Source organism: Chamaea fasciata, unplaced genomic scaffold (assembly GCF_029207755.1).
Source record: "Chamaea fasciata isolate MVZ Bird 193981 ecotype frontalis unplaced genomic scaffold, bChaFas1.0.hap1 SCAF_14, whole genome shotgun sequence".
Taxonomy (NCBI): domain Eukaryota; kingdom Metazoa; phylum Chordata; class Aves; order Passeriformes; family Sylviidae; genus Chamaea; species Chamaea fasciata.
Genome location: NW_027094099.1, coordinates 16,839,100 through 17,415,815, shown reverse-complemented (window position 1 = coordinate 17,415,815; position 576,716 = coordinate 16,839,100). Strand labels below are relative to the sequence as shown.

Sequence of the window (576,716 nt, the reverse complement as noted above, 5' to 3'; positions counted from 1 at the left end):
TAATTTTGCAAAAATAAATGCTTTCCTGGACAGTCAGAGTTCATTACTGAGACAGAGTACAGCTCCCCTTGTCCTGCCCACAAGAATCAGAGAACAATTTAGGTTGGAGAAGATCATAGACTTTTTAAGGTTGGAAAAATTCTTTAAGATCATCAAGGCCAACCATGGCCAAGGCCACCACTAACCCATGTCCTCAAGTGCCACATCCAGACAGCTTTTAAATCCCTACAGAGATGGTGATTCCACCACTGCCCTGGGCAGCCCCTTCCAGTGCTGGACAACACTTCTGGTGAAGAATATTTCCCTGGTATCCGACCTAAATTTCCCCTGGTGCAACTTGAGGCCACTTCCTCTCCTCCTGTCCCTGTTCCCTGGGAGCAGAGCTCGACCCCCCCGGCTGTCCCCTCCTGTCAGGGAGTTGTGCAGAGCCAGAAGGTCCCTCCTGAGCCTCCTTTTCTCCAGGCTGAGCTCCCTCAGCCGCTCCAGCCTCTTCCCCAGCTCTGTTCCCTTCCCTGGACATGCTCCAGCCCCTCAGTGTCTTTCTGGGCAATGCACAGTTAAGTGAGAGGTGAGACTGAGAAGAATGTACTTTGTCCTCCAAGAGCTGCTCCTTCCCCCACAGCCACATCCTCCCCTTGGCTCCCACCTTGGCAGCCTCCAGAAGCCCCCAGCTAATCCCGTTTCATTCGCATTGGGTCAGAGCGCAAGCTTCCCAAAAATGTAATTGCCTGGAAAACGCAGGATTCCCGCAGCTGGGTCTCCAGGAGGGGTTTTCACACACCCTCTGGCTTTGCAGCAGGGGATGAGGAGGTGGAACCAGCTCTTCCTCCTCCTGGAGGAACGCAGAGAGCCCAGAGCAAATCTCACCATCTGCACAGCCCGTGAGTCACCTCGGGGCCTGGGCAGTTTACTCTATAGATTAGTCAACAGAAACAAACACAAATCCCTAGACATTAAAAAGCCTTTTTAGAAAAAGAATTTTTAACTCCCTCCCCAAAAGTTTGGCCACAGATCTCTAATTATAATTTTCTCGAGATTAAAAAAAAAAATTAATTGTGGTTTCTATAAACATGAAGATAAATTACTACATGTAAATATTGGTTCTCAACAGTTACTAATGCCTCTCTGGGGGCTGTTTTTATTTTACTGAGACAGCGAAACTAAGTTGTAAAAGATTTTCTTTGTCCCTTTTGCTCATCATGGAGAGATTTGAAAAGTTTTCTTGCATTTGCCACTGAATGCTTTCTAGCTGATGACTTTTGACAGCATTATTAAGTAAATTGAAGGGGAAGATTGATTTCCAAGATGATGCATTGTAAAGTCATGAAGCTTTCATTCCAGAAAGGAAGAGGCAGTAAATGCAAGGAAGACACTAAGACAGACACTGTACCACCCACCAGTTCCCCTTTTAAAGCTTCCAAGCTGACTGGAAGTCAGGGCCATAATGAGAAAAATTTTAAGAGTGCTGGGGTTTGGGTTTGGATGAGCAACACGATGTGTGTGAGCATCCCTGAGGCTGATCCAGACTGTGTGAGCCTCTTGGATCCAGCCCGTGGGCTGCAAGATTTACAAGGGCACGTTGAGGTATCGCATATTTACAGCTTCTCACTGGGTTAAAAAAAATGCCCTGAGAGCATCATCCCTTCCAGTATTGCCCTGTTACAGCTGTGGAATATCAGTCAAGGAATGGGTGAGTGAGAAAATGGAAAGCAACAAGAGAACAGCCCTGACCAAACCTTTCCCAGACCAGAGCAGCACTGTGTGGTTGTGCAGCTGCAGTTACACCTTACAGTTTGACCTCTCGATGACAAAGAAAGAAAAAGTCACTAAAAAGGGAAAATTATGATCCAAGGGTGTTACCAGGATCTGAACGTATTTCAGTTGTGTTGCTACAGCTGAAATGGCATTGCCAATCCTCTGACTCCTCCGAGCAGCCACTGGAGGAAAGTGCTTCTGTACCACACAGGGTTTGTGGCCAATCTCCTGAGACCGCAGCATGGGTGGGAGCTCAGCTGAGATGCAGGTACCAGGTACCCCCTGAGCATCCCCTGCTCTGTGTGTCACCACACTCTGAGCCAGCCTGAGGAACTGTCCTCACCTCAAAATAATCAAATAAACCCATCCCAGTTTGTGAGAAACTTCCACTGTTTTGGTTTTTTAGTGCCAGATCAGTTCCCTGATTGTGGCCACAATGCCAGGTACAACTGAGGAACAGAGGCTGCAGCCTGGGAGAACGAGTGGACAGAGAGAAAAAGGATGCATGACAAGCTCAAACTACCACCAAACCGGACAAGAAACAGCAGCCAAGGCACAGGGACCTGGAGCAGAAGGCCTGTGAGGGAGAAGGCACCCTGGGGGCTTTAGATGGGGACATTTGCAAAACCCAAAACTTTTTGAGCAGGGAAAACATGGACCCTTTGAGACAGTGACCACATCAGGGCAGGGAGGTGCTCACCCAGAGAAACCCATCCATGGAGCCCTGACAACGTTTCCTCATATTCCATGAAGCAGGTCAGGAAAAGGGATTTTGTTGTTTCAAACCAGTGACATTTTGCATTTGGCTTTTACACAAAGGCTTCAGCTTTGCTGCCTTGTCAGGAGTTTGCCTGGCCCAGAGAAACCACAGCACTTGGTGGGGCAGAGAAATGAACACGGAGAGGCAAAGCCCAGGGATGGAGCTGACAGGGAACCTCCTGTTGTTCCATTCCAGGCAGAGCCACAGCCCTGAGCTGTCCTGCCTCTTCCACCAGCCCATGGTGTGCTGAGCGCTCTCCAGACAGACACAAGGACTTGTGGTTCCCACCCAAAACAGCTTCCAGCTCCAGCTGGGCAGAACACAGGGAGAGCACACCCCACGTATCCAGCTATGTGAGCCATGCATTCACAGACATGTCCCAACAACAGAGCCCAGAAACTGCTCCCCAGTCACTCATCTCAGGCCAGTCCTCACGGTTTCCATAGGCATAGGGGAGAGAGAGGTGGGTGTCTTGCTTGGTTTCATAACTGTGCTGCACACTGATGTGCAATAAATAAAGATGAAATGGAAATAATCCAACCCATTCCTCTTTGAGCACAGTTCAAGGAAAATATTGCAGCTAGAGACCATAAGCAGACCCAATAAATTTGTTCACCCCCCACCCCATTGCCCTTTTGTTATTAGGGTGTGACTAAGGCTTTGCAGCATCAACTTTAGGTCTTAATTAGAGATTCTTGCTGTGAGCTCAAGGGATATTTTAAAATCACATTAAAAATGTCATAGGAAGTTGCAGCAGGCACACAGACACAATGCAAACCTGTGAACTGGGATGGCTGAAACACACAGTCACGGTCCCAGGATTTTTCCTTTATCTTAAACCACGGATTCCTTGGGTGGTGTTGATATTGTACTAAGAGAAGGCAGAGGGGGCTTCTTGTACTGCATCCAGCTGTCCTCAAATATTTATATCCAGAGGACAGCTTGACTTTCTTGAGTCAAAACTGGAGAAAGTGGGGCTGTATTACAAGGAAGAACTTATTGCCTGGGCTGCTGCTTAAGACATCATTGTCTGACTGTGCTTTCTGCCCTGCACTCGCTTCAGACGACTGAACTTGACCTATCCACCCATCATAAATTAAATTCTTTGATCTCATCTGTAACACCACAGAGCCCTAATAACAATAGATCAAACCCTGGCAGGGACAATATGCTTATTCTTTACCAACTAAATTTTAATTAGTAAACAGGGCAGGGGAAGAATCCACCTTTGCAGAACAAAAAGGGAAAGAAAAAGCATTTTGTACTTGAAAGAAATCGCTGATAAAGAGCAGAGACATCTTTCAGAGCTCTACATCCTTGTTCTGTTCATCTGAAAAACCACATCATCCCCAAACCATTAAACCCAGGATGAATTTCACATTGTAAGAAATCGCCGTGAAAGCAAACATCAAAAGGGGCTGGGGAGGAGGAAGCAGATCAGGTGGGAGAGCAGTGGCACGACGCCTTTTATCCACTGTTCATACAGCCCCATCCTGATGATTATCCACCCTCAGCATGTTTGGGCTGCCTGGTGCCCGTGGCTGGGACAGTGGAGGCTGTGGCTGAGCCAGGCTCCCACAGCTCCCAGGGCTGTTCAGTGTTTGCAGAGCAGCCGGGAAGAACCGCACGGCTCCCGTTGTTCATCTTCTGTTTGCACAGGGTGGGTTTATTGTCGCTGGGATCGTCCTGGGCTCCCCTTTACACCAAATTACTTGGGTTGGCTCCTGATGTTCAGGTGAGTTTGAGTGCCCTCAGCAGCCTGGCTCCTTCCAGGAAGACATAAATACTTAATCCAAGTGCTCCTGTCAGCAGTGGCACTTGTTGAGGCAGGGATTTTCTGTGGCTGTGCATCTCAGGTCACTTTACGCCAAAGTAGAAGCAAATCCTAAGTAAATCTTCTTTTGCTGGAGAGCCCACAATGTTCCCTGTCATTCTGGAGTATCACACCAGCATGTAGCAACAGCTGGTCCCTTGGTGGGATGGTACATGGACCTCTCACCTCACCCCAGCCCATGGCTCTCACAAAACCAGCAGGTATTTTGCTGGAGATGCAGAAAGTCTCACAAGGGAAAAAGAACAAGGACTGATGGAGATTACATGCTCATATCAGGCTCATTTCCTTGGGAAACCAGGCAAAACCTCCAGCATGGCTGATTAAACCTGCCTGGCACAGGAAGAAGACAAGCCCAAGCCAACTCACCCCATTTCTGGGGTGTTACCACATCCCAGGCAAAAAAATCCAGACCACTCACCAGAACCAAGCTCATGATCAGGGATGCTTCACCAAACCTCCCTGAGCATCAAACTCCTTGAGTTTTACCTCTCCAATTGTCTCTTGTGCCAGCAATGCCCTCACTGGGGCTTGGAAATACCAACACACCTCCTGGGTCCTCAAACAGGCTTGATTGACACCAAATTCCTGTTGAGCCAAGGTACTGGGATTTTACTGGCTGTGCATGTCTGGTTGTGAACAGCTACTACCTTAAAAAAAACCCCAACAACCCGATTTTAATCAATAATTCAATTTAAAAAGGAAACTTCAAGGCAGTGAATAAATAAGATAATTGCAAACCCTTTTTTCTAGCTGGTTGCCAGCATTTTAAGCTATTTTACTAAATGGTTGTACCAAAACACATCATGACTTGTTTACCACTGAAATGCAGCCCCTCTGCAACGCAAGGCTGTGGGAAAGGGTAAGAAAAACCTGGGTTTCGGCTGAAATCATGGGATGAATTTCATGTAGGAAAAATCTAAATCAGCAAAGTGGAATTCAGGCTGGACACTGGGGAAAACACTGGGGCTCTTAACAAATGCCAAGTGAATTCCTTCATGACTACGGGCAGGTGAGCTGGCCCTGTTTTTATGTCAGCTGCCCATGTCCAAGACAGAGAACACAAAATGTGACACGCTGCAGGTCCTCCCTCTGCTACATCTGTTGTGGGATGGGAACCAATGCCCAGCCAGGCCTCAGGTGGAGTTCCTAAATCAAAAACATTTAGATTTTCTTTCCGTGTTTTAATGCCCACTCTGGAATAGGGATTTCATTTTTACACCACAGAGCGTGCACAAACCAACAGCAAATTTCATTAAGAGGTGAGAGAACACTGAGAAAATGGCCATGGTGTTTCTTTAGGTGAGTTTTCAGTTGCTCCCTTAGACATTAAAAAATTAACAAATACAGTAAAGTTTTCACTTTGACAGGATGAAACCCTGCCCACCCCAAATCAAGTGACAGAGTAAAAAATTTGCGTGGCACAAGCACATACAGGTAAGCTTTGGGACACAGAAAGCACAAACCTCTGCCAGTTGTGCAGGAATAGCCCAAAAATAAACAAGCAAAATCCACCCAGAGCATGGGCAGGTCCCAGCCTTTGGTTTGATCACGACTGGAAGGATAAAAACGAGGAATCCATCACCCTGTGGATTTTCAGACCACGGTCACAACTCACATCCATCAATTACTGGTGCAGCTACAGCTTCTGGGCAGTTTTGAGAGGCAGCTCAAGACATCTGGAAGGAGAGGGACTCGTTCTCCTCCCGTCGCCAGCGCTGATGGTGTCGGGGCCACGCAGCCCAAGTCCATTTTGCTCCTCAGTGGAATAACAGATGGTTTTGCCACCTACCACTACTCACTGCCTTGTCAAAGCCTCGTGTGTTGTGTGTGGTCCCGAGTTGGGTCATGCAACCCTCAGCTCCATTTCCAGTTCACATCACTCTAATAGGCCCTCAGCTGGCCTGAGAAATTCCCAAATATCTCTTTCTGCAAACAAGGAGTTGGGTTTCTTTTGTCTTGCAATCAGGGGAGACAAATTCTCCCCTTAACCACAGCTTAATTTATTCCTTTTGCTTGTTATTGCCTCCACCTAGTGCAGCTGTCTAGACTGGGGTGGTGGTGGTTTGCTTTCTTTTTTTCCTCTTTAGTTGGGGATTTTTGGAAGCTGCCTTTGCTTCTTTCCAAAACGAGTTTATTTTTAGTGTCATTTTTTCCATTGGCAAGATGCTATGGCTGAGGGAGCTGCTCTCAGAGGAACTAAGTTGCCTTCAGTGTGAAAGTGAAAAAAGCCTGCCTGGTTGGAGGGCAGGAGCAGGAGGAAGCAGCCGAGGTGACACGGAGGCTCCAAGGGAAGAGGGTCCAGCACGTGTCAATGGGAAGAGCGCACACATCCCCTTCAAACCCCAAACTGCTTAACCAAGGAGGGTTGTGGCACCTTCTGACATCCTCTTGGGCTGATCTCCTCTTGGATGGAGCTCCACGTGGAAAGATGCCAACAGGACTCACACCCGCCCAAGCCATGGTACTCTCAACTCTTCTCCTGTTGGCTTCCAAGAACAAGTAAACAGTCCTCAAGGAGCCACCTGAGAGCTTTAAATCACGGGTAACCCTGCCACAGCAACCTTCCACCAGCACTAAACAGTCCCCAGGTGATTTCTCAGGAAAGGGGATCACAGACTCAGGGTTTTTTTTTGGTTTTTGCTTGGCTGTTTATTACCCCACAGCCTCCTGGCTGCCTTCTAGCTGTGCTGACCTTGCTTGCTCCTGCTCTTTCAGATCCGTATTTATTCCACTTTTCCTCAGAAATACATACTCCTCTGATTTTCCCACGATTTTGCTGGTGGGTGTTTTCAGAAAGCTGGGAAAGGGGTGGCAGAGTTCAGCCTTTAGTCCCCTCCTCACCTGCAGAGTTTAATCCCACTGCAGTGATCATCTCCTTAATTGCCACTAGTTTACTACCTTGCAAAGAGGAAGGGTGTAAAAATCCAACTTTTTTTGGTTTTTTTTTTTGTAAAGGAAGAGGTGGACTTGAAATAATTGGACAAAAATAAGACTGCACTCTTCTTTTTCCAGTGCCAATTTCCAGCATTCACAGTGCCCATTCCAAAGCTTTCCTGACACCAGCCTGGTTTCACTGAGCTCAACACATCCCAAATACAGCAATACCAAGAGGGCAGAAGGAATGAAAGTAATATGTTTTAAGGCAAACCCTGCAGGGTTTTAGGGTGGGAGTGGAGAGGTGGGGGAGGGCGTTAAAACACACACACAAAACCCCAGAATTAAGCAAGCGAGACCATTCCAGTTGAGCTGTTTCAGCCATTGTCTTACAACAACTTTAAACTCAATTGCTTCTTTTTAATGAGGTATTTTCTTCCTCTTAACCACCCAAATCTAATCCATGATGTTAGTCCAACTCAGAGAACTTAAAATCAGAACATTGGGGCCTTTCTTAATCCTCTTAACTTGCCAAAGGTTTTCTGATCACACACCTCTTCCTTCCTACTTAGGACTGTTTTTTTTTTCTACCACCCTTTGTCTTCTGTTTACAGCTGTGAAAAATTAGAATCCAGGCAGTAAAATCTCTACATAACAAATGTGCATTTAGAGATGGCATGCATGTTTCATTGAAGGAAACTAGGCATGTTTTCTTAATTATTTCATCAAATCATATCTTGCCTGGGCTCAGATACTCAGCATTTCTTGAAGGACATTCTTTAATCCATAGTCTTTCATTCTAATCAATAATTATGTTCAGAAGAAAAACCCTGGCTCATGCTGTGGTCACTGAACACCTTTCACATGATGTGGTAGGTCAATAAAACTGGGACTGGATCTCATGTGGAACCTGGGAATCCTACATCTCTTCCAGGTCCTCCTGAATCGCAGTGTGTCAGGACAGGATGCAGGGCTTGGTCATCGTTGCCGTCTGGTCATCCCATGGTGATGTCAGGATTTCTCAGGTGAAGAAGCTGCAAAAGCTGTGATCCAGCACTGATTGATTTCAGGGCTCGAACCCAGAGCTGTGTAAATACACCTGACATCTACCATCCCCACAAACCTGGATCTTCCATGATCATGGCTAAACTGGCACAGGAGGCTGGCCAGCTATTGAGGATTTAAAGGACACCCTGCTATGAAGGCCAGGGAGCCACACTGGAGTGAAAATTGCACATCAGGAGGAACTTGTCATCCTTCATGAAGTTTAATCACCAGTGAGGGCAGCAGGTGTCCTCAGTGATTTTCCAAGCCTAGCCACTTCCAGATTTCTCTTCAAGCCCATGAAGTGCTAGAGCTGCTGGCTGAGCACTGGCTCCCAGGGCCATTCCTTCAGTTGGACTGCACTGAGCTCACCAGGCACGGCTGATCAGCCTTTCCCATCACATCAGGAGCACATGGCAGGAGCTGCTCTCGAGGTGAAGAGCCTGAGAGGGAGATGGAAGGTGCTGAGCAATGCAGGAGCCATGAGTAATCACTTGTCCAAGGGACAGTCCCCAGCACGTCCCAGTCCAAATTAGGTTTCAAAACAAAAACAAGCAGAGACTTCCTTCCTGCCCCTCACTGCATCTGAGAGAGATGGGTTTTACTGAGTGGGCCACTGAGTTGAGATCAACTAGGAGCCAAGCAAAGGGCTTGAACCAGAACGCGACCTGGCACCTATCCCAAGTTCCTTTTGAGTTTGGTTAACATTCCCCACCCATCATTTTTCATGTGCATGTGCCACATCACTTCCTGGTTCTGATTTGCCTGCTATTTGCCCCACGGGTAGGGTGTTACCCATTGAGACTCAAAAACCAGCAAGTAACCCCTCCTCCCCCTCCTCATAAACCCCACACCCATCTCTGAGGGATCCAAGCATCCCTAGCAGGAAGGAGTCCAAGAATTCTTTATGCACATAAGAATGTCCCCTTGCCACATCATAATCCTGTTTGCTACCAGTGCCACACACTGATGGTCTAGGTCAAACTCCAGATGTTAATAAACCTCAGTAACAACTGCTCAGAGAAAATGCAGATAATTGGTCTCATACCTGCTATTAGAAGAAAAAAAAAAAAAAAACAACCCAACAAAATACATGACAAAAAGGAAAAAAAAAAGTGCTGTAAAAAATTGCATCTTGGTTGCTTTTAACATTCTTTTCTAAAAGCTAATTTTAGCTCTATGGCTGGAGCTTAAAGGCAGCTGCACATCTGGTGTGACCTGCCAAGCTCCGTGGGTCCGGCCCACAGCACTCCTGTCCTCCTGTGCTGAAAGTAAAGCTTTGGGATGCAAAACCACAAAGCACTGAGGGTTAATTAATGGGGGATCCAAGATGCTTCCCTGTGCTCTCTCAGCTTTGGACAGACTTGGATGTCGATGGCCTTGCTGCAGTCAGGTGCTGACTGTAAAACAACTCCTTCTGTTGCTGTTGCCTGGGTTGCTGGGTTATAAAAGCATTAATACTTGGCTTGTTGTCACAGTTTTTTTCATTGCCTTTGCTACTGCTGTGAGCTTCACAAATGTGCTATACTTGGAAGAATCCATGAGCAACAGGCAGAAGATGTGGTCTGGGATGCTCACAGTGCTATCTGTAGGTGGATTTCTGCTGCCTTTGAATCCCCATCATTACCATATATGCCCTGCAAAAATAGTTTCCAGGCAGATGTTTATATTTTGCCATCGGGTTGGCTGGGGTTCTGAGAGGATCAGATATGGTCAAATTCTGCTGCTGGTGCAGATAATGCAAATCCCCAAAAGATAAGCGAGGCGAACTATCTGCATAGAGCCACAGGAATTACATGCCAAGGAAGAGTTTCCCAATTAATCAGGAATCAGAGTTGTGTGGACTAAACTCCACTCTAACGTGAGCAGCTGACATTATTGATCAGTGTTATTTCCCAGGGTATTCCCTTGGTCCCTTCCATCCAAAAGGGCTTCATGTTATTGGTTTTCAGGAATGTGGTGTTTGTCAGACCTTCCTCACACACACTATATTAACATCCAGCATCAGTTTCCTGCTGGCTGCAGAACACAGGTTAACTGTTCTTAGGTGGAAATCATCACATTCAAATACCTGAAACACAGCATCCACTTCTCTCCAGCTCCTGACTTCCACAGTGTGCAGAACAATTCTGTCCAGGGAGAGTCTTCTGTGCAGTGGGAATTTCACTGGGCACTTGAAGGTGCAGTGAGCAGGTCACTGCATCACCAGTTTTGCTGATCTTTCTCAGTGTATCCATACAGTGACCCAAAATTGCCACTGGCCCTTTTTGGAGATATTTTTAAAAACTCCTCAGGATGGATAACAAGGCTCCGGAGAAGTGTTCCTGCAAGTTTTTTATCCGTGTCAGTCCAGGGAAGGCAGCTGAGACAGAATTTGTGAAGCTTCACACACACATGCTGGCCTCTGAGCAACATTTCATCCAGGCCTTCTCTACCTGCCAGCGCCTCATTTGGTTTATATCCCTGTCTCCTCATGGATGTGGCCATCCATACAGATGGATAATACATGTCATATGGATATACACAGTGAGCACTCAAGGGGCCAAGGCTGCCCTGCTCTGACACTTCGGCCTGATTTCCCCTACAACAGAAAACATCCATAGGAGTCCACCCTGTGCCCTTCAATCCATCCTGGTAAACTTCGCATTACGTTCTGGGTTTTAACAGACAAAGCTGTGAGCAGCAGTTATGTGCAGGGAGGAAATTTATAAAATGTTAAAAACTTTACAAGGAGAGCGCATCTTTCAAAAAAAAAAAAAAAAGCCAGGAGCACAAACTGAGTTGTGCCAGAATCTGTTTGCTTCATGCAAGAAACATGGTCCGTGCAGGGCTTTGTGCTGGTGAGAAAGGAAGAGCTTGGAGATGAGGATGGTGCTCATCCCCTGTGCACATACTTCAGGCATCAGGACTTCCTGTATTTCATATTTTAATGTAGTGTGTGTACACGGCCTGTTTAGGTGAAACAGGCTCACCCTGAAGAGGACAGCGAGATGCTGGAACAGGCAATAACTTCATTTAGAAGGAGAAAGGAGGCAGCTGGAGAAGAGGGGAACGGATGTGTGAAACCCCGAATCCAGTGGTTGTTACCCCAGCATTCTTCAGGAATTGCCGTGGTCTGTATAATGTGGGTAGTTTGGAGCACTTATGCAGTAAATATTTTTCCCCAAGTATTTTTCATGCTCGAGTTTTAGGTTTTCAGAGGGATTTTTTTATTTAAAAAAAATATTTTTTTTTGAAGGAAGATCAATGACTTAATGAAAAAAGTCTGAGATGCAAGAGCGAGGCTATCGCTTCAAGAGTGCTTCCAGATTTACATAAATAACATTCTTGCTGCATAAACATCTTGGCAAAGGCAGAGCATCTAACCCCCCTCCTACTCTATTGGCCTCCACTAAATTCTGCAGAATATTAAAACCCCTTGATGGTAACGTGTTCTCGGCCAGAAACAAATCATTAGTTTGGATGAGGGCATCAAACTGCATCTGCTCTGTTCCCTGAAGTTCCAAGTGCAAGAGATTTAGGAGGGAGGGGAGAGGATTTCTTTGAGAGAAGGATTTAGAAAAATGGCAATTGATAGAATTTTAAAGCAGATACAGAGATGAGGGGACACGTCTTTCCCAGAGACACATGGGAATGGTCTGGAGTAATTAAACGTGGAGATGGGCTCAAGCTGTGCAGTTTGGAGGTGGATCTGAACACTCAGGAGCTTTTGTTCTGCCCACTACACATGGCTGAGATGGCCCATTGATCAACTTTATCAAGAGTCAGGAAGGGGTAAATCCAGGCTCATCTCTAAGTGAAAAGAAGTGGGGGAAAAAATGGAAGGGGGGAGCTACGAAATACTGCAGGGGACTGACTCTACCTGGCTGGCAAGGTCTCTCCATGCTGCAGGCCCATCTCATGGGCCTGAATATTGCCCTCATTACCAAAATTCCCTGGAGAAGGCGGAGAAGAGGGATGGTAGAGATGAATCCAGTTTTTAACTCACCTCTGAGTTTTCTTACACAGAATGAATTATTTTGGCATCAGTTCTACACTTCCAAGAAAGCACCACATTACCAAAGCTACTCAGAGTAGCTCCTACCCATCAGGGCAGCAAGAGATTGATTCCACCAGAGGAACTCTTTTACTGGCAACATTATTGAAAATTAGAGAGAGTTGAGGGTCCTTTTTCTCTTTTCAATCCAGTCTGTCTCCTATGCTTTCTCCCTCCAGAAGGAACCAGCTTTCTGCCTCCTCAGAGGTTCTCCTCTAAGCCCACAAGAACATCCTGCGTGGATCTGCAGGGACAAATGATTTCTTGAAACACCCTGGTCTTAATCAAACCTAATCTCTCATGACAGGGCAGAGCAGCCTGGACATCCATTAGATTTAGCACAGCTACTCCAAGCAGTGCTGTTATGTCAAAATTATGCAACCTAGGCTTTGATAGGCTTTGGGGATTTTCTCAATGGTTCCTTATGAGCCTGTTGGTGCCCCTCACATTTCAATGACCACAATATGAACATTAAATGTATTTCCTTTCCCACAGCTGGATGCTGTCCCATCTGTTCTGAGACAGCCAAAGTGTCAAGTAAGCCAGGCAAGGCAGACAATTTTTCATGCAAATCTGTTGACTTTAGGATTTTTAAATATATGTCTTTTTAATAACCCACAGATTATCTCACCAAAAAAAGGGTCATTTGCAAGAGTTCCTCCAGCAGTCCTTGGCATTGCTAGCCAACATTGCAATGCACATATATTATCCTCAGAAGAAAGTCTGGCAAAAGGACAGAGGGAAATGCCATGTACAGTCACTCTAATGGCTTAGGCTGGGATGTTGTATCCGACAGTGCTCAGCCTGGATGCTCCAGAGGGATGCACAGAACTCCCTAAACAACTGCACCCTCCAACCAGTCTCCAGCTGTGCAACACAGGTGGAAGGGAGAAAAAAAAAAAAGATTCGAAGTATTGCACCAGCCCCAGGCAGGGGAATCAGGATTTGTCCTTCTCTGGCACCTTCAGCATCTCTGTGCCCCCCGCTCCAGGGTGGGCAAATCCAGGCACCTCCTCTGACAGCCCTGCATGGTCAGGAAGCAGCAGCACCCACAGTCAGGTTTCAAAAAGATTCACACAAAGCCAAGGAAATAACCAGTCAAATCAACCCATGTCAGAGGTGACCAGCTCAGTATAAGCACAGAGCTCACAACTGATTTAATTCCAAAATCAGCTAATGTCTCGGTGCAGGAACAGCCTCTGCTCAGCACACGCTGACTCACGCGCTCGTCTGAGCTCTTGGAGCAAGGCAGGGATGTGAACAAATGAAGTGAATTGTGCCCATGGAACACCACACCAGAGCCACAGGAGAGCCTTTCTCACCTCTGGTTTTCAAACCACCTTTTCAATCCCTTTTGCTTTTAATGAGATGCTTCACAGTAAAACAGGCTGGAGGAAGCAGCTGGCAAATCATCCTGTGATGAAAGCCAAGGATGTTAATTGCCTTCCTGCCTTACTTCATATGACAAATTTGCCATCAGACCCCCACCTGGCAGGAGAGGATACCCAGAGGAGTAGCTTCCAGCCTCTGGATTTCATGCCTTTTTCCAAGAAAATCCTGCTCTAGGGGCTGCCTAGAGCACACCGGGTCTTACCTGGAGTCTGGGGAAGGACCAAACCGAGCAGCAACGGGAGAACAGCAGAAACCAAATCTACTCCAGACCTACACATAGCTCTCATTCTTTTAACACTTAGGTGTATATTTGACTTACCCAGGTATAGGACATTTCTCCATATTTAAGGTCTGATTTATCAGGGTCCAGAATAACTCTGGGAACCTCACACAGCCAGGACAGCAGGACACCACTGGAATAACAGGAGGAAAAGGGAACTTGCTGTATTGAAGACCTCTAACTCTTCCAGCAGCTTCTGCTGGGGCAGCTCTGCAATCACAGAGGAGGAGTTTGCCATTTTAGCACCAAGATCGCTACGGAAGAGGCAGTCATGGTCTCTGTGTGGAGCCACAAAGCATCATGCAGACCCAAGGCTCTGTCTTAAAAAGCAGGCCACTGCCCTTTCCCTAACACACATTTTACCTGGGAATGGAGAAACCACAGGCCTCTGGATAACTTGGGAACTTTGCCACTTCCTCCTTTAAAAAAAAAAAAAAAGAAATTTAAAAAATCCATCTTGTTTTCTGAAACTCTGCTTTAAAGAGCTGAGTTCCTAAACCCAGAGTGCGTGATGCAGAACAGCTGACTTTATGTAAGGCTGTTATTAGAAACAGCCCATTGCTGAGCTGGGATTTCGTGGGATGCACCTCGTTCGGAGCCTGGGCAGACGCACCATGAGTGTGGGTCCATCCACAGAGCCTGGCTAAGAGTGAGGAGTTTGCTGCCTTTCGGTGCCTGGGGCAGATCCTGACTCAGAGATTCCTCCACGTTATTTTCCATGGGAGGAAGCAGGAGTTATTTTGCAGAGGGTCTGAACAGACAAGATGCCAGCTTCTCGCTGGTAAATACCACTTCCAACCTCACTCGCAGGCTCCAACAGATGTTTCTGCTTTTCAGAGTAATGGAAATTTTATGGACCATTTTCTCCTCCTTCTCCTGTTCCCTGGGATGGAGCAGCAGATCCAAAATGCCCTGGGAAACACAGTGGTCTCCTCCTGAGACACACTTCAGAGCAGTGTCTCCAGCAGATCAGGGAGACAGAGTCAAACCACTCAGTTGTGGGTTGGGTTCCTCTGGAGAACCAGGCACCATCTGCCACCAGGCAGCTGCACAAAGGCTCCACTGTCCAACAGTTTTCACTGGAGAAGCTCAAAATCCTCCTGAAGAATGAGCTGCTGGCTCCCAAGCTGTGTAGAGAGCCCAAGGGTATGCACAAAAGCGGGTTAAAAAGACTTGGGAACTCTGGTATTATTTTTATGCCTTCGTGTTGGCCATCATTGGTTACAGCTGGAGAAACTGAGGCAGGTGAAGTCATTCACTGAATCAGAGCAGAGCTGGGACTGATTCCGCATGTACAAGGTACCAGTGTGCTCATCACAAGACAGCACTTCCCCAAAAACACAGAGTGATGGGACACAGAGAGGGAAATTTTTTCCAATGCAGACAAAGTAGGATGTGGGATAAAAGGGTCTGATGTGCATCCTGAGAATCCAGATTTTCCCTTGCCTCCCTCTCATGTCCCTGGGCTCAGCCAACTGTGTGAGAACCCCAGCATCCCCCCAGATTGCTCAAATAAAGCCTGTGTTGCAATGCTCCTTAAGCAAAAACCAAAAAAGAAACTTGGGGAATCCCATTGACTCACAGCTGTATTAATTATTATTTTTTTCAAGGGCCCAGGACTTAGTCAATAAGAATATTATCCCATGGGGATTGAGAACACAATGGAAACAGGAAACTTTTAAAAAGCATTTCTGTGGAGATATTATCTCAGTGCTGTAGGACACAGGATTTACTTAATTGCAGCCAAGGAAGTTTTAGATTACTCTCTGCAATGTCTGCACGAACGTCTCAGCTATCACAGGGAAGGCTCCTTGCATGGCTATTTCCTTTAAGATATGTGCCTTACCCTGAACACGTTCACTGGAGGGGATTTGGTGATAATGCAAGAGGGTTTGGACCACTTCAAAGCCTGAAATGAGATTCAAGGCATCACAGCCCATGATAAAGAAAATGAAATTGCTTTTCTAGCAGATGACATCCAGCTTTCTCTCAGTGAAACACAAGCCTCTATTCAATGCCTCAGAGAAGTTTGAGAGGTTAACAATCCTGTTTTGGGTTCTTTTTGTGTGCATAAATATGATCAAGACAGAGGCAATGCCTCCAGGCACCTCCCCAGCAAAATCCCTCTTAATTTTCTATGCCGATAGTCCCTAGAAGTGTTCAATTCTGTAAGAAGCCAAATCTTTCTTCACTTAAATAAACTTATAACAGTAAGTCTCCAACCCTTTTATGTGACACACATCATGATTTTCAGAGATGGTCTAACTCCCCATTATCTATGCTTGATTAGGTCCACTTAATGAAAATGGTCATCCTCTTGAGCACTTCATTTTCTGTAGGGGCCCTCAGTACTTGAGCCTTTAACAACACTTGAACCTAATCCCACACCCCATTCCTCAAAAAGAAACCACCCACAAGAAAACCAAAAAGCCAAACCAAAAAAGAGGAGAAAGCTAAGTAAAATACTCAGCAGTTTTATATCGCCTCAGGTGGGATGAATTTCACCCCAAGCAGCACATAAGAATCCAAGTTGCTCGTACCGCAGGAATGATGGAAACTGATTCACTGCAAGTTTGTGTCCTGTGTCCCCAGTTTTCACTCCTTACACTTCATGTTCCTGCTCCTGTTGCCCTGAAGTTCTCAGACCTCATGGCTGGGTCACAGCAGTTTCCTGAGGGCTGTGTGTGAACCCAAACTGATGGGCATGGGAAGGTCCAGGCACCAATCTGGGATAACTCCAGCTTCTCCAACCTTGTCCGTGATGGAAACACCACATTTGGGTCCCCTTGGTTCACTCACTCGCCAATTCTACTGAAATCAGCTGAGGATCCGGATTGGAACCTAACCTTGCTCACATTGTTGAACTTGGTTTGGTGGGTCCAAATATCTTGGCAGAACAGATAGATAGAAGCAAACACATTTGATACTGGGTTCATTTTAAGGGAAAACTCAGATTGTCTCCTCAGTCCTGCACTGGAACTTTCATGTGCTGCTTTTTGCTCCAGCAATGTGTCCTCAGGGACATCAGGTCCACAGGGTCATTCTGCAGGTGTCCTGGCAAACGGACAATATGGAAAGAATAACCAGGTCTTTCCATGACAGGGGCTTCTCCAGCAGACCAGGGAGACACTGGCACCTCCAGAAAATCTGTGCTGAAAGGCGCTCAAAGGAATCAGCAAAATCCCATGTTAACTTGCCACAATGGAAGACCTGATCCTAGGACTGGAAGATTCCAACTCCAGCCTTCAGAGACAAGATGCCTTGTTAATGAAACAACACCAAATTAAGCAACCCAGCTTCCTTGGATTTCTGTTAATTTAGGAAGGATGCCAGGTAATCCAGACAGCAATGAGATGATGGCTTCAATAGCCCGAACTCTGTGCACACAGAGGTGTGCAACAACCTTCCAGATACATTTCATATACAACGGGCATAAGCTCCCAGAATCGCCAAGGCAGTCATTCCACACCTCCAGACAGAACAGTTTAGAATTCAACTAAAAACCCCAACACTTTAGTTGTACAAGAGAAAATTAAGAGATGCTTGTTTTGGAGCAGAAAGAGAGCACTCGTGTGCAGTGAGTCCTCCTGGATCCATTATTACATCTTTCCACCAGATTTCCCTGCAACTGTTCTTCTTCTTTCCCGGGAACAATAAAACCCATGAGCTGCAGGCCAAGTGGCGAGTGTCCCATGACCTGCTCCAGCTACTGAGTTTGAAGCTACTGAGAGGTTTTGACTTGATGCAACCCAGTTAATCCCATGTGCTGGCTTTCAAGGTATCAAAAAAAACCCCATCTTTGAAGTAACACCAGAGGAGTAAAAAATTATTAATTTTTAATCCTAATTAATTCTTTCCTGATGCTGGAACAGCAAGACGAGATGTTTGTACAGCTTTTTCTGTGCCTTTGAATGTCCCTAATACTACAGTGAGGCTTTGGTTGTCCCACAGAGACCTCAAAGTCTGACCAGGGTTATCAACCAGTAGTTGCCCAAAAAGATCCTTCCAAGGAGCTGGATCTCTGAGCTTCCTTTCAAAATGCAGCACCACTAGACCCACCACTGGTGGTGCTGCTACTGAACAGCCATTTAAATAAATCCGAACAGCCAGAAAAGAGTGTTTTTCTACGACACAGCCCAGAGGCTGTCTGGTGCTGAAGGTCACTTCCATCAGCACTACAGCTGGAGCCTCTTGTTCATTTTAAGTTTGTCCAAATGCAGCCTCCTATCACCTCCTGGCCTCACATCCCCCCTCCCTCCAGCCAGCACCAGCCCTGACACAATCAGAAAACCAAGCCTAGCACCAGCCGTCTGATGACTTCACAGATTTTGGTGCTGTCATGAGAGCACGAGTGGTAACCCACAACTGGGATGAAGAGGGGATGTGAAACCTTTCTACTGGCAGAATCTCTATTTCATCAACTTGGACTGCTGACAAAACACCACCTGAGGGACTAAAGTCAGCATCTGTTTTTTGCAAACTCAACCTTCTGCAAAGTTATGCAAACAAGAAAAGACTTTGAGTGGGGATGTAACAAACAAGTTCATTTTTCCAAGCCTCAAAATAAACAAAATTTTGCTTCTTTTTCTTCATGTTCCAAACCAAGATTCAAAGAGATCCTCTTTCATCCATCATCCAGTTAATCCATCCTTGCTGTTAATGTGAGGAGATGTGTCCTACGGGAGAGCACATGCACCTTTTTAAGAATATTGTGCTTTTTAAAATTTATTTTTAAACTAAATCAGAGATTCCGGAGCATTTCTATGGTGACCTGGGCAGCTTTGCTGCCCTGACTCATGGTTGCATGGCTTCCATCAACACTCCCAGTGGCTTTAGACCAGAATGAAGACACAAAGCTTCTCCACTGAATATTGCCCAATAGTTACCTGCTCAGTTAAACCGTTTCTGACATTTTCAGTGGATAAAAATCCTTTTCAGTTTCTGCACCAACGTAAGTTTGTTAAAGTTGGTCTTAAAACCAAAAGACTTTCTAGAATACCAATCACTGAAATATCTCAATGTTTGAGCCCACAACACCACATCTATTATTAATATGACCATCATTTAGAGCTACAATCAGAAATGGTTACAAAAATGTATCACAGTAGTTGTTCATCTGCAAATCATATGTATTTCTCCAAAATAAACGAAGCGTACCCTGCTCTCTCTCCCTTCCAGCCCCTCATCACAACCCCCACAACCAACCTCAAGCAGAACAAGCCATAATGCAGAACAAAAACAAAATAAAATTGAAACCTGATAAGGCCACATTCTCAGGGAGAAGCCATGTGTGAGATATTTTTGCTTAATTATTTCAAGCAATGTATGGCCCCTTGGCTGTCACCAAGGTTGGCCTGTCAGGGTAATATCATGAGGAACTATTGTGCAGAGAATCACTAGATACTTCAAGTCTTTGAGACCCTGCTAATCAGCTCATGTTTCATATTCTTTTACCAACTTTTACACAGAAATAGAGCCCTTACTGGTTTGTATCAAGCCCTTTTTCTCCCCTTGTAGGTGTTAGAGAGAACTGGGAGCAGAGATGTGACCCTTTGCCAGTTTGCACGTACAGACATCGCTGCTGCCACTGGTCCAAAAGCAGGTTTTCAGTCTCACCAGACCCACAGAAAATGCAGAGCAAAGTCAGATCACAGATAAACAGTGACTGTTGATTATGGCTAAAGAAATAACTCAGCAGGAGGGAATTCCAGTGCCCGGGCTCCAGCCGGTCACGCCTCAGTGCCTTGTGGATCTGGCTGAGAAGACAGGTGCTTTCAGCCCTAAATTATACAGGATATTGAAAAAGCACCCACTGATGATACTAGAAAGGGAGCTGTTTGCTTTCCAAATAGTTTCCCTTTGAGCTGAGCTGGGGTTTATTATCTGGAGGGAATAATGACATGATTTTTCCTCCATTACACAGTGGAGTACATAATACACATTGTGTAAGGAATCTGCTGGATGATGTAACTCTGCTTCCAGGAGAGTTCCAGCACAGGAGAAGGAAAGTCTAACTCAAACATACCAGAACACCTTGCTGGCTAGAAAGTTTCCAAATAGCTTTATACATGCATTAGCAATAACAACAACAAAAAAATCCTAACCCCAAGACCGAGCTTATTAATGAGGTTTAATATTTCTAAAGGAAATAAATAAGAAAGGTAAGGATAGGACTGGTGTCCTGAGTGCTGCAGTACAGGGACAAATCACTTTACAGAAAATAAAGAGAAGCTGCAGAAATCCCACAAGTGAGAACTGAGGAATTTCAGGTGAGCACAGAAATCTAGCAGTGCTTTTAGATGGAGAAATAGAACAGCAGAATGGAGCTTCAGATAGCACAAAGACCCATCCTAAGGAAAGAGAAAAGAAATCCCAAGCAGCACTCACTGCAAGGGCTGATTTCAGACAAGCCATTTTGGGGAGGAAAGTGCTGGCCAAGGGAAGCAGGGAATCTGCAGTGTTTACAAACAGCATGTGAAGAGGTAGAGCTCGTAATGGGAGCGGAGCAGAACGTCCCCTGCGGAAAGGGAGGGGGTGGGAAATGAAGAAATCTGGTAACTTAACTTCCTGGAATAATGCTTTTTAAATCTCTTAACAAGGCATAGATCATGACTTGTAAAACGTGAAAATGATGCCTCTGACAGTAAAGGGAATATGAACATCAGACTTATTCCTCCTGTGAAATGCTATGGCAGCAACGCAGCAGCAGCCCAGGGAGCTGCACGCACTTGAAAATGAAGCCAAACACAGCTGCCCTGGGTAAAAATTGCATCCTGTGTTGTATTTTCAAACCAAACATTTAAAGAGGCTGCTGGTTTTGGAAGTATTTAGTTTCCTTTGCAACACAGGCATTCCCAATGATAAAAACAAGAAATCATGATCATAGAATGGTTTGGGTTGGAAGGGACCTTAAAACCCATCTCATTCCAGCCGCTGCCATGGGCAGGGACACTTTCCACTATCCCAGGCTGATCCAAGCCCTGTCCAACCTGGCCTTGGACACTTCCAGAGGTGGGGCAGCTGCAGCTTCTCTGGGCAGCCTACAATGAAAACTAATGGATCTTGTAGTTAACTGAAGAACAGAAGTGTGTCTCAGGTAACAAGCCTAAAGCTTAGCAGCAAGGATAACCAAATCCAACTTCCATCAACTGATTCAGCTCTGCCTGTGCCAGAGCATCCCTCCTGCAGGCACAGGCAACATCCCACAAGCTCTTGTGCAAAGGGATATCCTCCATTATTTTCGAGCTACTGAAAAATTCAAGATGTGAATATCAGATATTGAATCAAGATTCAATATCCAGTCTGATTCCTTTCCAATATAAAGCCTAAAATTCTTCTGTGTCGAAGTGTCCAGCTACTGGTCTTACTCTTACTACTAGGAGTTGGAATAGGAGTATGATGATTACTTTATTTTTGGAGACTTCATCCCTCAAGTTGTGACTTTCAAAGTACTTAAATCCCACAAATATTCCCATTAAAATGTTTATCCAAGACAAAGATTAATCAGTTGTTTTTCACTTTGCTTTTAGGCCTCCTCTTAAATAGATTCCTGTCTACCACTGTGCTATCAGCTCAAGCGGTCATCCAGAGGGGACTGGACATCCAGGCACTTACATTCCAAGCTTCACTCCTTGTTCCATGTACATGTCCTTTTCTTGTTTATATTTCGAAAGATGAATTTCTACCCCAATGTACATTTAGTTTGTTTATGGAAAGCTGCTTCTGTCTGCATGATTTTCATCGTAGAAATTCAGAAGAGGTCCTGCTGTAGCTGCTGAACTGTGAGGGGTTTGAGACGAAGTGACCAAAGCCATTAAACTTTAACTGACTGAAACCAAAACACCCCACTGGAACAGCAGCAACAGTGCTTGAAGGAGCAGATGGAGGCCCTGGAATGCAGAAAATATCTTAACCTTGTGACTCCAGCAGCTGACTATATCTGATGGAGTGAAAAACAAGAAACAGTCAGGTATATTTGTCACCAAATAGTTCTGTTTCTGCCCCTTTCCCAGAGAACTGAGCCACTAGTTTCTGGCTGAAAACATCTCCTTTACCCTCGATTCCCTCCTTCATCTGCTTATTCAGAGGCTGAAGTCTCTGCTCCACTCTGATTGCTTTTAATTTGTCAGCCCCTTCCTTTAGAATTGATGTGTTCTTACCAAATTGTGAGAAAAGCTCAAGCCTTGGCATTCCCCATCCTCAGGCAGTGAGGACGAGACACTGTGGATGGTCGATATTCATAACTGGCTCATAAAAGTGACTACAAAAGGAATTATTTTACCAACAGTGCAAAATCCTTCAGGGCATTCAAAACTGGATCTGTGGAGTGTTGCAAGAACAGGCAGCCAGGGCAGTGGTGGAGTCCCCATCCCTGGAGGGCTTTAAAAGATGTGTGGATGTGGCACTTGAGGACATGGGTTAGCGGTGGCCTTGGCAGTGCTGAGTCAATGGGTGAACTTGATGACCTCAAAGGCTTTTTCCAACCTAAATTCATGTGTGATTCCATGAAAACCACACCATGAATTTCATTGGCCTTTGAACCATGATGGTAACACGAGGTAACTCCCACAAAATCCACAGCTCACGCATGCTCTGAGCATCCAGCTCTGGAATTGCCCTTCCCTACATCTCAAGAGATTGTAATAAAACCAGAGGAGTGATAAAAACAGGCTGAATGCATAGGAAAGTGTACATGAGTGACAACTGGAGGTAAAGCATGAAGACAAATTGAATGGAAAAGCTGAAGAGAGAATTTATTCCTTTCTCATTAAATCAACAAATTAGGGTAAAACTCATTAAATAATCCATCAGAAAAGGAAAGTGTGTTTCCTGCTCAAGAGTAATTTCATTGTGAAACTCACTGTCTGGGATGTTTCAGATCCCAGATTATGAGGGATTTGCAAAGAGCAGAGGAAGCACTGGCAGATGCTGCAGTGAGGGCTGTGGGATGGAGATGCAACAAATCAGCAACAGCCACCAGGAGGGATCAGATATGCTTCTTTCATTCTTTTCAATAATGTGTAAGAATTCAAAACAACTCTATTGTAAAAACGATTAGCCCCATAATCAGGTGGTCTGGTTCTCGGATCTCTACTTAATAGTATTTCAGAAAGCAACATAGACATTTCCAAAGCTGTTCTCCTGGAATTTAAGTGCTGTGTACAGAACTCCAGATATTTATATGTTCAGTTAATGATTCCAGGTCTTGTTTCCTACCTGCTATTTTTTCTAGGGTAATAGAAGCATTATTTACCTTGACTTTCTTCAAGGCTTTGGCCACAGCTCCTTACTCCTTCACAGAGTGCTGCTCTGCTCCACCTCCATTCCTGCCTCCACCTTGTGTAACAAGAACATCACGTCATTTAATATTTCTGGATTCAAGGAAAAGAAAACCACATTTCCTAAGATCCCACATGACAACACAGCTAATTTAGTGATAATGAAGATGACGCACAGGAGGTTGGAGGGGGCCAGGAGGTTCCATCTGCCAGGCAACTGCTCAGACTGACAAAGAGCTGCTGGTTTGAAATGAAGCTTTGAAAACTTCAGAAGGATCCACTTTATTCACACCTGCAGAACCCAGAAAATTCCATAAAAAACCAGAAGCAGAGCGTGTTGCACGTATCTGCCATCCCCAGCCAAGCTGGGATCTCATTACCAAATACTCCAGTGGGATTCTCCTGTGGGCAGCTCCCCATCCTTTAGGACTGATTTCCTTCTTTCAAAGACACTCATTATGGATCACGGGGCTTCACTTTCACAAAGGGATTAATTTCCCCAAAACCAGAATATGGCTTGTACTCCGTCCCAACCATCTCTCTTGCCCTGCCTGACCCCCAACCACCCACACTCCATGTCTCCTCCTAGGAGACAGTCTCTAAACACCAAGTCGAAACAGTCAATAAATATCAAGATAATTAGACACTCATGATGGAGATAATTAGACATTGTTGACCAACTGATCTTACAGGAATGAGAAAGGACGAGCTCACATTTGCCAGACATGCTGAGCACGGACTGCTGAGAGCGTGACACACATCTCAGGGTGGGTGGGAGCATTTTTTGTCTTTTAAAGAGCCTCCCAAGCACAATTACCTGTGAGCAACCCAGACAGGCAGGTCCTGTCTTAACACCTGGATTTCAGCAGCTGGATGAGGCATGTACAGCCCTGGTTTATATTTATGGTTCTGAAGATTTTGATGGAAAGTTGTTGGATGTGTTGCAAAGGTTTATTTATGTTCATATTATGTCTTCTTTTTGTCTCAATAATTAATTCTAAGATTTTCTTGGTTTCTTTAGCAGAGGAACTCAAACCAGCTTGCCCTTCGGGGAGGACCTGCTTCAAAAAGAGTGATCCAGGTGTGTCTGCTCACAAGCATCTTTATCTCAGTGCTGGAGCAGTTCCTCCATCCTCCCACCCTGAAGTACCAAACCTTGTGCTGCATCTTCCTTATATTCATCACCAAGGAAATACATGTACAAATTCCTTGGCCAGTATTTGCTTCATTTTCAGTTTGCCAAAGAACTGGCAGGTAAAATCCCTCTTGGTCTTGAGCTGTCTGCAATATCCAGCAAGTCTCTTTCCACCTTCCTGCACTGAGGCTGAGCCTGTCTCTAAGGTCTCTGTCCTTGTGTTACAGCTGGACATAAACATCAAATCCACAGAAGATAACTGAAATTAGTAACCAGAATTCATCTTCCCCACTGTCCAAAATGCAAGAGTCGCCTTTTCCAAAATCTCAGCAATGCAGTCTTCTTCCAAACCATGGAAGTTCTCTGCTGTTCCCTAGTCTTTGCCTCCCTCATGGAACTTTTGGGTGTTTCAATACTTCCAATTCATGGGTCTCCCTACGGGGTGGAAAACAAATCTTTTTTAGAGCTCTCCACTCTCAGCTGAAAAAGGTTAAATGACCTAAATTTTTCTCACATCTTGGCCATCTCCCTCAGCCTCCCTCTCCTCGCCTGTGATTCTCACTGGCCTACAGAAGAGTTACCAGAAATCCTCATCTTGACTCATATTTTGCTGTTACTCATCCTTAATCACATTACACCTAGACTACTGAAATATCTGCTTAAAATATTCCAGGAACTCTCCAGCTCACTTAAGCACTCGGGGTCTGGAATAATTTGGCCAGAAAAGTCTCATTTTCCAGGAAATGGATGATGTCATCCCGTTATCTGTCAGCTGCACTGCACTGCCCATCATCCTGGCCTTCACAGCTCTCTGCTGATTTACTCTCCTCATCCACCCACTTCACCCCAAAAGACGCAAGAAGTGACGACAGTTTGGATAAAATTCTGCCATTTTCAGTATTTTGCTGAAGCCATCAAAATGTACCCCTGTTGATTATCTTTGTTTTCCCTGGAGCAGAGGAAGAGTGAAAACTGACCTCCTTTGGGACTCTGGAAAGGTTGTGGCCACCCCAATCTCTTTGATTGATCAATTCATCCAAGAGGTTTGTGCCAAGAAGGGCTTTCCTAAGGCACAACTCACTTCTGAAAATCCAGTTGTGAGAAAGGCAAGGACATGGGAACAGATCAGTGACAGCAGGAAATGGGGTCCTAACTCCTTATCTCAAAAGGTTATTTTTTTTTGGAATAACTAACTAACTAGAGTTTACTCACTGAATTCAGGACGACTAAACCACAATATTACTCACAAGAAAGCCAGATGTTCTGGGCTTTCCTTACCTAGTAATAGCAGCAGCATCTGGATTCTTGCAAATACCCCAAACGACAGGGAATAGTGGGGAAGCCTGGAATTTTTTTATTATTATTATTTTGTAGGTTTTTTCTCTACAGTAGTGTATGTGTGGAGAGAAATAGATACTCTTTGATTAGGAGAAGATGGCATGACATGCTCAGGCAACAGGAGAGATCCTGAACTGTGGTTTTAGCAGAGATTAAATTAAAATAGAGCAAAATATCACTAGAGAAGTGAGAACAAAAGGAAGCATCACCAGACAACCACACTGGGTCAGTGGGACACCAACCCCACTGCTGTCCCTACAGAAAGCCTACACAGGACAGAAGGAAAATCTTGGGAAAGCCCCGGGGAAGAACCAGAATGGGATAATTCATTAAAAAAACATACACTGCAAGCACACAATGATCAAGTGTAGCGAGTTCCATCAGTCATTGCTGCAGTCCCTGACAGCCGAGCACGGAGGGAACCAGCTCCAACACACGTGGCAATGGGATTACCAGAGTGCTTCCTTAAAAATGCTCTTTAAGACAACTGCACAACAACTATCAACAAACAGAGCATCATCATATTTCCGACTACACCTAAGGCTCACATTAGGACAAGCTACCCAGCAGCTGTTCTTCAGGACAGCTTGCCTAAATAATTATTTCTGGGTGTATTGCAGACCTCAGATTTTTTGTTTCACCCTTTTGGACCAAATTCCTTATTTATCCTCCTACTGTCCACAGCTTCTCTGGAAAGCTCCCCTGCCACTTGAAGCCAGCTGGTGTGACTGTGAGCAAAACACAATGACTCCTATTCTGGATCAGCTTTTACAGTCCCGCCCTGGAGGTCTTTCTCCTTTATCTCCAACTCTTCCTTACTTCTTTTCAACATCTGTGTAGCTCTCCTGAGGCTCCAGAAATAAGCACACGCTTTACATCCTGTTCCTCCACCCCCCAAGATACATTGTAATGAATACAGAAAACACATGCTCCAGGATAATTTGTTATCTCATGCAGAGCCATTAGCATCAGCTTCCTTCCCTGGATGGAGTCAAGTCAAGCTCAGAGACAAATTTTCCAGGTTGCACATGCCACATGTCTCTGTGTTCCTTCCTTCCCTCTCCTCCCATTAGGGACCATCCTTCCTGCTTATCAAGACCAAGGAGAAAGAGCCAAACTTAGGAGGTCTCCTGAGATACTGATCTGCCTGTCCTATAATGCAAAGCAGCTTATTAGAGTCACTGGAACGACTCAAAAGCCATATAAAAGCAACACAGATTTCACTCATTCCCAGCAGCCCAACAGCACCTTGCAATTCCTGGTAATAAAAACGTAACAGCACTGGCGGGACAGAGTCTGGAAGTGCTCCAGCTTGTCTCAGCTGAGGAACAGAGGGATTTCTCAGGGCTCTCACAGCTTACACCAGACACTGCAGGCACGAGGGATGGGGGAGAAGGATGGAAATCACCTACTCTGAAAACTTCAGGGATAACTTTACGGTGAACCCAACAGACTCATCCACTGTACACAAAGAAACTGAGCTCTGACACACTGGTCAACAGGCTTCCTGTCCTCTTCTTTTTGCCAGAAGCTACAAAAACTGCTAATCTCTCCAAGTTCCAGCTCAAGGGGCTGCTGGCTGTCTCATGCAGGCAGAACAGGTTCAACGCTTTCAGCTCTTGAGGTCACCAGATCAAGCCAGTGGCCAATACAGGCGACAACAAAACTTTCCAAAGCTGGACTATTCTTGTGAGTTGATTTTATTCCCAGCACAGGAAAATCCGTCCTAATACAGGGAAGCTCCTGGCAAAATCAGAGTGGCTGGTAACAATTTGCTTCTTTCCTCTCTCAGACCCAAGTCCAAAGCCCACCAGCGGTGGTGGGAAGCCCCACTGCTTTCACCAGGCTTTGGCACAAAGCCTCAGCACAAAGAGCTGATGGGGATGAAGTTCTGGAAGCATGGAGGTGGCTAACAGAACCCAGAACATGACAAAGCACTTCGAGCATTTGCATACAAATGCTCTTTGCTTGTTTATTGCTTCATCTGCTGCTTGTAAGTCCTTTTAACACACCCGCTAATTCTGTTATTACAAAAAAGAGTGCATGCAAATAACTGCCTGAAGTGAACTCAAGCAGAGAACAATCCATTAACCACTGTGCTTATATTCAAAAAAGTGTTAGAAACCCTCAATAAGGAATGGTGGTTTGAGGGGAAAACCCTCGGTATTCAGGCAACTGCTGCAAACACACAGCCCTGAGTTACACGAGCTGGAAGGCAGAATTCAAAATGCAAATGTCCATATTAAAACAAACTGCTAATTAAGAGCAGGCTTCATTATAGAGATTATCCATCTTTACAGACTCTACCAGACACAAACCAGGGAGATACAGAGAAATACTCCCAGGCTTGAGCCCGTTCTGTTCTTGTCCTTCCTGACCCTGAAATGGCCATTACACATCTAGAATGTTTAGTCTGCAGAACTTGGGGTCAGCTTTTGTGGGGAGCCATGAGAAAGGAGCGGCCGTGGCAGGGCCAAGTGACACCGTGCCCTGTCCCCTGCCTAGGCGAGGACCCTGGGAGCGGCTGCCAGCAGCGATCCAGCGCCGATTCCCAGGCCTCCGACGGGCTCTGTGGGCTATTTAGCAAAAACAACTCACTCAAAAAATACCACAAGTGACCCTGTCCAAGGATTATCTGCAAAATCTCCCCTGCTCCTTGTATTTTTAATGAAATGAAAGTGTTTTCAATAGTAGAAATGTCAGGGTTTGGGCCAGATAAACAAGTTATAGAGACCGAGTGCTGAGTTTCACCGATGCAGACTGGCATAAAATTAGGAAAAAAGTGCAGAAGTCACTTGTCAGATTTTAACCCTGGAGAAATAAACTCAAATGTTGACGTAAGAACAAAGTATTTCTCAAGGCATGGCCTCATATAATTTCCATTATTTGCCTTCCTATTGCCACCTGTTATTTTGAGAACTGTTCAAATAAAAGAAACACAAACTAGACCTATCATACATTATACTATTTCTCTAAATATGGCTCTAAAAATGGCTTTTAAAAACATACAGTTAATTCAGTGTAGAGAAACTTGTTTTACTGAAATAACTTGACAGCCTGAACTCTAAGAGATTTTTCCAAACTTCAGAGATCGCCCTGCTGTTGAACATTGGGTCCAACACCTCCATACTCATGCCCAAAAGCAGGTGGACATCTTTTAAAGACACATTAGGTGGCCCTTTAGAACTCGTGTTTCAAGACAATCAATCCAAAAGGAAAAAATGAAGATTTGTCACATTTTTCTGAGTAGTATTAACTGGAAAAAACTGTTGGCATCAGCAACAGTTGAGCAGAATGAATTATGGAGAGCAAAGTTTGAACAACTGAATTCAGAACAAAACTTGCAAATCTGATGGCCACTCAAATGTTAACTTATGACAAGGGCAACCAGAGTTTCTTTTGGGATAAGGATTGATGCAATGTCAGCTTATTCATGCAGATGCACCTATTCCACATCCATAATGCAGAGATAAAACTGCTGCTCTTGCTTTCAGCACCCTGCATGTTTTCCCATCATGCTGAGAACAGAGAATTACCATTTTGCTCCTGAAACACACATACAGGACTGAGAACAGCCATGTTTTCATCTCTGTATCTGTTCAGGACTTCTGTTTCAAAGAAAAGAAGTCTTTCTTCTGAATGTATACAACCATCATTGAACACACTATCAAAACTGAGGGCTGAATACAAATTCTTACCTAGAAGAACATTAGAAATTTTGTAAAGGCACAGGGAAAGAAGTCATTGCATTCAGCCAGTTCCCTCTTCTCTCACCTCCAAACAGAAAATCAGTAGATTTGTGCTGGCGGGTTGTTTTTTTTTTTTTTGATATTAGCTAACAGTAATTTTTCCTTGTATGGTAGAGATTTCTACTATTACAGCTATTGAGGACTTAGACTGCACAGCAAACCCCCAAGAATGAGTAATGGTCTCATTTTCCATCTGCAATACTGAGCAAGAGCCAAGGGCAACCCACTGATACCAGAGGGTTTGGACCATGGTTTCAGTTTTGTCTCCTGCTCTTGTCAAAGGCCTCTGCTGAAAACCTCCTATAAACAGGACTTTATAAAAGCGGCTTTTCAAGGTTCCATAGAAATTCAAATGAACTTATTTCCTTTGTCATGGATTTCTGAGTCATCTTTTCTAAGGGAGGGGAGAGGAAATATAATCAGAAAAGGGAATTATTCCTATTTTACTAGAGGGAGCAGATCTACACTAGTCATCCTTTATCTTGTCATCTTCCTGACCACAGCATTGTGAAAAGCCCACAAGCAGAAATGGCAACAAACATCAATGAAATACTGTGCTCTTTATATCATTAAGCTCTGCCATGAGGAGGAAGGGGACCCATGGCATCTTCCAACCCTGCCTTTGTTACTCACACCACGCCTTCTGGAAGGCACAGTACACAAAATGTTATAAAAAACCAAGCCATTCCTGGTAGCTTAGCAAGAGGCATTCATTACACAGCAGAAAACTTTCATTTCAGTGCGTCCTTGTTGACTGAGCTGAAAGAATCTGAAAAAATCTGTCACAAGGCCAGAGCTGTCCCGTGATGGGGGCATCAAACAGTCCTGCTCCCCTTTCCCACCAACTTCTTCACTAGGATACACTGTAATTGCCCAGAACAGAAAGTTGGAAGCATGGGGAGATGGGTTGTACCTAGCCCTGGGTCCTACCAACATGTCAAAATGCAGTCACGTCAAAGGGTGAAGCCACAACCTCCAAAACATGGTGGTGCCCCTCTGCAACAGGTGGTGAAGCTACTCTGGGCTGAAACAGGAGTTATCGTCACAGCTTTCGAACTCTTCTCTCTAAGAAATATTTTATGGGCAACTGTGTTTATGGGAGCTGGCTATCATTACACCAGCTCTTGGAAAAGCATAGTGCTTTCTAGTGAAAGCTTAAGCAAATAGCTAAATCCCCAAAGCCCCCCTTTTTCCAGTAACTGAAAGGAAGACCCATTTGAATTTCTAGTCTGCACATTTCCTTCACTTTCCATCTAAAAGAAAGAGCATTTAGATACAAGGGTGTCAAGTGATATGAATCATCTTTGAAGCATTCAGTTTAATTAGACAAGGATAAGGAGGTTTAAACAAAGTCACTGAAATCTAATTCTCTGTATGAACTCCTATCATACAGAAGAGTGAAATCAGTAAAAGTGAAAAAGCAAGGGTTTAGCTGAGCTTATTTCTTACAGCTACTGCTCTTGAACAAAGTGGGTTTTAAGGCCATGAACCTCTGTGGGAGCATAAGCCAAGGTCATGGTGACAATCCATCATTTTGGGGAAGAACCCTACTGTAACCTCACATCTGTGCATGGCAGGAATAAGAGGCAGCTGTGAGCAGCTACTTTGAGAATAAATCCTACTCAAAACCCACGACATATCTATGCTGGGGTATGTTCTGGTAAGGCAGATGAGTCAAGGGAACTTCAGCTCATCCCCTGCCTTCGGAACAGATGCCACCACCCCGACATGGACAGCCAGCTGTGGAGCCAGACTTCATTTATAGGTTACAGTAAAACCCCTAAGTTTCTTAATAGTACACAAAACAGACAGTCAAGGTTTCAATTCCAAGCAGATTTTTTTGATGCAGAATAGCTCACTTTGCAGATTCTGTAATAGATTCGGGAAAAGGAGAAGGGACAGGACATGGATGAGGACTGGAAACTCTAAGAGACATGAGGCTTCAAGCTGTGCTTTTTCCTCTGCATGGACAGAAAAAGACAGCTCCCTACTGCTACCTCAATTCAGTATCAGTCCAGAATTGTTTCAACAAGAGTGTTTCCTCCAGCATCAGCTCTAATGCAAGGGAGAATGTAATGCAATGAGAGCAACCACCAAGGTTCCTGGTGACAGGGGCAATTCTGCTCAGAGCACTTGATGGTCTCTTGACCCTGAAGATAAGGGAAGAACAAGAACCCAATCAAACACCCTAAATCAAAGTCCACACATTTTTTGTGTTCTTCTCTGGGCAACCAAGTGGCACTGCTTCTTTGTAACTTCACAACCCAGAGAATCCTCCAGAGAAGGGTCTATAGTGCCTTATCAGTATCAAAACAGCCTCAGGGATGACCTGGTGGGTCTGTACCAGTAAAGAGCGTGGCAGCAGCAAAACCAGTGTGGAGAGCAAGGGAATCTCTAAGTCTGATTCAAAGGAAGTCTGAATAGGAATCATTTACTACCCTCATGATTATACAAGAAAATGATATCATCAGCAAGATGAAAGACTGTACAGAGAGACAGCAACATTCATTACTTCCCAGCTGAAATCAGGACTCAACCTGGAAACAAAAGCTTCAGCTCCTCTGCGGTTGGGTAATTAAACACAGAAGGGGCTGAAGAGAAAAGGCTTTTCATTCACCATCACACAGACCTTAAAGGTGCATTCAAACTTCTTTCCTGAAGCTGAACTTTCATCCAGCTACCAGGATGAAGTATTTGGCTCAAGTAGACAAAGTCTGGCCTTCCACCACCCACTGAAGAAACAGGACTTGTCCACATGGAGATTTACCGTAATACTTTGGGCTGTTAAGAGTTAGTAGGGTCATTTCAGTTTTGGAGGTTTAGAGCAACATTTTTGTCCGTCCAGCAGCAATACCCACAGCAGAAAGAGGAGGTGAACTGTGGCACTTTTGCCAGAGGAAAGAGCTATTCCAACTCACTGGTGAGGTACAATTCTGACTGAGCCACGGGCAAAGACTCTTTGTAGTGCAACACACAAAGTATTACACAGTCCAGATGTAGCTCTTAACAATGACAACCAAATTCTCACTGGAGGGATAGTTTTGCATGGCATAATTCACTACAAGTGAAAACTATGCGAGCCAAGAGAAAGATATAATCTAATTATTTCTGGTTTCTCAGGGCTGAAGGTGAGAGAGAAATTTAAAAGCAAACAAAGCTGCATTGCTCAATATGGAATGCTGCAATATAAAGAAGTGAAAATTAAGGCCCTGCACAAAACATGTCAATTTTTGATAGATATGGCACTAACATATATTAATATTTCTGACAAGCCAAGAATGTCAGATTTCTAAGCACAATATGAATCACATCAGAATTAAGAACAGCTGAGCCTGCACAACAGATTATACAAGTATTTATGAAGCACAGGAAACACTCAAAGCCAGCAAGTTCAGCTGTATACCAATATAACTAATAACTCTTATGCTCCATGTATCAGATAAAAAGCCACTTTATTGACAAGATAAGTTCAAATTAACAAAATACTGGATAAAATATTGAACATCCGGGCAAAATATAGGGGCATTAAAAATGCCCTTTAAAACAAAGAGTCTGTTCTCATTAAAAGTTGTGCTCTTACCAAGACTGAAGGAAGATCAACGAATCATGAAAGTAATTCAAGTTGAGCAAAGTTCTTCTTTGCTCAAAATGGCAGAATTTCAAAAATTCTGGCAAAATGGCTGGAGGGAAAAAATAATCAGTGTGCCCAAGCTCGGGAAGAAGAAAACACAAACCACAAGATTCAATTTGCCGCAAAGATGATCTGAAATTATTTATCAGATAAGATTGAAACTGTCCCTATCTGGAAACCTTTCAAAGAACTCTCATTTGGAATCATGAAAGTGTTTTCTACTATTGGCTGAAAACAACTGATGAGACTCCTAAAAAAGCCCCTTAATTTAATTTATTTGGACACCAACAAATTAAAAGCAGAGTTACAGGATATAGTACTAATAATGCAGATATGTCATGGCAACATTTTTTTGTGCCCTTAATCAGTTTGATTCATTAAAATAGTAACTGGTTGTGATGTGAAAGGTCTTTGCTAAGTGTTAGAGTCTTAAAAAAACACAAGATAAATCAGTGATTTGGAATGAAACACTGGAATTGAAGTCAATGAAAATGGAGGGAAAGATATTTTGGTTTTATGAAAAAAAAAGCATTGAGTCTTTAGCCAAGAAAGCAAAGTCCTGAGCAGCATCACAAAAACTGACATCATAAAAGATTTTTTCACTTAGTCACATTTCAATTCACCTGCTAGGATGATCTCCTCTGGAGCAAGGAATGTCTCATTCCCCATCCTCCTCAGTGAGGTGAGGTGTGGAACACAACTTGCGAAGAGGGAGAGAAAATCTGCATTGATACCAAAGACAAGAGCTGCAAGGAGGTGGGTGCCCACAGAATCACAGACTGGTTTGGGCTGGGAGGGACCTGAGAGTTCATCTCATTCTTACCCCTGCCATGGGCAGGGACACCGTCCACTATCCCAGGCTGCTCCAAGCACCTCCATGGATGTGGCACCCAAACGCAAACACACCAGAGCTCAAGGTAAGGTGCTCAGGGAACCAGAAGAGACCACAAAAAGCCCCCTGAGCTTCAGTCATTTGTTCACTGAAGAGCAGGAAACATCAGGACTGGGCTCCATCCAGCTGGGAACCTGCTTTGAATGACCTTTTGGAGTCAGCCTCAGAGATTGTGTAACAGTTTTATTATTTTCTCTCTGTGGCACAATTTTAACAAACCTGTAATCAGAGCACTAAAAAGCAGGAATGTGAGTACAAATCCCCATCCTTAATTGCTTTGCCTCGTTCAGAGTGGGAACTTTTAATTCAAGTCTTCCACTCATCAGGAGGGTGCCTGAACCACCAGAAAACAGTGATTTTTTTTTTCTGGCTCACTAACCATTAAATAACTCACACAAAGTTGAAAAGGAACAGACTCAAATACTCACACAGATTATTTTATATTAAGGACGTTCAAACTTCTAAGCCCAGCAACCCACATACCAAACATTTCTGTAAGATCAAAAGGCACATTTTCTGCTCTCTCCCTCACACAATCCCACACACATCTAAACTTCATCCTCTTACCAAACATCCTGGGCACTTTATTTTCAGACTGACTGCTCTCTAAAAATTATTTGGTTTTGATTCCTAGCAGCTATATTAAAACCCATTATGAGATGAGCAACATCCAAGAGAGCCAGGGGATGGATCTCAAGTTGGGCTGCTCGAGACAGACACAGCTTGGAAGTCATTTTCAGTAACCCACATCCTGCAGTCAGGTACTCTGAGGTTTGAAAATCAATGATTAGATGAAGCCGAATCTAAATTTCTATTACTCCATGTAAATTCTATAGTCAGGTAGGAACAGATGAGAACCTAAAAATCCCACTTGGATTGGCTTGTAGGTGGACAAGACATAGTAACTTTTCCAGCATCACCTTTGACTTATCATGGACAAGGGCAGATCTGACAGTTCCAAAACCACAGCATCCAGAGATGCTATTCAAACTCACCACCTTGTATTTTAAACACACTGTGAATACAGACCGCAAGTAATCACACACTCAGCAAAGAACGTAAGAACCTGCTGTTGTGCTAATGTATATAAAATTCAATGAAGCCATTATAATAGCTTCAAAATTAAGTCAGTCTTTAAAATAAAGTAAGCTTACATTTCATTGCAGATCGACTTCAATCTGCTGTATTAGAGAATAAGCAGACCTGTTAAGTTTCTCAAGATATGGAATGGAACATCAAACTGAAATTTGTCACCAACTCAGGACTAGGTATCAGAGTTTAAGTGACTCTAGTAAAACAGGCAGTGTTTTCAGGAGAAAAAAAAAATTGTCTGCTGGTTGCTTATGAAGTTGGCTTGAACTACAGAATCCCTCCTAGTGCTCCTTCACAGTGTTTTGCAAATACCTTCCAAAAATACTCTCCTCATTAGACGGTAAAAAAAGGAGCAGGACTGCAAGCTGACCATTCAAAGCAATTATTTGCTCTTTCACACCAGATTAAATGTTGAGTCACCACCACCTTCAGTGGAGTTACAATGGTGCGAGTCAGAAATGAGGACAGAATTTAGTAGAACACTTCCATTAACTTCCAGTTACTTGTGACAGAACAGGAGATGATCTATTTAGAGTCTATTAAGACTGCAAATAAACTCTATTTCTGCAAGACAGAACAGAAGAGTTATGGACAATTTTGTGGTCTTTAAGAAAGAATAGATGGTTTTGCTGTAGATCAGTTACTTACAGACCTACGTTTTCTCCTAAAAGCGTTAACTCTTGTAACCTACTGCCTGTAAACCTCTCTTCGTTCACCTTTCTCACTCTCTTTTAATTTAATGGATTTAATGGATGTATTTAATGAATTTAATGGATGCTGAGGGGTCTGTAAAAACACTGCAACAGATCAAGTCAAAAGTGAGGGACATACAGACCCTGTAGCACACATCACTCTCAAACCCACTTGTTTTAAGAAGCACACCAACTCTACCACCTGAGAAACCTGCAAGTCTGAAGACGGCTCAGAAATGCTTCCAGACCCTTTACAAGCACCTCTGGAGATGGTCAAACATCCTTCTTGCAAACATGACAACATTCAGAACTTACCTGGGACCTCACAAACAGCAGCCAGCAGCACTAGAGAGCCCAGATGTGGAGGAAACAGCTGGAGCTCTGACTTCTTCACTAGACAGCTGGAGACTTCCCAATAAAAGCCAACGCAGCTTTCGATCCCTGTTTTTTGCTGTTCCAGCTGCACGTTGTGGTGCCTTGGGGAATGGACTGGCTGAAGAACTCCTGGTAGCATGGTTTTATAAAGAAGTGTATACACCTGCTTTGTTTCTTATTGCCCTGGGATTAAATCACATGCTGAGCTTTACTTTGGCTGATAACTCAAGGAGTAGAATCCTACAGCAGAGACTCAGTGTGCCAGTGATAAAGGAAAAAGCACACTTCAGCCTGTTCCAATTGCCAAGAGCAGGATAAAACCTTTGAGGTGGTGGTAGCCCCAACCAAAGCAGAGGGGAGAAACTTGAGCAAAGAGAATTTAAATGCTTCTCTCTAGCCTGTCTGGGAAAACACACAGTAGAGTCTGTTCTTTGCTCTGACAATTTTTCTTTCGAAGACTCTAATTTTTTGCTATTCAATATGATAAAAAACCCTCATGTTTTGCCATATAAAATAAGTACACTTCTCTATCACCCACTTCTACCAATATATATCAAGATTGCATATTCTAAACACATCATTTGTCAACAGTTTGTAAATCAGGTTTTCCCAAGTAGTAACATTAGCCATTAATTGTTTTAAACTTCACAAGTGAACACTCAAACAGGAAATATGATACATAAACAGGAACAAAGTCTTTAGCACAGCATTCAGTAAAGTCCAGCCAAAGCCTGGCCAGTCTGTTAGAAACCATCAGCAGCAGCTCTAAACACAACTGCTGGTTGAACAGTGAATGTTCTTCCAGTGATGTTTGTGCAGTTTGCTACTGAGCCATGAAAACAGCATTTTTCCCCCCTACTACCCTTTAGCAGTAATGTCTAGAAATCTAGTCTCCTTCCTCTTCAAATTTTTAAGAGCCCAAACATTACTGAAACTTTTTGTTGTACATTTTTTTCATGACTGAACCCAAATGTTCCAGTTTCTATTTGTGTCAGGAATATTCATATGAACACCCCCCCCCCCCCCCTTTTTTTTTTTTAGCAGTAAATAGATCCTAAAATGCAGCCTCTGTTTGGTAATTTTTGTATCTAAGGCAGTGGATGAGCTTGAGGAGGAAAGGTGAACCTGTCAGAAAACGCTGAAATGGCTGTGCTGGAATCTGAGCAGGGAAAACCCAACCACTCCCAGTTTAGGATCAGCTTGTTCCCCCTTCCAAAGCCCAGCTCTAGAGTGAGTTTTGTTTTACTGTGAGGGTGGTGAGGCCCTGGCACAGGGTGCCCAGAGCAGCTGTAACTGCCCCTGGATCCCTGGAAGTGTCCAAGGCGAGGTTGGATGGGGCTTGGAGCCACCTGGGACAGTGGAAGGTGTGCCTGACAGTGGCAGGGGGTGGCACTGGATGAGCTTTAAGGTCCCTTCCACCCCAACTATTCTATGAGGGTTTCGTCCGTCCTCACCGGTAAAAAAATCACATTACAACTCATGAGACATCTGAACTCCCATTTGTGGGGGCATTTTGAGTCCCAAATGCATTACAGAATCATGTACCCCAGAGAAGGGAACAGGAGTAGAAGAGACAGACAAACATTGAGAGAAAATGTGTAAAGTGGTATTATGTTATTAAAACATTACATTAGAAATAAACAGAACATAAACCCAAAATAGGTTTTAACCAGGTTTAACTTTTTTCTTTTTTTCTTTTTTTTTTCTTTTTTTTTTTTTAAATTCAAATTGACCCAAAGCAAAAAACTTACATTGCAAAGGAAGAACAAAATACATGATGGTATTGGTAACACAGCATTGCATGGAAGCTGCACTTGTGGGTAGGTTTTTTCCTTCAAACCAGCCCATCCTGGTAAAGACGCCACATCTTTGCTTTTGCCTCTGGGTATTTATCTGAAGAGTTTGTCCACATGTGTTCTCCTATGATTGCCAACCAGAGCCAGAAAACTGAATTTTCCATGCTATTCCAAGGAAGCCAGAGTTATTCCAAGCATGAGTGATAGTGAATTAAAAAAAAAAAAAAAAAAAAAGAAGAAAGAAAACAAACCCAAAACAAAACAACCCACTCAAGCTTTTCAAACTAACAAGTATTGTCTATAATGTAAATAGTTTAGAAATATGGTAATTAAATAATCTAAAAAACACTCTTACTCTGCTGTACATTTATAAACATAAATATTTACAAAAACTTTCTGCTTTGTTTTAAAGGATGAGGTTTGCAGTTTGTTAATGATCAGAGTCTTTTACTCATATTGATTCTTTGGTGTGTTTGCCAATTTTTTAAGGTTTATTAAAAGTGTTCAACCGTGAATTTTAAGGTAACGGAACGAGGCTACATCACATGTCTCTATTATGTATTTCTCCTTCCACATTCTAGTCCGAATGAAAAACAAAGGTCAGTTTGTTCTTCAAAGTATTTGTGCACAATATTGAAAACAAAAAAAAACAAAAACCAAATTTGCCTTTATTGAAATTTGGGTATGATTATCAATGAATAATCCTACTTTATCTGCACTTGAGCACATGGATAACCAGAGATAGTGCATGGGACTACCAGGAGGGTTCAGACCCATGTGTGCTGTGGTGCTTTGCAAGAATTCAGGTGAGAAACCTGCTACAACAGCATTGCAAAAAAGGGTGAGGGATTCCCTCCACCCTGGGGAGAGGAGAGGATGAAAATTAATCGAAAAGAAAGGCTTTTTACTGGCCTGAAACATTTGTGTGTTCCCTTTAGGATGTCAATCACTTAAAAGAAATAACCAAAAAACAAACCTCAAACAATAAATAATGGAATTACACATTTCTTCATTAAATAGCATTCTTGTTACCAACAAAGTCTTTCATAATTTTCTTCAGTCACAGCAACAGACAGAACAAATAATTTGCCTTAATATAGATTGCAACTAAAATATACTCTAGATTACCTTAGAAAATATTACTGTAAAAATTCAGTGGGGAAGGAGACATTGGTTTAGACCAACTTACAAGTGTAGTGAACAATACTAAATCTGTTCTGTATTGTTTTTTTTAAAGAAAACAGCTTTAAGATCCTGGTTTCATGTCAGAAAACGGAAGATTTGTGTTAAAACCTGCCAGTCTGCCCTGTCTCAGCACTGGAGAGCTCAAAGATTGGAATGGCTGATCTTCCCTCCAGAGGGGCCAAGAGACTCAAGCCACACTCGAGCTCCTGCTCACACCCCATAGCTTGCCCCTACTCCACAGATACAACCAGGAGGAAGCACTACAAGCTCTACAACCCAGTGTTAGGCTGGACTTGCTCACTCACACCACTGAGATGTGAACTTTTGGTCACTGCTCCAGCAGCTGGACTTGAACCGGTACAAGCTGGATATAAAACGGTTCAACACCCCATTCCCAACCCTCTGAGCCATGAATCTCCAAAATCCCTTATTGTTTGGAAACCTGATGCAACACCAGGCACAATAGGGACAGATAATCCTCCTTGCTTGCCATGGTTCCGGTGCATCCATCAGCAGTGATCAGGTTCATTCTCAGCGAGCTGCAGTCCAGGGTTATCAAACATTAAAAGGAGCTAGCAGAGTTAAATAATACGAGTTTACCTGCCTTAACCTTGCTTTTCCTATTTTTAATACTAACTATTTTGAAAGTGACAGTGTGAAACTTAAAAGCCATCATCATTCCTTTCATCTCCCACTCCAGTTGGTGCAACTGGTACAAAAGAACTCCTATTATCAGAGGGGCTCTTTTGGAGCCAGGCAGATGCCAAAATAAAAGTAGAGAACACTGGTAAGAACCTTATGCCGAGTCTGTAATGCCTTGAAAATAAAGGGAGGGAAACAACTGCACGTTTTGGCCCAATCTTTTGATCAAGAAATTAATTTTTTCCTACAATCAGAAACAAAACTCTGCAACAGATCTTTTGATACCTGGTTTGAAAGCCACATTCAGCACTCCTCTCAGTTTCTGCTTTCAGATTAATTGCAAAATTTGAATGTTCAATGTTAGTGGGGCTTTTCTTCTTAGTTAATAACTTACGTGCACTTCCAGCTCTCTAACCTGAAACAAACTGAATTTCAGAGCAATCAAAACAACCTCCGCCCCCTGCACTGCTTTTAAAACAAAATGATTTGGCCAATTTCCTTTTTTTCTTTTAAAGTGGACACAATTTGGCTTGAGAACCCGTAGATAAAATCTCAACTGAAAGTGAAATAAAGCAGGTTATACATTCATGAAATTCAGGGAGTAATAATCAACAGCAACTGCTGCATCATTTTTGTAATGTCACGTCGACACTACAGTGAGGCAGCAGCTCCTGCTCTCACAAATAATGCACTGAGCCTAAATGAGGAATAGTGGGGGAATCACACATCAAGGGAAAATACATCAGAGAGATTATTGCACAGGAGGCACTGTATGAGCAACAGAATACATTGGCTTCAAAAAATTCAAATTTGTTTCCTCTTAATGTAAAAAATACAGAGGCTATGCCTCTCTGTAGTGTACTGTCACTGGTAAAAACAGACTTACAAACAGCCCATTCAACAGGGAATGTTGGGAAGGAGGGCCTGAATTTTCTGGGCATCCCAACTACAGTAATTAGGAAAAAAAAAAAAAAGCCAATGTATAGACCCTCAAATTGAACAGGGTAACTGCATTTTTTTCCTCAATTTCCAAATTATATTCATACAGCACCCGAGGACATGTCGACTATCCACTCTTCCCTCTGTCCTGCAGAAACAAACACCTGGCAGAGACAGGGGTCCTAACAGACAGGGCTCTGGAGGTCTATCTGTATCCTTTTGCAGGACTCGTGCCTTGATTTCCAAACTTTTATGTTCTCGCATCATTGCTCAGCATGCCAACTTAAACCAACCACTTCCCTCGAAGGGGCTGCCTTCCATCTCCACAGCAAGTCTGCACACATAATGTGAAAACAAAAAACCAACAGCAATTCTTAAAATGCAATATTGTATAGAAAGCTTGGACCTTGTAAACCTGGACCAAGAAACCAAAAATTAAGACCTTCTAGCGTGTGGTATAAAAAACCCAAGGAAGTGTATACCTGCCTTCTGACTTCACAGAAAAATCAGAATTTGCATAGGATATACTTTATGCAAGGCAACAAGCCTCTTCAGTATCTGGAATAGAACTAAACTTGCTCAGAGTTCCTCTCTTCATGGATATCAGATATCATCAAATTTGTGTTTTAAGTAGTCTTTCATGACCTTGGCAATGGGTAGTTCATCAAGTAGTTTGAGGTTTTGAAGGCCTATACACTGACGGATTTTAATTCGGCATAGATCTTGCAAGTTTCTGGGCTGTCCTGAAAAGACAAAAGGAACAGATAAAAATACAATGATCACATTTTAAACGTATTTTAAAGACATCATTTACTCTGCAAAATGACAGGGGTTTGCTGTTTCCTAAGAGGGAGAGGGAAGGGAAAAATTACAAGAGAATTACAAGTTAACACCTTTTTAATGAAATCAAGGGATGAATCCTACAAACATTTTTACACGCATATAATTTTACTGACGCCAGTGTGAAGTGATTTCACCCATGTGAGGATTCCCACCAGGTGGCAACATACGCTTATGCATTACAGAACAGCAGAACTCCTCCATTTAACTTTTGGTGGATTCTTTTCTATCCTTGGGGGGAAAACCCCTCGGTCTTGCTTTTCTTTCAAACAATGAGACAGAAACTTCTAAATTCAGCTGTAACAGGACTAGGAAGTTTCCTCAGAGAGTGAGGATTTATGAAAGTTATTCCAGGATCTTGTGGCAGAGTTAAAGATTGGGGTTCTCTTTCCCTTCTAATGAAAAGATGAAGCCTTTGAGCTTTGGACGCAGCCAAACCCTCGTCAAACAGAAAGGGATGAAAATGTGAATTAACCACTGTCCACAGAGGAAAAGCTTTACTGACATCACACAAACTCCACCATTCCTGGCAAGGGTTTTCCGAAATAATCAATTCTCTTTCCGGCTCACTCTTACCAGGAAACTACTCAAAATCAAACACCTGGAGAAACAGTTGGGGTTCAGTCCCTCTACTCAAAATAATCTCAGAAAATTGAATCAAGTCTTGTATCTGAATGCACCCAGCAATGGATCCCAAGGAAGAAAGAAAAAGAGCAGAACAAGAGACATTGAGAAATCCTGCCCCAATAAACCCTTCTGGCTTTCAGCACTGGTGCCTTTGGGTCTTCCTAGCCCAGAGATTGCACACAGATCTGTGTCTTTAATAGCCTGCCCTTAGTAAATCTGTCTAGTGTTTTTTGAACCCATTCATACTTTCAGTATCCAAAACATCCTGTGGCAACAAATTTCACAATGTAATTAGGCGTTGGCTGGAAAACTACAAAGTAATTTTATTTATTTTAGATCTCCTTCCTGATGGCTTTGTTGCATGCCTGCCATTCTTTGAGTTACAAGGAAAATAATGAATAATTGTTCCCACGCCAGTCATGATTTTACATACCTTTATATAAACCTCCATCCTCCACTCATGCTCAGTACCTCTTCCCAAAGCTGAAAACTCCAGTTAATAACCCCCAACATGGGAAGCACTCCAAACCTCTGAACAAACTGCCTGCCTTTGTGCTTTTTCCTCATTCTGCTACAGCTTTTTTGGAGTTATTCCAGTAACACATCAAAGCTGTGCTAATCAATATTTTGATCATCGACTTAACTGTGTAAGCCTCTTTTTCTTTCTTTTTCTTTTTTTCCTCCAAGCCAAGACTTGGTTATGGTACCTGATGACTGTCAAATTCAAAATACTAAGCACCCTGAACAATGTAGGTGCTTCTGTTGGTATCTATAGAAATGGGCTGACAGACAGGTAGGGATTTTTAGACACTGGGATTTATCTTAAGCACTAAAATTATCCAGGGCAAGCCAGCAGAAGTAATGCATGAAAATAGTCTCAGTGTGCTTTTAAAGAAATTAGGTTTGAAATTAAAAAAACATGAAAATTTGAGTTTCCTTTATGTAAGTTGAAAATACTTTTATTATACTTATCACCACCTAAATGTCAATTTATTTTTAGTTAAATCCTTCATCCATGACTTAGAACACAGACCAATGGTTACTTTGTCCGCCACGGTTTCTTCTTGGCAATTTTTTTTTTCCACCTGAAGGAAAAGAATTTAGGCAACAGCAGAATGTTCGAACTTCAGGGAAAGGAAAGTTATTTTGGTAAGAAACCAAGCAATCTCAATGGTGATAAAGAAATAGTTCTGATGCTTTTAAACAGGGTTCAGAAAGGATGCATTGCTACAAAAGTTCACTGCAAACAGCAGCACTGGAAATGATAAAGGACTAGAGGTCTTTGTGTATTTTCTGTAGTAGAGTACACAATAAATCAGCTATGAGACACTGATTTCTGGTTTCAGAAATAAATGCCTTTTAATTAACATCCTATGTGGTTTTTGGGAACATAAAGGAACAGACAACTTAAAATACCCAGAAGAAATTGGTCATCAGTTAATTCAAAAAGACCCGATTATCAAATGTATGACATTTTCCCCTGATAAGCCTAAAAAATATTTCCTGGGAATGTGTTAACAATGGACATTTCCAGTGTTAAGCACCAGTTGCTACATCTAGTGGCTGCTGGTGTCTTAGGTCACGCCTTGCAAATTCCAGGGTTATTAATGCATTTGTGATTTATTAGAAACGGTGTCTGGAACACTTACTCATTCTTGGTTGCATCTGAATGAAAAAGAAAAAAAATAAAGGATTACGGACCGATGTCAGTGAACCTTAGTTTGGCAAATGAAAATTGTTATTAGTAACTTGGCAAAGTAAGACAAGTTAAATGATGAATAAAGTTCTTTTTAAAAACAATTAGGAAGTAGCAACTTTGGTTATTTCCTGCATCACAAGTTTGGGAAGTTACTTAGGCAAATATGCTGGAAAGGAAGAGAATTAAAAGAGAAAGAAACAAAAAAACCCATAAACATGAAAGATTTGACTGGCCTAATTACCACTATCATGCAAAACAGCCACATAAAACTACTGATCACCTTAAAAACATCCAGGACATCCCTCAAGGGCCACCTTGTTGCTCTTACTCTGGATTTGCTCATGTGTTCACCAAATCATTTCACACTGCAGTCAATTTATTTTGCAAGCTTTCAAGCAGTAATCAAATGAATTAGAAATATTAATTACAGGAAAAAGATGCATAGTTCATCTTTTGCCTTCCAGAGCTTGTGCACTGTGCTGGAAGGGAAAGCAGAAATCCCCACCAATGCAATTCTTGTGTCCCAAAAGTGTCAGAGAAGCTTCTTCCAAACAGAAGAAATGTAAATCATGAGCTTAAAAAATTGACAGGAATTGCTTTTTGATTTTTTAACCTAGATGCAGCAGACTTCTGTATATATAAAATTTAAGCATTTTCCATAATCAGTCCTTCAGTAGCTAACAAAGTAAGTTTCTGAGCTTTCTCCCACTTAAATAATTATTTTACTAGAATAACAAAATAAGCCTTTATTATTAAAAGATCAGCCTTTGCTGGTAAAGCAAAAGGAAAACCCCCCTGTTTTAACAGCAAGAAATTATTACAATTAATCTGAATTTCCACTCAAAACTCCATTCCTTTTCTTTTTGCAGTTTCAAGATTTTTCTGGTATGATACCTGAGTCTGCTGTTCTGTTCCAGAGGCAGACACAACTTCCATTTAGGATTTGCAACCTGGCCAAAGAACTGTGGCACTGTTGAAACTGCTCTGCATTTATACCTGTGCCTTCCCTCTGCAGACAATGCTCCCCAAGAAATAAAACACGAACTCACCCAGTAAGTCTATATTTAAGGACCATTAAGGCATATTTGTGATGCCTCTGACAACACTGTTTTTTGGGGACTTTCATCCAGTACTGTAAAGCTGGAAAAGGGGAATCCCTACCCATTTCCTCCACTGCAGATACAGAGAAAAAAAATACGTGTAAACATACAATGCAAAAATCATGAATTGACCTTTCTGTTACTCAAGACAAAACTTGGGAATAACTGAAATTAATACATTGTAGGCTGCAAGAAGATCCTCTCTGCTGTACTGTTCTAACTGCTAAAAGAAAAGTACTTTTAAAGCAAACAATCAGTGTCACTGGTCTGAAGAGGACAGGCTGTTTCTGAAGAAATTAAAAAATGAAAAATAACATCAGTGACATATTTCAGAAGCCGCCCACAGTTTTCTCTACAATATTAATGCATCTCTCTAAAAAACCTTAGAGTGGAATTTCTCAAACTCGAGCCTCTGCCCCTCCTGGGAATTCTGAAAGGCTGAAAACAGTAGCAAGAAACCATTTGGTAATTTCTTTTTAGCTACAAAGGGAACTTAAAAATAAAAATCTTCTGAAACATTTTACAAAGTATGTTGAAACCAGGCTGATGTATGCTGGCAACAGCTCAGTTCCTCTAGAATATCAGGAAAAGTATTCATTTCAGCAGCAAACCCTTAAATCCATCCCTTATTTCACAGCGATGAAGGAATGCAGCTACTGCCAGAAATTAAACTGAGTTCTGAATTTGCTGGCTTTTTTGACGGGGGGGAATGAAAAAGATAATTGAACTTATCAAGTGGAAACTCACACCCACCAGCCACGAAACACACTGGGGATGATGCACAAGAAGGGGATCACAGGGAAAAGTTGGGATCACCCAGGAAATGACTGAGGCTGAGCCGAACGGGAACTCGGCTGCTCAGTGCAATAGGTCTCAAGTTCTGGAAATGCACTGGCTTGTACTCTGTAAAAAACAACAGCAGAATAATTGGAGAGGATATCTGGTTTTCCAGCATTCAAAACCTCAGAAAAAGCTAACATCAAAAAATCTATAGGTCTAAAAGATTAATATCAGACATGGAGGGATGAGTGTAGAATTACAGAGTGTTCATTGAGAGCGTGAACAAATTCCTCCAGCTCGACAGGACACGGAGCTTTGACTCTTTTTAACTGGATATCATACAAGTTATTTTAAAAGTTCTAATTTAATACTGTGTTCAGTATGCCTCTGCTAGAATGTCTGAGCCTGACATATGTTTCCATAGGTCTCTGAAAAATAATTCCCCACAATGAGTTTTAGATGTCTATTAAATTTCAGTCTATCTGGCACAGAAATTATGTACTATTTTGGACTGAAAATTCCCACATGAAAAAGCAGAATGGCAGTAAGGCTTAATGTTATACTCAACAGGTGTATTTAGCAATGAAATTAAGATCTGAATACGCTTGCAAAGTATTTAAAAAAAAAACTTTGTGACATCTCTGTAAATTCAGTCTCGCTGAAATTGCTATGGAAATTCAGCTAAGAATTCCAACACCATAATGTTTATCTATTTTTAGGAGACAGTAAGTAAAGTGCTCTGAACATCAAGACAAGAGGCATTAAGATGCATTGTAATGCTATGTTCAGATTATTTTTGCAGAGCAGAGCATAGGAGTACAAATGGGAGTAGAGCACGGCTGTACCTTGAATGCCACATATAAAATAGTCTTTAATTTCTTCTTTTCCAAAGGCCTCTTAAAAAATTCTTTCAAAGTAAATTACTGTATATACCCACACGATATGATTCAACTACCTAATATAGTCAGCTGTAAAGTAGAAAATTATAAAATAATCCCCTTATCCTAGTTCCCTGTGTAACTGGATGACAAAGCAGACCTCAAATCATCACTGCAAGATTTCCAGCAGCACCCAAGGAAACAAGTAAAGCCTGAGATTCCAGTAAAGATCTTCTATGTTATTACAAACATGAAAATACCATTTCCTTTGCAATTATCCATGCAACAAAATACGAAAAAATCTACTTAATTCACTATGACACTTCTGTATTCATAGAAGTTAAACTGTGTGGAGACAAACTTTAAAATCTTCTTCCAGTTAAAAAAAAAAAATCTAGTCAAAAGTTATCTTGATTTAGCCAAGGGATAGAGACAAAGGATGTATAAGGGTTTCCTTCACAGAACTTCTGTCTCAGTTATTCTTCACATTTACAGTGCTACATAAATTTAAACACAGAATTACACTCTCTAGTCAAAGCCAAAGATCTGCCCTTTGAAAAATTAAAAAAAGCAATGCAGCTGAACCATTTGTAGCTAAACTCACTGGGTGACCTTTAGATGTTGTTCCAGAACTGAACTGAATTCTTTGCTACCTGTTGCCACATCACACTGCTCTGGCCAGATCATTTCCTGAGCTCTCTGCCTCAACACAGAGCAGCAGCTCCTCACAGCCTCTCCTGCTCCTCAGCTGAACAGATTCAATTAAAGGAGGGCTATGAGGAGGGGGAAAGTTTCCAGGCTTTTTAAAAATTCCCTTCCTTAAAGATCCTAATTGAAATTTCTAGTATATTGAAGTTTATTTAAGCCCTGATGTATTTTTCTAATACTTGCATTTTTTCTACCTCCCACATTCATTTTGTGATTTTTAGTATTATCAAATCCCGTTTAACTTCAAAATAAAAAAGCTCATCCAGGGCTGTGATTGCACACTAATTTTATAAATATATACACTCCCAATGAAAGTCTCTATGTATCTCTATCTTCATATCTATCATATAAACACATCCCCATTTTAATTTGCATTAGTGAATTCCAAGCTTAGCACATTAACACTCCTGAAGGGGCAGGTTCAGACCATGTGAAAAATGAAACATTTACACTGTTCCAAACCAACTCTTTATCAAATGATCTTAGGTACTATGGTGGCTGCCAAGAAATGTTTTTTGAAATAGGAAAGTGTAATACAGATAAGGAGAAGGAAAGTGATTAATAAAATCACTGAGCAATTTTCATCTTCAATATTCTTTTTTTTTCCCAGGGAGACTTTGCTTATTTTTGCATTGCAAAAAATGAGAGAGGGGAAAAAGATAAACACACAAGTCTGAACACCAAGTCAACAGCAGACTCATGGTCAAAAACTCTGTTCCTAACTTCCAGCTTTGTGCTTAAATACTGAAACACAACTACAGAGTAACTTCCTCTTGGAATTATTCTATTAGCAAAGGAATCTCTACCTGTAACCAGGAAGAATATCAGACCTTCAGGGTCAAACCCCAAAATCCAATATCTTCTTGCAGACTCTCAGGGCCAATACTGAGTATTTCTGAGAGCTTGGTTTCTTGCCTGTTATTCCCAACCGGGGACCTGGGCTAAAGGCTGCCATTATTACCGATTACAATACCTACCAAAACAAAAAGAAATTCACAAATGATGTTTTCTGAGAAACTGAAACTGTACAAATATGTTTTCCTAGTATAAAAAAAAAAAACCAGCTACTCACATCTTACATGTAGACTACTAAAGAGTATCCCATTTAAATGCTTTCACTCGAAGACACAGATCGGTTTGGTAACTATGATAATTTATAATTACTATTCTTTAGCCTTAAAAATGTTTATCTACTGTAAAAAATAAAAACTCTTTCCTGTTTTACTATCAAATATACTCTTCAAAACTTCAGATGCAGATGTAAAACTTACAGCTATGGATTTCTATATAAAGCACTTAGTATAAAATTCAAATAAATTGAAATTCCCGTTAAGCCCCACGAACAAGGCATAGTTGCCAACCTCAGAAGAGTTTCAAGAACAATTCCAATAGAGGAATCGTCCAAAAATTTTGTGAAGTTTTTTTCTAGAAAATAGATATTGCAGCAGACTCATAAACAAGATTCTTCCCCAACGTGCTACAGCATGAGATCTCAACAATTCCCTGTACAGTCAGACTTAACCGGGAACTCCACTACCAAAATGCCAGCTTGCTCTTTATCCATCTCATCTCTTACACAGCATCTTATTAAAGTAATTATTCATGAAAAGCAGGGAAGACAGTGTTTGGATATTTATAAAAAGGGCAGCAGAGTTTGTTTACAGTGGTTTGTAAACATATATTGATAATTATTTTGCTCAGAAGCACAGACCTGAAAGTGTTTTTGTCAGCACTGTTTTCCCAGTTCTCCCTCCAACAGCACAAAACTGGGATAGTTCCACTGGCCAGGAATTAAAGCTAGGTTTTTTGGTAGCAGAATTTGCTTCTCCCTTAACATTACACCCTTAAGGTATGGAATCCGCAAGGTGAAAGTCACAGTACCTGTTTCCATTGGTCTTTAGACACTGAGGAAACACGGAGCAGCCCCTAAGCTTTCGTGCTTACTGATATATCCTAAGACTGGAAAACAGCAAGTCTGGATATTATATCATCTCCTAAAATCCCTGACACTGCATCTATACACTGAGAGGTTTCCAAAAAGGAAACCAGAAAGAAATGTCTTTGAATGAGAAAGGGCAGGCAAATTAAACCAAAATTGATTAATGGCTTGTATTTCTTATTATCAACTTCCACCTTTCCAAAGATTCTCTTTCACTTTCAGATATGAACAAAAATAACACCACAAATCATGTAGAAAAAGAAAGGAAATTCCAAATGCTTATTTGTGTCAGCTACTGACAACAGATCTCAGCTGATTCACTTCCAGCCCACACTGATTTTCAGTTTGTTTACGGAGTATATACGTTATCTAATTCTCATTAAAAAATTACCACATTCAAAAAAATAAAAGGAACTGTAGGGGGACAAAAAAAAATTTATGAAATACCCCATCCTCTGCAGTGCAGAGATCATTGTAGCTGGAGGATAATTTACCAGGCCATCTTAACATGTTTGAATTGGCAAACTCTGCTAAATGCTTATCAGCAATTCCTAAATGCTTTAGGCAATACTATGAACATGAAACATTAATATAGCATTCCATGTTGAGAGAGGAAAACTTTCAGTAGATCTAGTGCACCAAAAGCTGGTAATCAAAAGCGATCTGGATATTAGGAGCCCGATATTTTTTCTAAATATCAAAAGTCATGAGTTAAAATCTCTCGTATTTCAAAGACATCAACAAAATCAAATCAAAGCTACACAGCACATGAAACCCCGTCAAGCTGCAGGAATGAACTGTGGCATTTTGTTGTCTGGTTTAGGGGAGGGAAGGAGGGAATGTGGGAGAACACAAAGCAGCCAAAGCTCTTTTCTGCCCTAGTTGTAGTGCAGATGAAAAAGCCATCAACCGCCGAGGATTTGTATGGCAATAAAAAAGCAAAACAAAAGACACTAAAAAACCCCTAAACAAACAACAAAACCAAACTCAAAAATCTTACGTGCTAAGGCCAGAAATAGAATAGATTTTACACTTCACTCTTTTAAAATAAATGTTTCCCACAGATACTTAAACAAAACTAATTGAAATGAAGTACACTTAACATTAGCACCTTTGCCGAGTAAGAGATTCCCAGATTCACAATCCCTTCACCTTCCCAGAAATTTTCTAGCGCATTTAAATTAGCATCAAGGGGCAGAGAGGAAGAATTTTTTTTTTTTTTTCTGGGGCTAAATGCAAAGAAGGCTTTTAGAGGACATTGTGTCCTGTGATTAACTTCTCTTACATACATACTTGTCACTTCTTGTAAGAAATCCAGACAGGGTCGGCTACTTCCAGAAATACTTATTGAAACAGCCAGTGGGGTCTGTCCTTCATAGTTCCTTGTGTTAGTGTCTGCTCCGTAATTATACAACATTTGTGCACAAAGCACATCATCTCTAAGAGCAGACAAGTGTAAGGGTGTCTGTCCATCTTCCAAGCGCCCCAAGTTTGTATCGGCCCCTCTCTGGAGGAACATTCGGCAGTACGAGTGATTGCTTTTGATCACAGCGTATCGTAACAGGAAACCATTCTGAATGTCGATGTTGGCATTGTGGTCCAGGAGGATTTTCACACAGCTTGACCTCTCCCGGATAATGGCCAGCTGGAGTGGTGTAGTACCTTTATCACTGAGCGGATCAACCTCAGCCTTGAACTCCAGGAGGAGCCTGACAAAGGAGTCTCTGCCGTAGTGAGCAGCGACGTGCAGGGGAGTCCAGCCGTCGTTGCTCTTGGCATTAATAATGTCACTTCTGTAGTCAGATTCCAGCATCAGGCGTGCAATCCTCGCCCGGCCGTGCATGGCTGCGTAATGCAGAGCAGTGAAGCCTCCAATTAAGTCCTTAACTGTGGGATCAGCTGAAGTTAAAATAAAATTTAAAAATAATTAGAAGGCGTTACCGGTAATCCGGTGCTGGAAAAAAATAAAATAATTAAAAAAAAAAAAAATTCAAACAGTAATTGCTAGTCTTTCCAGGCATAGCATGACAGGATTTTTTGTACTTCAAACTAATTCTTGCTTTCGTGAACATGCTATTTTTAATACAAAGTTAAAATTGCGTTTAAGAACAAGTTACAAAAAAGAAATAAAATTTCTTTCACATACATATGTTTCCATTTGACAAATACTTTTCCACATCTTCCTAGCACTCTTAGGAATTAATTACTAATTACTCACATCTCTCTGTCCATCCAGTTTCCCCCCAGCTCTACAATATTACATTTTTTCCTCAATGTTCAACTTTTTATTTTCCCTTGTGTTGCTTCTTGGTCTTAAAAAGAAGCATGTGTAGAAACATCTGCTGTCCCAAATTGCGGATGTTTTGTGGTCTGGCAGCATTGTATTGTTTTTAGGGTGTAATGCTGTATTAGGTAAAATGTTTCTCAGTGGTCTGCAGGATTTCCAAAGCATGTAGGATATATGTTATTTTAGATTATCTTGATAAAGTTTCTTTTCGTAGATGATGAATCTGTTCAGAATCTGTTCTGAATTTATAATTTCACAAAAATTTAAGAATGTAAAAACCCACTTCTGAAAGGAACCAGATAAACTGTTAGTGAGAGTACAGGTAATTACAGATTTATTTCCCCTTCACACAGCACAAACACTGAGATTGATTTATTAATTTAAAAATTAAAATAATCCAATCAATTTACCTAATTTCCTCAGGATACCCACACTTGTATGGCAAGTGACTAATTAATTACCCAAGGCAAGGTGCCATTTCTCAGCTAGAGAACAAGCCAGGCTGTGAGGCGTCTCCTTCCACCATCCATGGGTGCTGCTGTTGGACACTAAAAGGTACAAACTACAGTGTGGAATTCTGAACACTTTCCCAACCTAAGGTAGATACCATCTGCACCAGAAGACCTGCTCTAAGTTAAGTCCAAAATACAGTATTAATTGCAGGCTACCCTAGACTGAACACACCTGAACACACAAAGGTGCAAACACAAAACAGGAATAAGCTTCCCAACCCACTGTGATCATATCCAGGTAACACCAGGACAGACATGATACTAAAATGAAAAGACTGGAAGGTAGGAGTAGAGAATACAGCTGCAAAGATGATCCAGCAACTTTAAGGATGTTTCTAAATGGAAAGAGAAGATGGAGAGGAGGGAAACAAACAAACTAACAAAAAAAAAAAAATCCAACATACAAATGAATGCAGCCTGGCTACCCAGAGAAATAAGATGTGAGAACTGCCTCTAGTGCACAGAATAGGAATAAACACAGAAATAAGGAGTATATTAAGGAAAGTTTAGTTCCTTGCTAGTGACAGCTTTCCTCATCTCCTGTGAAAAGCAGAAGTTTCAGTGCTCTGAAAAGTCACACTAACCTGAGCTAATGGAATGAATGAAGCACCCACAGCCCAGCAGGAAAACGCCATCAGTGACTGAATGGGTGCTCCTGACCTGCACAGTGATCATGCAGCAAAATGCAGCAAAGAATCAGCACAACCCACACAAAGATAATATTTCAAAGTGATGCTGCTCCCAGGGTCTTTTTCTTCACAGTGCTCAGACTATTCTACATTGACTTGTGAGTGGTGATAAATAAAGTGGGTAACAGGCATGAGAACAGGCAGAGGGATGATATAATCTGAGGGGCAGAACTGGGGAGGAAGATGGACATAATGAGAAGGAGACAGCAGCAGGCAGAGCCTTTCTCCACCAAAGAAATCATATTTGAGTTGTACCTTCTCTCTCCCACACTGCATAAGGCATGCAAGGCATCATTTCTACCCCCAAATGAGGTGCAGGCCACTGCCACAAGCCTGTTAAATCAATCTCATTTCCAAATTCAAGCAGATATGGCCCAACATTTATGTGTGCACCTATATGCACTTTTATACTGGTTGTTGTAATCCAAACCTAACAATTTCCTTGCAACATAAGGATGCCTTTCACCTATAGTTTTAAGCACCTTTCCACACCTTTCTCACTCCCAAAATGTCATTGCTTTCGACCACTAAAGTGAACCAAAAAATTACTAAGTCACGTAAGAGAAGTTTCTTAAGAAGGATAGGAAAAAAAAGCCTCAGAGTTGGGCAACCAAGCAACACAAACAATCAACCTTTCCATAACAAACCCTCTAAAAAAAACCTCGTGAAAATAGACCGTAATTCCCATTAAGATTATGGATTTCTAGTGAGCCAACTGTCTGCCTCTGGATTAGAGAAACAATTTTAACAGGAACGAAACGTCTTTTGCTATTCCATCAATGTCCTGCTGCCACCTCCTGGAAAACTTCCGAACTTCACAAGGGCTTTTAGCAGAGGCTGGACTTGCATGAAGTTGCCTACAAATTCCACCTACTCAGTCCCTGTCTTAGTAAAAATAACACCCCAAAGTCGATGGTGCCTAAAGAACTTGTGCTGTTGTGGGGGTTTTGTCTGTTTGGTTTATTTTTTTAAAGCTTCAGTATTGGTATCATGTTGTAAAGTAAGGCTCTTCCCCTGGAACATGAGCAAGGTAAAAATTAATTGGGAATGACTCTCAGATTACCTTTTAGAATATGCAGGGGGGTAGAAACTACCTGCCAGTTTTAGCTAGAAAGAGATCCAGCCAGCACTTGCCAGCAGTTCTCTATCTCGTCTCCATCCTGACTGTCAAACAGTTCTTTCATTCCAAGCTTCCCATTAATATGGGGAGAGCAGAATGTAGAAACATTACCAACTGCATCTGGTCACTTCTAAATTTCTTAAACATAAGGCAAAATATCATGGCAGAACCTTGAATAGCTTACCAAGGGTAACAATTACTGCAATCAAGCTCACTCGGGATGGAAGATTTGTAGCATTGAATGATACAGAGATTATTTTATTTCATGTGAAAGTTGGGCACCTAAGCTAGTTATTTGAAGTCCACTCTTAATAAAACTCTTTCTAATACTGTAATCTAGAGGATATATAGATTTATAAATAAAAGACTCATATTTCAGAGTTTCAATTTACAGCTCAGTGGGACAGTTCTCCTTTTTCCTTGACACCTTCCTTAGGTCACTCTATCACAGTAATTTGGGAAGCCAAGAAAGCAATGCTCCTGGCTTCATTCAGTACTTCTGTTATTTCAAGCTTATTTCCCTCAGCTAGGGCTTAATTCTGACCACAAGGTTTAGAAGCATGGCTACATGCAGCTTCTGTTTTGAATTTCCTAAGATAACATTGATGCAGAAGATGTCCAGGAGAGCATTACTGTTCAGAGACAGAAATGCTTTAGGAGCTTAGGGAGGGGGTAAGCATTTGGCATTCTCTAGATCCTCCCAGATTTTGCTTGACCTAACTAAACTTTAGATACCTTGAAGCCAAGACTAAAAATAAATAAATACAGCTACTTGGCTACTTCCTCTTACTATTTCATTTCTAGGAGCTTTAGTGAATTATTTCTTCATTTTAATATGAGTAACCAGAAACTGCCCAGTTAATACTGAGAAGGTATTACCAAGAGACAGCTAAGTAGACACTTTCAAGATTTTAGCTTGTTGTAACATTAATAGTGGTGGCTGGAAATTCATAAAACATATTTCTTGTTCAGTGTTGGACTGTCTGTCTCTATGTGTCATATTGAAAATTTACAAAGTACACTAAAGGCTTGTTACACAAAATCCAATATTACTGAAAACTACACTCCCTGTTTTGGTGTTGCTCTGTGACTCCAGATCATTTTAATGGGTGGGAAGAGATGGCATCATAGAATCTTCACTTAAATAAAATGACACAAATACACCTAGAAAGTCAAAATCACTATTTCTTACAAAAACTAAATTTCTCCATGGTTATGATGAACTTTCTGCATTTCACCAATTGCTAAATAATATTTGTTATCTGACTTATCCCCTCTGTATCCAGTTGGTATTTCTGCTGGCTTCATCCTTCAGTCTGGACTGTTTTTTCTGCATTTTCCCCATCTATCTGCATCTCCTTCCTCAGCAGATAATAAAAAGCTTCCTGCTGTTCTACCACCTCCACTCAAATCAGCCAATCTGCATGCACAACACTGTCCTCTGGCTCTTTTCTTTGCTGGTGAGCAGTGATGGAAGAGAAAAAGCAAAAGCAGGAGGCGGACAGGTCATGACTCCCATAAGAATCTACTTTTTATTTCCAGGTCAGTGACCAGATTCCTTCCCAGCCTTTATTAGCCCAACTCACCCTCCATCCCACTAGCAGGCTGCGCTGGGAGCCTTCCAGCATCTCACATCTGAGGCACAGCACTCTACCCTCAGCAACAGCCCACTGTGGTTTTCCCAGTCCTATTTTCCCCATGAAAATATTCCCAGCTCTGCTAAGCTCCATCATCCCTCTAGACAGCCACAACCACCAGCAGCCACCCTCCTTCACATCTCAATTCCATCTTTTCCCCAGAACTCCACAGGCTCCCTCTCACTGTCAATTTATTACCAATATATAGTTCAGTATCTCTCTTTTACCAGAAGATCCACAAGAGAAAAGGACTTTTTCCTTCACCCCAGTATCTTTTTCTTTTTGTTCAACAGGGATTAAGCACCAGCAGCAAAACAATCCACTCCAGGGGGAGAAAAGCAGAGACCACGTGAGGAAAGGTAGACACAAACCTCTCCCTAATGAGGGTGGCATGATTAACTCAGCTTCTAAGAGTCAACTCACTCGCTGCTCAATAACTCATTTGTGACATTATTATGTGATAAATACTCATTATTTTTATGCCTCTGTTTTGAGGGAAAATGAGGCAAGTCACCAGGCAGTGCCAATTTTCGGGAGTGAGGCTCAGCTGCAGGGAAGCTGCTGTGGATGACTAAACCTCACACTATTTGTTACTCAACTTTCTCATCCCAGTGATTCAACTCTAAAGCTGCCTCAGGACAAAGGTGTTTCATTACAGGCAGTTTTCATGAGGCATCACATTCAGCTGGTACTTTGTATGGGAAAGAGTAACAACAAAAATAAAAACAAACCACTGCATCAGCAGCTATGTGATATGAAAACCTGTAAGATGATAATACATAGGAATACAGAAGGGATTGAGGTTATCATCTTTAAACTTACAGATAAAAAGTTAAAAGCAATGCATGTGACTTAAAACCTTAAACTTTTGAATTATCAAACTGAAGGCTTGAAATTATTTGCATAATTACTTTTAAAAAGTAGAATTTAAAGTTATGTATTAGTGCAATTCAGTAGCTTTTTTTCCCCCTTGCCAAGAAGGGCATGAGGGTTTGCCCTTTTTATGTAGTTACAATCTGAAGTAGGTGCATCCACAGAGTACAGTTACTCAGGCTGTATTTCACCACTGCTCTTAAGGAACAAATCACTGATTGTGCCACTACCACAGCTTGTTAATGCCACTCCACTTCCAGGATGATCCATACAGCTGACAAAACCCAGTGACAGACACAAGGGGCCCATATGGCTCAGATACACACAGCATCAGAAAGATCATTTCAGTTTCCTTGGGATTGAAAACCTCATAACTCATTTGGTAAGAATCGTGCTAGAATAGAAGATGCTGTTCTTTAAGAGCACTAATCAGAACACGGAGAGCATCTACTGATTTCCTCTCCACTACCACTTTAAAAGATTAGAATGATCCCTTTCTAAAACTTCAGGTGGCCTTGGAAGATGATAAAGCAATGAGAAATCCTGACTGTACCACCTGAGGGATAATAATCATCACCCACATGCGTATCACTTAAATCAACAAAACTCAGTCAGTTCTTGAGATAAAGTTTCATCGTGGCTGGATGCAGGAGAGCTGTAAACTGATCTGGATTAGCTGACACTAAAGTCCTTGCACAAAGAGGACTGATTTCATAAAATTTAGCAGATTCTGTTAAAGCCTATATTAAACTTAAGTCTTTAATGCAACTGGTTAACTTGCTTTAGAATTCTGAAACAAACTTCCCCAGGATTTCAATTCAAGTATCTGCCTTCCTCTAATAATAACCCCTAACAGAGAAGAAAAGCCTGTAGTGAGTGCTGTGAGTGCATTTCATCTTATAATGAGTCCTCCTGCCCTATTTTCATAACGCTTATTCATTCCTTGAACAATTCCTAGGCAATGCTGGGGGGAGAAAAAGTTATTAAGATATAAAGCTAATCTATGATGTCATCCACAGAGCATGCATCAGAAATCAACACAGATTAAGAACAAAAGAATAAAAATCAATTACAAAAGATAAGCAGAAGTATCTTTGATATCTAACCAGCGCTGGAAAGCCCTGCGGTGGAAATTGGGATAGGAGGGTGTCAGGTGAGTATAAAGATTTTTCTCTGTGGGCAACTCACCTCCATGCTCCAGAAAAACACGGACACATCTCTCCTTGCCTCTTGCTGCAGAGAAATGAAGCAAGGTCCAGCCATTGGCATCCCGACCGTTTGGAGAATATCCCTGCTCCAGCATCTTGCGCACGGTGTGAACATCGCCGGCGGCCACGGCAGCCTGGATCTGCAACTCTTCCTGCAGCTCAGGGTTCCTCCTGCAGTGGTGGTGTAACATCCTAGCTGAGTCTGGCCTTTACAGGAGCCTCATGAGCTCACACGAGTCACCTGAAATCAATGGGAAGCAGGAATCAACAAGGATTGGGATCAGAAATGGGGTATGTAGGAAAAGAAAGGATTAATGAAATGTGATGCTTAGACTTCTCTCTGTATGCCAAGGAAAGTGATGTTACACAGAGGATAAACCCCAAATGATCTCACTGTTATTAGCAAAATCATAGCACATGGTGACATCACAGAACTGCAAAAGAAAAGGACACTTGCAGATTATAAATAGTAAATGTTTTCTTCAGAAACGACAGCATCAAACAGCAGTTCACAATTAAAGCAACTGAGCAATGAGTAAAATGAAAAATCTCCAGAACCCACCATTCATTTCAAAATCACACTATGGTTAATATCACCACCTCCAGAGACACTGGTTAAATGGATGGTCCAAAGTATGGAATGCATGATCCAAACTGCTGCAGGAAGCACCACTGCACTGATACAGTAACTGAACTATGCTGCTCTTTATTTTTCTAGAAATGTATCCCTTGCAAGCTTCAGTGAAAAAATCTTACCAATAGAATCCTGTGATCTACAGCATGTGAGTATTAGTAACACTAATGTTCAAATGGAAAACTTTAATTATCTTTATTCTTTTTTCACCCTTTTTTTTTTTTTTAATTAGAGTCCACTGTTTGTATTCTGGCTTGAGCACTTCTTAATTAGTACACGAAGGCTGCAAAGAACTTCTACGTTCCAAAAATCAAACACAAGGATAATAATATATGAGACCTGAAAATACATTTAAATGCAGTTACTACAGTCCTGTCAAACACCACGAGAACATATATCAGAATAATTCAATTTATAATTACCTTGATAAAGCATGAGAGCTGGGCCAAAAGAGTATCTAAAATAGCCTCTGAAAAAGAGCCTAGAAACAAGCACACACCGGGAAAGAGGGAAGTACTGTGTACTCCATGCTCTGTTTGAAAAGTACCATCTGCAGTTCTACTTGGGGGCAAGAAAATGAACAGGTATTTAGGGACTGCAGCACACCAAGTGATTGCATTTTCACATACATCGTGTATTATATCCCATAGTCCTAAAATGGGAAGGAATATCAGAAGAAAGATAAAAGCAGGGTATGAGAAAGGTAATGCTGAACAATAGGAGCCTCAGAAAATATTCAAACATGGATGGATATTTACAGAGACCTAGAAGATTAAAAAGAGGAATGTATTTAAACTCCTGCAAAGCTAATCAACATTAAAGCACAAAGAAAAGTTCTAATGATGAAAACGAATTTCAAGCAAAACTTAAAATTTACAGTAGTTTTTTGGTTTATTTGGATGTCAACACACATCATCACCTAAACCTTCTTTTAGGTATCACAAGGATTTCCAGATCCTCCTGAACCACAGGTCATTCAAAAGACACTGCAATCAACTCCCCATATCCCACTGGACACCTGTTTTCCTGTGAATCAGATATAGCCACAGTCAAGAGAAAAGTGAAAACATCAATCACTGCCAACTCTGCAGACAAAGGCACAGTGTGTATTTGCTCTTCTACAGTCTCCTCGTGCCCATGGTAAAGAAGTTATTTATCTGCTTTTTGGAGAGAGATAAACTCATAATTAACAGGTGCTCCAGTGACCCTACTTACCCTGCAAATATGGAAATTGCACACAGCAAATGCCTGTCTTTGACATTTATAAATGCTTCAGCTTACCATGTATGGCAACAATCACTACTTCAGCATAGGGTTATTAAAGAAGACTTTTTAGCTCCATATGTTATACATGGCTTAGAAACTGGCTTTGTTTTGTTTTATAGTGTGAACTTCATTATCTGAGACTGGGAGGAAGGGGGATTTGCAAAGCAGCAACTGCCAACTCAATAGGTCAACTTTTATAGCATATTCCAAAAATCAGACTTAGTTCATCTGATGACAATGGAAGTATTTCTATTGACTCTAATAAGCTTTTGCTAAGCTCTTTTCTAAACTCCAGTTAGCACTTCAGAACACGCTCACCTATAGGACAGTAAGCTTGACTTCATTCTGCATCACACCACTAACAGCACCAGGGATGAAATTCCAGCTGCAAGAGTAAGGTCTTCTTTTGGATTAGCAGGTGAAAATCGACAGTAGAATCTAACTAAAGTTGAGTCATGCAAAACCCTTAAAAAATAGTAATTCAGACTATGCCCCTTTTAGTCCTAGTTTCTGAATACCTACAAAAACAAGACGTGAAAACTTTTTTTTCAAACTGAGAATATCTGACCAAAACTTTATGTAAACAAACTTTATGATGTCATTTTTACAGTCGTTTCTTGTAAAGGACCAATACCTGCGAGGCCTCACGTGGCCCTGAAAATGAAGGTCAGGCTAGTTGCTAAAAATGCTACAGGAAAGAGATGGGATGACTAAAGAGATGTAGTGAAATGGGATCTCTCATTTGAAGGGCCAGCAGTATTCCCCCTGCAACTCTCTGCGAAGACAGTTGGTTGAGGAAAAGCAGAGCTCTCTCTCTCACACTTCTCAGCTGGTGGGTATATTTGTAATGCAGCATTATAAAAAATTGGCATTGGCTCCATATGTTGCATGTGACTAGCAGAGCTTATTCAAATTAGCTGGTACTAAAGTACATAAGTACTAAAACATACAAAGCAGAAGACAAAGTCAGGCAGCTCCTTTTATCACTTGCACAGTTTCTGTAAATATCCACTCTTCCATCTCACCCCTATGGCAAGCAATGAAATTCAAATGACAAGAATACTTAACCATAACATTAAAGGTTTCAGGATAGTTTTAGGTACACACCAGCTTTGAAAACATTTTTACTTGTGCTCCATAGATCATTTCAAACTCCTGTTTGCAAAGCCCCATTTAAGACATCAATCTCTGGAGAAGAGAAGGAGGACTACTGGAAGTAGCCCTTTGGCATTTAATATTTAATGTTTTGCAACTGTAATCAATCTCATTCAGAACTCAGCATGCATTTGGGTTGTTACATATTGGCTTTCTGCATGCAAGGAAAAAAAATGAAAGGAAGCACAGGCGGAAAAAATATACCTATATATTCTTGGTTATAATGATTTTATAGTGCCATGAAAATGGAGGACAGCAACAGTTACTTAATTGATTTTGCAAGTACAACAGGATAAACTCAATGTGGTCCTGAATTACCTTATAAGAGGTTGTTACTCTTTGATGGATGTCCCACTCTTCATTGTCTTCACTGTTCATAATCTTCTGTGCCCATGTGTGTCAAACAACCTGCTACCCCTTTAAAAAAATGGTATTTCTTGTTAGTTGTAAAGAATAAAAGCGAGAGGTTCACTTACTTTTACTTTGCTCTTGTGTGAGAATGTTACATTTTAATGCAGCTATATCAGAAAAGACCCAAAGTGTGTCTTCCACCATTATCAGAGAGTCCTCTAGAGGTTAAGGTGGGCAGAGTTTGCTTCTGCCATACGAAGAAAAGGCTACAGAGAATATTTTATGGAAGACGAGAAATAAGGGATGTGCTTCCTCTCTGGAGTAAACCTTCAAGAAATGGTCTACACCCTTCTGTAATAATTATGTGTATCTGCTGCTCCTGTACGGAACAAGAATGGATGCAAAGGTTACAGTAGGTATTTCTGCCTCACTGATCAACATCTCCCTGTGGGAGTCAGATGCCAGGAAAAACATTCAGGATCCATTTAGTTCTTCCCAAACTACTTCTGCGGGTTTTTTATTTGTTTGTGGGGTTTTTTTCAATTGTTGTTTTCGTATGGGGTTTGGGGTTATTTTTTAAAAATCTCCATCCCATCTCCGCTTCCCTAAGTAAAGAATAAAACCTGAGCCCACAGAGCATTGAGCTGTGTCCTTCAGCTGGATTTGCAGGGCCACCAACCTGTCTCCTCTCCCTCATGTGACAGCTCAAGCTGGCACATGCTGTGTTTCACAAACAGGTAAAGCCGCCTCCACAACACAAGAAAACCACCAGCTCCAAAATCTTCACCCTTTTCTTCGTACAGAAAAACTATCCTCATAGAATCAAAGTTTACCAAATGCCAGTTGCAATCCCTGTGCAGATTCCTCCTTCAGACTAACCCTGTCACCTGCAGATAATGGGATCAGTCCCAGACCATTCCTCCTGTACTCATCACTGTTATTTCACTAACTCTTTGTACACCTTTGTCTGACCTTTCATTTCCTTTGGCTGCAAACTTTTACTGAAAGGCCTCCTTATCTCATCGGAGCACTGCAATAATATAATAAACAATAAAACCATTAAATACTTAATTGTACAGCTGATCACACAAACCCAACTGTGCCTCGTTCCTTCTGCAAACAAGTTGCACCAGAACAGTTCCATGAACTGTGCTGCTCTTAGATTAAGTTGAAATTTCTGCCACTTAATGCAACATAAAATCATGCTTTTGCAATGATAGCTCAAAGAGGAGGATGAAAAAAAGCCCCTTTTATCCCTCTTATGCACATTTTCCAAGAGCTTTGCTTCCCAAGATAAAGCATACAAGGTCTTCAGATATGCTTACAGCCCTGCACAAAACTGCACTGCCATGACCTAATTTGATCACATTTCTAGCCTTGTTTTTTTGCATAGATGATCAGTCGTTCACCTTTTTTTTAAAATTTTTGCATGATTTTCACTTTAAAACCCACACATTTTTTATTAGCTGATGCAAATTAGAATTGCACTGACTTCACAGACTACAGACAAGGTAACAGATTGCTCCACTAAAAAAGTAACAAGCTTTTTCCCCCCAAAGGAAAATTAGCTGCATATGGCAAGAGTAAGATCTGCAACTTTAATAAAAATAAGTCATATTTAGTGAGAGTAAAGATCCCTCCCTCAATGACTTAACAAAGTTTGATTAAAACACTAATAATTATAGTAGAAGCAGCACTAAATAAAAATAATAAGACAAACATCCTCATTATCTATTGATAATGTCTCATGTTGTCAAAAAGATCTTAGACTTTTCCACATCGATGTGTCACTTCTTTAAAGTCACTGCAAACATTGTGTGGAAAATTAATTCCAACATATGTATACACTTACTTTAAAGAAAGTTAAAGGTTGGTACAAAAAGCAAGACCTCAAAATTCAGTACTTTGCTCATTCACAGGGCCTGACAGAAAGACCTGATTCCTAAACTCTGAGATTAAACATCCAAGAGCAGAATAAGGACCATAAGTTGCTGATGTCAGCCTAACGCTGTACAACAAGGGAAGTGTACCATTACACATGACATTTAGTATCTGGCACAGACCTAATCAGTGTAGATCTGAGTTCCCTGTGGTTGAAGTATTCCAAGACATTTAAATCAAATAAACAACAGAAAAAAGGAAAGCCCTGTGGAATAAGGATAATCACATCAGCCTTCATTAGTCTCACAACTCACTTCTCCTACCCATTTCAAAGCTTAAACAAGCTAAATGTGTTCTCACTCAAATGGCATTTTAAAAATGGTCAATATATTTTTGACGAACTAAACAAAACCACCACCTTCAGCTGTCACTCACGCTCCTATTCCAGGAGCTCTTCAGACAAGAGAGTAGGGCAAACAATTGCGTTGTCATTTGCATTCCCACATCACAATCGTGAAGTTTGCAAGCAACACGTGAAATATCAAAATTTCACAGAGCCTTATAATGCCAAATATATTTTCTGCTGAATGCTCCATGCTATAGCCCAGACAGACCCCAAGCAAGGTATTCCTGTGGCTGAGATGAAAATCACCAAGCAGCACGTGCGAGTTGCTGGGCCTGAACGCAAGGAGTTAACAGTGCATGAATCCAAAACATCGCAGAGGAACTGCTGCTTCAAAGGAAAGAAGCCTTCACTCCTCACAAGCTGTCATTAAAAGTTACACGTTTCTCATGAGAGCTCCCTTAAGGCCAGCTGGTAGCTGGGATGTAATAAATTTAAAATAACCAAAAGAGTTAATCTGCAAGTGCCCCACCAATCTCAGGTGCTCACAGAACTGGAGATGGTGTTGTTACACACTAATAAGCAGCCGTTGTGTTGTTACGTTCTGCAGGTGGGCCAAACTGAAGCACACAGGTGTCATTTTACTACAATTATCCATCTCACAGAGGTTGTGAGGTCTGACTTGGGGCCTGATGGAGAATCAGAGAGATCACCCAGCTCAAGCAACTTCAGGTCTGCAAACCTGAGGGAAACTTCACCTTCAGAAAGCACAGCAACTACTCACCATCCTCAGTACCCCCACCCATACACTGGCAACCTTAAGCACAAGCAGAGCCCCACGAATAAAATCCTGGGATTCCTTCTGAAGGCAGGACCTCAATGCTGATGCTAAAGCAAGGCCTTACAGCTCTTTTTTCAGTAGCGAATGCTGCATCAGGTTCACACAGCCAGAACCTCCTCCCTCAAGATGTGCACTGACAAACTGCAGGGAGCTTGTGCTCTGCAGCATGCTTGGAGATCCTCGTGTACCAAGCAAAAAATACCATTTCTCTTCCAACTTCCAGCAGAGCTATTACCAAGTTTTAAACAGCAAAAGTCAGACGGAAGCTTAGCCTTTTAAGTAATTAATTTGTAGCAAGTGTTAATTGCTAAGATTTATGTATTTTTATGTGACTTACTATCATTAGAGAACCCAAACACCAACATTGCATGGAATGACAGAAGCAGGAACCAATGGCGAGTTCAAACCACATTAAAGGAGTCACTTCAGCCCTAGTTCTCACAGCACAGCTGATAAACCGAGTGCTGCTTACAGAGTTTGTGTCATTCAACAATCTCTAGAAGTACATTGGATACGTATTTCTATTTAACACAGCCTAAAAGCATCCAAGTGGACAAAATTTGTTGGATGTCTTTAGGGGACAAAGCAAGATTTTCACTGTGATATCATTCTGTAAGCATTGCTGGAACAAAACAAAGCCATCCCTCAGACAGCACATTTCCTTTAAGGGTTGAGAATTCACAATGAGGAAAAACAAACCCAAAATGAGCATATAGCCTGAAGACTAAAGCTTTCTCTAAAGGGCTGCTATACTTGCAATATGCTGCATTTCTTCCAGGAAAGGAAGGAAGTCCAGAGCAGGACTTCAGCATATCACTGATCTCTGTGCCTTGTTTCAGCCATGTGCAAATTTCGGCCAGAAGTCAATTCCCTAATTCCTATGAACTCAGTTCCAGTCTCTGCATTTGAATCAAACTTTGCTGCACTGGCATTTTACACTAGGAAGGAACTTCACAAATCAAATGAAAACTTAGGTCTCCTGTTGTGAATAAATCCCAAAGATCCCATGAACTGTCAGCACCAAGAGGTGTCCTGTTGGTGCAGCTACAGCCCTGACGTGAGAGGTACTGGGTGGGCTGGGAAAAGGGAGTTATAATAAACTAAACTCAGATGAAACAGCTGTGTCATAACTGCACTGGTAAGTTTGTACTGATGCACATCTGTCTCACCTATTAGCAGGAAAATCCCTCCTGGAATCACATTGGGCATGTCCACATGTTCTGCCATTACTTGTAGGTTTTCAAAACAACATGGAAAATTTCTCCCCTGCATTCCCAACGAGTAGCTCAGAATTTGTTGCACTTGTGTTCCGGAGGGATTTTCTGTTTAATCTTCAACACAGAGCAACTACTTTTTGTCTTAATCTAAAGACATCTGTATTGGAGAAATGATCCAGCCTTGACCAGGGCCGTTGGCAACAAATGCTGCTCTTTCTCCTGCAGCCTAATGCTCAAAAACAACCGACTGCCAACAATGAACAACGTTTTGGTACAGTCAGTGACATCTCTGAAAACATGACACAGACCAGAGGGACCTTTACAGAGGGCATCTTTGCCAAAAAACCCAAACTCACCTACATTGGAAACAGATTAAAATGGCTTCAAGACAGACTCTGCGCGAGAAGAACGCGCAGAAACTCCGTCCTTTGGAGCACACTGACAGTAGGATGCAGAAAAAGACTGGCTGACATCATTCACCCCCCCACTCTCTCTCCTAAGATCCATCTCTTCATCTCACCACGTAAGACACGCAGTTCTCCCTACGAACAGCTCTCCCCCGAAACAGAACCTCCCTCCTACCAGCAGGATTGGTTTTGATGACTCCTTTCATTTTTTTCCCCTTAAGCACCCAACAGCATCATCTTCTTTCTATGATCTCAGCCCAAAAAGTAAGCACTTGTAAGCAGACACCATCCAATTAAGTTAATTTCAATTTTTGCAGCTCCGTTACAACACAAACACAAAAAAGTGACCCACGCAGGAGTGAGTTATGACTAAACCAACATAATGCAATTGCCATGACCTAGCCCAATAAAGATTTTAGAATCAAAACAGAAACAGAGGCAGTGCCGAACTCATAAATTTATGGAAAGATTCAAAGAAAAGATCCTTTTAACGACCTAGAGGAAAGTAATTTTAAGTGACATCCCGGAGACGGAGACACAAAAACCCCATTAAGTAGCAATTCATAATCAAAATAACATTTGCAGAACAATTTTGGAAAATTATGAAGTGTTACAAGTGGAACTGTACTTCAAATGGGATTCAGAGCTTTCAAACTTTAAAAGGTCAACCATAAGTAGGTTTTAAGAGAACAAAGAAATCTAATGCTACCTATTCAAATCCAAAAAAACACAAGAGGCCCCAATCCCAGCCAAACGATGTGTCTAGGATGACTCTGAGAATCTAAATGAATCATCACCTTTCTGGGGTTTTTTGAGTGCTGTTTTCTTTCTTCTGTGTTATTTTGTTCTTTGGAGTCACTATTTTTAATTCTCCTTTAAGGCAGCTTAAACCTAGAAAAAAAAAAAAAGTAGAATTGAGCGACACAATGACATAAAAGAGAGAAATGAAGAACAGAATTGGTTAATACAAAAGCAATAGCTGGGCGAAATAGGAAGAGCCTTCACAAATTTGGAAGGAAAGAGGTTATTCATCAAAATCAGCATCTCTCCTGGAAAAGGAGGACACTCTCTCAGGATACTAAGGAGTTGAAGGGATAATAACGGCAGGACCGCTGCCCTGTCAAGGCAGCTCCTCCAGGGAATGGAAGTAAAGATAAGTGCTAAAGAATGGGACAGGAAGTAACCCAGAAAGCTGAGCTGCTGGGAAACCAAACCTCTCCCTCGCAGGAGTTCACGCTCCAGGAGCCGTCAGCCGCACACACACACACACACACACAAAAAGCCGGCCAAGCCCCGGCGCACAGCCCCAAGGCCCGGCGGCCGCCAAGGCACCCGGGGCGCCGCCGGGTGCTGGGGACGGGGACCCCCCTCCGCGGGCAGCCCCGGGGGCGGCCCGGAGCCCGCCGGGGGAGCGGGCAGGGGCGGCGGAGGGGCTGCGCACCCCTTCCGAGGGGGGGCGGCGGGGGCGCCCCTCACAGCCCCGCACCCGCCGGAGGGGCTGCCCGGTGTGGGCGAGGGGAGGCCATGGGGTCGCGCCCCCCCCCTCCCCGCGCCGCGAGGGACCCCGGGGCAGCCGGGGTTACCTGCGTGACCCGCGTGCCGGTGCGGGGCGGGCCGGGGGCCCCGGGCGCGGCCGCCCCCCGCGCTGGCGGCGGCGGCGGGCGGGGGGTCGGGGGGGCCGAGCCGAGCGGGGACACTTCGCTCCGGGCCGCCCCCCTCGGCTCGCGGCGGGGTCGGCGGGCGGGGACTGACCCGCGCCGCGACCAATCCCCGCCCGCCGCGCCGGCCCCGCCCCCGCCCGCGCGCCGCCGCCGCGCCGCCATTGGCCGCCGGGCTGACGGCGGGCCCGCCCCCGCCCGCGCGCCGCCGCCGCGCCCCATTGGCGGCCGGGCTGACGGCGGCCCCGCCCCGCGGCCCCGCCCCGCTGCCGTAAAGCCGCGGAAGAGTGGGGGGGATGGCTTTGCGACAGGGGGCGGTGGCGGCGGTTCCGGCGCGGTGAGGGAGCGGAGTTTGGGCCTCGCGGTCCTCCGGGGGCGGGTGAGTGGCGAGCATTGCCGGGCAGCGGCCGCCGGACAGCGGGGCGGGGACGGGCCCGTGCGTTCCGCGGCTCGGGGTGACTAAGCGGGGCCGCGGGCGTGCATGCGAGGGGGGTGAGAGGCGGGGCCTGGAGGAAGAGAGGCGGGGCCGGATAAGTAGGGGCGGGGGCTATGCGGCGTGGGCGTGGTTTGGCTGCACGGGGCGGGAGGGGCTGAGGGACGAACCCGGGGGGCGCTGTCGGGCTGAGGGGGTGACGGGCAGCTGACGGAAGGGTCGCCGGGTAGGGTCCGGGGGGTTTCTGCGCTGTGCGGATGCCAGGCCGGGAAGCCGCGCTGCTGGAGGGGCAGGAGGCCTCGGCTGCGCTCAGTCCGGCAGGATGGGGCTGTGGGGGCTCTGGAGAAGCGGCCGCTCCGGGCTCGCTCTGTCGGCGCCGAGTGTGGCGTGGGGCGAGGGTTCCGATGGGCGCCCGGCGCTGGCAGTGAGAGGGGCCGGTGAGGCGGGCACGGGTCTGCTCCTGCCAGCAGTGACTAAAGGCGCTCGGCAGAATTGCAGCCAAAGCATCCGGCGTGCTGAGGTGTCACGGTTAACAGGGATTGCACAGCTCGGGTTGTTTGCAAACTCTGGAAGGAAACGGAACTAATTTAGAGGCGTTTACAGTATTTCAGCACTGAGCAGAAGCTCATTCTTTATTGATAGATGAGCCTGCGAAGTCACTGCAGGTATAAGGAGTCCAAACTGTATTTTATTCCTGAAATGCCACCATCATTTTATTGTAAGGAGATCCAGAGCCTTCAGATTCATACCCAGAAGTCATGGACTTAGATTTCATTTGGCTTTATCAGATTTAATTCTTTAATGAGAATAGGGTGGGGGTTTGGATAGTTTTTCGCCCAAAAAGGGCCTTAAAGCTCATCTCATTCCACCCCTGCCATGGGCAGGGACACCTTCTACTATCCCAGGTTACTCCAAGCCCTGTCCAACCTGGCCTTGGACACTTCCAGGGATCCAGGAGCAGCCACAGCTTCTCTGGGCCGCCTGTGCCAGGGCCTCCGCACTCTCCCAGGGAAGAATTTCTTTGAGATTTTATGGGACTAACATTACTGATACCACTTTTGTTGTTGTTGCCAACACAAATGACTTAAAATGACACACAGTAACTTAATATAAGTGAAGAGGCATAAGTTAGATTTTGATTTTAAAGCATTATTCATCATGAAATTAACATATAAAACCCCATTTATATGGGTTTCTTACTTTTTTCACAGTTTTCTGTGTTTTGCCTGATCACTCTGTATATAAGGTTTTTAGAACTGTTCCCTGTTGTTCATGCAGGAGTCTGGCACTGTGAGGCGTTGCCTTAATTGGTTTTTAGATGCTGTCAGGAATAACTCAGATAAATAATACAAATAAGGGTTGGAGTTTGTCACTGCTTTTCTTTACTCTTCAGCTTTGAGCTTTTCGCTCTCGTGCTGTGTCTGAAACAAATTTAGTCCTTGTCTGATATTTTTCTCCCTCTTTGAAGTAAATGCCTTCAAAGTAAGCCCCCTCACTTTTCATTTCCTTCAGTGACTTATGTTTGTGATCTGTTGTCATGTGTGAGTGAGACACATCTTAGAGATGCTTTTGTAAAGTTTGCAAATTAATGGTGGAACATGAATGTGTTATGGGAGGATCCAGGAAAGCGCAGCCCATATCATGTGGTGGAGGTGTAATCTCATAGTGGGTGTCCTAGAAAAGTTCTGAATCTCTTCTGCCTTAACCTCCACGCTGGATTATGTGAATTTGTGCATGAGAACCCTCCATTTACCACATGAGGTGATAATTCAAGTTGATCTCCTACACAGAAGTAAATGTGTTGGCATGATTTTACTTTATTAGGTATTCATTTAGGAAGAAATAAAACTCAAGGATAGGAACAATAGCTATATAAAATATTCAGAGTGATTTCTGAAGAAATTTTATGGGGTTCCAGGTCATAAATTTCCACCTCAAGTAGAATTCTGAAAAGATTCTGCAAATGAAGAGGAAATTTATTGCCTGAAATACCAGATTTATTCTTAACATCCAGCAAAATGTGGAGTATGGGAAAGGATGGGGGAAGGGTTCTTGGTGCTATCAGGTGAGGAACATGCTGTAACATTTTGGAGTTTTCAGGTCAGCCCTTGCTGAATGTGTCTTTAAAAATACCACACCGGAGGGAATTGTAGATCACTCCTGCAGGCAACTGCATGCCCTCAAATTTTAGCTGCTTTTCGGAAGGAAATGCTTCCTGATGGTGGGAGAAGTGATGAGTCAGGGTAACACATCTTGGTCTACCTCTAGTCCTTTGTGCCTTTGGGAAGCCATTTTATCAATACTCGCTTCAGTTGCAATGAAAAAATCAGGTTGTAAAAATGAAGGTGTAATTTTAAGTGATGTTGTTGCTAAAACTTGTGAAGATGATAAGCTAGAAAAATAAAGCCTCACACACTGACTTTTACAGTTTGCTAAAAAGAAGTAGTAATTTTAAATATTTGTTCTGATGACAAATGCAGGTAGAATTGATATGTAGATGGGAAGATCTTGAACAATGAGTGTTGCAAATTCAGAGGAAAAATTGCAGCTGAAATCTTATGCCTGTTTTTGGAGGCATCTGTCACAAAAGAATTTAGGTTCTAGTAGTTTTAGCAATGTAGAGAGAGATTTAATCCAAGTTTTCGTATCTTTAGAAGTAGCCCCTAACAATTATCATCTTTGGATTTGTTAATTCCAGCAAATGAATTTTGGTGCTGGTAATATAATACTGGAACTGTGAACTTCTTCCCAGCATGGTAATTCTTCATTTTAATGTCTTACTGCAACAGTTTCGTGCAGCTGAATTTGCAATTTCAAAATAAGTTTAATAATGGTAGCATTAACTCTAAAAATGTGTTGTTCCTTTATATTTTCTAGTTACTTGCAAAGTAACAGCAAAATGTTTTATTTATAGGTAACTTAGAAGAGAAATGCCCCGTGGTGCTTGTGTTTCTCTTATTGGATGAAAGTAGCTTGGGAGCTGATTTGGAAGTGAATAATCAGTGAAGACACACAATATTCTGGAGTACTGCATGATCTCACAATGAAGATGTCTCTCCTGCAGCAGATGTATAAGGATGTCCTGGCAGGCGTTCCCCTAGCGAGGGAAAGCCATCATTATTCCTCTTTAATTAATCCGTGTGTTGAGCAGCCACCAGAAGGAGATGAATCCTGTCCTCAGAAGCCTCTGCCATCTACTGCTGGTGGCGTTGAGAGCCATCAGGACACTGATATGTCAGATGCTGTCCCTGCAACAGATGATTTATCCAACAGCTTTGCAAACATGAGCTCCTCGTTCTGCCCACGAGAGGTGATGCTGCTCCAGCTCACCTTGATCAAAATGATGGTGGCCAAAGCAGAGTCCCAGGAGATTGAACTCCACATGAGACAGAAGTACTGTGAAATCTTTGTTCTTCTTCTGAAGGAGGCAAAAATTGACTCAAAATTGGTAACTTCTGAAAGATTTTTTTTTTTTAAGAAAGGAGGAAATATAAAAAGGGATGTGCCTTAGATATTTTCCCTTTTTTACCTGTCTCCAGATTCACCTGCTCACTTGTGACGATCGGCTGTTGGCTCACATGGCCTCACAAAGTTTAGCAGCTCTTGTGTATTTCCAGCTGAAGGAAGAGGTGAGTGTGGCATCATTTCACAGCTCAAAAAATGCCTTAGTCAACCTATGCCTGCAGGTTGTTCCATTTGAGTCTACAGCCAAGTTTTTACAGTATTTGTATTTTCTGAGAAACCTTGTCGACTGTGTTAGGAGCAGCCTGGAGTATGGAAGGCAAGGAGATCTGATGTGCAACAGAAGTGTGGAGTGTCTTTAGATATAAAAATCTGGAATTTTATGAAACTCATTTAAGGTAAAATGGGTGTAGATGACAATAATTTCTTTAAGGTTGCAATACAGATATTTAAAAAAAGCCACAGTCTAGACTATCAGTATTTTTACAGTTCCTTGGTATCTGTTGGGTGATGCAGTAGATAAAAATAAATAATACCTTCTTGGAAGTTCATCAAAAGCTTTGCTGTATCTTCCTGTTTGAATATCCCATTTACTTGAGTTTTTTTTTAATAATTTGCTGTATATTTAGTGGATATGTATTGCAATCTCCATAGTAGCATCCTGAACACAGATTTATTTCATAATTATGTTTGTTATATTTCTTGCCAAGTTGTCTGGGAATTATGAATTCAGATCTGGTCTGTCTACAGAATTATCTGATTTTGGGTAGGTCACGTGACATTAGGAGGTTTGGTTTTCCCTTTTTGGAACATAGAGATAATTTCTATTGCATGCATATGTTGCTTCATGCTCGTAATTAAAGACCTAATTAATGTCCCAGAACAGACATTGTTTCTACCTGTGTTTTGTCTGTGCCTACGTTTGAATCTTTTTAACGTACAACTTTAAATCACTGTATTATGATTTAATGTCATTTGCGTAACAACTGAGAGCATACGTGACTGGTTTTTGAATTATTTTTTCTTAGGACGCCTTAAATGTCCCGTGGCTCAGCTTTAGCCTGAACGCGCTGTTGGGATTCCCCGGGAATGCCGGGGTGGCCGGTTGCCTGTGGACTCTGGCTGCGGTTCTCAAGGAGACGCTGAAGGACGCGCCCGTGCCCGGAGCAGGTACCGGCCGTGCTGCCGCGGTACCGACACGCGGGTGCCGCCAGGAGGCGCAACTCACCCGGAATTCCTCGGGAATAGTTCGGCTCCAGGACAGCCCTTCCCTTCCTTGTACAGGGGGTGACGAAGTGCTGTTAAAATGTCGTGGTTTGAACATATTTATATTCTGAAAGCAGTCACAACACCGATTTATTTCTTATTTAATGATTTGTCTGTGTCAATATTGTGCCTCTTGTTGCCATAGGTTTTGTGAAGAAGTTGTTGGCTCCTCTTGATGCAGTGCTTGAGGGATTTTATAATGCCATCCTGCTCCATCATTTTGACAGTCGCCACTACACTTCACCTTATTCTGAAGCTACAGACAATCTGATCAGTTTTATAGATCTGCTTGAAGCACTTCTGGCTTCCAGGATTGAACTGGAATTACCGCTCAGGTGCCAGAGAATTCTATTTTTGAAAGTCTCTTACATCCTCAACATTGTTAGCTCATCAATTCCTTATGTAATCAAGAAGAAATTCATTTTGCTCCTTAAAAAATGTGTCCTTTTCAAGTCCAGAGAAGATGCTAAAAGTGGATCGCTATTCTTACAAACCCCATCTTTGTGTGAGGATATGCTAGCACTGAGTAATGCTGTTCTGCAGGTTGTGAATTTGACTTGGCTTAATCAGCTCACACTCAGTGGAAAGTCCAGCTACTTTGGAAGCAGTGAAGCCACTCCTGGGCCTGATTCTCAAGGTGGTTCTGACCAAACTGTTCTCAGAGCCTTAAGTCTGATTGTGCTTAAAGCACTGGAATTCAAGATTCACAACTCTGCAATAGAAGCAGAAATCAGAGGTAACAGTCCATTTAAATTTTGTTCATTAAGCAGCAAAAGTTTTAGAGCTTTCAGATTTTGTAGTCACAGCTCATTAAGACTGTAAATAGATTTCAGCTGAATTGGTGGTGGTGGGAGGGAGGAAGGAGAAGACCCACCCAAGAAACTGCTGTTGCTGTGTCCTGCCTAATTAGTTGTCTCCTTGCATTTTATTAAATCCTTAGCCCTGCAATATGTTGGGCTTGAAACAGCTGCATTTGGGATTGAAAATTTTTCCTGTTAAGAACATTAAGCCAGCTTGAGAACACCAGGCTCTTCTTCAGCTGGAAAAGAAAAGAGTCCATAGCACAAGCATCTTCTCTATTCAGGGTGGGGAACTGAAAGGAACTGCAGGTAACACTCTTCTCTTTTCTAAGGTGGAGGTAGAACTTTAGGCACCATTATGCATTTATTTTACTGAAGGCACAAGGCATTACTGTCAGTCAAGTAATGTAATGAGGCAAAACCAGCTGTGGTATAGAAAAGTAAAAGTAAGGAAACAGGGAAATTGTGGGACTTAACATGGAACCACAGAAAGGCCTGAGTTGAAAAAGGCTTTAAAGATCATCCAGTTCCACCCCTCTGCCATGGCAGGGACACTTTCCATGAGACCAGCTTGCTCCAAGCCCTGTCCAACCTGGCCTGGACACTTCAGGGATGGGGCAGCCACAGCTTCCCTGGGCAGCCTGTGCCAGGGCCTCACCAGCCTCACTGAAAAGAATTTCTTCCTAGTATCCAATCTAACTCTGCCCTCTGGCAGTGGGAAGCCGTTCCCCCTTGTCCTCTCCTTCCAGGCCCTTGTCCAAAGTCTCTGCAGCTGTTTTGGTGCACCTTTAGATACTGGGAGGGTCTCTGAGGGCTCCCTAGAGCCTTCTCTTCTCCAGCTCTCCCAGCCTGGCCCCAGAGCATCTCTGTGGCCTCCTCTGGACTTGCTCCAGCAGCTCCACATCTTCACCCTGACTGACAGGTCTGGCCCTTCCAATTACCAGGTGTGAGCACTCCTGCCCCAGCTGCTCCCTTGGGCTGGATTCCTGTAGTGAGGGGCTGGGTTGGGGAGGGAGAAGGGCAGAGCTGCTGCTATTCCCCATGGGAGAGGCCACGGTGGTGGCTCACACTGGGGCCCAGGGATTGCCTTCTGCCTTGCTCTAAGGGAGCACCGGGGTGAGGCTTTTTGCCCCAGAGACTTCCTGGAATCCCATCTTCCCACTGCCCTTTTCCCACTGACAGCACCTGATGCACATCTGATGGTGTTTGAATGTGGATGTGCAGATTCTGTGATGAAAGCAGTGTGCTTTCCCTCATGGAAAAAAATAGAAAAGCAGTTCAGAACCAGTGTTTCTAGTCAGACACCAGTGAGAATGGGCATTCTTGTATTTACTGATTATATGGCCAAAAGTAATTTCTTTTTAAACAAGGATGAAGTTTTACAGCACTTTAAATACACTGAGACATTTTAGTAGAAGTTCCAGATGTAAATATTATTTTACTTTTTGTATTTCTATGCTAGGTTGCAAGCCTAAAATCAATTTTTAATTCATACGTGCGAAAGAGCTACAACTTCCATAACACAGCTTGTGAAACTTTTTCCAGATTTTTGGAAGATGCTATATTTGTGATGTCAGTTGCATTCTTAAAGATTAAGTATTTGTCAAGAATATTTTACTTGTGATCCACCTTCCGAAAAATGTTTGGAGACTGAGATTGTATAAGAACAAGTGAGAAGAAAAAATGCAGGCTGCATCCATTTTAGATGTCTCTATGAAAATTCTTTCTCAGAGAAGAACATTCTATTTTCCAGATTCATGACACAAAAATGAGGTTTTTAATTAGATTCAAACACCCCAACTGTCAAGAGGAATTTCAATTTGAAAGGAATGATGCTTCCTTATTTTAGTGACATTACAGGAAGTATTTAAAACAAGCACCTAAATGCTTTATTATGCTAACTTCCCTTCCGGGAAGCTGCTTGATCTTCTTGCTATTAACATGGATTAGAGTGGCTTAACTTTAATTAATTTCAATTTTGAGATTCATAGGGAGGATTTTCGGTCTGAAGAGTAACTATTAATAACAAAGATAATTTGATGTTCCCATTATTTGCTAGAAGGAAAAACGAATCTTAAAGTCAAATGTTAAGGAAAATCACGTAGTGATGCAGTAAATAAAATTTATTCCAATATTGCAGGAAAAATTTCTGTTTTCTAAACCTTGAATATGTGGTGTGTTACATCGAAAACTGCTCTGTAGTATCTCATTAGTATTGAAGGTATAAGTTTTTTGACCTAAGGGAGGGAGTCTATCTAATGAATACAAAGTGATTTTTATGAGTAAGCTACTGCACTACAATGGCAAGAACTAATCTATAAAATTTGATGCTGTGATAAATCAGTTGAGCTAAAGGAAGAACTGCATTCACAAACTTTTATGCACTGTTAATTTAAAAAATAAAGAGTGTGTGTTGTTTGACAATAAAAAATGTATAGCAAAGTTCATGGTTACTTCTTTTTTTTTTCAGGAGACTTTGAGAGTTCCATGTCCCAGCTGCTGATGTTCTGGGGGAGTCATGGAAAGCCTTCCCCACAGTCTCACCCAGTTGTGCATCACTGTGAATGGCTCTCCTTGGTTTTCATGGAGCAAGATGATGACATGTGGGAAGCTGCTAAAGCTTTATTACTCATCTATTTAAAATTTGATAGGTCAGTGTACTTCTTTTTTTTTTCTGACAGAACTATGAAGATTTGTGCTTTAGTGAGGTTATTGTGATGTTCCCATTGGTTGCTTTTGTTGGAAAGAAAATTATTTTTTAATAATTTAAAACCCCCCAAACCTCAGGATGATGTAATAATATGTGGTGTAAGAGCTGATAATTCAAGGTTTTTTTTGGATGGAAACGAGAGTTGTGAAAGTTGCCTACTAAATAATTTATCATATCCTGTAATTCAGGATAATTGACTTCATGTCTAAAATAGTGGTTAGATAGATAAAAAGCATGATTGCTCCCTTACAGCACTGAAGGTTTGACAAGAATGGGATATTAGAATTAAACTTCAATAATTCAGATACTTCTGGCAAAGTTTATAAGGATTGGCCCTATGGGAATTCCAGCTACTTGATAAAAATGGTTATTGCTAACAACTGAAAAGTGCTTTTCATGGATTTGTCCTGGATGTACAATGCTTCATTGTTGTTTAAATTACCATACAAGATATTATCCTGATTTATACAAGGCCCTCAAGCTTCAAGTGGGAAGATAGTGCAAGTAATACCTTAAATGCACGCAATTCTTAGACACTTAACTACAAGTAGGCTCCTCTTCCAGTGTGTGTAACATACTGAAAGTTAGTCTGAATTCGGGTTAACAAAAATATTAAAATAAGACCGTTTCATATTTATATTAAAGTACAGTTTGTGTTGTGAGTAACTTTGTTTATTGCGGAAGGTTTCCTAAGGAGTGCCCTTTAGGGCCTGCTTTAAGTGCTTTGGCTTCCTGAGCTGTCCCATCTCTTGGCCCTACCTGCCTTTGTTCTTTCTCACTCCGATAAAAAAACTTCTCTTTTTGTTCTTACTTTTTCACAAAATTTAAAAAAAAAAAAAAAAATAGTAAGAATCCTTCTTCTGGATATTGCTGATTAAAAAAAAAAAAAAGTAAACGTCCATTAAATTATTTCCTGGCTTACTTTTCAGGTTACAGTGTGATGCTGCTGATAACCTAAGCCAAAAAGAGGAGGAACCCTGGAAGTTCCTTGTGCATGCAGGTGGATATAACCCACATTGTATCTTTTTATTTTTTCTGGAAAAGATTGCCTTTGATTCCACTGTACTTCTAGATTTCTTGATTTCATCAGAAACTTGCTTTCTGGAGTACTTGGTCAGGTACTTAAAGCTTCTCGGGAAGGAGTGGCCTCAGTTCGTAGGTGTCTGTAACCATTTCGATACCAGGCACGGCACTTCCCACCCAGTTTGTTCCGTCAAGCCACCCCACCCAGAAAAGCAAAGCTGCGTGACTGGGGAGAGTTTGCAAAATGCTGTTTGTGAACCAGAAGCGCAGACTGCGATGTCTTTGGCTCCTTGTCACAATTGCCCGGTGTTTACAGCACGGCAGGGTGATAATGAGGCTGCGGAGTGGGACCTGTCTGACTCACTGACCAGCACTGATAGCGCTTCCCTGCCCGGGTCTCTTCGAAGCCTGGTTAATTATGACAGCTCGGAGGACTCGGAGGTGGAATCAGATGGAAAAGAGTGCTTGGTAAACACAAAACAACTGCCTTCAGACAATGAGGGCGAGGTGAGGAGGAGGGGAACTGGTTGCAGCTGCAGAGGTGATGACCGGGATGCACGAACATCTGAAGTGTCGCCTCCAAAACCGAAGGGATGTCCTGCCTCAGCCTGTTGGACTTGTATGGCATCTTCAGATAACATTGCTCCCCTAAGAGTAATGCTTTACAAATCAACAAAGTGTTTGGAAGAGCTGCAAGAAGCTGTTTCTAGGTTGCAGAGAAGGAATCTTTTCCCATATAATCCATCAGCGTTGTTGAAACTACTGAGCCATGTTGAGAAGATGAATAAATCTATGAATCCACAATAATCCAAAGTGTTCTTGTGGGTTTTTTAACAAGTTCACCAGGGAATATTTCCATGAGATTAATGACTTCCAAAGCTCATGCCTCTTGCACTAGTCAGTGCATTTAACCTCAGGCAGGGCAAACATGGATTTGGCTGGCACCCATGAAATCTAGAATTGCATCCAGTGATATGATCCATGACCTGAGGGTCCTAAGCTCATTCATATGTATGTCAATGTACAGTATATAAGGATTAGTTGTTGGATATTCAACATTTTACAATAAATAACTCATGTGAAAGCATTTCAAAATATATGATATTTAAAGTATTGTCAATTATACTTAATCTCATTCTGTTCTTGAGTTCATTGCCAGATTGGTAGTGGTTTATGGACTACAGGGCAAAGTTAATGTGACACTTGACTGCTCAGAAGTTGGGCTAAATAAAATAATATAGTTGGGGACAGTTTTCTGTTTATCCTGTATGTTCTGCATTGGTGCATTGCTCCAAGTGGACCTCCAGATTTCTATAGTCCTTTAATTAAAAGAAAGGGTAGATCTGAAATTAAAGCAAAAATTGTCTATGGAAAACTTTAATTGAGCATTATATCTTTAATTAAGCTTAGGTAATGCAGAAGTGACATTCCAACAGAATTTTTTGTATCCATCATGCATTTCCTAGAAATATAGGATGTATGTTTAATAAACTCAAATCAGAAAGAGAATTAGAAAGGACGTGACTCCAGTGCAGTGGGATGGATATTGAAGATGTTGAATTATTATACTTATATCTTTTATTAGATGGAGTTTGAATAACCTGAAAAGTAAGTGTCTGAGAGTTTGCCTGGGGGAGTGAGTTCAGAGCAGGATCCAAGGCAGCTTAACCTGCAGCTTGTAATGATCTGCCAAGGGTTAGGCACTGGGAAAGTACTGACAACAGGAACACTGGAAAAACCTCAGACCTCTTCAGAACTGTGGGAAGCAGCTTTCCTTTTAGGATCTTCTCTTGAAGGTAAGTGCTCTGTTCTGACTGGGAACAAGTAAGTGCTCTCTTCCCTTTGAACAGAAATTTTGTGTTAAATTAAAATTGATACTGAGCTGAGATGAGCAGTCTCTGGAGCAGGTTGCTGACCTTCAGATCTTTGTGGCCATCTTCTAGATTAGTCTTTAGCCCTGAGCTGGTGAATTGATGCAATTGGGAAAGGGAGAAAACTGGTTGTAGCTTATGGGATCCTTTGGCTGGCAGTTCCAGTGCATTCCAGTGCCACTGGTATGGTATGAATTCACAGACAGGGAGGTTTGCACCTCAGTCTTATTCCTTGAGGATGACAGCAGTATTTTAGGTAGGAAGGAGTGATCCTCTTCACTGGTATGAAGGAGATCTGAATATTCTGGGTGTTTGCTGCAACCATGGTTTTTTCCTGGGATCAAGACAGCTGTAGTGCAGAGGGGTGGGTGGGAATGTCAAGGGATGGAAACCTTTCCATTCATGCCTGCAGTTACTGTAGTTAAGAACTAACCCTGGAGTTGTTCAGGGCCGCAACATGCCTGGCTTCTCTTTATGTTTGAGCTCACTTATGCTGGAGCTGCTGAGTTGCTCATTTCTGTCAGGATAAAAATCCCACTGGGCATGTTCAGAGATGCAGCTCCAGACAACCTGGGAATTTTTCAGTTCAAACACAGGAAAGGCCATGGGTGAGGTGCTTGAGCAAGAGTTTCTCAAGTTCACGATTTTCAAAGTAGGTAGGTACTTAACTTTCAGAGGAATCCTTTCCACTATCCTCACTCCTTTTCTAATTAGCCTTTGCTGACTAATTTATTTTGAGTAATTCCATTGTTTGCACTGACCAGAGGGTTGTTCAGCATTTCTTGGTCTACACTTTGCCAGTTGGAAGTATCTGAATTGCAGCAGTGTCTCTGACACTGATATGATAAGCTGAGTGGGAAAGGTAGAATGGTGTGATGATTTTGCAGAAGTTCTAGTCTTATTTGTCAGGGATTACTACATCTATGTAAGCTTTTATAAAGTGTTTAGACATCTCAGAACAGCGTGTAGAATGTAGCAAGAAATGCAGGAGCCCATAACCTGATTTTTTAAATACAGCAAATCTAGTTGCAGTCCAATTGTATTTAATTCTTACAGGTTTTAAGGCTGATTGTGTGCCCACCTGGTTATTAGAAGTGGTCATTCCCATGTTTCTCTTCTCAGAAAGCCATTGTTTTAATTCTCAGAATATTTTAGTTGTAAAAGTGGGTAAATACAGTTTGTATCTGGCAACTAGATACCTTAATGTGTTGATCTTTTACTATTTATGACCTGAGATGGAGTAAAATTGATGAGTCGAGGGGTTTTTTATTGCACACAAATTGAGGGTGAGCCATGAAAGTGGATTGGAGTTCTTTGGCTGCATTGAGAAAACCAACCACAAAAAAAGCACCTTCCTAAAGAATTTGTATTTTAATCAATTGGTGAGTGTAGAAAGTAGCTTGGCTAACCAAGCCAAGTGTTGGTTGGGTTTTTTCAATGATACAAAGTTTTTAGGTACAGCTGTTATTTCATGGGCTAGAGCAAATTAATTCAGCTGCAGAACCTGTTACCAATGTTACCTTAGAACTTGGTAATAAGGTCAGTGATTAGCGGGAGATCAATGTGCCTTACCTTTGGGTATTGATAGCTGTCAACTTTTCTTGTATTATTTCAAAGCAAGACAGAACAAATCAGGTGAGTTGTGTGGAGACAGTTTTCTATCTGAGGACTCCTGAAATGTTCACAGTTTGCCATTAATGCAGTTGTTTGCTTCAACATCAATAGAATAAGTTAAGCTTTGATGAGGTAAGCAGTTAGCACTAGAAGTTGCTTACAGGATGTGCTTTCTAAAAAGAACATTTTTTAAAACTTTTTAACTGAATGTTTGTAGAGCTTGATTGCAGCTACAGCTGAATCCAGGTGGTTCCATGATTGTGGTTCTTCAAACTGGATTTTCTCCAATATTTTTATGGCTGCTTTCCAGTCTACTTTTAAGACTTGTTGTACAAGTTTTAATCCTGTAATACGAGAATAAAAACCAACCTTGGGAACCACTATACTTGCAGTACCCTTGTAAAGCTGGGAATAGGGAGCCTTGGTTGTTCCCTGGTTTATCACTGTAGGATAAGCTTTGTTTGTACTTCTTCCAGAGTCAACCTGGGATGGTTTCTGAAGTCAGTATCAGAGATTTATCACTGTCAGTAGGAGTGAAAATATTGTGGCCATAACAATGGTACTTCTGTGTATTTTGCCTTAGTTATCCTAATGAGTTTGTAAATTCTTGCTGTATTTTCTGGGCCGCCTGGTTCACTCTGAAACCTTGTTAGAAGCCAGAATGGATGGCAGGCAGTCTTTGACTGTCCCTATCTCCACAGCAGGCATGGACCTGGACTTGGTTGAGAAACATCTCAGGGATTTAAGCTTTTCTATGTCATTATCTTCTTAAATGTTGTGTAAATGAGTTTATTGCTGATAACTGACAGACACGCTCTTTAATGGACCAGCTGGCTTGGTGCTGGCTTACATCATGAATGGAGGGAATAAAATATATTTTATGGTAAAAATCTTGCACGGGAAATTACAATATCCTTAGTTATTCCTGGTTCCTGCTTTCCCTGTACTGCAAAACATGAGTTTTGCCAGTCAGCAATGTCCTTCTAGGGGGGCGATTGGAAAAAGAAGTGGATTGTTGGAAAAACAGCCCACACAACGTCAGAAGTGAGCACTGCTGAATGTTGACTTCCTTAAAGTTTGTAGGGAAGGTTTGCAGGTCCATATTCTGAAATTGTCAGGAACTATAGCTGCTAATTGGAATTCTCCAAGTATCTGCCCCATTTCATCCTAGTTCTTGAGAGTTAAAAATGAGCATTTTCTGTGGAACTTCGAAGTGGAGGAAGTAATAGCCATATATTAGTACACGAATTATAATTTGAAGTCCATTTTGCAAAGAAATGTAAACTGATTAAGTAAAAAAGAAAAATTCCAAAATCCTTTGTCCTTATATCTTTCCTTTCTGAAAAGGAAAAGTGTCTTCAAGTGTCACCTTCCAGGGTTTGTCAGATCATGGAGTAACTTTGTCACTACAGACCTTTCATGGCTCTCTCATTCAGGGGTTTAACTGAAACAGAAATTAATGGTGTCTGAACATTTATCTCTAGTACTTGGCCTCCTTGATGATATTTGTATTCTTCAAGGAATTCGTGCCTTCCTGCTGACACTGTGAAAGTTAGGCAAGGGCCCATTAAGCAGCAAATAGCAAACTCAACCAAATTTTTAAAAATTCTTTATCTCCTCAAGGGAGAATCCAGTACTTGGTCATCTTCGACAGAGCATCGGTCCCTCTAATTCACCTCAGCTAAAATTACTGACCAGCATGATGCCACTATTTTCTGTAATTGTCACTTAGGAGCTGATGCAGAAGTGAGAATTGCTGGGTGTGAAGCATCAAAGGAATTGTCTTTCAGTTGTCACCAAGCAAATGCTCATATTTTATGTTTTCAGTGGATGGATAAAGATTGATGCTCCAAGCGTCTCCCAGTAATCTACTCAAAAGAATGTTTGCAGCATTGTCTTACGTGCAGTGTTACAAATTGTCGAGGTTTATTTTCATACTGTTGTTAAACCAGTGCTTCCAGCTCCAAGGATCAACAAGGCACTTTTTTTTTTTTTTAATCCTATATTGTTGGAAATGGATTAAGAAACTCTCTGATTTGATTGGATTAGTTGTTAAATCTTATTGTTGCAGCCAGAAGATTGTGTGAATTAGTCTCCTGCACTTTCAGATAGTGGCAGCACACAGGAGTGTTGTTTGGGAGAATTGGCAGTCCTGTAGATGGAGAGGAAAATGTGAATTTTGCCTTTGCAAATGTATTGGAACAAACTTGGTGTAAGTTCCTTGTATAGATAAGCAGTTATATTTTGACTTTTCTGGTGTTTCTGGTTAACAGACAAAGGATTTTAGCAAGTATGGACAAGTTGTTGCTAAATCAAGGGAAAGGGAAAAAAACCTTCTCACCAAAGATAATTTAAAGATAAAACAATTAGGATTTTGCATAAAGAGTGTGTCACAACCAAACTGAGCAGATGAACTCTTCAGCAAATCCCATCTCTGTGCCCCTGGATAGGAGAGGATCCTTGATGCCTGTCCAGGAGGCTTATTGACACATGGTGTGTTCAGTATTTAAGTGGGATACAGCCAAGGGTTTGTAAGAGAGCATAATTGTGGTGTTCCTGGCCCTTGGTGGTTGAGAGTGTGAGAGAAATTGGTTGGAAGGCAGTCCCCAGGTAATGACTTTTCCTGGAGCCTTTTTTTCTAAGGCAGAGTGGATCAGCAGCGGAGTGTGTTCCTTCCCTTCACTGGCTTTATCCTTCCAGTATAGCTCCTGACATCCTCTCTTCACCCACTTCATCCAAGTCGTCTTCCTCCTTATTATTTAAAGCCCAGATTCTCAAAGTGATGGATTTTCTTTCTGGCTAAAATTCATGGGAATCAAGTTCTGAAACAGTAATTTCAAAAGATTTAAGTGATTTGAAAGTTTCAACCTGTGTGTTCAAAATTTCCTTATTTGGTCCTGCAGGGGCATTCGTGGATGATAAATATTTATTGCCTTAATGGTTGCTGCACTCAAAATCAGGTATCTAGTCTTTATTTATGATAGATGGCATAACTAATTAATTAGTAACTAAGCCTCTCTTTAGTGAACCTCTTCCTGTAAGGATCTGGATTATGAATCAGGTCATACTAGGAAGAAACATCTTGAGGAAAAAAAAGCTTTTTGAGAGATTTTTTTTTGAGACTTTTTTGTTCCTTTCATGTAAGGGAAGGCTGGTGTATTAGGAGAAATTGTGAGTTCCTGTGAGAAGAATGATTTTAGCTTTTAAACTACAGATTGCAAGGTTTTGAGTTACGATATTGTGACATGTGACTTGCAATGATTCGTTTTCAGGCTTTTGTTGATTCTTGAGGAGCAGAACGTCCAGGACTGTCAAGGTTTTTTATTTTAATCTTGAAGGAATTCCTGATGGCATGGAGATGGTGGTGAAGAGAGAATTCAGAGTGCAAATGATTATTAGATCAAGTTGATTCCTTCTTTTCCTTTTCTTTTCCTCCATGTATACATATGACTGAGATTTGATTGACACTCTGCCATTGAGATAATCAGTTAGAAGAAATGGTTAGGTACTAACAGACAGTATATTTAGAACATGTATTTTTGGCTCCCCAGATTAATTCCAGGATTTATTTATTTATTTATTTTAAATTTTAGTATGAAGGGAAACAAACCCTTAGGGTTTTTGGGATGGTTTTGGTGTTTTGTTTGTTTTTTTTCTTCTCCCTCTGCAGGTGCCACCACACACACCAGCTCTGATTCTAGAAGTTTAACAGAGTCTCAAAGATTTGCCAAGGGTTTTTTTTTCTAGTGAGAAAGTTTACTAATACTATAAACTCTCTTGTGTAACTGCTTGGAACCTCAGCTGAAAGCTCACACCCACTCTGTGGATTCATTATAATTTATTATATGAATTCAGCTGGCTGGAAAAGAAAGAGGGATATTTTGTGACTTTTGGTGAAAAGTTGATTTTTCTTACTCTGTTGTAATACTTTTTATACGGAGAACATATACGTAATTCCTGGTGGTACAAAAAATAATCGAGTCAAATACATGTCTCCATTATCTAGTCATATTTAGATATATTATTGTATTTAGTTATATTTAATTGTCCAGTGAATGAGTAGATATTATGCTGCAAGTAAGGAATAGCAGCACTTAAACTTTTAAATTTTTATTTTTTCAGTGAGACGTGCAGACTAAGGTGTTTTTTGGTTTGGTTTTGTTGGTTTTTTTTCCCAGCATTCAAATTTCAGACTCCTGAAGGATAAGCACTATGGAGGTGCAGAGTTAATTGTAAGGTCAGTGGGCACTTTAATCAAGGGGATATGATTAGCTTGTTATTTACCATAGAATATCTTTAATCTCATAATAGTATCCTATGTAGGTGGTGCCAGCCTAACAAATGCAGCTCAAAAAGGATGTAAAAATGTGTTCCTTTTTTTTCTTTGTAGCAGTCCCACGTTTGCTCCAATCAAACAAACTCTTTTTTTGGCCATTTACCGTAACAGTGAAGAAATTGTGGTTTTAGGCATAAGAAAGATGTTGCTGCCAATTACCTCTTCCATTCCTGGCCCAGTACTGGCCAGGTGATGTATGAATCAGCTTGCTCTAGGCTTCCCTAATTGGCACAGAGTTCCTAAATCTTCTGCTTGGTTCACAGCAGTGGCTTGTTCACATGCGGGAAAGTTTGGAGATCATTTAAAGCAGCAGCCAAGCCATAATCTTTTCTGAAATGCCCTTTCATGTTTAGTGTTTCTCTGGTTCATCAGGTGATGGTTTCTCTGGTGCATCAGGTGATTGAATACTGCTCCCAGTTTCATGGAAGGACCAAAGACTTGCAGTAGCTGCAAGATAGAATACCTAACATTAGAGAAATGCTGTGTGAAGAAACCCATGCTTTTCTCATGAGGGAAAATAAATGAAGAGGTTCCAAACATTGTTTGAGTCACATTTTCTTTTGTGGCAGCCATATAGATTCAGATGAAATTACAATATGCTCAAAAGGAGTTGTGGGAAGGAAGGCCTGCAGGAGGGAATTTCTCCAGTGTTATTTCCACAGATGCCTTCTGTGGTTTAAGGAGTCTTGGGGAGCCCCAAAGTGCTGATGGCTGGGGGCCTTAGCAGTTACTGTTTTGTGTTTCTTCCATTCTTGTGATCTTCCATAGCCATCTGCTCCTGGCTTCCTTCTGACAGTGCTGGCTGAATGGAGCTTTGGCTCAACTCTGACAAGTCTAGTCCCATTTCCTGGGTTGCTGTTTGCTGACTGCAAGCAGGAAGAAAAGGCTAATAAAAGGTTCTCTGCTCCTGGCTCCTCTGTGAGGTTCTCATCTCCCTTTGCAACAACATTAATGTGTCCACCAGAATGCAAAGTAATGCCAACACTTCTGAAGGCTGTTATTTGGAACTGGTGAGAGCTGCTGAGGAATGACTTTCAGCTTGATTCATTAGTCATGGAATTAGAAAAGAAATTAAACAATCAGATAGCTTAAATAAAACTGACATGTTTCTATGGTATCTCTAACCAAACACATGCTCAGTGTGTGCTTTCTTCTGCTTTAGGAATTTCAGAAATTCCATTTTAGATCTTCTGAGGACCTGGAACACTTGTTGTAAAAACGTTCAGTGGATTGAGTCTGGAAGTACTTCTGAGAGTGGTCAATAGGAGTAGAAACCTTTCTCTAACTTCATTCAAAACCCCACACTTGATCTAAAACCTGTCAGAGAGTAGTGATGGTTTTGGTGCTCCCTTTTCTGCACCCTCAGCAGGCTCAGCATCCTCCTGTGTGTGTGTGTGTGTGGAGCAATATATGGTGAGACAAATTCTCATCGTGCAACAGAACCCACGTGACTTGGAGCATTTCTTCATTTGCTGTGTTGAAACCAGCAGGGAAGGCGCTGGGATTGCTGCTGCCGAGTTTCACGGAGTGATGTGGATGACATCAGGATTGCCTTCAGTCAGAAATCTTGAAGTGCAGCTTTGCTGGGTGGGTCTCAGAAGAATTTGAAAGGGTTCTGGAGATAGGGCGTGTTTACCTCGGTCAGAGTAGTGAGTGTGATGCCTCTTCCCTGCTAATGTGCTTCTGGTCTTTTTGACTTCAACATCAGAAAGGTAAGAGTTCCTTTTTCTGCCCTTTTTCCTGCCCTGCTATGTTTTGTTGGGTTTTTCTCCCTCTCCTTACATCAGTCTGTGTTCTGAATTGTCAGCATGTGCTGGTCTCTAACCTTGTTTTATAAGGGAAGAGTAGAGTAACTCTTATGAGTAGTCTTCAGATAAAGAATGGAATGACATTAATGAGATTTTATATTTTGCCATTAAGTATTCCAGCCTATGTGAACTGCTTTCTATTAAAGGAAAAAAAAGAAAAAAGACAATACAGGTTACAGCAGTAGCTTTGCCTTTCTGCTTGTACCATTATCCTGTTAAGTGCTTGTAAGAGCACTTCTTTCTGAACTGGAAGGGAGGAAATTTTCTTAACAGGAATAAATGTTAATTAATGATATAGACAAGATTATATAAGAGGAAAAACCTTAAATTTCACTTGCTTGAAAAAGCTACTTCTAAATTATTTTTTTTAATGTAAAATGCTAAGATAAAAAAGTCCTTTAAGAAATTCAGTTTAACAGAGCTTTGGTGGTTTTTTAAGAAGACTTTTGAAGCTCTGAAAAAGCTATAAATAACACACCTAAACAAGCTGCCGGAAAGGATTATTTCATAATAACACCACAACATTCAGATGGAAGAACCCCAATCATGTTGTTGCAATGTATCTCTATTTTTCACTACCTTCCTACCTCGGCTGGGTGCTACCACTGATGAAGAGGCTGTGCTTTAGCTGAAAATTTCCCTTGCATTTGTTAGGACTTGAAAAGGATGTCAGAGTAGCTGAAATAATGAAAGACCAGTTCCGTTCTGGCTCCTCCTCCTGTTGTCTTTGTGGGTGGGGAATGTCTGGGCAGGTTGAGCTGCACAGGAGGGATAACCAGGAGGGAGCTGGGAATGGGGATGCACAGCAGATTTGGCTCGGCTGCTGGCTCTGGGTGGCGTGGAGAACATCAAGAGATGGCCAAGTGTGAGCCCCTGGTGCACACCATGGCTGAAGATTCTGTTTCAGGAAGCTGCAAACAAAGCTCTCCAGAGTGCAAATGCACCAAACCTGTCCCTTTCCTGCCTTCCAAGGGCTAATTTAAAACCTTGAGTCATCCACTGAGGGTGGAAAAGCCAAGAGCTTCTCCATCCTCAGGTCTCCTCTCTGGTTCTCACTATTCTGCTGCCTCCATGCGTTCTGTGGTACCTCTATGCTCCCACTGCTTGTCCTGGCCTCTGTGTACCCTCTGCTGCTCAATTCTTCTCTGCCCTTAACTCTCCCCTGAAATAAGTGACACAACTCTGCTGAAATCTCCATTATGTAGCTTAGCATTTTAAGTTAGAGGTCAAGTTTGTGTTTCAAATAAAGTTTTGGCGAGCTGCAAAAAATAATTCTTTTCGCATCTTTCCCCCATGGTAAAAATTTGAAGAAAAATCTCATAATTTAAAAGATTTTTCTTTACATTCTGATAAGTGTAACCAAGTTCTCAAAGCAACAAGTTTTGTTCCTTTAGGTTTGTTCAAACTTTTTGTGAATTAATCGTCTGTTAAGAACCTCCAGTTTGGATAGAGTTAGGGTTTTTTCCAACAGCTACTTTTTATCTCAAAATTATTGCAGTTACTTGAGTTATTTCATAATTCTTTATTCTACTCTGTTCATGTTATGGATTTGTAAAGCTTAAAAGTGGACACAGTTGCACTGTAACTGTGCAGTGAGAGAACTGTATTTCACTTTCCTCAGCAGCCTGCCATCACCTAAAACCATTTTAGCTGCTCAAAAATGATTTACCTTTAAGGAGAGAGCATGGTGACTTTCACCCAGAAAATGAATTATTTCAGAGAAGTCTGGTTCACTTTTTTGTGGTTTGTTTTTTTTCTCCTCCCAGAGAACAGGGGAAAAATAAAAACTCACTTGCCACCTTAAGTGAGATTTATTCAAAGTGCTATTTTTGCTTGCTCAATATAGTACCCAAGTTACAAGGTAATGTGAAAGAACAGTAAAAGAAGTAAAATGCTGTAATTGCCCTGTAATGAGGCACTTAAAGTGTTTACAGTTGAGATTTCTACAAGCCAGGGAGTAAATGTGAAATAAAAGGTCTCACAGCAATCTTAACTCAGCTGTTTGAATTCGGTATTTTGGGGTTTCATTGTAAGGAACTCCGAGTCCAGCAGCTCCTTTATTCCGTGCTGCCACTGCTGCTGTGTGTGGGCTGGGAGAGGTGTCAGCCAGCTCTGCCTCAGGTTGTGGAGAATTCAACTGGGATCATGTTCTCCCACTTGCACAAACAAGATAAGACAGGATGCAGAGAGGTGGCAGCATCAACCCAGCCTCCTTCCTTCAGTCCCTTCCTCCACAAACCACAGTTCAGTGTGCGGGACCCAGCTCTGTCCAGCTGTGTCATGGTGTAGATGCAGTTGAGATTCTTCACACAATGTCCAAAAAAAAATTTTTAAAAAAATCTGTTTGTAGTAGAACACAAATCTGCAGCTGGAACTTGTGTGTTAACTCCTGGAAGTATTGCTGCGTCTTAAGCAAAACCAAAGCCTGTGATATGGTGGATCTGATCTTTAGTTGCTCTTTTAAACCAGTTCTATTTCATGCTGAGGATGAACAGCCTGGAATAGCTTTGCTGTCTGTTTTGATACCTGAGGCTTGATTTTTCCCAGCAGTCGCTGCACCAGATTTATCAGTTCTGCCAAATTATGAGGGGAATAGGAGAATTATGCTGTTCTTGCTTTTTGCTGATTTGAGTCTTTCCCTGTTACACCTCTGGAGCCTCACTGAGGAGACTTAAGGAGATGCTTAGGAGAATTAAGGTTGCATTCACTTGCATGTTTGTGTTGTTGATCCATTGGGTTTTGTAATTTATTCAGTAAATAAGGATAGGAAATCCTCCTAATACATCCTGCAAACCTGGATATTGCCTTCTCTTAGTCCTGGCTTCGGAAATGCAGTTTTTGCAAGCGAGAGCTTTTGTGCAGAGAATACAATCACAGCTTTGGCTCAGTTTCTATTTATTAATTCCTCAGACTGCAGCAGCCAGAAATTCCCCTTCAAAGCAGCTCCTGAATTTGTTTTGCAAAGTGCAGCCACATATCTTTTGTCAAACCCAAATTTGCCCTTTTTTTCCTTTGCTTAATGATATTAAAAATATGAGGGCTTTTTTTTTATTGAACGTATCTAGGATCCAAGAAACAGAGCTTTGAAAGAAACTTCACATTGGTACTTCCCAACTGTGTGGGCTTTCCTTTAATTATAAAGGATGCAGTTCCTGAAGTAATCATTCCTGATTTTCCTGTTTTGCACTAGCCCATTAAAACTAGATTAAGCTACAGAGGTGATCCTTCCATAGCAGGGAGGTGATTTGATTTCTTTACTGGAAATATTTAATCGCTGAGAAGCAGAGGAACTTCAGTTTTTTAAAATATCTTTATTTTTGACTGACTTTTAGCCCCTTCTAGGGCAATGATTCCAGTTTTTTCAATGCAAATGCTCTGGCAGTGCTGGTCCATGGATAGGGATCTGGGAAGAGGCAGAGGTTTTTCACCCTAGGCTGGGCAGAATGAGTCACTCACTGTTGGATTTCTCACTCCTGCTTGCTTGGCGCTGCCACAGGCTGTGGGGAGCAGCTCTGAGCTCAGCACTCAGCAATAGGAGGCTTAGGCTGGGTAGGATTTAAAGTTTTTAGTTAGAGCTGGTCCCAAATTAGGCCAAGCTTGACCAGCATCTGCTGCCCATTCTCTGAAAGCAGCGTTTGCAGGAGAGGAAAACAACTTGTGACAGTGCAAATGAAAAGCATTTACTTCTGAAATGCAGTATCTTCAGCCTGATCCAGCTCTGGGACTGGTGGCCACGGGTGCCCCCCTTGCTCCTGCTCAGGTCAGTGTTTGTGAGGAATTCCTTACCTCCCAGGTGCTCCAGGAACCTCGTGATGAGAGCTGAAGGGAGGCAAGAAAGCAGCCCAACTATTTCACTGCTGCAGTTATGAACATGGAAATCTTCAAGGTTTCCCAGGGAATGACCTGATTGGATGCAGTGAAAACATCCAGTTTAAGGGTAACGAAACTTAAGAATAGGCTGCAGACAGATTTGGAATCTCATCATTGGTTTTGTCAGAATCACTTGGTCAGTGTTCATCAGGGATGGTCTAACCCCCATGGACCAAGCCAGTCCTGTACAAACACAGGGATTACAGAAGGAAGAGTTTCGGAGAACCCACCTTTTGATAGACCTGTTTAGTGTTTGTGAGGAAAGAGTTCCCTTGAAGTATGTGAACTCTGGATCAGACCTCAAATCCCAGAGTTCCCTTATATTTTAGGATTAAGCATGTACTTAAGAGCTTAGTTTAATAGTGCTATATTAACTAGTTTAAGAGGTAATTGTATGGTGAGGCATCCATGTGTGGAAGAAAACCATCAATTAGTGAGATCCCAAGAATCCAATAAGAAATTATGCACTACTGGGCTTTTCTAAGGTTTAAATGTTTTGGGTGCACGTTCAGTCCCAGCCCATCTCACCACAAGGCAACTGTGAGTGCTCCATCCACTGTGCACTAACAGACTGGCCTGTTTTTATTACAGTTTGTGATAGCTTGCAGTGCACAGTCTAGTTAAAATATACAGATATATTAGGAAGCAGAACTGTGTAACAAGGCTCTCCCCCGGTCTTCTATTGTCTGCAAGCCTTTCTGTCTGACCCAAAATGTCATGTTTCAAAGTCCTGCTTCATTAGGATGGCGCCTGCAAGCTGCTGTTTAGGGTCTGTTAGCAGCCCCAGTATAAATCCCCTCTTCCAGGAGTTTATAATTCAGCAGTAAAACATTGCTCTAGGCTGAAACTTGGCATATAAAATCTCAGTGCGGGAACAATTGTGATTTCTCCCTCCTTCATTTTTGCATTTGCTTATACACACACGATTCATTCAGGAGGTTTTTACTGTCCCCTTCCTGCATTTTAAAAGATTAAATGGCTGGGTTATTAATAGTTCAATTCTGACTACTGTGCTTGGCCAGTAAATGGATCTGCAGTGCTCTGTTTGATGGGTACAGGTCACTGTTTCACAAAACCTGCTCCAAGCTTAGTAGAAACAGCCCAGTGTGGACCAGCAGTGGTTGTTTGGCTGTTAATTAATGTGGGCTCCAGTGTTAATTAACGCTGTGTCCAGGTCTGGGATGCTCTGGGCATGGTATCCTGAGCCAGCTGCAGGCACAACTGGAATCCTGTGTTCCCCGCTCAGATGTGGAAGAACAGGGAAAGGCCTAAAATGCTGCTTGACCTTGGCACGGTTTGATCTTGTCTCATGATCCTGTACAGAGGTATCACTGGGAGATCTTCTGATGAGACAGAGATTTGATTGAAATCATCCTCCCAGCTCAACTGTTCTCTCATCAAGGCTATGTTTCAATGAAATCAGCTATTTCCTCATGTTTTTCCTGGTTTACAGAAAATTTTAGCATGGAAAAAGTAATTCAAATTTACTACTCCTAGAAATCATGGGAAAATGGTGTTTCAGCCTTATGGAAAATGTTATAGTAACTTCTATTTTTCTTCAATGTTAGGATATTTTTATAGGATGTATAATATATTTGTACTGTAAAGTCATTACAAATAAATGAGAGAGAACAGCAATTTCTAAATATGTAATGTAGACCACGAAAGTTAAAAAGGAGGCTTTTACAAGAATGAAATACTTCGGTCAAAGTGAATTTTTTTTTTCTTCCAGAACTGATTTTAGAAATTTCTTCCTGATCTAGGTTTTGGTCACAGTTAAATCATATTATTTCCCACAATTCCCAGAAAAAGCTTGCTATGCACTATTATGTTTTTTCCCCACTTGTTCCTGTGCACAGGTGGTTGCAAATTCAGGGTATATATCCATTAGCATATTAAACATCAGTAATTCATCAGTGAAATGTCCTCATTACTATGGAATTGAGGCACTCCCTGGACTTTCTCATCTCTTTTCCACTCTTCCTCTCACTTATATTTAATTTATAGAGGCAGCCTCGGGAAGATCAGTTCTCATTTGTATTAATATGATAGATAATTAGTGTTGCAGGAGATTTGACCAGGTACTAATCAGTGCAGTGTGAGTGACTGAAAGGAAGCAGCAGGTACCTCCCTGTGCAGATTTCAAAGGCTTTGTATTGCTTTATATCAGATCAAAATTTGGCTTTATTATTTTATCTTCTTCTGGGTTACAATCTCACCTCCTTGCTCTAAACCAAGAGGGTTTTAATTTCCTGTGTGGTTTTTTTTTTTTTTTACCCCCTGAGAACACTGACTTTACTGGTTTTGCACAACAAGGTTCAATATGGGTTTTTCGTGAGTTTTCTCTTTAATACATGAGGAATAAATGAAATTCTCTCTTTATTTACTCAGCATGGCATACATACTAAAGACACTCAACAGCTGGTTCTGGTGGGAGAATATCTGGATGCCCATCAACTGCACGTGGGCAGATTTTGTAGACCGTGATGGACTTGTCTTCCCCAAACCACATCAGTTATATGCCACAATCCCGTATGCTCTTGTATTGCTGATCATCCGGTTCTTCAGTGAAAGGTAAGAAACAGAAATGCAATTTGAGGCTGATGTTAATCCTCATTAATGCTGAAAATGAGATATCTGTAGATCCATGTTGTTTTATAAAGGAGGATTAGTTGGTGGTTTACTAGAAAGATCTAGTACAGATAACATAGCAGGTGAAAAATATTTTCATTATTGGGTGTGTGTGGCTGTGGTCCAATCCAGAAGGAAAATATTTCTATTCAGCTTCTCTAGAACAGCATTTGGATACTTCTTATTATCTCCTTTCACTAGAGATACAATTCATTCTAAACAATTCGGGTTTCCTTTTTGTCTTTCAATGGAAGGATAGAGAGATTTATCCTCTCAACCAAACCTCTCATTTGGTCCTGCACCAGAACATTCGTGTGAGGCTGATAGATCCCAGGTGTCTCTCTGTGGCCAAGCTAAGCAGACTGGAGGGATCTCCAAGTTTCATGTGATTATTTTATGCAGATCTAATAAAGCTGGTTCCTTTTTTCCCCCCTCACTTTGGCACCAAAAAATGGATTGCTTCTGCAGCTGGAATCTTAGGGGACAGGCAAAGGTTGGCTGCACAGAAGAAAGCTACAATCGTGTTAAGATTTGCAGTGTGTTGACTTATTTATTTGTACCTTTTTTGCTTTACTTTCTTTTCCTTTTCCTCTAAAAATGTGATTTGTAGGTTTTTGTAATTATTTCAGGACAGAATGAGGAAATTTGGAATGTCGTAAGTTGGACAGACTTAAACCAGAAGCAGATAAGATCATTCATGCTGGAAATCAGAAGTAATTTGGATCATATGTTCATAACCATTCCCAGTGTCTCCTGAGCAAACTCTTGCCCAAGCGTGTCTCACTGCAGTGCTGTTGGAAAGGACTGCTGAGGGTGATTAGCCCACACATCTGGCTGCAGTGAGCCTGAGGGAAGCTGACCACTGCTCTGAGTAATGGGGAATCAATGGCTGAGAGCAGCAGGAGGGAGGGAGCTTCTCTGAACACCCTGCCCAAGCAGGAGGGCAGAGCTTTGGCTCTGCAGCCATTTGGGTTGAAAAAGGGAAGGGAGAGAGAATCTGTCAGTCTCAGGGTATGGCTGTGTGCCAAAGTCTGGATGGTGGGGTGGCCCAGTGAAGAGGGTGCCAAGTGACTTTGCCACTGGGACAAAGTTTCCCAGTAGCATCCAGTCTCCCTTCACTCAACTCCAACACCCCTCTGATGGACACAAAAGTCAGGGTGTTTCCTTGAGTTTTATAGCATTTCATGGCCACAAACTGGAGTCCTTGGATTTTGTTGTATAACTGCTGATAGACTGTGGTTCCCTCTTGGGATTAGATAGAAAGAGATCCTTTTTTCCCAGTGCACTGGCACATTCTATGGCAGATTAAATTATATCAGATTTGTTTTCTTCATTTCTTGGCATGAGAACAGCCAAGGCCTTGTAACTGTGTTGTATTTCTAAAGCTTTTCCTGATGTGTCTTTTCAGATATGTTGCTAGACCTCTAGCAAAAGCCTTGGGCATAAAGAATGTAAGACGTGTGAAGCCACAGCCTAATCCTGTGTTAGAAAGTTATTTCCGGGAGTGCTCAAGACATCCATCCCAAGTAAGGATTCTCATTCTTCCAAACTCGTTTTGCTTTTGGAAAATCCCACTCTTACTGTTTCAATCAGCTCTCAGCAATGACATCATGGGATGAGTTCCAGCTGATTGACAGATGACTTAATTTATTTGGGTTTTTGTTGCTGTTCTGCTGACAAGGGTATGTGGCATCCGAAACAGAAAATACGTTTAAGATGTTTAATTTTCTGGCATGCTGTTCTAGGTCAGACTGTTAATAATATTTCCAGTGAAGATTAGTGTTCCATCTTTAACTCATTCTGCCTGGAGGAAACTTCAGCTGGTGTCTGTTGTTGGAAAGCAGGGTCATATTTACTGCAGGCAATAATATCAGAATGCTGGCATGGAAGCCTTTTGATCTGTTATGTTGCTGCATACTTATGTGAGAAAGAAAAGCAATCCTATTACCATGCTGTTCACTTTTAAAATTGAGCAAGAAAAAAAGACTAGCCAGTGCTTGTCACCTCCAAAAATGAGGCAACTTGGTTTTTGATAGGGAGGCAGGTACTTTGCTGTGAGTGTAGCCTCAGGAAGTTCACTTACCTGACTACAGTTCCCGAACAATTGCAGTTTTCCCACACTGGTTTTGAAAAGAATTATGTGCTTTCTAGTAATGAGACATTTTGATAATTATTGATAATGGAACTTGGCATCCTATCCCTAACTCTGCTATTCTTTTATTGTGTCTTTTGCCTGATAACATCAGGAATAGATGTATGGGTGTTCACACATGAGCTCTTCTCTCCCTGGGCAAGAATCCCAGACTCAGTTTCATTCCTTCCTTCTGCTTGAGTAAAGTCGGACAGTTGATTTCTGAAAGGAAGCACAGCAGTTTTAGATTCCTCAGAACACAGGAAGGATTCCTCTGCCCCGTTTAGGTGTCCGGTTTGGGGACCAGTGTGCCTGGGAAAGCCTGGCTGGCAGTTGAGGGCATGTGGGCTCCGTTGTATGGAAACAGAGTCGCTGTTCCTGCATGGCAGTTGGAGTGCTCAGAGCCGGCAGGGTGGGCTGGACACAGCAGCTGTTTGCACTCCTGCCCTCCCTGGCAGCTCAGGTGCCTTTTCTCACATTCCAGAGGTTTCCCTGAGGGTAGGAGGTTACCTGGACTGGCCTCACCCCGGTGGAGGCAGCGCTGCTGCCACCCACTATTTGCATCCTGCCCTTGGGAGGAAAGAACTTTTTCAGGGATGAGCCAAACACTCTCCTTGCTCCTGAGGCAGCCCTGGTGAGGTCATCCCACACCTGCTGCACTTGGGGATGGAGGAGAGGGAGGAAGGTCATTTTCATTCCAGGCCACTTCTCATCTGTGAGACTGATATATAAACAAATTATTAGTATTTATGATTAGATAAGATATTAGGTGTCATGTCCACATGTGTTCATACAGAGCACTTCCCCCTCCAGACTAAGCTCTCATCTAACAGTAAAAGTTGCATCTCTGAATCTTTAAAGAGGGACCGGAAAGACAAAAGGACAGTTTGTAGATCTGTTCATTTTGTGCCTGATTTATTTATATGAATAGAAATCCAGGATTTCTATAAGCATTACTCCTCGATGCATATTTAATATTGGTTATATTTTTAAATGATGACTTTACAACAATGTGAACCTGCTCTGTGAAGTACAAAATAAATGAAAGTGACATTGGAGTGCATCTACTGCTAACGCTGTTCCATTTCTTGCAGTCAGAGATCAAAGGCCTTGCCAAAAAGTGCAACTGCACCGTCCATTTGGTAGAGAAATGGTTCAGGAGACGGCGGAACCTTGAGATCCCAACAGTGCTCCAGAAATTCCAGGAAGCTTTGTAAGGAAAGACAATGCTTTTGGTTATCATAACTTTCCTCTTTTAGGAAAAAAATGATTGAGGTCTCCCCTTTCCAGAAGGCTGAGTCTGCCTGATGAGGGTTTTGTTTCTGAATGCATGAACAAGTTGAAAGGATTTAGTAGCATTTCTCCAAATAATGGTTAAGAGTTTAGGTTAACTATTTCTCCTGGAAAGAAAAACCACCTTAAAATATTTTATGGTTTGCTTCTTTGTGGAATAATGGAATTGAAGGCTCCTGGTACAAAGTGTAAGATGAATGCATGCAGAGAATAGGAATATATTTTCCTTTCTGCCACTAATCATAGGGGAACAACAGTGCTTACCCTGGTTTATGTTTGTACCCATGCTGTCATTTTGGGATGCTGTCACGTGTTCCAAAGTCAGTTCAAGAGCAGGAATTGTGGCATCCAAACTAAAGGACAGGTGCCACAGCTTCGTCATGGGATACTGTGTGAAACAGGAACTCAAACTCTCTGCTGAGAGTGGGCCAGTGAGCAGCTTTGAGTGGTAGTAATGAATATGTAAGAAGTTTCAAAACCTCCTGCATATGATTTTTCACTTATGTGTGAGAACTTCCTCATACCTAAACAGTTTAAGTGTGATCTAAAATCTCATACAAATTGCAAATCCCCAAATGGGCACAGCTCATCCCTTTTGGTGACTGACATTAACTGTACCAGTGTAACACACTTTCAAATGCTCAGTGTATTTGGCTTTTCATTAGCATAATTGCATTGGCAAAAATTCACCTGATTATAATATTGAACCTCTGTTACTGTAGATCAGCTTAAGGAATGAGGGTTAAAAGTACAGCCCAGAGCTCAAAGTTGAGTACTTTATCAAGATTATTTTCAGTGTTGATCAATGTGGTGATGGTTTAGTGGTATCCTCTGTCAGACATAAATCCAGATGATAGGCAGAGGTGTGTCTCTTTGAAGTTTGTGTTGAGTAAACTCTCCTGACATGGTTTATGTTTGCTGTTGTTTTGGGGATCAGTTAATTTGGTTTCACAAGTGACAATAAGATTTCATGCTCTTGCTAAAAGACCTGCCTGCCATGCATGCCTGTCTCTAGTAACACACAGCTAAAGACTGAAATTCCGACTTGCTTGGCATCTTGAGTGAGAATGAAGCAAACAGGTTTCTCTTGTGCAATTTTGTGAACCTTGCTCTGCTCTTTGTCAGTGAATTTAATTGAATATAATTCTCTAGGCAAAAAAAAAAAAAAAAAAGAGGAACAGAGTTATTCCACTCTAGTAGTCAGTGTTATGAGTGTTATGAAATTTTTTGAAAGCCTGCAATCTCCAGGATCTTTTTTCTGAATCACAAGGAAAATCTGATGAGCCAGATCTAAGCCATACTTATGCTATTAGTGCTCCCAGTTAAGCAACACTGGGGTTTGCATGAAACCTTCACTCCCTTTAAGACTTACCAGCCTTTGACTTCCCCTACTAAGTTCTTTTTTGTTACATTCAGTTCAAGAGAAAAGGTTCCTGAAGTTAAACCAGAAAATCCTCTTGCATAGCTGTTGTTCAGTGCTCTCTCTGGTGGCCAGGATCAGAGTTTAAAAGGCACCTGAGTAAAATTTGGTGAATTTGGATGAATTTTACTTCAGGTTTTATTCACCAAATTCATAAAAAAGCTCGGCTAAATGCAAAACGAGGCAGTGCTCTGGCAGTCATGCACATAGAATGAGTTCATCTGAAGTGCTGTTTATTGCCAGGTGTGTTCAGTTTATATTTGTAGGGCTGGGGACTAATGGCACAGTCTGGTAGGTGCTCTGTGCTTTGAATCCAATTCAGAAAACCACTTGCAATTTACAGTCAACAAAGAATCCGTTCTGCCATACCCACTGCACCACTCACACCTCCTTGTTTGGAATGGGAGGCATGAAGGCAGAAGCAGCCTCTGTGTAAAGTCTGTCCCAAGCCACAGTGTTGTGTTTTCCAGCATCTCTTGGTTAATTCTGAGCCAGGTTTTACTTGTGGGTTCCACTCTCTCCTTCCATTTGCTCTCTGAATTTCCACCATGTGCCTCTGTGCTTTTCCTGTCCATGCAGTGCTTGCTGTGTAGTGTTATTTTCAAATCATCTGAGGAAAGGTAGTTTAAAGTTGAGAAGAAAAACAGTTGTTTATCACTTTGTATCAAGTGCCAATTTTATAATTATTTTCCTGACTCCTTTCTCAGGTGTGAGACACATTATTTTGTCTCACCTCCAACATTCCACATCCTTATCTTTTGTTTGTCGTTTTTCTCATAAAACACTCTCTCAGTCTTTGAACATCTCATTCTTTCTCCTGGAATATCAACCTCCAGGGAATGTGGGGCTCAGAAAGGAGGGGCTGCTTTTACCAAACAGGTTCTCCTCCTCTTCTCTCATTTGGCACTTCATTAATGCTTGCCAAAGACCACAATCTCATTTTATACACCTCTCAATCCATTGCTGCAGTGCTCTTGTGGTGCACTTTTCAGTGGGTTCAGGTTTTCTGGGAGATGTTTGCTGCTCTCTTCTGGGATGCCTCTTGTTCTAGAGCAAGTTCTCACCAGGTCTGGGGCCATGTGCCTGGCCCTGTGGTCATAACCTTTCTTTGCATGTGAAGTCCTGCAGTGTTTTCCTACTAGTCCTGCAGAGCTGCTTAGGGGAAAGGTCAGACTTGTCCCTGCCGAGGGGAAGAGTGGAAAGGAAGGAGTTTTCCATCACCTGTAGAGGTGGGAGTGGGAATGCTTGGGCTGAGGCTGCAGCCACACCCAGTCCCAGGGACAATACCTCCCACGCAGGCTCCAGAGTCATTAGGAGCCGATTGCTGACTCCAAATCACTGCTCTGACACGTAAAAGCAACAGCAGAGTTCACTGAGATGCTCGAGTTTTTTTTCCCCTTTGCTGAGTTAGCAGGCTGATGGTGCAAACCTGGAAGGTTTGTCTGCCTTGCTGAATATCCATTTGATGCACAAAACGCTTAGATCAGGGTAAATTCTGGCACACCTAGTCAAATATGAGGTTATAGTTAATTGAGACCTTGTAGCAAGATGTAAACTAACCCAGAAGAAGCTAATACTTCATAAGGCTCCCCTGTTGTCAGCAATTGGTGTTGAGATGAAGTGATGGAACCCAGGAAAAGGTTTGTGTTTTCAAACATTAATTTTTAGGGGTCTTATTACACTTGGCTGTGGTCATTCTCTTGATCAGTTCAAGCCTGGCTGGAAAATTACTGCTATCATCACAATTAGAATATCTGTATTGTGATAATGTAAAAGAATTTCCTGATTTAGCAGTTAACCAAACCTTAAATACTTAAATATTAATAATTCAGGTACAGTTAATATGTGGCAATCCTTAACTTTGAGTGTGAGGCCACATTCATGTGAAGATTGTCTGTGACATACAATGATTTGCAGTAATTCTGGCCCAGGACAATATCTTTACAAAATATAATGGTTTGTTCCTATTTTTTAATTTCAATTTTGCAGCTGGCGATTTTCATTCTATCTGACATCCTCCATTGTTGGATTTATATTTCTGTATGATGTAAGTTAACTTTTTGAAAGATTGATACTCTATTTTTAACAAAATAATTTCTACATTTTCTTGAATCCCATTGAAAGACTCTGGTGTCAGTGGCTCTGTGGGTCAGATCTTTGGTGTGTGTAATCTGGATGATGGGCTGCAATATACACTGAGATTTAATTTTTAAGTTAACTTTTGACCTTCTATGATAAAGGAATTTATGAGTAATCAGTATTTTTAAGGCAAGCTTGAAGAAGTCACGCAGATGGTTTTACAACATGCCTTGTTAACACCTACAAATGCATCACATGGCCAGGCTTTCCTCAGAGGAGGCCATAAACCTTTTTTTTTTGGCAGCATTTTTGGGGCTCACAGCTATTTATTGAGGTGTTGCTGCTGAGTCAGAAGTTGGGAATAACAGAGAGAATGGTGCTTGTAACTCTGTGAGCCCTGCCTGGGGTGTCATTAATGCTTCCCCCGAGCAGCGGAACAGATCCCGGCGTGTCTCTGCTCATCTGGCCCTACTCCCCAAACACTGTTTATCATCCTCAACCACTGCTCTGTGTGTGACTGGTAAACACAGCAAATTTAATCACTGTGGCAACATATCTTGAGTAATTGCAGTAATAAAACACACACCCACTGCTTTGGATGATGAAATTGTGAACTGGAACGTTTCAGGTGTCCTGACAAGAAGCCAAAAAGCTGGGAACAATATAATAAATCTGAGATGTAAGTTCCCTTTAGAAATTGGTGGAGAACAGTTATCAGGATTACAGCTTCTTAGCCTGCTCCACTTAGAGAGGTTTTAAGTAGTGAAGATTTTGAGTTAAGATGATAATTGCTGCTGAGCTGAGCAGTGTCTGACTGATGTGTCTTCCCCAGAAACCCTGGTTTTACGACATCTGGCAGACGTGGGTTGGTTATCCGTTTCAGGTGAGCTTTTTGGCATCGGGCCAGTGGCCTCCAGGCGTTCCAGGTATTTCCCCATTGGAAGGGGTAATCCACAGCAGCCTTTTCCCTCCACACGGGCACCACCTAAAGAGGTGTGGCACCCAAGCCTCCTGCCTTTTTTTGGGAAGTGCTGCTGACTGTTGCAGGACTTCCCTGGGATGTGCCTGTGCTGCAGCTTCCCCCTCCAGCCAGACCACTGTTATTTCCACCCACCCCGGGACACCAGTTCCTCACTGGAGATGTTATCAGGGTTCCAAATTCAGTGTAGAACTCCTGCACTGCTCCAGGCCCCATGGTGCTTCAAGGCACTCTTATTTTAATAACTCTGCCCCATCCCACTGCCTTCTTATCCCTGTGCTAGGCAGGGGCCAGGAATACAAATAATTCTGCCTCCCAGCTGAGTTTTCCCAGCTCCTGATACACACCTGGGAAATGTATGTACCCAAGGGAGCAGCCAAGCTCCACTCTCCCTTAGGCAGATCCATGGGATTTTAGCATAAATAACTGACATTTCAGTTTATTATGTTAATTGTTCACCAAAACAGAGGGGGTTTGTTTGCAGTTGTTTGTAATTAAATGCAGAAGGACTCTGCATGTAGTTCTGTGACAGAAACATGGAGAAAAAGCATGGTAAAATCCAGAGGTGGAGGAGGAACTGTGGGAATTGAGAGTTTGGGCTGAGCAAAGGTTAAAATACTTGGCTCTCAGAACATCCTTCTTAATGAAGCCCAGGACCGGAATTTAATTTAACTTAATTTTTTAAGCAAGGCTCACCAGAGGAGCAGAAGTCAGGAGAGGAAAAAAGAAGTAATCTCACTCGGCATTTACTTTTTCCTTTTCTCAGAGTTAACTGTGTTTTTTCTTCATCACAGACCTTGCTGCCATCCCAGTACTGGTACTACATGGCCGAGATCGGGTTTTACTGGTCTCTCATATTTACCCTTGGGATTGACATCAAACGGAAGGCAAGTGCTTGTGCTCGTTCGTAGCTTGAACCTTTAAAAAAGGTGTTTGTAAAAGGAAAAGCGACGCCTGGAGCCGGGGTTTGGAGCAGCCACTTGAGGGCAGCATCAGTCTGCGCCTGGCACCCCGCTCACGCATCCCGGCTGCCAGGGCAGCGCTCGGGAAATGCCAAGTCCGAGACCCTCAGGGGCTCTGCTTGATCCGCTTTACCTTTCTTTGCTTCTGTCCCTCCCAGGATTTTATGGCTCACGTCATTCATCACCTGGCAGCCATCGGGTTGATGAGTGGCTCTTGGTGTGGCAATTACGTGCGGCTTGGAACTCTGGTGATCTTCGTGCACGACACTGCAGATTTCTGGCTCGAGGTAACCCTGCTATCCAGCTTCTTTGTTGTTGTTGTTGTTGTTGGGTTTTTTCCTTTTTTTTTTCCCTTTTTTTTTTTCCTTTTTTTTCCATGTCCTGAGGTTTTTGATTGTTGGGATTTTGATTTTGGTGTCAGTGACACTTTGATCTTTTTGCCACGATTTTGATATGATCCTTTCCTATCCCCACAGGGACACAGCTTTGCAGATTTGTAACTTGTAAGATAAAAAAGAGCTTCTAGGTAATTTATGCTTTGTTACAGAATCCATTATGAGAAAGAAGCAGAAGAGAACTTCCTCAGTACAGAACAGTGACTGGAAATAAAGCTGCCTCCCTGGCTTATTCTTGTTTCACTGATAAAATTAGACCAGGTTGGCCACAGCATCACTGAATCACTGAGGTTAGAAAAGACCTATGACATCAAGTCCAACCTGTATCAGGTATCTTCTGGCAGAAGAAAAGTTTCTTCTCCTGGACTGAAGGGAAAGTCTCTTCCCTGCACTAAATATCAGTAGAAGTGTTTAAGAAGTGTTCTACTCTGCACAGAGCACTGTGATCAGAGTCACTTCTGGGTTTCTTGGAAGACAAACACAGTGTTTCCTTCACTAGAATTACCCTGAGTTTATTACACCAGGTTTGAGAGCACAGTTTCATCACCTCTCTTGGTGGCAGTGCTAGTGTCAGCAGCCCGTGTAGGCTGTTATCTGTCCCTGTCCATTTATATTCCTGATACTCTATCTTATTGTATCAGAACAACTAATTGTGGGGTTGTGCTTTTGGGATTGGTCCAGATTAAACAGGTTTTCTTGCTGGGTTACTTTTAATCCTGAATTGCTCCTCGGTCCAATTACCTGCGTGACCTTACAAGCAGTTGAGTTGACAACTGGTAGGACAGCACTTGGATGGAAACTGGAGTACCAGAACAACTTAATCGAGCCCTGCCGCTCAAAAGGAGGAGGAAAAGAAAAGAAGTTAATCAAGCTGCTGTTTAAAACTTAGGCTTGGCACCTGCAGCTTTGCTCACACTTGAAAACTTTGTCCAAGGTGGTTCCTAATGGAACATGGAGATCTGGGCAGTTCATTTAGGGGAGAAGCAGCATTATAGCCTTTATTAGTGGGACAGAGACCAGCACTGAGGTCTCCTGCTCTCAAAAATGAGAAGACAGGAGCTGAATTAGGCCCAGAGGAGGGTCAGTAACAGGCATGTCCCAGAACACCTGTGTATAAGGGGTCACTGCTACTCCTGAATGTGCAGGTGTAGCCAGCAGCTTCTTCTCTTGGAATTCAGTCTGTTTGGGACCTGGTAGAAAAATGAGGAATTACCTCTGTTCTAAAGAGCACTTTGTGTTTCCATTATACTTTATATTCTGGTCTGAGAGCTGCTCTTTAGGCCTTTGCAGAGTCCCTTTCCTTCAAGATAAAAGGAGAAATATAAATAAAGAATCTGGTCTGATGCTGCTTTATTAGGTATCAATAAAATGATTGTTTTACATGTCAAACTGGGAGAAAATACTCTTCCTGCTTAGGTGGAAGATGAGTCTTTATTTATGAAATTGCAGAATTTATTTCAGACAATATTTATAATATGTTTGGGGGTTTTTATCCACTGCAGGCAGCCAAAATGTTTAATTATGCTCGCTGGGAGAAAACCTGCAACATGCTGTTTTTCCTCTTTGCTATTGCATTCTTCATTACCAGGATGATCCTGTTTCCCTTCTGGTAAGCAATATTTAATCCAGTCACAGGCTTTTACTTCATTCCCACTCCTCCTGAAAGTTTAGTGTTGTTGTGATGAAAAAAGGACTTGAAAACTGTGCTAGTGAGAAAATTGACCAAAAGCTGCCATTTTCTTTAGAAATTATTACATTAAAATAATTTTAAATGAGCCTTTTGGACCTAAATAAAAGCTTTTATGTTATGTAGCTTGTTTTGCAAGTAAGTTAAACTGCATTTTCAATGGGACTGAACTTCTTAACTAGGAGAAATCCTTTTCCCTTTCATTCCACCCCTTCTGCTGTAGCTGGAAAGTCAGAGTACCTGAGTGTAGTTAACTTTTTTTTTAGAGCCTTCTTTCTGCTACCCGGTCCTTGGGTAGTTCCCCACCTCACTCACATGAGGAGCACTCAGAGAAGTTTAGGTGAACCAATTAATTTATGTAGTCAGCACAAATAAATCTTAACCTGCTAAATACTTGCATGCCTTTGGAGTGCTATGATTTAATCTGCTTTGGAGTATCCACATGGGTGCTTAACATGTTTATCTTTTAAAAAGTGTTTAATGTGTTTCACATTCACAGCTCTAATTTGCCCCTCCCTGCCCATGGACAAGCCCTTAGAGACTCAAGCTGGTTAAATTAATAGTTCTGAACACTGATCAACATAAGGCTTTAATTTCCTGTAGTATTTTCTTTCAGAAATGCTGATGTCTTTTATTTTATTGTTGTTTATTTAATTAACTGTACAAGTGATCTGCGATCATTTTGCTTCACTGAGTTTCTTGTTCTTCAGTTCTTGAGCTTGGAACCAAAACATGATGAGATTAAAGGGGCTCAAAATGCCTCAAATAATATAGAAGTAGTGAAGTCTGAAGATGGACAAAACATATGTTAATTAACAAAAAGCCCTGTTGCAAAGCCTGTAGGATTTTCTCTGGAGTGTAGATTTCAGATTAGAGAGAATTTACACTAAAAAAAGGCATAGGCAAGCTCTGAGTTGCACAGTATCTAGACCACACAGAGACGAAGATCTGAAAAACAGGGACTTTTTCTAACCTCACTTAGAATACTTTCATGCCAGACTTGAATTTCTCATCTTCTGAAGTCTATATTTCAACAGAGATGCATAATCTAGCTAAGGCAGGGCTTGCTAATTAATCTACCATCTTTGCAGAGCTTTTTAATATTAATCAGCTTGGAATATGAGATTAGAAATAAGTGTAAATAGCATAAGGAAGAGATCTTGCACCAGTAACAATGATCTTTGTTTTTTAGGATTCTTCGTGCCACACTATACCAGCCTACCTACTACTCCACAACTCCTGTCATAGCATATTTTTTATTCAATGGGATGCTATTAACCCTCCAAGGCTTGCATATATATTGGGGCTACTTAATTTTCAGGATTTTGAAAAGATTCGTTTTCCTAAAGGTAAGAAATTGATTTCTTCAGAAGGATGTGTGACATATCAAACAGATGCCAATACCTCCAATAGATTTACTTGGAATTTTACTGTTTCCCTGACCTTTCAAGTCAGCATTTCTGAGAGGGATGTACAAAGCATAGAGGTGTTCAAACATGCTTTGCACCTCCCATTGTCACACCCAATGTCCTGGCTGGAATATAAAGACTTCAGCTAGTCTTCAGCAATGGCGTTTTTTGCCTGTATTTGATGTTTTGTACCAATAGTAAATGAGAAATGAGCTGTCCCAAAAACTAAGATGGTCCAGAAGCCCTAAGATGGTCCGGAACTCCTCAGGAATTCCTGTATTCTGAGTGAAAGCAATCTTTTGTCACTGGGCTTTGTAGCAACTCACCAAAAAAGGAATGATGAGAGCTTTGACTACAACTTTTCTACGGCATTTAAATTTCTTCAGATTTGCCTAAATCTGAGGTCACCTAAACTTGAGCACTGGTTTCGGATCATGAAAACCAAATGAAGCATATCTGGTATTATATTATGACTCAATGAAATGCTGTCATATTAAGCTTGGAGCAGAGAAACAGTGCAAGTCTGCTGCTGCCTAATCTGCTTTTACCTTGTAGAGAAAACTCAAATGGGAAAAAACTCTGAAGAAACCTGCCCTTTATGTCTCGTTTGATTGCCTGAAGTAGTGACATTTTCACAAGGTCTCGTGCCATGAAATGTGCAGTGGGGGTGCAGGGTAGATAAAACATTTAGCGAAAAGCATTTGAGAGGAGGACTATGGAGAATGTCTCTAACATCTGGCACAAATATTGACAGGTATATTTTTCTAGTTAAGAGGAAATTGAAGTTGTGCTGTTGAAAAAAGGTGTTTTTTCTGAGGCTCAAGAAACAAAAACTTTAATTAAACTGACTGTCCTTTTATCTGAAGTAGTTTATGCTGTGAAGCATCTTAAGGAAGTAGAAATATTCCTTTCTTCCTGTATCTGATTGTTGTTTGAATGCTAACAGGAACCATCTTGTAAATTATTGGAGTTTTGGATTCCATCAAATCTTATGCAAACAGGCAGCTGGGTATCATAGGGAGACCCAACATCTGCCCTAGAAGTTACAAATTCAGCCCTTGTAAGACAGAAGACAGAAGGGACAGATCTGTGGAGGAAATGGTTTGTGTTGCTCTGCCTCTAAAACAGGCTTCTATGTTCCCTTGGACACTGAGAATCTTGTACTTCTTGTGTGTCATTTACCTCGGTTTGACCAATTACTACATTATTTCTGGCCTGACTTACTGAGGTGTAAAGTGCTGTACTTCTTGTTTTCTTTTGTGATTTTGGCCTTATCTCTGTGCTGTCCTTGTTCCCTCGGCACAACCCCTCTTAGGAATGCAGAGACATCCCTCTGCTTCACAGCTGAGGAAGAGGAAGGTTTGGCAGAGTTCTCCATCCAACCTGGTTGAGGTTGTGAGAGCCCAGTGCCGGAAGGTGCTCAGATGCAGTGGTGAACAGGACATAGCCAGGCCAGCTATATAAGGTCACTCTGCCTTTCCTGCTTATGTGCCTTTGCAAGGGGCAGAAATGTTTTATTTTGAGATAAGAGCTTTGTTGTGTTCGTCACTGCTAAAAAATGGGAAAGCACCGAGCCTGCGTCCCTACCGCGGATTTTTGATTCCTTATACAGCTCTCTGAGAGGACAGTTTCCAAATAACATTTTTACAGTGGTAGCAGCAGCAGCCTGGGCCCTTTTCAGTCTGGATGACTTCAGCTGGCTTGCATGTGCAGCCTGTTTTCCATAGCAGTGGCAAACTTGGCTGTGAAAGCAGCCAGTGCCTCCAGAGCTGGAAAGGCAACGTTGACTAGAATGGCGTTGGCAAGGCAGCGTTTTTATACCAACATCTTTGTTATAGACATGCTGCACACAAATAGCTGCTGCTATTTTAGGGAAATACCAGTAGACCATCATCCTGGTGTTAGAAGGGGTTTGTTTCTCTGCCCAGGACTGCCTGTTTTCTGAATGAAAACGTAGCAATTTTTTTGATATTTTTCTTGAAGCAACAGTTAGCTACTTCAGATGGAAAAATGAAGTCATGGTGTAATGGGTATAGAGACTTCTGTTGTTGTTTAACTGAAGGAAGCTCTGAGCATAGAAGGGTGTAAGGAATTTTTTTTCAGTGCCCTCTGTGCCTTGATCCTGGAGTTTTGGGGTCACTGTAGCCTCGAGAGTTGGTGGCTTCTTCTGTGCTTTCTTCTTCCCCCTGAGGAGAAGATGGCTTTTGACTGAGAGTAACTGGTCAGAAGCTCTTCATCTCAGCTGTCACCTCCCCCCTGCACCAAGAGAGGGGACAGTTATCCTCAGCCTTCTGGGATAACAACTGACTTGCTTCATCAAAAAAGAACTTGAACTAAAAATCTTGAGTTTTCCCTCCTCCCAAATACTGAAGCGAGAGATGGCTGAAAATGAGGGGAAAGGAAAGAAGGGAGATGATCTTTTGCCATCCCTCTGTGCCCTGTTTTCCCAGCCATGGGGCTCTGGCACTGGGACTGGTGGCACAGAGCAGCAGTGGTGGCCTCCAGGCTCATGGGACTTGTGCCACCTTTCCCTTGGCACTCAGGGGGAGTTCTCAATCCACAAGCTCAGCTGTACTCAGCTACTTCACATTAAGAAGCTTTTTATTTTCCATAAGGGTAAACTTGGGGGTACAGATTTTTTTTTTTCAAATCCATTTTTCATATAAATGTTCCCTAAATGTCCTTTCTCATGTGACATTCGTGACCTTGTGTATGAGTAAGGCCTGTAAGAAAAGCCCTTCGAGGTCAGACCTGTACCCATGTACCAGTTCTGCTCTGAGAGGAAGGAGGACGTTCTTCAGTGTAATTTCTTTCCAAGTTAGGTCAATCAATTGCAATGTTAGCTGCTGGCTGCCATCTTGATGTCCAAGGCCTTTTGTTGCTAGGAAACTCCGTGTGTTTCTGTAATATTGTTCAATTACATGGTTAAATTACCCACTTGTATCAAGTTTCAAGCACCACTGAAACATGTCTAGTCATCATGTCTGCACATATGAGAATATTTTAGGAAAATTGAAAAAGCATATAGAGAAGTATGTACATATGCACTGATTTAAAACATCTCGCCAGGAAAATCCCGTGGAGATTAAACATTTTATTTCCAAGGTCAGAAAAAGGGAGTGAATGACAGCAGCTTATAGCCACATTATTATGGCAAATTAAGATGTAAAATATATGTTAAACCCATTACACACTGAGTTAAGGTTTTGAGACTATGGTGCTTTAAATCTTGAAAAATGTGTGTAAGTTGTAGGAAACGGGCATGATGTCCACATGTCTCAGATACTTCAGGGCTGATGCAAAGTCCATCAGTGGAGGGTAATGGCAGGTTTCTAACAGACTGTAATGTGTCCAGGAATAGGTTTTCCTGCTCTTGTAATTGTTTTGCCACCATCAGACCACCTTCAAGGAAGGCAATGAGCTGCTCACTAATGGCTGCTGTTATTTCAGAGTCATCAGCAGCAGTTTTCTTGGATTCACTGTGGTTCTTTCCTCTTCCTGAAGCAGAAAAGACCCTGCGCTGCTGTAGATCAGGATTTTGGACTTGTCACTCTTAAAAATTCTATGTTCAATATTCCTTTGGCATTTTGTACTTGGTAAGCTTTTTAAAGACTGGTTGGGCGTATCCTTGACCATGGTTTGTTCATTCCTTATTTGGCCCAAATTCCCAAGGCAACAGTGAGAGTTAGTGCTCAAAGAACGACTAAAAACAGAATAGGGGAAACTGAAAATGATAAGAAAATACTATTTTGGGTCGAAATGAGAGCTGCAAAGTGCTTGTTATGATACTTCTGCTGTTCCCAGCCATCATTTTTCTACTGCAGCATTTTTCCTCTTACTTTTTTTTTTTTTAAAGCTTGATCTGCTTGCATCAAACAATTTGACTTTTAATGAGAATTAGCACATTCAGTGAGAAGTCATTTCCTTCAGAAAGATGCCATGCTACAGGAGTTAGAGAACAGGGTTAATTTCCTAACCTAGTGGCACATAAGATTTTGTTTTCTTTTACTTATGTGTTTTGTCAGGCCTGTGCTGCCCAGTGTCTGTTGGGGTGCTGGTAAAACAGACCTAGAGGTGCACTTGCCTTAATTCCAAGTGGCTGTTTTAAAAGCAGCAATGCATTTGAGAGGATAATGATAATCTAGTGAGTTACATTTTCATGACTAGAACTGGAAAGCTGTGGAAAAGCTTTTCCTGGATATTTCGTTGTTCCCTTCTAGACTGGGGAGGGGCCAGTTCTGCTTTGGAGTTTGAGTTCTCTCAGTGGAGGGTCAGCACAAAGATAAGACAGGTTGATCTGGATTAGCTGGGGTTGCTTTTTCTCCATTTTGAAGGAAAACAGGTTGTGGAGAAGTTGAATTTGTTGGTTCTCAACAGATGAATATTTATAGCAGATTTTCTCATGAGGATGGCTTACTAGGGGAACAAAGTAGGCCAAATGAAAGCTTTCCCTCTTAGACATGAAAACCAGTCAATTTGGGAGCCTTCCCAGTTGGTTAAAATGATTGCCCTGGGGACATGAGTTGTTTAACAGCCTGGAGATGGGAGTTAGCCAGCCAGGTCAGCAGTGTGGAGGCTCGTGCCCTAGTAAAGGGAAATTACTTCCTGTTATGACTTTCTTTCATCTACATATTTCCCATTTCGCTCCAGCAATCTATTTAAACCCAAAGCCTGGCTACATGTCTCACTTGATGCTGCCAAATTAATCTGAGGGAGGAGGGTAGGAGGCAAGCAGAAGGAGCACAGAAGAGTTTGAGGTTTGCTAGGCAAGGAGCAGAGAAGCTGAGGAGCCCTGGAGGCCTGCTCTTCCAGGGATGTGGAGTCAAGGCTGCCCCCAGCCATGGATATTGTCAAAGTGTGCAGCCCAACAAAGCCTGGGAAAGAGGAAAAGCCACCAGTTCTTCTCCGCTGTGCCAATCCAAGAGCACTCTTTGGTCTCTGGGGCCTCAATCAATTTTCCTGGCACTACGAGTTAGAAGGCAGATTTCTGTTTAAATCTTTACATTTACTCCAGATTCTGAATGGGTCAGCTGCTGAGCAGTGACTTCCAGGGAGGTGTGTTATATATGCTTAGTAGGTTGTATGTTATATCACACACTAAAATATACTTCTCAGGTTTCAATACAGCAACAATGTTCTTTGCTGGAATTTTTTTTAAATTATTTTTTTATAAACTCTGCTTAGAATGCCCATAATCCCACAACATTTTTTTACTTGAACATTATAAAAAATCAGGTAAAACTTTGAAAACCTGGGTTAAAGGCTGTTATGACCATTGTGGAGGAATGAACTAATGAGAAACCACAGGCAAAAAAAAAATTGTGAGCGTTTGGTTGTAATAGATGGGTGGTGAAGGTGTGCTGGGGTGGGAGCACTGGGGCAAAGTACCCTTCCACAGCCCTGCTGTGCACACACAGGACTGTGCAGGAGCAGCCTCAGTCCCTGGGCCAGAGTCCAACAAATTGGGGGTGTGGATGCTCCCCTTGCCTGTCTCACGTAGGCCGAGCCATAAACAGCTCTGATGTGCTGCAATAAAATTCTGCTCTTTCCAAAGTCGCTGAGTTTGAATTCAGTAGGAGCTGCAGATGACCAGTGCCTCTAAGAATAGAAACGCCAGCCTCCCTGCAATCCTGAGGCTTCCTGGCCTGGCCATTCCCGAGGGTTGATCCTGGGCCAGGCTCTCAGCTGGTAGGAATGAGCGCGGCTCAATGGGATTGTGTCAGTTTTCACCAGCAATGGATCTGGCCAAACAAGCACCCCCGCCCCTCTCTGCGTGTTCCCTGGCACAAGGCAGCTCCACTTCTAGTAAATCCCCCATCCAAATGGTTCTTTTGATGTGCAAGTTCTTAACTCAGAGGAAAGACAAATGTTGGTGAAGTTTTTGCTCTAAAATTAATTGCTTTACCTTGCTGTTCACAGAAGGGCATTTGCTGACAGATTTTCTGGCTTCTCATTTTAACTGCTTGTATCTTTTAATTTTCAAGCAGGATCTTTATGAAACGATCCATTTCTTGCTAGTTTTATATAGACACCTATATAAAAATTATATATGTGTAATAGTGTGCGTATGTATTTATTTTTTCAGTTGCCAAAAATCAATTCACAGAGCAAACCCTAAGCCTTTTACAGAACTTTTGATGCCTTCATTTACTATTTTTAATATATTCTGCAGAGGTTTGAATTGTGACTGTGTTATGAGGTGAATAATTCTTATATTTTCAGGGGGAGTTACTGAACTTCAGTCTGGTGAATCGATTTTAAAAAAGATTGAAATAAAGCTAGTTAATGATAGGTTAATATCAACTGAGAAAGAAAGTTGTTCTGTCTTGTATTTAAAGAAAATGTTTCCCTAGGAGGACCTAGAAGTGCTCCATAATCAAAATTACACGGCAAGAAGGGAGGAAATCCTTTAAAGAAGCAGTTTGTCCTCTGTAACACAACGCAGGTTCCCCTGAGCAGGCAGGGATGGGTGTGAGGCAGCTCCAGGGTGGGATTTGCCTTGTGTATCTTAGGCTGTGCCTAGCACAGTTTCCAGGGTCCCTCTGTAACCAGTGGAGGAAGAGTGGTGTCCTCATCTCTGTATCATTTGGCTCAGTAAGGAAACTGCAGGAAACTTTGCTCACTGGGTGCTATTTAAGGTATTCCATACTCAGCCTTGATACCAGGGTGGTTACAAGGACTGTATGGAAATTATTTTAGTTATTGCCATACGAATACAGGAAAAAAACATTACTTGTTAGGTAGGCAACTGAAAATGAGATTGATGTTTAAGTATGGATAGAAAGTTTAGATGCATCACAACAGGAATGGAATGGTCTCTGAGGATGCAGAGAAACGTCCCTGCTGGGCAGAAGTGCCTGTCACATACCTGTGTGTTGTGGTCTCAGTCCACAGTGCTGCAAGGCTTCTGCAGGAATATTCTTTAGCAGCTGTGTTGTTTCAAAACATTAATTGAGTGCAGTATCATACCTCACTGAGAACAGCACGAGTGTCTGATCAGCTGTTTTGTAGCCAAAACAGCATTTCTAAGGAGTAAAAGTGCTTGTTCTGATAAAAGTTCATACCACTGAACTCCTTGGCTTAAAGCAAGTTCTGTCCTAGGGTAAAAAAAAGTTCACTATAGAGAACAGCATCAAATGCCTATTATGCTGTTCTTTGTTTCTTTGCCAACTGTGGATTTAAAATTGGAATAATTCAAAAAGCAGTGGGACATTATGACTCACTCGGTACCTCCTGGGCTTTTGACATTATCGTAAAGCCCCGAAGCCGCAGCTCGGGGTTCAGTCAGTGCATTTCAATAGCTCAGCCAGCAGACTCGGCTGGAACCACTGAGAACCTGATTAGCTGTAAACAATGACACAGTTCTTCACAACACTCGGGGCATTCCAGCCCCAGCTCCAGGTGTGCTGTGCTGAGTGACACCACCAGTGAGGTTTTCTAGGGGTTAAATTTATCCCTTCAGTCAAAATCAGGGATGTGTTCTAGTAGCAACATCTGGTTTTATAAGGCTATTCTTTTTAATAATTGTGGAATTAGTGGAACTTTTAATTTGTTTTTTTACAAGTCTTCTTTGAGTTTCCTCTGAAAACTGTCAGTGGAAGGCTTGGGGAATGGGTATTACATAGAAGAGATGGATTAAATAAGAGGACTTTTTGCCACAAGATGTCCAATACAATTAACTTAGAAAGTCTGCATCTTCATTTTAAAAAGGCAGAAGGCAGAGTCCAACTGTACATCATCCATGGAAGATAAACATTATTTATGTTGCCTAGTGTGCATGAGCTGAAAAAGGAAATACACTTTCCAATAAAATCTTCCAGGCTGGAAATACAGAAGAGTTTGCTTGAATCCAAATGTATATTGCTTAGTCTCAATAGGAAAGTAAAGACTTATTAAGTCATATGTCAGCTGAGTTGAATTATTGATGTTGAATTCAACATGTTGAACTCAGAGATTCATCAACTTTATAGCATTATTTGTTAGAAAAGTACTCCCTTCTATCTATTTGGACTGACTTTTTATAATCTCTCTTGTTTATTATCTCTTTTATTTGAGGCAGTGGTTGCTGACCTGACTAATAACTTTCATCTTTGTACTTTAAGCTGTTTCCATATGTGCAGGTGCTGTGGAATTTACTGTCTTTGCATTGAAAAATCAAGATCTAGTCAATGTGTTTGTGGATGTTTAAATGAAAATATTTTTAAGGTAGAATTAAGGTATAAGGTTCTGATTTTAATAGAAGATACATTTAAGAGTCAGAAAATTCCAACTAACTGTTAATAGTAAGTATTTGAAAGTCCAAAAATCTAAATTTAACCAGATCAGAAAACAAAATTCTGGAATCAGCTCTGAATTGTTTTGATACGTCAGTACTTGGTAGGAGAAATCCAGTCAACTGTGTGGGTGTAAACTATGCTTAGCCCAAAAAATTAATTGGTTCTAGTCTTGTCCAGTCAGGAGCCTCATCTTCTTATGCTGCTGAGAAGCCTGGAGTCAGTGTTGATCCCACCAGGTGAGTTAGGCCTGGAACATCTCCCACCACTCACACAGCTGGAATCATGGAATGGTTTGGGTTGGAAAGGCCGTGGGCAGGGACACCTTTCACTATGCCAGGGTGCTCCAAGTCTGTCTGGCTTTGGACAATTCCAGGGTTCCATCCACAGCTGCTCTGGGCAACCTGTGCCAGGCCTCCCCACCCTCACAGGGAGCTGACATTTGCTAGCAGGGGCTCTTCCCCTTCTGAAAAAGCAGAGGCACGTTGTTAAGCTTTCCCCTCTGTTTGTAGGATCAATCCATGTTGCCACAATATATTTTTGTCTTTTTGATACTGCCTGGCACTGTGTTTCCCTCTGCTCTTACACCTTCCACTCGAACTACCCTGCTGTGGCAGATTCGGAGCCGTGGCTGCAGTGTGACCTCAGCGTGCTCTGGACAAAGATGCCACGTTCCCAGAAAAGGGGGACAGGAGGGAAGGGTGGTGACTGCCCAGCCCCACTTCAGCAGTGAGGTTCCCATGGTGTCACCAGCCCAGGGGACAGGAAACCAACGTTTCCATCAGCTGTCAGCACAGCCGTGTCCTTCTGCTGCTCTCCTCAGCCGTGGCAGAGTGCAGGGCCAAGGCCTTGTCAAGGGGGAAGTGATCTCTGAGTGCTTTATTGAGAGACAAACTTGTACAATTAGGAGTGAATTCTCTGTTAGTTTAGATGGAGATTTGAGCAGTGTTTTTCTGCTTACAAGAGGCTGGGAGGTGGCCCATGAATTTTGTTCATGTCTTAACTTCAAGAACTCTTTTTTCCATGGTGAAGTCGCTTAGAAGGTCCTTTACCATTCATGTAGTGCTAATGACTTCAATGATACATGTTCTAACAGCGGTGAAATGCAAGAAGCCAAAACTACCTTAAGAAATACGGTTCATTTAACAAAAAGAGGCAGACTGAGCAGCAGGTGGAAGGGTTAAACAAAAGGAAAAAAGATTATAAAAGTTTGCAGCTTTGGCTTCACTACAAATAGCTCTCTTGCAGACTTTATAGCATTAGTGTTGCTTCTCATAAACCTTGAAACCATTCATCCATTTAGAAAGATTAAATTGGTTAGTCATCCAGAACAGAAAATGTACACATCCATTTTGTCTGTTACCCAAAACCAGCTGAAGTATAATAAATGCAGTTGATGCCATTAAACTAAAGCATTGAGTATTAATGATGGCCTCAGCTGTGGTATTTACAGTTTGCCAGCTCTTGTGTTCCTGATAGTATATTCATCTGCTCCTGCTCAGGGACAGTCAGAGCAGAGTCTTTGAGCTGGAAAACATGAGTATAATATATGATGTGAGGGGCTCCGAGAAAACATCTTGGTATAAAAGCAGGGAAAATCCTAGAAATGTTATAATTTTTGTTATTATTAGAAGGTCAAAGTTAAGAGGCACAAACTTCACTTAGGATATCTTAATATATTTATAATGGTCTGTTAAACAGTTTGCAAAGACAGGTTTGTTTGGATTTCCAGTTACAGATGAAGCTATTGCTATTTCAAGTTCTGTCACTTAAACAAGCCAGGCAAAAATGGCCAGACTCTCCTAAAGCAGGAATTTGTAGAGGCAGTTGGTCAGGAAGCAAGATTATTATCACAAAATATAATAAAAATTAGGTTTAATTTAGCAGCATTTTTCTTGATTAATATCAGGATTTCAGAAGGATTAACACTCTTTCCCGGAATTAAGAAAATTTGCGGTGGTTACTTCAGAATATGAAGAAATTTAATTCTGCTGCTTTGAAATCTGCAAGATGTTCTCTCAAAGGCAGGGATTTACAGTGGGATGGAAAAAAACACGACATGTTTTTTAATTACTACATATAGTGCCTTTAATCAGAGCATCCAGCTTGACAGCATTAAAACTGGGAAGCCACCTCTATCTGAGTTTCCAGTTCCATGCTGGAAATGCCAGCTCATTCCTATAGGAAACAGGAATCAATATCACATATTGGCCATCATTCAAAGCAGAGCAGTTTGCCAGCTGTTCTTAAGCACATGCTTGAGCACCAGCAACTTGTGTGCAGCACAAGGAGGGACTCCAAAGGAAATACCACCAACTTCTCTGACATTATTCCCAATGAGTCCCAAAGTGCTGCTCCCTGTCACTGCCCACAGTGCAGCCTCAGGGAGACGAGAGAACTTCCAGGGAGTGCAGTGGATTTGGCATCAGACACTGCTCAGGATTAGTTTGCTTTTCTTTTTGAAACATTTCTGGTGGCAGAAAAGCAACAATCTTCCCCCCACCCCTTCAGCATTTGTCTTTTACTGCAAATACAAATGGCAAAAATACCAGGAGGGAGTGAGGTGATCTGAAAGAGCCAGAACCTCATAAATTGTGTGGGAAAGGCTGTCTTGCCTTTTCTCTAACTGATGGCATGCCAAGTTTATTTTACAGTATTTACAGTAAGATTTGTTTGTTTTGATACCCTTTGTAAGTTGTTAGGGAGAAAGCAAAAGAAAATCTCCAGGAAGTTTATAGTTTGTGATGAGCCAGAGCTCAGGCTTTAATTTGCTTTCTAGCCCTATACCTTTTACTAGGAGTGTAATAAATAAAGGGATATGAGATTGCAATTGGATGAGTTATTACTGGGCTGTTATTTATTTTCTCTGTATGAATTTGGTGCTTAAGAAAGACCTCAGAGCAGCACGCTAAGGAAGTGGAATTGTTGGTTCATTCCAAGAGCAGATACAGGAGGGGCAGGAACAACCCTGGTTTCTCCTCCCTGTCTCACTGCTCTGACCTTGGCACATCACAGGGACAAGAGCAGCCTCTGCCTGTGTAGCTGAGGTCCAGATGGATGACACGAGAGCAGATTTATCCATGTTGGAGTGGTCCCAGTGTGGCTGTGCAGCCAGGGGATTGTCTGTGCTGACATTCCTGCCAGCTCCAGCACACGGCTCAGAAGGCAGAGCTCTGTCATGAGGAGAAGCCCCAGCATCCTGCAGTACAAAAAGACACAAAAAGTGGTGCCTGTTCTCAGGAATCAGGAAGAAGGAAGTGTTTTCTAGATGTACAACATCTGTAACTGGAGCGTCCTGCCCTGAGTGTGTGGAGCAGGTCATCCATTGGTGTGGAAAGTCTTCCAGGCAGGTGCTGCTCTTGTGAGCTTGTGGCACTGAAGGGAAAATAGGGGTGTTTGGGTTTAATGCTGAAGCCTCGATTGTTTGAAACAAACTTCTGAACATGTTGTAGGGCCTTGGGTTATGGCAGGAGTTGAGAAATAGGAGACTAATGGTGTATTTTATGTACCATGACAAACAGCACAGCGTGGTCTCACCTCTCCCTGAAACACGGGGTAGATGTGATGACTTTTCTCTGCGTGGTGGAAACATTCACGGTTGCCATTTTTGACTGTCTGGGATGAAGCATGATTGCCAAATGCTAGGAGCTGTCCCTGTGGAGCTGGGGAGGGATTTTCCTGAGGGCAGACTGCCTCACTGACCCCTGCCATCCCTGCTCGCGGAGCAGCCATCCTCCTCCCTGGCAGTTCCCTTAGCAGGGTGATAAACCCAAGATGCACAACAGCTGTACAGACACAGCCTCCCCTGTGCCAGTGTTGACGTGCTGTGTACACCACTGAGCAGGAAAGAGCATTTTAGGGTCAGCAAGTGTCTTTGAGCAAAGTTGGTGCCAGGAGATGCTGGCACAACTCATCACTGTTTAGTTTACACCTGTCAGAAGCAGGCAGCCTCTCAGCTCCTGTGTTTGGGTGAGTGAATTCATCATATTTTGCTTTTAAGCAATATTCTTTTCATCTTCCCTGTACTTCCCAGCTGTTAATTAATTCCACCTCACCCAGGGATTAATAGTCACACTTTACAGGGAGAAGCAGAAATGAACAAGAGGAGGTCAAGTGGCTGGGCCGAGGTCATGGAAGCAGTTTTGTCTAAAGAACATTTGGTTCTGCAAAATTAAAGTGTTGTTAATTGATCTCCCATTGGATGTCAGCCTCCATTTTGGGGGCAGGGAGTGTTTCTGGAGGGCAGTAGAATATGTTCACAGTGCTTTCTTCTCCCTAGGACTTGAAAGATGAACGGAGTGATGAAGAGGAGGAAGATTCTCTTACAGACACTGAAGAGGAGTCCACAAAGAGCGGCAACAAGAACAGCAGTGGGTCAAGCAAACACCTCCTAAACAGCAGTCACCACTAGCCCTGTCCTGCCTCACCTCCTGCAGTGATTCCTGCTCTGCTTTTAGCCCAACTTACAGGACAGGATTTAAGTCAGAAGGCTTGTGAGAGACTGTGATTGATTTATTGTTGGCTACTGGACCTGGAAAAAAGCCCAGTTTAGAGGGGAGGGAGGAATTGCATAACATGACAAAATGTGTTAATGACCCACTTTCGGAATCCTTGCGGAGTGTGTGGAAAGATGTTTGGACTTGCTGACTGACAGTGCTCCACAAGGGCAAAGCTCAAGAGAGTCAAGTAATTTAGTGTCCCGTTGATTCTAATGTTGTTTTTCAATCTGATATAAGATATATTTCATCAAACAATTTAAATCACAGATGTTTTGTGGTAGGTAGGTAGTGTGAACTCCAATAGGAACCAGAATTACTCAATGTGGGAAAAATTTGACAGTGCTGAACAGTGACAGGCATTTTATCTTTACTTTTCAGTTTAAACCCTCATCAGAATGGGTATTTTTCTGAGTTATATTTCATTTTCTGGAGGCCAGAGGAAGCGAACATGGAGGAATTCAAGTTACTTGTCTGTGATGGGTTGGTTTCAGTGTAGAAATATAGTCCTTCTCTGAAGTGATAGATAGCTGGAACATTGTGTCAAGGAAGTCACTGTTAAAACAGCAAAACTCAGCCCTGATTCTCCATTGACCTCCAGGCTTCTCAAATGTCTTTCAGTCATTTCAGCCCAGTGTTAGAACAGAAGGTGGAGTGGGGAGAGAAGTGGGGAAATGGAAATTGGGTCATTTCACAGGTTCTTGTGCACTTAGCTGTCTTCAAAACTGCCAAACACCCTCTGCTCCTCGCTTATCTTCAGACCTGAAAGTTAAAATCAAATCTCGTCCATTCCCTTCTCGTGACCTTGTCTCACAGCTTTGGATACTGCCTGCTCTGGAGCGAGGCCACCAAGTTCTGATTTGTGGTTCTGGAGTGTTCACTGCAGGTACCAGAGTACTGGGGAGCACAGGACTGCCACAGAGTGTCACTGCTGTGGGTTCATTTGGTACCAGGATCTGTATTTCCATCTCTGCTCTTTTATAAAATGGGGAATCACATCAGCTAGACCCAAACTTGGATCTATGTGACTTCAGCTACCTGCTGTTGTTTTTATGCTGTAACCAGTGAGCAACAGCTCCTCTTACCCAAAGTGCCTCTATCCTAAATTTGCACTTCTGTTCTAACACTAAATTTGCACTTCTGTTCAAGTGGGGCTGCAGCAGCATTTTCAGTCCTGGGGCTCTCCATGGAGAGCCCAGGCCTTGTAAACAGGGCGGTGCCAGTCCCATTTCCCTCTGCATTAGCTCACAGGGTCATAAAGGATTTGTGTCATAAGTTTGGGAGGTGAGAGGCTCTGCATGTGGTTCTACAGTAGCTGAGATCATCTGGGGAGCTAAATCCAGTAGCTTGATAGAGGCCAGGGGACCACTCCTAGAGCAGCCTCAGTGCAGAGCGTTCAGTTCAGAACAGCTCCGTTCCCCTCCGGCTGCTCCGGCAGGAATTGGTGACCAAAGGGAAGCGTTACAGGACTGCCTTGTTTTCCCAAGATTTCCTTGGCAAGTGGGATTGAATTCAGTGGCTGAAGCATTGAAAGAATGGGAAATGTTTGGGATCTCAGATATGAAGAAAGTAGTGGGTTTCATGCAGTTACAAGAAACTGTAGGAGGGCTTTGTTACAGAGGCTTTTTTTACGGTGTCTAATTTTTTACTTGTATTTTGGACCATTTTGGACCCAAATGTGCATGTTTTACCACAAAGGGAATTACGCTGAGGAAGGAGCATGGCCTACAGTTCCTGAGAAGGAGGGGAGACGTGTGGTGGTGGAAAAGGACCTGTGTCCTGGTGCTTATAATTCAGTGGTGCCACTGGGGCTGAGTGGGCAGAACCCCCTCAGCAGCCTTTGGCCACCAGTGCCCTTCCCACAGGGGTGAGGAGAACACCTTAAATACAGCGGGGGGGGGAATATGGGAGTGTAAGCACTGATGGCAACATGTAGAGCAACTGGAGAGTTTGGCAGGGGCACAGTTCTTATCGGGGCCCGTTTATTGCCTGCATGAAAAACACTTTCCTAACAAAACGTGGAAATCCGGCGTCTTGGAGGATTTACACTCCCTTGAGAGAGACAACGGTGCTTTCTTCAAGATGTAACAGGATTTTGGGAGGTGGCCAGGGTATTATCATTTGATTTTGGTGCCAAAAGCTTTCCTCCTATGACTAGGAAAGGAATTTAGGAAAGGAAACACAAAGAATGATGTTGTCACAGGAATGAGCCTCTGAACAACTACTGATTTTTAAACTGGAATTTATAGTCTCCTTGAGGCCAAAACTTGCCTTTCCTACTCAGGACAAGTCTCCCACTGAAGCCAATTAACTCTATTGGAGTCTTGCCTAGGAAAAATTTTGGATTGCAGTTATCCAACCTAATTGCAAGAACTGTTGTTCTAAGCTGATGTGAAACTGAGATCTTAAGGGAAGAACAAAAGGTAGATAAATACATTCAGATATAAAGCTTTGAGGCAAATTTTGGGTGAGTACAGAAGAATATGGAAGAAAGTAACATCCTGAAGGTGAAGATTAAGTAAAGAACCAAATAACAGTGCAGTGGGAGGGGATAGAAGGCAGGCAGGCCATGGAGGGCCCTTTCCAGGGATTACTGTCATGGGCAACCAAGGGCATTGGACCTAAAAATTCTGAATGTTATAAATACCCACAGCACAGAAAGAAGTGGGAATGGGCTGTCAGAGTGTCCCCTGTTAACATCAGATAGGTCATTCCTAGAGTTATGTGCATTTAATTTCCCCCTTTTCACTGATGAAAACTCAGAAACAAGGAGCTGAGGTCATGGGGGCACAATTTCTGCTAAAGAAATTTATGTCATGGTGCTTCAAGATTTTCAGTCTATTCAATGCAATGCAATGCAGATTCAACATTTTTATAATCTTGTTTTTCTAAGAGTCTCAAAGTGCAGGTGCAGAACAACTGTAGGTGTGTATGGGAGCACAGACAGACTTACATTGTCTTTTTACCATTTCACAAAGTGTGTCCTGGTTCAATGAGTTGACACTTCACTTCGACTGTGCCAAAATATTTCTGATAGAGCTATAGATTGAAAATCAAATCTTGGTCCATAAGACTCAGGGGAAACTCTTCTGTTCCTTTTAATTTCTCTGGATTTAGTTCAGGTATTCCTGTTCATGTGTACTCTGCTTCCTCCATACTGGTGTCATACTTACATTTACCAGCCTGCTCTGGATTGGGTTTACAGATCTCCTTTACTCCACAGAACTCATTTTGTCAATTCATGTTATTTTGTATCATTTTCTTTTTTTTTTTTCTTTTGTTCTTAACACCACTGACTTTTGTCATTTGAAATACACACTACAAATAAATATTTTGTAAAAACAGGTGTCTAAGTAAGGATTTCCTTGTTTTCTCTGCCTTGCAGTGTCCTCCTCTCTGCTTTCCATTCCCTCCAAGCTTTTCAGTGGGAGCATCATTTGTTCCGGAATAATTCCTCACTCTTCCAAGTTTTTCCATTGCCTGGGAAAAGCTGGATGACCCACAACCTTCACATGACCTAACAGCAATGTCTGTAAATGAACTTGTGTTTTTCTGAACAATGAACAAATGGAGAGGAAGCAAAATTAATGAGAGCATCACCCATCCTTGTTATTATTCAAGGTTTATGCTTTAATTAAAGTACTTGTGAGTGCTCCTGAGTACACCGGGAATGTTACACCTATTTGTATCTCTACCCAGCTGGGTTTGGAGGTGCACATTAGGGTTGCCTAGGAAGTTCTGTGTTTTAGGTCTGAGATGTTACTGCCCAGCAGGTTGTTGTGGGATTATCAGTGGCTCATCACAAGCAGCTGTGAGGCAGCTCAGACATGGATCTTCAGCTAGCAAAAGCCGGAAAGCTCTACAGAAAACAAGGGAGCTGTGCTCATTTGTATCAACCGAAAAACTGCTCCTTATTTCTTCTTTCCATTTCTGCCTCCCTGGTTAGGAAGATCACAGAGGTTCTGACTTACCATCCCTTCCCATGGGCAATCAAACAGAAGGGAAGGTGTTTCCAGCCCAAATAATGAACTGTAGCAGAACACTTTGGTTTTATTAGCTGATTTTTTAAAAATTTTTTTAAGCATATGAGTAAGAATAAAGTAGACGGAAAACAAACCGACCAGGGCTGTGTGAGTTTTGGCTACAAACAACTTGCAAACTGTGAAGAATTAAAAAAAAAGTTGCTGAATTTGGAAGAAAAACACCATCTCCACAGGCACTTCCCTCAGCTGTGGGTTTGAAGAGCAGCAGATCACCAGCAATGACAGTCCATGCTGAACACATGGATGCAGCCCAGGTGTGAGAGCTTCAGAGCAGGTCCAGGGCTGTTGGCTGCCCCAGACCTGGGAACCTTTGGTGTGGAGCATCACATGAGCCACAAATGTACCTAGGAACTGATTTCACTCAAAATCACTGCAGATTATTGTTCCTGGTTCAGTTTGATGGGCTTCCTCCAAGGAAAAGGTGATCAAAGCAGTGTGATCTCCACCCAGGCTGGCTACAGCGAGCTTCAAGTGGGGCTCTGAGAGATTATTGGACTGGAGAACTCTCTCTGGGGCTGCCTGAAGTTTCTACCATAATAGAAGACAAGGCTGAAAGCACAAGCCTGAGCTTTGACACACGAATGTGCAAACACAAGGTCATAACAACCCACACAGGATAATGTTGTTGATGTTCCAATAGTCTGAAGATTTATGAAAATAGCTTCTATTTATTCAGCTGGAGTAAGCCCTATTCTTCTGAGTTTTGTTACCCCATAAAGCATTCAGAGGAGACCCCATAATCATTTCAAAGTCAGAAACATTAAGTGGAATAACAAGTACAAACCCTCTCCACAGTGACTTTGAAGTTGCAAGAAGCATGGCCTTGTAGCCATGGAGCTCTGTTTTGTGCCGGGTGGGAAGAAACAGGTCCCAGGCAGTTGTTTCAGGTGGTGAAAAGTCTGTATTTTTCCTACCACAGAAGAAGCTGGTCTAAAAGAAGTCAAAGTTGAGCAGGGAAATAAATGATTAAATTTCCACTGAAATTCACAGGAGTTTTTCCCATGATACCGGTGAGAATCAGACCCGGGTCTCATGTGACCAGTTACAACAAGGACAGCATGGCACTGCATTCTCCAGTCATCAGGAGCAGGGCACAGCCCCAGGGTTTCCTCTTCCTATAGCCCAGAGCAAAACCCTCCCTGGAAAATGAATATTTCTGTTTGCAGGACACTCACCTGAGCACAGCTCTGCCTCTTCCCAAGGTGCGCATGTATCCTTTGAAAGACATTCCTGGGAAAGCAGTCTTCCCTTTTTCAAGGCAGAATTCTCAATTCCAGTGAGCACTCTGCTTCCTGTCCCCTGCCTGCTCAGGATCTGAGCAATGCCTGGGCTGCTGATGCTAAATCCCACAATCCAAGGCCAAATTTACCAGGAAGAGGTGAAATAGAAGCCGTGGTTGTCCCAACTGCCTCCACATGTGGGCACAGCAGGAGAGGGCTGCTGAGCCAGGGGGGAGAAGGGAGCCGAGGGAAAAGCGGGAGCAAAAATGGCTGGGACAACACAGCAACGGCTTAAACACAGAACTGACATCACCGAGAATCACAAAGCAGAGCAGTAACAATATTAGCAGGAACAAGTCCCAAGAGAAGGAGGAGGGAAAAGACAGTAGCTGTGTATCCCGGGGATCAGCATTCCGAGCAGCAGCAGCCGGCGTTGCCTGGACTCAGAGATGAACTTTGCAGCCAGGACAACTCCTTTTCCCCAAGCGCCGGCAACCTCGGACTGAGCCCGGCCAAAGAGTTCCCAAGGCAGGAGCGAAGCAGGAGGATCTGGGAAAAGCTCCTTTACAAAGATCCCAGTATGTGAGTGAGGGGACAGGGAGGGACTGGGCTGGGGCTGGGCCAGGGCAACCACGAGTAGAGCCCAGCAGACCTGTGGCTGTGGCAACGACCTCACACTTTGCCTCCAGTTGCTGGGTGAGCCTGACTCCCCCTTGGATCTCAGAGCTGGTTTTGTGCTTTTCCCGGCTGACTGGAAATCCCAGGAGTCCTAGAAGAGCTCCTAGAGGATTTGTGCGTTTGCTTTGTACAGCAAAAAAGAAGAGAAAGCTGCTAAAAGGCCTTCCGACTGCACCTGTGGGTAAGTGTCTTAGTTGTCCTGGGCTCTGGACAGAACAGAAGTCCTAGGATTTCATAAGAATCTGTGGGAAGCAGGAGCTAAATCTTATCAGGTTGTGCTAAATCTTATCAGGCCATGCAAATCCTACCTAGTTCCTTTGCTGATTTAAAGGAGGAATTATTCAGCAACCAAAGAATGTCTCATACAATTCCCCATTACAAGGGCAGCGAGGTCAGGTAGTGGTTGTGTGTTTGCAGCTTTTTTTAATCCCTTTGGGTCCTGCGAGGATGGCACTTGAGCGGAGAACAGGACTCTGTAGCCATGTCCCCTTTGGCCTAAGGGTAGGACTGCCCTGTAACCCTGACTGTTCTGCAGGGCATGCACAGCATTTAGCGAACTGGGGGATTGCTTGCCTCCTGTTCTGATCGCAGCCGCCCTTGGAGAGCCCAGCGCTGCGGGACCTGCAGCGATGAGAACGCGCCGGGCCGCTCCCGTGCCACCACCCTGTTGGTGACCTGGTCATTGCTGCGAGGCCCCACGAGGTGGCAATAGCAGGACACGGCTCCCGTCGGGACACGGCTCCGTGGAGCGTTGCTGTCCATCTTTTTGCCCCTGAAAACGGGTTCCGATGAATATTGCGGTGCAAAAATTCACGTAGCTGGTATTTCCACTTGATCAGTCTCTGACTGTGAAGCAGGGGTCGGGGAAAAAAACACTTAAATTTTACTGAAATCGAGTGTTTGGTGCCAGTCCAGAGGTCCGGTGTGCTGGTGTCCTAAGGGCTGGCATCTGCCTGGTTGTCACCACTGGCCCTTTCCCTGTTGGTGCAGCACTGCCCTGCTTTCTTTCCTGGTACCAGGGCTGTACCTGGTGTATCTGGGGTAGGGCTGGAGAAGAAAGGATGTTGAATCTGCTCTGACACTGCTTTACTGCCTGTAATTTCTCATGTTGTCTCTTAACCGACACATTTTTCAAGCCACAGGGTTTGTGGCTGGTGGTAAGTGAAGTCCTGTTCTCATCTAGATCCTTAATGTCTGTAATGCAAATAAGGATGACAAATCTCTCAGAATCATGAGGGTTACACTGCCATTGCAATGATACCATTCCAATGGTGCCATTCCACCTCAGAAGACAGACTGTTCACCACAAGCATGAGGTCCACACTCATCACGAGTGTAGCAGGAAAAAGGGACCCATTGGTCCAAACAAGCTGCTTTAATCCCATTTGGCACAACCCTCGTGGTCAGGCTGTGCTCAGCTAGGAGAGCTGGGATTTGGTTTGCTTTGACAGCAGAATGAAAACTTTCCATGAGCTCTCTCCATGCCTGTGGATGGACAGGAGGTATATTGTGGGCTGTGGGTGACAACCTCCGTGGTTCCCAGCTGACCCCAGCTTTTCCCTGGGATTCTTGCTCAGACCCAGGAGACTGCTGGACTTGACTGCCAGTCCCTGCAGATTGAAGCTTTGGGGTTGCCTGCAGGGCTCTCTCCATGCAGGGTTTCCGTGGTGCCCAGCTGTCAGCACGGTTCCCTCCATCCCAGCTCATCGATGGGGCTGGTGGGGATCCTCCCTGCCAGCAGGTTCACTGGCACACATCTCCCCTCCTTTCCTGTGTGTGTCCAGCCCAGAATTCCTGACATACGGTGGTTTTTACAGAGTGACACTGATGTTTTGCTATTATGAACAAACGCAGCCAAGCCAAAGTCAATTGTCAGCTCTGTTAGGAGAGAGGATCCAGCAGCAGAGGAGCATCTCAATTCTGTTCCTGGTTCCCTGTACGACCTTGCAAAAAATGTCAACATCGGCCCCAAATGGACTGGGATGAGGTATTGGTGGCTGTTGCTGATTAGGAGCAGGATGTGTTTCAGACTCCAGGCATGTTGCTCCCTCCAGACCTTGCACTGACCCACGTTAGTGACTCTGAGCACTGTGCTGACATGGGCAGTGGGGTTTCCTCGCTGGCTGTGGAGGAAAAGGCAGCCCTTGCCATTCCTTAGAGGAGTGTGAGGTCAACAGCATCTGCCAAAGTGCTAAGTATGGTCACAGCACATCCTGCCCACCCTGCTCCTTTATCTCCTGAGAACAAACCTGCTTTTGCTGGTTCAGGGCAGCCCAAGAGCCCAAAAGTGGGGCTCTTTTCCCAAATAGGTGCTCCAAGTGACCCCCAGGCCAGACAACTAACAGAGACAGACAACATCAGTTGGCCAAAGCCAGATTTGATGGGGCCCTGAGCTACCTGATTTAGTGAGGGGCATCACTGCCCATGGCAGGGCATTGGAACGAGATGATCTTCAAAGTCTCTTCCAACCCAAACCATTCTATGATTTTATGGTCCCACAACCAAACATCCCGGTTTGCATCTCCAGGCTGTGGAGCTCACAGTAAAGGCTCCTGGGACAGTGAGGGGAATTTACTGACTCAGCTGGGGATGATGGGGAGAGAACGTAAAGACTGACAGACTCAGAACAGGGGAACTGCAGAGTAGCCCCATGAGAAGGAGGAGGAAAAAGAAGGCTGACAAAACTGTGTTGTGAATTTTTAAAAGCAGTCAGAGATTTTGGGCTGTGAACTCGCACAGCTTCTGTCAGCGGTATTATGGTAATGCTTCTGCACAGCTCTGCATCCAGGATGGGAGCAACCAGGAAAATCAGCATAAACTTGAGTAAAGGATTGGTACTGTGGGGAAAATCGCTCTGGATGGTGTTGGTCCTACCACTGCACGTGGAGAAAAGGTGGGTTTTGATTGCTGAATTTCTGTTAAAGTTCAAATGGTTTAACAAGCTTGGAGACAAACTTTGAGGCCAGCTCGGGAGCAGCTTGAATATGACACAAAAGAAGGGTTAGAGGGGCTTGGCTTTTGAGCCTTTCCCCAGCTCTGTGTCACCATCCAGCAATGTCAGTGCCTGGAGGACAGCCCTTCCCACCTTGGCTTTTCCCCCAGCTCAATGCCTGGCTGGGGGGCCCCCTCTCCAGGGATGGGAAAGGGCCTTGCTGGCTGCAGGAGAGCTGCTCCTGTGGTGTGACCCACCTTGGAGCCCCCACTGCAGCACCTGACAGGGCCCCTGACCCTGCAATCCCTGCTCCTGGGGATATTGAGTTTTCTGTTTGTTTTGCAAGTGTAATTGGCCAAGACGCTGTGAAGAGAGGACAGAATGCCCAAGGGAGAGGAGTTAAAGAAATAGGGAAACATTATTAAGAGTGTTTTAAGTCTGCAGTTTCCCCTATTAGTACTTTCATGGGGGAGAGCAGCCACTTTAGGTCTGTGCAGTTGGATTGGACCGCCTGGTCCAGGCTCCAGTAGCCATCCATGCAGATAGATGAAGTGCTTGGCATCACCTCTTCCAAGCCATGCACCACCTTCTTGGCTTACAAATCTCCCCCTCTGGCTCCTTGTGTCCTGCTGCAAGGAATACGCAGAGAAGGAGGAGCCTTGTATGAAATACTTGGTTTGGGGGGATGATCCTCATCCAAGGCAGGTGTTGGATACAAAGGGAGATGATTGAGAGGAGATGGGGAACACCAGATGTGGGTATTGCCACTGCCAGGGAGGTGGCACCTGCATGAAGGGCTTTGCCATTGTCAGCTCCAAGCATTCAGAGCTTCTGCCCCCACACGTACACAAAAAAAGAATCAATAGCATCATTTTTGAGACAGGATTATCTTAAACAATCCCGTGGTTGGGAATTTCTTCATTTGTTCCTGGGCAAAAACCCTCTAGGCTTCTCCTAGCTCACTTTCCCAGCCTGTCAGGGAGTCAAACACGGAGTTAAATAGAAATCAATCTCATGATTGCCGGAGCCAAGGAGAGGAAAAACCCAAACAAACCATAAATCATAACAAAAGAGAATGCCAGCTATTCCCAGGTTCCTGATAACATCATCAGAGGTGGCAACGCTGAACTCCATAAAAAGCCTGGCTGAACTTTAGGGTCAAACAACGGCAGCTCTTTGCTTTGTCCGTTTGTCCCCGCATGCCTGGGGAGTGACGCGTGGCTGCCCGTTCTGGCCCGGCCGATGGCTATCTGTGCACGGCCTCCCGATCCCAAACTGACCTGGACTCGTCCTGTCTGTGTCTGAAAACCCCAGCATGGCCTGCCTGGAGGTGCTGGAGCACTTACGTTTCTGATTTCTCTACACTTAAGTGCTGCCTGCCCTGAGGGAGCAGGTTCTCCCAGCACCCTCAGTTGTGTTGCTCAGCTGGGAGAATGTTCTTCCATATTCCTGACTTTTCTCACCCACTGTGGCCTGTGTGCAGTTATTTTCTGGTCCTGACACTGTTGCAAACTGATGCTTCCAAATCTGCACCGAAGTTACCCTGGAAGGTTTTGCACAGACAGCGGTAGCACCAGGGAGCCAGACATGAAGCAACCTGGAATTTCAGGGGTCCGTTCCTCAGCCCCTATCCCACAGGAATATTTTTCTTCTCGTTTCTCAGTATTCTATGGAGACAGGGTGTTTTTCCCCATTGCAGCTGAGTAAAGCTGGGAGCCTCCTGGAGATGGGTGGAGGGGGAGTGTTTGTAGGGAAGATCTTCAGGGAAAACTCCATGTGATGCACTCACTGTGAGACGGACACAGCTCAGCCAAAGCAAATTCCCTGTGACAAAAGGGACCCTCTGTCAGCCTGTGGATAAAGTTCCCTGCCAGGAGAAAGACAAGGACAGCTCTCCTGCCATGGTCTTAGCTGAGTTGGAACAGGCTGCCTGCTCCCCTGAGGACACAGGTGCTGGTGGCTCAGCTCTGTCCCTGGACACCTCCAGGGACACTGTCACTTTTCTTTCTGCTCTTCTATTCCCAGGAGCTCATGAACAGACTGTCCATTTTGAGCCAGACTTGAGAGACGTGTCCCAGAGGGAGTTTTTCCCTTGCTGGCTTGGGAGAATTCAGGCTGCTGTAAGGAGAAACCTCCTAAGTGCCTCTGCTGCGGGCTGTGTGAACAGTACAAGATGCTGGTGACTCCACTTAGAATCGTTTAGGCTCAAAAAGACCTTAAAGATCGTTGAGACCACCTGTGAGAAGTGAGTCCAACATGAAGCAGCACAGCCTGAAACGTCCTTTACCCAGAGAAGAGCTTTACTTGAACCTCTGGCTTAGTGTGTAAAGCCAGTCTGTAAGAAAACCACTGCTGGCACCTCTGAAACTACTTGTATTTATTCTGTTGATGGTTTGAAGTTACAAAAGAGCTTTTTGTTGGTCCCTACTTGTCACTAAACTGTCTCCGGCTTCTTTGGGGGGTCATTTGCACAGGTAGCAGCAGCACCTGCCAGGTTCGTGCCTGGCCAAGCCCTGCAGCCTCCGGAGGGGAGGGAATTCCCGATTCCCGAAGGCTGCAGAGAGGGAAGGAGCTGCGCGGAGAGCAGGAAAAGCATCGGAGTGTCCCGGCAGGAGAGCAGCGCTGTGAGGTCGGGGAGAGGACCAGGACAGGAAGGGTTTGGAGAAGGGTGGCTGGAGAGAAGGGAGAAGGCTGAGCGGTGGCCAAGTTAACCCTTCCCATGCTGGCATTTTCCAGGCGGTGAGCCAAGTGACTGCTCGGGAAGATGGATATAACACATGTCTGCAGTCTCCAAAGGGTTATTAACTCTGCAATAATGGCCATGAAACTTGGCTTCCTCGACGTACATTTAAAATTGAAAAAAAAAAAAACCCAACAACCCACCCCAACGCCAGTTTCAGAGGGGGAGAGGGCTTGTTTCCTAGGAACTGCAGGGCCAAATCCACCTCTGTGATGGTGGGAGGAGAAACCCCCCTTCCCCACAGGGTGGGAGCAGGGGAGCAATGCAACCACCACAACAGGAGCACAGCCCCCTCCTGCCACACGCACCTTATCCTTATCAGTAGCAATTTCAAGGCATTTCTGAAAAGCCCGTGATGTTTAATTAACAGAGTCTGTGTCTCACTGGGACTTTGGGATTTGGATTCAAGAAAACCACCAGTGCTGTTCCAAAGACAGATTCCTCTTTTGGTGTGTGGGTACCACTGTAGGGCTTGTCCCTCACTCCTGGCTCTAGCCCTTGGCAACACCAAGGCCTGCCTGGGATGTTGCCCCTGTCGTGGGGTTTGCAGCCTCTTGGGCTCCTGTCCAAATGCTCTGGAAGTCTGGGATGCTCCACTGGGATTATCCCTACCCCAGTGTAGCCTGTGCCAGCCAGCCCAGCCCCTGAGCAAGTCCTTCCATGCAGTAAGTTACAGACCTTTCTTTATTAGTGCCTCTCTTTCCCCACACTATTAAATTTATTCTTTCTCTGTATTGTTATTGTTTTTCTGGCATAGGATTTTGGAAGGTGGGAGAAAGGATCTACTAAAAAGTTAAACAAATCTAAGCCCCCTTGTCAAACCCTTTGGAGGCACCAGCTCCAGTCCCTTAGCAAATGAAGTCAGCTGGTGGTCTGGGTTTAAACGTGGCTGTTGAGGGCTCAGGCCAGGTTTGGCAGCTCACAAATCAAATTGCCTCGTGGTTCTCAGGAGCAGAGGATTGCCACGGGTGGAGGAGCTGTGGGGGAGCTCTGCCCCACTCTGTGCCAGCCCTGGCCCTGGAGGGAGGCACTGAAATCATTGGTTCACAACAGGTCAGGAGGGAAATTCAGGCTCTGAGGTTTTGTTTTCCGTGTTATGTTACACTATTGACACAGAGCAAGGCAGCCCCAAACTGAGGTTTTGTCTCACTTAAATGGGTCTGGGCCAGTCCCTTTGCTTTGGTAAATTCTTATTAGGAGCAGAGTGAGATTTGAAACAGAGAGCGGGAAACACAGAGCTATTAAATCTCACCTGATCTAATGTTAATAAAGAGTCTGAGCCACGGGTCTTGGCTTCTCTGATTTTGCCTGCTGGGAGCCGCTTGCAGGTCCTCAGTTTTGCTCTTGCTGTGGACCACAGGTAAGTTCCTCCAAGTGCCACCCCACTGGAGGGGCAAGGGGCTTTCCTGAGGCCACAGCAGGAGCTGGGACATGCTCTTGTGTCCATAGGGTGCTGCAGAGGCCCTGTGCAGGGCAGGTCTTTCTGAGGTGCTGCACCAGCCCATGGTGTGCCATGGGGTGTCCCTTGATGCCTGGGAAAAGCTCAGCCAGCAGGGTGAAGAGCTAGAGGCAACTCCAAGATTTCGGCTCTCACACAGCCTCTCTCCGTCTACAGGAGCAGCTCACTAAGAAAACGTGGCTCTTGCTGCCTGTTCAATGCCTGGAAGAAAGAGAATGGTGTTAAAGTCCTCATGTCTCTCACCAGTACTTTTCGCAGCTCCAAAGAGCCCTTTTCTCAGCACTCCCCCAGTGCCTGCCCTCCCTGGGATGAGCATCCAAACCTAATTCCACTTGTTTCCAACTCAGAGCCATTCCCGTTGTCAGTACTGCTCTGGACAATTCTCACGGAAGTGCTGCAGGGAGATCTGCCAGAGTCATTCACACCCTTTTATGCGTCTTCCTTTGAATTCTTCTACAATTTCAGAACAAAGTTTCAGATTTTTGCAGAAGTTTAAACTCTAGGACACTGCTCTGCTGGGCCACCACAATTTAAAGCTGCGAACAGCTTGGGTCTTGACTGCTTTCCATGACTCAACCATGCCAGGAGCACAGGATCCCATCCAAAGCCCAGCAAAGGCAGCGGAAACCTTTCTGCTCTTGGAAATCACCCTACTGCTTTCAAGAGCCCCTGTCCAAACTGAGTTCTGATCCCTGCACAGCTGAGGAGACGCAGGATGTGGCCTAACCAGGTGGGAAGGAACTCCAGTGGCTGCAGGACCTCAGTGAAAATGGGAATTGGTAGCAAAAGTCACTTTTTATGTCTCTTAAGCTTTATGCACTTGTTTCTTATTTCCATCCATGCAATGAATGCTTCAGGAGTATGTGGGATCATTGCCCACAATCTGTGTGTGTCCATATACTGTGGTCTGGGATGACCCTGCTTGAGCAGGGAGGTTTGACCAGATGTCCCTCTGCGACGCCTTCCAACCTAACCCATTCTGTCATATCGCCAACCTAATTTTTTTCCTGGTCTTCCAAGCCCTGGCACCGGTCCTGCGGATGGCGCTGGGAAGGGAATGAGTGACTTTCTCAGGCGAGCTGCCGTAGCGGCGTCTAAACTCAAACAGTGATGAGGAAAGGGAGACGGAGGAAGCACGACGGGACTGGCCAGCGGGGGGATGCCGCCCGCCAGACCCTGGCCGGGCCGGGATGTCCCCGGTGTCCCCGCGGCTCCCGAACCGACACCGGCTCTCGGAGCGGCCCCGCGGGTCCCCGCAGGGGCCGGGCCGGGGCAGGAGAGGGCGCCCCCTGCCGGCCGCCCGCGCCCACGTGCGTTCCCCCCGCGCGGCGCCGCCGGCGCGCAGCCAATGGGGAAGCGGGGGGGCGCGTCCCGGCGGCCGCCGCCGCCAATGGGGGCGCGGAGCCGCGGCGGGGGGCGTGGCCGGGCGCGCGCCGCGGCGATCCCCGGTGCCGAGCGCGGGCAGGGCGCACTCGGGCCGCGCTCCTGTCTCCGCGCTGCGCGCTCGGCCCCGCCGCCGCATTACCATGTTTGACGGCTGCCTCCTGCCCCTCGTCGTGCCCTGCCTGCTGCTCTGCGGACTGGACGCCGGCACAGGTAGCGCTCCCCGCCGCCCCGGCTCCCCTTCCCCGACGGTGCTGACAGAGTCCGGCCCCGGGCGGCAGGGTGCGGGCGCGGAGCGCAGGGCACGCACCGCATCCCTTGCGTGGCCGCGGTCCCGGCCCGCGGGATGAATTGCTCCAGGCTTTTGTATTTTCTTTTCCTGTCCTCCCGCTGCTGCTGTAGCGTTCCATGTGGAAAGCTGCTGACTGTCCTTGGCTGCTGCTGCGGCTCGCTCTGCTTTTCCCCTTCTCCCTGCAGATTTTTATTGGGGTTGGTGAAATGCGATGCTTGTGTCTGAGCTATATGTATTTTATTTTAATGATACAAGTCGCTTTAGCGTTTGCTCTATTCCTCTCTTCCCTGCACGTTTCTGTCTCTAATGTATGTGTATATAGAGAGAAATAAATCGCCGTGCTCCGCTGGCTCCATTGTCTGCGCAGCCCGTTCGCTTTCCAGCGCGGGGCTGTCTGCGCTGAAACCCGAGCGCGGGGCTGTCCCGGGGAGCGGGGGGTGCCGCAGCCCCCGGCCGCCCCGTCGGGCCGCGGCTCCAGGGTGCGAGCGCCTGAGCCTCTCTCCTTCTCGCCTGCAGCTGGCGGAGCGGAGCTGGAAGTGGTGATCCCGGAGCGAGTGCCGCTGGAGAAGATCCACCTGCTGCCGCCCGGAGGGGATCGCGGCGGCCCCCGGCGCCGGCGGGCAGCGGCGGAGCAGGAGGAGGAGGAGGAGGCTGTGCTGCTCCGCCTGCCCGCCGCCGGCGCCGAGCTCTACCTGCACCTCCGCCGCGACCTGCGCTTCCTGGCCCGGGGCTTCGCGGTGGAGCGGCGGCGCGGGGAGGCGCGGCGGCCCCCGCGGGAGCGGCTCTGCTTCTACTCGGGACACGCGCTGAACCGCAGCGACTCCTTCGCCTCCCTCAGCACCTGCGCCGGGCTGGTACTGCCATCCCACCCCGCTCCCCTCCTCAGGGCGGGTACTGCCATCCCAGCCCGCTCCCCTCCTCGGGGCTGGTACTGCCATCCCAGCCCGCTCCCCTCCTCAGGGCTGGTACTGCCATCCCACCCCGCTCCCCTCCTCGGGGCGGGTACTGCCATCCCACCCCGCTCCCCTCCTCAGGGCGGGTACTGCCATCCCAGCCCGCTCCCCTCCTCAGGGCTGGTACTGCCATCCCACCCCGCTCCCCTCCTCGGGGCTGGTACTGCCATCCCACCCCGCTCCCCTCCTCGGGGCGGGTACTGCCATCCCACCCCGCTCCCCTCCTCGGGGCGGGTACTGCCATCCCACCCCGCTCCCCTCCTCGGGGCTGGTACTGCCATCCCACCCCGCTCCCCTCCTCGGGGCGGGTACTGCCATCCCATCCTGCTCCCCTTGGTGGGCTGGCACTGTCAGCCCGATGAGGTGGGATGCTGGTGCTTCACCTGCCCTCAGCAGAGTGACCCTCGTGTCCCCTCACCTCCCGGGCCCTGCCCAGCACCGCCGCTGTCCCATGGTGGGTGTTCTGCCCACCCTGGCTCTCCGCTGTGGAGCTGCCTCAGCCATCCCTGACGGACCTCGGGTCCTGTGGTTCCGTTGTGGCAGAGCCCGAGGGTGCTGTGGAGGAGCGTCCTGGTGGGGAGAACATCTTGTGTCACTGTCCCCCAGCCACGGGGCAGGTGGCTGAGTCCCTCTGGGGGTGATTTGGTGCCATCCTGGCTTGATCCTGTGGCAGCTCTGCAGCTGGCACTTCCCAAGCTCCTGCTGTCGGTGTTGGGGTGTTCACTGGGAGCTGTGGTCAGGGAGCAGGCGGTGCTCCAGCATGGTCAGAGGAACGTCCCGCTCAGGGGTGCTTTTCCCACCACAAGTGTCAAGATTTCTCTGGACGAGACTGGAGTTTCAGGGCCTGGCTCTCCTCTGAGCATCCTGGTAGGAGCAGGATCTTGTGTGGGACAGAAAGTTTCTTGGTGGTGGGAGACTGAGATGCTTAAGACATGGAGTAGTTTGCAATTATTGTTGATAACTTGAAAGTACCTCAGGAAGTCAGCGGGGCATTAGGCAGTGATTCCCAGCAGATGGTCCTGGCAAGTGTGCGTGTCAGAACAGACCTGATGATGGAGATTTATCCTTAAACCGTAGTGAGAAGCAGTTCACGCTCTGCCCTCGGGGCTCCAGCCTTCGTTCCGGAGCCATTTGAGGGCGCTGTGCCTCAGGATTAAAAAAACCCCAACAAACAGAGATGCTGAGGTCTGAGTGGCACTGGAAGTTGAGCTGAGTTCCACCGAGGGAAGCTTAAAACTAATATCTCTAGTTCAAGTCTTAAATCACTAGCAGCTCTATGTTATTGTCACCAAACATGTTTTGTTAATCTTGCTGGGCTTCCAAAGCTGGAAAGCACAAACAAACAGAGGAGGATCCTTTAAAGAAAGAGGAATGTAGTTGTAGGCATAGCATTAACTGCCTGAGATCAGGGAATGGAGGAGGGGGTGAAAAAGCTTGGCAAAATTCCCAGTAGAAAAGCTGAAAAAGAGACAAGACTAGTTAGGGTTTGTTCACTACTCGGCAAAAGTAAACAGCAATATTGCAGTACCTTTTTGGATCATGGGAATTCTAAGCAATGGCTAAATTGACATAACTGAGCTGGATCAACCTGGGATCAGTGTCGAAGCTGCTGGTTTGTGCCACCTCTTGGAGACCAAAGCCCCGTGTTAGTGACAGTCTTGGTAAAGCTCTGCTTGCCTTTGCCTGTGCACCTGGTCCTGGGAGTGCTGAGAGTGGTGAGGGCAGATGTGTTGAGAGAGAGGTGTTTGTGCATGTTGGGATATCCCTTTCCTGTTAGAGGAATCCATCCATCCTCTTCATTTAGATAATCACCAGGAATGGGAAAGGGCTAAAAGCGGGTGCATGGTACATTTGAGTGAGTTAAAGTTTATAATACCCTTGTGAGCTCAAAACTAGAGGACAGAAAACTCCAGTGTCTCGAGGATGAGCCTGAACTTCAGATGAATGAAACTAAACTTAAGATGAACCTCATTAATTCCTGAAATGGTTTCATTGAAATAATCCATACCACCATGTAGGTGAACCTTCTTATTCTAGCTAAGTGGACCATTTTGGTTTCTTAAATCTGTATTTAAACATGAAGCATCTCACGTTTTAGGCTGTTTTCAGTGTTCACACAGCCTTTTGCAGTGGCCACACTAAACCAGCATACCTGTAGGGAAAGCTGTGCCATTTAGTGGTAAGATGTTTTCTGGGATCAGAGGAATCAAAAGTTTGCCCCAGATTGTCTAGGAAGTCTTTAATCTGCCATTAGTTCAACTGAGAGCAGGTGACTGTAGAGCCACAGGTTTTTTGCTTTCTAGTCTGGCAATTTAAAATACTAAGACCATCACTTCTTAATTTTTTTTCATTTTCCTGTTGCTTCCTTGAGCCCTGTTTGATGCAGAAAGAATAAGACTTTGCCCTCAGCAGCAGCTTCACAGGTGGGACATGGGCCAGACCTGCTGGGCAGGAGGAAAGACCTTGGAGCCTGTTTGTCCTGGCATTTGTCTGCTGAGCAGTTCTAGTGCTGCAGTGGGGGGTTTCCTGAAAATTCCAGCAGGGGAATGCTCCTTGGACTCTTAACTGGGTGATCTGGACATCTCCTTCAGAAAAGCTGGTTGCTATGGAGTAGAGTGGGCAGTAATGCTGTGTCCTGATCTCCAGCTGTAATCATATTCTCAGCCATGCCATAAATCATACCAAAGGTGATATAAAATGATCAGGGCAAGTGGAGTTCCAGTAAAAACAAAATCCCTGACACAGTGGCATGAAAACTGAGCTGCAGCCAGACTGAGCAATTGCTTCCTGGTGATGATATCAGATTCCCAGTGTGGCATCTGAAGGTTGAGGTCTGTTTTTTTGAGCTCTGCTCGCAGATGCTGCTGTTAAGCAGTGTGTGGCTGCTGTAGTTTCCTGCCTTGGGAAGGGTGGCCGTGCTCCTGGAGCTGTGTGAGGTCAGAGTGAGGTGAGGACTGCTGTACCCAAGGTCTCATCGTTTAGGTACAGCTGAAGGACCTCATGTGAGGATGCTCCAGCCCTCCTGTTCTTTGTGACAAGCTGGGGATTCAGCACAGGCAGGAGGCTCCCTGATCCTGGAGAGTGCTGCTGCCTTCCCCTGGGCAGCACCATCCTCTGGGGAGTGCAGCTGTGCCAGCACGGGGATCCTGGCCGCAGCTCAGGGCTGCACTGTCCTTCCCTCGTGCTGGGCACTCACAGGTGGTTCTGCAGCCTCTGGGACATCAGCCAGTACAGGAACTTTATTTCCAGCTTTGTAAGGCCACAGTTGAGTCACTGTCACATGCTGAAGTGCTGGACTGCAGCATCAGCCCCTTACAGCAGGTGTAGGCTTTTCATCTTTCTTGTACCTACATTTTGGAAACAGTTACGGTTTTAAGAGGCTCATGAGTCCATGTCAAAATAAGCATTATACTTAGAAATAAAAGGAAACTGTTGAAGAACAGAAAGGTGAAAATCACTGGGATGCATTTAGAGGCAGAGGTTTGATTCTAAATGACTTCTCTTCCGTTTTAAAATCCAGAGCCTTTGATCTTGAGTTCAAGATTACTCTTTGTCTTGTCTCTAAATAAAATGGCTTGTCCTTCTCAGTTGAAGTAAGAGTTGAGTTTGTGCCTCCCTCCTATTCAGGTTAGTTCATGTAACATTTTCACACCCCAGTTTTGTCTCCTTTGAACTTCCGTGTGGAGATGGATGATGCACATTACAAGGGCTCATGGAGTGAACACGATGGTTTTTCTCATTGTAGGGAGGAACAGACTAATTGAAACTTCATCTTAAGAGATGCACACTGGATGTTGGAAAAACCTAAATATTTTGTAGTAATGTCTCATGCAATCTACTCAGAGAAGAAAAGGGCTTCTTTTCTTCCAAGCTTCGTGTACATTTGCCTTTGTTAAACTTCCTGCATCTCCTGGTGGACAAAATCTTCCAGCTTGTTAAAATATTTCTGAATGGTGGCTCTTCATTCTGCTGTGTCCTGTTCACTTGTGACCATCCATGAACTTTGTGAGGGTGTAAATGTAGACGAGTTGATAAGAGCATCTGTCTGGACTTCTTCCTCTAAGGTCTCTGAAGCCCCACTGATTTCCAGGTGGGCGTAAGTGCCTTGCAGGACCTGGATGTCCTGGTGTGGGCTTGGATCCTGTCTGGAAGGGCAGTGAGAGCAAAGAGAACTCAGTAGCTTGGACTGCAGCCTCCAGGGAATGAGCAGTAACTCCAGGGACTCCTGGTAAAAGAGTAAATCTGGCCTGTCCTTGGGAAAGGAAAAGAGGAGCAAGGATGCAGACGAGGCTGCAGTCTGTCAGGTTTAGGCCAGTCTGGTTGTCCAGGGGTGATAAAGATGAGCACTTCCCTGGTGGTTCATCCTGTGCCATAGACACCTTGGGTTGGTGAATTGCCTTTCTGGAGGAGTTTGCCTTCCTGCACTCACTGCAGAGGGAGGTGGTGCCTGGTTCAGAGCAGATGCTGCAGCTTGGTGAGCTCCATCCCTGGCCAGCGAGGTGTTCTCTGTGTGTGCTGCCCTTCGGGTGACTCAGGAGCCTCTGCTGCTGTGGGAAGTGGGGCAGAGCAGGCGGGTGGGGATTAGAAGATGATACAATTTCCCCTGAGGAAACCTTCAGCTCCGCTGAACTCTCCTGTCTGGGAGAGGAGCTGTCTGGCATTCATCCATAGCTGGGCCACGAGCTGAAAAGTTAAACCTCTTAAAATTACTGTGCTGGGTTTCCTCGTGCTGGGATTTTCTTTCCTCTTCCACAGTGGACAAGAGGGGAGAACATGTTGGGGTTTCCTTGTTTGGCAGAGTTGGAGGCCAGGACAGACATTCCCGGGTATGGTCTGCTCTCAGAACTGAGTGTAAATCTGAAATGACTCTGGAACAAGACTTAATTTAAAGCTCTTCTTTTCAGTTTGCTTTCAGAATTGCAGTTTTAAATAATAACCAACCAAAGCTGAAACATGGGTAATAAGGGTGGGACTAAAACCCACATGAAGTTTATTAAACTGTATTTGTGGGTTGTTTTGTTCTTCACTTTAAACATTAACTTCCTTTTAACTTTGAGGAAATGGTTAAACAACGATTTACAGTGTAACAGTTGAGAAATTGAGAAGGGGATGGAATTTGTCAGATGTTTAAATCTGTTCTCTTTTCAGTGTGTTCGTATGTATGTAACTAATGAACACTTAGGAGCAAGAGAAAAATCTGTTAAAGATTCAGCATTTCACAAATCTCCTTCAAAGATGTTGTGAAAATAAAAAGGGCTGGAAAAACAGTGTAACTGTTGGAGAGTACTAACATGTGGGAAGGTCGAGAACCATGTTCAGGGAATGCTGAGAATTTGGATCCCTGCTCTGAGCAAGCCCTGGAGCTGCGGTAGCTCCACCAGCACTAGCAGGGCACAGGGACAGAGCAGTGAAGCCAAGGAGGCAGGATGGGGTCAGACAAAGGCTGTGTTACCACTGTCATTGCAGTGACACTGTGTGAGGACCTTCCTCCTTTCCCTGCTGTCATTTAGCCCAAGAAAAGCTCCACTGGAAGGCGATTTGTAGCAGAGGAGGGAACTACTGGTAGTGCAAGAGAAGAACAGAGAGTGGGCAGCTTGCTGGAGTGACCACTGTGTGTGTGAAACCCTGGATAAGAGCACATGGGAACGTTTTGGTGGTGAGCTGACTTGTACAATAAGGATATGAAATACCCTTAATGTGAAAGGTCTTGCCGCTGTTAAGCGCAGTGGTGAGTGGGGCTGTAGTGGGAAGTGTGGGTTGTTGTTTGGTTTAATCAGCTTGTCAGTTTCCCTGCCTTTGGAGGCTGAAATCATTCCAGCCTTTCCTGTTAGTGGAGCTGCAGGCTTCTGTCAGCTGCGTGGTCTGGCCATCCCAACTGTAAAATTAACGCAGATGATGGTGAACTCTTGCACTCCTCTGAATTTTTGGGTTCCTGCGTCTCAGATCCTCCAGGATGGTGGGGTTGGGCAGCAGCTGCTTTCCCCAAAATTCAGCTATCCCAGGATCTGACACAGCAGCAGGTCCTGGACTCCCACAGGGAGAGAAGGATGGGAGGGAGTATCCCAGCTTTTGATGTGCATCTCCCCAAGGAAAAGGGAATTGGCAGATCCAAAGCATTTCACTTAATTGGAATGATTTCCAGAGATGTGGGAAAAGTAGCTCCGATGGTTTCGTGGTCTTCTGTTTTACTTCCTTATCTTCAAAACCCAAAGCCTTCTGCAAAATAATGACCCGACTATTCAAGTCACAGGGTCCAAAAATCTTCTTCGGGCCAACAGGTTTGGCGACCTTTCAGGACCCAACTGGCAAGTCTGGGGGAATTTTTAACTCCCTAGGAATACTTCACCGGCCCAATCCTGCAAACCCTTCCAGCTTGAAACTCTATTTGCCTTGTCAGATTGAGCTTGAGATGTTTCCCAACATACTCCAGGGTGAAGACTCATGGCTCTTTCTCTCCATAGGTTTCACAATTCCACAGCAAATGTGAAACATAAGTCTTTTCCAATGGTTTAAATTATTTTCACTCTTGATGCCAGAAAATTGGGATAATGTAGGGTGGTGATGAAACTGACTTCTTCTTACATATTTTTGGCACCAGCTGAAATGGTTGGCAGTCTGTCAGGAGTTCTGGTGTGGCTTTTAGTACCATGGCACCAGATTTACAACCCTTCTTCTAAATAATTAAAACCTATATTAAAAAGGGGGGCTGGGGCTACCTCCCAGCTGGAGGATTGGAACAAGGAAGGGAAGTAGTGGAGAACATCATAAAGGAGGCTGGAAGAACAAGTCACCAGAGCTTTTGGTGTCTCTGAAGCAATTCTGACAAAGCCCAGCTTGTGGTTTAAGTGAACAGGCAGCCCTTTGGAAGCTCCAGGGCAGAGTGGGTCTTGTATACTGGTGAGCATTCCGTGGGGCCTGGGAATAATGTTGGGTTTTCTCTGTATATAGGAAATGCCAAAGCATTTTATCCTTGAGCAATTCCCCTGCCCCAAGAGCAAGGTCTCTTTTGGAAGGCCCCCAAAGAGGTGTCTCTTGTCCCCTCAGAGACAGGGGGCTGATTGTCTCTGCTGTGCTTTGCAGCCATGGCCAGTGGAGACACCAGATTGTAGTTTTATTTTTGTCCAAGCACTCTATAAATCAGTGACCCTTGCTGAGACACCCTGGTTTCCCCTGAATGCTGTTCAGTCCTTGTGGCTGTCAAAGGAGAAGAGCTCTCACTTCTGCTAGCAGAAATTCCTCTTGCTGGAAATACTGGGCCAAAGGGATTTCCTGGGTGTACGTGAGGACCGAATTTGGCAGGGAGGTGTGGAAATGTACAATATACAGCATGTATGTAATGTATATTATAAATCATATTAGTACAGTCAGCTGTTGAACATACAGCATTTGGATGTACGTGCAGAGCATTTCTTTGGAGAGTTGCCTGGCTGGCACAGAACGTGGGGAGGGGGGGACCAGAAAAAGTCTGGCCTCTCTTTTTATGTACAGGATGGGTGTTGGAGCTCTCTGGAAGCACCTTTACCTCTCAGGTGCACAATCCTGGCAGACCAGATGAGCCCTTCTGTTAACAGAAGTTAAATCAGACCTCAAGACATCTCTCAAGGGGGAGGCACATGGCAGAACTGTGTTTTGAGAGTTTTAATTGCAATATAAATGATCACTGGATTAGTACAATGAAAAGTAAGAACCCCTCGTTGTAAATACTCACTTTGTGCAAAGTGTTGCAACCTCGGTGTTGATTACTGAACCTGGAGGCTTTGTTAAGGTTTAAGGTGATAACTTTGCTTTCACTCTCTTCTTTTCATGCCAGAAAAGGAGTGGAAAAAGCATAAAAGAACCTTGAAAGCTCTGGGTTGTGAGCAGAGGAGAGCTCTCCTGGGGCAGAAGCTGGCCTCCAAAGGTATTCCTGCCAGCCCTGGTGTAAGGTCTGGACTTGATGCAAGGAAGGCAGGGATTTAGTGCTCTGACCTGGACCCTGTGGAGTAATTTAGGCAGGGTCTTTGCCTTCCTAGTGTCACTTATTCCAGGGATGGTGGAAAATCCTGAAACTGGGGCAGTGCAGCAGTCCGTTCCTGACTTCACCTCTGAAACCCAACCCGTGGCTCGCAGGGGGAGCAGAGCTGACTAGGTGGCCATTAATGTAGTCAGGAAGTCATTTGGTCCCGAAAATGCAAGTCACACTTGCCTCAGTTCACTGAGTGTTCCTTGTGAGGGTGGTACGCACGGGGGCCTCCTGTGTGCAGGCAGTGCCACCTCTGTGCTCTGAGATTGTAAATGTCATGCAATAGCAGGGCAATCCTGGCAGCTGGAGAGGTGATTTTGAAGGGATTTCTGTTAACAGGATTTATTTGTCCTCATGTGAGCTGAGCATCTTGTAAAACATTTGTGGGGCTGTGTCTTGAGGGAGAGGAGGAGAGGAAAGCAAAAGTGTTGACAGGAATCCCCACCTTTCCTTTGTGCATGTACAGTGCATTGTTTCTAAATAGTGCTCAGTGATATAAAAAATAAATAAGAGAAGCAGATGAAGTTCTTTAGTCCGTATTACACAGGCTGAACACAACGTGAATCACATCATTCCCTCACGCTGCAGATAACTGCAGTGAAATGACCTGGGTTTCACACCGGGCCGGATAGACAAGGCTTGGGTACCAAACTGATGGGGTTTTTTTGTTCTGTTTTACGGACAGGTTGGCTACATCCAGCTTGGATCAGAGCAGCTGCTGATCCAGCCCGTGAATGCATCTGAGACCTCGTTCAGTGGGAAGGAACATTTCATCAGGCGGAGGCGATCCACCAAACCCGCCCACCCCACCAAGGCACAGGGCCCCGAGGAGCACTGCAAGGTTGTAGCAGGTGAGCTTGGAGTGGCTCCAGGGAGCAGCCCTGGGAATTCTGTTTGTGTTTTGTAGTTCTGGTGCTTGGGCAGCGGGAGCTGGGGGAGGATGGCAAGTGTGAGTGAATCCTGTTGCTTCTTCAGGCAGGAGTCACATCACAGACATGAAGTTGTCAGGGTGTGTGCTGGTAACTCCGAACTTGTGAGATGATAAATTCTGCTCTAATCTTGCAGTGTGGCCACTGCTCGGGGGGGGGATTCACTGGGTTTTTAGCAAAGGTTCAGGTTTTTTTAACTGAAGTCAGTGTTGATGGGGGCTCTTCCATCTCGCCTTTCCACTGGAGTTGTGCTGAGCAGGCAGGGATAGAATGGTGATCCTCACATTTCAGAGTGTGGAGAACATCACTTCAGCTACTTTGATATAGTTTAATCTGAAGTATCATCTGTGGAGCCCATCTCCAGGGATCCAGGTCATAATAGGATAAAGGGATATCTGGAGATGGAAGAGATGCACAAACAATCTGCTTTCTTTTTCAGCTTCTCATGCCATCATTCTTACTTCTGTCTAGCAGAGCGCACAATCCACATCAGGGTCCACTGAGCAGACTTTGTATTATTATATGGCATTTCATTGCTTTTGTAAGGGCTTGTGTGCATTTGGAACTACCTGATGTAATTCAGCAAGGTGATTTTTGTTAACTAGGAGCTTGATTTTGCTTTTTCTGTTTGGTGTTTAACTCATCAAACTTAAGCTCTGTCTGGTGAAACAGCTGTTATATCATATATTATAATTTGCTGTCATTTTTCAGGAGAAAATGGTCAACTCTGTTCATTGATCATATCCTGTCTTCTCCTCCTCCCACTTTCAAAGCCACACAGTCAAATTACCAGCTGGTATAAACTAATTTTTGGCTTCTTTGGAGCAACTGAATTTTATCCTTTCTGGAATTCTCTCTGGGTGTCTTGCAGAGGGGGTACTTTTTATATTTTTTATGAACTTTGTGAAATCTCTTCATTACTCTGCCGTGTCCCTGTATTTTCTGTTTCTTTCATTCCTCTCCTGCCTTGTCCTGGATGGATTGCATAAATAGAGCAGTGGGTTGTGCTGCTGGGCTGCCAAAGGGGCAAAATGGGGAGCAGGGCTGGGAGGATTTCTTGGTGCAGGAGTGAGAATTACTGGTGTGGGGAGAGCTGAGTGCTCAGGGACAAGGGCTGATGTTGGACATGGAGGGATGTGACAGCAACAGCAGGCACAAAAAGCTTCCTTGTGGGAACAGCAGTGGAAGAAGCCTGAGGGAGCTCACTGGAGCAGGCAGCCAGGAACCTGAAGTTTGCCTGTAGGGCTTTGTATCTCAGTTTTTGTGTTTAACCAGACCTGTGCACCAGCAAAACAACCTGTGCTTGCTTCTAAGCTGTGTCCTCCCTGGCAGTGCTGCTGGTAAATCCTGCAGCCAGGACCTTTATTTTCTCCTGTGTGGAGCTGAGCTCTCAATAGTTGAGCAGGTTTATCATTCTCAGGGGTTCAGACTAAGCCAATCTTCCTTCTGATTCTCTGAGAATGAAATCTTGGATCTGGTTAAAGTTACACATCCCTTATGTCTCTTTTCAGAGAAAACATCAGAATTCAGCACTGCTCTGATTTCCCGGCCAAGTTCTGTAGGTGCTGCAGCCCTGTGGTCACAGAAAATGCATTTCAGAATTCTTACACTGTAAAATTAGACAGCCATTAGTTAAAATCTGAATTGAACCAGAATCAGTCCAGGAAATCAGCCTCACCCTTTGGCCACTGAACCTCAAGGCCTTTTTTCTAGGGGCAGGATGCTCCCTGTCCTTGGCAGAACTGGAATTCCTTCCCTGAGAAGAGGGACTAAAGGAAGGAAATTGGGGAGACACTGGGTAATAATGACATGGGATCACAAAGGGAAAGAGGAGCTGAGTGAGCATGAAGGTAATAAAAGAAGACACTGAAAGAAAGAGTATTTCCAGTGGCACCTCCTGCTTCCTGAAGGCTCCTGGAGACCCACAGCTACGGGTGGGAGCAGAATTCCCATCCCTTGGGTGCTGATTCCTTCTGCTCTGCTCAGAAGGGAGCCAAGCCCCTGCAGTGTTGCTTGGCAATAGCCCTGTCCTGAAATAATGCAATTGCTCGTGGGCTTTCCCACTGAAAGGCAGACCCCTGGATGTTTGTTGTTGTTGAGGGACACAAATGTTAAGTCATGGCTGTTAATAGGCTCAGCATGCTAACGACCTAATTGTCTCCTCTCTGCTTTGGGTTAACTTTTGTGCACAAGGGGTTTAGAAATGAAAAAAAAAATAAATTCATCCTGCCTGACACACAAAAGATGCATTTCTAATAAAACTGTGTGGAAGTGACCATCCAGGGGTGTGCTTCCAAAATTTCTCCTGGGAAAAAGGTCTCTTTACAGTGATACTCACCAACATGGACTGGTCAAATTTGTACTAGATGTTGTTTTCCACTGGCTTAACATTTGGCTCACCCAGGCTAAAACTTGGCAGGAAAGGTTGGAAGTTGTAAATACATGGGGATATTTCTATGCCAGACATCTTAGATACAAACCCAGTATTGTGGAATGACACAGACAGAAAAAGACAGGTCTGTGTAAATACAGCATAAAATAAGTATTTTTCAAGGGCACAGAACTGCCATGCTTGGGCATTTTCCAGTCCTTTACTGCTGTTCTTGTATTTTCTGAATACACAAGAACCACCTCTATATGTATTTTCTTCTTAAAATTCTGTAATTCAGAGGTAGCTGGCATGATCTGGGGTTATTTGAGAATCAAAATACAAAACATCAGCTGAATTTTTAATGCTAATTATTGATCATGCCATAAAAATTTAAACAGGGCTAAATTGCTCAGTGGCAAATTTCCTGTGATATATGAACTTAATTACTTGTAAAACAAAGGTACTTGGTGATGTAATGTGTGAATACTTGGAGGAGGAGCAGGAAAGCACTTTAAGAAAGCAAAATGAAGTTAATTAGGAATTGCTGCTGAGGGGACAGAGAGCACAGCCTTCCAAGGGCATTGCTTTTGGTTCACAAGAACATTTCTTGTGTTCCACCCAGAAATGTGGTGCTCTCCCTGCAGACCCCAGCCTTGGGAGAGGGAAAGTGGCTTGGGGCCAGGTAATGCCATCAGGCTGGTTTGATAAGGGCTGGTTAAAATCTCTAAAACAATTCTTTTAGTCTGAGTGGTGTTACATGTCCTGCAGCACTCAAAATTATTTTTAGGTCTGCAGGAGAACTTTGTGGGAGCCAAATTTCTCCTGGAATAATCTGTATAAGAGGATTAATCTGGCTGTAGTCAAGAATGGGAAAGTACTTAAGGTTTTGCATGACTGGATCCTTGAGATTTGAACCTAGAAGTGTCTACTAATGGGTTAAAAAAAAAATCCCAGGGCTGATGTTTTAATTCCTTTGTTTAAATTCCAAAGTGCTCCAGCAGCAAAGGAGGGATCCCATCACCATGGGCCAGGTGCTATTGTTAGTCATATGATATGTGAATATGTTTTATTTTTATCACCTGTCATGCAGCAAGAGAGAGAGTTCAAGTCACAATGCACATTTCTGCTCAGGCATGAACATGAGCCCCTGTGAGGCAAACAGAAAACCTATTAAAAGGTTTCCAGGTGCACATGCAATGAGGGGGAAGGAAGGGAAGGTTGGGTTTCACTTGCTCTGGAGCAGGGAGTCGTGAGGAACATGGGAAATAGCCTCACACCGGTGATGTGAAACATTCCTCATCTCTGGGCACTGGGCAGCATCTGCACAAACCTCCTCATTTGAAAGATGGGCTCTGACAATTTTCTTGTCAAAGGTCCTGGAGAAGTGTGTTTGCTGTGGAGAGAGTGGAGTCAAAGGGGGTTTTGTTTGCAGATTTTAATACGTACAAGTAAGAATTTCCCTGCAGAAGAGCCAGGCAGGAGAGAAAGATCTCTTTTAAGGCATCATACATGAATTTTGCCGTGCCCAACCCCTGAGACAGACCTTGTTTCGTTGCCCTGTCTCTGTGACCTTGTGACATACAATAAAGCTGTTTCCATGTCACAATATCCACCACAGCCTCGGCTGCAGTAAATGGATTTTTTTTTTTTACTATCGTGGAACAAAAGTAGTTAAATATTTACTGAGATTTGGACACATATTTTGCATGTTTTCTTTGCCATCAGAGTCTGTGGATGGGAAAATTTTTCTTGATTTTGAGAAAATATCAATGTTCAAGACGGAATCAAACCATGTTGTGAAAGTGTAGGAATCTCCTCCAACCATGCCATAAACCTTTCTGTTTCTTTGGGAAAAGTAAGTTCTGTTACAACTTCTCCAAAGGTCTCCAGTGATGTATTAAAGTCTCCTTGCATAGAAAGGATTTGATGAAAATATGGTCCAGGAGCATGAGAGAGAGCAGCTTGTCTTTGGAGGGAAGGTTGTTATTTCATGTTTATGATATAGACCTCATAAATTACTCTTAAATGTGGGTTTGCTTTAAACCCTTTTGTCAGTTTAAATGAACCAGTTTTCCTTTAATGCAAGTGTGCTGCACATACAGCGAAATAACAGGAAGATCGATGTTTTAATTCACAAAATAACAACGTGTTGCTTCTCTGCATAGTTACTTTGCAACCTGTTTTAACAATTTATCAAAGCTGGTAATAATTTAAGTAAGTGCTGGTTTGCAGGTATCAAATGTAGGGAACGCTTTCCCTGAACAGGTATAAATCTCAAACACATGTTACTGCTACGTTGCATTTCCCCATCTTTAATCATTGTCTCTTAGCTGTGTTTTCTCTGCAGGTTTGACTTGGCCTGAAAGAGCAGTTGTTGTGGCCAAAAACATGTGCACTAAAAATAGAGAGATGTAATGCAACCTGTATTAGTCCATATTAGGAAGCAGCTGTTGGGGAATTAAAGCAGGATTTCAACAATGGGCTCCACGGAAGATGTAATGTGATTAAGTGTTTGCAAGCACAGAAGGATTCCCTGTATCAGGAACTCAGCACTTTGCCCATGGGAGTGTGTCTCACTTCTGTGGGTAAATCCCTTGGTTTTTCCAGGTCCCTTCTCTTCCAGAGGGGGAGTCTGGGTTTTCCCTGCAAGCCTGTGATTGTTTCCTCATGGCTGATAAACAGCAGCCTCCTGGAGCAGTCTGATGTTCAGAAGTGTCCTTTTCCATCACATGTGGCAAGTGAGGCTTTACTGCAGGTCTGTTCCGGATGATTCCCTCAGTGTGGATCATGAGGAGTATGAGGGTCTCCAGGTTCTTCTCCCTCTGGTGTCAAGGTGAAAAAGAGATACAAAAAGGAAGAGTAAATGCACATAGTGGATGGATTTCTTCCCCTTCCAGAGCAGCTGTTCTGCTCCTTTCCTTGGTTCCTGATAAAGCTGAGTGCTGGTTTCCATTGGAACCCAGTGAAATCCAGCCTGGCAGGTGGTGATGGGCTCAATTGTCAGTGTCCACTGTCCTTGTCTCGGGATGTTCATGGATATTCCATGGTCATTCTGGCTAAAAAAGCAGAGAGATGGTTCCTGGACTAAGGTAGATTGCTCATCTCTGAGGTGTCTTTGCTTCTTCCATGTTATCACTGTCCACAGCTCAAGCCATGGTCACTGTGCCTGCCCCCGTGCCATTGAATTGTTTTCTTTATCTGTCATGAGTCCTTGGTTGTGCCACCAGGAAGGCGTCCTTTGCATGGGAGGTGGGTGTACATAATCCAGGAGGTGGGAATCTTTGAATCCTGGTGACAAATTGAACCACTGAGCCGAGATCACAGTGCTTATCCTGCCCTCTCACAGACCTGCCATTAAAACAAAGTCCTCATGAGTTGTGTTGATGACTTTGTTTTGTAGAAGAATAAGGTTTTAACTGATGTGTCCGAGCCACAGACTAACTTGGATAACGATTCTTGCAGTGAAATCTTCGTGGTGTTTTGAGATGCTGCTCAGAGTTCATGACTTCCGTCTCAAGTTCTTGTTTGCTGCTGTGCCAGAGAAATAGTCATGAACTTGTGATTTGGTATGGAAGTGGCTGTTTGGGAGAAAAAAAATAAACAAAAAAACCCCCAAAGCAAAACAAAACCATTTTTGGAAAGTGAATTAGCAAATAATGGATCATTCTGCTCTGCAATAATTTTCCTAGCAGTTGATGACTGATTTTGTCTGCCATTCCTGTCAGAGAGAAATTGGAGATGCAGTTTTGTAGAACAGGACATTGAAAATGAGAGGACAGCTCTCAGTCTGTAATCGGCTGTTCTTTCAGTGAGCAACCATTTGTAATTCCTGAACTTCAGGTAACCCTCTGGCATCAGCAGGCTGTGCTAAATCTGAAATTCCAAGGTTTTGGTGGAGATACAACAGGCCAGGGCACAGAGATAATTCTTGTGCTGCATCCTGGCAGAGGCAAAGGGGCTCCATGTCTCCGTGTCTGGGATTAATCAGCTTTTGAGAGGTGCTTCTGTCCTGCTGCTGGTACCAGGGACATTTTGTGGCATCCCGTCCCTCTGATAATTCAGCAGTGACAGAGGAATTTAGGCCGAGTAGTAAGAATACACCTCAAGGACTTCCTTTCTTTAATTTCCAGGCTTGGTTTGTTTGCAGGATCTCCCTTTTCTTTCTGGTCTGCTTTGGAGAGGTGATGATTTTTTACTTTTAGGTGAAGCTAATAAAACCTGCCTAATGTAAGTACCAGTCAGAGGTTCTTTGGAAACTCCTGGGGCTTAGGGAGAATTAATTTTAGCTGTTTGCCCCACTTGGATACCCTCCCTTCCTTTTTATGCTGCTGAAACAACAGGACGTGGTAAAACGGAGCTTGCCTCTATCAAGGGTATGTGGAGGTGTTTAAGGGGTCGTGGAAGGAGGGAAGGGAGCAAAGGGCTCCTGAGGAAGAGCTGGAGAGGGTTTTTAAGGCAGCAGTAGGAAAGAGCTTCTAAGGAGGAATCTGGCCTTGCAGAAAGGATTCTGCAGTTTAACTTTTATTTGTGGCTTTTGTTGAACGGCATCCAGAAACTGTCAGTGGGTTTAACAAGAACGAGGTAGCTAAAATTACAAAGGGAAAGATTAGGCAGGAAAAAATAGTGGAGGGCTGTAGGAGAAGAGGTTGCTTTTAGATGAGTCTGGGAAATACAGTTGGAAGGGGGGTAGGAGGAACAGGAAAGGACTCTGCACTTACAGCAAGAATCTGCCAAAAGCCAGACAGTGCGAGACAGTGCTTTTGGTGTGTAATAGGAAAAGGTCATTTGGGGCGGTTGCTCTGGAATTGCACATCTGTTGAGTTGCCATAAAAAGCACTGAACGTCAGGAGCTTTCTGCAGAGGCCTCAGAAGAGCCTTGTTGTGCTTCTGATCACAGTGGGGACTCTGGTTCTTGCCGTTCTGAGGGAGACTTCAAAGACTGCAGGACGTGGTGTGATCATGTGGCTTTGAAGGTGATGAGCCAGGGAGGGGTAAAGGAAAGTCCCCTAAGGAACTAAGGAGCTTGTGCAGTGTCACAGCCACTTTTTGCTGAGGATTTGGGAGTGTTTCACCCTTCTCCCTTCACCTCGCAGTCCTGAATTCTGGGCATTTTTTGGCCCAGTAGACTGTATAACACACTGTCAGAGTGACTGGCCAAAGAGTAATGTCCCCTGTGCCCAGTCACCTGCAGCATGTACATGCTGCCTTGTAGATTGACTGTTTCAGCTCATATTTCATACAAAATTCCCTGACCTCTTAAGCAGGGAACACCTGACTCCTAAAATCATGTGCTGTGTGCTCACTGCAATGTAAACTCCTCTGACAGCTCCTGCCCGTGGTTTATGGCCTCTTATGCCTTCACACTAACACTTAACATCTGCACCACAAAATTTGTAACATCAGTTTGCTCAAATAAAGAATCCACCAAGCATTTAATCCTTGTTTTAATGGCTGATGTTTATTTTAGTTTGGGGTTTCTTGTACTCATGGAGGGATTCTCTGCCCATGGTCCATAAATCTTGCAGGGCAGGAATGAGACTTCTCTGTGCTGGCTTGTTTCTGAAGTGAGGCTTTAGAGATGGGGTCTTTTTATTTTTTGGATACTCCATAAAACTGACTCAGGTATGAGCTGCAAATGCACTCGATGAGGAGTTTTCCTGTTGGTTTTAGATCTTTCTCTTCATCAAACATCTGTGATACCAGGACATGCGCGTCTCCTTTCTCTTTGTTATGGTTCATCCATGCAAATGCCTTGTTTTGTCCATGTGCTTAATTACTCTGGAGAGTTTTTTTCATTTGTGCAGGAGGATGCAAAGAGAGACCACTGTGAAAGTGGACAGAAAGGATAAAATAATTTACCCTATGGAGGAGCTACAAACTTCAAAAACCTCTCCTTTTCTAAGTAGCTGGTGTTGCTGTGCCTGTTCTGGAGGGTTTAGCAGTGACCTCCTGAGCTCCTTGTAGGTTCCCTCGAGTCCTGTTGCCTGTTTTAAGTGCAGGTAAATTTACACTTGGACAGTGTGAAGGTGAGGATAAGAGCAAGAGCCCAGATTCTCCCTGTCAGGTCACTCTGGCTGTGTTTCCAGGCAGCCTGCGGGGTGCTGCTTTTCCACACACACCCTCTAATCCCAGCCCCTTGGTGGTGGAAAGCAGCCAGTGCACAGGAGGAAAGGGGGCCAGAGGCTGTGTGTGAACCAAGACTGCCCAGCCCTTTGCCAGGAGTCCCTTTAGGCTGCTGCTCTCCAAAAGTCACACCTTGCAGAGTTTTGTTCAGCTGCAGAGAGATCCCAATCCCTTCATCTGCCTCTGGAGGAGGGACCACACTGGCAGATGACCATGGCATGACCTCTTCTCCCTGGAGTGTAAGCTCCAGTCCAGCAGAGTGGGTTCCTACTCTGATACAAAAAGTCTTCTTTTCCACCAAAAAAGTGAAAACCCAGAGAACTCAAATTTTTTTCTTCCACGTAAACTTTTTTACACAGTTCATTCAATGCCAGGCTGAGACTTAATTGAATCTAGTCTTAGCCCCCCATAAGAACAACTTCTCTTACAGGTAAGAGATTTACACCATCTGGAAACATTTATTAGGGGATTGCCAAAATAAGGATTTGCTGGGGAAACGCTGTTGTTTTCAGAAGGTTCGGACTGATAGCAGTAAGACCCAAAATGCCAATGTTTTTACTGAAATAATTCGCCTTCTTTTCTTTTTTTCTTTGATTTCTCCTTGGTATTTAAATGATAATGTTGAGGACCTGTAGCTAAAGATGTGCTGCTGTGCAGAGGGAGGGATGGGAAATGAATGGAATGAAAGGAGTAAAACAACACACAAACCTGTGAGCTGTTCCCCAGGAGTTTGAAGTCATCTCCGTCTCATAGTTGGCAAATCAAAGGTGCATTCAGCTCTCCTTCTTTCTTTTATAGGCAATCTTTTTAATTTTATTTATTTTATTTTTATTATAGAGATCCTCTGCTGTGGGGAAGCTTTGCCATGACTGTGCACTTTTCTGTAGCTGTCCTGCAGCCCATGTGAAAACAGACCTTGAAACTTGGTTATTTTCATCTTTGCTGCTAGCATGTAGCTTTCATTATTTATGATCACCTCACATTTTCTTTTTTTTTTTTTTCTTGTCCATAGACTTCTGTCTGTCTCTTTCAACCCAGGGGGATATTTCCAAACTCTCTTTAAAAAAATCAAATCAAATTTCATGGTTGTTTTCTCAGTTTAAAATATGTACCAAGTGTTGACAGGTGATGCCTTGGGCAGAAAAGCACGTGCAGAGTTGTACTGAATGACTGCAAGGAAACCAGGAATGAGGAGATGGGATGGATGTGTGGAAATGTGCGTATTGACAAGGCAGAAAATGCATGAATGGGTGAAGGCAGGGAGTCCATTTCAGGTGGGCTTTGGGGGAGCTTGCAGCTGATGGAGTTTGTCACCCTGACCGCAGGAGGATCAGTCAGGGAAAACCGATGATCTGGGAAAGAAGAGAAATTCAGGCTGAATTATGTCAGGGAGCTGGTAAACAGGCTGTGGAAAATCAGGATCAGTGAAAACCAGCTCAGCTCAGGCTGCTGCTTTGCTCAGAGAGGGTCTCAGGTTAAATCTAGAAAATATTAAAAAGTGATTCTCTGCTCTGGGGAATGAGCAGCACGTGTTGTGTGACATAAGAGGGATTTGTCTGCTCATCCATGAGAGTCTGTCCCATGTCAGTTTTGTACGGAATGCTGTGTTTGGGCTGTTTCAGGACTTGTGTGTTCTGTTCCCTTTTCCACAGGAAAAAATCAGTAGTAATAGCAGTGTCAGTGCTGTATCCATAGTATGTCACAGGCGGAACAGTAGGCAGAGATAATTTCAGCGAATCTTAGAAGTTTGTTTCTTATTGCAAGAACAAATTTGTTTTAATTACTTCATTTGCTTCTTTATTTTTACAATTGAAAGCATGAACATGATTTTGTGGCTGCAGTGAAGTGAGCAGGTTTGAATTCATATCTGAACTTAATTTCTCCTTCGGTCATGCCTCAGCTGCTTTGCACATCTGCCTGGGAAACACAGTTCACCTTTCAGCTTAGAAGAAGACAAATTATTAATATATCAGTTGGGAGGAAGGGAGGTTTAACTTATCCTTAACATTTTGAATGAGTTAATTTTTTCCTTTTCTTGAACTTACGTTTTTTCCCCATCCTCTTTGCTCTTTTCACATCGCCTGCTGCTCTCTGCACACAGAGGCGCAGATCTACCTGCACTGGAACCTCTTGGTGGCTTCTTTACCCAGCCAAGAACACTTCAATTTAAAGGTTGTTAACAGCCTGAATATGCACGAGAATGTTCGTTGAAAAGGGTGGGAGTGCTTTATTATGATCTCCCAGCATTCAAAGGTATTTTGACTTTCCAGAAAAGAAGAGACAGAAGAAAGTGAAGCCCACGAGTGACTGGCGGGAGAGGAGGAACGCGATTCGCCTCACCAGCGAGTACACGGTGGAGACACTGGTGGTGGCAGATGCTGACATGGTGCAGTACCATGGAGCAGAGGCTGCCCAAAGGTTCATCCTCACGGTTATGAACATGGTAAGTAGGCCCTCTGCTCTCAAAAGAGGAAACAGGAGTAAGCAGGACATACCCAGGGTAAGGTAAAGCCGACTTGACAGCAGAAATCGAGAACTGGGTTCACCTTCAGGTGTAAGAAAAAGTTTTGCTTTTCTTGTGTTACGTTCCTCTTCTCCTTTTGTGTTATTCCTGGTATTTGCCACAATAAAACCTCATTTTTAAAAACTGAAAATGCAAGTTTTCACTTAAGAAATAGTGGTTCAGGAGTGGTGTTTTCTAGCAGGTATTTGGTGGTGCTGTGGTTTGCCTTGGAGGAGGGTAATCCGCAGTGTACAGATGGTCTTGTCTGACATGTTTCTTGGGTTCCTGAAGATTCCTGTGGCACACCTGTTTCACAAGAGGTATGGGTCATTGTTACAGGCAGTTAAAGCCAGCAGTCATACTGATTTCCAGCAGAAGACCTGGCTTTAAGTCCAGAATAATTTCTATCTCTGATTTTTACACAATGAAAATGGCTGCTTCCCTTGATGTAGAAAATGTGGCAAACTTATCACCAAACTGCTGGCTGATCCCACTGTTCACCCCAGGACCTCTAGGGCTGCATGAACTGGTGCTGATCATACCTATAAGTAGTTGATGGAGTTGGGCTTGAAAATCCTTCTTGAAATCCTGAGGATATCTTTTGGGAGTGAGGGGAACCTCTGGAAATTGCAGGCTCATGGGAAGCGTGCGTGTTAATTTGTGAGCTGTCCCTGTAGTGAGGCCTTCTGTCTCAGCTGATAAGGGAACACAAAGCATCCCACGGGGAAAGCTCACTCAGCTGTTGGCAGTGCCAGTAAGGAGGTAATGCCTAAATTGGATGTAGACATGGAAAACTCCGCTCAGAGGCTGCAGGGATCCTTGCAGAGGCATTTGCTCAAGAAAGTCTTGGAGGAAGCTCATATTCCTTTGCCCATGCTATTGTAATATCCAGGAACAGCTCATTCTCCTCACTGTGCCTCTGTTGGTGTTTATGAGCAGCAAATTGGCTTGGGAAAAAATAACAGTCCTGAACAGTAATTGCCGGGTCATGCATCCCATGCAGAGATGGATGCTCAGCATAAAGCAGCTATGGAACAACAGCTTTTTAAGAGGTCTTGTGTTCCTTCATCCAGCACTGGTGTGAGGGAGCCCTCCTGGAGGCTGATTGAGTAGGGAGTTTGATTAGTCTTTTCCATTAATGAGCTGCTTTTCTGTGTCCCTTCCTCTTCACTTTTATTTTGCCTCCCAGTGTGCTCTGACAGTTGTCACTTGATGGGGCTCCACTGTGGCTCTGCAGTTCCTTTTGATGATCCTCACGCCAATAGATCAGTGATTTCACTGGTGCCATTGGGGATCTCTGTGTTGTGCAGCTTTTTCAGCCTGTGAAGATTTTTGGGGATGAACACACTGATGGACCAAGTCTTAAACAAAAGATGGCTGTGGATCTTTCAATCCTGTTGTCTGTCCAGGCTGAGGTACTGCAGACATCTCAGCAACATCAGCTTGCCAGGTGTGAATAAATCTGTGTGGGGAGGCCCTCATAGATGGGCTGGGTTCTCCAAACCCCTTTATTAAACAAATACTGAAGGTTATTTTCCAATGGATTAGGCTGATGGGCTTTTAAGCCTGGTTCTGATGCCGTAGTGTGAGCTCACCCCTTTATTAGACACCGGAGAGAGCACATGGAAGAGGACTCTTGGATGAGGAACACATTCGTGTGACATCTCCTCAGGTGCAAGTCCAGCTGAAATGCTTCCCACTGTTAAGTCATTGCTCCTGGGGGCTCCCTCGTGTGAGTTTTTTCTGATCTCTGATAGGATTTGAATTCATATTTCGGGTTTTCAGCCTTCAGAGGGGCAATGGGAGAGTCTCTCCCTTGGCCACCTACATTCCCACGCTCGTAGGAACATTCTTCAGGCCTCTGAAGGAAACTGAGAGTGACTGGCAAGACCAAAAGACAGCGAGGAATGATAGCAGGCAAACACATAGATGGCATCATTGCATAAATCCTTTATTCTGTGCTGATAAAACCAGGTGGAATTCAGGGGAATCAAAGGGGATTTCAGTGTTACATTTGCGCAGTGGAAGCTGACCTTCGTCCCAGGAAAAGAAGCTGAAGGATAATTCAGAAAAAGGTATTTCAGGGAGATAATAATGTGGTTTGGGGAGGGCTTAGCCAAGCTCTTGACTGCTTGGGATCTTTGTTTCTTGCCTCCCTGTCAGCCTTGGGTGGCTGTTAGCTGGGGGACAGGATTTGCCCCGTGATGTTAGGCAGTGCTTATTCAGCTATACTGCAGGATGGCAGGCTGCCTCTAAAAGAAACCAGAATGTTAATTTTGGCTTGGATGCTTGCATTTAAGCAAATAGAACATTACTGGTCAGGGGTATATTAACTTAACTCCTCTCTGTAAGCCATTACGTTTACTGTCAAACCACAAAACAAGCATTAAGAGGTCTTATTAATGCATTTTATATTTATAGACATTTTAAATAAAGTGATCTGCCTTAAAGTAGTTAATATCTATTTATGTTACAAGAATTTCTGAAAGGGGGAAAAAAGTCAGCATTACAAAATACAGGTTTATTGCTCCCTTGGTAAATGAGAATCTTAGAGAAAAAAAATACAAAACCACCCCCCTCTTCTAGAATAACAGCTAAAGAGCACAGCAAACCCATTTTGGAACCCAGAAATAACAGGTAGCACTTCACGTAGCAAATGCTGTGTTTTTAATGTTATTCTGTAGTTCCACCCCCCTGTACAGAGAATAGATTCACATTAAAAGTACTTGGATTTTGTGAATGTCACTGTAGAGGTGCAGGCTCTTCCATTTACTAAAATAATACTTGAAATTATAAGACAGATTTTCCAAGATCGTGGAAGCATTTCCCTCTAAGGTGCTCTGTAATGGATGAGTAGGCTCATACAGGCACGGCTCCAGGGATTTGAGTTGGCTTTTTTAAGTCACCACTGCTAAAAAGAAATCTTTTCTTGTTTTCTGGCAAGGTTCAGCGCGATTTTCCAAACAGATGATAAGGTTGTTGTCAAATGCCACCATGCACAGCTGCAACCTTAGCAAGGGAGTGACTGTGGGCATGAGGAATGGAAGAACATGGACAGGGAGAAATACCAGCAGAGCTGTGGAAATGCAAAACCACCTGCTTAAACAGAGGTGCTGAGTGTAGCTGAATATAGGTTTAACTTTTCTAAGTTAAACTCCCTTATTATCGAGCTTTGTTGCAGTGTTTGCATTCCAATTCTTGTCTCACCTTTGGCTTGAGAGCATCTTCTGTTCATGTCCTCCTTCTGTAGTCACCAGTGTTTAGAGCTCCCTCTGAATTCCAAACCCAAGTGCCTTTGTGGTAGATCAAGCTTAAAACCATGCTTATTCTGCTCACCCATTCTGTTAGTCTGCATCTGGCAACTAATTTCTCGGTGCATTTCTTCCGTGTGGAGCTGTTAGGATGGATGCTCTGTTCTTGCAGGAGTTTTATGCTTTTGTTTGCCTTTCATCTGAGAGAAGTGACCAGTAAAGGGAAAAGGAGATTCTAGGAACTGCACTGATCTCTGCTATGTCTGGTTTTCATGGTTTAGGTTTGCAGTTTTCTGGAGAGAAGTGATTCAAATGGTTCTGGAGATAAGTGGCTCAAATGGTGATAAATGAGGATGAGACCCTTTGGAAGGTCCTGTCCATGGCTGTTGTGTTGCTGAGGATGAGGAGTGACTGTTTTCAGCCAGGCCCTGAACAGTGAGCTGTGGATGTTGGCTCCTTGCAGAGTGCAGAGCTGACTTTGCAAACCAAGTCCCACCCAGACTGACCCTCTGAGCATTTAGAGACAGAGACGTCTGAATTTCTGAATTTCCAAGACCACAACACAGTCATTTAACAGCTGCTTTCTATGGGTTTGAAAACCGAAAAAAAATGAGTTGGGTTTTTTTGGTGTTTTTTTTTCTCTTTTCTTTTTTTGGTCCCCTAAGTGTATTTTTTTGGGGGGTTTTCCTGTAAATTACAACTGTGGCTTGGTTTGGAGCTTGCCTTTTTCTCTGAGAGTGCAGCATGGAGGGAGAGTCTCTGCAGTGTGTGTCAGTTCTCCTGCAGCTGTTGCTAAGCCATGCGATTACTGTGGAAGCTCTTTGCAGCAGCAAGCAGGAACTTGAAGTTAGTGATCTTTTGGATGTCATTAAGAGGGAAAATTCTTATGTTATTCTTTAGGAATGATACTGTTTTACTCTCTGAAGTCTGATTTTATGCTCCACAGATTGTTTTTCATTTTGGATTTCCCCTGTGAGGTTTTTTTTTTTAATGCTAAAAAAGCAGATAAAATCATTTTTATCATGCTTGCATTGATGGATTTATATGTCTGTGCTCTTGGGGGCTGGCACATGAAGGCTCCAGAGCTGCCACTGATAATCAGCTCCCTTACCCTGGTCTGGAATTTTCATGATGGGAGCAGGGACATAAGGGAACATAAGGGAAAAGGATCTGAGTGTTTCATCACTGTCTACAGATTTCTCTTTTCACTCCAGCAGCCCCAGGAGAAGGAGTTATGTCAACTGTATCTTATAAAGAGCTATGAATATGTTCTTTTTCATAATGTTTAAAGGAGTAATTTGAAAGCTTGGCTTTAGGTGGGTGTTAGAAATCCTATAGCACTTTTCAAAACAAGAGAAAGACAACCTCAGTAACCTGACTAAGGCTTCTGCTGTCCAAACTTCATCCAGCAGCCAAGGCAATGGGAAGGCTCCTGCTTGAATGCAGTGCTCAGGGAAGAAAAGGGGGGAAAAAAAAGTCCATCTACCCTCAGGGTTGCTGTTCTGAACTCCAAAACATCTGAAACACACACGTCTCCCTCCCACCGTCCACCTGCAGAGGAAGCTCTTGAGAATTAAAAAAAAAAAAAAAATTAAAATGATGTAGTTTAGTTCCTCTCTCAGTCCAATTCCGTATGTCTGTGTTTGCTTTGTGCGTGCTGGGGCAGGCCTGCACGGCTTATGCCAAAACTGCATTTGTTCTGCCCCTTCCATGTCAGAGCTATGAGGAGAAAGAAAGGCAGGAGGAATGCAAACAGAGGAGGATGGTCCAGTCTTCAAGCTTTCCTGTTTTCTTTAGGGCATTCTGTACAGTAAAGCTCTGTCAGAGGAACGCAGATGAAGGGGGAGATGCCAGAGAAAGGCTTTATTCTTCTTGTTGTTCCATGACACTTCCCGTTCCATTTTTTCTGTTTTGTATGGTTCTTTACCATATCTCCTGTTTCCAGAGCTCAGTCTGCTTTTGATGACTCCTCGCAGAGAAGTCAATACAGGAGTATAGAAGTTCACCTCACCTGCAGCAGGGCACCCACAACACTTCAGTCACATTGACCACTCTTCCCATCCCTTCCTTTCATCCCAGTGATCCAGAGCCTCCGTTTCTTTTCCGTCCAAGCTGCTTTCTGCTGCTTGTGGTGATGTCCTAAACAAGTAACCTTTGCATTTGGTCCCATAGCAGAGTTTCATGCAGCTGACACTCCTATTCCCAGCTGCCTTATTTTATTAAAGGTTCTAAACCACCGAAATATTTTTCACTTTTCCCCTGCTGGAAGTAGTCACAGCACCCTGAAGGGTGTGATGCAGTTGCAGGCTTGAGGAAGGGTGGCCCGTGGTGTTGGGAGTAGGCAGGGAGGTGTCTGTGAGTCAGTCTCTCTGTCCGTGCAGCAGGAAATCTTGAGAACATCTGCAATGGGAAATCCCATTCCTCATCCCCTGGACCAGTTATCCCAGCCACCTCACTTGGCACGTGCTGCTGGTGCACACTTGGATGTGGTGTTGAACAGCTTGGACAGACTGAGTCTGTGGGGTTTGGTTTTCTTGTTGGCTGGGTGAGAAAGGCAGAAGGATGTTTCTGCCATGATGGAATTCCATTCTCAGCAGGAAAGACCTATGTATTTGAATTCTTTCATTTTAAATTCAGCTGGATTCTGTGATGATGCTTCCTTTGGGCACAGCCTACCTGGCACGGCCTGGTTTAGCTCCAGCTGGGAACAACGTGAGCTGTATCAGGCTCATATTTTTTTTAGTAAGTTATTTAAAAGTCTGTTTGCTTTCTCCATGGGATTCCTTCTAGCCTTAAAGGCCATGATCTGAGAGAAGTTCCCCTCTGAAAGTGTGTGGGTGCAGCTGGCTGTGGGGCTGGGAGCCAGAGCTGCCCTGTGCTGGACAGGGATGGTCCCAGCCCTCACCACAGGGCACAGCAGAGCCTGTCAGGAGAGCTGGGAGTGCCTCTGCGAAAACGTCTTCTCAAGAGGGGAAAAAAGCTGAATAATGGAAAAAAGTGGGGAAAAAAATCCATGTGAGCAGCCAGATCAGAGCAGGAGGATGAGGAGCTCCAGGTGCTGGAGCAGAGGTTGCCCTCCAGCCTGCGGGGAGACCATGGTGGGGTAGGTGCCTGTTCTCTTCATCGTGACCTGGGCAGAGGAGCCTGTGCTGGGGCAGGCTCTCCTGGTGGGAACTGCAGCCCAAGGAGAGGATCCATACTGCAACAGGGAAAAAGTGTGAGGAGGGAGCAGCAGAGAGAGCTGTTCCAGGCTTTGGGTGAGGGGAAAGAAGTCAGGAGCGCTGGAGTAAAGATGAGGTGAGAGGAAGGTGTTGTTTTAATTTATCTTTTTTTCTCTGTATACAAATTGTTTTAATTGGCAAATTAGATTTTCTCCAAGTCAAGTGTGTGTTGCCTGTAACTGTTAAGTGATCTGCCTCTTAAGAGGGAAAGGTTAATATTCCTTCTAGGCAACACAAACTGCCCTCAGTCTGGGGCTCCTTTGGGCTTCGTTTAAGAAAATAACCAAACAAAGCTTGAATAAACAAGCAAAGTGGAGCCTCTTGCACTCCCAGTGACTTTTTTTTTTGGTTTGGTATCCAATTGCTGCTGCTTGAGCTCTTCTGAGATCACTGGTGGATGGGAATAAAAGTGCAGTCAGAGTTATCCTTGTGACAGAGAGCACAAGAGAAGAGGAGGAAGGGCTGGAAGCTTTCAAGATGACATCCTGATCTCTCTGGCAGCTGGTGCTTGGTGGGCAAGTTTTGCCAGGGAAAACAGCCTTTGGAAGTTGGTGGTGTTTGGATATGTCCATGCCGGGTCTGGTGGCAGCTTGACTGCTCTGATGGGAAGCCAAGCACCAGCACCCACCAGGCTCAGTGATGAGGACCTGTTTGCTGGATTTACTCTCATTTCATGAGAGGGAACTTCATGGGATGGCCAGAGCTAGTGGAGAGCTGGGAAACCAAAGACATCCATCCATCCATCCATCCATCCATCCATCCATCCATCCATCCATCCCAGGGAAGCGTTTGTCAGCCTCTCTAGTGGTGCAGCAGGGGTTGCCCACCTCAGCCTGGTGCCCCGTTGACCCTCCCAGCTGACTGTCCAGGTCTCCACTTACACAGGGGTCATCTGTCAGAGCCCTTCTCTGCAAATGTCAAGGTTGTCTCCCCCCCAGGCCTGTAGTGAGAGGCCTGAACTGCTCTGCCAACACATCCCCGGGCTAAGAAAAGAGTGGCAGCCCTTGTGTGCACTTGTACACCAGCCCCAGGGAAGAGAAATGGCTCATTGTGCTCAGCTGAAGGTCACTGGGTCAAACACTGAGTAGCTCTGTCTGGCAATCTGTGCCTAAACTGTAGGAAACATTTACGTGTGTGCTTAAATCCAACCCCAAACACTGGAGAGCTTCAGAGTGCTCTTCCACTGAGCACATTCTTGAGTATTTGCACAAATAGGAAAAATACCAAGCGTTGAAAACATAATGTGCAAGATGTGCTCGTGCCTCGGGTTTGCTGTAGGAAGTTGCTGAGCCTGGGTGATGCTTGTAGCCAAACGAGCTGTGAGCAAGGAATATTGCTTACCTGAGGCCAAACCTGCCTCCCATTTGTCAGGAGTCTCTCTTCACTGGTCTTGATTTTGGTTTTTTTGACTAAGTAGGGGATACAAGATTCTCCCAAGGCCTTTTATGTGGCATTTTACACCTTTTTTAAATAAACCCTTCACTCACCTTTTTTTGATTCTGTCTAGTTAAAACATTTGTACACGGAGAAAGGGGTGGAATAAAATTCTGGGATCAATTAAGATCTTATATTCTAACCTATAAAAATGAGGTGAAGTATCTGAGCTGGAATGCAAAATCTGGAGAAAGTAGTAAGGTAGTTTCCGGTGCTATTTTTGTATTTCCTGAGGCTTGTGTCATTATGTGCTGCCTTATTACTATTCTCTTATATAAGATATGAAAATAACAGAGGGAAATTGCTTTTCCATTCTATTTCCTGAAGTCTAAAACACACCATCATTTCATCTTGCATTCAGATATCTCTGATATTTAAATGCTGAAGATCCATGTTAGTTGGATGCTTCATAACGTATGTCCACGTTCCTGAGACTTTATCTTTTGAGTTCCTTTGGAATATTTTTCTCCTTTCCACAGTAACTCCTAAAAATTCTTTATTTTGTTGAGTGTAGTAGCACAGTCCATTTGGGGAAGATTTTGTGTCAATTTTTGAAAGGAGAAATGTCTAACTTTAGTCACAATTAGTTTCTTCTACTATTACTCGGTCTTGATATTTCTGCTAATAAGCTCTGTACGTGTTCTTTGCTTTCTGACAGGTGTACAACATGTTCCAGCATCAAAGCCTGGGAATTAAAGTCAACATTCGAGTGACCAAACTAGTCCTGCTTCACAACCGCCCTGTGAGTTCCAGCCCCTTTCTCCCCTGCTCCTGGAAGTGCTGTGTGGTGTCCCACAGGGTGGGAGGGGGATGTGGGGCATGTCTGGCCTCAGGATCACAAACTGGGAGGAGCTGCCCGTTCCACTTCGCCAGGCAGCATTAAAGGTGGGAAGTACAGGGGCTGTGGGAGTGAAAGGAGCCAGAATCCTTTTATTGATCTTTCCTGGTAAAGCTGTCTTCTTGTAGCTGCAAACCAATCTGGAGTTAACTGTTGCAGAGGGATCTGATGCTTATCTAAAGACTGGGACTGATGTTTCTCCTTTTATGTATCTTTTCTTTTTTCCCCCCCAAAGGCAAAGCTGTCGATTGGGCATCATGGAGAGAGATCTCTGGAGAGCTTCTGTCAGTGGCAAAATGAAGAATATGGTGGGGCAAAATACCTTGGTAACAACCAGGTTCCTGGTGCCAGGGATGACACCCCTCCTGTGGATGCTGCTGTTTTTGTGACCAGGTATGGGAAGGTCTGGCTTTTATCAATTTAATTCAGCCAGTAATGCCCATGATCAATAATGGGGTTATCTGGTCAAGCAGAAGTCTAAGAAAAGGAGGCTACATTTGCTGCTCAGATGCCTCAGATAAAAGTGATCTGTCTTGTTTCTTGTGTGTTCTTAACAAGGTTGTACAAAAGCACCTCTCCTCTTGAGCCACAGTGTCACAGCTGTGGTCGCTGTTGTGTGTCACAGGCAGGATCAGGATGTGCCTGAAGCACAGGGGCAGCTTTTTTCTCACACCAGCTGGTAGGAGTGGGAAAAACTGGGGAGGATTTGGAGCCCTCCTTCCTGAGAGCACAGCTGAGCTCAGGTGCTCTGTGTGCAATTAGGGATGAATCAGCTGAGCAGTCTGAGAGGAGCAGACAGTGTGTCAGCAGTGGGGAGGGAGTTATCTCCTAAAGAAAGTGGGAGAGAAATACCATAAACTAAATTAATTTTCTCTCTCTTTGCCCGAGGAAATAACCACTTCAGCAACTCTGTCAGAACTGAGATGGAGGAGGGGTGTCATTCCTGATTGGTTTGTGTACTTGAAAACTCCTGCATTTATTTCAGATGTGAAATGGTCTTTGTAGAAAGACTTGGTCAAAATTCTTTGCACCACGGAGTTCTGAATTTACTGATGTGTCAAACACATCAGATAAAGCAAGAAAAAGGGTGTTGTAGGGACAACAGTCTTTTTTCCTCTAATTGCCTGAGCTCAACCTCACAACACAATGCAAGTCCCATATTCCCCACAGTTACCACAAATTTTGAGTAGCAAATCCACGGTGTTTTAAGTTTTTTGCATCCTTTAAGATGTAAAGGGAGTATTCATTTTTACAGAAGTGATCTCTGAATAATTAAAGTGAGCACAAAATTCTGGTATAATGGGGGTGCTCATTGTTCTGGAAAAGCACTACTTCCTACCCCCTTCTTCCCCAGTTTGAGACAGGAAATCTCTGTATTGCAGTTCAATATTACTCACCTCTTTCACTTATTTTCTCTGCCAACAATATAAGTAGAAATACATGTTTTTGCATAAGCTGCCATCCCTATTGTAATAATCTCTTGTGTTAGATCTGTGTTAACAGCCCCACTGCAGACTATCCATGGGATTCTGGTGAGTGTTCAGTGAAAGGGCTGGTGAGCAGGGCATGAGGCCAGCAGAGAAATCTCCTCCACAGACGTGTGTGCGGCTCCCCCAAAGCCTGCTCCCTCCTCTGTATTCACTGCAGTTCACCAGGCACTTGTGCAGATACTTAACAGTTTAGACAGGGGGAATAGTTCCTTTGAAGTCAACGGGCTGCACATCCTGGTTATAGTTAAGCATGTGCTCCACTGGATCAGGGCCTAAAGAAATAACTAACATTTTTGTTAAACTCATCTGGGTATCCAGTTGTCCTGCATGACAAGTGGGGCAGAGAGAATCTCTTCTGATGGGCTCCGAGTGAGCAGAGCATTTCATCTCCGCAGCTCTCAAAACTGAATGCACAATGTCAGGCTAAATGAGTTGGACTCGGGCTTCTGAGGAAGAACTGTAGAAAGAATTTGTAGGAGGAATTGTGCAATGGATTTGCAGGGTTTTGCAGTGGGAATAGCTGGGAAAGTACAGGTTTGGTTGGGTTAGAAACCAGATTCAGCTTTGGTGAGAAGGTTCAGGCCAAGGAGCACATGGCTGTGCACAGGAGCAGCATTTTTGCTGCTGGAGAGGCCAGCAGTGTTTGCTTGGAGTCTTTCCTTCCTTCTTGCTGTGTCCTGTCATCCTTAACCCATCCTGCTTCTGCCTCATGGAGGATGCTGCATCCTTTGGAAGACTTCTGGGCCAGCAGCCCCATTCCTGTGTCAGGGAAATTAATTTTTCTCCTTTTGGCTTTGGAAATGTGTGTGTGTGTGTGTGTCCCTGGACCCTCCCCAGACTGTACAGATGGACCAGTGGTAGAGGATGTGGGAGCAACAGCATGTCCAGCACAAGCAATTGCGCCAGAAAAAGCAGAAGCTGAATTTTCAGCAGCTGCAGCTGCTTTGAGGACTAGAAACAGATTCTTTGGGGTCAAGCTCTGAAGAAATCCCTCTGGTTCCAATCTGGCTGGGTTCATTTGAAACACCAAGGCACGCTTGCTTTTTGAAACTTCACCTCGAAGTGATGTTTCCCATACCCTCATTTGTATGCAAAAGTAGATTACTTAGGTGGCAAACACCCTCTTGTGTGATTTTAATGGTATCTGCCTGAGTTCCAGGTAAGAGACACACTGTGATTGTGAAATAAGATGCATTTTCCAGCTCGGTAAATAAGTGACACAGTGGGAATAATCTACCACAGCCCTGAAGGTCTGAATATAATGTTGTGGTCTCTATAACCATCATTTTCTCATTCAGATTCTGGTTTTGAACTTGCAGAAATTCAGGTCTCTGGCATCTTTGGATAGTGTACTCCATATTTTAACAGGCAGCTGACCAGGATAACTTCTGTCTGCAGAATCTGTATCTTAGTGACTTTAGAAGCATGTCTCATTTGAAACACATTCCCTCTCTTGATCCTTCTGTCTTTTGCATTCCCTAGGAGATCTCCAGGCACACTGATGTTATCCCAGCTCCTGGCTGGAAGTGTTTGGGTCACCTAAGACTATAGGTGATGTGATAGCAGAGCAAAGGATGTCTCAACACTGACAGGAACAGGATTCAGAGCTGTCTCTAAGCAAAGACTTGTTTTTTCCTGACACAGTGGTGTAGTTGTTCCATTTGCAGCCTGATCCTCCCTTCCACATTTCTCCAGCTCTTTGCCTTCCCATTAAATGGGCAAATGGAGGAATTCACTGTGCATGGAGGAAACTGGGCACATAGTGCTGCTGAGTGTACCTCTGGATGTGGAAAGTTTATTTTGGCAGGCTTTGGACTGTACCAGTTTCCTCTGTCCTTTAGCTTTATGACCCTGCAGGGTTAGACTGGTCGAAAGATGTCATTTGAAGGATGCTGGGAATGGCCATTTAACAGAATGCTGCTTATTCCTGTTGCACAGTTCAACTACTGTCCTTCTTTCTCACAGGAAGGACTTCAATTGCAGAGTTTAGCTTAGCACAGTTAGGTATTTTTTTCCAGCTGGTGGGAGCCAGATGGAAGAGTGACTGGAGGAGGAGTTTTGAGCTCTCCTGGCTATTTTTGTTGAACTAAACAGCTAGGCTTGTTGTCATTTCTTTTTGAGAGTTGTTGCATTCCACTAATGGAAACCTCTTCTGGGTACCAGATGTGATAGTGACTGAGAATTTCACAGGTCGCAGGATGAGAACTCATGTTCTGCTTGATTCAGTCAGTGGCTAAAAGTGAAGAGTAGAACTGGTTCACAGCTAGAGCTGTGATTTCAATATATTATCCAAGACCTCGTGTGATAAGGTCAGATGTTGGATTTGAACTGCAGCTCCTGGGCTAAAAGTTTTATTTCAACACAGCTCTGTAAAAAAATTCTGCTAACAGAGCTATGTCTCTGTGATAAGAGACCTTTGCACATGCAATAAATATTAAAACATCTTTCCTGCATTGTTGAGTATCATTATAGTATCAGTCATGTCAAGCTCTCACTTTAAAATCACCCATGCAGTTGAGCTCAAAAATGTGCCAGGGAGACACCTGTGATTGAAACCTTTTTAAAAGCAGATCATTTTCAGGTGCCAGGATGGGGCCATTTAAATCACTGGTGTGACTGAGCCACAGGTGAGGTCGATCATTCTTAACACCTTTCTATGCTGTGGTTTCCCTCTGACTGCCAGGGAAGGACTGTAGGAGTTTCAGCTTTGTGGTGAGGTGTCTCCTTGCCTTTGGAAGAAGACTGAGACCCACCAAGCTGATTTTTTGACTAAAAGTCTGGATGTGCTTTTTCTGTTTAGCCACAGAGTTTTGGGATAAAGTATTTGCAGTGGTCCAGGTGGTTTAAATCCTGGCATTTTTGTACATATATTTGAGTAGAAGATGGAGTCTCTTGGTCTTGTGTTTATGACAGCTCTAAGGATGAGCTGAGCAGGTTTTATACTTGAATTGCCAGCGATGTTCAGTTCTGCTGCTGATGTGCTTCAAGCCCTTCCCTGACCAAACAGCATCACAGGACTCCTTTCACACACAAGGGTTGTTCTACCCCCGTAGGAGACTCTGCAAGTTGTGCTGGATCATTTACAGACTCCTTATTTAATAGCATGGTGGTAATTCCTCTGTGGAGCTGCCAGAAAGTGCCAGACACCTTTTGGTGTGGGACAGCGCGAGGAGCAGAAATTCTGTGCGTTATTTGCAGGGCTGGACAGGCTCTGGAGAGAGAGAGAGAGGCTTTTCTGGCTGTGGCCTCCTGCCATCCACTAATAGTTCAGCTATCTGTTGTCACAAGAAAAGCATCTGTTTGATTTAGCAGTTTATATAACATAATAAGTCCTTAAATAAACCTCTGTCAAGTTGGCTCTGGGAAGTGGAGCAGGCGTGCTGGTGCCAGCTCCATCAGGAGACTGTCATTAGTCTTCCTTGGGAAGGCTGGAATGCCAAGGTGTCCAGACACAGGCTGCAGTGAAAAATGAAAGCTGGGGCCGGTGTGTGGTCGTAGCTTCCGATTTTTGTTTGGTTCCTGTCTGATTTTTTAACACTTTGATGGTTGTTATGGTTTTTCTGCACTGAAGCATGGTTGGTTTTCAATGTCTGCTGAATAAGAGCTGGTAATGGCTGTTTGTGCTCTCCTTCCAAGCCCTTGACAGCTTGATTTGTGGCTTTCAAAGGAGTTTGGTGTGGAGGGTCTGGATTCATCAGCCACAGTCCTGGGCCTTAAATCCCTTTTCCTCTAAACCCCAGTTTCATAACTTTCTTCAAGGAAAGAGCACTTTTAATACTTCTCTATTTTTATATTTCTCTTAAGTATTTTCTTTTTCCAGAGTATTTATCTTTCTCTAAGTATTTTTGATCTTCCTCCTGCCAAACTCTTAAACTCCAAATCCCACGGGGACTCAGGCATTTCGATGGCACACTCCAAATCTGCTAATAGGATTCTCTTGCCTCCTCCCAGGGTGAGGAAAGCCGCGGTGATAGAGCCTACAGTTCCTCAGCTTCCCTTGGGTTAAGGAACTTCTGAAATGTTTTAGCACATGTGATGTTTCTCTGCAGCTCCTCTTCATTGTGGATTGCACTGCGAAGCAGCCCTTGTGAAGAGAGCTCCTAAAGAGAGCACTTAGACCTAAAAGTTTAGGTCTAAGTGCTTATTGGAATGTACTCCAGCTATTAATTTGGTTATAAAATACTTCCCCACGGACACTTGTTTTTCTGTCATGCGGAGTCTCATGTACAAAATATTCTTACGTGAAGTGTCAGTGCTCTGAGGGTGAGCTTCAAGACATTTATTCTGTTTCTGTTCCAGCTCCATGGATCCCTCGTTGATTTGTGGGTGCCACTGGGATCTGTAGTATCTTCTGCCTTGATGAGATGTGGGGAACCAAAAAGAGTCTCTTGACCTTCTCTGTGTTGGATTCAAACCATAACATGGCAAATCTGACTGTAATAAGTTTAGCTGAAGCCAATTTATCTGTTACCAGGAAAATCCTGAAATTCTCTTTCTTCTTCCATGTCATCATCTGTCTTTCTCTGTTTAGTCCTGCTTTGTTCATGTTCTTTTCTACTCTAGTGAAGATTTGAGACTTCCTGGGTACATGTTATTAGTTCTGTGCCTTTGGGCTGCGCCCCACACATCTGCTACTCCCACTGTCTTTTAGGGTTTAGGGTGCATCACAGGGTTTCTGCTCCTCATTGTTACAATTCTCTTGTGGAAAGAGCTTCAGTTTTAACCCGGTTGTGGAAGAAGTGTGACATCACAGACTGGGACAGGGGCAGGGCTCTTTGAGGTGCTGAATCCAAGTCTGTTAAATTGGCCTGTGGAATATGGGGCTGGTTCCCATAATTGCCTGTAATCTCAGCAGCAATCAGGGCTGCTATCTGTGTTGTCATCGTGCAGAGTGCACAGCAGCCTTGCAAAATCCCCAGACCTCAACACCCATGATATGTGAGTCATGCACCACTGCTTTTTCCTAGTCTGGAGGCACAGGATACATTTCACTTCTGTTCTGTTTTTCTTTCTAGGACAGATTTCTGCGTGCACAAAGACGAGCCTTGTGACACTGTGGGTAAGTCCAAGAAGCAGGGGAGGGTATTTTGATAGCCACCTCTGTGCTCGGAGGAGTGTTCTGGGTAATCTTTCACTCTTTGGTTTGCTGTAATGTTGGTTTTGCTGTTCTGTGTACCTCTGTCATGCAGATACGGATTAGCTGAGCAGGGCATGAGCTATAAATAAGCCATTAAATTTTAACCCTTTTTAAGCCCTGAAGATCTCTGGGTTCAGGAGTTATTCTTAAGTATTTCTGCTTCTTTGGAGTGGATGCAGAAGAAGCTGCCTCTTGGTGTGTCTGCATAATGTTCCTTTCAGTTCTCTCTCACCTCCGACAAGAATTTGCTAACTGAGGAGTGTGTTTCCCATTGTAAGAACCTGTGTGACATTCCCAGATCAAGCTGGCACTCAGACACTGGAGAAGAATACCTCATTGTAGGAAAGCCAAGTTAAATCTTCTTTTCAGCCTCCTCCTCCTCCTACTTCCTAACTGCCTTTACTGGTATCCAAAGCCTGCATACACAGGGTCCTTACATCCCACACATTAAATACTTTGTTTATTTATTTCACTCAGGTAGCAGTAACCTTCACTGTGTTCTCCTGGTTGTTTTTTTTTTAGTCCCCACAGTGGCAGCAGTGTTTAGAGGCACGGCTCAGCATCCTCTCTGTGATGATAGCATGAATTTTTTTAGACTCACCTCAAAGTCAAGTGGCCCCTTATCCTCCATTCTGTGTAAACTTGGGAAGGATCCTAATTTTCAGCTGTTCTTACACTCCGGTTTTCAGGGAGACACTTGCAGGGGTTTTGGACAGCGGGTGATGCAGAGCAGGGAGGGAAGTGCCTTCAGCAGGAGCCCTGTGGAAGGCTCATCTTGGAATGCAGCTCCTTTCCTCCCTGGTGTGGGGATCAGGTGAGAGGAGGAAATACAGAGCTGGAGGAAACACACACATGAGCAAGGACTGGCCTCTGTGTCCAAGCTCTTTCCATTTGGAACCCCTCACAATGTGTTTATTCTGTATCCAATGGAAAACACACTTCCACTGAGGAAGGTTTTTATACCTGGAGGTGGATGTGGTGAGATACAGTAAAGAAGTTTAAAAAAAAAAAAAAAAAAAAGAGAAGCTGATGGAAGACACATGCTGACTAAAGTCAGAGCTCTTTCCGTATTTAAAGAGAGTATTGTTGAAGATCTCTATTCAGGGAATTATATTACCAGAGACAGCATGACTAAGGAAATATTTTTATGACTTCTTTTCTGTTCTTACAATACCCAAATTATTTCTTGTGCTGCAACTTGCTGCAGGCTGTGGCTGCAGTGGAGAAAGTAGAGGATCACAGCAATGAAGATTAAACTCACTTGTTACTCTTTCCAGTGTAGTTTTCCAAGATATTTAGAAGGTGAATATTCCTGGGACAAAACCAGTCTGGCCTCTTTGCTCTCTTCAATCCTGCTTTTCCTACCTTCCCCTGAGAGTCTGATTTGGCAGCAAAGCACTTATATCTTCACTTATGCATTTTCTGTGCCCTGTTTGGCTTGTCGTGCCATTTGCATTTTTTCATGGCAGAGGAAGAATAAATTAATGAAAGTTCTTTTGTGGCACGCAGCTGGTTTGAGACAGTGATTAGTGTTGGTAGTACTAAATTTTAACCATGCAAAAGATTCTCCAGTTTTCCTCTTTTGTCAGGATTGGGAAAAGCAGGTGTCAGTTGTAGATAAATAGGTTTTTAATAGCCAGACTTCCATGCCTTGTGCACATACCTGGGTGATATAAGCAGCAGTGTAGCGTGGCTTTGACTTGTGCTTAGTATGAGTGCAACAATTGAGACAGGTGGATGCCCACTGATCCTCCATACTGGCTTAGGAAGGTTTCTCTTGTTGTTTCAACCATCTCTGCTGTTCCCAGATTCCTGTTTCTCACTTTGGCTCCCAGATATTCCTCTCCAAATCAGCAGGACTGCCTTTGGCAGCAGGAAGTCAGTCCAGCGAGTGACACTGTGTTTGGTCCTAATGGTTATGCTGAGGTTGTTGCACTCCCCAAAGTTCTCTGCAACAGCAACTTGCTTTCATTTCTTGCTTTACACCTGAACAGATGAGGACCATGGTCTCAGCAGATGCATGTGGGTTTTTTCACCTGCTTATGGCTGAGGTTGGCCCTTGCAATGCCAGTGCTGCCATCCTGTAAATGCAGCGAGCAGCTGCTCTCCTAAACCAGGAGACTGAGCCTGCTGCTCTATATAAGGCAGAGAATCTGGACTCTCAGACTCTTGATTTCTTTTCCCAGCTCTGGCACTGACTCATTGTGTGACATTTGGCAAGTCACCTAGATTCTGAATGCTTCTGTCTACCTCTGTGAAATGAGGATTTTGAGTGCAAAGCTACAGAAGATTGCATGGCTTAGGGAGGTCTCCTGTAAAGAGTGTGGGGTTCTTGGGGATGTGATGCAGTACAAGTCCAGAATCTGATGTTGCTTAGTCGTGTTCAAAAGACTCTAAGGAATCTGTTGGATTATATATCCTGAAGTAAGAGGACTCAGAGTGCTGTAGGTAATGTTACTTTCAGTGACAGTGCCTTGATTTTCTTTACATTGTGAGAAATGAGGAAGCAACACTTACCCTGGCGGAAGCCTTGAGGCCCAGCTGTTGTTGGGAAGTGGGATTATGAAGTTTAAATGGCTCATAAGAGGTGTTCATTTGTGCTCTGAAAGATCCATACTGAAAAACCTGTCTGCAGGCTTTCCCTGCCATGCAGACACAGCGAGAGAACAGCAGCAGGAGGTTTGTATTTGTATTCTGGCAGGGGCCCCTCACTGAAACCAGTTGCTCTGGGGACTTGGTTCAAATTCTCTTGGCGCAGCTGCCAGGGTGGTGTGGAGGGTTACATAATGGCAGAAACAAGCTCAAAAATGGGGCAAATGTGTGGGTATGTCTTGGTGGGGTGATAGCCCACTGTCTGCGCCATAGAACAGAACCACCTTTGTGTGAGAAATGGTTTGTTAATGCTCATTACCCCACTCGGTTGGGTAAGTTAGGCCTGGGAATGGATGGATTCCAAAGGAGGCGGACAGGAGGAAAACAATATTCCTGCGTGGGACAGTTGTGTCCCAACAGCCTCTGCTGTGGGATGCTCTCCTCGGTTTGGGCAGGAAGGTTCTCTTCGTGTGACAGAGCCTGGTGACACACCAGTCAAAATTCCCGAGTCTGCTTTGGGCTCATCCCTCGTGCTGTGACTCCAACCAGAGCTGCCGTTTCCTGCAGAAAAATCAGTGTTCCAATGGAGCTGCCTCCGAGCCAGCCAAACTTCGAGTTTAATGTCTTGCTATTAATATCAGGCTGCAGCTTGGAGCCTTGCACACTGTCAGAATCCAACCTTTCTGTGACATAAGCAGATTGAGAATGCCCCTTTCGTTCAATGTTTCCACCGCCAGTGCCAAATAAGCAGCTTTACGGTTAGTTAGGAATGATCCTGCATATTTCAAGGCAAAGCTTGGCCTTCATTCCTCAGTGTACATGTTACCCCAGATCCAAGCTGAAGCTTCCCTGCATTCAGCTAATAATAAAATTGGGGGCAGTGTGGAATTGGGAAATGGAAAATGAGAATGTGTCTTAAATATCCTTAAATTGCCCTGGTTAAAAATGACTTTACCTCTGCTGCAGTCACATGTGCTCCTCTGTGCCTTGATGTCGGGGAAGAGAAAGCAGAGTAAGTGTGTGTACTGCAGAGGGGCAGGCTGAGCTGGAGGAATAGCTGCCTGGAGAAAACCAAGCACAGACTGGAGGTGATTGAGAAACATAGTTTTCCAGACTCTTTCCACAAGTGAATCAGTGTTTGGAGAAAAACATTCCCATCTCCTGGCTGCTTATCGCAGTAGACTGTTTCAAAATATGCCCAGGTTTGGCAAAAGAGGGTCTGTGGTCTGTGTCTCCAAGTAGGCTTTTTTATTCCATGTAAAACACCTGAATAAGGGACTTCTCATTTTTACCTTTTCCTTGGCCATTTGCCACCTCTGGCTGGCCTGTCCACAGCAGGAGACAATTCTGGTCGTCCTGCCTGTACTGTTCATTTAAATCTTCCTCCCTGTGTTGTGTTGATTCCAGTGCCCTGTCAGTGTCACAACAGAGAATTCATCCCCAAGGAAAGGGAAAAGACTAGCTGGTTTGCTCTGAGTGGAAAAGGAATTCTCACATTAAAAACATTTTCCATAGTGGTTCATGTTGAATGTTTCTGTATATTCCAGGGCGGGTTTTTATTTGATGCCAGAATAAATAGAAATACCTGCTGCTTAAAACAATTCATTAGAGCAGCAATGCCTGGCTTTAGCAAAAGCCTTGCTGGGACTGTCCTTCGGACCAAACCCAAACACAGCTTAATGCATTAAAATGAACAAACTGGAGGTTAAAACCTCTCTTAAAGAAACACCATCGAGGTAATTTGGTGTTTGGGAAAGCAAGGCACCTCACAGCCCTGCAAATTTCTGTCACTTGTGGCTCCGCAGGGCGGTGGAGTCAGGCAGTTGGCTTTGGGGAGCCATAGGGAGCTGTGGTCCAGTGCAGTGGGAGAGTTTGTCCCTTGCCTTTTGGTTGCTGAGGAATGAATGCTGGCCTGCACAAGCCAGACTGTGCTGAGCTGGGCTATTGGGCATGTTCATCTCTACCATCTCCCGGGCCCCACCCCACCCACCACAGCCTTCCAGTTTCTGTTCACTGGCTAGCAATCCCTCCTCTTCCAAATTCCCACTAAAAATTCATGTGCCAAGGAAGTGTAATATGAGATTGCATAAATCTTAAAAAGAGCCCTGGGATAAGCACAGCCACTCCGGTAACTGGGAATTGCTGCTGCTGTAACCCTTGCTCTGCCTCATTCAGTGTCCTGTCTGTGCTTTTCTTTTTCTTGTTTTGGGGATGTGGCTTCAGCCAGGCTGCCTCACTGTGCACTAAAGACCAGAGGAAAATCCTGCTTACACCAGACTCAGAATCTTGGTGGTGGCTTCATTTGGGGTCAGGATCCTGGTCCTGATCTTAGGTGTTGCCTGAGACATGCAACCCTCCATATTACCGTCTTACATTCTGGTTTTATTGTTAGAAAAGTAGAGCATTTGAATTTTATTTGCCTTTGGGTTTGTTTTGCAGCTCAGTAGTCTTGTTTAGGTTTGTCTTTATTCCTTCCGTGTACTGAGAGCACTGGTGGATTCTTTATCTCCTTGGCTGGAAAAGGTACTGTCCTTAGCTGGGAGCTCATATTGTCCTGCTGCAAGGAGTTTTTGTTGAAAACAGATCACTCTTTTCTTTGGGAATTTATCAATCTGTGAGTGCTATCGACTCACAGTTATCTCAGCTTTTTCAATTTTCTCTCTGTTTCTTGTCTCGGATGAAGGAAATAACTTGGGTAATTAAAACAAATGCAGGTGTTTAGTGGAGAGGGGGTTACAAGTTTTCTGTATGTTTGTCATTTTTTCCTCTTCCATGTACTTCCAGCTTCCAGCTCGGAGGTCTCGCACACCCTCGCTTGCTCTCACGATTAACTCCCTCCCCTTTTCTTTTTCCCTGTTTCTCTTTGGGGTTAGTTCAGAGCTCGCAGGAGCTCTTGCTCAGTTTTGTTCCTTCGTGTTGTCTTTGTTCAGCTGGGCCTGGGCAGCCCCAGGCTGCTGTTCCAGAGGCCCTGGAGGGTCTGTTTTCCATCACTCAGAGCGCGGGACGTGCCCACCGAGGTCACGGAATTTCCCTACGTTTACTCCACTTTAGTCTTCATAAACCTCCAGCAGTTCCTCATTAGTTCTCCTCAATACATCATCCTCCTTCTGCAGCCCCAAAATGTGTTTCAGGCCCTTTTATTTTCCCATTATTTATCTGTCTGTCATGCTGACCCATCCCAGCAGATAAAACAGTGGCCTCGCAGTGTGGTGTGTGTTTGAAGCTTGTTCTCGGGGAGCTGGAACTAAACACTGTCAGCAGGGAGGAATAACACACTTCCTGCCCTGTACCTGGCCTTTCATGTCCTCCATCTAACTGCTATTGCTAATTAATGCTCAGAGATATTTAAGGTGGTTTCTGAAATATGTTCATAGTTGTTGTCAGATGTAGGGCAGCATATCCAAAATCTTCCCATCAACTTCCCACCCTGTTTTAGTTTGTTAGGGTGTCTCTGCTCATCCTAAATCTTGCTTTTCTTGTTGATTGCTCCCTCCTGACCTTCAGACTTCGGCAGAGCTTTTGTCTTTGTGGTGGCTCACCCCAAAGTTGGTGCTGGATGTTTCAGCTGATTTAAGCTTGAAAGCTTTGCCTCCTCCCATGGTTTTCTTAATGGTTCCTGGGGATGTGTTTTGATAAATGCAAGTGAGCAGCTGTCTAAAATGCTGTGGAGAGGACTCAGAGTACTTTACCAGGCAACATGTTATTGAGTAAATAATCTCCAGGCCATCACATCTCAGCATTATGCAGGGTGGTGCTGATTACTGTTTGAATGAAATGCATCTTGATAGAATTATCATGGAATTCCAGAATGATTTAGGATCATTAAAGCCCAGCTCGTTCCTTTCCTCTGCTATGGGATATTTTCCACTAGACCAGATTGCTTCAGTCCCATCCAGCCTGGCTTTCTTCAAAAAATTCAGTGGCTACCAGGACTATGGTCCTTTCCCCTCAGGGATCCAGGATTCCAGGCCAAATCCGAGCCTAGTCTCTAACTGGTGGGTAGCTAAGCTGCTTGCTGCTGTCTTTATCGAAAGGAGTAAGTCATGAGGGAGAATATTTGCCATGACTTTGCTGATTTTTTTTTTTCTGATACTCTGCCTTTATTCTTTGATTTCAACTCCATCTCATAAATCACTAAATCATTGTGCAGCTTGACTGGTGCAGGTGCAGACACGTCCTGCATTCCACTCCAGGGCCATTTCTGTCTGTGTGAAATTATATAGACATGTACACAAAGCACCTGGGAATTTTGGTCTCGTAGCTTAAAGGGCAGATACCTGCATGTGATGTTCCTTTCCCCATCTTTTTACCCCTCACCCTCTTGCTATGTCTGGGGCTTTGACATGCAATCACTCTGGGGGAAAAGGAGTTGTTATGACTGTTTGAACTAACAATTCCCAGTGAATTTACAGGATTGTGTCCTTCAGAAGCAATTCAGTACGTTTTCATGCAGGCATGGACAAAAAACAATCAGAAGCATAATATTTTAGTATTTCTTTTTGTGTGACAGGCAGGTCTTAAGGTTTTGGTTCTCCTGAATATACGATGCTAGAACTTCTGAATTACAGTTTTATTTCCTAGACATCTTTGTGCCTCAATTGTTTTCTAAATTAGAGATGATTTGTGTGACACTGCTTGAGAACCAACCAACTGCTTATGGCTAAGCAGCATTTAATGATGATTTAAAGAAATCTCTGCTGTTTATCTCGGAAAGGGGTCATTGTGTTTGCAAACAGAGAAGCAGGAGCCTAATTGATGTCCAGCTAAGCCCATACTGCCAAACAACTGTCAGGAAAAGCTCTGGAACTGCTCCTGGCTACTGTGTGTGTGAGGCTGAGAAGCCTTTGAAGCAGACACGAGCAGAACAAGCTCATTATATTTGGTCTGTGGACAGACCATTAGTGTCTTTTGGGGTTTGTAGTATTTCTGCTCTTGTCTCTTGCCTCATCCATGTAAATGGAGATTTTCCATGCTTGCTGCACTGCTTCATTACTCAGCTCTATCACTTCCCCTTGCTGAGGGTTTGTTTCTCGGAGGGGGTCTCCCCAGAATGATCATAAAACAAATAAAATCATCAATTCTGCTTTCATAGCTCACCCTGCTTCTTGCTTCCCCTTTTGTTATAAAGGGTTGTGGAAAGATAAATACTGTTTGTTTTCCACGGTGTCAGACCTGCTGTCAGTGCTCTATAAATAACCCCTCTGGGCTGGGAATGCCAACCCCAGGCTCTCTGCAGCAGAAAGCAGGATTTTCTGCTATGACACGCTTCAGGCCAGGTGGATGGGGGAAAATGGGACTCATAAAAACTATTTCTCACTGGTTCTCATCCAAAAACATGGAATGATTTTGCACATCCCGGTTTCCAGCCCAGCGCCTTACCCGTTAATTCCCGGTGCCTCCCTGACAGACCATGAAACAACACCTTGATTGAGGGGGTTTTGCACTGGATTTTATTGGCAAAAAAAAGAAGAATGTATTGAGAGGAGAAGGAAATGAATCTGTAAACAGGGCCTTTCCTCAGTAAAATCCAAAGCCCTGTACCAAAGAGACCAGAGCTGTGATCCCCGTGGCGCTGGTGCAGCCTGGAGATGGGAAGGGACACAAGCCCAAGGACGGAGCTGGCTGGGGCTGAGTCCACCCCCAGCAGCAGGCAAGGCTACCAGAGGCAGCTCCGCTTCCTTGGGCACCAGCCAGTTCTTCAGGTCACTGAAAGAGTGGTTAAGCCCTTCAACAGGCCAGAGGTTTGTGTTCCTTCTTTCCAGTGCCTGGGTCCTTATTTCCCCCTCTGTTTACACATTCCTGGTCAGTTTGCTGCAGGCTGCAGCACTTTCAGAAAGCTGACGCGTTTAGAACCGAGAAACCTCAGAGGTTTTTCTTCTCCTGTCAGACATAGATGGCTTTTATCCAGTTGACTGCTTTACAGTGCCTTTATCCCTCGCTGGCTTGAAAACATTTCAGATAGTTCCTATTGTTTTATAGACCCTGTAGCTAGAAAACCAAGCTTGTGTAAAAACATCTGTACATAGCTGTGCAATAGGCTGCAGACGTGTAGGGTAATAAGGCATGATTGCATTCATTGTAGCATTTGCTCCACTGGATAATCAAATAGAAGCATTCCAGTTGCACACAGGATATGTAAGAGTAAAGGAAGGAAATGAAGGACAGTTGCCTACTGTACTTTTACATTTCTTTTGTTTTGCAGCTGCCAAGGCAAAATGCAATTTTGAGAGCAAGTTTTAAGTAACATAGAGATGAGATTTTACTGGTGATAACCAAGAAAACCTCACTGAGAAGTGTGCATAAAACTTGGCCTCCCCTTCCCCAAGAAGGGAGTTTGATCTGTGGATTTTTTTTTTCATTTGACTTGGTTTTTTCCCAGCTTTGGTTAATCATCTGGTAACATGACCTGGTATTATACCTAACCCATTTTGCAGGGTGTCTGGTCCTGGCAGGATTTTGCTACACCAAGTGCACTCAGTAGACTGAAAGTCACTTTAAATCCTTGGAATGTTGTTGGGTTTTATTTAACAATTCTCCCACTGCCTCAGCACAAGCTCCAAGCTTTTCAGCTGGGATTGTGCTCCACATAATGCAAATAGGAATTGGGTATCTAACAGTGCCTTGCAGCACTGAAAATCTTCCCTGTGTTCACCAGTGTGCTGAAAATGCAGTAGGGAGTGTGCTCCAGCCAGCTGTGATCCACTACAAGCTCATTCCATGGCTGGAAATATTAATGGCAGGTGCTGTGGGGAAGGTGATGAAATTTTGAGCTGACCCAAGAATGCACAGACACATTCTGGAAATAAATTACTGTCTCAAAATGCATGGCAGAATACTTTGAATTTTACGCATGTGAATTTGGCCGGATATTCCTTGTAGAAAATACTGGGGTTCCTTGATCAAATCCTTGCCAGTTTAGATAGGGAGGTGGCTATAGATAGTGAAATTTTAGCCAAATTATCACTGTCAGGTATATACATATGTGTGTTTTGGTGTATAAACTGTCCCTTGAAGAGAAGTGGATTTTCTTGGAATTTTATTTGGGCATAAGGGTTCTGCTATGTAGGTTTTTAAATTTCAGGTTCAGAATCCTATGATCTGCAAGGGTTTTGCCTGGATTAGTTTGACAAGTCTTTTTACTTTTTAGATCAGCTGATAGAAATACATTGAACTTATCAGAATAATAATAGTAAACCCCATAGACTCAACCCATCAAATATCTTTCTCCTCCTGTACTCTTTCAGCATGATCTGTAGAATGTGAAGGATTTCTGTGTTTGCTTAGCTCGGAATTAGCCTTGTATCCCTGCTTTGGTTGGTGGTCGTGAGCAGTCAGCAGGTTGAAGGCATTTGTTGGTTTTGTGTGGTTGTTTCATACATTTTTGTGTGGCTGCTTTGCCTGAGCTGTTTGCACTAAGGCTCTGCTGGCCATAACTGGGCTGCTGGGTACACATGAATGTTCTGCTGAGGATCTGCTTGTTGGTTTTGGTAATATCATCCATCAAGCTCCAGCATGTACAGCAATATTTGTGCTGTAGCAGACAAACAGTGTAAACACTGCAGTTATTTATAAGAAAACTGGCCAGTGAGTTAGGAAACTCTGTGTGCATGTTTTTATTTATTGAAAACAAGCCCAGCAGTCTAATCAGACTTTGTTGTTCTTGAAATGACAGGAAAATAGAAGACTGAAGTTAGATTTCTGTTTAGAACGTATATTTTGTATCTCTGTATGCTCACGTTTCTCGTGTTCTCCAGTTTGTTTGCTTTTCTGGTTTTGTCAGTCAGAGAGCAAATCTTGCCTCCAGCTTGGCCTTGGCTGGGTCCAAGAGTGGATGAAATTCCTGCTAGAGCTCTCTCGACCTGTGTCCTGGCTCCTGGGGAAGTATTGGTGCTCCTTCTAATCCCTTTGATGACTCTTCCAAGCGTCTGTTGACTTCAGAGGGGCAGCGTTGTTCACTGGAGCTGCTCTGTCCTTCCACATGGTTTTCCCTGTGTCTCCTGCCTGACCTTCTGCACCACGTACTTCAGCAGCCTTTGAATCGAGATGCTTTCCTGTGGGAATCCTGGGATCCTGCGACACAAAAATGTTGCTTAAGGGCTACTGGAGTTCTAAATTTTGTAGTTTCCTTTCAGCAATGTCTGTTGCCTCACCAGAGTCCAATAATTATGTTTCAGTTTCATGTGCTTCCTCTTGCTATCTTATTCCTTCTTCCATGATGTTCTCTGATTTGCCCCAGACTTCTTTCTATGGGTTATCTGTCTCACTTGGATCTTCCCATTTCCCTTCTCCCTCTGTGGAGCCCAGTGAGGGGCAGAGGTTCCTGGCACAGCCCTCCCTTGTTGGCATTCTCTGGGATGTCTCTCTGCATCTGAGGAACTGGGAAGGGTGTGCTGCTCCTGGCTTACAGCAAAGGTCTGGATTCTGGGAGCGTTTGGCCCTTTCCATGATGAAGAACCCCAGCTCTTGATTACTGCAGCCAGGATTTTGTTCAATGCACTGATGGGTTTACAGAGGACACCCACCCATGTACTGAGTCTCTGAGCCACTGCATGGTCTGAACACAGAGGTAAATCAAGCTTCCAGCCTTTACACTTAAGAAAAAAGACAAAGGTCAACCTTCTGGGGGTGGAAACTGAGTAAAAGAAGCCAGGAAATGTTGGAATGCACCTTTTCCAGCGCTGGGGGTTATAATTTGTTGATTCCAGTGAGACTTTGATTAAGCCTGTGCTGATTTTGATAGCTGGCTCTGTTGGAGTGGATGTAACACACATCCAGCTTGTTCTGTGGGGATGCCGTGCAGCTGATTATGTTATCGTTAATCAGGTGGCTTTGTTAGGAAATGCTTCTCATTATATGGCAGCTGCCAGGAGGCCACTGCCACTGGGCTCCCAGGCAGGCTGGTTCAAAAATACCCAACCTGCGTAGCTGGGAAGTGCAGCTGTTCCTGCTGCAAATTCCCTCCAGGAATCCTGAGTGCGGTTTGACAGCTGAGGAGACCCTGCAAACTGTGCTGCACTCTCAGGACAGGATTCTCAGTCAGGGACACAGGGATGTGGCTCAGAACTGGAAGTGTCACCCAGGCAGGTGTTGAGGAGCTCCTGCCTTTCCTGGGGGTGTTTTATTTGGAAACACGTGGGACTAGAAGAGGCACATCTCTCCCTGTTGTGAGAACTTCAGCACAAAGCCCCGGAGCAGCAACATGAACACAACATGCATGAAAATGTCCCCTGGCTCCTGCAGCATCCTGTGACGATTTTCTTTAGTGTTGTCACTGTCAACCTCCCGGGCTGTCACTTCTGAATTCAGTCCATAAAGGCCCCAGGACTGGGACTGTGCCTTGACTTGTGTCTGTGAGGCACCAGGGACTCTCTGGCTGCTGTCAGTCATTGCAAAGAGCTCAGTGGTATTCATCCAAATTTGTGTTTTCTTTCACTGGAGCTCAAGTTTGAACATGACAGATTTCTTTTTATTAAGTGTGAGAAAAGCTCAGGCTGGTCTTTTTCAGAGTGAGAATTTCTCTGTAGCTGGTGTGACTTTAAAGGTGACATTTTATTTTTGAGGACTCTAGAGAAAGAGGTACCTTTTAAAACTAGATTCAGGACATATTAAAAATATCTCCAGCCACGTTACCTCTGAAATTAGCCATTACTTCTCTTCAGTCAGGCTGGTGATGTGATGTGTTTATGTCTTGCATAAACTGCCCCGTGGGTCTTTCCCTTCCTGGGGAGTGGAAGCCAGGATGGACAGCTCTGTTTGGGAACCCAGGGGAGAGGCTCTTTGGGTTGGTAGTAACCCAAATATTTTAACCTGGTTTGGTGAGTGTGTCTGTGCCCCGTGTGTCCTTTGTGCCCGTGTCTGTCTCCCCCAGTGATGGTTGTTCCCTATTATTTTTATAACCCATTGTCCAATTGGAATCAAATTTGACGATATGGAGCTCAGAAATATCGGGCTTTCAGAAGTTTTCTGAAAATTAGGAAACTAAACAGAGGAAGGAGCCTTCTCCCTCTGATGCTGCCAGTTAGGGAAAGATTGCATCATCCTTGTTTACATCAGAAGCCCTGAGTGGAAGTGGTAATCTCTAGGAAATCAAGCCATTAATTTTGCAGTAAGTTTAGGGATTTTTAAATTTATTCTCTCCTCCCTTTCCACCGTGCTATCGTGCTCTGCCAGAACAAATGCTCTGCCTGTTGGTGGTGTGTGAGGAGAGGGGCAGAGCCATGGCACTGCCCACTGCCATGGAAGGATCATTTTCACTCCCCAGCCCTGGCAGCAGAGGTATCAGCCAGGATGGAGGTGCTGGGGACCAGCTTTTCAACCCAAGTTCTGACTTAACAGAGTAACTCAACCCGATTAACCTTATCAGGCACAGCCCTCGGGTTTGTCAGCCTTGTCAAGTCAGGCCATGAGGTTAAATCAGCACTCAGCAAAGAATTAAAACAGAAGGGCTGAATCAAGAATTTCTGAATAAGTTTATCAGTGCTGGATGGCATCTCGCCAGAGTGAAGCCAGGAGCTTCAGCAGCCCTGGAAGTCAGGATGTGGGAGCTGCAGATGAGAAGTATCACAAGAGCAATTTGGAAAAGCATCTGTTTGGAGTTTGATCACTGTGCCTCATCCCATTTGCTGGCCTGCCTTCCCTGCAGCTCACCTGAGCTGCTCTGATGTTGCCAGGAGAACGTCTTTGACATGCATACAGCACCTAAAAATAAAATACACTTTAAATGTTAATGTGTTTCAAAAGTACAGATTCATTCAGGTTTTGAGAGTAATGATTGCTGAGTCATTCTGTAAGAACATGGAAAAAATGACCTGGGGAGCTGTGGAAGAATGCCATTCATCAGCAGCACAGGTGTTCAGCCATCTCCAAAGCATTCAGCAGACTGGGCTGACACTCTCCAGACACTGAAATATTGTTCATTGTACGTTACTGAACGTTGTTTAACCATTGCAGGGCTGATCCTTGCTCATGAACCCACCCCTGACCAGCACCACACCACAGGCATGGCTCGGGAAAGCTCTTGGCACTGTTAGAAAAATCTTTTAGTTTATTTGCAAAGCTTTATGAGTTTCTTAGTGTTTGCAACTGCAGGAAGGAAAAAACTGGAACTGAGTGCTGGACCCTGACTGTTTGCTCTTAATGCTGTTTGGTACAGAGACTCCAAATATTTTTTCTGATTTATTGCCAAGTCTGACCTTGTCTCTTCATTGTGGAAGGGAGATAGTGAGGAATTTAAAGGCTCCAGAATCCCTGCTGATGACTTCCATGTTCTTCTTTGTTTAGTAGTCTCATTAAAAGCTCTGATTTGATATTTTTCTTCCTTCTCTCTGAATTCAGGCCCTCTGTTGAAGCAGGTGGCTCAGATGAATTACAGGGACAAACTGAGAAGTCCAAAAGTGGAATTCACAGAACTCATCTGAAAAAAAAATGAAAATAGCCCTAAGGCTCGTTTTGGAACCTTACACAGTTTGCAGAGCTGCAGCTGTGGCAGGCAGTGCCAGGGCTGCCCTTCCATTCCTTGGGAGATGGTAACCTGCAGGTGGGAATCCATCCTGAGGACAGGTGTTGGCAGACTGACATAGGCATATGGCAGAGTGGTGGGGATGGGGCGTGGGAGACCACAAGCACTTTCCTTTCTGATGGCAGGGTTGTTTTATATATATATATATATATATGTTTATTTATTTATTTGTTTATTTATTTGGTGAGTTATTTATTTCCTGAAAGATTCAGCTTAGGGGACAGCTGATGCAATTCTTGAGCTCAGGCCTCTTTCACCAGACAGCACAGGTCAAAATGAAAATACTGAACAACTGATTTTTAATAACATCTGGGAATGAGAAGGCTGAGATTCATAAAGGTTGTTTAGAGCAGGTGCAGGTGGAGCTCTCTCCTTTTTTCAAGCCATCCAGAAGGTGAGAGATGTGCAATCATTTTTATCCTGTGTCTCTGTGCTGCAGCCACTGCAGTGAAAGAGTCACTCCCACTGCTCCACAAACCCTGAATCCAGTGCTGAGTCCTGCTGCTGCCTTGAGGGGTTGCCTGCCTTTTGCATGTTGTCATGCTGATGTTTCTGTGCATGTGGGAAGGGAAGGTCCTGCTGAACTCTGCAGCAGTTTGTAGAAAGGACTGGCAGGTTCATCCACTGAGCACCATGAGTCCAGCACAAGATATTCAAATCCAAATGCCTTTGTGCCCCAGGCAGAGGTGACTTTTGAGGGCCAGGATCCAAATCCTGATTTGCAGATTAGTTTCACAGTTGTTGATGTTTTCTTTGAGTTCTCGGTCTCTGTTCCTGTAGCCTTTCACAAGCATCAGGTCTCTGCTGCCTTCTGCCAGATCTGATTCCTTTCTGGTGTGAGATATCCCTGAACATTGTCCCCTGTGCTTCTCTCTTTTTCTCTCACTATCTTGTATCTCTCTGATTTCCATCCCTTGTTCCTATACCAGTTCCAACAGCGCTTCCACCTTTATGCTCAGTGCCAGGTTTTGCCCACACTTCCCTGCCTGAATAATTCCATGCCCTCAGACTCAAGTGAACCCATGATGCCAGAGACTTCTGACCCAGGGGTGTAGATCCTTTTTTCTCCAGCAGTAAGCACACACAGACGTTCTCAGGGAGCTCATCTTCCCTTCTGATCTTATCTCCTGCCCTCCTTGACCCCTGCCTCCCTCAGCAGTGACTCCCTGCTGCCTACGAGATCAAAGTCATGTTTCCTGAAGCCTTCTGGAAAACCCATATTATCTCCATTTGCTGCTTTTCTGTCCCTGTCTCTTCTCATTCCCTAATCTCTTCCCATTTCTCTTCCTGCCTTGTTCACTAAATCTGAATTATGCCAGGCTTCTGTATTCATCCCACCGCTGTGTGTTAACTCATTCAGTCCAATCCCCAACTGGAATCCCTCTCTCAAATGCACCTGGCCTGCTCTTCCCCTGCCTTTTCCTCTCAACAGCTGTCCTAATATATCTTACTTGGAGTAATGAAGCCCATGTAATTCCATGTGTGTGTGTGAGCATGGAGACTTTCAGCACCAGGCAGTGATGTCTATAAGCAGATGGTGAATTAGCTGCCTGGATTTGGGAATCAGCGTTCAGGAATGGTGGTCTGATTTGGATTAAATGTCCCAAACTCCCTATTTAACTAGAGAAACAGGATTGCAGGAAGGAGCTGTGTTTGAGATCTGCGTGCAGCAGGAGCCCAGGCTCCGGGGAGTGTTGGGGAGAAGCTCTCTGGAATGTGGCTGTTAGCATATCAAAGTAGAGTAAACATGGAGATGATACCCTGCTTCCTCTGGCCCAGTTAATTAAGGCACTCCTCCTGTCTCCCTGGATGGGGAGGATTTATTAATGTGCTGTCATCCAGGGGAGTGATGGTTTGCTGAAAGGGAGGAGCCATGAATGGCACGGAGGATGTCACGCTGAACAAAGAGCAGATGTCAAAGAGACAGGGAATTTCTTTTATCTCCTGCTTTGCTGAAGTCTTAGATCCTGGTGTTTTATCATAAAAGCGTAGAAAAGTAGGGCTGCAAAGAATTTCAGGTGGGCTTTTAGTGCATTCCCTTGCTGCGAGGCAAGATCAGTGGTACCTGTGTCACTGATGGATATCTGCTCCAGGAGGCTGAGCAGGGTGCTTGTTTCCAGCTCTCCCTGAAATCCAGTGGGCACCACACCTCTGCTCAGGTGTGGTCAGTGTGGTGAATATTTATGTTTGTGATCACAAATCCTGCTGAATGGCACTGGGAAGGAACGTGGTTTCAGAGGTGCCTGTGCCAAACCTCTGAGGGTTTCCAAAGATTGTCTGCTCTTACAGTGCAACGTGAATAACGTTTTTGTAGGCCTTGGTTAAAAGGGTCTTCTTGGCCAAAAAAAGTGTTAAACCGTCTCTCAGCTTTCTTGTCTCACTGCATTTGGTGTCTGAAACAGCTTTTGTTGGTGTGGGTGAGGACAGATATCCCTGAAGCTGGGAGAGGTCTCAATCTCTAGCGCTTTTCTGCTGTCTGGGCAGCCCCCTCTGCCCAAATCAGTGAATTAGCAGAGTGGAAATCCAATGCAAATACCACTGGAAAAAAGCTCTTGCCATCTTGGGGAATATCTGTGTGCGGGCAGGTTGGTAAAGGAGCAGATAAATGATTCATCCATTAAACTTGTAAAACCTCAGTAGGGTTCCCAAGAAACAGAAAAGCCCTGCAGAAAGACTGAAAGGTAAAGCTGAGGGTTGGCAGTGCTGGGGAGGGGATTCCACATGTCCCATTAATTGCTGTCCTGCAGGGTAATTAAACAGGGAAAAGGAAGATAGCAAAAGCGCTCCTTTAAGCTCTGATGATTAAATCTTGCTGCCTCTGCAGGTTTACAGACATGAAGAGGTCTGGCCTCACAAAGGCATTTTTATCAGGAAGGTACTGAGGAGGGCAGCTGCTTTAAGTGTCAGGTAATTTGGAAATGGGGCAGTGCACTCCTGCCTGGGCTCCAGTGTGGGATGAAAGAATTGTCTGAGGAGTTCTGTTGAGCTGCAGTGGTGCCATAGGTAAAATTTGGGTGTTTCTGCCTGAATCACAATCCTTTCACAAACATTAAGGCACATGGTTGAATCTGGCTTGTTCAACTAGAGCCCTGGTCTTGTGAAATGTTACCCAGGGCACTCATCAGACCTTTGGGTGTCGTATCAATATTCAATGCCAAGTATCTCCAGTTATTCCTAATAACCAGAAAACTCTCCTGCCACAAGTATTGAGCATTTCACTCAATTGTGCTATGAGGACCTTGTGTTCTGAGGAGTTTGTCCTTGAGAGCTCCAGAAATGTCTGCTGGTACTGTGAATATCAGGGAGAGATTAGATCTGTTAGTCCTCGAGTGCAATGAAAATCAGGAGATACAGAAAGCACCTACACTTTGTGTTTCAGCAGTTTATTTTTCTTGCTGGGCTTTTGGGATTCTGGCAGCAGTTGTGTACACTGGAAATTACAGTGTTTTCAGAAGAAAAAGTTACTCCATTGGGCACTACAGGACAGCTGTCTGAGTTCTGGGAGAGTTGTGCTGCATCCCTGCAGGTCATGGTGAGCAGAGTTTTACAGGGGTCATGTTGGAATTCAGGACAGGCTGAATTGGACAGACAACTGGATGGTTGCACTGTGATTTCTGTAGTTGTGGTTCGTGGTGAGTGTGTTGTTTCCAGTGTGGTTTTTGTTAAATGCAGTAACAATGAAAATTATTGCTAAGGGAAACGGTTTCCATATATGAACATTAAACTCTAATGGAAACCATGTTGTGACTGCAAGATTAGCAGAAATTGGCATCGTGAAGGACTACCCAGCATTAAGCCAAATTAATCTGTACCACTAAGACTGCATGTCCAGCTTTGAATTAGGACATTCTCATAAAATGAAGGAACAGATCACCCTGTTCACTTTTCTGGATGGTCCCAATAAACCAAACTTGGCCTGGAGGCTCAGTGGTGACAGCCTTAGCCTGTCTGTGAGGGCCCTTCCATGGATACAGTTCTTTTTCACCTGGATACCACTGACTCTTGAGACCTCTGTTTATTCAGCTGTAGAACAGTGTTAGTACCTATCTTGGAGGCAGTTTAGTGGGTTTCTTCTTTAATGTTTCTTAAATTTTGGAACCTTTTCTATGTAGGCTTTATAGAAGGGGAGAAGTATTTTTCATTTTAAGTATCACAAGCACTGAAAGATCCCCTTGGTGACTGACTTGATGTGTATATACAGGCAGGGCATCTCTGTCAAACATATCATTGCCATTGAATGGAAAGGCAGAGCATGAATCACTTCAGGGTTTCCTGATTTTACTCCTGTAGGATGTTAAGAGAGGCTAGAGGAATGTAATTGATGGCAACGTGCGAGCTGCACAAATTGAAAATCATGGGAGGATGAGAAAAACATCAGCTCAACACCAAACCAGTAATGATGGGGAATGGGAGGTTTGCTCCGAGCATGTGGATATGCAGGGAGTCTCTGTCTGTGCCAAGCAGACTTCAGGACTGGGAGTTTGGCTCCCTTCCCAACAGCAAATACATTGAGCAGGAGGAGAGCCAGCCAAGTTTTAATCAAGTAAAAGTTCTGTATCCAGAGGTGGTTGGCAAAAGAAGAGATTAAAGTATTAGGAATGCAATGAAAACAAGACATTAGAGAGTTGAAAGCTGGAGTACCTGGACAAACCACTTGCTGAGTGAATGCTCCAGAGCTGTCAGGAGGAAGCCCCAGGTATTTGGAGTAGGACAAAATGGAAACCCAGGCACCAGGTCTTGTCTTCTCCCAGCTCTGGCCATCCCTGTGGCCAGTGTGTCATATCCTCATGCCTTGCAGAGCTGTTGGGATAGATGGGATCATTCCCCTTGGAGATCCTGCTGGTGGAGGGCTCATAGCTGGCAGGAAGGCCAACAGCTGCAAACTGTTTATGTATGACAAGTTTTTGGATAAATGTGAGTTTACACAGTTGCCTGTGTCCCAGGGTTTGCTGTGGAAGGGCAGATAGCTCTGTGTGTCCAAGCACAGAAGTTATGGGCTGTAATTATGTAATTTCTCAGGAGAGAAAGGAAAAAACCCCTCGTGCTTGGTAATAGTAAAAATAGTAATTGGCTTTCCTTTTCCTCTTCCACTGATGCTCCTGCTTGACCTTTCTTATATATTAAAAATAGGTTTGTAGTTATTGCTGACAGCATGTCTGAAAGATAAGGACATTTTTTCCCCAAAGAAAGCCACTATCTCTATATTTGCAGAAGCACATGAGAAGTGTGGGGTTTTCTTAAAAAATAAACAAAAATCCCAGTTCAGCTTCCTTCCCTACTTTTCATTTTCACATGCACACACCTGTCTCACAGAGAAGGCCAGAAGCAAAGTTACCAAATAAAAGCATTTCCTCTTACATTATTCCCAGCCTGGTAGAATCATGGCACGCCAGGATTTTCACAAACATGTCTTGAGTTCATGAAGTTTTTATTCCAGTTCTGCAGACTTGAAAGGCTCAGATAAAAATCTGGAAATTTAAGAGGCAGACAACAGTTTCCATTCATCCCAATGAAGGCATAAATCACGTTAATGCAGCTTCCAAGGCATTGTGCTACTGTTGTTGTTGGTTAAAGGTGTGTTCTCCTCTGCATATCAGCTACGTGGATCATTGTACTGGGTTACAAAAAAGTTGCATTTATGTTAATGGTTCAGATAGATTTACTAGGAAACTGGAGTATGTTTGCAGATCAATAATTTATTTGCTGCTGATATTCTGATGAAAGGAATTAATGCTAAAATGTATTGGTCCAGAAGAAAATTATAGTCTTAGGAAATAGTTTGATAGAAAAAATAGATTTCAAAAACGTTTTTAAGGCAAGCTTTTTCAGGCTTAAAATGTGATACCAATTTGTTATAACTGGCTTGCTGTTCCAGAATGACTCTTATTAATAAGCACTCAGCAGTTCACGAGCTGGACTTCTTACTGGGTTCATTCCCTGTACTCCAAAGGTTTCTGCTCTTCCAGGATTATGAGTTTCTCTGCCCAATCCATTTCTGTAATAATAAACTAATTTTAAATGGCTACATATTTTAATTGATCATTGCAGATATTATAAAATGGCCACACAGGATTCACATTAAGCACTGAAAATAGCTAACAAAAATAGATGACTAATAGTCTGTAACTGAGCCACAGTCACTACTTCTTTGACCACTGGTGGATGTACAAGTCCTTAATCGTTACTTTTCCACCTCTGAATAATGAGGGTTTTAGCAGAGAGCAAAAGCCAAAATAATAATGTGGATATGCATTGCCAGGTTCAGGGGGGATTAGAGCCACTAAACAAAGACTTGAGAAGAATTACTATTTGGGATAATGTATTTGACATTTTAATTGGTATTTAACATGTTTTAATATATTGGCAGAATTCTAGACTGTTTTGCTGCACCACACCTCCCAAAAAATGGGAATGTTGCCCCCTTCCATCTCCAATGATGCCAAACATAGACCCAGCCTCATTTTATGAAATCTCTCAGAAGGAACTTGGCAGGAATAATTTCAAGCAAAACTGACTTGCCTGATTGACCCCTGAGCCTGAAATGGCAATTGTTGCCCCTCAGTTAAAACCTCGTGTGTCAAATACAACTGAGAGAGATTTTGGCATAGGTTAATGGAAGATAAAGGTGGAATAATCAGGTTTAGTAGCAGGAATAAAACACTGTTGGTGAAAGTTCTGCTCTGGTCATTTCTGCCTAAAACTGCTGAAAGGGAACCGAAATATCTTTCCCTATTCAGTAAAATTGTCCTTCAGCTGACTCAAATACTGGGTTTTGGCTTCCCTTTAACCAAAAAGTGGCGCATTCATTGGGCCACCAGGTGTGTGGACTGAGCTTGCAGTCTCAAAAATCTTTCTCAAAGGAGGCTGTTACTTCCTGAGCAATTCCTTGATGTCCTTTGGACTATTCTGCATTTAAGAAGCGAGTCAGTCCAAGAAGAGTGCTGAAATCCAGCCTTTTATGACCATTGATTTAAAAGGTTAAATCTTGATCTCATTTTTTTTGCACGTGTATGAATCTGCCCTTTCACAGTCAGCATTTTGAAAGCAAGTGTTGGTGCCTGATTCCAGCCTTTGCTCTTTGCTGCAAGTGCTGAAGGAAAAGGCTGTTGCCCATCCCTTCATCCCTGGGCAGCAAATATCCACATCCTTAATGTCACCAAAACTCATAAAAACAGAGCTGGACTTCTTCCAGGACTAAGGTTTTACATTTGCACCCTGATAAACACAGCTTTGTCAACTCTGAGAGGGGCAAAAAAAGGGAAACGGGGAGATCCTGACTCCATTGCATGGTCATGATCTGCTCCTTAAAGGAGGCAGCTCCGTCCAGCCACCTCTCCATGGAACCGGTCCTGCAGTGAGGAAATGGATTCCTTGTGTGCTGTTAAATACAAATAAAAGCAGACATATCCACTGTGGCACCCTGAGCTAGCCCGTGATGCCACCACAGCATTCCCTGGTGCAGTGGCACTTTCGGCAGGGGACAGCCTGGCTGCAGGAAGGACAGATGAGGACTATTGTTTTTCCATAGCAGAGGTTTCATGCCGTAACTTTTGAATTCCTTTTTGGCCTCAGCCTCAAACCGTTCGTGGTGCCCACACAAACAGGAGAACACTGTGCATGGATCAGATCCTAAATTCCACTCAGTAACAGGAGACTTGTGCCACCTACATTGGCTTTGTGACTCACCAGCAGCACTTCGCCAGCTCTCCTGGCTCTGACACTCTCGCTTTCTTTTAAGCATGAAAATAAGGGAAAATGTAAGATCTTTTCAGAGTCTCTGCTTTATTGTTTTATTCCTTCTCCCTGACTTCATTCTGAAAATGGAGAGATCTCCATTTAAATGCTTGTTCAGGCTCTTTCACTGCATCTTCTAATGCTGTAGCAGAGGCTATTAGTAGACAAGTTGAGATGAATTTTTGGGTCAGTGAATATATTTTCCAACGAAAGCAGTGAAGGTGAGTGTGTTTTACTTATTTCCTGTCTGACAAAACTCTGGGCTGATTCTTCACTTGGGTGGAAAGATTCTTCACTAGAGGAAGAAACTACTCAGATGATTTTGTATGGTAACTGCTCTCATAGTTTTCATTCTGGTTGCATTTTTGATCACTGTGGTTGTTACTGCTGTATGTTTTGAGTGAATGTGCTGTTTCACTGGTTTTGATGGGAACATTCTCTGTGTTTTTGTTGCAGGAATTGCTTACCTAGGTGGTGTCTGCAGTGCCAAGAGAAAATGTGTTCTTGCTGAAGACAACGGTCTCAATCTGGCATTCACAATTGCACATGAACTTGGGCACAAGTGAGAACTTGTCCTTCTGTTTCCTTCTTTACTGATTCCGCTGCAGGATACTTTTATTTAAAGCCAGACAAGTGCAATTACTAGTGTGGCGTGTTTGTTATGATTTCATAAATTTGGCACATCGATATATAACTTAATTTTCAGGAGGCTTGTGTAAATACCCATTTTAGCACACCCATTTATAAACCTTTCTAGCTGATCTTCCCATTTTCGGTTCTCTGTTCTGATTCCGAGTAGCACAAAGAGGCCTCAGTCTCTTAAATGACTGACAGTAATAAAGACAAATTCTGCTTTTCTTTACTGTGTAGAATAGGTCCACAAAACCAACATGAGCTTCAAAATCTTTGAACTTGCTAAGTTTTCTCTGAAGTTCAGGTGTATGTGTCAAGGACTTTAATAGTTAAATAGTTTGGTAATGGTTTCATCTCTGCACGTGAAGTAATCTGCTGTGACTGAAATGGTGAACATCAATATTTTGGAAATGCCCTTAAGCAGAATTATTTGATCAACAGAAAGAAATCCTGTAACTTGATTTATCAGCTCAATCACACCTAAGCAAGACACTTTGAACACGCTGGAAAAAGCAGGAAAGAACGTGATAAGTCCTAGTCAGACAGAAATGTACAGAATGAGATTACTGGGTACTTTCTGCGGTTGACTTTGGAGACTCTTTAAAGCTGCCTGTAAATATCCCATGGGCAGAAGAAAACAAAACTGACTGAAGAATCAGCTGCATCCTCTTAGTGCAGATAATGAGTTAACCAAAGGTCAGCTCCACATTCCCTGCTCTCCAGGCCCACTGTCACTGCACTTATAACACTGATGAGGTTTCCCCCTTTCCATTGACGACACTCTGGTTGCAGTGGCACAGTCAGACTGTGGGAGGTGCAGAATTAGGCCAGGAACAAAGTTAAACGGGGGGCAGGACTCTCAAGCACTCTTTCCTTCAGCCTCTCTGGATGTAAGGTGGGAAATCCCACCTTTGTTGCTGTAGCAAGAAGTTGTGCCCGAGTTCTTTCTGCACCCTTCCTACAGCTCATGTGTCTGATGTATCTTCCTTTCCTGCAGTAAGAAGTATTTCACAGCTAAGTCAGAGCCAATGGAGCGTGTTCAGGTTCTGGCCAGTCTCATTCCATGACAAATAATTACTTTATGGCAATGTATTTCAAAGTTGCATGGAGGATATTTAGGTTACCTACCAAAAATGAATCTCCTGTTCACCCTCCAGTGACACCAAAGGCAGCTGAGCCAAACCGAGGGTGGTTTCAGCAGAAATGAAGGACATTTGGTTTTGGTTTTATTTAGATTGCACGCCAAGATGTTAAACTGAGCCTAAACTTAATAACAAATTAACCTGTGGGTAATGCTAAGGGAAATTCAGCACTCATCTTTGGATGGGCCAAGAGCAAGAGGGAAAAATACTTGAGCTGCAGAAAATCCAGCTGTGTGAAAGAGTGAGACTGGTCTGCCCTGCTGTTTGCCAAGTTTCTCAGCAGAGCTGACAAGCTTCCTTCTAATAATGCCTTGCAAAAAAATCCCCATCATAAATAGGGGATGTAATGTTTTCAGATACAGCTCTCCATCTGTGCAGAAAATTGCAAACTCCATTTTCTCTTCTGAGGGCAGTTTTGGTGGTAAGACCATAATTTTTTTCCTCTGCTGGTTTTCTTTCTTTGCCTTCCTCTTGGAAAACTATTTCAGGAGTTTGCCAGTGTTGCCAAATCAAAACGGGGGGCAGGGGGGGGAAATGCCATGTCTGTCCCCTCCCAACCCGAACATCAAAATCATCCCTCTGTGCTGTCACCCACCAAAACCTGGCTGCTAATTTCAACCTCTGAGCAATTGACTGGTGCCTTTCTGGAGGCCAACAGCAATCTTTTCATTGACCTTACGAGGTGTCAGGCCTTATTCTTCTGGTGTTAAACTGCAGTTTGATGCTCTGAGCAGTCCTTTTTCAGCACGTCTTGTCCAAATAGAATTCTTTGCAGACTTGACTTAAAAACTCAGAGGTTTTGAGTGAAATGTAAGGAAACCCATTGCAGACATGAACACGAAGCTGACCTGAGCTTTAAAAGTGAAAACCAAGGAAAACTAGGTGCAAGTTCCTTAATTTAGAATAAAATCCAATCAAAACTTACATCCATACTGGCAAAAATAGAAATTTTGGAGAGCCATAATTTCGAGCTTTATTGAAGTCTGATTTCCTTATGAGTGTAGAAAAGCTGAGATTTATTATTCTTTCCTTAAGACTAACAAATGTCTGTGGAGATCACAAGCCCAGTTTGGCATTCACAGATAGTTTCTGATGTGGACTTTGGAAAAAGTGAATGGATTACTAATTGATGTGTCAGATTCCTAATCTGCCACTAATGTCATTTGGACTGACTGCAAAAAACACTATTCCGGACAGCTGCACTGTGAAAACATGGAGGCACCATTAAATAGGTCCATCAGGAGGAAATAGCTCCTATGAAAGTTGAAGGATGAAAGTTCATCTTCAGGTTTAACCTGTGGGGTTGTTGCTTGATGATGGGGTGAGAGACATGACTTTCATATTTAAATCTTCAAGTCTGTGCTGATGGTTTTGGTCCATGGACACAAAGGGGACATCCCTCTGTATTTAGATACAATTTTTACTATAGAGGATCCAGGAGAAGAGTCTTGGCTGTTACAAAAAGGCAACAGGCAGGGAGCATATTGAGGCTGCAAATCATAAACTTCTTCCCACACAAGACAGGACCCTCAGCAAGCCTTGTTCCTTCAGTCAGCTGGGTCAGCAGTGGTTGTCTTTTAAAACAGCACACTTGAGTATAACCACAGTTTGTTGGATTTTATCCAGGGTGTGCTGGGTGGAGTCCTGACCTGCGCAGAAGGGAAGACCCAGAGATCACAGTGGTCACTGAAGTCTTAAAATGTATGAGTCTGAGATCTGCATATTATAAACATATTATGAACACTGAGCATTTCTTACGCTCGTCTTCCCTCAGAATTGCAGGGCAAGTCCATCAGTAAAAGCTCAGAAGTGCCCCACTTTTGTCACCAGGATCCTGACTGGTGCTTCCCTCCTCCTCCGCCTCGGTGAACTGCCCCAGTGTGAGGCTGATCTGAGAGTCACACCCCAAAGACCACCCTGAACAACTGACTTGGAGGAACAGTGCCACTTCCTCCCCCCCAGTTCCCTCTTTGCCTACAGCAGTGACTTTGTTACCATTTTCTAGTCCTTCTCCAAAGAAAAAGTCGAATAAGTTTTTGAAACAAAAGCTGGGATTCAGCCGTGTATCCCTTAACCCGAACGGAGCGGGGTGGGCTGCAGCCAGTGGTTTCTCAGGACAACAATGCCAGCTCTGTTGCCATCCCTGTTTCTTTCAACAGCCTCAGCTTTCCTGTTGTGGGACGGGGGCAGGCTTGGGTGAGGAGGGAAGACTCCCATTCATGAGCCAGCAGAACCTGGCACTGCCCGGATGGGGAGAGAATAGCCCGAGGTGGTGTGGCTGGGAGCCACGCTGGGGCAGATGCCCTTAGGAAAGAGGATTAAAATCAACTGACAATGAGCAAGGAGCTGGCTCTTGCCAACAGCCTGAAACCACATGGCCTCAAACTTGAAGCTGAAACAGATGAGGACAAAAACGAGTCCAAAGGTAAAAGCCCATAATGCACAAACCAAACAGCTCAGGGCTTGGAATCAGACAAGAGAAGGGTTTGGAACCAGCAGGTTTCTCTCCAGTGTGCTTATTTGCTTTAGATGTTAGGTATTGATAGCGGTAGCTTGGTTAAAATTACTTCAGGGTGCATAATTATTTGCTGCATGATGAAGTATGGCCTTTGTGGTGTTGCAGGTAAGGGAAAAGCACTCTGGATGTTCCCTTTGTGGCCTGGTATTTGTGCTGATGGATTTGTGAATAACATTGGCCTCCCTGATCTGTGTAGTTCTGCACTCAGCAGAGATTCATGCAGATGTGCCAGAATGTGAAAACATTGCTGAGGAGGAATGTCCCTGAGCAGATCCCAGAGGTGCAGAATGATGCCCTGCAACAATTTACACCAGCAAAGCCCAGTCACTGTGGTGCAGCTGCTCTAGATTCCTGAGAACCAACCAGCAAATTGTCCCCCTTCTCCCCTGCCCCACAATTTATAATGAATTGTTCATAATGGATTTTAAAAATGGAATTTCCATGTGGAAGCTGAGGACCACCCCAGTAAATGTGACAGATCTGTGCAGACAGGTAATGCTGCAGAGTGCACACTGTGCTGATAGAAACCTGTTTCTTTTTCTGCATCAGCCTGTCTTGCCATTCCAGTCAGAACAGTGCCAGCAGCCTTGGAGCCAGACAGCCAAATCATGGTGCTGGGGCAAAGGCAGTGATTCTGGGAGCCATGGAGAAATGGAGGGACCTCTGCTGAAAATTCTCTGCCTTTATCCTGGGGTTATAACATTGAGGTGCAGGATGTGGGAGCTGAGAAGCTGTTTTGAAAGAAAAAATGCCAAGAACCCTCTGTCTTTTCCAGAGCAGAGCAGAGCAGAGCAGAGCAGAGCAGCTCAGCAGTCTAACCCTTGAACTCAGGGCTCTGCCAGTGGAGGCGGCTGAGTGTAGTTTCTGTCCTGACTGACTTTAAACATTAACCCTCCTTTTAAAAAAATCTCTCACCTGGGCTTCTTTTTCTTTTCTGTGTTTCTCTGAGTTAGTCCCACATTTATCAGGCCTGACCTGAATTTCTGTGGAACGTTTTTCTTTGTTGCTGTTGCAGAAATATACTGATGTGTCCCCAGGTTACTTCATACCTCCCAAATGGCATGAAAACCAACGTTACTTAAGTTGTAGAATCAAACATGCAGAAGCACCAAAGTCTTAGTTTCAGGGTTATCCAGACAACTTCAGTTATAACTCTGCTCCCTCTGTGCTGCAAATGAGGCCAAACTTCTATTCACAGGGTAGGATTTCAGTATGTAGTTAAAGCCTTTCCTTTAACACATGCCCACAGGCATCTTATTCGCTCCTGTGAATTAATATTTTACTGCAAGAGAGAGCTCTTGCAAGGAGGTGCCCATCCTGTGTGTCTGTAGGGTAACATCCAGTGATGGATGGCTCAGGGATGTAGCCTGTGGCTGCCGGGATCTGTCCAGTGGCTGGACAAACCTCTCCAGTGGCACTGCTGGCACTTTGGGTGTAGATCCTGCCTTGTGCTGGGGAGCTGGGCTTCCCTTGGTGCCGTCATAAACCCTGTGTGGCCCTTCTGACCATGCTGAGTGTCAGAACTCACATCTCTGCATTTAGAGTGGTGGAAAATAGAGGTCAGTTGGATCTTGAGGAGCACCGGAGCCAGAGGAAATCCTGGGCAGGCTCTATTCTAGCAAGCTCAGGTATTAATGACTTTGCTGCACCACGTCTTCCTGAGTAGCTGGAGAGTTGGACTCAGGCAGTGTCTGCCCCAGCTCTGTTCTCCTGGTGCCAGAATCCCCACTTGAAATCTCACAGGAGGACGTAGCTGTTCCAGTATATTGCAGTCTCAGGGGTACTGGGAGTGACTGGCTGCTGTGTAGACATACCCTGAGGCTGGCCAAAAGTGCTGGCAGCAGTCCGTACCCACCCTGGAGTTGCTAATTTTATTTTCTGCCATTTGTGTTGTAAATCTGTTGAGGAATGTCTCTCTCTCCGTGTTCCCAGGCTCCCTTTTCGAGCTCCCCTCCTCCCAGGTTTCACTCTTCTTCCACAGATAATTGCAAGCACATTTTCACAGTTAAGTTGCTCTTCTCTGTACAACTCCAAAGGACATAATGGAACAGTGCCCATTTCATCATATGTGCTTGTACATCACAGTGGTCTGATCTAACCAAAGCAGTTATTTAATAACAGGTTCTGGTTCAGAGAAAGAATAGGTATATCCTAAAATTTCAGGGGATGCATCTTCCACTTCTGGTTCCACACTGAGGGATCTGTTTTAGATAAAACAGATCATCATTATTATCTACCTTAGTAGCTTGATAATAACTTTCTGAAAACCATGTCCTAAGTTAGTCAAAAGGAAGCAGATATCAAAGACAGGTTTAAACATATTAAACAAACAAACAAAAAAAAAAAATCAGTGGAGACTTCTGCCAGCATGGATGATTTAACCTGGGGAGATGATAGTGATGGAGCAGCACTAAACAGAAAGTGTCTTGGCCCACTGTAGGACAGTACAGAACACCTGTGTAAGTTGAGTACCAGAAACAGAAGATCCCTGTTGTTTGACCTGGTTGTTTTTGCCATGGCAGTGGGATCACACAGAGAAAAATTTTAAAACAAGAAAATGGCGTACAAAAATCACACTGAGAAAAAGAACATCAGGGAGGAGAAACTGGGAGGTTTGGTGGGATCGTGCTGTGGATAGGCCTCAGTTTGGGTGTGTTTTTTTAGCATGATGTAAAGCTGCAAGATATTTCCAGGTGCATTTACTGAACCTGCTAATCCTGGCATGGTACAGGGTACCTTCCCTCTGTCATGATGATCTGTTTCACCTTTGTACCATCCAAATTTGAAAGTTTATTTACAGTGCTGGAATGTAATAACATTGGAACTGGGCGTGGGAATGTCCACGTCCTGTTGCTTTCTGCACTCTTGTGGCAAACATTAGTTCTGGGCAAGGGTTTCTATGGCTTTACTCTCTGCTTTGTGAAAGATCTCTGTGTAATCCCTAGGGAAGCAACATTCCCTTGCAGTCCCTCTAATTTCTTTGTTTTTGAGCATCTTGTACAGCTTTACTTAATAAAACTGCACCAAACAGGCGAACGACAGCCATTTAGAAACACAATTTTTGTTTAATCAATAGCTTTGTAGCTTTGCCAGCTCTGCCTTTCTTTCTGAAGGCTTTCTCTGCTGAGTAAGCCAGGGCTGTGTTAAGTAGCTGGGCCGTAATGATTTGGCAAACCTTGCATCTGCTTCCTGCCACGAGGGTTCTGGTTTCATACTCCACTGGCTTTGCTGGCAACAGCCTGGTGCACCCAGTGACCCAAAACATGGGGACAGTACAAGTCCCCATTGTGCAGCCTCCCACTGCACACCAGCACAGGAAATATTAGGTTTGTAAGTGCCATTTACCAAATAATAATTTGTTTTTATACAAGGGCAGCGATCTAGATGAAATATTTACTTTTCCACTAGCAGTTGGGTTCCAATAGCCTGTAACCCGTGCTGTCTGCCTGGCCTGCTGAGTTCAACAGGTTCCAGGTGAAAATGACTTCCCGAGCTGGGGAAGGTGATAAATCCCAGACTGTCACTTGGAAAAGCCTTTGGTAGTAAGTCAGCAGCAGTGAAATGTTGTTGCCTCTAAAAATGTGGTTCCCTTTAGCTGTTACGTCAGTGGAAGGCTGTGCTGGGGTGGAATAGGGTTGGCTGCCTCTTGGCCAATAGTTGTGTTGGGGAATAAAATTCAGCAAAAAAGAGTTTACTGGAGAAATGAAATAAACAGGCCTGCTTTGTTCTCAGTGATCCCTTTCCATTTGCAAAATCCTCCCTACATTGGATGCTGGGCCTCTTTCCATTGCTGGATCCAGCCCAGCCGGAGTTTGTTGTCTGTGTCTTTACTTCAACCCCAGTTTCCATAAAAAAGAGGAGAATAGCCCACAGTTTTCTGCTTTTGTTTTTGCTTAGGTAAAACAAATCAAAGCAAAAGGAATCTGATCATAATGGTTTGGTCTGACTTGCTTGGAAAGTTTACTTCCTGCTGGGCTCTAATTAGCTCAGGGCCTTAAAAAGGAGGATTTTTCACTGCACCTTCTTTCTCTGCTCCAAAGCTCACTGGGACGCTCATCTTATACACCGCATCTTTTCCACATTTGGGACAGTTTGACCTCTCAGGAGTTTGTCATGTCCACCCTGTGGTGCTGTTTCTCACCTGCCAGTGACAGTCCAAACCCTGCCTGGCTCTTCCACCTGCTCCCTGCTGGGCTCCTTTCCTCCTACCCTGCTGTTTGCCAGCGTCACTCCGGAGACAGCTGATGAAGTGGCAGCTTTCTAATCTAGCTTTTAAATATTCATTTTAATTGCACACAGTAAAACTAGGCTGCAGGATAAAGAAATGTTCCCTAGAAGCAGTTTGCTTCTTAGTTCAGGTAGTCTCTGTACTTAGGAAAAATATCTTTCCTTCAAAGGAAAAGCACAGCTTCCTTTCTTCCTCCTGAAAACACAACCACCAGCACTTTTCAACGGGTGAATTCTTTCCTGTCTGGTTCCTCCTTTATCTCAAGTAGAGCTGCTTGCTGTGTAACATGGGGGAGATTTAGTCCGAGAAGGCAGAACTCTTCCCTACTATCCATCATGAGTCACCATGGTCAGAAGTGGTCAAATTTTGATAAAAGTGCAGGAGGTTGCCTGCATTTAGTACCTTTAAAGAAATGCTGCAAACTGGATTTTCCTGAAGGAGCATTATAATAATGACTTTGTCATCAGCTTTCCTGCCTGGGTGCACAAGCATCACTTCCCATCTCTTCATTTGAAGTATCACCTCCGCTGTGTATATATTTTACCTCTTTCTCCATTATTTCACTGTTATTGGAACATTTCCAGGACAAATCCAGATATGATCCTGAGGGGTTTCTCCAGTCAAAGAAAAAGGCAATTTGTTTGCTTAGGGAAAAATATTCATATTTTCTTTTTATACTTTAGATACTGCTCTCCATACCTGCAGCTCCTTCTGAGCTGTTTTTGGTGTGTTTTGAAGTAACCTTACCTGGTTTGCCAAATGTGTGATTGCAGGAGCCCTGTTGAGCACAATGAATAGAATAGCATGAGGAAAGCTCATACACATCTCGAGAAAGCTGTCACCAGTTAAATGACACACACCCCGCACCTCTTATCAGCTAGAGACCCTGTAAAACAGTATCTTCTTATGCAAATAACAGATTTTTTTCTTTCTCTGTAATTTGTGTTCACGTTGATATGTTCAAGCCACAGTTATTGAAAGCAAGAGTGTCTTTCCAAGTCGCTTTTTACTTTCCTCATGTCCCTTCCTTAGACAATATAAAAGCAGACTTGGCTTTATTAGCATTGAAAACCAGGCACACCCACTACCCAAGGAATGTCACTTCAGTATTGGTCTGAACATATCATTTCAAACTGCTTTGATACCAAGCCATAATTTGCAGCATTCCTGTTTGATATCGAGTCTCTCCCTGCTGATAAAATGAGTGGAACTGAGATAACTGGCTGAACTTCCACAATCATTTACGAGCAGCCAAGGCCAGGTGGTTCTGGTATGATGAATTATTTTACCAGCTGAACCATTATGAAAAACCCCAGGAGTTTAGGGAGCTGGTGTGTGGAAGTGCCACTATTGGAACAAAATTTTAGAATTGGATCATGCATTTCCTGTGCAGCTTTTTTCCTAGTCAATTCTAGTGGGTTTTTCTCGTTTTTGGAAGCAAAAGCGAGCCCAGAGGTTTGTTAGTGTCCACTGCAGTCGCCTGTTGTGTTGGTGAATCAGTGCAAGAGGGTCACATAAGGATGGATTTCTTCTTGCACCGAATCTCTGAGCCCACAGTCATTGACAATGCAGACCAAGAAAGAAGATGAAAAATATTCCTGTGAGAAGGACTTCTGCTGCTCTGAGAGCCATAAAACACATACCCACTGCCTTGCCTGGGACCTGCAGAACACTTGATGCTGGTAGAATTTATATATTGCATTTACTTCTCACCTTTTTATCTTTTGATGCTGGCCATCTCCTCCTTCTCACCTCCAGGAATGGAGAATTCATCTCCCAGTGTGGGGAAGGCAGCCAGCATTCCTGACTCCTACAGTGCATTCCCCAGGCTGTCCCACTTCCCCAGCGCTGGGCTGTGGGTGGCTTCCTGATGGGGCAGGGTGTGGGACATCTGGGTTACTTGTGTTGCACGTCTTTGGCAAATATTCCACGCCATCTCTCCCCTCTCCGTGCTTTTCTTTGAAGGGCGTCTTGTGTTGTAGCTCTGCATTCAGGTTTGGCACTCGGTCATTTAATGCAGTTGACTGGAGGCTTTCAGTGGTTTCACAGGAGTTTTGGAAAAGTGATTGCACACAGAGCTTCCCCTGGGGTTTCTGACACTGTGAGTGACAGGGCCGTCAGTGCTCACTGAGCTTTTGTCTCTCTCCCCTCGTGGGTGGGAAATCCCACCCAGCTATCCCGGGGTTTGGTCTTTTTTCCACCCTACAATTTATATTCCCTTTTCATCTTCTGAGGAAATGCATGTCACATTTTCGGAGGTCTCGTTCTCACCCACTTCAGGCAGTGCTGAAAGCAAACAGCTTGTTACCCTTCAGCTTGTTCCTTCTGCTGTGCCCCGGGGTGCTTTCCAGAAACAAGGAGCTACAGATGGAGCACAGCAGCCTCTGTGCAATGAGCAGTCCGTCTCTGCCCACCACTGGTTCATTCATAGTCATTGTGCTCCTTCTGCAACAGCTCTCTGTGTTCTGAAACCAGATTGAAGCAAGTGAGAAAGAAGGAATTTTGTATGTCCAAGAAGTGGATTTAATCGCTTGGAGGGCAAGGAAACAGCTTAGTGCAAATATTTTCATGGAGACATCCTCAGATAAATTTATTCTTACTTTAGGGTCACAGTTCAGCTGTGATCATGACAAACAGCCAGTGTGAGACAAGAGATTCCCATAGAGAGTCACTGATCCATGTTGTACCGTGAGTGTTTTTGGATATATTTATATTCAGCTCTTCAGCAGGGATTGATTGAAGGAATTAAAGCAATCCTTGACTCCTACTGATGCTGTTGTGTCAGAAATCTGCTGTGTGTTGCTGGCAGGTATGAAAGAATGTGTGAAAGTGTAGAAATGCTCAGGATGTGGTTGGTTGCCTGCATGGAGATGGAACAGAGCTTTAAGGAAGGAGACAGGAAAGATTCCTGTAAGATGCTAAATGGATCTTGGAAAGGAGGGAGTATTGACATCAGAAGGCAGAAGGGTGTTTTCCTGAAGTAATGCTACCTCTTCAATGCTGAGTTTCTCCCAGATTTATTTGTATATATATTGATCAACTTGAGCATTTTGTAGACCTCTGTATTTGGTGGAACACTCATTTTTCTGCCCGTGTAGCCTCAGGACCTGCCAGTTCTTATAAGAAACTGTGAATCTTTTTCAGGAAAAGGTTGAAATGCAGGGGCCACATCCTAGAAATCAGAAGCAGTGGAGGGAGGCCCTTGGAATGGTGGATGTTCAGTTGCCTTGCAGCTGGATTCCTTCATCTCACCAAAGGTGCTGGAATGCATCAGGCGAAGCCTGCCCTGCTGTGAATCACCCACTCTGTGAAACAGCAGGGGCTGCTCAGAGAGAATCCCATGAGTGAGCAGATATCTGCTGGAGAAAGGCGTCAATAATGGGAGCATGTGATGTTGCTGGGGAGAGGATCCTAAGATGATTCACCCTGTTCTTCATGGCCTTGGTCAGACTTCAATCAAACCATGTAAAAGTCTGGTGTTTGTATCAGTGAGCTTCTGAGTGCAGGACCACAATGGGTGTCCCTGCCATGTCACTCATGTGCTGTCTGTCCCTGCCATGTCACTCATGTGCTATCTGTCCCTGCCATGTCACTCATGTGCTTCCCGTCCCTGCCATGTCACTCTCCTGTGCTCTTTGTCCCTTGCGGCACAAGCTCGTGCTTTGCTGCCTTCCAGATTCCAAGCTCTTCCAAAAGAGCTAATTCTTTTTAAATGAAAACCATATCATAAAGGGCTGGATCTGTCATGCAGCTGAATAAACCACAGCTTTCCACACTGTTATTCACCATAGGCGTTCGTGTGTTCTCACTCGCTGTTGTTGACTTCTTGGCTGCTTGATGAGTAGATAACCATATAAAATATCTGGTTACTTCATTATTGGAGAGTGACATAAACTTGGTTATGAAAACAAGAGTCCAGTAGTCATGGCTCCCTTTAAATGTTGACTTTCCTGATTAAAAAAACCCCAAAAGTACAGCACCCATCCTGAACATCACTGTTCTAGATAACACTGTGTACACAATGACCAGCCTTGGTTACTTCAAATGCTTTAAGTAGGATCATCTCCCTCTCTTCATCACAGCTTCTCAGAGAGTTCCTGACACTTTCTGGAATAGTCAAAGCATATTTAAAAAACAGTGTCTGCATGTTTGAAAAGCAAAGGCTGAAAAAGCCTGCTTTACATTAAGCCAACTGCTTCAGTGGCCGCTGGTTTTGTAGGAAGGTTGCACAAGATGTTTCCTTGCCCCCATCCACAGTGAGAGCTCAGCTCACCTCAGCCCTTTCCCAGGATTTGTTAGTTTCCCCAAGCCTCTCTTGGCCCCCTCTGACATCTCTGGCTGTCTCTGCCTCTCTTAGAGGCATCACCTTCCTGGGTCACCCTCTCAAAGTTACTGTCCTCACTTTGCACTGCAGCTCCTATTACAATTCCAGCTCAAATGAGCACTCCCACTTTATCCTTCCTCTGTTACACCTTTATTCTCAACTGGATGGAAACCTCATAGCTTGCAAGATGATCAGCATTTTATATTGAAGCGTTAAACATGTTGAACCAGTTCAGAAGTAGGCATCTTTCCAGTGATGCAGCTTCGATTTCAAATGTTAATAAAAATTCCTAACATTGAACTCAGTTTGGGAGTGGACAGCTCACAGGCTGGATGATGTGGGGTGCTGTCTCCCACGCCTGGTTCCAACCCAGCCCCAGGCAGGAGCTGCTAAGAACTGTTGATGTACATCCTCTGCTTAGTGACCTGTTTGGATTTGAGTTTAATGGCCATGTTTAACTTCTCAGCTGCCAGCTACACATCCTGTGTAACCTCCATCCATACCAGCATCTTCCTCTGTGGTTGACATTGGATGCACTGCAGAGATGGGATTCCCTTCTCAAACCTTCATTGAGACCTGAAAGGAGGTGGGAAGGGGAGAAATTTTGTCCTTCATACGGAAAAACAGATGGCATTTGTGCACGTCTAAATAGTTGTCCTTGTGTGGGGCACTGTCATCCTGCCCACACTGACATGCCAGAGCAGATAAATTATAGCTCCCCCTTCTCCCTTACCTCTCCCAGTCTGTGAGGATGTTGTTCAGTCTGCCATCCTTTTGCATTTATTTTTCTCCAGTGGACTTTAGAAAGAAATCTTATGCCTAGTGCTGGCTCTGCATTTAATGCTGGATTACTTGTGGGTGAGTCATGGCAAGCTGGGTCACAAGGGAATGACTTCTCATATTCTCTGCTGAGGTCAGTGGTGATGTGCCAGGCTGGTACTGCCTAGCTCATAGCAATGTTCCCTTGCAGAAACAAAGCCTTCAGGAGAACATCTGCAGGGTAAGGCATGTCACAGGTAGAGAAAACACACTGTCCAGCAATCAAGTATCAGCCAAAAATGTAAAAACCTCAGCGGTCCCACTGAATTTTTCACTTGGAGCATGAGATGTCTCTGCCTTCTCCCCACCCCCCGTATTTGGTATACAGCTGTAATGGGCCCTGTGCTCAGTTCTCTGAGGCCGGTGCTGGTCTGCAGGGCTGGCCCCAAGGTGCTCTTCCTATTTAATGTGTTGCTGAGCTTACACAGTTACAGCTCTTTGTTACTTGGTTCTTTGGAAAGACTCCTTTGGGTTTCTGTCTGTGGGAGGGAGAGACAGCCTGCTGTCCTCATTTCCTTCTTGGCAGCTGGACGTCCTCCCTGCCCCTTGGAGAAGTGGTGGCTGAGGTAAGTGCAGTTGTGTGGAGAGCAATCAATTGTTTGTCATGCATGTTTAATAAGCAGCTGGGGTGACAGCCAGGACACCTTGGGTAGCCTTGATAGCCATGAGTTTCTGAAGTGATCCAGCATTTGACTCACACCGAATTATTTGCAGGCAAATGGAATGGTTTGACTTTCAGATGGGGGGGATGGAGGTGGTCTTAATTCTTGGCATTTCCACTTCTGAGTGTCTTTTTTTCAGGCTTCCCTTTTTCATATTTCTTTCTTTCAGTTGCTACCCTTTTTCTGAAGAAAAGTGCTGCTGGTGCTGCTGCTGGTATTTTCTATCAAACTTGCCTCTTGTCCCCACTTCATATCTCTCCCTGAATGATAACAGTCCTGGGGATTTCTCCAGTGGTCTCTTACCAGCCAGAGTTGCAGGTGTTGAAAAGATTTTAAGCATCTCCTAAATCAGTTTCTCCCAGCTCTTGGCATTATCCTCTAACTCAGATTTGGGTTTTTTATTGAAGATCATAGTGGTTCTGGTGAAGATTTGTGTACATGACCTCAAGAACCTTGAGGTGCAGCAGTGCATTGGAAGCAGTAGGAGGCTTTCCACAGGCTTTGGTGCACTTTGGCTCAGGCTTGAATAAGGAATAACAGGAAACACTGGAAAACACACCAAAGCTAAACAGAGCAGTTTAGTTACATTAACTGTCTAGAGGAGAAACTCCACTAATGACCCAAACAAACAAAGCAAGTGCGTTTCTTCAACACTGCTGTGGGAAAACAGAGGGCTGGTAATTGAGTTTAGCTTAAAAGAGTTACACAAGAAATTGGCCAGCTCAGGCCCAGAGTGTAATTCTGGCATCCTGACCCAGTTCTTATTGCTGCACAGGCTTCATGGAGGCCAGAGCTCCCAGAGACGGCATGCTATTTTTTATTCGTAGCAGTGCTACTTTAAAGCCTTGCTCTCCAAAAAAGCTGCATCAAAGAGATCTGTTGTTGCTGCCTCCCTGTGACTCCTGATCAGATTTGCCTTGCTGTGATTATGTTAACAGTCAGGACTCAAACTGGTCACTCAGCTTGTTTCTGGCCTCACACATGATGAGCAACAGTAAATGTGCTGCAGGACTCCTCCAGTGAGGCCGTGGTGTGTTTGACTGGTAACAATGCATTATTTATATTAGGAAAGAAGCTGGAGTGTGAAACCAGAGTCCCAGGGTGCTTACTCTGAGTAAACATTGAATGAAAGGATTCGAAGAGCTGAAGGACAGTCTGAGCTGTCCTTGCTTGCCTTTGTGAAATCTCTGTCTTCAGGAGGGGAATGTTATGAACTGAAAGGCTGAAGTTTCCTGTGGGGTAAGGATGGAGGAGTGACTGTGGTAGTAACAGCACAAAGGGGAACTGAGTCCTGCTCACCCCTAATGGCTCTGCTGGCTTTGGAAAGAGTGACAGGCAGCATCTGTTTGTGGCTTTTGATAAAACAGACATTTATGTCTCAGGGAGCACAGAGGGCAGTGGGTTTGCAGGGCAGTGCAGTGTCATTTTGACATTGCTACTTCTAATCTAAGAGCTTTTCTCATCAACTCTTTGTTCAAGATCAGTTTATGTAAGAATAGAACTTCCCAAGGCAGAACATTTCAAGAGACTGATTACCTGCTTCTAATTCCACATGAATTCTGAATAGCAGGTAAGATTAGATGGTCACAAATTAAATGTAAACTATTGGTTCAGTTTGCACTGGTGTTTAGTACAAACACACACTGCTCTGTCCCATTTATTTCTGTTAAAAGGAGGGCCACTATTCATTAGTCAAAAGAACCAGCATGGCATTGCATTTACTACGTGTTTAGGAAAACCTGGTCCCTTTGATGTAGCTGGAGACCCTTGAACTTCAGAAAAGAATGTGTTAGCATGCTAGGGTATGCCTTAGTCCTGCAGGTCATTTAATCATTTTCTCAAGTGAGTCATTGTAAGGTAAAGTAGATGCTGAGAAAAGTTCTGCATTGCCAATTAAAACAGGCTCCAAAGGTGTTGCTGGTTTCATTCTACCAGAAACTCATCACTGAGAGGCCGGGGGGCATTGCCTGTGTACCTTGAGGCCAGATCTTAACCTATTATAAACTGGCAAAACTCTTTTGCTTTATACCAATAAAGGTATTCCTTTCAGGCTCAATTCCTTTATGCTTATGACTTTTAAAAGTATTTCTGTTAAGAAAACAGGAATGATCCCGAAATGGGTAGATTTCCACACATGTAAGAATTGAATGAATTTCAGAAGAAGCCTGTAAATAACTTGAGGTGTGAGTTTTGATTCATTCTTTATAGGCCATACATTTTATGCCTCAAAACCCCTGCAAAATAAAGCATCCCACAAATGACTGGCAGCCTCAGCATTTGTCCTAGGCAAGGCATCTTCCATGAGATCAGGTTTAAAATAAAGTTAAGGATGGGGATGTACTGATTAGTAAGTGCTACCCTTGTTTTCTCACTTTCAACATATTTGACCAAAAATAATTGAAGCTAATCAGAAAGCTAAAGCATTTCTTAATTGACAACCCTAGACCAAACACTAATCTTTTCTCCAAGGGATAAAATCAGGGATCCTAAAGCACTTGGAAAGTCAGAAAGATGATTTGTTTTCAGCCTTTTGAAGTGGAACAGCTGATGTGCTGACCAGGAAACCATTCAGGAAGCTGCCAGAACAGGAGGGCTGCCAGATCCCATCCCACAGAAGCAGTAGAAACCCAAAAAGGACCCAGCTTTGAGTCTCAGCACTGTGGCAGTCACAAGACAGACAAGATGCAAGAAACCCTGGAAACCTGCCTGGTCTCCCTTAGAAAAGTTAACAGGATTGCTGCATGCCCATGAGCCTTCTAAACTGGCATTTTGGGGCAGGCTTTGTTCTGGAAGATTCCTGACAAGCTCACATGCCTTGCTTCATGGTACTGAGCCCTTTCTTTCCTGACTTCTAGGAGCACAATCTTTAGATGGGCTTATTTGCATTGGAGAAATACTGCTGGAACTTTCATCCTAGCATGTGAGGAGTTTTCTCTGTGTGCAGAAACAACATGGGTAAAATATTTGGAGTGAAACCCAGGCTCCATTGAAGTCAATGGCAAAACTCCCATTCACTTCAGTGGAGCAGGAATTTCACTCTTTACTGTTTTGAAGTTAGAGTTACTAATAGACTGTTAGATTATTCCTGCATGCATCAAACAAAATGTGCATTGATGTTAATGTTTCTGCAGTGTTCAAAAACCACAAAGGTTTAAAAACAAGAATAACTATGAACTTCTGAGTCTAAAAATTGTATTAAATGTAGTTTTGCTAGAAATAATAATAATAATGTCCCTGGAGATAAACCTAAAATAATAGACTCCACCATATAATCTTCACTGTAAGCTAAAAATAGCAGAGATGGTGGTTTAATCTAAGCCATAATTATCAAAGTGCTGAAGTGGGTTTTGGTTCATTGCAACTAGAAATGGATGTCGTGTTTGGGCTCTGAACAGTCGAGTCCCAGGACTGGGGAGAAGCAAAGCCAAGAGCACAGTCAGAAAGCAAACAGGAGCCTCAGATTTGTAGGAAATAGCATGGATTAAACAGTGCATATTTAAAGGGACTGCTCCTGGCTTGCTCCAGCCAGCCAGCTGGAGACCCAGTGAGTTCTGTGTTTGCAGCCCCAGATTGGTGATGTTTTGCCGGAAAGTGACACCGGCCATAGAAGGCAACATCGCTTCTCCAGGTTCACTTCTCATAAACTCTGGGAGGAAAGTCCATAAGAAGCACATTTAAAAGCTTCAAACACACAAATTCCAAACACTTTGTGATATTAGAGCAATGGATCAATTGAAGGAACCTTGAGTTCATTCATTTAACAGGTGCCCAGGGTAGTACATGACTGATTGTGTGTTGTATGTGCAGCCTGTTGTCCAGCTGTTAATTGCTGACAGCGCCATTGCTAAGGGCAGTGGGAAATGAGAAACCCACATCATAACTTGAGAGGTTTTTTCTCTTGTTCTAATCCAACAGCATGGGAATGAGCCATGATGACGATCATCAGCCCTGTGCTGGGAGGTCTCACATTATGTCTGGAGAATGGGTGAAAGGCAGGAACCCAAGTGACCTTTCCTGGTCTTCGTGCAGCCGAGATGACCTCGAAAACTTCTTAAAGTAAGGATTGTGCTGTATCAAAAATCCTACCAGGCAAGAATCCACTTCGTTGCTTTAAAGTGAAAGTATTAATGATTTTCCTTTTAAAGAAGTGTACATGTGTCATTAGGGTGTGCAAATTTGAATCTGTCTCCATTTCAATATCCCCTTGAAACTGAGGATTGAAGAGAGGAAGAAGAATTATGTGCAGTTGTCAATGTGCTGATAACAGCTTTAAAAAAATCCCATATCACCTTCTTTTTACGGAAAATGCCCTTCAATTTTGCAATGACAGAAATCTGTGTGTAGGTGGCCTGCAGAAGTCTCTGCTTAAAGATGCTGCCAGCTTTATGCTGTGGCTTTTACTGTCTTGTTATTAAATAGCTTTTATTTTATTGAAACTTGACTTTGCCTGGAGGTAATTCTGGTGTGTTTTCTCATTCCTCAGTGAGTGTTGGTCTAAAGCAGTTCACTATAAACTTCTTTGCCTCTGCATCCATGTGTCAACTCGTCGTATTCAATTGTTCAGGAAGGATTTCTGTCCTGCTGCTCGTTAAATCTCATATACTACAGGAAGCACTGGAATTGTCTGAACTCTGCAGTTCTAATCTTAAACCAACAGTGCAGCTCTGTCAAACAGTGCCTGGCACAGTGCTTTGTGCTGGGAGTGGGTTCAGCATGGAAAATTCCCCACTCTGTTGGTTATAGGTGGGAAAGGAAGGAAAACAATGAAAGAAAAAGGGATATTTACTGCCACATTAAAGGCATTAATTAGGAAAGGAAGTTGTAACTGAACTCATCTGGTTGTGTCTGGCCCCTGATATGACAGTGATATCCCAATTTGTAAAAGATTGTTGTGAAGGCAAAGAGAAAAATCTTCCCTTTATGCCTGTGATGGATAAGAAAAAGATGTCAAGGGCTCAGAATTCATCTGGGGGGATTGAGGTGAGACATGATGGGAGACTTTCTGGCTGTCATTTCCAGGCTGGTGAAGCTTTGGGCTGGATCGCCTGAGGGCCAAGTTGAGTCTTTGTCAGATTTCTAGGAACAGTTCAGACAAATGTTTAACCCAGAATGCTGTGAATGTCTTCTGTCCTGCCTTGAGGCCTGGGGCCAGGCACGAGTTCCCAAGGCCCCTTTTATCCATAGTTCTCAATGATTTTGCAGACTTCCAGGGAAAACCCACTGTTTCGCACTCCCTGTTACAGAGAGGACAGCGGCTCCTCTGTAGCAGCGATCCAACCCTGCAGTTCAGAGGCGCTTTCCCTAAAGGGCATTTTTCCTTCCTGCCCTGCCCAGGTCCAAGGTGAGCACCTGTCTGCTGGTGACAGACCCGCGGAGCCAATATTCCGTGCGGCTCCCTCACAAGCTGCCGGGGATGCACTACAGCGCCGACGAGCAGTGCCAGATCCTCTTTGGCACCAACGCCACCTTCTGTAAGAACATGGAGGTAAGAGCTCGTGGGTCGGAGCTGGAGACAAGGTGGGAAGTGGAAAGAAAGCTGCCAAGCCCTGGGGAAGAGCAAAGGAGCCTGTGCTTCCCTCAGTTTCAGCGCTGTTGGTGGGAAATCGAGCGGCCTTGAGCCCCGTGTCAGCAGCTCCTGCTTAGGCCTTGTCCCTCTTTCCCCACACTGCCCTTGGTAATCTCCCCGGGCAGACTCAGAAAAACTGGTGTGTGCACTTTGTTCCCTTTTGACATTGTTTTGCTGAAATGCTCCGTAGAGATTGTTTTCTTGGAAGTTCAGCTGAGGTGAAAGTCTCTCCTCACAAGAGTGTTTGGCTCCTTCCACGGAGTCAGCTTAGATGGCTGGCTGGGTGTTTCACAGGCTTCACCTTCAGACCACTGCGGTGTTCTTAGGAGCTGACTCTTAACTCTGTGCCGAGGAGATATTGATGTCTGCTTGTTTCATGAGGCCTTGCCGAATTCTGTGCAGAATCCTATGTGTTTTCTAAGCCACAGGATGTTTTATCAGGATTTGGGTGCAGCGTGGCTTGTATCACATTGGCAAAATGGGAACACTGATGGTTGCTGTCTCTAGAAGTGTAGGTTGTATTTGAGGTGAGGCTGTTGGATTCATTCTCTGGAATTTAGACAGCCAAACTTTTCATAAGGTCTTACACATAACCAGATCTTTTAATTCTGAGCAGATCTTATCCCCTGCTGTAGACAGGGAGTGGGGTAGTGCTTCCAGTATGGCCTTGGAGATACCAAAAAAAAAGTCATGGAGCTGTATTGGGTCACCAGCACCAGCTGGCATCATCTCCTCCTGTTCAGACAGGCAAGAAGCAAATGGGTTTCTTGCTTTTAGTAACTGGCCATTTGTAATTTTAATTGTCCCTCATTCCCATTCTGAACAAGCTTGGGATCTTAAATCAGTGTTAAGAAAAAATAATAATAATCAGAAGTAACTGAGGTTTCTAAGTGCCAAATTACTAACACTGTTGAACACATGCAAGTCCTGGGAAAATGCTCTTAGTTTCACATTAGCTGTTTTATTTATCTTGGACTTGGAAACTAGCTAATATAAAACAATAGGAAAAGATTCTGGATAGGTTGTATTTCCCAGCTCCATGAAGAAAATGCAGACCACCAGGACTACTGTACTGGAAGCAAAGTGTTAGAATATAGGTCTGTAAAGAAAACCTCAGATCTACCCAGCATGACTCAAGTTCTTCCACTTGTGTGGGTGTCACCCAGCTGGACTGCTCTTGGAAGAGATTTTTGCTATTTCCCTTGTTGTGATAAAAAACCATTTTGTTTCTGGATATTCCAGTGCCTGATGAGAATGTCAGCCCGCTGGTAGGTGGTCAGCATTTCTCACACAGGAGTTGCATGTCCAGTCTGGAATTGCTTCAGGGACTTGTTGCTTGCCAGAATAATGTGCCAAGAGGCACCATTCTCTGCGAGATACAGACAGCAGGTGTTTGTGTCTCCCAAGATTTTTTAAAAGTCTAATTATTTGACACTTTAGAACACAATGAAAAATGTGCTCTTTTTCTGCCTCTCTCCTTTCTCCCAAAAAATAAGCTTATTTTGTGAAGACATTAGTGCTTCCTAATGAAAAGCCTGTTAGAACTTCAACAGATTAAAACAAATTTGCAGTCCCTTATTTAGAATTATTTCTGTTGCAGATGTGCATTAAGAATTAGCATTCACCCTGTGACGTTCTGGATCAGTTATGTCACATGCCATTAATTTAAGCAAATATTTACTTCCTGTTATGCTACTCTGAACGGGTGTTTGATGGCAAGGAAAGGAAATTCTTTAGAGGAAATGATCACTTTTGATTTTTAAACCTCTGAAGTTTGTGTTCTTTTCACCTTTGTGTTCCTCAGGCCTCATCTGCAGAATACTTGTATCATAAGTCTCAAAGCTGTCTACAAAAATATGAACCAAAAAAAAAAAATTGGCACTGGTCACTGGCATTAGCTGTAGAAATTATTGGCAAATACAGCTGTCTCCTCTTTTAGCCAATGGTAATGTGGTATTTTTAATTCAATAAAGTATTAAAAAAATCCAAATGTAAAAGCAATAAACATTTGACAGTAAATATTTGTTACGAAAAGGAAATAAACTTCAGGAAATGAGCCTGCTCAATCTTTTTATGATTACATGTGTCTGCTGCCTGTTTTCTTATATAATAGAAGGGTTACATTACAATATTTCTTTGGAGATAGTTGAGCTACATAATTATATCAGGCAAACTAGAGGGCCTATATTCAAAAATGCCGTGCAGTTTGGTTTAGAGCAAACTTCAGAGGTTAGATGATTCCAAAATTTCAACATTGTTGAGAAACTGCAGAAGATTTCTGTGCAGTAAGCTCTCTCCTTTAACAGCATCAAAGCCCAATTTTTCGAAGGAATATAATCTTTGCTTTCACAGAGAGTCAGGTCCCCCAATGCTTGGCAGTGGCTGCGCCTCCGACACCAGTCCAAGAGGATAGTTAATCCATGAATATTCACCCTTATCTGAATATTTGAGATTGCATCCCCAAAATTCTTCTTCCATTTTGTTTTTAAGGATAACTCAGATGGCTTAGAACAAAACTGTAGCTCTCTGGTTTATAAGTTTGCCAAACCAGCTATCCTGCATCTATTCTGGTCCAAATTTACAGAACAGAAATTAAAACATGCACCAGTGCACCCCAAACACAGAGATCCTGGGGGGCTCTGGCTGCTCACTGCTGATGTGAGTCCAGGACTAGCATGGGAGCAGTTGTGCAAATTACAGGCAATTCAACCTGTCTGACCTCTGTCCTTCAGCTCCACGCTGGGCTATGAATCAACTATTGTGAATTCATTTGACCCTTCCTAGAGAGGAAGCAGAGAACTTCAACCCCAAGAGCAGGAGTTAACCCTTTGCTGTCCCTGTGTTTGTTCCAAGAGGAATAGCATGGGTGGTTTCTGCTGAGTCTCTCAGGGAGCAGAGATGATGTTTCTCTCCCAAAAATTCATCAAAACACATTTGAAACCTCGCATGGAAACATTCTGCGTGTTTAATCTTTATTTTTCAGGCTGGCATGCCTACCAACAGAGGCTTTTGCACTGAAATCATGTTTATGGGGGGGGGGGAAAAAGGTGATTTCTATCGCGTGTATCCATTTGGCTTTTTGTTTTGTAAGCCTTTTGGCTTATTTATTATTAACACATTTTTGCGGGTTTTTACGTAACCATTATCGTCCAGCATGGTTTTGAGTCAAAACTGGGCTGAGGCTGGAGTGGCACTTGGAAGGAGATTAGCATTGCTACAAAGAGATTTTTTTTCTAACAAGGGACACTGTCAACTCAGCTGTAGCTGGGAATGTGAATTTTGACATAGCACTGTTTTTAGAAATACTAAACCAGCTAGAATTGGCTCCACTGTTTTTCTTAGGTTCAGGTTGTTTTTTAACAAATGAAGGTATTTTCCAATATCTACAAGTTACAGAACAAGAGGGCAAAGTTGATGGCAAGCCAAAGGAGACGAAGTAGATTTCTTGAGTAACGTGGAAAAGGAGAGGAAGCAAAAAATAAAGTAAAGAAAACCCAGCAACTGTAATGATCAAGTGGATTTTATGTACCCCTTCAGTTTGCATATTTGATGGTGTGGTGGTGAGTATAATTCAGCAATTGTAGGTCTCTCTGTGGTCTTGATCTTGCAAAGAGTCTGCTGGAGAGGCCTTTTGGGCTCTGTGCATGGGAATCAATGAGCCTCTGTTTGCCTTTTCTCTGCAAGGCCATTTGTGTGATGCAGACCATGATAGTGAGCCCTATTATTTAGTAATGTATAGAATATTTACAAGAACGTGGTAATTGGATTGAAAACTGGTTTATTCTGAAAATAATAGGTTGCATTGTCATCCTCTGTACAACCAGAGACTTTGTCTACATAGTAATACTAATAAATCTGGAAGAGGATGGGTTGGGTTTTTCTTGAGGCTTGGAGGATAGAAGCCTGGCAATTCTGAAATAAAATGAGCAGATTTTTTTTTTTGAGAAGTAAAGGTAACAATTAACTTAATTGCCATTCTACAGTTTATAGTTTTCCTCATGTAGGTTGTTAGAATTCAGACTATTTTCACATTGTCTGTTTCTATGAAGCTGAAGTGTCCTATTTCACTGCTTCTGTATGTTGCAAAAATACCTTTTTCTCTTTATTTTCAGTGGAAATACTTTTTGTTTAAGAGAGAGAAAGAACGAGAGAGAAGCAGAGTTCCTGCCTGGGCAGCACAGCCCAGTTTACAATTATTGGAATGCTTCAGAAATTTTTGTACGTGTTTCAGTTTGGAACATGGTCAAAACACATTCTGGTGCAGTGGTTTAAAGAAAAATAAAAAGAGAGAAGGGAACCAAAATAAAATTAGAAAAATACAACGTGGAAATTTCAGAATATAAACATAAGAAACTCAAAACAATAGTAGAGAGAGCCTATTAAGAATTAAACACTTGAGCTTGGCAATTCTTCATTTCTTATTAAGACAAGGGGAGGGAGAAAGAATTAGTGTAGCCTTGTGATGTGGCATCTACAGCTAAAGTCTGAACTTTACAAAATTAGCCAGAATACGATTGAGTATCAGCCTGAAAATAGTGTATAACAAGCTTGAAGGGCATTCAGACTTCTCCCACTGGCCTTCTGGGAACTTCCCATCTGCAAAACACTTCAAGGGAAACTCCATATATATTTCACAACCACATCTGAATGGTGTGTGTACTTATTTATTATTTATTTTGCTGTCTCTTGCTTCTCTTTTCCCATGGCCATGAAACACAATCCATGATTTCATTCTTTTAATTTTCCTATTTTTCTTTTTTAATGGACAACTCTGCCTGTTGTTCAAAAAAATCAGTATTTTTCATATCTGACAATCAGGTGTTCAGGCCTGAGGAGTTCACAGGGGGCTGTTGAGTGAACATTGCTCTTAAGAACAGCTCTTTTAAACATTGGTAATAAGTCACAGTACAAAATTCCAGTCGTTTAATTCAAAGACTCTGTTCCAGTGCTTTGTTCCATGTGTTGTCTCTGCTTCCAGGTTTGACCATATAAAGAGCAGTTCCGTGACTCTTCCAGCTGATATGACATGTACATGTTGTGTTCTCTCATTTAAGAGGCTGAAACCTGGGCTCAGCAAAGCTGAAGAGCTCACACATTAAGATCTGTGTGTTGGTAGAAAAGTGCATAAAACTTGTCCTTTTCTTCTTGGATTTCTCCATGTCTGTGGATCCCTGGAGCTGGTGCCCTAAAAGCATTGGAAAAATTTGTACTCAGCATAATGTTTTGCTGTTAATTAGCTTGTGATCTCATGAATGCTCTCTTTCCAATCTCTTTCTTTTGACTATTATTTTAATCCCAGGTACATGAAAAAATTAAATAAAACTGGTGCTTTGCAAAGAAATACTTCAGACCGTGAAGGTTTTTAGTTTTCCTTGAGAGCACCAGAGACAGCTGAAACTGGAGACAGTGTTTTCCTGTTTCATTGTTTGCTTCCCCATGTACAGTATTAAAAAAAACAAGAAGTGTTTCTATTCCTTTGTGCCTTCCTTGCGGTCTGGGAGTCTTCCACTGCTTGTCTGGCACTATCTGGGAATATCAGCTCTAGACACAGATCAGCAGTTTGGCCACTGAGACATGGATCCGAGTTTCACAATTATCTTGTCTGGGTCAGCATGCGGCTCCTTTCCAAAAGTGCCTTCCAGTCTTAGAGGATTTGAGTTTGGAACAGTTTTCCTCTCATTTTCGGCAGCAAGAAGCTCCATCAAACAATGCTGTTCACCTCCCTTGTGATTGCTGTGGGTTGTTTATGCACCCAAAATTAAAGACAGTGATGGTGTAGAAATTGAGGACATTGCTTTTGTCACATTTTGTAAAGAATTGCTGCTCAGAGGCATCCTGTGAGGCTTTGAGAACGTTTGCATTGTGCTTTGAACAGGAAAGCAAGAGTAAATTGTGTATTTATTGTACCAAAAAGATGGTAATTAGGATTCCATTCATAAGCACATTTTCTCTCCTGGTTGGCAATATGCTGAGCAAGGACCTTGGCAAAGTAAGAGAGTTCTGATACTTCACTGAAAGGCAACCTATTTCAAAGCAAGCCTGTGTGTTATGATGTCTCTTGCTACTCTCCATTAAGGATATTTACTCTTCCTGAGTTCTTATTCATAGTCCCCTCATTTTGACAGAAAATTTGTTTTCATGGTGGTTTAATTCTGCTGCTAGAAAGAAGAGGTTCCTCTTTCCAGTGGGCAGCAGAAACAAATTCATCTCCAGGAGAAATAAGTATTTCTTTCCTTGGATGCAGACAAGGTGAGGGAATGAATGTGTAGGGAATGAACAAGCTTCTGCAGAGTTGTTCCATGGTTGGAAGGACATCTTTATTCATTGGGTTCTCGTTATGCTTTGGAGGGCTGGAAGCTCCCCTTGCAGGTGAGTTTGAGTGGGGGGAGTGTTGTGAGCCCTCTCGTGTGAGCCCATGTGAGGTCATGGGGCAGGATCACGCAGATTTTAGTACCAGTGGTGATGCAATAGCTACCCCAGAAAGAGCTCCGGACTTGCTGCCTGTGGGCAAGGGGCTGGCTGGGTTTACTCTGCCTTCTCCTCATTTCCAGCTGCAGCGCTGAGCTAAGGAACCGAAAATAGATCCCTTCACTGAGCCGCGCCTGAGCTCCGAGTCCGCATGGGGTTGGAGCCCCAGGGCAGGGAAACACCGTCCTGGAAAAGTGTCAAAAGCTGGGAAAGGTGGGAAGGGCCAGAGCCAGAGTGTGGCTTTAGCTGGAGCAGGCAGTGACACAGGAGCCTGTGGCTGTGACACTGAGCAGAGAGCTCTGAGCAGCTCTGCTTCAGCCCGTCTCCCCGCAGACTTTCAGCAAGACATTTAATCCCTCTCTGTTCCTCATCTTTCCTCCTAGAACGGAGTGATAAAACTTCCTTTATCCCCAAGCTCCCAGGAGTCTGTTTAGATGGCGAGATCTTTGAGGGAGAGAAAACACCTGGCACAGTGAGGCCCCTTTGTCCAATGGATGCCATTATAATCCCTGTAATCGGAAGCGCCGCTCACCTGCCGAGCACATCTCTCCCAGCTTGGGAGTTTCCAGATCGTGACCTCTCCCAGGACTGGTTCCTAACAGCTGTGCAGACAAGCTTTCCTATCTCCCAGGAGTTTCTGAGAGTCTAAAATTTGCACCTTTATAACGATTTCATTTTATTTCAGTTTCTAACTTTTTTTTTTGCTGTAAAAATTCCTTAAGAGTTCAGTTGAAAAAGCATTTCTTTCTTTTTTTTTTTTAAGTAATTTTAAATTTTTATTGAAACTCTGCTTCTCAACAGCCATCTCGCTTTTTAAAATTTTATTTTGCTCTTGGAAATATTTCAAACTGGGAGCTGATCCAAAGATGACCTTTCCCCACAGACAGTTTCAACAAATCAATATTTTTCCAGTGTGAAATATCTATCATTGGAAAATCCTCACTGGCACTTCTCGTACACTGTAGGGAATGCTTTGCAGGCAGGGACCTGCCATCTGAAAGCTGGTTGCTGAATGCAGAATTAGCACTAAAACGGTTCTTTTGATGGCTTCTTCTGTATCAGTATGAGCTCTGAGCTGCCACTCACACGCATCAACTTCCTTTCAAGTCCTGCCATTTCTCACTTGGATATTTCCCCACAAAGCTGGCTGTTTAACCATTAAAAAGTCACTGCGACTGCTTTGCTGTTTAATGGGGAGTTTTGTTTGGGTTCCTATTGTAGCTGAGGAGGATACATGATCTCTTTTGAAAAGAGCTATTAACATGATAAAACATCTTGGGAACATACAATCCCAAAGCTGACCGTTTCATCTTTGCTGGGGTATCTGAACACTATTAAATGCAGGGGACTGGGCTAACGAGGGCCTGGGCTTTGTAGTGGTGTGGCACCAGAACACAGAGCTCAGTGCTGTTACCAGATTCTTCTGTAACTGTTTCCTGAAATATGCTTTGCATTTAGGATTCTGAATCAAACACAGGGATGCTAAAAAAAATCCGATGTTTTCCATACCTCAAAGATGGGAGATTTCAGAAAGGTTGGTGTTGCTGAGAGAGGTATTTCCTTTGTTTATCTCCCTACAATTATGTGTGTGTATACATGTACATGTAGGCATAAACACACACATAGGTACACACACACCACACCCACCTGTATGTGAATATTTACACACTCTGGACCCCTACTCTGGGCTGTTCTGCAGGTGCAAACACACATATTTGAGGTGATCTCTGCCCATTGCTTCCCCTTGCCAGGGCTCATACTTGGGCATGTGACCTGGCTTTATCACCTTCCACGTTCTCGTGGACTAGGGAGGGATTTTTGGTTGCCACCCAAAATTGTACAAAAAGCTATTTCATTTTTATAACTTTGTTTCCACCACCACCCGCTCTGTCTTCTCAGTTTTACATCAAAGAGCAGAAATTAACCCTCATTTATGTGCATTTTATGATCCAGGGTTCTGAAGCTGAACAAACACTGGTCTTGCATAATGCACAGATATTTAGCAATGGTGCTAATTATTAATGGTCTAGAACAACTTCTTTAGGGATGTAGTGAATTCCATCACATCTTCAGCCAGGATGTTCCTGTGACAGAAAGCAGAAGCAGAGGGTCTCCTTCTGGGGGCAAAATTTCTGTCTGGGTCATTCCAGAGATCTGGTCAGAGTGTTTCTCCACACATGCTGCTCTGAAGCTTTGTGGTTATATGCAAGAGAGGGGCTGAAGACTGGAAAGGTGGAAATATTTGCTGTCTGCATTTTTCATTTGCAAAGCTTCCCTTCATTTTACCTATCAATATTGTCCCCAGCCACCGTTTGGAAGGAGGTTTTGCTAGTAGTGCTTTCACACTGTGGTTCCATTGCCCAGATTTATGTTCTTCCTGCTCATGGATGGTTAATTGAAATACTTTTTGATTTTAGTCCTCCCCAGAAGGCAGGGGGTTGAGAATCAGGGAGTTATGGAGTGGAACAATGAATTTCTCAGTAAGCTCTGAAATCTCTGCCTTGTCAATCCTTCTGCCTCAGTATACCTATCAATAAAACAGTGTGTGATGTCTTCATGGCTAATTGGTGCTTAAGTGCTTTCAGAGCTGTGGGTAAACCACTAATTAGTCACAGTCATTTAGTCAAAATTACTAAAGACTGATATTTTCCCATATGCTCTATTTGTTCAGAGAAAATGTCTTGAAAATTCATTGATTTAGGTTTCCCTGGAGTATTTGCTGTTGTTTGTTTGTTTGACAATGACTTTCTGCATTGTGGTTAATACAGATTCTGAATTGTGCTGTCTGCTTCCAGTTTTTGTGAATGTTCTTTGGGTTTAAATAGTGCGAAATCCTCTTTCCAGAAAGAATTGTGGAAATGGAGCAGGATGCAGATACTGCTGTGATAACTATTTTGTTTCAGTATGTTCTATATCATCGCTGGGACTGGGATTTATCTCATCTGCACCCTCTCTTGTACAGATCTATTTTATAGAGACATGATCTGTTTTATAGAGACATACCAACATGCCTGTACACAAAACACACATGCACCCACAGTCTCTTACATTACATTGGGGAAAGAACCATGAGGCTAAAGCGTGTTGACTCAACTGTTTAATGAGGTGCAATAAATCTTGACAAGACCAGCTGGCACTAGAGTCAAGTTTCTCATCTTTTTACCATTACATTGAAATGTGAACAATAGTGGAAAGAAATGTAACTCTTCTTTGTTGTTCCTTTGGTACTCAGCTATGTAGCACTGTATTGAAATCATCGACTTCCATGGAATGCGAAGCATGGTGGATGCTGTGGAAAATGTTACCAGTGCAAAGGTTCCTTTTCCTGGTGCTTTTTCTTAAATTCTGAAAATGTTATGCTCTGGCAGATCACAGTCGTGGTCAGCACTGAGATCCCCACAGCACACACTGGCTGAGCAGAGCAGCAGCACTGGGGAATGATCCCCAGGATATTCCCAGTCTTTGACCCTGCCTGTCACCGAGCTCCTCCTTTGCTGCACAGCACACCATGACATCCTTTCCACTTTCTCATCCCACCTTCTCCTCGGGGGCATTGCTGGCTGATTATTGCTACCACCAGCTGCAGTTACTTGAGTATCTTTTTTTAAAAATAGGAGTAATTAAGCATCTTGGGCATTTGGCATGGTTCCAAAGCACCCAAGGTGGCCTCCCATATAGAATTCCTTTTTAATGGACTGGATTTATTCTTGTGAAAAGAAACCTGGTTAAATAGCACCTTTTTTGTTTGGGGTAGGTTTTGTTCCTGTCAGTGGCATCCATCAATCTCTTTCATGTTTCCAGCCTCACCACTTAATGCCAATCAACCCTTAAAAAATAATTGCTCCCAAACCAACTGGATGCCTCTGGATTCACTTGAGAAAGACTGCCTGAGCTTTGAAGTGTATCCCGTAATGATGGCTGGCATCTCCAAAAGTACTAACTGCACCTCCTTGCTTTGTGATTGCAGCATTTGATGTGTGCTGGGCTCTGGTGCCTGGTGGAAGGAGACACATCCTGTAAAACAAAGTTGGACCCCCCTCTGGATGGCACCGAATGTGGCGCAGACAAGGTATTCAGAATGCTCAGCAGCAGTCACTTTTTGTATCCCAGCATTGGGAATAATGTTTCCAAGATGTTCAGTATTTACCATAAACCCATAACTGGTCGTGTTCTGGGTTGTATTTGAGGTAGAAAGTCTGCAGAGCATTTAGCCTGACATTTGGGGAGTGGGGGAAGATGGAGAAAGAAGAAGAGGCTACTTTAAAAATTTATAGTTTCTACAAGTAGCTCAGAATAATTGAGCTCAAATTCAGTGATGTTCTGTTCTTTTTGAGGTATAATTTGCTGTTTTTATTTATATACGTATTTTTTGCAACTTGACTGGATTGGTAACTCTCAGCCCCATACTTACTGGTTTTGGATTCTAATTTTTTTTTGTCTATGGTATAATTGGGGGAGGTAAAGAAGGGTAAAATTAAAAAGCTGGTTGCTGAAATCAAGGATTGGAACCTTTTCTTTGCTTGCAAATAAAGATAAACAATGACAAGAAAAACTGGGACTTGGAAACCATGACAAGGGACTGGAAAAAAAGGGTTTTTAGGCCCATGTTTTTTTAACTGGAAGAGTCCTGGTGACTCTCTTCAAAAGGTTTTTTAGCAGTGTTCACTGTGTCACATCCTGGACAGGCCAAGTTTGCTGTTTGGTCAGGAGCCAGCACAACCTATTAGAATCAGAGGGGTTTGTGGCTTTAGCCAAGTTAGGTCCAAAATACTTCAATCATTTTGTACATACTGGGAACAGTGCTGATGAAGGCATTGCTTTGGGGTAGAATTTCTTGGACTCCGTTTCTGTGAATTGAGGGGCTTTAAGCCTTAGTGCTTAGATAATTATCTGCTTTATAAAGTAAGGGGCTCTGTTCTGTGATTGTTTTTTTAATGACAGAACTCCCTTCAGGGGCTTGTTGAGAGCGACACTTAAATTTCTGTGTTTCACCACCTCCCTTCCTGCTTCTCCTGCCGTCTCACCAAAGCCTCGAATCCCTAGAAACTTAAATGTGGACTTGTTGCAATCCCTCAGACATCCTTTAAAGTCCACCTGTGCAAGGTCAGGGCTTCCTCCCAGGCTGTGCTAACCTGATTGCCTTGCAGTGGTGCCGAGCTGGGGAGTGTGTCAGTAAAACCCCCATCCCTGAGCACGTGGACGGGGACTGGAGCGTGTGGAGCCAGTGGAGCATGTGCAGCCGGACGTGCGGAACGGGCGTGCGCTTCAGGCAGCGGAAATGTGACAACCCCCCGTAAGTCCTCACACAGCCTGGTTCCTTTTGCCACGCTGGCAGCCTTCTCCCTCCTGGGCAACCCGTGCTGCAAGAGTACAGGCGAGAAATGGGCAGCAGAGCTGAGCAGAAGCCCTGAGAAATTTCTCATTCACAAGCTGCCATGACCAGGTCGGAATCCTGGAGTGACTTGAAGTAGATTCTGTGGAAGTGGCTTGAAGGGTCACCTTTGGAAGTTTCCAAAGATAGATACAGTTGAATTAGATACATTTAGTTTGGCAGAAAAAGTGATGCCGTGTTTCCCCTCCAGCACTACAGTGAATGAAGACGCTCTGATCTGGATCTACAGACCAAAGTGAGCCAATGTGCCTTAGAGATGAGTTTTTCAGGGAGTGCTTGCGCAGGGCTTGGGGAGCAGTGTAGTGGCTGACAATGGTCAGAGTGTCCCAGAGCTGTGTTGGCAAAGCCCCTTGAGATGCTCTGTAGGTCAGGATGTGCGGCGTAAGAACAGAAAGGGTTTCATGCATGCAGAGAGCCCCAGGTACTGTTTAGTTCCTGCACATGACTACAAGCTGATGCTCTCTGCGTGGGCTTGGATTTTTTCTGATTCAGGATGAAATGTAGGTATTGACCTTCATCCTTCAGGTCAGTTGAGGCCCATCTGGAAGTCGCTTCATCATTTTGGAGTCCTGAAGAGGTTACAATGGTGCCATTTAACTGGCCACCCCAATTGTGTTAATTACAACTTCACAGCCTTGGGAGCAGCCCTTCAAGTGGAATATCTCTGACTTTATTCAGATCTTATGTTTTCTTCTACACACAAAGTACCCAAAGCTTCTCTTATTAAATTGGGGCTGAAATTCTGCATAGCAACACAATCACTTCAAAGACATGCCCAGATGATGGATAGGCTCTCAGTTGCTGCTGTTGACCTGTAATAATGTGAAAAGGATATTTTTGTTTATTCCTCTCCTTATCTGAGCTGCAGTTGCACGCCTGTAATAACCAGGTTTGATTTTTACCAGCTCATTTTCCTGAAAAGGGGACTGAGCTGGTTTCTTTGCTGTCAGCTACAGTGCTGACCAAACCTAAATCCATTCATCATCGTTCCTTAAATTACAGGAAATGCTCCTTCCAACACTGCACACTGATTTTAAAATTCTCTTGCTCATATACATTCTTGGCTGGAGATACACACGTGATCTTCTTTTGCTTCAAATTCCTGGCCTCAGCCCACTGCTGCAGCTGGTTTATTCACTGTCCAAAAATACTGGCTTAGGGATTTATCTTTTATTTTGTATATACTTGGTCTTGGGATTTTTTTTTTTACAGAAATCTCTGCTGCTGCCAGCTGACTCTTGAGCCCGTGGGACTATCATTAAACCAGTTGCTTCACTGTTTGATTTGGTTTTTCCTCTCTGTAATTTCTTTGAGCATTTACATGCATGGCCTCCCCATGGTTGTAAGGAGTGTGTCATAAGCCAGTTTGCACGTGCAGGCTTCTGAGTTGTACTGCCTTGTGTTCTTGTCTGGGCTTTGGGCTGTTGTTGTACAATTGGGCTGAGGAGAAAACCACTGGCTTAAACAGGGCATCCCTTCTCCAGTCCCCTCTTGTCATGTAAAAGGATCACAGCAGCATAAATGGGCTTTGTTTTCTTCAGTTCCATTAATGGGTGGATTCTCTTGCCATAAATAGTGAAAGGTGGCTGTGGAGTTGCCTACCAGAAGATATCACAGTCAGTGTTTCAGACATGGTCCTGGATGGGCTTGGATTGCATTGTTTGTTAGAAATCCCAAGCAGTGCTTGAGCTCACAATTACAAGGCTTGGGACCTGGAATTCCAAATTCCATGCTTACTTTTTTTTTTTTTTTTTTTTTTTTTTTTTTTTTTTTTTTTTTGTATTTTATTTTGTAAAGAAAATACAGGCTATTGCTGAAAGTTTGAGTTTTCCTTCTTCTCTGGGGATTCATAAATAAAACCAGATAAGTTTTGCAGGTGCCTAATTCTGATGTTGCATTAGTGGCCTTTCCTGTATGTTTACAAAACGAATGTGTGGAATGGCATGGATTTCATGGATGGGGGTTATCTGCAGCACAGGTTTGTTTCTGGATGCCCTGCTTACAGTGCAGTTATAGCTGCTTCTCTGGTATTTTAACTGCAGGACACGTGCTGAAGAGATGTTTGCTGTGTCTCCATCCATCCTCAGGAGTGTTGGAGGCAGGGGGCAAAGCAAGGCTGGGAGGGGGAAGATGGAACATTCCATGTTTGGTGCTGACCCTGGTTTTGTTCCCCACTGCAGCCCGGGGCCGGGCGGGAAGAACTGCCGGGGGGCCAGCGTGGAGCACACGGTGTGTGAGAACCTGCCCTGCCCCAAAGGGGTGCCCAGCTTCAGGGACCAGCAGTGCCAGGCCCACGACAGGTACACCAACAAGAAGAAAAGCCTCCTGACAGCTGTCATCGTGGATGGTGAGTTTTTTCATCTCCCTCTGTAGTTCCTTGCTGTTCTTTGATTGCAGTTTCTCATCTGCAGGGCTCCCGTTGTTGGTGAGAAGGCTGCAATAGGCCCCCTTTAGCTACAGCTGAAAGACTAATTACAATTAATTGTTCTTGGTGCTGCCCTGCTGTTCCTTTAGCCTTCTTAATAGAACATACAGAACTGTCAGTGCTTTACTCATCTTTTTGAAATGCTGGGAGAGAAGTGCCTTAACTTGATTCCCATTCTGAAGTTGGGAATTTCAGACTGGGAGTCAGAGAGTTGGGAATTTAAATATTAAAAAGTTCCAATTACTTTGGAATGGAATAAAAGGGGTGGATTCCCTGTGACATTTTTTAACTTATGTCACTTTGGGGCTTCTCAGCATGATTGCCTATCTCACCTACATTCCTTTAACACTTCCTCTGCTGGATCTTGCTGTTCATCTGCTATTCAACCAGATGTTGGTGGGATATGAAATGGTCTGGAGAATTTGTTCTAAAAGCACTGGCTGTAGCCTGAACTTTGTGAGACACAAAGACTTGGCCATTCTTATCAGACTGATGAATGTTCCCTGTAACAAACATCTTCCCTTTACAAACAGATACACAAAAGTGTACTGACTAACTGGTTTTCTGTGCTGTTAAAGCCCAGTCTCATCAATGTAACCCTTTAAACAGTGATATTTTAAAGTGGCGAAATGGCATGCCTAAACTGAAAGCCTCATGTTCCTTCAAAGATGGGATACCCAAATCCATTCATGTAGAGAATGCATCACCATTGCCTCAAACACTTGATTGTGCTGTTCCCAAGGGCGGTTGTCGTATTTCTTTTCCCAGATAAGCCATGTGAGCTCTTCTGCTCCCCACTGGGCAAGGATTCTCCTGTGCTGGTGACAGACAGAGTCCTGGATGGAACTCCCTGCGGGCCTTACGAGACAGACCTCTGTGTACATGGCAAGTGCCAGGTGGAGTAACTTTCTCTTGTTCTATTTCCGCTGTTAGGTTCAGTCTGGGGCAGCACCGTGTGGGTGGCTGGGTGGCTGTCCCTGAGGGGAGGGGACAACCCTGTTTTACAAGGCCCACTGCAAGTACTCCATGGCCCTGTGTATTGGTCTGGGAATCTGAATGCCCGAGGTAGGATATTATTCCTGAACAGCTGGGAATGCTCAAAAATCACATTTGCTTGTGTGCATGGCTTGGGTGGGAAGGGACTTCTGTGAGGGGAGCAGATTGGAGGGGAAGTCTGGCCTGCTTAACTGCTCTTTTTTGGCTATTAGAGGAATCACTGATGAAAGCACCGAAGCTGCAAATCAGCTTACAAATTATCACTAGCCTGTTACAAGCATTATCTTGCCAGAATCATGATGCTTTTCAGGTCCACCTGGTTCCTTCTGAGAAATGCTGAGGAAGATTTTCAGGACCAATTGCTCCTTGGCTCCTGCAGCTACATGAGCCAGAGTCTTCAGATTGAACTCCCTTCTCCTTAGAGTGATGGCCTATAACCATTGCAATGATTATTTCTCTCTAACCAAATTACACACAGACCCAAAATGAGGTGTGGAGATCTCTGTAATAAAACTTCATGGTTTGCTGAGGGAGTTTGTAAAGCATTGAATGCTAAGGAGGGCAGCTCGTAGAGCTGGTGCTTCAGCTTCCTATAAAGTTTAATGGAGGTGTGTAGACCCTATGTAAGATGGAGATTTAATGTTTAGACAAGGGGAGGGAGATGAGAAAATGTATATTTAAAGGTCATAAAAGACAGGAAGTTGTTTGGAGTGGGTGCTCCTGGTGATGGGTTCAGGTCATTTGTCACGGACAATTTGACAGGGCAGACCCTTCCTGAGTTCCCTCTCTCCTGATCATGGAGCACGTGTCCAAAGTGTGCTGCACACACCACAGTGGTGGGAAAGGCAGTTCCCTTGGCTACAGCAGCCTTGCCAGGGCTGGATTCTTCCTGGCAGTTCTTCCCTTTAAGTTTCTCCTCATCTAGGTTTGTATCCTGTGGTAGGAGTTGCTCTCCCTGGTATGAACCAGCTCACTGTATCCACCAGAACAGCTTTTTATTATCACCCTTTATTTCCGCTAACTACCCTGGTTTGCCCTGGGGCACAGGGCACACCAGATTTGGCATTGTTTCTGATTTCTGTGAGTGGTTAAGAAATGCCAATTTTTATTGCTTTGAGCCTTCCAGGCAGGGAGATAAATTAGCGCAATACTCACTTGGGTGTGGGAGAGGATTTGGGGGCATAAAGCAGCAATGCAAAGAGAGAAGTGAAAAATCTTTGGATTGAATTTTGCACTGCTGCAGGAGACACTTCCCGCTGTTTCTTGACAAATGATGCTGAAGAGGCATTTTTAATTCACTCTTTCTAATTTATTCCAATGAAGAATATGAATAGCAACAGTCTGGAGAGCCAGTACAAATTTGATTCTTTATAATACAAAGTGCTTTGCAAATAGAGCCAGGTTCATGGTGCATCCCAAGTTACTTAATTTTTCCCTGTTTTTGGCTATATCTGAAAAAAGCTAAAAAAAAAAAAAAAACATTAATAATCTTTTATAGTCAGGCCAGCTGTGCACCTCCAGCTGTGTGCCATTGACCATTACTCTGGGCTGGCCAGTTTTATTGCTCCAAACCTTCAGAACTGCCACAAATGGTAAATCAGGCATCATGGCAAGGAAGGGTTTTTTCATCCAGGGAGGATCAGTAGCCAGCTCCCTCCAAATGAATTCCTTTATGAGCACAGAGCACTGGAGGTACATCACAAAAAGCGAGTTGCACTCTGAGTTGGGGGCAACTGCCTTTAACTGTGCAGAGAGGTGATGACAGCTGCAGAACATTCAGTCCATTTGCATCTGGCTGAGAAAAAACGTGAAATGATCAGTTCAAGCCGAGCAGATTTGAAAGCCCTGTGAACTCATTTATAATACTTCTCTGCCATATATATATATATATGCAGTGCAGTGCTGAGAGTTGCCATATGTGCCTGTGTACCCCATTTGCCACAGATACTTGTCTAACTAGCTGCCTATTAAGCCAATTTAATTGCCATCTTCATTTAATTACCCCTCTCCTTGTTTCTTTGCCCAGCGTAGACAAAGCCTGGCAATAAGCATTGCAGGGGGCCTGGAGAAGAGAATAAGTGCTGAAATCAGAGGGTGGTATTACTGTTATTTATTTTCTTATGTAATCCTTCTAGTTAGAGGCTCTCAAAGGCAGGAATGACACATTGTCAGTGCAACAGACAAATTAGCAGTAACCATGCCTGTGAACGTCTAGCCCAGGAAATGTAATAGATCTTCTCCCTTCATTAGATGCTCCTAAATGCAGCTCGTGAATTGTTCTTGGATGATGAATGAATGTAGATGAACATGGCAGAGAAAAAACTGTTGCAAAGAGAGGAGGGTTTTGAGAAGGAAAGCAGGAACAGATTCTCTGAAGCCTCAAAATGCCCCAAATACATTTGGGCACTAAGGGAATTTTCCTTCTGTTGTACTTTGTGAAGTTACTACTGTTTCACTTTAAAGCTGAACTCCAATCTAAAAGGTGTCAATGGAGCCTTGGGTGCCAGCCTCACTATTCCTGAAACAAAATCATCAAAAGCAGCAGCATCTCTGTATGTATCCCTTACACCTGAAGGCAGCTGGAGTGAGTAAACTTGGTTATTACTTTGATCATGCATAGAAGCACCAGCGAACAAAGTCAGCCCTAAATTTAGCATAGGGGTTCCTAAATCACCTAGACTTTTTCTAGCCTTACTCCTTGCTTTTGAGATGAATCATAAGGTGTTAATTCAATTTCTTCCTTGTTTATTTGGGTTGGTTTTGAGGTTGAACATTTCAAATGCACCATTTTTTACCATCCTCTGAGCAAACTAGATCCCCTGTTCAAAGCATATGTCGGTCTTTGACCTTTTCTCTTCAAAATGCACATGGTCTTCCAGCAAGGAGAATTTATTCTCTCCAGAGATTTTTCAGAGACAGAAAATCTGTAGCAGGCTGAGAGGCAGGAGGAGGAGAAGGAGGAAGAGGGTGAGTGCTCATTTAGGCTTTGCAGCAGTTTGCTTTCCCTGTCATGGGCACTGCAGCCATGGGGAAGGTGGGGTAGGGCACTGCAACCTGCACCTCACACTGGGTTTATCTTCTCCTTTTTCTCTTCAAGGGGCAAGTGGCTTTCAAGGAGGGGATTTTGTTCTTCCCTGGGCCTGTGGGGTGTGTGTTTGATGAGAGAACACTCATGAGAGCAGGGCCCTTTCCAACCCCTTACAGTGCTTTGCTCTGTGCTGCTGAGGTTAATTCAAAACTGCTGGCAGAAGTGGAGCTAAAAAAAGTGTCAGATGTCACAGAGCAGAGGGGTGAGGAGAAGACAAGCTGCTCAGCTGACTGTTATGATGCACATGACCCTGTGCTGGCTTTTCTCAAAGAAGGATTAGTCTGAGCCTCATGACAGCATGAGAACTTTCCAGTGGGGACTACAGATTGTGCTTCAGGATGTAATTTAAGGTCTCTGTGAAAAGAGAGACCTCCTGTATAGCAGAACTGGGCTAGAGATCAAGGGCAGTCTTTGCTGTGATTTAACAATTTAAGAGGTGAAGATGGTTTGGCTCTGTCTGCAGTTTTCTCTTGAGTGTTTTGTCACATCACACCTCCTTTCAACTGGCTGGTGAATCCACGGTATGTTTAATGATAATAAGCCACATATTAGACTATCCTGGCACAACAGAATTGTTACAGAACTACTTTCTTCTGAAAGTGATTGTCACACTCTATGGAAGGGGAGCACAAACTGGAAAGTGCACAGATTTTCAAAAATAGCTTCGGCAAACGGGACAGGCAGTGTCAGGAGAGTGCCACGGGTGGCAGAGGAAAAATAGAAGTTGTCTACTGGACCAGCTACTGAGAAACAGTTTTTTACATACTTAGTACCCACTTTTTGCATTTGATTGATGCCTGCAGTTCTGGCTTTGTCTTCTCACTTGAGTATTTTCCATGTATTATTCATATTCCTGCATTACAAACTGTGGTACAAGATGTTCCAGACTGGGTAGCTTGTCTCCATACAACAACTTGGCTTAGCACTGAACTTTGATAAATTATTTAGTGCATGTGCACAAAATCCAGAAGGATTGTCTGAACTACAGAAACCTGTTGTATAATTGCCTTTTTTGTTTTTTTCCATGTCTGGATCTGTAGCAATGTAATCTGAGGTTAAAAGGAGTATCAGGGATCTTGGTGAGTAAGGCATAGTGACAAAACCAAGTCCTTGTCAATATCCTACTAGGTTGTGGTGTACTTTGCAGTGGGGTATGAAAAAAATTTCTCTGCTATTCCCCCCAGTTTTTCTTCCATGTTATTCCATGGGAAGCATATAATAGAACAGAAGCAAAGGAGTTCCTGGGATGGGAAAGAGCTTTGTATTATTTGCACATTCTCTCATGAACACAGAGGTTTTGACACATAACCTTCAATATCTATATGTGAAAAATCAAGAATTATTATGTCTTAACACCTCCATGAGCTGCTGAGGGCTCTAAGTAAAAAGTCAGTGGTAGGTGTCATTGCAGATCTAATGCAGATCAGATAATTCTGTTTTAAAACAGGAGGTGTCTAACTCCTGATCCAGCAGAGCTGCTCTGATTCAGAAAATATCTGAAGGCTTGGGAAACAACAGGACTGCACGGACTCCAATCCTTAGCACAAAATTCGTTGTGGAACAGAAACTGGAGGAACTCAGAGATGAAGTGGTTGATCAGGGACCCAGACCCACCTCGCCCACCCCTGACAGCCACCCACAACCCTCCACAGGGGCAGACGTGTTTAGAACAACAAAATAAGAATTCTTGTCCCCTCAGATCTGAATGTCACTTGCTCACATCTGTACATTCCTGTTTCATGTGGTCCATCCCTGGAGGTATCAATGGGCATTGGATATTATGGACGAAAGGAATTGGCAGTATAGATTAATCTGTCATAACCAGCCTGCTCTGTACATGATTAATTTGTAAAGTGGCACACGTTGCGTCAATATTTATATTTGATCCATTGAGACAGCCAGTTAGTTCAGCATATGGGAAGCATTACAGTTTTGTGAGCCTACAATGTCATTTCTTGCACAGAGTGGGTGTATATAACAAAAATACTTGTGTTTATGTAGCAAAACATACCCTCACAAGCTGTATCAATTGAGCTCTTTCACAGCCATTGAAAATACAAATAAAAATATCATTAAAAAATATCCAAGCAATACAGAGAATCGTTCACACAGAAGAATCCAAGTGATATGTATTCAAAAGAGAAGAGTTTTCCTATGCTGGAGCCAGCTATGACTGAAGCTGGAAATACCACCCAACAAGCAGACTTTCAGATGTTTAATTATAAAAATGAGAAGAAGGGGGAGGGAGCGAAGGAAGGGTGGATGGAGATATCGGCTTAAAGAGAATTAATTTCGGGCTTTTGGCTTAGCAAATGTGCAGTTACCTGCCAATTTAAAGGTCAGCGGCTAGTTCCAAAATGTGGTGTCAGAGCAGGAGACTGCCTGGGTGGAAGAGCCTTGAGAAACCTGTGGACACATTTCTGACTGTCCATGCTGAGGACTTGAAGCCCTAAAAGACTTATTGCCATGTTTCTTGCCAGCATTCCCACGTTTTAAAGCTGCTTCCTTTCTCAGCAGTCCATTCAAGACTGATGGAACTGAAAGTATCCAGCAATTGCTGGATGGGCTGGTCCATGGACTCAGTCTGCTCATCTGCAGGATAAGTCTGGGGTCAGAAAACACACAGCATGTTATTGTTATTTACAAGCTCTTTCTTTCCTCAGAATGTGAAGCTTCCCCTTTCTGCTCCTTAATTTAATAAATCCCCTTACCTTGATTGGTTGGACTGGACAGGAAGCAACACAAAGCAAGTGTGTTGTTCAAACAACTCCCTTGAACTATTTAGGTTTTAAGAGATTCTTTCTGCACTGTGAAAACTTGACTTTTGAGCAGTGAAACTTGGGATTTTCCCTTTGCATATGGTGAATTAAGCCTTCTCAGTTTGGAAAGCTCTCTGCAGGCTGAGGACAGCACTGTAGATAAAGGATGGGCAGTAGAATAAATACACAGAGGATATTGTCAGTGGGAAGCTGCTGATGTACACACTTGATGGTTTTTCCAGCCAGTGCTGGAATCTCAGGGGCTCTCACACCTAGGAGAAATCTCTCAATTAACAACCCAAGGACTGCTGGCAGGTGCTTTGCACCCGCAAAGGTGACAGCCACTGTGTTCTGCCCTTCCAGTCCCGTCTCTTCCTCTTTGATTCACTTGTTTTAAGAGTGGCCATGGTGGTGGTTTTAAGAGTGTTTTCCACATGGGGAGTTCTCAGAGGATCAGAGTGACTGCAATGGTGGTCACTGCAACGTGTTTCTAAATGACTTTGCAGCTTTTGGAATCCACTGTCAAATCTTACCCAAAGCTGTTTCATTATGTACTGTTATTAAATGCGCTGTTATTAAATACACTCTCACTTTGGAAATGATTGGAAGGCTTGGGGAGAGGGAAACGGGCTCTAATGTTTATGTAGACAACACTAGAGTGCTTCCAAGGTATTTTCCCCCCATAAAGTAGCAAGAATGCACCAATTTTCATCTTGAAGCCAAGAAAAAAGTGTTTTATTCTCTTAGAGATATTCCTTTGTAAGAAGCCATTTCCTGGCCCAAATGTGATGGAGGTTTTAAGTCTCAAGGCCTGGATTGAGGAAAAAGTCTGATCTGTGCATGGGAGCAATGGTGCCATTGAAGGGTAGGGTGAAAGGGCCATTCCCAGTTCTTTCACTCACAGGGAATAGGGTGAAGATGAAAGGCTAAAAACAGCAAAGATAGTGGGAGTTACATTTGTGGATTCAGTGGGTTCTTTCCATGCCCTTCAGAGAGGGCCTCTCTGAAGGACAAAGGGTGTCAGTGACCAAGCGAAGGTGTGAGGAAATGGCTTGTCTTGAAGCCCAGTCTCAGATGAGGAGGGACTCAGCCTCCCCAAGCTTTGCTGGCTTACACTGGTTTCCATTATCTGGGAAACTCCAGCATAAATGCAAAGCATGTGATTGCCAACTCTCCATTCTTTCCCTGCCTCCATTAGAGTCCTACAGACTCCTCATGTAGCTCTGGGAATAAGTGTGGTTCAACACTCATTATGTTCCCTTTATTCATCTGTGTGCTCACATAGTGCTAATAACAATGCAGCACAATAAAAGATAGCACCAGAGCCTTAAATTAAACACAGCCTTTCCAGTATCTCAGCAGGGTGGCAGGCAGGCATTTATTTCCAGCTGCCTTTCAGCAACCCCATTAATAAATCATCCTGATTTTCCTGGAAGGAGAACTGCTGGGACATCCTTCTGTTCTGGGGGCAGAATCACGTTCGGTATCCCAAAATTATTTGTTGGACATGGGCGTGAAGTTTAGGCTTGAGAATTGCAACTGCCAGAAACTCCACTATCTTCTTCCTACCTCTTTTAAGTCCCATTTATACATTTATACAGGTTTCTTTCCTGCTGTTCCTGTGCACCAGTGCAGGTGCTGTGCCAGTTAATGAGCACCATTCCCCTGGTATGTGTTTAGGATGATCATCCTCTCTCAACATGGCTGTCCCTAACGATTTACGCAGACAAGCTCTGCATCAGCACACGGTGGAACACTGGCAGTCTTTGATCCCTGAAATGCATCTGGACTCAGGCAGTGGCCAGGGTCTTCTGAAACAAGGGGAATGTTGGAGTTCTGATCCAAATTGCATTGCTTACACACAGACAGGCTCAGATAAACAGCCTGAGTTCTCTTAATATTTCCCTGCTTACTCTGTTTTTCAAAATGTTTGTTGTTTTGATCATTCTCTAAGATATCTCTCCAACTTTCCTCTGGCTTCATCATAGGAAGGCAAAAAAAAGGAGAGACCCAATAGCCTTATTCGAATAATTCTTCCTAGTGACAGTCCTGCTACTTCATTTGCCAAGAAACTGTTTATCTATGCTGAATAAATCTTAAACTCATTTTTAATAATACAATCTCTGCTAATAACTTGCATCATGACAACGCCTATTTCAGTAGAAATTTGTTTTAAGAGCAAATTGCTGATCATTTTGAGGGTCTCACATGGACAGAATACAATTTCTATAGATTAATGACAGTATTGTCAGCCTCAAGATCTACAGATGTAGAATGTTCACCACCATAACCTGTGAATAAAGAAGATTATGGTGATAATCTCAATAGCTACAGGGATAATATTGTGACTCTTCCCTTGTGTGGAAGCAGAACTGTAGGTTTATATTGGAAAAAAAATTAGGTCTGTATAGAAAATGATAAAAACACCATTTATAATGAAGCTTTAGGTGAAACTGTTAGATTTTATAATTTATTTTTCAATTGAATGTTGATTCTTAATACAGTGCAAGCATGTGGAAAATTTCATAATTTTCTGCATAGGCAGTCTTGTGGTAGAAATTGGCCAGATATGGAACTGACCTGCTTCATTTGAACTACTCTTTCATTTCAGGTATCTTGAGCCATCTGATTAATGAGGTCTTTTTTCAGGTATTTCAAAAATTTAATTAAGAGTTCAATGTTTTCTCCCCATTCAGGTTTTCAGTCACATGTCACTCTTGACCTCACTGCTTAGAGATGCTCTAACCTTGCAAACAAAGTAATGGGGGTCTCTGGTTGTTGTCATTAGAAAATTGGCTGTGATGGGATCATTGGCTCAGCTGCCAAAGAGGATCGCTGTGGGATCTGCAGTGGTGATGGGAAAACCTGCAAAGTGGTGAAAGGAGACTTCAACCACACCAAGGGCATGGGTGAGTAACACTCACTGGGGTTCTCTGGCCTGCTGGAGGAGAGTTGGGGTAGCAGTAACAGCTCTTCTTCTTGGATAGGACTGGAGTCACCTAGCAAAAACAGCTCTAGGAAGCACCTAAGAAACACAAACCCCAACTCACTTCAAGTGTGATACCCCATCTGTTCTTACTCTGTCACCCAGATACCAGCCACTGCTTCTGCCGGAAATTCAGAGTGAAGTTGTGTTTCTCATTTTGACTGCTACTGGGGCTGATGATTTTAAATAGGAGACAAAATCACATAATCTTTCCCAGCGAGAGGGAAGTTGGATTTCAGCACCATCTTTGAGGTCTCAGAATGATGCATGTTGCATGTTGTATATGATTCATGTTATAATCAGAATATCTCAGCTAAAGAAAAGAGCTGCACTCCCCTCTGAATATTTTTACTGATTCCCTGCCAGCAAAAATATCCAGTATAGGATATAAGAGCTTGGAATTAAGACTTTTCCTTTTCTTCTTAAACATTCATGTATGTACAGCTTGGTGCTTGAATTAGTCTTTGTTCCAGGGTTTCTGTACTGCACTTCTGAGAACCCTGTTATCACACATCCTAATTAGCCAGAGGGAGAGAAAGACATGTTCAGAACTTGGAAGCTGCTCCAGGGGGGAACAATTGTCCAGAAAAAAAATTATTTCCCATTCAGTGAAGACAGAAGTGGCATTTCTGTATGGAGAAATACATTCAACGTGTGCTGCTCCAGGACTGAGTTCCACAAAGCACATGAAAATCCCCTTTAAGCACACACTTCAGTTTAGTGGCTGAGGCAGCACCAGTGCTTAGCAGCTCCCTTAGTCCAGGTCTCAGCTCTGGAGTCTGAGGCTTTGATTTTGTTCAGTGACCTCTTCCTCTGCACCCTCCTCCTCCTGACCTGTGGGGCCAGCTGGAATCTGTCACCTCCTGTGCAGGGAGGATTTCCCACCTGCACCACATCTCTCTGGAGCACATTTGTGTGCTTGGCCAACCTGTTGAATGGTTTCCTGCATTTGTGCCTTTGACTCTTTTGTCCCAATTATTTTTCCACCCACTTACATCAAGTCTTTTGCATTTGATCCAAGTGGCAGGAAAAGTTCCTCATTTCTCCTGAAAAGAACCCCCAGCTATTCTCCATTTCTGTAGCATGTTATTCAGCTTTCATGGACTCCTTACATGCTGCTGAAGAGTAGCTATCTTTTATCTTTCCCAGTGAGTCTACAAAACATCTTGTGCAGATAAATACAAAATTTCTGGGTCACTGCCAGGAGTTTGCACCCGTTTCCAGCTACACAGACTGCTTGAGGTGGTGACTTTACAAGGCTGTAGGAGAGAGCAGCTTCAGCCTTAACTGGCTGCCAGGACTCTGCAGGAGGTTTTCACCCCCAGTACCCTGGAACCTAATCAGAAAGAATTCCTGATGATTCGTGGGCAGTGTTCAAGCATTCAGATTCTCTGCTGATCATCTCAGATGCACAAACCTGTCCAAGTGTTGCTTTGTCAATGCAGTGTTTCCACCTTTAGCCATCTCACATAATCTAGAAGATAATTGTTTTTACCAGTATAACCTCATAACCATTTATTAGATGTGTTGTTTTATTTTTAATTTAATTTGGGAAGTTGATTACATTTTATGTGTGCTCCTATCTGTTTCTGCTCACACACTGCTGTCTTGCAGAATCAGATCCTCAGGTGAACCCACTGAATTTCATGCAGTAAGCAAAGCTCCAGGTCTGGGCTATCACAAGTGAACGTGGTGTTACTCAAGGAAAAAAAAGGCTTTCTTTTTTTAATTCACAGTTAAGCAAAAATGTGCAAAAATTTCATGGAAGCTGGGACAAAGAACGAGCCACAGTATTCTGGTGATAACAAGCTCAAGGTTTGGGTGTGTAAATGCTTGCACAGTTCAGTGGCAAATCCCCAGGACCTGGCTGCGTTCCAAGTCAAGGCCAAGACCCCGAGTCCGGTGTGCTGATTTCTTATTTCAAAAGAGAATAGACTTCAAACATCAAGACATTGATTGTTTTGGAGTGGTATCTGTTTGGGGAATTGCAGCTGCAGCCTTGGGCCTTGGCTCTGCCCGTGGGACTCCTCTGGTTGCAGGAGTGGTCCCTCTGTGTCCTGTGATTGCAAATGATGTTGTGGAGCCCTGTGAACTGAACTAAACCGCTGCCTACTCCTTTCTGTTTCTTAGTAACCAATAGTCATTGTAAGAAGGTTTCCACATGTGTGATGGCAAAGGCAAAGGCTGTTCCCAAGTGTTTCTCGTGTAAGATACTTGAATGCTGTTTGCAGTGTCAGTGGGTGTCGGTGAAATCCTTTGGTGTTGGTTCTTTATCTTCCTTTTGTCGGATTAGATGGGGAAATTTGGTATCAAAAGCCGTGGATAAACTTCAAGTCCTTTTACTGTTTCACTTGCCTTGTCAGAGATACAAAGTACAGATCCTTTCCTTTTAGGGAACCTGTGTGAAAGGAAGCCAAATTTTCATGCACCAAGCGAAAAGAACCAGGTCTTTTTCCTTTTTTTCCCCACCTTTAGTGTCAGAGGTTCTGCCACACTGGTGGGAAAGGTGGTGGAACATTCAAAGGGCCTTGTAGGAGGCCCAGCAGTTCAGCTCTTACCACCTGTGATCCAGGGTGATCCAACTGGAAATGGACTCCATTTTTCTGCTGGAGAGGAGGTCACAAGCCTTTGTTTATGATGCTAAACATCACATACACTTGTGTGCAGCTGGCTGTCTTCAGCAGGCCAGCTGGATGCACTGTTTAGACTGAGGTTTCCTTTTGGCTGGCAGCATGCCCTGTACCTATTTCTACAAAATGATTTTTCAAAACCAAACACAGAGTTGTTCTGAAATCCACCTCTGTCATCCTCCCACTGTACAGGGGACCTAGAAATGAAGGACAACTCTTTGACTCCTGTCTGTTGGGGAGCTGATTTATCACTGACAACTTCTTCAAGGCTGTGCCTGTAACGCTCAGAGACTTGGGTCTGTCTCTTGATTTTTCTTGGGTTTTATTGCATATGCTGTTTGTCCAGCACTTATTAAAAGAATTTTGAACAGTAGTGCTGTTGTGCTGGCTGGGAGCATCTTTAGCCAACACAAAAATACCTTTTTTTAATCAACAGGTTGCACATGTAAATTATGAGAAAATAGAACTCTACCTAACCTTTAACTCAGAGATCCCTTATAAAGGTCTCATCAGAACATGCAAGTTAGAAATCCCAGTAACCAACTTTGCAGCAATGGTCAAAGGCTTTGAAATTTATCCATGGCTCTTCAGAGAAATGATTTTCTTACAAATGAGCTATCCCATGGCTGGAAGTGGACAGGTGCCAATGCAGGATTTATTCTCAAGCTAAAAGCAAAGGAGAATCATCACAGCTATTCAGAAAATAGACACTTAATTTGCATTCCACTGCAACAAGTAGCACTCAGCAAAAGCTGCAAGGTGGGAAGGAGATGAAGTCTGAGGTGCTCAGCTGATGCTTATCCCTGAAGTACCATGGAAGCTATGCTTGGCTGGCAGGTAGGCAGGACAGCCTGATCTCCTTGGCTTCTACCCTGAGGTGTTTGCTCAAAGCACTTTTGGGAGGTTTGATAATGGGCTGGGCACTGCTGACTTCCTCACACCAGATTTTGGTGTGTACAGGGCTGAGGTAGGAAGGTGCAGTGCCTAGGGATTGGGACTTTCAGCCATGGGATATTTTTTCCTTCACCTTTGAGTCTGTGTTTCACTGCAGTGTGAACCAGAAGAGTTTTGCAGTAGATCAATGGCTTTCTGAAGTTCACACTAAACTTTCTGTTCTTTCTGGGAGTAATAACAATGGCTAACAATGGATTTTTCTGTGTGGGCTGCTTTCCTCTTGCAAATCTCTCCAGCATTTAAATGAAGATACAGTAGCCACTGTTCACATATTAATCTCCTTGATGACAAAGCCACCTCTTTGTTCTGGTGTCTGTCCTAATACGAGTTATACCATAAAATTTGTATCTAGGATTTGCTTCAATCACAGTCTCACATTCCTGAGACACTGATGTAATGCAGATTATCCAGAAAGATTGGTGTGTGCCAAAGTAACTGTTCCCAAGGTGGACTATACAGCATACAGCACTATAAATTATCAAATAATGAAGTTCTCCTGTTGTATTTTCAAAGCTTCATCTTAACAGGCTGATTTATGGGTGAAATTACTAAGAATACTGCCTGATAGTTGCCAAATCTCATCAGTCTTTAACCAGCTCCTCATTTAAAGCAGAACTTTAAGCCCAACCTTGCAAACCTCGGCCTTGCAGACGATTATCCTAAGACCTAACAGAGCTTTGAGAGTCCTTGACTTGGGGCCAACTCTGAGACATTTTTGGTCGTTCTAGCTGACACTTGATAATCTTTCTGGCAATCTGCAGTTACAGTTTGCTTAATAAAATGTGCCTGGAAAACACTGGAGGTGTTTCCTGGTGCAGTTATCTCAAAGATCAGGAATCTGTGACCAGAAGCCTCCCACCAACTCTGAGGACCAGAGTGGAGTGGTGGAGACAGTCCAAGTTTGTACCTGTGGCAAATCTGCATGGGTGATATCCAGTCTGTTTGCAGCAGAATTCGACCACCAACTCACCCAACATTGCTGGAGATAACAAATGAGAGTGTCCAGATGCTCCTGGTGGGACATGCCCAAGGGTTCGGCTTCACCTCTGAGAGGACAGGTCAGATCCAAACCCCTGCAAAGCATTTGGCAGTTCTCTAACAGGAGACTGAAGGTCAGCAGTCAGGTTTGTGGCACAGGGAGTTAACACAATGTGTTTCTTCATATTCAGGAGCTGTGAGTGCAACCCCCTAAAGCCATCAATCAGGATTAGAAATTACACAAGGAGAAAAAATCTGGTGTGAGACCAAACCAAACAGTCTCCAGAACTAATACTCTATTAATAGCTCATACTTCACTATTTACTATTGTAAAAAGTAACATAAAAATCACTTTTCCACGTGATATTGCTCTCATGGCACAGTGATGAAATGAGTGTATTTATGGCTTGAGCTGAGCCTCCAGCACAGCTCCAGAGTTTGCTCACCCTAAAGCAGTGTGACACACTCCTGGCTGCTGCTGGGTCAGGGGACAGATCCAGAGTTCACTGAACTTAGTAACTGCTGTCCACTAAATTCAGAGTAACTTTGTCTCCAACCCCTGTGTGATTTAGCTCTAGACATTTGTATCTGCTTAAAAAAATAAATAAGTAGTCCCCTAGTAGGTACATTAAATTACCTGAAACTTGGGCATGTTCCAGACTGGCTTCCTAACAGGGGTGTTCAGGAGGGTCTCAGGAGCTGTTTCCTTGTGACAGACTGTCACTGGTCACACTTTTGCTGTGTGTTCTTGTCTTGAGTAGTTGTTGGTTGGATTTATATGCAGCTGCATGGGGTGCGGTGGGGATATCTGAAACACTCTGTATTGACTGATTTGATATCTCAGTTGATGAAAAACCAACTCCTGGCAATGTCTTAAGATAAAGCCCAGCATCTGTTTGCTCTGATTTCATAACAGATTTCAGTATTGCCTTTAAAAAATTGACCCTGGAAGTAATGATTTTTCCTGGTGAAACCCAGGCTGGAACAGCAGCTGGGAGAGCCTCTGCTCTGGCTTCGGTGCACAGACAAGGTTTGAGCTCTGCTGCCCGTCTCTCTGGTTTTCCTGCTAGGGAGGAGTGACCATTTCTGAGATATCCTGAGTAAGGGAGAAATAAGTGAGGAGGAACAAGTGCAAAGAGAACTGAGCTGAAGGGTCAGATGAAAGTGTCATTCAGATACAACAAATCAGGGAAGGAGGGAGCCTGTCTGGCCCAAGTCAGACACTCACCCTCTGCACCTGATGAAACCCAAGAGCTCAAGCCTTACTCATGAAATGAATATTCAGGAAATGAATCCACCATCTGAGACCCCAAATCTGTCTCAATCCATGTCACCGTTGCAGGAGAATCACTTAGTCCTGAGGTGCAAGAGGCTGTCACCATACTCCTTTGAGTCCCCCCTGTATCAGCACAGCAAAAGCAGGGCTGTTCAGCTGCACTTTAATCCCTAAAATAGCTCCCTGAACACTGCTAGGTGCTAAAGGAATCATTGCTCCCTGTGCCAGCACTTCTCCAACCCATTGCTCCAGGCAGCCCACAATTCCCATACAGGCATCACTGATACAGAGCAGCTTCACAGAGCACTTTAAAGCAAGAAAAGTAGATGAGGGAACATACAGGATAAGCTTCTTAGCATCTAAAAGAAAGAGGACAGCAATAACCCCAAAAAGGTGCCAAGTGACACACTGCAAAGTAAACTGGGTGGCCAATTAGAAGGAATCAGGTCATAGTTGTGATGAGATTAGTGTCATCTACAGAGGCCTGATTCAAAGTCCAGTGAAGCCAGTGGAAAAACTCTGCCTGGCTCTTTGAAATGGGCCCTGGTGTTCCTCTGCTTTATTATTTAAAGGCATCGCTTCCACCCCATGGAGCAAGTCTGTAACTCCACATGTCTCCGTAGTGGGGGAAACTAGGCTACATTTCCTATAGCTCCTGCTTATTCTTACTGTATTCTGTGAGTCAAAATTGGTCTTTGAAAAATTCTTTAGAGGTGACCAGTGGTCAGTCCTGGAGAAACTTCCAGCTCTGTTATTGCATTAAATCTGAGCTGTTGGATTCTCTGCAGCCCAGTGCAAGGAGATCATTATCTCCTCCAGAATTTTTGTACAGGGCTGAAATGTAAGTGAAAACAAGCTTTTCCCCTCATTTGTCCCGCTAATTCCCTCTGTTCAATTTTAGCATCATCAAAAAGTTTTGTGGAAGTGAGTCCTTTCTGACACCACAGCCTCAACAGGGAGCACAAAGCAGGAGCATCCGTTGGAAACATCATTTCAAATGTTTGTTCTGTGCAGTGTTGCTCCTGACAGTCACACTTTGCAATGTCCTCGTGCATCCCTGTCAGTACTGCAGGAAAACCAGAGTGATTTGAAGGGTGCAGATCTAATAAGAGCTAATTAACAAGCCTGAAGTCAGAGCTGAGCAGCACATATGCATTTCTGCTGAAATGTTACTCATGACCACGCCTGTCACAGCAGTGAGAACTGGGTGCCAGCACAGGGATCTCATCTGGAGTGTTTCTCACTCAATCCCCAGCCTGGAGTTGAGTTTTTCAGGGGAGATATGGGATGGCTGATCCTGCCCTGTCTTAATTCACCCCTTTTTTGTTGCTCTAGGTTACATCGAAGCTGCTGTGATCCCTGCGGGTGCCCGGCGGATCAGAGTGGTTGAGGATAAACCTGCTCACAGCTTTCTGGGTAAAAAGACAAAAGAAAAAATGTTTTGATGAAAATTCAGCTCTGTTTTCTTTTCAAAATGAAAAGAAATCACTGCTCTAAGTGGCCTGTAAGGTTTGTTCCTGCCAGGAAGGGGCTGGCGAATTGAGTCTTGCTGCAATCTCTGCTTTTGTGGCTTGGGGTCATGATGTTTTTGATGTGGTAGTATGTGACACTTACAGGCCCTGTGCAACCTGGAAGGACCAGAGAGTACTTTTATATACAGACAGAAGAGTTCCTGAGCAGAACTTGGCAGTGGCTCGCACAGAGCTGCCAGGAGCACACAGCACTTCAGGAGGGAGTGGGGAGGAGAACAGTGTGTTTGGAGAAGGGAATGGCAGAGGTACTGATAGGAAGGCGCCCAGCTCAGTCTGAAGCAGAGGTAGGACAGGGCAGCTGATATCCCTCAGTAACCTGCTGCCATTTCTTACAGCAGCACATTATTTCTGGTGCTGTACCCAAGACCTGATCCTGCATTCTGAGATGGGCTTAGCTGCAGCCTCTAGTCCACTTGCCTCTATTTTATCAGGCAAAAAAATTTGTTTAATCCTTTTGTCATTTCTACTTCTGCATTCCTTTAGAGGGCAACAGGCATCTTCTCTTTTTTTTTCCTATTAGGAAAAAAGGGTTCAGGCATGGCTAATGGGTAAGATTTGTATGTGAGGTTGTTGTAGAGCAGAGTCTCTCAATGAATTTGTTGTTCAGTTACTCATTGCATAAATTAAAGATCAGAATGGCACTTTAAAGTGCAGCCAGTCGGTTACACTGAGGATCTGTCAGTCTGGTCTTCTGCCTCTTCTCTCCAGTGTTTGGGGCATTTCCTTCTCTGTCATTACTGTGCAATAGATACAGGGTTTTATCACCATCTACTTCTAGGGAGTCCAGGTCACAGAAATGTTAATGCCCCATGGCCCTGAATTTACACAGAAGCCTGTGGCAGAGCAGAGGCTTCAAGGAAAATTACCCAAGATCCAAAAAACCCCTGACACGTGAAAAGTCTGGCACAGTCAGAGCTGCATGGCCGTGGAATTGCTTCCGGAGAGGAAGGAACTCTGAGAGGATTGTAGAGCTTGTGACACACTGTTTTGTGGAGGAGAAGACTGAGGTGTTGCAGCTGCTCATGGCTATGCTGGGAGTCAGAGCAAAGCTCAGACCTTGGTTTCTGATTTCCAGATCTTTTTGCTTATAATTCCTCATCTCCAGCCAAAAGGAGATGTTAATATCCAGCACTGGATGCTGCTGAAAACGTTTGCATAGCGGTTGTGTGAGGATTTCAGGTCTAGTGCTATTGGTTTTCTGTCTTGAGATGTTGCCACAGTTGGCACTATCACTGGGAAAGGTGCTTTTGTTCTCTTTCACTCCAGATTCAGGGGAAAAAAGGAGGGCAAATTATGTAATTCAGCTGCCCTTTGATCAAAACCATTGGCATTTGTGCCACTTCTTGGTAGGAAGGAATATCACCACTGCTTCTATTCCATAATGCTTCAGCCAGCCTGCCAGAGGATCCCGCCTACACGTGAGATGTTTGACATAGCAAAGCCTGGTGGAACAATGGGAGCCAGTGTTTCTTTGGGTTTTGCAAGTGCTCTGCCTTCTGGAAACCAGCCTTTTTGTTTGTCTTGGTGGGGTTTGCACAGGGTATTTGGGCTTTGGCAGATAGCAGAGCACTGAGAGTCTTACGTGGTGCTAGAGACTGCCCTTCCTTGGGACAACATAACCTTGACCGAAGCAGATGGTTCCCCACTGGGTGGTGAAGATTAATATTGTGTATTTTTGAGAGCTGGAGTTGGCCCTGTTTGCATCACATAAAGATAGATAAAAATCTGGCTCTTTTAAAGCTTTGAGTGCTTTCAGCTCTTTGATTCATGGTCAGGAGCCAGGAGAACCTCTCTAAGCTTTCCAGGGTTTTCTCTTTCAAGGAACACTCAACACAAAGAAAAGATACCCAATGTCTTGCTGAACTGAGATGAAGAAAAGCAGCAGGGGGGTTCCAGTAGGACAATAAAGATGACAAAGAAAAAAAAAACCCAATCACTCTTAAATTCAAGTCCAAGTGTGGAAGGATTTTCTGTTTCAATAGCGCTGACAAAGCTGAGTCAAATCAGGTCCTATTTCTGCTCAGAACCAGGTACAACATTTTGGAAAGAAGCCCAGCATAATTTGGAATCATTATTCCATGTGCTGGGAGCAGTGCCTGAAGAATTTCCCTCCACCTACAGGCAACCCACGCTGGCTGCCTTGGCTGGCTGTAACACTTAAAAACCACCTTGAACAGGAAATGCCTGGGCAGTTTGTGTCCACAGGCTGGGAAGCAAGGAGGGACCCGAGGTGGAAATAAAGATCTGACTAGATGCCAGGTTTAGAAGTTGATTGTCCAGTTCCTGCCTTCCAGCCAACAAGAAAAACAGAAGTTACAGGTTGTTGCTGGGGTTCCTATTCCTCCTGTGCTCTTCTACTGTACAAGTTTGAGTTTAATTCTGTCACCTCTGGGGCTGGGCAGAGCCAGCCAATGGTTGAGTGTGACAAAAGCCATTGGAGTTCCCTGTGTCTGAGATATGGAAGGTTTTGTAGCTGCAGCAGTGATCTTGCTGATGGGGCAATGGAGGCAAACAGCAGTGAAAACTCTTTGGCCCAAATGCTCTGCTGAGTCTCCAGTGCAATTCCTGCAATCCTCAAGGAGCACCTTTGAGAACAGGTGTGTTTCCAAACTCTCCATCTCCTCAGCCATAAGGGACCAGTGCCTGCAGAAATCAGAATCAAACCCTGCCCAGAAAAGAGGTTCACAAAGATGAAACGTTGGTTTTCATCAGCAAATTATCTCCCTTTGATGATGAGCTGGAACCAAAGCATGACTTAAGTCACTCAACCTCTTAGACAGTTTTGAGCACGTGCTGGGATATCTTTCCTAGTCAGCCATGGTGCTTGGAGATAGTTTTATCTCATCCACAGCTTTGATTAGTCATGTCCATGGCTCCTCAGGGCCATGCCAAGCAGCGTGGTGGCTGCTTTGATCTGCCTGGAAGCCACTAGGCCTTGGCAGAGGAAAGCAGTCCTGCTTCAGAATTGTGTCTGGAGCTTGCAGAAGCTACTTTGTAGACTGAGGAACAAAGCAGAAAGAGAAGTGAGCCGAAGGGAGAGACACATTGCTGCAGCATGCAAATGCCAGGGCACCATGGTACCCCTGGGCTGTGTGCCAGAGGAAACATTCCTCAGAAAAAAATATTCTCCCACTTCAGTTCCCCTTCACCCTGATTTTGTAGCCTCTGATGGGACTCTGAGAGCTGTCAGGAAGGTTGTGTGCAGCAGGACAGATCTCCACCTTTTCCAGGGATTCCCAGTGTACAGGTCCTCAAAAAGGCACAGGCAGATGCAGAGAACATTGTGACCTACACTTGGTCCGGATTTCCCCAGAGTTCAGACATTACAAATTTTCTATATATATCCTAAGCACACCCAGGAGGGTTTGCTGGCTATAGAGGCTTGATCCAAAGGGATGACAACAGGAGATTTCCTCTTGACTTCCAAAGGCTTTAAACAGCTTCTCTAACCTTCTTCCAGCACACTCACTTAAGTGAGGGTGAAGTTGTGTTTATTACTGGAAGAGAATAAAATAGGCATGAGATGCAAGAGGTTAAAAAAACATCTTGTTAAAGGCTTAGCCAAAAGACACAGTTAACCTTGAACTAAGGAAGCCCAGTAACACGTGGGATATTCTGTCTGTCTGCTGTCAGGGCGGATTTGATCATGGTCAGTGGATCTCCACAAAGGGGCCTGGCACTTTCCGCTGCAGCAGGGTCTGCCAATTTTCTCTTCCCTCAGTGCATCACACCAACATCTGGATAACTCTGCTTCCGTTGTAACACAGAAAACACATCAATCCCTAAATCAGCTTCCACTGATGAGTCAACAGTAATGTGATGCCCTTATGGCTGGAGTTGTCTTTGAGTGGTTGAAGGACATCAGTGATCCTGATGCAATAGTTAGACTGGAAGAAAGGACATACAACTCCAAGTATCTTTTCTTCTCAATATTCATCTTCCTTCTGCAGTTGAGCTTTCCATGCTGATCTTACTGAGGCACAGAGGCACAGGATGGGTGTGACCCTATAGGACCTGACCTTATGCATTTGTGTCCAGCATTTGGACTCTGAAAAGAGGGTGTCCAAGTTCACATTTTGACCACTGACCTGCCCCTGGTTTATGACTTGACTTCTCTTTACAGCTGTGACAGCTGAATGTTAATTCCTTCAATGTTTGGTTATGGAGCACACACAAAACAGCATCAGTTGTATTTTGTACTCTCAAATCTTCACATGTGTATCAACAAAGATTTGATTGATCTTTTTCTCAAGGAGACTTTAGGAAAATGTGGTCTCAAAATCCAGAAACTGAAAGAAAATTCTGCTTGGAAACTGAATTGTGGAGTTGTTGCATTTAAAAGGAGAGTTTATAGATGAATGATCTCTGAATCATTGAATAATAGAAATGGTGAATTTTATGTTAATTCTTCAAAATACTTTCATCAGCTGAAGTACAGAATATATCCTAGTTAGAAACATTACAATGAGCCATCTAAAAGTGGGAGGTTTTATTCTTTTAAACTCACATCCATTACAAGGTTTCTGCATCTTGTGCTTGAGGTGGCTTGAGACAAAGGCTCAGTAGTCTGTATTGTAATTACAGATTTGCTTGCATTTCATTCCGTGGTGTTTGATTCATTCCAGCTTTAAAAGATTCCAGTAAGAGATCCATTAACAGCGACTGGAAAATTGAGCTTCCTGGTGAGTTTCAGATCGCAGGCACCACTGTCCGGTACGTGCGAAGGGGGCTGTGGGAGAAAATCTCTGCCAAAGGACCAACTAAAATACCACTGCACTTGATGGTAACTTTATATCCTTTGTTTGTGTTTCTTAAGTGATGCAACAGAAAGGATTTATATCCTAGCTGAAAGTTAAATTTTGATTGTTTGCTTCCTCACCACGGTGTTCTTTTGCAGCATTGCAGGGTCTGGAGAAGCCCAGGTCCCCACTCAAAGAGTGATGCTCCATTCTGGGAGAGCAGGCAGTGTCCCATTCAGCTCATTTCCAGTGCAGGATATCCCTGTAATGTGTCACAGACAGGTCTATTCTAGAGGATGTAGGTTCCCAAGGACCTTTCTTATTTCTTGGACATACTTGATCACACACGTAAAAGCATATTTGCTGAAATGTCTTCTCATGCCAGAATGTATTCTGTGTTTGAGTACTCTGTTCTCTAACAGAAGAGGTACAGATCTAGCATGCACAGATGATATATGTGAATTTAAATCTAAATTACTTAATTACACACAGAAATGTTCTTTGTTTTCTCTCTATTGTTTTTTCAATTGTATGTCATTTAAGGTGTTTCTTGACACTTTTTCCTAATGTTCAGCATAGCCCTTCTGTTAACCCAGCTTGGTATTTATGAACAGCCATGTGGCTGAACATGAATGAGAAGTCCACAGGGGTGAGAAGAGCAGGGCTGTGGTCCCAGAGCTGTCACTGGTGGGTGATGGGGTGACACATGGGCCAGTCCCTTAATGCTGGTATAACCTTTACCTTTGTATCTGTGAGACAGCTGTGATAATGCCTGTCTCATGAATCTGTTCCTGTTTAAAAGTCTGCAGAAAGCTTTACAGGTTCTGTAGCAAGGTTTGCATAGAAGAAAGTATATTAGTTTTTTCATTGTTTCCTGTAACTTTTTTATTGTATTCCATTTTCTTCTGTGCTGTTTCTTTTCCTTGTGACTTTTTGCCGTGTTTGTTCTCTGAAAGCTATCTGTAAGCACTGCTAAAAATCAGCATTCTCTCCCTTCCCTCACCTGATTTTTTTTGGCTTGCTGGTGTTCATTGTGCAACACTTCCTGACCCAGTTTGAAAAGCTCCAAAGATGCCTGAACTTTTCACATGCACAAAAAGCTGACAGTAATACTCCACTTTGTCAGTACCTTCTTGGTGTCAAAATCTGCTGCACAAGAACTTTTTGCCTTTGCTTTCTCAGACAGATGAGTGAGTTTACAGGCTCACAGACCAGTGATTCAAAGGGGTTATAGCTGGAATAGTCAGAGGTGCAGGGTTGGGCACACCAGCACCTTCCTGGCTCACCCACGTAACCCAGGGTGTGCCCACTCAAAGGGGGTGTATTACAGGCACCTTCTTCACCATCAGAAACATCAGCTGCTGCTTGACTTTGGCCTTAACACAAGCCTTCCCTCCTGAAACCAGGACTCTGACAAAGTATCTTGTACTGCCAAGGTCTTCCCAACCTCATGAGAGAAACAGGAGTTGCACAGGTACCGTTTGGGAGGATGCTGTGCAGGGTTCCTTTGGCAGCTCTTGGAACCTTCCAGGGCATTACTTGGCTGAGGTCCACTGCAGTAAAATCTGGTTATTGGCATTTTGTGAACCTCAGCATCAGCAGAGCTTTGCTTTTAAAGAAATGCTCAGTTCCCCTTGGTTAAGGAGTAAGTAGCTAACATAGGAAAGGAGTGATTTTGAGCTTCTCCACGAGTGTCCCATCCAGATACAGACAGGCCCTTTCAGCAGACATAAGCAGAGGAAATGTTCCTTCTTCACCTTCCTTCACAGAAATGATTAAAAATGAGGAATGTAAAAATTACCAGACCATTAAAAAACATGTGGTTTTAAATCACTGCCAGTGGTAAACAAAGCACACATGAAGTCTTTGCTTCAAATCAGATATGAATCTTTTCCCTGATACAGGGTGGTAGGTTTCATTCTTTCAACACAAGAAAGGCAGGATGGTTACCAGTTCCCTCTAAATAGAAAACTGTTGTTCAAACAGTGGTGGAATACACTGGACTGACAAAGAGCCAGAAGCTTCAGTCAATCCATTGTGACCTGCATTTGAAACCAATTATACACACATACACACACCCCCCAATTATATATGGCTACGAAATTGCATGAAATTGGTTTCATATGGGCCTTTAGATTCACTAGTCTTGCACCCATATTGAGATAATAAGGATTTTTTTTTAGGAGCTGGTTTTTAATACTTGAGGCATTTCTCCAAGTGCATTGCTGTGCGTGTATTTCTTGGAGAAACTGATGTTTGTGTAAGTAGGCCAGTGCTAGTCCTCCTTGTGCAACAGAGGACAACCAAACACTCCCAGAGCAGAAGGGGGCTTTAGACAAGGCTGGCTGATCAGTTCTGTGGAACAGGAATTCGTATCCCCTGCACTTCAAGAAAGCCAGAGCAGGGCTCGAGCTCTCTGCCTCTGAGTGCCTGGCTTTTGAATTGTATTTTAAGAAACCAGCATTCATCTTTGAAACTGTAATGATGGCTGGCTGGTTTCAACCCTAGTATTCAGTCCTGGTAGTGAGCCTCCCTCTGTAGCTGAAGCAAAATCATGTCTTTGTTGCCCACATCCTCTGGAAGAGGCTCATCTGCCCCGGGTTCTGCCCTGTGCAGAGCAGCTTGTGGGTGCTGAGTTTGTGGAGCCCCCCCAGTGTTCACAGCACAGGCTGCCAGGAACCCTTCTTTCAGCACATTTGTTTGGTTGAACAAGTTCCTGACAGCTTTAGTGAGATTATTGGTTAAGTAGGAATGATTTGTGCAAATCTGAAGGGGAAACAATTATTGTTGGGAGAAAATAGCATTTGCAAATTTGTCTTTTTTCAAACGGCAGCTGCTTGTTCCACTTACGAGAGCCCTGCTTAAAATGCATTATTTGATAAGGCACTGCTCCTATTTCAGTAGATGACAAAAGCCAGCACAATTCACCTGTCTAATGCTGCTCAGATCATGGGATAATAAGTATAAGAAAGTTTAAAGGCACAGCCTGAACATTACAGTAGTATTTCCATGACATTTGTTAGTACTGTGGTAACTCAGATTCCATGGACCCAGTCCTCCATGGGATGGATATCTTCCAATCAGTTCTGACTCAAGCCAGGGAAAGTGAGAACCAAATGAAGTCCAACATGTAAATCCAAACAGGACCAATACTCTCATCTGCCTATGGTGAAAACACAAACATTTTTCTCTGTTCCTTTGTTAATAGACGGGGAATTTTGTAGTAATGACACTGAAGACATCACAAGTGGTTCCACAGGAAAAAGCCTGCCGTTGGAAGCAGGTTTCACCTTCCTCTAGCAGTGTGCAGGGATGAAAATATATGTTGCCAACAGCTGTATGATACAACTTTTGCTTGTCTTCCAGAGTTTTCTGAGACATAAAACCCTGCTGCTACAGCTTGTCAGCAGGAATAGTCATGCTTGCCTTGAGTGCCACATTGACCAGGAGACAAGGGACTTTTTGTGCAGTAGTTGTTTTTGCTCTGAGAAGCATCACCTTCTTCTTTCAGATGTTTAACTCTAGATGCTCTTTAAAATAGTTGTTGTATGAAAAGTGCTGATTTAATGCTTCCTGTCATCTTTTTCTCTGGATAGCCACTGTCCTGCTGATCACATGTGAGGCTGTAAATTATGCCTGGAATTCCAGGTTTAGACATCCCTGTGACTGCTTTAAATATCTACAAGTCATAAGCAGTTCTTGCTCCTGGAGTTGCCCTTTTTTACCAGTACTGTTGTAATTTAAGTTTTTAAGATAAAGATTTGGTCGCCTTTCACAAAGTATTTATATTTCAGGATTTTTTTTCCTGAGCCAGCATTTCCAGCAGTGCTATCTCACAGCCTGTTGGCTCTCCCAGCACAGTGTGTTGCAACAGCCTCTCTTTTCCTGCCGAACCAGGTGCTGTTATTCCATGACCAGAATTATGGAATTCATTATGAATACACCATCCCTGTAAACTATACTGCTGAAAACAGAAGCGAGCCAGAAAAGCAGCAGGATTCCTTGTACATCTGGACACACAGCGGATGGGAAGGATGCAGTGTGCAGTGTGGAGGAGGTGGGGACACTTGGTGGGAATCCCTGGGTGGTGTTCGCAGGCTCCAGCCACAGGAGAGGTGGAAATTGGCCATGCAAATGGACTTGGCCATAACGAATTCAATGAAAGCTCGTTCTCAGCGGCTCTCCCAGCTCTGATCCCCGTCCCCACAGTTCATTCCCAGGCAGCCTTTTGGCAGGGACACTGCTCTGTCACCGCGGGCTGGAGCTGCACCTGGATTGCTGCAGCACGGATGGCTCCGGGCGCTGTGTGCAGCCCCTGCCTCCAGCCCCGGCACATTCCTGGAGCAGCGCCTCCGCAGGTGTCCGGGCACGCTCAGGGAAAGGCACTTCCCTCCCCAGGGATGGAGCGGGGCAGTGCTGCTGTCACAGCTCCCGCAGATTTGCATCAGATGCTCCCGTGCCGGGTGGACGTGCTGGGAGTCCAGGAGCACATGGCAAAGCTCCCTTCCCAGAGGATCCCTGGATGTGCCCAGACACATCCGCTGGAGCCCTGAGGGGGAGTTGTTGCTGTGAAACCAGAGACTGGTTTGTCAGACACTGTCCATTGCATTTTCAGTGCTGGAAGAAGGTTGTTCCCTGAGGAAAAGAGATCGTTTCCAAGCATTCTGGGCAATCTGTCTTCACCAGCAGAATCAGTTATTTATGGTGTGACATGACAGAAGGAAAGAGCTCATCTTCACATTTGCAGGCTCACTGCCCTCAGTGCACTGAAATTACTGATTTTTTTTCTGTAAATAGGACTCACTTTAAAATAGACACTTTTACTTGTGCGTTAAAATAAAAATTTTTTAAACCATTAAAACCTCACATAAGTGAAAAGGAGATTTATTTGTGGCTCCTCTGATTTTTGTTGTAAGCCTGCTACAAATCTGAATCAAATCAGTATCTGCCAGCATGGCTTCCACCAGTAGTAGCTTGATAATTGGTCTTTTATTTTAGTTGTCCAATGCTTTTGCAACTTACCCAAGATGAGAAGGGCCTTTCTCCTTTCCATACAGATGTTTGCATATTTTTTATTAACAGAACCTGAGTTATTTTTTATTATCAGCTGCAGATGGTGAATAAACTCGATCTGATGCAGACTCAGGGTTAGAAAGTGAACCTTAGAAACCAGAATAATTAGCAGTAAGGCAAAGTCATACAGCGCAGGAATGGCACTTTCCTTGTCACGTCTGGTCACTGTCATGCTCCCTGTGGCACAGCTTTCCTGATGCCACTCACCCTGAGGTCCACACTGGATGAAACTCCTGATGCACAATTATGTGAGAAATGCAGGCTCCTCCTGAGACGCCTCCTGCTGCAGGGATTTTAAAGCAGTAGATCTGGAGGAGCAGAAGATGAGAAATAATTTATTTTGGTGGCTTTATTTTCGCTTTGTGAGATACAAACAAGCCAAGTTAATGACTCTTGAACCTCGGTCACTCCTTTTCATCCTGATTTCCTGCCTGGGGAGCAGCAGGAGGCAGCTGTCCTGTCATTATCAGTGACATTACCAAGGGGCTGGGAGGTCGTGTGACTTCAGCACATCTGCCCGAGGTGATGACAGGGCACAGTTACCTGTGGAGGAGGAACCAGAAATGAAAACAAATTGTTTTAAAGCTCGTTTCCACGTTAAACACTAGAAGGAGAAAGCCCAGCTTACTGCCTCTGTGAAACAGTCAATTGCATAATTATTGGGGAAAGATTTGTAGCTTTTCTGACAAAAAGCGACCCAAAACATGCCAGTACAACGGTCAGGCAGAAGTGGAGAAGAAGATTTCTTGCAGAGGTGGTAGAGTACATCTGGTAGAGGGAGCAGGGAGCTCCAAGCTTTTGAGTCTTGGTTGATGAGTGGATGTGGTTTTGTTCAGAGTTCTTTTTGATTTGGCTTTCAGGTGAGAGGAGAACCATCGTGTCCTGCACTCGGATCATTAACAAGACCATGACTCTGGTGAATGACAGTGACTGCCAGCGAGTGACCCGCCCCGAGCCCCAGGTCAGGAAATGTAACACACACCCCTGCCAGTCACGGTAAGGAGTTCAAAAACACTAAAAAACAATATCCTTTTCCTTCAGAAACTTCCCCTTTCCAAAGCCTCCTTCTGGTGAACACAGTGAAAATGGCTCAAAGTATTGGGACACATTGTTAGCCACAGTAAGCAGCTGTAATATTCATTTCCTTTTGTTGAGCAGGTCAGATTTTCATTACCTCAGACAAAACCCATTTAATTTGTGGTCAGTAAGGCCAGATTCCATGCAGGCTGCCTTCATGCATTGTTTGGGGATGGTTTTCTTTTCCGCTTGGTTGCCTCCTGGGAGACAGAACAACTTACAGTATAAAGCTAGACAAGAGTACAGTGACTGCATATCTAACCTTTCTTTTTTTGAATCAGCACAGAATGGGGTCTGATTAACTGTCAAACAGTATTACAAAAACCCTGATGTCAAGAAATTAGATTATGATAAAACACATTTTAGATGCTTTCCTCAGTAAGGGTGCTTTTCTCCTCATAAGTTATTAGAGATCTCTAAAAATAATAAAAATATCTTTCTTTTTTTTTTTTAAATTTGGCAAGCACTTTTAGCTGACTTAATTTTGATCTGTGTTATATTAAAGGAAGACATTTCTGGCCAAAATGACAAAAGACAGGAAGGTAAATTAATTTGTTCAGTTTGTCTGCTAACAAAAAAGCTCTCTCTTGTTCTGCAGTGATGTTTAGCATTGTAGAGTAGTGTAGAAACTCCAGTTTTCATAGTAGTTAGAATAACACCGAGGTCAGGGGTTTGATCCATGTATGGGCCATTCACTTCAGAGGTGGACTCAAAGGTCCTTCCAACTCTGAATATTCTGTGATAAAATCAATTTCAGATAAAGCTGAGCAACACCTAAAAATGCATCTTCAAACCAACCTGCTGGCTCCTGCATCTTGAATAATCAGACAAGCCAGGGAAATGCACCTACAAAGCCAATGCTGCTGGGAGAAACAATGGGGGAAACAACAAACAGCACACTTCCTTCTAATTAGACCTGCACTCTGATTAAAGTGCCCTGGAGCAGGGAAATGCAGTGTCAGCTCATCCATCAAGAAGGCTGGTTCAGGTTTCAGTTTCTGTCTGCACCGCCTGTTATTGCTGCTGTACAGTATTGTGGCTGTACGACTTGCAGTACTGAAAGGGAAAATAAGATACCCTGGTGTGTAAGGAGAGCCAAAATCCCAGTGGCTTCCAGGAAACAACTGTCATTTCCATGAGGAAATCCAGTGAGGCTGGGATTTCTGTCATGTCACCCTCTCAGAAAGAAACAAGAAGCATCTGCTTGTGTTGCTGCCCTGGCATGAAGTATTTCTCCCAGACCTTTTGGAAAGCTGTTGGGAGTAGACTGGAGTGAGCCCAGGCAGGTATAGCAGGGGTTCCAGGTGGTAGAGATGAAGAAAAGCAACTTTAAAAGTTCTGGAAGATGTGAGCAACTTCTGCCTGTACCAGCAAGGATGGGAGGTGCTGGCCATGAGGTCTGTCACAGCCCTGAGACCCACAGTGTGCTCTGAGGGATCTCCATGACCCTGAGCCCCTGGGAATTCTCTTTGGTGCCCTCCCACCATGGCCTTGCTGCCTGTCCAGGGCAGTGGGTGAGGTTAGATCACACAAAACCTCCTGAGAAGGGATTGCTCTCCTCCTGTATCCAGCCTGTGTTCCTTTGGGAAATTGGGTCCAGCCCTTAATGTTATTCCAAGATCTCACTTCTTCTGTGTGGAGTCACCAGGCAGGTTTTGGGCTCAGCTTAGCACAGTTCTGCCCAGCTGCAGTGAGCTCTGGCACAGGGACACTCTCTTTGGCCCATTTTTTTCAGAGCAACTGACAGCAGACATTGAATGTGCTTAGAACCTGGAAAGGCCACAGAATCGTTGCTGATGATCTGATAGACCACACTCCCTCACTCCCTCCGTGTAGACTACACTTTCACACTTAACATGCTTTTAACTGGAAACATTTTCAGAAGCACATTCTCTGTGCCTCTGTAGAATTTAAATTTCCACTTGCGTTTGCCCACCCAGACATTAGAAATGCATGCTTAGCATATTCTCTGACCAAGAACATCTTAAAGAAACCATTCTCTTTCACCATGTCAATGCTTTTTTTATGAGCCCTGAATTTGTTTTAGGGTTTCAAGTAAAATTATTGTAGCATCTTGTTACAAAAAGGTCCTTTCCCGTTTCCACTCAGACCTAAGCCCTTCACCTGAGTTCAGAAGAAGGAACAATGCTCTCCTTTCTCTAGTAAACCTACTCTGTTTTGTGCATTTTGAATTGCATTTGCACTTTGACTCAAAATTTAGGAGAATCACCTTTCAGAGTATTTATCTCTAGAGAGGGGTCTTTTGGCCAGTACAAGATTGGGTCAGAGGACACTCAGTCTCTGTTTCACTTTTGGATGGGCTGTGTGACGTTAATTCACTATCCCACACTGTCCCTTTGTTTCCTCTCTCAATCCGTGTATAAACTAGATTACAAAGTCTTTGGGATGGGGTGAGATCATATTCTTTAAGTGGAGGAAGAGGCTGTTGCTGTTGAGATTGTAATAAAAAAAAAATAGTTACCCACATTTATAAAGTGATCAGGAGGAAAAAAGGGTATGTTATTAATAACAGTGTCTTTCTTCCAGCACGATCCCAAAGTGCTTTGTAAATTATATATCCCTTTGAACTTCAGCCACCTCTCAGGAGAGCCAAATAATGTAGGGCAGGGGACAGTACGTTCATGAGGCCAAGGAGAAGATTGGAATTCTCCAACTGCAACCCAGCATCTGAGAAAAACAAAGCAGGATTTAAAACTTGATTGGATACACTGACATGTTTTAAAATTAAACGTCAGAGAAGAGAATTTTCTTGAGGGTTTTGTTGAAACTGGCAAAAATAAAAGAATCTTTCATTCTTTATTATTGTTACTCTTTCACCTTTTAAAAAAATGCCTCTTTTTCTTCCTATTTTGTTTTTTATGTTCCTTGACCCTCTTTTTCCATTAAATTCTTTACAGCTTCCTTTCCTGTCCCAACTGCACCCTATTAGCACCTCTTTATTCTAATCCTTTGCCTAGCTCTTTGGATATTTTTTACAAAACCCCGCTGTAACCAGATGGAATCTGGATTCCTGCATGCGGCGCGGATGGGTCGCTTCCAGCACGCCGAGCACCAACCCAAATACAGCGGCAGAGGCAGCCCTGGGGCTGGCACCACACTCAGAAATCACAGATCACATCAGCTGTTTTCACTGAAAACACAGCTCGGCCAGTGGCCACACACTTCTACATGCATGGTTGGGTCTGTGGCTATGAAACTGCTCCCCTCCAACGCAGGAAAAGCACCAAAACCACATTAAATTCCCCAACTGTTGGACTTGTCGTGGACTGTGTGCAAACGCTGGTAATTTTTCTCCTCTTTGCTGTAAGAGATTTTAGGAGAGGTTGAGTCCTTTCAGGGGCCTGCTGAGTATTTGGTGTTCTTACATGGATGCTGAACAGCATAAATGCCAGAAATCCCTGACTGCATCTACAGAAAACCACAGGAGACCCTGAGCCCTTAGTTTCACTGTTTAGGACTTGGAAATATCTCCTGAGCCCAAGGGTTAGTTTTCTGCTACCACCAGCAGCGTATCTTAGACTCCTTTCTGTAAGCTGAGCTTTTTCCACAGGCTCCTTCCCTCACTAGAAGGCTCTCCTGTGACCTTGCTGTTCATGTGGGACAGAATCTTTTTTTTCCAGCCTAAGTTACTCGTTGTCATTTTTCAGTCCTTTCTTGTGCATCAGCTCTGTTGCTTTTCTTACACAGTATTTTCCCTCCCTTCCTCTCTGCCTTGGGCTGTTTGCCACAGGATACAACAAACCATTGTATCTCCTCCTTCCATCATTTTTCTGGGCTAAATCCATTACTTTAACTTCTTACTGCTTTTTTCATGGCTGCATCATATTTGTGGCTTACAGTCATTTGAGATGTTTTCCTCCTCATTTATTTCATTGTATGAACCCTACTTTAACACTGAAATGCTTGTTTTTGGTCCCTGAGCCCTCAGCCTTGCACTATGTGCTGTTTATTTCCATCCTAGCTTTGTTATTGCAGTACTCAAGGTTATTCAGTTCTTCCTGTATGACATCCTAATCCTCCGAGGCATTGACACTGCTTCTAGGCTTTGTGTTGTCAGCATTTTCCTCAATTTTTCAGCAGTTTTCTTCTTTTCGTGCCAAGGTCATTAATGAGCATACTAAATTAGATCAAATGCAAGACAGACCTTTCAGGAAGCCCCCTAGTAAATGATCTAAATTCCTTTCATACCTGATACTCCTTTGCAGCACTAAAGGTAGATGGGAGGCCAGCTCTCACCTCTGTGTATGAATTACACGGTTCTATCTATGTTTCCCAGCGTGTCACTAGTAAGCATTTCCCATGCAGCAAAAGGAGTTCTTCACCAAACAGATCAAATCTACCACATTTCCTTTGTCTGGAAAACCGGTTATTTTAGTCAGAGAAATGCAGCCAATGCGTTTTGCCTGGAGGAAGCCCATCTTGCATCCTTTTAGCGCTGTGCCCTTGATTATTGTTGCCCTCCAAATCAGCTCTAAAAGCTGGCACGCTGCTGAGGTCAGCTCTGTGGTTACATGGATCACTTCCTTCTTTCTTTCTTCTCTTCCCCTTTCGCTTTTCCATCCTTGGGCTGGAATCCAACACCAGGCTCTCCAAGGGCTCGCACACCACAACAGTGCCCACTGGGGAAAAATGAAGCCAGTTCTAAGAGTCAGCCAAGGCCCCAGTCAGCTCAGCGCCTCAGAAACGTGTCCAAAGGCTGGGAGTGCCAAAATAATGGTGCCTCAGTGTGTGATGGTTGATAGTGCCCATTGCTTTGATTTCTGGTCTGATTTAAGCTCAGGGTGTGTATCCATGTGACCCTGCTGACTGAACGTCCCTCTAGACTCCACCATATCCCTGTGACAGGGCTCTGTTTAACAGCCAGGGAATACAGAAATCAGAATAATACAGAAATCAGTCTGTCTCTCTGATTCTGGGCTATTTGCACCCCATTTCTGTGCGTTCTCATCACAGGTAGATGGGGAGCAGAACAATTTCAGATTTATTTTATGAGGTGGTAATCTTGCAAATAGTAGAATTTCAGGGGAAAAATATGATGGGATACTATGAGAATTAGTCAGCAAATTACTCACAGGGCTGTATAGAAATTGCACTAAACTGGAGGGATGTGGGTGTTTGTTAACTGAAGTGGCTGAGCTGGACATTGAATGGCTCCAAATGGGTCAGTCCTTTCATTAATGCATCAGGCTCCTCTGGAATCTCTACAAATGTTTATCATCCATAAGGTTTAATGCCAACAGGTTCAAATCCTTGTCTGTGCCTTGTGCTGAGAAACATCTTTGATGTGCATTGGATTTGGTTACACGAAAAAGGAAAAAAAAAGAAAAGAAGGAACAGCCGTGGAGAGGGTTTCATTTTAGCCTGGAAATCTGGCATCAAATGTAATGTTAGCACCCTCTGATCCAAGGAGGCACCACGTAAGAGCTCATTTTGAAGTACTTCCCAAAGCTGGAGTTGGGATCTCCAGAATCAGCTTGAGCTTAATGAATTTGCCAGGACTGTGCTGGACCGGCTGGAGCAGGGAATGCTGCGCTCTGGTGGCAGCTCCTCAGGGGCACTGCCTGCAGCAGGGCTCCCGTGGGCCTTGCAGCAGCAAAAGCCAAAATTCTGCAGACCAGAAAACCTGAAACACTCCTGGGCTCCTTTGTGAGGGGTGGCTGATGTCCTGCTGTGGACACATCTGGGGCCCAGCTCAGTTGATGGTGATCCCCATCCACCAAAAGGACACAAAAAGTCCTGTGCTCCAGGTTGTAGGCAGCTCATCAATTAGCCACTGAAAGACTGTTTGTTTGTATCTTTCAATAAATCCAGCAACTCAGTGGAGCAATTCTGGCAGAGGAGGCTGGGGAGCAGACAGGGTAGAATGGAAAGTGCTTATTGGCTACTGCTAAATGCATTTACATCAATGCATTTACATCATCAACGCTAAATGCATTTATATCGATTAATCCAAGATGACTGGCTAGGGCAGGAGTTAATTTTGCCTTATTTGCCACATGGAGTCATGAGACAGGTCCCTTAGCTTTGGTGTGAGCACCCGGGCTGGCTCCCATCACGTTCTTTCCCAGTGCAATGTTTGACTCACCATCCTTGTGGTTGACCATTGCCTTGTTTTAAAATGTTACATGATCTGTGCTGCTTTGTTCTGAGGCTCTTCGGGCCAAGTGCAGTTCTAACCCACAGAAAAGGATTAGCAGGATAATCTAGCAAAATATTTAATTGTGAAATCCACTCCTCCTGCTGCCTGCTGTAATGGTCTTCACAGTTTGCATGGTGTGGTGGGAGCTGAGAAGAAGGCACTGCCTTCTTGGAAAGGCAGGGAATGGAGCTGGAAACCGGTTGCCCCATTAAAGTTACCCCTGCCATGGAGGTGGGTAGGGGAAACTCACTGCAGAGGAGCTCTGAGAGTGCTGAAATTCTGTCCCTTGGTGCCAGCCAGTAGGACACCTCCTCACACCAACCCCACACCCTGCAAAACAGAGATCTGCTCATCTCAGGGAGGAGGAGAGGGAATTCAGTGGCTTCCATTTAAGAAAAGAACTTCCCAAGGTGTATGTAAATTATAAAACATTGTTCCATGGCTGATCTTACTGGTGGGGGGAAAAAAAGCTGTCAAAATGATAATCACTACAGAAAAAAAGAAACCTGTGTGAGTGAAAGTTGGCAAGTCTGTTAGCAGAATGACTACTGTACTGGAAAATTACTGAGCACTGTTTATAAAGGCAATCAGACTGGAATGTTAGTCTTGGAGTCCTACTTTCGACATCAGCAGCTGTATTATTCTACTAGATTCCTTGTACTTTCCTCCAAAAAAAAAAAAAAAGCCTTCTAGTGACTGGGTGTGGCAGAACCTGTTCCCAAAAGACAAGATTCACCTGACTGTTTTGAGCCCAGTGCAGCAGAGAGGTGGGGGAGAGCTTCAGGAGTGTGTGAGGAGAGGACAATCCAATAGCAGTGTGTGTGTGTGCTTCATGGAAAACACAATTCCGTTTGTGAAGAGACTTTTCCTCTACACAGTCGAGCATGAGCTTGGTTTGTCAGCTGTAAGCAAAGTATATCTGTCAGTTCCACATGACTGATTCTCAGAAATCTTTTCCAATTCTCCTTGCTAAAATTATCCTTTGTTAAAGCCCAGCCCTGCTGAAAGTTGGTCTGAGTTTTGCCTAAATCAGTAGAGCCACAGTTTCATCCAGGTGCCTCCGAAAACTAAGAGTGATTTTGACATGATTTTGCATCACAAACTGGTGCTAAAGACAGCCAGTGCTAAGTGGGCATGGAGTTATCCTCACCTGTGCATTAAACCAAAAGATTTTCAATAAAATCTATTAGAAATAGAACCCTCAGATTACAGGGCTTTAGATATGTTTCTGTCACAGGACTTTTTCAGACGTGTTTTGTAGGAAGTTTCCTCTGATGCTTTTCTCAGCAGTAGTACAGGCTCTAAACTGGTTGTAGGTAAAAGCCAGCTCTAAAAAAAACAGGTTTAATAACCAAAAAAAAGTGTTATTGCAAACGTGTCTTTGGTCATATCCAAGCTATTACTGTGAAAGCAGGGAAATAAATGTCACTGTAGCTTTGGGGAGGCAACAGAAGTACCCTGTAGGTGGTGAGGGGATGTGTGAACATGGCATGGATGTGTTGCTAGTGGAGGAGAACACACTGTTCTTCTGCAGGGCTCGGGGCAGAAACACCCAGGGGAAATTCAATGGGCTGCAATACTTACCTACATTAGAAGATGTAATGACTATGTTATAAGAAGCTGCAAATCTCTGAAAAGTGACCTCATGTCTTTTGGTTGCACTCCCTCACCCCCATCCTTCAGCCTTGATCCATTTTATCTTCGTAGCATTTTTTTCCCAAATCTTTAGCTACAAGCCCTCATTTGCAGACATTCATCTCCCCTGGGATTATGTACATTGTGCTGCCGGCCTTTTTTTTTTTTCTTAGAAAATGTGGGAGTCTTAGGCAAGTAGGTAGAGTAGATAATTCAAGGTTAATGACTAATCCAGACCATAGAAAGATCAAATGATGAACTGAATCTCCAAAAGATATTTCAAATTTGCTCCAGGGGCCTGCCAGATGAGTGTTGCCAAAGCAGATTAGAAGAAGAACTCCCAATTCCTCAGAAGAGATACTGAGAGGTCAGAGGTTGAGGAAGGCTCAGAAGACAAAGATTTAGAGGAGCCCTCTCAGATTGCACGTCCTGCCCATCCCAGCTTATGAAGCTTTTGAAAATCACACCCTTCTGGGCATATTTTAGCTAGAAAGACAGCCACTGACTGGGATAAAATCTCTGCTTAAAAGCTCATCACTTTCTTCCTGTATCTAACCACCAGCAGGGATCACTTAGCTCTTGAATCTTCTGTAGAGGTAAGATTACAAAAAATAATACCGGGGATGAAGCCATCCCTGTGGTTGTGTCACGTAAATCAGCGCTTGTTGGCAAACTGAGAGGCTCTCCTGGGACCCCAGCTGGAGCATTCCCATGGTCCCACAGAAGATAGGTTATAACCTGGGAGGGAAAGACCAAACTGCAAAGAGCTCTGGTGTCAAGCAATCCCTAAGATCAGTTTACAGGCTTAAAGTGTAACTGGGAGCCAAATGCTTTATATGATATACACAGGGCTTAGTGTACAGCAGTTAATTGGCTTAGTTAATCATACAGAGCCTGCCTGGGGTTTGGAGTTAGAACACTGGAGTTATTTTTGACAATGTCATAAGAAAAATACCTACCCTTTTTTAAAGAAAATCACCCTCTAAGTAGGTCTTGTTGTTAAACACTCAGGTGTGTTCAGAAGGTGTAATGACAGTGTAGAGACAAAAATCTACCTGTGGGGCAATTTAATAGTTTCCATAGTGGGATACTATTTGCACGTCACATTTTTTCTCCCCTGCCTGCATATTACTTGCAGATAGTAATTCTCTAATATCTTGCTGCAAAATCCTTCCAAAAATTTTAAACTGGCAGGAGTTTTCATCTTTAATCACTTTATTCATAAATCCCTTGTCTTTCCACGTTGGTTGTGAACATTGTTGAAATACAGTTGCAGTGTTCCTGTGAGTAGTAGGTGCTAATACAATCTTTTCAGCTGCCTGTGAAGGAGAATTTGGGGGAACTGGAGGGGTTCAGGGCACTGCCAGGACTGTATGTAGGACTCACTTTTACTTGTTTGCCAGATTGTCTTTACAAGCCATTGATCCAAGCATAGGTTTCACTGAGAAGATGAAGGTGAGTGGTCAAAGTGATCAGCCCCTTGGTGCTTTTGAATATAACCTACTTTACATGTTGGTATTATTAAGACATTTAATGTCACTTGTCTCCTGGATGTGGAAGTAAACCTACCACTTTAAAACAGCCTTTAATTTCTAAGTATTTTGACTGTCACAGGCAGGGCTGAGTGGGCTGTGAGGTTTCAGAGATCCCTTCCACCATTGCCCCACCTGATTTGTAACCACAGGGTTGGGATCAGGAGTGGATGTAGTGGATGGTGGCTGAAGCTGACCTCTCCAAGGAAAAAGATGGAGCTTGTTTTCACCACAGACACATCTTTTGTGTGCCCTGGGTTTCACCTCGTTCTCTATGCAATCATTCTTCTCACGATGATAATGCTTGTTTTTTCTGTGCTAATTTTCTAGTTACATTCTGTCACGTCTGTGCTGGTACTGACTAGAGACCAGCAAACAGGGTAGAAACCAGGTGATTTCTTCCCTCCACAAGACCAACAAACAAAAAAATTAGAAAGGAATTTTTCTTCCTAAAAGGAAAGCCTAAACCTTTCTTCTTAAGGCATCTTGGAAATAGTTGGCATGCTGTGTGCTGCCCATCCTAAATGCAAGCTCACAGCCAGCCTCTGCCAAGAATGTATTTTTATCTTTCTCCTTTGCTTTCAGCCTCTTTCTCTTTTTCTTTTGCCAGTAGCTGTAGATCAGAGTGAGAGCACAGTGCTGAAGTGACTATTAACTGAGTGGAGCCTGGACAGAGCCCTTTCCCAGCCTTGAGACTCACATTCAGCTCATAAAGCACAGCCATTTTGTCCCCTGTGGGCCTTTGTCAAGAGGTTCCTTCCCCCAGGTGGATAATTCCCTCATGTTTGCTCCAGGAGGGCAGAGCCCTGTTGATTCCAAGGGAGCCTGGCTATTCATTTTCATGAGCACTGATTTCTGCACTACAGGACTATTTTTGTCAGTCTTTCAGCCCTAGTGTTCAATTTCCCAGCTGACATTTTCCCATTCCATGAGAGAAATACCAAGCCCTGGGCTGCAGAGATGCACCAAAACTGCAGTCTGGAGAAACAGGTTTGGTGTCTCACCAGCTGTTTTAGCCAGCAGAAATTCACTGATGTGTCAGTCAACTGCTTTAATGCACAGGAACATTTGAGCAGGGCCTTGTTCCACAAAGGACAGGTGGCCAGTCCTGCTCAAACCAAATGGCTTCTGCCTTCACTGTAAGCACAGTCATCAGTGCTGTCACACCAGTTATGGCATTTACAAATTAATTCATGACAATTGCAGCAGGTGAAGATGTTTCTACAAACGGTGCTGGACTGATTTTCCCCTCTTCAGGAATGGGAAGATGGAGAACAGTTGTTTAATTCATTTCAGAGAAGTAACACTCAACAGCTTCAAAAGAAATGCGGTGAATAAGTTGCTCTACCTAGACTACAGGAGCCTCCAGCAGAATAAAATAGTATTTCTGAGCAAACCTACTTTGGGGAAGTCTTGTTTGGGCCACTTACCATAATAGACAGCCTGGGGTTGGGTGACAGGTGAAAGATTCATGGTGTAAGGATACTAATCTGGATGACAGTCCTGAAACAGGCTAGAAGGTCAATTGCCTGGTGAGAAAGGCATGAGAGCCTTCTGGTGCTCTGTGGCTGCACAGTTATTGCTCCAGCCCCTCACTCCATCCAGGAATGCCTGTAATTACAGAGAACATGCTCCTCACTGACAGATTGCAGGAAGCTAAAGATTGATGCTGCTTTTCTTTTAGAAAAAAATGTCCTTCCCTCCATCCCTCCTCCTTCAGATCCTTCTCAGACACTTTATTCACTGCCTTGTAGCCCTGCTGTGGTGCTTCCAGCACTTGCAAGGACTGGTCTTGCAGAACAGTCTGCAGACAAGTCTGTCTTTATCTGAGGGAAAAAAACAGCCCCACTGCAGAGAATGGAAGTGATGCAGAGTTTGGGGTTTTGCCTGGTGTGGAGTCAGGAGGGAATATTCACTTGCATGCTGACACTCCTGCTTTACACGCTTCAGCTCCCAGAGGGGATCAGTGAGCTCGGGGTGACAACAGCACAGGGCCATCAAAGCACCCCCAAATCCAGGAAGAGCTGCCCATTTCCCACTGGTTTTAAGTGAAGCATGATGTTTCATTCCAACAGTTTGCTAACATTTATCCTCTGGCTCCTTCCCAGGTGGGTGACTGGCCACTGGAGTCCCTGCTCTGCCACTTGTGAGAAGGGTGTGCAGCACCGGGAGGTCACTTGTGTTTATCAGCTGCAGAACGGCACCTACGTCAACACCAGGGATCTCTACTGCCTGGGCAACAAACCTGCCACGGTGCAGAGCTGTGAGGGACGGGACTGCCTGTCCATCTGGGAAGCATCAGAGTGGTCAAAGGTAGGAGCTTCACTCCAGAAAGGAGACAGACTGCTCAGAGCTCCAGATACACTGGCCTTACTCCATGGTTTTCATGGTCAGCATCCTCACAGTACTGGAGTGCTGGGCGGGACTCTCATCTGTTGAGATGAGCAGTGAGGAGCTGACATTTGGTTTCCAGACCAGATGAGTTAATAAGGCAGGGTTTAGATATGCTCTAGTGGCTCTATCTTTCCATCTGAAAACTCTGACCGGGAAGGAAAAATGTTTCACTGACCTGAGGCCAGAAGTGAAGTAACCCAGGTCTTCTGGCTCTATTTAAATGTGGTGTGGAGAAATACCAGGCTTATCAGGCATCTGCATATTGCAGAAAATGTAGAGTCTTTGGGCCCTATCCAGCCTTCTTTTGTATAATTCCAGGAACAAGAAAAAGCTGGTTATATTTTGTATAAAAGGTGCATCTCAGAGTAGTTGCAGAGGTAAGAAGTTTTCCCCAAGAGTTATGGATGCATTTCTGATGTAAATACTGGGAGGTCTAGACAGTTACCCTGTGTTTTCTTTAGCAGCAGAGTGATCTGGGGGTGTGCCTGCAGTTCATGACCAGGACTCAGCTAGTACAGGGCAACTTTGTCTGTACCCCGAGAGTAACAGTCCTTACAGGATGCCCATGTTCACTTTGATACTGTCTCTGCTGGGCTTACCTGAGTGATGAGCTCCTTTCAGTCTGGGTGCAGGGTTGCAGCTCTACCAGCCTCATTCCAGCCTGGCTGTCCAGCAGCAGCCCTTCCTGTGGGAAGGATTCCTCATTATTCACCTCTACTTGGAACAGGGAGCTCCTGTTTAAAACATTGCTAAAGAGCTTTTGCTAAATATTATTGTTAGAAATGTGCTTGAAAGTCACAGAAGCTCAGGATGGAAGGGATCCTGAGGAACAGTGTCTCCTCACAAACACAATGGGATTTCATTGTACACCTCCTGGACAGGAAATCTTAGTTTGGCAAGAGAGGTGATGGTTAAGTGAGAGCAGTGTTCCCTTTCAGTGGGGTGCTGGATCTGTTCACTGGTGCATGACATTCGTGTTCTTTCTGAGTTCTTTCATTACAATAGATGTGCAGAAACACAGCAAGGTTTTAGGAATTGTCTGATAAGTCTTTTGTGTGCCGTAGACATTCCCTTTTGAGTTGATGCCCTCTTTATTTCTTATAGCTAAACCAGCTGAACTGTTTATAGCTGAGATTAGGGTGCAACTCCTGCCTGGTTTACATGTGGATTTTTAACTTGAGTCTTTTGTTAACAATCCCAGGTACTTCTGTCTCCCTTTTATGGAATCGAGTAAGTCAAGTTACAGATCAGTGGAAATCTTCCATATCCATGACCATGTAATTCCTGTGCAAATACACAGCATTTTTAGATAATTTTTTCAATAGGTGGTTTACTTTTCCTTTGATACATTTATTTACTTTTGTTGTGTCTGTAACTGTGCACTTGTGATTTTAAATTTGTTATTCTGGCCCATTTCTGTTGTTATGAAGCACAGCTGACTCCAGGACACGTTTGATGCTCAGCCAGTGTGGCCCCTTCTCACACCTAGGACTTTTTTCAGTGGTAATCACTTTATTCCTTAGCATTTTAATCTGATGTCGAGGAATAAATATCACGAATTGTATCATTTTAAAAACCAATTTTCTGATCTTTTTTTTTTTTAAACTTCTTGCTTATACAACGCAGTTGACCGCACTGATGTCTGGTCCCTGGTCAAAAAATGTGTGTTTTCACAGCAAATTCCAATGCAATCTTCATTGTGGAAAAAATTAAGTTCCCCTTGTATTGCCAAACACTTGAGATTGTTTTGGACAAAGTACTGCTCAACCCATTTTTAATGATAAAAATAGAGACTGTCAGAAGAAGGTGAATGTTTCTACTGTTAGAGAACTAGAGTGGAAAAAAATATGGATTTCCTTCAGATAAAGGAGTTGTGTCTTAACTGCAAAGTTGTGTTGCTCCTTTGCAAAGCCTCATGGGATCTGACAAAGTAATTTGTTAATAAAATAAAATGTAATGATCTCGACACACAGAAACTGTGTGTATATTAATTTGTGGAGTCTCTGTAAAATCTATGTATTAAGAAATTCTTCATGAAAACAGATGACTTGAGGAAAGGAAAAAAACCTCTTAAAGAGGGTGATTTATATGTGACCACCAAAGATCTGTTGGAAACCTTCTTGCTCATGCTGTTTTGTCTAGGAAAGTATATGCAGTATTAATCTGTGAATGACTTAAAAGCTGTGGGAAGAACAAACAGTTGGTGTTTTTCCCAGACTTGCTTGTAAAACCCACCTAGAGATTTCTCCTACTGTGAAAAATACTCCCACTTCAGCTTGATTTACTTCGAGTAATTTGGACCGTTCCAAAGATTTTTATATATTGAGCTTTGTAGTTTGAGATGAACGAGTCCACCCTGGGGCCTGAGGAAAATGATACATAATTTGGGAAAGTCTACCCAACTTGGGGCAAATTCATGGTTTTAAGGTACCATTTAGGGAGCTCCAGCCTGGGATCTCTGGCAAGCCTCATGCTCTGAGCAGTCCAGCAAAGCATTTTGTGGAATTCTGCAAAGCTGGGAAGAATTCATCCCCCTGTCTTAGCAGAACTATAGATTGTGCTCCTTAAAAAGATGTTACATCCGTTAGGGGGTCACGCCGTGAGCAGCACACAGTAAATTAAGTGGAAGGTTTCCCAGATTTTCAAGGAGTCACTTTGTAGTGCTGTGAAGTATTTAAAGGCATGTCTGTTTGCTCGCCAGCTCATAAACGCTTGTCATTCATGTCCTTAACAAGGCCAGCAGGTCAGAACTGCCTGGATTGTGTTTTTAAGATGGTTAGACAGGCATGCTGAGATTTGTCCATTTGATGTAATTTATATCAAGCTGACGCTTGTTTCCAGCATAGACCCCCTGGATGGAGAAGCTTCTTGGAACACGTTCAAAAGACCTCACAGAATATCTCATATCTTCAGTATTTATTCAGTGTCAAATCAACTGTCTTTTCCCTGCTGGCCCCCCGAAGGGGAGAACTTGACGTGCCAGAGGAGGTTAGTTTTTATCTCAGCTGGTACATAGATCATTTTTCCACCCACCTGTCCCCAGTGGCTCTGCAAGACAATTTCTCACTCTTAACCACTGCAGTGGCATGAGAATGAGGAGCAGGCAGACTGGCTGTGCTCAGGGCTGGTGACAAGGACTCAGGTGGCTGTGACAGCAGGTGCTCTATTACCAAACTGGTTATTGAAAACAGAAATTTGGGTTCAGTTTGTGCAACTGTCCTTTTCCCACCTCATACAGCCAATAAAATCATGACAAATTCTTCATTAAACAAGAACTTCCAACCACTGGCAAAGATAACAAGTGTCTGACCAGATATCCCTGCTCTTTAGGTGGTAATTCCATGCAGCCCAGGCACAGAAACATTTGCGAATAATTTGTGCTCTCTCAGTAAACGGTTATTATTTTCAGAATTAAGATAGCGATGGCAAATCAAAATGTGAACGTGATGTGCGTGTTTCACATGAGAACGTGTGAGAATTGTGACTCTGCCATGATATGCACAAACTGTACTACAGAAACGTGTTTGTAACAGTGGTCTCATGCTACTGTGATTTAAAATTACATTTAACAGCACCATTCATCACCCTTGATGTATCCCATGATACATCAAGGGATGTGGCGGTTCTGTGCAGTGAATCTCAGTGTGTCGTTCAGTATGAATGAGGAGCTCTTCAACGCGAGATTTAGTGGCACCAATTGTAGCAAAAAGCCAGCTGACATTTTTCAAAGAGGATTGATTTTCAGAGTTGCCATTTTTCAGAAGTAAAATATTGCACAAGCAGTCATCATGCTTTTCAAATTACTCATGTAAGAGTGGTTTAGATTAATGTAATAAAATCTTATGGATTATCATTTTCCTCAGTTTTCATAACCCCAGCTTTTCTTTTTGAGCTGTGTTACCAACATAAAAGCCATCATTTCTAAGCACCATGTAACAAAACCCAAACCCCTGGTTTTTTGCAGTGCTCAGCAGACTGTGGCAGGGGAATTCAGAAGAGGACAGTGACGTGCACAAACTCCCAAGGCAAATGTGATGCAGCCACCAGGCCGAGAGACGAGGAGGAGTGCGAGGATCACACGGGCTGTTACGAGTGGAAAACAGGAGACTGGTCCAAGGTAACAGCAAACACTTGGTGGTGTTTTCTTTCTGAGAGCAAAGATGTTCAGGGTGCTGAGCTCCCGTGTGCTGCCTGCATTCATTTGCAGAGTAAATATTTAGGAAGCAAAGTTTAACTTTGTCCAGTTCTAGGCTCATTCCAACCACCTGAAATGAAAGAAAGGCTTGAGTTTAAAGGCAGAGCCAAAACCATCAGGGCTGGAGCTTACCTTCACTTAGGCCTGTCTGAACTTTGTTTCTCCAGTGACATCAGTGGAATTAGTTCCTGAATGCAGTGGATGAAACCAGAGCAGAGTCTGCTCTGTATTTGCATTCTGATCTTAAAGTAATACAAGGTTTTGCTTGGGATGGAGGCCTGGCAGTGTGAGAAACTCAACCCTTGCCAGTTGTTCAGAAAGCATCCTTTACATTACTGACTTGGTGTTTGCATAAAGGACTAACATTTCCCAGCAATATTATATTCCAGTTTGGTTTTATCTTATCTTTCTAACTGTGCTGTTCTTTAAACAGAAAACCTACTTTCTGTTCTGGAATGTACGGCATGTGCAGAAACCACTGGGATACAGTAGTTGCACTTTGCTTTCCAAAAACCAAAACTCCAGCAAGCAAAATCCAGTGAAGCAGAGGCCCCGGATGGGCAAATTGGCTTATCTGTGATTGCATTTTTTTTTTAGGAATTACAATTATGTATATACTCTGTCATAGATACATGAATTTAATGGTGTCAGTGCTGGAGAATGCAGGAAGAACCTGCCACATACAGAGTGTCTGTATTTATGCTGAGCCAGGAGTTTATGTCACAGGACGTTTACATTATTGAACATTATTTTATTCATAACCTGGCACTCAGAGTCTGTGCAAGCTGGCCAAAACAAACAGTCCCCATGTGTTAACAGGTGAAATAACATTATTTACTTGTTTGTTTGTGGAACGCCAAAACATTTTGGCATGCAAATGGACCCAGATTCTCTTGATAGGGAGGAATATGAAATAACTGTGTGTTCACCAATTACATGGGTTGAAAGTTCAGTGTTGTGTGAACAGTTCCAATCTGATAAAGACGTTGGCTCACTGCTGGGAGGGCTGCAATCTTATATGGGTCACAGTAAACAGTGTTGTTTGATGGGTTTAATGTCTGCATGTGAGCAGGGCAGGATCAGTGCAAAATCACTTGTTATTTGTGATTCTTAACTCAGGATCAGGATCATCCCTGTGCACGAGGGCACAAGAGCCTGTGTGCTGTATATGTGGCCTGCTTCTGTCTGCAGAGAGCTTGTGCCAGGGCTCTGCTTCCCAGGAATTTCACCCTGTGTGAGGCCAGCAGGATGTTCTTGGACTTAGATTTGGTTTGTAATGAGCATTTAAAATTCTAGACATATTGGTTAATTCTGACTGGACACTTAGGTCACACAGATTCTTATTCTCTGAGTAGAGGGGTTGAGATTGCTAGAAAAGGGTAGGTACAATTCTTAGAAGAAAACGTATTGTTCCAGAAACCCAGATAGCTGAAATGTTTGGTGTGGAATTCAATTCTTCACAAATCCTAAGTGAAGGATTTTCATCATGAGGATCCAGAAGCTTTAATACAAGGCTTGGACTTAGGAGGGGAGCCTTTACAGCTATCAGCAACTCTGGCTTAAAAGAGTTCCTCCTTTGAGGAGAAACACAGAGTCTGTAGCAATTAGATTATAGTGAACTCTTTAAAATTCATCCTTCCAGGGCAAAATTCCACTGTAAAACATTTGTTCCCGGCCCTATAAAAGTCACTGTGAGAGAGCTTTGTGCTGGCTAAGATGGAAACATTTTCCTGTTGGTACAAATTGATCTCAGAACAAGCAACAACTTTGTGCAATTAATGTGTTGTGCATTTGTTGCTTATTGTTGAGAACCGTCAGGGAAGCACGATTTAACTAACAGTGGTAATTATCACAGATTAAAATAATGGGCTTTGATGCTTTCTGTGTAAACAGCTTGCCTGGTGACTTGGCCTCTGATCCTTAATTTCCCAAACCAAGATCCTCTTTGAAGATGCCGGGAAGTCATGTAAGAGAGAGGGAAAACCTCATTTAAAAAGTCAAGTCCAGATACAACTTGTAAATAGAGCAGGCTGTTTGGGTGGTATGAAGTGTTGTTTTTGTGTTAGTAGTGGCAGTATTTGTAGAATACATGGACTCTGTGCATGAGGAGATGGATCAGCTCCCTAAGGAGCTCCCAGCAGCAGTAAAACCTCCACACCTACCCCAGACAAATTGTGATTTTAACTTCTCAGGTCCTATGTAGAAGAGGTGAGGGCTGGAGATGAGGCTGTGCTGATCCAAGCCCTGCACCCACCAGCCAAACCTCACCCACTGGCCTTAGCAACAGCTCTGTAACCATTATCCATGCTTGAAAGAAGAGGGATTTTATCCCATTTTCTGTCGGGTTTATTTGCAGCTGGTGCTTGCTGTGTCCTGTAGCTGTGGAAAGCATTTGGACCCAATTGAACAGATTCAGCAACACAGTCCTGGCTGTCATGTTTGTGTGTTCTTAATATATTTGCAGCATGTTTCAAGCGTTGCACAAGGAACTGATATATCTAGTTCACTTTGCAAACACAGAAGGCCAGGTTTGTAAAGTTATTTTAAATGGCTCTGAGTTTGCCTTTGTTAGCCCACTGCTTGAGATTACCAGACTGAACTGGAATTCTAAAGACAGAGAGTGGTTCTGTTTACCAGACCTGTTACCACTGCTACTAAACTTGCAGCTTCTCTGCACTGCTGCCACTTCTCTTTTAAACCCATTATCTTAAAGGGATATAAGTATTATTTTTAGCATTTAACTCAGCATTGGTGATACGAGTTTCATGACTAAACTGTTCCTGGCCCCAGAGTCTTCAAACCTAATAGAAACGTGAATTGTACAATGCAAGACCCACTGAAGGTGTTAACCTGAAATAGTTATTTAATTTTTTGCCTGGATTCTTCAGAATTGCAATTCGTGATATCATCCTTTTTTGTACATGATGCAATATACAAAAGGGAGTCCAAGCCATCTCCCATTCAGTCATTTCTTCCAAGAGGAAATTCCACATCCAGTTTGCATTCAGTTAAAGAAACAAACATCTCATACACTCGTTCTACTTTGAAATAGTTCCTCCTTGTTTGAAATCCAAGCTGTTAAATGTTCTAGCACTGGAAGCATTTTTACATTTTTGTTGTAATTGTGCTGGTCAGAGGAACAAACACAGGTTGCTCAGTTTCCCAACACTTGCCTCAGACTCCCAGACTGCTGAAATTGTGCCTCTTGATGCTTTAGCAAGACAGTAGTTCATTCTTTCATGGTGAATTATATTTTTGCTGACAAACTTTACATTGAGGATTACATTCCTGCAAGAACAGAGCATGTCTTTATGTGTGTGGCTCTCTGGGGAGCTGAGCAGGACACACAGCCCAGCTCCACACCATTCCCTGCTCCAGGCTGTGCTGGAAGGAGCAGCTCCGGGACTTGGACTTGGCATTGGAGTCACTGGAAATGTGTCCCAGATGATGCAGGGAGCTGGACGTGTTGGCGAGTTGTGGTGGTGACACAGATCTTGTGCTGGAAGGTGAGCAGCACCAGGGGCTGCTTTTTAGCCACCCAAAGCTCCCCCTCTGTCCTCAACTCTCTCCTCTTCTGCTCCAGCAGTGATGTGGCAGGAGAAAATGGCCCAGGGAAGAACTTATTGCTCTCCACAACCACTAGGGTTTAGTGGGCAAGGTGGTGTTTGGACAAAGGTTGGACTTGTCCTTGGAGGTCTTTCCCAGCCTTAATAATTCTTCAATTCTGTACAGACCAAGGCAATATTTTTTGAGTTCCTTTCCTCCAGTTGTCCTTTGGACTCTTCTAAGGTATAGTAAAGGAGGCAAGGTTATATAACAGGAGCAGTTCTCCACAAGATTTTTATGGATTTTTCTGTATTTCCAGTTTTACTTAATTGTTTCTCTATTTCACATGCCTCAAATTCTGTCCTGACTGAAGTTCTGTATTTGGAGCCAATAGCACAGAATGGTTCAGGGCTCCCAGTTTCGTTTTTTCTGACTATTCTCCATTTCACTGGTGTTGTATCAGGAAAGGTGGAATTACAAGCCAGACACACAAGCTTCATCGTTACCTCTGACTTTCACAAGGGGCATTTTCAGCTCTGTGAGTGGAAGTTTAAATATGCAACTTCTGTCCCTCGGGCAACAATTTAGCTCATTAACCTATTATATTACCTAGCCCAATGAAAAGATTTTTCGAAGAAGAAAGACACATAGAGGCCTTGTAGCATGTTGGCTTTGCCATATTTTTTTCTTTGCAGTTACAGTAGGTGCTCTGTAAATACTAAGGCCTGTATTAATCTCAGATAACCCGGTGTAAATCCAGGGTAACTGTCTTTCATTCTTCCCTACAACCCACTGGCCACGGGCCAAGGATCTCACTCAGCACACTGGGTCAGATATCAGTCTCTCTTACATGAGGGTAAACCCAGATTAATTCAGGCACTTGAGTTAATGCAGTTTTATGCCAATGCCATGCAGAGCAGGGTCTGACCTGGTGGGCTGTGCAGAATCTTTGGGTCTTGGGTAGGAACCATCACAGATTTGTGCTCTCAGGAGAAAGCAAATTTGTGACACGTCAAGCTGAGCTTCAACTAGCAGAGAAAGTAGAGGAAAAATCTATTTCTACCACTTCACATCTTGTATAACCACCTGGCACAACTTCAACTGGATTCAGAGAGATTGTACACTGAAGAAACTGGAAAGCACCAGTAAGGTTCAGCTTGGCAAAGTGTGATGTTAAACAATATTCTTGTTGCCAAATAGTGTCGATAGTGATAAAGCACATCTGAAAAATCACCCGTAGCCACCTGCCCTCCCTGAGCATCAAGAGTTCCCAATTCATTTACAGAACTTGCTGAGCCTGTGAAATGCTGGAGATGGGTTCTCATCCCAGGAGGGCATTAACAGTAGGGAGAGAAAAAAAAGAATCTAATTTCCTATTAGAAAAACACTGGCTTTGTGCCAGACATTGAGGTGCTTCACACTGGAGATCAGCAGTCATTCATCACAGTGGGTGGTAACAAGGACTTGTAATTGCAAATTAATTGTTTTGGCAGGATTACAGGAGGTCTTATTCTCTGAGAGATAAACCCCCAGCCTCGCAGTACACCAAAAAACATGTTGGGTTTTGGGGCTTTTTTTTTTGCTTTTTTTTTTTTTTCAAAAATACTCTACAATCTCCCAGTGCCAGAAAGGCATATTTTCCAAGCTCCAAATGATTGGGAACATCAACAAAATCCTCTATGTGCTTCACTTTTAATGATTAATTCATATTACATAATAAGAAGAGTAAATCAATGGCAGCTGTGGTTTGAGAGGTGTATTCGAAGCTGTTATAAATATAGAAGCAAAACTGCCCTTTGTTCTAACATTCATTACAAATTCATGGCTTGACCTGACATCTGTTTATGATAAGCTGTGGACAACTTGGTTATTCTTCATAAAGGTCAGAACTAAGTTCTTCTTCTTCTACCTTGGAGAAAATAACTTTCCTTGTTGGATTGAGAGAAAACTCTGCAGGAGAGGTGGTAGCTTAAAACTGCAGGGGCCCGTTAGAGCTGACAGACCCTTCCCTGCCACTGAACAACTTTGTGATTTATGGCTGCTCACGCGCCTTCAGCAGCACTGGAAGGTTGTCCACAGGCCTCACTGATGCACATCAGTTGTTCTCCAGAAGGTGATGGAGCTGGGTGGGACAGGAGAGGACCCAACAAGCTTTAGTAGTCAAATTCCCTGCTGCTGTGGTCCTAGACATGGCCAGGAGCCAGAGCATCTGTCCTAAACCCAAGTCCTGCCCCATGGACTGCTCTGAGTTCTGCTTCCCTGTGGTTTGTGGCTCTGGCACACGATCACTGATGTGCAAACCAGAGCCTTCCTTGCCAACAGCTAAATCTCAAAACAGCCCCTCCCTACAGGAGACGAGATCAAATGGCCCAAAATTGGTTTTACCAACCAGGGGCACTCTTGAATTTGAACCAGGCTGGTTCAGTAGATGAATCCCTCCCTTTTGCTCTGTGATTGTCTGTCCCCACACCTGTGGAATGTCTTTAGCTGTGGGCAGAGGTGAAAATGTTGCATAATAGGACTAAAACAAGGTCAAGCCTGTGCCTAGGCTTGGGCTAAGAGCCAGCCCCAGTGGTGCAGCTCTGGTTGGGAACTGGGCATGGAAAGGGAAGAGATGGTGACTGCAGTGCTGGCCGTGTCCTTCCCCTGGGCCCTGCAGGCTCCAGAGGCCAAGTCCTGTTTGTGCCTTTCAAACCGCTCCTTGTTTGCACAACGAATTGCACAGCTCATGTCCCCTGGAGTTTCTGGGAACATCCACAGTACAAATTATTGTGGAGGTTCCATAGTAAAGGAGAATGTGCCTGCAAAAAGATCAAATTAATCAGTGTTTTGTTTGAAGTGGAGCATGCTCTGCCACAGGGTTACTGTCTCATATTCCAATACAGCCTCCAGTGATCCTACTAACTGGAAGAGTAACTTCTCTTTTTTAATATTTTTATTTAAAAGCCTGGTCCATTAAATGCGTTTTTTTTGATGGAGAGTTAAAGCCTTCCTCCAAGACCTGTGGATTGGAATGAAATTACATTGTGATTTTTTTACTCTTGTTTTTTAAAGTGAAAAAGAACAAAGAGTGAAAGACTAGCCTGTTCAAGTATTGGCATTCATTTTCTCTGAGTTACTCTGAGATGTTGCAGTGTCCAGGATCATGTTTTTGAAAATATGGGGAGTAGCAATTCACCATTTAAACTCTGTAGTACCTGTCTGAAGAGGATTTTCCCCTTGAATACTTACAGCACACAGTGTGTACTGCTAGCAGGGACTGATGTAATTTCACAGTCTTTTCAATAACCTTTTGAGATTTATGACTACCAAGGCATTAAGGTGACAATCTCCCAGAACACCTTTAAGGAGGTGGCTGACTGTGGAAAGAGATGAAACCGTGTCAGCCAGCATCACACATGTCAGAGCTGGGTAGCTCCATATCTAGAAAATGCTCAGGCAGGACTGAATGAGAGATGAGCAGCCTCTTCCTGAAGTTAAAAAATCCCAAAAGGAGTCTTTAGTTTAATTACTTTCTTTAATAAATTGCATTGGGGGAGAATTGATCATTAACTGATGACTAACAGTGACAAATAATGCATTCAGTGGGGCTTCAGTTCCCAGGATATTCTCTCAGGATAATACCTGGGGCAGGAGTCAGGGTGGGAATAGAGCTCCTGAGCCTGGCTCAGCACGAGCAGCACACAGTGCTGTAGGAGCAGGGGGGATTCTCCAGCATCCCGCCTGACCTGAGTTCTGTGATCCCATGGCTGTCCACTAATACTGAGGCTATTTAAAATTACCTTGATGATGCTTTTTGCATTAGGTGTTTTTCACCATCAGGTCCTTGCAGTTGTCCTGGTGGAATAAGCTCTGGAATATTTCCACCTTCTGCCACAGGTCCAAGCATAGCACAAGTGCACTAGGTGACCTGCTAGAATATGATCTCCTGTGGGCAGCACTGTATCACCTCACAGCTCTGCTTGTCCCTGCTATTGAAACAGAAACCTCATGAGAAGTAAATTCTGCCTGATTGGAATTTAGGATTAAATGGCATTTTCTCATCAGCATCCACCTGGGCTCCACTGCACAAGTACTTTAGGGGCACTGTCACAACCCAGAATATTCATGTGTTCAGCCTTTAATCTCTGAACTCTCTGTACACAATGGAACTTTTCAGAATAGCAAAGCCAAGCTTAATTATGCAGTGAGACATGCTGGATGTGCTGGTCAGGTCTTGTTCCTTGGGGTCGTGCAGTTTGAAAGTACAGCTGTAGGCAGTTTGCAAAAATTGCTTCTCTTTTCCTGCTAAGATACTGTCACATCAGCCACGAGCATTTGCTGCCATAATTTATTGTTTCTTCCCATACTGAGTCAGAAGGGTATGCATTTTTTTCTTCTTGGCTAAATTAAACAAATCAGTCATTTCACAAAAGTTTCCAAATGAAAGATTGTTGTAAGCAAGACCAGATATGTTCTTTTACAGATCTGGGGTTCAAAAAGAAGGAAAAAAAAAAAAAAAAAGAAAAGAAAAGAACAAGGAAGCTTGAAAAACAGCTTACAGTTTGCTTTGGGCTAATTAGATCTTATCAGTGAAAAGACAGATACTTCTTTCTTTAGCACAATGCCATGGTGAAAGTTGACCTGGTGTTTATGGAAGCGTATTGCACGCTGCTTTTCAGCTACAACTATGGAGTTTAAATTAGTGATCCTCATAAAAAGCCTGATGTGAAGGTGTGTGGAGCACTGGCTTTCAGAGCACACATGTGTGTGCTATTAAGGTCCCGGGAAGGGAGCAATTACAGGACCTTTGTCATTCATCTCAGATGCTGTGTTAGAATGTTTTTAATAGGAACTTGTCTTGCTTTCTTTCTGACTTTCATAGAGGCAAGAAATAAGACCCCCGAGGGGAAAAACACTCTACCCTAACGCCTTGAATACTTGAACTCTGAAGTCAGTAAAGCATGACTCTATCTCTCAATATTGGAGCTTTAGCCATGGTGTTATCCTTGGCTTCAGCAACTTCAGCAAACTGGGGACAAACCAGTGTCTTTAAACGTCAGATGACTGCAGACTGATGAACAAAGAGAAAACCCCATCTTGCCTGCAGTTATGACAGTCATCTAGAGCTGGATCTCCCTCTGACGGATCAGCCCTCTCCTTGCTGCAGTGTGCTCAGGATTGGCTGGAGGGATGCTGTGACCTTCTGCTTCTGCTGGAAAAAGTCTCTTCCAAAGAAAAAAACAAAACAAACTTACATCTGTCCCTTGGAGGTTAGATAAGTGACATTTCTGAAGGTGTCCTGGGGTCTGAAATGTATCCCAGCCTCCCAGGAGCCCTCAGCAATGATCCATTATCCCATTCAGCCCTGGACCTGTCTCTGTGCTGGTAAATCTGAACTTTTTCTGCCCCCATTAAGCCTCAACAGAGGGATTCTTTGGACTCTCTGCTGTGCTGTCCAACAGCATCCCTGCCCTGGCTCAAGTCATTCTCATTCCCCTCTCTTTGTCTGGATACCTTTTGTAGACCAGGAGTTGAGGAAGGCCCTGACAGATCTCAGCACTTTCTATAAATTTGTTCTATTTTAATACCTGATGTTCTCCTGAGGCATTTGCTTTCAAAGCAATTAGACATCTGTCAGCGCCTTTGCTAGATTTCAGGCTTTCATATCAGTGTCCTAAGGTGGAAATAGCATTCCAGTTGAAAACTCAGAGCTTGCTCCTAAGGTTAGAGTTTTTCAGTGAGTAAATCTTCTTTAAGCTGTTGAATGCAGCTGCTGCCTTGAAAATTTGTGAGTTTATTTCCTTCTGGATATCCCCACTGGCTTGCATGTTACTGCCAAAGAATGTGAATGGAGGCATTTTTGTCTTGCTTTTGCCTTCCTAAGCAGTGTTTGAGCTGGGAGTTACAGGGGCTCTCATTAGCTTCACTTTTTGTAGCTGTTCATTAACCACCTCTATTTTACAGTGCTGAGCAACCCTTTGATCTTTGCATGGGGGTGGATTTCCAGTTTTCAGTGCTTGTATTGTCAGTTTAAGGCATTTTGGTTAAACACTGTGCATTTTGCATTTTTGTGATAGTGACACCACTGGCAGTGCCTGGTGGAAGGGAAAATCCACTTCTTTGTTTGGCACCAGCATCTCTGCTCAATCCCTTGTCCCAGCCCCAGCTTCTCAGAGGAGGCAGATTGCTGGTGGGTCTTCTCTGGTGAATCCAGCCCTGAAAATTGCTCTGTGGATATGGTTCCTTGCTCCACAAACATTTGGGAACAGAGAGTCCATAGCAATGCATTTAGCTGTCCAAAGAAGGAGAGAAGGTATTTATGGGAATTTGCTGTGCAGTTGGAGTTTGATTTTTATGCCTTTTTTAATGAGGTCCTCTTCTCATAGTGCAGCGTGAGTAACAATTCCCCCTTTGTATGTATTTTGTATCTATTCCTATTTCCTATTGAAATTCCTAGGAAAGAAACTATCCAAGTACTGAGTTGAAAATTTCGTCTTAAAATAAGCCAGATGTCCAACCTTCCTTTAGCTGCCAAGCCCTAAAGAGTTCAAGAAAGATGTTAAAATCTGTCTTGCTGGCTGTGAAAAACTAATTGCATAGCATAGGTGATGATCCCAGTCTCCCAGGAGAAGGAATAAAACTGCTTCAGGCAAAAGCTCTGCTGTTATTTGTCTGAGGATTGGAGTTGGCAGTGTCTGTGGAAAAAAGTTTATTGCTTGCCCTCCTTGCTGGTTAACAAATGCGGAGACAGGAACACAGACAAAGGTAGGTGAGTGTTTGTGTGTTGGTATCTGAAAACCTAATTCACCTCATGAGAAAAATGCTGGGTTTGTCCTTTTTTCCCTTCCTTCTCCCCATGTCCTCCCTGTTAAGAGCACAGGCAGTGCTTAAAAGCCAGACAGAGGTTTCAGACTCACTGTCACAATCATGTGAAGGAAGCCCATGGCCTGAGTTATTTAATGCCACTGTGATAACAGCCATTCTGTTTGCAAAATGGATGTGCAATTCCCCTCCCAAAGCAAAGAGTTTGGGGAGGATTAAGATTAGTAAAGCACTGTGAAGACTAAAAGTGCCACTGAAATCCTGAGGATTAAAGGTTGCATTTGGCTGGTGAAGTGGAAGGGCCTAAGAGTTGCATTTATCAGGATGAAAATAGTTCACTTTAAATCCAGTGGCCATGCCTGACTGGCTTCCAGGCTGGTGGAAGTCACTGAGGGCACTAGTGCTGGGAAAGAGCTGAGTTACGTTTCTAATGTAATGCCCGGATCTCACTGCATAAATTCAGATTGTGAAGGGGATTAAAATCAGGGACTTTATTCCTGATTTTTGGAATCACTCACTGGAGGGCAGGAAAAGGGTTCATTCAGCATAACTCTAAATACTGTAACCATTGCTGAGGTATTATTTGACAGTGATCAATTTTTTAATGTAAATTCAACACCTGAAAAATCCAAGTGTAAAAATATCTGTCTTAAACTGGTGTGTTGAACCTAAACTGAAATAAGAAGATTGTAAAGGAAAAAGCCCCAAACAACAGGGGTTTCTTGTGATGCTTCCAGACCAAAATGACCACAGCTTTGCTGTACTCACCCCCTTGGATGTAGAGGTGGAGCCCTGTGTGCATCCACGTGTTCTGCCCGTGGATCTGGGTCTCACAAGCATCCACGCTGCACACACACAGGATTTGTACATGGACTGCAGTCCAGCCTCAGTGATGCCCATCCTCTGAACATCTCCAGTGTTTGGCATCTCTCTTTGGAGAATTACCTCTCTGAGGTGATGGTGTTTTTCAGGGAGAAAGCTCCAATGCCCTGACTTTGGTGAGAAGCAGCAGAGGAGAGAAAACATGACCCTTTTTTACATCGTTCTGTTGATACCTCCTGGGCTTTCCCTCACCTCCTCCTCTCCCCCATCGTTTGCTTGTGTGTGGCTTTAGCAGAAACAGGAATCTTACCCAAGTCTTGCAAGCCATTGTTTCTTTATGTTAAATACAAGGTTCTTTTATTGACTCCAGCTGCTGCACCTCCCTGTGCTCACTGTGTTTGCTTTATTAAAATTGAACAGCGTGCAAGTAGGACATTGTAAATCACAAGTGACTGGGCCAGAGGAAGAGGGAGGGAGAGGGAGGGACTCTGATTGTCTGACAACAAAAGAGCACATGAACAGGCTGGGCCTCCTGGCTAATAGCAGCCAAAACTCATGAGTGCAATTTCCAATTGCTCCCAGGAGGACAGGCAAGTGCCAGACAGTTAGCAGGGCTAGATGGGAGTGAATACTGGAATACCTGCTGTGTTCTCTCCAGAGCAGAGCTCCTCAGAGGTCTGGGCACGCAGGAGCTGCCAGCCTCCGCTGTAATCCTGGGATTTATCTTATGTCAGTGCCTGGCTGTGCTCATCCTGTCTGTGGAGGAAGCCTTGCTGGACCATCCAGGTCTTGGAGAGGGCTTTTAAACCAAGTACCACCAGGTCCCTCACAGAGAGGGAGGTGGAAGCTGCTGGTCCATAACTGAGCATTACACATTCTTCAGCTTTGTCTCATCATGACTGTTGGGGGGGAAATGCATTTTTGTCTGCCTGAACCTCATGGGCATCCACAGGGGGCAGTCAGAGTAGGTGAACACAGGGCAGAAAGACAACAGGTTCCTTCCCTGTGCCAGGAGAGTTCCTCTGCTCACAGCACTCCCTGGAGCTGCAAAACCGTCCTGGACAACACAGCAGCCCCACGGGGGGTCCCTGGCTGCCACGATGACCCGGCTGTGAGCCCCCAGCACCACGGTGGCTGCACCCTCTGCCCTGGCAGTGATTTTTGCTGTGCATGTGACATGGCAAGCTGTGTGCTCAGTGTGCTCTCTCCTGCAGTGCTCCTCGACGTGCGGCAAGGGGCTGCAGTCACGGGTGGTGCAGTGCATGCACAAAGTCACCGGGCGCCACGGCAGCGAGTGCCCGACCCTGGCCAAGCCCCCGGCCTACAGGCAGTGCCACCAGGAGGTCTGCAACGACAAGATCAACGTCAACACCATCACCTCGCCCAGGCTGGGTGAGTCAGGGGCCTGGGGGGAAGGTGCCAGCTGCCCAGGGTGCCCAGTGAGGGCTGCAGTGATTGTCCGGGGCCAGAAATGGGGAGAGGCTGAGCCATACTCCAGACTAAAGCTCTGGTGTGGGTAGGTCCTGTCTGAGCCCTGCCTCAGGCTGTGCCCAGCTGGAGTCCTTGGCTGAGGATGGAGCTGAGAGAGCAGCAGGAGCACACAAATGGTGGGTGATTGATTGGATCGATTGTCTGATTGATTGATTGATCACAGAGGTGAGGGAGCTGGCAGGTGCATCTTTCTCCATCACAGACCCCTCCACACGCTGCCTGGGCTGCAGAGAATGTGATGTAGGATCATTTATTCATTGTGCCCCAAGAAAATACATGACCCTGACAGGTGGTCTGATGGATTGTTTTGCCCAGGGGGGCAAGAGATCATCCAGCCTCTTCCTGTAAACCCTGTGATTTTCTGTCACTGTCCTCCTCCTCACCCTCCCTGCATTCCTTGTGTCCCTGGCTGAGATGGGAATATAGTGATAACCATCTGTTTCCTTGCACACCGTAACACTGTGCTTAAGACTTGCCACTAGTTAAGAATGCCTCTGTTCCTACAAATTTGTGGGGATCTCATTTATAAGGGGATAAAAATATAAATATACTAAAAATATATTTTTCCAAACTTCAGCCCTGTGTGTTCCACCACAGCTCAAAGAACCAAGTTCATTTCTCTACTTTTCACACATCATCACCAGTAAGATGAAGCTAAATTAAGGCATCAGCTACACTGACACAGCCTCATGGGTGCCTCCTGTCCCCTTTTGATACAAGGGGCTGGGTTGTAAACAAGAAGAGGTTACCAGAAAGAGCAGCCTCCTCTGTCACAGCTGAGCTGATCTTACAGGCTGAGAAACCTCTCACATACATGAAAACACACAGAGCTGCTAAATAAGAGAGAACCATTTTCTAATAGTGCTGTTCAGTATTAAATAACACTTAAACTAGGACTGGACTTGAAGCTTCTGAACTGAAATTTGTTCCCCAAAAGTTTACCAGATGTTTTAAGAGAAAATGGGGACTTTCATTCTTGCAAATGCACTCATGCTGAGGGGCTGCTAACCTCTTCTGGTATGAGAGTACTTCCCAGATATTTTAGCAGTAAGAGCACCATGAAAGGAAAACATTTCATTTGAGAAGTAAGCCCTTGAAACACTGATGAGACAAGAAATCCATCCTAATTCACATTTTAGGACAAAGCAATAAAATGCTCATGTGTTTAGAAGACTGAGGAGGCTCAAGTCCCTGCTGAAAGTAATCTGCAAGCAATTTGGGATGCTTTTGTTTCTAAACCAGGCTTGGAATCACCAGGGCCAGAAACAATGATATTTGATATTAGTAGAAAGACATATCATTCAGTGTTTTGCTCTTTTTGCTTATAAACAATTCTAATTGGATTATCTTTAAACAGAATTCTCTGTTTTCTGCAATGGGAGCATCAGAGAAAAAAAAAAAGGCAGAAAAAAATTCCAGTAGTCTACAAACTCCATGCTACCATGTCCCTACTTCAGAATGGTTTTTTGTCTTGGATAACATTTCCAAAAAAACCTAAGCGTGGAGTTCACCTCACCTGACTTCTATGTCTGTGTTCATTCTGAGGGATTTATTCTGTCACTTCTTTCCTGTGTTCCTTCACAAACTGTGAGGGACGTTGGACCTCTGAAATGTTAGTCCTGGCCTTGTTTGTGGCTTAGTTTCTATTGTGTGAACTCTCCCATCTCAGATTCATCAGGTCTGTCTCAGGTGTTCTTGCCAGGTGTGTGATTTATTCATCTCCATCCCTATTGACTGTGGTGGGAGTTCATGGCCTTAAATCTGGACTGAGTCTTTGGATGTTCAGTTCATCCAGGCCTGCTTGCCTCTAGGACAAAATAGGTGCAACGTGAGGAGCTTTTCACTCCCCGTTCATGTCCAGGGTAGGAAGGAAGTACTTCCAAGAGCCCGATATTTTGGTCGAGAGAACGTCACCTGCTCTCCAGTGCCGGCAGCGAGCCTGGCCTCTCCCCCCTCAGGTGCAGGGCTTTTGGCTACACCTGCAGTGCTGTTCCCTGGCTAACCTGGCAGTTTCACCTTTCTTGTCTCCTCCCAAGCTGCCCTGACCTACAAGTGCACGGGGGACCAGTGGACAGTGTACTGCAGGGTGATCCGTGAGAAGAACCTGTGCCAGGACATGCGGTGGTACCAGCGCTGCTGCCAGACCTGCAGAGACTTTTATGCAAACAAGATGCAGCAGAAGAGTTAATGAACCTGGGCCACTCCTTAGAGTCTTCCAGCTGTTGGTATGTAAATCACAGACTAGTAGGTCTGAGTACTGGAACTTCATGAGTTGCTACAGTGTGGTGGATCCCAAAGCACACCTAATGAGACTTGAAATGAGTCCTACAGACTGGATACCAAAGTCATCCGCTCATCCACCTTAAAAAAAAAGCCACACAGAAAGGGTCATCTCAAGGAGCCAATAATTTCTGAATATTTTGACATCCTCACATTGTTCATTAATGCTTTTTTAATATATTAAATCACCAGCCACTGGATGGCTTGCTACCATTAAAGAAAAGGACAAGAGTTGCAAAGTGATTGCGTTGGATAAGGCTATGGGTACCTCCACGGAGGAAGGCCTCTGGCAAAATAATTCAGCAAAGGTAGAGACGTTACTTAATCTTTTAATCTTGGCTTTTATCTGTTGTTTTCAATTCCCAGCAGTTATCCCTCTGCAGAGTGGGCTTGGAGGGACATGCATAAATGAAAGGCTTACTTTAAAGAGAGGATTTTCTTTAAAAGCTTGTGAAAAACTGATAGCAGAGGATGGACATCTCTGAATTTCCTACAGAAAACTCAGTATAATTATATCCAACATTCCGAGTCATATTTTTATAGCCACTAATAGGGAGTGCTTTTCCTTCTAATTTTAAAAACAATCCTCTCTATCTTTCCCCCAGAATAATAGCGTTTCTTTTATGAAACCTGATTTTTCTCTGAGCTTAATGAAATGGAAGCTTATTAACAGCCGTAGATAGTTACTTTTAAACAAGAACCATTTACATGAGATGGGAGAAGCCAGAAATCATTTCATCCAGCAGAGCTCACTGAGGGATTGCTTGGCCTAAGCTCTCTCCAATTTTTAGAAGTCAATCAGATAATGAGACTGTTGGTTCTTATAAGAGGACTGTGAAACTGGATACGGTTGGAACCGAAACTGAATTTGGAACAATCTTTATGAAAAGGATGTAGTGGGGAGCAGAACAGGTGTTTCCTATCTCTGGGCTCTTTTATACAGCTGGCTTATGTAGCTTTTGGAGTAACCAGAAGTAGCCAGGGATGCAAGACATTCAAAGTGTAACCTGGAGCTTGTGGGAAGCCAGAGGGCTCAGGCTTCCATTGCTTCCAGGGGCTGGGAATTTCCTCGCTGTCTTTGAATGCTCCCTGTCTCACTTCTGTGGTGCTGTCAGGTTTGGTGCTATCAGAGCATTTACAGGTGCTGCACACACAATACTCTCTGCCATGTCTCTGCACTTTAAATCAGACTCCTCTCTGTGATGAGAGACTTGAAACAGGAGCTCTGCCCAGGGCAGGGCTTGTCCCCTCCGTTGTCACACACGTCAGTGTCTCCCTATCACATCTTGCTCCAACAAGCATCATTTCCCTTGCCGGGCCACAAGGCCATGGTTGAGTTTCAGCCCCCTCCTCGTGGCAGGAGCAGAGCCCTTTGGATAATTGCAGCTTTGTACTGGCTCTGGAACTGCGTGGGCCTGTTTGACCCTTGGAGCTGAGCGCAGAACCAAGCCCAGCTACTCCGCAGCCCCTGGGCCAGGCTGGCTTGCAGCTCACACCTGGCCCCAGGTTGTCTTTGTTGCTGTTGTCTCTTTTTGTCCATGCAAGGAAGGATAAAGACTTTGAGTTCCTCACATGTCTTAAAAGCAATTTTTTGCTTAGTACAGTTCTTTCCATATCCAGGACCTCACTGGAATAACCTATTAGCATTTTATTAAGGGCTAAATTTTTCAAGCACAGGGAGATGATGTTCCTTAACAGACTAACCCTGTGTGGGCTTCACATTTACATCTGTGCTTGCTAGTGCAAATGAGTGTGTGTGCACCAGCGATGGCCTGATGCATGAGGGCACGTTTGCACACCTTTTTTCCTCAAGTGCCTGTCTAAAACAGATCTGCTTTCCAATGCCTCAGATGATTTTCTCCATCAGGGAAATGATTCCAGCTTGGTTTTTGTTATACTGGATTTTTTTGGGCAATTTGTAATCAGGATTAAAGCTCCTTTTTCTGTTCTTCCCACCCTGTTGCCTAGCCCAGAGATTGTGTAAGTACTTAGCAAGTAGTCAAGGGAGAATTGCTGGAAGGGGTGACAGGGAAGATTTAGACAATACCAGGTGATATTCAATTAGGCAAATTAACAGGTAGGAGAGCTGCTAATGAGAAAGTTCCAAGAGCTCAGACAGAGCCCAGAGGACCTGGTTTATGTTTGTAACTCACAGTGGTGTTCCCCCCTTAGCCTGCAGTGACACTGGGTCTGTCCTTGCTGCCTCCCTGCCCCCACAGCCACCCCTGAGTCCCCTGACCCCCCTCACTCGGTTTGGAATTTGCTGTTTTTCTTCTCACGGGCAACATTTTCTCTGTTACCTTGGCAGAATTGTGTGAATTATCATTGCTGGGAATCAAAGGTGCTTCTCCACAGCAGGGAACGTTTTCCTTCTGGTGTGTGACCCTCTCTAGGCAAAAGGTAGGACATAGGACAGGAAGGATTTTAGGTTTTGTATTTTTCAGTAATAATTCACTACTGGCCACTGTCCAGAACAGGGTGCTAGGCTGGTTAGACCTGTGGCCTGACCCAATCTGCTGGGTTCCAAAGGACACTTGGGTCCAAGTTCTGGGTCCTACCTAAGGAAACAGGCATTTACCAGGATTTTTTTCAACTGTATAAGCACTGAGAAAAAACCACTTCACTTGCTCTCTCACAGCTCACAGATTAGCATGCATCAACCTTTTTTTTTTTTATAATCAAACCCCTCAGTGTTGATTAAGAACTGATGGCACAACACAGCTCCGTTTTATTCAGTCCTCTTACTTCACACGGTGACAACCATCCCATCACATAACAGCCAGAAAAATGATAACAAAAAAATTTAATTCTGTTCAATATTCCTGCACTTCTGGTTTTTATCACTTTATAGGAGCTTTACAATGAAGTCACAGCTATGCTCTGCCCTCAGTTCCCACATTCTGGTGAAAAGAAAAGCTGTTTGTTTCAATGTATCTATGACAATACTTTTCTTAGTTGTTCATAAGAGATTGATGCTCTTTTGATTACAGTGGTGGTATTTCCATATTGTAAACAATACTCTGTACTGTTACTAATGTACTGTACATTTCTAGTTGCACAATTGTGTTATTGAGTGTAGATTCTCACTATCTCATGTATGGTGCTATTTTTTTGTCGGTGGAAAAGAATCTTAGCAGTCGATTATTGCTTGATATTTTATTATAATACAGGGATATATTCTCCATGGCAATAATATCATTTAAGTTTTCTCATTACAGAGTGAAATGTATATATTTTTCCATTAGCTGATTTGCATATGTACTGTATCCATGGTAATTTTCTTCTTGGTGCTGGTTATAAATAGAAAAAGATAAAAAACAGTCAAACTGAATGGAACCAGTTGTAAATGAAAGCCAAAAAAAAAAAAAAGAGGATCATTCCATTTTGAACAAATTGAGTATGTTGAATAATAAATTTATTTTTTCCATAATAAGGTTAATAAGGTTTTAATAAGGTTTCTGAAGTCGAAACAAAAATACAAAGCAAACCCAACAGCATGAAAATTAAGAGAAAGGAGTGAAGCTGTAAGTGGTACATTATGCATCTGTGTAATACTGGACTGAGACTGGGATTTGGTTAAATCCAAGCCAACTGTTTAATTGCTATGATTGGTGTAAAAGGTCATTTGGCAGTAAAATTCTGGCACCTCAGAGTTCTCAGTGTGCTAACAAACCAAGAAATGATGGGTCTTGTCCTGGTCAGGTTGCAAAATAAAGCACGGGGATGTTAACACCTGAACAATGCCTTGCCAGGTCTGTGGTCAGTGACACAACAGTAGAAAATTCCTGTCTGGGAAGAGCGTGCCAGGCTCTGTTTGGGATCTCTGTGTGTGCCTGGGCAGGCTGTGGGGAGGGGGGAGCTTCTGCTTGGGGAGAGGGATGTTCTGAGAGTGCTTTTGGGGAAGGTTGTTCTTGCTGTGCTGGAGCTGGGAGGGAGCAGCAGCTCCACAGGCACCCCCTGACAATGAACAGTTCTGAGCGTGTGGAAATTTATATTGGAGCAAAACGATCCCATCCATTGGGAAGGTATCTGCATAGCTTAGCTGCACTCTCCCCTGGTGTGAAATAAACAGAATTACTTCAGTGCCACGTGTTCTGGATGTCTTTGTTGTAGGCACTAGCCAGAGTCTTTGTACTGTTTAGCTGCCCCCCAGCACGGTGAAGGTTGGCTTTGCAGTCAGCTGCACACAGATACACCTGTAGGATCCTCTCCCAGCCTGTCTTACAAAGATGCCATCATCTGTATCCCACTCCAGCTCAATTCTTGTTAAAAGAGCACTTGGAGGTGGCAGCAGCATCTTTCTAAAGCAGCCTTAAAAACCCAGGAATGTGGTGGAGTGGTGGAGTTGGCAGCGCTGGGTTGGACTTGATGATCTTAAAGGTCTCTTCCAACCCAAACGATTCTATGATTTTATGACAAACCGAAGCAGAGTTGGTGTGAGAGCCCTCCTCCCACAATGATTTCCAGAAATGGAGTTCATACTTTAACACCAGAGCCCATTTACTGATCTCACACTGGATTCATGGCACAACACTGATGGGCTTCCTGGATTTCCGAGGCGGCCTTGGGAGGTGCCAGCCCAGCTGCCACCCTGCACAGGACCTTTCACAGCAGCAGCCCTGCAGAAACTCCATCCAAGGGGTGCAGTACATTAACACATCATCGTGTTTGTGCCTTGCCTGCAGTCAACATCTGATTGCAATTGTTGACCTGTTTGAACAATAAAACGTAGCTCTAAGCCTGGGGAAGCCAAAGGGCTTTGCAATAAGCTGGGGTATGGCAGTGGGTGGGAGGGGTGTAAGGAATGCTGTCATACATTTGGCTTGAAATGTTCCTGGTATGTGCCAATATCTCTCCTATAAATCCAGTAGGATTATATTCTTACTTTGCCTATTTTGCATGTAGCCGTTTGCTGTTTTTCTCTTATTCCTAATCCCCATTTCTACCCAAGCCATTGCCCTTCCCTGTGAGCTCAGTTGGGGTGTTTTTTGTTTAAGACACCTCAGCCAAGGTCGGTAAAGGCTGGTGGGGTCAGATGGCTCTGGTGCTCTGGCACAGAAGGATCAGGAGGAAAGTAAAATCCCTCCTCCCCTTCTTGGAGGTCACTTCTGCCTCCACCAACTCCACCTGCTCCCTTCACTCTCCTGGCGTCCAGGGCAGCCTCAGCTGTCTCTTGCAGCAAGCTGGCAGCACCCTGCTTGCTCTGAAAGGAATTTTCCTTCCAAAATGTGGAACACTTTACCCCCACATCAGCCCCATGCTCACCGAGACCACTGCTGAGGACTGTGCTCTCTGGTAGAGTGAAAACCAAACGTTCCTTTGTGCTTTCCCCAACACCACGGGGAGCATTTCCATGGGGAAAGGAATGTTTTCTTCTTGCTGAAGAGTGTCACTGCAAACACCAGTGTGCTGTGGAGTTCCAGGCAGAGAAGATCTGTGCCAGATGTGCTCCCATTCCATGCACTCACACTGCTGGTGGTGTCAGGAAGAATGGGATGGGATGCTGCTCTCCATGTGGCCTGGAATGGAGAAAAACACTCATTTTTCACCAGGAGAGCGCTGGTAGCTCACCAGTCTGCAGGGCTTGCTCCACCACCCCACAACCCACCAACTGCTGAAGGATCACTGACAGCTTTCTGTCGGGTCATTGCACACTGCAGCATCCCTGGAGCCTTTCTGGAGACAGGAGGTGAAAGTGCTTGGACTGCTGAGGGATCAGTGAAAAAGGGGAATCCTCTAACAGAGTCTTTTGTGTTGCACCAAGATCGGTGCAGCCTGTCCAGCCAAACCAGACAAGCCATTCCTTATTAATTTTCTTAGAAAAGACATTATTTGCATGTTTTTCAGCTTTCATTTCTTTCCCTAGCTCTGTACTTTTCCCCTTGATGTTGTCTCTGATGACAAAAGGACCCAACCAGACTGCAGCTTTGTTTGGCACCAAACTTCCCTCCTGAGATGATCACACAAGAAGTCTTTTATCACTCTGGAGGCTCTGAGCCAGAGCTGCTTGTGGTGGAAGTGGCTGGGACTGTAACCCCAGGCTGTGGTGGGATGAGGGTCAAGCTCGGGCTGTCAGCAAGGGGACCTGCAGCAGTTCCCTGCCAGGACACATCAGAACTCCTGAGCCTGCTTCCTCCCGTGCTACTCTCGTAAGGAAAAGGTATGAAATCCACATCTAGATTGAATTTAAAGATTAGGTGTTGTTTAAAATATAAATCCTGTCCAGAACCATGGTGTGATTCCTTAGAAAATCACCATAAATTGAACCTCCCCTGCTCCCCTCTGCTCAATAACAACATTTGGTTTTCTCACAGAGCTGGTGCCACCTGTGCTGCCCTGGCTGCAGCACTGGCAGCTCTGTTCCATGCCCAGGTTTGTGTGGAGGAAGAAGGGCTCTGCTGGAATACTGGAATTCTGCTCTCCTCAGGCACCATCACCCTGGAGCTGCTGGCTGCTCTCACTCGTGGCTTCTTCCCCCATCACATCCCTGGCCAGCAATGCCTTGAGGAGGGGACGGTGACACTGAGCCTAAGAAATGCTGTCAGCCACATTTCCCAGAGGGTGAGGAAGATTCCATCTCTTTTATTTCTTCCTAACCGTGTTTTGCTGAAGAAACAATTTTAAAGGGGAAAAAGGAAAACCACATTATTGGGTAAGCAAGATGGAAAAGAGCTTTCTGTGGCCTCCCAGGTATTCTTGTGCCATTCTCCCTGCAACAACAACAACAACTCTCTGCCTGTGGCTGCCGGAGTGTTCAGCAGGGGTGGTTTTGCAGCAGCTGTGTGCACAGTACCTTCCATCACAAGCCCTGTTCCCTGGCTGTCCCCATGGCTCGGTTTATTTGTGTGCAAGGCAAATGAGAGGTTATCGAGGCTTCCCATCAGCTGTACAAACTCACAGCAGCACCAGCTCTGTGTGTGTCCCTTTCTGAGAGTTACAGTTTGGGGGTAATCAGCTCTTGGGCAGCTCCTAGCAAAGATCTGGTCTTTCTGATGGGGCTCTCCAGAGGAGTTGCTGCCTGTGCTTATGCCACAAGCTATGGGGGATCTGGAGCCATATGTGTGAGAAAAAAAAAAGCTCATTTACTTGTTTTCAGCCTCCCTGTAGAATGGTTCTAAAAGCAGAAGTATCCTTCACTATGGAAAAAAAAAAAAAAAAGAAAAAAATCGACAAAAATACCCTCATATTTGTCAAAATTTTTGTAGATGTTTTTCAGGGTATCACTTAGTCTTGCCAGGCACCTCCCTTTCCTCCCCTGCCTTCCCCAAATGCTTCCATTTTTGGCTAAAAAATCCCAAGTTTGGGATTTTTTGGACCAACAATGTCAGCCAAAACCCAGGCTCTCTTCTCTAATTTTTCCACTTAATTTTTCAACTATCTTCTGGCAAAGCAGAAGCACTGTTTTGATGGAAAGTTTTTCAACCAGCTCTGCTCATTAATTTCTGCCAGCAGTCACAGAACAGTGCATCTTGCAGGAGAGGAGAGTGTCTGAAGGGCCCAGTGTGAGGCAGGAATGAGTAACACTCCTCTCCCAGCTCTGTGCCCCAGCCAGCTCCCTACTCCTAATGAGAGACATCTTTCTAGAGAGGCTTCCAGCCTAAATCTCTCTTGGCAAGTCAGCTGAGTAATTCAGGTACTTTGCCAGGTTAGAGGAGGATGTGGGTGGGCATAGAAGGATCTCCTCTGAGCAAAGGACCCCGGGACTCAGAGAAGCCACAGTGTCCATCTCTTATCTGCTTGGTCTCATTTTGGACTCCTCCAGGCGAGCACCAGTTGGCAGGGAAGGGTGGGGAGGTGGGGCTGGCCCAGCTCCCTTTCAAGGCAAGTTTCATTGTGCTTTAATGGTGATGTTCAGATACACCAGCAGCTGAGCCAGGCACAGCCGTGAGCTGTCTCTGTGCAACCCTGAGATCTGCAGGGACAAGATCCTAAAGTGGCTGCTGGGCTGAGAGGACACCAGCACATCCCTGCTGTGTGTCTGTTACCCATCTGTCCATGAGAAAGGTATTTTTTACTCAAGGGAAGCCCAGCTCCTCTCGTTTTTGGGTTCCTGTGTTGACAGAACCTGGGAGGCAAAGAAGGAAGATGTTCTTACAGAGTAGCCAAATTTCTCAGTGTTTGGCCTCAGCAGCCAAAGGAGCGTCTGCCCACTGGCTCCATGGATAGTCTCTTCAGGGAAAAACCATCCATCAGCAGTCCCTGATATTTGCAAAATGCTCGGAGATTTTCAGTGAAAGACCTTCTAGATGTGCATAAGTTTATAGCCCTTCTCTGACCATGGCTGATTTTAGAGGGTTAACTTAGGAACAGGAAATACAGTGACTAAAGGAAAGCCATTAATATTAAATTCTACCCTTTGCCAGATTGCCTTGTGTTATCTTTGCTCTTTCATGAAATATTTTCCAGTTTTCCTCGCAGGGCATTCCTCACAGGGGCAGCAGCTAAGGAGCTGTAACTTGGCACATCTCCACCTGCTTTTCTGTAGCAGTGCACATTTGTGCTCCGGGATTTGAAGAATTTCCTTTGCCTCTAGAATTGATATGCAAACAGTCAGCTGTACAGACATCAATCTGTCCAGTAGACATGCCACGTGACCCAAGGAATAATACAGGTGGTCAGCACCATGCTGGTGACTCCTGAATTTCTGGAGCAAGCAGAATCGTTTTCCTACGTCAGGAAGACAGGAGGTCCTGTATACACCCTCGAGTAATCTGCTGTGCTTGACTGATCACAAAACACCCACCAAGATTTCCCTAACAAAGTCCTTCATTTCTGCCAAGGAAAGCAAAGATTTGCAGGAAATGAGAGACGTGACCTTGCCACCTCACAAACAGCTCGGGGGTCTCAGGATGCTCATCTCAGCAGAGGGATGCTCGTGCCAGAGCAAACGTAGAGCCCTGTGTGGTCAGTGCACAGCTCTTCCAGCATCCCTTCCTTCATCAGCTCTGTTGTGGTAAAAACGGAAAAGGGCAAACTTAGTCTTCTCCTGCCTGCTTGCTGTGTTGCTGTAAGTTCCCCTGTGTCCAGGTGCTGCTGTGTGAGCAGGTGGGGAATGAGGGATGTTAAGATTGGGGGAGATGAGTGTTGATAGTTGCATAACCCAGCTCAAACCACTTCCCCTGCTCATGATTTCATCACAGCCAAAAGCTCTGCTTGAGCTGCTGGGCACCTAAAGCCCAAGGGGAATTTTTAAGAGAGGAAGAATTAGCTCCAGAGAGCCCCATAACTCTAAGCATGTTGTTCTCTAGGACAGTCACCGTTTCTGTTAAAAAATAAGTCTTTCATTTCCCATTGATACTTCTCAGGCTGCAAGGAGAGCCATTCTCCTGCTCCTGGAGGCTCTAGCTGCAGACACAGCCTTGGAAGGGAAGCTTGCTCTCATGGCTACGGCAAAGGAATGGGAAGCACGAGATCTGGCATGAAGTCCTGATTCCATTGAAGCCAGTGGGATGTTTGCCATTGGCTTCAGGGGAAGCCAAGATTTCAGTCTGCAGCCAGATTTGCTGGTGTGCTGTTCTATCCTGAGAGCAGGAGCAGAGAGGGTTCCTGGTTTCCTGATAAAGCTCTTCCTGCCTCGGCTCCTCTGCTGCCTCCTCACCTCACACTGGCCTCTCCTTGCTCTCAAATTTTAGGCCTCTTTCAAATCCTTGATGAAGAGACTGGTGCAAGGTTTGTGCCTGTGGTTTTGTCCTGTGATTGGAGCTCTTGGACATCCTCTCCCACTGGGGATTGTGGACAGTGCTAGAGATGGGCATAAGGCAATTAAAGCAGCAGGACAGGCTGGGTAAGAGATTTAGATGAAGTAACACATATGGGATTTGCTGCAGGTAAATAACTGTGCTGCCTTCTCCAGGCAGCGACTTGGATCAACTCCAGAATTAACTCTGAGTGGTTCAAGAGAGCCTGGAGAGATTGTAAAGGTGGTCCAAGATGGGCTTCCCTGCTTCACTCCTTCACACCAACAGGGACTGACTGTTGGGAACCTCGAAAGTCTAAGCAGCCTTTTTCCTCATCTCCCACTTTCAGGGTTGGGTGACAGCCAAATTGTGTCAGTGATGAGCTGTGGTGCAGGTACCCATGAGCCTGTTAGTGAACCTTTCCCAAATTTCACTGTTCCCCAAAGGCTGCTGTGCTGCTGCAGTGACAAAGGTGTTAATCAGTGCGTTCTATAGAGCTCCACCATGTTTGCACTCCGAGCACCCACGTCTGGGCAGGGTTGGTGCCCTCCCCTCAAAAGCAGCTGAAGGAAGTGATCACAGAGTCAATCAAGATTCTGCCAAGCAGCCCCAGTTTGGCCTGTATAGATCCAGGCTGGTTTTATTTGAGTGGACACATGGTGGAGTCTTCTTTATGCCAAGGAAAAGAAACATTGCAAATAATTCTTGCTCTTCATTTTTATTTCTCCCTGATCAGGACGGCGCTTTCCATTCATCGTGTGGGCTTGGTCTCTGCTGCCCCTTTCAGGGAACATCTGTAAGCGCATCACATCTGTAAAATAAGTCAGGAAGGTTTCTCTGCTGGACCAAGAGGTTGTCCTGAATTTCCTCACCTCTCCAGATGCCTCGTGTTTGACAGCTTCTGCTCCTGGCCAGCCACAGCTTGTGTTCTCTGGTCACCTGGGACCTGATCTCCTTCCTCTGACACTTCCACAGAGGGCAGCTGGTGGGAGAGACTTTCTGGTGAGTTGAAACCATGGTGATGTATTTTATCTCCTCAAACAAGGAGTTGTAAATGTAGGTGTTTGAAACTGAGGTAAGGATCATACAGCGATCCATGGCTAAGAGTTTTACCATGATTTTCGCCAGAAAGTTGAATCAAAGCTACCCAGAAGTTCAGCTCTGATGCAGGAGCGCACCCCAGTGTTACCTCTTTAGGCACAAAGATTTTTACAGGCAAAAAATACTCTTTATACTGTTCTAATAATAAATGGGGAAGAACAGAGAGGACAGCAAAGAAAAACCCAAGCCATGCCATGTCCTCTGCTGACAGCTTGGCTTAGCTCTGCAGTACAATTTCCCATCTCTCTTCCACATCATTCTGAGATTCTTCCCCAAGAGGATCTTATCAGTAGATAAGTGGCTGCCTCTGAGCCAGCTCTTTTCTGCTGGTTCAGTGGCTGGCAGATGTTTGCATGAACTCTAAACCATCAACTTGTTGCTCTCCGATTTTCTTTGCTGATATGATCCCCACCAGCTCTCAGGTTTCCTAGGGCAAGCACAATCAAGCACAATCAAACAAAACGAATCAGAATAAACAGAATTAGTGCTCATTCTTTCTTAACAACTTGCCTGTAGGGGTTCTTGTCTCCCTTAGCAAATTCAATCCAGCTCCTTTGTCTCATGTTAATTCACTGTAGCTGCTTCCACAGGCTCTGGGTTACACTGAGAAGAGGGGATTGTGCTTTGCTTTGAGCAAGAGCTCAGCATTTGTGTGTTTTGCATTTTAAGGAATGGGGCGAGGTGGGATTTACTCGATCCACTTCCCAGTGATTCTCTGTGGTATTCCCTCTGCTGCTGGTAATGTCCCACCTGGGAACACAAAAGATCACACTTTGCACCTTTCATCTGCTCATGTGTACCTTTAATTCTTCTAATGGTTCCTCTTCCTCTATTTTTTTTTTTTTTGGTCTCATATACAGGCTCTGATTTTAGCACTCCAAGCACAGGGTCCTGGGATGGCTTTCCCAGGATTCTGGCAGATTTGAAGGCCAAGCATCATGGCCAATACTGCTCCCATGCGCCCACATCCCACACTGAGGGTGTCCTTGTGGGTGTGACCCTGGAGCCAGCTTCTAATGGAGGAGACCACGGTGAAACTCCCTTCTGGCACCCAGGCCTTGGACCTACAAAGTCTCCCCTGTGTGCCTGGTGTCTTTGACCATTCCCTGGGACTGTTTCCTGAAGAGAAAATGCAGCATTTGGCCCTTGGCTTTTAGGAGAGTTTCCTAACACTAACGTCAAAACAAATGAAAACACTTTCCTCCCCCTTCAGACCAAGACAGATGCTGAGAGTGAGGTTTTAAGGCTAATGAAGCTTTTGGTCTTTTTTTTTGCTTCCTGTCATCTCAGGAGGTCCCTGGCACTATGATAAAAGCCCCCACTGCCCACTGGGGCTTCTCTCCTTGTGGTAAACGTGCTCCTGAGTGACAAAGGTTTCCCCAGAAGCACATACCCATTCCATGGCTCCAATTAGAGAAGATTTTCTGTGTTTGTTGCTAACAATGTTCTTCCTTGCCTTTGGCTCAGCAGGAACCCGATTAGTGACTTCCCAGGGTCCTTGAAACCCAAGGGAATTAATTTGTCTTTAATTTTGTCCAAGCTGATACTTAGAGGAATGGCTGGGAGTGTTGTAAAGCAGCTTCTGGCAGTGAAGAGTCCCAGCAAAGCATTTCCCAGACCCCTGGTAGTGATGCTCAGCATGTCCACCTGAAGCCAGCCCATGCAGGGAGGTGCAGCATTAACCAGTGAAAGACATGACCCTGCTCCTCTTCCTTTTCCTTACTACAGCTGGATTTGGCCAGCTGTGCTTTGGTGGTACCTGGTGACCACATTGTGTTTGTGTCTCTTTGCTGCTGTTCACAGCTTTTTTCAGTGTTTATTGACAGCCAGATACATCCTTCATTTCTTGATGGATGCTCATCCCAGCTTCCCAGGATCTGGGCTGTCCTGACGTGCCAACATGTTGTGCAGCCTTGGGTGAAGCAGTTTGTTGCCCTGTAGCTCAGGGATCCACTGTGCAATAGGAGCCACAGCTGAGGATTTTTAAAGCACTTTGAGCTCCTTGGGAGGACATGGGTAAGTGCCAACCTGTTCTGTTACTCTGTGGTTAAAGGATGTCTGAGATGGTGGTTTGAAGTGCAGAGAAAACAGCAGCAGCATAGCAGCTCACACATCCCTAGAGTTGGTCACTTCACGGTCTGGGGCATTTTTAGGAGCAGCTTCACTTCCCAGGTTCTGGAAAGGCTGAGGCAGCTTGGGGCTGGGACCCCTCTGCAGAGCTGTGTGCAGGACGCAGGAATCCCATCAGGGCCATGCCTAGCCTTAGCTTTTGCTGTAACCATTACAAGTGATAAAAGATCAGATTTCTCAATTTGCCTGCCCACAAGTTGGTTTAAAGGGAATGAAGGCAGATCCTGCTATAGCTTAGTGCATTACAAGCCAACTCAAATGACTCCCCACTGTCTTTTCGTCTCCATGAGACTTTTAATGCCCTAAGACTTTGCATGTCCTGGCACACAGCCCAATTGAAGCATGAGCTCCAACAGAAGTTTTACATTTAAAGCTGTTCTTTTGGCTTCAGAAATTCGCAGATTGAGGCTGAGAGAAGCAATTCAGCTGTTTACTTGCAGATCTCCACCAGCCCTGCTGTGCTCTTGCCCTCACCTCTTTCAGAGTTGTGTTAACAGCATTTTCCAATTAAAGTAGCAGCCCCAGTTACAGAAGATGCTTTTCCTATCTGGGAATTTATCTGATTTTACGCTTTTTAAATTACTCATGGAGCACAGGGGTGGTTTGTTTCCCACCCCTTATTGTAATTAATCCATCATCATTTCTGGTGACAAGGTTGGCTTTTGCTGGATTTTTTAATTCTTGCCATTTCCATCAGCTTGTGCCAATACCACTCAGAGTCCACATTACTGATGATGGGGAGACTGATGTGAGCAATCAGGCAAATATCAAGTGGACGAGCAATTCCTGAATTTCTGCTCACTGAGAGCAGATAGAATGACACCTATTCTGGAGATAGCCCTGCCAGAAAATCTTAGAGCCATACTGTGTAAAATGTAGCTACTTCCCTGTCTGAAATAGTCCTACTCTGAAAACTTGGCTTTCAGGACCTTCACAGCCAAGATCAAGGCTTTTTCCTGTCACCTGAAAACTCCAAGTCTCCAAGAGAATAAATGGTAGCCATTGAGACCTTCATCTTTCTTCATAGTGATGAGGTAAGAGCTTCTTTTTTTCACTTCACCTCACTGAAAGGGACGTGCTGGGCCCCATCCTGCCCGTGGTGTAACAAGCTCAGCAAGGCTTGTCCTGTGGGATTCAGTGGGATCTGACTCTGGGATTTTCACTCCAGCCAATTTTCCATTGTGGACAACATTGTGACTGTCTTCTGGCTGAGCATGCTTTGAATGTGAGCATGGCAGTGCTTGGGCTGGGCCTGCAGGAACTGGGGCAGGACCAGATGCAGTGACAAAATGCCAGGATTCAGTGCTGACATCCTGTCCCAGGAGGCCACAAAGCCCCTCTGTCCTACGACATCCTTTCCCAGAGTCTGAGCCGCTGCAGCTTGTGCCCACCACAGTGACCCTCAAACCTGGGAGCACCTCGGTTCTTCAGGGCCCTTGCAAGGATGCTCCAACCACAGACTCCCAGACAAGGAAGCAAAGCCTTCTCTTGCCCCCACGTGTCACTTGCTCATGATTGTTGCCACACACCAGTAAAGACCTGGGAACCTTATTGGGAAGATGAACCAGCACAGCCACACAGCTATGGAGGTCAAGGATCTTGTTTTGGAAGACTCTTCTGCTCCTTCTGTTCCTCCCTCAAGCTCAGGGTGTTCCTTATACTCAAAAAAATTGCAAAATCAGATTGGACCTGTTTGGAAGTGAGAGATCTGGAGGCAGCAAAGCACAGAGGTGTCCTGGTCCCACCCAGGACGTGTTGAGCCCTGGGAGCCTGCCAGCGATGCCGAGCGATATCGGATACGGCACAGAGCATCCAGGAGTCTTGGCTCAGGCCACGAGGAGCACAGAGCGAGAGACAGCTCTTGGCAGGCTCAGCTCACATGATAAGGTCATTGGAAAGACAAGTGATGCTTTCATCAACCTGCCTCTCCCCAGAATCAGCACCAGCTCGAGCAAGGGCTCACTCTGTGCTCCTGTAATATCCTGTGCTCCATGAAGTGCCAAGGACAAAAGCTTCCTCACAAATACGTTGAAGCTGCTTTTTCCAACCAATGTCCCAGCCCCCAGCTCCCATCCTTCCTGGGCCTGTCAGGTTCCACTTTTGAACCACTGAATAGCACCCTTGGAAGAGTAATTTTCTCTTTGGATCAGTGGCACCTCTCAAGCTGAAGGGAGAGCAGGCTGTAGTTGCTGTCTCTCTGCTGTTTCCCAGCAGTTACAATTAGGCATCCTGTGGTTTTGTCCTTTGTTGGGGTAGCACATGCTAACTATTCTGGAGAGCATCAGTCCCAAAGGCTGCCTGAAGCCTGGGCTGACAGGTTGGTAGGAGCAGCCAAGCTCTGTCATGGAACCAGTCTGTGACTGGGGGAGGTCCCAGAGCAGTGTTTCTGACCGTCCCTAACACAGCTCCTTGGAATGGTAGGGCTGGCTCTTTGCCATCCTTTCACCGAGAGCCTTTTTGGCATGGCACCATGAACAGATGGGCCATGGAGCAATTCCTCAGCTCAGATTGTCCACAGGCTGCCCCGGACACTGCCTAGAGCTCTCTGAGAACATCTGAAGGGAACAGCACTCGCTGGCAGGGCTTACGTGCTCCGGCAATTGGGGATTGCAAACACATGCTTCAGCTATGCAAGAAATCTTTGACTTGTTCTGAATGCAATTCTGCCTGGGTTTCTTCCCAGGAACATTCCTGTTCTTCACAATTTACCAGTTGCAGGAAGGGAGAAGGGGGAAGGGGGATTTGAGGAGAAAGGGAGAGCAAAGGGAACAAATCTCACAGAGCTTTCCCTCGCCAAATTTCTCCAGAAGGACAGGGTGGGGAGCATGGACTCCAGAGTCTGGGACAATCCCAAGAAAATGCAAACGACAAAATTAAAACCACTTTTAATTACTCATTTGTTTTTATAGAAAGAATAAGTCTCTGTTTTTCTGAAGTCATTCAGTGCCTGCTATCACACACGCCAGGCAGCCCCTGCCAAACGGAGCTGTGTGATAGAAGGAAGCCCAGAACAAGGGCTCTGAGCAGAGACACGCTATCTCCTCCAGGAGACAGCAGTGCTGTTCAGATCTGCATTCTGCTTCCCCAGAGAAAAGTCCCACTCCTGAGTCACAGCATACGTGAGAGAGTTGCAAATGTAGTCCCTGTAGGTGGGAGTAATTTGATGTCTGAGATGAATGATGAAGCTGTGCCTTTATTGTCACACCTGCTCTGTTACAGACAGGAGCGGAAGCATGAGAGGGTGGAGGCAGGATGTGTTCCTGCCCTGGGAGAAGCCAGAGGTGCAGGGTACCCAGCTCCTCACACCCTGACTCCAGGGTGACAAATCCCTCTCCTCATGGAGGGACACTGGCCACCGTGTCTGTCACCTGGTGGGGAGGGCTGTACCAGGCTGGGCCCTGAGCAGGGATGCTCCTGCAGGGAAGGTGTGCGGCTGGCTCTCAGTGCTGCTGTCACATGGGCTCTGTGCTCCTTGCCAGATGTCACCACCTGAACCAGCAGCTCCTTCCTGCAGCCCGAGACCCTTCCGGGGCAGTCAGTGACAGGACTTGTGCTCCATGGCGAAGTCTGGAACCTGCTGAGCTACACAAGCTCCAAGGGGAGAAAGCCTTAAAAGAGACAAGGTGTAACCTGATGCTACCAAACATGCACTCCGAGTAACCTCCATAGCTCAATTAACTCTATTAAGTGTATACCTATAATTAATTTAATTCAGTTGAGGTTTTCTCCCCTATGTTGGGTGCCTACTGTCTCAACCTCTTAAAAGTATGGCTGTGTGTGTAATTCAATCAAATGTACATGCAGTACCCACATAAACTGAGTCACTCCAGGTACCAGGGAGAGGTTTATTTTGTTGTATTTGGCTCGTGCTCCTGACTTAACACAGGGGTAACTCCACTAAAATTGGCTGTGCTGCATTAGTCCAAAGTCAGAGCAGAGCCCAGCTTTTATTCATTATTTGCAAGAAAGGCATCATAATTTCTCTAATGCCATGTCCAGAGTATGGGTGGGGTTTGCTCCAGCTGCCTCCCCAGCCTCCCACTAGGGAACAATGAAATGAAGGTAAAAAGGAATAACTCATCTTTTTCTCTTTCTGTGTATATAATTCAGAAATACCAGCAGATTCCTGTTACCTCACAGTGCTGTATAGGAGCCTTTCCCACATATCTGCTAAACTAAACAGGAGTGATTGGTTGATATTAAGGAGATGCTCAAGAAATTTTTCTTGAAATTACTCTTTTCCCAAGGGTGGAGAGCAGCCTGTCACTGAGCGATCTGAAATCCAAATGAGAGGTTTTATTGCACAGCTTAAAATGCAGCTGCAAGAGAAGCGAAGAACAACACAGGCAATGTGTGTCTGACACTTCTCACACTTCTGAAGGGAGCCTGAAGAAAGAGGGACAAATCCCAAGTCATGAGGAAAACTGCAATTCTGGGTCTGAGCAAGAGCTCCCAGGAATCACAGGGACACAAGAGAGGAGCCCTGTTCTAGATTATTTGGAGGGCCCCAGCCAAGACGTTCATTAAGGTTTTGATTCTTTGTCACAGGGATTAACTCTGGGAAGCAGCTGGCATGGATGTGAATTCCAGCTGGTGCCCAGCACCATGGACACACTGCTCTTTGGATTGAGTGAAAATGAGCAGACTCTCAGCTCTGCATTGATCTCAGGGCAGGAGGATTCTTCCTGAAATTCAGGGCACGAACGACCCTTGTGTTGGCTGAGTGTAGATAATGACTGACCCATTGAGCTCTCAGACAGACTCTGCTTGTTTGGGGCTGTGCAGCTCTCACAATCTGTCTGCTAACTACAAAAATATTCCAATTATTTGGAATGATGACATCACCCATGCAATTGACCCAGATCCAACATCAGCACTCCTACAAAACAGTTATTTCTTGTTAAGCACCATTGAGGACAAGTAATCCAGCCCAGACTGGGCCCTGTCAGCAAAGGCTGGTTGATTCCCCCACATTTCCAGCATTTCCTCAGCAGTTTATTTTCCAGGTTCGAGCAGGTTACCCTCAGTAACCTGGATCTGTTTGTGATTATTGCTGGTAACTTTTGAACCTCAGTAGTCACAGAGAGGCTCTAAGTGGCTCAGGAAAAGCATTTTGGCACCTTTCATCTACTCCCCGTGCTTGTAGAGCCCTCTCCAGCATACTAAATCCACCGTCTGTTGGGTCAGAAAGCCGCCTGAGCCCTAAAGTCATCTGCTCCTGGGATAATCTGGCCCAGGGATGGAGGGAAGGAAATCCTGTGACCTGCTGGGAGATGTGCTGCTGGCTCAGCCACAGTCCTGCCTGGCCACTCTCCCAACCACGCTCCCAGCCCTGCTGAAATCCCTCAGTCCCACGAAGGTGTGTGGGCAGGTGAGAGCTGCGAAGAACAACTGTTGCTTCAAGAAATTGTTGATGCTTGTGGAGCTTTCTTTCCTCCCAGTGTGTCACATTCATCAGCTGATGTTGCATCTAATCCAGTGGTGGCCAGAGCTGGAGAGGAAATGCCTTCCCCTCTTGCCTCCAGCGCTGGGGTTGCACAGGGGAAGGCAAAGGGATGACCAACGACTGCACTCAGCTTTAATTAACCTTAATAGCAGGTTTGTCCACCACCTTTAGGGCACAGAGCAGCCAGACCCCAGGCTGAGCCAAACCCCAGGCTGTCCCTGCAGGAGATCTTCACCCCCTGGGCACCTGAAGGAGTGCCTGGTAAATCTGACAGTTGGCAAGGGGGGCATTATTTCTCCTGTCCCTGCACTCCAGACAAGCCTCAAATGTGGAACTTGCTAACAGTGTGTCCTGAGCTTGTTTTTTAAACATAAGCCATGAGTCAGGGTGGGCCAAGGCAGTGTGGAGCACAGCTGGTCTGCTCTGCCTGCATAGAAATATTGACGTATTGTAATAGTGACATATTTTAATACTGACAGATTTTAATGCTGACGTACTGTAATCTGTTATTACATATAGACAATGTAATAACTGAGATGTTACTGTAACACAGGGCTGTGCAGGTGTGTGACGTGTCAGGGAGCAGTGACAGCTCACCCATGGTTGTACAGGTGTGTGATATGACGTGTTGTTCAGGTGTGTCACATCAGCCCTGATTCAGGTGTGTAACCTGACCCATTGTACCTGTGTGTGACGTGTCTGGAGCAGTGGCACCGCACCCGGGGCTGTTCAGGCGTGTGATGTGTCCCACTCTACAGGAGTGTGACCTGACCTCTCTTCAGGTGTGCGATGTGTCCCTCTGTTCAGGTGTGTCACCAGGTCCCCAGAGCGCTCCGGGATGAAGGGCGCGGGCCCTTTAAGCGAGGCCCCGCCCCCTGCCCGGCCCGACCCCACCCGCTCATTCCCTCCCGCCCCGCCGCCCTTCCCCGGCTCCCATTGGTCGCGAGGCTCTGAGGTCCCGCCCCCCGGCGCCGCCAGCCAATGGGAGGAGCGCTGGGCGAGACCGGGGCCAGGTTGGTGCGGGGCCGATGGCGGCGGGTCCGTGAGGGGGGCGCGGGGGGAGGGACGGGAACCGGGGCGTCCTGAGGGGAGCGGGGCCCTTGGGAGAGGCGCGACACCCTGGGGGGAGCGGGATCCCATGGAGCGCTGAGGAGAGCGGGCCCCAAGGGGGAGCGGGACACTCGGAGGGGGTCGGGACCCTCCTCGAGTGCTCAGGGCGTCGGGGTCACCTGAAGCGCTGAGGGCGGCGAGACCCTCTGAGGGGAGCGGGAAGCCCTGGGGGGTCGGGACCCCCTTGAGGTGCCGAGGGGAGCGGGAGCTGAGGGGATCGGAACCCCGAGGGCAGCGGGGCACCCTGAGGGGAGAAGGACTTTCCCGAAATGCCGAGGGAATCGGGGTCCCCTGAGGAGCTGACGGGGTCGGGGTCCCCAGAGGAGCTTGGGGGAGAGTTCGGCAGCCCCAGAGGAGGGAGCTGTGTCGGGGAGGCCGGGGTGTCCCACAGCAGCGCCCAGCCTGGTCCTGCAACTCCCTCTGCACAGCTGAGCCCAGCCCGCAGCTGTGGGTGCGTGCCCGGGGCCGAGGAAATGCCATTAAATCGAAGTGGTTTCACCTGAAGAATCCCTTAGGCGTAGATGGAGAACGTTAAGGTCGAGGTTCCATAACAATGTGGGGTTTTCTTACCTATACCTGAGCCTGACAACAAATTGTTTGTGGAGCTGATTGAAGAAAGAAGAAAAAAACCCGAACTTGCAGCTGTAGGCTGAGCAATAATTAAAGTGCTCAGGCAGGTTCTAGTCTCCACGCAGCAAAACGAAACCTTGTTATTCGGGTTGAAGTAAAGTGTAGCATGATGTGTCCTTATTTAAAAAAACCGAAAAAACAAAAAAAACCCCAACCAAACAAAAAAAAAAAAAAAAACACACAAACCACAAACCTGCACTTCCAAGAATTTAAAACGTGGATTGCTAAAGTGTAGAGAAGTAAGGGCTTATGAAAAGGATAACTTTGCTCAGTTTCTAATGTCTGTTGGTAGACATGATATATGTTTTGACCATAATTAAAGACGGTTCGCTCAAGTGACTGTGTTGCATTTTAAAAAAATTACAGGATGTAGCATTTAAAATGCTGAGCAACATAGTTATAAGGTGGTTTGTTCACAGGTAGACAAAAAAAAATTGGAAAAAAAATTACTGATTGCTGCAGCTTGAGTGCATAACTTTTCTAATATTTTTTCTAATAACTTTATCTGAACTTTTTAAATAACTTTTCTAATATTGCTGTTAGAATGACACTTCTGGATTTGCCCCTGGGTACAGGAGACCTTTGTGTGTGTGAGTGTTCACACCTGCCAACTTTCTGTTCATCCTCTGGATCTTTCATGCTGAGAACTAAACTCGGGTTTTTTGTGTCTGGGTTTCGTTCCAGGTGCTGCTGGTGTGAAAGATGAGGCTGCACGAGAGCCGGACAAGACCCTTCCAGGCTCCTGCCTCCGTGCACACCTTCCCGGGCAGGCAGGTGTTCGTGTTCCCCAATGGCCGCTCCGACTCGGAGGAGTCCTCGGAGGAGGAGCTTAACGTGATGGAACTGCGGCCGCGGGGGAAGGAGCAGCAGCGGGGCAGCGCCCGGGACAGGCTGGGGGACGTGGTGCTGCTGGAGAGGGAGCTCACCCAGGAGGACAGCCTCAACAAGCTGGCCCTGCAGTACGGCTGTAAGGTGAGGGGCGGTCACCTCAGAGGGGTTTCTCACCTGCAGTGGTTGATCCTGTGGTCTGCTGGTGTTGACGCTGGGAAGTGTTGGCCCTGTGTGTTGTATGAATGCTCATTGTCTGGGTAGAGCTGGAGAAAGGCAAAAGAAAAACAAGCCAGACAAACACAAAAAAAGGGTTGTTCAGCCAACAGCCTGGGAAGATGTTGTCAGCCTCACGCCCTGCCTGACCTGCTTTCCTGTTTAATTTCAGTGACTGAGTGCAGGTTGTACTAAGTTATTTCAGTGAGGGCAAACATTAGGGAGCTGAGTGCAGAAATGAGGGCCAGGACTCTGCTCTCAAGGAACATTGGAGCTTTTGAAGCAAATTGAGCAGCACAAAGAAACACCACAGTTATGGGTGAGGTTTTTTGTTTATTTTTTGAAAGGTAACAGCTTATATTTTGCAAGGAAGGTCTGAGTCTAGCAGGGGTGGATGTGGAGAGGTGCCAGAGTTCTGTCCCAAAGTCCAGGTGGTGTCTGTGTGTGGGTTTTGGTTGTTTGCTGTCATCCCAAAGCGTGCACAGTTCAGGTGCCTGTGGGCAGGAGGGAGGGCGTGTGCACAGTCAGATTTCTGAGTTGGAACAGCTACACAACACGTTTCCTTTGTTCCGAAGAAGAGCAGAACTGCTGGAAAGTTTAATTACCTGCTCTGAACATTCGAAACCTCCGTTGTTCAGCAGTTTGAGCTGTATTTTTAGAGCCCCCTTTATCTGCAAGCTGGACTGTGATTTCAGAGTTCTGTGATGCAGACAATTGGCAGTGACCGCAGCGGGGATAATGATACAGCTCTGGCTCCAGTGCTGCCAGCCCATTGCAGTCTGTCTTGCCTAACCACACAGCAGCTGCATGGTGCAGCTGAGGCAAGAGGCCTTACAGGGATTGCAGCAATTCCTCCCCTCCCATGCCCTTAGAAACAAAAACAAAACAAAAAAGAATCTTGTAGGTTCTGCTGACGAGCCTGATGCGTGTGGAGAAGCGAGTCTGGTAGGATTTGAATAGGCCTTGATTGGCCCCAGGGGACCCTGAGGAGGCAGAGCTGAGCTTTGCTTGGGTTTGGAGCTGTGTGCTGCTCTCAGCAGCACCTGGGCAGACTCTCAGCAGTTGGGTGAACTCAGAGGAGGGGGATTCTGAACAATTCTTTGGTTTATGGTGTGAAGAGTGCTGCTGTGCCCCTGCACTGTCACTCAGAGGGCCCAGTTCTGTCCCTGCAGTGGGGGCCCCACTCCCGGAGCCTTTCAGCCCCTCTGGAGACTGCTGGGCCTGCACAGGGGAAAAGCAAGCTGATGGAAGGGACCACGTAGTCAGAGCTCTCCTCCCACAGGGAAAAAAACTGTCCTGCTGCCTCCCTCCCTTCCAGAAAGGGCACTTCAGACTTGTTGCAGTTAAATTGAACAGGTACAGAAATCCTAATTGTAGGAGATTTGTCTGTTTGTCTCTTTAAAGACTGGAGTGACAGTTTTCATATGTTTTGTTTTATTTGCACAATTAAACAGCTCATGAAGGGTCTCCAGGACAGCAGTGAGAACTGTAAGCACAGATATATAAGCAAATGTGTGTAAAATCCAGAGTGAACTTCTCCTTGAAATCAACGAGAACTTGACATTGCTTTCAGAACGCTTGGGGAGGGGATATTGAGACAGTGCAACAAATAGCTCTGTGTGTGTGTGCCACAGATAACTTGGCAGAGATGCAAAGCACTTCAAAATTCTCATTTTTACTCTTGGCCATTTATAGTCCTAGCTTGCTTTTGGCATTGTTCTTAGCTGGGGCAAGAGGAGCTCTCTGCAGCCAAAAAAATGAGTACAGAAAATAATCCTAAATGCTTGTGCAGCCCAGTCTCTCTCATGCTTCCCGTCAGCTTTGTTTGTTGTTTCTGTGTGAGTGCTGCTCCACTTTCTGTTTCTAGAGTCTTAGCACCACACTGCAGTATTTGATTGCAGACACCACGGGGGATATTTACTGTCCCAGTAATTTGTTTTCATTGGAACAAATCCAGAAATTGAAGCAGCACCTCTGTTAGGAGGCTCTGGGTGAGATTGTTATTTCATAACTAAGAAATTTTGCAGGGTTTAAGTCCAGAGGTTATGCTGGGGCCAGCTGTGAGGAGCCTGAAGCAGCCACTGAGGATTCCTTTTGCCTCAGGGTCCCCAGGTCAGGTCCTGGATTAAATGTGCCGTTTTCAGAGTTCTCAAGCTTTGCAGTGTAAACACGAGATTCAGGCCTCCATCTCATCTCTACCTCTGAGCAGAGTGCTTACGAAGTAAAGTGGGTTTTTTTTTTTGTTTTGTTTTAGCTCCCCAGTTTCCTTGGCAGCCTCAAGCGTGTGAGTGTGCAGTGAACGCAGGTCATGCTGTAATTTCTGAAGAGCAGAGCACAGTCCCTGTACTGTGTGTCTCTGCTGTGATGGATGGGAGGTGCTTTACCTGTTTGTCTTGCCTTTCTCTTTGCTTTGGCTCTCGCTGTTTTGTTTTGTGCCCTCCAGCCTTTTCCTCAAGGTTCTTTCACATCTCTTCAGCTGCAGTGGAGAGCTCCTGGCACACACTGACATCCTGTTCCTTTATTTGACAGAGGGTTTAGTGCAACTGAGAAGTTGCTGTGCTTGCTGGGTGGCTGTGAGTGGCCACTGGATTAAGGATCTTCTCCTGTTTAATGTTAAACAAGGGGTGCTGCCTTGCCTTTGTTTCTGCATTGGTGCCACCTGTCCCTGTGTCTGATGCTGCACATGTGGCTTCTCCTTCCTTGCTCTTCCTGCTGCTGGGTGGGGATACAGCCCACAGACAGGAACCCTACACAGGAACCACCAAAGGTGGTGGCAGGAGCACAGAGGTGACTGTCCTTCAGCAGGAGCACTGAGCAGCTCAGGAGGGATGAGCTGGATGTGCTGCTGCTTGAGCAGAGGATGCTCACCTGCTCTCCAGGCTGCGCCCTTGCTTTCAGAACTGGTGTGCTCCCAAAATGGAGCTCTGATCACTCTGAAATCAGTTCCTGAGCAGGAGATGCTCACGTTGGTGTTGTCCTCTTCACCTTAAGCACCCGTGTGTAAGGCATGAAAATTGTTTGTAAAGGGATCTGTTTGTTAAAAAGATTCTTCTTGCCTTAACTAAGAGAGAAAGGCAAAGAAAGCAAAGGGAAAGAAAAGCAGTATGGAGCAAAATCCAGCTGGTACGAGAGCACTAGAGGAGGTTGTAGACTGGTTTAACAGGGGACTGCCTCTGTCCTGCAGGAGCACCCCTGGACCTGCTGGGGAATCTCTGCAGAGCATCAAACCGCTCCCATCCAGGGGCTGCTGTCACTCCCTGGCGGCTCCTGGCGCACTGGTTCTGTGGCTGCTTCCCGCCTCACTCCGGGGTTGTCCCGCCCTCACTGTTTGTGTCCTTTCTGGATTCCCTAGGTTGCAGATATCAAACGCGTCAACAACTTCATCCGGGAGCAGGACCTGTACGCGCTCAAGTCCATCAAGATCCCGGTGCGGCCGCACGGGCTGCTCACCGAGGCCGCCGGGGCCCCGCCGCCGGGGCCCGCCCAGCCCGGCCTGACGCGCCTGGAGCCGCCGGAGGCCGAGCCCGGCGCGGGCGGCTCCGCCGGCGGCCGGCGCCTCAGTGAGTACTTCAGGGGCATCGACCAGAGCATCCAGGACGCCGTGCAGGTGGAGGTGCAGCTGAACGCCGAGTACGGCGGGGAGGGGCTGGAGCGGCCCCCGCCCGAGGCGGGGAAGCGGGACGCTGCTAACGGTGCGGACTGCGGAATCCAGTGGTGGAACGCCGTGTTCATTATGCTCCTGATAGGAATTGTCCTGCCGGTGTTTTATATCATCTATTTTAAAACACAAGGCCTGGTGGCCCACACCACTAACACAACAGCCTCAAATGTTTCAGCAGCTGGATTGGAAGGGAAATTACCACAAGACTCAGTTGTAGGAAAAAAATCCTAAGGGGAAAGGGCAGCCCACTCCAGCCTCTCCAGCGGTGATGCCTGTATGCTCGTGACTGACTCAAGTGCATCCAGGGGGATACAACGATACAGATTATTTTTATTTTTATGAGTAGTTGATGATGTAATCGTGAATTTGACTGAAAATGAGGTGATGTGATTTTGACAGAAAAATAAGGATGCTTTGTTGCTTACAGAGATCATCACCCAGGTGGCTTCAGAGTTGGGAACTCTGTTGAGGGAAAGTGTTTGTAGCAATTTACTCATTGTGGTTGCTTCAGGTATTTCTTAATGGTATTTCTAGAAGCAATCCTTTGCTGCTGAGCTAGAGAGTGCAGTATTAATGTGGCTGGAAGGTTGGGGGTTGTTTGCATTTTAAGGAAACACTTTTTGCTGGAATAGAAGGGGGGAACACTTTCTCGGAAGTGTGATTTTGGTCTCTTGCAGACCGTGGTGGTTTTGGCCTGCTTGACCCTAATGGTGCCTTCTGGGGCTCTAAGCTGGGTGGACCAGGGCACAAGGACACTGCCAGCACCCCACTTGTCACCCCCTGAGCAAACCTTTGAGCCGTGTTCATTAGGATGTGTCAGGCCCACCCCTGGGAAGGGTGAGCCCAGACCTCTTGCCATCAGTGAAATCCTTGAGCGATGTCAGTGCAGGATCTGTGCTGTCCCAGGGTGCTGCTCAGCCCTGCCTGGCCCCAGGTGGGCAAGGAGTGTTGGAAGGGGACAGGAGAGAGGAGCCACAGGCACTTCTCAAGGGCTCAGTTGAGAAGTGCAGGAGGTCCAGTCAGTATTATTTGCTAAAAAAACTAATAATAGTCTCTAGTGGTGCTTCTCAGGCCCCGGGCTCAGTCATGGAATTACTTCCTTGTGTGCAGCCTGAGTGGGAGTGCTGAGCTGGGTGCAGGTTGCAATGTCCAGGACAGAAGTGCAAGAAGAAGGAAGGGTGAAGCCTTTCCAGGAGAGGACTGCGAAGCTGCTGATCGTGACCACGTGCATTGGAAAGCTCTGCAGGGCACTGGAGGTGTTGGTCAGCCCGAGGGCTGTGCTCTTCAGGGCACTCAGCAAACACTACACCTGCTGCAAGGGAGCACCAAGGGAGGCCTGGGAAGCTTTGCTGAAGAATTTGCCTCAGCAATTTGATTCAACAAATTCCAGGCCTGTGGGCAGAGGTGAAGCTTTCCTGGAACCAAACACTAAGGGATTTTGTGTGGGCAGGTGCCATTGGTGCTGAGGGTGGGGGCAGAGCTGGTGGGCAGGTGCAGGAAGCCACTGTTTGTCATCCCCACCCCATCTTCCCAGCTGCCAGCAGGACCACGGGGCTTTTCCAGCCTCCCCTGGCAGCCCGAGGGCGGCTGGGGCAGAGCAGGGGCTGGAGAGGGGCTGTGGGACAGACAGACAGACAGACATCTGTCAGGTGTGGCCTCAGCCTGGCCTCAAGGCCTGCCTCTGCCCGGACAGGAAGGATTGCAGAAGCAAGGTGAGCACCCCACACCACACAAGCACAACCGTGTGCTGTTACCATGAGAACCCTGCGTTCCCCGCAGCTCTCAGAGGTGGGAACCTAATTTTGTAAACAAGCGCTCCAGTTATACTGAACAAAAACTTGTGTTTTTCTTCTGTGAAGAGCTGTATCTCTTTGTTCTGGGGAGGGCGCGGGAAGGGGTTCTTACATTTTTAAATAAAGCCACACGAAATAAAAGCACAAGGGGCACAGCTTGTGCTTTATTTGCTGCCACACAGCTGAGCACCCGCCTTAGGAAGAGGAGCCCCTCGCAGCCTCCCCTCAGCCCCCGCAGTGAGCAGGAGTGGGGGCAGCAGGAGGAACTGGGGCTGGAGAGGCAGGACTGGCCTTGGGCTCTCCACTCTGAATGGACCCCGGTTCACCTGGCAGCCTCTCCAAGTGTTTTGTAGAAAGGTTCTTAGCAGGCAGCAGTCCTTGAGTGCAGAAACAAGCGTGTGTGTATCCCTGTAGATGACAATCCTCATGGCTGCAGTTAAAAACCAACACCTCTGACCTGGACTGACACCTGGAGGGGCAAGGACGGGGCAGACGGGACCAGGGCTCTGCAAACACGAGAGAGGCCGGAGTACACAGTAAAAGCCAGTATCTTTACTTTAGTGAATGCAGGATACAAATATTTTACAACAACCTCTAGCATTTTCTTAACCATTTGATAAAAAGTTCACTAGAATATTTATTGTATATTGAAGAAAAAACAACACATTCAGGGAAAAAAATTGAGATTAACTTATTTTTTTCTTAAAAGATTCGTCTCAAGGATGGCAACAAAGTCCAGCTTGTGCCGCCAAACGGCTTATCAGCATTAAACCGTGAACAGCTTCTTGTGAACTGTTGACTACAAACATTTACCAAATACATAAATCTCTTTTAAAAAAGCCATTTTAAATATAGCAAAGCAGTGTTCTCTTGCACAGCAAAGTGAAGAAAGGTTCTACTAGGATTTAAATGTTTACATTGGTTAAGTCTTTCTTTCACATTCGGATTTAACTTCTGCCCAGGATCAATTGTTAGGAGTTGTTTTGTTCCTTATTTACTATGTATTTCTTGTGCGCACAGTAACTCGCAAGTTTCTGATGCATTAGTGTCCTTGGAGGGAAGGCAAGGCTAAAGCAGTTCTCTCTGACGCGTCCCTGACAACGTGGCGTTCTCAAAACTATCGTGAGAGCTCGAAGGATGGAGGTGATTTGTCACAACAGAGATAAAAATCTTAAATCATTCAGACCTGACTGGGTTCAGCCCAGGATTGGATCCACTTGCGCTTCAGTCAGCAGAGATAATTTTAAAAAGTTTTTTTTTTTAAACCTGTTGAAATATCTGTGCTATGTCATCTTTTTTTTTATATATATAAAACATTTTTACAATTTCTAAAAAAGTATGTTTCAAAGTGAGTTACTTGTTATTAAAAACCAGGATTCCCATGTCCTCGGTGGCAGGAGGTGCTCCCCGAGACCGGAGGGCTGTGGAAGGACGTTTCTGCCGGGCCTGGGGCAGCACAGGGCGGCTCCCTGGCCCAGCTCTTTAGAATTGATTCTTTTTATTCCTTTTTTTTTTTAATTCATTGGTGCAATTTCAATACAAACTCTAACCCTTGTGTAGCTTTGTCTTTAAGAAAACAGTAGTTAAGTACTGTTTAAAAACCTGCATAGAAATAAAGACTATTGAGATACAGTCAGCAAAGCCATCTGATAAGGCACACAAGAAAATAGACAGTAAATGTGAATGCAGAACTCCCACTCGGATGTACAGCAAAGTTCATACAGGTGCATAAATCATGGAACTCACACCACTGGTCAGAGCAGCAAAAGGTTCCAGGGAGCAGCAAGTGAATTGGGTCACTGGGGACATGGCAGCCATGGGAACGTGTCCCTTGTGCCTCCACATTCCTGCCAGCCGGGATGAGCCCACGGGAATGGGGAGCAGTCCAAGGGCAGGGCTGGAAGGGACTGGAGCCACTGTGGGTTTTAACGCTGCCAGGACAGCGAGACAGGGCTGGAGGCCACGGCTACCACAGGGACACCGCCCTTCTCACCCCTCCCTTACAGCATCAAGGGACTTTCTTAACTGAAAAAACAAAAACAAAAAAACCCAAGCAAAAAATGTAATAAATACCCGGGCTAACTCTGCAGAGTCTGGGCGATCCCACGGCTCTGCAGCTTCCAGCCAGACCCAGCAGTGCCAGCCTGGAGGTGACCGGGAGCAGCGGCGGGATCACAGCCCCGCATCCAAAGCCGCTCCCACCCCAGTCTCACGGCACAAGGGGGCTCTGCATTCCTCCTTCTCTTTCTTGGAAGCGGCAAATTTTTCCCAAACCACTTGCCAACTCACAAAACCTTTTGTGCTCCTCTGATATGTGTCATTTCCCTATCATGAGAAATTAGGTCAAGTTTTTCCACTGTTTTTTTTTTTCCTCCTCGGAAGAGGCAGCTTTAAAATGATGCCTTAAAATGTGTTGTAACAGATTTTTTATATTTATGCAGGATGAACTTAACACCGGATTTTTTTTTTTTTGCCACTTTGCTATTTATATACATATATATAAAATGTATAATGAAGCTTAACCATACAGCACAGAGATTACAATTGAACGGCACACATTCACCACCAGTGAGGGGGCCAACCCCTTTATACACCCTCTGAAAAATCTGGATAATAATATTAATAATAATTAAAATCCAAAGAAAGTACAGTATATTTAACAAAATAGTAAATATTAAACAGTGAATACTCTACTTAATAAGGACCTCGCCTTGTTTCAAGTTGGCGTCAATCCACAAAAATATACTTTTTAATCTGGTGACCGTACAATACATAGGTACTTACACCAAAGGTGATAATATATTTAGGATGCTATATACACAAAGAGTTTGGCTCAAATTTAAATTTACATATAAGTGTTCATGGCTTATTTTTCCCCCAAGGTTCCGCCTGCAAGTTTTTCCTTTTCATCTTTGAAAGCAAAAACTAGAAAGTCAAAATAAGATAAAACTATACTCTACAAAAAAGCTACAACATACAGCTTTGGCTTATATAAATAATTCATAGCAGAATGTGTTCAAAAGTACTGTATATAACTTTATATATAGTCTTCAATTCATTAGGGTATTGTTTTCTTTAATATAAAATATACATGAGCTAAAATCCGTTTCTATATTTTTCAAAGGTATGAACGTAAAAACAAATTTGTCAAACATATTCCAATTATAACTTAATATATTAATTTTATTTTGTTAATGTTCTATTTTCTAGGCTAATATTTTCTGAATATTTCATGCGAGTTCTCTATGTCTCTCTTTCACTCATTAAAAAAATCACTTCTTTGACCCAATACACTATTTTTTTTTTTTTTGCACGTGCAAAACAGGGTTTTTGTTGGTTTTTTTTTTTTTTATATTTCTTATAGCATCAGCCCTTCTCCATGCACCCTCTGCAATAGAGACCCATGCCAGGTTGGGTAATAGAAAGGTCAGTTTATGTACAGTATTGCTTTCTTCTTCCTGCTTTTCTACTGCTCTGCTGCTACAAAGCAATTATTTCTTAACTACGAGTAACCATAGAGCTGACTACACACAGGGACGGTACTACAGGCGAGCCCTCGCTCGGGTGGGTGTGGAGGAGGAGGAGACACTGCGGGGACGCCTCTGCCGGGCTGGGGTTACACACGAGTCCAGGTAAGTGCCAGACTAGAGATCAAACCTACGGGATTGTTCTGTTACTTTTACCAAGGGACATCTGCAGCTATACAAGAGTTTGTCGTAAGTGCCTGATGATTGGTGTATGCTACACACACTAGCACATATATATGCATGTGAAGATATATATATGCACGTATGTATATACATATAAATATACTTATTCACGTCCTTATTTATAAATTTCGATATGTCAGGACAGTTCATTTAGAGAACACAAAGCTGAACGGGCGGCACGGCGGGTTTATGTCACCCACGTGTCCATCCTCATTCGTTTTACCGAGGGGCTCTCGCGGTCCTCGGCGGCGGGCGGCCGGCCCAGCACCACGGGCGAGTGGAAGTCGCTGCGCGGGTCCTCGCGGTCGCTGCCGTCGTAGGAGCTGCTGGAGCTGCTCAGGCTGTCGACGGGGGAGCGCCCCAGCTCCTGGCGCGACGGCGGCGGCGGCGGCTGCGGCTGCTGCGGCTGCTGCGGAGGGAAGCCGGAGGGGGTGACGCGGTCCCGGGGAGGGGAGATGGGTTCCGATTTGATGTTGATGTTTTGGTTGGTGTTGATGGAGAGATTTGAACCCTGAGATAGCTGGCTGCCAGTGCTGGGGAGAGAAAACCAAAAGGGGCAAGTGAAAAAACGCAGAAAGCGAAAAGCAAGCGACAGTTCACGTGTCTGTGAGGGTGAGGCCCTGCACCTCACTGGGAAGAGCAAAGGTGAAAAAAGCATTCATTAAAGGTCTGAGCTGCATTTACAGAAGTTCAGAACAAACAAATATTTTCTATTGTCAAACATTTCAGTCACCACACAGGCGCCTCCCTGGTGAGAAGCTGAGCCTGCAGGGACACAGCTCATTAGCTGGAGGTGACTGAAGGGACAAACACCCCGACACACGAATGTTTTGCAGCGCAGACAAGAGGTTAAAATGTGCTGAACATTCCCTTGGTGCAGCTGCTCCAGCAGAAGAGCAGAAGCCCCCCCAGTGCTGCCCTGGGTACTTACACAAGAGAGCTGAGGGCTGCGGGACCGAGGTGGTGCTGCTGCCAGGCAGACACCTGCCCCAGGGACAGCATTCCTGGGGAGTTAAATCCCTGCAGGGCAGACAGGTCTGCGCTAGTCAAGGAGTAATCTAAGAGGGAAAAACAAATAAACAGCAAAGTCATCTACAGGGGGGTTCATATATATATAACATACAAATATAAATAAACACAAGTGCAAAGGCTTTCTGTCCAAAACAAATAAAGGCAGCTGATCCAAAGGAATCCAAACGTGAAAACTCCCAAGTCTGGGAGCAATCCTGCCAAGCTCACAGGGAGTTTAACAGTGCAGGAGTCTCCAAATGAAATTTTTTTTTTTGCATTCTGCTTTCAGTTCTTTCATGTTGCTGTCTGGGAGCTTGTTCCAAACCCACGGGTACAACACATCAGTGGTGAGCACCTTACAGTAAGACTTGGCGTTTCTGAAGACATTTCGAAGTGAAACAAAAAGGGAAGAATCCATGTGAGTCACTAGGCAGGGATGGTGGATCTTGCCCTGAATTCACTGCAGACACCTGGGCTGTGGCTCAGGTCCCAGAGGGAGGTGGCAGCTCCTCAGACAAGACACGGGAACCATTTGGGGTTTTGCCACAGAGCTCCTGTCCTACAACCTCCATCCAAAGGCAAGCCCTGAACAGCAGTGGCTGGAAAGGCAGGACAGGGACCAGGTACCCGAACCCCAGGGACCCCTCAGTGCAGTCCTACTGCAGCACATCACATCCTCCCCCTCCCCACAACATCAGCCCTCAGTGTCTGATCAAACTGTCACTGCTGCATCACAGGAACAAAATAAACCTCTTTGTGTGGAGCAAGAAAACACCATTCTTTAGAATTTCACCGTACATGGAGCCCAGAGGGCTCCATCCATTCCAACCCCGGCCGGGTGGCTCTGGCTGCTGCAGGGCTCCCTCACTTCTCACTTCATTCACAGAACTGAAGTTGTTTGCACTTGGTCATTATCACTCATGTTTTCTTTCAGGTTTGAAAACAAAGTCAAACTCTTCTCTGCTTTTAATTATTTTGTAATAAAGCTTCCCTAAAATAATTTTTAGTCTCTTGAGAATGGGACAAAATGTGAGCAGCCAAACTCAGGCTGTACTGCCACCAGAAGAACCAAACATTCCACTGAAGCTGGGTTTGGCTTTGATTTGTGTTTGGGGGGTTTGGGGTTTTTTTGTAGTATTGTCCCAAAATGCCACCACCATTGCAATCTCTCTCTGCTGAGCCTTCTTGGACAATCTCGCCCTCCCATCCACTGACCTGTTTGCAGTGGATAAATTCTACATCTCCCTAAAACAGCTCATCGTGGGAAGAGAATCCAGGGCCAGCAGAGCCCTGTGCTGTCAGAGACCCACACACATCCCTGCAAGAATCTTCCTGAAGGCTCAGGAGTCCCAGCTGCTCCCAGCAGGTGAAGCTTCTTAAGCTGCCTTTTCCTTTTTGTTTCAGTTTTTCTCAGCTGTCACTTCTGCTGGAATTCTGAAAACCCTCACAGGTATTTCTGCACAACTTCAGCAAGGTTTGTCCCAAGATGATTGACCAAAAAAGCCCCTTCTGCAAGACTAAAACTGAATTTAAAAAATAAAGAAAAAATAAAGACTGTGCAGCCCCTGCAGTGACCCAGACAAGCAGCCAGGCCTCCTCTGACACCTGCCCAGAGCAGCCCTGGAGATGGATGTGCTGGGCTGATGGGATTTGTCAGAGCAGACCTGAAGGAAACACTGATAGGAATTCAGTTCCCCTGTAATTTTTCTCCATTGCAATTACAGCTTTTATGACTATGGACAATTAACTTCTGACACTTCAGACAGAACGTGGCTGGTGACAGGGCTTTGAGAGGTATTTTCTGTAGAGCACATATGTCACTACACAATTAGCTGCATTACTAATTCCCTAAATAATCACCTATCTGCTGGCAGGGGCAGGAGGACACCCCTGCTGCAGGAGTGACCTGGTGTGAGATGGACAGACAAGAACATCTTCTGCACCACAGAAGCCATCACTGCTGTGACCCCCACGAGCAGCACTGGCAAGTTTGTACCTCTGCAAAACAACTGACCTGAAGCCAGGAATTTATTTATGGCTTGGTATGCTCTGCTCAGGTGTCAATTACTAATTAACTGATTACAGGGGGGTTTTAATATTTTTTTTTAATGCGTGGACTGTTTAAAACCAGTAACTCAGTTGTTTCTGGCCCTTCCTCCAACAATCTACAGAATACCATAATAGATTACACAAAATGGGGTATTTGTGGAAAACTGATATCCAACATTTTAATTAAGGATCCAAGAGCTGAGACTATCCCTTCCAGTCCTGAAAAAAACCAACCCTATCAATCCAGAAAAACAATTAAGGTATTTAAATTTTATCTTAGTCCTTGAACTGCAAAACTGAAATTGTGCTATAAGTGGTGACTACCCTGAGATCCCCAGGCGACAATTTGGTTTCAACATCAAATTTCTTCCTGCAAATCCCCTGAAAGGTTCAATCTAATAGAAACGATTCTAAAGTGTGTGAAAACCACTAAAGGCTAAAAGCTCTGCGCAAATTATTTGCATTATCAAAGGAAATGGGCTGGAGTTTAAAATCACACCCCAGTGGTACCAGCACTTGTCCATTACGTAGGAGATCAGTTCCCACTGCCTTTGCTGCTTCCTGGGATCCCAGCCCCTCTCAGCTTTTGGATGTTTCAGCCACCAGCTCACGGGTTATTCTGAGTGAGGGATGCACCCAGCTGGACAGGAGGGATGTGCCAGGTGAAACTCGGTGTGGCTCCTCTGAGCAGGGCGCAGAAGGGTTTGCTCTGAACGGCCACTGAACGCTGACCCAGCTCTGGGGCAAGACTCAAACCAAGGGCTGCCTGTCCAGCTACTCCCACTTCAACTCATCACCCAAAGCACGGCCCTGCTCTGCCCGTGGCACTGCTCCTGCAGCCCAACTTCTGCACTCCCTGCTTCAGACTTCACCCCCCCAGGGCAGCTGTGTCTGCATCAACTTCAACCACTGGGCTGGTGCCGCTGCAGGGCAAATCCAGCCCCTGGCTGCGTTTATGGGATGTATATAGCACATACATGAGGGCTGTGAGGAGTGCGGGGTCCAGGACAGCCCCTGCACGGTGGGTACACAATCCCTCTCCTGCATCTTCCTGCTGCAGCACTGCCCAGGGCGCAGAGAGGGGCTTGGGGCACTGCCAGCTCATGAGCTCATTGACACAAAAAGATACAAGAGCATGTGAGGTGCTTGGCTTGGCTAAACTAAAAACTGCAGTCAAGACTTCCAGAGCTAAGAGGGAAGAAAATGTACGAAACCCCATCTTTGAGGGCTGGAATTCCACCAGTGCCCTGGTGGTTGTTGGACAACCCTTTTGGTGAAGATATTTTCCCCAATATCCAACCTAAACCTCCCCTTGTGCAACTTGAGGCTGCCATTGCCTCACGTTCCATCACTTATTACTTGACTTTCATGAACTATTTTCCCAACCAGCAAACCACTCATCACTTTTACATTACCAAATGCCTTACATCACACCCAGCTCGGATAAAAAGTAGTTTTAAGGTCCTGCAGAAAATGCAAGTATCTGAAGAACAGAAGCGCTGAAGGATCAGCTACTGCCAAAACGTGAGACACTCCAGCTCCCAGTGGGATTGCTACAGGCTCGGTTTTGATGAGTAAGAGCCTTCAATTGAACTGAGGGGAAAAGCAGAGCCAGGTGCCGCAGCAGTGTGAATTTCCGGGGCTCCTGCGTGCCAAGGGCGGTGCCAGCGCAGACCCCAGCCCCTTACCAGTGTTGTAGGCGGTGGGCATGGCCGAGTACACCAGGCCCTGCGGGGGCAGGCTCGGAGTCGTCACCGACACCACGGGGGTGGCCAGCGGCTGCGTGGACTGAGAACTGCTTATCCTTTGGGTGTTCTGCAAGGGATGGAAACAACAAACCTTGTGAGACCAGGAGAACCACGGGAAATGCAGTGCCAGTGTAACAGAGCGTGGCATTCCAGTGTGCTGCTCTGCTCTGTCTTTGGGTTAGGAACACATCCTTTTTGTCAGGACTGGTTTTCTAAAAAGGCTAAAGTGTTTCAACACAACCAAAACGATCTTGGCAAACTGAAATGAAAAATTAACTGAAGGCTCACTGGGCCACTTCCCAAGCATGCAGATTTCAACAGTGTTAGCGTTGTAGGACACACAAAAATAAATGCAATTTCTTAGGGATACACACAACAATTCTCAAAAGTTCTTAAGTGATTAAGAGTTTTGAGTCTTATTTTTAAAGAGGTTTTAGTGCAGATGGTGAGGTGCAGTTCCACCAGAAGAGATTCTCCCACTTCACAGTTGTTTATCCAATTTTCCAAATCTCAGCTGCCAGTTTTGACACTGTGCTGACTACACCTGTCCTGAAAGGAACACAGAGATCTTCTAAATAAATTTGTGTTGATAAGACTTCAGTGATAAAATAATCTTGCTGTTCCCATGGTTCCTGAGAAACTGAGAGAGCACTTGTTATAATGCAGATATGTTTCCAAGCAAATGACACTGGAGTTCACAAAGAGCAACGGTGCTGTGCTGACAGGGAAAATGGGAAAATAGCTAAACTAGATTGTCTCAGATAATTTAACTGCGGGCACAATTTGGCTCTTTAATAACAATCTTCCTTTCCCATATACTGGCATGAACATCTGCAGCAAACATATCACTCAAAATAAGCTCGAACCAAATTTGCTGGTTAGAAAATTAATTAAACACTGTGGTGAACAGCACCAAACAGCGAAGCTGCTGCCACAGAACCTTCTGCTCTCCAAGGTGGCAACTGCAAATCTTCCTGAAAATATATGAGGCTCAACACCATTTGGCCATGACAAATACTGTCAAGAAGAGAAAATGCTAGGGTTTTATTTTTCAAGAACAGATATTTACTTTTATCTGCAGAATTCTTAGAAACAGCAGCAGTCTCTCTGCACCCTGTATTTCTCCAAGGAGCTGGGTTTCAATCTGCTGGTAATATGTTGTTTTAAAGCAAACTTCTCTCTATCTCTGAAAAAATACTTGCTACAAAAGGAGCAGTTTCTCATCTCTTCTGTAGGGATCCATTTCATAACTTTACAAGACTGAAGTTACTACTCCTTTCCCTTATTTCAGACACAGGTATTTCAGGATCTGCAGCACTTAACTTTTTTTCTCCACTCTAATCTTGAGAGAACGAGCAGCATTAAAAATGCATCATTCCCTTAAAAATATCAGAATGAGCAGGTACAGAAATGGGGCTGTGTTCAATTTTAAGCTTAAATTTATGAAGATGAATTGAGGGTTATCAATCTTGTATCTTTCCCATTTAAAGAAAGAAATATATATCACAGCTCCCATATTAAAATTAGCCCCAGCTGTCACTGGCTGCCAGCTTCTGATCTCTCCTTGTGTCTGGCTGCTCTGGAATTCCCACCTTGGAGCCTCCCAAGGATTTGGGGCTCTTTGGCACTTGTTGCCAAACACACACATTGGCAGATGGGCCCTCTCTGCTTCAGAGCTCCCAGGTTCCACAGCTCCAATTCCCAGAGAAAGTCCCTCTGATTTTCTGTAATTGATCCCTTTAAATCACTTACGTACTTCTGAAAATCTCCCCTAGACCAAGTTTATCTGGCATAAAGAGATGTTATTAGAGCAGATTTTTGTGTCTGTCAGGAATTGACCTTTCTCCAAAGCTTTCTTGGATGGCTGCCTATAAAGTTGGGATTACTGCAAAATGGAAAAGTAAAGAGGAATATACTGGGAAACAATCCAGACCAAAGGATTTCCTTATGAGATTTTTTTTTTGAGTGGCTAATAAAGGTGGTTTTCGGAGGTAAATTCTTTGTGAATATAATTCTTGGAATACTCAGCCACACAAACACACTAAGCAATATTTAGATGAGCCCAATATTTGCTGTCTTTAGAGATTCATGATGAATTTCAGGATCTCTTTTTTTTTTTTTTTTAATCTTTTTAACTGGTGCAAATGTAGCAGGATGAATTCGGTATCTTTATTTCATGCTCCACTACCGTTGGTAGTGCTCAGCTCCAACCACACGGAGCCGGCGCTCACAGATGGGATTTAGAGCTGCTTCCCAACACGGGAATTAGCATCAGACAGAAGCCTGCAGGTGTAGCTGGTGTTTGGCACGTTTGGGGCAGGCTCTGCACCTTTCCTTTGTGTGCTGTTCCTGTCAGAGCTGCTCCCAGTTTCTGGAGCAGTCACTAGATGGCCCACGCCGCACACGGCATCCAGCGCGGCTCCATCCGCCCGGCCCGGCCCGGCCCGCGCTGGGGCCGCCCACGGGACCCCCGGCCAAGGGCTGGCAGTCCAATTCCAAGTCCAATTCCAATTCCAATTCCAATCCCAATTCCAATTCCAATCACATCTGATTAAGTGCTTTTGCACTGAGATTTCCTTCCTGCACTGTAAACCAGACACTCCTCTCTGAAGGCGAGAGGAAAGTGGGAGAGCTCTTTAAGTGCTCCATGAGCGAGGCATCCCAGTAACGCTTAAGAAGTTCAATACTGAATTTCAAAAACCATTCACCCTTACTTTTTAAATCTGTTTCTCGTGTTTAGGGTAAAAATCAACCAGCAGCATGCATTCATCAAGAAATTTATCTAAATCACTACATTTTCCATGCTTTCATGCAATTAGAGCCTCATATTAGCAACAGGTCCATGTTCAACAAGTCAAGGTCTGCAATGGGTCGATTTATTTCTCTGGGATTCTGACACAGCATCTTCTGCCTGGTTTGTGCCACAGTAGCCAAACAATTTGAAATTTGTTCTAAAAATAAGTTACAAATTATTTTAGCCTTACGTTAATTTTCCAGACAGAACGCCAAATGTTAAAACCTTTGAGGGGAAAAAAAATAGAAAACACACAAATGCCAAGAGTTTCCTTTTAAAAGCAGAATATCTTTCCACTGGAAAAAAAGGTAGAATTATTCATTTGCAATTCTCTGCTCCTTTTGGTAAACAGGGAACACCCCTGTGGTTTGATAATCTCACGCAGGATGAAATAATTCTAACCTCCAAAAAGGTGACCTCACCAGCAATGATGTCATCTCCTTGAAAGGAAGAGAAGTAACACAGGGCTGGTGTTACAATCTGAAGAACTTCACAAGTGAAGCCACTTTCTAAACATATTCCAATAATTTAGGGGATGGGAAGTAATTATTTGCATTTCATATAGAAGGCAGTACAAATCCTACACACATGGACAGTTACTTTGTAAGGCTCTTTTCCAATGTTCCCTCCAAGAAAAACAGAAACATTTTCAGGAAAAAAAAATAGAAGTTTACAAATGGCAAGCGCTGACTTTGGATGTGTTTTCAACTTGAATTGGTGGGGTTTTGAGTTTGATAAAACAAATGTATTTTTGTCTGCTACCAAGGGAACACTGGAATTATTTAAAATATGTAATGAAACTATAGTTAAAAAGCTGTAGTGAAAGACATTTCCAGCATCTTGCTGTCTCTCAGCAAACAGCGGCCCAAACTCACCAACTCCAATTCATCCTCCTCCGACTGTACTCAGCAAACAAGAGGGATAACACAGTTACTAAAAATAGCATTGCTTTCAAATGAAAGAAAAAGTCACGTTTGTGCTTCAGGATTTTGATTCACTTTAATTAATAATGTGGATTTGCCACCTGACTCTCTAGATAACACCGCTAGAAGTGAACTACTTCATGACACTGGTGTCACATCAAACCTGCTGTGCTGAGGGAACACTGGCTTTGGGGAAACTGGTGCAGCGAGAGCTTGGTGACCCCAAGGACACGGCAGCACACGTGGATGTGCAGCACGGCAGTCTCTGGCTGCACTGAGCCAATAAACCAGCTCAGCAATAAAGTACTTGAGTACTTTTCACATACAACCATCACTCCATGCCAGCATCTACTCTGAAATCTCCTCATTCCCCCAGAACACAGACAAACCCAAAGCTGAATATGATGTTGTTCTTCACAACACAACAATAAATAGGTGCTGTGCACCACTAACATCAGAACTGCATTACTGCTTCTGCTTCTAATTAAAAGTGTAATTGGCACTGTAATGATCAGCCAGTGTACTTCCTATCTCTCCTACACTTCAGTATTCCTAGAAAAACCTTTTTTTTTTTAAGAATCATTACTCTGAGGCTAATTATAGCCTTTGTTACTTGGATTAATTTGGTATTATTCATCATGAGCACCAGTAACAAATGTAAGCACTTGTGGTAGCTTAAAGACAAATAGGAATTACACAGAGAGTACTTGTGTTGTTTATATCCTGCTCCTCCTGGTTACGGCCCATTCTTCCATACACAGAAAACATCCACAGAGACACTGAACATTTCTACACGGCAGCAAAAGATTAAGACCAAAGGATTTGGCCAAGTAAATTAAAGGAAAACCAGAGTAACACTTCCTGCAAGACCTGTTCTGGGCTGGAGGCCGTGGTTGCCTCATGGCTGACACGAAACTCGTGTGCTATTCCCAGCCTGGCTGGACAAACATTGGTGCCCAGATGCCAAAGTGCAGAGCAGCCCTGCAGAGCACCTCAGAGCCCTTTGAGAGCCCCACAGGACAGCCAAGGTCACGCTCCACGGTGCCACATCACACCAGGGCTGCTCTCAGCCCTTCCTCACCACAGAAGCTGCACTTCACATCCCACAGCCATTACGACCCAGGAAAAACAGGTACAAAATGTGCTTCAGGGCACGTTAATAGAGCTCACATCACCAATAAGATCAGCCATTCCTCCACAGAATAATGGATAGCCCTTTTTAAAACCCACATCCTCCAAACCACTGGAGTTCTCAGTACCAAGTCAGAGGGATGTCAGATCAAAACACCAAAGTCCCCCACCCTGTGTCTATGATTGTGCTCTTACCACATTTAGGTCAGACTGCTGTTTTACAGCTGTAAAAACTCCTCACAAGCCGAACTTCTCCCCAGGTCACAATTTGTACTTTTGATTTTCATCAGTGGCATTTCAGAACACCCCTCTACTCCTGTACCCTACAGTAAGCAGGTGAGACAGTTTCCCCCTGTGCGTGTGGGCAGAGCAGTCCATTTCCACAAAGGCAGACCCAGAATAAATATTTTAACTCACCAGTGGTGGCATCATGCCCTTGCTGGAGGGGGGGATGACGACACGGAGGTCGGGTTTGCGGTTGTTCATGCCAAGGTTTCCTCCTCCTGGTGGAGGTGGGGACTTTGTAGGCATGACTTTGCCTAGGCCATTCCCACCACCACCGGTACCAAGTAGACTTGGTGAAGCTCGGGAATTCACAAACCCATTTCCTGAAAGAGGAACAACGAATGCACTGTGAGACTGAGGAGAAGGACAATACAAAATTTCGGTGCTCATGTACCAGTTATGAAATATTTATTTCGTAAAACTTCCGATAACAAACTTCCCACAAGGGGCTGAGTATTGAACAATCGAACAAACACAAACCACTCTGACCAGAGGATCAATATGGAAAGGGAATATCACTTCAAGGGCAAGCTGTGGCAGCTTAAATGCTGAGAAGAGCAAATTGCCAAAGAACTATTTCTAATAACATCCGTTGTGTTTAGTTTGCCCTTTGAAGCTCCTCCAGGCTGAGCCTGCAGAAAAGTGAGGGTTTTGCACAACCCCACTTGGTCCCCACCCCCACAGAGAGAGCATGGACTACACTGAATTGTTCCTGTGAGGACAAAAGATCAGCTCTTAGTCTCTGTTCCTAAAATTTATCCTTCATATACCTCCAAGATGGGTAGGACTAATTTCAGTGTCAATGTTTACTGTCTGATTATTACATTTATCAACAATGAGGAGAACAAATCCTTTCCCTTCAAATTCATTCCAGATATACATATCATTTATGCCCATAGGTTTATTTGACAAAGTCTTTATCTTATTCCTGGTCCTCGTTTTAAGTGGAACTGGACAAGCTAAAGCCTACAAGTCCAGGATTCAGCACTGGAATCTCCAAAAGCTGAATGTGCTCAAGGTAGAGGCCTCAGCTTATACTGAGAACTGACCAGAAAACAGCACCAAGGCACTAAATCAGTGCAGTGCCCAGTATTCTATTTTCCCATCCTGACAGAAACACCAATCATGTTAACCAAAATATATTTCTCAGAAAAAAATTTAAACCACATTCCAATCACAGAACCATATTTATAGCAACAATTCCCCAAAATACACAAACCTTATTCAGCTGCAAACAGAAAAAAAGTTGTTAAGGAGAATTTTGCAACAGGGAACCCCATAGTTCACCCTACAGAACCTGTGTGTGTGTGTATAAATAAACACAATTCATAGTAAGATTCTGTTTGCACTAACACTGCAGGTCTGAAAGCAGCTTTTATAGGCACAATCAGGGAAAAGTCTGGGAGACAAAGTTCACTGTGAGGGAAATTCTCTCCTAATCGCCCATAGCGCCACGCTGGCATGAATTTTGCATTATTATTCTAATTCGAATAGGCCCCTATGCCCAATCCAATTTTATTGCATTAAATACATATTAATCTAAAAGCAATTAAAATAAGAAAGTTGTCAGTGTCACATTCTACCTTCTTTAGTAACATTTTTAATGCCTTTAAAAGCACAGCAAGAAGGAAGAACAGCAGCATGTCTCAGGCAAGGGCACAAAACTTCATGGAGGTGCTGGTATAACCAAAATACTCAGCCAGGGCACACTGGGAACCTCGATGGGAATTCACCAGGATGCTGCAAGGAAGCCTCCTCTGGATTTACTCATTATGTGGATTTCCCACTGTGCCAAAAGCCTGACCATACATGGATGATCTGATACGTCCCTTGAGTTTTCCAAGGTTAACAGGGCAAGGAGGAGTCATTCTAATTTAGTACTTTCCTGAAGCATTTGCATAGGAAGTATGGGAATATGACTTTTAACTCAGAACTTATGGGGGAAAGAAGGAACACAGCAGAAAGCAAAGTTTTTAATGTCAGCATTCTTCTCTCTGTATTAAAAACCACAGCAAAAACTCATTTTGTGATTAAAGGATCTTCTTTCCTCAGCAGAAAACAGCAGAATTTATTCAGATGCTTCTAGGTTAGTGATAAAATTTAGGTGGAGTGGTTGAAAAGTTGGGCTAGAGCTGAGAATACACACTAGAGCTAAACATACTCTTGACTGGTAGGAGAAAACTCTCCACAGCTGAGTCACATGGAAAAACCAACAAGCCAAAAGGAGAAATTCAGTTCTGTGCTACCCTTAGGGTTCCTGAAACGGAGCCGGTTTTCGTAGAATCCTGATTTTGTTAACACGGTTATGCATCAATTCCTATCCATTATAAATGAGTGCAGCAGGAGTTACAGCCAGCCTGCAGAGACTGAGAGACAGCCTACACAGTGGACAGGGTACAAATTGAATGGATTTGCAAACACGCTAGGGAGGAAAAATATCAGAAAGTGGCATAACTTTCAGCAAATTCTATCTGAAACTTGGTTATGGCACCTCCCATTTTCAGCAAAAATGCCAGAGCATTTAAAGAACTTACTGTTATAAGGGAAGTAAAGTCTGGCCTTTAATGCAATAATAAAGAGCATTTTATTACTCACTGGGGCTGTCAGTGTCACCGTTCCCCGGCAGGGCTGTGAGTTGTGAGCAGTTTAAGCTGCACAACAACCCCCTCTGTACAAACAATGGGGTTCTGTACAGCACTTTGGGCCATCCTGTGATCCCATTTCCTGTCCTCTGGTTCAAGTATTTCGGTAGCCCGTGTGTTAAATCTGGACAGTGTCTCTCTTCCACACCCAATCCAGTCATTTCCTGAGCCCTTATTCCAAGGCTCTGCCAATCCTTCAGAAACCTTTCATGCTTTTCGTGGTGCTGACAAAAACAACAAACTCTCTGCCCACTGCCTGCTCTGCGCAGTATCAGGCGGCAGCAGGGCAGAGTCAAAGCTTTTCTTCTGACCAAAGGCTGAGCACTTCTCAAAAGGAGTGCTTAGAATATCTTAAAAATGGGAGAAACAGTAACAAAAAATATCCTAAGCGTGGAATACTATGGGTATGAATCCAATTGCAGCCCTTAGTGATAAAGAGCTGGCACTGAACACTGAGCAAACACTGGAGTGTCTCTATCGATCATCTGAAGGATCATATGCTGGGGCTGCAATAAGAGTAAAGAATATTCATTTTTAGTATGAAACTTCAAGCCCTTTTCCTTTTAATAATCTAATCAGAAAATCAAATTACCAGTTAAGAGTGAAAGGATAACTGAACGTGTGGTATTTCTTAGAGCAAGGTCAGGAGCCAGAAAAAGATAATGAGTACAGGATGATGCAACTACACAGCCCTTTGCCAAACTGAGGCCTTAACAACCCCATAAATTCTACTTACTATTTCATACAATATAGAAATTGTTTCTACCCTATCCACTATAGATCTTCCCCAGAGACAATACTTTATGCCTAAAAACGTTTTCAAACTGGAAATGGAAACAGAATGTAAAATCCTACATGTGTGTAAAAATACAACCGTTTTTATTTCTGAAGGATGAGTTTTATTTAACTCTAATTCCTTAAAACAGACGTGAAAGCATGTTCAAAACAGTCCTTTGGAAAACAGACACCAATGCAAATATAAGCTCTCAATTATATGAATCATAATTTAATTAGATTTGATGATAAAAAACCGTGCCAACGTACATTAGCCTACTTCTTGTTTAGTCAGAAAGTGTTTACTTTTGAGGCAACTTCTTTTCTGAAGTGAAATGTTACAACCCACCCATGATACCAACTGGATATTCTGCCTTCAGAGACATAATACAGCTTAATCTCATTTACTGTCCTGCAGCCCAAGACACAGCATTCAATTACATGAGCCAGACTCATATTTCACTACATAAATCACATCAGCTGAAACAATGAACACACGTGGCTGGAAAGTACTCCATGTACTTATTGCTACTCAAGAAATAAATTACAGGCATTGATGCCATTAATCCTTTGGGTTTGGTGGTTTTTTGTTTTGGGTTTTTTTTTTGGTGGTGGTTCATTTTGGAGAAAAACTGAACAGTTATACACAGTTCTGGAATAATTGTGGGCAAGCAGCTAAGCCGTGCAAAATTAAGCAAAAATCAGGATTGTAGTAAATAAATATTTATGCCTCCAGTGACATCATAAAATCCAACAGACGTCACACCATTAGAAGCAAACTGAAAATTGTGTTTGCCACAAGCCATTGATTCACAAGGCATCAGGAGGCCAGATAAGATCTACTGAAGGAAAACATTTACATGAAGAACCTTAGGCAGGGGGACATATTGCAAGTAAAACCAACAATAGCATTTCTGTGTGCACTGGTTGCTCAATTTGTTTACTTTGGGATTTAGTATGACAGATTCAAGTGGAAATTAAAAACAGCATATGCCATTCCTACCATTTTCAGCTCTGCACAGCAATCACTGCTGATTCTACCATGGTTTCAAAAGGCTCCAGTTCTGTGTTAGCTTTGGAAAGAATTTAATGTAATATCTCAAGGAATCTGAGATAAATGTATTTCTACTGATCTTTACAAATCAATATGTCAGATGATACTATAATTAGAATTAAAATATACTTTTGACAGTAATATAAGGTCTTGAAACGTGTCTAACATGTAAGATTTATGCCTCTAAGGCACTACTTCAGATATTAAAAGGCAGCAAAAAAGAAATACACATGACTAAATGTCAAGGGAATGCTTAGTCATGTTACAGAACTTTAAAAAGAGCTCATTTCCCAGGTTGTTGGAAATTTTCTTTTGCCTACAGCTACATAAAAGGAGAAAGAATTTTCAAGAATATTTAGAATTTAAAGGGGTGGTTATTATTCAGAATGCAAACAGCAAACCTAAATAAAGGCGTCCTGCTCTTGTATCTGAGTGAAAGATCACTGATAGCAACTGGATGTCTTTTAGGTCTTTTGTCAATTAAACAGATTACAGTTAATTGCACCAGTTCACCTCCTAAACTTGCTGATTTCTGTGTGTCTATACAAAGTCAATGTTAAGAGGGGCAAAGGAAAGAGGAGAGAAATGGTATGTTTCCAGCAGCCTGGGATGTGGCGGTGCATCCTGGGCAAGGGGACATTATGCAAATATTGAGACTTACTTTAATCCAGCTGGAGATTAATAATTTGTTTTCTGTATGGCAAATTTTAACCAGAATTGTCATGTACCCCTCAGTAAATCAGAAATTTGGGTAAGATAACAAACACACATAGGTTTTAACTGAAACCTAAGGGTAGGTCAGGGGCTGAACTGACCTCATGTCATGCAGATGGGTGGTTTCCAAGGAGAAAGAGCTACAGCTAAAAAAAACAAAAAAAACCCAAAACCAAAAAAAACCCAAATACTTTTCTTTCCCCTTACCAGCATGTTTTTTATGCTGATTTCAGCCAGTCATTTCTTGTGAGCTGATTTCATCAGAGAGCAGTGGATGGATCAGCCTTTGTTATGTGCTGACAATGTCCAGCAAAGGAAAAGAGTTCAGCTCACACCCTGTGGAACAGCTGCTCTGCAGCCCACTCCCAGAACTCCTTTTCCTTCAGGAGAGCCTGGAAGCTGTAGCAGTCAATAGGCTGGACTCGTGTTCTTCAGGGATCGCTCTCCCTCCCTGGAGAAGGTGAGCCCTGACCTGTGTCCTCTCAAAGATCAGAGCAAGGCAAACCACGATGCCTTGGCACTGCTGAGAGCCCAGCAGGAACCTCTATGTGCTGCAGTTAGCAGCAGGTGAACAAACACTCTGAATGATCCCTTTCCACACAGCTGGGAAGTAAGGAGCTCCGACTAGGGAAAGATTACCTGGCACTGATCCTCCCTGTCACACTGAAGAGGAAGAACAGACCTGAAACAGCACCAGGAGTGCACAGGCTGAAGCAGGAACACGCTCAGGGTTGATTTACAGCTGCTTTCCTAAGGTGGTCCCTCCCCACAGCGCCAAGGCTTGTAGCTGAGGCAGGTTAACAGGTTGGCAAGGGGACACGATGCAAATGTCAGAGTGGGGCAGAGACAGAAGAAAGCTGCTTTCTTAGGGAAGAGGTTGATAGCATCAACGCAGAACATTTGCCTGAAACTGCGAGAGGTGTTTCTCAGGAGTCAAGTTGGATACGCCTGCTGGGGTGCCTCTCATTTCACAAACCAAACACGACTAGAAAGGTGTGCACAGAGAGCCTTTCTGTTATTGAAGCCTCTGGTGCGCTCCAAATTGCAGCAGATTCAGACCTGTGCAAAACCAAGCTCAGAGATTCTTTTATCCTCACACACAAAAAGCTCCCCCCAGCAGCCAAGCCCTCCAGACAAAGGGAACCATTTACAGGTGTGGCTGTTCACAGTTCTGTCTTGATCCCTTTCTGGCAACTCCAAGCAGTTTACAGGTGTGTGCAAGCTGTCAGTGCCACCTCTGCAAAATCCCTCCTCAGGCCAGGATAAAAGACCACACATGATCTAGACTGACTCTTAGAGATCCAACAGCTCACAGGACACAGCTTTTCCAGCAGAAGAACCCTTCAGTTCTGCTCCAAAGAAAAACAGTATTCCTGGGGTTACTTCACATTCTCAGAACCTGAAGATTAGTGAGGACATTAGAGAAGATACAGCTCTAGAACAAAGAGGAGAAATTCAGTACTCAAGCAGACCAGGCCTTTTTTATCCATTCTCCTGATGGTAAAAATGTAAGAGGAAAGACAATTTCTGTTTCTTTTTTTCTTTTTTTTCCCCAAAAGATTAACTGCGTCCATAATCTGCATTATTGACCAGAAGGGCTATTTCACTGACACAGAAATGTACAGACAGAAAACACTGTGTTTTTGTGAAATCACAAACAGCCTCCACTGCCAAAAATTTCTTGAGAATCCCCTGGGAGTAGGAAGAACTGAGGTTCTCAAGGTTTATAGTTTTCATGCAGCCTTGGCAATGAAAACCAGCTCAGGTCCTTGGCATGGTTCTGGCTCAACGCCACATGTGAAAGGTGTAGAAGAAAAAGTAGAGACTGAGGAACTGTGATGGTATTTCTGAGCTTTTCTGATTCTCAAGGATGGCACAAGGTCACTGCAAGTGCATGGCAAACTGGAATGTCATCCATCCATCCATCCATCCATCCATCCATCCATCCATCCATCCATCCACCCATCCACCCATCCAGCCATCCATCCATCCATCCATCCATCCATCCATCCATCCATCCATCCATCCATCCATCCATCCATCCGTCCATCCATCCGTCCATCCATCCCTAAGCCAAAGAAGCTCTCCCCTGTATCTGGGCACATGAGGCTCTACTTTGCCCCAAGTGTTCTCCACATCCTGGTGATACCAGACTCGTGGAGCACGTTTGATGCCCATCACAAATTTAACACTGACCAGGAGCAACAAGATCATCAATGTCCTAGCTCAGAAACATTTGATCTAATAATAGAAAAAATAAATTAGCTCTAGAGCAAACTCCATTATAATGCTGGACATTTTTTCCCACTCAAAACTGGTATATTTGCCAAGTAAAAATTTTCGGCAAATGTTTTTCATGTGGTGGGTAGAATTTTAAAAATATTACAAAATGAAAATGCTTTTTCAGAGTTATGACAGCTGCATGTGAAGTAAGCTCTCAGTATTATAAAGTGATCACAAAATTTTCTGTTCTGGATATAAAAAACCACCTACCAATCTTTGCTACAACACGCAGATATTTTTACTCAAAGTTATTTTCCACAGAAAAACTGTTAAGTTGGCAGATTGACTGCTAAAGCAAATCATTTCCATTCCAATCAAGTTACACAGGACTTGAGAAAAAGACTCGTGTGAACTCAATATGAGCCATTTTATGCAACATCTTTGTTTGAACTGGGTCCCAAATAAGCAAGATAACCTTTACTTGCTTGTTACTAAGAGATAAAGGCATGTAAGTTTCTTTCAAGGAAATGAGAACAAAATCTCATATGCACAAGAACTTCATAATATTGAAGAAGATGGGTTTTTCCTTTATTTATTTATAAGAGAGTATCTGGGGATATGGATACCCCAGTACTCCATCTTTACCTCTGACATCACTCCTATAAATTGTGAGCTGCAAATCTGCCACATGACCTTTCACTACATCCATAGGAGAATTCTCCACTCCTGAGAAATTTAAAAAAAACACCTGGAAGCTAAAAGAAGAAAATAGATTTTTTTTTTTAAAGTGAATTCTACAATAAATGCAGCAAGAAACTCAAACCATTATTGTCTGCAGACATAATTAACATGAGATACATTTCAACGGCAGCTGTCAAGCTCAAGCTGACAGCAGATTTAGTCAATCTGGTTACATATGATTTCTTGATTGTGCTTGTAACTGAGAAGGTTCCTGTGCACCTGTCAGTAGTCACAAAGTTTTTATGCCATAACTTACAGCAAGTGGAGCTCTGACAATTCTGGGTACCCCTCTGATTTTGCATTCTGGTGTTAACAGGTATTCGAGTTTCACTCGAGGTACTTAAAGATGTTTCCCTATTCTTGTACAGTCACAACTCTCACTTGCATGACAAACCTTTCTAGAAGTGAGTGGGTATATGTATAACATCTTGGGTGTGATGTTCTGCAAAGTAAGAGATAAGTGATGCATTTTGACTTTTTACATAAACTATTAATAAATGCAAGGAGGCAAACATTTTACTGCATTAAATATGTTCCCCAAGCTGCTGCAACTGGGCATTTCTAGAGTTTGATACCCTATAGCAAGGACTGTAACCACTGTTTTATTTGCTTATTGAAGGAAGGAGTCTTAAATCTGAAGCTGCTCTTAATAAAGCCTGACTTGGGAAAAGAGGCCTGAAACAGCCTGATAATAAACTTATTTAGTCTGACTTGAAAAATTCTGTGGAAATCAACATCTGACCTCTACAGTTTCTAAAAACAGTCATCTTTTTTCAACTGAGGAAGTTTCCTCCATTTAAAATCTTGCTTACCTGGTGGAAACCACTCTTTAATATTTCATATCTTTGCTGCACATAGCCAAGGAATGGATAAAGAGTGGAAAGTCAATCCTGTGCTTTCAGCCTCGGAGAGCTGCAGCATTTTTTATTCATCAATTCAATTGCCTGACTTGATGTTCACAGAACTTCTTCCCAGCTGCCACATTAAGTAGCCAGTGGGCAAACACTGAAAGGTCAACAGTTGCTTCTCTAATTCTGTGCTATGAACACTTCCCAGGGGGAGTTAGGTGTGTTTGCAAAACTGACCTTCAGCCAGCACGACTTCCAGTGGCACAGGGGGAACGTGACCAAAGTGGGTGAGCTGTCATTTATTATGTCTGTCTGTGGCACGACACATTTCAGTGGCTGCCTGCCCCTCTATCAGAGTGCTACATTTTGTTAAGGGGAGACAAAACATTATTAAAATGAAGAAGCGCTATCATATATTTTTACTGAAGGCCAAAAAATACTGTGGATTTGATTTTTGGCAAGATCTCTTGATTTGTTTTCAAAAGAAATTCTGATCATCAACCAAAACTAAGACAGATCCTTAGCTATCAGTTTCCAGATTTATTGCTTTCTTCATGCAATTGCTAGAAAATGATTAGCAAGATACACATGGCAATACAAACAATAGAGTCTGTATTTGCTTCATTCTGATTGGCACCACAACCAGCATCAAACATCCAGGTCCTGCAAATACTGAGGTTGAGAACTGAACTGAGCTGCCTGCAGTGCAGTAGTTCAGATTTGGCAAACACATGATGTTTTTAGAATGCTGTAATTACACCTGTAGAGAAACACAAAAGCAGCAGCAGCAGCACACTACTACTGCAAATAACTAAAATAAAAAAGGCAAATATTACTGAAGTGGAAAGGGCACAGCAGTAAAAAGTTAAATGCCTGATAATAATTTATAAAACTTGACAATAACAGTTCAGCTAAAAAATTACGACCTTTGTTCTTCCACAGCCACTTTTTCCAAAGAGTCAAAATAAAAAATTGCTTTTGAATCACCGAGAAACTGAAACCATGAGACTATAACAAAGAGACGATAGTGCACTTACCCACTGGACTGGTACCAGCTCCATTTGGCACCGAGAGATCAGTTGTCCCCAGCATTCCACCTAATCAAAATAAGCCAGAGCATTAAACCGATTTGCCCCGTTACAGAATCGTGCAATTCTGTACGTCAAACCTTCAGCTGTGCGAACGCACTGAAAGCACAGAGAACCTGTTACTTGGGAGGGTTTAATGTGTTCTGACAGAAGGTGCCTGGGGGTGTGCAGGGAAGGGGCAGCAGCAGCTGCGGGGCAGCAGCAGCAGCAGAGCTCACCTGCGTTGCCGGCGCTGGGCGGTCGCTGCGGCGCCCCGGGGGACACGTTGCGGTGCAGGGCGCTCTGGGGCGGGGACAGCATGGTGGTGTCCGTGAGCGAGGAGCTGGCAGCCAGGGATGGGGACACCAGGGAGCTCCCTGGGTTGCTGTAGGTTAAAGTGTTGGGGTTGGACACTGGAACAGTCACCGACATGGAGAAGTTCTGGGCAGGCAAGCCGGGCTGCGGGAGAGAAGAGGAGGGACAACAAGACAAGGCTGTTAGCGCTCGCTGTGTTTGCAGAAGCAGCACATCAGAAAAATTCTCAGTTACAGCAGTTTGTTGGTTTTTATTGAAGTTAATTCTGTTAGTTTTTAAACTCTATGAAGCATACAGTTTTAAAACATCCATTTGTTGTAAAGTATGGTGTTAAACTCTTATACAATAACATAATTACAGTTCTAAAGAATTACTCAAACTTCTCAAATATGTAAGGTTCAAACAGAGAAAACTCAAAGTATTCGTATGAATTCACAAGCTCATAAATACAATAAAATTAACAGTTAATTTGGATTATTACAAAGCAATGACGAGCTAAACATGTCTACAAATCAAGGAATTGCTGTACCTTCAAAACGTAAGCATAAACATGCATGTTACAAACAGTTATCACACAAAAAAGAACAAGTTAGTAATAACATTTTCTAGTAATAAATTTGCCAATATATTGCTACTAAACTCTAAGACTTTATTTTTCAACAGACTAAAAAAATAAACAGATCTTTAGAAAATCACAAAGTTCAATAATTTGAATTTAAACATTTCAGGTTCCCCAAACCTCTGCTTGAATAACCACCCCATCTTTTTTGCAAATCTAATTTTTGAATTCTAGTTTTTACAGCATTATTTAAAAGGCAGCTGTTTTTCTGCAGTATATATGTTTGTTATTCAACAGCTATTGAGTCAAAAGCTGAGCTGCCTGCCCATCTATGGTACTCATTTGGTCATGACTAACTTCTTTGGCCTTTGTCTCATTCCTATCCTTTGACAGTGATGGGTTTCTGAAACAAAAGGGACTAATTTTTTTTCACAACTCTCATAATTACTGGCAACAAAACCATGACAGGTACAATTTAAGGGCAAAAACCCAGTAGTATTTAGTGACAGAATAGAGAGGTGATAGTTGTGATTAAGAGGTCAAAGGCAGATGACCAACATACGTGACCTAGCAAGTACACTTCAAAAAATGCAATTTCATCATGTGTAGCTTAAAAATCACTTAGAATGATACTTCTGCATGAAAACTTAGATAATACAAGAAATGTAATAATAATTATACTAATTAAAAGAGCAGAATACATTCTCTACAAGAAACAAAATCTCTTACTAGTGAGAGCCAACAACGATGTCCCTACTGAAGCATTCTAAGAATAATCATCAATTTTTGGCACAGATGGAAGGAAAAAGTAATGAAGCAGAACAACACAAAGCTAGCAAATCATTCACAGTATCTAACCAATGACAAGCCCCACTGCTGCTTGTTTTCAGGGGAAACTACTTGAAACTACTCAGTATCTACCCAAACCAGGGTGTTTTTACACAGCACGCTGCCAAGCAGCTCAAACTAAACTGGAAATACCTGAAGTATGCTGAACACACTGCTAGGAGGGAACAGCTGGGACATTTTTTTCGGTAGGTTTCTCAATACAGAACCAATAAGTGGCAGCCTCCCCCCACACCTTACAATAAAGGCTGTCTCTGCCCATCTATGGTGCTCGTTTGGTTACGACCGAATTCTTCACGCTTTGCCTCATTCCTATCCTTTGACAGCAATGAGGGCTCCAGAACAAGAGAAACTGTGTTCTTACACAGCCCCACAAGTACTGGAAACAGAAACATAACTGGCCAAATTCGAGTTACAAAGGCAGAGCTGTAGAGCTAAAAAATAATGTTGCCCTTTTTTATTTACACTGATGTCCACACAGACATTTAGGCTGTTGAGCAAAAACCCATTTAGCTGTAACATACTGAGAGATGAGGCCTGAAGATGTCCCGACACAGAAATGTTGGGTGTCAAAATCTTCAAAACAAAGAAAACACAAGATATATTGGCTTTATTCTAGCATAAAGTTCTAACAGAAGTGATGCTGGGTGTCATGACTGTCAGTTTGCTGTTCAGTCCCCAGAGATCTCATGCTCTGAATGATTTCCAATATCAGCAGTCATTTGGAGACACTACTCAAGTGCCCCAGGGTCTCTGCAGATTAACCCACCCAGTCCATCTCCTTTAATTGCTACAAGATTTACATTCCTAAAATATTCAAAGGCTGTGGCAGAGCCCTGTATTAGTTTTCTTAGAAAATACTTAGTAATACTCAACACTAACTGGTTTTTGTAGGTGGAAATTAAATGTCATCATGAACACCTCCACAAAAAACATGCAGCATTTCCACTCCTTTTATCCCCAAAATGAATTTCTGGAGCCAAGTGATTTATGTATGGACACTGGGTTGACAATAGGGAGAAAATGTTCAAATCTCTTTCAGTGTCCAAGGAAGTACTGGCTGGAATTTCAGCAGGAGCAACCTTTTGAGGCTCTCATCATGCAGCAGCCTTGATTTTAAAAACCTAAATAACTCTCTACATCCAGACTCAAGCGAAATGAATTCTACTCGGATGACAAAATTAATCTGATCCTATTTGCCTGCTTGTCACATACTGTAAAATCTTGATCAGCAGACAGATGAAGACCTACAAGATGTAAATAAATGATCCTACATCCCACAACAAAACCCTATCTTGGTAAATATATTTTAGGTAGGATTAGGTAATGCAGTAGGCTCCTGAAATTTCGAAATGTTGTCTCGTGTTCCAAAGGTATGAAAAAATGGGAGTGCAAAACCAAAGCTAAAGATGATTCTTCTTGTTCTTTACAATAAAATATACTTTATCACGACCAAGTATCACATTCTCCTTTTTCCTCAGGAGTACTTTTCCCTTCTCAAGCCATTATTACATCCTCTTGTCTTTGAAGTGGTTTTCAGTGGTAAGCAAACACCATGAAAATTCTCATGCATGTAAGAGAAGCACAAACCATACTTTAGTACTCACTGCGATTTTATGATTCCGCATCATATTATCAAACTCTTCATTAATTTTTTTATATTTTTCTTCTGTATGTGGCGTGAGCACATATGAAGTGTCAGGGTCCGGGCTGTCGCACCCTCTGTGTTCCTTCTTGTTCAGAGCCTAAATAATGAAGTTAATAAAAAGGATCAACAAATAAAAAGTAGAGATAAAATAAAAGTACTTACAGGGCCTCGCTTGAAAATAAAATCACTATCTTCATTTAGTTTGCTGAATCTGTCCTCCGATAGTGGACTGTGCTCAAAGTAATCGTCAGCATCAGGGCTCTCACAACCATTAAGGCCTTTCTTTCTTAAGGTCTGAAATACAATTGGAAAATTCACATACAAATCATACTAACTTGCCAAGAAGTTTTGTACACTACTGAATCATTCAGAGCCCCTGAAACTACATTGAACTTTCACAGACAAAAGTCACTGTGCAACAGACAGAATCAGTCTTTCAAGATAGTGGCAAAGTACACAAAGACAACCAACTCATCTCCCCAGCATTGCATGCAAAATCATTTCGGGACATTGGCTGATGGAGTGAAGGTGCCTGACAAGGGACATTTCAGCCTGTGGCAAAGGAGTTCATGTATTCACTGGTAATTAAAAGCCAGTTTATTGGATCTTTAATGAATTGATTTTAGCATCCCAATTTTAATATTCACATTTTAATGATCATACAGTTATACTCTGACAAATAGAGTGGCTGAAATTTTTGATCCAATAAACAACTGCAGGACATTAATATCTGTAACATTCGGTTGCAGTAGTTGATAAAGGCAGGATCTTCCTGCACTTCTGTCATCCTGTACGATAACAAGAACTGCAAAAAAGAAATTACATAATCCCTCTCTAAAATGACTTAGTTGGCTAAATATACGCTTTTTCAGAGTCCTTTAGACTAACTTTATGGAGCTACTTCCTGTTTTCTGGTGGAGAGCTCACATCAACATCCCCTGGAAAAAAAAAAAAAAAGCAAGCTTGTCTACAATCCAGCCATTAAAGAAAGGATGTGAAACTACAGGTCTCGTGACCAAATTACAAGATATATTTGTATTTCTTGTTTTTCTTTTTCACCCTCTTACACAATCAGAACCCTTTCTCTGCAAGTTCTAAATTAAAGCAAATCTGTATTTAAAACATTACCTGTGGAAAAATCTTTAATGTTCTTAAAAAAAAAAAGTTTCAAGAGGAAAGCAATACAAATTTTAAATAGATGTTATCTGTACACAAGGCAGGAGTAGGACTATACAGGCATGAGGGAGTTGTGCACTTCCTTTTGGTCAGAAATTATCTATATTCCACGAATTTTACATAAAAACCCCTAATGATCAGAAATCTGCAAGCTGATGTTTCCAGCACCATAAAAAATCTCCATGTTTTCCTACAGAAGGAATTTCCATAACGCACTGAAATTCTGACTAAAAAACCAAAATATTTTAGCTCGTAGTATTCACCAGCATTTTTTTACTGTCAACTGATTTTTAGTACAATATAAAGCACACACCACTTCCTCACTATTCATACATATGCAAAATCCCGCTTATTTCTACAGCAGTTTTAAAGCAGGAATCGAAAATCCAATTCGCCGCCCGAAATTCTTTAATATCACAGCTCACCATAAGCTGCAATTCCTTTCTCAAGTTTCCTGGCTTGCTCCACATATCCCACACAGTATCTGGAACTCCCACAAAAATGTAATCACTAAATCAGCATATGGGGAAAACAGGTGTGGGCTCCTCCAGCACCTGTCACGGCTCCGAGGCCGCCCCTCCAACCAATCAGCTGGACACGCCAATGGACTTGGCCATACAAGGGCCGGCTGCTCGGCCTCTCAAGGTCGGAGCCTGTCATCCCTCTCGCAGCTCTTCCTAACAAGTCAGCCTGCCAGTCCGCTACACTTTGGTATCAGGAGGGAAAATGTTAACGCTGGGTAATCTGGATTACGCTTAACCCGTGCAGCGCACGGCGCTCTGGAAATAGAACGCCAATGTCGGCGGCAGCGCCGCGGAGCCCGGGACGCGACTGCAGAGCTGCGCTGAGGCTCTGTGCGAAGAAAGGGCTTGCAAGAAATGCACAGAGTGCAGCTCCCGTGATAAACGCGCTGTGGCAATTGAAGTCTTGCAGCGAGGGAGTTTCGGTAGAGCTCCTTTCAATAGTCTAAAGCAATCCAGTGAAAGCCTTTAAGTGTAATGCTGCCAGTTCATCCCCTCAGAGCGGCCTGAAAATCACCCTCCGACTTAAACAAAAAGGAAGAGATTTAAATATAAAAAAGCCTCCTTCCTCTCGGTGACTGCGTGTCATTTTTGCTAACAATGGGGTTAACTCTGCTTTGACTCATGAGGAAGGAAAATGCCTCAGTATCTCCTGTTTCAGCCTCTGGAAGCCGTCACTCCAGATGGGGTTCCTGTCATTGTGGAGGGATTTAAGCCACAGTTCCCTGTCACAGATAATAAGGCTGGGTCCGACAGCCAGAGCTCTGCCTCCTTATCACCAAAACACCAAGTGCCACTTGGAGGACCTGACCATAAAAAGCCTGCGAGCTTTTATCAGTGCCCAGTAACACAATAGTAAACCATTCCCGCTCCCAGGCCGGGGAATGCTGCGAGCTGTTCGCAGGGGCGGGCGCGGCCGAGGCGCCACAGGCCCCGCTCCAGGCGAACCACGAGGGAACCCGGGAATCGCTCTGCGGGGACGCGCCGAAACTCACAAACAGGGGCCGGCTCCGCCCTCCACGTTCTCCGGCGCTAAAATTTGTTCTTTCTCCAAATAATGTAAATAACTCGGCTCTCTGAGAGATTTCTAAGGTATTATCACAGAGATCAAAATTTTATTAACTCTGAGGTTGTTCAGAGGAAAAAATGCCATTTGGTGAGACCAAGTAATTTGTGTAACACGAAGAGAGTTTTATGTCTCATTTGTGCTGTGATACACAAGCTACTTAAGAACAAAATCATAGTATTTGCAACGGAGACTAATAAATATAAGGCATATTTTTTTCTTACCACAGCAAGAGGGGAAAAGAACATTAAATTTTAGGTTGTTATCGGATGCTCACTGCAGTTACCTTCTGGTGTGAAGTCTTGTTTTCCAGATCATGTAAGGGAACGCGTAGCCCTTTCAGTAAAGCTGTGTTACTTTCCACTTCCTCTAAGATTTAGCCAAAATTACTGGAAATTGTTCCAACGTGTTTGCCAACACACTGCATTGTGTGCCCCAGTAACTGAGATTGTGCAGCTTTGATCTCAGACTGCACTAACTGATGAGAGAAAAATACTGGTTTTATTCAGAAAATAATGCTAAGTACTTACAATGAACGAATGCAGGTGTGAAATCTGTTTTTAAAAGAATGAAGGAAACCCAATGATACGTTTATGTGACAGGCAAAGTCACTACACAAGTGTTCCAGAGAGCTCTGGTCATCTTGATATTGCAGAAGGACCCAGGAGCTGTAAACTGCTTCTGTTCCACTATTAATCTAGTATTGATTTATTTTGATTTGAATGGCAGAGCTTAGAAAACATTGCATGAGAACGGCTGGACCAGCTATGACGGTTTTAAATATTGCAGGCAAGCACATGGTAAAAGAGCCCCAATATTTTCCTGAACTTCCCCACACATATGCAAAGTAGTTTTTAATTGCACTTTGCAATTAAAATTAGCATTTCGCTAATTTAAGAAAAGAATCATGCCTTGGCAAGAAGCATCTAAGGAACAGAAGAAGGGCTTCTTGCAAAACAACAACAGAAAGGAATAATTGGCTTCTCTCTACGATTCAATATAAATTTTACTGAAACCCAATAATACAAATACCGAAGCGTATAAAAGCCCAAAAAGTCATTTATTGTTTGATCCTTGAGGAAGCAGAGCTGATATTCAACCATCTCAGTGTAATTATCCTAGCACAAGCTTCCTGCCACAAAATCCAGCGGAGACACATGGAAGGCAGGAGCCCCCAGAGCAGGAGATGAAGGCAGCACCTTCCCCCGGCTTGTTCCAGCCCCTGCCCAGGGGCAGCTCTGGGAACAGAACTCTGAACCAACAAACACAGATGGGTCACTGCTTCCAGAGACCAAGTGACAACCCCCGACTGGCCCCCTCCCATCAGGACCCCGGGCTTTATATCCCACTCCAAAAGGAGTTGTTAATGATTAGAGAGCACAATCAGCGTGGCTTGTGCTCTGATCAGTGAGTTTGGTTAAAAAGCCAAGAGTTCTGATATGTGATCTGGGCTCCTTACCAGCCCTGGCAGAACTGTAAAGAACTTGATTATCTTCATTGTCACGTCAGGAAATGATATTTTTCTGCCTTAAAGCAAGAATGTAGGATGACCTCATGTGTAAAAAGTGTTATGAAGTGTAAAAAAAGTGTCAGGTCATTCAAAACACTCAGTGTTTGGTTTCTTGTAATATTACACAAAAAGGAAATGGTTGTTGCTGTCAAAGCTACCATGTATCATGTTAACAACTCTATTTTTGTACTTACTATTGGAGCTGGCCAGAGAGGATTTTTGTTGGTATTTAATCCCAAATCATTGGGAAAACCATGTTCAAAATTTGACTAAGACTGAAACGAAAAGTGATTTCCTTTGGAAAAGGCAAACCTTTCACCTAAATCCTGTGGGCAGTTCTGCTTCTGCTCTTGCAATCAGAGCACGGAAAAGCTGCGAAGCAGCACAGATTTGGAGGAAATATGTTTTAAATATCTTAACTTTTTAAAGTCTACATATTCCTCAGGCCTAAAATAATGGAAAAGCCCTACTAGTACTGCTAAATATTACTGCTGCTCTGGTAGGCACCTCCACCATGGATATCAAAAGGATAAATGATTAAAGTTTCCTGATGCTCTGAAGATCCCATGCAATAATGGAGAGTATTTTTTTCTTTCTAAAATGACAAAAAATTCTCCTTGTCCATTCTTTAACTTATTTTTGGTGGTTTCTACTCAGCTGTAGCAGGAATAGGTGGGTTGCCAACGTGTGGGCTGAGCACCACAGATACAGAGGAGGCAGAAGGACTGGCCCAGCCTCGCTGGCAGCAGCAAACCTCAGCCACCACTGATAATCACATCCTACATGAAAGGCCACACCTTTTTTTTTTTTCTGTGACAGTCACAGAATGAAGGACAAATAAAGCAGTCACGGCACCAGATTCCCACTCAGTTTTCATTCTTAATACATGACAGTTCAGTGAGACAAAACAGGGCATATTCCTGTACTGCAGCTCAGCTCCCTTCCCACAGCAGGGAAGGACCACATGTATCATCACAGGCTTCACAGGCAGCAGAACGTCCTGCTGAAAGCAAGACAATTGTTTTATTATTTGCTTCCTGATACCTATCATTGCCAAGAAGTTCAGCCTAAAACCTGGCTGTTTTTCTCTTCTTTTATAACACAAAATATTCCACTTTCATCAGCCTGAACAATAGTAAGGTGTCTCATCCTTTAGATATCGTTATATCTCCCCTATTATGTATAAAACATATTCAAGTACCCGAGGAGTATTCTTAGTCACCAAAAGCTATTTTTAGTTTTTAAACTTCCTGCGGGTCAGTTTGGCTACAGAAGCATCATCATTGCTGTTTCTTTAATCTAAATTAACAACGCAGCTCTGCAGAGTCAGACCTTGACCCTACAGTGCCGAGCACACAAATTTACCACTGTCTAAAATCCAAGCAGGAGTGAATCCCCAGTGAACATAAACATCAAAAGAGAACAGCCAGAGAAAAACCAGATAATTCAACTCAGTAATGGTGTTTTGTCTATTTAAACTCATCAGCTATTTCTGTAGGCTGAAATTTCTTTTTCCACAGACAGATGTAGTGTATTGTTTTATGTGATGTTTACAAAGTTCATGTATTTTCCTCAGGCTCTATTAATATTCTCAACTTCAACCAGTGAAGCATCTGCAAATTTCCTTATGAAGCTGTTTTCCTGTCCTTTGAGTTGGGAGGCTACTTACATTTAGCTCCAATACTATTCCTTTCAGTATCCCTGACACATTTTCAATTACATTTTGCCATGCTATCAGTTCAAATTTCAGGTTCTAATTATAGCCACGAACACATCCACCCCAAACCAGCTCAGGGAAGGAGTGGTGCCCAGCTTTCAAAACTTCCCTGAAACGCACAGGAGGCCAAATTAGATTATGACAGACATTTCCATGAGCTAAGCAACTTGGAGAGCTTAACTTCTTAAAGAACAAGACCTTTCTGGCAGGCTCCCCAACCATAATACTGCATGCTAAAGAAAATCTGAACTATTGACATACTCTACTTTCAGCTTACTTAAATAATATTTTCCATGCTTGTGCTCAATTAGTAGTGACATTTAAAAAGTAAATAATTGACATTATGCGAAAATACGTGGGCATGAAAAATTCTGAGTGCAGTACCTAAAGTTTTCTACATCTATTGTATTTCTTGGCCAAATGTTACAGCTTGCTATGAAAAAAAAAGGATGTTTAGGATTAATTACTTAATCGAGGATTTTACAAATAAAGAAACTTCCAAGCCTGCCTAGCATTAGCCATAAAATACAAAGAAAAAGAAGAGCCCTTTTAGCAATGCTCTGTGTTCAGTTTTAGGCAAAGGTATTCAGCATTTACAGATGAAAAATGTTCATGATTTGAAATTTTATCAGTGTCCCTGCTATAAACCACTCTAAGAAAAGACACCGTCTTGTTTCAAATGTTGGACCACTTCCAGTATCTGGCAAATTTTAACATGTATCCCTGGCTTGCCAAACATGAAAGCTAGCTGTCAAATTCCTCCCAGATATGATAAAGATGGCACTCAGGATTCAAACTCTCATTTATATAAAATAACACATACAAAAGGTTTTTAGACTTGATATGGCATGAAGTTTAAATTCTAGCCTGAAGCATCTTTGCTGTGAAACATTATTTTAAGTAGATAACCACAAGCAATTACTAAAGAATTAGAACTTTATGGGCTATAAAATCCACTCTTCACCCCCAGAATATTCCCCAGCTCCAGACTAGAAGGTGTGGGAAAGGCAGCTGCGTGCTTGTATTTGTCATTTCAGAGAAACACTATCTGTGAACCGGGGACTTCATAAAGCACTTGCTGACCTACAAACAAGCTGGATTGCTTGGTCCTAAATGAACTCCTTGAGACTTAAAATGATTAGTAATCCATTAGCACTGATAATGCTGTTTCCACAGTGACAGCTTAGTCAAGCTCTCAAAGTCCAATTTTTGATGCATTTGTCTTTGTTTCACTTTCTGTCCAACTCAGCAGATTATTAGATTTTATATCACTGAGCAGGTTTGCATTTTACCTGTTTTATATAAAGAACCATCCACTGGATTTTTCCATTAAAGAGTACTAAAATGCCAGTTTAACTCAATCTTTTTCAATCTTTTTATTAAAAAACAAAGACAAAATAGACTGATATTAATCTTGAAGCAAAAATTACTCCTTAGTATATAAATTAAATATATTTTATAGTCCTTGCAGGGACGATAAATTTGCAAACAAACAGAATTAATGGTAAGAAGGAGCAAACCAGAGTTCTATGTTAGAACACTCAAAGAGGTATTTCATGGTTACAGAAATGCTTTATTTCAGTCCTTTCCCAAACAATAACACATAGATGTAGAAACACAGCCTCCCAAATACAGAACTTCATGTACTTGCAACAGTTAAATTATAAATCAGCAGCAGTAGCTGACTGAAGGCCTCCTTTCAGCAACAGTGCACTGCAGATAAGCCATATGGAACATGAAAAGTTTCCAAGTGCAGCAATCCATCTGCATAATATCCTTCATAATCTTTTAGAAGTTCTTTAGGAAAAATATTATCTCCTACTCATAGTTTGCCAAGAAAAAAAATGGCTTAACTCTGACTAGAATTCATTTAATAAAAAGAATGGGGTTCTTTAGGTCTACCTGCCCATGTAGTATTGCAATTACAAATGCTTCTTGTCCTGAATGGTTCTTTACAGCTTTAAAATTGGAAAGGATAACAGAACTATTTCAGAGTCTTGGTACTCAAGATAACTTAGTGCTATCAAAACAGTAATTACAACATGAATGGCAACCATTCCCAAAGAAAATGTTTAGTAGATTCCAAGGATTTATGCTATTGTTAAAATACTGTTCACATGTAAGATTATGGGCACTGGCTACATCTCTCAGAACAAGATCTAATATTTTAATATTTGTATGGAATCACCACCTTGTTTCACCCACTCCAAAAATAAGCAAGCTGAATAGGGCAAAAGCAGGTATTTGAAAATATCAACTGAGATCAGAGTGTACAACAGGAAGCAAAGAGCCTCCCCAAAAATAGGGAAATAAAGTACAAGCAATTACATCTCTGGTTTTACTGAACTAAAATAATGAGAATGTGGGACTTCCAGACACAGCTCTAACAATGTCACAATTCACGTTTCAAATCCAGAACTTCTCAGTTGTGTGTCGACACACTACATTTAACATGTTTTTTCCTGCATAACCTCCATTTAGTGAGAATTATTCAAAAGCCAGAGCACCTCTTTGAAGACTGTCCTGACTTAATGTGAAAAGGGATGGGAAATCAAAGGTGGACCTTCAGAGGTAGAGAGAAAAGGCTGTACAGGAATCAGGGCCAGTGAAATTTGAGTAAGCTTTATCATGTAATTCATGTCAACACTGGATAAAGACTGGCTCTGGAATGCTTGATTTTATTTTTGTTTTTCATTTTAACAAGTCATTATAATCAGCAAGTACTGAATTTCAAGCTATTTGCAGGGAAGAGCAGGCTTTAAATGGTATCAGTTTGTTACAGTTATAGAAGAGTTTACAGTGGGACAATGTGTAACAGCTTTGATCTAAAAAATCACCGCAACATTCCCAAAATATTTGGGAGTTTTTAATAAAAAATACATTAATCACTTCCTGTTGAAATTACCTAGTATTTCCAGTAAAACATCAAATTTGAGTTAAAATTCACCCTACTGCTAGTTTAACTAACTTGCCTAGCATTCCACAGTCTACACTATGAATTACAGGGCTCCCATATGAAATATCCCATCACTGATATGACATAAGATGTACCAAAAACCCCTGGTACGTCACTAAGTGAACTGGATGTGTACTTGTTTACAAGTCCTGTGAAGAATGGTGTGTCACCTGCGTGTCACACGTGTGTCACATGTCCCAGGCTGCTGGGGTACTCAGAGGTCTGTGCCACAGGAACTGCCACCACCAATAGTTTCTTTCTTCAGGTGCAGTTACTCCCCAGACCACTCCAGGAGCAATTCCCAAGGGAAGTGTTTTGTTCAGGTCAGTGCTGAGCCGGGCACAGCACCTGCAGGCCAACCCTGGCACTGAGCAAACCACAGACTGCCTGAGCCTTCTGCTGCACAAGCACCACCAGCTCCTGACCCAAACATTATTTAGAAGCAACATATTAAAAACTGCAGACATGATGAGGCCCAAAAGGCAGGAGTGGTGAAGCACTGGAGATGACCCTCCCCTCCTTTGGGCACTTCATGCTGAGGCACAGAGATGATGTAGGAGCAGCACTGCTGCCGTCCCTCCTGCAAACTGGTTAATCCCTGGCAGAAGACACAACCTAACCCATGAGCCTGGAAACCAAAACCTGAGCTTACATTAAGCCTCCCCTGAAATCAAGCCTACCACAGAAAGACCAGTCCTTTATCGAGCTGTAGTTGCAGGATATGCTTTGTTCTGGGTCTATTCTTTCCATGCACAGCTTGTGTAAAGTCACTCTCTCTTGATTAACAGATGCCATGGGCCTCACTTTGAAATTGCAAAGTAAAAATATACTTTTCTGTCACTACAGAATTTCAAAGGCACCAAATTCTGCAGCAACACAAGGGCTGCAGCACACACGAGACCAGCACAGCTTGACGAACTTGTTCATACAGTAATTATGTCTTTGTGTGATTGCCTGCATGAACTCCAGCACTAACAAGCAATGAGCTGTTGCGGATTTTCTTGGAGTCAATTTTCAATCCTGCTTAACACAACGTCTCCAGAACAGCTAAACCCAGAACTGAATCTTTGACAAGCATCTCCAGAGCAGGGGGTGTGAGAACTGGACCTTGTGTGTCTGCCCTATAAATTTCAAAAGTAAAAACATTCTCCTAACACGGTGCAGAATCAGCTGGAAAAACATTGCTTGCACAGCTGGGAAATAAAACCAAGTTTCAGACAAAGGAGAATCCAACCCCTGCCTATTGCAGGGCGGATTCTGCAGAGGCTTTTGGTAGACAGAGCACACAAAAGCCCTGTACCAGTATTTGACACGGATTTAGGATTCTGGCCCTCCCAGCAGCACAGCCTCCAGAGGAGCATCCGATCCAATCTGAGATTGTAATGATGCACAGCCAAGTCAGCTGCCACTCATCACTCGGCTTTTTCTGGTAGTTCATTAAAAATGAGAACATCATAGCAAATTTCAGTTTACAGCTTTAAAGTCATGTCACTGGTGTAACTGTGACACAGCTGGCGTGGGACACAGAGCACCCTGAACTGCAGCTCCATAAAATCACTGCTGGCAATACAGCAGCCAAGTACAGTCATTATTAGCAAGACTTCAGAAACTTCTATAAAAAGATGCATTCTAGACAAACTTCAGATATCTATATGCTTTAAGTAGTGACTAAATCTGGAATTCATCAAAATTCAGAATACCAGCAGAGCATGGTAAATTTAAAGCACCAGCACTGTTTTAAAGAGGTAGAAGAAATAACTAATTCTTAACCCTAAAACACTAAATTTATTCACTGCTTTAGATACAAGGGAAGTACAGCTTTAGATTATTTGCAGGCAAACCAAAGCTGCTTCAAAAAAGTCTAAGTCTATCCTACTTCTGAAAATTCTTTATATATCACCAAAGAAGGAATGCAAAACAACATTAACTCAGAACAAAAACTTTTTGCCAGTACTGTCAGTTTGCTTAAAGTCACCAATAATCTGACATTTTGAAATAAATAAATAAAAAGGCACATTAGTCATCTATATGTCCAAAGCAATTTCAGCACTGTCAAAGAATTAAAATAATACTGTTGAGTAAAACAGTATTACCAAATGCAAGATATGGAAAAATTAATGATAACAGTAAACACCTAAAAAAAAAAAAATTTGCTGTGGGGATTAAGTGTTGAATTTAATCTCTCAAACTAAAAAAAAAACAGGGGAGAGAATTAAGAGAAAAAGACATCACCATGAGTGGCAACTGCTCTGTTCAGCACAAAATACACAGCTGTCTTCTGTCACAATATTGAAAATAAATATTTGGACCTTGACCACGTTTTAAATTTTTCAAGGTAGTTGTTTTTTCCTAAACCATGGGTGGGAACTAAAACCCCTAGCTATAATCTGTTTATAAGTCAGGTTGATAGCAAACACTTCTACTAGAAAAATATAAGATTCAAACCTCTAGACACAGACACATAAAAATATACATCTGTATATATATTTTTATATATATATATATAAAAGCTTTTGATGACTCATTCCAGACCACTTCAGTTTTCAAGCACTTTCCCTCTTTTTAAGGTAAGCTAAAAGAAAATTTTAGTCCTTAACCACACATAAATCCTTCTCAATCACCTCCTTAAAATGCCTCAAAGGTATTTGTGTGCCATCTCAAATTATTTGAAATGTTATATGCAGTATAATTACATTTACATAATCATTTAGCAAATCAAGCCAAATAATGCCTACATTTTCTCAGCATCATGGGCAGATTACCAAGGCTTTTCCTTCCTCCACTGAAATAATTTTTAAGCTTCTTCCTCCTTTTAAACGTGCACCACTTATTCCCACAGTGTTTGGAGACCAAATCAAGTGGTTTGAACTACAGAAATACATAATACTACAACCATGACATGCTCTTCTATCAGCCCAAAGCTTTTTTTTTTTCTTTCTTCTTTCTTTATTCCCCCCAGGTCTTGCTCACTTCTGGCAGCTCTCCATCTATCAAATACGCAGGAATGCAAAACAATGTTAACACATCACAGTGTCAGCCTCCCTCCCAATCTCTAGTGTATGTTTAACCATCAACATTCCTGGTGCTGCCTCACAGCCCTGTAAAGCTGTGCTGATATTTCATGTAAATTTGGAGATTTTAGTCAACTACATTCAGCATCAGTTTCCATTTTCTTGGTTGCAGGGCATTTCCTTCTTAAAAATAAATTTAAAAACTTAAAGAGTCTAGCTTGTGGTCTAAAACCCTTCAAAGAAATAACTGTTTTTTAAGAATTTGACCCAGTTTCCACCATCTTACTTTTGAGCTTTGAACAGCAAAATACGGAAGCCCAAACTGCTCTGCAAATCCTTATCTAGATCGGATACACCAGGTATCCACCAAGGAAGGAAATAAGATCAATTAACTGAAGGTCATTCTCATCTAATTTTGTATGTGTGCATCCAAGTATATATTTAGATACAATTCCCAGATCTTCATTTTCACATGAAGTCAACCCAAATTAAAAAAAAAAAAAAAAAAAAAAAAGGAAGCAATGAACCAATTCGAGTGCTACCAAAACAAACTACTACACACCAACAACAGTTCAAAATACACATTGGTTATTCCCAGCCTGGAAAAGAAGCAATGCTGGGAGGTGGAGAAAGCTGGATGAAAAACAAAACCAGAGAGCTTTTGGTTTATAAACACAGTGTTTCAACACCAACTTTTCTGTTTATGCTCCCCACACTGTTACACTTGTCTCTTGGCATATGCTCCATCTGGCTGGGGAGATGCATCTGCTTCTTCCTGCTGCAGGCTCTCCACGTGCAGCTGAGCTCTCCGTGCTCGCTGGGAGCCAGGAGCCAACAATCCCATCTCTGATCCCAGAGATGCTCCTGACTACGGAATGTGCACTGCTCCTGTAGCAGCTCTATTAAAATTTTATGAAAAGGCAGAGATTAAATGTATTTTAATGCAAGAAAACAGCTGATTACAGCAGAAGATTAAACTGGCTTGTTGACCCTGCTGAAAGCAGCAGCAGGGTCATTTACCTGCTTTGTCTGAGTTATGACAAAACCACTCTCACACCAAGCCATCATAAATGTTACTCCCCATTACAGTCACCAATTCCCATGGTAAGATATTTAATCCAAACATCCAAATCACTTGCTGGAATTTACACCAGAGCAGTCCTTCCACAGGAATGAGTATGACTGCAATAATTACGTGCCATAGTTCAAGAGAGGTTTATTTTTTTTGTACTTTCTAGTTACAGTTTTTATTACAGATTGTTACCTATTTCAAGGACAGCTGTCAATATCTGGGGTATAACCTAAGCCTTATTCAGCACATTACACTACACTGAAAACAGCCTTAAACTACAGAGCACAGGAGAGGCTCATTAACTGCCACCCACCCGGAATTCTCCTGGGCACAGATGCCAACTGGGAAAGTAGGTCACATTTTACACAGCCTCCTAAAAATCAAATCACCTCAGTCTGATGAGGTGAGATGAGGAACAAGCAAAATCCACCCTGGCCAAGTGTAGGTGAAATAAACCCTGGTTTACTGTATCAGTCAAGGAAAACGAAACATGGAACAAAAAGATAAAAAGCTGAGCTAAACAGGCAGGAAGAGCCATCTTCAGCCCTTGACTCCCAGGAGAAGTGAGGCTGGGAGAGAGGGAACAACTGTGCAACTGCTGCTTTCTGAGGCCTTCTTGAAGGGCAGAAGGACCCAAAATGGAAGTGATACCTTATTGTAAATAACCTGCAATAATCTTAACATCCTGCACTAAAGAAAATATACAAGTGCCTGTTCATCTCCCTCTTGTCCTTTGCATGTAGAAACAATGAATGCCCAAGGTCTCACATTGTCTTTTCTATATTAAAACATTTTGTTGACCATATGGATACAGAATCCTGATAAAACCTGAAATTCTTCCCATTTTACTCTGCAGAAATACTTCTTTCTTCAGGAAAAATAATTACTTGTCAAGAATAATCTGTTAGAGGAAAAAAAGTCCATGAACATTAAAGCATCAAATGCTTTAACACCTACAGCAAGTCCTTCAAATCAGAGACAGCATTTCAGCATAATAATCTGCAACTGTGCCATGATGGGTTTGTAAAACCAAATACATGATCCCAGTATTTCAGGAATTCAAAGCACACACTGAATAAAAAATTCACTCTTTTCAATACCTCTATATGGTCCACCTATGCTGTGCTCTTGCAATACCTCACACTTCAGTAACCTCATAAAAGAACAGGTATAGGACAGTGACAGATCATTCTCATCTACAATAACGTGTTCAGCAAAAGACCTAAGTGCATGCATCAAAAAAAAATCCCTAATATTCATTTAAGATGCCAGTGCTCTTCCTCCCACTATGTTTTCACAAACATTCCAGCAGCAACAGAAGACACCAAGCTCTGGGCATATGAAAGCAATTCCTATGCCAAAACTGAGCAGGAGACGACTACGAGGGGAAGATGTCTCATCGATTTCACTTAATCATTTACAACATTGCCATCTCCCCAGTGCTGGAAATAAGTAGCAGCAGATTTGGTTCCTCCCTTAGCCAGCTTCTGAGCTGTGTGGAATTTCCTGCTAGCCCAGGAAAACCCACCCTCCTGCCATGCACATCAGGACGAGAGGGGAGCCTCTGTCACAAGAAATGCCATTTGTCACATTCAAGGATCTAAGTGAATTACTAAACATCAGCTGTAACTCCTTAAAATGGAATTACTTATTATAATTCAGTTTAGCATGAATTTGACAGGTTTTAGGTGCTTTTCTGCAGTGGTTTTCATTTGTTAAAATAGAATTCCAATGTCATTACAATAAAGAGAAGCCATTTTACATTGTTCTTTCAGAATGTTTCCAAAATGCTGGTGATGTCACTAAACATTTATCACACTCCAAGCACCCATCAATCCAGAAAGAAAAACCCAGAAATATTTCACAAGCAGGTTAAAGAGCACACAGGATTAATCTGATGAGATAGGAGGATGCATTCCTAAATTACACTATATTTGAAAAATGGGAATAAACTCCCAAATTTCACACTAGCATAAAACATTAAACTCAGTGAAGAAAATCAGAAAGAATCTGCAGATGAATCCTTGCATGTTCCCCCAGAGCACATCCGCCCTCGGGTGCTAACTGCACTTTTAATGTACTTCTCAGGGGTCAAACATTTGACCCTGGTAAAAAACCCCACCAACAAGATGAACCCAAAAAAGCAGCCTTGCACAGAATTATTCTGGAAGAGGTCCTTAGTCCTTGTGATGGGAAGAAGCACCATTACCACAAATCACAACACAAAGAGGCCCTACATGCAGAACAAAACCCAGCTGAACTTGCATCCCTGTCTCAAATTCATGTCTGTCACAATCCAAAGCTCATTCTGCAGGAATTAGGTTTTCCCTTCCTCTCCAGTGGCTATCCCTTATTTATGCTAATCCAGTGACTAAGCCTTCAACTCTTCATGGCTTGTATTATCCCTCTCTTTAGAACTCAATGCTGAAGACAGAAGTTGGGGAGGGTTCTTTTCTGATCATAAAAGACAAGTTGACAAATTAGCAGGGAATTTTCCCAGAAAGAAATATAAAGCATTTGTCTGTATCTCCGTTTTGTCAATCTGATTTTTTGCTTGCACGCTCATGTACAAGATCAGCTAGTACCATCCCTGTACTCAGATCCCCTTGGCAATAGGCTCTTCAGCTATTCAAGGCTAATCATTATTCTGAAATCATTCCTAAAAAGCAAAGCATTTGTTCAGAAGACAACTTCAGAATTTAAATTAAACCCTTAAGTCAGCCACCTGTTTTGGTCTATTTACAGGACTACTGGAGACATGCTCTGAAATGCAGTTACAGTACATCAAGGCTCCAACTGCCACGAAAATCCTTGAATTCTACTGCACCTAATTTAGAAATTATGTACTGAAAAGAGTTTCTATTTAAAGCTCAAGCATTATAAAAGTAGATGAAACCAATACCTTGGAGTAAATATATTCCTGTTATTCTATTACTGCAGAAACTGCAGTCGTGCTGCTGCTATTTTAATTGACAGTCACTGGACAACAAATTCAATTAAGTTCATTTATTCCACAGATTCTCTTTTTTTGGCTTTTTTTTTTTGGCTAAACGGGGCAGCAGAGGTGGTGGCTGATTTGATCCATGTTTAAGATGTGACTGGTAAAGTGGCTACTACCTCAGAGGAGAAAAAGGGCCAACTATAATTGTCTGTTAGGCTGAGGGCACTCTTCTGACCTTCCTCTCCCACTCAGTCGATTTTTTTTCTCCCCATTAAAACCTTGAACATTTCTCCCCCTCCTTCCCCAGAAAAACAACCATTTTTCACACCTCTATTTCCATTGCCAAATGTGATTGAAATCAAACATGTTTCCCAGAAACTGGCAGGGGGTGGAGGGCAGATGGGAAAACAACATGGCTGTAAAGACAAGTCATTGCCTTAGAGAAACCAGACTAAAAGCAGTAGTTCACATTTTATAACACAGTATTAAATAACTTTAAAACATTTCGGTTAAAATATCTTAAAAAGACTCTACATTGTTCTATATTTTAATTATGAAGGAGATAAGAAGACTGGCGTGTCTTTTCAAATTGTTACCTCAACGATGTCTGAGTTGGTTCTGCTTTCGTGGGGCTCGTTGTATTCTGTGTATTTTAGTAGAACTTTGTCCATGTCAGTGCTGGCATACTGAAAGAGTTTGTTAGAGCTGTTAAAAATGATGAGTGCTATTTCACAGTCACAGAGCACACTCAACTCATAGGCCTTCTTCATTAATCCAAACTTCCTCTTTGTAAAGGTGACCTAGAGAAGAAAGAATAATGATTTATTTTTTTTTTTAAACACATGACAAGGGTTTGAAGGAAAATAATCAAGGAATACACCAACTGGGCCTACACCATTTATTTCTACTGTCATATGCAGCTTAACACAATATAATATATAAAACCTGCAATACCTGGTGCCAGTTTTAGGGTCTAATGTTCTCTATTAGATTAAGTTAAACAATTACACACCCTCAACTCTTCCACTGGTAAATAACTACCAAGAAGAGTTAAATTTTAGTTAGAATTTTAGTTGGAATAGGATAATTTAGTTTTATTTCCTCTGTTCAACAGACTGATTTTCCAGGTATCACAATATTTTCTTCTGTGGTACTTACAACCTTAATTATAGTAAAATCAAAGAAAACAGAACAATCAATGGAAGTAACACTGTTACTATGCACTTCTAATTATGCAAAGCTAAGAAATACAGCTATTTTGTTGCTATTAAGTAATCTAATCAGATTCACTTCTAATTTGACTTCTGCCACTTGGAAACATCAGGACACAATAATTCTGTCCAGTTAAAACTGCTGTGGGGAAACAAATCCATTACAGACAATCACACAGGAGCATTTGCCCATCAAGGAAGGAGGAAACAGTTATGAAAGTTACCACCAGCTACGATAAAAAAAAGTTTAAAAATTATTCCTTTCACAAGAACAGCAGCTAAGGATATGAAAGTGTCAATGCATTACAATTCCAAGCATGAGCCTCTGTGGCAGGTGAGTGACCCACACACCCCACATCCAACACACAACAGTCAATGAGCTTTTGCAAGAGAGGAATGAAGTAAGACACAAGAAACAATCAAACCTGTTCTCTGGGTTTCTGTAGTTTAATTACCAAGCTGTACATCAAGTTTTTTGGAAAATGGATGGGAAACTTCTTCTGTATTTATACACCTGAAGGCTTTTCTCTCCTCATTATCTCACACATATTACTTTCTTAATACCATTAATAATACAAAATATATCCTCTTCTTCCCACCACGTTAACAGCCTCAGAGGATACACAGATCCAGCTGTTGTCCTTCTGACACACACAAAAGGTAATTGCCTGAGTATGAGCAGCTATAGGGTGGTACTGCTGCTTAGTGTTTGTCAGGAAAAAGGCATCATAAACAAGATGTGTGTGTGCTGTGTCACCCGGAGAAGTCCTCAGACAAAAGAATGAAGGTTTACTGCCACCGAGGACCAGCAGGATCCTGGACAAGAGCTCTTCATTTCTTTACTGGAATTTCATCTTTCTCACCTCTTGCAAAGGCAGCTTCAGTTGGGAGTCTCAGCTGGCACCAGCTTCTCACTTGGTGCTTGGACGGTGCTGAGCACAAACCCCTCTGCCAAAGCACTCCAAGCCTTACTTCAATGCACACAGATGATTTTAAACTCAGTTTTCATCTCAGAAGCCAAAAGCAGGCTTAGTTCTGTAAATTTCTCTTTTTTTCCCCTTCCATTTAGGACTACATCAAACCCAAAAAATATGTCTCTTTATTGCAGGTAAATCATTTCCCCAGCACTATTTTAATATTGCTTAGCAAAAAAAAAAAATGTGTGAGGAGGAGACAGCAAAGGCAGCAAGATTGAGCTCCTTTGATATCTAATTTACTGCACTGGAGTCTCTTCAGCTTAATGAAGATAAATGTCCTACAGCTCATTCAAGCAGATAAAGCTGCTTAATTAATAATACAATGACAGTCTCATGACAATCATAATCCCCCTGAGGAATGGTCTATATATTCTGTTTTGAGCTCACATACAATCCCATCAGAAATAAGATGCTTCTAACAAAACAGTAGTTTTTCTTCCCACACAAGTTGTATGAACTTGCTTTGCAGGCAAAGCTCTGTCCCATTCTACTTATATTTTCAAACAAAAATAATCTAAACCTCAAACTAAACATCCAACCAGGACATCATAGGCACGTTCTTGAGTGATCTACTCACCAGAGATACATGGCAAAGAAAAACTGACAGGACACAACTGAACTGCACTTTCTGTCCAAAACAAACCCTGAATGCCCTACTCATCTGGGTCAATGAAAAAATCTCAAAGGAAATACCTCATAAATGCCCAGTGCATCAGGGCATTCTAATGTGTTAAAATTCTATATCCTGGCTACCAAAATCACAGGACACCAGTGAGGATAAAGGCCATTGATACTTCTACGTATAAAAAGTAAGATTCCACTAACAAAAACTATTTAATCTCTCTAAAACCTTTTAAAAAAAAGATGCAGTGTGTTTTCATCTGAGTTTCCACAGAAAAAGCATAATGCAAGCCTAATTTTATTTTTAGGTTAGAGCTTAAATCTTCTTCCTCGTCACCACATAGCCCAACAAGGTGCCAGGCAAGAATCTGCCAGAAACAAAACTAGAATGTAACCTCCCTGTTTTGCTTCACTCACAGCAATGGTGTAAGTGGTCTAAAATTTTATACAAATGCACTGATTCTCTTCCTTTCCATTGTTTCATTCTGAACAATGGGATGGGGATTCAAAAGAAAAAAACAATTCCTCCTGAAAAAAAACACCTCACCAAAGTCAGGGTAGAAGCGTAACGCTGTTTGTTTCTCAAGCAGAACAAAACCAAGGTTGCCTAACTTAATCCAGATTCATAAAAAGAGTAATAAGTGGGATTAATTTCCACCTCTTCCACGTGCTTTAAGTTGTAGAGCAAGATCTGAAAAGAACTGAAGTCATTAATTCATCTACTTTTACTACGTGTACTTAAGACATTTATCTACATCAAACATAAAGTCACTGGGTGATTAAAGCTATTCAAACACAATACTTGGCTTTCTCCCAAACTCCAATAATACTTTTCTTGCTATATATAGACTTCTCAGAGTTTACATTGCTTTAAAGTGATACAGGGAGAAAAACAATCTTGATTTTGCCAACAAAACAATGGGCTCTGAGCTGATGTGTCAGCAGCAAGAGAGTCCCATGGAATTCTGACACTACCCCAACGTCAGGCTGCTGCTCACAAGTTGAAAAAGGAAACCAAACAGCAGGAAGGGAACAGAACAAAACAGCAGTACACCACTATATAAGTCCATATTTTGCCTGCATCCTGAATTCTGGGTCCCTTGGCCATCAAAAATAATGGAGCAATACTCCAGACGGTTGAGGGAAAAGGAGCAAGAGGTGTGGGACAAATTCTGTATTAAAACAACTAAGCAAACAAGGCAGCTATAGCCTGAAGAAAACCTGATTTTAAGAGAAAACAAGCAAATGTGGCCAGACTCTAAATAGGAAGTCACTGTTGCCTCTTCCATACAAGAGCTAAGTAACTGGCAGAACCACGACAAAGGGTAAATAAAATGGTGTTTCTTGAAACAACAGGCAATAGAGCCTTAGGAAAGTCCAGACAGAAGATGTTGTAAATGCTGCCATGTTCTAAGGGCTCAAAGGATAACTGAACAACTTCACTGCTGGGGGGTGGAGCAAACAAACAAACAAAAAATCCATTAATGGTTACTAAATCTACGGAAACCACATCCAGCTCAGGAAATCCCTGAGCTAAGAATAGTTAAAAGCTGGAAGAGGATTACAGGGTCGTGTAACATGTGCATCTCCAGCCCACACGTATTTGCTCATGACCATCACTGGACAAAAGAAGTTGGCCCAGCAGCACCTCTGGCCTCAGCCACCAGCACTGCTCTTAAAGATCTTCAGTCATTGCTGAAATAATCTGCCTTTAAAATGATAGCATCCAGTTATCCCACTAGATATTTCAGTGTCCAATTAAAGTTTTATTTTGTATCTCATGTAGCAATTTAGGAGTTAAGAGGAAACATTACTGCAAGTCTCATCAACTTTTGGTACTTTTCAAGTTCACAGGGCACCTCTCTCTTAGGGCACAAGCAGCCAGGTGAGCAGCTTTCCCCAAAACACTCAGTTTGAGCCCTCCTCCCTTCCGACTGACCATTTTTTTAAAGACTGTTGTGGCAAACAGCTCTTAAAAAAATACAAATCGATATAAATCTTTTAAATAGAACGTTAACAGAATTTGTTACTGTAGCCAAAGCACTGTAGCTACTGCCCACAGCTAACCCCAACTCCTCTGTCCAAGTGCTACAGAAAATACCTTTACTAGATCCTTCCTGAATTTCTCGTCCTTTCTCTGTCGCCAGTAGTAAGTGTTCATGTGTCTGTTTAAAAACATCCCTCCACTCTACTGGTAATGCAGTAGGGTACCATTTCAATAGGAACAGCAATTTTAAATTTTGAGTAGTAAGAGTTATTACTTATAAATAAAATTTTTTCATCAAACAGTCATAAAATCATTGAGATTTCTTATTCATATTCTGGCAAGGGCATCCATGGATACACGAAGACAAAGCTCAGCTTTAGAACAGTGAATTAGGATGAATGCATTCAAACTTCCCATTAATTTTTAAGATTACTGATGGACCTGTTCGTGCAGACTTCTTATTTCTCACCTGCCTATTCCGTTCATCCATTATTCTCGTGATCTGTATTTTCTTTCTCCCCATTTTCGCCTCTTCTTTCTTTTGCTTAGCAATCCAGAAATGAACTAATCCAAGAAATGTCCCTCTTCAGTGTTCTAACACATGATACAGTTTTCTTTAACTTTGTCTTCAGCTTGAGAAATGATTCCTACTTCTTCTTACAAGCACCTAAAAAAAATTGAAAATATTAATGTACAAATTACTAGAAAGGAAGTATCATTAAAAGCCCATAGAGCCAAAAAACATGTGTATTATGAAATTTCAGTGAGAAATCAAGTGTTTTCATTAGCAAAGTCTTATACCACATGCCCTCTTCCAATTAAACTCCAACTGGTTTGCCGCATTCTACCTACAAATTACAGACCTCAAATGACCAAAAATTTCACACATTCCCAACTGAATGCCTTAAAAATACAATTGTCCAAGTGACTGGTGCTCGTCACTCTAAGCTTTAGGCCTTTAGTTATCTGAGGTTTCACACATTTCCAAGTTTTGGTAAAGTCCATTCAATATTTTAGGAAACCTTAAAAAGAAACATTTTGTGTTGCTTGTTTCCTCTCGTAAAATTATCACAAAAATAACAAAACAAAATCATGAGAATAACAAGTCTCCATTGCTAAGCCAAATTACATCTCCTTTTGTGAACCCATACCCTTTTGCAGCCCAGTACCTGTTTCACTGTTACGCTGTTCACCAAGACAAATGTGCAGGAAACTTGAAAATGCAGTGTGCCACCACATTTAAATCTGCACTGAACTACCTGATATTTAACAAACTTTAAATGTGTTTTCAGTAAAAAAAAAAAAAATGCTAAGCAACATACTGTTTGAATTCCAGGATAACATCAGTTGAAGAAAACTGGAGAACAATTTAAATGAAATGGCCTCTAGAACATAAAGGGTACACTAGAATGTATAAAGAGGAAATAGGTACATCTTATTTCTCTTATTACCACCCAATACTCATTCAAAGGGGTAAAACCAGCCCCAATATCAGCTGATCACCTCTCTAACTTCCCAACCCAAAACACCTTCTGAAGTCAAGCCCTGCATGTTTTAATCTGGATGTCACCACGCCGTATCCTTGAGGCCACGAGTAGAAAGTGGTGCAACCACATCACCATCAGCCAGCTAATGAGCACAGACAGCAGAGAGGCGATTAGTCACAGGCTGCACTTCACAATACATTCAATTTACACCCAGGAGACAGACATGATGTTCTTGGGAGAAAAAAAAAAAAAAACAGAGGTGGAGGAACATCACAAAATGAAGGGATGTCATTTTCTATTTACCTGACAGCAACAAAGGACTGCTTTAAAAAAAAAATCGCAAAATGCCCAAGAGTATTTAGAAATACTATTTAATGGAATTTAAAATCAAATCAACACACAGTATGATGTCCACTGGTCTAAAGGATATGCGCTAAACACTGTCTATAAAGCAAAACATTTGAAAACAGCCATCTCAACACTGCACTGCTTTTGTTTTCTGCATGCAAAAGATTTCTTCCAAGGTGCTGCTAAGAGGGTAATTAACAGCCAGTGAAGACCAGATGAACCAGCCTCTATCCAACCAACAGCACACAGGGAATATCTTCCAGGGAAACAACAGTTGGCAGATCGATTTATCCCACTTTTGTTAAAAAAAAATTCTCAGCTCATGCTATGATCACACATTAAATTTAGTTCTGGAAAAATCTGGTTGCATCCCTTGAACATACCTAATCAAAGGATCTCAAAATTTGTTTTCTCCTTCATGTGTGGCTTCATTTTTTTTAAACCTGCCATGTATTATTGAACCAATTCTCTGAACACAGAATTACCAGAGTCCTTCCTGTGCTCCCCTCCATTATCACTAGCACACAGAAATGGCCACCACACGAGGCCAAAGATCCATCTGGTGCGGCATTTTATCTGCCACTATTAGCACATATCATTAGGATGGTCAAGGAAGAACACAGGAATAGAATAATAAAAATATAAACCACATATTAGGTGGGGTTTTTTTTGAATCAGGAACTTCTGGAGTTGTTCTGCCTCCTGCAACACATGCTCAAAAGCAAGTCTATGCAGTGAATACAATAAGGAACTCCAGAGAAGAGGGAGAGAGGAAGATAAATATGATGTGAGATTATGCAATATATACACCAAAGAATACAAAATAAGAGATGCACAAATGTTTTGTATGAGCTAATGGAAGGCACAGTAGCAGGGAAACACTGTTGTCTGCTCTGTGTACTGTCACACAAAGGGAAATGGGAAACAGGAATTTTCAGCAACATTTCGTTACAGCTTTGGGGTGTCATTTCAGGTCTTTTACAATGCTTATGCTCTATTAGGCACAAAAGCCTCAAGCTATTTCCCATTTATGACAGTTCACTGTTCCCTCTCATCTCAGGTCTGACTTTCTTCAACCTTCAATACTCAGAAATTCCCAATTTCTATTTGCCCGTGTGTCCATCCCAGTCCAGGCTCTCCTCCCTCTCCCACAGGTTGCTATGGACACCAGAACCTGCCTTGGAACTGCATTTCCCAAAGGCAGCCCTGCTCTGGGATGCAGCATCCCTGTCGTTCTGGACTCCCACACAAGGTGATTTCCAAAGCTCAGAACTGAAACGGAAGTTGGGCTTGAGCTGAGGGCAGAAAGGACCTTGACACAGCTGCAGAATCAGAGAAACCTGTGCAGTAAAAAAATCACTTTTCATGCATGCTCAGAACATCCCAATGGGAACTTACTGCCAGTGACACGGGCATGGTACATTTCTAATGAGAAGAATGACTTTTCCTTTTATTCATCCTTGATCATGTCGCAGTTGTGGTTTTATTTTCTATCCTGACTAGCAACAAAACGATTTAAGATGAGACGTAAGACTGGATCCAACATAGGGCTCCATCAGAAACATAACTAGCAGAGTTTTCATTTTGCTAAATCACAGCTGCATTACAAACACACATTAGGTGAAGGTCTTCATTCACAAAGCCATTTCATCTATATTATCAACACACTTCTGCCCAAATAAAGGAAAATCTGCTGATACACGCATAAAGATCAACCCACATTTATATGTGAGAGTAAATATGAAACTAACACGAAGTAACCTTGATGAAGGTAATGCTCTACTTCCTGAAGTGACAGAATCCAATCACAGCCACCAAAGCTGCTTCACATTGCTTGCACGTGCACACACAAGCAAAAATCAGTTTGTCTTAAAGAAGGACTTCAGGCATCTATTAAACAAAATAATTGGAGTAAGAAGAGAAAAAGAAGGAAAAAAATCCCACATGCTTCATTATGAGCTTCAAACAGAAAATAATGTCAACTTGCAATAAAGGCAAGAAAAACTGTATTTGTAGTTGTCCAGATAATAGCCTCTCTTAGTGTTTAAAAGTAAATGATTCCAAATTTTCTGGATTTATTCTCTTCCCCAAAACATGTGAAAGCAGGCCACTAATTACTGACAGGCAACAGAACCACATGCAGAAACACACCCTCACCACTGCACATCTTCAGGAGCTCATCTGAGTCTGTTGTCAAGATTGCTTTCAGTTTCACAGATTGTTGAGAGAGACTGAACTTTAAAGCAAGGAAACTGTATCTGACCTATTTAAAACGACTCTTTCAAGGGTTCAGTGGAAACACATTATATCTGTGCAAAACTGCACAAGGTCTGGAAGCCTCCTGGCAGAACAGGTTAGGAAAAACTGTGTCAGAATCATACTCCTTCCATTTAATTTCCTTTTATTTCCCTCCGAGTCTGTTTTCTTGGAACTTCCATTGCACCACCATGGTTACAGGTTACATGTGACAGTCGCCGTCTCCTCACGGCTCATTTACCGCCGTGCACACAAAGGAACGAGTGTCCTGACGTCAGATCATTTGCATGAGAACACGGATCTGCAGAGATGCATCTCACACCAGCCTTGGCTGCGGCTTTCTAAACGGCACACAGTCGTTTTCACTAAAGCAAGATTAATAGGTCTTTTTCTAGTCTTAAAGGAGCCTGAGGAGATATTTTTGTAGATTTGCCCCCTCAGCACGGACTGATGAGCACAGACTGATCAGCTGCTGGTTATTCTGACACTTTGCACACTCGCATCAGCAGAATATAAAAATTCCCGTTCCCAGCAGCACAGAGATGAGCCCCACCACGTGTTGGCTGCTGCACACCAACAACCAGGTACCACAGAGCATCTCATTTTTCTACAGTGCTAATAATGGACAAACGTCAGTGTCCTCTCTCCCTGCTCCACAGTGCTGAGAAGTAGCCAGGGGAAAAAAAGGGAGTCAAAGAATGTCTTCACCAAAGTAATTTATCGAAAGGTTAAAGGGCTGTGTGGAGCAAGGTCAAACATGATTCCCAGACTCCATTTCAGTGTCCAGAAGTGAGAGAGAAGAACATTTTCTTCTTCTTCAGAACCTCAAAGAGATGCAACCCACAAGAAGTAAGCATACAACTCCAAACACCTTTTTTTTTCTAAAACCCATACAAATTACACAAAATAAATTCACTCAGATATGACCGGACTTGAGGTCCATGGGATGTCATCTCTGTGCTCTAAACATTCCACCAGCCCCGCTCTAAACCCCATTGCTACCACCTGGAAGCATTTTAATTTGAAAATTAAAATTCCCAGCCAAGGGATCTTACACACCTTTATGTCTGCACTTAACAGAGACCACACTCACATCCTCGCTGGGGTTTTTGCAGAGGTGTGCAAAGCCAGTGCCAGAGTTTCCTCCAGCCACATTTCTCTAGCCCTGTCACCATACCCTGCTGTAAGCAATGTCAGGTAGAACTGTTAACCCCTTCCAAAACAAGGGTACATGCTGTCATTTATCTCTCCCTACTTGCTGCACCACAATCTTCGGAAATAAATCTTTTTTCCATCCTCAGTTTAGAAACCATTCTTCTCCATCCAAGCAGAGCCTCACAGTAAATGAGAGTGGCCTCACAGCTTCAAGGTCCTTAGCCACCAAGTGATACACAAGCATTGTTATAAAACAATAATACAACCCTTAGCCAAATTTACTCTTTTTTCTAAAGTGGGACAACGTAAAAAAACAGGAAGCCATAAACAATTCTTTATTGATATTCTGGTTTTATGCATCATAAAACACTTGTTTCTTTCAGCTGGGAAGAACAAGGCACACCTTTGGTACAAGACAATTTAAATAAACTGTACTTTTAAGATTTGTGGAGTTTTGCAGCCAAACACAGTCCTCAGCTCCCAAACTAACACCAAGTCTATTTTTGAGCTCCTAGTTTGTAAGTAACAGAGCTTTTCAAATTATGTTTTGAAGGCATATTAGAAAAGACCATAAAGTATTTTCAAAAAATATCCTTAGTGCAGAACTACACCTTCCAAGTGCTACTTCAGTCTGCTGTTGCTCCAAAAGGCTCTTTCTGCCATTCTCCTCCAGGCACTCAGTCCAGCCTCGGGTGAAGTGGAAAAACTCCATTTTCTTGCACACAGAACTACAGAAATCTGAACTGTATCAAAAATGAGCTAAGATTCAAATGCCTGTTTTAAAAACAGGTTTTCTTACTCCTAGAATGCACTTTTCTTTTTTTAAGTTCCATTTTTCCTGACCTGACAGACCAGTTTTCCAGAACTACCAGCACCAGCTGTGACAGCACATGGACTCCTGGACAAAGTGACAAATGTGGCCTTGCCCAGGGACAGCCAGGAATTCTGCTCTGGTTAGTTACTGTCAATTAAATGGGTTCAGTTTTTAATGATACTCAATATTCTTGGCCTACTCTTCAGTCCAAAGAATCTCTGTCATCCTACTGTGAGCATTTATAATTTATACTCCCTAGAACCAAAGCAGCCATTTTCAGGATTTCTCTTTAAGCATATATATTTACTACATCTTTTCTAAGTAACACTAAATTCTATTTTATTATCCCCATCCATAACTTTGGTCTTTTCTAAACTAATTGATCCTTGCATTCTCAAAAAAACATTAGAGCACAGTTAGAAAGTAAAGATCTGGAAACTGCTGAGCTAACAGTGGAGAAAGACCACAGAAAGAGAACTAAACTTTCAATACTGGATTAAAATCCAATTTTAGATACAAGCAGAATATAAAATATTAAGTAATCACAAGAATTCTGCTGCCAGACTTCTACAAACAGATTAAGAAAACAACTGCATGACTGAAGAGCTGTCTGGAAAACATGCTACAGAGAGTTTCTTAAGAAACTTGCTCCTAATTTATCATGTAATCTGTTGAAAGAAGCGACTTTTCCGTGGTGTACAGAAATAGCCACAAAGATGATTCGGGACACTCTTAACAAAACAAAACCCAATGTTTAAAAGCTGAGGCCAAAAGGGCTGATTTCCCAGTGAATGAACCAGAGCTTCTACAACAACTATGTCAGTCTGATCACAATTTCAGAACTTTTGATTGGATAAGTTCTCCCTTTTTTTCCCTACATACAGCTGTAGATGCAGAAATCTAAACTTAAGTTTGGATATGATTGCTCCATAACAAAAGAACATTTGCAGGTTTTTAATTAGTGTAAAATTGTTGCTTGACAGCGTTCACAATGACAAGCTCAAAGTGCAACTCAAAGCATTTAAACCCAGCTTTTAACCCCACAGACATCTGTACATTATAAGCCATGTAAGAGGGAAGGTTTCTTTCCTGAAGCAAGACATACATCTAAAACACATGAAATGTTTTTCAAGATCAAACACATTTGCGTCATTCTTATCAGGAATTTGTACTAGCTGTGGAACTTAATTACCAAGTGGCCAAAAAATGGCACAGAAGCACATTTGTGTTATTACAGCTCCTCCTGGGCTTAAACACGGGGAGCCACCAGCTGAACCCTCCAAAATGCTGATAAGAACACGTCTGCCAGAGGTGGCTTTAACCTATACACCACTGGGCCCACAACAAAAAGCTGCCACAGAACAGCACTCCTTTGTACAGGAGACAAAACCCTGTGAAATGGATTTTTTATGTTAGTCTTGGGATGGGGATCACCAAAACCTTGCTGCTGTTCTCAGAGGGGAAAATAAATTCATTTCTTTAAAGGCAGCCTAATGATGATTGGGTGAGAGTCAGCTGAACAAGACACCTTCACACTGCACTGGTGATTAACTGAACAACAAATAACTAACAGTGTAATCAATTCAAAAATTAATTTTTATATTTTTCTTCATCTTACAATGAGAGAGAATAAAATACAAACAAAGTACTGTTCAGTTTCTTATTAATATATTTACCAACCAGAATAGAACTTTCTGGTCTTGCAACATGTTAATACTTCATTAATCTTCCTCAGGCTCACTGATGCATCTTTAGATAACATTTAACATACCGTTAAGTCATGGCTTTAAGAAAAAATATTATCATTGCGAAATCTCTTTCCAGAAGTCTTCATATTTCATCAGTTCCAGCAGTGACACTCAAGCTTTAATTACAGCTACCTTGGCTCATTACTTCTCCCATCTCAATTTAACTTTATCAATAGATCAGAGAATACAGATAATCTTATTTTGCACAGCAACGTGCTTTTGGCAAAGGTGTAGCTCATTATCTCCCAGTTCTCACAATGGCTCTGCCCCATTTGTCACATCTCTGTTTATCTTCATGGCAATCAGCAGAGCACACAGAACTCTGCCATCCCCAGACCTGCTCACTCTACAAAGATAAGAGATGTTTCACAGTTCCTGGAACAGAATTCAGCTGCTAAGTCCTAAATTCACCTGGTCATATTTCTGTGAAATTCTAGACAAGCGGCATCACTTTTATTGTGTGTGTATGTGGTCACTACTTGTCTTCATCCCTCTGTATGTAATTAAGTTTAAAGGTTTGCTCTGTTCCTTTTTTTTTTTTTTTTTAACATGGTCGCACCAGGCTGAATTCAGTGGGAGGAACATTTTAAACATAAACAACAATATGTCCAAGTAAACTTCAATTCAGGTTCCTGGCATTTCTATATGGAAATCCTAACCCACACGGAGCACTGTTCTTCCTTTTGTCTCTGAGAACACGATTTAAGTAGATTATCCTTTCTGACGAGTGTTGAAGCTTTTTGTGTGCATGTTTTGGAGAGGAAACATGATTTTACATCTTTACATGTAAAAAAAGGAACATTCATAACCGAAACTAGACAAAAATATCCATCTATGCAAGTTCTGGCTTACCTAAATAACCTTACTAGATGATTTTGCAGGAAAAAAAAACACACAAAAGCAACATCAGAAAAGTACAAATACAGTGCACTACTTTCACACACAGTTCAAAATTCAACAAGGTGCCAACTGAGCTAAATCAAACAGCATCCTGACATAAGATTCCAAATGTACAGAAATTAGGACAGGCAGAAAAAATACTCAGAACGCAGCACATAGTGTAGGGCAGTGTTATGAGATCTGTTACTCTTATCCTTCAAATATTCTCTCTAAAATTGCATTCAAATTCTGCAGGCTGCACTTCTCTTTCCTTGTGGCAAATGCCAAAGCAGCAATTCTGCAGTCAGGTAAAGCAGTGTCTGTGCTCAGTATATTCAAACTGACTGATGTATAACTGGTACAGTTTTCCCAAGGCAAAAGTAGAAACCACAACAGATTTCTTCCTTGGAACGATGGAAATAAAAGTCATTTGTGTCTGTCTTTTACTTTCTTCTAATTAAAAAAAAAAAAAAAAAAAAAAAAAAAAAAGTAAAAAGAAAAAAACCAGAACATAAAATTATGGGGCAATCTTATTTATCACAGAGTTTCCCTATTGGAGAAAATTGTACCAATTTGGTACTTCAGCAAACTCATACTTTGGATTTGCAGCAAGAGTTCTAAAACTCTGTGACGTCTGAACACTAACTAGTGAGTAGACTTCTAGTAATTCTCTGCTAGTATTTACAAAGAGAGAAACTGTCCCCTGTGCCTGCAAAGTACAAACTGTTGAGGTAATACAACAAACAGCCACAGGACCAGCAACTCCAACACATGTTCCTGAACAAACGTTACAGCAATCAAAACCATTTACAGCTGACTTCAGGAATGTGACACTAAGGCAGCCCCAGCGTTCTGTGGCTTTGCTTGTACCTTGTATCCTACAGAGCTTCCCCAAGTCGGCCTTCAAACCTAACAATGCCAGGTTTTATTGAAGTTCTCAGCAAGGAACAAATGTGAGTAGATGAGAGAATGGAAAATAGAAGGATTATAAACAAGATTCTTCCTTGCACACTGTGCCCTTGCAGGATGGGTTCTGGCTTCCAAGTTTGGCTTCAGCCACCAGTGGCTTTGTGACGCACAGCGCTGTATGCTCCCCTTCTGGACTTGGGAAACATCTTCCCAAGGTTTGGCTCATCCTCAGTTATCTGCCTCTTCCTGATGTTACAGATGAGCTTTTCTTCATGCTCTGCACAAGCCACAGGCTCCAAGCTTCTTGCACAACTCCCATCTCTATTGGTTTTTTATTAGGGCTTTTTTAACCTGCTGTCTCCACACCATTTCTCCTTCTTACCAACTACATGCTTCCATCCTTCCCCAGGATTCCATGTGACACCCCCCCCCCCTTTTAAAGGGAACAGGACAGGAAACCCAAGAAGAAATACAAGAGAGAAAAAATACATCAATGATCTATAAGAAGCTTTAAATCACTGAACAATTATCCAGAAAGCTTTCCCGATAATTTATTCGATGTCTGATTAAATGACAGCATGCAGTCATATTGTTGAAGTGCAACAATTATAAACCAGACAGACACGACAACATAATGCTTCAAGCAGGCTGCATGCCTCAGAAAGACACTTAGCAAACCATAAAGACGCCTACGTGTTTCTAACAAAGATTAGTGGCAAGTTTCTTACTTTGTGGCTGCCACAGCCTTTGTTCAAAAATCAATCTCTGCTTTGAAAATTCAGATACATCACCAGTTCAAACTTCTAAATAAAAATTTTTTAAAAAGCTATACTAAATATATACTATATACTTAGTATTTCTAAGATATTAAAATCACATTTCAAAGGATTATTCCTGTCTCTGCACTGTTTTAATCAAGCAGTCCCATCATATTTAAATAAAATAAACCACAACTGCTGTTGGTGGGGGAGCTACAGCAGATCACAGAGCAGGTCCTCTCCAGACATGCATGGAGTCAGATTCTTTGTAATCTAAACATTTCAGAATCCAAGGCAGACAGGTAGCAAATAATAAAGTAACATACAAGTGAGATGAATCCACTCAGCTACACCTCAGCTGTGAAAATCTGCTAAAGGATTACACACAGGCAGCACCAAGGAACTGAGGAAAATGGTGCTGGGCACCACAGGCAAGAAACTGTCTGTCTCCCATGACCTCTCCAATGTCAGCAGTCACTTTTAAAAGCAACCTAGAATGAAATTCCTTACAGTCCAAAACACTTTATCGATCCAAATACAAGTACTTCATCTTAACAGTGTTACTGCTCTCCATTTGGATGTACATATTCCTAAAATCAATCACGAGCTAAGCCTGTCCTAAGCAAGTACAGGACAAGCATTAAATCCAGAAGCTCAATACATTAGTATTTAGTCCATACCCCAACACCCACACTTACTGTGGTAAACTCCATTTTTGCCAAAAATATTATTCTAAATGTATTCTGCTTCTGTATATAAACATTTTTCTTTTTTGGCAGGTGATGTCTGGTAGTCTGGGCACTCTTATGCCATTAAGGTCAACCCAGTCACTTGGATTCTCTTGCAAAAATGTCACCTTAGCTACACTGCTAAGAGAACACTGACTCTTCAGGTAAGACCCAGTCTCTGAATATAAGGTGTTCTCTGAAATAAACCTAATTCTAAAACTAACTTCAAAACTATTGTGTCCTTAGCAAGAAACTAGCTAAGTCATACAAAGTCAGTCAATATGGTTTAGTTGGGAATTTGAAATTCAGGATGCTGCAGTAACTCTGTTACTTGTTATTACCTGCAAGACAGGCAAAATAATTCAGTTTTACCATCTGCTCTTTCTTGCCAATTGCTGCAAATGGAAAAATTAAGTTGCTTGACCCTAAGTAACATTACTTCTTTGCTTCACAGCAAAGCTATGTGATTCAAGTGGTAGATAGCAACATGTATTCAAATATCTGATTCAACAGCTTCTGGAGAAAAATACTCCATGACTATAAAAAGAAGTGAGAATTCTCATCCATTTGTTCCCGCTATTGTATTAAAACCAGAAATCCTTAAAACTTCAAAAATCTCAATTTTTCTTCCTGTCAACAAGCTCTGATAAACATCTTACATGAAGAGGGCCACTAAAAAGGTGGATTAGAAGATTCAGCTGACAGAAGTTTAAGTGAAGGACCAGAAAAACTTTAATCGAGGTCCCAAGCAAGAACCAGTTAAGTGATCCACACAAAGTCCTTCTGATAATCTACTACACGAGTATTGTGTTACATCACTGAGGAGCCCAACGAGAGCAAGGAATATTGAGAAAAGAAAGGTACCACAGGAAGTTGGCTCTTATTTGAAAGGCAGCTGGGCTATTTTCACAACTGCATTGAGGAGCCAGGAATGTGAAGCTGAAGCTCAGACAATTTCAGATTATTGTAGACTTCCCTTACTAAAAACCTCTTACATTTAAACAAATGTATTCATTTACCTTTGACATGAAACATCAGATGCAAATGTGAGCTGTTTGACACTGTAAGAGACACATCTTCATCTTCACCACTCAGTTGGCCAAGCAGTATCTGATGCAGTGACTGCCTAGACCTGACAATAACCAGGGTCCCTCAGAATCAGACTAGAACTGGAGCTGGCCATCCAGACCAACAATTATGCATTAAAAATGAGAAAACAGAAACTGCCAGGAACACCAAGAAGCAGTCCTGAAACCATGTCAGAAGAGGAGACTGCATGATTTCCTGCACTATTAGAGTGGACATCTCAGCATTTAATTACGGCATCAGTGATTTGAACCTCCTCAGAACATACCCAGACCAGTATTCCACATACACTGCTGGATCCCCTCCATCCATGCTGTCTTCATCCCTGACACAATCCCAGCTGGGAGCCCTCAGGAACTTTATCTGAGTTGCAAAGCAGATGCAAAGCAGTTCGTAGTGAATGACTTCTTGAAGGTGTATTGTGGTTAAGAGAAGTTGCATTTCACCATAAAACCTGGATGTTGCCTGTAGCCCTGGTAGCTCAAATTGTGCAATGTGTAAGTTCACACACCTCAGTCAAGCCAGGAGCTGGGAGAAGTGAGATCAGGTTGGTGTTGAACTCCTCATGTGAAGTGACAAACTTCTTTAGACACAGAAATTATTTTCATTTCAGTATCATTAGAGCACACATGAAAGCACCTGCAATCTTTCCTGTTCCTTTCTCATATGATAAGGAATTATGTCTTTCTGAAAAACCCTATGTACTTCTTTATCTGGGGGAAAAAACCCTCAGATATTAGATATTAAATACGTTCATTAAAGTGGATTCTGTATACTAGAATCAGATGCTAACTTAATTATTTTACATTATCTCATTTTTCTCTTTCTACATAAATAACCAGTGAACATGATTATATGGGGTTACACGAACAAAAAGTAAACCACAGCAAATTGACACAGTTTATGCACAGCTTCCAAGAACCCTCTGAGAAGCATTCTTGCACCTGCAAGAAATCTTAACTCCTCTTAAAAAAAAACTTCATTGTTGAGTACTCTGAGCCTTCAGGACATTAAAGCATTTCTCTCTCACATGCTGACTGGAAGCCTTGCAGCAGCTGAAGCAATAAATATTGACAGCAAGCTGGCAAACAGCAGATAGCAGTGCTGTGCTCTCCAATTTCACCTGCCTCAGCAAAGGCCCAGCCTGGGAGGGACAGCACAGCCAGGGCCTCTTCTGCTCTGTTATTGCTGCTCTGGCCTGCATTGAAAACGTGTTTTCCCCTCCAGTACTGGTGTGCCTTTGAACATACCTTCAGTCACCTCACTGCAACACGGATACACAGCAACGAACTCCAACTGGATACAAGTCACACTGCCAGAAACTTCCAGCATCCAGTTCCATCCTGTGTGTGCCACTCTTCCCTGCTTATCATCTCCCAAATGGTGTCCTGTTAAATCTGCTCTTTCGTGATGCTTCACAAGTCTTGCACATGAGGCCACACGTTGCTCAATAAAAACTGAACAGCCAACCCAGAGCAAACACTGAACAGTTGTATGCCAAAATACGAGATACCCCTGACAGCTCATGAGAATTGGAATTAGCGAAGTGGATTTTAATTAGGAAACTGTATTGATGGCTGAGTTTTACTTTTCCCTTAATTCTCACCTCATATCCTCCACTTTGAGGTAGGATTACAGAAGCTGTAAAGGAAATGCATTCAGACTTGCTTAAAGAAAATTGAAAACAAAACACTGTGACTACAGAATTCTGTCTTCCCACTGGGAGAAAAGGATCTTTCCAGCAATTCACTCCCTGCATTCAGACGAACCACAGATTGCTAGCTGGTTTTTTAGCAGACTCCATCCTGCTGCCAAGTTAACAGATTTTTAAACTGAGATTTGAAACAAAGACTTCTTAGTATAACCCAGAAGGTTGAGCACTGAGTTGGACCTAGTTCTCAAAAGCTGATCTGATGATTTCATCTGGAGCTAGTACACTTTTACCCTTGCACAGACACACCTATGATTATGGGCTATGTTTAGATTTGTGAGAACTCACCAACATCCAGTGTCATCATTTTCTCCAGCACACAGCTTCACTGAGGGAGGGGTGGAGACATCCTCCACGCTATAAACATTTGCCTGCTTTCAAAGGAAGATAGGAATCAAAACAAGCTTACCCTGTACTTCTAGTAGACACCGCTCTTAACATGTTACATCAACCAACACTTGTGGAGATTCTTCCTTCTGGCTTCTGGTAGGTTTCCTTCCTCTTTGTCTACCACTGAATGTACTTCATTTTGATGGTAATATCTGATTAACAACCTCAGCAAGCCTTTAGAGGTGGCAGGCACTCCCCTTTACTTCACTCACCCAAAATAACACAAAGCCTTTAGTATTCCACAACAGAAACAGCACCACAGAAAATCTTCAGGCCACCATCACTGCACAGTTCAGGAAGAGATCCGCATGCAGGAACCAGATCCACTGCACAGGAATAACAACATTTAAAGCAGCACTGAGCTTTGGTTTAAACAGAATAAACCAAGACTTCTGCTCTCACACCCTACTGCTGCCAAATCATTCCATCTGCATTAGCTGCAAGATGCCAGCTTGGGCATGGAAAGGAAGAATTATTTAGTGAATCCTCTGATTTAAAAATCTCATTTCAGTCAAATGGGTGCCCTTGTCTAGGTGGAACAGAAGTCACAATATCCCTGAACAGGACGGTAATATCGCCATAAAATTCCCATACAGAGGTGCGGTGCTCTCAAGTCTCAGTGCTTTGTTCTTTTTTGAATGAGTCCAGTTCCTTCGGGGAAAATTCTCACCATGCACAGCTGGGAGAAAGGCACTGGAGGGAAGGGCAGGTCCTCAAAAGCAGAAGTGTGGCAGAGGACAGCAGCAGAAAGCCTTAACAGTAAGTTTGTCTGTGACATTTTATCCGATTTGATGCCACCTAGCACAGAACAAAGACACAGACCTGGCTTTTTAAATTTAGTAGATTCAAACAGGCATTAAAAAGAAACTGATTTTCATTCACTTTTGAGGATTTCACCTTAAGGGAAGGTCTTTCAAGGATGTACATGATATTCTTTGGCCATCCGAAAAATAAATCAATTAAGCACGAGACTCAGGTCTTGTAAAAAAGTTATTTAGAACCGTCACGAGGGAAGCAACAGTGAATCATGAAACTGAAGAAATATTTGTCAATAGCACTGACTAAGCCACTACAAACAGGCTGCAGCTTTTGCTTGAGGTCTGAGTTTCCACTGGTGGTTCTGCAGTGTCTCAGATCCAGGCTGCTGGAAAAACCAAAATGAGAACTCTAAAGGGACCTTGTTTTCCTGTGTCATTAACTCAGGAACTTGTGCAGGAAGATTATCGATATTCTGAACCACTTAAAACGACCAACCATGGCTTCCAACACAACTACACCCTGCAGGGCCAGAAAAAGGACATATGCTAAGGGACATAAGGGATGCTTCATGAAATAAATTCCAGTTTTCTATAAAGTTTAAGACATTTTAATGCTACTTTACTACGTGCATCCTTAAAGTACACAAAATCTACTATGCTTCCTTGCAATTTTTCTGCAAATGCAGTATCGACCAAAACTACAGGAAACAAGAGAAAGTATCTTCAATCCTTGGTCCATAATGACAGTGCATCTAGAATACAATAAAAACCCCAAACCCAACAACAAATTATTCAGAAGAAAGTGTCTACTTGGACTTCTCAAGAGGAAGAGATGAAAGAAGCTGACAGCTGGAAAAGGCATGTTAAAATCACAGCTGGGGGAAGGTGGAACCTTTCACTCCTCTGCTTTCAGGTCCCACTGGCAGGACGTGGCACCACCTGAGCTGAGAAGGAAAGGAACTCCCAGGGCATTCACAGCCCACTTGAATCTTCCAGCCTAAGGATCGTGCAAGGCTGAGACGAAGGAAAACCTTCAGCAATGTGTTGGTAGAAACATCATGTCCCACCCTCAGTATTAAAGCTCCACTTTGCTGCTTGGATCCAGCCCAGGACATTTCTACTCACCTGGGCCCACAGGGAAAACGGGACAATGAGCAAATCACCTCACTCTCTGCTCAGCACAAGACATCCAAAACCCCTAAACTGTAAACCAGCATCAACATCACACTTTCTACGACAAATCAGCAGGGAAAATACTACATTTCATTAGGATTTTGCATAAGGGAGATTATATTCCATTAAAGAGATTATCCACTTTTTAACGCTGTCTTGCTAGGGGACTTATGTGTGCCACTCTTCCCTGCTTATCATCTCCCAAATGGTGGCCTGGAAAATCTGCACAAAGCATGTGACACTTCAGCTTTTAAGCACAGATGATACCAAGACATTCTGACAACATCACAGCAGTGCCAAAATTTACATTTGTGGGTTTTTCTTAAAGATTAAGTACCTGAGGATCAGATTGCTATTTTCAGATTTTGTTTAAAATTTAATCTGTGGTCATCATGGCAGCAGAAAACTGAACCGTAAGAGCCACAAAAACTCAAAATGAAACACTCCAAAAATTATGGTGGATTTAAAAATTCTAACTACTTTGGAATTCTGTCTCTCTTACACTGACATGCAGAGACATTGCTGCAGCATTCCAAACTCTCAGTTGGTTACATCTCAGCTACAAACTGAGTCTCTTTAAACAGTTTGATAACATTTTATTTAACTAACAGAACTCTGAAAACATTCAGAGAAATGTTAACTTTTGAGAGCTTCTCTGCTTTATTCACTTGTCTAAGATCACATGGTTACTAGACACATGCATGCTAAATATATTACATGCTACCATGGCAGCAGGTCAGTTCTGCACAAGCTGCTTGTATTAAATTTCTCCTGCAAGTGACATTAGAGTTTAGCTCTGCTCCAGCACATATAGGAAGAGGCTTCACATTCCAAACTACCATCTGAAGGGGAGAACTATGCCAACACAGTACTGAGTTATGCCTGTGCTACTTTAACCCATTTACTATTTTAACACACACATGCGAGCCTTGCTTTTCTGTTATCTATATTATGAATTTTTCAGATTTGAAACTCCTAAGCTAATGGCTTTATCGTAGGATTTTGATATGAAAATTTAAGGAAAAGGTCACACAATTATAGTCTATGTGACATGTTAAGATTGATGAAATTCTAAACACTAAGTGTAATTAACTGGGTAGGGTATACAACTATACTGGAAATTTTTTACTGTTTATTAAACTGCCTGGGTACACAGTAACTACGAGAACATATTTTATAAAAGCATCACTGCATATTGTTGTAACAATTTCAGAGCAGATGTTCTCCATAAAAGACAGTGACATTAAAAAAATCCCACATATTGTCTCTACACATATATTGACATCTCTAGAAATACACACACTGGCATATAAAAAGCACAAACAAATCTGAGTTGTTAAAATTAATAGAGCACACCCTAAAAATATTTCATCATCCTCTGTTACAATGCCTTCCTGTGCCATACTACAAGACACCACTGCAGAGGATGCCAGCCCAATGGGGAAAGGAAGGCAAACTCTTCCCCAAGCAGCCTCTGGACCAGCACGGGGCATTTCACATCCTGTGTCTCATGGCCTCAGGCTGGTGCCCTGGAGAATGCAGAGATAAAAGGCGAATAGAGTCGATCACCAGGGTCAAGAGAGGTTATCTGTATTCTGCTGGAGGAATATGCATTAATCCTTGTCTTTTCCTAAGCGCAGAGGAAAGCCTAACTCAAACATTACCAGTAAGGGTGTAATCACAACAAGCTCCAGCCCTGACGCTGGAGGCTGAGGAATCATACAGACCTCTGGTAAATATTTAGGCAGCCCCCACAGAAAAATCCTGGGCTATTGCTGCTCTAGTGCAACCATATCCACAGGAGCTAGGTGAAAGACCCACTTTAGCTGCCATTTCGTGTTTGGTGCAACCCAGCAGCACATCCTGACGCTGCTCCTCTTAAATAGGAATTCTGTGAGATGGTTCATACCTCACTGGTCTTTCCCTTTCCATTGGTTGGGGACAGCTGGAAACCAGACAGAACTACCAGCAGGTAACCAGCTCGGCCACAATAAAGATCTGTATGGCCATACCAAGAGAACGGGGAGAGGCAAAGGTAGAGGTGAGCCTGGATTTTGAGCAGATGATACTCTAAACTAGCTCATTATTCAGAGTCCTCCCTTAATTACTCTGCAGAGCACACCAGCATTTATCAAAAAATACAATGACAGAAAGATACAGAATAGCACATTTCTACAGAAGGAAATTTTTATAACCCTTTTAATTTTAGTCACCCAAAGATTAAGCACCAAACTGTAAAACGTCTGCAGTATGGTCCTGATACACTGACCAGGTTTCGTTTTGACATCAGAACTTCTGCTCTGAGGGAACCTCCATGTTGGAGGCACAAAATCAGTTCTAATATAGGAGAGACGTTTTTTTAGCAGGAGAAACACTTCTATTAGCCACACACAGAATATGCATTCATTTAGTGTCACACATTAGCACATGATTGAGAGCCTTCATCCGGTCAAACGTCACATGAAGCAAGTGCTAACACACAGCAGAACTCTGCCTGCAGCTCCAGCATCGAATCTGGGCCATCCCTGCACTCACAGGTTTGTGTGCAGCTGCTGGAAGAGCTCCCCACCCCCCGGCCCAGGGGAACACAGAAACTGTCGCTGCCAAGAGGAAAGAAAAAAAATCCTCCTCGAGAACCATTCTTCACCTCTGCAGAGCTGTCACAACCGTGAGCCCGGCTGAATTATCACGTTCCAAACTCGGCATTTCACTTGTTACCGCTCCAATATCTGAGCCATCGCTTTCCTATCTGCATCAGAGCTGAACCCATTATTTCATTACATCTTATTTAATATTTTTTCCACATTGATGACTTAAGAGGTGCAAGCCATTCTGACCTGTTAATTAGCGAAGTCCCAGCATTGAAGAACAGCACAACACAAGCCTCAACACACCAGGAGTGTTCAATAACTCACACATACATCGGATTCCTTTTGCGAAAAGAACACACAGAACTAAAACCAAGAGTTATCTGCATTGATTAAAAAAAAAACCCACAGAAAAGTCATGAAATAACTGAACCAGTAAACTTCCATACAAAGACAAAAGTAGGAAGTGGAGTCTACAAATACAACTTTTCTTCAGAAATCCTGTTTTTCATCTTTTTAAAGAACACGTTTCTGACTGTACAGTTAAAAAGCAGCCTCCAAGTTTTATAAATACAGTAAAAACTAAATAAACAGCGTTTCTTCCGTAAGCAAATAGTATTAAGGTGCTACAGAGAAGTGTTACAGTCTTACATATCACATGAAACAAGTTCTGACTAAGAATAATAAATGCTCAATATTACACAAAGCACAAAAAATCCCACTGACCTTGGTGAAGGACTTGGAATTAAATTATCTGCAGCTGTGAAGTGCTACAGGTTCCTCTCACTTCAGAAGCAAACAAAAACCAACAACAGGCAGAAATCAAAACCTATCCAACACGATTATCAACCAAAGCAGGGCTTGCATAATGTAAAACTATGTAGATGCTCTTTTAGATCAGATAATTGTTTTATTTCTCCAAAAGTGTTGGTACCTAATCAGTCACTTTTGGAACATCTGCCTTTCAAGACCCCAGGTGAAAAGAAGAAACAAAAATCTGTTAATGCAACAGATCTAGGACTGCAGCCATGAAAACACTAGAAGACATACTGAAAATGGAAGATATTAAAACAAGTAAAAGAAGATATACTTGCCAAGAGTAGAATCCACAACACTTGCTCTCTCAGGAGAAAATACACCAGCACTTGAATAGATAAATCTGCCAGAGAACTCACCATCTACCCATCAGGAAGTGAAATGAAAGAAAGCTCAAAAAATAGCAAAGACAGAAAGGGGTGTGGTGGAAATACTTCTTGTTTACTTGCAACTATCTAAAAAAAAATTTATAGAGAATAAACAGCTGAAATTTGACATCTTCACTCACCCAGATCATCACACCAAAAATCTCAGGCAACACAGCTTGAGCTTACAGCACTTGCTTTAGGCAAGTGACACATCCCAGCACAGCCACCCCCTGCACGCAGCACCGTGCTGTAACACTGACACAGGACACAGATTGTTCAACTGCACCCAGGAGATGCAGATGACCCTGTCCATTTGCACAGGGCCAGCAAGGAATCCGTTATTCCAAAGGCAAAGCATCAATCTTAAATTTTCCTCAATGGCAAAAATACCCAAAACAAGGCAAGGTCTGCCAGTGAAGCAATGTGCTGCTGATCTAATGGATTAACAGGCAAGTTTGAGGCACTGAAGTCCTCCAGGTTACAACGCGCACTTTTAATTTAACCTACAGATATCAACTAGAGAACTGAAAACAAATGCAAAAACACAGCACTTGCACTAGAAAATTATTCCTAATTTTTTATCTTGCATATTTATAAACAGCAAGAGCTGATGGAAACAATGCCTGGCAGAATAGAGTCCTCAGTTAAAGCTCTCAGAGTCTGGCATCATTTGGTCAGGTCAAATTACGACAGGTAGAAAACTACCACCACTATCATCCAACCATGATCACACCCCGAGCCCTGAATGCTGGGCACTTCAGAAGCCTCTGTCACACACAGAGAGCAAAATTCAATAAAATTATTACATCCCCTGGTTCTCCCAATTTGTTGAAGGCCATCTGAGCCAAATCTTTCTTAGAACAGAGACATCAATCTAGACCACAGACAAGTTTGGGAACTGCAAGTTTGGGAACAAGTTTTACTGAAAGCCACAAGCTTCATTGTAGTTTAATCACCTCAATTAAATACATAAACAAGATCTCAGTTTTTTAAAGGATGACTGATTTAAACTTGCCACATTAGTCTACTTCTGAAGGCAGTTCACGCAGCAACACTTGCTAAATCAAAAAACATTAATATGTTCTCACAACACACACAAAAAAAAGGACTAAACCACGTCTAATAAAGAAACCAATGGAAAAAGAATAAAAGTTGCTGGGTGCTGTCACTTGCTTTACTGGAACACATCAAATAATTTCAGCACTGTTCTGCCAGAGCTGTAAAGAAGAGCTGGGACAGGAATTCACAGCTACAAACCACACGAGGCCACGTGGGAAGATGCCCCCACCTCACAAGGCAGGTGCACTGCCATCCACATCTTGCTAGTGCACAATCACAACTGAACACATTAACCCAGTTTCCCAAAGCCTTAATGATGACAAATGTGACACTGAAAACATGTTCTTCATCAAGAAACAGGTTTGCCCCATTTAGGTGCTACAACTAACGAGCATTTTGTGAAATGATGGATTTCCAAGCAGTGGGGATAATGAACTAAATGTTTTCTGGGTGCTATCCTAACATGCCACTGGCTGGCACAGTGACATTAAATGAGTTTAAAGGTGTCCTGTGTCATCTACCTCTACACAGTTACCTAAACAGAGCTTTGCTGTCAATCTAAGAGGGGATCTGAGGAATTCTGGCTGAACAGACAGATTATTTCCCCAGTTTTGGAGTAATCTAGGAGACAGATCTAATGAGTAATATTTTCCTATTGTATTGCTCTTCAGTCTAGTGCCCTGCCAGGTCTCTCAAATGACACTGTTATTAAGATAAGCCCAGGAAGGTAATGTACAGAAAAACAGGCAAGGCCATGGGATACACAGACCTCAGATCTGGGTGAAGGATCTTCTGGTTTAGGACATTTCATACAGAAACTGCTTGAGACTAGCAAAAGAGCATTAGAAACACTTTTTAAATAAATTTCTTACAATGGTATGGATATTATCATTCCTCAATATCCAAATGACTCTGAGCATCTCCAGGTCCAGTGCATCTCCCCATAGGCAGAGAATGAACGCCAGGCAGTAAAAAGGCTGAAACCAGGAACTGCAGGACAGCATCTCAACCCCCTGGAAGCTGAGAGCAGCAATCAAAGTGCAGATGTAAGGCTTTGTTGATTAGATTGAACAGTGAGACATCAATATTTATTGTAGATCTAAAAGAGAAATGTACAGATTCACAAAGAATGACTGCACACACGTTCTCTAAACAGTGCTAATCCAATTAGGTATCACTCATTTAGACAGATACATTGCTTTAATTATGCTCAAATTGTCTCCTATTGCTAAAATAAAAGTTAAATAATTGAATTTTGTATGGGAATACAGCAGAGGAGAAGGAGACAAAGAGTTGGATTCAAAAGTTCATGTGATTGCCAAAAGGGGAAAAAAGACTGTTCCCTACACACTCAGGAACCATTAAAACCCTTCAGCATTTTTTGCCAAACATGGTTTCACGTATTTTTTTCACAGCGCTTCAAAAGGTCTTGCTAAGGCAACTTGTGCATTGACAATAATCCAGCCACCAGGCTGTATTACAAAGAAGACAATGGCAAGATCTGAGTAATGTGTATTAAAGAAAACACATCCACTACCATGGGAACCCTGTCAGAATCCACCACTGCTGCAAGTCATCCACAGGAAGCTTTTCTGTGCTGGACTTCCCCTCCTAATAATCTCTCTTCTAGTACTTCTAAGACATAAACGTTAATATTACAGCAGGAACAAGCACAGAGGCAATACCATTGGCCTACAGCAGCTTCATCTGAATAGGTCTAACAGACACAAGGAGCAAGAATTCCAGAATAAGATCTCCACCACTGATGTCATCAGTGCAGCCAAGGATTTCACTGGAACACTGACACGAATTCACTGGAAACTCATTGTAAGCACAGTTAATGAATGTGGGAGAAACCAGGAAAAAAAGAAAAGAAAGGAAAAAAAACCGCTCCACACATACAACACAAAGAACCAAGCATTACAAGCAATGTCCCAAACCCCACTGGAAGGTGACTTTATCTCAAGTAGTCCAGGAAGTTTCACTGGAATAAGTGGACCTTGTAAAGCAGTTTGTTACAAAATATTTAGTAACAAACTACATCACACTAAAATCATGCCTAGACCAAGATTTTGGGATCTACAGCTCAAACAGGAAGAGAGGCAAGTTCCACCTCCCAGCCTCAGTTACAGTGCAACTCTGTCTGCATGTAAGAGCACCAGCAATAACAGCAAAATAAAACCAGAGTTAAACATTAAACTCCAGGACTTGCCTGGCCACAGCCATTTACAGGAAAGCACAAGGAATACTGCAGCATATGCAAGACATTAATGTACAGTTAAAACTCCTTTTCTCCCTTCCTGCATGAGGGCAGTACATCAAATCCACCTGGAAGCAGAACTCAAACACTACCAGGAGAATTTGTTTTTAACTGTGTCTTGCAGAGTTCAAATGAGTTTTTCCATGGAGGTCTGCAAACCCCAATGTAACAAAAGCATCTCACACAAGATTATTCTCAGGGTTTGAGATGAAAATAAAGACCCTAAAAGCAAAAATGTAGACGTTTCATTAGACTCCAGGATGAACAGTTAACAATTTAAAAAGAGAACAAACTTTCCCTAAAAAGCATTTTATATATTGAAATAACAAAACTACATTTTTTCCTTGAAGTCACGAGCAGCCAGTAATGGAGTGCCCCAGCATGTGCCACTACTTCACCAAACAGTGAGCTGGAAGCTAAATGCTGAAATCCGTTTTTAATCAACATAAAAAAGCATGGTAACAGCACTAATTCATAAACCCCCTAATAATTTTAGGGGGTTTATGAATTTCAGAAAAAGCACTCTTCTACTGAAATCCAAACAAAATAACATCTTTCAGAAAATAGAGAATAAATCACATCACAAGCAACATCCTGAACTCACTGTAGACCAAGTTCCTTTCCCTGCATAGTAACAAGGAAAAAAAAAAAAGTACTCTAATCCCTTGTTCAAGATTGTAGCAACCACAATAGCAACTGTAGCAGCAGCTTTTCCAAGAAAGGCATTTAAAACACAGAACTGGTGTACCTACAACCATCTTCATTAACACAGGCAATTGTGCCCTTGTCCAAATTTGTACTTGTCTAAAGAGAAGGAAATGAAGAAAGAAGACAACACAATTATAGAAAGTATGAAACCCAGAGAGACAGTCTCAAGGAAGTACAAATGTTAATGGTCAGACACTTCAAACTTTCAAGGTCTCAGACCTGAAACACTGGCAGGTTTGAAACAAGGCATTTGGGGTAAGATGAGGCTCATTCTCTCTGACGTGTAAGGGTTGATGAACAGAGCCAGAGGCTTAAACTACAAATATAAAAAACAACCCAAGGGAAGGAACTGGAATTGAATTTTTTGTTGTTGTTGTTTCCATCCCAGTTGTATTTTGGTTGAAACCAAGGAGAAGCTGCTTTCTAGTTACTTTATCAGGCTATTGTCAAATTCCTGAAGGAAAACATGTAAATCCAGGTGAGCTGAATCATTCATGTTCAAGGTCCACTCACATCTTCAGAAGATTTTCACCTACTCCTCCCTCCCTGTGCCGTGGGCCAAGCCCTGACACATCTCTGTGCTTCCCTTCGTGTGACTGGGACTGGGCTGTCCTGTCACTGTCCCAGTACTGCCACCACATCAGACTATTTTAAGATAAGCTAATTATGCCACTGAAAAATCTTATAAGCCACTAAGACTAAGCAGAGGAGACCAAGAAGAATTACAAGCTGAGAAGCACAAGCGCAGGTAAGAAGCAAGAATTGTGATCTCAGCTCTTCCAGATAAGGAGCCTGGAGGATTCCTTGTCAGATTGCAACTCTGAATTTTAGTCTGTGCTTTTAACAGTCCTAACAAGCACAAAAGGAACTTCACACGAAAGGCTGTTGCTGCTTACATCTTCAGAAAATCAGTCATCCAAGCCTTGGAAAAACAACACACCAAAACCCTTGTGGCTTGCTTGTAGGCATTATCTACATGCGTGCAAGACAGCTACAGGAACCAACTCAGGTGCCTCAAAACAAACAGATCTGAAGGAAAATCCTCAGGAGTTTTCAAAAAGTTTATCAGATCATCATCTCATTAACATTTCATTCAAGGGCTGAATGGTTGAAAAGCAGGTTAAAACTTCTTTTGAGAACTACTACCCAGCAATACTCTGGTAGATTTTATTACAGAACAATTCAGCCCTTAAAAAAACTTGATCCAGAAAGTCCTACATAAAGCACAGACATGAGTATCACAAGGGGGGGGGGGGGGGGTGTTTAGACAGATTTACTAATATATCTTAAGAAGATAGAAGACCCAAGGAAAAAATTCCAAGTATCTTCCCATACACTTACAAGCAGGCCTCATCAAAACGAAAATATATTTATTCCGCTGAATGAATGAATTTCTGCCTAACATGATATTCAGATCAAATCAAACACATTAAAAGCAAAGCAAATTAAGAAACTGAATGCAGTTTTAAATCACCCTAACTTAAAGTTTTAATAAAATTAAATAAAAACACTTTAGAAAATAATAGTTTGCTGATATTGGATTGGAGCATTATCAATGATGGCATTAAAATCCTGAAGATAGAACTGTTTATTTCCACAGCTTTCTAACTTTCTTTTTTAATAAAATGATGTTTATTTGACCACAGTCTATTCTCCCTCATTAACAGCTGATTATATTGGCTAATTTCAACCAAGTGTCATAGCAAATGCATCAATTGTTTTTGAGATTTCCTAAACGTGCTGCAGAATTTTTCATCTTTGCAGAGAATTTTGGCCTTTGCAGAGCAGCCTGGGCAGAGCAGAGCCCGGCAGTGACCAGAGGCAGCAGGTCCTGGGGGATGCTGGGCAGTCAGCAGGTCCCTGTACTCAGCCTGCCACAGCATTTAAGATGTTTGGAGAACTGAAAAGAAACACACTGTAAAGAGGAGATACTCTAAAAGATCAGGGAATAACAGAAGAGTTGAAAAATGGAAATTCTGCAGGTTTTATTATTTGCAAAACCACTTCTATACTATTACTGCTCAGACTGTATTTAAATCTACTTCCACCATTTCTCCATATTTTAATAACATAAAGAAAATGGGCTAGAGACTACAGAATAAAAAATTTTCATATACACACTGTCTTTGTTCTTCCCTCTTCCCCATACCACGCTTCACTTGCTCCCCAGTAACCCAGCCATAGAGCTGGAATCTCTTTATCTCATGCAATCACACTGGTTCTGCTTGCCTAGAGCCAGCGTTAACAGGACAGTCTAGAGATCCTTTAATGACTTCCATCTCCTCTGAGACAAAAATGAGACGGTGGAAAGAATAAAACAAGAAGGCAGCACAACCCAAGAGCACCCAAGAGTCACACCAGGTTGGGAGCAGCCCTGCAGTGTTCCCTGAGCCGTGGGGATGACCGAGCCGATGGTGAGGGAGGCTGAGCCGAGCCCCCGGCGCTGCACGGGCACGCCGGGATCACCAGAGGGAGCTGCGGGGGCTCCAACGGGGATCCGGCCTCGGATCACAACCTCCTCACTGGGGCAAGTCAAGGAAAACGCAGTTTTTACTTGAGCCTCTTCGTAGTCGGAACCTCCCGAACCCCTCAGCCATGGCAGCTTCTCCAGGGAATGACTCTGTCACTTCCTCGTGGGATCGGGTTCAAGTTTTACATCAGCACCTTGTGCTCACATGCGGCTCGCTGTAAACACGCGTGTGCCAACAACGGGGTGCACCGACTGCTCCAGGGCAGCCTCAGGAGAGAAGTGTAAAAACAAGGATGTCACCACCGGGCTTAACCTCCCAGGACAGGAGTCCGGCTCCTCAGCAAAAACACAAGGGGAAGATGACCATCGCAAGGCAGTGAAGCAGCGGGGGCAGGCTGAGGGATCTGCGGGCAGATTTACTGCCGAGCAGCTTTGGGGGATAACGGGGGATATCAGGTGACATTTCATCCCACCCGGAATCCACGTCTCCTCTGGAGATAAGCCAAGGAAAAACATCCGACCAGGAGTCACCAGGAGCGTCACAACGCCACGAGAGGAACAGTAGTTGAATTCTGCGACTCTGCCATTACCCTGTTCCACCTCCCGAACAAACCATCAGTCTCTGAAGGTACTTTCCCCCTATTTTGCATAAGGCACCTAAATGACGCCAATATTCAGGACCATTACGTTTTAAAATCCAGAATTTCCAGTCGTTTCAACACCACATTTTACTAGTTTCTTGAAGATACTGAATTAGCAGTGATAAACAGAAACCATTGATAAACAATGAAACAGTGATAAACATTGACCATAAGCCTTTCCCCTCTTTTAGGGAAAAAAATCATTTAATAATTACGACAACTCTTGCTGTTTCTGCCCTCCTCAAATTTCATCTCATATTAAACCCAATACAAAACCTGGAGGGTCTTCTTAAATTTCTCTGTCCTTTACTGAGAACAAGAGCTTTCTACATGGTTTTGTAATACAGATTTGATAAAATAGTTTTTTAAATTTCTGTTGTTTCAATTGATAGTTTCCCATTACTTTTTTGACAGCTATTCAGGTTAGCAGTTTTCATATTTGTGACAAAGAAAACAGCAAGCACCTATTTAAAACTCATCATTATTCTATGATATCCAAAGCCATTCCATGTTCCACATATTCCTCGGGAATTTTCAGGGCATTTGTGTTAATAATTCCAATTTCTGCAAATCACCCAAATTCCGTATCTCCAATATTCAGCAAATTCTTGCCTCCATCAACTGACCACGGATCTCTCTTCAGCCATCCACAATTTTGTCTCTTTGTCTCCCTGAAGGAGGAATTCGAATTTACTGCTTCCTGATGGAAACCTTTAATACTTTGTCTGCTGGCACTTTTTTCAAAGCCCAACATCTCTCAAAGCAAAGATCACCACACGTTTCAGTGACAAAAGTCAGGACGTCACCATTTGGAATGTTATGAACAAAGATAACGAGAACAACAAGAAGACAAAACATAAAATACCCCCAACAACACAGAAACCACAAAAACCCCAACACTCCAAAGAAACACAGGGGAATAGTAAGGAAGTCTCTCGAAGGAAATCCTTCTGCTGCACTCAAAAGCTTCAAATCCCTGAAGCCAACTATTCAAGTAAATATGTGTATTATTAAACTCAGACTAACAAATATCATTTTACTATATATAAAAATATTTTTAATATATATATTATATATATATAGGCTCAAACATTTCAGCAGAAAGTGCTTTTCCTTTTTTGTAGGCATCAAGTGAAACAAATTATCTTGTGCTGTACATTTGACTTCCCCTTTTTTACCCTGAAACCGAGGGGATTCGGAGTATAAATTCAAGACACCTGACTTAATTAAAACCTCGTATCATTATACAAGAATTTCAACAGCATCAAGGAAAAATAAAAATTCTGAAAATTTCAGTTTATTACCCTCAGTGCCTGACAAGATAATAAAAGAACAATGATGATGGAACATCCCCCTTTTCTCAAACACTCTCGGAAGACTCATTGCTTTGAAAGCTCACACTGGAAGAAGCAACATTTTCAAGTTGCTCTATACAGCAAATTATTAGCAGTCATTCTTGTCAGCTTACAGCTTTTCAAACAGGATGCAGGCAGTCATATCAGGAAGAGGCAGTTGCTAGTGAAAGAATGATACCAAAAACAAGATGTCCCTAACGCTGATATCCTCACACAATGCTGCTGAGCTATACCATACAAGTTTTCCACATGCTGGTGAATTAAATACAATTCAAAACATCTGGAGAAAGATAACCACTTAAAAACAGTCACTTCTTCTGATATCTGAGGGGGAAAAAATATTACAACTTTTTTTCTCAGCTCTTGGATTCAATTATAGCAGGTTTTGTGTGATACGGGGTGTAAATTCACATTATCCTGCCACTTTCCAAAAATTCCTCTAATGGACCCAGCCAAGACTAGTCGGCTGCGCCCTTTATGACCCCTCATCTCTAGGACATGTGTTTATCTGAGTCCCTGAAGGTTCAATCTCTCGCTTACTCTCTTCTCTCACAACTGTTTGTCATTCTTCCATGTGATAAGGGACACTAAAATAATCTCCTCTGAATTCTGTTTATCAGCTCTGTGTGCCACAGTCTTCAAGGAAGAAAAATGTGTAACAGCACCGCCCCAGCACAGCTCATTTACAGACATGCTTACACAATTATAGAGCCAGAAGTTTAATAATTTAACCCCCTTGACCTTCCAAACACGAAGTGAGCACAGACAATGAAAAGATCAGGCCTGTGTATATTGGCACAGAACGTCAGTTCTGGTCCTGAGCACAGCCTGCAAGTGTCACTGCAGGTAACACGTGACATCTGCTTGACATATTCTCACAGCTCTATGGTCAGCCTTCAAACAAGAAAAACACCACCAGTCCAGTCCATGAAATCCTAAATTACAGTGTCAGAAGCAAACGGCTCTTCAAATGAAACTGAGTTACACAAACACTCAAAGGGATTTGAAATAAATGGGGAAAAAATCCTTCTTCACCTCTGTTATCACCACACAAGCATCACGAGCACAAACCATCCATTCCACACACCCACTCCGAGGTGATCTCTGACCATGACACATTTTTCTCTGAGTCAATTAGCTCCTGATTAGAAAAAAAAGTGAAAGATGCTTTGTCATCAGTGCCTGGTACACAGACACTGACAGCAGGCACCTTTTCACAACTCTGCTTGGCTGGTAATACCCAGCACCTACTTTTTATCTTACTACTTAAAACAGGCATGCAACAATCCTCAGTAACTCCTCCTGAAATCTCAAAACAGTGCAGAACACGTCTGCAACTTTCCAGGTTGGCCTATAAGGACTTTGCCAGAATACAAAAGCTCTCCAGGGACAGAGGCAAATATAACTGGGAGACCTACCTAATTAAGCATCACTAACATTTTGAATATAAAGTAGTTAATTCCCTGAAAAATAATTCAATTAATCACACTCTTATTAAGAGGGATGTGTTTTATTCTGATCATAGAGGCACGCTTGTACCACTACAACACACGGAACAAAAAGCAGAATATTCCCGTGGAAAAGGTTCTGTATCCTCTGCACTAAAATTCTGAAAAAGACTGGTCACAAAATTTAGCCTGCCTTATTAGAATAAAATTCCTTCCTAGTTCTTCACTGCAGACTCAGATTAAGAATGAAAGGAGAAAGATAGATATATATCATATATATATAATTTAGAATATTCCAGCTAGGTGATTGCCTTGGACAGGTGGGGGTGAAATCTCAGGAAGAGAGGGGTCTTACAAGATATTAATTCCTCTTTAGTGTCAAATGGAAATGAAAGTACACAGTACAGGGGTTTATGTTTCTAAATAAAGTTATATATTAAATATAAAGAAATCTAGAAACACTTGCAGAACCATTAAACAGAAGCCAATACAACACGGTTGATTTAAAAAAAAAAATCGGCGCCTTAATATGGAGGAAAAAATTTCTTCTTTTCAACTCCCTAATCAGTAACTTGAAAGATCAAGTGTTAAAATAAGAATGCACCATATGAGGGGAGTGGTCAGAGGTGGAAATCTAGATCAGATGCTCACTTTGAAATAAACGAAGCAAAATCTATTATTGCAGAGGGTTATTTATGAGCTGGTGCTCCAGCACAGAACACGTGCTGGGGGAGGGAACTGTCACATCACACAGCTGAGGTGCTCTGAACTCTCAGTAACACTATTTTATACTGTTACACTGGACATCAATGACCTGAAATGGAGTTTGATCAGCTGTCCAACAGAATTCCTCAAGTTTTTTACTGGAAAGGTCAACAATGCTAACCCGGGGGAGAAGTGAAGGAATGTTTTGTGTCATTCCCCAAACCACCCTGCAAACAACCAGGGGAAAAAGCAGCTCCCTTTGGTTCCTGCACAGCTGACTGCACCTCAAACCAAGGGCATGCTGAGAATAAATTTCAGACACCTGAATGAAAACCCCACACCATTACACACCTTCTTTACTCACGTCACTGGTAGGAGCAAGAGTTAACCAAGCCCACACCAGCACCACCTGTGTCACAGTGACAAGTCCACTCAGGTAATCCCTGCACAGGGCACAGCAAGGCACACAAGGAAAAAGGGAGTGCTGTGTTTGTATTCCCTGGTGACTCCACCAGGGCTGAAGGAATCAATTCTGAACACAAAGCATCAAATTCACCCAGATTATCACAGACAGAGATTTTGACTTTTGTTCCATTTGATCCATTGAGGAACACATTATTGCACACGTGAAATAATGTCTTTCCAATACAATAAATGTGAAGACTTAAAGCGATTTGTGCATTAAGAAGCACATACATTGCCACATGATGCTCCAATTAATTCAAAGGAAGATTTGTCGCTATGAGAAGGAAAAGCAGATCCCAGTGCTTTGCACACATTACCAGACTGCTGTCAGGACTGTGCAGGCCTAAAGCACAAGGTTTACAGAGAATATTTAATCCTTTAAAAATAAAAAATTAAGAATTTGGTGAGGCGAGTAAAATGTGCTAATTGTAATTTTTAGAAAACATATACTTTTAAAAATTCAACTAAACCCCACAGACCTCTTTCAAGCAAGGCATAACAAACCACAGCTACAACTAATTCAAGTTATTCCTCATTTAGCAAAAAAAAAAAAAAAAAAAAGTTGCCAAACTAATACAGATTTACTCATTACACAGCATTAGACTACTTTCAGTACTCCTGGAGAATTAATCAGCTGTGTTTTGTCAGGAGGGCATGGCTGAGAGCAGGCAAGGTAGCAGGCATTGTTCACAGAGCAGAGTGCTGCCTCCAGCCTCTCTGGAGCAGCACTTGGGCCCAGAATACACAGAATGACATCAACAAGTTATCTGAGAAACGTGGCCAACATTCTAAAATAACCCCAGAAAATCTCTGCTGCCCGCATTGAGCAGCTGAAGGTGAACCACACACACTTCAGCCCAAAGGTTTCTAAATGAGATGAGTCTTGTGCCATAATGAGCTGTTTTAGTCTCTAGAATGATTTCAGGTTTGAATGCAGCCATGCCCTCATGCTGCTGGTCCAACACGAGTCAATTTCTCTAAGTTCACAAAATTCAATGTTTGCTTTCTCCTTTCTCTGTGGCTTCACAGAGAAAGAAACTCACATTTCAGATTTTCATCCAGGGATCTGCACATGTGCAAAGCATTCCGTGGCCCCACTCGCCCAGAGGTGAGCAGTGACCACGTCGGTTCAAACACACACTGAACAAACGGAGCAGGACGAGCAAACAGCAAACTGAAGCTGATGTGTTCCCACCATCATCTCTAAATGCCTGCTCACAAATAAATAACAAACACTGGAGTGTTCAGAACGGTTCACATCAGCTCCAGTGGCAGAGGGGAAGAGTTTCCTGCACACCAAAGCTGAGCCTGAGCCTCTCCCTGGCACTGAGGGATTCTCCCCATTTACCGACGATCCTCCTCTGCTGCTACACGTGGAGCACGTCAACTTCAGACACAGGAAAGAATTGTGGAGGAGAAAAATACCTGACCAGGGCACTGGGTTATTTTCTGTGTGGAATTCCAAACTGAATGCCCTCAGACAAAAAAAAAAGGCTCATCTCCAGCTGCACAGCACCATCATAACGCCTCAGTATCTTGACAATTTGTTCCATTCTCTTATTTTTGATTTGCTGGCTTAACAAGTATAGAATTTAAAAATATCATTTAATAATGATACTCTTCAGCGAACAAAAGCACCAACATTATATCCTTTATTATAATTTATTATAATCCTTCTAAATTATGCAATTAAATAACGTGTCATTTTGCACATACTCTAGCACCTCAATTAAAAAAAAAAAAAAAAAACCAGTTTAAATGAGGAACTTCACACTTCTCCCCCAAATGCAAATCACCTGTGAGATAGGAGGGAAAAAACCTAAATATTCCATTCTTACATGTAAAAGTCATTTTAAGTAATTTTAAATACAGACAGAATAGATGACAGGAATGCTGCCCTGATATCTTTTGCATGGGTCATTTAAATACCAGATAGCAAGAAGAAGACACCAGAATTATCTAACAAAATATAGCTGGCTAGTTCCTAAAAAAAAAAAAAAACACCCTTGCATAAGGAACAATTGTGTGCAGACAGTTCACATAATTAAGCTTGAAAGCTCATAGCCTTCCTCATGCTATATAAAAATTTCCTAGAGTGTGTAAAAGGGTTAAATAAATACATCTACATTACCAATTCCATACCAAATCACTTTATTTTCCCTACTGCTGTTTACAAATTAGTCCTTTTCCTTCTTCCTTTGTACTGCCCAGAACCCCTTTCCCCCACCACTCATAATAATTTTAGTGGTTGTATGGCTATGGGACAATGTTTTTACACTAAACTATATATTAAAAAAAAGTCTTCTTAAATTATCCTTTTTTTCCCTACAGAACTCCACTTACTTAACTCTGAAATTAATCACCTGTCAAAGAAGGCACTATGGTCAGTTTTTTCCGGAGCAATTCCACTCTCCTTGCCGCTCAGCATCTCAAAAGCACGTAAAAATTTATTACAAAACAGAGCTCCATAAACTTAAAAAGAAAAAAAAAAAAATAAGTCTTTCCAGTCTGAAGCGGACCAGTCCTTTTTCCTCACGACTTCTGCCGCTGAATACGAAATCCCGCCGGCAGCACAACCCCGCCGTACCTTCATCCTTCTCCCCCTGGACAGAACACCCTCCGGTTGGCGCACCGGGAGCGCTCCGGCCCCTGCCACGGCCAGCACACCTTCCTGCGGCGCACAACTCCCCGAGCCATTCCCAGCTCCCCCTGCCCGACCCCCGGCCGCTCCCGCCGCCGCATTCCAGGGCCGGGCTCCCGGGGAGGCTTTTCCTGTCGGTTCCCTGCTGGCCGCGATGTCGCCTTCCCCAGCGACACCCAGCACAAAGGGTCCTTTCCCTGCACCCCGGGCGCTCCAGGGCCGCGTACCCCACCCTCCTCGGCTGCCTCCCGCCCGGTCCCCGGGCACATCTGCCGGCCTGGCCCATAAATGTCCATTCGCCTGCCGCAGGAAGTTCTAGGGAGGCCCCGGGAACTCGCCCACCCCGGGACCCCGCCAGCTCCCCCCCGCTCCGCTGCCTCGGAGCGGGATGGGGCCGGCGGGGGGGGACCCTCCTTCCTTTACCCCCTTCCCCCTCCCGCCACCCCTTCGGCCGCTGTCCCCGACCCTCCCCGGCGGCCGGGCCGAGGGAACACGCCCCGGCGGCCCCGGACCCCGGGACCCCTCGCTCACCGCCGCTCCCCCGCTCGCTCCGCTCCCGCCGCGGCTCCTCAGGAGACACTGACACCGGCGCACGGATACCGCGCCGCGCTATTTTTGGGAAACAAGGCCCGACCGCGGCCGGAACTACAGCTTCTGTCACGCTCCCCTTCAGTATCCTTCCGCACTTTTCGCCGCGCAGCTCCGGCGGGGCCGAGGGCGCTCAGCGGCGCTGGGCAGGGGCGGGACAGAACGGGGATGGCGGGGAGGGGCGCGGTTCCCCCGCGGCGGGCGGTGGGACGGGCACGGCCGCGCTCCGCACTCCAGGCATCGCCGGATTACTTTGTTGGGCCGGGGAGCGGCCGGGCCTACATTCCTACCCGCCGACCCGCCCCGGACTGACGGCGCGCTCAGCCAATCGCAGCGCCCGCACCGGACAGCCCGCCAATCAGAGCGCAGTTGGTGGGCGGTGCGTATCGAAACGTGGACGGCTTGAGTGACAGCGGAGCGCTTAATGAGAAAGGCGGGGCGGCACGCAACAGCCAATCAGAGCCGAGCGGAGGCGGGGCCGTGGGGGCGGGAACGCCCCGTTCCCCAGCTCGGCGGGCGCGCAGGCGCAGAGCGCGGGGCCGGGTGTGCCGGCGGTGACGCAGCGGGGCCGGCCCGCCCCGAGCGGTGTCTGCGCCAAGGCCGGGCCTGGGGGGCCAAACTCCGGCTTTGGGGGAGTTAAAACAAATCCCGGTGAGTGGTCCCGCGTCCTCCCCGCCCTGAGCGTGCACCAAGGGACTACAGCAGTTACCCCCGCAAACAGCTCAGCTGCCCGTGTGTGTCACCCTCAGAAACCACCACCGCCTCCCCAACACACACGTTATATATATAGTGTGTGTATATAGATACATAAATACAACTCTATACTATGTAGATGCCTTTTTATATATAGAGTATCTCTAAACACAGTGTGCCTAGTATATATAATATGTATGTACAATAAATAAAATACATAAACACTAGTATATATTATATAGTAGTGAGAAATAGCCAGTGGTAAAATTGAACAAGGACAAAGTTGTAACAGCAAAACCATTAATATAAAGTATTTACATTATTAAATCTATATATATGTGTGTATATATATATGTGTATATATATATAATATGCACTACAAAACATGTATGTATACAGTACATTTTTACACTGTATTAATTCTACCCTAGATATTATTCATATACAATATATCTAATTGTATGCATAATGACAATCTAATATAGATACAGATTTTAAAAGTATTCTTTTTCTGACTGGCTTTCTGTGGAGCTCCTGGCTCTGAGGACACGAGCTGTGTCCCCACGTCCAGACAAAGGTGACAGTCCACCTCAGTTCCACCTCCATCCATCCATCCCCAGCTCACATTATCTCTGCCAGAGCTCCCATTAATTTTGCTCTCAGTAGAAAGGACTACTGGGGAATACATAATAAAAGACATAAAATGGGCGTCTTTCTCCTTCACAGAAGGCGGCAGCTGAAGAGCGACCCAAAAATAAAATTTTGATGATAAAATGATACTTGCCAAAAATCATCTGCGCTCTACAGCTCTTCCAGATTTATCCTGTGAGATACCCACAGCCTCGGAGTGGAACGACAGGAGCCATTTCACAGCTCCAAACCACTGAAAAGGGCACATCTCTAATCAGAACCAAAGGTGCTGTCTCTGAAAAACAGACATCAGAGGGTGGTTCTTTGTAGTTTAAAATGGTCTCATTAACTGAACACAAAAAGGCAGCTCCACAAAAGATTAGGAAATAGGATGCAAGAAATAATGACAGAAACTCCTATCTGGCAGTGTGGTGACCACCACACTGTGGGGTGGGAAAAGGTAGATCCTCCAGGACCATTCCCAAAAAGTTAATGTAAATTTCTGTTGTCTGTTTCCAGAAGTTTAGCTCGAATGGAAGCAGTAATTCACTCGGCTCTCAGAAATGTTGGAGTTCAGGGTTTGTAATGTACAGACTAGTTTGGATTTAAAAATGAAGCCAGTGAATAAGTTGAACAGCTTCTGAAACATCCACTTTTGTTCAAAACAGAAGAGCAAGAAGAGACACTTCTTGTGGATCTAAGAAAAAGATTGCAAGTGAGAAAGACAATAAAATATAAATGTTTGCCATTTACAATCATATTTCCAAACTGATTGTTGCTGATCTGTAATAATTAGGAAGATATTAAATACACACCGTTTTCTTTCAATTTCAACATGAACAGTCCAAATGTCATTGGTTTTCATATGAATATGATTTATTCTCTTATTCCTCACTCTACCTATCATCCATAATACCTGTAAGGTCTATTATAGAATCTAATGATTAATACCATGAAATCCTCTCATGACAGCAATATGCTGAGGAGATGTTAAGATAAAGTACTGAATATTTAAGTTATAAAAGTCAGTGAGATTCTGAGTAAGACACTGAAGCACGGTCTGAGCAAGGACTTCTGGATATACTCATGAATTATTTTCAGTACATATTATTCCAAGCTGGCAAAAAATAGAGCAGGAAGCCAAAGAGATAAATAATTGGTTCTAATCTGTCCTTTTCAGTGGCACCACAAGAATAAGCAGAGCCTGTGTTGCTCGGGGGATTTCTCCATGAGCCTTGCAAACAATACTTCAGGGGCACAGAGCAGCCTCCTTCCCCCTGAAATGCTTTCCTGCCCTGATGGAAACGCTGCCCTGTGTAACAATTGAGAAAAGGAAGTGCAGAATTCAGGTTGCAGTTGAAACTGCAGATGTTGTTTTCCATGTGTGAGGATGTGCTGCCACATCGGCTCCTGCAGAGCTCTCCTGGGACCGGTGGGGGATGAGCCTGGGTGGTGGGGAGGGCACAGATGTCCTGACGTGTCACAGGGAGTGACAAATGTCACCCCTTAGGCTGACACGAATCGAGCCACAGAAGAATTGGTGCGCCAGAATCGCTGAAATCACCACCTGACCTCATGGTGCTGCATTGGGTTTGATTCCCAGGACAATTGCAAAGGCCAAGTTCACCTGGATAATACAAAGAGTGCAAAACTGTGGGTAATAAAGAAAAATGTACACTGCAGAGGAGAAATTGCAGTCTTTGTAAGACTGTAGAAGCAGCAACATAAGAAAGCCCCAGAGAACATCACACTGGAGTGTCAGTATGACAAGGGAAAAATTACCACAAGCATCTGCCAGGATCACTCCTGAGAGAAAAGGGAACAACCACGGACTGCATTTCTGCCCTTCTTATGTACAACCCAGAGACTAAAAAGAGCCCCCTGAAATCTCTTCCCTTGCCCAAATAGCAGGCACTGCAATTTCCATGATATCCAAAGAGAAATAAACTCAGAGCAATAGCAAATATAAAGAAAGATATGGGAGAAAGATAGCAATGTTCTTAATTTTAACTAAATAGCCTCAGAGTTGAATAGAGTCATCATCCAGCAGTTGTTATGGCAATAAAGCTTTCCCTTGCATCTCTATTCCAATGCATTTCCACCCACCCATTCAAGGTACTTTGGAGGCACTACCACCAAAATCACATCTCAGTACTAACTTTGAACTTACATATTAGGACCTTCTTACAATCCACTCCAGAGATGTACCATGGCTTTTCCTCCTTTCAAATGCCTCTTATATTCCAGAAATCAGTTTTTTCATCTTGTCTACTGGAGAAGAGAATCTGAGCTTCATGCTTGTAGAGGTGAACATTATATAAAACCAAACTGCAGGACTTTTAAAATCATAGCTAAGAGGGGTAGGGGGAGTTATGTAGCTTTTGCTTGTTTGCCAAACAATTAAGTTACCCTTCAAAGGGAAAGGGGGGGTTCTAAGAACAAGGTTTTCAGAACAAGGTTCCTACAAATCGCAGGCCAGATTAATTCCTAACATTGTTCCACTTACAATGGGGGAAACACTCTGTGAATGAAGATTTTGTAAAGGACTACTGATTGCAACAAAACCGAATTGTACTCACAGCATTTCAGGATGGGAACTCGCATTAGAAACAAAGGAGAGGGGCAGGGGGGACTCCCACCTAGGGAGCAGGAAATCAGAGAGCAGCAGATAATGGTTCTTGGCCATTAAGGCTTTGGGTAACCCTGTTAACCCCGTGGTCACCTCAGCACAAATACTGCCTGTCCTCTCGGGGAGCTGGCTGGGAACAAACTCCCCCGAGCTCCCTGGGTGTGCTCAGGAGTGCTGCTGTTACGCTCTTTGGCTCTGATGTTCCACTACACACAGATAAAATCAAGATTTTCTTCTTTTCCTGAAGTCCAAGTTGCCTGACAATGCGTGAATTAAATTCACTCAATCCATCCCATGAACTGCTCTCTGTAAACCACTAGTATTTCCACATCATTATATGGTGTATTCACTAATCTGATTGCCTTGGGTATATTTGTTTTTCCAAAACTTGTGGCCAAGGTACATAAGATTAGATCAGACACAGCTTGTCTAAGAATGCTGTTATGTGGGTGTACAGTGTATTTGCTAGTTTTGAGTTACAGGTAAAAGTAACTCCCTCAAACTCTTCCAGCCAGGGGTGCAAGCTCAGTTCCCTGAAGTTTTCTGCTGTAGCACTTGGAACTTTACCTTTTGCTTTGCTCTTGTGTTCTGACACTGGAGGATCAACAGGGAAATGTTGGTATTGCCTCACCGAGGGCACGCCTGGCCCATACCTCAGCAAAATTTGAGATATTTTATAGGTCCTCACAAGTCTCTCTGGGATTCACGCTCTTCTGCCGGGATTTTCTCACCATTCTGCATGTTAACATGAACCAACAGCTGGGTTTAGGAGATGGGATATAAATAGCAACATCATGCTGCGAGCAAGCTTCTTGGAAAGTAAAGAAAATACGTTATTTAATGCACTCTGACATTTGCCTTTCCTCCCCTCATTCCTAAGCTGCACTTCTGTAAACACCCATAATGACAAATGCAAAGAAGTTGACTTGTTCACATCGACATAACAAGTGCTGCCTTGAGCCCGGGAGATGATATCCAGAGCCTTTTACCTCTCCCCTCAGCTGGCAAACGCTGCACAGCAGGGAAAGGAGTCAGAGCGTGGATGGAAATTCCTGCTTCCAGCAGCACTCGAGATTACAACCTTTGGTATTTTATTTTCATCGTTGCTCCATGTTGCTTCAGAAACTTCCTGCTTTTTGCCATATCTTTCCATTCATTAAAGTTGCAGCTTGCAATTAAACATTCTGACATAACATAGCTGAGATTTTTTGGCAGCAGCCTTAACCAGAGGTTTTCAGAGTTTCCTGCAGACGGCTTTAAATTTTCATATCCTCATGAACGCTTGCCACCTTCTTTTAATAACTTGAAAAAATAAGCCTCTCTCAGGAACTTCATTGTTGCTGTATTTCCCCAGCACTCACTTGCTGCTGTTCGCAATGTGTCGTGCACATGTATATTTATAGAGGGAGCAAAGTCTTCATATGCACTCTATAGTCTGACATCTCACAGGGAACACACAGATTGCTTAGCAGATCTAAAGAAAAATAGTTACGTTCAATATTTTCATTATTAAAATGTAATTTTCTCTTCTGATGGCATTGTGTTATTTCCCGCCTCAAAAATACTCATGTTTACTGCATTATTCAAAACTAACAGGCCGTCATCTGTTAATAATTTTGTAGCTTTATACATATTATGACTGATATATATTGCAACACTAAACTATATGTATTATTTTTATGAAACAAAGTATTTCTTAGGATAAATCTTGACCTTTTTCCAAGGAGCCGGAAATCACTTAAAAGGATTTTAAAGCTATTTGCATTTTTAAGGTGTAGAATATATTTTATAATTTGGAGAGCTGTTCAAATACTGCTTGCCATTATCTCCAATATAGATTTGAAATTTATTTTAAAGGGGGTCTTTTTAATGTTCAAACTGACCTTAAAGTCTTTTTTCTTCTAACATTACCTGGCAAATAAATTCTTAAAGGGATATTATCAATTTAAGAACTATGCTTTAGTCTGGAAAAAATTTCCAAGAGATTAAAGAAAAAATGGCTCCTTTTTTCTGTTAGTTTAATTTCTATATTTGACAGCAGTATGTGTGGTCAGTATCTCATGCTGTTAGGAAACAAAAGGGACAGAAATAGATATAGGAGACCATAATACCTAAAACGTTTTTGAACTACTTTTTTAAAGTAGATTTGAAGTTGATGGGGTCTCTTCAAGTGACAAAAGACTTGTGGAACTCTTAAAAGCCAGATAAGTTTCTCCTGCCTTGTGCAGAGCACCCTCAGCTCCCTCTGCAATCAGCTAAAGCTGCTCTTAAAATCCAAGTTTAAGTGTTATTTTTCCTGCATTTTGTCTGCTTCACTTTAAACTCACTGACCAAATTGCAAAACAAAACACACATTTTTTTATCCTGATCTGGTAGCCTTCATATCCAGAGCCCACAGTGGCTCTGCAGGATCTGTTAAGAGTGTTCAAGGCACAACAAAGAAATTTCTAAAGCAGTTAACTTATGGAATAAAGTTTAATGCTTAAACTTGGGCAGTTTACAAGGTACATTTTTGGGGTTTTATAATGGTGAACAGACTCCTCAGTACAAATATATCATTGGTGCACATCCCATGGATTTCTTTGGGGGCACGTGTAGGACGGTTGGTCTGTGTCCCACAGCATAAAGAGCAGCCAGCAGCTTCCCTGCTCCCCCTGGCCCTTTCAGGTAAAAGCAAAAAAGTCATGGATTCTCTCTTGGAGTTTGGAAAAATAAGCTTAAAAATTTCCCCGGAGCGTTAACATGGATCAACTGGTGCACGTTTCTGAGCTCTGAATCCGAACAGGCATTTGTTACGGGGTTTGTGGTTTTCTTGGCTGTGATTTAGGATTATTGCATACTTTCTCAACCCTTTACTAAAAATATGCTCGGTTCTTACCATGAAATGCGGCAGCACATTTGTTGCAATCTCTGAGGATGGTTTCTTATCTGTCAAACAGTTTAGAAGACAAACTGGCAGGGAGACAGCTCACCTGTTTTCTGCGGGTGCTCGATGAGAAACTGCGTCTCAGACCCCACTGTGGCACCGAGGACGAGTGTTCTGAGACAAAGCTCATGTAAACAGGTCACCTCTCACTGAAATGCCATTTCATTCCCAAGCCAAGCCAGCTGGCTTTGGACAGAAAGTTCTTTTCTCCTTGCGTGGGCAAACTTTATCGCCTTCCCATCCTTTTTCTCTTGCTGTCACATTACTGCAGAGGTGGCGGTGGCTGATAGCAGAGTGAGAAGCAGTGTTCAAAATGTGTCCAAGATAATAATGCCTGGTCCTGCAGCCATGTGTTGAATCCATCCATGTGATCTCACATAACCTAATCAAATGTCTTCCCTTTCGTGATACGAAAGTAAAGATGAACTGAGATTGAATTCAAGTTTTTGAGTTAAAAGGAAAAGTAACCCAAAGTTTTGGTGCTGGATTCTATGTTTCATTGGTCTCAGTCACAGTTTCAAAGAGTCCAAGCACATACCGCGTTTGGAGCTTTTAAAACTTTAATTTCAATTTAGCAAATCCTATTGTGTTCCATGCTGGAAAGAAGCAAATTTCTTCTTAGAAAGCATGACCCTCTCCCACAGGGCAGAGTAAGAAATAGAGTGTTGTTTGGGAGGAAGGCTGAAAGTTTGGGACTGTGGGATTTCTCTTTGTTGTCTTGTGGCTGGTTTGTTAAGCTGCAAGCCCATCTTTAGATTCTAAAATGACAGGCCTTAAAACTGCTCTAGATAGTCAGTGGAAAGTCTGTTATTGATTCAAAGATCTGACCTACACGACTGCACCATTTGAGCAAACGAGTTAAAGACACAATAAGCACAGTTTAACTGGTGCAAAAGTGGCTTAAATCTGTTTTACTACACTTTAGCCAAGCTGAACTGTTCTAAACTAGGTTAAACCCATCCCTGCCGAGGAAGGCAGGCTCTGAATTTGCCATGCCTGAGCTGTACCTTCCCCTGGGGAGAGGAGGAGAGGCTACCTCAGCTCACCCTCTTTCAGGCAGGTATGCATGTGGGAACAGCTGACACATAAAGGCTCCTTATCCCCACACTAATTTGTCCGCGTGTCCACAGCCATAGTTACACTTGTTTATATAACAGCAGTTTAAAAGGATACTTTCAGGGGCTGAATCCATGAATGAGTGATCTCATTCACGTCCTGACGTGCCTGACAACTCACCGCGCATCAGCTGAGCCTCGCTAATTGACCGTGTGTGTTTGCTCTTAGCCCGTGGCGATCGGCGATGGGAGAAACCCGTTCAGGCTCCTCTTTTTCTTGGCCTGAGGTCACGCTGACACATCGAGCTCACGTTTGCTGCGGGCTAAGGACAGGAATGCTGCGCTTCCCGGGCCGCCACTGATGTGCGGTGACTCCTTACGGTGCTGGCACCCAACAGCCTCCCCGAGCTCCTGGTCAAAATGGGATAACTGAGAGCATAAATCAGCTGTTGGCTCAGGTCGGTGCAAGTCACTTAGGGATGCATTTAAAGCAAACTGACCCAGCGCGAGCTGAACTAAATTCAATACGGCTGAATCTAACATTTAAGGAAAGACTTTCAACTCATCATAAAAAGCCAAAAATCTTACGTTCCTTGCCTTAGGGCATCTGCATTCACTTCAAACAGCAAACACAACTGGACACATAAAGCAAGCGAGTCAAATTTGCAGCTATCCCTGCAGACAGCGATCAGAGAGGGACAGAGGGAGCCCTGGAAGCAGCTGAACCTTCTCTGGCTCTCCTGGCAGGTTTGTGACACTCGTTTTGGGTTGTAACCTGCTGAAAGTGAGGGTGAATATTCTGTGTTGGCTCAGAAGTGTGTGCTCTGCCATCACTTCATAACAAGTATGTAACAACCCTAACACAGCCCTGGTAAAAGTCAATTGTGCACAAACACGAAACAGCTGAGTTTGTTTTCATTCCTTGAGTGTGATGAAAAGTATGAAGGATCAGAAGACGATACAGAGGCTGAAAAGTAAATCTAGGTTTCATAAATTTTAATAACCAAAGTGTTATTAGTAATTTGATCTAGCAGAAAATTCTCTAATTAATAAAAAGCAAATAAAGCTTGATTTCCTCAAATGGCTTTACCCTTCATCTCTAGAAACCGTTGTTTCCGTAGAAATTAGGGAAGTATAGCTGAGAATAGTCATATAGGGACAATTTTTTAAATCCTTTATCAAAGGGAGATGGATTTGAATGAAGGAATTTGGCCCCCTAGTTCCCATTTCCTGGCTGAGTTATCTCTTCTAAGAAATTCTTTCATGGAGAGTGCCCGTGGGAAACTAGTCTGGATTCTTTGTGTTGTGTGAGATTTTAGAAGACTCTGTTATGGATCAGCATCCCACCAGGGAGGATACAAGATGCAAATGCACAGTAAAACGATAGTCTTGCCCCTCCAACACGCTACATAGTCCTGGCTGCAGGCTGTGCTCCAGATTTATTCCTCTGTGGCTGTTGAGAACCAAGGAGTTGTCCTGCAGCCTGTGGGAAGGAATGCAGCCCTTTCTCATGGTGGTTACTCAGCTCATTCACAGTAAAAATACATCGCCCCGCACACTCTGGGACTGTGCTGTCAGTGCCCTTTGCCGTGGAGTCACTCTTGTTCCCTGATTTTTCCCCCTCCGTACAGCACTGTACTCACACTGCACAGTTGCAGCAGACCACACATTTCGAACACAGGAAAGAAATAAGCATATTATTATCAGGATAATTGAGTGCTGGAAAGAAAGTTGCCTCTAGCACTCTGTCCAGATTAAAATCTCAATCAGCACCATTATCTGGGAAGTATCTGCAGTGACACGTGCATGCTCTGCATCTCAGTCAGCAATCTGGCCCAAGCATTTGCAGAAGCTTTAGCAATTTCTTTAATGACCCTTACAAGTCCTCCATCTATTCAAATGCTGAAATGCCAGTCTAAGTAAGACAAAAACTCCTAAAACAGCAGATTGAAGTACTCCATGTAAATTGAGCAATTTCTGTTAACACATGTCGACTAAACCAGAGCTGCCAATCAGCCAAGCTGCTCCTCTGTGACAACAAACATCTGAGGTACTGGAGCTTGAAGTTAATCGAAGTTATTTATTTTATCATGCAGAACTAAGCCATCAGCCATTGCTCTCTCAGACATGGTTTTCATCTTCCCCTTTAACCAGGGTACACATGCTTTCTTCAGAAGAAGATAAATATTATGTACTTAGCCTCAATTTTAACCTTAAAAATTCAGCTATTAAGAGTTGATGTTAATTCTGCCTCTAGTACCAAATTATTCAGGCAGGCATAATTTGGGGATCACAGAAAGAAGAAAACCTAAACCACAGCTATTGTAAATTCAAGACCAAGCACTTTTGTTTGTATCAACATGAAGCAACCACGAATATAAGAACTGTAGCTAATACTGGTTTCCTCTCACCATGTCAGTGATCTGAAAGGTTCCTTCAGAGGATTATTGTTTAAGAACTGGTTTAATGGAAAAGTAAATACCTACAGCAAGCAAAGCAAAGCCCTTTCCACAGCACCATTTTCATACCCTACCATCAGTTTATTTCGTTTTTTTCTGCTGCTCAGCTTTGCTCCTCCATCATCAAGAGTGAAATTATCATTCAGTAACATTTCTCTGACTTTGGACTGATTCCACTGACTGTTGATAGTGGTTGCCTCCAAAGGCCCTGGGGATGCATGTTATCCTGCATGCTCTGTGAGGCTCCTTCTGAACAATGCAGAGCTGATCCCTCTCCCCGTGCCAGCTCTCTCGTGAGCCATGCGCTGGGGTAACAGTTCCAACTTCCTTCTGTGTCCTGCAGATTTTGGCTCCAGCCTTGCTTGTTTGCCATGAGAAGGTTCCAAAATAAGAAGCACATTCATTCCTGCTCCCTTCTTTTCACATGGTTACATTTAGCCTTTCTTTTAGTGCTTTCCTCCCATCACAAGGCTGGGAGTATTCGCTGTCTTACTGCTTATGGAAATCATAATTTATGTACTGTCCCAATGATTTGCTTGTATTTGAGCTGCTCTCAGCCGATCTGACTTTATAGCCTATAGCTTTAGGTGCATCTGATGATTCCCCTTTTCCCCCTCATTGTTTTGGTTCGTTAGTTTTAGCACTGCTGACACAAACTGTGCATTTCAAAAGGCATCTTTCCTGTGGGCTCTGTTTACTCGTTAATGTGGCTAAGTGTCATCTGAAGTCCTGGGTGACAGCTCGCTTTGCTTTCCATTGTGGCATTCCCATATAAGATTTATTGTGTCTGAAGGAAAACACAGCTACATCTGTAGGAAAGGGGAGAAGAGTCATGGGAAAAGGGGAGTTGCTGGAGTTCTGGCTGTGAGGGGGACTGAGGAACTTGACATTTAGGTTCCTGCACAAGATGTAATTTCCAGCTGAACAGCTCAGGCACTTACACAGCTTCACTTTGGCCCCAGCTGTGCACTAAGTGCAGCCGACATCTCTCTTAAGAGCCACTCACAGCAACCTGACTTGATGTGACTGTTTGGTTTTCAGTGAAAGGCAGAGGGAAAGTTGCTTTAGCAAAGTAGCTGATAGCCCACACGGACTGGATTGGAGCATTTCGTCCAGGCCACTCAGAAGGGAACCAAAGTCGCTGGGAAAATGGCAGATGAAGCTGACAGCTTGCAAATAAAGTTTTCCTGGAAACGTTGCACACTGAGTTGATGGCTGTGTAGCTTCTGGTACTGAATTATTGGTACAATCCCAGTTCTTTCCAACGAATCGCATTTTCCTCACTTCAGGATTAATCAACATGTCATTTAGATGTACTCTCAGACAATAAGCACTATGATATGGATGTCAAACTATTTTAGGTCAGGCAGTTTTCCATTTTTAGCTTATATATTCTGTTCGAGGACTAATGCCTCAGATTCAGAAAAGGCAAATGTCACAAGATCTGAGCAAAATCCTGATTCCATGAAGGATCAGTCGGAGTTGTGCCGTTGACCGTGATAGGGCCAGGATTTCACCTGATGAGTCTGTTTTAATTAAAGCTTTTTCCTGCTCAAATTAGGGTTCTATCCTCAGTAACTGAGACAGTTACTCAAATTCCTGCTTTTAAAGTGCTTTACTGCACCATGACACTGCCTAGCACACAGTTTGTTGCTGTGAATCCTTAATGTCTTTATTTATCATTCTAAGATAACCAAGACTGAATTTGGGGTGAGTACTTACATATAAACATCCCTGTTTTCTTGTACACTGCACGTGTACATACACACATATGTACACAGAGAGAGTTCCTCCTCCATTAACATTAAACATTAATACATGGTGAACTTTCTCATGCAAAGCAGACTCCAAAATTGAGACAAATAAAAAATTTTAGGAATAAAAAAAAAATAAATCTGCTAATCCATCTAGCTAATATATGCATTTAAAATGGAGACAGCCTTTCATCTTAGTTCCAATTGGACACATGTAGGTGCCTGTCCACCTTCAGAGCTCAGAATTCAATATGGTCCATCAGGTGTCACATTGTACAAACATTTTCCTGCAGAAACTCACAGAGCCAGTGAGGACGGAATTTAAACCCTCCCTGTCCACAGCCAGCCCCTGCCATCCAAAACAGAAGAGAAACGCTGGGTATGCCTACGACAGGGAGAGCCAACTGGAGGCCCACAGAACTTGGATGCGGCTCCCAAAGCGGTTTTCCTTGGCCAGGAGGAGCCGGCTGGCTCTGAGGCCAACCATGTGGTGCTGCTCTTAGTGCTTGGGGCAGGGTGCACAGGGAGTTGTGTCTGCCTGATCTTCCTGGGCTCAGCTAACCTGCCCGAGCCGGTGTAAAAATGGCTTTTTGAATCCTCTACAAGTTGTCTATCCTTGTCTCCGTGCTTTTCTGCACACAGAGGAAAACTTATTTCACTCATGGTCTGAGCTGGCCAGAGCCCTGAGCTCAAGCTAATATCCTGCCTCTCAGCAGGCCACAGTAATTTGGGCATGTAGCACATTAGCTGCAGCTCCATGGCTTCTGGTTCTCTTGGCCAACAGCCAGAGTAAGCTCGTATCTGCCTACAAAAGCCCATGTAGACATCACTTACGAGCCTGGTAGTCAGAAGACCTGTGACAGGAGTGGAAAAATACTGCTCCTGCACAGTGGGAAGCAGGAGTGTAGCTTGTGCTTTACAATCTCTCAGTGTCTTTTCCAAGTGCTGGGGACCTTCACGTCTGAGCACTGCTGCCCAGTCTGACCAGTCAGGCCTAAAACTCAGTGAGTCCTGCCTTCGCCAGTGTGTGCTGAACATGCAAATGCCCACACAGCAGTTCATGAAGTACCTGCCTACTTGAGATTGGATCACTCTCAAAACCCTGCCTAATTTCTCCCATTAAGTCTCCTAATCTCCAGGCTATCATTCCTTTTTAAACTGCCCCATTGATTTAGTAGCCCCTTTAAAAGGAGCATTAAAATTATTCCCCCTCTGCAGCACTGCTCTGGTTCATTAATTACTTCACATTACCAACATAAAACTTGTAAAGCAAAAGAAAATTGCAGCTCTGACTTGCAACTGCTTTGCCAGTTTCTGCTCCCAGGTGTGGGCACTGGCTGCGCTGGGCAGTTCCAGCCCCTGCCCTCAACGCTGACTGCACAGACACACTTGGAGCCTTTCACTGCTCCAAAAATCCTGACAGCACCACTTGGTGGATCAGGGCTCTCTGCACTTCACTCATACGAAAGCTGCAACGATCTGAGTGAGAATCAGCTTTTGGGGTCATTTTGGATTCTTCTTACACATTTTCTTTCCTCTTTTTCTCAGAGAGGAAGAAACCACGTGGCCCTCTGGTCCCTCTCCTCAGCCCTGCAGAATCACTCTCCTGTGTATACAGTGGGTAAAAAGATGTATTTTCTCTTAGAAATCTGCAGATAATGCAGATTCAGTGATGGCTCTCCTCATCTGTCAAGCATAATGAGCTGGGCAAGATATAACAAATATCAGAACTGCATCCCCATTGATTGTACCTAACTGCCCAGAGGGGAGCAAAGTGACAACTCTCCCAAGTGACATTTCTGCCAGGTGACACCTGTCCCAGCTGGCACAGTCCGAGTCTGGCCCCAAGGAGTTCATGTGCTCGTTGGGAGCAGCAGTGCTGGCAGCACCTGAGCCCTGACCCTGCAGCAAAGAGGACACAAAGGGGTATTGCAGACTCCAGTGCCCAGCCTGGCTGTGGGAGCTGAGCCTCTGCTCCACATCCAGCCCGTGCACGGGGAATTCTCCCTTCCAGCTGCTGCAGGGAGCCTCAGCAGCAACACCAGCTGCAGGCTGTGCCCCAGGGCTCACCCCTGCCTCCCACTTCAGTGCTTCATGGTCTCCAGCTCCCTCCCTTCTACACCTCACTCTCCAAGCCGGGAGCTTGCAGAATAAAGTTGTGTTGACTGACTATTCCTCAGCCTTAGCAGAAAGGGAACAGCAGAGCGATCATCTTCCCAGTGAGTCAGTGCTTGCTGGAGGATGCATGACTCACTAGTCCCCACACGGGCTGCCTCCCTCCTCCCCCATCGCTGTGCCTCACCTCCAGCCTCTCCTCTTCCAATCCCACCTTTACAAAAATCATCTTTATTCATTAGTCCTTCCTGCCGTTACCTTCTTTGCTATGAGAAGCTTGGGGACAGGGAAAACTTAGCAGTGCTCCTTAGAAAAAGGTGCTACTCGTTTTCAGCACTCAGGTCGAGGTCTGCCGGCCCCTCTGGACAGGCACAGGAAACTCTGCAGCCACAAACCTGGCTGCAAAGGGATTTTCCAGGGAACCCCACTAGAAACAGCAATTCCTTGCTCAATACATCCTTCTGGGATGCAGGCAAGATCCCAGTGTTCTTCAGCTTCCCCTCCAGCCTCTTGTTATGATTTCTCAGGGGTATTTCTGTTAAGAACCCGCTCCAGTAAGAAGTTATGAACCTGGATTAAGAAGAAGCAGTAACTGCTGATTGAACCAAGAGGAGAATCAATGAGCCAGTGTTAGAAATCAAGGAACAGAGTGCTTTCCCCCCATCAGTTCCAGTGCAGTGCTGTTCACTTCTTGCTTCCTGACTTTACAGAGGCCTAGTTATTCTCATCCCACTGAGCTAATTTTCCTCCCAGAAACAAAATCCTGGTTGCTTGGGATCACAGCAGGAAAGAGTCAGGATTTCATACCATGGAGAGGACATTGGCTGTAATGCAGAAATGGGGATGGGAGAAGCTGGTGACCTTTAAAAAGAGAAGAAAATGGAAGGTTCTCTTACCTTTTGGGACCTGCAGAAAATAAAAGCGTGGAACTTCTGCAAATACAAGCTCGTGGAGTAGTGCTGGGTGCCAGATTTGCAGCACAAACATGCCAAGCATGGACTCCAACCCAAGCAGGGCTGCAGTAGCAGCAGTGAAATCTTTTGCAGCAAATGTCGTCTACATCTGCTGGGTGGAGTGGGAAGCCTTTAGCCCTTTGTGGTGGGGTCCTTAATGGATGTGCTGAGCTGCAAAAAGGTCCAGGGAGAGTTCAAGCTCTTGCTCCTGCCTCCAGGTGTGACTGCCATGCAGACAGTGATGAAGGTGATAATTTGCTCAGCTATGAAGGTGATCTCTCCACAGGGAGGGACTTGCCCTGCCTCAGCCCACGCTGTGTTTTCCTAGGAAAAAAGGCAGCTCAGCATCCTGTACTCTTTGGAACATAATATCTTTTGCTGATAATAATCACACATTGTCATCATGAAGGGCAAAACTTCATTAGCCAGCCAGGCCTGGTTTCTTTAGAAAATAATCAGAAAACAGCTAAAACCTGAAAGCCCCTGCATATCTGTGTGACTTTACAGTGAGGTTTTGTGACAGCCTGAGCTGGATGGCTCATGCCAGTTTCAACTCCTACTACAACACCCGACAGGGCAGACCCTGCTGGGGGACCCATGAGAGGACAAAGGCCACAAAATCAACTCACCCAACCCCAAAACTGGGCAGTGGTTGCAAAGGGAGGGCATGGGGTGGATAGAGTGATTCAGAGAAAATTCATCAGCTTTATAAAACCATCCCTGCCCAATGGAAATGCCAAAAGAGTAGCAATTCTGCTCACTTCTGCCTTGCAGTGAAATCTTTTGCCTGGAGCAGATCGGGATTAGCTCGTTACAGGGCAGCATGTATGACACATCCCGGCCACAGAGTGAGCAGAGGCTGCTCTCCTCGGGGCAATCCCCGCCTCTCCCTCAATCTTGTACAGCTCCACACACACGGAATAAGGCTCGGTATAAATAACAGCTCTGTCTCCCCTCCTGCTCTCAAATGCAAGCAATTTAAATCAGAAGCCTTTCTTACAGAGAAGAGCAGAAAGCCAGTGTTTTGAAGCCACTTTCTTCTCACTTGTTAACATTAAGCCCAGCCTTCTGCTCATAAATAATGCATATAGCTCTTTTTCCTCAATTACACAGTAGTGTCAGATTCCACACTCTGCCTTCCCAGAGTTACTTTCTGTCTCTTCTGGAGACAGCAAGGCCCACTTGGATGTCTGCAAGAGCCACAGACTCATTAGACTTGAGGAGGATCCTTTCCATCCACCAGTAAAAAGATCCACACCACCTTTGTCCTGGAGTTTCAGTAATTATCCCTGGCTGGACTGAAGTGCTGGGGAGAATGTGTTTACAGTAAACAGGTTTTGCCTTCTCCCAGCATTCGTGGGGCAGAGTCTAAGTGCACTCCAGGATGCCAAGATGAGCTGGGCAAGAGGGTCACTGCACAGCTCATGGGCTGGAGTGCATGGAGAGGAGAGAGGAATTAATGCTCCCGTGGGCCGAGCAGGGAGGCAGAAAAATCATGGGGAATTCAGTTTGTCAGGTGTGTCAAAAATGTGAAAACAAAAGAAAACAACCCCTCTTCTTCTCCTGCCCACCATCTTTTTTGATTAATTTAAACTTGCTGAGATGAGAAGCCAAGATTTCTGCTTTGCTATCAACAGCTTGCTCTCTATAGATACTGACTCATTACTGAGAGGCTGCCTGTCTTTATGCCTTAAACTAGGCAGCCAGAAAATGTTACACTGAAGTATTGCATGTTATAGATTGACAACATTTAAAACCTAGATGGCCAAGCTACTGATATAATTTCCATACTCATTAACCATGACATCTCCAGTTCTCCCCCACAGCATTCTGTCAGATTTAGCCAGACCCAAAACCTGTCTTAGCTGCCAGAAATCATTTCTCTACTCCTCCACGGATTGGCATCGCCTGAATGTGCTCTTCCCCCTCGGAGCAGAAGTTTACAGAAATCCCTTTCCCGTTTCCCAGCTGTGCATCCTGCCTGCCCTGCGCACACACGCTCTGTGAGCTGTCCACAGCCGTGCCCTGTCTCCCTGGCGAGCTGCCTGCTCACAAGCTGCTCCAGCAATTGCCCTTGAGCACGAGCCAGTGCCGAGTCCCCTCCCAGGAGTTCACGCTCCGTGCGAGCTCTAACTCGATCCTGCTGGATGGCATCGACCTCTTAGGGACCCCAGGTTTGCTGAGGGCAACGAGCTCCTTCCCGAGTGTTTTCCAGGCTAATATTTGCCAGGTTGTATTGTCACAGCCGTCTCACAGAGCGGCGATCTGTCAATAGCGGGGTCGGGTTTACAAATGCTGTGTGACACGGGAATGCAGAGCTCTCGGAGTTCTTGGTATGAAGAGCTGTTTCACACATGATGTGACACTGGAGAGCGAGCACAGCCACAGGGACACAAGGTGGGTGCTGGGCTGGGCCAGGAAACCTTATGTGGGCATTTTGAAAGGGAAGAAGCTTAACTGGTGGGCATTAAAAGGGTGAGAGGCCACGTTTCCAAATAACTTCTCTTACAAGGAGAGTAACTTTAGCCAGTAACAAATCCTGCCTGTGAGCGGGAAGAGCTTCCCAGGCTGCCGCTGCGCACAACCAGGGCAAATGCCAGAGTGTCCGAGGGCAGGTCACCCCCAGGGCTTCACAGCTGAAGTGCCGTTTGTGTAAAAATCCCATAAAGACCGAGAAAGAGAAGAGAGGAAGAAAACCACCTCTGTGCTACCAGGCTGGGGCATTCACCTGCAAAAGGACACAACTAAACCTTGGCCCTGGCAGCACAAGCATTTGATTAATGCCACCAAATGCCACAGCATCAAGGGGAAACACATGTTCTCACCCACCTTGTGTCTGTGGGGAGAACAGATCACGTCAGCCCCAGCACAGAGCTCACACGTGCCCGGGGTGAAGCCTGGGCTGTGCTGCCTCACAAGGCATGTTCCTGCCCCAGGGGAGCGATGTGCTCCTGGCACCTCTCACGTACCACTGATAACTGCTGCCTGTCCCCTCACAGGCTCATCCCAGGTCAGATTACTGCTGCCAGTGTCAATGTGCTCTGCTCATGTCCAGCAGGAAACGGGGGGGAAGATGCTTTGCTCTACATTCTAAAACTGGAAGAATGAAAATACGTGTTCAGCTTAAAAATCTCGCTTGAAATATGGAACTGGTCCAAATGCTTCAGATTGAAGCAGCTCAGAGGAACAAAGAGAAGTCTTTCCAACAGACTCGGAACCCAGTCAGGAACAATGGGGCTCAGATTTAAAACACAACCCAGAACTGAGTTCTTGCAGTTCCTGGAAAATATGAGTGCTGGACTGATGCATTTTTTCATTCATTATTATTATCTCTCATAGACATTCATCCTGATTTTAACATCTTTATTGTCCACATAGAGCAAGTTTCCTCTCAAACAGAAATGAATGTTCCAGTAAATTTCCTTAGACAAAAACATAGAAATTAAAGAACAAAAAAAGACCCCTTCATAACTTTTTAAAAACCATACACTTCATGTTGCGATTCAAAGTGCTCTTTGTTTCAGTAAGTATAAATACTGAATTTTACCAAAAAAAAAAAAAAAAAAAAAAAAAAAAAAAAAAAGCAAAAGTGAGAGGAACAAAACCCTTGTGTCATACACGGGTTCGGTAACAACTGCAGTGTTAGTTCCAGACTGATTACACCAAGAGGCAAATCCTAGGTAAAGTCAGGGTTGTTATTTTGCCTCAAGGACAACAGATCTTTGTCCTGAACCCTGCAGTCAATACCTATAAATATTCGGAGTGTTGTCATAAAATTTTGAAAAACCTCTCCATCAGGGACACAAATACAAGATCTTCCGCTTTAGAATTACAGCAGAGTTCAGTTAGAAGCTACAATTCACTCCTTAGAAATGCAAGAATCATTTTGCATGCAATTCAGCTGATGTAAAAGATCTTTTTGTCTGCATCAATCTTAAATCCTTTCAGCTGAACTCATTAGCAGTGGGGACAGGGAGGACCAGTGTTATCTTAAAGCCCTCTGCAAGGAAAGTTAGACCTTCTCTCAGAGAGGGGGCAATGGCCACAGAAGTGTCAGGGCAAGGGCTCTGGACACCTCAGAGCCCTCCCTGCCTCATCTTCAAACGAGCCTCAATAAATCAGCCCTCCTGCAAAAATGCTGTGTGACCTCTGGCGAGAGAAGCAGCATAAAAGCCACACGAACATTTCCTTTTATTAGCAAAAAAATACTCTTGCATTGGTTGGAATTGTTCCTGCCACTGATATCGCTGATCTCTGAAGAGATAAACATGAGCTGATTGATGACTTGTCTGCAAGATCTATTTCAACCACCCCCAGGCAGGATATTTTCCATGTGGGTAATAATAAATCTTACTATTGAATGTCATCAAATGAAAGAAAATTACTGTAAAAATAGGCACAGTTATGTATTTCTTATTATATAATATTAAGGAAGATTTTTCAAAGATTTGAGGAGCTTTCATTTACATGCCTGATTTTTTAGAATGTAATCCTTTTGCCTACATTTAATACATTTTTTTAAAGCTTTGTACAGTCAGACAATGTAAAGAAACTCTCTCCTCAAAATAGCCTGTTGTGTAGTCAGGTCTGGAAGGTGAGATTCTCATCATGGTTGAGACTGAATAAGAACAATGATGTCCTTTCTCAACAGATACCAGGGCTGCCTTTTCCTAGCACTTTTTATGTGGTATTTTCAGGTATCACTTGCACTATTTTGTTCATTTTATTTGCAAAGGAAGCAAATGGCATCCTTTCTGTCAGTTAATAGAAAAGGTTTGAGGGGAGAACTGTCACTCACTCTTATTGCTCCAAATTCTTTTCTAAAAATGATTGTAGAGTTCCAGTGAAAATTTCTCCCTTCATTATGAGGGCAGCATTGAAAATGCTCCTGCCACATTATTTGTGCCAAGAAATAAAAATCTAAGCAACTTTCTAGGACCTGTTACACACAATAAAGCCAATGCTTTGTACCAGGGTGGCTGTGCTACAGGGGAAGGAAAATGTGCAAATCCAAACCTCATGTTCAAGATGTAAGCATAAGAAAAAAAAGCTGTGAAAACAAGATTACAGGTGATCTACTTACCAAAGGTTGCATTCCACCATCATATTATCTGCACAATATCAAAAAAACCAAAAAACCAAAAACAAAAAACCAAACCAAACCAAAAACCCCCTTTGACCCCAAAGGCAATAATCCAGACAGAGAAAATGTGGAGATATGAGAAAGGGGCTGGAGACAAGAATTAATCTGAGGCAACATTTTCCTGCTCTCTCTATCCTCAGTCTATGGAGGCCAGGGAAAACTTGGGCTACAGAGCCTGGGGACAAAAGTGACAGTGAAAGAAGCAACCTGAGGGAGAAGCAACAGCTTGGTAGATTTGTCCTATGTGATCTCTCCTCTATGCAAAATCGACTGCTCCATTCTGGGAGCAATTTGTGCAGAGCAGAGGTGGTGAGGAGGAAAAGAGAAGGAGAATTAAGAGAGATGGGAGAGCTGTGCAGCTTCGAGGGGAATTTACCAGCTCCTTAGGGATCAGAGAAGCTGTTGGCCAGCAGGATAAGTGGATGGTTCTGTAAAGACTGGGGAAAGTCAGGCAGGAGTTCAAAGGCATTGGAAGGAGAGTCTGGTACTACTAAAATCCACCACAACCGTGGATCTCATGAATGGAACAGCAACACATTGCACAGTCATTAATTTGGAGGTGTAAAGTCCAATTAATAAAACCAGAGAGCCTTGGAAGGGTGGTCAGAAGCATTCTGCTCTAGATATTCCTATTTTAGACAAGAAAAGCTATGGAAAACTTTGGACCTGCCCAATTAAGAATCAAAACCTACCCTGGCTCTGAGTGTCCAGGCAAACCCAGCAGCATTTCTCCTTCATCAGCCCTGACTAAAGCACGATCTGACCTCTTCTTCGAACTCAGGGCTGGGAGACAGAGACACTTCTCAGAAGCCTTCAGCACGTGATCTATAAAAAGGGAAAGAAATAAAAGACTTTGGTTTATTAGTTTGTTACTCTCCAATCCCAACCATTACAGGACAGGCACTATGTTTATGATGGATTCATTTACAGAACATTTTCTCCCTGCTCACATAACTGTGCTTCAGACTGAAGCCAAAGCTGTATGGGGAGGGGGCATAAAAGCTGCAGACGTTTTTCAGGACCATATACAACCCAGTACTTCAAAAGTGCACACAAGGCGATGAGCCAGCAATGAGGAGCTGGCTTGACCTGTAGGAAACTACATTCAATTTTTCATTGTACCACAAAGTTCTCCTGCAGCTTTGACAAGCCCCCCATTGCATGGTACGACTGTGAGGACAGGAAATTCATAAAGATTCACACAATCTGCCATTTACTCTTCCAACAAGCAGTTTCTCTGTTCTTGGAAAGGTTTATTTTAAACTCAGCCTGAATAAAATCATTCCCTGACCATCCCTGATGCAGCTCTCCAGCATCTCTGACAAACACCAGGTTTCCAGGTACCACTGTTGCCATTTCACCTGCAGTTCATAGCACATCGACCTTGTCTCTAATACACATGTACAGTCAAAATCACTGTGCCCACAGGGACCAATTTATTTTTCCATCACCTGTAGCTCCCTTCGGTTTATGCAGGAAGAAGCTGGCAGCCTCTAACAAGGAGTGTTATGAATAGCGTGGTAACGCCTTTCTTCATCCCTGTTAAATTTCTCATTTCATCTTGTGAAGTCAAATCCTGGTTTCTGCAAAGTCCCTAAAACAACCTACATTGATTATAATTGGCTCTGCAGTTGGACTGCATGTACTTTATCTCCAGTTTTGCAGATTCATTGCCTACTACTGCTGTCTCCCTACATTTAGATAGTTATCCCACTGCCCTAGAGGTTGTGACAGTCCTGACACAATACACAGGAGAGGTCCTTTCAGTAGAAAAGTTACCTTTCAGTCCTGTCTGACCAGGAATTATGGCTTTTGCCTTGTCCCTGTATATGTATCACCCCCTCTCCCCCATTAGGAGCTGAGGACTCAGTCAACTGCCAAACTGCATGGAAAAATCCTGGTGCACAGAAGAGGATCCAGTACCCCCGGGTGGTTTGTGATTTGGATTCTTTGTTACAGAAGCCAGTAAAAACAAGCCAAAATATCAAGCTATTACTTCAGCCAGACCCTTTGCATACAGTTTGAAAGCACAGTAATTCCGAATGCGTGTCCGAATCCTTATGTTGCTGATGCATAAGGAATAATACAACAGGATAAAATCCAAAGAAAAGTGAAGCTTCACATTAAACAGGCAAAGCTAATTGCATGAAGATGGACCAAGTCATGCTGAGGATTTCAGCATTCAGGCACCTTTGCGAACCCTATGACAAATTTACCTGTTTTCTCCAAGTAAAATCAAAGCCAAGCAAGCTTCACTGGCGCGAGCATTTCTCACATTTCTGCTGCTTCTGTTTGTAATGACCAATGCCCATGGCTCACTGGGCTCAGGACAGGTGCTGCTGCCCAGCCCTGCACCCTTGACTCTGTCCTGTCCATGAGTGACCAGGGTCACTTCACCCATGGAACAATCCCATTGCGCACCAGGACACTCTTCACATGTTGCCTCACCGTGCTCTGTTGAAACCCCAACTCTCCAGAGTTCCCCGGGTTCATTCCCGTGTGTTTCATCCTCTGGGTCACAAATGCATCACAACAGTGCTTCACACAGGTCTCCTGCCGCTAATGCATCCCCTCCCGGGGTTATCTAAGTGCTCTCGGTACAAACCCTCTGATAAGCAGCACATACAGCGCTATCAGCAACGCGTTATGAAAGGAATGTCGCGGCCAAGCGCTGCCGAGTCACAAGACAAAAACCACCCCGGTGTTTACAGCAGGGTAGGAAATACCACATTAAAATAAAAGCATGTCAAGGGAAGAGCGCACACGTTGGGGTGGTAAGAAATCCAAACCACCCCTAAGCCCCTGGTTCCTTTGTCATCGAGTCAGTGCATTACAGAGAAGATTTGTTTGGAGTGAAAGGCTTTTTGTGCAGCTTTATCTTGGCCTCTAGCAGACAGAACTGACAACCCTGAAGTGGCAAAAACCACTTGCCAAGTGCCACATTCAGCGAACAAAGGAACCCAACACCATGCATGGAACAGCAAACTATCAGCTCCCAGGGGGAAGTGTCATTTTCACATCCAGTTTGCTACACCAGAGTGGGAGAGAAGCTCCAACTGTTTTGAATTCATGTGTCAAGTCAATCACAGGAACAGATAATATTGGAGTTATATAAAATTTCGGAAGGAACCCCCACCCACCACCTGTAACACTCACTCGCCACTGTCAGAACAGTTCTGTAACTGAAGACAGCACCAAAGAGAAGTTGTCCTTACGGCTTTCTGCACAGCAGATGATGGGATCATTACAATTTATTCTACATATGAACTGAGAAAGAGAATAAGTGTTTATTTTTATTCCCACCAGAACAGTATCTAAAAGTTTCCACTGGACTCTGACTGTAAGTGCTACTTGCTCAATTTTAGTTTAAAAGTTTTGCATCTTAACCCAAAAACTTGAATTAAGGAAGGAAGGAAGGAAGGAAGGAAGGAAGGAAGGAAGGAAGGAAGAAAGGAAGGAAGGAAGGAAGGAAGGAACAGACTGCCCTACAGATGACTTCAGCCTCTTTTTGATGCAAGGCTTTGCTGTCCCCCCAGGGAAACCAAACCAGATCTGGTTTTGTTTCCTCCTTGTGCCTTAATCAAGACCCTCCAAATGGAGGGATTTCTGTTCACCTGCAGAGGCAGTGTCGGTGTCAGAGCTGGGAGCTGAGAAGCCAAAAGCCAGGTCCAGAGGAGAGTGGCCCCAGACCTCCACACCAGAGCTGGGGATCGTCTCAGACATTCTGCTGGGCACTGCAATGCAATGAGCTAATTCCTGCCCACAACTAATCCAGCCAAACTGCATTAACAAGAGCTTGGACATGCGCTGAGGAGCTGAGCCTCTCCAGCTTTTCTCCCACAGAGAATTAGGAGCTTGCATAGGGTAATTTCTGAGCCCAGGCAGAAGAGCTTTGTGTGAATAGTACCTAAAAGCCTTCTTGATGCCATGTGCAGAATCTCAGGCTCCCTGATGCTGCAAGTCTCACCCCTCAACCTTCCCTAGAGCCCTCTCCTCCTCCTTTGTGCACACTCAGTGCAAAACCCATGAACTCGAGTTTCACCCTCTGCTGTGGGACAGGACACCAAGGAGGGATCACACCTGCCCTGATTTCCCCATCCACCATTTCCCAAATTAAAGCGATGCCAGCCCTGTCCTCTTTCACGAGCACCGAGTGAGAGCAAAGGGAGAAAACCACAAGGGGAACAGATGCTGCAGTTTGAAGAACAAGAGAGAGAGAGAAAAAGATATCATTGCTCTCTGAAAGCATCCAGAAATGTTCCTATTCAATTCATTCAGGCCTACACAAGATCAGGGAGAGCACAGGACTACTGTGAGGAAAATCTAGGTCACATATGATCACAGCAGCACAGCTGCCATCATCTCAATGGCCATGTGAAGTGAGTGAGGAGTGCAGCAAGGACCTCTGCTGAAGAGGTTTTTTTTTTTTTCAGACCTGTTTTACAATTTCCCCTCATTAAGGTGTATTTTCCGGCAGGGCTGTGAGTACATTGGGCCTTCAATTGGGGTGAAGGATTTAGCTATAAATCCCAAAAATGATTCAGTCAGTGGAATTTCTGTAGGATCATTTAAATAGTTTATAGGCTGCCAGGCAGGATTTTAACCTTCTAACAGTGACAGGAACAGTGTTACTTTCCTGTTCTTTTGAATGCCAACACATTTCTTAGTTCTCTTTGTTTCATAACTGTTGTGGATACACATTGGTCCTATTTTCATTAAGGAAACAGGAATCTTATGCTGTTTTAATACACCTGCGAAAACTTCTTGAAATCCTCTCATTCAGCGTTCTCTTTTTGTTAAATACACAGGTCAAACCCTGTGGTCCCTTCTTCCCCTTCAAACAGAAAAGTTAAAATAAATGCATGCACACACCAAAAAAAAAAAAAAGAAAAAGAAAAAAAAAAAAGAAAAAAAAAAGGAAAAAAAAGGAACTAGGACAGCACAGCCCCAAACCATTATCCTTTTTCTTTATATTTGAACAGACCCTCCAGCACCTTCTCCTCTCCCCTTTTCTACACCTGAATAAAGCCAGGCAGGATCTAAAGCCCAAATACTGAACACTCCTGCAATTCAGGAGATTAGAGGGAAAGGACAAATGTTCCTGGGTGCCATGAAGTTAAGCCAAGCATCTCGGAGCAGCATTCATTAAGGAGCTGTGCCAAAAGTCCTGGCACAGGCAGCTGGAGCAGGAGCAGCTGCGGCTGGGGAGCAGAGGAAGTGCTGCACGGCACAAGGCAGGAAAATAATGCACACAGGGAGCCTTTGGTGGAAGTGAGGATGTTACAGATACAGCGTTAATAAGGATTTGTTCCCCAAAACAAACAGCCCAGACAGCAGAGCGACAGGAAGTCAAATCACCTAAGTGCAAAGGGACTGACTCACGCCTATTGTGAGACCTGGCCATTTGTCTCCCAAGGTTTTCCAAACCCGGTGATGCTGCAGCCCTTTCCAAGCTCTGGGAGCAACCCAACTGCTTCCAGCCTCAGGGAAAAGCGGTGACACGCGGGGCTTAGGGCAAGGACTCCTTTGAATCATGGCTGCTAATTATGTAACCGGTATGTGTGGAAAAGACAGATATTTTAATGCATGGCAGTTCAAGAGCAAAGGCTCATCTCAGAATCTTAGGTAATATGTCCTTTACCAGAGACTAGAAGTAATATCTCTGCTATAGTATTAAAAAAATCTGACATGAAATCAATCCTGGCTGGAGATCCTGGGTGGTAGCTGACCCTGGCAGCACAGCTCTTCTGCCCTGGGTCAGTCTCTCCCTGGGCAAGCTCAGGGGGGATTCCAATGGTTCTTCAGATCCATCGGCCTCCCCGAGATTTAGGGGGGACTGGATGAAACCTTAACCTGTTCCTGGCTGCCAGGCTCAGACTTTGCAGGTAGCTGAGGTTTTGAGTGTTAGCTGGTTTGAATTAAAAAATTCTAATCAGATGAACCAAGTAACTTTCAATCAAATTAGGAGAACAGTAAGGTTTGTTCTTAATCCACAACCATTTAATCTTCCACCTCATTAGTTGTGCATAGGCTCTATGAATATGTATATCTGGGAGGAAAAAAAAAATGTCTTTGACCTTGATGGGAATGATAACACACATCTCAAGTAGGTGTGAGCTCACCTTCCATCACACTCACTTTATTATGTAGATTCAACAATTCCTATTGCTCTGAATCAGGGTACTGAGAGTTACAGGCAATCCCGCAGCCAATTAGGGTTCTGATGAACCTGGAATGATTAGCACAGTATTTACAGCCAAGCTGCCTCCTACCAATTTGCATGCAAATAAAAATATATCTGTTTTAACAGGCCGTTCTAGGCAATATAACCAGACTGACAACTGGGGTGAGGAAGAGAGGAAGTACATTCAAAGACAAAAGCTTCAGAGCAGGATTTGGTTTAAGATCTTGAATATACTGTTTCAATACAGCAGTGTCATTCCTGCAGTCCCTAATGAAAAACTAATCTCATAATTTATTTTTTTAAAGAATTTAAATCCACATACAAAAATACTTAGCCACACTATTTCTTGAAGGAAGATCTCAGCTATCAGGAACATTTCCTCAGTTTAAGAAATTATTCTATACTGCTAAGAAAAATAAACTCATAGGCAAGTTCTCTGAGTTTCATCTGATTTCCTCGTTTATACTTTACTTCTCCTTTTACTGAAATTAATGGGGGAGCTTCCTTTGACTGCAACAGAAGTAGGATTGTAAAAACCCAGTCTTCCTTAGGTTTGTTTTGCTCCTCTTGCATTCCATTACAAAAGCTCCCAAAACTGACCTTGACACTTGTCCACACTTCCTGCAATGAGAGTGGAAGAACTCATACTGAAGTCAGCGGGAACTAGGCACAACTACCCAATGCATTTTGGGCACTACACCTGGAAAATATTTCAATATGAAACATTTGTGAAGCACAGACACTGGCTTGGGATCAGGGGCTAGGAAAGAATCTGACTCAAGTATCTAAGTAGTTCTCTTGTGTAGTTCTTGCTGGAAGTCTCCCCCTGGAAGCTGTAACAAAGCTGGGGCAGGATCCAAGAAAAGTCATCTCCTGTTCCCTTTCTTGCTTGGGGTTTTCTCCATAGAGAAGACCAAGCTGTCCCATCAGAGCAGTCCAGAGGACAGAAATGGGACAAACTAAAGAATACAGCAAAGGAAGGGGCCCTAAAGCCCAGTCAGACAAGAGAGAACCCAAGCAGGACCATGGCAGGAGACTGCAACCTCCTATTGCCTGCTGTAAGGATGAGAAGCAAAATGTGAATCTCTGCTGTGTGAATATCCCAGGCAAAATTCTGCTAAAATAGGGAGTGCAAGGAAAAGAAGCCACTGCAGACTGACTGGCAGAATTAGACAAAGACTTATATTTACTTTTGTGTTCTTCTCCTGTTCAACCATTCTGTTTCTATCTGTTTGCTGTCTCCATTGTTGTTTATTTTAAAAGCCCCCACGGACCAGAAATTCCACACTTGTGACGGAGCCCCTGCACAAGTAACTTCTTCCCTCAGCAACAAAGCAAACACCAGCTGAGAAGGGGCTCCCTCTGCAGAGGCAGCACTGCCCTTAAGTGAACCAGCATCTACACGTGCAAAGCCTTCCCTCCAAGTGGGGAAGACCTTTTAACTTGACTCTGCCCGTATCAAGGGGATTAAGGGTACCATTTAACTCAGCCCAGCTTCTCAGCTAACAGGCTCCTTGCACGCACCTCCACTGCTCTTTGGCAGCTCTGCGCAAGTTCGCTTGAGCCAGCTCTTAAGGCTTTTATCTTTAAAGCCAATGGAGATAAAAAGTTCAGGAGGCCACGGAGATGCAACCTAAAGCTGCCCCTCTAAAGTGGCAGCTCCAGATGAGGGAGGGAGCAGCAACAGCCGGTGCCTCGGTGCTTTCACCGAGGGATCCCAGCCAGAGCTGGCCCTGCCACGTCCGCGGCAGGATTTGCCCGCCCAGCAGCATCCCAAAACCCCAGCTTCTGAGGAGAATCTGCTCACAAACATCATCTGTTTCCAAAGGATGGCTTGTGCTGGGGTGAAATGAAACAAGTCCAGTTGTTGCGTTTCTTTTTCCCTGCGGAGCAGGTTCAGGCCAAAGAAATTTAACCGCTACTCAGCTGTTTTCTGCTGACATCGCTTGCATTCCTCCCTCTTCTCAAATAACATTTGGAACTCCCTGCCAGATAGTGCAACTTGATATATGCCCTGATGATAGAGGGTGGAGGGGAGGAAAGTACATTGGCTAATATTTTTCCATTACAAATCTAAACGACCCAATCTACACTTTAATCTGCAATAAAAACAGCAATTTCTGAAAGCTGGGTCACTGACTTGAGGCCAACACTCATACCCGAAACCTTTATCCACAGATCACTTTTAAGAGGTTGTGATAAAATTACTATCAGCACTACCTCCAAGCTCCAGCTTTTGAAGCCACCCAATGAATGGATTCTGAGCCCCAGACTCCTGGATCTGGAGACAAGATGTGACTCTGCTCGGAGCGGTTCAGCTGGCAGCGGTCACGGTGCCAACAGCCTCATTCAACCCCGATGAGATTTTTCCTTCCCAGGTACCTCAGAGATCCTTCGCTATTGAAAAGGATGGTTTGCCTTTCATGAACTCAAGTCTCGGTGGCTGCCACCAACGGAGGAAAAAGCCGGCATTTACCACACAAGGGTTTTCCTATACTAATGGCAGGAAATACCACAAATACCAGGATGAAATAAAAATCCACAGCCCCTCCAAATGCCACATGAATTAGCAAGGTAAGGGCTTAGAATTTCTGGTATTTAGATGTCAATGCTCCTCTATGTGTTTGGAAATTTGGGGGTTTATTACTGCCTTTTATCCACAAATATAAATTCGGCTATTTTTGCCTCCTGATCACAACAGCAGCGCTCTCAGTACTAATATATTTCAAAAAGACGTACCGGGAATGATATGTCAGGAAAAGAAGAAAACACAGTTTTGGCTGTGCCTCTGCTCCGCAAGAGAGGAAAGACAAAGTCCTTTCCTTTCTGTGGGGACTGAACTATGCTGGGATATTTGGTCCATTTACTTTACCAACTCCCTGAGCTTCTCTCCCAGGGCTGGGAGAGCAAAAATATGAGATATTTTACTCCAACGTCAGCTGGCCTGAGGACAAGGAGGACAGAGCCCTCTGAGGGAAGGAAGCTCCCCAGGGGCTCACAACTAAGAAGTATTTCAGCTGTAAAAGCTTTGCTCTCCCCGTCATCACATCCATGGCTACTGGACGGGCAGCTGGAGCTCAGCCCCTGTGAGCTGCATGGACAAGGATGGACAGACAGCCCCTTTCATTCCTCACATCCCAGGATTAGTGACCATTTGTCTGGCTGTACATCCTAGAAATGGAGTCTGAACCCTGGTGCAGGCATCAAAATCATAAATGTCCTCAGGCTAAACAAAACCCTTAGACCACAGCAAGTTTCCACTTTTTCTATTACTTCAACATTTATCACCTAATCCAAATGATACCACCACCAATCTGATTTATTCTGTGATCACCTCTCACTTGCTGCAGGGGCCAAATACCACTGGAGTGTGACAGAATGTGCCAGCAATGAGACCTGGGTCCACCCTGTCCCCTTACAGGCCCCTGAGGATCCCTACACACGCTGCCAGAGCCTGCTGGCCTAACCTGATACAGGCATTGCTTCATTCCAAGCAGTCACTAAAACATCTCTTTGTAAGGGATTTCCAAAGTTTATTTATCACGAGGTGTTCTCCAGTCCTTCACCCCCATGGGGACATTCTTGGAACAGCCAAAATTCAGTTCTCTCTATGCCTCAGAGTCAGGAGGCAAGTTAGTTGGCTTGGAGCTTGTATGAATAAATCAGCTTTTAGAGGGGATGAAAGAAAAACGTGACAGAATTTGGTCCTTCTCATTCAAAAGACCTTATCTAGCAGCAGAGGGAGCGAGGAGGGCAGATTCACCTTCAACATGATAATCTCCTGCTAGCTCTCCTTACAGCATTCCCAGCTCCTGCCCTTCACTGGATGCTGAGCACGAATGTAGGAATGAATCACTGCTGATCTTGGCAAAATACCAGTCTCCCTCCCTTTGCTCCAGCTTGGAATAATCCCAATTTTCCAAATGGCTTCAGTGAATCCAGAATTTAAGTTCAGCTATTAAAAAGTAGCGGGAACCCATAAATCACAGGCTTTATATCAGTGAGCTCTTTGATGCATTTAAAACAATTACTGGGGAATATATGATCTTCCTAAAAATAACTATTTACGTGAACACCAAGAGAGAAGCTACTGTCAAAACAGAGTACATGGACAATCCCATCTCCACCCTCAACCCTGAAGGCAGGCACGAAGGCTCTCTTCACTCTATTCTGCTGCTCACAGCTGTATTAGAATTGATAATATGCCGAAATGACATATGCTTATGATGATGTTAGAGCAGCATAAAAATTATGCAGTAAATTAATGTATGCAGCAGATTAATGTATGCAGTAAATTAATGTATGCCTGCTTTCAAGGCCAAGAGGGTGGAGATCACCAGTCCATAGGAGGTCATTTTTTTCACCCATCATATTGCTCACAAAATGGCTTGTAATTACAGACTTTTACACACCAGGCTTGTATCAATGGTGACAGTTCATTCCTGCCATGGATATGGACACAGGAGTGCTGGATCAGGCAGAAAGAACTAATCTAGAAGCAGCTCAAAGAAGAAAGCAGATTAATTCATTCTGCAGTCCACACCTTGCCAGAAATTTTTACCAGCAGAAATTTTCCAGCCTGCAACCCACAATATTGCTCTGCCATATGCAGTTTTCAGCTGCTGTCATTTTCAGGTTTCCAGTAGTGCTACTGGTCTGTTACCAGAGCGTGACAGAGTCTGTGTAGCACACGGATGTGGTTCCCAGAGCAGCAGAAATGGGACTTGCCATCTCTGCTACACACATGGTGACAAAATATAACTTGTATTAATTAGCTTTTGGAGCAGAGAACAGGCTTTTATCACAGCTGCCCCACTGAAGAGGTTAGAGCACACCTACCACCTGACCCCAGTCAGGACAGGGCAGGAAACCACACAGCATTAGTACATCAGCTCCAGGTCACAGGAAGCACCTGTGGCACCAGATGCTGCTCCTGAATATCTGCAGTGGCAACAGGAACACAGAACCTTTCTGCTCTCACCAGCTCTTCTGCAATGAGACGGGGTCAACACACAACTCCCACCACTGAGGTGACCCCTGTCATTAAATCCACCCAACCTGCACCTTGGCTCTGAAACCCACCCCATTGGTGGTGGAGTGTGGTGCCACAGAGCTGCTCTGCTGACCCTACAGAGCAAATCCGTGCTCTCCTGTGGATCCTGCAGGTTGCAAATCCACGCTGAAAGAAAAACCCTGCCACATGGATGCCAGGACCACAGAGACACTCCAGCCTGCAAGGAAGGCTTTTCCCACAGTGGTTAGAGCCGGCTGGGACAGGAAGAGGGAGCTCTTCCACTGTCCCCTGCAGAAACTCAAACACAAGGACATTCCTGAGTTTTGTCCTCTCCTTCCCAACTCCTTCCCAATCTTTTGTCTTCGCTCTCACAGCCCCAGATCTCTTCATCTTCTTTTGCTGATACTTCCACCACCCCTTCCCCAAGAAAGGCCACGTTGCTGCCGAGCTGGTGGTGCTGGAATCCAGCAATTTGCACTTCTGAGCCTCCCTGATCCACCTTCCCAAGGCTTGCTCTGTGGTCCTCCTGACATGAGGCTTCCAGGGAAAACAGGTTCAGAGATAACCTGGTGGGGGGCATCCAGCTCCAATTGAACACAAAGCTGGGAGTGGGTTTACTGCACAGAGCATTGAAAATCTTTGGGTTTGGCTTCCTCATGCATCAAACTCTTGACTCTCTGCTCTGTGTGCACGAGATGAACGTTATTGGTACAACCCACTTAGGAAACCTCTGAAAAAGATTCAGCCACTGCAGCATGATGAGGGAAGATGTCTTGATTTAAGAACACAGACATTACTAGAAAGGGAGAAAAAAAAATAAAAGGGTCCCTTACTGTTCTGACATATCAAAAGGAGACTAATGAACCACCAGTTCATAGAACGACCCCGCTCTTCATTTCAGAGCCAGGCTGGCCTTTTGTGTTAAGGACACTGAATAACAAGAGCAAGAACAAACAGAAAGAACCCTTTCCCCCTGCCCAAAGTAAATCCTGAAATGAAATAATTTAAAAACTACACCCTTCTGCCCTACTTTAAGGTCCACATAAGAACAGATGAAAAGTTTTGTTCCATTGGCAAAACTGAATCAAGGCTTTTGATCCTCAAAGATCTCTTAATCGCTTTGCACATCGGTTCTTTTCATTATTTCAAACATACTTGAAGACAGACACTTTCCTCTCTCCCTTTTTCTCTCTCTCTTTTTTTTTTTTTAAAGACTTCTCTGTGTTTGGGCCATTTCCCAGCCAACTCTGTCAGGATGGCAGACAGCTGTTTGTTCTTTACTCACTGTGAGTTTCAACATATACACACGTTGATCTGCATTAGCAAAGTCCAAAAAAGCCGAATCCTTGCCACCAAAAGTGTTCTAGCTCACAACATCCACCTCTTCGCCCTTCTGGTGCTTAAGAAAAGTTCCAAGGAAGATTATATGCTTCTGGTTAAAAAAAGAAAGTAGTTGTTGGTGGGATGATTGCTGGGTTTTTTTAAAGCTCGACTCAGAATTGGAGTCACCATCACATCAAACTGAACTTAAATCAAGGTTTCTCAACAATTTCATGTCTCTGCAATTCCAGGAAGTCAAATCCCACAACAAATCACCAATTCTTAAAAAAACACAGGGACAGGATTTACATTAACTCAGGGCATCTTAACACCCATGTGAGACAAATCCAGGTAACTGGAGGCAGAGTTTTCCAACAAATATATGTACACTGTCCTTTGTTTTTTTATTAAAATCTTAATCCTGATCTTGCACTCCCCACCCAGCTGAACGGGCAGAGACATTTCCTGAAGCAAAGACCATTCCCTGCTTGTGCAAGACTGCAACGAGCAGGCTCCCAAAGATTAGACAACAAATTGTGGACAGGAGAGATGGGAGGTGGAGTGAGAGTTGGCCAGCTCACGAGCCATCAGGGGGGATGGATAACATCAAAAACAAACTCCACCTGGAAAGCTGCATGTAGGCAGCAGAGCAGAGCAAGTTTAATGTGTTCAGAGCCTGAGGCATTGTTTAGCAAGTGGGTGGATGCTTTTTGAGCCAACTTCATCTACCCAAATGGTGTCAGAGCCATTGTAAACTGCCTTGTTAAATTATGGTCACAGAGTAATCCAGAGCTGAGGAGGGCCGGCAACAAAAGGCTGCACAACACAAAACAGACACGTGCTACAGGAGGCAGGTAATGGCAGCACCTGCTCTGCAGGAAACCTTCCTCACCCTGCAGGCAGCACAACCAGCCTGAGCCCCCAGGGCTCGGGAGGACACTGTCTCCATCTGATCTGAGCTACCTCAGCCAGACTCCTCCAGCTTTCCTTGTCACTAACAAGAGGAAAGTGTCTTTCTGCTGGGTGTCAAAAAAACTGACTTGGACTTCTGCATGCAGCTGTCAAACAGAGCAGCCTCCCCCAGCCTCCTCTGCCTTGACTCCTCTCTTTTTTCTTGCATTTGTCCCCTAAAGGCAGGGGAAGTCTGTAAATAAATACAGTACCTCACCCCAGTGCTTGTACTGATAGCTGAGCTTTCAGATTCAGCCACAGTAAAGCAACATTTAGACCCTGCTCATTTATTCCACTGCACCAGATGAGTCAGAAGAAACACAGCTGAGACCACACCAGCCATCAGTGCCCCACAAACCACTTCTCTGGCCTCGAAGAGAGATGAAAACCCCAGATCCCTGCCTGACAAATGTCCTGCCTGCAGCCCTGGGGATGTCTGCAGGCGGAGAGCTGTGCCCAGCTCCAGCCCACACAGACCTCACGGGCACTGGACACGTCCACACGGCCAGAGGACAAAGCAACCCCGGGGAGATGAGCTTTCCCCTCATCAATTTTTAGGAGCAAACCACTGCCCAACATAACATGCATGTTTTCCAGTGTTCACCAGAGCACAAAGCTTGACAAGAGAGGACTAAAAGGAAACCAGGGATTCGAGCCACCTCCTGACCAGTTTTCCATAATGGGAATGCCAGACATGGGTTGGCAGCTGGTGTGTGACAAGAGAGAGCCGCTCCTTAGGGCCTCCCTGAGGACACAGCTCCCTCACCTTCACAGCCATGGGGTTTCTCACTGTTGGTGCCTGACATTTTGCAACACCTTCCTGCACTTCAGTCCCACATCTGTCACAAGCCACAGCCAAGTTCTGCACTTTGCATGGATTTCTAAATATTGTAGCTACGGTGTCCTGCTGCTGGCAGGATAATTTCCAGTTCTGCCCTTCCCAGTGCATGTTGTAACATTAAACTTTATTTTACTTGGCAGCCAGAACTCACTTTTTAAGCAGCTGTGAGCAAAAGACCCCTCAAGTGATGCAAATAAACATAGTTTTACTTTTAATTTGTAAATTAAAACAAACAACTTGTGTTGCAGGCAGTGCAGTCCACATCTACGTCCATAAAACCCCACACAGGGCAAAGGAGACCTTCTGGCCTCTCCAGCACTCTGAGAAATGCCTGGTTTTACCCTTAATATTGCACATTGATAAGGATAGAAAGCTTCTGATGCATCTCTGAGTCCTTTTTGTGTAACCCCCTGAAATCTGAGGTTTGCTCTGCTGACTAAGGTTTCCACTGAAATAGAAGTCCAACTAGGCAGGAGACAGGAGTTAAACCTAGAGCATAGGTTTAGCCTACAGAGAACTGAAATTGTGGAGTAGATCTGACTAGATTTTGTCTGTGGTTGTATTCCCTGTGGCGAGGGCAGGTTTGTAAAGACCACATTTGGGAACTAACTCCCAGCAGCAGCAGCAATCTGCAGCTTCCGCAGGAAAAGCAGGTCTGAATGCCCAGTAAATTCTTATCCTCATTGCTGATGGCAGTGGTTTTATTCCTGACAAACTGAAACCACTGAAGCCCAGCACTAAAATGGAAGTTGGTCATACCTGACCCAGCCTGGCTCCCTGGAAACGCAGGGGTGACAGAGACCGAGGCAGTGTCTGCAGGCCCTGCCTCACCACGCTGCCACTCCACACACACTCCAGGAGCAGCAGCAGCAGATGGAGCAGGATTGTTCAAATGGCAGAGCTGGGCCTTCCTTCAGAGACATACGGCTCTAGCAACAGAGGAAAACAACCAGTGAGGAGGTTTGAGGAGAGCAGTCCTGGAACACATGTGAGAACCAAATGCGAGGCTGAGCAGGGGCTCTGGAGCTTTTGTTGTTCCTGGCATGGCACTGTGTTGGATACACAGGGGTTTTTTTCAAGTAGGACCAAGTTTAAATGAAACACCTGATGAGTGACTATTTCAAACTACATCCTCAAGACAGAGGAGATAGCCAAAAGCCAGGGTCCTGCAGTCGCTGGCACAGCACAGATCTCTGCGAAGAAGTAAAACCCAGAAGGTGAAGATGCATCAAGTGTGCACAAAGCTTCCAACCTAGATGTGCCCACACATGCTGCTGTACTACAGAGAGGTGCCAAGAGCAGAGCTTTTTGAGTTAGAAAGGCAGGCAATGAAAGAACTTCAGATTTGTGCTAAGTTCCCTTAGCATATAAACTATATCTACTATAAATATACACACCATTTATTTATATGTAGTAAAGGCACAAGGGCTCAGGAGCACTTGGCTCAGTTTGAATTTATGTCCCTCCCACAAGCTTTCTGCAAAGGTTTAGGAAACCTTCTGCTCCTGTCTTCCTCTGGGTTGGGTTGTTACATTTGTAAAATAAAAAAAGTCAATCGTTCACCTGTTTCTGGTTCAGATCCACTTGCATCAGCACTGGTATTGATGGAACAATTCAGATCACTAATTTCTCTGTAACCTAAATGTTGGTATTAGTGCATGGTGAGGGGCTGTCATTCTGCTACTGCTCCTCCAGACTGATTTGGGTTACTGTGACTGGAGGAAAGAAGAGGGAAATCACACTGCAAATTCACCAGCTCAAGTTATCATGGTATTCTGAAGCTGATCAGTGAACTGGGTGGGTCGAACAGCTTCGCTCCGGAGTTTGGAGATAGGAGGCCAGAGTTTTCATTAGTCCCTCCTGCGGATGCTGTAACTCAGAAGATTGTTTCCAGTACCTCTGCCCACCAGCTTTTCCCAATTCAGCCCATTGCTTGTGGGAGATTTGTGCAAGAAGCCAATCTGCTATTCTAATGCAACTCAAAGCCAACTCCTTCAGCGGACAAAATACAGTCAGAGCAAATTTCATATCTGCTTTCCCAAGGTCCCTTCTCTCAAACAAATAAACAACAAAAAAAAAGTTTATTTTTATAGAGCTTGGCTTAAAAATGCAGACTTGGAAACGTACTGAGTGGAGCAATTCTCCAGCACCACCCAAAACTAGCCAGCAAAGGAAAGCTCGCCAAGGCTGTTAATTTGACGGCTGGGGGGGAAACGAAACCTATTGCTGCCATCTGCACAAAGGAAACAGAGGCAAAGCAAAACCCTGCTGTGTGAGCAGAAAGAAAGGTTCAGCACAGCAGAGACAACACAAACCATATGAGACACTTGTTAAACCCCCTCTCTGCTTCTTTTTCCACCACTAAATGCTGCAGGACAATGATCAATCTATTCAATAGAAGCTTCAAACAAGACCCCCCCAGGACATCAGTGGTGCAGGTCTCTGTTTTCCTACAGATTCTGGTACACTGAGGCCCTGCTCCCTGGTAAATCTTTAAGACAACATGAATAGTTTGCATACTCTAAGCCCCACAGATGGTTTGGATCTAAAGACCTTGTGCAGACTGCAGTGGTCACGAAACCCATCCTCACAGCGAGAATTTGGGATGCACCACGTATTTACTGTAGCTTGTACTGCTCAGTTTGTGAATCAGAACAAACAAGTGAGCTTTTAAAAATAAAGGTAGTTTGAAAAAGAGTTTGATCTACTCTGAGCTCCTGGTTCAGCTCATTTCACCCCAAAGGTAAGCGTGGCTCTCATGTTGGCTATTGGCCAGGTGAAGAAAACCTCTCCCTCAGTAATCCTGCTCTGGTGTGGGTTAATCTGCAATCACCTCTATCTGTGGCCCAGGCCCCTACAGCTGCACCAACATCTCGGGCTGGAAAGCTGGCAGGAATACCTTGGTAGTGCACCAGGAGGCTCTGGGAATTTCATTACATTTTCCACTCACCCAGCGTGTCTCCGGAAGGCCATCTACGGAAGAGAACAGAACCAGCGTGTTGCCGCCCAACCCTCTGGAGTTTCTCCTTTCACACCCACTGCCAAAGCACAAACACCCTCACCCCAGGCCAGATTCTGATCTTCTTTATACAGCAAAACTCCAAATCCACTAATATCAGCTACAGGCTCTTGCTGCAACATCTACTGACCAGCAATCCCAAGGGGGACAAGTCCTCCCCTCCTGCCTGCAGCAGTGCTGAGCACTGATTCTCCATTGCTTCCATTGAAGTTACAAAAAAACCCCCATATCCCAGCACTGTCCCTGGAGTAGAGGGACTGGAACCCTCCCTTCCAGGCTGGATGCAGGCTCTAGTACATGTTCAGACTTGTTGCAGCCTGTCCCTCAAGTGACACTTGCAGTAGTGGCACGCTGGCACTTTTCACTTCAGCTTTGAAAGAAGCTGCAATTCGCAGAGCTGCTGGGGCAAGGGGTGAAGAATTTATCAGCTCTGCAGTTCATTTTAGAGAGGGCACACACAAAATGCAGCTCAGCTGGATTCATTCATCTCCTCATCTGAGCAGATGTGAGGATATCCGGTGACCTTGCTGAAAACAGACTCACCTGGAGAGATTCAGAGATTTGTACCAAAACCAGAGCTCTTCCAGAGAAAAGTTTGCACTTGGTGATTGCAAAATTCTCCTTGCAAGCAAAAAATCCTCCTGCAAATAACAGACCACCAGCAGGGTCTCCCACACAGAGACATCTCTGTGCTCACAGGATATAGAGAATTTCCATAGGAGCCAGAAAGAGGAAGAAAAGGTGTAAGACTCAGGAGTCCTGACTCCATGCCTGGTACAGACCTTACAGGAGGATGTATGTCATTTTTCCAGGATGCTCACAAGACCTGAGGGACAACCAAGCAGACATCCTGCCCCAGGCACCAAAATGTCACCTGGCAAACTAATGAGGGGTTTGGAGGAAGAATGTCCCCTCCAGATCTGTCCAAGAGAGACGTGGCACCCCCGGGGCTGCCGTGCGCCAGCAGCCTCAGCGCTGTGCCCCGAGGTGACGGACAGCTGTGGTGTGAGCAAACCTCTCTCAGCAGGACTGTCTAACTCCAACTTAAAAACTGAGCTTCTGTTTCAAGTCAGATTTTCCCCTGATGTGCCTCATCCTGCCCAGAGACAAAAATAGAGGAAGTGAGAAAACAGACCTTTATTACCAACTGCAATCCCCACTGCCCAGCAACCAGCTCCACGCTCCCTGTCAGCCTTGCATAAAGAGAAAATAATAAAACCAACAGCCCGCACTGCCCACAAAATAAAATATAGACAGCATGAGCCTTTATGCAGCTCAGTCACCACGTGTCTGCAAGCTGAGCAGAGGAGAGCTGCAATCCTTGTCCTAGACACTGTCTAACCTCTGCTCCGGCTCTGAACGTGCTTCAGGAGGCGACCACAACCGTGTCATTAGGTAAACTGGGTCTCCTGTCTGTCCTGCTGGATAGGATGACCCCTTTCCAGGATTCCTCATTATTTACCTACACATAGTAGACCATTTGTAATTTATTTTTTTCCCTGCTGGAAACGAAAACAAAAGCCAGTGGATTCAGTGGTGAGGATAATGCAATAGTTCCATCGGGGTTAGGCTGCCAGGCTGTGTGCAGTTGTGGTGGGGAACATGAGGAGGGCTGCAGGCTGCTCCTGGCATTGCCAACCATAATTACCCCTAACCAGATCATGGTTACACCCTGTTCCCTGCAACACTTGGGATTTCCAGACTGAAACACATCTCAGGCAGATACTGGGGCTGTTTCTATCCCTCCTAATGTCCACAGAGAGGCTTAAGGGGTCCCAAGTCCACACAGGACTGCTTATGCAAACCTGGTATTTAACAAATTATTTGGATGAGCCAAAGTAAATAGGTTATGGGGACACCATGGAAAACAAAGGAGCAGTTTTAGCTGAAGGAGCACGTTATGCCTTCACAGTATTTTATGAGGAACACATTATCCCTGAGGGAAAAGTGAGAGGAGACAAATCTCAAGTCATTAAATTAAAGATGTATGAACATCTCCTCAGACCACCAGAGACACCCACCTTCTCCCCATCCATGGACTTTTAGGAGAAAGGGCAAAATGTCTTTAAGTGTCTCCCATCCCTTCCCATCTCCTTTTTGTCCCTGCCCTGCAACAGCCCAGAGCAGCATTGCAGTTCCCTAGATGCAGCCAGGAAGCACTTGGACAAACAGAGCAGCACTGCTGGCTCTCAGCACATCCCTGGGGACAGAGCAGCACCTCCCTGCTGGGCACTTGCTGTGCCACTGGAGCCCCAGAGTCTGGGCTCCGGGGAGCACGTTCAACCTCTGGCATATAACCCTGCAATCCGATCTGCGCCGTTCCCAAGTGGGCCATCCCTTCCCGCCTCCAAGGCTCCCTACCCTGGGCACCAGCTTAACCCACCTGCTCTGAGCTGTTAGCTGCTCAAGTGTGCTCCTCTAACATGGAATTTATCTGCAGTTCTGGGATGCTGGCACAACCTGCCTGCCTAGGATAGGCAGGGTCAGTGGGATGAGAACCTTCTGGAGCTGCTGTAAAAACAGGCCACAGTCCAGTCAAGCATTAACCCCCAGGACCGCTCCCAAAGCCGGCAGCAACAGTCCAGCCAGGAATTTGAAAGGCAGTGAGATGTTCCCACAAACAGGCCAGCCCTTTGGCAGATGGGGGCAGGAGGGCCAGGGCAGCACAAACACAAGCTCTCATAAGGCCATAAAGAGCTTCTGTTTCCCGACACACTGCAACTGCGGCAAGGCGGAGGCAGGGAAAGCAGCAGTCCTGGGCCACGTGGCAGGTCAAACCACCGCCCAGTTTGTTGGCATCCTCCAAAGTTTAAATGCGCTTTGAGCCAGCAGTGAATCATCCCTGGCAGGTAAGAATGATATTAATTTATGACATGCCAAGTGCAAGCAGATCTTTTGGTGTCAGTCCAATGGTTTTAGCCTTATTAACACACGGCGATGGCTCAGGTTGCAGCTGTGCACATTAAACTCTGGCAAGTGGCATTTTAAACAATGACAAACTTCAGAACAATCACTCCACACATGGAGCCAGGCCAGGCAAAACTGAAGGGTGGCAGAATAAAGGTCAAGGGGGGTAACCTGTTTGTCTGGGAGAGGAACAGGTGGCCTGCTTGGGTTGCTGCAGGGTCTTTAAACTGTCTGAAGGACACAGTCAGGGATCATTTTAACCCATTAAGCTGCTTAAGCCTTCCCTTACACCGGTTTGAACTTTGAGAAAGCATTAAATCTTAAAGAGCTTAGTAATACATCTTTAGGAAAGCTCTCCCATGTGCTTATGCATCCAGAGTGCACATGCTGCACTGTGGACAGGCACATCCTTCCTGTGACAGCAGGACCCCTCTGGCAGCTGAGCCAGATCTGAGCAGCTAAAGCACAGAAAGCCTTAAAGTAAAGCCCTGCACCAGAGCAGAATGTCACACTGGGACACAGACAACAAGGAGAACATGTCCCCACCACACTGTGCCACTCAGCAGGCCCGAGGACACTGTCAGAGAGAAAAACATCCCCTCACCAGTTCCTCCCTCACCAGCTTCACACGGGACATGGAGCAAACTGCGGCTGCCGAGACCTTGGGTTGTGCCCATGGAACTCAAACCACATCCAGCAAGGAGGGCTGTGACAGACAGTGACTTCTGAGGGCAGCTTCTTACCTTAACACCCAGGCAGAGCAAAGTCAGTCCAAAACATTCCTGCCAGCTGTGTTTGCACCAGAAAATAGGATGATGGAGACATAAAAGACATTTTCATGGCAGGAAACGTAAATATTCCATGCCATGTTTCAAAGCTGTATTTCTCAATTTAAAAAACATCAAAATAGTTTTTTTTTAAAGTGTCAAAAGCCAGATGTTTCAGAATAAAACAGCAGAATAAGACCTGACATGTAACAATGTTTTCCAATGCAGTGCTTCCAAACCAGTTGTTTTCACAATTTTTCATTTGCCCCCTCTCCACCCAGTCTTATGCTTGCAAGCAGAATTTTTATTTTCCAATCAGGTACTTCCCAAAAGAAAGAATTTTGAGCAATAAATCAGATCTTGTTAAATAAATACAAGGATTTAGCTACACACGAGATCTGATCCAAAACAGAACAGGGTGCAAATTTATAAAGAAATAGTTCTCTCAGATTTAAATACCAGGTGTGTAGATATATTTATTCCCAAATGAAATTAAAGTAATTAAATTCTTTCATAACAAGGCACTTTTATTCTGGGATAGGAGCATCCACATATGAAATTAATCAAGAATAGCTAAAGCCACAGTAAGGTCTCAGGCTACTGACTGTAAGTGAAAACAGTAAATTCATTCTGCCTCTCGCAGTTTCTTGCTACATAACACACCAGATCCCCCTGGATAAATGTTCCTGCAAGTAAAAGACCAGTCCCAGCATGTCTGTGAACACCTCATGATAATACTTCAATGAGATGGACTGGAATCAATATTTTTCATCTTGGCAGCTTGGGGCCAGCGAGCAGGAGCTGGGCAGGGCCGGCAGCCAGCGTGACACCGGCGCGGCGGGGACGGCAGCTGGCACAGCACTGACCTGGAAAGACATTGCCAGCTAGTAGGTATCAGTTCCTGCACCATCTGAGCCTCCTGGAGGGAGGAGGGGAAAAAGGAGATAATTAAATAGAGGTTTTCAATTCAAACCTTCTCCCAAATATCTTTATAGGGATCAGACAGAAGTTTGGCTACTGTTTAGACTGAGCTACCAGAGAAATTTGAGCCCCCATGTTTCATCATGGAGGCTTAAGAGCCAGGATTAGATGCTGCTAGATCTAAAAACCCGATACAAAATACTGATTTAATACACATTAATTCAAGTTAGATGTCCCTCAGTTCATCTGCAGCCAGAACAGAGTATGTATTTGTGATCCAGGTAATTGTGCAGAAATGCGATTAGGTGGTGTCTCTGATGGAGCACAAACCTGTGTCACTGTGCAGGTAACAAACTGCTTTAATATTGGTCATAACAGGACCACAGCAAGGGTCTGTTTTCCAACCAGAGAGTAGAACGTTTTCTGGTCAGGAGTGAGGATTGAGGGAGGAAACAAGGAAACAATATATTTACAACTATACAGGCAGAGAAACAGAACAGGCATTACACTGTGAAGAGTAATGAGCACGTCAGAAGTATAAAATCAATCTCAATTCTACAAAGATGTAAGATACAACTAAACTCCCTATCAGGCAGGTCCTCAATTTTTATAGAAACAAAGATATAGAACAGTAAGGTGTGAATATAGAGAATAATTAATCTTGGTACTTTTAGACATGGGGTTCTCTATTGCCTGGACAACCCACTGTTTTTCATGCTCCTTTAAAAGGAGCACTTACCTGGAATTCATATAGGAGACCTTGCCAGCCCTATTCCAAGCCAGCCTTTCTGAAGAAAGTTAAAGCTGTTTTTCTTGGTAATTCCTCTCTTCAAGTATCATCTCCATTGATTCAGCTTTTTGCAAAATGAAATTGGAGAGCCAACAGAGACACAGCAAAATCAAAGGCGGCCAAATTCTAGTCCATGCTCAGACTGCTTCAGAATTTCAGTGCCAGCAAAGCAATCACAGTTATCACAAACTGACCCAACAATATTCAGCTCAATTCTTCTAATTGCTTTAACAATAAAAAAAAAAATCAATGGTTAGGACTCTAGTACAAAGGAAATCTAGTAAGATTGAAACAATAGCTACAAGTGCAGAATTTTAAGAGTTCCAAGCACAACAAAACCAAATCCGGGCATATTTGATACAATTACTTAATATTTACCCCAGAATAAACACTGGTTATCTTCTTAAATTTATTCTTTCATGAGATCCAGGCAATGTCATCAGCATCTTCAGACCATACCTGCATTTTATGATGAATTATGAGCTCTCTTTCTCATTCCTAAACAAACTGTTAGTGCTCCCAGTGGACCCTATGTGCACCAAAATGGGATTTAACAATGCTTTTCTTTGCTTTCTTAACCAAATAGCTTGGTTTGCTGTTATAATAGTGCACTTAGAGAACATTCATAGTGCTGATCAATAAACACACACAGTATTGCATTTTTCTTTACAAGAAAGCTTTCTCAACAAATCTTGAGAAAAAAATTAACCCTCCTAATAACTTTGTGAGGTTCACAGCAAATGACAGCAGAACACATTGGGGTGTCCTGTAGCAGGGCCAGGATTTGGATGATCCTGACAGGTCCTTCCCAGCTCAGAATATTCTGTGATTTCATGGCCAGTCCTCATCACGTGGCTGCAGTCATATTTAGCACCAGGACAGGGCTCCATGAGCGGCAGCCTTCTCTGGCAGAAAAGAGCCAGTCAATATTTACATTCCTCATGAACATACAAAAGAGCATCAGGGTACTTGAGAAATTAGCCCTTGATTGCCACTTGGAAAGCATCATCAGAAAGTCAAATCACTTCAGCACCTCCAACAACAGAACCGCTTTGAGACTCGAGATCTCTCACAGATGTGTGAAGGTCTTTGCCTGGGAGCAGGAGATGTCTGAAGGGCAAAATGGGTGCCGAAAGAGCCCGGCGTGAGGGGTTTATTATTTAAAATGTGAAAAGATAAAAAAAGCATATGGTCAACTCCTGCTTTCTTTCTTGCTGAAGCGGCAGAGAGAAATCCGATAGTCCTGAGCCAGCTACAAGGAATACTGATGGAATTCTTCAGTGCAGGATAGAGAGGGTTCTACAGTACCATTAAATTGTTGCTGAAGTTGGGGGACACAGATGCAGTGGGTTCAACTCGGCTCTCAAGTTCCCAAAATGTCACCACATAGAACAGCCCTAAATCTTGGCTTAGAAGTCACAAAACATCCAGTGCCTTTCCAAGTGAGATCTCAGCTCCTCTCATTTCCTGCATACAATAGCATTATTCAGTCACTGAAGTTTCCACTTAGCTTGCATTTATGCCAAGTACTTTTAATTGCAAAGGAAAAGGATGTTAAGCTCTCCCATTTCTTTCTTTCTAATTCATAAGGGAGACATCAGTGGTTGGTAAAAGTTATAGGTTAAGGGTTGTTCTCCCATTTATTAAGGGACTTACATCCTCCTCCTGCTGCCAGGCAAACAGAGGCTACCTCCATTGCAAGGGTAGGAAAAGTTACCTTGTCACTTGTAAAATACAAAAAAGACAAATCATTGTAAACTAACTACCAAACAGGCTTCAGGGAAGTCTGGACAGCACCTAAACCTGCAAGGTTTACAACTGATCTGAGTCACCCTGGCCACCACAGGTCTCACTGGAGAATGGATACTGATATTCACCCAATGCACTCACAGAAATCCAGACAGCATTCAGCTCAAAGAACTCATCACAACACGGAGAGCAGCAGCTTTGACTGAAGCAAAATGCTGCATAGCAAGGAATGAAACAACTGGAAAAACAGATGCTTAATTTCTACTTATTTTTGGCAGCCTTGTTCCTATGATATCTTTTAAATGAGGAAAAAAAGCTGCTGAATGCTGCTTAGTAAGGAATCCATGAACCACAGCCTCATCTATGGACTATCAGGGTGGCAGCACAGCCCTACTGAAACTTATTTTCCTTTTGATCAATCCATGGAAGGGTCTGAAGTAACATTTCCATATGGGTTTTGTTCCTATTATGCAAGATCTGATGAACTACATTGTCTGAGACAAAGGGATTAAATTAATTGAAGTGGTGTTTTGGGCTTGGGAGTGTTTTTAAGTGTCTTCACCCCACCTCTTCAGCCTTGGGACAAGAGACTTATTAGCTAATTACCATGCAAATGAACTGAGATGTAAATGAAGTGCTACATTCTAACATAGCTTAATAGTCCCAGGAGCAAGAATTTAGTTAATTTTAATGAACGGTAATTCTATCCAAAAATATAGTTTATTAACAAGCACATACAATAATCCGCACCACTAACTTTAAATAAACCACCTAGCAAGCTCACCTTCACACTAAGTGACATTTGGTTAATACACAGCAAGAGAGCAATGCACACGTGCTTTCCACAGACTCTGAATGAACTCAGTTGCAAAGCAAGTTCAAGTCATAATCCAAAAAAGGACACATAAAAGCAAAAGCAATGAAGACTTCACATGAACATTGCCATTTCTTTCCACCAGACCTTCGGTCTCTTACAAAATAGGTCTGTAATACAAAAAAGTAATAAAAACTCTGGATTCAATTTATTCAGCCTCTTCCATCACGAGTTAACTCTAACATTTTGCAACAACGTGAGTGGTATTAAGAGGGAGGTAGGAGGCAAAGACAGTTACATCTTGGAATTATGGAAGTGCAGCTGCAGACAGAGCAGCAGCCACGGATTCTGGTGTCAACCCAGTTTTTGCAAGAAATACAAAGATGCTAACACACATTCTTCCCTCCCATCAATTAAAACTTGAGCCATCGTCCACTGACACCAGGGCAGAAGTTCTTCTGTTATCAGTGGTACTCTGGTGGGGCCAAAGTGGCCTTCAAAAGCCAGTTGTCCTCTCTAGTGACAGCTTTGTCACTCTCCAGTCTTCAGCTGGGCTGTGATGTCAGTAGAACCTGACACGCTGCTCCCACACGGGTGTTAGAACAGTCCTGTGCTCCCTTCAATGCCAGAAAAAGGGATTCAGCAGAATTCAATCTGCAGGAATTGGAGCCAACTTGGCAATAAACAGCACTGCTCTGCTCAGAGCAACATCTCAACCTCACCACAACCAAGTAAATAGAAGGTTTGTAATGAACCGTGGTAAGAGCCCAGGAGAAGCATCAAAACAGAAAAATACACATTTCTTTATATTAGACCTTGCTCTTTGCACAGGAAAGGGCATTTCTGATCCTCTGAGGGATGATGAGGAAGGTCCCCAAGAACAGTGCTCCGAATGTAACAGTGTCCATGGCACAACCACTCAAAAGGATTTTTAAACAAAGCCAGAGATTCCTCCATTTCCTTCGTGGCAGAACAAAAAGCTACCTCTATATAGAGTTTGAATTTTATTAACATGGTGCCTGTTACCACAATAAAAATTATGCCTGTGATCCCAAATTATAATGGGAGTTAATCTTTACTTAGAAAAATTTTATAGCAGTATCAATGGGTTAAGGACTTATTTTATCTTGCTCTTCCCCAGCGCCTTTCTCTTTATAATGCCTTGAGAAAAACACCCCAAAATTCTTCCTGCTCCCACCCTAAGTGAAGAATTAAGATCTACCATTACAACAAAAGAATTTTTAATATGTCATTTTTTTCAAAACCTGAAACCTGATTTTTTGTAGTACACAGGAATAATTACCTCAGTGGGAACTAACCTGACAAACCAGAGCAAGAAATCAAAAATTACCCAGAAACAAACCGACTGAAGAGAAGTCCAAGCGTTGAGGCACCTTGAAAAACAGTGATGCACAGTTCAATCAGCAACAAGCTCCCTCTCCCCTCTGCAATTTGCATAGCTGGCTCTCATGCTTGCTGGTTATGAAATACTCTTACAGCAGAACAACTTTAGAAAAATTTGGACAAGTGAGAATGGAGTTATTTTAATCTAGAAGAATATCACCCAAAGATATGGATGAATACAAACACTGTTCATATTAAAAAAAAAAAACAACGCAAAACATCAAACATGAATTTAAGCTGCATTCTCAGTCTATATATTGGCTTTCCCCTTCTTTGTTTTATAAAAATAGGGTATGACATTTCAGCTTCAATTGCATGTTTAAGTCATTTATTTATTGAACATTCCATTCTTGAAATATCATCTATTAAAGTGTTAGTAAAGATTGATCCTGCTTATAGAACAGGCTAAATTTCTTCTGAACTGCACTTGGAGACAATAATAAAGAGACTGATACAGACTCAATAAGAAATAATTAGATTATGGGAAGAAGAAAGAAAATAATAAATAAATAATTATAATAATAAAATCAAGCCTCACTCTTCTTGACTCCTAATAAAACAAATGCTAATGTCTTTTAGGTGATCGCAACCAGATTTAACTCCAAAACAGTATTTACAGACTGAATTCAGATATAAACTGTGATTTCAAGTCTACAACTTGCTATAAAAAGAGGACAAAAACTTGCAAGAAAACATCTCCTTCAAAGACAGAGGAAGTCACAGTAAAAATACTGAAAATTCCTGATCAGAGTATCGTATAAAAATTAACATCTGTAGCACTACCATAGCTTTTATCATCTGTTTTTAAAAAAGTGGATTCTGTCCTACACTTGCACATTTCTGATACAGATATAATTGTACATGGGCCATTTGCATCTCAGCTCTGAGGTATGAAGGGAAAGGATAAAGCTGAAGGTGGATTTTCCTGCCTCAGCAGTGAACCCTGTGGGGTGGCTGGGCCTGCTGGGATTCCAACATGGAAACAAACCTGGGAAAACGACACAGACAGAAATCCAAAAGCACCAAGGTTGCTTGGACATGGCTCTTTCGCCCACTGCAAAGCAGATTTAATAAATGGGATTTATTTTAGAAAGTTTCACAATTCTTAAGCAGTAGATGATACTTGCATTCCTGAAGGATTAAGTTCTACATTTCTTAGTGTTAATTCAACTCTCTAAAACCAACTCAATAAAACCAGGAAAGATTTTTACAAGTAACATGCACAACCTAAAAATTACACCCTCAAAACTGCCTTTTTGGTACTCTTTTAAGCTCTTAAGATACTCTATTTATTGAAGAGATGCCAGGAAGCCTGCGGAGGGAACAAATGCTTCTTTGGCAACAGGAAAACATTTTAATGCCTCCTGCCTTCAAAGTACGCACACCTCACCACAACATATGCTAATACACTACCAAATAACTCTCTTTATCTTGCCATTTTTATAACAAACTGTTTCATTCATATCTATTTCAGCTTGTAACTACCTACTGCACAGAGCAGCACACTGTTCTAAATCAACAAGTGGTTTATACCTAAGAAATAGAAAGTAAGAAAAAAAAGGGAACAAATTATATTTAAAAAAATATTATATATTCGAAAACAAATCAAGAGGGGCTAATGGTCTATAAACTGTTTCAGTATAAAATCAAAATGTTTAGTCACATAGGCATTTTGGGCCTTTTATCCATCCTTTGTTCTTTATTTAAAATGAACAAGATGTAACCAAAAAAGTTTCCCCCAAATACGATAGTGAGTTGCAATTTGCACCAAATCTCCCATTAATGTATCAAAACAAATGTCCCAAATACCTTCTGTGCAGGTATCCATGTGTGCAAATATACCTGTGCATGGAAACACACACCTGCTCCTGGATTTCCAGCCTTCTCCAAGGCACACAATCACTGATACACTTGGACAAATCAGCCAAATGCTGAATCTAGAAAAAGATCAAGACCAGCTCTTTGCAGATCTATAGCCTGCAACTGTAAACATATAATAGATATAAAGGTTTGCTATCGTATTACTAGTTGGGTTTTTTCCAAGGGGAATTGATAAAGTTTGCTTCTTCTTGAAGAACTCAATGGAACAAAAGGAGAACTATTTCTAAAAATAAAGCAATGAAAATAAAGAAAACACACCCTCAAACATGCTGGAGCAAGAGCCCTTAGTGTAGGCATCAGTACCAGCCTTCACTGAAACAGGATCCTCAGTCTCCAGACATATCCTAGTTACTCCAATTAAATCACTGTGGTATTTAATGATACTAGAAAGAAAGATCTGCTTTTAGCATGTGGATTTAAATACCACAGAGAACTGTCAAAGACTTGGGATACAGCTGGGATAACTCTGCTGGGGTAAACACTAAGATGAGGGGAAAATAAGGCTTAATTCTATGGAAAAGTCACTGGGATCCATCAAAGGTTTCTGCAGGCTTACAGCAATACACCTGATTGCAGTCGAAGAGAGGAACAGGATAGGGATGAATAAGTGAAAAATTGTTTGCCATAACTGAACTTTTTTTTTTTTTTTTTTCCTGTTAGAGGAATGCAACTGCCTCAAATGATGCAATGGGTCAACCTGAAATCAGGCACATTTGAAAACTACTGGAAATCCTGAAGTCAGAGCTCGTGAATGTGTTTGGTTTGTGTGCTGCCTCGGAGAAGAGAGAAGTTAATACTTTTAAAAGCTCGGTATTTACACTTCTGAAAAGTTCCTGCAGTTCTTCCAGATTTGATAGGGCAGGATTTAAGTGCCTCAGAATGTTCCTGACTGGGCACTTCTGCTGCTTTGGCACACACACGCACGGTATTCCAGTACCAAGGAGACACGGCATCGAATGCAGCTTTACACTGGCAGCACTCCTGAGGAGGTTGAAATGTTTATCAACTCAGTAGGTCAAAAGTCTGCAGACACTGGGTGGAGCAGCAGTATGCCACAAAACTAACAGTTGTCCTCCTAGGAGAAGAAAAAAAAAAAGGGAGGGGAGGGGGGGAACAGTTGTCAGTAAAGATTAAAGTTCCTGGCTCCATTCCACACAGACAATGTGCTGGTTTGTAAAATACAGGATTAGCCCATCTCCACAGCCCAGAAAAAGCACAGGTTCATCTGCTGTCTCTGAGTGCCTGTCACCAAGGCAGGGGTTCTCAAAACCTGCCTGGTTTCTTATGCACTGGGTTTAGAGCAGCAGTGTGTGGTTTTTCTCTCTGAGCAGGGTGTGGCTGAGTGTCACAGCCAGCAGGTTTAGCAGCTGACAGGAAAATAGCTGGGCAGCCTCGGCCCTGCTCGGGTGTTTCTTAAATTACTGCTTGTAGGCATGAAATGACTGAAGGCTAGTGTCCTCCCTGGTTAGCAGAGTGAACAAGCAGATCTTCAGAAGGGATGAGTGACAGGCAGTGCTGTCCCACCATGCCACGCAGTGAGCAGGGATGGCACTGTGCAAGTGTGATCCCAGCCTCAGTGACCCTGCTCCTGCCCCAGCCTGGCAGGGACTGAGATATATGCCTTAAAAATGTTCAGATCTGTTCTTCACTAACACAGAAATCACACTTTACCCAGTGCTCATGGCATCTGTGCTTTTTCAGATACAGAAATCCAGTCCAACTCTTAACTCTCCTTCCCTCTAAGAGGATACAGAATGTGATACAGAAATCCAGGCAGGAGTTACTGGCATGGATGTGGCATGTGCTAATCAGAGCTGTTCAAACACCCAGGATCCCTACCCTGTGTGTTTTCATGGTCACTTTAAGCTCTTTAGAACAGAAACCTTGTCCTTCACATCTTTCTAAACCAGCTATCACACCTCCACAATTCCACATAATCTTACCATGTCAAGTGCACAAGCTACAGAGATAAGGATGACAGGCTGCCCTGTTTAGATCTCATTTTCTGTGGATTTGCATCAAATGTCAGCTACTTAAGACTGGATTCATTAAAAGCGTTTTGCAGAACACAGTACATTCTTGTCTAAGGGAAGGAACGATAACTATTTTTGAAACAAGTGAAAACCATGCAGAAACACGTATTTTTAATTATTGTATTTTAGAATGTTCGTATAGTGTTCTTCCAAAACCGCTCTAAAGTATGTTTTCGTGGAGTCTTAACTTTAAGAATTCCTAAAGGTGTCTACTGATAATGTCGATCATCTTGTAACTGTAACTTCTACAGTGAGCAATGCCTAGCAATTTATCACAAAGCAGTCCAAACTCTCAAACTGTTGAATTATTTAGGGTAATAGATGGATTTAGTGACTAGCCAGTAGTTTTCCATCATTTTCTTAGAAAATTATCCTGTTGAATGTTTGAAAGAAATTCTTTATAGCATGATTATAACATCTTATGACTAAGAATATTATGACTGTAATATGGAAGTAAATTATTTCACTCAACATGAAATCCACTGAATTTCGACATATGACTGAAGTGTAACAGAGTGGCAAATTGAAGTGTGCAATCTCTGCAATCAGATCTTTCTAAGAAAGATGGCTTTTCCAAAATAAGCATTTATGCAGCCCTCTGGCTGCTGCCCAGATTTGGCATACCTAAGTTGTTTCATTTCATAAAGCTGAATTGCTTACAAATCAGATGCTTCTCATGTTACAAACTCACAGCAAAACAGGCTGTGATACAGCTGTGTAAAACAGGTCCCATCAACCTGAATCGCCCATTAGTCTCTTTTCTTTTACTAAAGATCTTCCTATTGAAAAGCAGTTTCTTGTTTCTATGGAAGATAACTATCAGATCAATGGATTTCAGCAGGCCAGGAACTAAGTGGTGTTCCTGCATTATATAGACACCAACAAATAATCTCAAAAACATTCCTTTTTAGAGCACCTTTGTTTTTGGTCCACCACCTTTAGCTATATGCTTTGTAATTAATGGCTTGACTTGAATTCTCTAATAAGAACCTATCAGCACTTTTGCTTGTTTAACCCCAAGTGACTTAGCTTTAAACCTTCTTTACTACTTTTCAAACAGTACAATCTGAAATTTCTCAGACAATGCTGTTCCATTGCCGAAAGTGGATTAATTGATATTATGGCTCATGGAAGGCTACAGTATCCACTCAGACTAACTAGGATCAGAGGAAGAATCCCTGCAAAGCAATCAGGGCTCACCTTAAAGGATTTTTGTACCTTTACCTACAAAAAGGCAACATTTCCTGAACCATATCCCCATTTTGAGTCCCTTCTATGCCTGCAGTGTCCAGTAGGTCAGCAAGTCTGTGTGGGCTTGTGTACTTGACTTGTGAATCCTGCAGACACTTTCCCAACTGCTACAACCATAAAACTGAAGTATTATTAAACACATATATGGCTGCAAAATGTATGTTCCTATGCAGAATGTCGCCACAGCATATCCCAAGTTAATTAGTGTGGAAATTAAAACAGGAGTATTTTACTGTAGAACATTTTAATTACGCTCCAGCTTTAGAGCTTTTTTCCATCTTTGATCCTGCAGCACTTTTTGTTTGGTGGTGGCAATCTGAAGTCAGGGTAGAGACCATCAGGGCAATTACTGGTGTTAGGCACCACTTTCTTCCCAGGCACAGAAGAGCCAGGCATGTGCTGCACTATCACAAACAGCTCAATCCCATCCTATCCAAACCCTTTCCTGTCTTACACCAGGCTGAGACAAGCATATCTGAAGACCCTTTTAACAGTTTAACAGCAGTATTTCAGTTGACTCATGAATAAAATATTTGTCAACTTAGACGTGCAATCACAGCCCAGGGACTTTGGATCTGAAATGCTAAGTTTAAAAAAAAAAAAAAATCCTTAAGAATATGCTTTGTTCCATAAGGTGTTTTTCTTCCTAAACGAAACCCCAGTGTAATTTCCTGTATAATTACCCTTGATGCAATCCTGCCATTGGAGTTTCCCTCAAGGGAAAGAGCTTTGGGTAGACAATGGTAAACATAGGCTGGCTGCAGCGGTGGCAGTGTCCCAAGGGACAGTGCAGCAATTCCAAGAGGCTTTTGGGTAGTGAGATTGGAGTCAGAAAGTTTAAATCTAGAGAAGAAAAGAAACAAAAAATATTTGTAATAAAGTGATTGCGTGATAAAGTCAAACATAAGCATGATCCATGAACAATTCAGAAAACAGCTGCCTCACATTCTTAAGGTTTTGTCAAAACAACAATGAGGTAATACAAATTACCACAATTACAGTGAGGCACAGAGTGCTTTCCATGTCTAAATTCAAAAAGTTGAAGTTAAATGTACAAGTTTAGCAACTGTGGGCATAAGTTTAACTGGGCTTAAATACCCAGGTGAAAATATTATAGCTTGGGCAAATATTACAAAGGATTAAAAGACCATGAAGGATTTTTAGACACAGATATGATCTAGACAGATGTTTAGTAACTAATGACAATACAACATTATGAAAAGGACATCAGTAGTATTTTATTAAAATATTTCAGCAACCAATCCAGCAGGATAGCTAACCTCACTACAAAGCCCAAACTCCACCATCAGCAAAAAGGGATTTGCAATATTTGGAATGACTTGAAATTCAATCCAGCCCAGCATAATTCTCACAGGTCCAACCAAAGAGACCACTCTAAAAAGATGGATACATTCCTCATCTGTTAAGTGCTCCTCCACAGCCTACATGGTGCCATAACTACCACCAAAAGGGACTCCAGGGTCATTTCCTGGGAAAGAGCCATCACTTTCCCAGGCCTGGCCCAAGCCACACGGTGTTTTAAAATTAAACCCCACATGCTAATCTCTATCTAGAAACTGAGAGACAGCCAAGCCAGGTGACTGAGTTGAGATGCTGGGTAATCAAGACAAGATGCAGTCCCTGATAAATCAGTTTTATGGTATCACACTGGTTTCAGCTTTCAAACACTGCAAGGTTGAAGCCCAGACACAAGGTACCACAGCAGCCCCAAGGAGGGGGTGAGCAGGACGTTTGCGTCAGAAAGAAAAGGTCACACTCTGCAGCCAAGCAAAGACTGAGGAAAAGTAGTCCAGTCACTTCTGTCACTTCCCCAGCCGCCGCCAAGTATTTAACAGCACTCTTGAAACTGCAAATTTAGGCAGTGACAGATGAAATCTGCTACTTTAATCATATGTGCCACCTGCTTCCCCAGCACAGCATCATCGTACACCTGTCTGACACAGGCACTGCTCCTGCTCACTGAAACTGGGCTGCTGCAGTGGTAATGGCCACAGTCTTTAATAAGGTCACTCATAACAGGACATATCTATGGGTGTGTGTATTTGGATAGATAAATCCATCTTTTTCAGATTCTGCATCTTGGCTGAAATAGGTGTAATCCTCACAGCCTTGTATAAAACCGTTTACAAACCAGTCCTTAAATGGATTTTGCAATATCACCTTCCTTTTCCCAAACCAAACTTCACTGGCATCTTCAGGAACCACATCCACACAGTTGGATTCCAGAAACGATTGTGCAAGTCACAAGTGGGTGAGAAAAGACAGACTTCCTTGTACACTTTTCCTGGCAAAGCAGTGAGGATTTACTCCAGTGGCCAAGGTACAAGAGACTCTTTCCACAACCCCTCTACTCTTCCCACTGGAACTCTCCACTCTTCTGCTTCCTCCTTTGACCTTTAAAGCTGAAAACTCCCAAGATAGCATCAACAGTGGGCAGTCACAACACATCCAGATCTGAGAGGATCTGCAGGTTATCATCAGATACTGCTAACTCATGTGATTGCATGATGCAGAACCAGATGAGCCAAGGGCCACTTTAGAGCAGAGAGCCTGAATTGGGGCAGAACTAAAGCAGCTCAGCTGTCACGCTGTGCTGAAATGGCCGAGGGCTGCTCGCATTTCTTCTGCCTTATGTATAACAAGTCTGCCAGTTTAGGAGTGTGCTGCCTGGCAAGGAGTTGCATTGTTGGCTGATGCATCTGATCTTGCCTCAGGAACTGTATTTCTCATCTCCTATTTCCATTAAAGAGTTTCTCCTGAGGAAAAAAAAAAAAAAAAAGCAGCGTCCTTCTTCATACAGGCTTCAAGGAAGAAACCATTTATAAGCACCACTTGACCTCAGAAATAGTTTTTGGAACTCTGGTTTTGATATTGGATATTGGACATTTTTGTTCTAATGCAGCATTTCAAACATAATTTGATTAAATAAATCTTTTAAAATATAAATCCTTGCCCAAGCCTTTGAAGAACTGTTAAAAATGTTCCTCTCACTGCCAGAAAACGCTTTCACTTTTTCTGTAATCTGAAGAAAGCAGAAATTTCATACCTTTCAAAAATCTGTAGTAGGTGTTATAGAGGGTCCTCATGGCCAGTTCTTGCAAAGGCAGCACATGATCTGTTTCTGTCCCTATAGATTTCACCTCTGCTGGCAGGAACACAGTTAACTGGCCTGATGAAAAAGAGAGCAGTTTCACCTCTGAAACTTGAATTGGAGAACCACAACTAGAAGGACACAAGACATTTAGAAAGTGGTTAGAAAAAAAATAATAAAAGTAACTTTATGGGGAAACCCAGATGACCAACCCAAAGTAAGCCTGATACTGTTCTCAGTTCAGCACCCCTCATGGATTCCTTGCAGAGAGCAGTGCATGGTTGGGCTGACCTTTAAAGGTCCCTTCCCAAACTATTCTATGTTTCTACAGATTCCCACCTTCTGTGATGTGCTAGACATGGGACATTTGGAGGAATTACTCATCAAATAACATAAAGAAATGAGAACGCAATCCCAAGGGGGTGAACCAACTTTGCTACGTGCCCATTACTTTGCCCACGTGATGACAATCTCTTCCAGCTTCTTGTTAGCAAATACTTTACAGAGGGGAGCAGTTTCATACCCAAATTTGCTTCTCGTGTCTTGGATCAACCAGTTGAAAACAGTCATGGATTTCTCAACCATAACACGAGGCAAACTCCAGCCCCAAAAAAATGTATTTTAAGTGCCACTGGGTAATTCTGTACTACACCTTTCCCCATCCATCGAGTTCCCTTGGAGGGCACGGGGTGGGTAGATGAAAGAAAAATAAAAACAACAGCCATGCTGTAGTGGGAAGATATCCTAATAAGTCTATCAGCCTTGCCCTTCCCAAATCATATATGGAAAGGGAAGGTTGTTTGGATCCAAGGAGAGAAACTTAGCTTGTAGTAAAAATAATAACTCTTTACGTGATCCCTGTTGCAAGCGATCATACCAGAGAGACACGCATAGGAAAATTCTACTAAGAGGTTGGGGAAGTCAACAGGGGAATTGGAATTGTTTATGACAACTGAAATTTGAAGCCAAGAGCAACTTGTTAGGGCCAGTCCTAACAAATGGAACAGAAACACAAATTTGTCAGCCTTCCCAGATATTAGACCTAAAACGGAGGTAACCGCTCTCAACCTTATCAGATGTGAAAGAAATTTCAGAGTACTCCTCTGACAACAAAGAATCTCATCTCTTCTGATTAAAGGAGAAACAGCCCAGAGAAACAACCAAAAAAGAGCAGCATCAAACAGCAGGCAAGTCAATAAGCCTCTTGCTAAATATTTAATACTTTCCTACGACCCATTAGTGAGGTTAAAATCTAAGTGGGAATTCAGAGATCCAGTATTCCAACAATCCATTCCCAATGAGTTAGTTATCACAACAAATAAATCCATAATGTTGTCTTTTCAAGCTGAATAACCCCCTACCAACCTCACTAAGGAACAGACCCATGAACTCACTACAGCCTCTGCAGTTCAGAGCTGGCACATTTGGTCTACTTTATGTAACGGGTGAAGCTATTAATGCCATTTGAAAAATCCACGGAGGTTAAAAACTGGAATAGAGGATGGTCTAAACAGCTGAGGAAAAATAGGAGCTGCAGAAGAAGCCTGGTGGATAAATAAGTGAGGGGAAAAAAAAGCTGAGACCACCTATTGGCTGCCTTCAACAAGACTGACAGATCCCTAACTGGGGACTATGAAATCCAATCTGCAAAAAATAAGATCAAAATTTATTTTGAGTGCTGAGATCATCACCTCTCATATAAAAGACTTTTTTCAGTCAGTCTGACTGCAGGATGCCCAGACAGAGATTCAATACTTACACAAGGCAATTTATATTCTATTTTCAGAAATCAAGCTTTATGTCAGTAACAGCAGCTTGTCAGATTTTATTCTCCAGTGGAGGGCCAGACAGAGCACTAAAGCCTGGATCTTCAACTCTTGCCTGACCCATGAAAACCTTAGCCTGGTTACTAATGCTTTCTTGGAAAGAACATAGAAATTCTTCACATGACCTTTATTACACAATTTTAAAGTCTCTCAGCACATTATCAAATAAAACCTTTGGTTTCTTAACAATACATATGTGCTCTCCCCATACTGAAATGTTTTCTTAAAAATAATCTGTAATGTTTCAAGACAATTTCACAACAAAGACAAGGATCTGTTTGGTGCATAAATACAAATATTATTTTTCTTACTAAAAATTATCACTTTTTACAATTGATTATTAAGGAAGAAAATCACTTTTCATTCCACAGAGACATTACAAGAATCAATTTCATTGCAACACTTGCAACTCCTCTAGTCTCCTTCGTACTAGATTTTTAAGGCTAGATTCTGTAATTCTGTACTAGATTTATAATATCAGAGACACTAGCAGGTGGTCTCACCAGCACTGCACATGTAAGAACAGCAAAAAGAACTGGTAGGATCTTCACAGAGATCAGTGCAAAGATAAAATTATTTTAACTGAGTTTAAGATGAAAACTTGAAAAAAACCCCAAAAAACAAAAACCAAAAAAAGACATGGTTGCTGTATATAACCACCTGTAATAGGCGGGACCATCTCCTGCATTATCCTTACTGGTTTTGGTCACAATCAATCCAATTCTGTTAAATTTAAGGTCAATTTACTGTCTGACTAACAATTTACAATCAGTTCTGAAAGAAAAAAGGCTAGAATCTATCTTTCCTGAAAAACAAAATTAGTAAAAGCTTGCGAGTCACACAGTTCAGCAGAACTGTAATCCAACTGCAAGTATTTAAATATCACCAACCAGCTGACACGAGAATATTAGAAAAACCTTAAAATGCCAAGACTCAGCATCTCCCATATTGCAGCAGAGTGCAGGCTGTAGAGAGGGAATTTATATTTAATGCGAGATCTGCTGAGAGTGAGCATACCAGAAATTTATAATTAGATGGTAATGGGGACAATCCTCTTCTGATCAGTTTTACACCAGTAAGGCTCCATTCATCAGGGGTGCTGATCCTAATTTATGCCAGTGTCAGGGCAGAAAGAATTAAGCCAGTGTCCTACACAGACCACTTTTTTCTTGCATTCTAACCACAAACATGAGACAGCCCAGGATATTTTTAAAATCCACATGTAAAAATAAACCTGTCAATCCATAACTCCTAAAAAAAGTCACTTTAGTTAGTAGGTACCAAGACCTACAAGAAGCCGATGCTGGGATAAAATGAGTGAAGGAGCTGCACATGACTTCAAGGTATGACCCAGAACTTACAGAAATGTGAGCACTTAGAAACAACGAGATGCGGCAATAAATTAAAAATCATTTAGTTCATTCTTTAGTTCTGGAAGCTCTGTGAAGCCTACTCTTTTGGCCAACTTTTAAATTCAGCTCTAGGCCTTACATTTTTATTACAAATTCTTCTAGAGTAACTTCACTGTTATGCCTTAATACTAAAATAGTCAAAAGTCAGCAATTAACACAGAAGATTAATTACAAAAATAGAGCTGGGTGCTGCAGTAATGCCCCTCCAAGTAACATCAGCTCTGAATCAATCACAGACACACAAAACAGTGTATAATACAGGAGAAGTTTTACAAGGACAGGTACACAAGACATCTGAATTAATTCATACCTACCCACTGCAACCAATGACTTTATTATACAAATAGGATGGGAGGCCCTTCAGGTGAATATTGTTATCCACATAAACATACTGGAGCTCTCGAGAACGACCTAAATCTGGGGTTAGAAAACAAGAGAAGTCAAGAGGAGAAAGGATGACATAATGACAATTATAAGCAATGTATTCTGTTTAAATATAAATAAGCTAATCAGACTCAATATAAGCAAACATAAATTAGTACTTCTCAGTTGTAAAATTTCAGCCAATGGTTTTATTATGGATGTGCTGAAAAGCTGTTTAGAAGCAAGCATTTCAAATTACTAAAACAAGACAAAGCCCCCTTTCAGGAGCCCTGAAAATCCCATTATAAATAATTAAATTTTAACACTGACAAACTCTGAAGTCAGTTTGAAGAAGCAAAGGGACAATTGATTTCAAATCCTCAGTGCATGCTTCAAGTTCATAAGGTCAAACCTGCTTTCATTAACTGGCCTCATGTCAGTGACATCACAGCTTCTCTATCTTTGGGAAAGTGGGCAAGACAGACACAAGAATGTGCTCTGTCCCCTCTTTCTCTTCTCCATGGAGGGATCCTTGCTGGGATTCATTAGTCTTAACCAAATACAAGTGCAGTCATTCAGAAACAAGTCTGTGTGACTCAGTGAATTGCAGAGCCCAAGAAAACACAAAGCATTAAACTGCAGAAGGTTAGACATCAAAAGTTGTGGCTGCAATAAATCATCAATACTTCTGGAGGTGTTCTGCTTGCATTATTGCTCTTAAAATATTCATGGCTGGTAGTCAAAAGAAGCAAGTACAGCATGATTAAGTAATGCCTTAGTGGACTTGAAATCTATTAAGATACCACTAGACAGAAGCATATCAGTATGGAACTATTTCATTTTGCTCAGAAAATTAAAATTAAATAGGAAAATTTAGGTTTCTTAGAAGAATTCTCAGAAATGAGAATTTTGCTTATTAGCAAGGGCTAGTCAGTGGTAAAACTGTCTCTATTAAAAGAAGTGAAAAACATGCTAATGAGAGACATTTCAAAAGCCACCAAACTGAACTAAACAGAAAGGTCTGAAAGAGTTTTGGACTAGCAAGGAAGCTGATGTGTAGGATCAGCTGGGCAGCCCAACTCATCTGTCACCCCCATGCCCTGTGAGACACTGGGGCAGAAAAGGTTTCTGTGTTTAGTGCAGGGGAGCAGAGCCTGAGAGCCTCTGCCGGAGATGGGAGAGTGTGACCTAGACAAACTGCATCATGAAAAACACAAACAGTCTCTGTGCCTCCCAACTTGTTAAACTTTCATGAGTACCTCAGAGAGATGAAGATAAACAAGCATTTGGCTGCATCAGCCACAGCAAGACAATACTAATATTGACTAATTCTGACTTCCCATCTTTATCAGTTACTGTGGCTGGCTGAAATGTAAGGGTAACTGGAGACATGGGCACAGCTTCTGTCCCCTTTGTAATCATGACCAAGAACAGAATAGAAATTAAAACAATTTCCATGATGTGTATATTCAGAAATTCTATTTGGAATACTGATCTCTTCTCCATTCCCTACTACAATAGGTGATACAAACCCTTCTTTATTACTGAATAGGTTTGTTGTACACAAGAGCTCTAAATACCACTTAGTGCAGATATTTTGAGTGATCCCTCCCCAAACGTGTGTCCATCTTAAAATATACTGAATGTCTTCAGTTGTCACCCACTTGAATGGCAGCTGTGAGCACCAGAAAACTTGAAAGTTCATGCTGAGGAGTGACACATTATCATATCTTTGATATAAAGAACAAGTGATGATACCAACAGAAAACGAAGAGAATCCTTTTCTAAAATAAAAATGTTAACAGAGAAAAAATGAGTTTGGGTGCGGTTTTTTTTTTTTCCCCTTGCTTTGCAACAGTCTGTGGAGGTTTCAGGGACCATAATCTGGGCTTTGTTCGAAGCAGAGTGACTGGACATCAAGGGACACATTCAACCATCACATGCTGCTTTGACCCTGTCCCAGAGACATTCCAGCTCCCAGAATCTGCTGCATCCACCAAGTGTCCTGCCTCAGGATGGGAGCTCAAATCCCTCTGCTGACTGATGGGCACTGCTGGAGATGCTGCTGAGCATCACCTCAACCAGATGATTTATTTGGGCTCAGGATTGCAGGGCTGAAAATAGTTTATTAAAGTTCTGGGATATTTTTAGATGAAACAAAACCCCATTGTTATTCTACAGTGAATAAAAATACTGCAACACAAAGGCAATGTAACACCATAAAATATTGTAAGGCTGGTGAGGAATCAGCCAATACAATTTAAAGCAGGTAGCAGGTGGATGGGACATGTAATGTTCAGAGAATGTTCCCTCGTGTTGCAGAAGCCAGTTAGACTAAAAACAGCAGAAAACTATGGGTTGCTGGGGTAGCTTGAATGTGCTACTGTTTAACTTATTAATTTAGAGAATGGCAGAAAATTTTTAAAAGAGGCTCATCTTGCTGGTTTCTACACAGATGTATGCAAATGGGCTGAAAATCAGGCAAGTCAAAAAAAGCCCTAAAGCTGTTCTTTTCATATGCACTGAGAGGGGGGAGTGAGGCTGCATCTCATCTCTTCCCTCTGTCTTTATCTTATGCTATGTTTAGATTCTAAGTTCTGAGTTGACTGCATTTCCTAGGTAATTAAAGCAAATTTTTGGATGTTAGACAAAATATCTCAGTAGGAAAAATTCAATTCCCAAAGCCAAATAGCCTGTAACTATAAATGTTCCTTTGATAGAGTTTCTTTGCATTAAATAACCAAGCATCTTCTAGACTCCAAAAGATTTTTTCCCAATTTCAAACATTATCCATAAAGTTTAAATTTAAATAAATCATCACTTTGAAAGGCTCTTTGTATCCCATCCACATTAATTTTTATGTCTTATATCAGCCAACAAATATTGTTAAAAGTTCTCTAAAAACCATGCTTCTGAAGAACTCTGTGCAATAAGGAAGCTGCCCATCTCTGAAAAGGCTAAAGCTACAAAGAAGGTTTTCATGTGGCTTCTGCAAGCACTGTACTGTGTCTAAAACATTTCCACTTTCCTCCTTCCAGCCTCCCAGATCAAAGACCTCTCCTCCCAGAAATGACCAAATGCCATGAGTCCTGAACAAACCCCAATTCTATTTTTTTTTTCTTTTTCTCCCTCTTTTTTTTTTTCCTTTTTTTTTCTAACCTCAGGGCCCTGGCATATGCATTCCACATGGCTGAAGATGGAACAAAAGCTCTTGTGTGGCTGCACTGATGCTCTTTTAACCATACTGTGAGGGCAAGCACACAAAAGCAGCATATACTGAGGTAGAATAAGACCTTTGTTTACTGTGCACTGATAATTACTAGACCCATTTTCTAAAGAAAAAGTGCACATAAACCCTCAAATAAAGTGATATAATACTGAATATTTGCTGTCATAACATCCCCTGTACTACCAGTACACTTGAGAATTTATGGCCTATTTTAATTATATTTGTACTTTATTACACAAATGATTTTTATTTTTGCAGTGTCATCAGATTCACATTTCTGCTTGCAGTGGAATTTGTTTTCAGGCACTGGAGCGTTTTCTAATGCTAAAAACTTTAAGCTATTTTTCTGTCAAAAGATAATTTATGTTCTAAGTAGATTGATATACAATGATCAGCAAATTTCTATGACCATTTACTAAGGGAGCATGAAGTTACCATGACAATAATATAACTGTTCAGGATGCAGCTTCCAGTTCAACTTATACACGTAATTTTTGGAGTTGTTGTTAAAAATGAGTTTATTAGGAAGGCTCAAAGGCTGAGATCCATGGTGTCTCATTTCTTTCACTAGGAACTGAAATATTCAGAGCTGAAAAAATGATTTTTATAAAACACTGGCATATCCAAGATTTAGGTGTATTCTGCAAAACAAATTACTAATTCAATATTGTTTACCCATCTGCTTGTTTATGGACCAGTTCTGAAGGTCAGGGAGTGGGATCAGGTATTTTTACTGTATTTTAAAACTGATGAGCAGTGTCACACTGTTTTTCCTGAGACACACGTGCCTGCGAACTAAAAAGAACGTACAGGGCAAAGAACCTCCTGATCCCTGTCCAGCAGCGCTGTGCTGCTGCTGGAATAAACCTTGCACCCATCAATGCAGGAACAGGAATACGCAGATTTCCACTACACTTAACAAGAGGCTTTGCTGGCAGCTACAAGGGACAGACTTGGACCAGGCAGAACGGATCCCTGGTTGACACAGTAGATGTCACCCCCCATCACGTGAAATAAATGAAGTAAATAATGCTTTAAAAAGCATTAACTAATTTGTTTCAAATGTGTTTCTTTTACCTCAGACACATCTAATAAAAAAAGAAAAAGCCTCAACCGTTCTGTCAGGAGATAAATGAATTCTCTGCTTTTCAACACAGCTCCCTAACTGCAAAAAATTGTTTTGACAATATTTGTTTGACTATCACTTGAAAGTATTTCTGCAGTATTTTTTACCAGTATTTAGCATCCTTACTCAGTCATTAACTGGTAAAGTGAAGTTGGATGTAAGAATACACACAATAGCCCCACCAGCCAACATGTGCAGCAAGCAGAAATAATGCTACAATTATGCCTTAACTTCAGCAATACTCCAAGAAAAATATTTTCCCAAGCAACAGAAGATAGATTTAATCTTTTTGCTTTTCAATGCACTCTCTCTTCTACTTTATTTCATCACATCTTGACCACTCTGAAGTCTTCTGATTCTTCAGAGGGAGGATTAAACATTTACATTTATACTGTGCTGCTTTTCCTCTGAACTCTAGGATTTATGATTCAGTTTCACATCCACAGATAGCAAATTATCTCCAAATGTTCACCAGTGAGTCACTATTAAGAACTACTGAACAAGGTCAATTGACAGTCTTTGATGTTTTCCGTTATTTTAAAAGTTCCTTTTGAATGTTTTGAATTTGAGTCTAAAAATAAAAGAAAAAAGAAGGTGTGTCATTATATTAGAGATTTATTTCCTCCTTTTGAACTTAAAACACTTTGGCAGATCTATGGCTCATCCAGGTCATGGCTCACTTACAGATAAGCTACCAGTGCAAAAGTAGCAAAAACTTCTATCCTTTAAAATTTCACATCTCATCTTACTGAATTTTTGCAAAATTAAAATTGTTTAACTTCCTCTCTCATGGGAGTTAAAAATATTTGCCAAAATAGGGGAAGGCAATTTGCTTGTTTTAGTACTGGAATCTGGATGATGCATCCTGGAACTCGTTTTCTCATTTATATAATGACATATGCTGGGACCTAACTGCAACACTTTGTCTGGAGACATTACTTGCACTTACTTTCCAGTAATATAAACTAAGGTGATAAAAAATTCAGAAAGATCAGTAAGTTCTTTAAAAACTGAACTGCTAGTCCTGAAAAGATTAAGTTAAACCTATACAATGTAATTAATTTAGAAATTATGATCTCATTTTAAGCCATCTCAATTTCCAGCTTCTTTCCAATGTGATTATCATAACTTAATCTGCACCTAATTAACACCAAACTCTGTATTCCAGAAAAAACTCTTAACGGTTATTCAGATGGCAGGGCAGCTCTGCATGTGTGCATCTCAGCTGAGATCACCCCGTGGCAGGGCTGAAAAGTGACAAGTTCAGAGAAGAGGATTTGCTTTTCCCTAAGGGAACACACAGCGACTGCCCCCAACAAACCCCCACACACTGACTGCACCTCCTACTCCTGACCTGCTTCCACTCTTCCAAACTTTCAAAGGGTTCAGCAAAAGGCACATCAATTCCTCCTTGGGCTACTACTGTGGAAAATTTGATGGATGCCTGTACACAGCACAAACTAAACCTGCACTGGATTATGTGGTACTGACACTCAGAATGCTGAAAAGTAATTTACATGGAGTCACTGGGACTCCACAACAAGTTTTAAACCCTAGCTGAAGAATCTTAGTTAAATCATCAGATCCAGCAAACAGAAACAGATCATTACCCAAAGTGGTGGAACTCAGATTACAGAGTACTATATTTAAGCACATCATTTAAACTTTTTCCCCTCAGTTAGCTAAAAATAAAGCAAATTTGATAGCCGCCTTATTGCTTTAAAAAAAAACCCCATGAAACCTTAACCTGCACTTTTTTTATTAACATATTTTCCAACAATACGAGCCCTGCGACAGCTCCACAAACAGAGTCTGTGGGGACCACCAAAGAACCTCCCTCGTTGCTTTGTTTTGAATTCTGGGGGCGGGCAGTGTGTTGTTTTGCTGTGTCTGACCCCCGCAGGTGGGGACTCACCCAGGGGCAGGAATGCCAGGCGGTTGCCAGCCATGGAGAGCTCGTTGAGGCTGGGCAGCTGGCACAGGTGGCGGGGCACAGACCACAGGTGGTTCCTGTCTGCAGTCAGGTACTGCAGCGACAGGCACATGTGCAGCCTCTCGGGCAGCGTCATCAGGCGGTTGGTGGAGATGTCCAGGGTCTGCAGCTCCCGCAGGTCTCCGACCTCTGCACAAGGAGAATCAGAGCTACTTTCACAAGAATCACCACCAAAAAAAACTCCTCACATAAATTAAAATCGAAGTTCATCAGCGGTGCTGCTTTTCTGTAAGACTGTTTTACCAATCCACGTTGAGAACTGATACTGATAATCTCCATCATCTTCATATTCCAAATCTTTTTGATACATGAAGATGATGGAGATCACCAGTATCAGTCAGGAACCTTTATCAGTATGTTCAAGTGTGAGATCTTTCACAGAGCATTCCTGAACTGTGACAATTACTACTGTCAAAATATCAAGCATTTTCCTGGTCCTAAATCAGAACGAGGGGAAAAAAAACCAACCAAAAACACATTACAAAGCTTGCTGATATTTGATACTGAGGGCGTTTTGCACAACCCCAAACTCAGGAAAAATTCAAATATTTTTCTTTTTATTTATTTTTTTTAATATTGGAGTGATTACTTAAGATTCTCTTGCAACAAGAGTTACAAACACATGCATAGCACTTCACGCTTAGTGACAGTCTTTCACCCAGCAGGCTTGGGAAAAACAGCTCTGTCTTCATGATACAGTTCAGAAGGGCTAGTTTAAATTAGAAAAGAAATTTCTTAACAACCTGTAAGTGATATTGTTATATTATATTGTAGGAAGGTATTTCACTAAGTTCTAATCTACAGTTGCAATGATTACACTGTCTAGAAGTTTTAATTTTTTTTATTTCAAGAACTTAAAAGTTGATTTTGTGTTTCAAATAGTATTGTATAATTTTTTAAGGCAGGTAAAAACCAGAATTCTTTAAAGTGTGTAAGGCATGATCACGCAAGCAGCCTCACTTGTGCAACAGTGTTCTTCCTTGTGTCTGGCCTGTGAAACAGGATGCAGGACTGACTGATAAACACATTCAAAATATGTTAAGCAGCTCTGCAGGTTATCTCATTGTTTATTTAGTTATTCTTTTACAGTTACTCTAAAAACGGGATAATTCTATATATTATTTCCCTCAAACAGGAGGAAACCATAACATTTCCCCCCAACACAGGGAACAGTTTTGCTTTGTTTTTAAATACTTCTCCGCAATGGAACCAACTCATGAAGTGCTTGGTGCCCCAAAAACTTGCTGCAGCTCTCAGCATCTTGCAGACCCAAATGTACTTTGCTCTCAGCTGAATGAAACCAGTTCTTGCATCTGAGAGCTGCTATAACAAGATTCACTAGAATTTTCTACACTGAAAACACCAGACAATCTACACAATCCACAATCTGTACAATTTACAGCTCTATCACCCAGATTTTTACAAAGATATAAATAGGGTAACACTGTTTAAGTTAAAGTTAAACAGAACCTGTTGTGCCCTTAAGCTCTCTGCAGCAGGAGCTAGAAAATTCACTGTTCCCTGAGCTCTGAGGTTGCACCTTGTATACTATACACAAAGCAGGAAACAAAACACTGCGTTAACCCAAGCTGTCTTCCACACAATGGGAAAAAGAAGTTCACCTAGGGAGAAACTGCTGTGTTACTTATAAGACTGGAAACATGAAAAGCAAAGAAAGGAAAGTTGTAATTCAGTATTAGAGATTTTCAGACAAGTAATCATTAAACCAAATGCATGTGCACGTTCCGAGGGAGTTTCTGCCCACTGCAAACAATCCCAGCATCAACTACAATAAAGACTCAGCAACATGGTTTATGCACCGTTTCAGAAATATTACTGACAGAAGCAGCTGCTATACACAGATGATCACATTCTTCAAACCTCTTAGCTTTGATATCAACAGGAATAAGCTTTACTTGAAAAGGATTTTTTTTTTTACTACAGGGCTGCAAAAAAAATGACAAAAGCAAAATAATCACTACTAAATAGCACAAGACTACTGTGCAAAAAGAACTGCAGCAGATCTCATTTTGAAAGAGTTTTATATTCATCACAAAGCCATATGCTTGAAAACAGTGACAGGAAAAGAGCCACCTACATTCAGCCAAACCACTGACCACATGCAGTCAATAATAGGCTCAGCTATTTTCATGCACTAACCTTTTTCTCTGCCACTAAAAACAGTTCTCTAGTTCAGTTTAGGTCCAAAATCCCATAAATGTTACGGTTGGCAAAGCTGGCAGAGTTTCAAAGGCATTGCTAGAATGATATGTTTCAAATCTAAGAGGAAATAAAAGTATTCTCACTTTATCCTTCATCCAAAAAACACATACCCAAAACTTCATCCTCTCTACCTTAATCTCCCAATGCATACCAGATGTAAACATCCACTTTCAACATCTAGTGCCACATGTTGCACAAACACCCACCGACCCACAATGAAGTTTAAGACTAAGCCAAACAACAAAGTGCCATCATATTAGGGATATAACCCTCATATTAAAGATGTAACCCCCAGACTCCCCACCATAGTGCTCAAAGCTCAGTTTGAAGAACATGCTCAGACACTTACTAATGACACTAAATTGGTTTTCATCTCATTAAAGCCAGGGGAAACAATTAAGAGGAATAACACAAATATAAACAGTCCATTAATAAGTTTTTCAAGCTTTTAGTTACTAAATACTATTATCCTTGCTTTTAAAGTCTTGCAGCATAAATACTGCAGGAGGCCTTGGCTAACAAACACAGTGAAAGACTTGCAAATCTCTCTCTTGCTGTCAGCTCATCAAGCACCAGGATATACCAGAGGTGAACTTTAGAAATTTACAGCAGATCCAGAAAAGAAAATGGCTATTCCCACACAAAAAGAGCTGACAAAGGGATTTTCAGAGATTCCCCCAGCACCCCCAAGGGTAAGAAAGAGACAAGCATTATACATCACCATTAGACCACATTGAGGAGTTCCAATTACATTTAAATGAAATTCATAAAAGTGTAATTTAAAATTTATATTAGTTCTAGGACTAACACTATCAAAATCAACGCAGCAGAGCACTGAGCCCCATTCTGATATGAGAAGCCAGAAAAAAAACCCCAAACTCCTCGGTAGCTCAAAGGACACAGATTTGTGGAGACAGAGAGAGGCCAAACGTGACGTTCCCGTGCTGGTTTGGGGACTGGGGTGCTCCCTGCGTGTCCATGTGCAGGGATTGCTGCCGGCACACGGAGCTGGGCAGCCCCAGATGGTCCCAATGTGCCGGCAGACCAGCAGTGCAACACTCCCTGACCCCAGGGAAATTCAGCGCCCTCCCGCAGCCTCTGAGGGGCTGTGCAGCGCCACGGACCCACACAGACCCACACAGGCTGTGCTCCAAAGCTGCCAGCCTTGGGGAATTCGTTTTATCCTTTTCTCCCCTGATAAAATGCAGATTCAGGAGGGATCACTCAGCTCCAAAATGCAGCCTCGGCATCTGTTGTAAGAGCTCTCCCAACTACTCGGAAAAATGGAAAAGTGAACTGTCCTCTTGTGTGTTGGGGTTTTCAACAAAAAGGTGCCAAACAGATCTGTCTCCCAACACAATGCAAAAAAAACCCAAAAAAACAACCCATCAGCGTACCTTTAATATTTTTCTTTTTAAAAAGTGAAACCTGGAAAGGATTTCAGGCAATGTCCAAAATTATTGACCTTCTAACAAAATGGACTCTGTTTGTATAAACATAATTAGCATTAAAAAAACCCAATCTATTTCTTATTCAGATGGCTTAAATGCCAGCTTTTAAAATTAATTCCCATGGTTTTATGTGAAGGAAACAAAAAAAACCCCAAACCCATCTGGAAATAAGCAGCCTATACAACACAGAGTAATTGCCAAAGGCAATTCAAACTTCCTTAATCTTTCTGGGGGTACAGGCCTCACCAGCTGCATGACCCAAAAATAACCAACAGTTTTTCTTTACATTTCAAGAGTAATCCCACCTTTCCCTGATGGGCCATAAACCAAAATTTCATCCAAAGATATATGAAACACATACACAGTTGGATTTGAGTGTATGGGAGGGAAAGGTTTACTTTAAATCTGAGTCCTTAAATCCCAGTAAAGTTAAGGACAGGAAAGGGCTACAGACCTACCTGCATGAGAATGCACCTCAAAGCAGGATATTAAGGGAAAGTAGAGAACCTACAAGGAATGGAAAAAGGGACTGATCAGCAAAGAGAGCTGGCACTTAGAGGTCAGGCTGCAGAGGTTAAATGCAAACTGCCAGGAGGCCAGGAAAATGGGAACTCACAGACAAACAAATGGTTTCTCAACAAGAAATTAAGAGCAAGAAATGAAGAACTGATGTCAACAAGGAGGAGAAATTAGGAGGACAATGCAAATATTAAATTAGTATTTTGCATCATTTTTTCCTGTAAGAATAATGTTGTGTATGAGGACAGAGACAGAATACCTCATGGGAACAAGGACAAAGCACTGCGAATTACCACATCCATTACTAAAATGAAATGAGGCTGCTTAAAAAAATGCCATCCCAGAATACTGAAAAAAAAAAAAAAAAAAGGGCTATATATCAAAATTGCAGATTTGGGCACGAGGATTCTCAATGAATAGGACATTTTCTGGGATAGCAGCCTAGGGCTGGAGAAGAAATGTAGAACCTGTGTTCAAAAAAACCCTGTTAATGTGAGCTCAGGGCTCCTCAGCATCTCATAACAACTGTTCTAAGGGGAAAGAGCACCCAAGAGTAACCAGTGACTGGAACATAAATAGAAAGCAGAATGGAAATGTGGCCCAGATCTTCTCCAATGTCATACTGGTTTATTTTTCTTTGATTAAATTTCTTGGTTAATGGTAACACATGAGGATCACACCTCATGGTAAATTACTGGGATGGAGAAAATATTACTAGTGGTGGTGTTCCTCAAGGGTCTGCTTTGTTTAGACTTCCTATTTTGCACCTGGGTAAAAAATAATATAAACAGGTTAGGTTTTGGGTTGCTGTCAACCCAAGTATTTAAAGTTGCAGTAATGTGGTAAAGAACCAAACTGTCATACAAGAGGAAAAGCAGGAACTTCTAGACTTAAGGAACAGAAATGGAAAGAACAGAAAATCATAATAAAAAAACCAGAAAATCTTGGCAAGAAGGTGCTGCAAGTCAGGGCTCTGCTTGAAACAGTGAAGAAGGAGAGGGACTGGCTCTACTTGTTCCCTCCCAAAGAGCAATTTCTATGTACAGCCAGCATTTTGTCAGGAGAAGGGAAATCTGTTAAAATTCCTTTGTATTGCAGGCAGTAATGATGGTCTTGCTTTTCTCCTACAAACCTTTAACACTCTGCTGCCCAAGAGCTCTGACAGGAGGTGATGGATCCTCTCTGTTCCACAGCTGCAGCTCAGGTCTAACAAATTTCTGCTGTTTACCATGGAGTGAGGTTCTGCAGCTCGTGGTACCAGAGGGACAATTCCTTATGAACAGGTACAAAATTGAGCACTCTGAGTCTGGCTGTGACTGTGAGCTCCTACAGCCCAGGACTGGGAGCCCAGCCTTCCCTCCCTATCCCAGGCTCTAAAATAAATGGTGGTTCCTCCAAATAAGGAACAGAAGGTGCTGAAAGAGTCTACCCTACTTCACCTTCGAAATAATATTTTAATCAACTTCCATGAACCTGAGCACAAGATGCATTTTCCTATTAGACCCATAAAACCATGCACCAGTGGGGAAAAGTTTGAAGTCTTCCATACCTAACAGAACTTACTACCTGTCCCACTAGAAAAAAAATCCAAGTCTATACATGCCATGAATTTGAAGTGCATACTATCATGAATTGAAAACTGTACCAGACAGGAAGTGTGAGTTGAAATTGCTGAGAGCTTGATGGAGAAGATCTCCTTTAGCTCTGCTCTGGGATGTCTTGGGAGGACTTAAATAGACTTTAAGATGGTTACAACAAATTAAATAGCTTATTATATATTACATTACATTAACTGTCCTACCATGCAGCTCACATTTCATAGCCTATAAAGATTAAATTTTCTAGCACAAATTGACACTTAAGGTAGACCTGTGCCATCTTCAAACAAGGAAGTTTAACCGTAACTGAAATTGGTATCATTAGATTTAAGGACAATGAAAGGGGCAGGCAAATTGAATCTCATTTACATTTTGACACGGCTGCATGGAGCTCTTTTTCTGTATTGTTGGTGAGAGAGCTTGAAAAATGTTCTGTTTCTCAAGTCTAACAGACCTGAAGATTATTTTCCTTAAATTTTTCTCATACAGACTAATACCTGCTAAGTTTTTAAAAGGAAGGGAAAAAAGAAAAGGAGGCACTGGAAGAGATGTTGTGATACTGCAGCAACTATCTTATGAATAACTCACTTTTAAATAAGGTGCTCAATGAGTTCAAACCCATAAAAATTCTATGGAAGAAGAAAGCCTCTATCCCAGCTGATCAAACTCCAATCTATTAATTTCTAAGCAGTACTTATGGCTGCATTTCACACAAATATTCTGGCTGCAAAGAACACAGGAAAAGATTTTTCTGGGGCAGGATAGTCTTTGTGAATGAAGAGAGTCATGTAACACTCCTCAAAGCTGTTCCCAATTCTTGGTTTTACCTACTTCAGCCATAAAACTACATTGACTTTTCTACAAAACACTTAAGAAGCAGACAAAGCCCAAAACCAAGTGAAAAATACATACTTCTACTGAACATACCAAAATAGAATCCTTTTTCCCTCGACCTTGCTAAATGTCACATGCAAACTTAGTACCAATCTTTATTTATTTTGTGCCATCATTCACAAGCAAAGGTGAGAAAAGTGGCTCCATAAAGTCCAACCTTGCTAAACAGTAATTTTAGGTCAGCTAAAAATGGCTGAAAGTAGACATCAGGTATGAGGGTCTCATTAAGTCAAATTCTTCTAAAGGTCAGTGGCTCCCCATCTTACACCACAATTAAACTTCAGTTAACACAACTGGCAGCTGTCTGAATGCCATGGGCCCAGCACTCTGTGCTTCCCTCAGCACACACACAGAGCACAGATCCACAGTGGTTATTAGCCTCTATTTCCTCTCAGTGCAGGTCTGGAATTACATTTTTGTCCACAATTTGATGGTTTCAATGAGAACAGTTAGAATAAACCAGATGATAAAAATACCAGAAATTATCATACACGAGAAAAGTGGAAAAGGTGGGAGGAAGGGCAAGAGGAACAGGGAGAGGAAAAAATTGTTTATGCAAAAGGTAACTCCAGGCCATGAAACGATCAGGTTTGCTGTTTTCTTGGTTTGGGGTTTTTTGTTTGTTTGGTTGGTTTGTTTTTTCAGAAGACAACCTATCCTTTCATTTTGCTCTAGTGTGTTCTGCCTATTTCACTGCCCCACAGCAAGGCACTGCTGCTACACAAACAAGTTAGAGATCTGAAATTAATGTATTAGTATTATTCTATGGTTTTACTAAATGATATCTCAAATCTTGAATAGAGCAGCCAAAATGAAGTACAAAGAGTCAGAATGGTATTATATCAAATATATTGCAGGAAGAATTCTGCTGGCACGCTACAGAAAACGTCTCTTATTTAAGGAGTTTTTTGCTGTTGTCTTTCCGTTGAGGAGCAGCTGTTTTCCTTTTTCTGGATCTAAACCAAGACAGTGGTATGAACATAAACAAAAGTGACATGAATAAAGCATGAGACCTGTTATGTTTCTCTTGTTTCGTTTATGTCTATCTTTACTGCTGCACGTTGTCCACCATTCACTGATATCAAAATACATGGAAAGGGGGGGGGAAAAAAGCCTTCCAGAAAAACTTAGTGCATAAAATACAGAGCTGATGATTTGAACTCACCATGTCAGACAGATGAAGATGGCTCCTTAAATACAACAAACCAGTACTGAAACCAAGGCAAACAAAAGGAGCATCCTAAAGAGAGATAAAGGACAGCTCAGGAAGCCACAGAGACAGGGCTAGTCCTGGTTGTAAATTCTAGGCCAGCTTTTTCCTTTCTTCTTCCAAGGAACAACTTGAGATCAACACAACAGAGTGATCTCTCTGACAAACAGATTAGCAGCTTCTAACCCATTACAGCACTGGTGTCTAAATAATCCACACAAAGACCAATCTGTTGTGACTGTTGCTATCAACTGTTTCCAACCAACTCACAACAGACCCATCTTTCTTCTTCTTGAGGTTAGTTAAGGTTTTTTTTCTTCCTCTCCACTAAATGCATAACAAAAGCAACAGGTCCAGGCCCAATTTTCATCTTTCAGTGGAAAGTACTGTTGTATCAAGGCAAGTTATGGCTCACTCACTGTACTACTGGGAGACACCACAGAACAAAAAGATGCAACTACAAATCTGTGTGGGATAAGGAAAAGAATCAAAGGGAGATCTTCAGCTTTTACAGCAGTGGAGTCACCATATTTGTTTTTTAAAATGAATGTCACTGGATGGGACTGTCTTAACTTGAAAATAAGAGTTCTTCCAGGCCACTGGCAGTTACTACAAATTGCAACAGTAATTACTGGGGAGGGACTGGCTAACCTTACAGGAAATATTCCCACTATAATAGACATGAAAACTATAGATCCAGATGTCCTTTTCTAGCAGCAGCACCAGGAGATTTTCTTGCTCCTCCTCACTGTCCCAGCTGTCTCTGCTGAACTCAGCAGCCTGGAGAATTTACCAGCCGAGAAAGGGAGGCAGGAGCTGCTATAATGACATGGTTACTACTTGAAATCATGGCACGGACCAACTACTAACAGTTTTAAACTAAGATTATCAGTAAAAAACAAAGACATCTGACTTCAAGCAACACTAGCATTGTCCCGATTTTAGAAATGCTGAGAGCAACTGCAAGCCTTGTCTCAATCAGTGATAGTTTCTGCTGTTCAGTGTTTCAAATCAGCACAAAGTAGACAAGTAAGGCTTGCAATTACACTTCAAATTCCCCTCAAATAATTCTGAATTGCATTCCTTTACCTACACAAATAAATAGTCTTAGTTCATAAAGCTCTCAAATGCTAAATTACCGACTAGAGTACACTTGCACTTGCTTGGCATCAAACCCTTCCATCTAGAATGACAATTTAATGCAGATTTGGCCAATGCTAAGGAAAACATGGGTATTTATTTTAAATCCCACTGCAATAACATTAAGTTAACTGAAATACAGGTATCAAACTCTGTGTGTGTGACATGAACCACGGGAAGGTTAATCTCACATCATACCTCGAGTTCTACACATTCTCTTTACAGGCTTTTTCCATTTAGATTTAGTGTCAGTAAATGATGCATTTTATTTTGCCTCAATTCATTTAATAGAGCAGCTGAGTAAAAACAAGGATGTCAATAACATGCAGTAATTTAACTCCCTCACAGTGGTATGCAGAAAACTGAATTATACTTGGTCAATAAGGTCAAAATGGAAATCAATATATTATAAAATTCTTCTATTGCATGGCATTAACAGTTTGTGTTTGTTCCCTTGCAAAGACTGAATGACTTTGTTCTCCAAGCTTCTCTGAGCACTCAATCCCTACTAGTAAATTGCATTTGCTTAATGCACAAGTAAAATCAACTACCTGTTAATACTGCTAATCACTGCACATCCGTTAGGGAGAGCTTAGGGAAAGAAAGGAAAAAACCCAAGGAAACCAAAGAGACAAAAGTACATTCATAGATAACTTTATAAATAAGGACTTTAGAGTTTAAGGGGAAAGCAAGTTAACTTTTAACACCCAACCCTAGAAACTATAAAAAATAAGCTTCAAGAGCTACTTTTTTCCTGTCACAAATGTTAACTTAGTGCAATCAAAAAAAAAAAAAATCCCACAATTTTCAAATTAGTAAGAGGTTTTACATGAAAAATCACTAGCAAATTAGTTTAGTTAGAACAAATAAATTTGGTTTAAAGCAATGTCAGTAAAGGCAGCAAGTGTGGACATAAACCCCCTGAAAGGCTGGTTTTGCTTATATGGATCACTTGAACTCATCTTAGGACCCTCCCAAAATAAGCTACAGCAGCAAAACAAAGTTACAGCTCCTTGGCAGTCCAGCACACTGAAGTCACTAAGGCCTTTTTGAGGTAATTGGAAATTGCAAAGCAGGAACCACCATTTCTTTTTTCACACATCTACAAACTGATGAAAAATTTCAGAGAAAAAACACCTGCAGTTTAGTATCTGTTCAAAGCTGAGGTTCTCTGAAAGCCCGACTAAACACCACCGAACAGATTGTTGATATTTAAGAAGCTCTCATACTACAGAGAACCCAACACCATCTGTATGGGAAACATCTTTCTCAAAATACATCTCCACCTCCGAGGTTTGGTCTCAGCCTTATCAATCCACATCTGTCTTCACCCGTGTGAACAGCCATTGGCAAAGGTTTATGAGAGACACCCTTAAAACTCCCTTGAAGTTCAGTTTTACTTTTGGGTAACAGCTCTAACCCAAAGGCTTTTACAAGTATTTTAAAGAGCATCTGTTTTGAAGTTGCAGAAGCGAGAGGTTCATACATCTCACATGTGTTTGAGCCAGGCAATCAGTAAAGGCTTATCTTTACAATCAGATCATCAGCAAAAGAATTCAGTGATGAGTTACAAACCAACTTCTTCTGCAGTTCCTTCACTTAGGAAGCGGGTCTGACATCAGGCACTCTACCATTACTTGAGTTGAGGTTAATTTCTCAGAGCATGTCCTCAGTAACAAGTGGTTTCTGTAAGAGCAGTCAGAGGGAAAAGATTTACTCGAAGTCCCGTCCTGCTCCTGTCCCGGTGGAGACAGGCTGATACTCGCATTGCGCAACAGGAGAACCCGCCCCGTGAGGGCCCCGGGGCGCTGCTCAGAGCCCCGCTGCTGCCAGCCCCGACACGGAAAAACCCTGCCATCAAATTCCAAAGGAGAGGCTTTGCTCTGCTCTCCGCAGAGGATTCAGCATGTTGAGGGAAGAAGTTTCAAAAGGAGGGGAATGACACCTTAAAAAAAAAGTTACAGTAACTGAAGTGAATTTTCTTTTGATGTAGATTTTTTTTTCCTTATGTAAGAATAAAGGTAAAAGATCCTAAAGGTTCATTTTTGATCCTAAAGATTCAAAGGTTGGGCTTTTTCTGAAGCACAAAAGCAAACTAACCCCCCCACAATATCTTTAACACACTTTATCATAATAAACACACCAGCGATTACATGAATTTTCACCAGTCCTGATGACAGTTGCACAGCACAGCAGCCAGACAGGCAATGAGCCATCACACTCTCTCATTTACCAAGATTATCAGAGATGCCACCAACAATTTCGGGGGTGGGAGGGGATTTGCCAGAGCTATGAACAGAGTAATGACCTATTAAGCTTTAGAGCCTACTCTGATAACCCATAAAATTAAAATAACTAGAAATGTTAGGTTTTATGGGCTTTATGGATTCCTAGATACATTTATGTAACTAACACCGTCAAACACTCCAAGCAAGAATACAAAGAATTATATCCCTGCAAAATGAAATTCCTGGTAGTCTGTTTTTCTACATCTTAGATCCAACTCCACAGGAACAAGATTGACCAAAAGCAACCAAAGACCCTTTACTTCTTCCTCTCATTTGCTAGGCAGACAATAAACGCAACATAAAACAAACACCACAAATGGAATAATGACTGAATGCAAACACAACTGTAGCTACTTCCAGACTGATTTTTTTCTGTGGTATATAACTGTGTCACAACGAGTCCTCCCCACAAATTTCAAACCCAAGTTTTCAAACAATCAAAATGTAAAAAACAAATAATTCTATTTGACCTTCATTATTTAGGTCTGTGTGCCAGGTCTAATTAGTTCTCACGAGCAGACTCCACTCCTTAAAAACAGACTGTAGAAATACATTTTTCAAACTAAAAGGAACACAACGCATTGTTTTGATGCTACAGCCTGAAGCCCTTTATCTGAGTTTTATCAAAGTATATTCTATCACTGATCAAAGCAGCAATGACAACTTAATGTTCTCTAAAGTTATATATTGCTGTGTAAACTTCCCACTTTTGTCTCATGGCCCCTGGCTCAGCATGACATTGGGGGGGACATTCAAAGGTCAGGAGATTTTCTTTCCAAAGCCCTCCGTTCCTAAGTGGCAGCTCTCTCTCTATCCATGGCAGGAGTGGGGAGACGAATCCCACCAGGGCTCTGTTCCCACAGACCCTAAAAACTTCAGGTTCTCATTTCTTCTGTCAGATGTTTGAATGACAACTTGGTATTTTACCGTATCAACTATCTGTCTGTCTAGCAGCATTTCCACATCACCCTATTGCTCATTTTATTGTCATCTCAAGACCATTTCTCACTCGAGTATTAAAATCAATATTTAATCTTAAATTTCTTTCAATTTATTGCTTTGCATATACCATGTAATTAGCTTTTAAAAGCAAAGTCTGGAAGTTACTTGGACATGCAAGTCTTTCCCTTTAAAAAAAAAAAGTCTGTATTTTAACAATTCACTGAGAAATCTCCAATTGAGTTTACTAGATAAATGTTATGCAATTTTATGTTTAATGAACTGTGTTGAAATGAGTTGTATTTAAGACTCCTTATTTAATAAAAAGGCGTAAGAACATGTAACATAACTACCATGTTTCTACAGTCATATTAAGACCTCCCAACATCTTCACAGAGTTTTAAGCTTCAGATGAATGGTTGTCAGGATTACTTAAAGCACTCTCAACATGTTCAAAATTCCTGCCTACCCCCACAAACAAGAGAAAACCCCTGGAGAAACAGGCTTACAGTCACTTGAGAAATCAAGGACTGCCGAGCTGAAGAATGAGCCAGGATTTGAGAGGCAGCACCGAGAATCTCCGAACAATAGAGAATCCAGTTAAATCTGCTCCCATCCTCTCAGGAATGCGAGAATCATCCAAGTACCCACCATTAGAAGCTCCAACTCCTTTATCTCCTATCTGAGAGCCCTCAAGGGGAACAGCTACGGGGAAAGCCCATGGCCCAGAGCTCAGCAACAGACGTGTCCCTGCAAGGATTCTGATTTTCAGGAGCGCTGCTAAGCCAGAAGCTCAACAGGCTTGGGAGCATCACCGGCAATAATGAGTTTGGCTCCTCCTGCTCCATCCTGGTTTCACCTACACCTCACCGGGTTTCTTCGGAGCTCCTCTTCAAAGGAGGGAAGGAACAGGGATGGGCTGGAGGGGGTAATTCTGTGAGTTTGGTGCATGGAAACCTTTCACTAGGATCTCACATGGAACAGAGGGAATAAATGGCAGCATTGGCCCTTTCTCGGAATCCAGTTTCGAACCGAGAAACATGGGGATCTGGGATTTGGAATTGAGAATAAAATCAGAATTGAAAATAAAAAAAACGGGGCAACAGCAAGTCACAGGCAGCCTCACATGGACACAGTGTTAACCCTCCACAGTCAGGTCAGTTCAACAATAAATAAAGTTAATAAAGTAATTAGTGATCAGAACTCAGGTGGTGTCATTCTGAGATGTCTCTGTCCAGGCAGGTGATGCCACCAGAAGTGCCACTACAATCTGGCAACCAGAAAGAACTACCACATAAAAAGGGAACATGGACAGGTCACTCTCTGCCCAGATCAAATTAAGAAATTCCAACAAAACAAGGATGAGATCTGAGGTGCTGATGTACAGCACCCAGCTCCCAGACACTCCTGGATCTATTCATGAGCTCAGTAATTACATCAGCATACTGCTCATGTTTAAATACAGTCAAAACTCAACCAGGTACAGATTTTTTTTCAAGTTAAAGCATCACCAAAGCCAGAGGCCAAAAAGAGTGTGATTGAGCCAAAATCATAATCTTGCAAAAATGTGCAAGAAAGAAGAATCAAAATCAATAAAGTTATGTTACAATTTTGAGTGACCTCTAAATATTATAAAACTAGTATTAAAAAACTCAAAACACCTGGTCATTACTTGTGCTACAATAGGATTTTAGGCTTCCAGTTATTGACATGGAGCCTCAGTGTCAGGTTCAGTTTGTGCCTGATCTTTTTTTCTTTTATGGAATGACCACAGAAATCTGTTTTATAAAACTTCAGGTACTTGAAAAGTATAATGCACTAAACCACATCACAATTTCTTTTTTTAACTAAGCCCATGCTCATTAAAGGAGCCTAATTTCTACATACTTTTCCCAGTGATTGCTCTGAATTAGAATAGCAAATTTTAAGATGGAATTTTCTAGTCCAATAAGCCTGGTACACAAAGCAATATTTAAATCTGTAATTTAAATGTTACAATGAGAGACACTGATGGCTTCCTCCAACTGGTTCCCATTAGTTTTCAGATTAATGAATTACAACACACACACACTGAGCACATGCATTTCTGAGGACCTGCTGTGCATCCCCAGAATGAGGAATACCAGGAATACCACAGGCCATTGTTGAAAGAGATACTTTTGTTGGATTTTTTTTTCTCTCTTAACGTCATTTCTGCTACAGTTACAGGAAATATTTCAGTTCCAGTGCACCCAATAGAAGCCCATCTGGAAGAAGTGTTGGAACAAAAGCCTATATTGGAACAACATTTTTAACCATAAAATATAGGTCTGGAATTTTTCAGACTATGTTTATACTATTTCTGTTACCAGCATCCAGTGACACTATGAACCTTCCGTGGTACACTGAAAAATGTTGTATGATAATAACAAAGAGGCTTTTAAAAGCCCCTCAACAGGGGGGAAGTGGAAAAGAAAATAACACTAAGAAGGGGCAAGCAGACAAAGAGAGAACAGTGAGCAGCTCTATGCACAGATGACTCATTCTGACATTCTATACAGGTGAGGGTATACAGGAAAAACTTCAGTTAACGAAAATTTCCAGGAATTTAGTGGAATTCTTTTATTCTCTGTCTTCACTTCCCTCCCCATAAATTTCAAGCACTCCGAAGTACTAGTAGTCCTCCTGAGATTTTAACCCAAACCAAATGTTTGAGCAAGGCAGACTTGCTATAAAATCTCAAGCAACCAACATCCTTTAATTAAATAGGTACCACTGTGTTTGGAGGTGCATGGAAGTTAATCCATAAGGAATACCAGCTGTACAATACACTGCCCTGTGCTTTGGACACCTCTAGGCAGTCTCAAAGTCCAACCCCAATCATTTCCCATCCACGTTGCCATTTTGTCCCTGACTCCTCCCCTGCTGTAATTTCACTGGGGAAATTTATCTTTAAAAAAATTCAGTCCTTACAGGCTGCCTGGATAGGGCTGTATTGGAGTTTATACAAAACCAAAACATTTAAAATCTCTCCCTCCTAGAAATCTTAGGAGGAATGACTTTGAGATACCATCAGGTATTTTTATTGTGCTTCTGGATTAATACAGCATATTCCAGTGCTTTAGGAAAAAAGTAATAATTAGTTGTTGTTGAACCTAAGAGGTAATGGTTTTATAAAGCAAACTGAAGCTAGAATTGAATTATTAAACAGAGCATATACTTTACAGATATGTGCAAAGAAAATCTTGTTTTTAATAATTAGGCATCAACTCCTTCACAGAAAACAACATATTATTATAATAATTAACACATTTTTATTTAGGAGGCCATGCTCCTTTAAATAGTCACATACTTCCAGAGTGCAAAGCTCATGTAACTTAATCTGTGTTTTCCTCAAATCCCCACAAGTGCATTTACTTAAAAACACCACGCTCCTGGATGGGTGCCTGGCGTACCAAACCTGGCCCGTCGTGCATATTTTTATCCCTGTTACTAAATTAGGAAAGCAGAGTGGACTAAGGTTATGCCAACTTGGAAAAAAGACCAGGGTCTGCATCAGTTTGTGCCTTTGCTTTTAAGCTCACAAGCATTATAAAAAAGTAAATTTGAACTTTATTAAGTATCAAAGCAATCTGCCCTAACCAGAGACAGTAACAAAAGCAGAAGGGAAATCTGGGGAGACCTAAGGTAAGAAGCCAAATTTATTCCTCTGATTTTGAAGCCTCTAAATCAAAATGTGGAACACAAGTTCAAAAAATGAGTTAGGACCACATACTTTCATGCCAGGGTCTAGAGTAAGAATAGAATTACTGGCATGCTGCACCCATCAGTGGAAATCTACTGTGAAAAGAAGGGAGGGAATAAGTCGTGTTTATGTGCCTTTAATTAAGATTTACTGAAATCCCTTATATTGAGCTCTATTCAGAATTCTAAGTTGGGTATTCAAGAAGTCTTTACCAGTTAAATACTGGTATGAATAGTAAATACAGATATTGTACTTTACAGCAACATTAAAGAAGTGAGAGAAATGAATATGCAGTTTTCATATCTGGAAGTTTCTCCTGCCCCAATTAGTAAAGCAAATTCCAAAGCAGACTTTGCAATAATCACTCAACATTCCAAGGGTTACTGTATAAACAGACAAAGCAGCAATCAACAATTATCGTTTGATTTATAATTTTAGTAACGACTGAACCCTCCTTGTCATTACACTAAAGTTACCTATGCAAGAGAAAATTATCTAGTATTTATCTATAAAAGTTATGTATTTCAAAATTCATCTTCCTGAGCTCTTCCAGCCTTCTGGAAGCACAAGTTGGTTCAGTTACAAAAACTCCCTGATCTTACCGCTATTAATTTCCTATTAAGTTAGAGGGTTATTCATTATGGAGAGATAATTATTAATTTCCTAATAATGGGTGGGAAGACTCAATCCTCCCTAACATTAAATATGATCAGCCTCAAAAAGGTGTGGTCTGAACAAATGGAATGGGAACACCCAAGTTCTATTTCTGGCTAACACTGACTCCTGCTGTGGCCTGGAGCAAATCACTGCTGTTAAAAACACTTTTTTTCTACTCTGTAAAATGAGGATAACACTCCCTTATCAGCTTCACAGGATCTTTCTCAAATGCTTTGAAGATAAAGTTTTATAAGCCTACAAATGTATTTTAATGAGTCTTAAACTGATTATATTTCTAAAACAATTTGCCTCAAAAAGGAGGATTTAAGCAGGACTGAAAGGAAGGGTCTCTGTGCTAGCATTGCTGCAGTTTGCACTTTAAATACACCACAGGCACACAAATCCCTTTTCCTTCAGTCTGCTGAAAGGAAGCAAAATGGCAACAAGTGGAGGTAAGCTGCAGGAGCTTCCAGAGACAACACAGAAGTGTGGATTTGCAATGGAAGTCACACTTTCCTCTTCTGGGGCAGGACCTGGACTCTGGCACAGACCTGCACCCCTCCAGCAAGGGCTGCTCCACCACCTGCACTTCCCTTTAACAGTCAAACAAACAGAAACCCCGTTTTTGACAAAAAATTTGCTAGTATCTGGATCCTTCTTTTTTTTCCCTTTCTCTTTTCTTTTTTTTTTTTCCCCTTTTTTTTTTTTTTTTTTTTTTTTTCCTTTTTGCTTGGTCAGAGCACTCAGCTCTTGGTTTTTTAAGTTCCTGAACAACAAACACAAAGAGAGCCATGGTCTAGCCATGTAAAGCCAACTGCTGATTTTTTTTCCCCTCTTCTTAAAGGGAATTTTGCCAAAAGATGGGCTGGGATCATAAACCATACCCTCTTCTTTAATTACTTAGATTTTGCTCTTGACTTGGCAAAACATTAAGCTTTTCATTTCAGTAAATCTATAATTAACTCCAGCATGTGCTGAGTAAACATAACCTCACTTTTAATTAAATCTTAGAACAAGATGCTACAAAACTTGCTGTTTCTAAAGAGAAGTACCTCTCAAGTAAAAAAAAACCAACAAAAAACTAATCCTTGTCAAATAAGAAACTTAAGTCCAAATTTGAGTATAACCCACCCTCTTTTAAGTCATCTGTTCCCCAAACACGAATTCCAGCTGTAAGACCAAAATGTAAACCTGAAGAGCCACCACTGCACATCAAAAGATTCCAAGGCTAAAATCAAACCAAATCTAAATGGTAACAGAAAACAGAGAACCTTGACTTTAGGATTCCTAATTTTTATAATGTATCTCACTGGATTTATTTTTTTTCAAAAGACACGGTAACACTTACACAAAGAGAAATATTATTTCCCAAGAATGAAAGGAGCTGAAGTATCATATGCATTATAACCCTCAGAAACAAAGGAGAACTTTGTAGTTAGTCATTTGTGAGTGAGAAGATTCAGAAAATTTCCTTCTGACAGTACATGCATATAGAACTAACTCTACAATTCCAACTTAAAATGAAATATCAATTCAATGAATAAAAGGAGAAATCTCTGATAAAATAAAGTTCAGCTACTGTGAAAACACAATGTCATGTCTGAGTCAAGCTCATACATGAACTAATGCAATAATACGAAATAACCATCTTTTGTTTATGCTGACTTTTTCCAGTAACATCTTTGGTGTCACACATTCCCAAATGGCCCTCGAGAAGTTAGATTATTTAAGTGCTACATTTAAATAGTAGAAAACTTTACAAAACTTACTTCATGTTCAAGAACTGCATTTACCAGAGCCAAATAAATGAACCAAGAAACTGTTAAAGACAGCAGCTACAAGATTTACAATTTGCAGAACAAAAAAATGTTGTGCATTTAAATGAAAACAAGTCCTCAAGAGAACTTTAGAACATTAAATCTCGTTTTACTTATCTGCAACTCTTTTAATCAGCTCGTCTCTGAAAGGCAGAACCTCTCAGGGATTCTGATTACCCCAGAATGCAGATACTGAAGAATCTGCATTAGGCAGAAGCTGGTCTGCTTATTAATCTTATCTAAAGTATATTCAAAATATGACATTAAGAGAATCTCACAAAGCATTTTCTTCCAGCCATTTGCTATTACATTTCCCTTCCAACACGCTTATTCTGGACAAATTTTGCCCTTTAATTCTCATCAAGTTCAGCTGAGTCACCTCTGAGCAGTTCTCATCACAGCTCAGGGATGCTGATGGAAGCCCCCCGAGCAGGGGCAAATCAAACAGAGCCTTGAGGGCAGAGCTCAGGATCTGATCCAGGGGTGGCAGAGATTTGGGAGCGTTTGCTGAGCACAAGGACTATCAGTCACACAGCCAGAGTGCACAGAGGGTGCTTCTCCATTGCTTCACCTACTGCCCCTTTTCCTCCTCATCAGTCCTGTACTGCCTGATTTCTTCAGGAAGCTAAAGCTCATGTCTCCACACTGGCTGCACGTATTTTTATCATTCTTCCCCATCTCCTCCCTTAAAATAATTTTTTTAAAATTTGCTGAACAATCATGACCAAATCTGAGAAAAGCAGTGTGGTTGTCACTATTAAATTCTCCCATGTTTTATTAAAACAAGTACTTAGGAGATTAAAACCTTGCCCATCCCAGTGAAGATAAACCACAGCACAGGCTCAATCTCTATCAGAGACTGAAGAATCTCTGCAATCACACTAGAGGCTTAAATCTAAATCTTAAATGAACACTATTTCAATTAGTTTAAAATTTGATTTCTATAAGGCAAATCTTAAATACTAAAAATGAACATTAGGAGCACCATTGTGGAACAAAACCATTAAAAATGCATAATGGATCAACATATGCTATTAATTGCATTGTTTCTTCCAGCTCTTAATCACAATTAAGGAAGACACAACAAAGAATCATTCTTAAGAATTAAAATGCAATAGAACAGTGGGGGTGTTCAGACACATAATAGCAAACATTTACCATCCAACCGTGTCCGCAGCTGCAAGGAAGATATTTTTTAGCAACTGACTGAGGATATTACCAGGAGTATGTTCCTAGATATCCACGGAATTTAGAAAAAACTGAGGGTACTTTTAACACCAGATACTGGGAATGGAGACCCAAGAGGAATGCCAGGACAAGTACTCTGAAGTAATTTCCATAAATTAGCGTCATCTAAACCCAAAATCTTTAAATTCTGCACAAGCTGCACAGGTAGAAGCTAAGTTTTATCTTAAATGGTTCCTTATTATAAATTAAGAGCCATTTAGAGCTGTCTTTCCCTAGCAGTGCAGGGTCTGCTGCACAGAAAGGAGTGAACACAGAGTAAAATGATGCACTGCAGTGAAATCATATCCCATCCTAGTTCAGCTGAATTTTGCCAGCTTTCCCAACACAATGCTAGCTGACACTATAATCAAGATTCATGCTACCAGTATAATTAAGGATGAAACAATCAAAATTTATTATTTTGCTCTCCTTTTTCAACTGTTGAACATAAGTGTTATTTTGAAACTCTAAGATTGATTTTTTAATCAAGTCTTTGAAGACTTCAGAGTTTTACAGAGAACATCTAAGAAAACATGCTTGGAAGCATGTTTGGGAATTGTTTCTGTTTAGGAAACAATCAGTGCAATAGATAAACTCTCCAGTGGGCAAATTATGCAGTGTGAGTGAAAGGCTAACCCTCCTTGGGCTGGTAACACTGCTGTGACATGCAGTCCCAGTGACAGTGACAGGATTAGTGCCAGCAGCAGCAATGGCACAAGGGACACCACCACAGACACAAAGACCACACACCACTGCATTCAACAATGCACAAGCAGCAACACCAGGAGGATTCCTAAGCATGCAAACTTTTCATGCACACAAACCTAAACACAACATTCAGGGACAATGCCCAGGACCAAATTTTCTATAAACTTCAGGAGAAATTGAATGCAGCAAGTCTCAGCTGATACCAGTTCCTAATCAAATGTGGTAGACTCCAAATCAACTCTTCAGTAATGTAAATTATCCTTTTGAAAGTCTTTTTTGGAACCTTTTTAAGTTAATGTGTGAAGTTTTGCAGAAAATGTGTCACTTTCTCTTTGAACAAGTCTTTCTTTCATGGTACAGCACCATAAGGTAAATTATCTTTGAGGAACATAAAGCACACTCAAGTCACTCCTTTCTTTTGAATGTAGGACATCTGAAAATTGATGGAAATTTTATTGGCCCTGGGTCATAATGTTTAACAGGTTTATCTAATTTCATTCCAGAGCATTTACATAGTCATATACTTCTTTTTTTTCTTTCTAATCATAACCATCCTTTGACTTTTTTAAAGCAGTCTAGAAAAGTGCAAGGAAAGGACAGCAAGATTTCGGCACCCAAAACTTCAAGGAGCATTTGCAATACATTTCTTGAGAATAAACAATGTGAACTTAAAACACATGAGGGTCACATTGAGAAATTAGTTAAAATAGAGCCAAGAGCTAATCCTGTTAGATTAAGTTAGACAAGTTTTTTGAAATCATAGCCTGCAATTTTTATCATCTCTGCAGATCAGAAAATGCAAATACACCAGAGAAAAACTAAAAACTAAAATTAAAAAAGTATTTGAAAATCACCATCATCTTATCTGAACAGATATAAGGGTGATGGAAGAATAATAATGTTATATATCTGCTTATCAAAGTATTTAGAAGACAAAAAAAAAATCATTCAAAATCTGCCTATGGCCAACTTTTTCTGACTTTGTGTCACATTTACTTTGAATATATTTTGCTTTTTTATTATAAACTAGCAAGACAAACATTTGTTATCCACTGTCAAAATGAGATAGAACTGCCATGGGCAAAGCTACTAGACATGTGTCTTTTTAGAAAATACGAGATTGGGGCTGTTGGGCGAAAAGAACGGAAGGAAGGACCAGAATCCTTTATATTGTAGAAAATTGGAAGAAACATCATTTTATCATAATAACAGTTGTCATTGGCATTTTGTGTCTTCTCAAAGAAGTTCAATATTTTCTTGATACGATGGCAAAGGCTGTTAAATAAATACATTTTTCCCACTTCAGCAGCATTTTTCCAGACTCTGCAAGCACACAGGGAGCAACACAAAGAGCAATCCCTGCAAGTGCAGGGTGTAGCACTCAGGAAACCAAGAGCAGATCATTTGGGAGGTGAAGCTGGGAGGCTGTGCCAGTGCTGTGAGCCCTGAGACACTGCACTCACCTGCAGGTAAATATTTCAGCTGGTTGTTGGCCAGGCGAAGGTGCCGCAGGGACCTCAGGCGGCCGATCTCCGGGCACACAATCTCCAGGGCATTGTCACTCAGGTCCAGAAACTGCAGCTTAACCAGGGAGCCAATGGCTTGTGAGAGAACACATTAAAACATCAATGTGACCCAAGAGTAACATTAAAATCTTCACTGTGAGAGGAGGACAAGCCACAGTACCCAACAGCTGTGTCTGAGCACATCCCGAGGTGTTAAAGCCGGTCTCACAACTCAGTGACATCAATTGTGGAAATGCTGCTCCAGATAACAAACAGCTCTGCTGGCAGCGAGACAGGGGTAACAAACACACTGAGGTACAAACACTCCCATCTCCAGATTCTCCTCACACAATTCTCCTCTGAAACCACTTTCTCCATTCTCTTTCTTTGACTCTATCCAATTTATATTCAGAAAGAGCATAAATTGAACACAAATTCGTCAAGTTGGGAGCATAACTGCAATTAAGACAAGGAAAAGAAACTAGTACAAGTTCTTGCTCCTTTGGGTTTCAAATCTGTCATGATCTAAACCAGCAGAGTATTCAGTGTGGTAACTGCCTGAAAGCAGCAGACACTCTGGATTTTTAGTTTCTGCAGATGAGTGCCATTTAGCCTTTTCACTTTCTGCAATTAGAACTGGAGCAAACAGCATTTAGGTGCATTTGAGAATTCATTAAAAGAATTTAACACAGCATAAACAAGGACATTATCAACTAAAAGCTACACTGGTATATTTTGTATGAAAATCTTTAATGTTTTATGGGAAAATAAAGGAAAAATAGGCCTCTTCAAAGAAGAAAAATGAATATTTTATGACTCCTGCCACTTATCGTGAGCTGGTAGATTACTTACCTTCAGGTACAACAACTATGTTATTTGAATGAAGGTACCTGGGGGGAGGAGAAAAAGCAGAGGACACCACCTGTTACCCTCAAGGACTTCTGCTACATAATCAGTTTGCAAAATATCCAGTTTCAGACTGAAAGAGCACCATCAAAGCCATTCCTCCCTATGACCACAAAAGTTGTGGAAACTGTATAAACTGGCAATGGACAGGTACTTTAGTTTCACTTGGATTATTAAATGATTAGCATAAAAATAAAAGAAAATTACATACAATTATGTAAAACAAACCATTCACAGTTACAATAATAATGGGCTTTAGTTTTGCGAGTCATACGGAGGAAAACAAAACGGGAAAAGAATAAGCAGAGAGAATAACCAGAATAAATCATATTTGATCACCAGGTTATTTGACACTAAATGCTGGCCAAGAAAAGAAAAAAAAAAAAAAAAAAGTCCACACCCACACAGTTATAACAATTACAAACATTTTCCCCTGCACATAAACTCTCACACCTTCAGTGAAGAAATAAGCACATGATCTATTCACTGAAAATGGGTTTTTCAAACTTTAGGTACATTTTTCAAAAGAAAAACCCAAACTTACTACATGGTTATTTATGCAGCTACAGAGGGTGGCCAGATCTCTCACTAAGAATAATCAGCACCCTCTGATGGAGCACTTCCAGTACTTCTGGTAACATAAGCACTGATCTTAGATTTTACACATTTCAGATTTCAACCATCATCGCTGCAAGAGAACAATTGGATCTTGTAGAAAATAACAGTAACAACATTTTCCAATACTGATATCCAACTGTAAAGGAACATTGAGTACTCAATGGTTAATTGCTTAGGCACCCATAGAATTATTTTGATGGCATGTTTTTTCCTACTGTATTCCAAGAGCATTTCCTAAAGTAGGAGCCTCTCTTTTCAGGGAGATAGAACATGGGAAAATACATATGAACATTTCAACTGCACAGGGCACCTGAACCTCCTCTTTCTCTTTAAAAATTGTAGTTTGCTAAAAACTTAACAAACACAAGAATAGCACACATTTGTAGAAACACAGGATGAGAATTCTCCTACCCATTTCGGCTGCAGCTCCTGAAAATATTTGTGAACTACTTCACTTAAGCAAAAAAACCCAACTCTATTATGAGGAGCTACACCTCACGGCCCAGCACCAAGGGCATGATAGACAAAGAAAAATACACAAGTGAATTAACTAAGGATATAAAATTTAGGAAAATAAAAAAAGAATTAAGTTTGTCTCTCAAAATTGAAAGCTACTGTAACAAATTATTCTTTAAATAAATCCATATTTTGTGGTATTCCCCAACAACAAAACACCTGTTATTGTCTCATCAGAAATTGACTTGTCCTATTAGAGCTACAAAGCCACAGGGCCACTGTAATTATCTCCAGACCACCAGAATGTGTGGGATAATGGTGGGACAACAGAGCTTGCTGAACACCAAATAATTTGGTTTGACTCCTAGAAATCAGTAAGAAATTATTTTAAGCTGTAATTTAAATAGGTTTTCCGAAAAGCAGTATCAAATAACACGGAGGTTTCCTGATGCCCAGTGGCAAATCATGATATCAAATACAAAAATATTTATTTTACTGCTTCAGAGCACAAAGACTGTCAAGACAGAGGTATGATGAGATAGGATTCACTCTTGGGTGAGTCAGAGGCTGCAGTGACCTACAAACCAGTTCAGTTACACTGTGGCACAGGCACAGAGGTGGGGTTCCCGGGCCACATGAGGATGACAAGATCAGACAGCTGAGGGCATTGACTCCTCAGAGAAATAAACACCTCCCGTGTGGAGCTGCCCATTAAACAAACACAATCTGTGCTCCATCAGTTGCTCATCTGAACCTGAGACAAAGGGCTTCAAAGAGAAGCAGATGATATCCCTCTTAACCCCCCAGTGCCATTCCTACCACAGAAGGGAATCACAACTTTGTACGAAGAAAAGGGGAAGGAAGAAAACATTGTCTCAGGGGTTTAATTAAATCAATTGTCAAAATAATCCAGTTTATGGGACATCCATTTTTGGGACAAGACTGGATAAACTGCTCTGCCTACAGCAATCATCATTCCAGAGTTACTACCCCTACATGCTCATCTGTGCTCCTACTTGACAATCTGTGACATGACTCCAAAAACTGATTATTACAATCAGCAAGACTGAGCTCATAAAACCCTTGGGAGCTGGGGTGGGAATGAGCAGCCCAGGGATGGGCTGGAGGCTGTAACCTGTTACTCTGGCTCTGTCACAACCCTCAGATCACTGCACTGGGAGGTTCCAGGGGTTCATCAGTGTGACAAGTCTACAAAGGATTTATGGGGTAAGTTCTTTTTCCCCTTAGCAGTACAGACACTGGTATAAAGGTTCTTCTCATACAATAAACAAGAAATTTTAAAAAAATTAAAATGGGACTTAAAATGCCTCCTTCAGAAAAAAAGCCCAACAACAAATAAATTAAGGAAACACAACAACAAAAAATTTACCCTTTCTTGCCCTCCAAGAAAGCCCTCCACACTTAAGAGATAAATTATGTGCAAGTAATACATTCTAGATTATTTTAAGATGAGACAGATAAGCATTATAAAAATATATTCAAACTCCTACACAAACTCACAATTCCACGAGGTTTGGAAGCTTCTGTGCAAGGTTTTCTGGCTGAAAGAGAGTTAGAGATTTTTTAAGTTTCGAAACAAAAACCAGACTCACAAACATCGTGTACCCAAATCATTTTAATCACCATGCTACAACATGTCAGCAGGAAAAATGGCAACAAGGAATGTCCGTACAATACCCTGGTTCCATGACCCCAAGTATCCATCAGGGCAATCTCAGATGTATCCAGAGTGAGCAATTCACTACTGAACAGAGCTACAGCCTAGAAGGGACATTCTCATGTCCTCAGCAAAATGGAAGTCAGATTTCCGAGACTGAAAAGACTGATTACCTCATCTCCTTTTGAAAATATATTCAAATAAATGAGTTACTTGAAGGCAAGAGATTGCTAAGAAGTTGCAGCCTTTACAGACTTAAAGCAGAACAAGAACTACACAAGATGTCTAACCAGAATGTATGTTATAATGCTGCTAAACTGGGAAATGACCTACAATCTTAGCGTAGCTTTATCAATTACCACCAAGCCAGAACTGCTGAATCCATCAAACTAGATTTTCATATTTACATATTAACATGCATATCATTTCCTAACTGCCAACTGATCCCTAGCTGTAATTCTCTTCCTTGGTGGCATTTATAACCATGAACACATATCACAAAATTGGCTTCACAAGTTTCAGATGTCGTGTTGGAAACTGTACTCAAAATTATTCAAAGTTAAGACAGTTTTATTGCTTAAAAAACCTGCTTTAACATAGACTTGTTTTACTGAAAAAAGGGGGCTACAATACTGATATGTGCAGAAATGACTGCGTTTTAAAAGCAGCTTGACCACACAATTAAATTCCTGTTAAAACTAGAATTTTGCACGTGAATAAACATGACGTGTGATAACTTAAGTAGCTGTATTATCTAAAATACATAACTTTGCGTTCATAACTCGATGATGGAGGAAAATGCTGACCCGAACAAGGTAATATTCTCATGAGGCAAACACGCCCCACGCTCGTTCTGGGTGCAAATCCCAGTTTTCTCAGCCCGGGATCAGCGATGGCCGGGTCAGGTCAGGAAATGTCGGGGGGGGGGTGAAGCCCCCGCCGCGGTGACGTCACCGGCGGCGCGCGCTGTGGCTGATGCGAGGCTGCCCCCTGGCGGCCGCTCCGCCCCGCCGCCGTCACCGCCCGGCCACCACCGGAGCTCCCCCGGGCAAAAACGGCCCCGAGCACCGAAAAATTCAAACCTCAACCCAAAAAAAGGCAAATTCACTGCCATCCTGCAGCCCTTAAGGATGTTAACCTGAAGCTCAGCCTGTTGTCGTTATTTCACCACAACAGGACATCACCACGTATTCCGAGGCGGTAAACTAAGAACGATTTTGATGTTGCTTCTGGCAGAGGTAACAAGGCAAACAACTATTTCCGTTTAATAGATGGGGAAACTGGGTACTGGAAGGTTCATGTTATCAAAGATTAACTGAGAAGTGGGAAGATTTGATGCTGGGATACAGGTGTGCTGTACGGCTCCTTGATCCATTCATTATGTCACAGCACTCCATCACTTCCATCTTGCCAATGAAGACAAAAATGAAATTATTCTTAGCCAAGGTAAATTCTGTCAGCTATCCCAGACATTTCATAGGAGTCATCTGTCAAGGACAGGAGTCATTTGAGAAGAGTAAAGAAGAAAAGCTGATTTAGTAATTTATTTTCAGAATTCTGAAGGAATGAGCCAGTGGAACAAAAGTATCACCTAATTTAAGAGGAATATGGTGCAAGTTCCATTTTGATGGCTTTCAATATTGTTTATGCAATTCCAAGTGTTCATTGATGAGCTATTGCTCACCACCTTGCATTAGAGAATTATAAGGAATTCACATCTTCCTTCAGTAATTTAGTTGTTTTCAGCTATTCTCAGATGAGATTTCCACTCCCTGCACTGCCCCAGTGTACCTGCCTTACTGTGACTTTAATAAAATTGAGAGCACTACCCGTCCTACCAGTAGTGGACATCAAAAAACCTCATGATGAATTTCTGCTTTGTAAAAATATCTGTGATTTCTGTTTCACCCAGTTCCCCCTGGTTTTTCCAACCCATCAATCTCTCAGGGCAGGCTCTCTAAAGGTCCCTCTCTGCTGCTCTCTAGGTTCTCTCCAATTCACCCAGGCTGCTCATGAGCATGAAACTCTCTGCCTCCAGCTTGTGCTTTAACAGTATCCAATAATTACTTCCTTCTGCTTTTAATGGAGATTGTGAAACTTTCCATGCTCCAAAAAGACATCTGCCTTTTTTTTGTAGCACGCTGCTGATTTGATCTATTTTGGTCCACTACAACTTCCAACATCTCTTCTGCAGAACAGATGCTCAGTGAATGACACCCAAATTTGTTTGCCTTGTTCCAACAATAGTGCTGAGCACTTGAATGAGATCCCAACAAGGCACATTATGAGCAAGTTATCCTGATTGCTGTGAATCTAATCATGCTCTGCTTCACGCTGCTGGAATGCAATTTTGCCTAAGTGTGACCCACATTTTAACTTTTGTTTCAGTTTCTTTATCCAGGTCTTAACACTTTCATACAAAACCCTCCTTTTATTGTTTCAGATTTTGAGCAGTGCAAAGACTGTGAGCCTTCCTGCATTAAATCATCACTGAATTTCATGAAGTGTCAAGGCAGAGCTGTTTACAGCCTTTGGCTAATTTTATAGCACTTTTGATTTGTAACCATGAATCCTACCCTCCTGTTAAATTATTACACATTATTAAATTACTGCCCAAAACCAGAGTGCTAAAATAATTCTCTACAGTAGATGTCAACTTAAGTGACTCATTCAAGATGAAGAAAAGGCATAAAATCTTCAGAATCCTTTCAGCTTTTGGCCCTTAAAGTGGAGTACTGGACTTGTTCTAGGAAACCTTGAAAACTGTACAATTTTGATGAATTTTAAGTAGTCATGCCCTGTAGCTCCTCTACTGTTGCTATTATTTTACCTCTCATATCATGGAAAAGCCCACCAGAAAAACATCAACCAACAAATCCAAACCAATCAAGCAACCAAAAATGAAAACTTGGGAGACTTGAGCCCATTGACATTGGCAAGTTCTGACTCTATCCTATAGAGTCTTACCAGCTCAGAACATCTCTCACAGTTATTTAACTGCCCCACACTGAATTCTGAGGTCACAACATCCACTCAGGGTGAGAATTTCTTCAGTTTAGGGGAAAAACAACAAGACAAAAAAAAAAAAATCCCACATTAACTGTGACATTAGCTGACATATAACTGTGTTCTCCTATCAACAGCAGCCCATAAATACAAGTTTTTACTGGCACCTTAACAGCAGGTTTGGAATTAGACCCTGGGATTGACATTGCCTTTGAAATTAGGCACACACCAAGGGAAAAGTCATTCAGCCTCGTGAAGAAACATAGAATAGACTGCACAGCATCACCCACCAGGAGAAAGTGACCACTTGTCTGAGTAAAATGTGCAGGTTAAAAAAACCCCAACAGAACAACAAGCCCGACAAGAAAAGCCCCAGAAGGTCTTGAGAGCTTGAAAAGGGCAAACATAAAATGTCACGAACTTCCATTTATTATTCTCTACATTACCTATGCAAGTTCAAATACTCATATCTCACAGCTGATGACATCATTCAGGGTCAGATTATCTATAATATCATCTTTTTTTTTTTTTCCCCCCCTTTTTCAAAACTCAGAATTCCTAAACACACAGACAGTAAACATTGCAATAAAGAGACAGTCATTACCAATGTGGTCAGGGAATTTCTTTTCATGTAAAGTCTCTCCAGGTACTGCAGCCCCTCATCCTTCAGTAACTCCAGGGGAAAGTGATGGAGATTTCGGTAGTTTAAGAACAAGTTCTTGTGCCTTTCCAGCTTTGCCTCAGAGATTGTTTTGCACAGTTCTGATGCCATGACTGAGCACCACATCTATTGCATCACTTCTGAGAGCAGAGCCATCTCTAGGAGACAAAAAGAGGAAAAAAGCCCAGTATTACCAAGGTGTAGCTGTGCCTTCTTTTGCAGGAAGAGTTCCTGACTAGAGATGATCTGATAATTTATCGAAACACATTTGTTCCAGTTAATACACAAAGTCCCCAGAACATCCACACCACAAGCTATGTTAGAAGCAAGTCTTTGACTTTTCTGGATTAATCTTTAGTGCATTAAAGGACCTGAAATAACAAAATCTTTAGGTATATTTAATGCTTTTCATTTCATCCATGTTCAATGGACCTTTGGATTATTTTATCAAAACTGCCACCACAAGAAAAAAAAAAAAAAGCAGCTTCTATTAAGCCTTACTGATGTCCCACATCTACCCTGTCACAGGTGCTAAAAAAAGAACCCACAGAAAAGAAAACCACACAATTAGTGTGTGTTTTTAAAATCCTCTGATTTTAGTCTCAGATTACTAAAAAACACCATTATCTTTTAAGGCAGTAAGACAAAAGGCAATGAAAGTTTGAAGTGCTTTCCCATATAAAACTAGTGGAATAATTTACCAGTTGGAAGAGATAATTGGGAGAGATAGCCAGTAAAGCCATTTAAAAATAATACACCACTGTATGAGAAACTTGAAAGTTGCAGTGAGAAAATTTATAAAGGGTTAGATAAGACAGCAGATTTTCAGCCTGCTCTACTAAAAATAAAACCAGAATGAACAAAGTGTCAAGCTTTAAGTGACAATTTCGAAACCAGAAAACAAAAGTAGGAAGACAAATTAAAAATTAACTCGTATCTGAAACCTGACTTTATTCAACTGGTTTTTCACATATAACCAAAATTCAAGTCATTATTATGCAGTCTAAATTTAGACAATTCTCACAAAAAACATATTAAGCCTAGGCTATTCATTTAAGTTCCCATTTTGCTACAGACTTGTGTATATAAATTAATTATGTACACATTATTATTGCCATTAATGAAAGACGAGGACTCAGAACTGCTTCCCACCAATAATATTTTCTATTTTAGTTCAATCCTCCAGTGAAGGAGAGGTTTCTAACTGTAACAGATATTAGAAGTGATGGTCCTGAATCATAAATCCCATCTGATGATAGGCACAAAACTCCAGCCGAAGACTGACAACCCAACCATACGTGTAAATCAAACTACTTCATTAATTTGAGTATTTCCCTTGATCTGCAGGTAACAGCTCTTAGCAGTGAACTGCGTCCTTCTGCAGCAACACACATTTGGGGGGTTTTTAAGAAGTTTTAAACCATTGCCTTCATTAGCTGTTTTAGGGAACAGGGTAGCACTTCTAACATGAAAGTTCTCTTAGTCCAGATGATCAAGGGAATTAAACCATTGCAATTCCCAACTCTACTTCTGTGATCAGCATTAAAATAATTCCTGGAAAAACATTAAAATTTTTAATGGGCATAGTCTGAGTATTTATTAATAACCTCCACAATGTAAGCCAAGCTAAAGGAAAGCTCATCTTTCTCTGAATTTTTTTTTAATCAGAAGTTGAGAAATGAAGAAACACGTGCATAAATATCCAACAGCCTTCCAATTTGTCCAGAGGTGGTTTTCAGGTGTCCTGCACTTGTGGGCTTCTCTCCAGAGAGTTGTGTCTCCACGGAACCGCAGGTTTAGGCACGGCACACACGGACACACAGACGCGCAAAGTCCAGTCACATCTACTTTGGCTCTGACTTCAAAGGAACCTCCTCCTCCTCCCTTCCACCACCAGCCAAACTTTTTCCTCTCTCAATTATCTTTTTCCAAGGATGAGGTGTAGCCTTACCAAAGGGGAACAGCCACAACCACGGTCTTTAAGGGGAATAAAAGAAGAATGATGAGAGCTGATAGCACCCACTGACCTGTGAGGGGCCGGGTCCTTCAGGTAAGGGCGAAGGGGAAGGGGGCACGGGGGTGAATGGGGGAGAGATGGGAAGCGGGGAAAGAAGAGGGAGAGAGGGGCACCGGGCAAGGGGAACACGGGGAAAAGGAGAAACGGGGGCGCAAGGGGGGAACGGCACAGTCAGGGGGGATCCGGCCCGGCCATAGCGCGTACCCCCTCACGGAGAGGCGCCGTGCCCGCGCGGTCCTGCCAGCAGACACCAGGGGCAGAGCACCGGAGACAACCTCCCACCGTCAGGACCCGATCGCCCTGGCGCTGCGCCCGTCCCCCCTCAGCCCGGCCGGGTCCTCGCCACTCACCGGGGCCGCCGCAGCGGGAGCGGCGCCGCCGCCGGCCCAGGGACCCGGGGGCGGGACGGGACGGGCCGGGCCGCGCGAGACCGCGGCCGCCGCGCGGCTCTCGCGAGACACCGCCCCGCCCCTCCGCGGGCCGCAGCCAATCACAACGCTCCGCCTCTCCCGCCTCCCTTCGTCAGCCAATGGGAGCGCGCCGCCCCTCGGCGCCACGCCCGCCCCTCAGCGCCACGCCCGCCCCTCAGCGCCACGCCCGCCTCTCGCTGTGGGCTGAGGCGCCGCGGCCGTTCCCGGTGTCCGGGTGTTCCCCGGTGTCCCGGTCTCTGCCGCTGTTCCCGGTGTCCGGGTGTTCCCCGGTGTCCCGGTCTCTGCCGCTGTTCCCGGTGTCCGGGTGTTCCGCGGTGTCCCGGTCTGTGCCGCTGTTCCCGGTGTTCAGGTGTTCCCGGTGTATCAGATCCCTCCCGGTGCGTCTCCGTGAGGGAATATGTGGGCTCCACTTCCCTCCCTGCGTGTTCACACAGCCCCCGGTGCTAGCAAGTCATTCCTGCTTAGTCGCTGATAAAGAAGAATATCATTTGCTGATAAAAGTTGTGGTCACGGACCACCCTCTACCTTTGGTGCGGCTGCCGCCGCCCTTTATTTCTGTGTTAACAGCAGAATGGAAACGCTCGGGGCGTCCTGCCTGCACCCACAACCTGCCCGTCACGACCGTTTTTACCCAAGATAACTGCCGTGGAAATGTTTTGATTTTATGTGTATTCACACACACTAGGATGAGACATTAAGGGTTGTGTCCTGTCAGTTCTCTGCTGACAGCAAATTCCCTCATCCTCAGGGTATTTAACATCGCCGGCTATTAAAAAGTTGCTTTTTGCTGAAGATCACCTCTACAGCTGGCTAAAAAAAAAATATCTCAGCTGCAGAGACTAGTTTCTAGTTTCCACAGACTAATTAACATAAACCGGTCCTAACAAGATTCACGCAGCAGGTCTGCAGGGTTACCAAGATGAACACCTTGCAAAAGACATTTCTTCCATATATTCACATAACTTTCACTTGAAATAAATCAACGTGCAGAAAAGCTTAAGATCTTTTCCCTTGCAGACTCATTTCTCTCTTTTTCAGTTCTAAATAAAGAATAGCAGCCCTTAATGGCTCATTTGTCATTTTCCTGCACTTGAAAGGCAATAATTGATTGTGACAACTACATTTGCTCCATCTTACTTTGCAATCGCAGTCTTTTTGGAGTTGGTTTTTTTTTCAGGAAAAAAATAGATTGGGTTTTGTTGAAATAATTTACCCTTCAAAATTCACCATCCTACATATTTATCATATTCTGTACACATGATTTCTTACTGTGGTTGATAGCACTTGTCTGTTTTTTTCAGCTGATGTTACAAAGTGGCCTGCTTGTAGACCACCATGGTTTTAAAAACAGCAAATACATCACACTTTTTAATGTCACTTTGGTCTCGAACTATAAATATCTGAGAAATTATAAGTTAAGCTTATTTCAGACCGAAGTAGAAGCTGAATTTGAGGACTTTTAGCAACACGTTCTTCGGAGAGAATTCAATGTGTCAAACCAAATGTACTTCTCCAGGATATTGAGTCATTGATCAGGACAGAAACACTGTCTTCTACTGAAATGGAAAAGGAAAGATGAAGCTTTTTTTCCTGGGAGACCTGCTCTTAACAGAGCCAGGATACTTAATGTGTTTATTTACACATATGTTGTAAGAGTTTGGGTTTTTTTGGTTGGAATTTTTTTGAGAGAGTAACAGATAGGAGATAAGATTACTGCACTCTGATATTGCCGAGAGCAAATTTTGTCTGTTCTTCTCTGCTCACACCAACACACATCACTTTTTCTTATGTCTCTCCCTGTGAAAGGTCACTCAGGATTCTCTCTCTGTTGTTTTGTGGTGCCTGAATCATCACACTCATTCATTCTCTGTTTTTTTTTCCCCTCAGCCAATGCCATGGTGATCTCTGAAAGGTGCTGCTCTCAGATCCGAAAGCTGATCCCTGAAGCTCTGATCCTGCACAGCACAGGTGTCCAGTCTTGCTGGTGTAGTCACAAGGCTAAAAATGATGAGCAGAGCAGGGATATTGGAATCTGATCTTCTGGTGAGGAGAGCATTTGCCTCGTGGTTGCCAAGTCATTCTCATCTACCATGTCAGACTAGTGCGATCTCTCTGCTAAGTAAATTTTACTGTTTCTTTACCCTAATTTAATTCTTTTTTTGTTCTTCTGAGAGCACAGGGGGCTTGACTTTTCCATCTTGCTAAGAAGGATGGCTGAGCTTGTCTGTGCCTACATAAAGAAACTAATAAAACCTGCTTTGAAGCACCAGTTTAAAGTAGATCTGTTCAAGTAGTTTGCAATTGTCAGTGACTTGAAGATCCACCATCATCCAGTGGTTTACTGGAATAAATCCAGAAGCTGAAGCAAACAGGCACAGCTTCATTGGTGATCCCCTGTGTGTGCCAAAATCACCCAAGTCAGATGGAGACAGTGTGAATAAAAAGAGATGATGCTATACTAGATTTAACACACAAGGTAACTGATTGAGACTGACAGCTGTGGGGAGATGCAATTGGAAATACCTTTGCATAGTAAAACTTTATGCAAACATTTATTTTGCTAAATGAAACATGAAGAAATTATTTTTACTGAGGTTTTTATGACAAGTTTCCTAGCTCTCAATGCCACAAACCTACAAGATCCAAAGTATCTCAGTGAACTTCTGAATTTGAGTCCTGAACACTGTGAGGTTCTGCCTCCCTAATAATCCTGCATGAGTCTTTTCCACCCAGTGCTGTGGATACCACTTATATTGAATCATGTGCATTAAATTAGACTTTGTAAATTTGGAATGTGATAAAAATACCCACTTTGCAATTAAAGGTCAGTTTTTAGCAGCAGGAAAATTCAGTGTGATTGATGCATGACAGCAAGAGAGTGTTTCTCCTTTAAGGTCGGGTAATTACCAAGTATTTTTATTCTCTGCTCTTCAGTGTGTCAAGTAGCTGTACAAAATAGGCTTTCTTGGACACGGCCGTGTTCTGAGAATTATGGTGAGGCAAAATCCTCAGTAAACACTGAACTCATGCAGCTATGCTTGGTGCAGAGAGGTCCTGTGGGCTGGAGGAATCTTCTAGGCACAGATCAAAATCCAGCGATCAACAGATGGAGTTTCAGCTTTCTTTACAAGTGTGTACAAGTGTTAGCACAGGTGTGTGCAGCAGTAGTGACCCAGTGGACTGCCTGGTGCATCTGCCAGGTCTCACAGTCAGTGGACATCTTTTCCATACTCAGACTGGAGAAGAATCTGCTTAACACATGCTTAGGACATTTGGAATGGTCTAGGAAAATTGCAGAGCTCTCCTTTTCATGGCAGGGTTCCAGCACAGGGGCTGAATGATTTGTGCTGTCCTACTGTCTTCTGCTTATCCTTAGAAAATTAACATTGCCTGGGATTTTGAAAGCCCTTATGCAGTTGAATATGCAATTCCATTTTTCTGCTCTTAGAGACACCAAGGGAAGGTTTTCTCCCTCATCTGAGGACTAATAACTTTCATTTCTCTTCAAACAGGAGCTGAGGGCCTCGTGTCATCATCAGGTTCTGCAAAGACTTGTACAAGCAAACAGAACACTTCCAGTTTGCATCCTTTCTTGTAATTTTCAAATCTTAATTCTTCTTACCCTTGTTTTCACTTTGCACTGTCTTACATAAGATGTTTTCAGTCAATCCAGATTTCATACACATAATGATACAAGATTCAGTTGGTATAAATGTCAAGAATTTTAGATCTATTCTTTCCACAGGTTTATTTTGCATCATTTGATGATTTGTCTCTTGTACCAGAAAGAAATAAACTCTGTAAAATGTTCGGTCTTTACTAATGGAGAAAGAATCCATTCTCCAGAAAGTCCTTGTTCTTCTTAGGAGGTCTTTTGTAACTTCCAGTTAGTAATTTTAGTTTAGGGACAAAGCTCTCTTATTGGAGTGGAATAAAGTTACAGTGACTCATCACAGTACTGCAAACTTTGATTGCATAAATGTTTTAACTCTGGCTTGTGCAGCAGTACAAAAGTGGGAAGGCAGATGGAGCTCCTGCACGCCGAGTGCCAGCATGCCAGTATTTAATGTTTAGACATCATCCGCCTTTGGGTCAAGTCTTTTCAGTTTATTTGTTATTGTATTTGTTAAACTCGAACTGACTCCTTTTTCAATGGCTCAGTAATGCTAATGAAAAACCTAATTTCAAAGGAAGTTATTTGCACTGCCTGCTATGGTTCAAATCAGCATCGCTCAAAATGGAAGCTTTTAAAACAGTTTATTGCTAATTTAGGCTGAACTAATTTTTGAGGGCAATTTCCTGGTAATCACGTTGATTATGTTGTGTAATAGACCCCCTAAGAAGTAATGAAAAGCACTGGTCATTTGGACAAGCTGCATTTTGACTGGAACAACCCTAATACAGAATAAGCAAGCAATGGATTTTGTCCCTGATCATGCAGTTTCTGCTCATTCTGAATTCCCACTGATCTAATTAATCTCAATTGGAAAAAGAACAATGCCTCACTGACTGCCCCAGAAACCAAATTCCTCTGTTAATGTGTTAAGCAAATATAACAATAGGCAGAATCAACTTTTCTGCCTCTGCTCCATCAGGAAATCTCAATATGGGATCACTGCAAAGGTACCAAACCAGCCAGCTCTCCGTGGCTTTTCAGTTGTTAGTCCTTTAAAAACTGTGAAAGGAGCATGAGGCTGATGTGGAGGTATCTTGTGTTCCCTCTTGCTGACAAGATAATCATGGCTTTCAAATTCATTTCAATTAACCAAATATTATTCTTCAACTTGCCAGCATTGCTGTATGTCACAAATGCGTTAATGAATAAAATTTTCTTTATTATTATGAATTCATTTTACGAAACTCTTCAATCTTGACCGATTTGGTTAAAGTCACTTAAAATATTTTCTCCATTTTTTCTTCATTCAAATCAATAAAGTAGTAAAACTTAAATAGCAAATTTAGACAGCATATGGACACTTATAAATTTCAGGCAACAAATAGCATGAAATGTTCTTTGGTCTATTTTTATGTGTCCTGAATAATATTATTTTTTACTACCACCCTTGGCTGCCATCGAAGCTCTGTGGTGGTGATTTCTCTATCCTCCTGCCTGCCCGAGGTTTCCTTTCTTTTCACCTTCACTGCATTTCCCTTCAGTCCAGCTGACAGATCTGCTGAGTTCACAATAATTGTCAAAAGATTCCTGAGTATTTCCAATGATTCGTTGGATCTAATTTGACCAAAACTTGTTATTAATTCAACTGAAATCAGTAGTTTAAACATTAAGCATTAACTATTCTGAAGTTTTTCCTTCTTCCAGATACCAAACCTACTCCAATTCTTTTATCTATGTCTATTGCTTCCTAATGTTATTTTCTGTTTTCTCTTCACCATTTATTCTTCTGAGAAGTCCCATGATCTGGTGTTGAAACAAATTCATATCTTGTAAAGAGACTCCGTATCATCAGTGAAGCTCCATTGTTCCCATAAATTTACTTTAAAACTTCAATAAAATATTAAATCCCTATACTCTCACCCACACAGTTTCATAATTTGAGCACATATAGGCTTGAAATGAAAGTATTTGAGTGACAATACACACACTTGAAATAACATTTTTATCTATTTATGAGATGTTTGTATTTCTTATGGAAAAGTTTCAAGCGAGGTGCCAAATGTCTTGGTTGTGTAAGGTGACCGGTTTTGTAATTTTATTCTGCCATTCACTTCAGAAGGGTGTTAACTCTGTGACCTGTTACATTATGATAGAAATGAGGCAGGTGGTGAGCTATTTTTCATTCCAAGGGAATATAAATAGTGAAGGGGGGCAGCATGGTGTATACACAGCTCTTTGATTTATGCAAGCATATTGTGGAACTTGTTTGAGGGAAGTCAGATATAGAAATCTTCTGTTCCTGAGACCTGTGGGAGATTTGCTTTTAGAGACCTTGCAGGGTTTCTCCTTTTCATGTAAACCATCCATCTGGTTACAGCTGGGATCTGACCTTTCTTTTTATTGAACACTCCAGGAATAGCTTAAATATACACCAGGATGTTCCACGTGTTGGGGAGACACTCAATAGGCTGTTTCCTGTCAAATGCAGAATTTTTAGTTTTTGAGAGCTAATCAGAAAAGCCAAAGATCTTTCTTGGTTTTGTTAACACTCTGTGTTTCTTCTCAGAAATCCTTCATGGGAATTCTTGATCAGTTTGTGCTGAGAGCTGTGAGTCAGGTAACCACAGTCCAGGTACACTTGGCTGGGGAGCCTTTAGGGAGTGGTCAAGGTCTTGCAGCAGCGACTGCTGACTGTGGGTACTTTTTTCCAAGTCCACACCTCCTTCCTGCCTTTGTCACGTTTGCACCACAGCGCTGATAAAGATCTTTCCACATTATAAAGTCATGGCACAATATTTGTTACCAGCTCCTCCTTTCCTCGGTGTAAGGAGTGTTTGGGACAAAATGTCTTTGTGTCTGGCAGCAGCCCTGCTCCCGGGGAGCTGTTCCAGGCCAGACGTCTGTAGCAGGGTAACATCTTCTATCTGACCAAAGGAGATAATTCACTCTTTGTTCAAAAGTAAAAATGAAGACCCAGAGTCATTTCTACTGAAACTATTTTCTGTTTTTAACCAAAGGCATAGTAAAAAGAGCCATGTGCCTTGTAGACTCTTCCAGAGATTAATGCCCCAGAATTCTGGGCCAGTGAAATAATTAGGTCTGTTAAACCCTTTTTGTGCTTTTAGCACTCAAGTCATGGTCAATGAGTTCAAGCTTCTCAAATACACATCATATACTTAGGACAGCTCTCCTCTGAATGATGGCACCTTCATAGCACTAAGAGATACACATTGCTACAAATTAGAGCTAGCCCCACCAATACAGCTACAACTTCATTGCAATCCTTAAATTAACGTGTGTTTCTTTCATAAAATAGAGGCTGGCCAACCAGCCACATAAAACCCACAAAATTTGCCTGCTGAGTAATAAATCCCTGTTAGCATTCCAATGCTGCACTCTGGTCCCATGTTGGGTAGGACTATGGATAGACACATTGCTATCAGAAAATCATTTAATTTTATTTAGATGTTTGAGAACCATCTAAAACAAAGGAGAAATTTATACCAGAGCTCGTTTTTGTGGTTTATATTTTTGAGAAATGGGCATTCTCTGTGTCTATCCAGTCCTTAGAGGTGGCTAATCTGTAATGTGACTCCTGGCAAATGGACTGGTCCGGATTTGGAAAACCACATGGATAAATACACCATGATGCCTGTATGTTTTAAAAAAACAGTCTAAATAATCTTAATATACCCCTAAATAAGTGGAGAAAGAGAGAAAACTGATATTAGGAAAGGAGAAGCCCACTTCCCTGGGAGATTTATGTGGGACAGTATGCCAGCCTTTAATAGCATATGTCAAGTTTGCAGAGGTTGATGACAGGGTATGTTCTGTTCAGCTGATGAGAGGGCTCAGCTCTCAGTGACTTTGGCCATCTCTGATACAGAGAAAACCATGGCAGTGAAGCAAATAACTTTCTTCTGCTTCCATGTGCAGGTGTCTCCTCCCTGACCTCTTCACCACACATGTCTGACTTCCAGAGCAATTCAGGGTGAATGGCAAATCCTTTGTGTTTGAAAACCTGTCCTTTCCCTTTGGTTTCTTAGGGGAAGGCCTGTACTGAAACCACATGGAACAACTACTAAAGATACTTTTCCTGGCTGAAAGACAAAGTCAAGGACCAATGCACAACAACAGCATGGAAAGATAAGAGCAAAGTTAAGTAGATAAAAGCATCACAACAAAAGGGCTTAGAAGACTCCCAGTGTTCTGACCTCTGCTGCCACAAAGTCTTTGAGTTTGTTCAATAGGACAAGAGTCCAAAGCCCACAGAAGATGAACCATGCAAAGGGGACTCTCCTTGCTCAGTAGGGTCAGAAGTTATGCCTTGATATTCAGACACAGTGAGTATTTGTTGTAGGGTGCTCTGTTAATTTAGCTACAGCACATTGTCCTATTTGATTTATTTGGATTTTTCCATTTTATCTTTACTCCTCGAATTCTACCTGTGGCACAGAACTCAGCAATATGCAAATATTCCAAGAATATTGCAACACATCCCAAAAGCTTATAGAATTCCTCTATGCTTTTATTTATATAAAGCTAGAATAGGGGAGGATCTTTTATCCAAAATCAGATATTAGTAAAGCTGAAATTCAGTTCAGTGTGAACTCAGCAATTTGTTCATAACATTGGATTCCACATTATAGCTCTACGTGCAATAATATGAAATGTCCAAAGGGTTGTGCAGATTCTCATCTTGGGAAGTTCAGTGAGGGCAACCTCCAGTGAATGTTAGAGCAAGGAAGAAACTAAACTTGTTTTTAGAAATGGGTATCAAGGAAGAACCAAGACAGAACACGGTTCTTGCAGAACTGAGTAAATTATTTTAAAATATTTCTAATATATTTGCTGAAGACAGAGAGTCACTCAAAGATGAAGGTAGGCCCATATTCTTTAACCTCTCTACCTGCACCAGGTAGCCAGGACAAGCAGATCAGTTAAATGCAATGTGTGGGGAGAAAATAACATTTCTACTCAATGATTTATGTTCGGTAATTCATTGGTTTATAAAAGCACTGCTAGCAAAGTAGTTTCATGCATATTTTAAAAGGCTGATTCAATTGACCAGAGACAGGAAGGCCATGAAAGACTTGTGGATGGCAAGTTTATAAAAGGAAAACAAATGGAAGGGAAATAAAATCCCTTTCCAGCAGTACTTGACTTTCCCAACCCATGTGACAGACATAAGCAAACTTCTCATCTCATTCCTGACACTTAGCAATGTTCCCCACTGTTTTCAGATCCCTTGGACTTTTCTTCTTTCCCATCACTCAATGAAGAGATAAGTTATCTTCAAAAGGCTTAGATATAAAGTCTAGTGAAATTACAGAAATAGAAATATGTGCTAATCAGAAAAGCAAACGTACTCTCATATCTGAGTTTACATGAATACTATCAGTATTTAAGCAAATAAACGATTTGATTTCCCTTTTGCTTCTCTGTGTTTGTCTCCTTATTTTGACTTAGCAGTTAGATTATTAGCTTTGCTTTCTTGCTTCAAAGAAATTCAGAAGAAACACAGCAACAATTTCCAAACAAGAAAATTCTCAGTTTTTGCTGAGCATTGCAGCAGGGAAAAGAGCTTTGATTTTGCCAGGGTACTACAGCCTTGATTCAGCCCCAAGCTCATGGTGAATTTAACATCTTAGTCCTCTTTTTTCACACCAAATCTTCCATCATAGACTAGAGCTTTCCTGCAGGGTTTTTTTTTTTCCATTTTGTTTTTGGTTTTTGGATTTTTGTTTTTGTTTTGGTTTTGTTTTAGGTTTTTTTAAATTGTGGGTGTCCCTTCATTAGGTAGTACCTTAATCCTTCAACTTCTGTTGCATTTCAGCAAGTTTGCAGCTCTGGATTCAAACTGGGCCTGCACAGTTGCACTGAATCTTCAGTGGGATGACAGTGAAGAACCCTGGACAATGGCAAACAATCCAAAGCCAAACTCACCAGTGCAGCTGAAAAGCTGAACAACACTGATGACTGCAATCCTATATAAATTCCAGCTACAGATTACTAAGCAGCTCTTGTCCCAGCACACTGCAACTGCACATGGAAATTGTCCACTTAAAAATCTCAAGTGCTTTAATTTCCTGGAGCTATTTACACGTCTTGGAGACCACAGGGAGAACTTCCTTAAAAGGGTAAGAAAAGCCACTGCTCTTCTGCAGCCAGAAGAGTTCTTACAAACAGATCATCCTTTTGTTCTTGGGCTGATTGAGGGAAGAGTGTGAAAAAAAGGGAATATTTTGGAATATCATTCTCAGAGGTGAGAATTTTTCCAAAGATTTTTATCATCACTTCCAAGAGACAGTCAGTTGTAGATGACATTAAAGAAATGTCCTGACTTTTGTAAGATTGCTGATGAGAGTGGATCACACAGGTAAACCATCCCTCAGAACATCCAGGGCTTTAGGAATTGAAATTGAACTGCACTGAAGGCAAATTGATAGAGCACATTAAGGCAGAATATGTTGGCAACTTCACCCATCCTCAATATCAATTCATTTCAAAGAAGGACACAGATGTCCATTCTGAGGTCACACATCAAGGTTCTCATGTTATGACTATTTTTATTAGACTTCCTAACACTCCAAAGACACCCAGACCACAAACAATCATCTCCCCAAAGCCTTTAGAGTAAGGACATTTTCTCCCAGTTCCAAGTTTTACAGGCTGTACTGGGTAACTGCTCATACTGGTTTAGATGACTGCAGAAACAGCTAGGACAGACAAATTTCAGTGTTTTGTTGGTTTTTGGTGTGTTTTTTTGGTTTTTTTTTTCATTTCAACTCTGCACAATCAGTTTGGAGAGGGGAAGTCTGCGGATTGCAGTCTTGTTATTTTCTATTGTGCTGGGTGGCAAAATGATAATGTGAGGCACACTGGCCTTACCAGGGTGGCAGCTGGTGTCAGAGTTCTATAATAACACTTCTCCCCAGCAGTGAAAAGCATTCAAGACATTTCCCTTTTGTTTACAGCCCTTCCCATAAATGATATTAATCTGAAGTAGAGCTTGTGAGGCAAAGAGCACTTCAGTGTAAACCTTCCAAGGGTGATAGCAGCAGAGCTGCACACAGGCAGCCTTGTTAGGAATTGTTTGCCTCTTTGCTTTTCAACGCTTGAGCCACTTCCAGACTGTTCTCCAAAGAGCATTTGCACACAGAGTCTGCACAAGGCACAGTTCTTTATCTCGGCTGTTCTTCCCCAGGTTATCATTGGCCCAGGTCAGCACAAGGCTGAATTTCCACAGGAGATTTGGCCCATGGGCACACTCTTTTTGGATTCAGTTCTATTTGCTGCAATTTTTCCCAATTTATATCATCCCTTATGCTATGCTAAACACATTAGTGCTTTCCTTAAAAACTGATGTATAAATTAGGGTATTACAATTTTTGATATGATGATCTAAAAAGGTTTTTTCATGAGAGAAACAGCTGCAATGAATTACTTGTTACTAAATAAAATATACATATTTAAATCAACGAGAGTACAGTGTTTTCATAGGAGGTGTTTGTATCATCTCCACATTAAAACAGCTGAGGGCTTTTAACTCTATGGCAGTTTCACTTTCAGTGCATGTACATCTTGCGCGTTCACTTAAAAAAATATTATTCCAAGGTTCAATTCCTGTATTTGCACTCACGATTCAATTATTTGGCCATTTTCTTGAAAAAAAATGAGATCAAGATGTACATTTCTATTTAACTGAAGAGCTAATAATAATGTTATAGCACAGCCCCACTGCCTATCAGCAGGATTTCAGTTCAGAGATGTTCAATGTCCAAATCAGTCAAACTGGATTTAATTCAGACATCTAACTCCCTCAGGCCTGGTTGGAAAATGTCAGCCTAAAATAGCTTGTGCCTGAGCAGAACAAACGAGAAAGGCGCTTCTGATGTATGTATTTAAATGTCCAAATGTCACAGAGTGCTGGAACAGTGACTGACCCCTTCCTACAGACCCGAACTGCCACGCACAGCACTCAGGGAGCTCTCAGGAGCTGCAGGAGCTCCTTCCACCCGCACAGCACCTCCCTAAAATGAGGGAAAGAGCTCCTTGACTTCACCAGGTGGCCAGCAGTGATTACAGGGAAGGTTCAAACAGCTGCCCCTGAGGTACCAGTTACAGGCTGGCCCAAATGCCAAGGCTTTGCAAGGTGAGCTAATGCTCTAAACAGGACTCTGGATCTTGAGTGACTTATGAGTCAAGAACAGAATTTAATGCTCCGCAGTAACATGAACACAGAAAGCAGTAACCATCCCATGACTTGCTTTTGAACAGGACGAAGTTAAACGTTTCTCACCTTCACTTTCAGTTAGAATAGGGTATCAGAGGTAAATCCACAAATAATTTTATTTTGTTTGTGTTTCAGCAAATAAAGCACTGAATTTACAAACACCTCTTTCACAAGTCAGTTGTTAATTATCTGCTGCCCTTAAACTCTCCTGGAAGGAAGGGAAAAGCTGATCTGAAAGGTGCTGAAAGGTAAATAAAGCATTTAACATTCCAGAGAAAATACAACAGCCACAATTTTGAGGCCACAGGGCCAGCACAAAGCAGAAAGGAAAAATCCTGAAACATGTTCCTTAATGGGTAATTGCTGAGCAAAATCCCAAAGAATTTATATGGGAAATGTCTTTGACTCTTTCGCTTAACAGAAGGAAATCTGTGTTTTGTCATCCTGAGGTCATTTTAAAGCAGCATGACAAAAATGTTCTAGTAGAAATAAAGAATTCAGCATTATCACCTTGATCTAATGAAATCATTAAATATTCAGAAGTTCTTAAATATTTTTTAACTTGCTCATCATGTTTCTTTATAGAGTTATTATTAAAAGCTAAGCCTCTGGACTTTCTTTTTTCCTTTGCAATAGGTAATTTATACCATTTATACTGAAGAACAGCAAATTGCTTCATTTTTCACTCTTACGAAGAGCTACATTATGTTTCATTCGGATTCTTAGCAAAGCTGCTTGTAAACAACAATTGAATTAACATTTCAGGTATAAATGTGCAATTCAAATTAAAATAATATTCAAACAATCCAAAGTAAAATTAGAAAATAGATTATTGAAATTAGATTTTTTACTATAGGTTTGTTAAAAGAATGTATCTGAGAAAAAAAGCAGTAAAGATTACTACTTGATATTTAGTTAATTCCTAATGGATGCTTTTTTATATAATTCAATAACTGAACTGGCTATCTCTATCCTTTTTTTCTGCTATGGTTTTTCCATAGAACACCATGATTTTACTCAGCTTACCATGGACAGCAAGAAAAAAAAATACAAAGAAAAGGACAAACTTTGGCAATCATTAGTTCTTTTTCCTCACACTGAATTCGAGAGAGCCCTTCCACAGAAAAGTTTCACAATTAGACATTTGCTTTGTCAGTCCCAGTTTGCTTCTCTTGTTCCTTACAGAGACTTGAGCTACATTTTTCCTTATTCTGTATTTTGCAAATATTAGCACAGAAAATTTAAAGACAAAAACTCTGGTGAATACATTTGGATTATGTTTAAGGATAATGAGAGTCCCAAACTGGAACTCAGAAGACAATGGCAAGCTCTTCACTCTATTCAGCCAGTTTTGGATGAGGCAGTTTTCAAAAGCAAGTTGGCAGAAACACAGGAAACTATTACCTATCCAAGTTAGATCACAGAAAATAAACTTTTAGGGGTTTTTGTTGGGGGGTTTTTTGTTTGGTTGGTTTTTTGTTTGTTTTCTTGGGTTTGTGGGGTTTTTTTTAATGGTTACCGTGTTAAAACTAAGAAATTGAGGTGCCAGCACTTGATGGCACCTGATGTTTGTCGTGCGTATCTCATTTAGGTACTCATATCCTGCCTTAACTTAGATCCTTTAAGATGCAGGGAAAGACCTGAATTCTGTAATAAGTAGGATTTATTTTCAGTTTCTTTCACTACAAAAACTGGAGCTAAAGAGCTGAAGTAAGAGTTGGCATTTTCCCCTCTCCTCTCTGACCACCACTGAAGTGTTTTGGTCACTGTTTCTCTGTCACAAAAAGCAACTGTGCTGCTGAAAGAAGGGAATGAGGCTGGCTCCATGCAGGGATCTCAGCCCAGGACAGAGGGGCGCCGGGAGCGAGGGAGTGGCTGCAAGGGCACACAAATAGAGCACACATGAAACCCAAGCAGGTACAACCATGAGCTGGAGAGCTGGCAGTGCTCTAAAGATGCTTTTCAGATAGGCATTTTATACCCTGGCACATCTTACTCTGGCTGCCTCTGTAATGAGCCAGGGTCCTTCATCTCAGTAACAGGAACTTGGCTCATCCCAGTCAGCCACAGAAGCAGGGAAGTGCAAAAGCAGGCACTGAGGATAAATCCCATATTTGTAGCTGCTGCTGACTCTGCTGGAGGATCCAACGCTGGCATCTGCAGGCCATAACTCATGGAAAAAGTTACACTTTTCAGCTCTGCCATCTGATATTAACCTGTGTGCAGCTGATTTCCTGTTCCATCAGCACTTGGGAAAGCTCTGCCGTGGTGGGAGGCAGCTGCTCCTCTCCCAGAGGGACACTGCTGTGAGTCAGGCCGTGGTGGCCACCAGCAGAGTCTCAGGGCCCAGGACTGGGACAGCAGAAGGTGTCCATGCACTGGGATCCAGGACTCCCAGCCAGCTCTAAGGCTTGAACAGGAATTTAGCCATTCCCTGTGTCACTCTGAGCTCGTTCTGACCCTTGCGACTGACCTGCAGAAGCTGAAGGAGCCGCATTTGTCCCCTTCTGGTGTCCTTGATGCAGGAGGGCTGTTGGCAGGTCACTGAGGGCACTCTCCTCAGGTGACAGGGCCCATCTGCCAGAGCCTCCTACACTCCCGGGAATTTCCCTTCCAACTCAGTTCTACTTCCAACTCAATTCTATCAATTTGCCTGGTGGCTCACAGCACCCATAATGGGGGGTTCCTCCCTCCCCTGCCCCCCTGCTGGCAGCAAGGGCTTTATTTGTGATATCACAAAATATTTGCTTTGTTTCAAGACAAAAGGAGAGGGGATGTCTCTGCTTGCTTTCCAAAAACAATCTTTGCAATCTTACTCAAGCTGTCAAGGGAGTTGCTGGGTTCCCTGTTGATGTGTTTGATCATCTCCTCCTGTATGAAGTTACTGTCCCACTTTTTCAATGACATGAGACCAGGGCCCAAGCATGAGCCATTCTTCACTAGTCACACCCTATAAGAACAACTGCTCAGAAACATGCTTTGCCCTTTCCTCAAGCAGAAAGGTATTTGTGTCGGGATGGGAGGGATCAACAAGTCACCAATATATTGCTTGGACTGCCAGCAACTGCTTTACATGTAACATTGTACCTAAATTCAGCAACTCAGTGGGTTGATTGTAGTAGTGGATTGAAGCACGTCCTTCCTAAATTTCCAGAAAAAAGAGAAAACGAATACATTCACTACAGAACCTTATAGCTTTGTTTTGACAGAGAACTAGATCCACTCGGGAATGCTAGCACAGTTTTACTGCCTTTTTCCCCCCTCTAGCATTAATGTACATTTAAAGTGAATTCCCATGCTTCAGATGAGGTGAATCCATTTTCAGCTACAAGTATGCAAAGTAGCAATCACTTGTTACAAATATTAAGGTAGCTTGATGGATTTTATGGAAGTGGAGTATTTATCTTCAAAATAGAAGCATCTATAGCAGTCTAAGAGATGTTATGGCTCACTTAATTTTTTAAAATACAGAACGGTGTAATAATTTTTTTTTTTTCCCATTACATTTCTCAGCAGCTGATCTTTTCCTTCTGCAGGAACATTCTACTATCCTACACAATAATGTGCTGTTACTGGCCTAACTGGAAAAGATTTATTAAACTGACCAATTTTCAGAGAAGGACTTTTCAATGAGAATTGTGCAATAACTCATCTGATGCTGAGCAGCAGCATCTAACAAAGAGACAGAACTTGCAAAGCCGAGTCCACGGCCCAAAAGTTGCCCAATTCAGGAGTCAAAAAGCGAGGTTGGTCTCTCAGCGTGGGCTGCTTTTGTGGCTGCTCTAACAGCCCATTCTGCTTTGTACCAGCAGCTGCTGGGGTAGTTTCCAGCAGAGCTCTTTGGAAACCATTTCAATGGAAGTTTTTCCAGATGTAGGTGTGAGCACGCCAAGCGCTCTAGCCCTTCAATGTAAAAAGCAAACTGGGAACTCACCCTGGGGCTTGGGCAGAGAGCAGCTCCAGGCAGTGCCCAGCTCCAACATCTGCTCTGAAACACTGCCATGGGTGCCCAGGGCTCGCTTTGGAGAGCGGCACAAAAATGTGGCAAAGTCTTCCTACCCCTCTTTCTCAAGTTTTTCTTTTCCTCTCCTCCCAGTATCCAAATTGTCTAATAATCTGCATAGAGTGATTTTATTAAGGCTTCAGAAAAATTATTTAATACCCATAATACAGAAGAAGTACCTGCTAATGCTGTGCATTAAATGTAATTACTCTCTCACACCAGGACAGAACAGACTGCCAGCTATCCAACCCACCAAATTACTTACCACGCAATGAGACAGGATCTTACGGAATAAATAAATTCTGCAAAGGTGCAGCTTACGTAGCATTAAAGCATCTTTATAATGTTGGCAGTTCTTAGGTTATATGAATTCCAAACTTCAACCCTTCCCCTCTTCAAAGAAACAGATGTTTAGGCAAGACTGATGTCAAGGCATTACTGTACAATCACAGGGCTGAGTTACTCAGAGTAACATCACCATTTCATCTATATATACTAGTGGGAAATACATATATTTGAATTTTCTCTATCAGTTTACTGATAGAGAGTCTAAGAAACCTGTATCATAGAATTGCACATTGTATTACCTTCACTGCCAGATCTCATTTGGCACCCACAACAAAAAAAAGGGACTGACAGCAACTCAAGAAACCGCTGACATATTCAGAGCAAGGTTTTAATTAGATCCCTTCTTGGCTGAGCATCTTCCTGCATCCTGTTAGAATCTCTATTCCTTTGCAGTTCTCAGAGATATTTAGGCACAGGGAGTCACACAAATGCCTGACGGAAAAGACAGATGAGTCAAACTGTTGGAAAGTTCCCCGGGCAGCAGCTCAGATTGCTCACTCACTCCTCAGGCTTTTTCCTCCACTAAATGTCATATGTGTCACTGATTTAGCAGCCACTGCCTGAAGAGATTTGATTATGTGCCACCATTGTCATCACTGATTTTCTTGGTTAATTCCTCTGCTTGGATAACAGCAAATAGTGGCAGAGGTGGTCACAGAGCATCTCTGTGTTTTCACAGGATGATGCAATGGCAAAAGTGCAGCCAAAATTAGAGAAAATTCAACCAATCTAAAGCAGCAGTTTCCAATTATGCAGAGAAATTGTCTTTTTAAGAAACTGTTTATGATTTTTACCTTTTAAACTACTTAAATTTGGAGTATGAACAAACATCTTTTATTTCCATTTAATTTTAAACTCTCCCTTTTAGAATTTAATACTGAGACACCTCCATATTTGCATCTTTAAATAGTTATCACAACTGACAAGTGTGTCAAAACCAGGAAACTGAAATTTTGATGTATTGAAAACCAACCCATTTTGAGTCCCATTCCTCGCTGCTCAGAGAAACAGTTCAAGTTTCAGACAAATCAGATCTTCACCACTCAGAGTTTTAACAGCAATACTGCTTCACTTCATAGAGCCTGAAAACACTTTTTCTGACAGAGACCATTTTCAGTGGAAACTATTTTGCTGATCACTTAGCCATCTTCAAATTATGCTGTGATTTAGACAGTACTTTCAGATACTTTCTTTCCCATTTTGCAAGACATGGAGAAGTGTGTGCTTTTTTCTCAGTGTATTAAAAATGGAAGATCCCTTCAGAAAGCCTCACTCTTTCACATGAAAAACTCATTCTGACCGATTTTTTAAATTAAGAGAAAACTGGGTTAAAGGTATGATGTTTTCATTACAAATCAAGCATGTGGATAAAAAGAAAAATGAACTTTACAGTACATTGAGGGGTACCACTTAAATATATATATGTGTATGTATACACATTATTTTCCATTAAAGATTTAAATGGGTGTAAAACAGTTTTCTTTGCTAGGAAAGGGTAAAAGTAGAGACGTACCTTGGACAAGTGCCAGGCTCCAAAGACAATTATAATGCTGAAAACTCAGGGAATTCCACTGTAGGACCTTCTGTGTTGCTTTATACTCTGCCTCTCTCACTAACTGTGGCGCTCCGCAACCACTGCTGGTCCACACATGCTGTGTAGTTGGAATAAGGCATGTGTCATGTTCTGCCATCATTTCTATCATCAGCCTGAAAGAGGTGAATCTTTGCTGGAATGAAAAATTAGGCTCATTCTTTGAACCAAAATTATCCCAGCCTGACAGCAAGGTATTTACAGACATTAAGTCCTTTTTCTTGGACAGTGCAACCTTAAAAACATCAGACAGGAAGAAAGAGAAACATCTGCGTTGATTTTCATTGTTTAATACTCAAGAGTGAAAAAGTGTAAAATCACAAAGCTTATACCACCACAAGAAAAAACGCAGTTTCATTGCAAATGACCAGAACACAAGCTGCCTGCAAAGTTTCACACAGCTGACATCAACAAACCCAGGTTCAACATTCTTACCGTCTTTTGAAACACCTGCTGTTCACAAACATCAGCCAGCACGGAGCTCTCGCTATCTCACACATCTTCCTCTATGTTCTATGCTCTGTTTGCTTCCTAGACCAGTGGTTTACACATTTGAAAAAAACAGTGCCCCACTTCTGATCTATATCAGCATAGAAACACATCGTTTTTTACCCGCCCCAAAATACTAATTATATTTGAAAAGCGTTTTGTTTAATCCAAACACAGCGGTAAAGTTTTTATTTCTATTTAATGAAAAGCATTAATATGAGTAAAGCTTCAGAAGTGCATGCTGACTGAGGGTGTGTCACCAATCTGCTCAGCCACAGGACAGAATTCTTGTGCAGCAAGTGATTGCCTTGGGTGAGTTAGTACACCAGGGAGTAGGTTATGTTTGCTCTCATTAGTAATTCATGTACCTACAGCCCCAGATCTGCACATGCAGCCACGGGGCCTGCTGGATATGACTGTCCACCTAAATACATTTTGTTGTCTGAAGGTAGAATTATCCAAAAGTTACCATTATGTCTACATGTCTCAGGTTAATAAGAACTAAGTGGAAAATGAGCTGCTTATATGAAAAACTTTTTAAAACTTAAACCTTTATATGTGAGGCAACTTCATTCTCACAGCCCTTCTTCATGTAAAGGAACTGTGCCTGAAATGTTAAAATTTTTTTAATGTCATGCTAATGCACATTTCCAGTTCTCTACAATAAGCCAGCTTCCCAATAATTGATTAAAATCCTGCTCTTAAATAGAGATAAAGTACACTGAACAGATTTTTCCTCCAGACTATCCAAACAGAAATGTGTCTTGGCAAAACCTACTGCATCTGACAGTGACATGCAAAGGAATTTCTGAAGAGCTGTTGTTGCCTCAGTGGAAAAAATACTGATTTTTAATTTTTTAAAAAATCCTTCAGTGCTAAGGGCACCTGCATTTTACGAGTCACTTGCTCCTCACTGGTTTATTCCCTCACCTGACATTATAATCCTCTCAGCAGATGAAGATAAACGAACAGTTTTGGCATCACTGTTCCTGAGGAGCACCTCTGTCAAAGACTCCACAATGCATCAATAAATGGGCTTGACATTGTAAGTAGCTTTTTGTTGGTTGCTAAATGTATTTTCTGCAGATATTCTTGTATCTGTTTTACAGAGAATGGTTAAGTCTTGAATAAAATCCCAAGAAAACTTACACTCATTGTTTTTACCCCTGTTGCTTACTACAGAGCTGACTTCTTCCCTCATGCAGTTATTTGATACTTGAGGTACAGAATCTGATAACTGGCAGTATGGCATCTAGCTGGAAAATCCTGGCTTATACATGATTATTAAACACGGAGGTGTTGCCACCTTTAAAATCATACAGTCAACTAAGGAAACAAAAGTATAGGATGAGATTAGAAGTATTACAATCATTAACATCCTATTTATAAATGGAAGCACAAGATCTTTTCTGAGCATATAGGAATAATTTTGAAAAAAATACCATCTATTACACAGTGAACAGTATAAATAAGCTTAGATTACATGCTTTTAGTGCTTCTACACAGCTCAGTTTCCTATTCATTTTCCAGCTGTTGGTGGGACTTCCAATTTCAACAAATGATTCCAGACAAAATGAAGAACACATTCAGAAGATTTTGCAGTGCAGACAAACCTTCATGAGTTAATCGTTGGAACATGAATAGCTTTGTGCAGTTTCAAACTTAGTAACTAAGGCACACATGGATTAAACTGTCCCTATATCTGAGAGAGCAGGATGTGTCAGTCAGCACAGGAGCTTCTCAGCTTTGCATTTACATTCATAGTGTAAAGCAGCAGCCAGCTTTGAGAAATCTACTTCTGTTAATAGTAAGGAATCTGTAAAGTGACTAGTCATGCCAGACTAAGATAGTCTAACTGGATTCTAATATGGATCAGCACACACAAAACTAGGCTTACATAACCACAGGAAAAAAAATCTGGGAGTCAGCACCCTCCAGGCTGGCACTGCTCAGCCACCCCGAGCCAGGAGTGTGGGACACAGGGAGTGAGTGAGTGAGTGAGTGCTTGTGTTTGTGAGCGTGTGTGTGCACAAACAGCAGCTTCTCACCTCTGTTTGCTACTCCCATACGTGGCCAGTATGGTATTTCCTACCCCAGTGACAATATTTTGGCTGCTATTTTTGCTCCTGCCAGCACTGCCCAGGTCAGGCCAGCCAGTGGTGCTGTGCTGGCTTCCAAGCTGAACTGATGAAGTCACTGAATTATAATGTAAAATTATGTCCTTCATTCAATCAATGTGCAATCCAAGTGAAATTAGCTTATCTGCAAACGATTTAAGTAGAAGGCAACTTTGGCCTGAGGCACGTGTTACATTCAGAGAAAAAAAAAAAAAAAAAAGGAAGAAAACCATAAATTCAAACCTCAGGTTGGGTTTGCAGGGGGAGTGATTGAAAAGGACATCTTGTTTGTAAACAAAGGATTATCTGGGAATGAGCTGACACACAATGATCATAAGTGTCACCAATGTCATTTGTAAGAGTTTCCTTCTAACAGGACACATATCAGCTAATTTCACTGTGTTAGGAAATTAGGCACTATGTAATCATGTTTGACACTTCACACTTACCTTTAGCAATACCTAGTATCAGGTAACCCAAAACCTGCAAAACATGTTGAGGTTACTACTGTACACAGCCACTGAGTCTGTAAGGAGTTCTCCTTACCTCAGTGGGAACACTATCCAGTCTAGTTTTTAAATTTGTTTTCTTTTTAGAGATATTAAATATACTACTGTCTAACCATAAAGTTCACTATTTCTCACCTGGAATACTGTGAGAAATTCTTACCTCAGTGGTACCTCTTTCTTTTTTGCACTGCATTCAAGCTATACAAGTAATGTCACTTTTGTCAATTCTTGCAATGCTTAGTTTGATCCTACAGGATCATGTTTAATTTTATAGCTGTAATAACTGTCTCTTATAATGTATTCATTATAGGTATTGCATAAAAGTACAGAGAAATGGAACTGAAAATCAGCTACTACCACTCATTAATCTCATATTCTGTTAAATTTGTGGTTAGTAGCTTGAGATTTAAATAGAATTGCATAGTAATATTGTAGTAACCAAGTACAATACAGTATTAAGAAAAAAATAATTTGAAAAGTCCTATTCTAGCACACATTTAATAGTTGATGTGCTATAAAACAAACAAAAAAATAGAATCCTTTGGATTCCCCAGGAGCAAATTCCTGTTTCTATGGGTGGAAAAATCTGAAAATATTAGACACAGAACTCTGAGGATAAAATATCAATAGCATGATCTCTCTCAAAAATAAAATTTCCAATAAAGTAAAATATGCTGAATAGAGGCTTAAATTCAGTACTTCTCAGTCCACCATTAATAATCTAAATAGTTGGACTGTTTCCTCATCCCTTTTTTTCTCTTTAAAAAAAAAGGATAATAAAAAATATGTATAAACAAATTGCTATGTAGGCTTCATCACAGAGTCCCTTCAGAACCACTGTCCATCGTTATCATTATCCTCATCATCTTCCTCCTCATGGTCCAGGTAGACAAAAGCAACTTTCTTCCCTTCAGAAGCCTCTGACCTTTGGTCGACTGTTCTTTGCAACTGCACAGTTTGATCAAAAAAGGACTGTTCCACCACCTTTCCACCCTGATCCTGGGAAAAACTGGAGAGAACGTAGCCACTTCTTGTGTTTTCATTCCCTGCAGGCTGGTCGCTTTCAACGATGACCTGTGGCTGACCAGCAGAAGAGCCTTGCTTGTTGGACACCAGCATTGCCACTTGCTGCTCTCCACTCTTCACTGCAGATATCCCACCCAGATTGGAAACATCCATTTGGAAAGTGTAAGCTGTTTCCCTGGAGCCTACTTTGATATGCTTCACAGAGCTGCTGCTCTCAGATGACTCTGCTATCTGTGAAAGATCTTCCACCACTCCTGCAATGGGTCCTGAGAAGATTACTTCCTCAGCATGAGTTCCTGCAGGACTTATTTTAACGTGCCTGAAAGCTCTTGAGCCTCCTGACAGGGTCTGGTCTTCCAGTTCAGTGATTTCTGTGTGCCCGGAGACAGGCCCCTGGTAGATGACCTCTTCAGCTGTCATAAAGCCCTGGGGACCCAGCTGGATTTGTCTGACTGAACTCTCTGCCTGTGAGAAGTCCCTCGTGCTGCTGACCTCCACTTTACCAGAGATGGGTCCTTCAAAGATGACGTGCTCAGTATGAACCTCTTTTGGGCCCAGCCTGAAGTGCCTCATTGATCTGCTGACGTCCACAGCCCCTTCAGCCTGGGAAAGGCCATCCGAGCTGTTGAGGGCCAGAGAGTCCGAACCCGACCCCTCAAAAGAGACTTCTTCAGTCACCTGCCTTGATCCTACTGTGACACGTCTTGTGGCCCTGCTGAAGTCTGTTGAAACCTTCTGAGAAAGATTTCCAGAATCCATCTCTTCTACAATTGTAGTAATAGGGCCTGTATAAATTACTTGTTCTGTGGTTTGGATTTCCTTGGGGCCCAGTTTGAAGTGCTTCACAGACTGGCTGAATTCTGACGGTCCGTCTCTCTGAACAAGATCTTCTGTTGCACTGAGCTCCAGCGTTTCATAACCAGGCCCTTCAAACAGGACCTGCTCAAACCTCTGGACTTCTGCTGGACCAACCCTGACACGCCTCTGGGACCTGGTCTCATCAGTTGATTGTGACGAGTGAGAGGCCTCTCCATAATCTGCAGTTTCCGAAACCGAACCGTCATAAACGACCCTTTCAGTGGTGTGGTAGCCACTGCCACCACTTCGCCTCGTCGTGGATGAGCTGTAGATCTCTTGGTCAGCAAAAGGAGTGTATCTTTCACTGTGGGAAGAGACACCGATATTGCTCCCATCCGAGCTCTCTTTCTTCAGGGAGTGTATTGTCGCCTTCTCCTTCTCGCTCGTGATTACTTCACCGAGCTGGTCTACATCAAATTCATCAGTATTGAGGGTCTGGGACAGATTGACTTCAGCAACAATTGTCACTGAGCCCCCCTCCTCTTTCTGATCAACTTTTTTGATATCAAATGCCAAGTTACTAGCATCCACTTTGCTGTCTTTTGTTAAGGCAGAGAGCTCCTCCTTCACACTTTCTGGGAGGCTGCCCTCCAGCTGCTCCAAAGCTTCCTTCAATTGATGTTTAGGGTCCTTTGTTTCCTTGGATAAAAGCCCTTTTATCGAAGTCTGAAATTCATGGGGGATTTTAATTTCTTTTTCAATAACAACAGATTCAACATGGGATCTTCCACCGTCAGGGTGCTCTTTTAAAATATGGGCACTTGCTTCCTCCCCCACCACTTTATAGGTTTCTTCTGGAGAGCCCACACCTTCCTCTCTCTTACTTTGTGTGCCTTGCAAAAATTCATCTTGCCAGGAATATTTGATAGTCGATTCTTCTTCAATATGAATTTGCCCATATACCGAGTCATCATCTTTTTCATTGACAATAGGGTGATCATCAGGAACAGATACAAAATATTTCTGTTCAATAGGTGAGTCATCTTCCTCGGTTACCTCTTCCACACGAGTGAAGCTCTCATGGCGCGGTTTCTTCTTTTTGACATCTTCATACGTGAAGGTGATGTCTTGTTCCTCCTCACCATAGTGCCTCTCCCTCTCAGGGAATGAATCCTCCACTTCTTCTACTTGGAAAGGTGTTGAAAAATCAGTCCTTTCATTGGTGGTGTAATCCAGTGGCTCCTCTACAATCTCCACATTCACAGACACGTTCTTTCCGCTCTCACTTCCTTTCAGGCCGTGATGGACAATATCCTCTATCTCCTCTTTGGAAGGAGTTCCCTCAACGCCCTCTCGAATCACTTTTCTAACATCCTGTTTTGATAGATGTCCTAAGTCACCTTTATCAGAAATAGCTATGTCTTCTTGAACTTGAGACTCCACTGTGAACTCAGTCTTTATTTTCCCTTCATCTTCCTGTTCTTTCTTATCAAAATAGGTCACTTTGGTGTCTGTTGATGTCTGTGAACTAGAGGACTGTGTGAAACTTTTAAGAATGTCAGCAACAATATTCTCTGCTATGTTTTCAGTTGGCAGAGTTCCCATTTTATGGCTTCCATCCCTAATTTGCTCTTGACCTTCCAGACCGGACTCTGCTTCTGAAATCCTCACTTGGCGAGTTTCAGCCGACTGAGTTACATGGTCATCTGTTTCTCTTCCTATGGAAGTTTTAACACCTTGTACCCTTATTTCTTTCATTCTCTGAGGTCCTTTGTCAGGAGCAGGCCTTTCAATACTGATTGGTACCTCAATGACGTCTTTGCTTCTTGATTCTGAGGTGACAGTTGCATCTTTTTTAGTTGATTCACTTTTCAAAGTTCTTGCAGCAGAAATATCACTCCCTGTTACTGTTACCTTCTGGCTAACTTCCTCACGGGTATATTTTCTCTGCTCAGTCTTCCTCCCAAAATCAACACTTTCTTCTCCAAAAGATTTCTCATCTGTTTTCTTTTTCTCATCCTTTGTTTGTTTCTCCAGCTTATCTTTTTCTTTCAGCAGAGATGTCTTCTCATCAGTTGGTTTGCTGCCTCCTGTTTTGTCTTTTAGTATGGTCCGAGTTTCAATTATAGTTTCTTCATATTTCGAGGGTTTTGCATTGGTAATCAGCTCATAAGCTGGAAATCTAGTGAAACCTGGTTTAGTTCTTGTATTTTCAGCATCAGGCTTGTGGTCCTTGTCTGATCTTTCAGCATGTGCTGATTCTTTCGAAAAAGATACTGTGGATGAAGTCGTAACTTCTGTTTTCTTTCTTTCTGGAATCCTCTTCTGCTGCATTTCAGTGCTTCTCCAGCTGCTGTAGTCTGGAGTTAATGTTCTTAGTTCTTTGTGGTCTGTTACAATCCTCTCATCCTTTGTGACAGTGGTTGAAGGGCGATATGTTGAACCAAGCAGGTCCCTTCCAAAAGTTCTTCCCCCAGTTGTTGTGTGTGATCCAGCCTGTGTGGAGTGAGCAGAGTAATGTGCAGAACTGCTCATATTTGTCACTGGCATTCTGTGCCTCGTGTCAGTGATCCTGGCAGCTGGCGAAGCTTTATTTCTATTTCTTTCTTGATAAGTAGAGTAAATATCAGTGTAGTTATATGAAGTGTTTATAATATCTGCAAAGAGAGCACAGGCAACCAAGCATTAAAATAATGGTTTGTATCTAAAATACTATCAAAGAGAGGGCATGAACTAAGAAAACATGCACTATTTTTTTGAAAGAAATAATGTCTTCATTTTCAGTGAAGCTTTGTAAAGGCATTCCTGTAGGTTTTGCCTGCTAATTAAGTCTATGCATAAATTACATTAAAGCTGAAAGCAAAGCTTTTTCTCAAGTTGCAAGATCTTGCTGATTTCAGCTGTTGTGCGCTACTGGGTATTGTGGCATTTATTGAGGGATTACACTTTTTGTATTTATACCGATGTTCATTTACAACTTCTTATTAAATAATATATGCTAATATCATAGGCTGGGTTTTTTCCCTTCATTAGCCTAAGTGGCCTGAAGTTTCTTAGTTCCTATTGACATTTAATGGCACACCTGCCACCACATACTAGAAACTGCAAACACAAATAGAACCCTTCATAGCCACAAAATAAAGCACAACTAAGGGGAGAAATAAAGAACCTTTCAGGCTCTATCTATAGAAATTAATACAATGTGCCAGGAATATCTGACAGTTAAAACCAACCAGTACTGCACCACTCACATCTCTCACTCCTGAAAAGCTACCACATCTCCTCTGACTTCTGGTACAGTCTCCTGTATTATTTCTGTAATTCCTTCCCTATTCTGTGAATACACCTGAGCACTGTCTGCAGAAGAACTGGCCAGTCCAGACCCAAACTGTGCTGTCCAGATCCAAGCACAGTGCTCACAATTTAACAGCACAGGCAGATCTGTGTGAGCATTTCAGCCTAGGCCTGTTGGATTTCCTGCTACACACACAGCCTTCAGATGTCTTCTGGGACTACAGTAATGGCCCCACATTGTTAAACTCATGAGTATTATCCAGATTAATTCTGTTATTAATTGCAATGGCCACAGCAGTGACAGTGAAGGTCCATCTTATCTCAAATCTGTTTGCAGGGACCAAGAGTAGATACACAGGGAAGAGTATAAGAGCAGGGCAAGTAAATAGTGATACTTCCCTCGTATACTCTCACAGCCTCCAGAGATTTGCAGCTCCTAAGATAGAAATGGTATCTTTATGTTTAGTAAGTCTTTGATTTGTCTTTCATTACTCTGCTAAAATATCTCTTTAAACCCACATGAACTTTTTAACACTCACAATGCCTCAGGAAGATGAACTGCATGGTTTTAACTACATGTTCTGTTAAACACCTCCTGCTTTGTGCTTCAAAACTCTCTTAAGACCAATGGGCATCCAGAAGTTCTTTAGAGCTAGAGAACATCACTCCCTACATTCTCCACTCAAGCCATCATTTTCTGAGGTATCTCATACAGGAGAGCAATATGTTTATTTAAAATATTAACACTCAAAACTAATTCAATATTCACTTAGCAATACACCCATAAAAATATACTTCAGGAACACTACAACATAATAATTTCAAGTTATATTTAATTTCATTCAAAATTAATTTTTAAATATTCATATTTTACCTTGAGGCAATTTCTCTGCATACTCTTCTCTCCATATAATCCATGGCTTGCTCTCCCCTTCTAGCAAAGCTCTGCAAAACACAAAAGGCATTTCTTTAAAATACTGGGAACAATAAGCATAATATTTTACATTTATAAGTCTTAGAAATTGAAACAATTATCCTGTAGTTGCCACATTCCACCAGACCAGATTGCTCCAAGCCCCATCCAACCTGACCTGGAACACTTCCAGGGATGGGGCAGCCACAGGTTCCTTGGGCAAGATGTTTTATAAAGAAAAGGCAAAAATAAAAATAAAAAATATTTGCAGCAAACTTTCTGTTTGTAAAAGAGTAGTAAAGGTGGTGTTGCAGTGTGATTTGAGGGAAGTGTCACAGCAGGATCTGCAAGTTCTATCATTTTCAAATGAAAAATGAATGAAAGTATAACTTCTACTGACAAACACAGTGCTGGAAGAAAAAAAAATTATAGTGTTTAATTAACTATTCTTAGTTCCTATTCCATTGGAAATCACATTTCACAAAAAAAGGAGTAGGAAAATTCTCTGTGAGAGAAACTGCTTGGTTTCCTTTAATGATGTCTCTGTCTGCCCCTGTTCCTCAGCCCTCCTCCTTTTCGGCAGTGACACTCCAGCAGCTCCCATACTTCCAGGAAATGCTGGTGCAGCAGCCTGGAAATGCGGTGTCAGGTTCTGTGCCTGTGCAAGGGAATGTTAGAGCCAGCACAGTAACTTGGGTGGGTTTGTGTTCACTTCTACCAGCCAGTTACATTTCTGGGTTTGGGAATGCCAGATGTTCTGCACTGATAAGACACAGCTGCAGCATCAAAGCTGGCAAGGGTAAGGCTGGAGGATTGTGATAGCCAAAGCTTCTGACTCCCTGGGGCAGGAGCTGAAAGCCATTTAGGACAGGGTTATAAACACCTCTGCTGGACATTTATGTCAAAACTAACAAAGAAGGTGTTTTAAGCATCACCTGTGTATTTCACACTTCCCACGACTAATCACTTTAGCATTAACAAAATATCATTAGCAAGGATTTCTTTGCTGTCATGGATTTGTCTAGATGCAGAAGAAAGACAGGTTGGAACTACCTAAAACAGGCTCAGATGGGCATCTTTCCTTCTATTTTGTGAATCAAAAAAAACCCACAGTAAAGCCAATTTATCTTTCTCCATGTTGAGAGAAGCTTTATAGGAATTAGATCCCTTCAACACATATAATGTTCCCAAGACCAAACATCTGATCTGATGAAGCCAGTGAGTGCCAAACAAATTGCTCTGACAGACACGCCAGAGAAGCTGGTGGTGATGCCGCAGAAACACATCCAGGAGCTGGCAGTGAAAGTGTTAACCATGACCAAGGAAAGCAGGAATGTGGGGAGTTTGACTAAGGATTTCTGGCTGCTGTTAAAACAACAGTTGTTCAGTTGCTGCAGCAACCTATGAAGTCACTAAAAATAAGTTCCAAGAGGTAACTGTATATGGCAAAGGGCAGCAGCCCACAGAAAAGCTGGATCTGAAATGTTACTACTGAAAGTGAAAGGCAAAGCTTCCTGAAACCTCTGTAAAACTGGACAGAGAATCAGTATTTCACTGGACACTTCATAATATGTATGACCTCACGCTTATCAGAAAACCAAGAAAATGTTAAACTGAGCTTGGCTTACTAAACTGGCACGAGAAAGGGCAGTGAACTGTACTGAGCCAGCAAACTCAGGCTGTGCTTCTCAGCTTGACCAAAGCTGGAGTTTATGCAAGTCATCTTGCTTCTCTATTCCTCTGCATCCTTTCCTAATAAAAACCTCTTGGTGGTAAGGTCTTTTTAAGTTTAAGCTTTTAAACTTAAACTGCCTGGAGAATTAATTTCAACTGTATGAACTTTTAAGCACTCACAGTAATAATAAAGAAAACATTGCCCCAAGCAGCACTCATCTAAAAAAAAAAAACATGTCAGCTACTTTCTGGAAATCAGGTCCCAAATGACATATACTCCCGTTTTGTTAACACTTAATTTAAGTGTTACCAGAAAAATAATCCAACTGCACTGTTAGCTCATCTCATTATTAATGTCATTTATCTAAAGTTAGCAGGGACATGCTCATCAGCCTGTGCTGGATGACAACAGAAACAACCAGCCCATGAGAGCAGAAGGAGATAAAGTGGTTGGGGTGGGGAGACAGAACAAAGGGATGTAGTGCAAATTTTATTATGGTCATTCTGGACAGTAATGACTTTGTTTCAACTACAGAAACCCGAAGTCCCAGACGGGGCAGTTAGCCATTCTCTTTATCCTGGGTATTTGCTACGGAGTTACAAAAAAACCCACCTCTCCAGGAGTGGGGGTCAAGGCCATTCCACATCCTTTTCCCATCGCAGGATGGGAGGACAAGGAGTGTGAAGAACAGCATGTTAAGTTCCCTGGGTGTTGAAAACTCAACGTGTTCTCAAAATAAAACCCTTAGGACCCATAAACTAGGACCTATTGGATGGTACAAGTTTTGAAGGGTAAATAGCGAGACTGAGTGAAAAAGCTGTGGTGAGTAGCTCAGAAGACCTCAATGCTGATGATCCCTTCACCTCAATAGTGATGATTTTGTGAGAGTAAAGCATGGAAAGGGTCAGAAGTGTTGATGGAAGAACGCAACTGGAAATTCCACCTGACAAGTGTGTTCAGAGACTCTAACAATGACCATGGAAATAAAAAGGGAAAACGTTGTGTAGCCTTTGGTGCTTCAGAATGCAGGGTGGTAACCTGAACAGAGCACTTGAATGACACTGGAATTTCAAAGTGAAACATTTTATCTTTCAACAACAATATATCTTAGAGAGGACAGAAAGCCTCCTGAACCTATTGGTACAGGCTCTGGGCAGCCTCTGCTATGTGAAGAGAAGTTTCTGCTAGCTAAGGAGAAAGGCCTGAGAGTAATTCAGAGTCTAGGCAGGTTTTCTATCTCCTTTTAAAATCAAGAGTTTTCCAGGGTGAGTAATTCACCACTTCTTCCTGGAAATAAAACTTAAGCATAGTTAAGTAGCTGTGGTTTTGAAGGGTTTCAAGGACACAGAACAAACCTGTGAGACACTTGATAAATATTTACTCCAACAGTGAGAAGAGGGTGTAGGAATGAAGATTCCCATGAGGTGTAACTTCAAAAAGCCAGAGAAGACACATATTTCATTTCCTGAGTGAATCTCAGCTCCCAGAGCAGGAAGGGTGAGCAGAGTCAGAGAGGAAATACACTTGGACCTCAAGGAAGGGTGTTCCTTGTAACAGTGATCCTTCTTCCCACTCCAGGGGCAGTGGTGACTAATGGAAAGCACTGACCTTGTAACAGAACTGTAGGAGTTGTAAAACAGAGAAAACACGGGGTGGGAGGCACAAAGAAGGCTCCAAGACCAGCTACCACACCCTTAACCTATATGGCCAGGAGGAAAGGAAATGCCAGGGCCTTTGTGGGAACCTCTCCATGGAAAGTTCAGGATGTTGAAGTGCCTTTTGTTTCCAGTATGCATAAGCAAGGGTATTTGCCTGCATCCTCTGTGAAAACCAACTGAAGCTGTGTTCACATGCCCTTTTTTTTTTTTTTTTGCAGGTAAAAAGACCTGGGAGAGGAATAGGATTTGAAAAAGTACATGAGGGAGCTGTCCAGAATTCTCCTATTTAACTTCACTGCCTGGGTCCCCTCCGACAGCAGGGTTGATAGAGACACACAAGGAGGGAGGAACTATTTTCTTAAATAAAGGGAGCAAAAGAAGAAAAGAGGAATGGGTAAAACGGCATAAATGTAAAAACACAAAACAATCACTTTTCAGTTTCTGATATTTTAAAAGAATTTTGTTTGCTGGCATTTGCATGTTTTTCATCTGTAGCAAGGCCCATTCTCTTGTTTTCATCTATAGATCGTCTTTAATGGGCAAATGCTCATTTTTCCACTGACATCTGCCTTGCCAAGGCCATCAGTGACACAAGCTGCATTCACATCCATCAGATGAAGGAACCCTACAGATTAATGAGCCTTTTGACTGGACAACAAACACGCTGCAGGTGATGCTGAATTGTTCTCCTTTCATTAAGCAGGGCAGGGAATCCTTAGACAAACCAATAATGCTCAGATAATCAGTGATACAACTCTGAAGAAGTTCCAGAATTTCATGGGCTTACAAGGTTTTCAAACAACTGAATATCTGGGCATTATCATTCCTAGCTCTGGATGAATACTAATCATCAAAACAACTCTGGTAATTCTGTTATTGTGACAGCTAATCCTGTTTTGCAGATGGATAAACCGAGGGAGAAAGTTTAACGACAACAGTGAAAGTCAACAACAGATCTGGGATTAAATTCAGAAGAATCATGTTTTTTAGCAAAGTTAACAGAATTAACACACACAGATAAGGATCACAGCTGGCCACCACTTTCACAGTAATGCTCCAGACACTATTGGCTTTCCAAGGATCACAGGGATCCCACTCCACCAACAAACATCAAGGCACTGTCACTTATCAAGTGACTGCAGATACTTGTCGCACACTGTTTGTGATTTTATCTCATCCAGAAACCAGCCTTGGTCTGTGCCTCCTTGCAGACATTCTCACGGCATCTTGAACAGACTCTTGGTGCTCTTTCATGAAGACAGATATTCTCTGCTCACTACTCTTTATCAAGCTCCTCAGAAGTTATTTCAAGTTTCTCATACTTTCAGTTATGCAACTGAAATTACATTTCATATGCATCAGTGGATTGATAGTCCAGACACCTCACCCATAATTCAGCTGGTGCTATCTCTATCCAGACTTACTGGTTCACACTCAGGACACAGCATTAATGCTTCAGGACATATATTCAGCAGCATATATTATATATAACTGGAAATGCTCTGTCTATTTACACAGGTTGAATATTAATAATGCACCCAATCTAGACAAGGTAATGACAGAGGCAGTCTCCTTAAAAAAATACAGAAGTAGCCTGACATTAAATTTTTGTAAATTATCCCTTTGCTCAGTAAGAATTGCACATCTCTCTGTATTTGAAGATCAGTACATCAATGAAATTTGTTGAACATGTTGTGCTATTTGTAGAAAAAAACACATCACCTTTACAAGAAGGAAGGATCTTCCTCCAGTTCATCAGTTTGGGGGTATTTAGGATTTTTTTTCATTCCAAATCAGTTTTGTGCCATGTACATCACGATTCTCCAGACAAGAAAATTACTCTGGCTTTTCAACCCCACAGCTCCTTAGTGGCTAGAGAGAGGCAGAGTCCTGAAGATTCATTAGCAGAGATGTTTGCTCTTACCTCACACTTGATCTAAACACGTTTTCATAACAAATCAAGGACGGAGAAAGCCAGGACTTAATCAAACAGGCTTTTCTGTAATCTTCCCACCATCCTACAACTACGTCAAGGATGGGGAACTCACTGCTTACATCAGTGCTGCGGGTTGTCACTAATCAACATATTTAAACAATCAAATGTGCCAGGAAAGTTGATGGCAACTGCATAACCTCAAGTTTTATTGATTGCAATTCAGAGATATTGTCTCCTCAGCTTGTAACCAAATATTACCCCAAAAATTCCCATCAACCTGATATCCACTTGACCAGGACTAAGAAAGTTTCTTACACACCACTATACTTGTACCAAGTTAATAGAATTCCTATGGATTATATTGGCTTTAGAGCCTTGAGACTCCCACAGCCACTGTTTATATTTTAAATGCTGGAAAGAGGATGAATGGGCCTCCCGTATCTATAAAAAGGGATTTAAATTATCCTCTGACTAGACAACAGAGCGTGACCACAAATCTTACCTGTAGGTTTCAATTTCAAGGATGAGGCCTGCTTTCACCTGCAGGAGTTCTTGGTAGTCCCTCAGGTAATCTGTGATGGACATGGTCAGGAATTGCTTTTCTTCTTCCAGGGCATCAATTATTCTCTGAACAGAAACAAAATATTTTTAGTTTTGAAAGAACATGAAAATCTGTACGTTTGAATGCCTTAAAACATAAAAATTTTAATTTAAAAAAACGGATAGAAAACTACATCAATATTCTATTGCTTCAAAAACCAGAAGCAATCAGCTCTATGACTTCCCCATACACAAGCTGAAATACAATGTTCCTGAAGCAAGTTTTATGCCGAATTCATTTTATGCCTTACTAAGCTGGTTAAAAATCTCAGTAACACCCATTCAGATGCCCTGTACAAAAGTTATAAAGCACACATAGCAAGGAAAACACCCTTCTTTATGAGACACATATGTGACTCATTTGGTCATTTTAAGACATGCTTAAATCACACCGGAGATCAGAAATTTCAGCAGTTGCTTTGCCATGAGAACCTTACCAGTATTTGCAGTTCCACACATGTGTGGTTTCAAACCAGGTTTGGAATTTGAGCATCTGAAGATACTCACAGTGCCCACAAGGTAAAAGATGAACTTTCAGTGGTTCCCTCAAGTTTTCTACAGCATTTGGATAGCTGCTAGTGTATTTTAGATTTCATCCTGACGACTGCTTTGCAATCAAACTGGAAAATCAAGGCACTGATGGTTTAGTTTTAAAGAATTCAAAATATATCACTTATAGGCAGCAAGTGCTCCAGTGTCACAGTATGAGCAATAGCATAAAATGAAGATCCAGCAGGGGACTCTGCTGTTAATGCCAGCATGATGTGCTAGGCAGTAGTAAGAACTAAGAATATAAAGTGCTGGCATGTCAAACATTAATAGTTTCGGGGTTTTTTAGGTAAAACTAAAAAGAAAGCTCCATGAGGGAAGCTGTCTATATTTGCCTATACATGTGGGTACAGTTCTCTATATAACACATAAATCTCTTTCCTCATTTGCCTCTGCAGCTCTTGCTCAGTGACTACACTGATGTTTCCCTTGACATGACAATCCTTTCCTACAGTCTTCAGTGTACTTTAAATCCCTTTTTATGGCAGAAGACAAATCATTTCTGCATATCTGAAAGAGCACCACAAGCCCACTGCAGGCCCCAGTGGAGGCACCATCCCATGGCCACACAGACATAATGGACAATCCTGAGGTGAGAAGGGAACAAAAATACAAGGCCCTGTTTTAAAAGGAAAAGACTACCCAGTAAGAATGGTCAGGGTGCAACAGAACCAGGAGTCAGCAAAAGGTGCAGAAGAAAACCAGTCCCTAAGAGCTCTGATACAAAAGTTAAATGATTCAAACGTTTCTTGCCTCCCCAGTTAAACACAGAATAACCCATACATGCACGTGCACTCCTTAAAAAGAGCTTTAAAATGCTGCAGCACCAGAAAAATCGGTACAGGAAATTTCTACACTGGACTACAGAGTGTGGGGAGCTCTGAAAGAGACGGGGGCTGTTCAAACCTGTCTAAAACCACAGGAGCTTCAGTCCCTCACCCCCAGGTTCTCTAGTCTGCGTTTGAAAAGCCACCTGGATTCTACCCACTGGGTTTGGAGATCCAAGAGCTGGAGTTAATGATTACCATAAGGGGCCACATAACACAGGCAGCTGTGCAGTGGTTCCAAAGGAATTAATTCCAGCGGGAGCAGACACTCTCTAGACTGGGTGGCAGACAGCCAGTCACCCAGCCCTCCATCACTGATGCTCAAACATAAAGCAGAAGACAACTGGTCTCAAGTCCTGTCTCCAAGCACGCCAAAAAGCACAGAAACCAATCCATCAGAGTTCAGGAGACTGCGAGCCAACAAACCCATTTTGCAGAAGGTAACCTCTACTTGGCAGATCTTGTGTTTTCTTCACACAGGACTCTCTGGGAAAGATCTGTTTCCCAGCCACATCAATCACAGCCCCCAAATCCCAGTGATGTCCTGCTAGGACTAAGTAACAGAATAGAAACTGTTTTCTCACCCTTCATATGTTCCTTTCCAGGCAGCACTGGGAAATTTTAGAAGGGCAGTATAGGGGAAAGAATTTACTTGGGTTGTCCAAGCTGTACCTACTGAGGGAATAGAGGATTCCAGGCCCCAGCCCTTTCCATCTGGTACTATTTACTGATCCCAAAGCTCATTCAGTGGCTCAGCAGGGGAGGAACTCACACTGCACTTGGCTGGCTCAAAACTGGTACACTGAAAAAGGCACATGACATATCGACATTAAATGTGCATTTGACAAGATGTTTTCTCCTTCTCTAGAGCTCACAACACTGGCACAGGAACTGATCCTAAACCCACTCTTATCAGTGAAAAATATCTGCCTCGTTTCAGAGCAGCAGGATGGGCCATGGAGGGTTTTACACCCAAATAATTCAGGGTTTTCAAACCACCAGGAGTTTTTGCATCAGTATTCTCATAGCTCACAGCTAAAATTCTGGAAGTAAGAGGCCTACTGAGTTCATCCCTCTAGCACTCAGGACCAGTGCAAATTTTCCAGTGTATGATTTACTGCCTGCCTGGTTCAGCTACATTATAACTCCAAATACCTATTTCTATTTAACACTGCTGAAAGCCTCAGTGAGGATAAGGACAGCTCAGGAGGCAAAGATGAACATATAAGGCAACTGGATGATATATGGAAAATATGATTAAATCTAATGGCCATTGCAGCTGCAACGAACAATAATAACTTGACTTTAATCTGTACATACATATCATTTCTACATGACACTCTACAATAAATAAGCATGGAATTGATGCTCTTTAAGGAGTAGTTTAAAACCCATGCTGAACATACTTCAACCAGTAAAAGAAATGAGTGAGAAAAAGAAAAAAGCTTGACCCCAAGAACGAAACCTGAAACAGTTGCTCCTACGCATTCTATAATTTTTCTTCCTGGATGTGAGCAAAAGATTTTACTTCTCATGTGCAGGAGAGTGGCAACTGCAAAAAGGACTTCCTCATTAAAACCCAAACATAAGACCATTTAGAATTAATAACCCTTATGACATATTTGAATATACATCCAGATAATATTTAATTTCTGGTGAAAATGGTCAGATGTTTTCAACACACTTTTTTCTTTTTCTTGTATTACTAAGATTTGAAACTATTTTTCCTGTAAAATCTAAAGATGCCAAATGTCCATGAGAGTTACAGAGAAGTCTGTGATGCTGGTGTCAAAATAACAATCCATTTTGGAGCATTGGATCAGGACCATTCAAGGGCATCCATTGATTTTGATTATTTGACTTCTGCAATAGATTGCTGTCATCTACAATGGGTTTCTCCAGTTGCTCTTTCAAAGAAAATTCTTTAAAAATATAACCAGACACGAGATAACTGGTTTAAAAACACCTTGCTGAGCTGAAAAAGTTAAACAAAAGCCTTTCTCACTGACTTTAGAAGAAAAAATTTGTGGCATGGACAACAAGGTATACAAAATGCTCTCTTTGCTCCATATTTAAGGGTTTTCAGTTGGAGCAATGATGTTTCATTATAAGCCTCTAATAAAAATATAGACAGCAAGAAGGACATGTTTTGGAAATCCAAGAAACTTCATATATGAAAAGGAAAACATGAAGAGGTTTCTTTCTTCTTCACATTTTCACCTGGTTTGACTGTTGGATAGATTTAATTAATGAGGGATTTACCTATATCATGTTCTACAGCTTTGGGAATGCTTACATACGTGATTGCGAGAATGAATTGTCCTGTCAAAAATGGAAAAAAAAATATTTAAAAGTTAAGAGCCTTTCCGATTACTTCTTACATACCTAATCTGTCTCAGTTCACAGCATCTGCAAACTATGCAACTCCCAAACAATCCAGCAGAGTACAAAAACCAGACACGCACACAGCAACAGGTCCCAGTCCCTCCCCAGTTGCCAACTTCTCCATAATCTAGCAGGGCTGCTGGACACAAAGCTGGACAAAGCACACGGGCTTCAGGCACACACCGAGCTCCAGCAGGGTGTTAATAAAGGGTCTAACAATGAACAAAAGAAATGGTGCCCTCAGGAAATGGATCGATGGGCTGCATGATCTAATATGTTGCTCTCCACTCCGAGCTGGATGAGCGGATACTCCGCTGTTCCGGCAGGAGCTGATCCCTTCCCACGCCCAGGGGGACTGCACATCACACCAAACATCGTCCCGACAGCAAAGAAATCCTCAGCTGCAGATGCTGTACCCCCGACACCAACATCCACCTCCAACATCATCTCGCCTTTATGCAAATCAAAGTTTTCTTAACTACGCCGGGGACCACAAGCTTTTCCCGAGGCTCAAGGCACACTGCAATGGGTGTAAAACAGGACGAAGTTTCAGATTATTTCTCTGATTGGGACCAGAGGCCACCCTCAAGCCTCAGGCCCGTGTCCCACGGCCCCGGGACTCGGTTCATGCGCTCGCAGGGACTGCTCCGTGTCCCAAGAGCTCCTGCCAACCCTGCCAGGAGCCCTGGCAAGCCCGGGTGCCCGCTCCATGCTCTTGGGCACTTGCCGAGGGCAGGTTGGGAAGGGAGCACCTGTCACCGGGATGATGTCCTCAGGGTCACCGTGTCCCTTCTGATTCGCACCCTTCGCACCCAGATCTCCCCCCCCCCCCCACGCCGGGGGGCTCCAGGGGCCTCCCCGCCCCACAGAGAAGGGCTCAGCAGCAAAAGGCTCCCGCTGGGACACCTCCTCTTCCAGCCTGGGGAAAACCCACTGCCGGGAGGCGAAGTGGGGTGGGCGAGCCTTGGACCACACCGAGTCTGAGGAGTTTTAGCATCTCCCGGAGCAGAGATGGGAAACTCGGGCTCACATCGCGCGATGGCCCAGAACTGAAGGGAAAACGCGAGTGGCAGAAGGAGTGTCAGGGGAGCCCCAAAACAGGCACCGGGGGGCGGGAAGGAAGCGGGAGAGCCCCGGGACCGAGGGCCATGTGCCACCCACCTGGTACTCCTCCAGCTCGGCGCCGTGGCGGTCCTGCAGGGCCAGCATCTCCTGCTCCAGCCGCTCCCGCAGCGCGCACAGCTCCTGGCCCTGGCGGTGCAGGTCCTCCAGGTGCTGCCGGCACTGCCGGCTCTCCTCCCGCAGCAGCTCCACGTTCTCCCGGTTGCGCTGCGCCTCCTGCTCCTGCAGCACCTGGATCTGCTCCTGGTAGCGCAGCAGGGTCTCCCGGCAGCTCTGGTTGAGCAGCATCTCGTAGGTCTCCTCCAGCTCCTCCAAGCTCAGCCCGGCCAAGGGGGGAGGCAAGGCGGCCAAGTTCAGCCGCAGCTCCCGCATCTCCACCGCCTCCCGCCGCTGCCGCTCTGCCATGTGCCCGTGCTCGGCCTGCAGCTCCAGCAGCAGCTCCTCCAGGGCCACGCACTCGCCCCGCAGCCGCTCCAGCAGCGCCTGCTGCCCGGCCAGCTCGGGCTCCAGGCGCCGCCGCATCCCCAGCACCTCGGCGCCCAGCGCCCGCAGCTCCTCCAGCTCCCGCCGCAGCCCGTCCCGCTCCAGCTCCGCTTCCAGCTTCGCCCGGCTCAGCTCCTCCAGCTGCATCCGCAGCCAGGCCAGCTCCTGCTCGGGGACCTGGAGCCCGATCAGTTCCTGCTCCCGCAGCTCCGCCAGCTCCCGCGCCAGAAAACGGTTCTCCTCCTCCAGCTCCCGCACGCGGGTCACGAAGACCCGCAGGCGGGAGTTGAGCTCCTGCAGCTCCCTCTTCTCGTCCCATCCCGCTTCCCAGCGCCGCCACATCTTGCCGGGGCCGCGGGATCGGGGCGCGGTGGCCCCGGGGCTGCGGGCGCTGCGCGGCTGCCGCGGGCTCTGCGGGGTGCGCGGCACCGGGACCGGCCCCGCCCCTCGGGCCCAGCCCCGCCCCTCGGGCCCGCCCCTCGGCCGCGCCCCCGCCCCTCGGCCTCGGCCCCGCCCCTCGGCCCCGCCCCTCGGCCGCGCCCCCGCCCCTCGGCCTCGGCCCCGCCCCGCGGCCCCGCCCCCGGAGCCCCGCCCCGCGGCGCCGCGGCGCCCCCTGCCGGACTCCTGGCGGCTCCCGCCAAATTCCTGCGCGGGAATCTGAGCCCGCCTCAGGGAGCAAGAACCCGGCTTAAGGAGCAGAACCCGGCTTAAGGAGCCAAGTTCCGCCCGGGGAGCAAAGCCTCGTTCAGAGAGCAAAGCCCTTCTGAGGGAGCAAAGCCGGGCTCAGGAAGCAAAGTCAAGCTCAAGGAGCTGAGTCCCGTTCAGGGACCAAGGCCAGGCTTGGGATGTTAATCAAGGTCGGGGAGCCAAATCCTTCTCGGAGAACAAAACTCTGTTTAGTCAGGAGCCCAGCCCTGCTCAGGGAGCTCCCAGCATTGCTCTCCTGATCCCCCTTGTCATTCTGGGACCACATTGTTGGGGCTCGTCCTGCGCTCCCAACTCAGCCCCCGGTGCTTTCCTCCCCACGAAGGATCTCTGGATTTACCGTTTGCCACCACCTGCTGCTGCTACCACGCTGTGGCTGGACTTACGTTTGTATAAAGTGTCAAATGCCACTTCATAACACCACTTTTAAGTGTAGCACCTCCAGTTTTGACCTCGTGTCACAATCGTAAACCTTTGCCCAGCAGAAGAACATCTCAGCTCAGGGCCGAGGCGCCTGCAGGCTGCGCGTCCCTGTGCCCGCTTCTCCCGGCCTCCTTCTGCACCATATAAGGGCTGGATCCAGCTGGATCCTTTCATTGACTGCCTGGAACTCAGCGAGGAGGCAGTGAAGCATCACACCCTGTATTATCTACCAAATTAGACAAAAAAGACGAGGAGTGACTCATTTCAGCCTTTCTCATCTCCCCAGGCATTCTTCTCTCCCTCTGCCTCCCTGACACACGCACATTTATATTTCACCCCGTGCTGCAGCACTGGGAGTTTTGCAGAGATTTTGCTTCACATGAGGCAGCACAGCTCCCACCTCTGTGTTTGCCCCTTGGGACCACTCCCAACCAAAACTCTCTCATGGAAAGGACTGGAATTTGGCACAAGCCCCACAGAGCTGGGATCAGGGCACAGATGTACCACACTGACCTGCTCTGGGCACTGCAACTCCTTTGCTGCTCTGTGTCACCCTTCCCAAAGCTTTCCCACAGCACTACACCTCCCTGCCCCTCAGAAAGGCTGAATTTTGGCTGCTGCTTTGCCCTCTGCTGAATAAGTTTTCTTCTAACCTCAGTAAAGCCTCCAGGATTTGAGCCTAACCAACACAGATAAATCGTTGGCTTTGGCCTAAAAGTCAGCCAATTTAGCCTTGGCAGATTTGCTCCCTCAGAGGTCACTGAGAAGCTGAGATTTACTAAAGGCACTTGTGTTTTCTTGGCTTTGTGGTCGAAGTCAAGTCCCTCGGTGACACTCTAGCACCTGCTGTTCTTTTATGAGGGAAACCACTGTGCTTCTGGGAAGAGGCACCTTCCTGTGGTTTAGGAGGCTTTTTCTCCCCCTGATGTCACCGTTGTCCTAAAAACCCTGAGTGACACTGCTGTCCACACAGAGCCGGGCGGCCGGACTAAACAAGCTCCCAGGGGTTCACTGTGGGTGTCCAGCCAAATGTCCAGCTCTCAGCCCCTCGTCATCTCTTCCTGGCAATCTCACCACTTTCTTGCTGCAACTGTATTCATCTTTTTTTTATTATTATTTCGTCATTGAACACAGTCAGTCGATGCTGAATCTCCGCTTTTCTGAAAAATCTCTGGTTCCTTGAAAAAACACCATAAATAAATCTCTCTAGATGTGGGACAGCTTTCCAGGCTGGGGGATCTACTTCTCCATTGGCTGTACATGGTGCCTCCTAATCCTGGGCCTGGATCAGCAATTGAGCAAGGAATTTGTGGGCTAGGACAGGAAATGCTTAAAGGGGCAAAGTTTGGGCAAGTCACTCCTGAGACAGATCTTGAAGTTTTGTGCCTGGGTTCCAGCACTCAGTGAATCATCAAGAATCCCTGACTGGTACAAACATCAGGTAAACCTTTATGTGGACACCTGAAATGCCCAGTGAAGCACTGGAGTCCTTCTCCCTGAAAATTTTAATGAATTCATTTGCACCTGCAGAAAAAGGGAAAGAAACCTGGTGTAGTCCACCAATGGTGGGCAAATTAAGAACTGCTGAAGGCTTTTGCTGCCACAGTTATTGCTCCTTCTCTGTGGGGAGAAACACGTTGCAGACCTTGATAGAAGGGAAAGTGAAGACCTTCAGCACTTCCAAGGTGGAAGTGTGGAGCATCCCTCTTCCCAAGGTAAATCCCTGCTGCCAGAGGCCAAATCCTGCCCCTAGGAATTCAGCTGTAATGCACAGGTAACTGAATCAAAGACTTGGGGAGGGGGAATTTACAATCTTCTTTGCCACTTCAGTGACAGCTGAGGCAAATTGGGTCTCAGTGTTGCTTCAGCTCCAGTGAAGGTCTTGTGCTTTTGTGAGGCTCCTTGTCAGCATCCTCCAAACTACAAAGTGTCACCCTGGTAACTCTTAATCCTGCCTCAGCACAGCTTGTTCCGCGTGCTCTCTCATCTGCAGAGTTTAAAGGATGAAGCTGTCACTGGGGAAATGTTCTGATTCCGACGTTCCTGAGATGGATTGACGCGAAGAAAACAGGGTTCATTAAAATGGTGCAAGATGTTGTGATTGCTATTTATATGGGAGTTTCAAAACAGGTTTTTGTTTACAGACAGTTCCTGCAATTAGATCAGTGGAGGAATATTCCCCTGTGGTGGGTGGGAGGGAGTGTGAAGTGCAGTATTTTCCATCCTCACCTTTTGGTTTTCATGGCCACCCTGCTTTGTAACAGAAAATAAAGCAAACACCAGCTATTTCCTGTTAAATGAATATCAGATATGTCCCCAGTACCAGGAAAAGGTGGTGCTCTCTGCATCCCCTTTCTGGGGCTCTACAAAGCCTGGAGACCCTCAAAAACTGTCTAAAATGTTGCTGGGACAGGGAATGATTCTCCATGGGCTGGAACTGAGGCTCCTCTCTGCTTCCCGACCAGGGAAATGCTTTGCCATTCCCACAATCCCTGCAGCACCTACAGCGTCCTTTCTGACTTCACGGGGAGTTTCACAGTTTATGGATTTATTCTTTCTTTTCGGAAGATCAATTTCCTGTATGCCATCTTATCATATTTGCACCCCTTTGGATAAACTTTTGCAGAGCAATAACCTGAAAGCAAGGGCTTGTCGGTAGAGTCATCTGTGCATCCTTACCTGCCACAGCCCCCAGAGCAAAGCTCGTCCTCCTGTGACCTTCAGATGTTTGAGGCACGAGCAGTGACCTGGTTCTCTTTTTGAAAGGCCTTTGAAAACAGGAGCCTCATTTGACCTGGTGCAGAAGGGCCTTTTTTTAGAAACTCCCTCGGAAACATTCATTTCAAAGACTGCAGAGTTTGTGATTAAGGTACTTTGTTGTCTCTATCAAGGTGATTTTTCCTCTTGGTGAGCGGTTTAGTCACTTTTGCCTGAATTTACTGAGGCGCACTTGCAGAAGTGGGGGCCACCTCTAGATGGTGCGTTTTGCTCAGGAGAACTTGGTGCCCGGCCCTTTACATAACTCACGCTCCTCGTCTGAGGTTGCAAACACTCTCCAACCAAACCACACAGATTTTAGTATTTCCTTGCTTTCTTAACTTGAGAAACTGGCTGCAGTAGTGCAAAAATAATAATAAAAAATGTGCCTTAGATACTTAAAAAAGATGTAATTATGTGGCTGATTTGGTTGGACCTGTGAGGTATCTACTAGGTGACAAATTGGCTATATAGCCGTTGGCATTCCCTGTCTTCTGGGTTCATCCCTGTGCTAATTAAATTAAAACAGATTTTTTTTTTTTTTTTTTTTAACATACATGACTTTGCTCTTGTACTTGAATGCAAGGAAAGAAGGAAGGAACAAATATGGGCAATACCACGGAGATAAAATGATGATGATGTTGCAATAACTTACTCCATCTATGGTATTTATGCTTCTTTTCTCTGGACAGCATTTCTTTTCTTGAAGGAATAGCACAAGATAATTTAACTGCCCCAGTTTTGGTCACTTTAGAAAACCCATGAGGAGGAAATAGAGAGTTAATATCGCTGGTTTGGGGCTGGGGATAAAGGCCATTTGGTTTTGCTGCTTTTTGTTGTGGGTTATTTAATTTTATTTTATTTTTAAGGAATTGAAAGAACATGTAGTTGTCTTCAGTGCTCCTAGGCATAGGAATGGGACAGTTAAATTATCCAGGAGCAGAAAAGACACCAACCTGCTTGCACTGTCCAGCTTTACAGACAGTAATCAAAATGGAATAAATGATAAAAATTCAATTAGATCAAAAAAAATCTGCTGGGCTTTCAGAAGCTAAGATATTCTTCATAACACACGTAAGGAAATTACTTCTGCTACTTCAATGGGTCCAAGATTTTCTCCATGATTTCTAACCTGAAATTACTGCTTTTAGAAGCTTTTAAAAAGGCCATGTATGAAATAAACTTCCAGTGCATTATGAGTAATATCTACTGCTCCTGTTTTACATCTCAGCCTAGCGACAAGAACTTTCTTGTAAATAAGGGTTATTTCCACTAAAAGGCTATTATGAAGTTATCTTTGATGCCGAGGCTACAGTCTCAGCTCCCAAGCGTAAAAGAACACTTTAGGATACAAATAGCTTTGTTCCGCCTGCTTAAATACCCTGTTTTCTCCCGGAGCAGCCCGGGGAGGAGCGGGGACACAACCTGGGCTGCTCGGCCGCTGCGTGCGACATTCCACGGAGCCCCGGCGGCTCCCCGACAAAAGGCCACGGGGCAGGACCCGGCCTTTCATGTGGTTATCGCAGGGTGTTGCTACAGGGTTTCGCCGGGCTTTTACGAGGAGATTGTTCCTGCCGATAGCCGAGAGGCCCATAAATGCCATCAGCAGCGCCTCTCCCGCCAGCCCCTCTCCGGTTTTGTTTGATGTCAGCGGGGCTGAGCAGCCTCGTGGCTGTTGCTGGGTCCTGATCTAAAGTGATGCTCTCCTTCGCTGGTTTTGGATGCTGGAGGTGGGAGTTGAGATTCATTCTTAGATCATTTGGGTTTTTTCCTTTTTTATTTTTCTGATTTCTATCCCCCAGTTTTGGCGTGGATGACAGATGTTCCTTGCTCAACACAGGAGCCGTAGGGAAAGGATGGCACTTGGAGCCTTCTTGGAGGACGTCTCTGTCCCCCTCCCACTTCTTCTTGGTCTTCTTCCACCTCCCACCCTCTGCCGGTGTCTCACTCCTCCAGCCTCCCCCACTTTTGGGTATCCCATTCACTCTCCTTGGAAGCCCAACCCCTCCTGATCTCCAACTCTTCTGCAAGCTCCCACTGCCTCCTGGCCTCCCCCTGTTTTTTGGCCTCCTGCCCATCTTTGGCCCCCTGGTGTCCCACCCTCCCTTTCTGGCCTCCCATCCCACTATTCAGCCTCCCACCCACCACCAGCCTCCAACCCCTTTTCTGCATCACAACCCTTCCCAAACTCCCACTGCTCTTTTTGGCCTGACACCCTCGTTTTTGGCTGCACATCCCCTTTTACAGTTGGACACTCCTCTTACACCCCTTTTTAAACCTCCCATCATTTTAAACCTCCCTCCCCATTCCCTTCTGGGACTACAGTCCTATTTTCCTTTTGCTGCCTTTTTTTTTTTTTCTGCCTGCAACCCTGTTTATAGGCTGGCACTCTATTTCAGCTGTTTTTCATCCTCTCACCCCTTTTTAGCCTTCTACACTGTTTTGGCCTCCAGCCTCCTCCTCCTGTCCTCCCACCCATGTTTTGACTGCCCCAGTTTGGGGGTTGGTGAAGGGCAGCACCGCATCTGGGCTATTTTAGATTCTGGAAAACACACCTGAGAGGCTGTTGATCACCTTTTTTTAACAGCAGGTTGTTTGCAAGGAAACTGCTGAGAGCATTTGCGCTCGGAATTTAATCAGTCCCAAAATATTCAGAGGAGCCTCAGCAACAGCGCTGCTCTTCTGCTGTCTGTCAGCCGGGCGTCTGTGCAGGGAGAAGTGGTGGATCTGCTCACACAGATGCTCCACCTCTGACTTCAGCTGCATCATCCTGGGTTCCTGTGTCCCCACAACCTTTTGGCCGTGTCTGACCATCAGCTGTAGTTGTTATTTAAGGTTAAAAGCCCCTGTGCTCTTGGGAGAGGGTGGTAGCTCTGAGGTGGTGGTCCTGCCTCAGCTGGAGCAGTGGCCCAGGGACAGGAGAGTCTGGTAAGGACAGTTCACAGGAGCCAGGCTGGTCTCTCATCTCCTCTTAGCCCTGGAAGCTTGGGTTAAACTTTCAAAATGGGAATTTCCAGCCCATGTTATGATACAACACCTTCCCCAAATTTTCCACACCCCATTCCACCCTCCACGTCATTCTGGTTGGGAGCACGCTGGCCGTTTCCACATAGGAGATAGGTTTTAAGGTTCTTCATGCACAAACAAATGCATTTCTCAAGCCATGCAACAATTTTCAGTGTTCTATAAAGCCGTGGTGGAACACGCCTTTTGAAATTCATCCCAGTTTTATCTCAGGCTTGTTTAAACTTCAAGCAATTGGATTGGCAGGACAAATCTTAGCCTTCCTTCTCCCATGTCCTTGCCCATTTTGACGGTCAGCTAAGGGGGATGAGTTTAATTTGTTATTCCAGTCATACTGACCATTAACCCATCCTCATTTAGGACAATATTTAATCACAAGCTCAAAAAGCCTTGAAAGGAGTAATTTTTATAAATGATAGTCTGAGCCATTTGTCCTGCTGAAGGCCTTGAGGGTTAACAACAGGAACATCTGCAAGGCAGTTATTGTGGCAATCAATCCCAAAATACAAATAACTCAATAATTTACAACAGACCCCCACCATTAAATTGTACTGTGCTATTTTCATTTATCTCGGTGCTTATTATGGTGTTACACTGATTTTTAATAATCTCTCTGGCCTTTTCATTTGCCTGCTGGTGCTCGTCAGATTTAGCTCTGGTTTGGTATTGGAGAGCCTGTGAGCCAGGCTGGATCTACCATTTTAATTATTCCAATTCACTGGATGAAAAAATCTGAATTAGGAAGTAACATTTAGCCATGTCAGAGTGATGAACTCCTGTCATTCAGAGGAACAAATACATGCAGCTTTTTGTCTTTTCAGGGTTCAGTGCTCCAGTCCAAATGTTAATTTTTGCCCCCATTTTGCCCCTTATCTGTCTGTCTCAGAGAGAAAAGTCACCCAGTCCTTATCTCACCTTTGCCAGCACCTCCAAAGCAGCACTTTTTGGGTACATTCAGAACTAAAACAATGATCTGGTGGTTCCTGCTCTGAAATATTTTATAACAACAAAGCTCTCAACATTCCTGTGCCCTGGACGCAGCCTCAGCTCTCAGGTGAAAGCTCCAGCTCTGTGGTCGAAGGGTGCAGAAGAACTGGAAACCCAGAAATTCGGCCCTGTGAGCAGCGGTTGTGAGGATAAGCAGACAGGAAAGAAGCACAAAGATACACTGTGATTTTTGGGCATTGATGCAGTTCCTCTACAGCCTGAGGGCATCTGCATCCTTAGTCATGCAGCAGAGGTGGCTTGTGCAGGGAACGTGGTTCCTGCATTTCCCAGTGTTGGGGTTCTGTCAGGTTTTCCTCGCTAGACAACATCATAACAAGACAAGCGTGGGGTAGAAGCCCTGCGACGAACGTGTGAGGTGGTGCCAGAGGTTTCACAGGTGACACTTGTTATTTCTGAGTGAGAGCAGAGGCGGTGTTGGGAAGGGTGTTGTGTTGTGCTGGCTGGGGTGAGTTGGGAGAACGAGGTCATTGGGGATGTTGTGCAGCACCGGGAGGGTTTTACAGCCCAGCCGGGCGTGCAGCTCTGCAGCCTCGCCTGGGCTGTCTGCCTCTTACAGATTCAGGAGCTTCATGCAAACCCTAATTTCCCAGAGGAGTCGGAGCAGGTGCTTGCTCAGGAGGATTCAGTGATTTGGTTTTTAGACATCTTTCACCAGAGAATTACACAGATCTATTTTTCAGAAGGGAGGTCTTTCCACAGCCAGACTTCCTCAAGCTCCCCTCGGTTCTCATCTCCCAGCAGTCAAGGCTGTGCTCCTGCTCCCTTGGCATTTCGGAGGGGTGGGCTGATCCCTGCCGCTGTTCGCGGAGAGGGCTGCGCTTCAGTCCCCATGGAAACAATTTGGAGAGTTTTCCAGCTTGTGTAGCATCGCTGAGCTGTGTTTTGCCTTCCTTTTCACTTCCATCAGGAGGGTGGCAAAGCTTTAACGCATTCATGTTTGAGAAGCACTTTGAGGTGCTTGAAGAAGGTGCTACAGTGGAGGGAAGTGTTATTACCCAGTTTAACTGTTTCTGTTTTGCCCCGGAGTCACAGCGGCGAGTGTTGCTGTGCCCGCTGGCAGCGGGGTAAGGGAGCGAGGTCACCGTGTACCCGTGGCCTTCTGGGCAGCTCTTCTGCAGAGTCACCTCGACACCGATGGGAGGCTGAGCAGAACTTCCACGGCTGCAGTCAGGCAGGGAATACATTCTGGAAAGCTCAATGGCCTGATTTACACAGGCAAAATGGAGGGAATTCACCACAAGAAATGGCTCCACACGTCTCAGGTGCGACAGGAGCACAAGACAGGCGAGAGCTCACGGTGGGGGGAACTAGGGATCTGCTGCTGCCTTGGATGTGAGGCCCTCTCAAAGCTCTGTTAGGAGACGTTATTGATGCTGCTAAAATTCCCGTGTCAGGGGTGTTTATCCACTCCAGGCAGCTGCAGTTAGGCTAGATCCTGCTCCTGCCTGTGTGAGTGCAGAGCGCTCCCGGACTGCCCCGAGCAGGCTGCGCCCCGATGCTGTGGTGGGGTAAAACCACATACTTGTCTGGAACTCAGGAATGTAACATGCCAGGGCCTAGGGGATTTTACATTTCTATTCCCTACCGAGTGCCTCAGCACCTTCCAAGCACCTGCTGCGCTCCAGGCACACCTAAACTCTGCTAAACCCATCTGTGCTTGGGCATCACTGCACAGCTCTGGCCTCTTCCACATCTATGAATTGAGCTCCAGTTTCCCCATCCCTCATTCCTCTACCTGCTTCCCATAGGGTGGGTCCCCTGCGAAATCCTTTCCAGTTTCTAGGCACACTGGCCTTCCTAACTCTGGAAAAGGAGCCTGGAGCTGATGACAAGGGTTCCTGAGGAGGCTGCCAAAGGGGTATTTTGTCTGGGCTGCCTTTTTCCTCCCCTCCTTCAATTCTGTTTTGGTTTTGTCGTTTTTTTTTGGGGGGGGGAGGGAGGGATTGGTGGTTGGTAGTGTTTTTCTAAATTATTTTTCTAAACTTATCATTTGTAACTTCCTGAAAAACAACATTATTAACAAACACCATCTGAATCTGCTCTGCCTGCCTTGTTAGGAGTACAGTGAGCTGGGACCACATTACCCCACCTCTGCTCTTAGTTCCAGCAACAATTTCAAAATCCAGTTGTAGACTGCTTGTTTTAACATTTTAAACAAACCTTTTCCCATACGTGCTGTCTCCAGTTCAGTGTGATCAGCTGAAAAAAAAAAATGATACCAAAAAATGAAGGGATCGATTTCCATCTGTCAGGTCCTCACCTGCCAGGCTGCCCAAACCCTCAGAAGGGAGAGGCCATGGGACACACAGAGAGTGAGTGCAGGGCCCCTTTCTGTCACAGCAAGCTTTGGTCAGCTCGAGCCACCCACGAGCACACCCTCACTTCATCCTCATCTTTCCTGGAAAGGTCCTGTTCCCTTCCAGCCTCTCCCCTTGCTCCTGGCCCTCGGCGGTGCCAGCTGCTCCCTCTGCCTGTCCTGCCTCAGTTCCCCTTCCCCCTTCCATAGGTCCTGTCTGTGCTGTTGCTGTGATTCATTAACGCTCCAGAGACACCAGTCTGAGTGGAAAGAACCCAACCAAGCGCCAGGTTGTGCCGCTCCGTACATTTTCTATAGTGACTCACAAGCCTGACCAGGTAACTCCCCTTGCCTCTCACTTAGTCACTCTCTCCCTCCCGGATAGGCTGCTCGGACTCCCCGCTTCACTCACTGCTCTGTTTTCTTTGCTCTTCCCTCCCCAGCCCATGCTCTACGTGTGAGCTTGAGGATGGGAAGTTCTCCCTCGCTGACCCGTGGCACACAATGAGGAGCAAAGGAAAACACTGACTGCAGCAACTTTGCCTGTGGAGGGACCAGGGACCAGAGCTGCCCCCCAGCTCCCCCCTTCCCCGCTTGGGCCACGCACAAATTACTTTGTCATTGTGGTGAAACAAATAAGGCTTCGTTCTCATTACCATCCTGATGGGAGTAAACAAGTTTATTTACACTTGAGCACTGCTGAAGAATAAAGTCATAGAGAAAAGTTCAGGGTAGGTGGCCTGTCTTTGTCATTAGGGCCAGCTTTTACAAAATCCCTGCCCGGCTCGGCCAGACAGGCTGCTATTCAGGCAGGCCCGGGTTAATGAAAGTACGGTGTGTGCTTGTTAAAAGGAGGACTACAACACTTGTAATCATGGGTGGTCACATTTTTATTTAATGATACGTATCTTTCCTTTCTCCAGCCTTCCCTCGTAACCCTTTGCCTCCCACTCACCCGTCCTTTTGCAGTGACTAATTATGAGTCGTCAACTAAAATCTGATACCAAGGCTACAACCAGCTAAACGCACTAAACAAGTGGTTTGTATTTTAAAATAATCTTTTCATTAACAGCCCTGGGACTCTGTCGGAGCGAAAAGCCCTCAAAGCATGAGGGGCCCCACATGTGTAATGGCTGGAGCTAAGATAATAATAAAAGGACAACTACAAACAAACTTTCGGGAAGAAAGGGCTACGAAACAGAACTGCTTCCTCTCTTTCAAGGCCTTCGTGTGGCCCGGGTGATAAATCTGTTGGGACAAGGATACTTCAAAGCCAGAGGTCGAACTCTGCTCTCATTTGTGCAAGTCTCCCAACTCGTGTCAATGGAATTTCACTCAGGCAGGAGGCTCCGACCTGCTGTTCTGCTCTCATGAGTGCAGTGAAAGGCAAAGCCAGCCATGGTGGGGAAAAATATCTATTTATCTATGACACGGCCTTGCTGAAGTGCTGAGTACAACCAAGCTATACTAGAAAACCTCCTAATGTCTCCCAGCTTTCTGTTGAAGGCTAACCAGTCTGAAGTGCTCGTGTCTGGGAAGTCCAAGCTCAAATGTCTTTTTTATGGCATCTCCTGGGTGTATTAGTGATTTGCACAGAAGGATGTGCTCGCACGAAGGCATCACTCACCCAGCATTTTCACCTGCCTGTTGCAGGCTGTTGCTTCTTTCTGTGGCCATGGACGGAAAGTTTGTCTGCCTAGAATGACTGTCCCCACTGTCATTCTTGAACCTCACAGTCATTTCTGACAGAGGAGCAGAGATGTGAGGACAAGAAATTTTTCCGGTTTTCAGAAAACCCGCAGCTGTGTGAGAAGCTGATGCTTTGGTACATGTAAATTATCACTGTCACTTGGGTATCTTATTCACAGACATTTTCCACTGTCACTTAGGAAACTAAAACCCAATTACAGGCAGTTTTGGGAATGGGGAAGGGTCCCTCCTCAGTGAGACTTTCCATTTGCTGGTCACCCCCATCCACTGAGGACAGGGAGAGAAAAACTCTTAAGGCAATGTGTTGTGCAATGATGTTACTTAGTGACAGCCTTAGTTTCTTTGTGAGGTTGGGAAAGACCTCAACGTGGTGTTCCTGCCCTACCTGGTGCTTCCTTCACCCAGGAGGGGCCAAAAATACCAGTCCCCACATCCCCATGTGAGGCCTGGGGCAGCACTAGAGCAGGAAGAGCTGCCTCTGATACAGAGTGCAGAAGGAGCAACACGAGCGTGTCACTGCCTGCCCCAGTGCTCCCAGCACTCTCTGGCCCTATTTTAACCTCTGTTTCAAGGCATATTCATTATTCCAGAGGAAACAGCCTGTTGGCTCTATGAGTTATGATAAGAGAGTGAAGGAAGGGCTTCCAAACTTGGGTCAGCCTCGGCCTCAGCCTGTTTCAGGTTCAGCAAGGAAATCTCGGGTGGCTGAAGGTACAATTCAGTAGTTCTTGGCACAAGTTAGGGGGAATTAACTCCAGCAAGGCTCCCATGACATTCCAAAGAGCTCAGGAACATTGCTGGTGATGAGCATCACCAAGGGGTTTGGTGGGGTGCTGTGCCTGTGTCCCAGGCAGGAGGGGAAGGAGAGCATTGCTGAGGCTGCAGGTGGCAAACAGGGCGCTGTGGCCTCTGAAGTAGTGCAGACTGATAGGTTTATTAAATAAATATGCTGAGATAACAGGCACTGCTGAAACAATGTGCATAACTAATACTCATGGCTTGAAAATCATCAGCCTCCCCAGGCGCTTCGCACATATTAGTGAGCAACCTGTGGAGCACTGCTGCTCTCCCCAGCGGGAGGCAAACTGAGATCCAGAGGGTGAAGGATTCCATTCCCTGATGATGCCCCACAGTCTGGGAGCCCACTATGAGCCCCTCTAAACTCCAGGGAATTCTTTGAAAAAAGGAGATGAGCACGAGGGGGTTAATGCAGAGTGACAGGAGCTGTGTCTCTGTATTTGCAGCAGGGATTAGTTTGGGTGAAGAAATTTCAGAGTGATAACGTGAACCTCTCCCTTTTTTTACTGCTTCATGATCAGAGGCAGAAACAAACTCAAGCAGGGAATCAGGAACAGCCGAGCCAAGGCCAGGTTGGATGGGGCTTTGGGCACCCTGGTCCAGTGGAATGTGATCCTGCCCATGGCAGGGGTGTGGAACGAGATGATCTTTAAGGTCCCTCCCATCCCAAACCAGTCTAGAATTCCATGATTCTATGATTCAAAGGCCTCCCCTGTTCTCTGCAGCTACCAAAGGCACCTGAAGGTTTTCCTTCACCTTTTCCTCATTTTTCCCTGCCCTTTTCCCCATCATTTACAGAAAGCATCACCGGTGCTGTGAGGGTTAATGAACGCTCACACCTTGCTACAGCGAGGCAAAAAACTTATAAGTCTTCATGTTGTCACGAAGGTGTTGCTGAGCTTACGCTGCATGAAATATCCCAGAACTCCTGCAAACTGTGGGATTTAAATTCACAGGCTATAATTACAGAGTCTCCGGCACCCTCCCACACTTCGCAATGCCTTCGCAAGCGGGAGCAGCAGGAACACCTGTCCCGGGCTCCTGTGGGCTTGTAGGTCCTTGCCCGAAGCCAGGCAGGGCTTGCTCCCTGGAAGGAGGCTCCCAGCGAAGCCTCCTGCCACGCTGGGATAATGGGCTGGGAGTCTGGACTCTCCTGGCTGTGTTTAGGGAACACCCCAAAGCAGAGTCAGCACGGGCACGTTTGCAAACAGGTGCTCACAGCCAGGTTAATTCGATGCCATTTCATAGCTTGACGACAGGTTTAAACGCAAGCTTTGGAGGATTTAGAGAAGCAAGGGAATGGAAACAACTTTCCTGGGATTGCTCCTTCCCAAGTGAGCCTGGGCAACACTACAGGGGTGAAGCCCAGCGATGCTCCCGAGACTCCTGGGGCTCCCCCAGATCAGCATCAGCACAGCAGAGCTGGTTCTAACCTGGTTCTCAGGGTGGGGACCAGTTCTGGTCACGGATGCTGTGGTGTAAATCAGGTGCACATAGAAAGGGCGGGTTCAGCAGGGGGTGAGAGAATGGTTAAATTGGTGTAAATCCCCAGTTACCAAAAATGCCATCCTGGGGTGATCTTAGCCTTTGTTAGGCCAGTACTGCTTGAGATGAGGATCACCCTCATGCACAGAGCAGCATCTCCTGTGCCCTGGCAGGGATCTGGGTGTCAGGGAGGGTCCCAGGGGCTCAGGGAACAGCAGAGAGTCCCTGTGAGGTTCCAGGCTGTCTGTTTTGCAGTGTGGATCCACCGCAGCCAGAGCAGGGTCTCCTCGGAGTGTTGTGGAGCTGGTTGGGAGCTGATGTCATGAGGGCTCTGCCCGAACTGGCACGGGCAGGCTTTGTACAGAGGTGGTTCTCTCTGCCTCTGGGGCACTTTTTGGAGAGCCTTCCACGGCATTCTCCCCTCCCTGCCCCTGCAGCTGAGCAGCAAGGGAAGGAGGAGGAGGTGGAGGAGGAGGTGGAGGAGGATGGGAGCTTCCCAGGGCCACCTCAGGAATGTGGCTACAGCCTTACCCTCCTCCTAAATCCTCCTGCCAAGTGGGTAAATGTAGAGGCTGGAGCTGCTGAGGATATCCACAGCCACCAGCCAACATGCAGCAGCTCTGGTGATGGTGGAGCCTTGGGTTGTGTGGGGACAGGGACACCCCCATTGCGTGGGGTGAGTGCATTCATGCTGAAAAAGCTCCTCAGTTCCTTCTCTATCCTTATGTGCTTAACTTTTTTTTTATCCTGTGCTGATGCTTATCTCATCCCATAGTGATACAGGAGGGTGTTTCTCTCCATAATGAGTCTGAGAATTAATATTGGGTCCTCCCTTTTTGCAGAAAGTGCATTTAGTGCAGCCTTGCAGCAATGCCTGTCCCTGTATTTGTGTTTGCCTTCCCCCTCCACCCCTTGGCCCCTGCTGCAGCCCATCCTGGCAGGACCCCACACCTGGGATGTGCCTGTTACTCCTCAACCTTCAACCCAGCTCTGCCCACAGCCATCTGCTCTGCCACCCCCTGGCTGCTCTAGCAAAGAGTCCTGGAGCTGCAGGAAGGACCTGCACAACCCCTCTGGCATCCCTGTGCACAAACATCCTCTGCATCCCAGAGGAGCAGGGGGGACTTGGAGCCTCCTCAGTGGGAGCAAGGGCCCTCTGTGGCCCCTGCTCCCGCCTGTGCTGGTGGGACACGTGCTGGGTCATCAGAGTGGCCAACTGCAACCTCTGAGCAGCTCCTGCTCAGTCTGTGCTGGCATGACCCTGCCTGACCTTTCCACCACTTGTCTGACGCCTCTCTGCCCTGGATTTGGGCTGACGTGGAACACCCCAAACACGACTCTCATTTACTGGCAGCCATTATCACTGGAGCCCTGTCTTTATTAGCCCTCAGCAGTTGCTCCTCTGTGGTCTCTCTCCGAGGCGACTGATGCAGAATCTGATAAAGGGCACCTGATATCACTGTGAATAGCTGATGTAAACTTAGCAGACAGTCCTGTGACACATCATGTGGGCAAATTAATAAACCCCTTCCCAATAAATTCAGCATATGTCCTATAATCCCAGTTCAAGGGCATCTCTTATGTCAGCATCACTAAGTTAGCTACTCTGCTCCCCTGGGAATGCAGCATTGGGACTGTTCTGGTCAGAGGAATTCCTCCTCTTGCTGCTGCGACCACAGAACAGCAGCTCTGACTGCTGTGGGAGTCAGGTTTGTGCTGGGAGATTGGACAGCTCAGGGACAGAGCAGTTCCAGCCCAGGGTTCTGGTTTCTGCAGGGTTTCAGGCTGAGACCCTAGCAGCATGTGGGGCACCAGGGTGCCCACCAGCCAGTGGGGTGTTCAGGGGAAGGGCACCATCGGGACCAGCATTTCCCACTGGTTTCTCATCCCCACTGCTGAGGTTCCATCCTGCAGAGCTCCCGCGCTGCCACCGAGGTGGCTGAGCCCCCAGTGACCCCAGGTGCTCTGGGGGTTTCCCAGCAGGATTCCTGCATGGCCTGGGCTTTGCTGCTGCAAAGTGTCACCCCACCCCACTGCACTGCTCAGTCTGCTCTGGGCACCTCATCCCTCAGTTGTGCTTTTCTGTGGAAATAACATCCAACCCCGTGTGTGCTGGAGCAATGGGCAGCATCCCTCCCATGCCAGACATCAGACACTTCAAAAAGGGCTCGTTCTGCCGCCGGATTCCCATTGGGATCAACGTATTGTGGCTCCTCAAATGAGCTGTTTCAGTGATTATTTTGCCCTTGCCCAAACAGAAAAAGGAACCAGAGGGGTATGAAAAAGGCAGAAACAGCGTTTTGTTTGTCAGAGTCCCTAGTTCCTGACTGGGGGATCTAAACACTTAAAGGAGAACTCAGCCGCATTCTGTTGGCTCGGCATCGTTTGTGACACTGCCCCAGACCACCCTCCCATCAGCCGGCGGCTCTCCCGGGGGGCGGCACAACTGCAGCGGCCTCGGGGCGACCCCACGGGGGTCAGGGGCCACCCACGGAGCTCCACCAGCGTCAGGCCGGCTCCGGAGGGCTGAGCCCAGCCCTGGCGTCCCATCTGAGCTCCTTCGGGAGCAGCTCTGAGGTCCAAGGCTCTCTGCAGAGCCCCCACCACGGTCCCTGCTCAGCCCTCACATCCTCCCCTGTGCTCTGTGAGATCCCCCTCGGTCCTGTTTGCTCTCCAGGACCTCCTGCAGTACCCGCTGCACCCCCAGGAATCCTCCCCTGCACGCTCCGCTTGCTCCTCGGCATCGTTCCCCAGCGGATATTTATTTGAAGGGTTTCATTAAATTATCGCACAACATCACTTGGTACACAACTACAAATTAATTTAGTCAGTTTGCATTTGGCTGACCTAATATTCATTATATTCCAGTCAAGTGGATGTGTTTGCTATTTGACGGGTTGTTCCACGATAAGATACGTGGTCCAAAGTACCGTACTTAGAACTAGAGGTAATATTTACAGACACTCCATGCAAATACTGCAATTACCTGATTAATTAAAGCCCTTCTGTTTGGTTCTGCAGATCACACTCTTATCCCTCCCTTCCCCATTGCCATATTTGTCTATAATACGTGGGAATAGCCTTTAGATCTCTACAAAGCAAAACTGGATGTTTTTTTAAGAGAAACACTCTGTGGTCACTCCTCTCCCCAGTGCTGCGCCCGCCTGCAGTGGTTTGTTGTGGCTGGGATGCATGGAGCATTACCACTGCTGCATTTTAATAACAATCTCAGTCCAGGAGATTGGAAATTGGAATCTAAACATAGCCCTGGAGAAGGACGAAAAAGGAAGTCAAGAAGGACTTGGAAATAGTGTTAAATGTGCAGGAGTGCTGTAACTGCAGTTCCCCTTAATGGCAGGAATAAGCACACTCAGACCGTGCTCTGGAGATGGACAGACAGACAGATGTACAAAAGAAATCTTACTGTTATACAGCACTTTTCATCCTGGGATCAAAAACGCTTAAAAACCCTGTGTAACTGAGCAAAATGCAGCTGCTGCAGTCTCCTGTCCCTGCAGCACCAGCTCACATTATCAGCCAGTGCCTCTGCCCATGGTTTACTTTATTTTTTTAATTTTTTTTTAATTTAAGGTTGATTAGAAGGAAAGATTCAGGCATCAACATTTGGCTTCATTCTTGTCTGGCACTGCGTTTTGCCCTTCCAATGTCAATGAAGTAAATCATGATGGAGTGGAGTCACTCCTCCAGTTGAGGAGGGCCTGGAGATGGGTGTTTTTTGCAACCCAAGCAAAGGCAGAGACGTTTCCTGTGGCTCAGGAGGGAGGATGGCTCCACCCCACAGCCCAGTGATGTTCTTCACGGGGCAGCCTGGGCAGAGGTGACTCCACTGACTCAATGGAGGAACCCGAAGCAGAGCAGTGGGATGGAGCTCTGCCCGAGCAGTTGCCAGCAGCACGTGGCACATCATCATTCCAGCTAAACCCCCCGTCCATTCTCCTCAGAGCAGTGTGACACTGGGGCAGGGCAGAGGGGAACCCTGCCCCTGGTTTGGCCACGTTTCCAAATCCCTTTTCCAGGTGGGAGAGCCACAGCACCTCTGTCCACTCAACAAAAAAGGTGATGGGAGGGGCTGGAGGACTGGAAAGCTCTCCCAGCTTGGTGGCATCGGCACAGGAGTGGGATTTGCTCGGGAGACGTCCACATGAAAAAAGGAAGCAATGGAAAGAAGCACTGGAGCTCAAACTGGCCCCATCACCCAGCTTAACCTTTTTCTTACCTTTGTAGGATCATCTCATCCTCCCTCTGCCACTTCTTCCTCCCCTTGCCCAGCTGGGACTGGGCACCTTCAGCCTCTGCTCTTTCTCACCTGCTTGCAGGTACAACTTTTCCCCCTCCACCTCTTCCCATGATCCCTGCCCCCTCCCAGCAGGTTTCCTAGGGCCTTCCTTTTGTGCTTAAGCACCTTGCAGTCAGGGCCCTACAGCAATGCAGCCTCATTATCTGCCTGCCAAACCCATCCACGAGAGGATCTCCAAGGTGAAATAAAACCATGCATTACAAATGAAATGCTCTGCTGCTCTCCTTTGCCTCCTGCCATCACCGGGGATCTTTGTGGTTAGTCTGCAAGACAGCTCTTCCCTGCTAATTAACATTTAAAAGTCTTCCTCTCTCACCCTGCCACCATGACACAGGGGCTGCTATCGCCCAGGTTGTTCCTTGAAATAATTCATCACTTGGGAAACATCAGAGCCTCAGTGTAATCCCACAGACCTGGCCTCAAACCAAATCTGTCCTCCTGCATTCCACACAGTAGTCTTTGCAAGGACTGGCTCAGGATGTCAATCAGATTTAATTCTCAGAAAACACCTTTTCCAAACTACGTGTGTCTGATTTTACAAGCAGGATTTTGTTTTTCACGTCAATAAATAGTCTGAGCAATGAAAACACTCTGTGTGACCTGTGAAAAATCACTGAATATATGCGTGTTTCCACCTCCCTGTTGCAATTCCACCCATTTTTGTAGCTGGGGAGAAAAATTGCCCTTTACTTTGCATATTTGCAGCGCTTAGTACAAGGGTCTAATTCCTCAAAGCTTTTCTCTTGTCCTAAAAAGCACATGAAATATAATTCATCCACATCTTCAGCTGCCATAGAGGAGCAGAGGAACTTGGGGGGCAAAGGGATTTGCTGAGTCCTCATTTCCACGGGGCCATGCCGCTGCTGTCAGGTCGTGGTGTGCATTGCAAAAGGGCCCTCAAGCCACCCTGGGCATCGATATCAGAGGGATGGTGCTCACCCTGTCCCCACCCTGGTGACAAACCTGCAGAACCAGGGAAAACCCAACCTCTCCAGCTCACCCCCCATATCCTCAGGGCCCCAAACCACGCTGACAGTTTCTCCTGTTCTCTCTGTTCATGGACTCTTGCAGCAGCAATGAACTCTGGAGGTCTTAACAGTTCTGGTCCTGCCTCCTTTTCCTTGTAGTGATATTCCCACTGCCAGATGGAGAACAGATTGGTTTTCAGTGTAACCCAGCCATTACCCACCAACCGCTCCTGCCACGGAGCTGGTTGTGCTCAGGCTTTATGCAAACACCTCTGAGGCTTTTCTCAGCAGACACCAGGGATTTTGTACTCAGACCTGTGCTTCAGTTAGTCAGGGGAAAAAACGACAGAGTGGATCTCCACAGCACTGCCTCAGCCTTGGAAGGTGGAGGAAAAGTATTAAATCAATGACTGTCAATGTCTCTGGCCTGAAGCAGAGGTTCCCAAACTCTCTTTGCTCAGGGACTATTGACATGACAGCAGGAGTGCTCTGGGGTTTGCTCCAGAGGTGCAGCTTTGTCGATTTGCCATGGGATGTGACCTGGGGATCTGCAGGCAAGACCATGCACGGCTCTCACAGAGCAGAGTGTCTGTGCCACAGCGTGGGCCACTGTCACCTCAGGAACAGGCCTGGCAAGGAGGCCTCCCTGGTTTTTCATGTTCTACAGCCTGGTTTTTGTCTCGCAGTGCTGACCTACAGCAAAAGCCCTTGAAGACTATTGGAAATAATCTCATAAGTAGAGCGGCACCTTCCGGGAACGCCCGCCTGGCTCCCCTCAGGCACAGCAAGTCCCATGGCTGCTTTTATGGGATGTGTTGCTTGGACCAACAACCCCCTCTAAGAAGAAGGATCTTGCATCTCCATGTGCTGTACAGAAGCCAAAATCTGGACCGTCCCACCAGAAGCTGCCTCTTGCTCTCAGTGCACAGGAGAGTCAGGTTTAATCCAAACCAGCTGCACCTGTAAAGATCCTGCTCATGGTGCAAGACGTGAAGGGCCAAGTCTTGATGATTACTTGCATCCCTGGAAATGTGAGCCTTGGAGAAAGAGTCACAGTTTTTGGGAGCGGATGATGACAGAACGGTAAATTACATAATGTCCCATAAACGGAGCCCGTTCCTAGCCCAATTACCCGTCCCAGCAGCCCCATGCAGTTGATTGCAGGATTATATAAAGGGCTTTTCATTAGTCAGAGAGTCACAAAGGGAGCTCTTTCCACGTCCTCCTTAGGATTACTTAACCATCACTCTGGACAAGACCAGCAGAGCATTATTCGGATGTGTCAGAACAATATCCACCAACCTTTCCTCAAGCACGTCCGCTCCACTCAAGCATCATCCCGCAGAGGGTACAGGGACATGGTGGTGTGCTCTGAGACAGGGTTACCCACACACCGTGTCCTGGCACGGAGGGAGGTCTGCTGTGCCTCTGCCAGGGCAAGACATCTCCAGCCTGGAGCACCTGGAGCACTGGTGTGGGCTGAGTGAGGGCAGTGACACCCATCCTGCACCCAAAAAAGTGTCCCCTGACCATCGGCGAGCTGGCGGAGCTCCTCTGCTGTCACAGCCAAACAAATGCGGCAGCAGCACTTTGCAGATATCCCCCCCTTGTCCCTGCAACCCAGGGATTGACAGGCTTTTCCAATTTCCCCTGACCTGGTGTATATAATAAAGATGCAGAGCACTTGTGACAGCACTGGAATCGTGATGCTGCCACCACACTGGAGGATGTGGCCAGGGAAGCAGGTCCTAATCACGTCCTTATCGCTGCCTGCTGATGTGACCTTAGAGAAGTTGCCTAATATAGCTCGTCCGCATTTCCCTCTCTCCGTGGCAGAGATAATAACAGTTCCTGGGTGTTGCAGAACTCATTCATTCCCATTTGTTTCTGGTATCTCAGATTATCAAAGAGCAGTCAGGAGGAAGACTGGCAAAGAACAAGCTCTTATTCACTTGTCAGTTAGGAACAGTACCCTATTTTAGACTAAAAATGGGGGGAAAAAATAATCCTGGGAGAGGTTGTTCCTTGGCTTTTCCTGCCGCTCAATTTAAAATCTCCCCCAGCCTCCACCCCGCCATGGCTGGGGTGAAATGTTGACCATTTCACAGAGCACCAAATTGGTGTCTTCCCTCCCCTGGCAGGAATGACAATGCAAACAAAAATAGATAATGCATTTAAAAAATCTCCAGTGGATCGTCATGGCGATAAATAATTGTAGCATGTTGCCATAGTAACTCTGGCTGTAATAAAGAGAGGCCTATCTGCAGCTTAGCTAAATTTAGTTGTTCCAAACTATTAAAAATATTTTCAAATACTCTGGTAACTCTTTTTAACATTTTCTGGGGTTGGAAGCAAGACTTAATCTTCATTCATGCCTTTGTGTTGTCTCCATATTCCAAATACACTTCATCACTGAAATAATCAATGCCACCCAATTAAAAAGTTGTTAAACGGAGGAAATTGCTGAGGATCTTTCTGTTCCCCACCTCTTTGAGCCTTTTCACCTGGAAGTGTAAAATCTGTCCATAGAAGATTCCCATTCTGCCAGGCCTGGTGGGAGCCCAGGATCCGGCCCCAGCACGTACTGGTGGGCACTGGGAGAAGAGAGGGGCAAGAACTTGTGTACGGGGTTTTTTTTTTGGGGGGGGATGGATTTGGGGGCCTGAGCCCTCAGCTAACACAGAGGAGTGTAGGGGCGCTGTGCAGAACAGATGGGATCTCTCCAGTCCCAAACTGGCTTGGGTGTAACTTTCCCAGTTACTTGTCTTGTTTAAAGCAAAGCCACATCTAATGACATTTAAACACCGCTCAAAAGTCCCAAATCCCTCCCTGCCTCCCTCAGCCTGCTGCCTGTTTGAACTGGAAACCTTTCCTGTACCAAATGGGCTTTATTTTCCTAGAAGGAAGCTTTAACACCTGTAATTCCTCATTTTTTTTCAGGCTCTGACATGAGCTGGTCTCTTTTAGCTACATCCCTCAGGAAGGAGGAATGGCAACACACTGCTGGGGATATTAAATTTATTCATTTTCTTGGTGATGCTACCTTTGAGCTGAAAAACCCCGAGTTCCCCTTCGGCCCCGTTGTTCTGCTGCTCCTCAGGTCCCCAGGGACAAGCTTTCCAGGTTGCCAGCTCTCAAAGGCACTTACTGCCTGGCTGATTCTGCCTCCTTGGCTTCACGTTTCTGAGCTTATCTGGCTCCAGGACAGGAAAACTTCCGGAACTGGAGACTTTAATGGGAGCGCTCGATAACCGGCGCTGCGGTTTCCCCAAAAACCATCGGCGCAACCACGTGGGATGGAGCCTCCTCCCCACCTCCCCCTCGGGACCCTCCTCTGCAGCTTTTTGCAGGGTCAGGTCGCTGGGGTGGTCTGAGATATCTTCGCTCCTCAATGGAAAGGTGGTTTCCAGCTGCGCTGATGTGGGTTTTTTCCTGCAGAGGGTGAGTTTAAGCCTCGTGTCTGAGATGTTTGCAGAGCAGCAAAGGGAGTCTGTGCCATGGCCTGGGCTCTGTCCTGCCAGTGCTGGCAGCAGCAGATCTCCCTCGTTGTGGTGGGACCTGCTGGCTTGCCCAGGACACCTCTCTGTCCATCTCAGGAAGGTTAAAATCAACCCTTCCTGTCTTGCTTGAATTTCCTAAGCCACAGAGTCAGAGAATCCCAGAATGGTTTTGTCAGAAGGGACCACAAAGCTCATCTCTAATCCCCTGTCAGGGGCAGGGACACCTTCCCTTAGACCAGGATGTTTAAAGCCTCATCCAGCCTGGCCTTGAAACATTTTAATGACCCTCTTCCACAAGCAAAGCCACGTTTCTAAAAGGCACGTTGAAGTGCACTGCTATGGTGTTCTGTGCCTGAAAAGAAACAAAAGCAAGTCATTCCATTGTTTTCTTACTGACAAGAGACTGCAGCCCATGGCTTGAAAACAACACAGCATAAAAACAGGATGAGCAGCTCCGTAGGCAGAAACACTTAAATTCCAAATAACCGCATGATTTAGGAAAAAAAGAAACTATGCATGCCTGCTTGCTCCGATGCAAAACCAGAGGAAAGCATTTGGAGTGCTCTTAACACATCAGTGCCTGTAATTATGGGAGGTTTTCTTCCCTGAGTGCCCTAAAAATCCACTGAAGTCAAGGAGAGGGCAGGAAATGCAGCCGCCAGCTCGAGGCAGGGAGAAGCGCAGGTGATCACGGTGCTGAGCAGCCCCAGAGGTTTGTTCAGCCTTTATCCTGGACTTTTAGTAGGACCCTGGGGAAAATCACCTGCCAATGTGCTGCTGCAGCTGCTGCCAAGCTGCAGAACGAGACTAATGCATTTCCCTGTCACCCTCGGGGTCCCTGGGAGGGTCAGTGCAGCAGGGGAGGTGCGGGTGTGTGTTCGTCACCCAGCCCGGGCTCCAGCCAAGCCTCGGCCGCACCGTCAGGGACAGTAAATGACAACCCTCGGCTCCTGCTTTCCCTGGGCTGAGCAGCAGCATCGTTTTCCCCACCCGGACCCTGCTGACCTCCCTCCCCAGGCTTTGTGGGGATGACTGGGATGGGTCTGAGCACTTGTTTGAACTGACAAATGCCCAAATCTTACTGCCGCACGGGGCAGTCCTAGGGCTGGAGCCTCCACCCCTTGGCCGGTGTTGCTCATTCCCCTGTGCCCACAGCCCTGGGGAAGCTCCTGGCAGTGCAGGCTCGTCCTTCCCAACCTTTGTGTTATCACTTCCTCCCCTTGTCCTTCCTGTTCTCCCCTCGTGTGCAGTGACACCCCAGAAGTGTCACCCAGCAGTGTCACCCAGCAGTGACACCCAGCAGTGACACCCATCCCAGCAGTGACATCCATCCCAGCAGTGTCACTCCAGCAGTGACACACAACAGTGACACCCCAACAGTGTCACCCATCCCAGCAGTGACACCCCAGCAGTGTCACTCAGTAATGACACCCCAGCAGTGACACTCATCCCAGCAGTGACACCCATCCCAGCAGTGACACCCAACAGTGACACCCCAGCCGTGACACCCAGCAGTGACACACGACAGTGACAGTGACATCCCACCAGTGACATCCCACCCTCCCCTGGCACTGCCAGGAGCTCCCAGGGCTGGGCCCCAAAGCCCTCGTGAGGCAGCAGCGAGGGACGCTCTGCCTTTTCCCTGGGACAACGTCAATTTTTAGAGACAAAGCCATTATTTGGGGACAAACCAGAAGGTGACACGTGGATGTCAAGGCTCTGCCCTGGGCTGTGGGGGTCGCTGGGGGTGACACAAGGGAAACACCTGCAGTGTGGGCAGGACAACGGGCTCTGCTCAGCCCTGCCCAGCGGGGCTCCCGGTGCTCTCATTTCCATGAGAAAACTGTAGAGCAGGGAGCATAATCCTGCCTCCTTCATGTTCTGTTGTGACTGATATTTTGGATATCAGCTCTAAATTAGGTTTTAAAAATAGAGCAGTGGTCTTTTTTTTTTTTTTTAAATTTTTTTTTCCCTATCTTGTTATAAACAGAAATTATTCTCTCATGGAAATATTTAACCTCGAATGGAACCTCATCTAATTTTTGCTGTGTTTATTATAGCCTGTGAAATAGGAATGAGCATCACTGATAGAACTCCATACGATTATGGAGCTGTGATGGGGCAGCTGGAAAAGCCTCGGCTGTTTGGATAAAGAACTGAAAATTCTGATATCGTCCTGATCTTTATTTGAGTGATACCAAAATATGAGGCACAGAATACAGGCTCAGAAAGCTCTGAGAATTGTCCCTTCTTGTTTAATTTTATTGTTTCTGGCCCTGGTCATGGCTTCAGTCAGGAAACAGAAGAGTCAATGGGAAAAATGCATAACAGGTTGAAAAGTTACTAATTTGCTTGCAAAAGAAAAAAAAAAAAGGAAAACTAATTTTAAAACATTAGGTTTACACTTTAATTTTTTCAGGTTATTAAAAACTTCTCTAATGCAGTGTGTTGGAGTTAATATTTCCCTTTTTGATGCAACCCTAAGTAATATATTTATTATTATATTATATAAATATTGATTTATCATATGATAAACTGAATATATGAAATACATAGGCAATATACCATATTAAGTTAAATGTGGGTCCCTCCCAGCTCAGGATATTCTGTGACTCTGTGAATACAGACAATATATAAAATGCATGAAATAGAACTGTGAGGGGAAAATGTTGCCTGATCCTACAGAAAAGGATGGGTTTGTTTTCCTTTCATTTGAGCCAGTAGTTTTGACATGACAAACTTAAAATCGAAATAATGCTTTAAGCAAATCTTACCAATCCTGCAAAGAGTTCCTGAAAACCACTGTGACTTAATCAGGTTGGGGAATTCAAGGATTATCTTTTTGGCTGTGGGTCTCTGCAGCTCCTGGGACACTGGCATCACATTTCGTAGCCGGGTTTTCCAGACATTATTCTGAGAATCATCGAATCAGGGCCTCGTTTAGGTTGGAAAAGACCTCTGAGGTCTTTAATCCCAACGATCATAATCCTAACCAAGGCTGATAGGGCTGTGTAAGGACAGTATTAAAGTATCAGGAGGAAAGAAGGGAAGGTTTTAAGAAGTTTTTTTAACTTTGGGACTCTTTAAAGCTTTAAGAAATTTTTCAGACTCCTCGCTTACATCTGCAAATCTATTTATGCACTTGGGGGGATAAAAAGGTGCCTTCATCAAACTATACAAAGTTTGCCACTTTTAAATATTCCATTAATTTTTTTGAAGTGGAACAGGCACAGATGATAGGATCAGCTCTTCTGGGCATATGACAGGCCCAGGCACTACCAGAGCCACCAGTGCTCCTCCACAACTCATATTTTGGTTCCTCCTCGTGCCACGTGTTCCAAATCCCTCAGAGATTTTTACTGCGGCCCTGGTTACCCACAGGAGGGACGCGGAGGGTCAGGATCTGCCTCCTTTAAAAGCAGCCCCAGCACCACCCTGGGGAATATCCCAGCAGCGGGTGCTGGTTGGAAATTTGGAGGCTGCAAATAGCAGGGAGGATTTAAAAATAAAGGGGTACAAATAGCAGGGAGTAAATCAGAGAAAATCAGTTTTCCAGTTGGATTGCTGTTAAAAAAAGCCGCGTTTCTGATGCACTCACCCTCCAGGGTTCCTCGCAGTGACTTCACACAAACACAGCTCCGCTGGTGCAGCACTTACACCTGATTTACTCTCGTAGTATGAGGTGGAAATTGGATCTATCTCAAGGCAAAACCTGGTGCCCGTTTTCAGATAAATCCCTGTTACGCTCAGAGGAAAATTAACTTTGTGAACAATACATGTGCAGCACTGATTTTCACAAAGCCTCTGCAGAAGCCTGTTGGAAAATGGAATAGGTTTAATTCCACTTACTGAATATTCCCCGAAAAATCCTAAATTGCAAAACCCCAGGATTTTTCTAACAGAAACAAAGGAGGCAAAAATATCCCGTTAGTCTGAAAAACAAATTAAAAAAAAAAAAAAAAAAAAAAAAGAAAAAAAAAAAAGAAAAAAATGATCAGTGCAGTTCTCTGGTCAATTGACTGGTACATCCTTTGGAAAGCAGTTTCACTGTAGAAATTGATTGTAGTCTTCATAAGTTTTACATTAAATCTGTGCTTAAAACAATTTAATTTTAAAAAGAAAATATTAAAATAGGTTACTATTATTAAAAATGTTACAATAGTTACAATTAATGCCTCTTCATGAAACGAACAGATAAATATTTCCATTGAAAATGGCAAAACTGTTCTGAAGCACAAATAGAATATTGCAAATAAAAGACCAATTCTATTAGTCTCTTTCCACTGGAGTTTTCCTACTTTTACACGTGGTACTTTTAGGGTAGAAATAATGTAACTTAATTTCAGCAATGCATTTGAAAAAATTAATTTTGCTTGTGGGCAAGGTGTTTTAATATAGAAATAACTAGATAAAATTATGTTGGGTTTGTTTTGGTTTTTTTTCTTTTTTTTTAGAGCAAGAAAATAAAACAGTTGAATAATCAAAGAGCTACGCATGATGAAAACAGAGATAATTCTGTGGGACATCCTTATTATTAGTTATGTTATTGAATAATTCTATTGCTTTTTGGGTGCCCAGCATTTAATTTTTGAGTGGTATGCTCTCTGCTTAGCTAAACAGAGATTAATTTATATTCGGCTATAAAATGTTATCTACTATCTTGGGGTTTTTTATTGTCTATTTAAAACCACCCAGAGATGAGAAATCGCTCCGTGTCTCGTGTTCATTTTACACAGCATATAATTTAAAATATATGCAGGAGCTGCGCTCTCTTTGTAGGTTCCCAAACACCCAACACCCATGATTGCTTTGAAGTAATAACAATAATAAAAAATTGCCATTAAGCCATTTGGATGCCAGAATCATCCTGCGAGGGAAATAATTCTTAGATAGACAGAAAAGGGTTAATGATGAGAAGTGTAGGCTTGATCTTCCTGTCCTCAGAGCTAAAAAATAAAATATTGAAAAGCAAAAAAAGAAAGATGTTTATGAGCAAATACAGAATCACAGAATTGTTAGGGTTAGAAAAGACCTTTAAGATCATCAAATCCAAACATGAAAAGCTGCTCAGAGATATCAGGACCCCCCTGGCTAAACCAGGGAGAGGGTGAGCACTTTTTGAGACGGGGAGGAAGGCTGCAAGGACAAAATTTAAAGCACCCACACGGTGTGTGACTAGTCTGTGCTCTGTTAAAAATATAAACTTAATTTTCTGAGCATCTCAGGCTGCAGAGATGAGAGATGTACTGAGGGGCAGAGTTGAGAGAGCAGCATAAAGAGCTCAGAGATGGTGTTCAGGAAAAGCTGCCTCCAGCCCAACCTCCTCCCATTCACACCAGAAGACATCCAGGGTGGCTTTGAAAATGCTCTGCACCCCCGGGGCTCCTGGAAATTCGCCAGCATTTGTCTTGATGTCAGAAAGCATGAGTGCTACATCGTAAAAATAACAGAATCATTGAATCACTAGAGTCGGAAAAGACAACCAAATCGTCAATCCCAGCCTTCAGTCTGATGTAGGAAGTGATCCAGCCAAAGTAAAATGCAAAAAGAGAGAATCGTTTTTAGATTTTTTTTTTCCCCCTCAGCCTGGTGCAGAAAACTTTAAGAAAGAACCAAACTTTGAGTCACCCCGAGAGATGGCTCCAGATGAAAGGAGATCTGGGCTGTACCGAAGCGAAAGCTCCGGCTGATGGGATCTGTAGGAAAGCGGCGAGGAGGGGCGCAGGGAGTGAGCTGCTACCTGCAGCAAGTGATAATCAGTGATAAATGGTGTCTTGCTGATCCCCACGTTTCATTTGGGAGGATCCTCCACGGGCAGGGGGAGGCTCAGATGCGGAGGGAACCTGCGCTCCAGAGCTGCCGCTCCAGTATTCATGAGGCAAAGCTGATGGCCCAGTATTTAAACATCTCATTGATGGTCTTTTAATTAAGCAGGAGAGGGTGGCTGGGGCCCGGTGTGCAGGCCGGGCTGCCCCGGGCTGAGTCCCGGGCTCTTCCCTGGATTTGCCAAGCGCTTCAGCATTTGCTGACTTGGGGTTAGGGAAGGTGGAGGCACCGAAAGAGCCTCATTGACTCATGATATTTTCCAGCCCGGCTTGTTTGTTTTCATTGTGCACACAAGTCCTGTTTACCTGGATCAAAGACGGCAAAATCAACAACAACACTATGCAGACAGGGACTTGCAAAATTCCTACCGAAGGCACGACTGTGCCCAGACCTGCAGCTCCTGCTCTTCCCCCTTCCTCTCTCTGTCTGCCATTGCATCGTTCCTGCCTCACCCAGCCCTCACCGAGCCCTCTCTGCCGGCCCCCAGTTGTTTTTCTCAAGAGTGGCACAGTGAAATCCAAATTTCCCTGGCAGGACCTGCAGCAGCAGATGGGAGGAAGGAGGTGCACAAGCACGGCAAGCTCCTGTTGCCCTCCTCGTGGTGTACCTGCTCCTCTCATCCCTCTGGACTGGATTTTCAGCCCTGCAGTAACACCTCCTTGTCATGATCCATGGAATGAGGCCCCTGGAGTGAGTTCCCCACTAAGGGGCTCCCCTGGCAGGGCGCACAGCTGGCAGCCTGTCCTCCCCAGTCTGCTCAGCTTTTGGGGATCAGGGAGAAGCAGAAAATTAATTAGGACAGTCCTGAAATTCCGAGCTTACAGTTGGTCCCGAGCAAGTTTCTGCACAGCCCCAGAGCACAAACCCTTCACCACCCAGATTAGGATCTTCTGTCTGCTCCAGCCTCTGGAAAGCTTCTGCTCATGCACTCCTTGGACGAGCCATCTCAGACACCCAGTGTGGGGTAGCAACAGAATTAAAAGTGGAGAGTTATGCAAAATCCTTCTGCAGTTCAGGGCTGTGATGCAACGGTGCAGCCTCGAGCAACTCTTGCACAGGTTTGTGCGGTGGTTGCAGCACCAAGGATGAACCTTGGGCAACGCAAGTGGCCTCAAGCAGCCCTGCCAGCCCCCAGAGAGGAGACAGGAGGAAAGAAATGTCGTTTTCTTTTTAAAATTCCTTGCTCCCTAGGCCCATTTTAATTATTTAAATTGAAAGGCTTTAGGTTCCTTCTGTCCAGCTGGAGTCTGTGGCAGCTTCTCCATCTTATCAAAAAGGTGATTTCGGATGGGAAAGGCGTGGGGGACGTCGTGCTCATGCTAAGGAAGATGCTGTCAAGGGGATGCCCGCCTGTGCTCCTGTCTCAAGACTTTACGACTCCAAGTAATTCACACCACACACCTTTCATTTCGTTTCCCCTCAGCATCCCAGCTTGGAAGATCTCATGAATAATCAAAGCAAATCAAAGGCACCAAGGCAGAGCCGGCTGGCATCATCGCCCAGGGCAGAGCTCTCCCGCCCCGGGGGAATTGGCTGCAACAAATGGGTGTAAGATAAGCAGCACCTCTTTGCAGCGGAGCAGAGCCTGGGTTCTTGGGGATTTTCCTTCTCTTCGCTCGGGATGAATGAATTTCCCTGTGAGGCTCCAGGTTCCCCCGGCAGAATCCACCCCACGTCTTGGCGCAATCCCCGCCCTATGTCATGGGCAAAGTATGCGGTACCCCAAAACCCGGAGCGGACCCCGCCCGTGGGATCGGGACCCGGCGGGAGCAGCCGGGGGCAGTGCCGGGGCAGGGACCCGGGGGAACCACCCAGGAGCATCCCAACATCCCAGCGCCCCCTCCCCAGCGAGCTGCGGCGCCTCTGGCAGCCCCCCGAGCTCCGGCTGGGCCTGGGCTGCTGGTGCCCCAACACCGGCAGCGCGGGGCTGCCACGCTCAACACACACGCACACATGCGAGCAGAATGATTTCCATGCCTCCCATCGGATATGGGTGGTCCCGGCGCCAGGAATGCGAGCGGTGGGATCCGCGCTGGGAGCACCGCGCCGGGATCCTTCTGGAGGCGACGGAGCCCGGAGCATCCCGGCTCATCCCGCTTTCCACGCGCTTCTCATCAAACTGACTCCTCCCAAAGCAAACTTCCCTAAAAATCACCAAAGACAGGTGGTTTTGGTTGATTGTTTGTTGCGCTTTTCCCCTCCCCCCCCCTTTTTTTTTTCTTTTTGCCTCCCCCACACCAACAAAAAAGACGGAAAGAATAAAGCGTGGCGAAACCCCCCCGGTGCCTCCCCACGACACAGATTTACATCTCTGAGTCAGATCTCTGCAGCTCCCTGCATATGGTCCGCATGAGATGCAGTTCCTGGCTAGTGACTCACTCAACGCCAATAGAAAGGAGCCGTTTCAGACGGTTCCAGCAAGCAAACATCCCGAATTTTGCCATCTGGGGCTCCGCGGGATGAGGGACACAGCCCGAGCCGGTCCAGCCCGACCCAACTCCTGGGATGAGTCAGGAGCGGCCCCGGAGGATCCTCTCCCATTTCTTCAAGAGTTTCTTAAAATCGTCTTTCTGCCTGATTTTTGCTGCGGTCAAAACTGATGTCTAAGGTTACAAAAATTGAAAGAGATAAGAAGAATGGGTTTATCTCTTTCTTTGCAGGTTGTTTACTTGGTTCATTCGATATCACTTTGCGGAGAGGGTGTTTGGTTTCAGTGTTTCCACTGTGCGGTCACTCGGGGAGTTTCCTTTTGTTCTCCTTCTGGTTTTTTTTTTTGGTGGTTTTTTTTTGGTTGTTTTTTTTTTTTTTTTTTTGCCTTTTTATTTTTTTTTTTTCATAGTCATGTACAGAGAGTGAGAGGGAAAAGCCTTTTAAACCTGGTGGTTAAAGCCACAAAAACTGGCAGGTGGACTCACACATGTCAAGTCACAGATACGAAATCCAACCAGCTACTCATTAATAAAAGAAGAATTTATTGTGGAATTGATTAAATTTCCAGTGGACATTATGCTAGATGAGCTCATGGTCAGATCTATGGTGTCAGGTTTGCATGACATTTAGACTGCATTTTTATTTTTTTTATTGGGGGGGGAGAGTTTTGAAATTTTTTAGGCACTTTAAATACATGCAATTCAGTTGTCCTTATAAAAGAAAAATAATCATGGTAGGGAAATTTGCTGAAATCACACAATCTAGACTTCTTCACAAAGATGGTTATCAGAAACACCACAGAAACTCATCTCTTGATTTTGTGGGCTGTGCTGGTTCCCTGCACTTTTTCCTTTTGTACACTCAAGAATTCCGAACTCAGAAACTGGAAATAATCCTCTGTAACTGAGCAAATAGACTGAAAAAAAAAGTCTCAGGAATTAATTCATGTAGCTATCTTTAACCTCTCTTCTTTTTATTTAAAAGAGTAATATGAGATCCAAAGCCATTTAATTAATTGGAAATTGTTACACTTAAGCGTGTGCAAAGGAGGGATCAAAAGGGATGCTACAGCCATTAAATAATCAAATAGCAATACCATTAAGGAAGTGATTAGTATGTGCAATAAATGGCCAGACTGTGCTAATGAGATCTCCCATATACCCTAAATCGGGTCTGATCCTTTGCACAGGAAAGATCACCTCTCGCGTTGATTCTCTGTTGAGGGATGAGAACATTTCCTTTCCTTTTCCAGGATATCTCCTATGTGCACAATATCTTCTAGACAGCCTCAAGTCCCAGCATTTGTATTCTCAGCAATCCTTTCTCTAGGAAAGACTTCCAGAAAGTTCCTGGAAATTCTGACTGAGAAGAAAATCTGGATCCTTTTTTTCCCGAGAGCGTTCAGGGATGAAGCACTGCCATACTCCCTGATGGAAAAAAACGGTGGGCAGGTGATTTCTGTGTTCAAATCCCGAGCTAGTGATTGGTACTGAAGAAACAGAACATCCTCACTCCCCTGAAGGCTCTTCCATAGCCAAGTGTAGGAAAATCCACAGGTATAACAGCTGCTGACAATAAGCAGGTGTGATAGATTAGGTGAAGAAAGAAACGTAAAAAAAAAAAAGAAGAAAAAGAAACACACAAGATGATTTTGACTATAAGGTCTGTGGAAGGATTCATGGCAATGTTAAGAGGAGGATGCTTCAAACTGTGCTCAGATGAGACAGTCCTGAAACCTCCCCAGACTTGATTCTGTGTGCTTGTACTCCCCTGAGCTACAGCAGCACCGCGGTGAGCCTGGCTCCTGTACAGGTAAATGCACCTGCAGAGCCCCAGGGCCAGGAAAATAAAGTTTAGAGAGTATGGGCAAGGACAGGAGAAGTGTCTTGGCTGAGGCTGCCAGACAGGTCAAAAAGGAGCTTAGCAGCAAACCCCAGGACCTGGAAATCCTCCTCTGGAGATGGTTCCTTGGACCACGCTGCTTTCATGTGAGCAGTCCCACATACAGAGGATAAATGACAATTTTTCATATAAAGACCCCGGAGCCCACGGCAATGCAGGTGCAGCTGTTGGGATATTGGGCAAAACTACATATTTTCTGCTAACCAGCAAAAAAGCCCTCAGGAAAAGAGATTCAAAACCAACCCAACTCCTCTTACAAGCGATTTCCTGATCTTGCCTGCTTACAGTCTGCCACCCTGGCCCTGGAAAAGTTAATCCAGGCTAGGCACATTCCTGGGAGTGGATCCCACCAGACAATGTAACACTCTAATTAGTACCAAGGCAACTGTTTACAAGTCAGTTCCAAATGCCTCACTTGCGTTTGCACCCTCCTACCACACCAGCAATATTTAGTAGAAGCGTCCTAGGTATAACTCTCCTGGGGCTTATTCACATGTCAGTCAGCTCAGCACACGCACGCTGTGAAAACGGATGAAAACAAAAGAGGATGAATTCCTGCCTTCCTTGGGAAGCAGCAGGTTTGTCAGGAAAAGGTTTTGGATGCATCAGTGAACGTTCTCTAGCAGAGGCTGCCAGAAATAAAACAGGATCCCATCGTGGGAAGGGCTCCCCTTTGCCCAGGCCATTTTCCCAGTGAATATTCACTGGCTGGACTGAAGTTTTTGCATCCCTGTGCCACCAGTCCCTTCCTACCTTGGAAATTGCTGCACTTAAGGATGTACAAAGGAGGGATCAACTTTGGTTGTAATGCTGCATAAAGGAGGATGGGAAAGCACAGCCACCCTCACTAATGTTTCCCCTCTAGCCATGATGCATCGGCTTTCCTTGCTTTTGGAAGTGGGTTCCGCTGAGCTGGGGCTGAAACAAAGCAGAGGATGGGATGTGTGGGCTGCTTGAGGGACACTGGGAGTGCTCCTGTCACTGCACATCCCGGCAAGGAGGAGTTGGTGAGGGATGGGGAGACAGGAAAATGCTGCTCTGGGAGGCTCAGGGTGTGATGGATGAGGCTCTGCTGTGGCTGCCTGCAATACTCTCCTTTTCATCCACCTCACACCATATGCTCTTGGCAAAATAGCTGTGATATAAAGGAATCACTTCACTTCCATTGAAATGCAGCTGTGTTAGACTACTCAGCTATAATCAATGGAAGAAAAATACCCGGTGCCTTTTAAGCTGTAAAGGGAATTTACAGAGGCATAATGAAATTATTCAGTGTGAATTCAGCTGGGCTGCAAGTATGGGCAAAACCTTCCCCTTCCAAATCAGGAAGCAAAACTTTATCCAGAAGTTACTTTAGTTTTCTGTGATCACCAGAAGGAAAATGACACTAAAAGGTCACGGATATTTCTGAGCTGATATGACTAGGTCTGAGTCAGACCAGTGGAAATTACAGGATATTGTCTTGGAGGGCTCTTGTGAGTTAATATAAAGTTTCCTGGAATGATTTACAAATCCGAATTGCACAAAGGGATACAATGAAGGGAAATGGGGAAACTCAGGTTACACAAAGCACTGGAGAACATTTGTGAAAGTCATTTTCTAACAGCCATGAGTAAAGAGTGGATGTCTATGAGTTTCTGGCATTTTGTACACTGCTAAGCACTTATTTACCTTGATATTTAACATTTCATTACTAAAGTAAGTAGTTTCACCTCTCAAGTTTGTTTTGTTTTGTTTTTTTTTAAGGAGCTTTCTTAAGTGTGTTTCCTACTGAACCAGCTTGTGCTTCATAGTCAGGCTGGTGCATTCTTTTAGAGAAGAGGGTTGGATTAGAACTGCAGGCTCGCCTTGAAAATGAGTTGACCTTCAAACACTTGTTTGGGTAAGGCATGGAATAGCTGAGGAGGTAATGGAGGGCTGGGAGAAAAGCCTGGTTGGTAGAATCTTCAAGGAACAACCGAATAATGATCCTAACATCTGGCTTGCCACTCTGATGCAAATAGCACGACAATAAAACCTGCCATTAAGTTTTTACAATGGAATATCCAGGAATATCACCAGACAGGTGACTTCAATGGGTTTCTGACAGGTTATGCCAGCCAGGGAGCTCCTCTCACTCCCAGCACAGGGAGGGGTCTGTGAAGAGAATGTGCAGGTGTGGAGGGTGTGCAGCAGTCCCAGCCAGAGGGCCGAGCAGGGGAAATGAGTTTACCTCTGTGCATATGGGAAAGGAAGGGAGCAGGAGGTGCTTCTCTCCAGGACCAAAACGCGAGGAGTACAGAGAACATCCAAAGTGACAATTCTTGGTTCAGAGTGAGTGTGAATGGCAGCTGGGCGCGCAGAGGTTGAGGATGATGGGGTAGGATCTCATGGTGGGGCACGGCTGGCAGGTAACAGAAAGCTGCACTTTTCCCCCCCACGTCTGCAATTGCTTTGTTTTCCTTCCCACATGAGGCCCCAGAGCTCAGCTCAGGGTCTGGCCCCTGAAAATTGCTGTTAGGCTTCTACCAGCGAGCTTTCCCTGGGAGGAACTGGGCTCATGGAGTTTCCTGTGGCTGAAACGGCCTCAAAGGCTCCTGCAACCTCCTGTGGATCCGGGAAGGTGTATCCCAGCTGTTCGCTCAATCTCCACAGAAGACTTGTGTGTGTTTTCTTCTCCTTTGCTAATCACTCAAATTCAAATAACAGTCAGATAATAGCTGTAAAATATTAACTTGTTATACAACACGTTTTGTGGCAGACAGTCCTGGTATGAAGGGAATTTCTTCAGTGTTACACTCTGGTGAGAAACGCCAGGCTTACAATTAGGGGGAAAAAAAAAGACAGAAAGAATGGAGTAACACAGCTGGATATTCCTCTTCTTATTTAGAAGTAGGCAGCTAACATTGGACTATTCAGGATTCTGGCATCAGTATAGAAAAGCCCTAATTAATATGCATGAAAGTTTTTTTTTTCATGGGTTTGTGGTGACAAATTTATATAAGTTTATCTAGAAGATTTCTAAAACTAATAGCATTTGTCGTATGAATATTATACAATTAATGTCTAGCTGAAATACCAGCAGTCTACTATTAATTTTAACATAAGAATGGAAACGTTAACATTATCTGAATTTCAATTAGTGTGGGAAGGAGCAAAATACCACTAATGGGGAAAAAACCTGGTCTCTACTATTCCCTTCTGTCCTGTGCTCACTGCTCAGGTGCTGGGACATGTCTGCTGCTGGGGGGTTGTTTCAAGCCACTGGCAACTCAGGATGAAAAAGATTTTCTGAGCAAGACGCTCTCAATTTGGAAATGTGATGGCATTTGGTGTATCACAGACTTTAATTTGTGTTAGCCCTGCATATGTGACAGTTTATTACCGGCACCCAAATTTTCCAAAGTGGCAATGCATTGTACAAACACTGTTCCTGTCATTTTCCACTGCTGTTCACACACCTCGTACTGATGGCAAATAAGGGATGCATTGCAGTCACAGTGCTGCTTCTTGCTCAGTCATCCTTCCAAAAAAAAAAAAAAAATTCTGGGAAAAAGAGTAATTTAACCCCTACTTGTCCTAAGTGCAGGAGCATCCCAGAAAACCGCATGGGCAATGCAAGCTGAGCTGGATCCTACCCACCAATAGTGACCTCAGAAACCTTCTCCAGATGATTTTTTTGGGGGGATTGTTTGGTTTTGGGTGTTTCTAGATTGGTTTAGGGTTTTAAAATTTTTTTTTGGTGAGTCCTTCCACAGGAATGGAATGTCAGGAAAATATTTCAGGCACACCAGCCTGTGATCAGCTGCTAAGGCTTGTGTAGTGCCAGGAGGCTGCTCTAGGCATGATGCTCCTGTGACTCCTATAGAGAGGCAGAGGAAAGTAAAGCCCAAAGGCAAGGCAGTTTTTAACCTTAATTTCCAGCTATTTTCAGAGAGCAGATGGGAAGATGGAGACAAGTTCTGCTCTCTGGACCCTCACAAGAATCTGGAGGCTGCAGAAGTGCCAAATGCCAGAGCTGAGAAGAGCATCATCCATGTTAAGTTGAGTGGGGAGAGGGCTGTAATATAGCTCAAATCTTGATTATTCCCTTGCAGGAACAAGGACAAGCTGATTTTGAGGAGTGGTCTCATTGGGGCAGATGGAAAAGGAGTTCTCAAGATGTTGAATAGATCTGGGGTGTTGGGTACACACTGTGGGATGTGCCACTATGGAGGTGGCCTCGAGTCCTGACTTGGGGTTAAAGTGTGGAGGAGAGCTTGTTCTTAGAGAAAAAAACCTGGATGGGTGCCACGAGCAAAGAAAACTTATTCTCCCTTTGAAAATGTCTCTGCTACTGCAATGTAGGTCATCCCTAGCAGCAAAAAAGCCAAATTCCCATCTTTGGCTCTACCTGCACCACTGCAGAAAGCTCCCCCTCAGCCTCACTGACACCACTGCAAGCCCCAGCAGCCCTGCCCAGCTCCCACTGGAGGGGATGACTCTGATCCTGGGGATGGGAGGGCTGGAAGTCACCCCCTGGTGTGCCAGAATTCAGGAGTAGCAGCACTGCTCATCATCTGATGTTAATCGTGTGATCTGGAGAGGCCACTGCTGCACCCAGGCTCTGAAGCTACACAGCACCATAAGCTGCTAAACACATAAAACCCTCACATTACCCTCTAAGACCTTGATTGTCTCCAGTTCACTGTGCCTGCTGCACAGTGCTGGGCTGAACGAGGGACAACATTACAGCACATGGGATAAAACTCCTGTATCATCACTGCAGCCAGAGTGGCTCGTGCTGTGCTCTGTGGGGACAAACCAGGAGGTTTCAGTGTTTAAATGCCAGGATTAATACCTAGGATCCAGGAGGAAGAAAAGTCACCATATAGACCTGTTCTTGCTCTTCAGGAGCAATGACACCCCCTGCCCCCAAAAGCTGATATTCTTCACAGCCTTTTCCTGAGGTGTTTCAGACTTGGTAAAATCAGAAGACGCTTTTCACAGTTATTTATGAAATACTTTTCTCTCCATTTCAGGCTCTGCATAAATATTTCTAGTGAGGAAAATCTTTGGTTTGAACTGATGCAAGGTCTTGTTTAGGACCACAAGCAGAAAGTTTGAAAGGCTCCTTTACAGACCACATCTTCTAGCATTGCCTGCTCGATCTTCTAACTCAGAAAACTCATGATTTATTCCCCTGGGCATTTTGTTCGTGGTCCTTCTGTTGAAGAAGCTGTTATTTCTTTAATATATTTTATCAGTTAAGTGGTGTATTTGAGGTGCATGATGCACCAAGTGACACCGCTGGGTGACGCAGTCCTGCCCTCTGGCTCCTTGGAGGAAGGTGCTTTGTAGAAATCCTTTCTCCTGCTCCAGGTTCATTTCTCGTGCTCTCCAAACCTTTGCCTTGATTTTCCCTCAACACACAGGGCAGGGGTGCAACTTATATGCATTTGTTCATGGCCTTTGAGACTGCAGAGCCAATGTGTTACACCAGAAATCTGCTCTGAGGGGTCTACCTATAAAGGACAATAATCTGGATGAAAAGCAATTTAGAAGAACCCACAATGATGGCATGGTTTTGTTTGATTTGTGAGCAATAGCTGCTCCTGTGAGTATTTGGAGTGAAGGAAAAGCCACCGCCTAGAAAGAAAAAAAAGGGAAAAAATACCTCGAATCTCCCTAGCACCCCTGCCACTCATCTCCCTCTGAGGGAACTGCCCTGCTGCCTCCTCAGGAAAATTCCTGCAGTTTTGCTTGTTGGAAAGTGAAAATAACATTTCATAAACGTCCACGGGCAGATTTCTGCCAGCTAGAAGCCTACGAGAGGATTTTTCAAAGGCATGTTTGACAGTGAGTGTGGTGGGACTAAATGATGGCAAGAACATTTTGACAACTCCACTCGAGCAGGTGAGGACGTGGCCTCGTCTCGGTTATTTCTATCGGGATTGAGAAGGTGGAGAAAGTAGCCAGGCATCCTCCTATCTCACTCAGCAGTTTATCTCGAATTTACATAAACTAATCTCTGCCAAACTCCTGTGAGAACAGCCCTGCCTGATAAGATCCTGCCCCTACGATGATGGACATCCCCCTGAAAAATCTGCTCTCACCAGATTTCGCTGACGAATCGGAATCTCATGCCTTAACCCACACATAATTTTGCCTGGAGATTATAATGCTATTTTAATTTTTCTACACTTGCTGTTGCAAATACTACAAAATGCAAATCCTCTGGTATGAAGATACAGTTATGTAAGACCTCATTCAAAGGGTCTTATTTAAGAATGTACTTAAGCATATGTTCAGTTTCAGCGACACATCCCAAAATGTGAGGGTCTTAAAAATGCACCTGAGACTTTTCCCTCCCCTCTCAGGGACTAAAATAAAATGTTATCTGATGCTATTTTCCTCTGTAGGATGACTTAGCAGAAAGAACATTTCTTCAGACAAAATCATGTTCCTTTTCAGGAGAGATTCTTTCTGAAATTATTTGCATTAGAAGGTTTTTACAGTGATGTTTAAAAATCGTTGCATAAGAAATACTGTGTCATGAAGAAAAAAAAAAGACAAAATGAATTCTGCCTTTTAAGACTCAATTGAGAAAAAAAAGGGATATCTTGGACAGACCATCTTTAGACAAGGGGAAGGGTGAGTTCATGAGAACGTGTCAGATATTCACACTGGGGCACAATGGCAAAAGCAACTCTGCAAGATTGGCAGGTATTTTTTTCTCTACAATCTGTTGAAAAGACAGACTGATTCCTTTCCTAGGGACAGCACAGAAGTGTATTAAGCTTTGGTTCATTCCCAGCATTCAGTGAAGAGAGTTTTTGGGAGAGGTGCCAGATACTATGGACCAAGTTCAGCTCCTGCCTAAGCAGACTTCAGAATTCCCACTGAAATCAATGGGAGTTGCACCTGCTGACTTTGGAGTTGAATATGGCCCAATATGTGGATACTATAAAGGTTCTGTTTCCAAAGTTTCTTCTGGCTTGTTTTGTGGGAATGCAGACCTGGCGCCAGGAACGTCAGAAGACCAATAAATTCACTATGGGAACTTCCAGGCAAATGACAACTCTCCCGCACAAAACAAATCCAGAAGCTCACACGATGCTGAAGGACAAATTGTCAGTGTTCCCCCAGTTCATTTGCATGAATACCAGATCCAGAAATGCTGTGAGAGAAGAAAATGGGGAGTGTGTGGCCGGGAGAGATATGAGAAGAAATGCTTTGATTGGTTTGTCCAAATTATTTGGATAAATATTTAAATTATCCCAAATGTTTGTTAACTTGCAGGAAAAGTGGTCCTAAGTCACTAAGGAGGGTATAATATATTTATACCAACTATTTGATGGCTGGTCTCAAGAGCTGCTATTCTCCATCTTCCCAATTTGGATGGAATTTAAGCTGTGACTGTCTCCAGGGGCAGAATAAAAGTCTAGACAGGCTAGAGGAGACCATCCAGAAAAAAAAAAAAAAAAAGAAAAAAGAAAAAAAAGAAAAAGCAGTAGCCTGAATGCATCCACGTGGCATTGAATACAGAGGAGTTAACAAAGGCATTATGTAAAGGAGCCAGTTTGTCTCTGTTGGGGTTATAATTGGCTGGTAACTGGGATTTAAACAACTGAGATTCAAAGTCCACTTTCTGAGTAATTGCTGTATAATGGAACCAGTCTCCTCGGAAAGCACATGTGTTCTTGGCAAGTGGTTTGTAGGTAGTGGAAGCACAGGAAGAGAAAGTTAAAAAGCACAACCCAAGAAATAATCTTGGTGCCCCTGCATTACAAAACGAGTCAGTTTTAATTCTTTCAAAATTCTAAATAAAACCAGTATCAGATCCACAGCCTGTATTCTGATTTAACCTAAAGTTTGAAAGTATTTAAAGTTGGTATTTCTAGCTCACTTCCTTGATACACAAACCAAGAACCTTCTATATTTGACTAAGTTATTTAAACGCAGTAGTTTTCTAAACAAGGGATGGAGAAGGAGACACTTCATTTCATGGGCATTGTGCCCACTCTGAACACTCACACGTGGAAAAACGGCAAGGGCAGAGGAAGGGGTTAAAGGCAGTGAGTGCCCAGGTGTTGATCTGATGGAAACCCATCTTTCAAAGGAATATTGTAACTTTTATTTGCTATGTCCTGGAAAAAAACTAAAAAACTGTTTTAAGATTTCTTTTCCAAGCTGCTTATGATTAACAACCTTCTTTCCATGCCCTCCATCTCTAGCCCAATATTCCTTCTTCTGCCACTAAACCCATATGAGTCATCCCTTTTAAAATCCGTGGTGGTCACACAGAGCACTCACACACACACACAGAGCAAATTAGGGGAAAATTGATGTCAAGACCTATCGAGTATGAAGGGCCTTTTAAAACCAACCTTCAGAATGTGCTAATATTTACACACTCCCAAACCACCTGGAAATATGTTCCAACAGCTTTAAAGCATTTGCAATATGATTTAGATGTATATGCAGCCATTCAGGGTTGCACATTAATTTACCCTAAAATCCAATTTGATCCAATCCATAATTTGATGCCTTTGAAAAAATACCTGCCCAGCCCTGGATTTTATAGGAAGTCCAAAATCTTATTTCAGCCAAGAAGGAGTCAGGGTTTTTTTAATTCTGCAATTTTCAGAAACTTTTTTTTTTCTTTTTATGCTGGAGACACAATTTATTAGTTGTAAGGTTGTGCTTTTCCATAATCTTTTTGAATAAACGTTTCCTTTCTTCTTGTAAATGTGAGAGAGTTTGGAGTTCCTTAGGTTTGAAGGAGTTTTGATGATAGCATGTAGTTGAAGTGATGGAAATGTAGATAAATAAGAACATATATTTTTGTATATACTGTGCTTATATAGTGTGTAGGTCGGTATAGAACTCTATCAAATATTTGGTATAAATGAATACCTACAGCATAGAATTCCATTGTTTAATCATATTTAATCTTCTATTTACTTTATTTTGGGTTCCATTTATATGTTCTCCCAAACTAGAACAAAGAATCTTAACTTTCATTTACTCAGCTCCATCTTGAGTCAACTGCAAATGCAGAGACACACAAGAATTTTAATTTTAAATCTGTCATAAATAAATGATTGAATACCTAAGGTTAAAAAAACCCAACCAAACAACCCCTCCCAAAATAGAAGCAGATAACATAGAAGCTTTTAATTCTCCTGCAGGTAACAGGGGTGAGCTTAAAATTACTGGAGTCAATCTGCATCTGTGTTTCTTTCCACACAGCAGCAATAATTATTCTCCTTACGAACGAACTGTGACATTTAATTGCCTATAAACACATTTTAAGATCTAGTAATGATGTTACTAATCAATTGGAAAACGCAGCAAGTTTTTTCCAGGTATTGATAGAAGCACGTCCCTCTCGCTGCTGTGGGTCGGCATCACATCATCCCTGGGCCTGGTTCGCAGAGTCCTGGAATGGTTTGGGTTGGAAGGAGCTTTAAACATCATCTCTTTCCAACCCCTTTGCCACGGGCTGCAACACTTTCCACTAGACCAGGTGGCTTCATGTTCCATAGGACTCGTGGACGTCCATATTCAAGTTTAAGATGTGAAAACCCAAAGTGGACAATGCAAATATCACATAACAGAGTGGGGACAGGCCCTTTCTGCACAGTACATGGTGTAAAAATCAGGTCCCTCTCCTTGTTAGCTTGGTGAAATCCTTGCTGGTGATGTTAAAGTTCAAATACATGTTGCTTGGAAAGAGTTAATAATACAAGATTAATAGCTGTTATAAGCACGTTGCAGACATCAGGAGTTTGTGCTATAAAATGTAATAAGCACATCAACAGATGGCCTGGTGGATGCTCATAAGCCACGGTTACAAGCACGCAATTGACCTGTTGGACTCTGCACCAACCTCCACAACTGACTGGGCACGTCTTCCAACACCTCCCAGCCACTCATTAACTCTTTGTAAACTATTTGCACACACGCCATTAATATGCAGCGTGATCACCCCGCCACTGCCTGCAACAGGAGCAGGATAGAGCCCTAATTACTTGCAACACTTTATTAATTCAATCCATTAACGGGAGGCAGGTTCTGACAGCCGGAGTGGGCAACCAATAGGTACAGGAAGCAGCTGTTCCCCTGCACATCTGGCTCACTCTGCTCACCTTTGAGGAGCCTTTTGTCACTAATTTCTCACACCCAGAAGCACGAGAGGGGACACAGACACGGGTTTGGCAGGGAAGGGCTTTGCAGGGAAGGGCTTTGGCTGCTGCTGTGCCGCGCCACAAAGGCTCGGCGTGGTTGCAGAGTGCATCGACAGCCCTTTAAAACCCTGTCAAAAAGGCACAAATATCAGCATAATTTATCGGTGGCTATTTTAGGCAGGTGCACGGGAACTCTAAATATATGGCATTCACCGCTTGCTGCAGTTGCTATGGATATGATATCTCAGGCCTGTAACTAGGGTTATAAATGCTGTTGTGTGCTTATTATTGTTGTTGTTATTAAAACATGAATTTTATAGTTATTCCTGCTCAGCTGCTGCCCTTAAATCATCCATGTAACTGCATATCCCTTGTTTGAAGGAGGGATGTGTATGGGAAAGAGGTAATAAACAGTACCCTTTCTTCCTTCTGCTTTTTCTTTGCTCCAGAAGGGAACAATCTTCAGCTCCTGCTTGCAGCAGTTTTAGGGCCAGGAGACATAGAAATCACTCAGAGCCAGAGAAATGTCCTTCATTTGGGTCTATCTGATCAGCTCTCTGATAGTTAAATTTTGCACACATCAGACGTGTCCAGTTCTTGGTTTTTTTTTTTTTCCTTCTCTTTGTCCTGAGAGGTTGCACTCCTGCAGCTGCAGGATTCTGCACTGCCCTCTCAGTGTTACAGTGAGATGGTCACTTCTATCCTAATCCTGCAGGTCTGGGAAAGAGAAGATGGTCAGAGGCCAGAGAGGCTCCACAGACAGAGGAGTTAATGTCAACCTGCCCACCCAGCATCCATCTGAGGTGTGCTGTGCTCCTGTCCCCTTGCTGGGAGGAGACTGAGCATCCTCCTGCAGTCGGGAGCCTGTGAAGGTCATTGGTGCAGGGTGCAATTCAATGCAGACCAAAAACTGGCAAAAAGTGAAAAATGTGGTAAAAAGGGGCAACCCACATTTTGCCTAGCTTGTTATGAGTCCATAAAATGCAATTTATAAGGGGAGATTTGGAGGGGGAAAAAGAGTGAATTCCAAGGATTTGTTTATCTTTCAGGTGTACACAGCCCACTCACCCAGGCTGTGTAAAAGATGTATCAGTCACCCAGGCAGAATTCCCACCTGGACCTCTTACCTACCCACACCTCTCCACAATGAGAAGGTTCAGCCTGAAGCAGAGGCTGAACAAGGTGAGCTGGCAGCACCAGCAGCTCCTGGAGCAGAGGAGGTGGCTGCAGTGGGTGCTCTCCGCTGCTGGCCCATGGCAAGGGCCACACCAGGAGCTGCAGAGACCTTCCAAAAAGCAGCCCCTGGAGCAGACACAGGCAGTGCTCCGTGATGGCTGACCTTCATCCCGGGGAGCTGACACGACTGGAGAAGGCAGGAGAATAAATTTCAGCAGCTCCCTTCTGCCAGTAATACAAAATGTTCAGATGCATAAAGGTTATGACAAGCGAGTGTCTGGTAAAGAGGTCAGGCTGCCCTGAATGTGCTGCAGAAGCCAAAATAAAGTCTAGTCAAGCCTATACGGAGTCCGAGCACCGAGGCAGGGGAATGAGTGAGGCCTCTTCCTCCCCAGTGGTGGCCCCAGAAAGCAGTGGTGAGGCTGCAGTTAAAACTAAAGTATGGCTGAGTATGAGGATATTTGCCTTGGGCAGATACATGTTTTGAGAGACTGGGGTCAGTGGCTGTTTTAACTGCGTTGTTTCATCCCCACTCCCACACTTCCTGAGTTTTCCACTTAAGTGGCATTTTAAACAGGACACAGGTATGCTGGTGGCATTCAGCATCACACTCTAGAGGGTAAAATGTGTGCGTGTAACCCGGAGTTTCTTTCTGTCCATCTATCTCAAGGACCACAAACCAGAAGTGGACAAAGGGGGAGCACAAAGCCTAGTGCAAATGAAGAGGAGGAATGGTTGTAGAACCAACAGGACGGAGAAGAAGAGCCATCACTTTATGGTTTCATCATGAAGCACGTTACGAAAATTAACTGCAATTTGTCCAAATTATAACTTTAATTTTGCACACGGTACAGGTACAGTGTGCTTGAGGTTTTCATCGTCAAGGTTGAAATGACTCTGGTGTGGTTGTACGTGTTGAAAAATCCTGATTTAAATATCTCCACCGAAAACAACTGGAGCCCTCCTGGAGGAAGACGCCAACATCCAGGAGCCAGTTCTGACCAAAAGGGTGCACTAAAGCCGAGCATGTGCATGTGCATGGCAGGCACTGGAAGCTGCTGAACATGGGAAAGCATGAGGAAAGCTGAGCACTGCACAGAACTCTCCTCTTAAGAGGTTACAGAAACAGAGCTATGGGCACCTGGGCATTCACAGAAAAGGGATTCCTCCCTCATTCCTCCACAGAATAAAAGGTAAAGACATCCTGGCAGAATCCAGCCAGATAATTACAAATTATGAGTTTCACATCAGCAGCTCAGGATGGAGAGCGCTGCGAACCCTCCCGTTCAACAACTGTGCTGTTATTACCATATTTTTTAAAAACTTTTTAAAACAATCTGACAGATTCCAGAAACAAATTACGTTATGACACCTATAGGACTGTGTTTATACGAGACTGGAAGCTCTTTGGAGGCACAGCACATCTTTCTGCTCTCTGCCTGTACATCAGCCAGTACAATGGGCTTGTCCACGACTTACCCTATTTGCCAAAGTAACGAAATAAAGGCTATTTGACAAAAATAAAAGTTCTTTATGACAGCAGAATGGTGAACGACATGCAGTTCCCACTTCAGCTCTGCCTTTATATAACAATACATTAATTGGTAAATAAGACATCACAATTTATGCTGCATCAATGCCATGACAATCACAGAAAGGACATTTGTTCTGCTCAGAACTGGTGCCCGTAGCATCCACAGCTGTACCCAGCAACAGTAAAAATTTATGGCACATGAAGATCTCTCTGGTTCAGTTTGAGGACATGAGAGCCTGTGTGTGGTTGATAAAATCTACAGTAGATACACACGCGGCAGTCCAGAGTGGTTTCAGGTGTAAATGTCTGATTTGCCTACAGGGAATCTCAGGAGGGTTGTGCTACCACCCAAATGAACATAGTTTTGAGTTATTCTTGAATTATTGACAGAGTCCTGCATAAGTGTGCTCGTGTGGCAATCTTGGCCCTGTTGCACTGAGTGATGATGCTCCCTCCAATTTCTGTGACACAGAATTGAACATTTCCATCTTCCTAAAGGGTACAAGAACTAATGAGTAACTCAGACAACTGGACCATTCTCACAAGGCAAACAGTAGAAGAACGGATGGAGAAACTACAAGAAGAAAAACATGTACAATATAAGGTTGTTGGAAATGATGAAGTAGCGTCACTGAAGGATATTGTAATACAAAAATCCTCAAAAAGAATTCAGGTTTAAATGTAAAAACTAAATTTTGACATTTGCATTAATAATGTGACATTTGCAAATTTCTTAATGTACTTTTTAAAAAAAAAAAAAACAAACCAACAGCCTAGAACATAGCTAATACTCGCAGATGTCTGCTTTCTTATACTTCAGCATCATTTTGCTATCTCCCCATGCCAAAGTATTGCAACAAATCTGTGATTACTCAGGACACCCATATGCTGTGCAGCATGGCTACTACGAGCTTTGGCGAAACAGCGGGAACACGGCCCACGTCTTCCGATTCTGAAAAACCCAAACCTTTTCTGCTTCACCTCATCCCATGTCCCCACCATTTGGGGCCAGGAGTCCGATGTCATTGAGGGATACGAACAAAGAGCTGAGAACAGAGTGACAATGCTGGAGTGTTGGATGGGGATGGTGGATGGTGATCGAGCAAGGGGAGGATGGCGAGTGTGGATGGGGACGTGTTCTAGTGGAGTTTGTCCCCGCACTGGGCCAAGGCTTGGCATCCCTGTCCCTTGCTCCTGACCCACATCCCTGGGAGCAGTGCTCCAGGGTCGGCCCTTGGCCCTGTTCTCAGTGTGAAACTGAGGAGCGGTTTCCATTAAATGCTGTAAATAAACGCCATGTAAAAATCGCAGCTTTGCCTTCCTCCTAACCCCATCCCTGCGTTTTTTATATATTTTATTTTATTTATTTGTCAAGAACACAGCAGTGTTTCCGCTGGCAGGGCTCGCTCGTGGGCTCTCCCGCCGCCTCGCGGGATGCTGGCTGCACATCCGCCAGGTCTCCTTCTCCCGTCTTCCCGTTCGGGAAAGCCGGGGCAGAGGCAGGAGCGGCGGCGGCCCCGCGGCATCCCGAGGTGCAGCATCCTCCCGGTCCCGCTCCGCTCCGGGTTTTTCCCGGCGCTCGCTCGCGCCGCCGCCGCCTCCGCGCGCGCCGCCGGCGCCGCCGCCTGGGCGAGGGGAGCCCGCGGGGGGGGAGCGGGAGCGCGCGAGGGAGGGGAAGGGAGGGGAGGGGAGGGGAGGGGAGGGGAGGGGAGGGGAAAGGAAAGGAAAGGAAAGGAAAGGAAAGGAAAGGAAAGGAAAGGAAAGGAAAGGAAAGGAAAGGAAAGGAAAGGAAAGGAAAGGAAAGGAAAGGAAAGGAAAGGAAAGGAAAGGAAAGGAAAGGAAAGGAAAGGAAAGGAAAGGAAAGGAAAGGAAAGGAAAGGAAAGGAAAGGAAAGGAAAGGAAAGGAAAGGAAAGGAAAGGAAAGGGAAAGGGGAAAAGAAGGGGAGGGGAAGGAAGGGGAAGGGAGGGGAGAGGAGGGCGGGCGCGAGCCCTGTCCCCGCGCGGCCGCAGAGCGGAGAAGCGGCGGCGGAGCGACGCCGGGCTCTTGTTTACCAGCGCTCACTCTCCGTCGTGCACAGGGAGCCAGCGCGGAGGAGGAGGAGGAGGATAAGGGGGGGGGGGGGGGGGGGGGCAGACGCGGCAGCAGAGCGCTGCGAACCCTGCTGCAAGCGAGCGGAGAATTAATCGGGAGGAGCAGCAGAGCAGCAGACCCTTCCCCCCCGTCTCCCTCCCCGCCCCGTTCCTCCCCGGAGGAATTACAGACCCTTCGCAACAAGCTCCTGGGGTTTGACCTTCAGCAAACCGGATCGCCTTCCTCGCCCCCCGCAGCCCCCCCCTGCTCACACACACACACACACACACCTCTCCCGGATCCCCCTCCCCCTGCCTTGGGCTGGGCAGCGCCGGGGGAAGGTTCGCAGCGCGCGCGCACCCAGAGGAGGAGGGAAAAGAGGAGGAAAGGGAGGAAAGAGAAAAAAAAAAAAAAAAAAAAAAAAAAAAAAAAAAAAAAAGGAAAAGGATTTACAAATTCGCTGGGTGGTTTTTGTTGTTGTTGTTG

At 43.6% G+C, this 576,716-nt stretch overlaps 8 protein-coding genes and 1 long non-coding RNA gene across 27 annotated transcripts; 5 read left to right on the top strand and 4 right to left on the bottom strand.

Annotated features, from left to right (window-relative positions):
- Positions 1-37,203: 37,203 nt before the first annotated feature.
- On the bottom strand, positions 37,204-67,382 carry ASB7 (ankyrin repeat and SOCS box containing 7). 3 transcript variants are annotated; one of them, XM_066196165.1, is made up of 6 exons: positions 67,295-67,382; positions 66,509-66,602; positions 60,990-61,088; positions 57,597-57,857; positions 50,584-51,189; positions 37,204-41,462 (listed from the first exon to the last, which is right to left on the bottom strand). In XM_066196165.1, the coding sequence occupies exons 4-6, from the start codon at positions 57,805-57,807 to the stop codon at positions 41,323-41,325; spliced, it is 957 nt and encodes a 318-aa protein (XP_066052262.1). In that variant the 5' UTR covers positions 57,808-57,857; positions 60,990-61,088; positions 66,509-66,602; positions 67,295-67,382; the 3' UTR covers positions 37,204-41,322. The 3 variants fall into 3 exon arrangements, with proteins under 3 accessions (XP_066052262.1, XP_066052263.1, XP_066052261.1); XM_066196166.1 differs by lacking the exon at positions 37,204-41,462 and adding an exon at positions 42,069-43,851; XM_066196164.1 differs by lacking the exon at positions 37,204-41,462 and having other exon boundaries at positions 48,333-51,189.
- A 292-nt stretch (positions 67,383-67,674) lies between these two features.
- LINS1 (lines homolog 1) lies at positions 67,675-78,446 on the top strand. Of its 2 annotated transcripts, XM_066196526.1 has the most exons (7): positions 67,675-67,748; positions 70,717-71,250; positions 71,342-71,431; positions 72,293-72,434; positions 72,676-73,266; positions 75,801-75,981; positions 76,970-78,446. In XM_066196526.1, the coding sequence occupies exons 2-7, from the start codon at positions 70,846-70,848 to the stop codon at positions 77,868-77,870; spliced, it is 2,310 nt and encodes a 769-aa protein (XP_066052623.1). In that variant the 5' UTR covers positions 67,675-67,748; positions 70,717-70,845; the 3' UTR covers positions 77,871-78,446. The 2 variants fall into 2 exon arrangements, with proteins under 2 accessions (XP_066052623.1, XP_066052624.1); XM_066196527.1 differs by lacking the exons at positions 75,801-75,981; positions 76,970-78,446 and adding an exon at positions 73,471-73,636.
- Positions 78,447-86,573: 8,127 nt separating this feature from the next.
- Positions 86,574-118,671, top strand: CERS3 (ceramide synthase 3). Its single transcript, XM_066196146.1, has 11 exons — positions 86,574-86,596; positions 92,954-93,136; positions 94,602-94,719; positions 96,419-96,537; positions 100,027-100,084; positions 100,949-100,999; positions 101,890-101,982; positions 102,216-102,344; positions 103,955-104,061; positions 105,332-105,488; positions 118,101-118,671. Exons 2-11 carry the CDS (start codon positions 92,955-92,957, stop codon positions 118,230-118,232), a joined length of 1,146 nt encoding a protein of 381 aa, XP_066052243.1. The 5' UTR covers positions 86,574-86,596; position 92,954; the 3' UTR covers positions 118,233-118,671.
- Positions 118,672-132,879: 14,208 nt separating this feature from the next.
- On the top strand, positions 132,880-284,222 carry ADAMTS17 (ADAM metallopeptidase with thrombospondin type 1 motif 17). Its single transcript, XM_066196414.1, has 24 exons — positions 132,880-132,985; positions 133,581-133,918; positions 142,705-142,870; positions 153,713-153,885; positions 162,510-162,593; positions 162,925-163,082; positions 169,195-169,238; positions 191,617-191,722; positions 209,402-209,542; positions 210,821-210,971; positions 221,488-221,589; positions 222,668-222,813; positions 225,093-225,259; positions 226,106-226,233; positions 234,969-235,089; positions 237,297-237,371; positions 242,340-242,420; positions 247,162-247,319; positions 251,173-251,332; positions 253,209-253,344; positions 264,861-265,065; positions 269,111-269,263; positions 281,728-281,905; positions 284,041-284,222. Exons 1-24 carry the CDS (start codon positions 132,916-132,918, stop codon positions 284,190-284,192), a joined length of 3,393 nt encoding a protein of 1,130 aa, XP_066052511.1. The 5' UTR covers positions 132,880-132,915; the 3' UTR covers positions 284,193-284,222.
- Positions 284,223-284,238: 16 nt separating this feature from the next.
- LOC136296898 (uncharacterized) lies at positions 284,239-288,366 on the top strand. Its single transcript, XR_010723028.1, has 2 exons — positions 284,239-284,592; positions 286,593-288,366. It is a non-coding gene; the product is annotated as an uncharacterized lncRNA (long non-coding RNA).
- A 15,283-nt stretch (positions 288,367-303,649) lies between these two features.
- Positions 303,650-314,240, top strand: LYSMD4 (LysM domain containing 4). 4 transcript variants are annotated; one of them, XM_066196346.1, is made up of 3 exons: positions 303,650-303,676; positions 305,063-305,350; positions 308,775-314,240. In XM_066196346.1, exons 2-3 carry the CDS (start codon positions 305,081-305,083, stop codon positions 309,312-309,314), a joined length of 810 nt encoding a protein of 269 aa, XP_066052443.1. In that variant the 5' UTR covers positions 303,650-303,676; positions 305,063-305,080; the 3' UTR covers positions 309,315-314,240. The 4 variants fall into 4 exon arrangements, with proteins under 4 accessions (XP_066052443.1, XP_066052445.1, XP_066052442.1 ...); XM_066196348.1 differs by lacking the exon at positions 303,650-303,676 and adding an exon at positions 303,773-304,284; XM_066196347.1 differs by lacking the exon at positions 303,650-303,676 and adding an exon at positions 304,954-304,968.
- Positions 311,407-393,148, bottom strand: MEF2A (myocyte enhancer factor 2A). 8 transcript variants are annotated; one of them, XM_066196343.1, is made up of 12 exons: positions 392,980-393,148; positions 359,194-359,391; positions 354,525-354,728; positions 338,121-338,252; positions 337,918-338,055; positions 334,830-335,049; positions 334,561-334,620; positions 324,660-324,850; positions 323,064-323,087; positions 319,335-319,461; positions 315,518-315,644; positions 311,407-315,119 (listed from the first exon to the last, which is right to left on the bottom strand). In XM_066196343.1, the coding sequence occupies exons 2-12, from the start codon at positions 359,245-359,247 to the stop codon at positions 314,774-314,776; spliced, it is 1,623 nt and encodes a 540-aa protein (XP_066052440.1). In that variant the 5' UTR covers positions 359,248-359,391; positions 392,980-393,148; the 3' UTR covers positions 311,407-314,773. The 8 variants fall into 8 exon arrangements, with proteins under 8 accessions (XP_066052440.1, XP_066052436.1, XP_066052433.1 ...); XM_066196339.1 differs by lacking the exon at positions 337,918-338,055 and having other exon boundaries at positions 392,980-393,146; XM_066196336.1 differs by lacking the exon at positions 338,121-338,252 and having other exon boundaries at positions 337,906-338,055; positions 392,980-393,146.
- Positions 393,149-438,569: 45,421 nt separating this feature from the next.
- Positions 438,570-489,955, bottom strand: LRRC28 (leucine rich repeat containing 28). 5 transcript variants are annotated; one of them, XM_066196095.1, is made up of 10 exons: positions 489,893-489,955; positions 487,469-487,683; positions 483,702-483,742; positions 481,053-481,090; positions 480,159-480,296; positions 458,223-458,429; positions 451,904-452,006; positions 448,307-448,482; positions 445,923-446,082; positions 438,570-443,030 (listed from the first exon to the last, which is right to left on the bottom strand). In XM_066196095.1, the coding sequence occupies exons 2-10, from the start codon at positions 487,649-487,651 to the stop codon at positions 442,958-442,960; spliced, it is 1,119 nt and encodes a 372-aa protein (XP_066052192.1). In that variant the 5' UTR covers positions 487,652-487,683; positions 489,893-489,955; the 3' UTR covers positions 438,570-442,957. The 5 variants fall into 5 exon arrangements, with proteins under 5 accessions (XP_066052192.1, XP_066052193.1, XP_066052194.1 ...); XM_066196096.1 differs by lacking the exon at positions 489,893-489,955 and adding an exon at positions 489,747-489,857; XM_066196097.1 differs by lacking the exon at positions 458,223-458,429.
- Positions 489,956-508,041: 18,086 nt separating this feature from the next.
- Positions 508,042-528,537, bottom strand: SYNM (synemin). 2 transcript variants are annotated; one of them, XM_066196569.1, is made up of 4 exons: positions 527,705-528,537; positions 522,685-522,809; positions 516,875-516,945; positions 508,042-515,363 (listed from the first exon to the last, which is right to left on the bottom strand). In XM_066196569.1, the coding sequence occupies exons 1-4, from the start codon at positions 528,488-528,490 to the stop codon at positions 511,711-511,713; spliced, it is 4,635 nt and encodes a 1,544-aa protein (XP_066052666.1). In that variant the 5' UTR covers positions 528,491-528,537; the 3' UTR covers positions 508,042-511,710. The 2 variants fall into 2 exon arrangements, with proteins under 2 accessions (XP_066052666.1, XP_066052667.1); XM_066196570.1 differs by lacking the exon at positions 527,705-528,537 and adding an exon at positions 516,402-516,436 and having other exon boundaries at positions 508,042-515,365; positions 522,685-522,774.
- Between the last annotated feature and the right edge of the window lie 48,179 nt (positions 528,538-576,716).

Coding starts and splice junctions, on each gene's coding strand:
- ASB7 (XM_066196164.1), bottom strand. CDS start 57,807: ATGTTACACCACCACTGCAGGAGGAACCCTGAGCTGCAGGAAGAGTTG. Junction 51,190..57,596: donor TGTTTTTCTGGAGCATGGAG/GTGAGTTGCCCA, acceptor TTTTAACTTCAG/CTGATCCCACAGTTAAGGAC.
- LINS1 (XM_066196526.1), top strand. CDS start 70,846: ATGAAGATGTCTCTCCTGCAGCAGATGTATAAGGATGTCCTGGCAGGC. Junction 71,432..72,292: donor ATTTCCAGCTGAAGGAAGAG/GTGAGTGTGGCA, acceptor ATTTTTTCTTAG/GACGCCTTAAATGTCCCGTG. Junction 75,982..76,969: donor ATCTATTTAAAATTTGATAG/GTCAGTGTACTT, acceptor CTTACTTTTCAG/GTTACAGTGTGATGCTGCTG.
- CERS3 (XM_066196146.1), top strand. CDS start 92,955: ATGGCATACATACTAAAGACACTCAACAGCTGGTTCTGGTGGGAGAAT. Junction 93,137..94,601: donor ATCCGGTTCTTCAGTGAAAG/GTAAGAAACAGA, acceptor GTGTCTTTTCAG/ATATGTTGCTAGACCTCTAG. Junction 101,000..101,889: donor GGGTTGGTTATCCGTTTCAG/GTGAGCTTTTTG, acceptor TCTTCATCACAG/ACCTTGCTGCCATCCCAGTA.
- ADAMTS17 (XM_066196414.1), top strand. CDS start 132,916: ATGTTTGACGGCTGCCTCCTGCCCCTCGTCGTGCCCTGCCTGCTGCTC. Junction 222,814..225,092: donor CGGAAATGTGACAACCCCCC/GTAAGTCCTCAC, acceptor TCCCCACTGCAG/CCCGGGGCCGGGCGGGAAGA. Junction 226,234..234,968: donor GTGTACATGGCAAGTGCCAG/GTGGAGTAACTT, acceptor TGTTGTCATTAG/AAAATTGGCTGTGATGGGAT.
- LYSMD4 (XM_066196346.1), top strand. CDS start 305,081: ATGAGGCTGCACGAGAGCCGGACAAGACCCTTCCAGGCTCCTGCCTCC. Junction 305,351..308,774: donor CCCTGCAGTACGGCTGTAAG/GTGAGGGGCGGT, acceptor TGGATTCCCTAG/GTTGCAGATATCAAACGCGT.
- MEF2A (XM_066196343.1), bottom strand. CDS start 359,247: ATGGGGAGAAAGAAAATACAGATCACGAGAATAATGGATGAACGGAAT. Junction 324,851..334,560: donor AGCTGGTACCAGTCCAGTGG/GTAAGTGCACTA, acceptor TTCCTCTTTCAG/GAAATGGGTTTGTGAATTCC. Junction 315,645..319,334: donor GCCCACCGCCTACAACACTG/GTAAGGGGCTGG, acceptor TTTCCCTCTTAG/ATTACTCCTTGACTAGCGCA.
- LRRC28 (XM_066196095.1), bottom strand. CDS start 487,651: ATGTGGTGCTCAGTCATGGCATCAGAACTGTGCAAAACAATCTCTGAG. Junction 480,297..481,052: donor CATAGTTGTTGTACCTGAAG/GTAAGTAATCTA, acceptor TTCTCTCACAAG/CCATTGGCTCCCTGGTTAAG. Junction 458,430..480,158: donor GCTGAAATATTTACCTGCAG/GTGAGTGCAGTG, acceptor CTCCTTGTGCAG/AGGTCGGAGACCTGCGGGAG.
- SYNM (XM_066196569.1), bottom strand. CDS start 528,490: ATGTGGCGGCGCTGGGAAGCGGGATGGGACGAGAAGAGGGAGCTGCAG. Junction 522,810..527,704: donor CCGAGCTGGAGGAGTACCAG/GTGGGTGGCACA, acceptor GTTTCTGTTCAG/AGAATAATTGATGCCCTGGA. Junction 515,364..516,874: donor TGCAGAGAAATTGCCTCAAG/GTAAAATATGAA, acceptor CTCTCTTTGCAG/ATATTATAAACACTTCATAT.